A 498718-nucleotide genomic window follows, 5' to 3' on the forward strand; every position below is an offset into this window, starting at 1 on the left:
ACAGTAGGAAATATTTTAATATGATAAGCAAAGTTAAAGAAGATTTTAGAGTTCTGTGAGGACAAAAAACCAAGGGGAACAGAGTTTATCAGCAGGTCTCTGCGAAGGAAGTTTTCTTTTAGCAACTGACCTCTAAGTTCAGACCTGAAGGGTAAATTAAGAGTTACTTGGTCTGGGGGCGGTATAGGGGAGGGGAACAAGTCAGGCAGGAGAGAAAATGCACTTAATATGAGAAAGACTACATGATGGGCCACAAATGAGAGGCAGATAACATGCTAGAGGAGGTCCCAGAACAAGTTTCATTGTTACTAGGGGATTGAGGGAGGCTGCCAAAGGTAGAACATAGTAGAGGATGAGGACTCTAGGGTAGACTGTGAACAGCCTTGAATGCGAGGCTAAGGAGTTTGGACTTCCCCCTACTGTGGCAGAGTCACCGAAGGTTTTGGAATAGGAGAGTGATGTGATCATAAAATTTAGGTGAGAAGGGCTCCTTCCTACTGTATGTAATCCAAAAGGATCTCAGAGCTTCTGGCCTTCTGGAGCTCAGAGAAAGGTTTCAACGGTCAATTCTCCTCTGCCCACAAGAAGAAACCACGTCTACAAGACAGGCAGGGAATAAGGGACACAGGGTCCTGCAGCTGGCACTTACTTCTTTAGTGGCAAGAAAATGTGTGTATGAGCATTGCACCCAAAATGGCCCAGAGCAGAGAGCTGTGTGTGAAACAGGCTGATATGAGAAAGGACCTTGTATTAGTTTTAGGACCCTTTAAGGTGCAAGGGAAAGAATCCCAGCTCAGTCTAAAATAACTAAAGAGGATTAACTGAGCTATGAGACCGCATACTTACAGGCAATGACACTGTCTTCAGGAAGGCTGAATCCAGGGCTTAAACCAAGTCATCAGGATGCTCTTTCTTGCTCCATCTCTTGCATTTGCTTCCATTTATATTATTGGCCTTGTTATCTCCCATTACAGTTTGGCTTCCTTTAATGCAGGTGAAGAAAAGAACTCTTGAAAGTTCTAGCCTTACACTGCAGCACAAACAGGGAGTTTCTGGGAGTCAGTATATAAATTACAGGGAAGCACTCAGATTGGTCCTGATAAGTCACATGCCCATCTCTTGGACCAATCCCTGTTGCCAGAGGAAAGAGGTACTATGGTTGGTCAGGCCTGTCTGGAGACCGTCTGGCAGCCCCTGCCAAATCACACACAGTGAAGGAGAGCAGAGCCCCAGTGGAAGCAAAACTGAGTTGATAAAAATAACCCAGAGTCATTATGGTCTGTTTCTCTGGCTGTCCACTGTAAGGCAAGTGACCCATGGAAGAGTGTTTGTATTCATCCTAGGAAGCTGGGAGGCCAGGTCATTCAAGGAGAAAATAATTATAATAATTTTATTATATACATATTTTTAAATGAGTTTTTTAAAATATAGACATTACTCTTTCTTAACTTTCATTTATTTATTTAGTTTGGCTATCAGCACAATCTTCATTGCTGCATGCAGGCTCTCTCTAGTTGCCTCAAGTGGGGGCTACTCTCTAGTTGCAGTGCACAGGTTTCTCCTTGTGACTTCTCTTGTTGCAGAGCGTAGCCTCTACAGCACACACTTAGCAGTTGTGGGCCACAGGCTTAGGCATGTGGAATCTTCTCAGACCAGGGATCAAGCCCGCATACCCTACATTGGCAGGTGGATTCTTTACTACTGGACCACCAGAGTAAAGGTCTTTTTAAAATATTCTTTTCCATTATGGTTTATCATAGGATATTGAATATAATTCCCTGTGCGATACAGTAAGACCTTGCTTTTCATCCATCCTATATTAATAATTTACATCTGCTAATCCCACTCTCCCAGTCCTTCCCTCTCCCACTGTCCTCCCCTTTGGCAATCGCAAGTCTCTATGTCTATGAGTCTATTTCTGTTTTATAGATCTATGCCAAATTTGAGATTCCACATATAAGTGATATCATATGGTATTTGTCTTTCTCTTTCTGACTTACTTCACTTAGTATGACAATCTCTAGTTGCATCTATGTTGCTGCAGATGGCATTATTATGTTCTTTTTATGGCTAGGTAGTATTCCATTGTGTGTGTATATATATATATATATACAAACACACACACCAAAATCTTCTTTATCCATTCCTCTCTCGATGAACATTTAGGTTGTTCCCACATTTTGGCTATTAAATGAACTTTTGAAAAATAAATAAATGAACTTTGGAAGACAGGCATGGTAAATAATTTCCACATGACACGATTACTGAAAGCTGTGGAGTTCTGTTTTCAGTAGAGGTCCAGTTGCTCCTCCAAGAGATGGCTCTGTAATTTTGAGGGAAGAGCCTTGGTGGGAAGTCAGGTGATTGGTCTCTGGCTCTGAGCTTGCCCCCAGCTCACTCTGATCTTAGACAAGTCCTCTCTACAATAAGAGGGGTGATATCTGCTGGTAGACTCATGGACTATAGCCCCCTCCTGCAAGATCCACTCTCTCTGAGTTCAATCACATTGCAGGACACTCATTGTTCCCACAAGTACAAGACGCCGCACAGGGAGCATGTGAGGTCTGCTCCCACCAGCTTCTCTCTGAGGACTGAAGAGCGTGTGGCTTATGCTGGGGTTAAGAATGAACTAAAGTTCAGTATTCCTGAAATGCTTGGCTGTGGCTCCACTGACAGGGAGCTCCAAAGAGGGCTTTCACCAGCTGTGGTTTCTAAGAAGCCAATTCGCAGAGTCACAGAGACCGTGGGCTGGGAGATCTGAAAGGTCCCTGAGCCAAGACCTGGTCCTGTGCTGGAACTCCTCCCTGACAGCCAGGAGAGCGCTCCTCCAAGTCTCTGCGCACACTTCCGTGATGCGGGGCTCATGCTCCTCCTTGGACCCCTCAAGGGTCCAATTTGCCTGTGACACCTCCCTACAGGTGCCAGGGGTACAGAAGAGCCTCCTAGTCACCATATGGGGGAAGGAAAAGTCAGAATGGCTGGAGCCTTGAGCAAGTAGCAGAGGCAGGAGATGAGGGGCAAAGATGGCAGGATCTTAAAGTCTGAAAAGGAGTCTGAACTCTGCCTCGAGGACAAGGGGACGCCTCTGAAGGACATTGAGCAAGAGGGAAGGTTAGGCCTGGGGAAGGCCCCCGGGATGTAGTGTGGAGGACAGTGAGGCTCACCAGGAACCTGAACCCAAGGTGGGTGATGGATGTGGAGTTGATGGGGAGACAGGTGGGAAGACCGAAGGGCTGGCTGAGTGGCATCTGGTGACCCAGCAGATGTAGGATAGCACCCAACGGGAGGACAGCAGGTGCTGCTGGTGGGATGGGAACCCAGGGCCACAGCTTTGGACAAGGAGGTAAGTTCACCTGCAGATGTGGGGCATGTGAAATTCGTGGGGAGCCATTTGCAGACTTTGCGGATAGTAGTAGTGGAGGCAGGAGGTTCAGACAAACCCCCTGGTTCCCCCACCTCTTCCTCAGCAATGATTTACCTATCCTGGGCCACTGAGAGAACCAGTCTACTCCAACTGGAGTCGCAATTTCTGAACAGGCACTCTGTGTGGAGCAGGGATTTTAACTGTCCTTCCTCTGTGAGGTCTCTTGAGCTTGGGGTCCTGAGGGCTCCCGCACTCTCTGGGGACAGGGAGATGCCCCTGTATTTTCCATTTCTCATTGGCAGCTCCAGAAGGGTTCAGAAGGTAGGTGGAGGCTGGTGGAGGGGGCGGGGCAGGGGGCGGGAGGAGAAGGAGCCTGGAGCAGGTGCCCAGGTGAAGACAGGAGCGGAGGGCTTACAACAACAGGATGGATGAATGTGGGTTTCTGTTTTACTAAACATTCCAGGGGGAGCATTTCTCATGTAAAGTGAAAAGTATGAAACTGTTAATCACTCAGTCGTGTCCGACTCTTCTCAAGCCCACGGGCTGTAGCCTGCCAAGCTCCTCTGTCCACAGGATTATCCAGGCAAGAATACTGGAGCGAGTTGCCATTTCCTTCCCCAGGGAATCTTCCCAACCCAGGGATGGAACCCAGGTCACCTGCGTTGCAGGGGGATTCTTTACCGTCTGAGCCACCAGGGAAGCCCTCTCATGGGTGAGGAAGGAGCCAAAAGAGAGGAGCCTTAAAAATAGAGGCTAGCTCCTTGAGTTCAAATTTTAAAAGCATAGGAACTGCTGAGAGGGGAAAAGAATGGATCAGATGGCTATAAAAATGAGTTGAAATGAAAGGAAAGAAAAGACAAAATTATTATGCAAGCAATACACGTTTATATTTGTGAACTAGAAAGTGCAATGTGTGGTAAAGAAAAGGAGAGGGTGTCCCTCTAGGCCTCCCCCTTTCCTTTAGGTGGCGGGGTCACAAGGCCTGACTCGCCCAGCGCGGGTGGGGAGAGGTTGGGGGGCAGGCAGGGGCAGGAAGGCGGGACCCTCCGTGGGTGGCCGGAGCCCTGGATCCTGGGCCTGCTCAGTGCGGAACTCTGGCCTTGGCCGTTGCCTCTGGAAAATGGGGCGAGGCGCCTGCGGGGCGTCTGGCCCGAGGGCTGAGCTGCTGATGGGCACGAGGCAGGGGGACGGAAGGAGCCGGCTGGAAGCCGGTAATTAATAAATGAAATGCCCTGGGACTGCCGCGGAGCCGACTCAGATGACATATCTGTCGCGGGCTCGGCAAACCATTAAATGACCATTTTCTGACAGAACGACTTCCCCCGCTGCCGCCGCAGAGCTGCCTTGGCTTGCCTGGGACGCGCATCCTTCTCACCCACTTTTCTCTCGGCCCGCCCCTCCCCCACCAGCCCCTCCCCCACCCAGCCCCCCGCCCCTCCCCCACCCAGCCCCCCGCCCTCCCTGCGGTGCCGTCATCCTGGGTGTTATCTCCCTTCCTGTCTGTCCGTCCCTCCGCCTCTCTCTCTGTGCGTTCTCGGCGTGCCTGTTTCTGCCCTCTTGGTCTCTAGGCATCTCTGTCTCTCTCCTCCCCTCCCGCCCCGGCGTCTCTTCTCTTTGTGGCCACCTCTCCTTTTCTCGGCTCTCTCTGCGCTCTCTCTCCCAGCCCCTTGTCCTCTCTTCCTCCCTCTGCTTCTCCCCGTCTGTGTAAGGTTTAACTACACCCCCCCCCCCCGCAACCCCCGTGTCTGGCTCAGCCTCCCCCCTCCCCCGGTTGCCTGACGGCTCCAGTTCATTTCTGCCTGTTTAATTGGGCCCCGGATGAGTTTGGTCGACAGGGCCATTCATCATGTGGCCGCGGCTGGCGGCGGAGCCCGGGGGAGCGGCGCTGACAGCTCCGCCAGGCTGGGATGCGGCCTGCGTCGGGAAGTTCACATATTTGGGCATTAGTGCAGCTATTAGTTTAACAAGCTTCGTTTATCCTTGTCACTACCACTTCAGCTTCCCATGTAATCATTTGAAATGTAGATTACAGCCAGACAAATGGGACAGCGCAAGATGCACAGGCTGGAGGGATGACACGCCGCTGCTCGTTAGGGCCACCTTCCCAGCCCCAGCCCCTCCCAGGCCCGGGTTTGATTAGCTTAATATTCACATGATTTCGGTGGGAAGCGCCAGTCACCTGCGCTGAGCCCCTGGCCCTGGGCGGAGGTGCCCCAGGTGAGGGGCAGGGCAGGGCCCCTCTGATCTAAAGACCAGTCACCCCTAGGCAAGGATACGGGGAGGCCAGGGCCTCAGAGCCTGTCTCCCCAAACCCCCTCCTAGGGGGTCTTCTTCTGGGGATGAGGGGGTTTCCAGACTCAGCTTCTCTCTCCGGCTCTGATTTCTGCAGCCTGGACTCTGGGCGCTGTCTCCCTGCGTGACCCGAGTGAGGTCTGTCCTCTGGGCCTCGTGTCCCCATCTGGAAAGGAGGGTTTCAAATGAGATCATGTCGGCCTACTTTTCTTTCTTGGTTCCTCTGAGGGAGTCCCCCAGCTTCTAGTCACTTCTGTCTCTCCCCTGGGAGACGAAGGGTCCTTTTTAGAATGTGAACCTGGCTGTCTACACCCTGCCCCAGAGGCCCTGCTGTAGCCTCAGAGGGGCTTCGTTCTGCCCCTCACAGAACAGGGCAGAGCCTCTAGGTAGGGCTTGGGAAGGGGTGGCGGGGAGGGTGCGGGGTTCCACCGCTGCCCGCCCTCCAGCGCTACGTGCCTGCCTTCAATAGCGCTGGATACATGGGGTCAGTCTGTTTATTTCCATCCCCCTGGACTGTAAACGCCACGAGGGCAGGGCCTGCCTAGGACAGAAAGGACGCAGCCGGGCTTGTCGGAAGCGTCGTTGGAACACGAGCTCCATCTGCGGAGTCTGTCTCTGGTGTTCCTCACACAGCAGCTGTGTTGTGCCAGGGCTCCTTCTTCCGGGCGCCCCTCTTCCGCACTCTGCTGATGTGTTCTGGGAGGGTCAGAGTCTGATTCTCATCGCAAGGCTCCTCTGAATCCTTCAGCTCCCAGGAGAACATGGCCAGCCCACTTAGAGTCCCACCTGGAAGAGTTTAGTGACAAGACTCCATGCAGAGGTGTGACCGTCACCGAGGAGACTGATGTGGATGGCAGGCCTCAGTGGGGATCTCATAACCCTGGACTGAGGGAAGGTGGGCTGGGGAGGAGAGTGTCATTGCCAGAATCCAGAGAAAGAGCTGGAACCATGGAAGAGGGGCTGTAGGAGGATGTAACTCTAAAGGCAGCCATGCAGACCTAGGGTGAGGTGAGGAGGAGTGGGGGCTGAATTCTCCGATGAAGTCACGCTCCTCTCCCTCCAGGCCCTGGCTGGTGCCTCCCAGGGGCCAGGGTTCTGTGTGATGTGGGCCGCAGTGACCACCTCCTAGGATGCAGGGCAGAGTAGAAGAAAGAGATGAGCTGGTGGGTTAGGGGACAAACGAGGGTATGGAGAATCCCACGTGCGGCCCTCACACTCCCTCAGGCTGCCCCTCTGCATGGGGGCCAGGACACCCCGGAAGGGCCCCAGGAAGGCGCATCTCAGGACCAAGTGGGCTCCTCCAGAGGGCTTCACGGGACAGGGACACCATCAGCTGCTGCCTTTACCGCGTGTCTTCACGGGCACCTCTCTGCATCCAGCCCAGCTGGCCTTAAGCTTGGTGTCTCTTTCCACCTCTTTTCCCTGCCGAGGCACTTGTCTCCCTTTTCCTCCTGACACCTTCTGAGTAATGACACCAGACCTTGAAGCCAACGAATCGTGAATCAAAGTGGCTTCTCGATATCATAAAAGAGATGTTCTAAACCCCAAACATAAAGATCGTTTTATCTTTATTAATAGTTTAATGCATCTGAAAAAGCTATTTGACATTTTTTACACCTCCAACTCCTTCCTTCATGCATTGCTGGTCAGATTACACCAGGGTTCAGCCACTTAAATCCACTTAATAACTGACTAAATTCTACACTGAATTTACATTGAGCTACAAGCTGATTCTAGGATACAGATGAATTTTCTAACGGGAAAAAAAATATCCACACCAACACCCTGACTCCAAAATTGTAAATCTGCTTTAGTAATGAAAAAGGAATTAAACTATTGGGATTGCTGTCATGTCTAACAGCATTTCCTGATGAAGACTCTGCAGCACAAAGTGAAGAAATAGACCTTGATTAATAATCTGGAGTATTTTCTTCACCTGTTTAATTGAAGCACCACATTGGCAAACACACATGTGAAATTAATTGAAAAACGGGAATGTGGGCTCAGCGAACAATCCCTCTCTTCCGCTTCTGGCAGACTCAGTGCACATCAGTGTATGACACTGTTAGTAGAAATGTTTGGTCATTAATGACACTGACTTAGAATAACGTCTTGTCGGCTAATTGTTTACACTGTAGATACACACACCTACCATGACCACCACGATCTCAGAAACATATCCAAACACATATGACCACATTTAGCATATAAACTGGAGAAGGCAATGGCAACTCACTCCAGTGTTCTTGCCTGGAGAATCCCAGGGACGGGGGAGCCTGGTGGGCTGCCGTCTATGGGGTCTCACAGAGTCGGACACGACTGAAGTGACTTAGCAGCAGCAGCAGCATATAAACATACACACACACTGCAGCCTAGAACTCTACACACCCACACTTTGGGCACATACATGCAAATATTCTCTCAACAAGAGACATATATGCATGGGTCCATAAATGGTACACACATACTCCCAAGCCAGGATTAGCAGAGAAAGAGGGGAAAAACCTGCCCTCTGCCTCTCCTCAACTTCCCAGAAAGAAAAAAAAATGTCACTGTCAGAAATGTGATAGGACTGTCGAAGACAAGTAGGAAAAAACCTCAAACCAACCATGGAAGTTGTGAAACATAAATCCCAATTCTATTTGTTCTGCGACAGTGTACCCAACACACATTTTTCAAACCACACATTTTCAGATAGAAAATCAAAACCCTCACCAGGCTCGGAATGGCTGAGGAAGTTGGATGGAAATTCTAGTGTCCTGGCAGAAGGAGAACTGCTGGCTGGCTGGGACTGGAGGATGCTCCTGGACCACCATCAGCAGGCATTAAGTGGCCTCTCATCCTCTCTGTTTTAGAGTTGCTGTGACCGTGTCCACACACCCAGGGCTGTGATTGGACAAACATTCCATAGGTATGTGTGCGTGCGCGTGAAGTCACTTCAGTCATGTCCGACTCTTTGCAACCGTATGGACTGTAGCCCGCCAGGCTCCTCTGTCCATGGGATTCTCCAGGCAAGAATACTGGAGTAGGTTGCCGTGCTCTCCACCAGGGGATTTTCCTGACCTAGGGATGGAACCCATTTCTCTTACATCTCCTGCATTGTCAGGCAGCTTCTTTACCACTAGCACCACCTGGGAAACCCTCCATAGATATATTCTCCACTAAAAATTTCTTTCTTCTGGGGAGTCTCCAGTAGCTCTGATCACCAGGCAGCTTCTAGGGCTGTCTTCTACTCCCCTGAATTGATAGCCAGGTCTGTTTCTCCACTGAAGCTCACATGATTGATTTCAGACCTCCAAGTAGTCTGGGAGCTCTTCCAATGCTTAACTTCTTTCTCTCAAAGACCTCTTCCCAATAAGGATCAAATATTGACTAAAGCAGCTAACTCCCAGTCCCCAGAGAAGTAGATGATGTTACTATATATTATTCAGAGTAGTGTCTGTTTATGCCCACATCCGGTTTTTCTTTCCCCGAAGTTATTTTGTTAATCTTGAGGAAATGTCCCAAGACGTCTTGAAAAGCTTCATGTTTTTGGTGGATTTGCTGTGCAATGTCCCTAAAACCATTTGAAGACTGAAAAAAAAAAAAAAATGACATCCTTGGGTGAATTCTCACCCAAGCGGCATTCTTCCTCAGAAAGAAGTTTCTGGAACAGACAGTCAGGCTTCTCTTTGCCGAAGCCTCACTCTGCCCTCCCCAGTGTGTCCCTCATGGACCCTGAAGCCACCGTTTTTAATAGTTCCCGCAGGAAACCACCTGCTGACAGGCAGTCTGCTGCCATTGGCTGCCTGGCACTTCTTTGGCTTGGGGGTAATTTCCAATGACAGATGCCTCATTGTGGCCAGTTCTGCAATTTCATCCTCCACTTTCTTCCCAGCCGTGGGGAGGGCACTAGTGCTGACCGGGATCCAGCTGGTTGGCTAAGCAGGATCCAGTGAAAGTGTTAGTCGCTCAGTCGTGTCCAACTCTTTGTGACCCCGTGGACTATAGCCCACCAGGCTCCTCTGGACAGGATCCAGTGCCAAGGGGCTTTTGAGGGATGAAGATCATCACAGGGAAGGAGCCTTCCATATCTTTGATCTCTTATTGACTCTGAGTCCCTCTGGTCAGTGCTTGGTCGGTCTCTTGCCCTTGATTCATTGGGAACTGCAGACTCAGCGAGGTTTTTTAGAGGGAAGGCCTGGACAGCAGGTGGTTCAGCTATATGTCCCCTACCCCGTTGTGCAGTCGGAGACACTGAACCCCAGGTGAGGACCTTCTGACATGGGCTCATGTATGTACGTGTGTGCTAAGTCGCTTCAGTTGTGTCTGACTCTGCAGCTCTATGGACTGCAGGGGGGTCTTTACCACTAGTGCCATGCGGGAAGCCCTCTGACATGGAATTAGGCAGGGAGATGACAGTTCTCTCTTGGGAGGAGGGATCTTAGCTGATCCCTCCTGAGTTTCTGAAGTAGGTCTGGGTCCTCTGCCATCTGCACCTAAGTCCACCCTATCTTCCGTCTCCCAGCAATTCAGTTAAACAAACATTTATTCAACAACAATCGGCTAAATAAATAGTAAACGAATGAGTCTCTTCTTTGCACCAAACAGTGTGGGACGGGCAGTGGAGACATGGCGGTGTGGCAGGAACTGCTGCTCATGTTCCAACAATCACCCTCTCCTTTGCCCGTAGTAATAGACTTTGTACCTGGGCAGATAGGGCCGCTCAGATAGAGATCACCTTCTCCAGGCTCCTTTGCAGCTAGATATGGTCACGTGACTCAGTTCTGGCCAATGGGATGTAAGCAGAAGTGTCAGGTGCCTGCCTCCGAAGAGACAACTGGTTCTCACTTCTTGTCTCCTCTGTCCTGCTTCCTGGAATGCTGGTGCTGTCATCTTGGGCCTTGGGGCGAGGGACACAGCCCAGGGAGGGCCAACAATGTCTGAGTCTTGTCCTTGTGAGCCTGCTGCCACCAAGTTACCATACCTACCCTGTACCAACTTTCAGACTCCATATGTGAGACAGAAGAAATCTTATGTCTTGTGTAAGCTACTGTGCCTCTGGATTTTTCAGTCATTCATAGCTAGTCAATTATAGGCAGTAAAATAAGTACTTAACAAAGTTTGAAAAAAGATCATATTCTTTCTAGCTTTGCCAAGAAAACATTGGACTTTTTCAAGGGGAAATTTTATTTTTAAAAAAACTAGATCCTCCTGTTGAAAATATTTCAAATGAAGAGATATGTGTATGTACACATGTACAACTCACTTTCCTCCCGCCCCAAGCAAGCATGGATCAAAGAGCATTGATATTGGCTGAAGGGAGGAGAAAGCACTGGACATTTCACTTTAAAATGCAGATCCTGACAGCAGTTCCCAGTCACCCCAGCTGATTTATGCTTTTTCCTGGAATTTTAGTTTTTCTGGGATTTAACTTTTGGCTGCATCAAGGTGTGGTGAGTTGAGGCATGTAAACACAAGGGCAGATCAGCAGATCTGCTGGCTAAGAAGACACCCACACAGGAAGAGACATCCCAATCTCTCCTGGAAGAAACCTCCAAACTTCCAGGGGATGCTCTTAAAGCCATTTTCCCTCGACTTTGAAAAGAGGAAGCAGCAGCTCTGTCCGTAGGTCTCGTGAACTTGCATTTTCCCCACTCTCCCCACCACTTCCTCTCTGTTTTCTTGTAGTTGTGGTGGTGAATGGGGGGTGGGGGTTATTGAACAGTCAGGTCCGTTCTCTGAATTGTCACCTCTCAGCACTGCAGAAGCTGGCTGGACTCCACTCTTAGAAGCTCCATGAACTTTTAGTTTTGACTCCGGGCTTTGATTAGGTAATTTTTGGACAACAGGAAAAAGTCCACTAAGCATCAGTGCCTGGGAGACAGTTAGTGCTCAATAAATGCTAGTAGGTATGATGGTTCAGAGCTCAATCCAAAGGGTCGTGTATTTAGAAGCAGGGCAGAAGATCAGAGGGGACCAGAAGCACAGTTACTGATGAGAAGCTGTGGGACTCCTTCAGTCCTCGGGCAGGAAATATGCTTGTTCTTCAAGCCTGGTTGTCAGCTTGAGTTCAACTGAGGTTAGGGCAAAGCGTGGGAGCAGGGAGCCGGGTAGGACATACTCAGCCATCCTTTGGCTTCAGCCTCAGCCTCTTCATCCTTCACCTCTCTGGAGTTGGTAGAAAAGAATTGGGTGAGATTAAGATTCTCTGAAATTCTTGCGTTCTATAGATACAGCCTGGCTCTCTGCCTCCAGGCCCATTTCCTCTTCTTCAGCGCACAGCAAGACTGCATTTGTCAGCGTCCTTTGCAGCTGGGTGTGGCCACTGGGTTCTGAGAAATTGAAAGTGAATGGAAATGAAAACCTCCCAAGAGATAATCCTCCATGGTCCTTCCTCTGTGCAGGCTGGATGCAGATAAATGAGATAACCTTGGAAACCATATGTGGCAGAGCCAAAAGATAAAAGGAGGCTGGATCCCTGAGTCTCCTTGTAGAAGGCTGCCTGCTTATCAGGTACACCCAACCACTGTGTAAGTGAAAAACAGACTGCTGTGTTGTTAAAACATTGAAATTTATGGGGTGTTTGTTACATCAGCTGGTGTTGCCTCAACCAGTACAGGTTTATACAGTCATTGAGGAAATGAGTTTGCATCCCATTGTCCATGCTTTAACAACTTCTAGGAGTTTCAGAAGTTTATCTGCCATGCTCCATAAAGTATGCACAGTGTTTTAATTCCACTTCCCAGGAAGATTTTCTTTCCAAACCCTCTTCAGGGGCCTTCCCTATTAAAAAGACCCATTTATAGAAACTACTACTTAGCATTTTTGGAACTTGTTATCCTATTCAGCAGAGTCTAAGTCAGGAGGGTTTGAACTCAGACAATTACTGCTCTTGATTAACAACAAGAACTGATGAGTTGGCCTTTCCAGTGTGCTAAGCAAACTCAGCCAAGCAGAAAATATCACTGAAGGGGAAACAACGGGAAGTGATTTTCTTGGTTACATTACTAGCCGTCGCGATATTTACACATGTTTGTGGATAATGTGGGAACCTCTGTTGCCCATGCCCTTCCAGATGACACTGTTGGGTTTGAAACACCATGAATCCCACTTGACCTGGGCTTTAAATGTCAGGAAGTGGGAGTGGGCAGGCCCAAGCGCAAGACCACCACTATGCTCTTTAGAGTCCCTGCTCCTCTGGGTGTCCCCGGGGCCAGCACCCAGGCCTAGCCATCAACAGGCAGCTGTGGCCTGGTCCTGTTGGACAGCCCAGCGGCAGCCTGGAGGAATGTCCATTTCCTCACACCCTTGCCCAAATTGGGTGTTTAAAAAAGACCTTTGTGAAGTTGAACCATGTTTCTAATCTTGAATTGGACATTTACTAATATTTAGTATTTCTTCATTTATGAATGATCTCTGCATGTCCTTTTTGGCTCAGGCGGTAAAGCATTTGTCTATAATGCAGGAGACCTGGGTTCCATCCCTGGGTTGGGAAGATCCCCTGGAGAAGGAAATGGCAGCTCACTCCAGTACTCTTGCCTGGAAAATCCCATGGACAGAGGAGCGTGGTAGGCTACAGTCCATGGGGTCTCAAAGAGTTGGACACGACTGAGCAACTTCACTTTCACTTATGCTTTCATGCATGTCCTTTACCTATTTTTCTTTGAGATAGTAGTATTTTTCATGTGATTGCATACAGTATTTTCATATATTAAGGGCATTGCTCCTATTCACATTTTGTAGGTTTTTTCCCCCCAGGTTATTTGTCTTTCCTGTGGGAAAAAACTGTACATATAAAGGTAAAAAAAGAGAAACAGTCAAACGTTTTAGATTTATTAATTTTATTTTGGCTGCACTGGGTCTTCATTGCTTGGAGTGGACTTTCTCTCATTGCGGTGCTTGGGCTTCTCCCTGAAGTAGCTGCTCTTGTTGCGGAGCATGGGCTCTAGGGTGCTCAGGCTTCAGTAGTTAGGGCACTTGGGCTTCGTTGCTCTGCAGCATGTGGAGTCTTCCTGGAGCCGGGAGCAAATCTGTGTCCAGGCAGATTCTTTATCACTGGACCACCAGGGAAGTCTGAGAAGCAGTCAAATATTTCTATTTTTTCCTTTGAGACTTTTCTGTCTTTATAAACTTATAAAGTCACATTCCATATTCTTACCTCTGGAGCTTTGTTCACTGTTCCCACTGCCTGGGATGCCTTTCTTTCCTACCGTCTCTAAAATTTCTTATTGGGATCCTGCCTACCCATCACAGCTCAGCTCAAAAAATCATCTCTTCTAGGAAGCCTTTCCTGATCACTCTTCCCCCAAGTGAATGGAATCCCCCCTCTGAGCCTAAATAAATGTTCTGTCTGCCCCACCCATAGGTGACATTGGTTACGTTGCCTGGAATTAAAATGTGCACATCACCTGCCCCAGATGGCAGGCTCCTTGTTGATTCATTTTGGCACTTCACCCTTCTCTTGGGCTGTTTGGGCTATTGTAACAACAACAACAACAAAAAGCCACAGACCGGGTGGCTTAAATTACAAACATTTATTTCCCAGTTCTGGAGGTTGAGAAATTCAAAATCAAGGTCTTGGCAGATTCAGTGTTAAGTGAGTACCTATTTCCTATGCCCTCATATAGTAGAAGGGGGTCTCTTTTATTAGGGCACTAATCCCATTCATGAGAGCTCCACTCCCATGACCTAAGCACCTCCCAAAAGTCCTACCTCCATACACCATCATATAGGGGAGTAAGTTTCAATATATGAATTTGGGGGGCAGGGGGAACAAATATTCAGTCTGTTAGGGGAGTAAGTTTCAATATATGAATTTGGGGAGCAGTGGGAACAAATATTCAGTCTGCAGCAACCATCTTCCTGCATCTAATACTAAGCCTGGCTCAGAGAAACTTCTAGCTAGAGTTTGATCTTTGCATGGTAAAATTTTGATTTCTTTATGGCAGAGGCAGTATCTTGACAAAACTCACACCCATCATTCAGAAAAAAAAAAAATCTCACACAATGCATAACCTGTTCCTCATAACATCTTCCAAGTAAACATTATCATGTATAATACCCATTATACAGATGAAGAACTGTGGCTTCTAGAAGTTAAGAGACAGCTCACATCACCAAACTGACCCTTAAGAACTGCAGCTGAGACTCCAGCCTGGGCTCTTACGTCCCGTGATCCCTCTGTCTTTCTCATGGCTCTGGTGTAACTCTGTCCCTTGACGGATCACCTCTGTCCCCAGCATCCAGCACGGGGCTTGGCTCCAGTGGAAGTTTGAAGAACAACAAAAAAAAAGAACAAATGGGTATAAGGCTTGAGCCTCACATGGCAGGCCTCAGGCATCTGCTCCGCCCCTCTTTGTGATGGTTGCTGAGGGCAGAGGAACTGCTGGACCAGAACGTGCCTGAGTGTGTTCAGGGTGGCATTTCCACCCTCCTTACTCGAAGCTGGTAGGGCTTCCCTATAGCTCAGATGGTAAAGAGTCTGCATGCAACACAGGAGACCTGGGTTCAATCCCTGGATTGGGAAGATCCCCTGGAGAAGGAAATGGCTACCCACTCTAGTATTCTCACAGGGAGAATTCCATGGACAGAAGAGCCTGGCAGGCTACAGTCCATGGGATCACAAAAAGTTGGACACAACTGAGCGACTAACACTTTCACTTTCACTCTACAGGAGGTCTGGCCCAAGCCCACCATTCTGCATTGTATGGGGGCTCCACATGCCCTGGTTACTGCAGATAACCAGGTAACTGCCCCATGAGGAGGGCAGACATGAGGGCTCTGGCCCCAGAGAGCCGGGGACAAGGGCTGCAGCCTCAGGGACAGAAGCATGGCTCTACCTCACTGGTTCCCTTAGGTTTGGAACCCAACCTTCAGTTCCCAAATACTGCTGCTTTCCTTTGGAGTTTGTGCCCCTAAGTCCTGAGTGTTGGGGAGAAAGGAGCTGGGCCAGTTCTCCATGTAGCATCTCTCGCTCCCTCAGGAATCACCTTTGTCACCATCCATTGCCAAAATGAATGGAGGCCGCTCAGCCAGCTTTATTAAATATGAATGAGTCGCAGCCCACGGCCCCCACGCGGTCACTCGCCCACTCCATCTCTGGCAATTACCGTGTCGCACACACTGTGCCAAGGGGCGCAGCGGTCCCTGCCTGCCCTTGCAGACTGACACTGCCCAGCAGGGGCAGGGCGCGGGCTGCGGCTGCCTGCCCCCGATGGAAAGCCACCCCAGGCTCCCGTGCAGCCAGAGCACGCAACTCTGAAGGCCTAGAGACACACGGCACCTTCCCCACGGAAGGACTGCGGATTCTTAGGCCCTGAGCTCTGGCCAGATATGGCCTGTGGCTTTTGAGCCCAAAGACAAAGCCTCCTGGCAGGTGCGGCTTCTGAACTCTGCTGCACGTTAGAGGGGTGTGGGGTGTGCCCAGACTGCTTAGGTTCTAGACAACTTAAAAATCCAGCCTGGTTCAAGGTTAAGAGCACGTGTGCACGCATACACCATTACTGAGCATACATGCGCGTTCACTTTCACAAGAACCCCTAGATAATAAGCTTCACATTAGCAGGGTCCTTGTTTGCCAAGTCTGCCAGTGCTAGGGACAGAAGAGATGCTCAACCACTCCGCCGAATGAATGAATGAGGTGGGTGTTATGGGCCATTTTGGAGCTAAGGAAATTGAGGTTACAGAACTCAGCCAATGATCCCCATAACAAGTCAAATCCAGGGGTTTAACTCTCACTCCCCACTGGCCCAGGGGCTGGCAGTCTGCCTGGAACCTCTCAAGGGTGGGGACTCTGCCTCTCCCACCCCTGCCCAGGACCCAGTCCAAAGCGCCAGCACATCATTCAAGTTGCACAGATTTGTTTTGACCCCGATTTTATCAGGAGAGCCAATAAAACTCCCCACAACTCTGATGGGCTTTGTCAAAGCTATCAAAGACCATCTATGAAGTTGTAAAAATGAATGCAATCAAATGTTTTTTCTGAACTTAAAAAATTACTTTTATTTTAGGAACCAATAAAATTATGGCAAATATTTACAAATAATTATCTCACATAAAGGTTACATAAAATCAATTCTTCACTAGGAACAGTCACTCATGAAAAGACACACAGATATTGAAACTACGCCAATCTTATTGCAAGTTTGTCCAACTAATCTAAAATAAAGGTGTTGCGGTCAATCATTTAACTTAGAATAAAACCACAAATTCCAGGTTCAATGAGAAAAAAATTTTAAAAATGAAACCAAAATCCCACCCCTCTTTTTTCCCCAGTCCCACCCCAGCCCCTGCCCTCCTCCCAACAAAAGAAAAATATGTCTGACATCTTTGGCAAATTGGCACTGCTGTAATTACATTCAAATATTATTACACACAAAAGCAACACACATCACTAAGGAAAAAAAAAAAAACACCAATATTTCAAGTCAATTATTTTCTACTAGAAAAAAAGAATACAAAACATACACATTTTTAAGAAGCATTTTTTTTTCAATCTGTTGGAGACATCATCTCCCACTTTCAAAGGCAATTCAATTGTGGTATTTTTTGTTTGTTTTTTGTGGTTTTTTTGTTCTTTTTTTGTACTTTTTTTTTTTTTTTAACAAGTAAGCATCTATGCAGGCATCACAAACTTTGGCGGTAACAGTAGATATGTATTTTTTTTTGATGCTGGAAGGTCAGTCCCTAAGACAGTCAACTGTCTCAAAGAATGAAAAGCAAAAATCCATGTGTCTGCCTGGCAATGAGTTCCATTTGCAATGTAATCTGCATTTCTACAAATACTCAATGTCCAAGGCCACTAGAGACTGAAAAACCAGGGCAGCATCTTCCAGCAAGAGTCAGGGCAAAACCCGAGTCGGATTTCCACCCTCGGCCCAAACTTGGAGGCCCAAAGGCTGGGCGCGAGAAACGGCGTCTCACCGCCCCCACCCCACACTGTGCTGCAGCTCGGATCCGGGCACGGGCCTGCCCCTTCCTGAGCCCCAGGACAGGCTCCTGCCAGGTCTGCTCGCCTCCTCTGACCACAGGCAAGAAGAGCAGGCAAGAACTGGCACGAGAAGACTCAGTGCTCCCTCTGAGTTTCAAGTACGTCTGAGGTGTCGGGGTGCGAGTGTGTGTGCACACTCACATGGGCACGTATGAAGGCCAAGGCCAGACTTGGAGGCTCTGAGCTTTGCAGGGTGTTGAAAATAGACTCAGGACTTATTTATTTTCTTTTAGCTTTATAGCAATTAATTGGCTATTGATTGGTTGGAATGTTCAACTCTCCATTTCCTCAAATACAATAAAATAGTTTCATTAAAATGTATTCATGCTTGAAAATAAGGGAGCCATTAAATGGGTTTCCTTTCTGTTCCACTCCAAGGGAAATGCACTGTTTGTAAATCAACAATCCATCATCCAAAATCACTTGTTCTTTACGGTGCTTTTGGAGAAGATGGGGGATGTGGCCACGAGCGTGGTGACCGTGGGGATAAGAGCAGCGCTGGGGCTGCAGTGGGTGGGCCCAGGCTGGGACGAGTGAGGCTGTAGGCGGGCCTCCTCCAGCCAGTCCTCAGAGTCCAGGAGGGGGGCCCCCAACTCCCAAGTAGTCCCTCCCTGCCATGCTCAGCGTTGCCAAAGCTGAGGGGCAGAATTCCTGCCCTTTCCCTCTGGCCCAGAGGCCAAATATACCACCCGAGACCAACTCCCTTTTAGAATTCATCAAGATTCCCTCAATAAATGGATAAACAGCTGCATTTTCTCCTCGTGTGGCCCAGGAGTCTTAAGATGTGGGAAGAACAGACTTACTGAATGGTAGTTCTGTTTACCCTTGGAGGTGAGCTAACAGAACCCCTGGGAACATGTGGATTGAAACTCTAGAATGGTAGGGATGTCACCCCGAGGTCCCCTTTGATTGGGGGAGGGGGAGTCCAGGAACAGGACCCCGTGTTGAGAAATTACAGCGAATGAAAGATCAGCTGGTGCCTGCCTGCTCCCGGCAAGAAGCGCCCTGTCAGAGAGGCTGCAGCCCCCTCGTCAGGAGAGCGGGCTGGCAGGGGACTTGCTCCCGGTCGGCCCCCTGGGACCTGGCCGCCACTTTGGAGGCGCAGCCTTGCTGACAGTGGGGAAGGTGGATCAACACCGCAGCTCCACCATGAATATGCAAGAGGGAATCCTGAGTTTCGGGGACAACGAGGGACAAGGGGCCGAAGGGGCTGCCGGGAGGTGGGGCAGAATGCAGGCTAGGAGTCATGGCCTGACTGTCCAACTTTTCAGTAATGTATTTTGTTACCTTTTATGAAATGTGCTTGCCTTGGACCTCTCCGAGGCCCAAAGAACTAAAGGAATACATTCTCTAGCAGCACCAGTGTGCGTGCCTGGAAACCATCAGTGGTGGGCTCCTGGGTTGGTGAGGCCAAGGCCGCAGGGCCGCCTCTTAGCAGGAACGTCAGGGAGCTGGTCTCTCCTGCAGGGCTGTGGATCCACCCACGCTGGCCTGGCCCTGGCCAGTCCAGGGGCCTGGATTCTTCTTTACCCTTGTGGCAGCTGTGTCTCAGACCTAGCTCGTTTCCAAGTATTTGTCAGGAGTGCTTGGTTTGTTTTCAACGTTTGCTCTCCACGGCTTGGAGCAAAATTCTAACTGAAGTATCACCCAGAAGAGGGAGGCTGGAGCCAGAGGCTGCCACGGCAGGGCATCAGGGATGTGACTTCTTGTAAAGAGATTTCATCTTCAGCTCCCCTGTGGCCACATCTGGGGTGCTTCCCCGGACCTGTGAAAGACCCTGGCAGCACTGACCTCCCCTCAAAGCCAACAGTCCCCTATCCCGACCACATCCCGTGGTAGGAGGTGAAGAAGGGAGGCACTGATTAAAGACTGGGGGCGGGGGGGGGGGGGGTCCACAAGCTGGTGACCCATGGGTCAAACTTCACCCAGACTTTTTTTTTGGCTGACAGAGCATTTTAAAGTTCTCACACTTGAATGCCATTGGGTCGGGCAAGCACCCACCAGCTAGGATGCCTCTGCCCTGGAGAAGTGACATGGTCACCCCACCTGCCCGGCCCAGGAAGCAGCTGCTCCAGGGCTCTTGATATGGTGACAGTTGCTTCCCAAGGCTGCGGGCACCCCTGATGGTCCAAATCTGGGGACTACTGCATAATGTCACAGCCAGGTTTGGAGTCTGTTCCATAAGAAGAAGGACAAAGAAAAGAGGAATGTGGGAACATCTCTCCTGACACTGGCGCCCGGGGCCCTGAGAGTTAGAGCCGGGCCCACGTGCAGGCCCTGTCAGGCCTTGGGTGAGTTCCCATGCCTGCTGAGTCTCAGGCACAGCAGGGAAGGAATAGGGATGAAACCTCAGAAGTGTTGGTGTGGATCTGGCAAAGACCTTGCATTTTTTCAATGTTAATGGGAATCAAGTTGGACCAGCAAAGTCACCAGGCCCCTCCACCATGCCAGCTTCTGAGTCACTGTTTTTTCTTTCCTCACTGCAGGTCTTGGGGTTTCTAGGAGACTGAAGGGTGTTTCTAAGCCAAACATTCCCATGACAGGAGCATGAATCTGGAGAGAGAATGAAGCCGGGAAATCTGAGCATTCTCTTCACCTCTGTCTTGTCATGTAAGCCTCTCACTTTTCCCATCTATAAAATGGGCATTGTGATCTTTGCCCCAAGGGATGGTCAAGGATTGCAAAGCACCATACAAACATCAGATATGAAAGGGCGAACCCTAACTAAGGCGCCTTGGGAAAGGGATGTGGATTTGATATGTCATCAGATTTTTCTAGGTTGCAGATAGAGTGATGATATGAAAATTTTTTGTAAAATCTACAATGTCCTTTTCAAAAAGGGCTGGAACACGGGGCTGAAGGCGCATGGAGCAACGCCCCCGGCCTCCTGCCCCGATGCTGGTGAAAGCCCTGGCCTCGTGTTTTCCATTCAGAATTCTCGGCTTGTGTCCTTTGGAAGCTTCCACTCCAAGCTCCTAGGCAGCTCTGCAGGCAGTGTGGGAACTCAGTGGTGAGATCAGGTCCGTGGTGGGAACATACATGTGCTTGTGTGTACGCCTATGCTTCTGCCTGGCAGCCCAGGAACCAAGTGCTTGTCTAATCAATACAAATGCAATCTGAGGACTCCAGAGGAGAGAGGAAAGGCATGGAGGGAGCTCATCACAGGTCAGGAGGAGGAGCAGGATGGGGAGAGGGGTACACTTGGGGCCAGGTGGGCTTTGGTGAGAAAGGATAGTGTGCACTTAGGTAGCCAGTTCAGGGAAACGTGACCTCCTCCCAACAGCCTGAGACCACAGGAGCGTCAGGATACAAGGGTGTGGGTGCCGGAGGCCAAGAGGCCTGTGCTACAGACCCCAGACTCCACCACTTTCTCTGGAAGGGAGGGAAGGTGGGAGGGTCCCGGTGACATACCTGCTCCTATCCTGCCTGGCAGATGGAGGTGCGAGCCGGTTCATCTGGGCTCCTGGAGGTGGGCGCTGGCCCAAGCTGCCTCCTTTCTTTGCACAGCAGGTTTCAGGATGGGGGGTGTGCCCGCGGTGAGCCCACTGGGGCCACCTCTGCCCTGGGGACTGGGCTTCCTTGGCGGTTCTAACAGCCCCAGGATACATGGTCTGAGGAGGTGGCCCAGAACCGTCTCCTGCGCCCTCACCATCAACTTCCCACCCCAGGGAAGGAGGATCACTACAAGCCAAGAGTCAGGGGGCTGAGCCCAAGCCTCATCTTCACCAGTTGCTGCCTGGGGACTCCACCTTGCCGAGCCTCGGTTTCCCCTTCTTATAGGGGTATTGTGATGGCGGGGGGACATGTGGTGGTGGTCAGAGAAGGTCTGCTCTGTCTCCCTGCCTGGTCCTAGGTCTCCCCGAGCGAGGCCTCAGTTTCCCCTGAGGGGAGCTGACTTATGCCTTCCTCCAAGCTGATTTCCACCCCTCTAGGTGTTCTTTTTTTAAAAACTTGGTCCAAATATTAGCAGGACTCAGGTGCCCCAGTCTTCTTGCTCAGAAGTGGAGGGCCTGCCCCAGATGCCCCTGTCATAGCCCCAGCAAACGGGCAGAGGAAGTAAGGGAGGGAGAGAGAGCTGACGGGTCGTCCTGCAGGGGAACCCTGCTGGACCAAGGCAGCCGAGGCTCAGAGAGGTGGAAGGTCTTGCCTGAGGACCCACAGCAAGGCAGGCAAAGGTACAGCCAGGACAAGACCTCTTGGGCCTGATGACGTCAAGCATGGGCTCTCTCCACCCCAGCTCCTTGCCAGCCTGGTGACATGCAGACATCGGGCACATTGTCACAGGAGACGGCCAGGTCCGCTGTCACGGCCATCATTCAGTCCAGATTTGGATGACGCCTCTACCTGGCTGTTCTGAGTGGGCAAGAGATAGTATGCAAGGAATAGAGGCCCAAGGCAAAGAGATGGTGGCCCCTGGTACCTCCATTTCAAAACCACTCCCAGTTCACACAATAGTTCCTCACTGCCTGTCCCGTTCTAGGAAGCTTTCCTCTGCTCCCCAGATCCTCCCAGGTCGCTTTTTCTGACCACTCCAGCCCACAATGAGTTCTCCCAACTCCCACTCCAGGCTCCCAAGGCCCTTGGCCATGGCCTGACCATCACAGCCCCTTGTATCAGCAGGCAGGTACCCACAATGCAAAGCAGGCATCCGCCCCTACCCGAGCACCTTGGTTCCCAGCTGCATAGTAGGCTCAATGAGATGGAGAGGGGCTGCTCAGGAAGTTCTGGCTGACTGCTGAAGGTGTTTGTGGTCCTTGGTCCAGACAAAGTCCTTTCTGTTAATCACTGTCTACGTGGCAGGGACAGGCTTGCCCTGAATCCACTCTCTGGCGTCTTGGAAGGTGGGAGAAGTGTCCGTGGTGGGTGTCCAATGTGATTTGAGCCTGGCACACCTTAGTAAACACATCCCAGTTCAGTTCAGTGGTCCAAGGGCAGGGGGTCTGGAGAGCCTCATGCTCCACCTTGGACCATCATCTTCTGGGTCTCATCCCGCCCTAACGTTCCAAGTCCACAATGCAATTGGTATCTTGGATGCCATCTCACTTTAGAACAGTAGCTGAGGAATCTCCTAGACAGTTCTCTTGTGAGTCCTTTGATACAGAAAAGAGCTGCTTGCACTGCATTGGGCCCAGGGAAATGGGGGCAGGAAGCCAGGAAGGGGTCTTGGGGGAGGGGGGTACTTAGAGCAAAACCAACCCAATGAGACTCTTAGTCCAGATATTAAAGAAGTAGCATAAGTGGAGACTGGGGTCGGGAGGTGGGCATCCTTAGTCTCAAGGGCACCTCCAAACCCACCTTCGGGGGTACCCAGGGCAAATCAGTGGCTCTGTGCACAGGTCCAAGTCCTCCTGTGACACTTCCGGAATGCTGGATGCAAAATGGGTGGGCAGTCTGCTCAGCTGGACCCTCAGGCCCCACAAAAAAAGCAAGAAGGTATTTACACGGGTGCTGTTGAAGCAACGAAAGCAAACTTCCCCTTCCGGGCCTGGGGCAGGAAGAAGGGTGGACGGTCAGACAGCTCGGGGTGTGGGGGTGGGGTGGGGGTGCTGGCAGGCTATGCTGGGGCTGTGGTTGTCTGCAGAACACTCTGTCGGTTTGCAGTCACCACCGGGAGAAGCTCATGGGTTGACCTTAGAAATGGACAGGTGTCTAGAAGTCCAATAGCTCTATCATAGACCCTGGAGTCCCTGGCAGGAAATGCGGGAGGGAGTTTCTGGCGAGTGGGGGGTTGCTGGGGGGGATGGTCTCATTGGGCCCCTCTGGCTGTGTTTGGAGGGGGCTGGGAGGCTATGGCCTTCAGTGATATGTGTCAGAAATGCTTGGCGCCTGCCTGGCTCTGGGGGTCAGTGGCGGTCGTAGGCAGTGGCAGCTGTGGGCGGGGCGGCTCCTCTGGCAGCAGCAGCGCTGTAATAGTACGGGGAGCCTGAAAGAGACAGGAGAGGCCACAGAGTTGGAGGGAGACTTCGTACCCCGAGCTCTGTACCCGGGGTCCCTCTCCACCAGCGTCCGCAACCTCTTTCCCTTCCTCTCGCTCTCCCAGTCCAGACCACTGTCCTCTCTCACCAATGTCTTGGTCCCTCCTCAGGCCACTGCCTGCTTATAGGTTTCAGGGCCTCCTCGCCAGCTAGAGCTGGGGTGGGCAGCCTGGGGTGATCGCCCACCCCCGATTCGGTAATTCATGCTTTACTGGGACCCGGCCTTGGCCTGCTGTTTCTGAGTTGTCTGTGGTGCTCTCAGGCTGCTGCCGCGGAGCTGAGTGTTGCAACAGAGCCCACACGGCCTGCGAAGCCTGACATATTCACTAGTAGGTCCTTTACAGGGAAAGTGTGCCTTACAGGAAAAGATTTCTGACCAGGAACATGAAAAGTCATCGCTTCGTAGTTTGGCCCGTGGAAGCTTGGTGACCTAGCCCTGCCAACCTCTGAACTTCCCTCCACACCACCACCCTCCTGCTCACACTCAGGCACTCCGCCCTGCAGAATCCAATTCCACAACCTTCTCAAACACACCAGAGTGCCGGTGGCCGCTACCGCGGGGGGAGCACTTGCATCCCACCCTGCCACGTCCTTTACACATGTTGTCTCATTTAAACCCACGGGGGCAGGTAGCGCTAGCCCATTTTATCATACTCCCATGCCTCTGCGCCTTTGCCATGCTCTGCCTGCTGCCTGGAACATCTTGGCTGCACCTCACACCCGCTTCCCTGTCTGCTGCATAGCGCTGCCTCCTTCAAGTCCCCGAGTCCCTGTCTCCTCCTCTGGGACACCCCCTTTCCTGAGCCTACGCCCTGCTGCAGGCTGCACCACATCCTCTGATCACTTCCTTCTCTCCGTCTCCCCACTCCCCTGGATGGAGAGTCCCACAAAGGGGCTGGGTTCTGCTGTGCTCCGTGTTCACTCTCAGCCCCCAGCCTGGAGCCCAGCACGTGCTGTGTGCTCATCTGGGTTGGCTGAGAAAATGAGCAATAGCGCTGAGTGAACCAGCAATAGTAAAGACCCTGCCCATTCATTTGTTTATTTTTCCGACCCCATTGGCTGCAGTGCTGGGCAATAATGAACAAACGCAGGCCAATGCTCAGAATCAAGAGGGGATCAGAGCTCTGAGAACAGAGCTCTGGGAATGCAAGATTATCCTGGCAGAGTCAGGCTTTTCCTAGAGGAAGCAGGTTGGGTTGAGCTTAGGGGATGTGAAGGTTTGGGTATGTGAATACATGGGAGGAGGGAAGGGTGTGGCCCTGCTTCCTGTGACCTCCGGACACAGCCAGCGTGGGGCCTCCTGTTTCAATGCTGGGCTCTTCCCACTGTCTCTGGGCTGCTATCTTTGATGACATGCTTTGGATGAGACCTCCAGGAGCCCTGCTCCGTGCTCAGACTTCTCCCCAGGGATGAAAGAGTCTGAGGATTCTCAGGGGGACAAGCAGATTCTCAGAGCCATGGGAGTTAGAGACACTGGGCCATCCCCTCCTTTTATGGGTGAGGGTGGGGGGGATGTGGAACTGAGGCTCAACCAACCAAAGTCATGTGCCCAAAGCCACAGAGCCTGGCCTGGAATTCTGGATGTCAGTCCTGGACCAGGACTCCGTGGGCCATGATGCAGTTCACCGCCTATACAGTCATGTTGGAGAGCCGTGTTTATCCAAGTGGCTAGCAGCTGGGGTCCTGCCAGCCACTGCAGACCATGTGTCTGCTGGGGTAGGAACAGTAAGCTTCTTAATTCCCCAGGGGAGGTGGCTCATTCTGAAATCTCACCCAAATCTAAACCAGTCCTGGCAATTCTCCCAGGTTCCATGACTGGGCAGCAAGGCCTGGAGATTGCCATTCAGGCTCTATCACGCCTGGCTAAGTGACCCTGGACAAGTGGCTTCACTCCTTGAGCCTCAGTTTTCTCCTTTGTAAAAGGAGGTCACAGGGGGTGCTGTATGAGGGCACCCACGAGGCAAAGATGTGAAGGTGCTTTGGAAATTGGCACTTTTCTAAGCCCTGTATATCCTTTAACTCTTTTAATCTCCACAACAGTTCTATCAGGTAGGCACTAGTATTGCCCCCATTTAGCAGATAAGGAAACTGAGGCACAGAGAGAATAAGGAGTTTGCCCATGGTCACCCTGCTAGTATGGAATCAAGAGGACAGGATTGACCTGTGCTACCAGCCCTCCAAACCCAGCCCTAATTGGTGGACATAATTCTCCCTCCTGGCCCCCAGGAGGGCAGCAGTGACAGTGGGTGGAAGGCACGGGCACCAGCGCCAGGCGGGAATATTCCCAGAGATGGGTTTTTCTGCTGCCTCCTGCCACCGCCCTGGTTGGACTCTTGCCTCAGGTGTCTGTCGGCCTTCTCTCCTCTCCCTTCTGTGCGATGGGGCCAGCCACCCCCGGAGCATCTGCAATGCCAGCCTTGCACCCTCCCTTCAGGGCCCAGGTGAGAGGGGTGTGTGTATGTGTGCGCGTATGTGTGTGAGGTAAGGGCCAGCCCCACAAGCCCAGGCCTGGCACAGAATCAGGAAAGTCACAGGGGCTGCCCACACAAATGAGGGACAGGCCATCCTGGCTCGGCCCTCCGAGTTTCCCTGGAGGAGCTCTCACCCTGGGCTCTGACTCTCTCCCCTCTCAGAGGCTAATCTCTTGGCCAGGCCGTCCAGCGGCCCCAGTGTGAGGGCCCCATGGCAAAATCAAAGAACGCCTACATTTACCGTGAGAAATGAAAACATCACCTCACAAAGCGCTCTGTCTTCCTGGTGCCCATTAGACCTCCGTCTAGAATAAACTTGTCCTTTCTTCTGTCATTTTTCGTCTCTAATTCACATTATCATCAATTTACTTCTTGACACAGTCATTCCGGGCTCCTACGCGCTCTCTAATCCCCTTACAGCGGCCACAGGCGCTCCGGTTCTAATCCTAATTGACCGCAGCGGCCTTTCTTCCTGCCGCTAGCCCGCCACCCCGCCTGCCTGGGGCCCCAACGGGATGCCGGATCCTGGCCTTCCTGGCTGGGCCTGGCGTGGGTAGCCCGCGGGCAGCTCCCAGGAAGGAGCAAGAAGACAGCCTCAATAGGTGGCATCACTTGTCCTCACTTTGGCGGTGTGTCCCTGAACGAGGCTCCCTTCCGCCAGACAGGCTGAGGTGTGGGCAGGGTGTGTGTGAGTCCTTCCTGTTTCCACAGCTCCCCCTGTGGCGCAGAAAAGCCTCAGAGCAGATTCCCCCTGACACCCTCCCTAAGCAGCAGAAACGGTAGGTCTACTTCTCTAGCCCAGTGGGTTTCCTCCAGCTGAAGCCCTGAAGACCCTGGGGGAAGGGCAGGCTGGTGGAGGGGAACAAGCCTGGAACTTACCACTTAGGGCAGAGCAACATATGGCAGGGTTTCCCAGGTGGCACTAGTGGGAAAGAAGCTACCAGCCAATGCAGGAGCTGTCAGGGGCACGGGTTTGACCCCTGGGTCGGGAAGATCCCCCAGAGGAGGACATGGCAACCCACTCCAGTATTCTTGCCGGGAGCACCCCATGGACAAAAGAGCCTGGCGGGCTATAGTCCATGGGGCTGCAAAGAGTCGGATAGCATGCATGCATGGCAGAACAAACTTGGCGTCTCCCTCATCTTCAGGAAAGTGAGATCACTGCATTTGGGGCCTCGGGAGAGCATCATGACCAGCTCACGCTTGAATGATGCTGCTGGTGGCCATTATCTTCCTTTTACACCTGAGGCAACTGAGGCCCCCCTTGGTTGATGACCTAAGACTCCCCCGGCTGCAGATTTGGGCAGTACAGGGGCCATTTCTCATGTTGGTAACAGCCCAGTATTGTTTACACGTTTCTTGTGTTTCCAGAATTTTCTGGTGTGAGCCCCTGCTGGGAGTGGGTGCAGAGGCACCCCGCTCTGGGTGGTGACAGGACAAAGCTCCCAAACACCCTGGCTGAAGCAGCAACACAAAGCAGGCTGCCCGTCGGCACCAACAGCAGGGTGTTTATGCTGGAGCAGCCCGAGCACGTTCCCGGCTGGAGTCCCATACCTATCTCTCTGATCCTCCTAGAGATTCGGGGAGACCCCACTATTCCATAATAAATTCACTTTCTGCTTAAACTAGTGAGGGTGGAGTCTGTTGTTTGCAACTAAAAGCCTGACAGATAAAGTAACCCGGCTTTCAAAAACAGACCAGCACTGTCCTCCTGGCGTACAAGGACTGAGTTATCTGGGACTCTTGGGCTTGCTCCTATGGAGAGATAAGTCTCTTTTTCTGGTTGTAGTTCTGTTCAGACTGAATTGGTCAGGAAGAGTCAAAGTACCACCTCACACACTGATTATTAATACAGGCTCTAGAATCAGGGTGACCCGAGTTTGAGTCCTCATTCTGCTACCTGCATGCTGTGTGACCTCAAGTAAGTTAATTAACCTTTCTGAGCCTCACTCTCTTCATTGGTAAAGATAATCCTATGTGCTGTCTAGGGGATAGGATATTTGATAGGATAAAATGAGGGTAGGATAAAAACCCACATGAAGGGTTTTGCCCAGTACCTGAACAATTAGCAAGTGCTCATTTGGATGAACAGAGTTTTGCTTCTTTTTCTGTTCCCCACGCTGGTTCTGGCACCCCTCAAGGCCCTGAGCACATCCTAAGACAGGCTTTCTCATCACAGCACACCTGCCTAAGGCTCTCTCCCCCCGAGGCTGTGAGCTCTTTAGGGCAGAGTCCACAACATTTCCATACCAGACACACGGCCCACATGTAGAATTGTGCATGTCAACTGGATTTCACTCTATCTTGGGCAGCAAAGGCCTTGGATGCGGTCTAGCCCCACCCCGCCTTTGACATCCCCTTGGGCTCCTAGCTGCCCACACAATCAGGTGCAGACATCTCACTCTGGCATTCAAGGTCCCCCACCTCCTACTCTATGCCATGGCTACGCTTGCCCGAGCAGCTCCTTTCTCACTTCTCTCATTCTGGAACTTGCAGGCAAATGAGCCTATTGGACACCTCAAAAAATTAGAAAAAGGCAGCCATACCCCTGTGCCGGGGCTCAGGGCTCTGTGCCGCGCATGGGCTTGCTTTCAGCCCCCACTTGTCCCCTGGGCAGTGCACGGCCATATGTGGAGACCCTAGGTTAACATGGCCTCACTGGTGTCACGTCCCCATCACAAGGAATTCCTCCTACGGTCTGACCCAGGCCTCCTTTGTGCCACGTCCCCTGTGGGTCTCTCAGGAGCGCTGGGACCAGAGCCCTGTACAAGGTCGATTTGCAGGGAACAGCTCCCTAGCTCAGGCTCCAGACCCACCCCCCGACCCTATCCCTGCTGAAAGACTGGTTCAGGGTCAGCATTTGCCTCCTGAGACTAACTGGGCCAACTCAGAACCCAGACCTCTCAGGAGGGCTTGTTTAAGGAAAAGCATAAGGTAAGCAGACACCTGGTTCAATACTTAGAAGTAATTTTTACCAAAGCCAAAAAATAAGTCTGAGCCATCAGTCCACAGATTCAGCCCCTGTAGGAAGTCACAGAAGGTAAGAGCCCAGTCTTCTATATAATGAAATCTGCAGGCACAGGTCTGGAGCACTAGCTGGCATTGTTCCTTATTTCACCTGAAGTTTTGCATGATACACTTTCAAAATGCTTTGGGCAGTCCAAGGTTCAAATGCATGGAACAACGGCAGCCAGGAAGGGACAGCGTCTGCGTCATTGTCTGTCCTAGTCACCAAAGCACGTTGGGGAAGGGGCCAAGGCTGTGACTTCATGGCCTCCTTTGCAGACCCATGCCTGGCAACTTGAGTTCAAAGACATTAGGTTCTTGCCTTTTTGACAAAGTCTATGGTTCTCAGTGCTTAAATAATTCAGAGGATCCAGGGAATTAACAGGTTCTTACTTAAGTAAGCCTTTCTAAGCTGTGCAGACAAACCTGGATGGTCTCAGAGGCCCTTCCACATCTGACCTTAGTGGAAATTACTCAGCTGATTGCTGGGAAGGAATCATGTTGCTGCCTGGAGGCTGATGGGCTAGCTCCACCCCCAGGGTGATTGACATCTGTGAGGGGGACCCTTGCCTCATGCTCCAAAACCTTCAGCTCCAGCTTGGGCTCACCAGCTGGTGTCATGTAAGTTCACTGCAACAAAATAACGGGCTCCCCTTGGCCTTCTAAGACAGCCCTGTGGGGTGGCTCAAATATCTTTGGTGATGTACACAGATCATGCTGGCCCCAGCCATGGACCATCTGCAGTCTAAGGCCTGGGCAGAGGCTGGGCACCGTCTGAGCTTGGCCTGGCACAACTTGGCAGACCTTCAGCCACAGGGCAACCAGTTTCCTGTGGTATCCACAGCAGACATCACTAATCAACATCGGAGCCTCAGAGTCCTTATCAAGACAGACAGCCACTCCCAATCAACCCAAATCGGCCCCTGGCTGCCCTTACTTAGAGATTTATCACCAACCTGGGCAATGATCCTTAGGAAATCTGTTACTCTTAGGCAGGCACTTTTCCTGCTTTTCTCCTCCTCTCTCAATGGCCTTTTTAAATCTGTTCCCCTTCTGTGCCATCTCCCGTCGCCCACCAAGACGCCTGGGGGCGTGCTGACGGCACAAGCAAGCCTGCGGTGGTATTTGCTGTCCTGGAGTTCCAGCACACACTCCCACGTTGGCAGTGTCTGGGAGCTACCCGCCCCCTCAGTGACCAGGCCTGATGATGTAGAGGGACCCCGGTCCAGTGAGGCCCCGATGGGCGGCCGATGGCCCAGGGGCCCCGCGGGGCCTCTGCCAGTACTCACCGAGCAGCCCCGGGTTGGGGAACCTCCAGGAGTCGTTGTACGAGGGGTACTGAGCGTGGCTGTAGGGGCTCCCGGAAAACTCACTCCCTGCATGCGGTGGGCGGGAGAGAAACAGGAACCGAGCGTCAGGTCAGGTTCGGAAAAGGCCACTGGCACCGTGTCCCTCACAAACCGTGGGTACTTGGTGTAACTAATAAAGGCAAGTCCGGTCCGCCCCCTTGTCAAGAGGACAGCTGTCACTGGCATTGTCTGTATTGCCCCTTAGAACTTTACTCATCGGCGTGAATGCCAGGTGACGCTAGTGGTAAAGAATCCGCCTCCCAATGCAGGAGAGGCAAGAGCCACAGGTTCCATCCCTGGGTCAGGAAGATCCTCTGGAGGAGGGCATGGCAGCCCACTCCAGTATTCTTGCCTGGAGAACCCCATGAACAGAGGAGCCTGGCGGGCTATAGTCTGTGGGTCGCAAAGAGTCAGACACGACTGAAGCGGATTAGCACCCATGCACATATTTCCCCTGAGAACCTTTTCTTACTCTGGGAGTGAATACCAGTCTCTCACACATGTACCACTGAATTACCACATGCCAGGTATTCCCTAGGGTAGTTGGCCCATTTTGCACATGAGAAAACTGACGCCCAGGGTCTCTCACAATACAGCCTGGAATCACCCAACCCAAGCCCAGAGGCCCAGACCGTTTGCTTCTCAGACCTCAGCCCTGACTGAGGTCACTCCAGGACCACAGCGTGGGTGCAGTGCCACCTCCCATGTGTTTCCTGGGTGGCTCTGGACTGGAAGGCCAAAGATGACCCCAACTCTGGTCTACCCCTCCGGGCTGTGAATCCGGAGGTGGCTGCTCCCCAGGCCTCTCTCCAACGGGGAAGATGAGACATAAACTCAGACCCTCTGCCAGGAGGAGGCGGAGGGCACTTTGCTGACATGGAGGGACTAGCCAAAGGGCTGGGGGAGCACAGAAGAGCGCGGGGTTGGGGCCTCTGGGCCTGGGGGGAGGAGCAGGAGCTGCAGGCCGCGCCGGGTGGGACAGCACTGGGCCTGGGGGCCAGAGTGGAGCCTGAGGACCGTGCACTCCCGCCCAGCGGCTCGCGGAGCCATGACGCTTGCCTTTGGCACTTGCCTCCCTTCCAGCCGCAGGAGGGCCTCTAGACCGCTGGGCAGTCACAGGAGAGGAGCCCAGAATCCCCGTGGCTCTGTAACAGGACAGGCTCCGCCTGTCGGCTCCCTTTGGCTGGGCTTCTGCGGGCACAGGGGCCCCCGTGCCTGTTAGCCGGTTGTATGGGCAGCTGGCTATTGAGCGGCTTTTTAGGCCGCTGGTTACAGAGCATGTGGGCCCCTCCCTGGCAGTGGTGACAGGAGTCTCCCAGCCCCATGAGACCACACTCGGCACCATCCACGCTCCCATGGACTCTTTTAGGTGCCAAAGGGCCGAAAGGCAGGAGCCTCTAGAAGGGCCACCAGCCCCAAGTCAGGACTTGGAGCACCGCTCTTCCCTGGGAGGCCTCAGCTGACATCTTAGGGCCCCTGGGGCTCCACCAGGTACAGTGGGAACGAAACAGCAGGGCTGAGAGCCAGCCGCTCCCAGCCCGCAGGCCCAGCTGGCCTCCTCCCCACTTCCACCAGCAACCGCAGGCAGAATGTGTGCGTGTGCGCGCGCACACACACACATGCACACGTGTGCTCCTCCTTGGGGCTCTCTGGGGGCCACTCCCAGCCTGACAGGCTGAGCCTTCCAATTCTCTGTTTTTTATGCCTCAGTGGTCAGGGTGTCAGGTTCCGGCGAACGAAGGAGAGCGTGGTGACAGTGCGGGGCCGCGGCAGCTCAGCCCCCGGCATATCCATCAGCGCCATGGCACCTCCTCCTCCTCCTGGGGGGTCCGGTGGGGGAGCAGAGAGACCGAGCTGCCTGGAGAAGGGGGACAGCCGCACTTCCCCCGGGGCTCTGGGCACCCTCAGAGCTGCCCCATCAGAGGCGCTTCCTGACAGCACTGCGCCTGGCCCCGGGGCATGGGGCTATACCGGCTAAGGCTGTCTCAGCATCTCCATCGAGCAGCACCAGGCCCATCTGCCAGGCCCAGCTCCAAGGCCACCTCTTCCAGGAAGCCTCCTTGATCTCCAGCCCCTCAAAGTACAAGCCTTGGGCCTACCGAGCTGGAGCTACTTAGTTAACTGTCCTGTTTTCCATCCTGCACCCTCCCCCTCAACTTTGTCCCCAAATTGGCAACAGGCCATAAACAGTTCCGACTCCTCTAGAGGATGTGCCTAAGTCAGTGTTGCTCACCGTCCTCGACCACGTCCCCACCTGCCTGACCTTCTAGAATCTCACTCCGATATCTCTTCCTCTGGGAAGCCCCCCTCGATCCCCTCTGAGGGTGCACTCCATCTCCCGCTGAGCCCAACACCAGGTTTGCCCTGCGACATGGGAGTGTCTGTCTTCAGGTCAGTGTGACTCCGCTCAGCACCCACACACCACCCACCCCCCGTGTGACAGCCCGTCCACAGCAGTCAGCGCCCCAGGAACCATCCGTAGCTCCCCACCTCCGCCGGGACACTGCGGTCTCGTCTACACTGCTCTCTCCCTCACCTCCTTCCAGGCTCTGCTCCAAAGTCACTTCTAAACCATTGCATTTCCCATGGAAACACCTTCCACTTTCCCTGCTGAACTTTTCTCCATGGAACTGATCACAAGCTAACATATCTTACTAACTGTGCTCATCTTTCTTGTTAATCCTATGTCCTCCACGAGGAGATAAGCTCCCCGGGGCCAGGAAGTGTATGCTTGCATCTCCATGTCTAGCAGGCCCTGAAAACCATTCATTGAATGAGTGAAGGAGTGGGAACTCCTCCATCTACCAGAGACGACTCTCAAGGCTTCCCTTATTAACACCACTGGCCAGGGGTTTATTGAGCACCTGCTATGTGCCAAGATTCAAACCAGTTTACGTGATCCATTGCCCAGGTTCCATCTACCATGCTGTCCTGCTCCCTGGTGGGAGGGATGAACCTCCAGGGACCCACCCCGCCTGGTGTGTTTGGAGCAGTGGCGTGGTGGCACCCTCAGTGGGCTGCCGTCCTGTGAGATGCCCCCTGAGAGTGCGCCCTCTGGGTGAAGGGAGCTCGACCATCTCCAGGGCAAGAGGTCGACCTCAGGGCTGGTCCAGCCACATGCTGGGGCCTCTGGATGAAGAGCCACACAGGCAGCTGGCAGGGCGTGGGCGGTCCTCACCCACGAGACGTGGGGGTGGGTGGGGGGCGGGGCAGGTCCTCAGTTGCCGAGGAAGATGCCTGTCTGTAGACCTGGCCTAGTCAGCCATAAGGATGGCTGGGGAGCAGCAGACCCCCCAGACTCGAGCCCACATGATGCCACTGAACCCAGTGGTCCTCAGTCAGTTTGGCACAGAAGCTGAGAGCAAGGGTTCTGGAGCCAGACTGTTGCTGCTGCTGCTAAGTCGCTTCAGTCGTGTCTGACTCTGTGTGACCCCATAGACGGCAGCCCACCAGGCTCCCCCGTCCCTGGGATTCTCCAGGCAAGAACACTGGAGTGGGTTGCCATGTCCTCCAATGCATGAAAGTGAAAAGTGAAAGTGAAGTCGCTCAGTCATGTCCGATTCTTAGCGACCCCAAGGGCTGCAGCCTATCAGGCTCCTCCGTCCATGGGATTTTCCAGGCAAGAGTACTGGAGTGGGGTGCCATTGCCTTCTCCGGGTGGAGCCAGACAGCTGGAGCCCAAATCCTGCATCTGCCTATTCCTAGCTCAACAGGTTGACCATCATCAGGATGCTCAACCCCTCTGGGCCTGTTTTCTCCTCAGTAGTCGGGACAATGAACAGATCCCACTGCCCATGGTCACTGCAGAGACTGGATGAATGATACACAGTGTCTGGCATGCAGTGATTGCTCATCAAATGTCAGCCACAAGGACCACGAGCTGACATCAGTTACCAAGGCTTCCTCCGCATCTAGAATCTCATTTAACTTTCCTGACAGTCCTGTGAAGTTCCCAAGACGGGTGCATCTATCTGCATTTTATATGAGCAAATGGAGGCTCAGGAAGGTGGGGGGACTTGTCTAGGGTGGGGGGCAACTCCAAGTCCAGCCTCCTGTCTCCCAGCCCAGGACCCTCTGCCCACGCGGCACCATGACACCGCCTTCCCACCCCAGGGCCTCTGTCTTCCATTTGCACAAGGGCAGGTGAGACCCAGTGATGTCCAAAGACCCTTCCTGTCTTCTGAGCCTGAATTTCACTTCTCAGGTGCCATGCTGCTCCCAGCAGGGAGGGAGGCTCTGTGGGCTCCACCAGATGACGACTTCCTTTGGGACTAGAGGTTTCAATCTCCTGCTGACTCTCCCTTGCTTAAATTCACCACCATCACAGCACCCAAGGAGCATTCACCTTCTTTCCTTTAACTCTTCGGACTGCAGCTTAGAAAAGTGAGTCTGGTCCAGCCAAGAGAATTTCCAGGAAAGCACTAGGAATGCTTTCTGCGGTGAGAGGAGCATATGAGCAGGAGAGGTAGGGGTTTGATGTGCAGACGGAGACAGGGCATTCCGGGCACAAGCTGAGGTCTGGAGTTGGGGGGTCAGAGTGTGCCCCCTGCCCAGCCAGGTCTTCACAAGGCCCTGGAAGAGGCAGCCCACGGAGCAGAGTGGGGTGGGGCAGAAACATCATGCTTTTCTCCCTTTAGGGCTGGGACTGGAGAAGCCTTCAGACTTGGCAGTACCTGGACCTGGAGAACAGGCTGGAGGAGGTGAGCCCACGGTCAAGGAGAAGCTGTGGCTGCAACCCACGCGATGGGGAATGGGAGATGGGGAACGTCCACAGGCACAGACGACGCTCCTCAAGGGCAGGAGTGAGACTGGGAAGGCAGGATGTGAAAGTCCACTTCTGGCTCATGGTTGGGGTCCCGGAGGAGCGGCCAGATGGCCCAAGATAGACAGAGCTCTCACCATGACACTTCTCTCATGACCAAGGATACCATGGGGCTCTCACCTCTTCTGCTCACTGATCCGTGCTTTGGGCATCTCTCAAAAATACCAGCCCATTTAAACTGGGCAACCTGTTCTTGATGCATTAACAGAAAAGCTCCTGTGACGCCCAGCGGGGGTGCCAGCCCCCACCCAGCAGCTGTCACGCAGCAGGCAGCAAGACCTCCATCTGAGGAATCACAGCACACAGGGCCTCCTCGGAGATGGCTTCTGGGCCGTCTGCTGGTGCACCCCCAGAAACCCCCAAGAACTCTCAACAACGAAACATGCGTCATCATCTCCTCCATCTCCAGCACCCCCAGGAGCGAGCAGTCCTGGGGAGAAAGCAGGACTGGACCTTCTGAGACAAGGCCTGGGATTGGCCCTGGGAGCTGGACCCCCACACTGGGGCCCACACAAGGCCAGCGCAAAGTGGGCAGGGGCCGGGGAGGGGGCTGCCCGTGGGGTGGGTGTGGGCGTCGTGTGGCAGGGCTCAGGGGGAGCTTGCCCCACGCTCTGCAGCGGCCTTAGGGAAGTAACGGAACCTCTTTGGGCAGAGTCTTCTCATCGTAAATATGGGCCTAATAGGAACCTACGTCATAGGACTGGGGAGAGGTAAACGAGATAATATTGTTGGATGCAGAGAATTACCTTTTCCCATGCCAAGGAGACTGGGGAAGCTGGGAAGAGAGGGGAGAGGAAAAGGCCTCCTCTAAAGACTGAATCAGACCCTAAAAGGAATTTTATAGCTTTATTTATTTTTATTGCTGAGTTCTTGGATGTGCAAAAGGAGGCCCAGAGCGGGGTTCAGGAGTGAGGATGGAGAGGGGTCAAGGTTGGTGTGAGAGGAAGGCGGGACCTGAACTGGGGGAGGTTCTGTTATCAAGAGGGAGCAGGCAGACAAAAGGAGACGCCATGGGGGTGGAGAACATTCGAGAAGTGAGCGTCTAGGGGACTTCCCTGGTGGTCCACTGGCTGACTCTGCACTCCAGTGAGGGGGCCTGGGTTTGATCCCTGGGCAGGGAACTAGATCCCACATACTGCAACTAAGGTTTCACAGCCGTAACTAAAGCGGTCATGCTGCAAGGAGGACGGAAGACTTCGAGTGCCACAACTAAGGCCCAGCACAGTCAAATAAATAAATAAAATATTGAAAAAAAGAAGTGGACGTCTAACTCCCATTTTAAGCCATCCACATTGGGACATAAAGCCTGCCACATGCTCAAATGCCTATATGACTGGGCTGGTGTTTTCTCCCCACGTGGAAATTGAAGGAAGCAGCTGAGTGCCACATTTGGGCAGCGGGTGGCATTGAGGTGAAAGACGGTGGTCCAAGAACAGTATGGATCACAGAGCCCAAGAATTCTGCGACATCAGGAAGCCGGAGCCACAGGTGGGCACGTCTGGCTGAAGTTAGGAAGCGTCCAGAGGGCGTGGCACTCCATCCGAGGATAACCCACCCAAGATGCTAGAGCAGAGAATGCTGGGGTTCAGGCTGAGGGACTCGGCCTCTCACTGGGCATCCGAGGGGCTGGCGATCACTCCCCTTGCTCTCACCCACCCCCAGCAACCCACTCCTTCCCGGAACTAACGCAAGGTAAACCTGGCCATTACCCGCTCTCTACACCACAAATTTATCTTACATTAAACCTGGCCAACCTCTGCTGGGACTCATCATCCCAGATCTCATGGACTAGACGAACTTGAAAGATAATTTCCTTCAGCCTCCCCTTCCCCAGGGCCACATGACCAGGCAGGGCCACAGTAGGATCAGGACACTTGCCTATCCCTAGGTCCTCGGGCTTCCACCATCTCAGGGAGAGCTTCACTGGGCCAGCCGGCCCTCTCCTCCCCATTCCCCACCTCTGGTATGTCTGAGAATTTTCAAATACAGAGCAAAGTTGAAAGAGTTTTACAGTGAACACTGTGTACCCACTACCTAATTCCATCATCAATATTTTCTTACACTTGCTTTATCAACTGTCTCCCTCCAGCCTTTCATTCATCTTATCTTTTGTGTATTTCAAAGTAAATTGGAAACATCAATATACTTTCCCCTAAGTAATTCAGCATGCATATCATTAACTGAAATTCATTATTTGTTTAGAAGTTTTTTCTTTTGCTATAAAGTGTACACATAATGAAATGCACAAATCTTAAATATACTATCACTGTGTTTTGACAAATACATACACCTGTGTCATTCAAACCTCTATCAAGATACAGAACCTTAAACTTCACCCCAGAGAAGGAAAGTTCTCTTCTGCCAGAGAAGGGGGTCTTTTGACCCACTGAGAACCCAGTTACTTGGTGATCTGACTGAGTCATTCCCCCATGAATACGGAGCTCTACGATTAGCATTGACAATCCAAACCCTGATGGCTAAAAGGCACCTGACCTGCAAATCAAAAGCCCTTGCAAAGCTATTGTATTAAACAGAATCAAGCTGAGGAATGGATGGTCTCCCTTCAAAGACCCAGAAAGAAAGCAGAGGTTTAAGAAATTTAGGATAAATGGTGGATTTTCCCAAAACAGTACTGTCTTCCAAACATAGAAGAGTTTACTGTAAAAAAAAAAAAAGAAAAGAAAAGAAAATGAAGTAACTAGAAAGGATTGATTGAAATAAAAGTTTACAGGAGGCCACAAGAAAAGGCACGGAATGCAGCTGCCCTGAAGATGCCAGGGCCAGGAAAACCATCAGAATCAGAAATGTTTTCAGTTTACCCTTCGTTAAAAGCTCAGAGATGGCAAGAAAGTTGAAGTTTCCTAAAATTCTCCGAAGTGACAGGTAAACGGGCTCAGTGTAGCTCTTAATTAACCCAAAACGACACCTGCCAGATGATGGGGATTTGCAGAGCGCGCCGGGGGCCGACCCCATCTGCAGATGGTGGGCTCCCACCTCCGCTCCAGACCTTGGCTGACTGTAATTAACATACGGAAAGTCTTTCAAAGTGACTTCACTGCCAAGTTCTATTTCTGAAGGATTCGGACTGGGCTTTGAAAGGAAATCTTTGCACAGGAAGAGGAAGGAAGGATTTGAAAAGGGCCTGTGAGATTTCTCCAGTCACTCTCTACGGTTTTGTAGAACTGCGTGGTACACCATGGCTCAGGGGTCAGTGGGTAGCTGGGCAGATACAACCCTGTCTGTGGCCAGAGTGATCCTGACCATAGCACCCAACACAGGCATTGTCAGCCTTGCAAATATATTACATATTGTTTATATAATCACATTATATAATATACCACATATTATTATAACATACACACACATATATTTTATCACACATACATGCAAGTGTACACACAATATGTATAATACACACATGTCCACATATACCCGTATGCCCACACACACACGAGATTCTGGGGCTCTGTGAGTGATCTTGACCAAGTTTTTCTTTTCACCCAGACTCAGTTTTCTCATCTGTATAGGTGGCGTGTACGGGAGAGATTTAAATAGCTGACCTCAAAGGGCTTTCATCACTCAGATCCTCCTCTTTCCCACTTTCATTACACCCATTCCTACCCGAGTCTCCGTGAAGGCCAAGGTTTCTCAACCATCCTCTCTGCAGAGCCAGACCTCCCTGGGCTTCCAACAGAGAAAGGAAAACCCAAGCAAGCTTGGTAAAGGTCAGCCCTGTCAACCCAGACAGCCCAGAACACAGAGCATCGATCCGTCCCTGGAAAAAACCTCTTCTCCCACCAGCAAGGCCAGCCACGAAGGCCTTCAGAAAAGCCAAGAGAGGAGAAAAACCAAGGGAGAGGGCGAGAGTGAGGGGGAGAAGGTAGAATGTCTCCTCTCTGCTTCTCTAGGGAGCCATGGACTTCACAGCCGGACAGCGGTGCTGGCCAGGGCAGAGGCAGGGTGCTGCCCCTGGCCTTGGTCTCCTGCACGAGGAGGCTGTGTGCCTTCAGCCCGCTTCCTGTTACCTACAACCACAGACCCTGAATACTGGAAGCCTTCAGGGAACTTAGGGGAAACGACGCAACAGTCACATTTCAGTGCCTCCAACAGGGACCACAGGGCCTGCACAGACCCCACCAGCTGGCTGCCCATCAGAGGCGAGAAGTGGGCTTCCGGAGCCACGCGGGGCCAGCAGAAACAGCCGCTGGTCCGACCAGCGCTGCTTGGTTTTCACTTGTTTGTTTATTTTCCACACTGTGTTATTTCTTCCCTGGCGGCCCAGTGTTTTGAAGGGGCGAGTGTGTCATCAGCTACAGAACAAGCGATTTACAACTGTCTTGTTCCCAAGGCTGATTTCCTCTCTTTCTGCGATGTGCCCGGCCCCTGTAGGTATTTCCACGTGTGACCCGTGGCTATGCTATGACTCATATTGAGTAATTCTGATTCCGTTTTAATCTGATCTCTTGCTGGGGTATTATTCCAAAATTCTGTCGCAATGTTCTCATTTAAGCAAACAATGCACATGACAACAGTGTTTCACTGGGGCGTAAGACCACCCCTCATTTGTGAGTGTGTGTAAAGAACAGTGGAGTCCTTAGTTTCCAGTCTGCCCTTACCTGGGAGTACCCACAGGCAGCACATGTGTGAGGACCAAGCTGCAAGGTAATGCCCAGGATTCTCAGAGTGAGCCTGCAGGGTCTGTCCCAGAGAATTTCCCAACCATATCTCCCACTGCCCCACCGCTCTTCATCTGAAACGCCACCTTCCTCCTGCTCCTCATGTCCAGCCCCCCACCTTATCAAAAGATGGCTCAAATACCACCTCCTCCAGGTAGCCTTTCTGGATTGATCATCCCCACTTTCCCCTAAGCCTCCAACCCTGGCTCTGGCTGGGAGCACTTCCTGTCCAGACTCAGGATGGTTGTCCAGACTCTGGCTTCTGCCGTTGATAAGTTTGTGGCTCCTCCTTGTGCCTGACAGATAGCAGCAGCCCCCGCTGTCCTCCCCTGCTATGGACGGCCCCACCCACAGTGCTAACACTCGCTGGATGAGCACACGCATGCCCTACAACTGTGCCTTGAGCCAGGTGCTTCCAGTGTCAACAGAAACGGGTCATGAAACACTGTGGTCTTTGGTCTTGGATAGAAGCCTGATGCATGAAGCAGAGACAGAGAAAGACAGCAAAACACACAGGAAAAAGCTGTGGGCTATGTCTGCTGCAGCGGCCTGGCTGCAGGCCCCACAGGTGGAAAGGAACACTGGATGGGTGCCCTCCTGACGGGCTAGGACCCCCACCAGGCCTCTCTGGGCCTCTGTGTCACATAATGATAGCAACAAGGTTGGATCACTCCCAAAGAGCAAAGAAAAATCTTTTTAAAAGGAAGAAGTCAAACCCACTGATGGTTACAGTTCAGAAACCAGGACCAGACGGCATTCCAAGCACAGCAGGGCTGGAAAACGGAGAAGGTTCCTTTCCCTTAGTACTCATTTGGCCATCAGAAGATGCTGGGTCTAGAGTCTACCTGGAAACTTTCTTTGAGTGACCAGGATGTGACTCAAAGCCCCCATCCCAAGCCTAACCTGCCAGACTGCAGGTTCTACAGAATTCAGCTGGAGTGGTATTGAACTGTATTCCCGAGAAAACCCAGCTCACATGCCTGTGACGGCTGTCTGATAAATTCACGGGAGTCCTGCATGTCCACTCCATTCAGCATTCAAACTGCCCCTGCTCCACACAGAGCTCTGTGCTGGACCGCCTCCGCACGCGCAGTGGATGGAGCCCAGGCCCCAGTCCTCAGGGCACTCCCAGCATCTAAGAGGCTTCCTTAGACCAGAACTGGACACGCAGGCATCCGTTACCAGCGTGGAGGACTTAGGAGCAGAGCAGAAGTTATCGTTTATCCTGGCTGGGGCGTCCAGGAAAGCTGCCTGTAAGAAGTGGCCGTGATCTAGGCTTTGAAGGACATGGAAGCTGCTTCATTTAACGGGTAACCGAAATCTGCTCCACCAGCCCTGGCTGCATTCTGAACAGACACAGTGTACGGCCCCTGTCCCCATGGAAGGGACCCTGGGGGGCGAGGCAGTCTCCAACTCCTCTCAGATAGAAGGGGGTTCTATAGGACACAATGCATCCTGGTGCAGAATGGGCCACAGAGACCCAGCTCTTATCTGTTTCAGCTCCCCGTCAAGGCAACTGCCAAAGAGGACCACTGACCGATAAACCCCGAAACCCCTGAACAACCCCAAACCACACCACCGCTTTGGTAAATAGGCAGGCACTCATAATCTGCACAGGTAGTTAGATCAGCCTTGGCTGCCATTCTGGTTGATAACTGAGGCGATGGGGAAGACCTCAGGCTAGGAGCTGGTCAGTCCTTGTCAAAGCCCCTCAACTACTTAGGTGAGTGGCCTTGGAGAAGTCACTTTACATCTCTGAACCTGAGTTCCTTATTTGCAATGTGGCATTACAACATCACACAGGACTCGATAACAATATCAACGCATTTCAAAGTCTTCTGTGAACCAAAAAGTGTTCTACAGACACGAGGGTCTGTTATTGGATGTTTAACTCAGGTCTTGGCACATAACACATGCTTGGTGTGACAGATGGAAAAAACGGATGCACCGGGACTTGTTTTGAATGAAAATTATATTTCCAGATGATTTTCTCATATTTCAACAAGTGCCCCAAATTTTGATTGTAGGGAAAGCCTTCAACTAGGAGTCAGGGCCTCAATCTCATTCTGTCCCTACCACTGTGTGACCTTGGACCTGTCCCTTTCAAATTCACTTAGCCTCGGTTTCCCCAAATGAACCAATGTGGGTGGGAGGTAGACTAGATTGGTTTCCATTCTCTCTGCACTAGGGAGCATTTTCTCTCCCCTGACTCCCTCTCAGGTGTCCATCTGCTTGCTTAAACTATGGGTCCAACCCCATGCCCTTTGAGAGTGTTCTGTGAGGTCTTTTTTTCCGGGAAAATAGACAATTTCCACCAGGCTGCCTACAAAGCTGAAACAAGCCTCCAGCCTCAATCACCAGCTCCCAGACTCAGAAACCAGCCGCAGCCCCTGGCAGCTCAGAGGCCCTCTCACCTCCCCACGCATTCCCAGAGCCTCCTGGGATGCCTTCTCTCAGCCCACGTCAGCCCAAAGCTCTGAGTTACTTTCCTGTGGCCGAGACCTTGGCCTGTCCCTCAGAGCAGCCAGGGGTCGTCCTTGGAAGAACCGCCTGCCCCCAGCTGGGCCCGGCTCAGCGCGGAGGCCCGAGCTTCCTGCCGCTGACTAATGAGAGGAGGTGATGGTGTCACACCTTGCCGGGAAGTCACAGGGCTGGTGCCGACCCACGCTGCCTGCCATCAAATTTTAATGCTGCTGCTGACATATTTATGGAATGCCTCACCAAGTGTTTGCGAGGAGACCAGACAAGATTTACCTCCACAATTACTACCACGATGCGCCGGCTCTGCTGTGCCCTGGGAACTTGCAGCACAGGCGGCCGGAGCCCTGGTGCGCCCCGAGGAGGATCGCACTCAATTCCACACACCTTTCCCGCCCCCAGAGCGCAAGACCTGGGGCTGGAGCGCAGATGAATCACACACGGTCCCTGCCAACTGAGAGCTCGCAGTCCACGGGAAGGGGCGACACACACATCGATCACTCGATTCCTGCGTGGCCGGGGACCATTGCACAGATCCAGGGAGACAGGCAGGCTGGGCTAAAGAGCGGAAAGGTATTTTCTCTATCAGAGTCAGGGTCAAGAGCAAAGCCAAAAGCGGGGCTCCACGGGGCCACTCAGCTGCTTCAGCCCTCTTAGTCATTCCTCTGCCTGGAAGGGCCCCGTGGTCTCCATCTCTCCCCACTGCTGGGCTCAGCGCCTCTCCTTTCATAGCTGCGCCCCCATTCAATCCTCGGGGTGCCCTCTCCAAAGGCCTATGGAGTGGATGTAGCCTCCGGGTTCCTCTCCCTTCCCCACCGTGTCAACAAGTCCCTTCCTCTTCACGCCATAGGGCTCTCTCTGAGCGGAGAGGTGCCAGAGGGCAGAAGGAATGTACATGATCCGGGTCCGTGTTCTCAAACCTTGCCGCCTCCTTAGAGTCCTCTAGGGAGCTTTAGGAAAGCCACACAACCAAGACACCCCCAAAGTAGTTCAATCAGAGTCTCTGGGGTGGGACCAGGTACCAGGATTGGTCCAAACTCCTGCGGTGATTCCTCGTACAGTGAGTGAGAAGCAGGGGACAGGCCCTAGCTACTCAGCGTGCAGTAGCATCAGTGGATTTTGTTAGAAACGTGGGGTCCCAGGCCCCAGTCTAGTGTTCCTGAACCAAACCTGCTCTGGAAGATGATGCCCACATGGTCTGTCTGCAGTAAAGTTTGAGAAGCACTCACTCACATTAAGGAGTTTCCCAGGGTCCTTGGAGGCGCACTGTGTCTAGTCCCCAGGCCTCCTGAAACCGGGCCCCTAAGAAAGCCGGCCTCTAAGAAGGCTAACCGCCAACAGCTGACCGCTAAGGGGCCGGCTGGCGTGGGGGCACTGCCGGCAGTGGTTGGGCAGCTGCCACCAGTAAGCAAGCTTGCTGAAGCACTTGCCCTGTGGAGGGAGCTGAATCAGGACAGCCCTCAGGCCGATTCTCACAACTGTCAACTGGACCAGAGGCAGGAGTCCTAGGGAAGTCCCACCTCTACCACAAACTTAGTCTTCCCCAGTCCAGGCCTCGTTTCCTCACGGGTGAGATGGTCAGCCCTGCAGCTGGCTGCGCTAGTGGAGACCTATTCTTTCCTAAATCTGCCTGACACTTTCATCCGTGTCCTCTGTGACCAGCCCACAGACCTAGCTGAGAGGCAGCTTAGTGGGGAGGGACCTAGGAGGGGGAAGGAAGATGTCTTTGGGGGCCCGGGAAGGAAGAGTGAAGAAGCTTCCTAAGGGTACAAATGCAGGGTGAGCTGCAGGGCGGGGACCCCCAGGGGTCCCGGGGAGACCCAGGGTGCATCTACGTTGGCGCTGGGCACACAGCAGACAATGTTTCATCGGCCTACTCGTTCAGCAGGTGTTAGCTGAGTGCTTGCTAAATACCAGGCACTGCTCTGGACACTGAGGATACAGCCACGAACAAAACAAACACTCCTGCTCTCAGGGCACTTATATTCTAGTGACACAAACAGACAATAAATAGGGAAAAAAAATAAAGTATACATTATGCGTTAAGAAGAAAACATAAGGAGATGATATAGGGGCTGGGGATGGCTTCACCAAGAAGGTGACTTTCGAATAAAGAGGTGAAGGAAGTGACAGTCAGACCCGTGAATATCTATGGGAAGGGCAGTCTGTGCAGAGGGAACGGCAAGTGCAAAGGTCCTGAGGCTGGAGTGCGGGTGGAATGTTGGAGAAGCAGAGAGGAGGTCTGTGAGGCTGGAGAGGAAAAGCGAGGGAGGGGCAGGTAGAGATGAGTTCAAGGAGGGAAGCAGGAAGGGGAAGATCTTGTGAGAACGTCAGCCTCTACCCTGAGACAGCAAAAGAGGGACAGGACCAGACTCAGACTGTAACAGGCTCACCCTGGCTGCTCTGGTGAAAATGGACTCAAGGGGGTAAGGCTGGCACTGGGGAGACCAGAAAAGAGGATACCACAAACATCTGCTGAAAGACAGACCCACCCACAGAGTGGGCACCTCTGGCCACGTGGATCTTCAAGCTACGAGGCTGGAAGGGCCAGGCATTGTTTGGCCATGAAAGCAGACGGTCAGCTGGCTGAGGCCAAGGACATTCATAGGGTGAGGCCTGATATGGACTGCCTGGATTCTAGTCTTGACTCCGCATGGCCCTGGGCCAGCCCATTCCTCTCACCGAGCCTAAAACAAAAGTAATCATCAGGAGCGCACCCACAGGGCTGTGGTGAGAATTCAGTGAGTGTGTGGATGTACCAACTGCAGGTAAACGGACGGTCCTGTCCCATCCTGCCCACACCAGCAACGCCACACACGGGAGGGCGATGTGTCCCAATTCTCCACTAGGGGGAGCCTGGGCAATTCTTCCTCCAGCAGAAATGAAGTTTGCAAGCATCCACCCTGGCTCATTCAGGTGCAGAAGTGCCCAGCATGGCCCTCTGGGGTGGGAATGAAAGCATGCCTGAGCTGTCCTTCTAGCCTGGGATTCTGTGGTTGTGGGTGGGGGGAGCTAGTCTCTTCTCCAAGGCATGTTCCGAGTGGCCCAACAGTAGCTACTGAGAGGTCACTACCTGGAGACCTAAAGCTCCCTCAGGCTCACAACATTGCCCCCAAACAACAAAGCAAAGAGTAGGTGGAAAGGAAAAGCCACCCGTGACCGAAGGGATTTGAGCAGGATGGATGGCTTTCAGTTCAGCCCTGCACATGTCTGTGTGTTCACGTCCTCTATTGGTCCACGCATTATTCAGGGTGGCTTCTCAAACCTTCACTGAGCACCTGCCCTGGGGCAGGCTCTGTGCTGGGTGGTGCTGTGATGCCACAGACACCCAGGCTCACGAGCCGCCTTTGGCTGGCTCAGACAGCCAGCTGGGGTTTCGAATTTCTCAAGGTCTCTCTCATCTCTTCGTTTATCTGAAGTCTATAAAGAGTTCCACTAAGATTCCCTTAAAATAGACAAAGGGGCCAGGGCAGCCACGTAGGGATGAGTAGGTTGTTCACTGCACAAGAAAAGCCGGCTGACTGGGCATGTGGGGCCCCTGAGGTTCAGCCTGCTCTCCACTTGCCAAACCCTGGACCGTGGCGTGGGGCTGCATCCACTCACGGGGAGGAAGGAGCAAGGTCCTGAGACACGACCTGGGGGGAAACCTCACGATCAGCTCCGTGGCGTCCCCTCTCGCTCCAGCTGTTGCTTCTTCACTCTGCCCTCACAGGTCAGGAGAGGAACATAAGGATGGATATAGCAAATCCCAAACGACTGCCAAACCTGGGCTGCTGGGGTTCTCTCCTTTCAGCCCACATTTATCTAGTATTGAGGATGTGCCATGCACCATAAGAGGCACAGATTGCCTACAAGGGTATCATTACACCTTTCACCATTGAGACAGAAGTATGGTCTGGCTCTCAGGGTCCTGCTTTTTCTCTTGCTAAGAGGATCTGAGCAGTCAAGACTGGACTCCATTCTGGCCCTGACACTTGGGCAAGTTACTCTGTGTAAGCTGAGGTCTCAGCGTCCTCCTCTAGGAAATGGGGTACCATCAACAAACCAACCTGAAGGGGCTGCTGTGAAGGGCCAGTAGGCTGGGAAATGACCTGCTCATAGACATTCTCACTAGATGCTAGCTACTTCTGGAAAGCGGGGCCTTCTCTTCTCATCCTCACCACAGGCCCTGGAGGAAGACTATAAAAGATGCAAAGGGGGCAAGGTGACTGGAGGCAGGACTGAGGCCAGGGCATCCGGCCTACCCCCCACACCTTCTCAGCCTCCCCCAGGTCTCCCTTGCAGCTGGAAGGATTGCACGCTCAGATGTGGATAGAGGTATTCCAGGTACAGGGGAAGCTGAGAGGGATGTTAAGTTAGGCCTGGAGACAAAGAAGGGAGGGCGAGGCGGGATGTGACTTGCTCCAGTGGGTGCGCGGTAGAGAAAGTGCCCCAGGGCTCCCATGGGGCCCGCTCTCAGAAACCACCCGCTGTGAGGGTCCCTGGGCCCCAACCTGCTCCGCTCAGGGGGCCCCACTCCACCCTCACGCTGCCCCATCCAGCCAAGGCTGGTGGACCTGAGCCCCGACCAGCCTCCCCCAGCAGCCCTCCCACCCGCTCCCTGGCTTCCTCCGGCTGGCCGGCGTGGTGGCAGCCCTGCCTGCTCCCCGGGGAGCCCGCCGCCAGGCCTGATGGCGCTGATGGAGGGAGGGAGGCCGCCAAGCTGTCAGTCTGGAGGTGCCCCTCGGAGCCCCTCCTGGCTGGAGCGAGGAGGGTGGGCCGGCGCCGGAGCCGGGCTGTCAGGGCCTTCACAGAGACGAGGCCGGAGAGGGGCTGCCTGACAGCTCGCCCACCGAATTAGGACCATTTGCATGCTAATTTCCAGAGCTCTAACGGGCTGGCAGGCTGGCTGGGGGGTGGAGAGTGTGCAGAGAGAGGCGCCGCGGCCTCCCTGCCCGCCTGGAACAATGCTTGACTGATCTAGCTGCGTTAACGAGCAAATTATGGTAATTTTGTTATTACAAATGCATAGAAATTTCCAAAGCGGGCAGCCATTCAGGGCAGCTCCCTGCTCCTCCCCACTCCTAAATACCGAACCCCTGTTTGTACACACGGGCCTGGCACCCGCTTCAGGGACGGAGGTTCTGGGGGACCAGGCTTCCCTCGCAGCCTCTCGGGGAAGGCCCAGAGCGAGCTGGTCTTGGGCCAGGGATCCCTTCCCGTCTCTGGTCCAGCCCAGCAGCCCCCAGACCTCACCCTCCTGTCCCCTGGGGGTCCCTGGGCCTGGCAGTCCCACGAACCCACCACATTCGAGCTGGTTTCTTTCCATCCTGAGCAGGTAATATGGGTGATTCTCCTTGTGGGTGCTCCGAGGTTTTGAGAAATTCAATGATTTCTCTGTTCACTCCGTGAAGTGGGCTCAGCTCCCAGGAGGAGATCAGGAGATCAGACTGTCCGATGAATGAATGAGTGAAGGAAGGAGGAAGGCAGGAAGGAAAGAGAGGAGAGAACAAGGGAAGACTGGTTAGGGAGGAAGGGAGGGAGGGAGAGAGGGAGGAACGGAGGAAGACCAGAACTGATTCCAGAAATGAGGACAGTTAAGAAAGACCCCACCGGGTCAGCTCACTGGTGGTATAATTAACCCAAGACCTCACCAAGAGTTTATTTGCCAACTGGCAACCCCTCCCGGCATTTACAACTATCCCCTGCTAGAATCACAATTTGTCCCAGTTTTTCTGGTGATCTTCTTTTTCATTAAAAGTACGTTTTTGGAAGCATGCTCCGGAATGCATCCAGACAGAAGCCTTTTCCAAGAAAGTGAGCTCCCCACTGCCAGCAGTGCAGCATGGTAGCTCCAGCCGCGGGGCAGGCGGGCACGAAGCTGGACGGTGAGACCCCGTAAAAACCAGTCCACTCGTGGGAGGGGCCAGCTGGTCCCCTCCTGGGCCTCTGCCTGCGACCCACTGGCAGTCCTCGAATTTTACGACAGGGATTTCAGGTTCGGGCTGATGTTACTGAAAGATGAAGAAGCTGCCTCAAGTCCATTTTGGAAGTCAGTGAGGAATAAACTGTCAATTACAGAGGAGAGCGGCACAGAGTCTGCCCCAGGTGGCCAAGGAAGCCTGGGCGGCCGGGCTCTCCGAGCGGGTGCTTGGGAGGCAGAGACTTAAATGTGAGCCGAGACTTTATAAACTCAGCTAGGGTCGTGGCCAGATTTTGCTATTTGTCTGATTTTCTAATTGGGTCACAAGTTCCAGAGGGCAGCCGAATGCAGGGAAAAAAAAAAAAAAAACACAGTCCTTTCTTTTTGTCCAGCCGCCTGACTCGGGGAAAATCTAAGGGCCGGGGGGGTGAGGCCTCACCAAGGTCCTGGGCTGACGCTCTGACCAACCCGGGGACAGCTCGGCCTCATCCCAGGAGATGCTCCTCTAGCTGACCGGATAAGGTCTGGGGAAGATCCATGCTCAGGAGGGACATGTCAAGGCAGGGGTGGGTGGATGGGTGGGGGAGTTGTGCTTCGAGTTGTTCTAGAAGCCAGGTCACCCAGAGACCACCCCAGGAAGGCCGGGCCTGCATGAAGTCAGGACAAAATGCTTCCTTTTTTGTCGCTTTGGTGAAGAAGTAGAGGATGTGAGGATGTGGTGGGTTATGTCCCACTAGCCCACTGGGAACAAAAAGACAGGCTGTGGCCACAGGAAAAAAAAAAAAAGGCCTCCGGCTGGCTGTGTGACCTTGAGCAACTCCTTTCTTTGACCTCATCCGCATACTCCTGGGCTGGTTCCTAAGGTCAGCCTGGCCAGTCCATCCCTGGCGAAGGGAGAGTGTACCGGGCCACCCCAGCCCTCTGCAAGGCACGTGTTAGAGGAGGCCTCCTCACATCACACAGACACGTCCCACCCCAGAGCCCTGCTAGCCGCCTGCAGTGCTGCCCGTGCCGGCGGGCCCTCAGCTGGGGCTTCTGCGGAACCAGCACCTCGGTTGCTGCCCCCAGGCACCTGCTCTGGATGCCCCCCAAGAGTCCAGGGTGGTGGGTGGTGGGACACGGCTGCTCTCCAGATTCCAATCCCCCTGCAGCCACTTCTGCAAGTGACTCTGGCTCCTTTCTGGGGAGTTTTCTTTCCAGGAATGCCCCCTCCTCCCTCTCCGAAAAGTACTCAGAAAATTTGCAGAGTCACAAAGTTCTGGGGCCAGGGGGCTTTCCTTCAATCCAAGACTCCTCAGTGCAGACCAGGGACCTCCCCTTATCTCAGAGTGGCCCCCTTTCTCTTGGGTCCCGCAGAGGGAGCGCTGTGCTTCTAACAGTCAAACTCCAAACTGGCAAAGCCCTTCCCTTGTCATCCGGACCCGACCACTGGCTAGCTGTGTGACCTTGGGCGAATCGCCAATCCTCAGCCTCAGTTTTCATCTCTGTGAAATGGGGCTAAAAATCATGCCCTCCTGATGCTATGGTGGGGAGCTGCTGAGACCACACACAAGAACTGTACTTTGTAACCATCTGTCCAGATGGTGGTTCATATTCTTCGCATTGTTGTGAACAAGACCTCGAAATGGTCACAACTGTCACGCATCCTGCTTTGGCAGGACAATGCCCAAGGCACGCATGACCTGGGACTGCGCTTCAGACAAAAGGACGTGATAACACAGTCGTCATCCGAATGTTCCCTTTCCCTCCTCCTTATGTCCCTCGCTCCCTTCCACTCCTTCTCTCTCTCTCTCTCTCTCAGCTCTGGATCTAAGTCTTCCTGACTCAGATCCTTTATTTGTGCCGGTGCGCATAGACTCCTTATAAAGAAAATTCATTTGTTCAGGGTCACCGCGTGGTTTTTCATTAAAAACAAATTACCCGCATTCAGGGAGGACATCTGGGCTTCTCAGGTCCCATTAATGACTATATTTCCAGCCTTCCCAGCCCGCTTGGGCTCCCCTTGCCTGTCACCCTGCGTTCCCGGCCCCAGGAGGACAATGAGAATGACAGTCAAGTGAAAGGGAAAACATGAGGGATGAGGGCGAGAGGCGAGTCCCCCGAGAGGGGAAGGAGGGAAAAGTGAAAAAAATAAATAACTCAAACAGAGGGTAACAAGGGCCATTGTCTCAGCGTCTTCCAGCGAGGAGCCAGAGCAAATATTGGAAGAGCAAGCTGGGGCGTGTAAGTTGAGCCGAAGCTCTGTTTAATTACACAGTCGGGCCCCAAGCCCCCGACTCCGGGCCGGACAAGATCGGGAGGGGCATGCGCCTGATTCAAACAAATTCTCCACCCCCTCATATCCGTGGGGCACCTACTGTGTGCAGGGACTGGATGGCTGGAGGATTCCAGCGGAGCATCCAGGAGCTGGGCAAGGCAGACCCTGGGCAGTGCTCGGGGGAGAGGTGTGCTCCCGGAGCATGGGCGGCACGTGGACAGGTGAAGATGGGGAGAAGAAGGGAATGTACCCGAGTCTGAAGTGTGGTTGCCTGGTGTCCCGGCTCGGGAAAGCCTTCTTCAGGCCCGTAAAAGACCTCTGGGTCAGGAAGGCCATCCACACCCCTAAGGAAGTGCCAAGGAGACCAAAGCCTTGCCCCTGGGCCCACTTTCCATGGGCACCAGGGGCTGGGAGAGGCCGGGACCAGAATCCAGGCGTCGGGCCCCACCGCTCCCCCTGACTGGCTGTGCACCCTGGCTGGCCGCGGCATCGCCCCGAACTCAGCTCGCTTACCTCTGAAATAGGGATAAACATGCCAACCTCAGAGGTGCCTCCAAATTGCCACTGGGGGTGACAGGTGCGGCTGTCTTATAGGCTGTAAAGCACCACGTGGCTGGGGGCGAGGCTTGTTGCTGGAATTAACTTAGGGGCAGAGGCAGTTTGGCTTCACTCAAAAGCATTTTCCTTTGAGAGGGCAGAGCCCCATTGCTCTCCCTGCCCCTCCAAGAGCTCTGGGCGTTGCCAAAAGTTCTCTGGAGAGAACAGTCCCGGATGGAATGACCCACAGGCTTAGCGGTGGCGGCCCGTCCAGCTGAGGGCCAACAGCTGATGAAGTTTTAGAGACAGGGGCTATAGATGCCAGTGGATCCAAGGAGGAAATGAAGACGGCCCTGGTCGACTCAGTCTGGATTTCGGAAGGACTCTGGTATGCACACAAGTAAAGCGTGTCTTTACTTTATATTTATCTTTACATTTACCTTTATATTCGCCCTCCCTGCCCCCAGCGGAGCACGCACTCCAGGTGTGGAGCCCCTGAAGGCCGCCGTCACCTGTGACGGCAGGGTTAGAGGACACAGGGACAGCCGCATGGGATGAGCACGGCCCGGGGCTCCCTCCTCCTTCAGCTCCACCCCCCGGAAGTGATTTACCCGCTTACACATGAAGGTCTGAGGCCATTGCCTTCGCATGTCCCAGCCCCAGACCTGAAGGGAAACTGCCGCCCTCGTGGAACAGTGGTGGTGGACCGGGGGTCCTCCAGTTCAGCAGAGGGGTGATAGCAGATTTAGAAGCCCTTGTGTGGCAGGACCAGAAAGCCCCCTATGGAGCATCTAATTCAATCTCCTCGCCCCCTACCTCCTGCTTTGAGAGAGTAGGAAGTCCTGAGACCACATTCCAAGGTCACGCTGTGAGGCTGTGGCAGCTAAACTCAAAACCCAGGCCTCCTGGACTCCAGTCAGACCTTCGGGCCCCAGCAGGCTTTCCATCTCTGAGCCTTTGCTTCTGCAAATGTGGCTTCTGCAAATGTTCTTCCCCAGCGTGGCAAAGCCTCATAAAACCCACGTGGAGTTTCTCCCCAGTCCCAGCGTCACTTCTACGCAAGGTTCACATGGGACTTTAGTCACAGGCACTGCTCAGATCAGGCCACTCCAGACCCCTCATTCTCCATGCCTTGAAGGCACAGAAGCCTCCCCTGCAACTCACATTCAGATCTGCCTGGGACAAGGCTGCCATCTGTCAAGGCTGCTGCTTGCAGCACTTCATGTCCCAGAGATTTCTAGGGATTGAGGCTCGGGGTCTTCTTACACATAGGCCCTCACCCAGAAATGCCCCTCCGACTTCTCAGACTGGCAAACTACCCTTCAAGGTGAAGCTCGGATCACCTTCTCCAGGAAGTCTGCCCTGATTTCTCCCCAGTGCCCCCAGCAGACCTAGCAGCCTCTCTCCTGCATTTCTCCAGCACATTCCTAGATTTTAGCTCTAAATATAGCTTGTGAGAATGATATTTAGTATCAGTGAGCCTGTTGGGCTGCAGCCCATGGGGTTGCAAACAGCTAGACACAACTTAGCAACTAAATAGCAACAACATCTCACAACCTCATCAAGCTGCCAGAAGTAAAGTCGCTCCTTACATTTTGCTTCCCTGGCAGTTCAGTGGTAAAGAATCGCCTGCCAATGCAGGAAAAGCAGGTTCAATCCCTGGGTCAGGAGATCCCCTGGAGAAGGAAATGGTAACCCACTCCAGTATTCTTGCCTGGGAAATCCCATGGACAGAGAAGCCTGGTGGGCTACAGTCCATGGGGTTACAAAAGAGCTGGACGCAACTTAGCGACTGAACAACAACTCACCAACTAGACTGTGAGCTCCCTGAGGGCAGGGGTTGTGTCTGTAACATCACACCTAGCCCAGAGCCAGCACCCGGTGTTTCTCAGGAAATATCTGAGAATGAATGAAAGGATAAATGAATGGCTACTTGCCATTTCATCCTGGCTCTGTCCGCTGTTCCCCAGGGTCTATGTTCCTGGTGTGGAGTGACTGGGGGCCACTAGAGGGCAGCAAAGAGTCAGCAACAAGCAACAGGTGTGCGTGGCGTTCCAGGGCTGCCTTGGAACGGTAAGGAGGGAGCTTAGAAAGCGCCCAGGCCACAGGACCCACAGGCGCTCTGGTGAGGAGGTCATAAGAACAAAGGCTATTCATTCCCTAAGCAAACATGCTGGTGCTTGGGCCAGGGAAGCGCTTGAGAAGGGAGCACTGATCCAATCTCACAAGATGTTCTAGCCTCTCCACTACGTCCTCCCTGGCTTCTGCCGGCCCCTCCCAAGCCTGGCCATTCTCACGCTTTCAGTTCTGGTTTTGGGGAAGGGTCTCTACACAAGGCCGACAACGGTGTCCCTCTGACTCCCATCCACGGGTCTTGGCCGTGCCTATGGAGCTGTGCAGAGTTCCAAAAGCTGACAAGTTCAAATCCTAACCTTGCTGGCCACTGGCCTCGTCCTTAACCAGCTTCTCTTCCTGTCAACCCCACTTACCCAGCTGGGCTGGCTGGGCCATGCTCCCCCCACATGAACCCACTCCAGTCGCTGAGCTCTGCCCCCCTCCTCTTCAGACAACCAAGGATACTCTGCTTACAGCCCAGCTTCTGGCCTTCTTTACCAGGACATCTTTCTCATTTGGACCATCCCCAGGTGTCTCTTCATTTTCTCCAGGCATTCAGAGTCTACCCTGCTCCTGCTTGGCAGCACTTTTGCTTGTGACTGGATTCTTTTCTGACTTGGATTTCCCACAGATCCATGGGCTCCAAGGGACGTGGGCTCTGCCGGAGAGCTCTTGACTTGATACCAGCTGGGCAAGGCCAGCTCTAGGCATGCCTGCTGGGCTTCTCTCTACCACACCCAGCTCAGACCCCGGTATAAGCATCAGCAATTGTAAATAAGAATAATACTAAATAACACTTACATTGCACTTCATATGTGCCAGGCAAAATTCTAAGAGTTTTTACATATATGACAGTCATCCCTAGGTATCTGCCAGGGTTAGGGACCAGGACCCCCAAGGATATCACAATCCACCGATGCTCAAGTTCCTTATATAATATGATGTAATATTTGCATACAACCTACATGACCCTCCTGTATACGTTAAATCATCTCTTGATAAATTGCAATACCTAATCCAAAGTGAGTGCTATGTAAACAGTTGCTAACACTCAAGTTTTGCTTTTTGGAATTTTCTGGAATTTTTTTCTGACTATTTTCTATCCATGGTTGGTTGAATCCATGGATGCTGAACCCATAGATCCAGAGGGCCAACTGTACATCATTTAATCCTCATTCTTATTATCATCACCCCCATTTTATAGATGAGGCGGAAACAAGGATCCAGAGAAGTTACATAACTTGCCCCAAGTCACACAGCTGGTGAGAAGCAGGAGGGTGATGCACAAGCAGGCAGCCTGGCTCCAGGTCCCGGCTCTCAACCACCAGCCTCCCTGCTTCACCATGCGGCTGCCACCGCGGGCCCTCGGGGCGGCTCAGCCTCCGTGGCTGCACTGTCGGAGTACTTAGCCAAGCTGTCCCAGGCAGCCCAGCCCCAGCCTCCCCCACCCCCCACCCCCACCCCCTTCTGAGTGGCATCTACTATTGCCTGGCCACTATGGGCCAGGCACTCTGCCAGGAACCAGGGACACAGAGGTGAACAAGATAGACCGAACCTCATGTGCCGTATAACCCTCAAGTACTGTACAGACCTGGGGGGAACTGCACAAGGAAGGAATAAACGAATTAAATTAAATTCCTCCCATGGTGCTTAAATAATGAATGAAAAGAACAGAATGCCTTGAGAAGGGTGTGATGGGGGTCTTGGTTTAGATGGTGTGGTGGGCAGAATAACATTTCCACCCCGCAAAGATATCTGCACCCTAATCCCTGGAACTCATGACCAGGTTGTATGGCAAAGGGGAATTAAGGTTGCTAATTAGCTGACCTGAAGATAAGGAGATTATCCTGGATTAAGCAGGTGAGTCCATTAAAACCACAAGGGTCTTTCTAAGAGGAAGAGGGAGCAGGAGAGGGCAAACCTGGAAGATGGCGGCATGATAAAGACTCAGGCCAGGGATGCGGAGCATTTACAAGCTGAGGAAGGCAGGAAAGGATTCTCCCTGGGTGACCCCCAGAAGGCACACGGCCCTGCTGACACCTGGACTTCAGCCCAGGGAGACCCAGTTTGGATTCCCAACCTCCAGAACCATAAAACGAGAAATGACTGTTGTTTTAAGACAGTCACTAACTTGCAGTGACTCGTCATAGCAGCAAGAGGAAGCTAACACATATTTGGTGAAGCGTTAGGTGAAAACGTGGGAGTGAGAGGGAGCCAGGCAGTCTGGACCAGTGAAAGTGGGAGTAATAGAGCGGGCTGAGTGCACCAAGCCGAGGAATCGCCCCTGTTGGGGGGAGTATGTGTCTCCATCCCTCCCACTGGAGTCCAGGACCCAGTGCCTGCTCACACCACCTCATTGGCCTCAGGGGTCCACTCCAACCTCGCCATCACCTCCCACTTCTTCAAGAAAGCCATCAGGTTGAGCGATTTCAAGAATGGCATCTAGAGGTGATGCACACCCATCCACAGTGAGCAGCTTCCGGGACAGAGAGCCCATCAGGCTCCTTCTAGGGCCCTCGTCAAACAGCTGCGTGTCTGCTGCAGCCCAGGGGAGGTAAACACGACATGGGCAGGATTTCCTGGCACTCTGGCCGGAAGCCCCCAAAGAGGAGTCCAGTAAGGGGTATGGGGCGAGGCGAGTTCATCTCAAAGACAGTCGGTTACCTTGCTTCTTAGACTCACTGAAGCCAAAGGGCAGTGAATGCCTCCATCTTTCCCCCAGCCTAGAATTTTTAAGAGTTTCAAATGCCATGTCAATATCCGTTAGGTTGTGCAAATACCTTCAGGCGGGAATCAACTAGTTACCCTGGTCAAGACACTATGGAATCTTTGGTGCAAAACTTTTGGCATTTGCTGGAACTTGAGGAAAATAAAATCTGAAAACTGTCTCCATGCCGAGCTGATGTGGTGTGCCGTGTTGGCTTTGTTCAACGTAACTAATTAGCCGAGGGCTGTGCAGGGCTGGCAGAGCCACAGGAACTGAATCCACAAACGCTCGAGCAGACCAAGTAGCCTTGATCTGCATATGTGAACACATCCTGAAATCAGAGAGGGTGGACAACCCCGACAGCAGAACCAAATTCGAAATAAACAGGAGTCTAACTCACCAAGACTGTGGTTTGTATGGAAAAACATACTATTTTTCCAGGCCCCAAAATTCAACTACCCAAGTGGACCCCAGACATAATCCCTTTTCAAGTGTATTCTAAAAGAAAACCTCATCTATGGAAGTCTCTCCTATAATGGAAGAGGTAGCAGCCAAATGTTTCCCAGAACCTATGCTGGGTTGTGCTAAGTCGCTTAGTTGTGTCTGACTCTTTGCGACCCCATGGACTGTAGCCCGCCAGGCTCCTCTGTCCATGGGGATTCTCCAGGCAAGAACACTGGAGTGGGTTGCCGTGCCCGCCTCTAGGAGATCTTCTCGACCCAGGGATCGAGCCCAGGTCTCCCACATTACAGGTGGATTCTTTACTATTTGAGCCACCAGGGAAGCCCCTCCCAGAACCTAGGGTAGGAAAAATAGCTCCGAAGATTTCGGTTTCCCTTGGGATTCACTTCCAGGCTGGGAGGGAGGGCTGTTTCATATAGTGATACTGACTTCAGCCTTCTGGGCTCCAGGACTGTGAGAGAAATTTTCCCACTGTCTTAAGTCACCAAGTTTGTGCTAACTTGTTATAGCAGCCACAAGAAATTCATACGCAGGTCAATATTAATTTTCCCTCCCTCCTGCCTTTAGCCAGACACTCACATAAAAGGACCTATTCTGTGTTATGGGCTATGAGGGGTGTGGAAGACGAGGAAGGCAGAGGACCCACTGTGCTGAAAGGTGGTCTAGATCTGGGCCGTTCCAGCAAAGACCACGAGTGTGGGCCAGCGCTGCCCCCATGAAGCCATCCAAGAATGTGTCTGGAAATCCTGTTGCAGACAGACTCCCAGAGATGTGACGCTGCTGTGGACAGGGGGAACAGGAGCTAAGGGCCTGCTTGCTAAGCGTGGAGTTGCGGCCCCGACACCAGGTCTGGTGCTGAGTGAGCGCTGGGGCTGCGTGAGAAGAGGATGTGGGCAGAGAAGGAAAACAGAAGGGAGGAGGGAGGGAGGGTGCCGAGAGAGACATGGGGCCTCCCTGCCAGAACACCTGTCTCCCTTCCTCCTCTCCACGCATCCTCCCTCTCTGCAGAGCCCCAGGGGGCCACCCCACCCGGCGGGCTCCGTGGCCGCCCGGCCAGTGGCTGCTGGTAGGACCCGTGAGGCTTTGCTCTTGTGCGGGTCTGTGGTTCCTGCTGCCACCATTAATGCTACCTGCTGTGGGCTCTGCCGGAACCCCCGGAACACCCAGCCATTTGTATTCCGAGCCTGGTAATTAGGATTGCAGGAATCCCAAGGGCTGGAGGGCACCTCTGTCTGGATAAACTTGGGCAAGTTCAGCTGCTGCTCTGAACTCGGCCTTTTTGGAGTTGGCAGCAGGGCCCGGCAGGGCCAGCCGAGTGGCCCCGCTTCGCCGCCCACATGCCCTCAGGGCTGGACCTGGGGCTGCCACCTCCCCCTCTGCCATCACTGCGAAGCAAGCATTGACAAACGGAGGGTGCACAGGGGGGCAGAAGCCAGGAGTACTGCACTGCAGGGCAGAAGACCTGGATTCAAGACCGCCCACCTCCACGCTCTGCAGCTGTGGGCAGCTCCCTAACTCTTCTGAGTCTCACTAGCCTCCTTCTGACCCTGGGGACCCTGCCCACCTCACAGGCTGTAACACCGCAGGGCTCCTGGGCAAGCACTTTGCACTTGACAGAGTGATCCACAGCCACGAAGTTCCTGGGCAGTCCCAACTTGCTGAGGGCTGGCAGACAGTGAGGGTGGAGGCAGGCAGGAGGGTGTGTGCCCCGCCGCCTCCCGCTCTTGCCCTGAGCACAGTGGCTCTGCCGTGACCCCTCCTGGAGGCAGAAAAGGCGAAGCCTTTGCAGGCATGGATCTGGCAGGCCTCCCCGGCGTTGGCAAGGCCCAGGGCAAGAGTACACACAGAGGCCATTTCCCATATGTCTCATATTTAAAAGTCATAAATCAAGCTAACAAACCGTTAAATGAAATATGCTCTGTCTTCCTACCTTGTTAAATAATCTCCGTAATAACCTGGAAGGCCAGGAGAGAATTTAGAATTCTGGGTCTCCTCAGAGCCTGTGCCCGGCCTTGGCTGGATGGGAAAGGCCCACCTGAGCCCTGATCCGCCCGGCTTCCTTCCCCACGCCCAGCCTGCTCGTCTTCACCGGCCTCGAACGCGGGTGTGGACACCCAGGCTTCACGTCCACACTTTGTCCACACTGCCCACTGAGAGTCAACCTGGGCCCCAGGGTGTGCATGTCGGTGATGTGGGCTGGCGAGAAGCCGGAAGGGGCTTAGGGCTGTTTGGGCAGGCTCCCGGGTGGGCTGGAAGGAGGGGTGCGGGCCCCAGGTGGGCACAGCCCCTTGGCCCGCAGACGCCTCAGTCCACAGGCACAGGGGCACTTCTGTGCCAGGAGGGGGTGACTCCAGAGCAGGGGCCCTCCTGCGAGGCCTCAGGGTGGCTCATGCTGGGTCAGGGCTTCTACTGTGGCTCCGCCTCCTACTTGCCGGGCAGCTTGGGACGCCCCAGCTCCTCTCGCATGGCAGCCCACTCCAGTATTCCTGCCCAGAGAATGCCATGGACAGAGGAGCACGGCGGGCTACCATCCAGACAGTCGTGAAGAGTCCGACATGACTGAAGCGACTCAGCGCGCACACAGCCCCTCTCTGACCTTCAGCCAGGTCCCGCGCCCCTCAGCATTCAGGGTCCCTGTGTGGCCAGCGAGGGTGTCTGAGGGACAGTCAAGGACGCCCCTGTCTCTGATACCCTCCCAGGTGCTGCCGCTGGTCGACAAAGAGGCCAAGAAGGCAGAGCTCAGCCTGATTTTTTCAGGTTCACTCCTCCCAAGCAGGGAGGTCACTGGGACCGTGTGGGGAGGAATGCCCCCCAGGAACCCCAAATGCCTCCTGCTGCAGAGACGCAGACAGCGCAGACTCACCAGGCACCATCCCCGTCAGCGTCGGCGCCGAGTAGCTGCCCTGTCCAGCGGGGGGCACGTGTGGAGGGTACCCAGGGAGGGTCGTGCTCGCCAAGTCACGGCCTGAGGAGTCAAAGCAACAAATCACAGGGTGAGCATCCCCACGGCCAGCTGCTCCATCCGCGGCTCCCCCGACATCTGCACGTTTGGCATGTCTGGATGCTTGACGCCAGTGTGCACGCACACACACACACACACGTACTCATCCACCCCTCCAGCCGGGCTCCACCAGCAGGAAGCAAGGATGGCTCGGTTGGATCCCTGGGAAACCAGAGCTCCGACCACACCCCTTGCTCTCTGCTCCCCAAGTAGGGCTTGGACTTCTCCGTCAACACACCGTGGCTTCTGCTGGGCCTTCTGCACATGGCCCAGCGTCACCATCTTCCAAGAGCAGCTCAGCCATCTCCCAGCCACCCACAGTGGGCAGGGCTCTGCCTGCCTCAGACCCAAATCTGGTCCTTACTGACTTCTTCCTCTTTGGACCAGAGCCTGTCACTCATTCAGTGATGGTGCAGGAAGCACCTCCTGACACCAGACACTGTTCTGGGACGTGGAGGTTAAGGCCTCCGCCGTTGGGGGCAGACGTCCACTGGGCATGTGTCCCCGTCATCGCAGGCTGCCAGCTCCCGAGGGCAGGGGTGACACCTCACTCAACACCCAGAAAACCCACCTCCACCTCAGGGCTCGGTACCTAGGGGGTCTCCGTGAATAAACGCGTGAGTGAACGGTCCGGGTTCCAGGCCAAGTGGAACAAAACCCCAAAGCAGTAGAACTCTGAAAGGGCCCTGAGGTTCGGCGCTCAGGGAAGGAGCGGACCTATAGCTCTCCAAACACTGATGATCACACGTATGTACTAAGGTGCTCGTGCCTAAGAGCAACAACCCAGACCCCGGAAGACGGGACTGTTCGGTGGTTGCCTGTTGAGCCCTGAGGACGAGACCCCACCCTGCGGGGAGGAATTGGCAGTTGCCCCTGAAAGAAAGGGATGCCCCTGCTGTCAGACTATGAGATGGGCAGAGACAGCCCAGGCTGGGGCTGTTCTAACGGGTCGGCTTCCCTACCGGAAGGTGCTCTGGGTAGAGCACCCACCCGGCCCTGGGCCCAGGCTCACACCCTTGGCGACAACAAACCACAAAGGCTTATGTAGAAACTGTAAACACCAGGCTCTGTTTTCAGTCTTTCAAATCACTAACCCTCAACAACGCTTCATGAGGTAAGGTACTGATACTTTCCCCAGTTTATAAGATAATGAGACAGAAAGGTCAAGTAATTTGTCCGAGGTTGCACAGTAAGGATTTGAAGCCAAGCAATCCAGCGGCAAAGACCATGGGTTTAGGCATTCTATTCTACTGCCTTGCACACGTGCCTGGCTGGGCTTCTGTCCCCCGTTCTCAGCTGGGACCGTAGGCTGAGCCCTGCCTTTAGGCCACACTGTCACCAGCTCACTCCATTGTGCAGAAAGAGATCCAGCTACACAGCTTTTGTAATATATGTGTTGGAATGAAAGCAAGGACCACAGTGGAGGAGGGAGGCCAGATCTGCCTCCTGGAAGATGGAGGCGTTACCCTGCTAGGACGCTGCCTGCTGGGCCAAGCCCCAGGAGGTCCATACCCCACCCGTCTGCCTGAGATGGATAAGAGGGTCCTGAGAAGGGAAGGGATTTGCCCACGACACTCTCCTCATTTCAGGCAAGGCTGGGACTGGAATCCAGCTCTCCTGTTTCCTGGGGCTTTGGTTCTTTCTTCAACAGGGGTTGTCCTTTCGGTCACATCTGAACCTCAACAGTTTCTGCCGCTGTTACATACACTTTAAACCCTGATCCTCAAAGCGGAAATGCAGTGCCTCGCCAAGGCACTCAACCCAAGAAGCTAGATAAAAAAGCAATAAAATGAACCTAGGGAAAGGAGGAGGAAGGAATCGATAAAGAAAAGCAGAAAATAATGAATTAGGAACCAGAAAAGCAGACACAATCATAAAAACACACAATAATAAATAATAAATACAACCAAGAGTTGTTACTTGAAAAGACCAATGAGATAGACAAACCAAGGACAAGACTCAAAAAAAGAAGGCACAAATATCAAGATAAGGAATGAGAAGATACAGCCAGAGATATGGGAAAGATGACATTTAAAAAACATAGAAACATGCAGGGATGCTCTATGCTACCAAATGTGGAAATCTCGTCAAAAGGCACAATTTTCTAGGAAAACATGAATCACCAAAATTAACTCAAGAAGAGGTAGAAAATATTAAAAAGCCCAATCATATCAGAAAAGGTTGTTTCAAGTTATTTTTAAAAATAAAGTTGCCTTGTCCATGTAGTTTTTGGGGCATTTGTTTTTGTCTTTTGTCTTCTTTTAAAACTTCAAGGCCAACTAATAAAAATAAATGGAAAAAAAAAAAAAACCTTCAAGGAACACACACTTCTATTATTAAGCTGATCCAGGATACATAAAGCTAAGAAAATGTTCATTTTGCCAATGTGGCAAAATCCTGATATAAAAATTTAACAAAGTCACTCAAAAATGAAAATTAATGGCTGGTCTCACAATTTATTAATATGCAGGCAAAAAAAATCTACTATCTCATTGATGAAGCAATATAGAGATAGAATAGTACACCAAGACCAAGTAAGCTTTATTATAGGTACGCAAGGTTGCTTCAATATTAAAACATTGCTTGGGAATTCACATTAATATGTCAAAAATTCACATTAATATATTCAAATTAATATATTTGATATGATTATATCAAAAGCTGTGGAAAAGGCATTGGCTAAAATTAAAGAACACTTATGGCTCGATAATAAAAAGACAAACAGCCCAGTGTAAAAATGGGCAAAGGACTTGAAAACACATTTGTCTAAAAAAGATATACAAAAATGGCCAATTCCCTATCAGGGAAATGCAAATCAAAACCACAATGAAATACCACGTCACACCCACTAGGATGTCTATAATAAAAAAGATGGGTTATGACAGTGTTAGAAAAGATGTGGAAAGTTGGAACCCTTATACACTGTTGGTGGGAACATAAAATGGTGCAACCACTTTAGGAAAGTCTAAAAGTTCCTCAAAAAGTTAAGCATAGCATTACAGTGTCTCCCAAGAGAAATGAAAACATGTGTCCACTCAAAATTTGTACATGTATGCTTCAAGCAACATTATTCATAATAGCTAAAAGAATATAAACAATTCAAATATCCATCAACTGATGAATGGATACCGAAAACGGTGTATATTCATACAACATAATCCTTAGCAATAAAAAGGAATGAAGTACTGATACACACTACAACATGGATGAACTTGAAAGAAGCCCATCATAAAAGACTACACACTGTATGATTCTATTAATATAAAATGTACAGAATGGGTAAATCTGTAAAGAGAAAAAGTAGATTAGTGGTTGCCTCAGGCTGGGAGTGGGAAATAGGGGGAAAGAGAGTAACTGCTAATGGATATGAGGTCTTTCTGGGGGGATGATGCAATGTTCTAAAATTGGTCATGGTGATGGTTACATGACTTTGTGAGTGTCCTAAAAACCACTGAATTGTATACTTTACATGGGTGAATTTTATGGTATGTGAATTATATCTCAATAGTACTGTTATGTTTTATTATTGCCATCTATCATCACCATCATCATCATCTTGAAAAAGAAAAAGTCATTTGACACCAAAAATGTAGGAAGGACCTAACATTAAACTGTTTATTAAACCAAATAAATTTGTCTTTATGGAAAAAATACACAGCAAAAGAAAAGATTAATAAATTGAATCACTTAATAAAATAGACCAAAAACCTACTGCCTGGTAAAAAACAATATGTGTGTGCCAAGTTGCTTCAGTCATGTCCAGCTCTTTGCGACCCAATGGGCGTGGCCCACCAGGCTCCGATGTCCATGGGATTTCCCAGGCAAGAATACTGGAGTGGGTTGCCATGCCCTCCTCCAGGGGATCTTCCCAACCCAGGGAGTGAACCCAGGTCTCTCGCAGCTACCTGCATTGCAGGCAGAACCTTTACCACTGAGCCACCAGGGAAGCCCAGAAAACAATATAAGCAAAGTCAAGTGATAAATGGTGGACTGGAGGAAATTATTTGCAGCATAAACCATAGATAAATGGCTACTATCCCTATATATCAAAAACTCATAAGAATCCAAGGGAAGAGACCAAAAATCTCATAGAAAAATGGGCAAAACTCAGGAACAGAAAACTGTTATTTGTTGGGTGACTGGTCAACCAACAGAACAACAGCTTCCTTCCAGGTTCCTATGAGCCAGGCTCTGGGCCGGTATTTCACAGGGCTTATCTCAGTCAACAACCCCAGAAGGTAGGTGCTATTATCATCCCCATTCTACAGATGAAGAGATGAAGGCTGTTATCATCCCCATTCTACAGATGAAGAGATGAAGGCTGTTATCATCCCCATTCTACAGATGAAGAGATGAAGGCTCCAAGCAGCTGAGGTATGCGCCCAAGGTCATACAGCTGATGATCATGATCGCTAACATTTCTGCCGCACTTACTGTATTTTAGGCCCTGTTCTAACACTAGGCAGGGTTCTGAACACTGTTCACTGTGTTTTACAGCTACTAACTCATTTAATCCTCAAACACTCTATAGGTCAAATAATATTATCCCCATTTTACAGATGTGGAACTAAAACACAAGAGGTTAGGCACCTGCCCGGGGTCTCCCAGTTCGTGAGAGAGGCCTGGGGTCTCACAGCTCATGACAGAGGCATGGCCAAACCCAAGCATTCTGGCACCAGATCCCTCACACTCCCCCAGTACACGGGGCACTTGCTCTTTCCCCGTCCCTAAACTGGGGGTCCCTAGATTGCAAGAGCTGCTCCCACCCTCCCTCCCCTGCTCTGGCAGGGCACATAGCAGGTGCTTAGAAAATACCCACCAAGGTGAAAATTAATCAAAAGACATTGGTTCTACCATCTGAAAGGAACTTTGGTTCCCATCTCACCAACGTCTCAGAAAGCCCTTCACCATGGAAAGCCACAAGAAAACCAGGCCTCATTTATCTGTTTTTTGCTTGGATGCAACTTCTTCTTTTTCATATACAGCCCATTTCTACGTAGGCTCTCTCTACGTACACTAATGGGGGGAGATGTGAATCCAATTAACTTCAAATTTAGCTCATAATGAACTTATCTCATTTTGCTACCAGCCCCATTCTCATCGTGTGGCAGTAATTAACCACTGGGGGTTGTCACTCCCAGACACATGACGTGGAGATCCTCCCAGCCCCTCACTTCAAACCCTTACAGAACTCATTACCCTGACAGTACACAAACTCTTCACTTTGAACACCACAGGGCACCAGCCAAACGCCCCCTCTATCTGCCCGGATGTGAGTGTGAGCAAGAGAAAGAAGAGAGCGGGCCACTGAAAAGCCATGAGTTACTGTGAATGAAATGGGAGCGAGAGGCTGGTGATGGCTCCACGGCCAGAGAAGGCCTGGCTGCCTAGACAGCCCTGCGTGGGAGGTTCTCCCCAGAGGCGGGGAGTCTCCACCACAAAGCCCAAGCTCTAAGGAACATGGCAGAGCTGGCCAGGGAACGCTAAGTCCTTTGCAAACTGGCGATCATATCCACCGGGGACTGTTAATGCTCAGAAAGTCTGAACACCCCAGGCAGAGGCAATGGTGACTTGCCGTGTGACCTTAGGTAAGTTCAGCCACCTCTCTGGGCCATCGTTTTCCTACCAGAACACTTAAGCCGTGGGAACAGATAGCCTCTGGGGTTTTTTTTCTGTTTTAACATTCTACAGCTCAGAGGCCTCATTTTAGCCCTGTGTTGATGGAAGCTGAGGCTGGCGCCAGCTGCTAGAGAGATGCCCACCTCGCCTCAGCGCTCCTGCCCGCAGTATCAAGCACCCTGGAGCCCCTGGATTAAATCCTAGTGAAACGAAGGTAAGCACCAGTCTGGTTTTCCTGTCTTCAGGAAAGGAACTTATGGCAGGAGATGAGGGCTGTCAACCTGCACGTTGTCGCCAAGGCCCCCTCATCCAATGTTCCCACCGGCGACCTGGCGTCTGGCTTGGAGAAGAGCTTCCACTCAGTGGTGGCTAGTTTTCAGAAGTTGGAACTCTGGATTCCTCCTCATTTGGGAACCTCCTGTCTATGTGAATGTTGACTCAACTCCAGTTTGTAAAATATACACTGAGGGCCAAAGAAAATGTTATCCGAAAACCACGTTTAGCCCGCATGGCCAATTTTCAACCTTCCTCGTTCTCGAAGCTCTCGAGTCCTATCTGAACCATCCCATACCACCTCTCCACCAGTTTCATCACCTGCCAGGCCTTTTAAGGACCAGAGCCCAGCCTGGGTGTCCAGGTAGCTACCAGAGAGGTAGCCCCCGGGCAGGGCAGAACGGGCCAGGGGATGGAGGGAAACCCTGCAGGAGGTGACTCCTGAGACCTGCGGCATGACCACATCAGCTCCCTAAGGCCATCTGAACCTCCTGCCAGCCTCCCAGCCACGCTGGCTTCCCAGACACCCCTCCTCCCTTGAGCCCAGTCAGTCCCCGAGCCTCTCCCGACTCCATTGCCTGCGGACCTCTCCTCCCTGGCCCGACCTGCCCCAGGTCAGACTGTTCTTCCCTTCGCTCTGTTTTCTAGCGACCTCATCTGTCCCCTGCCCTGATCCTGCCACACCCTCTGTGGCCGTTTCTTCCAGAGCCCTGGCATCCAGCCCCCGATCCCTTCGGCTCACACTGAAGGACATCCCGGAGTCAGACAGAAACTCAGTGAGGGCCGAACCCAGGGAGGGCTCTGAAGCTAACACTTCCGACTCTGTCTTGGTTCAATAATTTAACCAGAACTGCAGACACTTCCACTTCTATGACATTTTCTCAGAAAGCTCTTCCTCAGAGTCACAGAACCATGAGAAACCCTTTTGCATGTTAAGAAACATTATTAAAACTTTAAAAGAAAAGGTCATAAAGGTGGGAATCATAGCCTTTTCACATCATGGGGCACTGTTAACTGTCATACCCAGGGATCATACCTCTAAGAAAATGTACCTGTGTTTGATGAGTCTTTACTACTTGATTAGAGCCCAGAAATGGGGATGTTACACGTGAATGTGTAGATTTCTCTCAAGTAGAAAAGACAACTCCAAAGGTCTGGGTTTATTGCCCCATAGGACATTAACCGATTCTGTATCTAATCTAGCAATTTTACTCCAACGTTTTTAAAAAATGCCTTTCTACATGGACGATATAAACCCTGTTCCTCAAATGTTCTTGGAACCACTTTTATCTTTTTATAGGTTCACTCATTAATTTACGAGTTGAATAAAATCTTCACATGTGCTCATTCTATATTTGTACATGAGTTATGTTCTTAATTCTTTAAAAATTTACACTTTCTCGCTCGTTACGGGAAAAAGCCAACCAACCCTGAGTGAGACGAATTGAAGGTTTTCAACCGACACCAAAGTAGGTGAGAGGAAACAATTGCTACCTTCGGGGAGGGAGAGAGGAGCACGGCAACAGCCGGGACCCAGGAAGGGGATGAGCCCTGCTGCACAATCCCTGGTGTGTGCCCATAGGTGTGCACACAGCCCGGGCACCGTCCTTCCAGCTGGGGTTTGAAACGAGTGGCAGTCTGAATGGGGGTTGCTCCCTGCTCCGGAGTCTCCCTTTGTTCGGACCTGCCGCAGGCAAAGGACGTGTGAGCCGGCAGTGCAGACAGGGAACATTTAACCTAGAGGGGGAGATCTGCCAGGAGGCAGCACACAGCATGTGTCCGCAGAGTGGACAGGCTAATTGCAGATGGGCCCATCCGGTCATTAAGGCGGACCTGGCCATCTCCTAACGACAGGTTTATTAGCCATTCGTTTAGGTGGAGCTATTTACTGAGAAATAATAACCCTCAATTTCTTTTCCCCAAATTACTGAATCCCCACTTTCAACGATTTCTGACTGACCCTCCTCTCATTGCTGGTGCTAAAGATCTAATCTGGATTTGTGGGCAGGAAGACAACTCTGAGAATTCATTCATCACGGCTCTGTTTACTTCACAGCTTCAACCCTCCCCTCTTCTTTCATTCCAACAGGCTCTGTCTACTGCCCTGGAATCACTGGGAACTTCCGGACTCCAAGGACTGCGTTTTAATTGCAAGGGAATGTTTGAATTTCATCTGCCTGGCATTTTTAGAGCAGACACTGGGGCCCAGTCAATATTTCCATGTACATTTATGACATGATCTTCCTCCACTAGCAACTGTTGATCCAGTGTAATAAACTTAGAAAGGCAAGGTTCTAATGAGCAAGGCTGCAGAGCGGCTCTGCCATGCTCATGGCTCTGGGCATCCCTGCCAGGACAGGCGCTGCTCCAGGGACAGATGGAAACCATTATTTACAACAGGAGCATGGCCAGGGCCACTGTGGGCAAGCTCAGGCCTTCACTCACTCATCTGCTCACTCATTCATTCACATATTATCTGATCCCTACTGAGTTCTACCACCAGAGGACCCGGGGATGACAATAATGACACTAATACCCACAACAGTAACAGTGACTGCTTATTCAGCTCTTACTAAGTGCCAGGCACCATTCAGAGTGTTTGTATGCATTATCTCATTTAAGTGTCACAGCCACTCGGGGAGATACAAACCTTGATAACCCCCAGTTTGCACATAAGATGGTGGTGTTCGGAGGCAAACCGAGGCCGTGTAATGCCAGTCTATGCCTTTACCACCCCTGTCCCTGCACTGTTCTGCTTCAGTAGATGAATTGCAAAATATAAAACACACCTCCTTTTTGACCTGCAATTCTACTTCTAGGACTTTACCTATGGAAATACACAGAAAAGTACACCAAGATTCACATTTAATGGAAGGGAGGGACGGAGACAAACCAAGGGCTCCCCTTGCAGCTCAGTCGGTAAAGAATCTGCCTGCAGTGCGGGAGACCCGGGTTTGATCCCTGGGTTGGGAAGATCCCCTGGAGAAGGAAATGGCAACCCACTCCAGTATCCTTGCCTGGACAATCTCATGGACAGAGGAGCCTGGTGGGCTGCAGTCCATGGGGTCACAAAGAGTTGGGCACAACTGAGCGACTAACACTTACTTACGCTTAGTAAAAAATAGATAAATCTGTCTGCTGACAGACACATAAAAATGTTACCGAAAGTATACACAAGACATGTTTAACTTTGGGGTGAGGATTCTGGATGGGAGGGCTGAGGTTGGGGAAAGGAGAACCATTTTTCATTTTATATTTTTCTGTATGGTTTGAATATTTAACCACATGCATGTATTACTTTTTGTTCAAAATTAACTTTTTGATTTAAAATTAACGTTTTCTTAAGAACCAGACACTGTCTGTGCCCCAAGGGGCCCGCTGACAGCCTTGAAGGGGAGGTAATAATGAATCTAAGATGCACGAAATGCATAACTACCCACCCCACCCCTGCTCCCACCTCAGCAGCTCCTGGGCCAGAGCTGTCACGGTGGGCACTCCCTGCTTTCAAAGACAGCATCATGATGCCAGGAGCACCTTGGCCAAGTCACACGTCCACAGCTTATGATCACACCAGCCCTGCCCCAAGCCAGCACTCAGCCTTGCGCAGAAAGGAAATGCAGTGATGTCCCGCCCACCCAAAACCTGCCATCAGGCACCCTCAGCCCTGACAATCTGGCTGTCAGTTGCCAAAAGGTGGGCCCAAAGCCTGTCCCTAGAGCCCCTGGGCACCAGCTCTGGCAGGCCAGGTCCTCACTGGCACACAGTTCCAATGAGCTCAGTGGTTTGGCTTCCCAGCCGCCAGCAGATTGAAAACAGCAAAAAAAGAAGGGGGAGAGAGACTTCCGGAGCCAGGCAAACTGATGTTAGGAGAAGTGACAGGTGACAGGTGAGCAGCAACGATGGAGACAGGAAAACAATATAATCTGACATAAGAAGCCCAGACTTCAACAGTCTGGGGTGCCTGGTGGAGGGCAAGCCGCCTGCTTACAGACCTCCAGAGGCTTTGCCGCTGCAGCCAGAGAGGTTCAGCGATGCAGGTTCAGAGACAAATCTGGGTGCTGTCGCTGAAGGAAGGTGAACTTCCGTCTCTCCAGCATGATTATCTGCATCTCTTATCTGAGAAGCCCATATGACAAACCAGTGCTTTGAAAGTCGGTTTGGGACCTATATAATCATAGGTAGCAGATGGAGAAAAGCCCAGTTGTCCATCTCAATCCAGGATGGGTCCTTGGAGAACACTGGTCTGGTGCATGGCAATGGAGAAGACCTCCAGGACACTGGATTGCTGACGGAAACCCGCCATACTTCCACTCCTGGCTATGGTACACACCCACCCAAGCTGGCTGGAGAAGACTGAAAATGTAATCTTGCCTCCCAGTGTGCCAGAACCATGGGGTCCCATGGCTGGACTGAAACTTGGAAGTTTCCCGGTCTCGCCCCAGCTCAAGGCTGACAGTATTCTCATCACGTTTGACAGTATTCTCATCATCTCCCTACCTCCAGGCTGCTAAGGCAGAAGATCCTTCCCCAATATAATGGTTGGGAATGTCTTCCTTCTCAAGAATTGGTTTACACATCAACTATATGATTCCTAAATAGAAAGTGGAATGGGTTAAGGAACACAGAAAGCATAGAGTTCCCTTGAGGTGACCTTGCAGACCAGGGGACATTACATCTTTGTGAAAGGGCGCAGTGTGGCGTGGTAGTTATGGACAACACTGGGTGTACTCCCCAAGTGGGTAAAGTCACGTACGAAGGCTGGAGCTCTGTTGAGCTCTATTTGCCAGGCGCTCTTCCACGTGTTTTATGCCTTGTCTCATTTAATCGTCAAAATAGTCCTACATTGTAGAAATTATTATTATTGCTGCTGCTGACAGTGAGCGGATGAAGCTAGAGGTTAAGCGCACGGGCTCTGGGAGCAGACTACTGGATTCGAATCCCAGCTCTGCTCCTTACTAGCTCTTCTGTAACCTTGGGCAAGAGTCCACGTGAGTTTGCTCATCTGTAAAACGGGGCTAATGGTAACACCACCTTCTAAGCCTGTTTAAAAGAACTAAAGAGTTAGTGTCTGTGAGGCCCTTAGAAAGTGCCCAGCCCACACATGTGTTCCCAGCTATGACTGCTATTCCCGCCAGTATTTAGAGGAGGCCCCTGAAGCTGAGAGAGGTTAAGGATCTGGCCCGAGGTTGCACAGGCAGAAAATGGTCCAGGAAGAGGCTGTGGGAGCAGGATGAGAAACCAGGCAACCTGTGCTCTTAACCACCAAGTACCAAATCTAGGATGGGTTTGAAATATAGTCAAGGATGGCAGGAGGCACCTACTGGACCTCTCCAGCTAAAGGGTGAGGTCAGGGCTAGAGGACAGAGCAGGAGGGCCCTGGACTGGATGTCAGAATGCCCTTCCACTTCCTTACAGGGACTTCAGGCAAGTCCTCCCCTGTCTAGACAGTCTCATCTGTGAGCCCAGAGTTTCCCTCCCAGGTCACCCACCTGGAGGAGCTTAGACAATGGTAGAGAAGTGAGGAAGATGTATTACCGGGTTCTCGGGCTCCTTCCACGTCTGGCTGACAGCCCATTTATTTTAAGAAATAGTCAATAGGTGTGTGTTACAGCCAGAAAAGCCTCCAATAGCTTCTGATCTACTGTGAAGGGATCGAGGCCAGTCACAAACCCTAAACCAGTGCCTCGGTCCATCCCCTTCTGGTCTGGAAGGTAACAGCCTAGAGGATGTCATGAGATCCGGGACCAGAAGCAACAGAGCCCAACCAGATGATGCCCCCTCCCTCCAACTGTTTCCTCCAAAACACACAGCGAGGCTGAGATTAGAAATCGCCGCGGAGGAGGCCCACACGAGGAGGCTGAGCAGGTGCGCTGCTTGCCGAGGAAAACCAAGCCCACCCCACAGAGGCACCTCCCAGGGTGCAAGGCAAATTAATGTGCTGCAGAGAACATGCATTAAATCGCGCTGCTGGGGCTGCGGGCTGCTGACATGCCAGCCCACCCCTCCCTGGCCCTCCCCTCCCAGAGAAAGGCCGAGTCAGGTGCCAGGGCCTCTGAGAAGCACAACGTAGCTCTGACTCTTATTTGTAAGCCTCTGCCAGTTCTGGTATCACCCATGCCCTGCTCCTCTCCTGGGCCATCAGGATCACAGAAGGGAGACTGCCATTCAGGAGGGGCCCTACAGAGCAGGAGCATCACGAGGGGACAAATGCCAAGAGCCAGCAGAGCCTGGGTTCAGTTTGACAGTCATTCACCATCTCAGTGCCCACAGCTGGGCAAACAGGTTCAGAGTCCTGCCCAAGGCCCCACAGGTAGCAAACAGCAGACCCAAGATTCAGTTCCTGCAGTTGCAGTGGAGGCTTCCTGCAGGCAGCAGCAGTGGAACTGAGCCTCAGTGGGTAGGCTTCCTCCAGGGACACCGGGAGCAGGGCTCAGGCTGAGCCAGGGTCGGGTGGGCAGGACCAGTGGGTCCCATCACCAAGAATGAGCCTCGAGGGGCAGCGTGCTTGAGAGTGGCATGAGTTTCCTCAGGACCTGGCAGAAGTTGGGGTAAGGTGGGTGGGCAGCTGAGGTGTGAAGAGCGAGAGCCAGGGTCCCAGAGGTGGGATTAAGAGCCAGGCTGAGGAGAGAACACACGAGTTTCGTGAGTAGCCTTCACACAGTCTCAAAGGCCACTTTGGAACTTTGGGGAGCATCAGCATTGGGGAGCATCTGCATCCAAAGGACACGAAAGGTTGACCAGGTCGGGGTCCTGGCCACGTTCCCTGGGGCTCCCTGGGGCACTGGGGGCCCCCTCAACCACTGAACCTCGACTCTGACTATTTACATAAACGCTTCCCAGGAAGATCTCATCTGAGCAAAAATTCTCTTGACACAAACTAAAACTTAACAATTGTTGGAAAATCACTAATGGCAGGTAAATGAAAAAGTCCTTTTGAGAGTGAGGCCCAGAGTTCCATGCACAGTCAGGCCTGGGCCCTATAACCCCTCAGCTCCGTGATCCAAACAGGGGTGGGCACTGGTAAACAAGTCCATCTGGATCTAAACTTGCCATGCAAGCGTGCACGTGCGTGTGTGTGTGTGTGTGTGTGTGTGTGTGTGTGTGATTTTTGTCACATCTTTGTATTTATTGAGCCTGCCAGACAGAACCAGGTAGGGGAACACACGTAAGAATCAGACTTCCCAGAATTTGCCACTAGCTTCTCTCTGCACTACCAACAAATGATTGCACCTCCGTGAGCCTCACTTTCCAAATCAGCAGAATGGGGATGTTACCCTTTGCCCTGTCTGCCAGGATTCCCAGGCTTTGAGAATGGAGGAAGGAGGGATGGAGGAAATGAGAATGAGAAGGAGGAAAAGTCTAGCTTTCTGGTGAAAAAATGGAAACATTCAAACATGCAACCCAACGTGGCACCCACTTGAGTTTTAAAGCCCCGTGGGTCGGTGCACACCACCCCTGCCAACCCAGCACTCTTCATGTCGTCTCAGCAGGTTCCCTAATTTCCACCACTCAGGTTCCTTGTCTACAAAACGGATATAACACCCATTTCACAGAGCTGTTTGAGGTCTCAACCAGGTCACTGGGGAGCCTGGACTCAGGACCAGCACGTGGTCAAAGGCCTCCTCCCTCCCTCCTGCCCCAGCCCCAGGTCCCCAGGCTCCCCCTCCCATCAGAAGCTCCTTCTGCTCCAGCCATCCCCACCAAAATGAACCTCACTGGGCAAGAGGACTCAGAGAATTAAAACACGCAATCAAACAGCTTCTTGATGGGAAATGCTTTAGAAATTTTCGGCTCCATTTACTCCTCAATCTAATTTTGTCCTCGGATGCACATTATGCGCAAGATGGGATCTCATGTGGTTTGCCTGTGCTCCGCACACCAGCAGGAGGCAGCCCACGTCTCAGCGGCTGCACACGTCTTTCCACCGTCGTGAGTGGCATAATGAGGGCACCCCTGGGCAGGAAGGCCCGTCCTGGGCATCCTGGCACCCACAGCCCGCCCTCTCCCACCAGTGCCCCTGCGTGGGCATTGGGGGAGACATCACCAAGTCACAGCCCCTCCACGTCCACAGCCAGCTCAGGCCCCAGTATGGACTCCAGTCACCACCCACCCCTCAACTGCCTCCCTGCCTGGCTCCACCTCCTCCAGCATCCCAGCCCCTCTGCCGACAGACCCTGGACCCCTCATTCCCACCACCTCGGGATCAAGTCCAGACTCCTCGCTGCCCTCCATTCCTGCTAAATAGTGGCACCCCCAGCCCCCACTCCAACTCCAGCCCCAAATAGCTTGCTTCCCCCCACCGTGCCTCCAAACCTCAGCACATGTCGCTGCTCTGCCTTGGCAGCTCTGGGCAAACTCCACCAACGTCACCTCCTGTGGAAAACCTCCTCAGATCCTTGCCCTGCCCACCCGTTAGTCCTCGCAGAACCCCTGTGCCTGCTCCACGTTATAGCGCTTGTCAGGCTGCCCAGGATGGCTGTCTGCAGAAGACACAGACTGAACCCTTCCAGGGCAGGAACACTGTCCCATTCATTCACGTCTTTCTACAAAGGGGGCACAGTGCTTAGTGGGGGCCGAAGAAAAGCTCACTGGTCCATTCATTCATTCATTTATCCAGAAAGCCTCTCTGGGGAATTCCCCGGTAGCACAGTGGATAAGAATTCACCTGCTACTGGAGAGGATATGGGTTTGATCCCTGGTCCCGGAAGAAACCACATGCTACAGAGCAATGAAGCCCGAGCGCCTTGAGCCTGTACTCTGCAACAAGACGTGCCGCCGCGCAGAGCAATGAAGGCTCAAGGCAGCCAAAAATAAATAAATAATAAAACATTTTTTAAAAGAACACCTTTCCAAGCCTTTCTTCTAGGCCCAGCCCTGTGGGTCAGGTTCTGGGGATTTTGTGCCCTTAAGAAAAGGAGGCTTTGAGACTGATGGGTGATAATTTTCCATCATCCTCACTGGAGAAAAGCCACCAGCAAAGCTCAGAGTTACCCAAGTTCTACCCACGTGCCTCCTGCCACCTCCCGGGACTCCTCAGGGCTGGGACCGGACCTCTGGGTCCTCACTTCTTCCCTCCCCGCTACTCTCCAGTCCAGTTACTCAGCAAAGGTCGTCACATCCTAAAGAGAGCCCAACCCCACGCCCAGGCTCCAGGTCCCACTGCTGCCTCGCACTAGGGCCTTTCTGGACTCCATAGAGCCATTTCCCCCTCTCTTCAGGGGGTTTCTGGCCTAGGTGCAGACATCCCTGGGTCTGAATTTAATGATGCCTCAAATCCTATGGAAGGGGCTGATTGCAGTCAATAAATGACCCAGAGAACAAGACCCTCCTAACTCCAAAGCCAGGGTCCTTTCAGTCCTGCTAGCTTGGATCTCTTCTCTCCCTCCCTAATTCTTCAAACATCTTTCTCCACCTGACACCATGAACACCCTTCTATTGTTTTGACAGTTTTCCACCTTAAGGGTTTAGCGTCCTCATGGCCGAAGTTAGAAGCTTGATCTCCCAGCCTCCCTCGCAGCTCAAGTGCAGATGCCATCTTGGCTCCATCAAGCAGACACGCATGTGAGTCGTTAATTCAGAGGCAAGTGACACAAAGAAATAGGTGCCTGTGGAGATTAAGGTCCTGTGGTGATGTCTGGTGTCCAGGGACAGCAGCATGAGCTGAGGGTTTTGTGTCCACAGGCCAGGAAGTGGCATTTCCACAGAACCAGTTACGTGGTATTTCAAGTGTGGTTCAGATGCTCAGGTGTGGTTCCGATGTGATTCCCGGCTCTGAAGCCTCCAAGCCTGGTCCCGTGGGCCTCCTGAGAATCCTAATGTCTTTTCTACTTAGGCAGCCGGAGAGAATCCTGCTGTTCCCGCCTCAGAGCCTTGGTTGTTCCAGGTCCCACGATGGAGAGCATTCGTGGTCTGCTTTGTCCTCCACCAACCACCTTTTCCGAGACTTCTCCATGACTTCTCCCCAGCCATCCTTGTTCTCCAGTTCCTTCCTGGAGCTCTGCTGCTCTCAAGACTTTGTGTCTATGCATCTTCATCAGGTGGATCCATCTCCACCGTGCCCATGACTTCCCAAGTGGTATTCCCAGCCCTGATGCCTCCTCCATCACCTTCTGGATGTTCCCACTTGAGCATTCCTGGGGGACCACAAGATAGCTAAACCAGCTCTTCTTCCTGTCGTTTCCCTCTGACTCCATCGCCCCAAATTCCTAACGGTGAGGCCCAGCTCCTTCATCCGGGGAGTTGCCCTCTGCATCTGCCTGGTGTGCACAACCTTGGCCAGCTTGCTCCACCTTGCTGAGCCTCAGTTTCCTCTTCCGAAAAACAGGGTTCAAGTCTGTCACAACCCCACCCCCAAAGGATGGAAGGAAGACTGGAAAATAACAGCTGCAAAATCAGTCAGTGAATTGTAAAATGTGGTCCATAAGCAAAAAGATATTAGCATACTGTTAGGATTTGGTTTCACTGAACAATTTCTTGCTCACCTTAGAGTGATGCTGCCATTTCCCCTTCCTTTAGAGTGGGGAGGCCTCCCACTCTCTTCCCTGGACCAGATTACCCTTGGGATTTTTAAACTCACCATCCAGCTGTTCCCATCCCCCCACCCTCAAAACACAATTGTGACAGTCACGCAAAGAAAGGCGAGAGGGGGAAAAAAATCCATAAAGGCTCGGCCAAGCGGCAGCCAGTGGAATTCTCCAGCTCCTGACCACCAGTTAGTGACGTCAGGATTTATAACTGTATTAAATGGTGTGACAGGGAGCCTTGATATATCAGTTCCCCCTTCTTCCCAAATCACAGACAATAAAAGCTTTGGCAGTGAAAGTCATTCATCATCATAAAGACCTGAGACATCCCAGTCATCAATTTCACTCACATCCTTAATACACTGGAGGGAACGCAGGAGTCGAGCACCTCCAAAAGGGGGAGGAAAAAACACGAAGGAAGATTGAACAGGAATAATTACAAAGGTCAAAGAAGGGATTCCTCTGGGGGCGGGGGGCATGGGCAGGGCTGGGCCCTGCTGGAGGTGTGCTCAGCCTACAGAGGAGATGGGCAGCTGCTGGGCGAGCTCCAGGCAGCCCAGAGGCCCAGCCCTTAGACCAGACCCTGGGATCCTGCAGTGAGAGACAGCTGACTCAGGCTGCAGGACCAGAGGAGGAAGGACAAGGAGCCCGAGTTTGGGCTCCGCAGCTCCAGGCTGAGATCTATGGGAGTGTTTGACTCCATCACCCTCATTACACAAGCGAGGTTTAGAGATAATAAAACCACAGTTATCTCTTGTAATCTACACCCATATGGGCACAGATGGCTATTCATGGTAGTTGGGGTCTTGTTTTGGGCAACACCTTTGGAATAACTATCCAGGGCTGACACTACTGGTTGTGAAAGATACTGTAATACTTGTGGGCCAGGCGGGAAAGAGATACTGCTCAGAGGCCCTCAGAGCACCCTCTGCCACCCTGCCCCTCCCCTGGACCCTCCAAACACCTCAAATCCAGCCTAAGTTTCTGAAGAAGAAGGACTGATAATACCTGCTGCTGTCTGCCCATCCATTCAACAGCCCTTCCCTGAGCACCTACTATGTGCTGAGGCTGCTGAGGTCTGTCTGGGTGCCAGTTGTTGGAGGTGAGTCAGCCCAATGCCTTCATCCAGACAGCATCCAGGATGGAGACCAGCCATGTCAGTCACAGCCCCAGGGCTTGGCCCTGATCGATGCATCAGCCTTGCGGCCTGTTTCCTAAAGTGGGGCCCGAATTGGACCTCCTTTGGCCAGATGGCCGGCCTGCCCCGGACACAGCAGCTTGGTAAAGAGCAGTGTGGCACAGTGGTCAGGTGTGTGACCTCTGGAATCTGACAGTTTGTGTTTGAAATCTGGCTCCACTACTTGGGAGAGATGTGACCTTGAGTAAACTCCTGGGCTTTTCTAGGGCTCAGTTTTTGCATCAGTAAAATAGGGATAATAAAACTTTCTCATGGAGTTGTTTTACAGACAAGACAAGTTGAGGTATGTGAAGTGCTTATAATAATGCCCATTGCCTAGTGAGTGGGAAGCACGTACTAGTGGTCATTCCTGCTAGTGACTCTTGACTCAGTGGATCTCATCCAGGATTGAGATTAGCTCTGGGGAAGGAGCTCTTACCTTAGCCTGCACTCCAGATGCCAACCGTTCAAACAGGGCTACAAACCACCCTATCCTTGAGGTGGGCACATGACAGAAGGAGCCAATGGGTCTGGAAAGGCAAACGCTTCTCTGGATGGGCAAGTTCAGATGGGCAGCAGGTGCCCCTAAGGATTTGTGCCAAAACCAGCCTTACCAAACATTTACAGAAGATGTAAGGGTAGGAGTAGAAGTTCCATAACCTCTCAGGTAATGAAAATAAAAGCTAATAGAGAGAAATTAGAGAGATAATTTTTCTGGCAGATTAAAAAGGGCTGCAAACCAGCTGAAGTTAATGCGTTTGGAAGGAAATAATAATTGTAATAATATCTTGCATTCAAATGCCCCTTTTGCTCCTCAAAGATGTGTATATGTGTGAATTATGCCAATAACCTTGATAGTAATATAGATGGATAGGGTTTGGGGTGATCATGGGAGAGCTCAGTTGCTCAGTCCTGTCCGACTCTTTGCAACCCCACAGTGTAACACACCAGGCTCCTCTGTCCATGGGATTTTCCCGGTAAGAATACTGGAGTGGGCTGCCATGCCTTCCTTCAGGGTATCTTCCGAACCCAGAGTTCGAACCAGAGTCTCCTGCATCTCCTGCATTGCAGGCAGATTCTCTACCGCTGAGCCATCGGGGAAGCCCTTGGGGTGATTAGTAACAACTAATCATATTAGACAGCTCATTTGTTCATCCATCTGTCTATCCATCCATCCACTCATTCATTCAATAAACACTTCCTGAGTACCTATATTGTTCCATACTCCATGCTAGACAGAAGATAATCCAGACCCTCACAGTGTAAGGATAAAGTTAGGCTGGATACAAAGAATCATAAGTCAAAGCACAATGGGATAACAGGTGTAATGATCCAGGGCCCACAGAGGGGATTATCACTCTGCCTGTGGGGCAATTGGGGAGGGCTTTCTGAAGGAGGTGGTGCTTGAGGATGGCTCCTTGGAGACATTCCCTGGAGTCACATAGACAGAGATTGGTAGGCCTGCTGGTTCCTCAGTCCCTCAACCGGCATCATGAGAGCTACGCATCAGCAAAGCTCTGCACCAGCTCACATTCACCCCCCTGCTGGGACGCAGCGGGGCCTGAGCACCCAGCACAGTCAGGTTAAAAGAAGAGGTATAGCTCCTTACAGCTCACATGTGCTTCACTGAAGTCCTGCAAGGAGAGGAGAAGCCAGGACGATAATTCCCATTGGGCAGATGTGAAAACTGAGGCTCAGAGAGAGAAAGCGTGTCCCAAAGTCCCCAAGGAGTTATTTATGGAAGAGCTAGTATGAAGATTTGTGATCCTGATCCAAGGCAGCCCATTGTTCTTCCTTTCACAGCAGACTACTGCCACCTCTGGGCAAATGACAGAAGCATCCTAAGCAGAGGAACCAGCAGAAGCAAAGGCTTAGAGTCAGGACTGGGAAATTGAGGAGGAAAGTGATAAAAAAAAGAAAGGTCTGGATGAAGGGTTCCATCAGGCATGGATGAGGCAGATAGATGGCAGAGGACCAGTCAGATAGATAAATGAGGATAGGAGAGGTGATACATTCTGTTCTGGAAGGCCGAGTCTGGAACAAAGGGAGGAGCCAAGGGATGTGGGTTCTGGAAATGTCTCATGTGGGGAGAACATGAGTCCTCCGTGTCTCCATCTTCTCCATGAGGGAGTTGTGCTAATGATCTCTAAGGACTTACCAGCATCAATATTGCAGTCTCTTGACCCTAGGGCCCTGGGGAGGGCATGATTGTCACAATACTGGGGCAGATGGAGGAGATACAGTGAGGACTAGCCAGTGCTCACAGAGGTGGTGAGGAGAGGTCAGGCAGAAACATCAAAAGAGGGGCTGATCCCCCTCCCAGGTGATGGTTCTCCCAGGATTCAAGGGGGTGTGGGGTCCTCAAGGAGACCTTGATAGTGGGCGCTGGGGCGCTGGGGCAGACAGAATCATGGCCCCCCAATGCCTGTGCTGTCACCTTACAGAGAAAATGGGGCTTTGCAGGTGTGTACTTAAATCAAGGGTTTTGAGATGTGGAGATGATCCTGGATTATTCAAATGCGCCTCAATATAATCACCAAGTCCCCATACAGGAAGGCAGGGTGGTCAGAGTCACAGAGAGATGTGACAACAGAAACAGAGGTAAAGAAGACAAGATGATACTGTGCTTGCTTTGAAGACAGAGGAATGGGCCATGAGCCAGACAACATGGGTGGCCTGGAGAAGCTGGAAAAGACAGGGAAATGGATTCTCCCCCAGAGCCTCCAGAGGGAATGGAGCCCTGCTGACACCTTGATTTTAAGACTTCTGACCCCTAGAGTGTTAAGGTAATAAATTCATGTTGTTTTAAGCTATGATGTTCGTGGTAATTTGTTACAGGAGCATTTGGAAGCTAATACAGGAGGTCAGTGGAACATCAGTAGAGGCAGCCATCAGGGCTGCTCCATGCTGGACACATCCCACCTCTGGCGAGCTCCTTATCTCCTGGCTGTGGAGGACCCCTAAACCAAGCTCTCTGAACTGAGCTGCTTTCATGACCTCCAGGTGTTTGAAAAACAACACTTATTTAGTAGTTATGTTCCGGGCAGAGTTTTAAGTGCTTCTGAAATATTGACTCATTTAATTCATGTAACAAGTTCCTATTCCCATTTTATAGGTGAGCAAACTGAGGCATGCTCAGTTGCAACTGAGGTCACCAACTCCTAAGTGGGAGAAGAGCTGACATCTGAAGATAGGTAGTCTAGCTCCAGAGTCTGTACAAGAGATTCTGAGTTTGATCAGCTTCCACAGACCCCCAGGGCCGCCAGTCTAACTGTGCCATGCGGGAATGTGAGAGAGCTCTGGTTGGATATCTCTGATGACAAGGAGCTTATTACCAAACAGAGGCAGTACAGTACAGGGGTTAGAGAAAGCCGGCTCTGCTACTTACTGCAGTGTGAACCCAGGCAATTTCTTTTAACTGTTAGCAGGGACAAAAATAGTACCTAGTTTCATCAATGAAATGAACCAAAGCACATAACAAATGCTCAATAAACATTAGCTATCACTGCGATTATCTCTGGAGGGAGCCTATTCCAGTTTCAGAAAGCTTTGTTAAAAAATTCTTCTTTGCACTCAAGTAAAGCTTGCCTCCCCATGGCTTCCCCTGATGAGCTTCGAGCAGCCGCACCTCCTCCCCACACAGCCCTGGGCACGTGGGAGGCAGCACCAGGCCCCCAGGCTACTGTCTTTTTAAGCTGATAGCCCTGGGCCATCCGTGGATACCTAGGTTCCCCGCCCGCTTCCCCTCCTGTAACCCATCTTTCTCTGTCTGCAGCCCAGGTATCAAATACTGAGAGGGATCCAGTCCTGAGCCCTGAGCGAGGAATTCTCCAGCCCAGTCTGCTAAAGACAGTTCATGATGGTCCATGTAGAACATGAGAAAGGATGGAAATTCTGGACCTACTGAACATGTTAGGTGTCCATAAAACAGGAAATTAAAATTTTTTAAAACTGACCAACAGTATGAAAAGTAAAAACCCATTTGGAGGAAATGATCTATATCTGTATAACCCGATACAGTTTTTTATGCAAAGAAAAAGTTCTGGAAGGACATCTACCAAACCATCAACTCTGCTGACAGCAAAACAATCTAAGAACTCGGTGAACTGGTACAGTAACATGTTGCTACATACATTTATTTATTTCACAGTGAGCAAGTACTCCTTCCTGTTTTAAAAGGGATTCGGAAAACTGAGGGTGTTGCAAGAGATTAGACCAAGCTTCAGAGCAAAGAAACCAAGAGTTCGTGGTTCCTCCAAAGCAGCTTCTACATGGACTCCTCCACAAAATATTCCCAAATTCCACAGTCAAAGGAAGCAATAGTTCCCTCCTCCACACCTTCAGACGTGCTGGTTCCTCCCTGGTATTTCTCTTTCCTGTTTGTTTTGCTCTGTTTTGCCTTGTACATGTATCCACAGTTACCCCCCTCATCAGATTATGAGTAGGCTGAGAGCAGAGACACTGCAGCCGGAAGACCAAACCTTGCTAAGGAGCCTGGAGGAGCTGGGGTTTGACGGAGAGGTGAGTGAGGGGATGAGAGAATGAATGAATGATGAGTGGTAACCGCTCTGCTAATTGCCAGGAGTTACAGTTTGGTGTTTTCTCCTGCAGATAATGGTCTGGCAGTGGAGATCTCTGACCAGGAGGAGAAGCTAATGAAATCGCTATTTTAAGAAGATGGATCACAGCAGGGTCGGCTGAAAGGCTGGAGGCCCAGAGACTTTCTTGAAGGCTATTTGGAAAGGTCGGCTTCCAAGCTCCCTGCAAGTGCAAAAATCTATGAGTGTATTACCAGGAAGGCCATCCAGCTTTGTTTATTTTTATCCTACAAAATGCAAGGTCAGAAATAACTGGAGTACTTTACACTGAAATTATTTTTTTAATTGACACTGCTCTTTACACAAATATTAATTCATTTATTCAACAAATAGTTCTTGGGAACACTGTGCTAACCTGAAAGCAAATCATATTTTCCTTTGATGTGCATTTTAATTACAGAGATGCTTGAATTTCATTTGGACTTTATTAATAAAATGATCAGACCTTTCTGGCTTCTCTGAACCTCTGACTAGCCTTCCAAACACTGAGATTCCAAAATTCTAGGTTTCTCTAGAATCTGTAACAGTGAGTCTATTTAATAAACACTGTAACCTCCATCTTCAATCTTTCTGGAGTGTAAATAGCCTTGTTTTTCTGGGGAAGTCCCACTTTGGGTGCTGAGTTTTCTCTCTGGATTGTCATTCCCTGAAGCAGGTTCACAACATTTAGTTTGGACAGAGTGTGACATCGCTGCGCTGGGCTGAAATGCTGAGCCGTCGCACATTCTGGAGAACCTTTCCCCCATTAATGGATGGCTTATGCGCTGAGCTGTTATCTGGGGAAAGCCATTTCAGGCAGGCGGAATAGCATGAGCAAAGGCCTGGAGTTAGCAACAGGCAAGGCCAGCTGGACAGCCTGTAGTCAGCCCTTTCTGGCCTCACAAAGGGGTTTTCTGCTGAGCAGGAATAGGTGTCAGAGGAGACAGGAAAGAGGGTCTGGGGTAGGTCTAAAACTCACTGGAGCCAGCAGGCAAGGAGAGCGAGCGAAGTTGACCAGACAGAGACTGGGACGAACAGGGAAGCGTGGTTCAGGTAGGGGAAAGCCCCTTCTAAACTCTGCCCACCTGTGGCCATGTGGGACTGTGGACTCTGGTGGACAGGCTTCCAGTTTTTCAAAAGAAAAAGGAAGTTAGACATTTTAGCCTTTATGCTAAATATCCTAGTTTAAAGGCACTTTTAAATTTAATTTTTTGATAAAGATAAATTAATATATGTGTGCTAAGTCACTTCAGTCATGTCCGACTCTTCATGACACTATGGACTGTAGCCTGCCAGGCTCCTCTATCCAGGGTTCAAAAAATTAAAAACGTAGATGATATTCAGCAAAAGGTCCACTTCCTACACCCACTTCACAGACAAGACCCAAACAGGGTTATTGAGTATCCTTCCAGAATTTCTGTATGCTGTGTACACACATACAAATATGGATTCCCACGGCCCCTCCCTTCTTTACACAAAAGGCAACATTCCGCATGCGCCATTCATGCTTTGTTCATAATGTATCTCCAAGGCCTCTCAATCGGGACATAAAGGGCTTCCTCCTTCCCTGCCGCCGCACAGGACTCCGTCCCCATGAGCTCTTCTTTACTGAACAAGTCCCCTACTCGTGGACACTGGGGCTGTTCTCCTCTGATTTCTAAAATGTGAGCTCTGATTTTTTTTTTTTTAAGTTTAAAAAACACTATTTGGGCTGGACCATGAGAACATAGAATGCCGGTGTCTGAGTCTGAGTTCACAGAACAAACACCAGCCTGTACTTTGCCAGCCCCTTGGCTGTGGTTTGCCAATGGGGAAGGAAATGACTTCAATGGAGAACAGCCTCAGAGAAGTCCTGTTGAAGATTCTTTGCCTTTGAGGTAGTGAAATCCCTGTCACTAGAGGTGACAAAGTACTGATACAGAATTGATCCCAGGGCTGGGTGATGGGTCAGGGTACCCAACCTCAAAGTTTCCAGCCTTCCTGAGGCCTGACTATGAGTTGGGCCCAGCTGGCAGCTGAGTTCTTTCTCAAGAACTGAGATATGGCCCCACCCTCCCAGCACCTAATTCACTCAGTCATTTATTAAAAGGCATTTCCCAGGGCTGTATCTTCTATCTAGATGACTTTCCCACAAATCTTCTCAAGGCTTCTCCTGGCTGGGGTCTCAGATCAAATGCCACCTTTTTAGAGGCTCGAGTTCATCTCCCGCCCCTCTTGTCTCTGCCCCCAACCCCAGTTTCCCTCTCCTCCTGTGTTATTTCTCCCTGTGCTATGAACTCAGACCCAGACACCAGCACCTCTTTCACTGCCAGTATGAAATTACCTTGTAAACCCTTTCTCCATGTTTGCTGTGAACTGTCTGGCTCTCACCAGCAGGTAAGCTCAGCGAGAGGAGGGACTGTCCACCCAGGCCTCGATGGTACCACCAGCCAAGCCCCGAGGGATAGCCCGATATACAGTAAGTATCAATATTATGCTGCCCTTCCGAGGCAGACAAGCTAGAGAAAAGCTTAATGGCTGAACACCTGGTTACGGAGTATCATGCTGTATTATAGCTTTTATTGTCACTTTTCCAACACCTTTTGACAGCCTGGATACATGAGGTATTCTTTCTACTTTCGCTTTTATTTTTTATTATGATTTCACTTTGAGTGAAGAAATATTTAGTTGGGTCTGACTGAACCACATAAAGGCCCGTAAAACACAGGTCAAAGGAGGCGCTCCCCACAGAGAGGTCATTCAGAGCGATGTGGCACCTCGCCAGACTTTTTGGTACAAGAGCCCAGGAACATACTAATAGCTGCCACTCATTAAGTGCTTACTTAGCCAAGCATCGGGCTAAGACTGCATGGACCATGCTCACGGGCTTCCTGCAGGGAGTACTATCTGGGCCCCATTTTACAGACAGGGACCTTGAACGTGGAGGCTAGTAACATGCCCCAGGTCACAGAGCTAGACTACAATGAAGCTGGACTTCAAGAGCAGGCAGTCTGGCTTTGCTGCTGACATTCCCAATTACATGCTAAAAGATATGCCTTCTGGAAATTTAAACTGGGATTTTTTTTTGTTTTAGTCCATCGAACCACATATTGACAGCAGGCTGTGGAAGCCATGGCCTTGGATGAACCCCAGTTCCAGCTCTCACTCACTGGATGTGGCCTTGAGCAGGTCACCTCTGCCCTCTGGACCTGGGTCTCTCCAGCCGTGAAGTGAGCATTTGCCCCGCAGGGCCCTCCCACCTGCACACGTGCGGTCAGGATGTTTGCTCTGAAGGAGACTAGAAAAAGCCAACTGGGTCGCAGACCCGCCAGATCCCCTGTCCTGCCCACACACACTCGGATGGCCCCTGAGTGGCTCGCAAATCTTTTCCATTCACTCTCCTTATATCCTCACAATGGCCTTTGAGGCAGGTGGGCCAGGAATTGTCATTCCTGTTTCATAGATAGGAAAACTGAGGCTCAAAGAGGACAATCTGTTTGTTGAAGGATAGGACAGTTAGGTTTGATCCCTGGGTGGCGAAGACCCCTGGAGGAGGAAGTGATAACCACTCCGGTATTCTTGCCTGGGAAATCCCATGGACAGAGGAGCCTGGTGGGCTACAGTCCATGGAATTGCAAAAGAATCAGAGACAATTCAGTGACTAAACAACAACAGCAGAGTCAGGTAATAAAACCCAGGCTTAAACCCAGGCTGACTCCTGGGTCTAAGCGCTCTTTCCTTCAGCCCCCAGGTTCTGTTTACACGAGAAAGGCAAAAGGTGGACTTACAATCCTTGCTTTCAAGTATCAAGTTGGGGATACTGGGGGTCAAAACACTGAGCCTGAGAGATACCAGCAAACCAGAGCTGGTGGTTTGGGGACCTGGAGCATCTGTCTGTCTTTGTGGGTGCTCATCCACTGGCCCCTGGATGGTCTCTGCTACTTAGAGGATGCACCACAGGGAGCCCCAGACCCTAGGACCTGGGTCACTCACTGGGCAGGTGTTTCTCAAAGTTGTTTAACCAGAAGACACATCTCTCAGTCTCCTCCTGTCATTCCAACTGCAGATGCAAAAAGAGGGTCCTCAGGGGAAGGCGCCAGCAAGGACATAGGCTGGCAAAGTGTCAGGCGGGCACTGTGAGGAAAGACTGCTGGGTCCTTTGCTGGCATCCACCTGCTATCCTCCCGTGCAGGTAGGGACAGAGGCTGTTCCGTCATCAAGCCTGTGACCCAAGGACACATCTGTAGGTAACTAGCCCCAATCAGGACCCAAGCTGTTGGGCAGGTCATATCACTGCTTTGCAAACGGTGGGCCATTTCTGAACGGTGGCCCCGGCTGGTGGAGCAGGAGTTTAACTTAATATTTTATATGGCATATAAATGATGGAGAGACATGGACTCCTTCTCTAACGAGATCGTCCCTGGGTGGCCTGGAGTGTGAGGACTTGGGTGGAGGAGAACAGAGTCCACCCACCTCCTAGATCCCAGACTGGCCGTCTACCTGAGCACCCACCGCACTGGGCCTGGTGAGGAAGGGAGAAGGGGAGGGTGAGGCTGGGAGACTCAGCTCTTCTCCAAGGAGCTCAGAACTGTCAACACATCCACGAGGACAGGTGGAATTAAATTAACAGCGCATGTGACATGGAGACCCACCCTAACAGCTTTCAGGGGCATTCCTTCCCGGTGTTCCAACAGCTCTCAGTGGGGTCGGCAACTTCCCCCAGAGGATGTTTTGGAAATTTGTGGGGGTTTTCATATGCTTGACAGGCATTATTGGTTTGGTGTGGAACAGTCCCACACAATGAAGAATCTGCCTTTCATCCTGCACTATCGTCCTGTCCTGCCCAACATACATCGAGGTGAGAAATCTGCTTATAATTATTTAAATCTAGAATGGAACTTCATTTACATATAAATGTGAACTTGCAGTTTCCATGGTCTTAATGTACACTGAATTTTCTAGGAATGCAACTACCGTGTAAATCGAGTAAAGCACGTACTTTGTTTTACTTGGAACTTTGCCAAGCGTTCCTCACCTATTCGTAAATTCCTGCTCACAGTATGTCAGACACAGCAAGTCTGTGTTCAGGTTTGTTGCTGAGTTCACGCTGATTCCGTGCACCGGGCAAGCCCTGAGCTACTCCTTTATGTCTTGCAGTTTAGACATGCAAGAGTATTTACTTATCAAAGTACATAGCAATTAATTAAAAGCAATTTCAGTTGTTTCTCCTTTATCTAATTAGTTCAGTTCAGTCACTCAGTTGTGTCCAACTCTTTTCAACCCCATGGACTGCAGCATGCCAGGCTTCCCTGTCCATCATCAACTGCTGGAGCTTGCTCAAACTCATGTCCATTAAGTTGGTGATGCCATCCAATCCTGTCATCCTCTATTGTCCCCTCCTCCTCCTGCCTTCAATCTTTCCCAGCATCAGGGTCTTTTCCAGTGAGTCAGCTCTTTGCATCCAGTGGCCAAAGTATTGGAACTTCACCTTCAGCATCTGTCCTTCCAATGAACACCCAGGACCAATCTCCTTTAGGATGGACTGGTTTGATCTCTTTGCAGTCCAAGGGACTCTCAAGAGTCTTCTCCAACACCACAGTTCAAAAGCATCAATTCTTCGGTGCTCAGACTTCTTATGGTCCAACTCTCACATCCTTTATCTAATAGTTGAGCATTATTTTTATTTTATTTGAAATTACTTGTGAAGATAGGCTATATTTGTTATGAACTGAATTTCAGGAGAGTTAAAGGGGCACTTTGAATATTCGCTGTCCTCAGGGGACACCGGATGGGGCTGAGCAGAGAACCCCTGTTTCAGTGCAGCACTCCAGTGCCCCATGAAGCAGGGGGAGGGGCCAAGCAGCATCTCCTCCCATCATCACACACATGCATCTGATCTGCATGCGTGTGTCCATGCCTCTGTGTGTGTCCTTTATATTTTTTCACTAATGGGATCATACTAAATACATTATTCTGCAAAAAATATTTATTTAAACAATTAATGTGTTATATCTTGAACAATTAGTGTGTTATATCTTGAACACATTCATGTCAGCACAGATAGCTCTACTTAGCTCTTTTTAATGGTTGCAGAGTAGTTTATTGTGTGAAGGAACCATAATTTATTAAACCACCTCCTAGTGATAAACATTAGTTTTTTCCATTTGCTTTTCATGATAAATAGCTCTGTCATTATTATATAGATTTAGGTATCACTGTGCATCTGTGTGAATATATCTGTGAAATAAAGTTCTTAAAGTGAATATAAAAGTTCTGGGTTAGATGGTAGGTACGTCCATTTAAAATTTTGAAAGTTATTGACAAATTTCTTTCCAAAAAACACTGCACTGATTTATATGCATATAACAGTGTAAGAAAATATCTGTTTCAGAAACCTCTCCAGTTGGGCCTCAAGAAACATTCCAGTCTTTGATAAGCTGATAGGTTTTATTAGAGTCTCGTGTTTATTTTAATTTGTAGCTTTAGAATTATGAATACAGTGCATATCTTCTTATATGCCATGGGACATCTGCATTTTTCCTGTTCATTTGCTTTACCCATTTTTTTCTATTGATTTCTTTCTTTTATTTCTAAAAACTTCTTTATATATTAAGGAAATTAGCTTTTTGTCACCTGTGTTCCACTTAGAAATTTTTTATTCTTTGTCTTTTGAGTGTTTTTACATACAAATGAAACATTTATATTTTAAGCAGTAATTTCTCTCATTTTTCTTTGTCTTTTGTATTTGGAACAAATTTTATTTATTTTATTTTATTTTTTTAATTTTTTATTAGTTGGAGGCTAATTACTTCACAACATTTCAGTGGGTTTTGTCATACATTGATATGAATCAGCCATAGAGTTACACGTATTCTCCATCCTGATCCCCCCTCCCACCTCCCTCTCCACCCGATTCCTCTGGGTCTTCCCAGTGCACCAGGCCCTTGTGCACTTGTCTCATGCATCCCACCTGGGCTGGTGATCTGTTTCACCATAGATAATATACATGCTGTTGGCACAAATTTTAAAAGGCCGTTCCCACTCTAAGGTTATTAAAATATTTCCCTTGTGCTTTTTTTTTCTAGCTTTATTATGGCCTCATTCTTTCAATTTAAAGTTTTGATCAACTTAAAATTTATTTTGATATAAAGAGTGAGGTATGGATCCAATAGGTCAATTGTCCCAACACCATTAACTGAATGATTTATATTTCCTCTACTGATTTGAAATGCTGTATTTATAAACACCCAAAGAGTTAGACATGGCTGAGCATATGGTGCAATGACAAATGATCTGAACTCTGTATGCTGTTCCATTTATCTATTTGCTTCATTTTCAGTTAGTAGTTTTAATTGTTGTAACGCTATCATAAAATTTTAAAATATGCTGTTTTATTCACTTTTTTATTTCAGAATTTTTCTAGCTACCCTTGAGTATTTATTTGTCTAGTAATCAGTGTCATTTTGGCAAGTCTTAAGTTCTGTTGGCATTTTGATTGAAAACGCTTTGAATTAATAGACTACTTTAGGGGAACTGACATCTTCATGGTGTTGAGTCTTCCTATCTAAGAACAAGCTGTAGCTCTCCATTTTTTTTTTTTTTTAATATTTATTTATTTAGGCTGCACCAGGTCTTAGTTGCAGCATGCAGGACCTTCTACCTTTGTGGTGGCAAGTGGAATCTAGTTCCCTGACCAGGGATTGAACCCAAGTTCCCTGTATTGGGAGCAAAGAGTCTTAGCCACCGGGCCACCAGGGAAATACCTCCATTTACTCTTTTATACCCTTTAGTGGAGTTTTAATGTTAAGTTTATTTCTCAGCACTCTCTTTTTTTCTTTTTTTTCTTTTGGTGCTGTTGCTACTGTTTTCCCCTATTTTATTTTTCTAGCTAGCTATTGTTCACTTACAAGAAAACTAATGGTTATATTTGTAATATTATACTATTGTGTATGTGTTATATATTTATAATTAGAATAATTTTAATAGTTCAATATTAGGTGTAATTCTGACTTAGGTATGAGATATTTATATTTGTATTCATTTTCTGCTCTATGATATGACTTTAAAATAGACAGATCAAAATACAAACAAATCTTTGGTCAAGAGTTTAACCTAAAGACTCAGCTCACATCCAGATTGGCCTTCTGCAGACCCTGAATGGCTAAAGCACCCAGCTAGCTTTTAGCACTGACTTTCTGCATCAAGGGTTTTCAACTCAAATTCCTTTCCAGATTAGGCTTGTAAAATAATGAGAAAGCAGGTGGGTGGAGGCCCTGTCTTGAGGGGCTCCTGCCACTCATCCTCCACTTTCTACAACCATGTAAGAATACCACCCAGTGTGGCCAGATCTTCTGATTTTTCAAGAGAGCCAGAGATGCAGATTAAAAAATTTTTAATGTTGACTCAAATTTATAAGAAGTCCTACATGGGCCCAAAACTAACCATATCTGTTTTTAGATATGGTTCTAATCTGTGGGTTAGGTTAGCCCTTTGGGCAACTGACCACCAGTATGCCACATCAATAGATAAGAATCTCAGAAATACAACCACAGTCTCAACGTTTACTGGATTCCTTTCCATCTAAATAGGCTTGGGCAGCTGGTAGACTATGTCTTCCTGTGATCTGCCTAAACCCATGAACCCCAAACCCAATAACAAACCCTCCATCTGCAGGGCAGGCCCCTCAGGGGTCTCACGTGATCCTCACAAGGGCCCTGAGAGACCAGGACCAAAGTCTCAGCAAGGAAGTGAGGGCGCCAGGATTAGCCCCAGGCTATCTGTGCGGTAGAGTGGCCGACTGTACCCGCCGGGTCTTCAGTTTTACCTCTGCTGCTCACTGGCTGTGATTTCTGGCAAGCTACTTAATTGCCCCAGGCCTTTTAAGAAATAGATCTGATATAATAGTACCCACCTCCCAGGGCTCCTCCAAGGGTACAACGAGTTCATCTTGCAGAGTGTCTGGAACTCCATAACTACTAGATAAAGTGACTTACTATTATTACTAACTAATCCAGGCTTCCCTCTACTTTACCACCCCTACCTATCCAATTATTTGTACTTCTTTGAAAAGAATAAGGACCCAGGAGACTGTGCAGGCCGGCTCTACCTCTCTGCCTTCCCCTGTATACTTCCTCTCCCTGAGACTTGGTTTCTGTATCTGTAAAATGGGGATGCTGTCAGAGATCTTGTCACAGACCCTCATGACCCCAAGGAGGAGGATTCATGGGACACCTGCGATGTTTAGTAAAAGAATGAACCTCAGTTCATTCTGATTGAGGTTCTCCATAGATCCTTGCTCCGTTACTGACACCCCTATCCCTTGCAGGCTCAACTGCCCTCCAGCCTCTGGCCCCATTTCAGGCAGACAGGGGACCAAGTCACTCTTGCCTCTGAACTGATCACCACGTGGTACCTGGATCTGCAAAAAGGGCCCTGGCTACTCTCACCTGAGCCCCACGAGCTCCAGTCTCAGAGCTGGGCCTGCTCTGCCTAGGAGCCTCCGTGAGGCTGGGAGAGAGCCTGCCTCATCCAGCTCTTTCCCTAAAGTTCTAACCCAGATCCAGCCCTGATGCAAGCACAGCCCACTCACATTTCTAAGAACCCCTTGTCTCTGACTGCTTCCTGGGTCTCGTGTATCAGCCTACGGGGACATCCCACTACCTTAGGCTCTCGTCCAAGTGCCCCCAGCCCCCTACCGTCTGTTCATTACCCAAGACTGCCTCTTGCCCGTTCAGTCAGACATCTTCCCAGAGTTGGTGGCTGAGTCTGTCCATCCGTATTAGCCCAGTGCTCCTGGAGGAGGGCGCAGTGTCTGCCTGTCCCACCCTTGTGGTCCAGCCCCTTTCACAGCGGCGAGCCTGACGTGACCAGCCACCTCACAGGGAGTAATAATCACGCCATATTGGGTGCTCGTGTGCGCTAGACCAGAGTCTAAGCAGCTCATGTGTCTGCAGCATTTAATTCTCACAGCAACACCGTGAGGTGGGTGCTAGCACCATTTTACAGATGAAAAGACCATCTGTAAGGCCAGAATTTTTATTTAACTTCCTCAAGACTATGCAGCTACCACAAGTTCAAATCCAGCAACATGCCTCCAGGGCCCACATGCTTCATTTTCACACTGACAGCTCAAGCGACTGGTCTTTGAGAAAGGTAGTCTAAACCTCCTGTCCTTCTTGACTCCACCTGGAAATCTGAAACTCCTGGCAGCGATCTGGCAGGAATCCCACTCACCCTACGGGCTGAGGCCCACCAGGACTGCCTTTCTCCCAGACAGCTAAATCCCAGCCATCTGAACACTTCACCCCAGTCCCAGGGGCCCTGAAATCACCTAGCCCCTTGATGTGAGGCTTCCCTGCTCCATCCACGCCCAGCCCACTGCCCATTTGCTACCTGCTCTCCTCTGGCTCTATCAGAGCATCTACAGCCAAGTCTTAGTCCCCCAAGCTGTTCCAGGACCTCTTAACCTCATTAAAAGAAAGACGGCCCCTGTCAAGCCCCAAAGCACCAAGAAGCCATTTTCATCATCACACACGTTCTCTCCCTCCCCGCCACTCACCCCTTGCCCCACCACACCCCAGGTGCCCTCACCTGTCACAATGGGGTAAGACTGCGGCCCAGGCACACTGCTCCCGATGTCAGCGGGGGTGGGACTGGTCAAGTTGGCCTTCATGTCATCCAGCCCTCCTGCCAGCGAGGCCATGGTGGAATAATCGGCGGTCTGAAAGAGGAAACAAGACAGATGTCTCAGCATGGAGGTTCCAAAGCACTCCAGCCACATACCACTGCCATGTTTTGGGCTCAGCCAGCTAGCCCGTACCAGCACCAAGGCTCCTGGGGGGCTCATAATCCCTGGCATTGAGAGGACACATTCAGCTCGACAGAACAAGACAGGTGTCCAGAATCAGGACATCTCCCCAAGTGAGGAAGTGGACAAGATTCAGTGCAGCGTCACGAGAATTCAAACCTTGCTTCTTTATGGCCTGCAGGTTCCCCTCCCTCAGCCCCAGCCAGCCAGGGACAAGCAACCTCCTCTATGCAAGGAGGGAGGCATCTATAACCAAAGCAAGGCAGAAACATGAATCTTGTAGCCAAGAGGATGAAAAGGAAAGTTTCTCATTTCTGTGCTCTTAAAAGGCAAGTGTAGAATCACAAAAACGAGGGTTAAAGGGAATTTGGGTCATCACCTTGTTGAAACTCTCAGTTCACAGAGGAGGAACCTGAGAGCCAGGGGGAGGAGGGCTGTGCCCAGGGTCAACAGGGCATGGTTCACCATAAACTCTCACCCCAAAACCATCATATCAAAGCAAATGTTCCTAAATTCTGGAAGCGTGTAAACACCAGTCTGCTGAAAACCGATTTACCAAATCCACACCAACCATGTACACTTGGCCCATGAGTCATGCTCTGTTCTTTAAGCCAGTGCATGAAACCAGAGCTTGGGACGTGTCATTTCCTTGGCACCACTGTCAGAATGGTCTCCGGAAAGGTTGTGAGGCTGCCAACATGGGTCTTCCCACTCCAGGAAAAACCACAGTATAAGCAAGAGTGACAGGTCTCTTCTTCCCATTCCCCACTTGAATCCCAGGCCTATCTTCAGGTAAAGAAATTATTCGCAGATACCCAAGCCAAAGAGTTTGGCTGTGCCAAGCTCTGGTGCAGGGAGTCTCCTCCATCACCCTGGCACTGCCAAAGGATGATGCCTTTCTGTCTGTCCAGGGTTATGTCCTTAGCAGACAAGGACAAGGAAACAAGCAGTCTTCTGAAAGGAGTTTGCAGGCTTCCTGGGCAGGATGATGAGGGCTGAGTCACTGGGAGGGAAACCAGAGCAGTCACTGGGCAAGTGGCGGGCAGAGGGGACAAAGACTCAGGCACATCCCTGGAGCTTTTCTCTGCAAATGAATTAGAACGTAGTTCCAGGGCAGCTCGAATGCTGAGCATGGTGGGCGGCGGCCGTGCGTCCAGGAGGTACGGCAGGCCCAGGCACCCTGAGGTGGGTTCCTGTCCAGAGTTCCCGGGACTTTGCACCTGTCTCTAGCAGAGGCCGATTCTGCAACGTGCAGAGAAGAGCAAAGGCCTACAGTCAGCCCAGGGGCTTCTACAGGAGAAGGACAAGATGGTGACAGGCCTCCCCGACATCAGGAATCACTATAAAGCTGCAGTAATTAAGACAGTATGAGACAGGCACAGGCATGGATAAATTGACCAGTGAAACAGAATCGAGTTCAGAAACTGATCTGTGCATGTATGGAACCTTGATATATGAGAGAGGGGATGTACAAATCAGCAGGGAAGGATGAGACTCTAATAAACAGTGCAGGGGAACCAGTTATCCATTCAGAAACAAGGAGGGAAAAAAGAAATTGGATCTTTACTTTACACCAGACACAAAAATCAATTCTGGGTGGATTAGAGACCTAAATGTGAAAGGCAAAGGCATCTAACACGGTCCAGACTTGGGAACAAGTCTGCCCTTCATAGAAAAGAAAATGTGTGTCCCTGGAATGCTCACAGAGTTCCTGGTCACTATGAGGAGAGTAGTGATTCCTGGCCAACCTGCTGCCTTGCTTCAATGCCTCTTCCTCCAGGAAGTCCTGACTACCACTCCCCAGGAAGCAGGAGTTCAGAGTGGCACCAGGACAACATGAATCGTAATATTCACAACTACGTCAAAGCTCACACTTGTCAATCACCGACTCTATGCCAGGAGCTTTTATCTGTGTTATCCCATTTAACCTGCACACTTACCCCCATGTAGTAGGGCCTACATTATTCCTATTGTACAGATGAGGAACTGAGACTTCTAACGAAGGAGGAACGTGTTTGCCTAAAGAGTCGGACACGACTGAGCGACTGAACTGAACTGAACTGAACTGAATGTCACACAGCTTCTGGGTGCCAGAGCCAGGATGCAAACCTGGGTCCATCCGACTCCAAAATCTTGACAATCACCCTAATGATTTTCATACTGTGTCCTAACCCTTCAACAGGTAGGAAATCACTGCGCTAGTACTAACCTTTAAAATGGAAAACAGAGTCAACTAGAACAGAAGAGTCTCTCACATAGAAAAAGTAAATCCTGTTTCATCATTCTTTGTTTCAATGTAAGTGGATATGTGTGTGCTAGGTAGAGATGACAATATATTTCTTGCTGTAGATCTCACCCAGTAGTCTTCATTCCAGGCAGCAGAAAGCTATTGAGAAAAGGTCACTGTCTAGTCTTTATCCAGCACAGAATGGGACTTGTTCGTGCATTCAACTCCTCATTTGCTTAAAAAATTAGGATGTAAGGCTCATCGGAGGCCCTCCTTCAAAGCATTGCCACGTGCAAAACCAGGAGGTCAAAGTGTCTCTGTGAGGATCTCTGGGGTTTCTGAGACCCTGGGACCGGGACAGGGCCTATCATCTCCCTAGGTTCCTGTGTAGAGGTCTGAGCAGAGTGCATGCTTAGTGCTTACTGGGCTTTTTTTGTGTGCAAGATGGCATGTGAGGCCCAAACATGCTCCCTGACCTTCATCCACACATCTCAAGGGAAAAGACACGTGGTCCTGAAGCTCCATCCAACAGGGATAAGGGCACAGAGCCATTCGTTGACACGGCGCAGGAAGTGGTAAGGAAATGTTTCTTGGGCAAGCTGTTATTTATCCTGGACCTGAGCAATCCCTGACCCTGATCTCTGCTGAGCAGAGCTCAAAGAAACTCAGAAGTGATATGGGAGTGATCCAAATACAAGGTACATGTCAATAGTTGCATGCGGAAGAGGTTCAGATGAAAAAGTAGACAAGCTGGGATTCGACTCTGAAGAGCCTGCACAGTGAACATTTGGATGAACAAATGAATGAGTGACCCTTATCCTCAGGAGAGCCAGGCAGTACCTTGGCTAAGAGTAGCACCCCTGCGCCCTCCCCACCCCACTACCACGTCTGTCCCCTTCCTAGACTCCGGGCTGGGCAGCTGCGTCCACAAGGGAAAGTCTCTATTTCCCAAGGAGCATAGCCAACCCGAGTTTAAGAAAATGATCAGAGGATGGCCAACCCTGCCTCTTAACATATTTAATATCCAGATGGAAGAGGCTTTTTTGTTATTTGATTCTGTTTTAGTCAGTAAATTCAGTATCAAAGTTTGCTCAGTCACTTCAGCAACGGGGTTTGAATCATCTCTTCCAGACACAAAATCTGGAACTTGTGTAAGACATGCAGTGGGAGATCCAAAAATCCAGTTGCTCAACCACCAGTGGTTGCCAGAAGCTGCGATGAACTTCCCTAAAGAGCTGGGGCTGAGAAGACAACCGGATTCCTAAACCAGCTGCCACTGCCCTTTGCCACATGGGCCTCCCACCACCTCCCGCTCACAGGGCTGAGACCCATCCTCTCCTTTGGTGGGATTCTATAGCTCCTGCTCTGCTCCTGCATGAGCCAGGGGATGCTGTCATTTCATTCGCTTTGTAATTATCCCCAGTTTCTCACCATTCTCTGTCCCACTCAGCCGCCTGTGATTTTTTGCGGCAACTGCCTTCTCCTCCATCTCCTGGGGTCCCTGGACCTCGTTCCACTGGCCACTCCTCAGTCACTCCAGGAGCTGTCCCACCTCTGCCTGGAAGGTGCACCTCACTCAGCCACTTAAACTCACAAGACCCAGTTCAAATGTCATCTCCTCGGTGCAGCAGTTCCCGGACCCCACATTCCTACACAGAAATCATGAGTCCCTTGTCTATGTGTCCGTAACTGGTGTCATTTTGCACAGACCTCTATCATCATGCTTGCCACCACGTACAATGGCTCTTTGTCTATCTCCCTCCAGTTGCCTTGAGAGCACAGAGCAGGAAATAGCCTGAGAGCCCTCTAAGTGTTTGCTGAATGAATGAATGCATGATCCAGGAGCATGATATTCACCACAAAATCCAAAAAATAACTGGGGAGGGTTTGAACAAGAGCTCGAAATAATATGCTAACCTCCCACCTCTACCCCTCATCAAGTCAGGTGACCAGAAAACAATGTCCTTGTCTACCATGAGGCGTAATCCACGAGGAAGTGACTTCATTGTTCTGGGACAGAATATCAGGCATTCAACACTGATGAGAGGCAATAAAAGAAAACAGCCATACAAAGAACTTAATAAAAACAAAACAAAAATCCTCTAGAGACACTCCCATTAGAACATTCAAATTCCATGTCAATGTCTTCTACAATTCATTACCCACCCCAAAAAAAATTACTACAGGGACATTGGAAACCCTACATATCCTTCTTTGCCTTGGTTGCCAGGAAGCTTAGTCAAATTCAGAGCTCAGTCACCACAAGTGTATCATTGCTGGCACCTTGTAGAATGATCTTAGTCTTTCCTCTGCATAATTTCTGAACTTTTTCAGCCTTAGCTACTGTAGATATAGGTCATTGTTTATTTTGCAGGATACTTCAAGTCCTTTTTGAAAGTGGAGGCTGGGAGAGGTAGAAAGAAGGACAGGAAAAGAAAGACGGGGGGGGGGGGGGGGACGATCAGGAGAGAGAGACAAGAAAAGCGGGAACCGGTGATTGGTGTCCCTTTTCCTGGTGACAATGGCGTCTGTTTCCATATCTCGTAGTTCTTTGGAAAGCCAAGGACTGAACAGTGGGGCTGTGTTGGTGCACCTGGGCCCTTGGGAACACAGCCCCACGCACCCTCCCTCCACTGCCCCCCACTCTCCCTCCACTGGCCCCCACCCTCCCTCCACTGGCTGCCAAGCCACCAACATCTGCAGGCAACAGTTGTGCTCCACATTCCTACTTTTACAAGTTTTTGGAGTTCTTTTTGTGGATTTTGTGCTTCCTTGGTGCTGTTCTTGACTATGACCCAGGAAAGAAACTAAACTGAGGTCAGCAAGTCACAGGTCCATATAGTCAAAGTTATGGTTTTTCCAATAGTCATGTATAGATGTGAGAGTTGGACCATAAAGAAAGCTGAGTGCCAAAGAATTGATACTTTTGAACTGTGGTGCCAGGAGACTCTTGAGAGTCCCTTGGACTGCAAGGAAATCAAACCTGTCAATCCTAAAAGAAATCAGCCCTGAACATTCATTGGAAGGACTGATGCTGACGCGCCAATATTTTGGCCACCTCATGTGAAGAGCTGACTCACTGGAAAAGATCCTGATGCTGGGAAAGATTGAGGGCAGGAGGAGAAGGGAGCAACAGAGGATGGGATGGTTGGATGGCATCACCGACTCCATGGACGTGAGTTTGAGCAAACTGTAGGAGGTGGTGAAGGACAGGGAAGCCTGGCATATTAAAGTCCACGGGGTTGCAAAGAGTCAGACATGACTTAACAGACTGAATAACAACATCATCAAGTCACAGAGGGTCCACTCCAATGGAACCAGTTGGGGGAGAAACTTCTTTGCCTACTTACACGAAAAGATGTTCAATGTCACTCATGAATAGAGAAGTGCAAATCAAAACTACAATCAGACATCACCTCACACCAGTTAGAATGGCCATCATCAAAAAATCTACAAACAATAAATGCTGGAGAAGGTATAAAGAGAAGGGGAACCTCCTACACTGTTGGTGGGAATGTAAACTGGTATGGCCACTAGGAAGAACAGTATGGAGGTTCCTTAAAAAACTAAAAATAGAGTTACCATGTGACCCAGCAATCTCCCTGCTGGGCATGTATCTGGAGAAAACAGCTTGAAAGGGTACATGCCTCCTAGTGTTCATTGCACCACTGTTTACAACAGCCAAGACATAGACGCAATCTAAATGTCTATCGACAACCAAATGAATAAAGAGGATGTGGTGCATACATACAAGGGAATATTATTCAGCCATTAAAAAGAACAAAATAATGCCATTTTCAGCAATATGCGTGGACCTAGAAATTTTCATACTGAATGTAGTAAGTCAGACAGAGAAAGACAAATACCGTATGTCACTTTTGTGCGGAATCTAAAAACCTTATACAAATGTATTTATTCACAAAACAGAAACAGACTCACAGGTTTAGAGAACTAATCGTTACCAAAGGGGGAAGGGTGGGGTGGAAGGATAGATCGGGAGTTCGAGATTGACATGTACACATTGCTATATTTAAAATGAATAACCAACAAGGACCTACCCTATCCTTGAGCACAGGGAATTCTGCTTAATATAATGTAACATCCTAAATGGGAAAATAACTTGAAAAAGAATAGATACATATATATGCATGACTGAATCACTCTGCCGTACACCTGAAACTAACACAATATATTTTTTTTGAGAAAAGTCTCTCCTCGTGTGACTTCATTTATTTTTTTAAACCTTTTGTTTTGACGGACAGGGAAGCCTGGCATGCTGCAGTCCATGGGATTGCAAAGAGTCGGACAGGACGGAGCGACTGAACTGAACTAAACTGATTTTGCGTTGGAATATAGTCAATAACACAACATTGTTAATCAACTATCAGTTCAGTTCAGTCGCTCCGTCGTGTCCGACTCTTTGTGATACACTAATATAGAAAAAAAGTTAAAAAAGGATAGGCAATCATTTGTCAAGCATGGTTTAGATGAGTGGGCTCCACATTTTTAGTATTTGCATCTTGATTGATAAAATATCTATTCGAAAAAAAAAATTCTCCACCTACTGCCACAGACCCCTAGGAGGCCTCAAGTTCAAGTCCTACCAGGTATGCACCTCCTCTCAGATATCATGCTCCAAATGACAGTCTTGCACTCGCAAATGTCTGAGCCAGAAGGATGTTCAGGGCTATCTTTTCTAACCTGGAAAACCTGATTGAGGGAGGGGAATGGACTTCCTTAGCTCATTTTTATCTGCATAAAGTAAAGCTGTTGATCCCGTAGTAGAAAGAACGGTGAACTAAGAGGAATAACACGGGGTTCCTGCCGCAGTCCTGCCTCCGTCTCACCTGTGTGACCGCAGGCAAGCCGGGCCAGTTCTCTGAGCCTTATTTTCCTCACTAATAAAATGAGATTTAAGCCTAACCCTCCGCCGCCTGCCGGCCGGGGCAACCATAAAGATCCGAAGCGTAGGGAGAGGGAGCGCACTTCGGAAACCGCACTTGGGCGGCAGGAGAGGCGTGGACTCCTAGCGGGGACTCGAGGCGGCACGCGTCCCGGGGAGGTGTGTGCTCGGCGTCGTTCGGGTCCCTAGGAAATTACCTGGAAAAGGGCGGCCTGGGGCTGCACCAAGTACTGTCTCATCAGCGCGGGGCACCGCTGCCACAGCATGGGGGAGAGAAGAAACAGACACGTGAGAAGGAGGGCAGCGCGGGCCGGCCGGGCGGGACGGGCTGCGGGGCTGCTGCCCCGGCCGCGCCTGGGGCCGCCACAAGGCCTCCCCATCGCCTGCGGGTCCTCCGGGGTCACCCGGGGCCGAGGCGGCCCTGGGGAGGTGGGCCAGAGCCAGGCCGACCACCCGCTCCTGCCCAAGGCGCACCTACCCAGAGGAGGACAGAAGCTGGAGTCGGGGAGCCGGGTCCCCAGGGCCTGGCCTGATGACAGGCAGGAGCGTGGCTGGGGAAGCCCGCCAGGAGGACAGGGCTCAAGTCTGCCACAGGCAAGGTCCCTGCAGTGCGGAGCCAGGCCAGGCACCTCCCGTTCTCGGCTCCTTTTCTCATCCTCAACGTGGGGACCCATGACCTACCGCACAGGGTCATGACCAGGCATACAGGAAGTGATGAGAATGTCAACTCCTGAGGCAGGCCTTTTTGTTCTCGTGTTTTTTCGTCTCCATGGCCAGGATCCCAGTGAGTTTATCAACACTGATATCCCAGTGTGATTTTACCAGATGTTATCATTGGAGGAAACTGGGTCAGGGTATATGGGATCCCTCCACATTATTTCTTAGCACTGCACATAAATCTACCATTATTTCAAAATAAAAAGTTTAATTTTAAAAAAGAAAAAAAGCAACACGAAAAACCATAAACTTTCAGCATTCCATCTCCACTAAACCAAACAGAAGATGAATCAAACTTGAAAAAGAAATGTTTGCTAAAAGGAGGGATAATGAAAGATGCCTGCAAAAATACTCCATAATCTACAAAGTGCTTCTGCCAGAATTGTCAGAGGGAAAGAACTGCCAAGAATTCTGAATGGCCTCACTCTTCCAGGAAGCCCTCCTGGATTTCCCCTCCTGTGTTCCTATAACCCCAAAGTGCACACACATCCCTACAGCTGCACTTAACACTCTGTGTTGTATACTTCATTATTTAAGGGCCCTCATTCCCCAACCACAGTGTGAATTTCATGAGGATAGGGCTGTGTCTCCCTCATCTTTGTGACAGCAGCTCCTGGCCCAGTGCCCAGCTCTGAACAGATGTTACATAAATGCCTGTGGAACCAAATGAACTGGGACAGGTACCATGGCCTGGCTCTGCCAACAGCATCCGAGGGGCTTCCCAGGGTCACTGAGACAGTAAGTGACAGAAAAGTGCTTTGATTCATCAGAAAGTACCCTAAGCATGAATGAGACTTGCTCATTATTCATGTGGTTCTCCAGAATTGTGTCCATGACTTGGTCAACATGGTCTGCAGTGGAATCAAGGGGCTTCCAAGAAGAGATTTGCAAGGTTTAACTGACTCATCTCTTCCTATTCCATTTACAATGTGCCAGGCGTCCCTCCAGCCCATCCCCAGACATGCAGGTGGTGGGGACAGAAGGGAAAGCCCAGGGAGGAGAATGAAATCAGATATTGTGGCTTCTGTCCCAGAGAAACTGTTCTAGCACTGACTCATCTGGAGGCCCTCTTCTCCCACCACGGCCACTTGGAGAAACGTGTGTGTGTGTGTGTGTGTGTGTGTGCGCGCCCAGTTGCTCAGTCACGTCCAGCTCTTTGTGATCCTGTGGACTGGAGCACACTAGGCTCCTCTGTCCATGGGACTTTTCAGGCAAGAATACTGGAGTGGGCTGCCATTTCCTCCGGCCCAGGGATAGAATCCGCGGCTCCTCCATCTTTGGCATTGTAGGAGGATTCCTTACCTGCTGGGCCATCAGAGAAGCCCTAGAGAATCTTAGTGACCAAATCTCAGGACCCAAGGGAGCTCGGGGGTCATGGAGGTTGACCTTCAGCTAATGCTGAAAACTCACCGGGGATGGGAACTCTCTACTTCCCGAGGCAGCCGCTCGGTGGTCACAAAGCTCTGGCTACCACGAAGTGCTAAGGCCTCCCCACGTCGGTCCTGAGTGTGCTCTCTGGGGCCCCAGTTCCAGCGAGTGTCCTCTCAGCATAAGCAGCTTGCTTCACCTCATCGCCTGGTTAACTCAGGCTGTTCTCACAGTCAATGCAGAACTCACCACAAGCTCATGTGAAATGGAGAGTGATTTTGTACCTGATTGTTTGGAAGTATTCATTTCCTCCCACCCCTAACCAGGATGCTATTTGTAAGGGAATGCTCTGTGTTTGTAAACCCTCCCTGGTTCCTCACTGCCTCTGGGTAATGTTGACCCAAACCATACAGACCCCAAACCAAATCCCAACCTGCCTTTCCAATTTCAACTCAGATCTACCTACTTTCAAAACCCTACCCACGACTCCAGCCACACCACACTCGCACTAATTCCTGAGCACCCCAGTCACTCCACTGACTGCCTCTGTCCACTGTTTTCCATCCTCAACCCAGTCCAAATCATTGTTCTCTAAGGCCCAGTTCCAATGCCATCTCCTCCATAAGTCTTTTTGGTTGAAATAAATCATTTTCCTCTCTGAATTCCCCCAGGATTTTCACCACCCTGTGTTTGGGATATTTATCACCTCTTGATGAAAGTGAAAGAAGAGAGGGAAAAAGCTGGCTTAAAACTCAACATTGGCATCCGGTCCCATCAATTCATGGCAAATAGAAGGGGAAACAATGGAGACAGTGACACACTTTATTTTCTTGGGCTCCAAAATCACTGCAGATGGTGATTGCAGCCATGAAATTAAAAAACATCTATTTCTGCTTTATTGACTATGCCAAAGCCTTTGACTATGTGGATCACAATAAACTACAGAAAATTCTTCAAGAGATGGGACTACCAGACCACCTGACCTGCCTCTTGAGAAACCTGTGTGCAGGCCAGGAAGCAACAGTTAGAACTGGACATGGAACAACAGACTGGTTCCAAATAGGAAAAGGAGTACGTCAAGGCTGTATATTGTCACCCTGCTTATTTAACTTATATGCAGACTACATCATGAGAAACACTGGGCTGGAGGAAGCACAGCTGGAATCAAGATTGCTGGGAGAAATATCAATAACTTCAGATATGCAGATGACACCACCCTTATGGCAGACAGTGAAGAACTAAAGACCCTCTTGATGAAAGTGAAAGAGGAGAGTGAAAAAGTTGGCTTAAAACTCAACATTCAGAAAACTAAGATTATGGCATCTGGTCCCATCACTTCATGGCAAATAGATGGGGAAACAGTGGAAACAATGGCTGACTTTATTTTTTGGGGCTCCAAAAAATCACTGCAGATGGTGACTGCAGCCATGAAATTAAAAGAGGCTTACTTCTTGGAAGGAAAGTTATGACCAACCTAGACAGCATATTAAAAAGCAGAGACATTACTTTGCCAACAAAGGCCCGTCTAGTCAAGGCTATGGTTTTTCCAGTACTCATGTATGGATGTGAGAGTTGGACTATAAAGAAAGCTGATAGCCAAAGAACTGATGCTTTTAACTGTAGTGTCAGAGAAGATTCTTGAAAGTCTCTTGGACAGGAAGGAGATCCAACCAGTCCATCCTAAAGGAAATCAGTCCTGAATATTCACTGGAAGGACTGATGCTGCAACTGAAGCTGCAATACTTTGGCCACTTGATGCAAAGAACTGACTCATTGGAAAAAACGCTGATGCTGGGAAAGATTGAAGGCAGAAGGAGAAGGGGATGACAGAGGATGATTGGATGGCATCGCCAACTCAATGGACATGAGTTTAAGCAAGCTCCTGGAGTTGGTGATGGACAGGGAAGCCTGACGTGCTGCAGTCCACAGCGTTGCAAAGAGTTGGACACAACTGAGCGACTGAACTGAACTGAGCTTGATCCCAGTCATTTGACATTGTATCTGCTCTCCCTCTGAGATGAGGAGGCATGTCCGTGAAGTCCGCTTTGGGCCAGTAGGCTGGGTGGGACATATCCTAAATGAAGCTGAGCAAGGGAGAGAGGGAAGGAACAAAAGATTCTGGGGTCCACCCTGAACCTCAAGAAATTTGTAAGCTGAGCAGGGAGAGAAGGCCCTGGGCTTGCAACATTCTGGCTCTTGTCCTCCCAAACGCAATAGAAGAAATGGCAAGGCTTGGAGAACAGAGCCCCACTTCTGAGCACAAGAGCCAGGACCCAGCAGCCAGGCTTCCTGGATGATAAGACACAGTGGGAGGGAGCTGTGTGGAGGAGGGAGAGGAGGACTCCCTCCTTGGGAATTGCCAGGGTCTGCTCAGACTCTGCCATCCAGATCCTGAGGTAGCAAAGAGGAGGGAGATTTCCAAAAACAAAGCTCTATCTCAGAGCAGCCAAATTCCATCGACTTCTTCCAGGCAGTTCACGGTGGGGCCTGGCTGTCCCATCCTGCTACAGGGAAGGGAGGAGTGCAGGGAGGCTCACTACCACCAAAGGAAGGCCTCTTGGCTACCAAGGGGCCTGGAAGGGGCACACAAAGGGATGTCCTCCATCCTTAAGTGCCTGGTACGGGAGTGGGGGACATCCCGGGATGCTCAGAGGTCACTTTCTTTTGGATTTATTTCCCAACTGCAGGAAGACAGAAAGGCTATCCCTGCGGCTGTAAAGAAACAAAAGACTTCCCTCTGTAGTGCAAGATTAATAGGGTGCAGGCCGGGAGGGGAGCTTGGATGCCCTTCCCCAACACCACTGCCCTGCCACTGCTGAGCGGTGACATGTGTGTGTGCACACACACAGGCACACCCAAATACACACTCCTCAGGTCAAAGGTCACCTCTCTGCCTCTTCTGTTCCCCATCAGGAAGAACCTTCTATCAGGCAACACTCTGAAAAGGCAAACAAGCAGTCTCGGGAGGGCATTCCCTCTGTCACCAAGGTCTGCTAGAGCCAAACTGACACCGCCAAGAGAAATGCCAGAAAAAGAAGGCTGAGAGAACCAGGCCTCTCACAGCTAATTCAGACTCTGACTCAGAGGATTCTAGCATCTCTGACCTAAACCCGCAGACACAGGCTAAGTCAGGAGTACTTATATTTGTTGAATGCTTACTACACACCAGCTACTGTTCTAGGTGTTACCGTGTGTAAGCGTGCATGCGTGCTCAGTTGTGTCTGCCTCTTTGTGACCCCATGGACTGTAGCCCGCCAGGCTCCTCTGTCCACGAGACTCTCCAGGCAACAATACTGAAGTGGGTTGCCATGTCCTTGTCCAGGGAACCTTCCCAATCCAGGGATCGAACCTGGGTCTCCTGCATTGCAAGAGAATTCTTTACCGCTGAGCCACTGGGATACCCTCTAGGTGTTAAAGCCCATTAATTTATTTAACCCTTACAATGACCCTCTGGGTAAGTATTATCACTCCCAGTTTATAGAGGATGAAAATGAGGCAGAAGGGACCAAACCAATGTGCCTGAATCACCCGCATCAGTGCAACCCCAGACTGAGATCCTGAACTCCACTAGACAGCACCTTCATCAACCCAATCCTGGTCTGGCTGGGAAAGCTGGGACCAGAGAGTGGAGGGAGCTGAACACAGGGTTAGACTCCGGTCCCGTCAGATCCCCCACGACACCACAGGGCCCAGGACAGGGAGACCGACTGCCGGTCCAGAAGCATCTTCACAGGCTTCATGATCCTCCACCTGCGACAAGCCCATTCCTCCTCCCCGTGCACCCTTTTCCTTTCCTCTCCTCCAATCTTGTCTCTGCACCCCTTCTCATCCGAGCTCAAGAATGACCTCCAGTATGACATGTTTCTAGGTGGGTTCAGCCAGCGACAGTAGGAATTTCATCCTTTGCCCTCCCCACTTCATCTCAGAGGGCAACCTAAATGGTAAACACTCAGAGGACAGTCATGCTCAGACTGATGTTGGCGTTAGAGAATAATCTTCATAAGAGTGGGAAATAACAGAAAGAAACAAAAACGTAACATTGCACTATTAAGAGAAAAATCAGGCATCAGACTGCTTGGTTCAAGTGCTGTGCTCTTTACTGAAGGATACATTCTGGTTTTAGAAAAATGAGAAACGAAAGGAAGGAGACACTAGGCTTAGGCTGAAGCTTTTCTGTGTAAGTTAATACTATTATGTAAATAATAGAGACAAAACTAGCACAATAACAATGGCCTTTCTGTTTATTCGCCTCTTCACGAAGATTAACTTAAGAGCCTTTGTTTTTAATTATTAGAAATATGTTTGCATTTTGCAGTCATGTGTTAATTTCATGAATCTTGCATTTCATACCTGGAAAGAAAGCATAATAACCATTCTTTGTGCTAATACCTACAATTTATTTAAGCAAGCAAGCCATTGGCCTTGAGACTGGACATGTAAACAAACATACTTCTGAAGGCTTGGTTTGAGCTTGGTTTTTAACAATCCCTTTCTCTCTCAGATACACACACACACACACACACACACACACACACACACATATACATACATACGTTAAATTTAGCCTCCTGGTTTTATTTCCTTCACCTCTCAACCACAAATCAAGCTTCAAATAATATAAAATTGCTGGCTAGAAAGAGGCTTCCCACAAATAAACAAAAGCTTTGAAGCCAAAGGCAGAGATGTTCCCATCTCCCCATCCAACCCTCTCCACCTCCTCCGCCTGCTCCAACAGAACACCCTCTCTCTGCCCAACTGCCCAGGAAAACCCTGAAATCTCTCATTTTCATTTCCAGGAGAGGAAGAGGTTTGATCCCCCCACATAAAAAGAAAAGTTCAGTAATAACAGGAAGCTGGGAAAACCCAGGCAGACTCTTCCCTGCCATCCATGTCAAGCTCACAAAGAGAAAAAAAAAAATCATACCATCCGACATGGTTGGAAGAGTTTAATCCAAAGCACTGCTAATTAATATCCCCAGCTTTCCAGAAGCCAGTGCCACATACAGCTGCGAGGGCAACAAGGCTGTTCTCCCTTCAATTTTATGGGAAGAACATTTTCATTACAAAGCCTCCTCCCAGGCCCTCCTCTCTCGCCAGACTAGCTGAGAAGGAAGTGGATGATCCATATATCAGAACTCCTTCTCTCTCCATTAATTTTATTATTTATATCGCATTTTTAAAGTTTATTGGTGCAACCCTCTGTGCACCTGGCCAGAGCCCTCTGACAAACAGTGGTATCCTCCTGCATCTTTTACTCAGGGGACTTTATGAACTGGTCACCAGAAGATGCCAACTTTTTGAAATCTGCCTCCGAGAGGGAGCGGACTCCAGGGGCATCTCCTGCCTACTCCCCCAACCCCCCTCCAACACACGCTCACCATTTTTAAAAACAAATGCTGAAGGTTCTAAACCCACTCATTTGTGAAATGTATGAGTACTTGATGGCTTAGCATGAGCTCTGGGTGCTCCCCAGGGGACTCCCTAAAACCCTGGGGGAGGGGTGTCCCACGTGCCCCCACCCAAGTCAAGCGTCCCCAGATGAGCCAGCAGACTTGAGCTGTTTTTTAACCCAACCTGCCAGATCACGGACAGGCCTGGAGAGGCCCTGTGTCTTACCATTTTATTCTGAAGCCCCACGTGCTCAAAGCTGTCTCTTTCCAAGCCTCCTAAAGGGACCCCAAATCCAATCTAAATGTCTCGAATCTACCTGTTTGTCTTTTATACATATAAATAGCTGCATTTCCATTCTCTCTTTGCTTCTCATTTTCATTTGGTTCTAATATCTGCATGTAAATGTCGGAAAATAGCATCTGTAATTGGAGATTATGAAGTATGGCCAGCTCCTGACAGGCTGCTAAGGAAGATGGATTATCCTCATTTTTCTGTAAATTTTGTCAATTTTGGAATTCATAAGCTATCAACACTGATCAAAATGGGACTTCACAGCTGTGTCAAAAAAAAAAAAGAGAGAGAGAGAGAAAGAGCAAGAGAGAGAGAACGCGCGCGCACTCTAGAAGGCAGGCGGTTATGCGCAGGGGCCCGGCAGCAGGCAGCGAGAGGCTGGCCCAGCAGCCTGAATGCCCCGTCATGGGGCGATCACCCTCCACGCTGGCAGCTCCCTGCTCACAGGCTTCCCTGGAATTCGGGGTGGGGCTGCCTAGCCCCCTGGCTAAATCAAATAGCTAAATCACGCTACTGGAAGGCCACAAATCCTTCAGGGCACCCACTCAAACCCGAGGCTTAATTTATTGCCGGGCACAGCCTTCCTTATTTATCCAAGGAGTCTGCGGGCTCCCTCAGCGCAGACCTGCGAGATGTTCTACTCCTTCCAGGCCATCACGGCCCACTTGAGGCAATTGTACTGGTCTCTCTCTCTCAATTTTCCCATTACTGGAAGTAAGTACTGTTGGGACTCTGTAATAGCCCGACTGCAGCCCATATCAATAACAGATGAGGTTTAATCGTCCAACACAAAAATTATTTAGGCACCGTAAGGACATTCAATGTCATTTGCATAATGGCATTTCTATCGCATGCACCTAACCCGTCTTGCATAAACAAGGCCTTGGGACCATAAATAATAATAAATCATGACGTCTGCACGCCTCTTGCAGTAATAGGAGCCACTCTTTGTGGAAATTATTTCAGCAGGAAATGGGCACTGTAATTTTAAAGATATGTGGTGCAGGGAGGTGCGGTAAATCACGCCTGCGCACGATCTCCGGGAGCAGCCGGGGGCCTGCCCGGAGCCCGCAGTGACATCCCAGGGTGACAGGAGGCGGGGACACAGGACGCACCACTGTCCCAGTAAACTGTAAGAGGGTGGGATGCACAGAGCCCAGTGTGGGGAGAGTCGGCTTTGGACCTGGAGAAGCACCCAGGCCTCAAGTCAGAAACTGTCTTTGTTCTAGCAGAATGGAAGCTCCATGAGGGCAGTGATTGTCAATTTTTTCCTGAGCAGGTGCTCAGGAAATACCCAAAAGACATGCAGTGAGAGGAGACAATCCTGGGCTCAGGTAGGGAGTGGATGAGAAGAGCCCTGAAAATAGGCTAAGGTGAGATAAATGGAGACACAGACCCAGGGGAATTAAGGAAAGATGGGGCATAGAAGCATAGGTACCGCTGATCTGTGAGTGACAGAGTGAAAATGTCCAATAAACTCTAAGCTGTATGGCAAGGCAGCTGTGGGCTACTAGAAAGGCACAGATGAGGGATGGTGAATGGAGCAGAGTGTGAGCCTGCAGGTTCTGGAGGCAGACACAACTGGATGAGAATCCCAGCTCCATGCATTTCAGACTGGCTGCCTCTCCCCTCCAAGCCCCAGCCTCCTCACCTGTCTAGACAGCATAATACCTGTACAAGCAGCCCTCCTTATCTGTGAGTCCTGCATCCACGGATACAGAGGAACAACTGCAAGGGACTTGAGCGTCATCCACGGATACAGAGGAACAACTGCAAGGGACTTGAGCGTCCCTGGATCTTGGTATCTGGAGGCAACCTGGATCCAATGTCCTGGGGATAGGATACCAAGGGATGACTGTACTCAGCTCACAGTGTTCTGAGGGTTAAATGAGATAATGTGAGCAAAGTAACCAGTGCTCGATGAAGCTTTGCCATTGTTATTATTGGTACAACAACTATTATTCTTCAAGAAACAACAGGAGAGAATTCAGGTACAGCTCTGCCTCTTTCCGGCTGTGGGCCTCAGCCACCTCTGATCTGCCCAAGAAGAGCATGATAAAATGACCCCTACCTACCTCCCAGAGCTGCTAGGACACTGAAAAAGGCAGCACTGTGAAGCTCCTTGTTAGTGTAACATGCTGTCTGCACAAGAAGGATGCATATTAACATTCCTCACAAGTCCAAGCAAAGAACTTGGGGGGGAGGTCCCTACACCTGCCCCTGTCATCTCCAGCCATCCCTGGCAGCACCCTCAAAAGTTTATGCTTTCCAGAAAAGTCCTGACAGGATATACCCTAAGGCAACCACAGTGTTGCCTCTGGGAGGGAGAAGAAGGGACTGAGATTGGAGCTGTTATTAACAGTTTAAGTCTTATCTGTAATGTGTTAATTTTACTGGAAGAGAAGTACTACTTGTGTCATTGGGATTTTTCAAGCTGATGGAGTTCCATGCCTCTAATGGCCTGGCTCACCCTATTCCCTCCACTGGAATACATGAGGATGGAACAGCAGCAAGGGGCCAACCAAGTGATTTAACAACAACCACACCCCTCACCCAAAGGAACTGAGAGAAACAACATGATGTAATTTCTCCGTCCAGTCTGCCTTGCCAGACTTGGAGGCCTGGGCTGTGTGCTGTGCTATATGGGGAAAGATGTAAATTTCAGGCCCCAACAGTCTCTTGGGGGGTAGGTGGCTCTGGCACCTAAAATGCCACCTTCAGCTTACACACTGACCTCACCCTTGCCAAAATAAGAAAACCACTCAGAGCCAAATAAAGTCTGGAGTTTAGTTATTAGTCTTGTACCAATGTAAGTTTCTTAGTTTTGACAAGTGGATCGTGGCTACATGACGTTAACAATAGGGGAAACTGGGTGAGAAGTACGTGGGAACTTTCTATATTATCTTCTTTCTATATTATTTTCTGTAAATTTAAAATTGCTCCAAAAAAAGATATATGTAAAAAAAAAAAGGAGAAGCAGCCAAACTTCACTCATAATAAGAGAAGAGCCCATTGAAACCACAATGTACCCCTTTTCATCTATCAGATTAGCAATGATTCAAGGGGTTGATCCTCCACTGGGAGGGGGCTGTTGGGGAAAACAGGTCTTCTCATTTCAGGGAGAAATGTCTTTGGAGAGCAAGGTCTCTATCTTTCAAAATTCACAATGTACACACACTGATCCAGCCATTCCACTTCTGGGAGTTTATCCTACGGGTATAGTCCCATATGGACAAGGATGCTCACTGCAACCTCTTAAAATTTTTTTTAATTTTTATTCATTTATTTTGACCACACCCTGAGGCTTGCCAGATCTTAGTTCCCTAACTAGGCATGACCAGGGATCAAACCCATGTCCCCTGCAGTGGAAACATGAAGTCCTAACCACTGGACCTCCAGGGAATTCCCACTGCAGACATTTTTTGAAAAATAAAAAGGTTGCAAGTCACCAACAGAAGCCTTGTTAAATAACACATGATACCCCATATAATGGAATACTACGTAGCTGCTAAAAAGAATGAAGCAGCAGTCTATCCATACAGAACAATCATCAATAAATATTTGTTAATGGAAAAGAACAAAAATGGAACAATGAGAGGGAGGATTTTATATATATATATATATATATACACACACATCTACATAAATACACACATATATCTTACCCTCATCAAAGTATTGTATGTAAATCTCTAAAGAACAGAGAAGAAACTGCTAACAGTGGCTGCCTCCCAAGAGGGTAACTAGACGCAGGGAGAAAAAGAGCCAGGAGGAGACTTCACTGTATCCATATACATTTGGTATTGTCTGAAATTTTTACCATTTGCATGTACTACCTATAAACTTTTTTTCGAATAAAATAAAAAGTGTTGGTCAGGTAAGTGGCAATGAGCACGTGATGCCTCAGGCCTCTGCCCGTGGGCCCCTCAGGCCCCCACCTGTCTTAAAGGGTGCCCTGCATACTTCTGCATCACCCAGCCTGCCTGGCATGAGTCTCTGGGCAAAAAACTCAGCAACTGGCGGCAGGATGCATGAACTCCTGGGACTCCTGTGTCCGCCTGTGTGTCTCAAGCCTTAGCTCCACTCCTCAGCTCAGGGAAGGACTGAGGCCCTCCCGCATCAGACCTGCAGCTGCAGACAGCATCTGAGCTAGAAGGGATGTGGGGCATCCTCTTTCATCAGTTTTCAGTGGGAAGTTGAGGCTGGATGTGGGAAGAAACTTGCTCAAGGAGACACTGCAGGGAGGTAGGCTGGCCCAAATCAGAGCTCAGGTTTCAGGAAAAGCAGCACTTGCAGTTCGAGCAGGAAAGAAACAAGTTCCGTTTTCTTGTCTCACTGGCAAGATGGGAATAAGACTGTCTGTCTGCCCTGCGTATTCCCAAAGTGTGAAGAGGAATCAAACAAGGTCACAGGTAGGAGAAGCAGTCAAGAAACTTCTCGGCACCTTCCACGGACAGAAACCTCCGCTGATGTGCTGGGTGGGCCTTAAAGAAGAGCCGGCATGGGTGCATTTATACACCCCTGCCAGGTTGCCAGGGTTGTGCTTAGATGCTGAGGCAGCTTTGATGTTGCACTTTGCTCCAACTCAGTCAGAGAGGTACGGTCATGTTTTACTCTTCCTTTGTGCAGATGCAGAAATTAAGGCACAAGGAGATGAAGTGAATTTCCCATGAGCAGACAATTAATAGACCTGTAACCTAGATCATGCAGCTACAAATACTAATGTTGGAGGCAGAACTCTTAGCCGAGATGCTGCTAAATGGAAGCTGGTTTTTTCCCCAAAGTGCCGTGGGGGCACAGGAGTGCCAGTTGCCATGAAAGGCCATGGCCAACAGGCAGGTCAGCTACCTTCAGCACAGACGATTCTACCCCAGGAAGGATGCAAAGACTCGGTCCCAGCCACTCAACAAAGAGATCCTTCTCTCCCAGCAGCCGCCTGTGTACCCAGCCCTCGGTTCCCCCATCCAGAACCTCTTCTGTCCTTGGACTTACTCTCCTCTAGCGCTCACCCCAACTCAGCCAGACCCACATATTCTTCTTCAGCGCAGTTGCACCACCCCCACCTCAACTGCTTCACACCCTTGTTTTCCCATCCCCTGTGACATGAACGGGATCACCTTGTCTGGTGGCTCTCTGGTCTGTCTGCAGGATGACTGAATGAATATACCTGTCCAGTGACAATGCCTGAGGTTCCAGGGGGGAGCGCTGGCAGAGAAGCAGGGGTGTCTCAGGTGCCCAGATCCTCCCCAATGTCTGCTGGCTGGCTCCTAGCATCCCACAGGCGTTAGTTCCAATCCATTTCCCAACCTTTCCTATCCTTCATTTTAAATGTCTAAGCTCAGCCTCCAGAACATGAGCCTGGAGTTTTACCACCCAACATTTCTTTTGAAATTCAGAACTTCTTGGTAAGATAAAGCCGATCTTAACTCGCTTACTTCAACTCTACTGAAGACAATGCTGAGGATTTATGGATTAGTTTGACATTCACACATATACACAAAAGCCACATCTTTGCAAGCTATGTAATACCCAAAAAGAAGGCCTAGGGATCTCTGTATAAGGATGTAAAGTAAAATAATACTGCAGGAGAATATTCATAATAAAATCAGAAAAGATACATGGAAGACTTTGAGAAGAATAAACGAGTGTTCAAACAAGTGTGCCTATTAGCAATTATTGTATTAACTTTATTCATTCACTTGTTCTTTCATACCTCATCACTTTTCAGAAAAGGTTTAAGGCAGCTCACAATGGGGAAAAAAAAAAAAAAAAGAATACAAGGAGGCGGGGAAAGGCAGAAAGGAAAGCAAGAGGCAAGTATAGAATGGAACCAATGATAGTCAACTGGAGCCACCAGAGACCACCTAAGACCTGTTTGAGTGGGCCCTGCACTGCACAGGGAGCCGTGTGGAAACCTCACATATCCTAGAAAGCAAGTACTCATCATCCCCATTTTGTAGATGAAAAAACTGAGGTTTAGCAAGGCCAAGGAACCTGCCCAAGGCCATGCAGCTGGTAGATGACAGAGCTGGGACTCAACCCAGGCAGTTTGGTTCCAGAGCCCACGTTCTCAAATACAACGCAATCCACATCATCAAAGCCAAGACTGGGGCTAGAGGCTTAGGAACTTGCTAGAGAAGGGACCACATCTGGCCCTCCCCTAAATACTTTTCCCTCTGAGCCGAGTAACAGTGGGAAGCTTTTTGGTTCTAACAAGTGGCAGGAGGGAAGCTCCTCTATGCCTGCAGTTCAGTAGAGCCCCACTTGGGAGTTGACATCCTCTTGTGAAAACTGAGGGGCCTGGTAGGAACCTGGGGCTGAAGTTTCAGAGATCGGCAGAAGAGCTGCCTGCCACAAGGACAGGAACTTCCTTAGAAAATTGCTTCAGGTCCAGTTCAACACAGCGACACAGAGATGATGGAGACCCCAGAGCTCTCCTCCGTTCAGCACTGTTACAAGGGTAATGGCCCAGGAGGGGTTGGGGACAGATATAGCCCCTCCCATCTCTGTAATTAAAAGACAAAAGAAACAAAACTCCCTTTGGACAACTAGCTTTGATCATTGCCACTTCTAATGCCTTCTGGGATGAAATCTGTTTCAAGAAAACCAAAGCAAGTAGCTTGTGAAAAGGGATTGCTATTTACAAATCTGCTCGTATATGGGAAACAGGTCCTAAAAACAGTAACTTTTATTTTAGAATAATTGGCCCACAGCCTTTCTTACTGAAAATTTTAGATCAGCTGGTCCAGCTGTTTAGGTCACTCTTGAGTGAGACAGAAGAGCCTCAGGTAATCCCAGGACCACCACGGGCTGCGAGGCCTTGGGAAACTTACTGAGTCATTTTCTTCCTCAGTTTCCTCGTCTATAAAATTACAAGAACAGGGACTTCTCTGGCAATCCAGTGGTTAAGACTTTGCCTTCCAATCCACAGGATGCAGGCTTGATTCCTGGTTGGGGAACTAAGATCCCACATGCCTCACGGCCAAAAGACCAAAACATTAAAAAAAGAAGAAGCAATATTGTAATAAATTCAATAAACACTTGAAAAATGGTCCACATAAAAAAATTTTTTAATTAAGATAATAAAAGTCCCCACTTCACAGGCCTGCTAAAGGAATAAAATGAGTCAACTGGATGACAGAAGGGAAAAACAAGTTATTGGTGACATAGGGCACAGGCTCACCAGGCTCTTTGGGGTTAAAGTCCATTTTATTAGGAAGTCACATGAGCTGTGAGATTTCCCCAGGAGACACTTGAGAATCTAGTTATCAATAAGCAAGTCCCCAGAGAATCTGAAAGCCCCACAGCCTACTTTCTGCATGTCAGTTCCTAACCTCCCAAACCACAAAGAATAAATGATGTCAGCTATGCTGAGAGCCAAAACAGGAGGGAAATGGTTACCTAACTATCCCTTCCAAAGAGGATCAGAAGCCCAGAAAAAGATTAGTAGCCAGAGGATCTACAGGGCTGTCCCCAGGGCACAGAGGGCACAGGCTTTCTCCAGATTTACTCCATAGGCTGTAATTTAACACCCAGGTGCTGTTCATAAGGGGATGAGTTGAAAACAATCTGTAAAAATTAATACAGCATCTCCTAAAGGGCTATCCCACAGGGGAGCAATGCTCCCTTCCCCATAGCTCCAGGCGCAGCCCTGCCACCAGTCCTCATCCCCAACACCCAGAAGTGTGAAGTGCTGAAGTTGAAAAGATGTAAAAAAATCTCACTGTAACCAAACCCCTGCACGTGTCTTCCCAGGCACATGGAATGTAAACACTTTAAGCCTTGTTGTATATCAAGGAGCATCCCTTCAGTTTCCTCATCTTTTAAATGAGGAAAATCAATACCAAGCTGGAAGGGTTTGTTATGAGAATTAAATGAGATAATACAAAGTATTGAACCACACGCACTGTCCAGATATTCTATTATTATTATACGTGTGTCTGCTCAGTTGTTCAGTCATGTCCAGCTTTTTGCAACCCCATGGACTGTAGCCCGCCAGGCTCCTCTGACCATGGGTGTTCTCCAGGTAAGAATACTGGAGTGGGTTGCCATTTCCTCCTCTAGGAGAGCTTCCTGACCCAGGGATGGAACTTGCGTCTCTTGCATTGGCAGGTGGATTCTTTACCACTGGGACACCTGGAAGCTATATTATATTACATTTGATTATATTGCAGTGTGTGTGTATGTGTTTTAAGATGGGCTTTTCAGAATCATCAAATGCAGCCTCATGTTCTGGCCAACTGAAACTCCTCCCCCTTCCCCAGACTATACATGCACAAGGCTCTTCCTCTTCTCCCAGCACCGTCTTACTCATCTTCCTCCCCACCTGCTTCCCGTGCAGCCCCCATGAGCCTTGCCTGCATCATTCAGGCATTCTCTGAGGACGTCAATAATAAGGATAAATACATCTATTGAGGGTTCCCATGTGCCAAGAACTGTCCAAGACCTTACACACACGAGCCTCCTGTTCTGTGCTCACACTAACGCTGCTTGAGGCACACGCATCCCCATCTTCCTCTTGCGGATGGGAAAACTGGGGCTCAGTGAGGGTGGGCAACTGGCTCAGGGTCACACACCCAGCTGGTCCAGGCGCCAGGTTCCAGGGCCGGGAGACCCGCAGAGCCCTGACTGAAGCCCTTGCCTGTGGCCGGCACGGGGACCGGTGCGGCCCCCCAAGCCTCCAGACAGCTGCGAGCAGCGGGCTGTGGCAGGCGTCCCCAGGGGCGCGGTCACAGGCACCCGCTGTCCCAGTCCTCCCGTCAGGAGGGACACTCACAAGCTCCGAAGTATCCCAGTCTGGGTTGGAATATCCCGTTCACCCTTCAGATCTGATCTAGGATTCTGGAGAATTCCTGTCCTCTGTGGTACCAAAAGGGAAATAGGAATTTGCTTGTTTGTAAGGGAAGGTTCTTCCAACACAACCCTGGAATTATTAATTTATTACGGAGATTTCTTAGCTCCTCGGGCAGAAGTTCTAAAAGTGATACAAATTGTTATTTTGATTACGTTAATAGGATTTTCCCCTCAAAGCCTAAGCTCATTTGCCTGTGTAATCTGTAGCTGGGCCAACAGTGAAAGCAGGAAACGCCTGGGGAGGAGAAAGTTCCCCGCAGCTCCTAAGCACCGGGTCTGGTCTATCACCCCTCCCACCCGACACTCCCCGCACTGTGCCTCCTCACAGCCCCCTCCTGTCTATCCAGCCTGGCTTCTTTCCCACCACGACCCTGACTCTCTGCTCTGTGGAATCTCAGTGCCGACGAATGCCCCTTGATAATAATAACAACAACAATCCTAGAAGTAGCATTAATCTAGTGTCTCTTATGAGCCGGATGCTCTGCTGAGCCCTTTTCTATGTTCATCTTATTTAATCTGTACAGCCCAAATGACATAAGAACTATTATTATTCCATGATATGAGAAAACCGAGGTTAAAGCAGTGGTAAAATTAAGTGAGTTTAGACAGTAACTTTGCACACAAAGAAGAAAAGCTCATGTCCGTCTAAGTGAAAGCGCCCAGCAAGCTCAGGTCCAGGAATAAAGAAAGAATCACACAGGTCCTGGAGGTAAGCCTGCCATCACACATGACCCCATCTCCCCAGGCTCAAAAGTAACCTAACGGGTTGTGAAGTCCCAAGCAGCTGCTTTGGAAGCCTGTGCTCTTAATCCCACCTGCAGAGATGGGTCCCTGACTTCTTTCCCAGTGGAAAGTGGGCCTCTCCACTTGCCCCGGGAATTTCTGGGCAAGGTAGAGGAGTCTGCACACTCACTGCGCCCCAGCACCAATCCCAGGGCTCTGCTCCCCAACAGCATCCTGTCACACCATCTCCTCCTGCTGCTGATGCTGCTAAGTCGCTTCAGTCCTGTCCAACTCTCTGTGACCCCATAGACGGCAGCCCACCAGGCTCCCCCGTCCCTGGGATTCTCCAGGGAAGAACACTGGAGTGGGTTGCCATTTCGTTCTCCAATGCATGAAAGTGAGAAGTTAAAGTGAAGTCACTCAATCGTGTCCGACTCTTAGCGACCCCATGGACTGCAGCCCACCAGGCTCCTCTGTCCATTTTCCAGGCAAAAGCACTGGGGTGGGGTGCCACTGCCTTCTCTGCTCTCCTCATGAGAACCCCACAAGTCAGCCCAGGCCGGTCCCCCCATACTGTTAGTGAATTGCTTGCACCCCTCCTGACAGGTGCCTCCTTCTTGGGGCCCTCCCACTGTCATCTTCACCTGCTCTTGACCTCATTGAGCATCCTCTCTGACTCTATTGGTCTTGCTCTCCATCCCCCTGCCCAGCCCCATGGATGGCCACAGGAAGGACCTTATCCTGTCATTTAGAACCAGTCTGCCTCCAAGACCTCACCCCCTCAGCTCCTGCTGAGTTCAGCCTCTCATCATCTTCCTTTCACATCCTCATGCTGATGAGCCAGCTCTTGTCAGAAATCTGTAGAAATTACAACAGGTGGATAAAGTTATCTGCCCTTTTGGTGGCCAAAAACAATTATCCCATCACCAATTCCCTTACCCCAACCCTGGAATTGTCCATGCGTGCTAAGTCGCTTCAGTCATGTCCAACTCTCTGTGACCCTATGAACCATAGCCCGCCAGGCTCCTCTGTCCATGGGATTCTCCAGGCAAGAATACCAGAGTGGGTTGCCATGACCTCCTCCAGGGCAGTTTCCTGACCCACGGATCGAACCTGCATCTCATGCGTCTCCTACATCGGCAGGCAGCCTCTTTATCACTAGTGCCCCTGGGACATGAAAGTGTTAGTTGCTCAGTCATGTCCAACTCTTTGCGGCCCAGTGGACTGTATCCTCTGTCCATGGGATTTCCCAAGCATGAATACTGGAGTGGGTTGCCATGCCCTTCTACAGGGGATCTTGCCAACCCAGAGATCGAACCTGGGGCCTTCTGCATTGCAGGCAGATTCTTTACTGTCTGAGTCAACAGGGAAGCCCTAGGAATCGTCCATATCCTTCTAAAAGCAATGACACTGAGTTGGTCTATGTGATAGTCTTCAATAAATTCATTGTTTTGTTTCACAGCCAAGACATCAGGAAAGGACCAACAAATCCATCTTTTTTTTTTCGCAAAGAGAAGAGAGAAAAGATAACCCCATCTGTCACAGGGTGCCAAAGCTCGGAACTGGCAGAGACCCTAGTGGTCATTTCTTTCAAACCCCTCTCCTCGAAAGCTTGAAGACTTCCCTTGGCCTTCTTCCCAAGAGGCCACACTGCCCAGGCCAGACACTCCCAGTGACAGGAAACCCACAGCCAATCCACACGTGTGCAGTTCTGCCTGTTTGGAAAGTTTCTTCTGACTGAGTTGAAAGCTGCCTCTCTCTAATTCCCACTAGGTCCTAGGCCTGCCGGCTGGAGCCACAGATGAGTCTGCTCCTTCTCCATGGGCGCTGCTCTGAGATCTGATTCTACTCTTGTGTATCCAGTGCATGCACAATCACTTCAGTCGTGTCCAACTCTCTGCGACCCCATGGACCATGGCCTGCCAGGCTTCCGGTCCATGGGATTCTCCAGGCAAGAGTACTGGAGTGGGTTGCCATTTCCTTCTCCAGTGATAAAGTATGAAGTGAGTGAAGTGAGTGAAGTGAGTGAAGTGAAGTCGCTCAGTCGTGTCCGACTCTTTGCGACCCCATGGACTGCAGCCCATCAGGCTCCCGGTCCATGGGATTTTCCAGGCAAGAGTATTGGAGTGGGTTGCCATTGCCTTCTCCAGTGTATCCAGTGAGTTTTCCCTTTTCCAGCCAAGTTCCACTCCTTCCACAAGTGCTTCACAAGACAGGTTTAGTGGTGGTGTAAGCTGGATAAAAGGTGGTTCGAGGCACAGGCCCTGAACTCTGATTGCCTGGCTTCAAGATCTGGCTCCAAATGTTTCTACTTATGGATCTTCGGACAAGTTGTCCTCTCTCCACTCAGTTTCCTCATCTGTAAAATGGGAATAATTTCACACCACTTACTCCATAGAGCATCAAGTAAAGAGCTTCATCAAGAGTTCGGCACAGATTCCTGGCACACACAGAGTGCTCAGTAAGTGTGAGAGGTGTAATCCCTTCCCCAAGCTGTTCACCTCCTCTGGTCATCTTCCAGTTAGTCAACATCCTTCTTAAGGGGAAGCACTCACCTGGAATCCCACGTTACAGGCGTGGCCTGACCAACACAGGATAGTTTACATTCACTGGCAGCCACATGACCAAGTTCACAGACAACTAAAACCCCTAGATCTTTCTCACCAGTGCTTTGTTAATCTTCATGACCCCTTGCTTGGTCTTCTGAAATCTTACTTTTATGACTATGAAGTTATTACTTAAGAAACCACTGAGCCATCACTACACAGAGATATGCCCACTCCTGCTATCGCTATAACTGTTACACCCATACACACAAGCCTAGAAACTCTTCTTTCATTAGTTAACTGAGACTATTCGGCACTCTGAGACATATTCGGCAACAAATTGGAAGAGGGTCTTTCATTTCTGTTTAGCATGATTCTGTGTTGCTTGAATCTTTTTGCAACATACATGTGTTACTTCTGTTTTACCAAATTGGAATCTACTCTGTGGCACTTTTTCTAACTTCTTGAGTTGAATGCTTACGTTTAACCCATTACTCTTTTACCGTCTGTATTAAATTAATGCACTTAAAGCTATGCATTTCCCTCTAAGTACCCCTTCAGCTTTATTGTGCAAGTTCTTATATGCAGTGCTGGGTCTTTGTTTTTGGTTTTCAGTTCTAATATTTTGTAATTTCCATTAGGATTTCTTTTCTGACCCAGAGTTTTTTTTTTTTTTTTCCAGAAAATTGCTTTTGATTTTTACCTTTCAAACTACAGAAGACTGGGAACCATAATTTACTTTGGACTATTAAGTTGTAATTTCAGTGCACTGCAATCAAAGCACATGGTCTGTGGTGTGGATTTGGGGTATTGCTGACATTCGTTTTCACAAGCAGCACACAGTCCATTTCTGTGTGTTCTTTGTGGGTGTTTGAAAAGCACGTATACTCTCAAATTGTTGGTTTTCACTCATCTATTTGATCTAACTTGTTAATTATGTTGTGCAAAACTTATGAATGTCTCTGCTAATTTTTTGTCCATTTGATCTATCCATTAATAAGAGGGGTATGGTAAAGTCTCCAGAAAATAATATGGGATTTTTCCCTTTGTTCATTGATAATTTTTGCTTTATATGTTTTGAGATTCCGTTGCTTAGAATATACAGGTTCAGGATTGTTATATTTTCCTGTGAATTTTCTTATCATTGAGTAATGGTCCTCTTTGTCTATAAGGATACATTGGGCTTTAATTTCATCTGAGAGGGATAGTACTCTGGCATATTTTATTTAGTTTTCCTATCTCCTTACTTGCAGCCTTCCAGTACCATTTTGTTTTAGGTTATTCCTATAAGCAGCATATTTCTGAGTTTTAGCTATTTTTCATATCCTCTGTATTATCTAGCAAATTCAATCTATTTTTATTTATTGGGACTGCTCAAACATTTTTATTTATTTCTACCATCTACTATCTAATTTTGTATTTTTATTTTTTTATTTATTTATTTTTTTTATTAGTTGGAGGTCAATCACTTCACAACATTTCAGTGGGTTTTGTCATACATTGATATGAATCAGCCATGGATTTACACGTATTCCCCATCCCAATCCCCGCTCCCACCTCCCTCTCCACCCGATTCCTCTGGGTCTTCCCAGTGCACCAGGCCCGAGCACTTGTCTCATGCATCTCACCTGGGCTGGTGATCTGTTTCACCATAGATAGTATACATGCTGTTCTTTTGAAATATCCCACCCTCACATTCTCCCACAGAGTTCAAAAGTCTTCTGTACTTCTGTGTCTCTTTTTCTGTTTTGCATATAGGGTTATCGTTACCATCTTTCTAAATTCCATATATATGTGTTAGTATGCTGTAATGTTCTTTATCTTTCTGGCTTACTTCACTCTGTATAAGGGGCTCCAGCTTCATCCATCTCATTAGGACTGGTTCAAATGAATTCTTTTTAATGGCTGAGTAATATTCCATGGTGTATATGTACCACAGCTTCCTTATCCATTCATCTGCTGATGGGCATCTAGGTTGCTTCCATGTCCTGGCTATTATAAACAGTGCTGCGATGAACATTGGGGTGCACGTGTCTCTTTCAGATCTGGTTTCCTCAGTGTGTATGCCCAGAAGTGGGATTGCTGGGTCATATGGCAGTTCTATTTCCAGTTTTTTAAGAAATCTCCACACTGTTTTCCATAGCCGCTGTACTAGTTTGCATTCCCACCAACAGTGTAAGAGGGTTCCCTTTTCTCCACACCCTCTCCAGCATTTATTGCTTGTAGACTTTTGGACAGCAGCCATCCTGACTGGCGTGTAATGGTACCTCATTGTGGTTTTGATTTGCATTTCTCTGATAATGAGTGATGTTGAGCATCTTTTCATGTGTTTGTTAGCCATCTGTACGTCTTCTTTGGAGAAATGTCTGTTTAGATCTTTGGCCCATTTTTTGATTGGGTCATTTATTTTTCTGGAATTGAGCTGCAGGAGTTGCTTGTATATTTTTGAGATTAATCCTTTGTCTGTTTCTTCATTTGCTATTATTTTCTCCCAATCGGAGGGCTGTCTTTTCACCTTACTTATAGTTTCCTTTGTAGTGCAAAAGCTTTTAAGTTTCATTAGGTCCCATTTGTTTAGTTTTGCTTTTATTTCCAATATTCTGGGAGGTGGGTCATAGAGGATCTTGCTGTGATTTATGTCGGAGAGTGTTTTGCCTATGTTCTCCTCTAGGAGTTTTATAGTTTCTGTTCTTACATTTAGATCTTTAATCCATTTTGAGTTTATTTTTGTGTATGGCGTTAGAAAGTGTTCTAGTTTCATTCTTTTACAAGTGGTTGACCAGTTTTCCCAGCACCACTTGTTAAAGAGGTTGTCTTTTTTCCATTGTATATCCTTGCCTCCTTTGTCAAAGATAAGGTGTACATAGGTTCGTGGATTTATCTCTGGGCTTTCTATTCTGTTCCATTGATCTATATTTCTGTCTTTGTGCCAGTACCATACTGTCTTGATGACTGTGGCTTTGTAGTAGAGTCTGAAGTCAGGCAGGTTGATTCCTCCAGTTCCATTCTTCTTTCTCAAGATTACTTTGGCTATTCGAGGTTTTTTGTATTTCCATACAAATTGTGAAATTCTTTGGTCTAGTTCTGTGAAAAATACCGTTGGTAGCTTGATAGGGATTGCATTGAATCTATAGACTGCTTTGGGTAGTATAGCCATTTTGACAATATTGATTCTTCCAATCCATGAACACGGTATGTTTCTCCATCTGTTTGTGTCCTCTTTGATTTCTTTCATCAGTGTTTTATAGTTTTCTATGTATAGGTCTTTTGTTTCTTTAGGTAGATATACTCCTAAGTATTTTATTCTTTTTGTTGCAATGGTGAATGGTATTGTTTCCTTAATTTCTCTTTCTGTTTTTTCATTGTTAGTATATAGGAATGCAAGGGATTTCTGTGTGTTAATTTTATATCCTGCAACTTTACTATATGGTCTAAGCTGCTTCTTTGCTTTTTCCTTCCTCTCCCCTGTTTTCTCTTGGACTCACTGACACTTTATATATCTCCTTGCCTCCTCTGGTTTGGAAGTTATACATTCCATTGTTATGCCTTTAATGATGACCTTTAATTTGCTTACCTGCATCCCTGACATAATCAGATTCACAGTTTATCAATATATTTGTCCTCCAGCTGAGTAATACAAGGGTCTTAGAATTTTCAACTCAGAGCAGCCAACTCCCAGCCTTATATATTATTATTTTCTTTTTTCACTTTGTTTTTAAATCCCCCAAACCAGGCATTATGTTTATTGTTGTTTAGTCACTAAGCTGTGACCGACTCTTTTGCAACCCCAAGGACCATAGCCTACCAGGCTCTTCTGTCCATGGGATTTTGCAGGTAAGAATACTGGAGTGGGTAGCCATTTCCTTCTCCAGGGGGTCTTCCCAACCCAGGGATTGAACCCGTGTTCTCTGCATCGGCAGGCATTTTCTTTACCACTGAGCCACCAGGGAAGCTGACGCTTACAGTCAATAGTTATTTAAATAATCCTTTGTATATCAATTATTTGATTATCATTGCTTCTCAATTGGGACTTAAATCTTATTCCTTCTTTCTGTATTTCATATCCTTCTCATAGGCAATATATATTAATAGTTGGGTCTTATGAGCTTTTTTTAATGCACTCTGACAGATCCTTTCTTTTAATGGGTATTCTTAGACCATTAATATCGAAAGCAATTATTGATATAATTGGATCAATATCTACCATGTTTTTAATTGTTTTCTATTTATTGAACTTGCTTTTTATTTCTTTTTTCCCTGCTTTTCTTCTTCCTTTTCTGGGTTTAATTAAATATGTCATATGAGTCCATTTTATCTGCTTAGCACTACTGAACTATATACTTAAATATGGTTAAGAGGGTAATTTTTGTATTATGTGTTTTTATCACAATTTAAAAAATATTTTTAAGTCAAAAAGATAGTTTTGGTCATTGCCCTAGAATTTTCAATATATATTTACAACTAATCTAAATTAACCTTCAAATAACATTGTACTTCTTAAATTGTAGTACAAGTCCCTCCTAAGAGTATTCCCAATTCCCCTCTTTACCCCTTGTGACCTGTCATTCATTTCACTCATCTGTATGTTACCATCATGTGGATACATTGTTACATTTTTGCTTTAAACAATTTCCTTTTAGATCAATTAAAACTAAGGAAAATCAAAGAATTTTTATCTTCATTTATTCCTTCTCTGACACCCCTCTTTTTTTTTTTTTTTTTTTGCAGATTTCAGTTTCTGACCTATATTATTTTCTTTCTCTCTAAAGAATTAATTTTTTAACATTTCTTGCAAGACAGGTCTGCTGGTCATGAATCCACTCCATTTTTGTTTGACAGAAAATCTTCATTTTTCCTTCATTTTGGGGGGACAATTTCCCAAGGTACAGAGTTCTAGGTTGGTAGGTTTTTCGTTTCAGTGCTTAAAATATTTCACTCCACTCTCTTCCTGTTTGCATGGTTTCTGACATGAAATCCACTGTGATTCTTTTCCTTGTTCCTCTTTAAGTAAGGTGGTTTCTGTCCCTCTGGCTTGTTTCAAGGATTTTCTTCATCTTATGTTTTCTGATGTCTGAATACGATATGTGCAGGTTTAGACATTGTGGTATTTTCATCTACTGATTGACATTTTCTGAATTTCCCAGATCTGTGATTTGATTATCTGACATTAATTTTGGAAAATTCTTGGCCATTACTACTTCTCCTCATTTTTCCTTCATTTGGGGGGTACAGTTCTAGGTTGGTGAGTTCAGATGGTAAAGAATTCACCTGCAGTGCAGGAGACCCAGGTTCAACCCTCAGTTGGGAAGATCCCCTGGAGAAGGGAATGGCTACCCACTCCAGTATTCTTGCCTGGAGAATCCCATGGGCAGAGGAGCCTGGCAGGTTACAGTCCAGGGGTTGCAAAGAGTCAGACATGGCTAAGCAACAAACACTTCAAATGCTTCTTCATTCTCTCTTCTCCCTCTGGTATTCCAATTATGCATACGTTATTCCTCTCAAAAATTGTCCCAAAATTCTTGGATCATGTTCTAGTTTTTGGTTTGTGCCTTTGCTCTTCCATTCTTTTACTTTTACATTTCAGTTTGAGAAGTTTCTATTGACACATCTCCAAGTTTTCTGACGCCTTTACTTCACTATGTCTGATCTATGGATGCACCCATCAAAGGTCTTCTTTATTTTTGTCACTGTATTTTAAAAAATTTTTCTAGCATTTCTTTTCAATTGTTTCTTAGAGTTTCCACCTCTCTGTCTACATTGCCAACATATTCTTTCATGCTGAATCCTTTTTCCAGTAAATTCCTTAACATATCAATCATAGTTATTTTAAATTCCCTTTCTAGGGACTTTTCTGGTGGCTCAGGGGTTAAGAATCTGCCTTGCAATGCAGGGTATGTGGGTTTAGCCCCTGGTTGGGGAACTAAGATCCCACATGCCACAAAACAATTAAGCCCACTCACCACAACTACTGAGCCCGCATGCCTCAACAAAAGATCCTGCGTGATGCGATTAAGACCTGACGCAACCAAATAAATACTTTTTTTTTTATCCCTATCTAATGATTCTAAAACCTGTGTCATCTGTCAAATTCTAAACTCTAATGGCTGAGTCTGCTTCTGATGCTTACTTTATCTCTTCAGTCCATGTTTTTTTTTTTCTTGCCTAACTTTTTGTTGAAAGCTGGACACGATAGTATTGAGTACAGAAACTGAGGTGAACAGGCCTTTAGCGTGAGGTTTTCTGTTAATCTGGTAGATCTCAGCTGTAACTCTCTGTATTGTCTTTCCAAATTTTGCAGTAGCTGCTTGCCCTGCAACCTTAATGCTCTGATGGGTCAAGAATAGTCATTGCCATTCAGTTTGCTCAGCTTTATTTCTTGATGCAAATATGGGAGTGGTGACCCCCAGGCTCTTCATATATCAGAGCCCAAACCAGAAGTCTCTCATATCCTTGTTACTAAAGTACATTGTTTAGCCATTCACCAAGAGTGTATTAGTGGTAAACTCTCTTTTTGTCTAAAATGTTTTCCTTCACTATTAAATGATCATTTATCTGAAGATAGGTCAATTGTTATTATCTCTTAACATTTGAAGATATTTTCTATTGCCATCTGACTTCTGCTGATGCTTTACAAAGCGTCATCACTCCCATATTTGCAACAATAAATAAAGCTAAGCAACCTGAATGACAACTATTCTCAACCCATCAGAGAATGAAGGTTGCATCTACTGCTGTTACCCTATGCCACACAGCATGGTCAATGTCACTAACATGGCACATCTGTAAAAATTTCTTGGATGAATGAATGAATAAATGAATGAAAGAACAACCCTGCAAGGCACAGGCAGCTCTTTGACAATTCACTTGTAATCTTTAAACCCCACATACACAGATTTGCCTGTCATCTAAAAGAGCGGAACAGACAGGAAGAAAAAACTGTAAACAAGTCAAAATAAAAATAAGAGATGAATTCCCAATTTGTTTTATCTCTCACAGAATGTTAGAGCTAGAATGGATCTCAAGGATGACCCAGTCTAATCTCCCACCCCAAAGGCAGAAATCATGACCCAGAGAGACGTGACTGATCTAAGAGCAGGCCACCATGAAAGCCCAAAGTCTTCCCAGCCTCAGACCTTTGTGCTGGCTGTTCCCTCTGCCTGAGACACTGTTCCCACCACCCTTCCCCACCTTGAGCTCAAAGGTGCCATTCTCAGATAGACATTCCTGACCTCCCATCTCAATGAGGTCCCACTCCTTCCTCTCAGCACACCCTGATCTGTCTGTTCTCCATGCTCATCACACTCTGTAATTATTGGTAATGGTACACTGTTTTTGCTGGCATAATTATTTTGTTAAAATCTGTTTCTCCGTTGCTATTGGTAACTTCTGGGGACCACATCTGTCTTTGTGCTGCTGTGTCCCCAGCACTTAGCACAGTCCTTGGCACAGAGCAAGTACTCCATAAATATTTGCTGAATGAAATCAACGGAGCATTCAGGAGATGTCTACACTTGCAGAGGTCAGGGGGCTGACTCCAGAAGACAGTCTACACCCACAAAAAGCAGAGACTGGAGAATGTGGCCTCTTACCAGCTACATCATTTGGGGCATGTTACTTAATTGTTCATCTGCCAAATGAAGACTATACTGCATATACTGTCTCATAGTTGACGTGAGCAAGAGAGCTGTGGGAGAGGTTGTTGGGATTTTTTAGTGAGCAATTCCTTCATCTTCAATTGTGCCTCACACTCTGTCAGACCCGCTGCAGGTGGTGGCTCCTGTGGGCAGGACACAGGTCTGTTTAATCCTTCTCTCCACTGCCTGCCTCCTCGGGGTCTGGCCCTGAACCTCTGGACAGAGGATGCCGGGCACTGTGCGTGGGCGGTGAGGACAGCGGCAGCCCCTGGTGTCTAGACTCCCGGAACCCCAGCCCTGTTCTACGCACTGGAAGAGCTGGGCTCCTCGCTGGCCTCCCAAGACCTCTTGCAGCCTCAGTCCTTTGTGGCTCTGAGTCATAGCCCCTGTGACTCAGGCCTCTCTGCCTGCCCGAGTGAGGACCCTGAGGGTCCTCAGTGTCCCTGCCATGCTGCAACATCAAAGGTCTCCTTCTGCTGCCTCTCCTGTCCCTTCCCCTCTGTCCCTTCCATCAGATTGTCTCACTCTTCTTACACTAGAATCATTCTTTCAAGTTGGAAGGACCCTGACTTTTAACTGATCAAGTCCTCAGTGGATTCTTAAACTTCTGATACAGCATATATGATTCTCCTTATATGCCTCCAGTGATGGGACACTCACTACTTCACAAGGAGGCCCACTCCACTATGAGGAAGCTTGGGCTATTAGAAAGTTCCCATAGCCTGTCTCCGTCCCTGCTCACACCCCTAAGTCTTCCCTTCTTCAGACCAAACAGTCCCAATTTCTCCAGTCATCCCTTTGAGGAAAGGCTTTCTCTTTTAAAGATCAATTCATTTATTTTAATTGGAGGTCAATTACTTTACAATATTGTGGTGGTTTTTGCCATACACTGACATGAATCAGGACATGTGTCCCCCATCCCGAACCCCCCTCCCACCGCCCTCCCCATCCCATCCCTCTGGGTTGTCCTAGAGGGACACCAGCTTTGAGTGCCCTGTTTCATGCATCGAACTTGGATTGGTGATCTATTTCACATATGGTAATACACATGTTTCAGTGCTATTCTCTCAAATCATCGCACCCTTGCCTTCTCCCACAGAGTCCAAAAGTCTGTTCATCTGTGTCTCTTGCTGTCTTGCATATAGGGTTGTCATTACCATCTTTCTAAATTCCATATATATGCATTAATATACTGTATTGATGTTTCTCTTTCTGACTTACTTCACTCTGTATAACAGGCTCCAGTTTCATCCACCTCATTAGAACTGACTCAAATGCGTTTTTTTTTACAGCTGGGTAATATTCCATTGTGTATATATACCACAGCTTCCTCATCCATTCATCTGCTGATGGACATCTAGGTCGCTTCCATGTCCTAGCTATTGTACACAGTGCTTCAGTGAACACTGGGGTACACGTGTCTCTTTCAATTCTGGTTCGAGGAAAGACTTTCAGCCTCCTCTTCTGAATAAACTCTATTCTGTCTGCAGAGGAGGAGCCTGGCCCTGAGCACAGCTAGCTCAGAGCAGAGGGTACAGTCGCTGCCCCGACTTCGGCTCAGACCTCCAGAGACCATGCTGGTCGCCGGCAGCCCCAGCACTTCATGATTCCTGCAAAGCTCCCAGGGTGAGTAGACTGGACCCCCAGGCTGTGTCTCGAGGACACTGCCTGCCTGCAAGAGTCCATGGTCAGCCTGATTGTGTTTAACTGTGGGGAGTCCAGTGGCTACCAGTGTGAGCTCTGGACCTGGCTTCCAACTTGGCTCCACACTTACTGAGTCCCTGTGGCTAAGTCACTGAACTGATCTCACCAAGCCTCAGCCATCCTGTCTGCACAATGGGGATAACAGGAGTTTTGTGACTTTGTAAAGAGATGGGGCTGGGAGAGTTCTTCTCAGAATAGAGCCAGGTCCCTGGTAAGCAATGAACACAACAATTATTAACAGTAATGACTAGAACCCGGTGCATTCATGAGCTCAAACAAGAGGCAAGACAGCCTGGACTAAGTGGGTCAGTGAAGGGCTCCCAGGGCAGGCAGGACTCCTGGTGGGCCTGGACAGCATAGGTTTAGAAACAGACTGAAAGAATGTTCCATCCAGGGAAACTGTGAGCAGGAGTTTGGAGAATAACAGCATCAAGAAAGAACAATAACTGCAGTCCCTGCCTCACTCCAAGCTCAGAGCCGGGGTTCCCATGCTTGGGCACGCTCACACACACACACACACACACACACACACACACCCCAGCCATCGTCCATGGCCCACTTGCATAGGAGGAGCCCAACCCATGTGGAGCATGAGGGGTCAGGCCCGGCTCCAGCAGAGCATCATGTAGGGAAGCAGAGGGCCACGGGGATGGTGAAGGGCCGGGATGAAGACAGAAAGCTGGGATTTAGATTTTGAGCAGTGGGAAACCACAAGGGCCACCACGTGAGGACGCGCTTCGGGAAGAGAAAGCCCGCGGGGCAGCAGGAACCGCGCAGGAGGCAGGAGCCCCACGGACGCTTGCTTCCAGGAGCGCCGACCAGCCCAGGCCTCAGACTCCGGGCTCCTTGGGACGCACTGCCTCCAGGGCAAAGCCAGCCCTTCGGGGTTCAGGGCCGCCCGCTGCTGCAGCCCTGTTGTCTCCGACTTTCTTTGGCTCAGCCCATATCCCAACCACTTAGCCTGGCCCGCAGGTCCCTGCCGTACCTCCACCCTCCATGCCTTCATCCGTGCAGCTCCCGCCTAGAACGCCCTCTGCAGCCAACTCTACCTTCTCCACAGAGCTACGTTCCGCCCACCCCTCAGGGCACCGCATGAAGGACACCTCCTCCAGGAAGCCTTTCCCCGTGCTTAGCCTGGCACACCTGTCTCCGCTCCCCACTTCTCTCCCTACCCGCTCTCCTCCCGGAATTCCCTGAAGAACGAAAACATGTGTGCCACCTCATCATTTCCTCACAGTCCCCAGCTCTCTACCTGACTTAGCAAGAGTTCAAACCCTCTCTGATGACCCAGCTCAATCGTGCTCAGAAACATAAAACCAACGCCTTCCCAGGAAGAGGATGCCCACAGAAGCAGGCAGCACTCAGCCCCAGGCCCACCAGCCTGGAGAAAGGCCGCTGAGCAGGGGCAAAGCAGCTGATGGGGGCAGGAGGCATTCCTGGCGGCTTCTCTGTTAGCAAGGGACAGGACGTCTCCCGGTTTAACCCCCTGTGACCTTTGAACTTTCCGGGAGGTCAGCAGCATGTCCCCCTTCCCCAGCTGTCTTCCTGTCTCTGGCCCGATGGGAGGGAGGGCCCTGGGCCCGTTCCATTTTGCGCCCGTATTGATCTGTTGGCAGCAATGGGCTGGATAATTAGCCAGGAATTAGGGTTTCTATTACAGCCAGGAGGCTGCTCCAGCTGATTTATCACCTGAATAATTTACTGTGATTGAAAGGAAATTAAAATGAACTCCATTTGACAACTGTGAGCTTTTATGGGCTTTAGTGAAGGCTCAAAAGCCAGATTAATAGCCTAGTGTTGGTTAATAGTCTGCCGAGAGTAAATACGGCAGGCTGTGCTCTGGGGTGGCCTTCCTGCCGTGGCTGGAGGAGGGACCAGCTCCCGCCAGCCAGCAGCGTGGCACCCATGACAGCGTCAACGTGAGTTTTACTGAAACACATTCCACTGTTCGAAACACACACACACACATACCACTCGCCCGCGTTTCTTTTTTTTTTCTCTTCTCCTCCAAGGTGATTTTTACTCGCTCCACATGGAGGAAAAACAGAATTGCTTTTTCAATAACCATTTTGAAAAGGAAGTGTTTCATTGTCCTAGGAGTGTGTATACATTAACCCATTCTACCCAGGACAAGGTTTTACTAAGTTCCTGTTTAAAAGGAAGAAGCATGGCTGCTTCCACCCGGGACAGATCTTGGCAGGAAGAGCAGCCAGGTGAGGGTGGGCTCTGAGCTTGTGGAAGTGACAGGCAGGACCCCAGCCTGGCCCTGAGGAAGTATGCTCTTCCTATGGCAGTTGGAGGCAGGGAGATTAAGGAGGATTTGACCACCCAAGCCTCTGGCAAGACTCTGAGGGTTCTAAGAATGACCAGCAGACTCTGGCTGCAAAAGGCCAGTTCTGAAAACCAGTCAATCAGAAAACTGGCTCCTAGAACTGTTTGGGGACACGGAGGCCCATATATCTGTCTTGTCCAAGGTAGACAAAAGATCTTGAGGTCAGAGTCCAGGTCTGCAGCCTCGACAAATCCCAGAAGCCTGAAAACAGGGTGAACGGTCTGAAAAAAAATGTTCCAGTCTGTTAAATGGGCTCACAAATCTTGCCTGGCCTGTGTAGCGGGCATTTGCATGGAGAGTCTGATGCGAGGATGGATGTGAAAGATCTTTGGAAACTGCATAGACAGGGAAGATCACTGCCGCTACTACTGGGCTGTGCTGGGCTGATGTCAAAACCACACTCCCTACTGTCCCAGAAACAGAAACTGAAGTCTGGAGTAAAAGTGACTTGCCCAGCTGGACAGAGGCTGGACTCAAGTCAGACACTCCCAAGTCTAAGGCCAGTAAATCTTCATCCTCCCCCGCGAGCTGCCACTAGACCCAGGAGACCAGATCAGCTCACACTTGGAAGAGGGGCCGGCCCTGATGGCCAGAGCTCTGGGCCCCTTCCTGACCCACTGGGGCTCACGAGGCCAGGCTGCCAGCAGGTGTGAGAAACCTGTACCCTTGACGCGCGTCCCTTCCTAGCCTGTGGCCCCTTGCTCGGCCAACATTTATCCCAAGTGACTGGGAGTGTGGAGCGAGGGTGCGTCATTCATAGTCCAGTGCCTGTGTGTGTACCCGCAGCCCCGTGGTCTCACCTACTATCTCTCCTCATTACGGCCCATTACGGGAAGGTGAACCAGAAAGCACTGAGTCAGTCATTACCCCGCAGGCGGGCCCTGCCTCGGAGCCCACACAATCAGAGTCAGGCCCGCAGAGTGTCAGTGCTGTTCTGAAGGACACTGCAAGGCCAGACTGCTAGGAACAGGGCTCCTCCTCCAAGGCCCATCTCTACACAGGCCTACTGACCTGTCCCCCAACGTCACTTCCTCCATAACATCCTTCCTCCCCGTGCTCCCTGTGGAGGCACCGTCTCTGTTCATCAGGGTACACAGAACTTTCTCCCTTGCCTTACAGGTTCTGAATCCACATCACATTGCCCCTGTGAGGCTGGGGGCTGAGCTGAGGCCTGATTCATCCCGCCCTCCTGCCTCTGGGGGCCCAGCACTGTGCCACGGTCACAGTTACCATGTGAGATACATGCGGGATAAATGAGCAAATGAGCATCTGAGCAAGTGAGTGCATGGATATGTGGGTGGACTCCTCCAAAGCATGAAGCCCTATAGTCTGCCTGGGCTTCTGGGCATTCCAAGCTGAATGAACTAGGATTAGATTCTGTGTTTGCATGAGAATCACATGAAACACAGAGGGAAACATGATCCCTGACACCTAAAGTCTGAATTAAGTAAATAAGAGCTTAGTAGAAATGCCAGAGGTTTTGTGCAGAGGTCAGACAAACCCTATCCTTTCTGTGGGCCTGTAAGAAATGAGGAGATTGATAGCTTCTTTTTAGAGCCCTACTGGCTCTAAAATTATGTAATATTGTGAAAGGTTACAAGATAACTTTTCTCCCAGATTCTGGAGGGAAAGGTAGGCTCATCCAAGGAAGGTTCCAAGTTGAGTCCCTCTGCTCTCTCCTTAGGGGGTCAGATGGAATGTGGCTTCGGGCATCTCTCTGAAGGGCTCCGAGCAGTGGGACAGGCTGCCTGTGATGGAAACAGACACTTCTCCCCAGAGCCCAGGACCTACAGTGTGTGAGACTAGCTCTGACCTGCACCCATGACTGTGTGATTCCTGGAGGAGGGGTCATTCCACTGCAGGAGAAAGACGGAAACGCTGAGCACCGTCTATGAGACCAGACCCGGCTACCCGGCATCTCCTCCTCCCCTCCCCCAGTCCCTTCCCTGAAGCCCAGCCACACTTCCCTTCCTTCCTCACTCCTGCCACACTCCCTCTGGCCTCAGGGTCTTTGTACTCTTCCCTCTGCCGGTCTGTTCTCCCGACCACGTCCCTTCGGGGCTCAGCGGAAGCCACTGTGGCCTCCAGGCTGGCTCAGCACCTGCTTTATGCCTCTAGAGAACCTCAGACGTCTCCTCCTCAGTGCCTAGCACATCTGTCATCCAAGACCCTTTGAGTAATCCTTCTTTGTTGTGATTCTTCCACACATCAGTAGTCACCCTGAGGGCAGGTCTAAGCCTGTCTTGTTCACTCATGTACCGAGTGACTGGCTCAGTGCCTTGCACATAATAAACACTCATCAGTGTTTGTTAAGTGAATACATAACTTGTTGGGTGAGTGAGTCAGTGAATGAAAGTCACTCAGTCATGTTTGACTCTTTGCAACCCCATGGTCAGGCTCCTCTGTCCACAGAATTCTCCTGGCAAGAATAATGGAGTGGGTATTCATTCTTTTCTCCAGGGAAACTTCTCCACCCTGGGATTGAACTCAGGTCTCCTGCACTTGCAGGCAGATTCTTTACCATCTGAACCACCAAGGATGCCCAGACTTGTTGGGTGACCTTAGGCCAAGCCTCTTTGCCTCACTAGGCCCCAGCTTCCCCATCTGAAAACAAAGCAGCTAGATGGTCTGTGAGTGTCCTCCTGGCAACCACACAAAGGCAGCCAGACTGTCACAGGGTGGTGGTCCCTGGGGCCTTGCTCACTCCTCCCTGTCCAAGGTCCCCTCCGGCACCTCCTCTCTCCACGGCAGCCTGTCCTGCAGCCTACACTGTTTCGGGTGACTCTTTGGGAAAACTGCAGAAGCCATCCTCTCATTAGTCTGCTGAGGCAGCTCAGCAGGTTAGTCTTCACCACCAGGACCAGCCAGCAAGTGCTGGGGAAGTCATCGCTCTAGGCCCCTGCATCTCACCCAGCGGATGGGAGCTCTCAGGACGCAGGAATCAAGTCCGAGCCTCCTGTGCCTGTGAGGTCTCCAGCCCAGGGCTTGTCACATGCGGGGCACCAGGAACCAGTCTCCTGAATCAAATCTGGTACTTAGGGGGAAACTCATCGAGGTCCTGAGAGCCCCTCCCTGGGCAGAGCCTTTCTGGTCCCTCCCTTCTCTGAGGCAGGGACTGCTTCTCAGCCCAGGTTAGAGCAGAAGGCTGCTAGCAAGGATCATCTTGCTTTCTTCCCTCTCTTGCAAATGACCCAGCTGTGAGTCTGTCCAGTGAGACACTTCTTCATCTCCAGACCCTTGGATTCAATTCTAAAAGCATGACAGGGCAACATGACGAGGGGGCTGACAGTGGGGGACACGCCAGGGCCATCATCACCTGGTTTATGGCCATACGGTGCTCACATATCTCCACCTGCATCCTGACAGACAGGATAATGACCCAAGACCACCTCAAGTGGCTCAGGACATCATTACACCAGCCTGTGCGCAGAGCCCCGGGTAAGCACAGCCCACTCAGCAATGGCAGAGCAGCCAGACATGGAACGCCCCCCCGCCGGGCCCGAGAGACCAGCCACCAGGGCCAGCAATCGCGAGAGCCCCAGATGCGTCCTCTAGACCTCGGAGGCCGCCACTGGCCAGGTGTGGCTCTGAGTAACACCCGGCACTCTCACGCACACCCTGCCGAACGCCTTCGGGTACGTCACCCAGGCCTGCCTGCGGGTGGCGGGTGGCGGGTGGCGGAGGCAGCGAGTCGGGGTCATACCTGCTCAGGCTTGATGGGCTCCGCGGTGGTGAAGATGTCCGGGTAGTGCTGCCTCTCAAACACGCGGTCCAGCACCTCCAGCTGCTGTTGCGTGAACAGGTCTCCCCGCATCTGCTTCCGGAGGAAATCTCGGCCTGGCAGTGAGTGGCCGTTCGGCACGGGAGACTCCTGAATACCTTTGATGAGCACGAGAGAGGAGGGGTGAGTGCGGGTGCCGCAAGCCGCTGGGCAAGACAGGCCAGACCCTGGATTGGGAAGCGGGTCTGGGAGACACCAAGCCCACCTCCTTCCCTGATGAGAGAGGACACAGGAGCGCAGGTGGGGAGGGGTTCTTTGCCGAGGTCACCCGGCTGGTTAGGCCAGAGCCAGCTTCCCACAGCCACACGCCAGGCCCTGCGTGAAGCACGTTTCATTGCAGTTAATCCCCACAACGAAACCAATGCAGATGGTATTATTTCCCCCATTTTGCAGAGGAGAAAATTGAGACCTAGAAAAGTACACTGGTTTGCCTGAGGATTGGAACGCAGGTTGACTCAGAGGCTTAACCACCAAGCACCACCGCCTCTCCTGCAATGAAGGTCCCCTTGGATCAGTTTTGTCCCAGAGCTGAGGCCCTTACCTGGGACGTTTGCCATCATATCATGTGACCAGCCAATAAAACACAAGTGTTAGGAAGGCTGTAGGGAAACACATGCTCTCATACAGGTCTGACGGGAGTCTACTCGTCACACACCCCTGGTGGACAATTTGATAAAATCTATCAAGATCACATGGGGCTCTCGTGACAGGAATACTGGAGTGCTCTGCCATCCCCTCCTCCAGTGGTCCATTTTGTCAGAACACTCCACTATGACCCATCCTGAGCCTAGCACGGCATGGCTCATAGCTTCACGGAGTTACACAAGCCCCTTCACCACAAGGCTGTGAGACGGTTAGACAGCATCACCAACTCAACGGACAGCAATTTGAGCAAACTCCAGGAAATGGTGAAGGACAGGGAAGCCTGGCACGCTGCAGTCCATCGGGTCGCAAAGAGTCAGACACAACCCAGTGACTAAACAACAAAGTCAGGATCACAAATGCAAGTTCTCTTTGATAGAGCAATTGCACCTCTGGGAATTTATTTTACAGTTAAACTTACACCTATAGGAAGTGATACATGTACAAAGTACTAGTAGCAAAAGACAGGAAACAACCCAAAGTTTGTTTTAGGAACTGGTTAAATAAGTTACGGTCTGCTCACACAGTAGAACTCCGCGCAGCAGCAAAAAGGAAAGAGGACTTCCTCTGCGAAGTGATCCAGAAAGATGTTCAAGACACATCGTGAAATGAAAAATAAATAAGATTCAGCACAGCACACAATCTTTCGTGTAAAAAAGGAAGAAAATAAGACTTTACATGCATTGTGTGTGTATGTGTGTGTGTGTGTGTGTGTGTGTATTTATTTATATATTTAACTTTAACTTATATGCAGAATACATCATGCGAAATGCCGAGCTGCATGAAGTGCAGACTAGAATCAAGATTGCCGAGAGAAATATCAATAACCTCAGATACACAGATGTCACCACCCTTATGGTAGAAAGTGAAGAACTAAAGAGCCTCTTGAGGAAAATGAAAGAGGAGAGTGAAAAAGCTGGCTTAAAACCCAAAATTCAGAAAACTAAGATCATGGCATCTGGTTCCATCACTTCAAGGCAAATAGATGGAGAAACAATGGAAACAGTGACAGACTTTATTTTCTTGGGCTCCAAAATCACTGCAGATGGTGACCGCAGCCATGAAATTAAAAGATGCTTGTTCCTTGGAAGAAAAGTTATGACCAACCTAGACAGCATATTTAAAAGCAGAGACATTACTTTGCCAACAAAGGTCTGTCTAGTCAAAGCTATGGTTTTTCCAGTAGTCACATGTGGATGTGAGAGCTGGACTATAAAGAAAGCTGAGCGCTGAAGAATTTATGCTTTTGAACTGTGGTGTTGGAGAAGACTCTTGAGAGTCCCCTGGACTGCAAGGAGATCAAACCAGTCCGTCCTAAAGGAAATCAGTCCTGAATACTCATCGGAAGGACTGATGCTAAAGCTGAAACTCCAATACTTTGGCCACCTAATGTGAAGAACTGGCTCATTGGAAAAGACGCTGATGCTGGGAAAGATTGAAGACAGGAGAAGAAGGGGACAACAGAGGATGAGATGGTTGGATGGCATCACTGACTCGATGGACATGAGTTTGAGCAAGCTTTGAGAGTTGGTGATGGACAGGTGATGGACAGGGGAGCCTAACGTGCTGCAGTCGATGGGGTCACAAAGAGTAGGACACAGCTGAGTGACTGGACTGAACTGAACTGATAAATATATATATGTGTGGGTGTGTGTTTCTCGTGGTGCCTTCCAGAGCCATACGGAGGCAACATGAGAAATATTTAGAGTGGTACCCATTTAGGGAGGTAGAAACTAAATGGATGGAGGCAAAAGAGAAGGAGACTTTTCATAGCATGACTGTTCTGTTTGCTTTGTTACAGAACTTTAAATGTATTGCCTATTCAGAAATGTAAATTACAAAGAAAGTACAGCATTAAATTCTCTATGGGTTCTGTATTGTTAGCTCTTCACACTATCACAGTCCCTGGTGGTGATGCCTACATTTCAAAGAAAATATTACAAACTATCAATTGAAAATTAAAATGGTTGAAATATATATTGTGAGCTTTGGGTCTGAACCATCCAAAACAAGAGAAATGGTGGGTGAAAGATTCCAGTGAGGAATGGCCTCCAGGGCCATCATTCCCCAAGGCCCTCTGGAACCAAGTTGCTCATTCAGGGCCACCCAGAAACACTGCTGGTAGACAGGCCCAGAGGAGAGGCCTCTGCTTTTGCCATTGGGAAGCCCTAGAGGGAACCAGCGTGTGTCACATCTCTCCCTGGCAGGTGCCCTTACAGAAGGCCATCGCCAGTCCCCCTTCCACCCCTGCCCCACCAGCCCGCTGCTGCCCCAAACTTCATTCATCAGGTCAAAGCCCCACCCATGTAAGAAGGAATCCACACCAAGGAGCTTGAAGCAGTGGGATGCTGTGTCCTTGAGATAATGCCCAAAGCTGGTGTTTCCCCAGATGTCTTACTGGGGGCAACTACAATACAGGCTCTGACATTTGAACAAAGACACCAGCTTTGGGTGTTGAAAGGAGTGCTGGCCTTTCAGAGTCCCCTGTGTAGGCAGAGAGCTCAGAGTGCCCCAGCAACCTCTACTGGAAAGGTCTTCAGAGGTGGCTCAGGACACCCCTGAGAAAATGGATCCCAGGTCAGTTCTGGCCCAAGAGGATACCTAAGCTGGGCTATAGACTGAACGACCGACAGCCCAACATGAGGGCTCCTTAGCGGGATCTCTGATCATGTCTTCCAGTCTGGAGCCTGAGGCCCTCCTCTAGAAGCCTGTGACACTGGCCTTCCTGCCCGTGGGACATCATCCTCAGAGCCCCCTCTTCCATCATGGCCTACCCCGTGGGATTATCCCACAAGGGCACCAAGACAAGCGGTATGTGGGAGCTCAGGGCTCAGACGCGGTCTGCCCAGCAGTGTTTTCCACTGGCTGGCATTCACCAAGGGGCCCTTGTGTACACAAGTGTACACGCACACACACACATGGGGGAAGAAGGCTCAGCTGGCCTCTCCTCAGCTACTGCTCTGGCGAGTCATCCTGACCCCTGGCACTCTCGCCAAAGCATGACCTTGGCCTGAGTTCCCCAGTGCTCCCACTGAAGTGTCTCTTCCCATCAGAGTAACTGCATCCACCTCTAGGAGACTTCTCCCTGCCCACCAACTCCACATAAACTCACTAGCCCCTGTCCTCCCTGCCAGGCTCTGAACTCCTAATAAGGGCTCCTTCCTGTCTGCAGGCTCCTGGCCACTCCTGCCAAGGCCCCACCCTGCTGAGCCCCACTGGACGGTGTCCACCTCTTCCCTCCCCATCGGGCTGCCCCACCAGACGTGCCCCCACCTCTGCCTCTGGAGGAGGTCAGTCCCTGGCAGCCAGGCTGTCCTCCTGTCCTCTCGCACGGGCTTCACAGGCTGGGCTCTGCGCACAGCTCGGAGCTCCAGAAAGCCAGAGCTTTGCCTCCACTGAGGAAGTTCAGAGAGGCTGGCTCAGTGGAGGGCTCCAGTGGGCAAGGTCACTGTGTGGTCACCAAGCAGGGCCTGGCACAGAGTTACGGCTCAGGACGCATGCCAAACCAAGCGCACACACTCAGGGTCCTTGGAAGCCCAGGGCCCAGGACACCGCCAATTCTGCAGCACAGGCAGCCTCACCAAGTCTTCCAGAAAGAAGGCCCACCACGTTCTGCTCTGACCTTCTGAAAGTCAGCCACAGCGCCATGGGCTGAGCCTGGGAGAGTGCGCAGGCTCTCCTGGTGACCCACACATAGAGTTGAGGACTGTGAGCTGGGAAGAGCCACCCTCAGTCACTCACCCCAGCACGGCCTCTGCTTTCTCTCTCCTGGCCACTCCTGCCATGAGCTGGGCATGTCAGGCGGGAGGGAGGTGAAGTCTACCTGCCACTTGGCACAGATGCCAAAAGTCTATTATTTCCTGAAGAAGGCCTGGGGCCCTCCTAAACAACCAATCATTTATTCATTCATTTAACAGATACCGATACAGAGTTTAATCTGCACCAGGTGATAGCCTCCCAAAGGGAGTCATGCTTGAAGTGGAAGCAGAGGACAAAAGGTCAGCAAGAGCTAAGGGGCAGGGGAGGGTGTAACAGGCAGGGGAGGAGATGACGGGGACAGAGGGAGCTGGGGTGAGGAGATCCCAGGAGACTCTGGACAGGCAGGCAGGGGTTGGGTCACAGAGGCCACAGAAGCCACAGAGGTAATCAGAGCCTCAGCAGAGGAGCAGCGGGGTGGGGAGCCACGGAAAGGAGCTGGGGAAACAATCGCCCTTCACATGTCTCACTCCCAGAGCCTGAATTGCTAGTTCCTTTAGTGCAGGCTGTGCTTTCTAACCCCTGCTCCCAAAGTTTGGAAAGACTCAGTTCAGTTCAGGTTCTCAGTTGTGTCCAACTCTTTGTGACCTCATGGACTGCAGCACGCCAGGCTTCCCTGTCCATCACCAACTTCAGGAACTTGTTTAAACTCATGTCCATCGAGTCAGTGATGCCACCCAACAGTCTTATCCTCTGTCGATCCCTTCTCCTCCTGCCTTCAATGTTTCTCAGCATCAAGGTCTTTTCCACTCAGAACTGAATGAGTCATTCTTCAAATCAGGTGGCCAAAGTATTGGAGCTTCAGCTTCAGCATCAGTCCTTTCAATGAATATTCAGGACTGATTTCCTTTAGGACGGACTGGTTTGATCTCCTTGCAGTCCAAGGGACTCTCAAGAGTCTTCTCCAACACCACAGTTCAAAAGTATCAATTCCCTACAGACACCTTATCTTCGACAAAGAAGGCAAGAATATACAATGGAAAAAAGACAACCTCTTTAACAAGTGGTGCTGGGAAAACTGGTCAACCACTTGTAAAAGAACGAAACTAGAACACTTTCTAACACCATACACAAAAATAAACTCAAAATGGATTAAAGATCTAAATGTAAGACCAGAAACTATAAAACTCCTAGAGGAGAACATAGGCAAAACACTCTCCGACATAAATCACAGCAAGATCCTCTATGACCCACCTCCCAGAATATTGGAAATAAAAGCAAAACTAAACAAATGGGACCTAATGAAACTTAAAAGCTTTTGCACTACAAAGGAAACTATAAGCAAGGTGAAAAGACAGCCCTCAGATTGGGAGAAAATGATAGCAAATGAAGAAACAGACAAAGGATTAATCTCAAAAATATACAAGCAACTCCTGCAGCTCAATTCCAGAAAAATAAATGACCCAATCAAAAAATGGGCCAAAGATCTAAACAGACATTCCTCCAAAGAAGGCATACAGATGGCTAACAAACACATGAAAAGATGCTCAACATTACTCATTATCAGAGAAATGCAAATCAAAACCTCAATGAGGTACCATTACACGCCAGCCGGAATGGCTGCTATCCAAAAGTCTACAAGCAATAAATGCTGGAGAGGGTGTGGAGAAAAGGGAACCCTCTTACACTGTTGGTGGGAATGCAAACTAGTACAGCCACTATGGAGAACAGTGTGGAGATTTCTTAAAAAACTGGAAATAGAACTGCCGTATGACCCAGCAATCCCACTCCTGGGCATACACACCAAGGAAACCAGATCTGAAAGAGACACCAATGTTCATCGCAGCACTGTTTATAATAGCCAGGACATGGAAGCAACCTAGATGCCCATCAGCAGATGAATGGATAAGGAAGCAGTGGTACATATACACCATGGAATATTACTCAGCCATTAAAAAGAATTCATTTGAATCAGTTCTAATGAGATGGATGAAACTGGAGCCCATTATACAGAGTGAAATAAGCCAGAAAGATAAAGACCAATACAGTATACTAACGCATATATATGGAATTTAAAAAGATGGTAACGATAACCCTATATGCAAAACAGAAAAAGAGACATGGATGTACAGAACAGACTTTTAGACTCTGTGGGAGAAGGCGAGGGTGGGATGTTCTGAGAGAATAGCATTGAAACAAGTATACTATCAAGGGTGAAACAGATCACCAGCCCAAGCTGGATGCATTAGACAAGTGCTCAGGGCTGGTGCACTGGGAAGACCCAGAGGGATGGGATGGAGAGGGAGGCGGGAGTGGGGATCGGGATGGGGAACACATGTAAATCCATGGCTGATTCATGTCAATGTATGACAAACACCACTACAATATTGTAAAGTAATTGGCCTCCAACTAATAAAAATAAATGGGGGAAAAAATTTAAAAAATAAAAAATAAATTGCAAAAAATAAGATTAAAAAAAAAAAAAGCATCAATTCTTCAGCACTCAGCTTTCTTTATAGTCCAACTCTCACATCCATACATGACTACTGGAAAAACCATAGCTTTGACTAGATGGACCTTTGTCAGCAAAGTAATGTCTCTGCTTTTTAACACACTAAGTTGGTCATAACTTTTCTTCCAAGGAGCAAGCGTCTTTTAATTTCATGGCTGCAATCACCATCTGTGGTGATTTTGGAGCCCAAGAAAATAAAATCTGTCACTGTTTCCACTGTTTCTCCATCTATTTTCCATGAAGTGATGGGACCAGATGCCACAATCTTTGTTTTCTGAATGTTGAGCTTTAAGCCAACTTCTTCACTCTCCTCTTTCACTTTCATCAAGAGGCTCTTTAGTTCTTCTTCACTTTCTGCCATAAGGGTGGTGTCATCTGCATATCTGAGGTTATTGATATTTCTCCCGGCAATCTTGATTCCAGCTTATGCTTCATCCAGCCCAGCATTTCTCATGATGTACTCTGCATATAAGTTAAATAAGCAGGGTGACAACATACAGCCTTGATGTACTCCTTTCCCAATTGGAACCAGTCTGTTGTTCCATGTCCTGTTCTCACTGTTGCTTTTTGACCTGCATATAGATTTCTCAGGAGGCAGGTCAGATGGTGTTCTCATCTCTTGAAGAATATTCCACAGTCTGTGGTGATCCACAGAGTCAAAGGCTTTGGCATAATCAATAAAGCAGAAGTAGGTGCTTTTCTGGAACTCTCTTGCTTTTTTGATGATCCAACGGATGTTGGCAATTTGATCTCTGGTTCCTCTGCCTTTTCTAAATCCAGCTTGAACATCTGGAAGTTTACGGTTGACATACTGTTGAAGCCCGGCTTGGAGAATTTTGAGCATTACTTTGCTGGCGTGTGAAATGAGTTCAAGCGTGTGGTAGTTTTAACACTCTTTAGCATTGCCTTTCTTTGTGATTGGAATGAAAACTGACCTTTTCCAGTCCTGTGGCCACTGCTGAGTTTCCCAGATTGCTGGCATACTGAGTGCAGCACTTTCACAGCATCATCTTTAGGATTTAAAATAATTCAACTGGAATTCCATCACCTCCACTAGCTTTGTTTGTAGTGATGCTTCCTAAAGTCCACTTGACTTCACATTCCAGGATGTCTGGCTCTAGGTGAGTGATCACACCATCGTGGTTATCTAGGTCATGAAGATCTTTTTTGTATAGTTCTTCTGTGTATTCTTGCCACCTCTTCTTAATATCTCCTGCTTCTGTTAGGTCCTTTATTATGTTAGGTCCATTTCTGTCCTTTATTGAGCCCATCTTTGCACAAAACGTTCCCTTGGTATCTCTAATTTTCTTGAAGAGATGTCTATAGATTTTCCCATTCTATTGTTTTCCTCTATTTCTTTGCACTGACCACTGAGGAAGGCCTCCTTGTCTCTCCTTGCAATTCTTTGGATTAGAATCATCTGCATCCAAATGAGTATATCTCTCCTTTTCTCCTTTGCCTTTAGCTTCTCCTCTTTTCTCAGCTATTTGTAAGGCCTCTTCAGACAACCATTTTACCTTTTTGCATTTCTTTGTCTTGGGGATGGTCTTGATCACTGTCTCCTATACAATGTCACGAAACGCCATCCGTCCTCCTTGACTAGGAGCTGGTAAGATGAAGTTTGCACTTGTACTCATTTGGAGGTGATACGTGGAGTCAGCCTGTCAGCCACAGGTGATTCACTGAGCCCACACTGAAGGTAAGTCACTCCTCATGGCATGTGCCCCGTTGCCAGGATAAACACTAACCATGTGCCCCCATGCCACCTCCTCCAGCATGTCTTCCTTCATTCCTGAGTCACTTCTCCATCTCACCACTTTCTCCCTTATCTTAGAAGTCAGGCCCCCTAGGCTCTTCACTCTGACATAGCACTATTAGCTACCTTGGGGAGAAGCACCACAATTAATTTATCTCTGTCTTCTCCAAAGAGAACATTTGTAGAATAAATGAACAAATTAGTAATACTACCTCCACTCCACAGATCTGGCCTGCAAATGTCACATTCCATCTGACCTCATTCATTCATTCATTTGTTCATTCTTGCCTCAATCAACCTAAGGGAGCAGGCGCTGGGCTAATGCAGGGCAAACAGTGATGAGCAAAAGCTGGTCCTGCCCTGTCCTTGTGGAGTTATGCCCAGGGGAAGAGGCAAACGTTAACTGAAAAATAATCAGACCAGTGAAGGTGAAAGTGTCAACCATGACAAATACTCTGACAAAGAGACTCGTGGTTCTCAGGGGCCAGGGACATGGCGGACTCATCTCTGGGTACCACAGACAGAGGGTGAGCACGAACCAAACAGACGACATGCACAGAGACAGCTACAAAAGTGAACGCCAGAAAAACCACCCCCTACACAAGGACTGGTCTGAATCTCCAGGCCTCCAGTGGACACTTCCATAGCATTTCCCATCCACAAAGATGCTGTCTGACTTCACTGGAGAATGTGGTCTTGGAGACAGGCTCCAGAAGCACTTAGACCCATTTTATTCCAGGGAGGAAAAGCTGAATTTGCAATGTGAATGGTATGCTTAAATATATGGATAGACATGGGCAAAAGTACAAAGGTATACAGGGGGCATGGTATCTTTAAATCTTTTTTTCTACTCCAAATCAAATAATATGTAATAGACCCAGTGCTGGGCTTAGTCAACCATGGCTCGTCGAATTAACATTCTGGAAGCTAGCTTCAGGGGAGCAAGGGGCAGGAAGCTGTGTCTCGGGGAGCAAAGAAATGCTGGCTTTAAATTTCAGGTTAAACCAATGTTATTCACAACCCGGCTTTGAAGCTAAAAGCTTTACACAATTGGGTCTGGTCACGCAAAGAGGGAGGAAGCAAAAGAGCCTCAGATTCCCATCTGTCAAGAGAAAGCTGTCTCTTGTGTGTCTTAAAAGATCATAAACCCATTGCGTTTTCTTGAGAGCACAGCAGATTCAGGGGTTTTGCATTTTTTCTTGGAGGGTCCTGGTTTGTTTCTTTAAAAATCATCTTGTACTTTATATCTACAGATGCTCCCTGGGAGAAAAGAAATAAAATAAAAAACAAACAGGAATCTCCCTAATTCCTCTGGCATCATGGTCATCACCAGCCGGAAGCCCGGGAGCCCAGGAAAGGAGGCTGGAGCTACTGAGTCAGTCGCTGGCCATTCTCTGAGCCCCATTTCCCTGCAGGGCCCAGCCCAAGTCAGAGCTCCGACACAGCCTCCTTTATCCTCAGCATGGCAGGGCAGTGGAAGGGCACAGTGGGAGAAGGGCTGGGAGCCAACACACGTGGGTTCTAGCCCTGACTCTGCCCTTACTTGCTGGGTGGGCCCAGACAAGTTCCTCTCCCTCTCTGGGCCTTAGGTCCCCTACCAATAACCTAAGGAGGCTGTTATTCATTTCTAACCGCTTTCTTTTTTTTTTTTTTTAACCACTTTCTTCTTTAAAATCCATGTAGATTTTGTCTGCTAAATAGTATTAAATGAGCATTCATCTATCTTTACATTTTGGTTGTGTTTTCCATTTTGGTTGTTTGTGAAGTCTTTGTAAGGGAGTAATCTACAACCCAATATTCATTCAACCTCTAAATGATGGCCAAATGTACGCAAGAGATTTTCTCTTTGCTAATATTTGGTTTAGGGATGGACATGTGGGTGGGGGAGGGCTTCTAGGAGGAAGTCAGAGACAGGAGAAATCTTTGTTTTCCCACTGAGCTACATTTTTTTGAAATTGTGAAAATAACTCTCAGATCCCACCGTTAACGCGTCTCGCACTACAACGGGCCCTTCCCTTAGCAGGCTCTTAGGTCCTCTCCCAGTCTGGCTGGCAGTGCTCCGAGGAGGCTGACGTCTAGCCAGCCTGCTGCTTCCGGACTCCGGCATCCACCACGCTCACAGCCCCGCCTCCCTCAGGGAAGATGGAGACACAGCCAGGTCTGTGTGTGTGTCCTGTGCCACAGGAGTCTGGAGCCAGCGCGGGGGGCAACACCGAACTGGTATGGCCTGGGGCATTTCCAGCTTGAGTCAAGTGAGTCCAGGGAGTTTGGGGTGGTTTTCATCAGATGCAGAGATAGCAATCATAGCTGTCATAGCTAATTGTTAATTCTTTTTTTTTTTTTTTGACCACACCACGTGGCTTGCAGGATCCTAACTCCCCGACCAGCGATCAAACCCAGGCCCCAGCAGTGAAAGCACTGAGTCCTAATCACTGCACCGACAGGGAATTCTCTGTTGTAGCTAATTCTAAAAGCAACCCATAAAGCAGAAACCAACCAAATTCAGACCAGGCTAATCTGCAGCTTTAAGAAATTGTCTCAGATGCAAGAGAAGCTTGCTGAGGGTAGTAGTGGCTCCAGAATTTATCCTCAGGAGGTGCTAGGCAAGACCATGGGTTACAAAGGGGAGGTGAGGGTGGATAGCATATTTGTTCTGGGGCTACATCAGCAAAAGACCCTGCATACACTGAGAGAGCACTATGTATCCCTAGCAAAGATAAAGGGACGAGAAGACGTCTAAAGACAGAGGTGATGGGGGCATAGGCTCTTTAATCCCTGGTCTCATACTGGATGGAACACTGCTCCATGCCAGCCTCCCAGGCAAGTTATCTTCACATCTTTAAACTTCACTGACCCTCAGAGCATCTGGGTGGATGGGGGGGGCTGCATAATCTTACCCCATTTTACAGGTGAGAAAACTGAGGCTCAGAGAGGTTGAGTAGCTGAGGTCACTCAGCTGGGATTTGTACTTCAGTCTCTTGCCTGCAGATCCAGTGCTCTCTTCACCTCCCCCCCTGGGTCAACTGCTAAGACTAAAATCCTCTGTTTCTTCATCTGCAAACCAGTAAGCAGGACATGTAAACAGAACAGTGGTAAGCAGGACCATCTCTGGGGCTTTATAAGGAATAAATGAAATAATCTCAGTGACACACTGACATGAAGTTAGTGTCCAAACAACATTAGCTGCTGTCTGCATCATTTTCACCAGGAAAACCTTTCCAAGACTGCCACAGGACGAAGCCCAGCCCTCCCAGGCCTCCATGATCTGCCCCTCCAGTCAGGATCTTCCCCAACACCATCCAGGCAGGCTACTCCTCATTCCCCAAGAGTCCATGCTCCCCCTCTTCACTGTTCCTTCCGCCGACTCACCCTTCACCCCAGCCCACCAAAGGCTTGTCTAAAAGCCACCTCCTCTCGGAAGCACAAAATCCAAACTAATCGCACCATCTTCTAACTCTCCTCAGCAAGTTGCACGGGCTACCACTGTTATCCTGGATTTCACCCCTTCACAATCCACTCTGTGAGATCCATCCTCTTGGAATCTCCATTTGATTGCTGAGGAAACTGGCAGAGATAACAAGTAACTTGCACAAGGTCACAACAAGGTCACATGGCAGAGCACTTGCATACCTTTTAAAAGGTCCTACAGAGAAGCCAGCCACTGTGAGGGATGTGGTGGAGCCCATTGGCTAGGTTCAAATCCTCACTCCATCTCTTAGAAGCCTACGATACTTGAGAAACTTCAATCTCTAATCCCCAATTTTCTCATCCATAAAATGGGATAATACATAATGGTACATGGAATTGATGAAATTGAATAAGGATATATGTAAAATGCTTAGCATAGCTCCTGGCACAGAATAAGTGCTCAATAAACACAAGCAATGTCTAGGATTACTCCAGCAACCCTTGTTTTCTTCAGCATTGCTTTATTGTGCTTTGCAGATAATTGCCTTTTTTTTTTTTTTTTAACAAATTGAAGGTTTGTGGCAACCCTGCAGCAAACGAGTCTATCAGAGCCGTCTTTTCCAACAGCATTTGCTCACTTCATGTCACATTTTTGGTAATTCTCACAATAGTTCAAACCCTCTACCAGCAAAAAGATTATGAGGCACTGAAGACTTAGATGGTAGTTAGCATTTTTAGCAATAAAGTAGTTTTTAATTAAGGTGTGTACATCTGTTTTTAGACACAGTGCTACTGCAGACTTAATAGACCACAGTATAGGATAAACATAACTTTATATGCACAGGAAAACCAAAAAAGTGTGTTGACTCCATTTATTTCAAGTTGATTGACTGCGGCGGTATGGAACCAAACCTGAAATGTCTCCAAGGTATGCCTGTATTTCTTTCCTTCCCTGCTCAGAGTATAAGCTCTCTGAAGACTGAGCCTACGTCTGACTCACCACAAGCAAGGGAGATGCTGATTAATGTTTATTGACTGAATGAGTGACCTGGGAAGACTTGAAGGGTTGAAGGCCGAATGGTTCAGGAGAACTCAGTAGTCAGATAGTCTCTAGCATCATTGGAGAACTAGGGAGAAAACCTCTGTGAGTGACCTCCATTATATCAGTGATCCCCAAGGAGGAAAGCGTGAACCACCTAAGAGTTTATGTTCTACGTTCTAAGAAAGCGTGAACCACCTAAGAGTTTATGTTCTACGTTCTAAGAAAGAGCCAAGGCAGTTCACAAAATTTTAAACAAGAGGATGATAAAGTACCAAAACTCAGTTGAGCACTAAGCTTCCTGGCAACACACACCAAAAGGGAAACACAGCGAGTCGTAAAGTGTGTGTGCTCACAGCAACAACAAAACGCCATTGATTCTTCCGCTCAAAATAACTCATAGCGCTTCTATTCTCTGCATGGTGTTTTGAATGCTTAGGGTGACTCTAAGATGACTAATAACCCAGATGTGGGTCCTAGAAGAGGGATTATCAGAGCCAGATCTCAATTAAGGGGAGGGAGCAAGGTGCTGGGATAAGGGGATAGGACTCCAGCCCCAGACAACTAGCATCAGTCAGCAATATCTTGAGAGCATCTACACTACGAGCCAGGCCCTGAGCTGGGAATCAGGGCGGCAGGACCGGAAAGGTCTCCTGGCAGCCCAGAACCAACATCGATGTTCCGGGTGATTTTATAAATGCCATCCTAAACCAGGGCCACACGCTGAGAAAAAATCAGAGCGGCATGGAGGAAAATTCCATTGGAAAGACCATTATTCAGCCATTAGTTTCACTCAATCTTTCTTCTCGGAGAAGGAATACGCGAAGTTGTAAAATTGCTAAATACGTTCAGGTTCGACCAGAGTGAATCTGATTGTGCTGTGTGTTAACCAGCGAGTCACAGGCTGTCAGGGAGGGAAAGACCCCAAAGGGCCAACGATTCCACACTCGGTTTGGGGCCAGAAGGCAGGTCTAAGGGGAGCTGAGCCTAGGAAGACATGAGGCCCCTGACTCCTGTTCCAAGCCTCACGATCCATTCATTCCTAAGCCACCTGCACCAAATTCCCATTGAGTGTCTGGTCTTGCACTTGGCACCTGAGCTAGAGAGGGACGTTTTAACCCTTGCCTTCAAGTGGGGGACACAGACAAGTGAAAGATTCCAATGTACTAAGCTAAGTCCAGAGCCCTGAAGGAGCCAAAGGCAGAGGTAAGCCTGAGAAGCAGAGGCAGCCCTGGGAGCTAGACAGAAGCAGTCAATCCTCATACAGAGCTTATTCTGTGCCAGGAACTATTCTAAACACCTTATCCATTTAATCCACACAACAACCCAGTGATGTCAAGTTTGTTACTGCCTCCTCCCACTTTACAGATGAGGAAACTGAGGCACAGGGAGGTTAATCACCTTGCCCAAGGTCACACAGCTAGAAGATGGAGGAGATGGGATCGAAACCCAAGCAGTCTGGCTCCAGAGTCTGCACCTAACTCTACGCTAAACTGCTCCACTTCATCCAGACTGGGAGCAGGGGTGATCCAGAAAGCTCCCCTGGCAAAGATGAAGCCTGAGTCAGGGGTAAGTGGGAAGGAGCTGGCCAAAGAAACGGGCAGGGAAGAAGTACATTCCAACCAGAAGGCACAGCACATGCAAAGGCCCAGAGGCACAAAAAAGCCTGGTGCCTGGGAATGGCTATAATTCAGTAGGTTTAGTGGGCAGAAAGAGGGCAGGGGGGGCGGTGCTGAAAGCGGAGGGAGCAAAGTGGGCAAGGCTCTTTTCTCCCTGTTTAGCCACTTCGTACTGTTATCCAGAGCCTAATAAATACTCCGAGGTACAAACAGTACAAATACATTATTGAAGCTCTCCTGGCATTGGTATGAAGCAATGGATTTCTTTGTGCTTAAATGAATCAAGATGACCTCAAAGCACAGACAAGAAGGAAGTAATACCTTGTGCATTGCCCCAGGACAAGTCTGTTCTCTCTAATCCGTACTGTCCAAGTCCATTACCTCGTATAGTAGTACCTAATTACTCCACCTTACAGAGAGATAGGCACACTAATTAGGAACGATGTTAACCACCATAGTGAAACTATTCCAAAGCAGAGGAAATATTACTAGGAGCAAAAGGGTGATTTGTTTCTGTGAATTGTGCTTTCAAATGAGATCAAAGAATGCTAAAGGCTTCGTTTTAATTATACCTGGAAGGACTTCTCATGTATGCATACCTTTTTCAGCTTTCATGAACACAGCAGTCTGTTCCCCACACCCCACTGTGCAGAAATAAATAAATAAAAGGGTTTAAAAATCATATTTACTCTGATATCTTTGCATTACCCCCATTTGAGTTTTTAAATTACTGTCTTTATTTTTTTCCAAGGACAATATAACTAAAAAGAAGGTTCATATTGTGGAGTGTATCTATCTGATCATTGCACAAATGTTTTCAGGAGAAATCACTATATTTCTCCAAGATGGGTATGGGTTTTGTCATAGATCAAAGTGATAGGGAGGAAAAAAAGATAAATCATCAGAGATCCAAAAATACTTTTCATTTGGAGAAGATATCAGGCCATTTCGATGGGGCTGATGGAGTCCCTGTTCTGTCTCCATTACCTGAGGCAGGCAGCCCCAGCCAGGAGCCAACTACTGAGATTATATTCCCTATAAGATGGTCCCCAATATATATATATATATATGATCTTCAACCTCTATTGATTGACCAATTTCACAAGCAAAGACTGGTGAAATGAAGCTGAAATGAACATCATGCTTTAACTCATTGAACCTATCAGGCCTGAGTTAATCTCACTGTCCACTGTCTCTGATAGAATTCAATTGATCAATCATGTTTCGGTGATAGTACCATTTCACTGGCTTATTGCTTCTTCATTTCAGAGCTTGACCTGTTAGATATACTCGGACTGGCTCGACTACTCTTGGATACACAGAGATCAGCCTCTGTCTGCCAACGTGTGTCATCTCCTGTCCCAGCTGAAAAGAACTCGAGAGGCTTTTGTGTAAATCTGTGGTATGTTTTTCCACCAGAAATACACACATCAGGGGTGGATATATGATGGTGTGAAACTGCACAAATTTTAAGAGGGGCTCTTCATTCTGCACGGAAACACCATCATTGCCTTTTACATGGCTAAACTGACGTGCTCAGGCTCTGTACTCACTGGAGGCATGCTCTTGTATTATGTTGGCAAGTGTGTGCGTCCAGAGTAAGGCACATGTGGAAATGGTAACAACAATTATAATAATAATAACAATCGCCACTCCTCAAGTACACATTCATGCTGACCTTTCACATCCATCCATCAGCTTCTCTGATTCTCACCATAGCCTCAGGAGGTGAGCAAGAGATGATCATTCTCATTCACAGACAAGAAAATGGGTTCATAGAGGGGACATGGCTTGCTCAAAGTCACAGAGCAGAGTTATCGGGCCAGTTGAGCCTGCGAGCCCTGATGTCTCAGCACCTGAGGGCCTCTTACCCCACTGAGTCTAACTTCCAGGGAATTTCAGAACTGCTGAGTCATTTGGGGTACACCGCTCTGTCCCTGGCTACCTGGATGAAGGAAACATCCTCAAAATTAGGCTCAGAGCATTTCAGAGCTGAGGATGGAGTCTAAGATCAGTTGCAGAATTTTCTTGGCTTAGAAACTGAGACCAAGAGAGCAATAAACTGTTTTCCAAAGTCAACAAGACACTCAGCAGCCCAATCAGGACTCAAACCTGGATCCTGAGCCCTGAACTCTTCATGCTTTCTCTCAACACTTCCCCGGATCCATGCCAAGCCAATGAGCTCCTGTCAACAGAGAGAATTTCACTCTCCACTGTCAACATAGCCCAATGCTCTGCTTTGGTTCCTCTGTGGCATTTGATTTAATTTTCCCAAATGCAAACCATGATGTTGTGCTTTGGGAAAGAGGGGGCAGGGGCTCCACCCAGCTGTCTGCCTGGGGGAGGTGGCTCTTGAAGCCACAAGGCTGAACCCAGCGTGCGGGTCTCTGGAGGAGGCCAGGGCCATGACAGTTTGCAAATAAGCCTTGCATCTGCTTAGAGCCGGCAGTCTGCAAACACTCTAATGGACTTGCCTCTGCCCACAGGGAGCTCTGGAGAAGCAATAAATAAAGTAGGCGCCTCTGGGGGGAGCCACTGCTGAGGCCAGAACTGGCACTGAGATGAGGGGCTTGCTGAGGGTCGGGGGAGGGCTTCTGGGCCTCCCCTGCAGCACGCTGCACGCCCTCCTCCCCGCAGTGCACCTTCCAGTAACCCCAATCCCTCAGTCTGTGTTCCAAGTAGGCCCTTGTCTAATCACATCAGTACCCTTACAATTCACTCCAGACATACAACCCTTGCAGGGTGGAGGGGCTCACGTGGTCTGATGTGGCCAGAGTAGAGACCTCTTTGGAGCGGATGAGGAGAGGCCCAGAGGCCAGACGGAGGCCCTCGCCCAGGAGAGAGCCCATGGCGGAAACGGCAGGAATGGCCACACAGGTTCCAGAGCAGGTTCAGGAGACAATGAAAAGGGGAAGTGGACCGGAATCAGGGACTCACTGGTGGTGGAGGACACAACACACCTCTACACTGCCCTGTGAGACGCTCTGGACTGCCCTCCAGCTCTGTCCCATCTCACTGGAGTCAAGTCCACAACTTACAAGGCCCCAGTGCATCGGGACCCCCTGCCCTGCCGCCCTGCCGTCCTGGCGTCCCCTCTTTCCACTCTGCTCCCACCGGCCTCCTTGCTGTCCCTCAATCTCCAAGCTCACTCCTGCCTCACTCAGACTTGGCATGTGCTGTTTTCTCTCCCTGGAACATTCCTCTCCCAATATCTGTTTGGCTCCCTTCTCCTGCCTCTAGAGTCTCGGCTCAAATGACATCTCATCATTATGACCACCCTCCACAAACCAGCATGTACCCTACCCAGCCCTGCTTCATTCTCTATTTCCTTACCCAGCTTTGTGGTCCTCCAGAGCACTTAACAACATGCTGTTTATTTTTGGTTTTTTTGGCCACATCAACAGGCTTGCGTGATCTTAGTTCCCTGACCAGGGACTGAACCTGTGCCCTCAGCAGTGAAAATGCATAGTCCTAACCACTGGACCTCCAGGGAATTCCTTGTTTTCCTTATTTCTTTACTCTTTCCTCCCTCATCAGAATGTCACTCATGAGGGCAGAGGTTTTTGTCTATTCCATTCATTGCTGTGTCCTCAACACCCAGACTAATATCTAGCACGTGAGGGCACACAATAAACACTTGGGGAGTGAATAGATACAAGTGGACATTTCATTGAAAGTGAAAAAAGAAAACACAGGTGCAAAAGAGACAGCTACTCCGTGGTCACCTCCTGTTAGGAAGGAGTACTCACCCCTCCCTGTGGGCATCTGACGATGCCCCTTTCCCTGCCCATCTGGGGCTTGGGAGATGGAACTCCCTCAGGGAGAACAAAGGGGGCCAGCAGGCCTTGCCCATCACTGAGGCCACGGTGCCCGGCTCTGAGTCAGGAGCCAAAAGATGGATGAACGACTCCCCAAGGGGGAGGCCCAGGCTTGAAAGAGTTTAAATGACAAAGATGGCGGTATACTGAGGGCCAGCTCTGGCTCTGCCACTTGCCAGCTATATGTGCAATGACAGTCAGTAAATTTTGCCAAGTCTGCAGCGCTAGGTCAGAGAAAGCAAGCTGGGGGGCCCCCAAATGAGACAGTGTCATCTGCATAGCAAGCACCCCCTGTCAGGCAATGAGGACAGGGAGTGAGGATAGGAAAAAAGAAGCCATTTGCCTAATTAAAAAGGACAAGGTGTGTACAGAGAGGAGCACCGGGCTAAGCTGCATCCCTTGGTTCAAGCATTCCTTCCTCTTTTGCTGGTGCTTCGATACCAAGCATAGCCCTGTAAGGGGGGCCCATTCCCTGGCAGGGGGAGGACGCCTAGAGAGGGGGAATTATGATTCAAGCAGGGGAAAGTACACTACAGGAGCCCCGAAGAGCAGGTAGCAGGGCCCAGAGACGAGAATCTCTCTGGTGTTGCTCAGTCGCGTCCGACTCTTTGTGACCCCATGGGCTATACAGTCCATGGAATTCTCCAGGCCAGAACACTGGAGTGGGTAGCCTATCCCTTCTCCAGGGTTATCTTCCCAACCCAGGAATCGAACCTGGGTCTCCTGCATTGCAGGCGGATTCTTTACCAGCTGAGCTACCAGGGAAGCCCTCTTGGAGGAAACAGTTGGCATCTGAGCCAGGATTTGGACTTGGGGGCAGGAGAGAGGAGGCAGAGGGTATCCCAGACAGTGATAAGCGGTGGGTGGGGCTCTCACCAACTGGGAGCTTGGCAGCCATGAAGGAGCCCCAGAAACACAGCAGGCCACGCTTTCTGACCCCCTCCCCCAGCACAAGGCCTTGTACACAAAATGCAGGATATATGCAGATTCTGCTTTTTCAAGTAGTCACAAAACTTCCCAAAGGAAGAGATCCCAGAAAAGAACTCATTTGTTGCGGTGGATCTCAACAGGGGTGATCAAACCAGAGGAGATTCTGAAAATTGGTGAGTTACTGTTACAGGGGGAGGCATTCAGGCATTCAGTGAGTGGAGCCTGGGAGCTCCCTAACCCAGCCCAGCGCAGTGAGGGACTGCCCTGCATCCCACACACCTTTGGAGTAATACAGATAGGTTGGTGAGAACTCTCTTTATAAATACTTGAGCCATGAACCTAGCTTTATTTTACTTATATATACGCAAACTTGGTGTTTTAATTCACACTGAATTTTCCAGAAATACAACCATCACATAAATCGAGCGAAGATTATGCTTTGGTTTGGTTGGAATTTTATCAAGACGTTCACAATGTCAGAAAATCAGTTTACTGATGGCAACACCACCAGAGGCATTTGTATTGCCAGAAAACACAGCTGTCCACATTTGTAGCTGCCATATTCATGGTGATTCTACGCATAAGTGCAAGCAACTGACTATTATGTCTTCTGAGCATTTACATAATGAAATACATCATTTTACTCTGATTTTATTTTTCTTTCCCCTTTTTGTTACAATTGGAGCATTGTATTGATTTTTAAATTATGTGTCTAGGCAGGTTATATTTTCTCTAAATGTCATCTTAGGATAGCAAAGGAAGCGCTACAAAATATTTGTTTAGAGAGGCGAGATTGAATTGACAGGATTCAAACTCACGGTACACGATTTCCAAGGCCCCTTCATTTCTGGCCACTAGGACTATCTCAAGACTATCACCCTGTCTTTCTGAAAAGGGAGAGTTATAGGGAGAGAACGAGCTCTCCAGACCCTTTCTCAGGAACAGGAAGACAGATGCCAAAACTGCCTATAAATAAAGGTACTTTAGGCGTGAATAATAAAGAGTTTATTCCTAAAAGACATTACTGGATTCCCCCTCTCCTTTTTAAAAACTGAATTCCAGATAGAATAACCCAGCTAGGGCAGAGTCAAGACGGGACCCAGGTTCCACAGCAGCTTCTCTCTCCTCCCGGGTCTCCTCTCAGCCATCCGCATCCAGGCAAAGAGCAGAAAGCCAAGGGAGAAAAGACACCCTGACAAATCAGTGCTCCTGCTGCCCTGCAAACGTGCAGAACGAGCTCTGGAGCTCGGGGAACAGGAGGCAGAACCGAGTAAGGAGTGAGAGCAGGGGAGGAGTTGCCGGGGCCTGGGGTTATATGCTACCTCTGCCACTAACAGAGTGGATAAATGCACAGGCCCTAAAATTAGACTGCTTGGGTTTGAACCCCAGCCCTGCAACTTACTAGCTGCATGACCCTAGACTGATTATTTCACCTCTCATCTTTTCCATCTACCAAAGGGAAACAGTAATAGTACCTACACTTTCTTAAAGCTGGTGTTACTCACGGTGTCTGTCACACAGTGAGTGCTTCGGTCTCAATGTCAACGGCACCAATTACACTGCAAGAGGGGGCCGGGAGCAGAGACCTGGGTCCTGGCTCCATCTCCCCTGTGGACCACTCACACTCAACTGGTCCTCAGAGGCCATCAATTCCAACTCCCCCATTTCACAGAGGAGGACACTGAGGCCCAGAGAGGGGAAGAAATGGACAGAGTTCACACAGCAGACTAGTGTTAGATTTCCAATCTAGACTCCTTCTGCAACATTGTGCTGCTTCTTCAACATGCTAAGCATCAGTCTATACGTTGTGGATGAGGTTGGTCGTCACAGGGAGGCACCAGGGGTCACTATAGGCAACGACCGAGGGGGAAGTCCTCAGCAAGCCTTATGAAGCCTGTGCCACCTCAAGGGATTCAGGCCACTACTCAGCACACATGTTTATCATGTACACTGCACTCTTTTCTCACTGCCAAGTAAATTCCCTGAGGTCAAGGGCGTTTCATGTCAGAGTATCCTACACGTGGCAGGTTCTCAGTAAATACTTGTTGAGTAAACGAATGAATGATAGATAGTGTGTCTGAAAAGAGAACTGTGCAGGGTGGGGGGCGGTCAGGAGGAAGGAGGTAAAGGAACCCTTTGGTTCTCTAACTAGAGGGAAAGCAAGAGATGGAAGAGAAAAAAGAAATACCTCCCCATATCCACTCCTTCACATCTGTGCTCTGCCAGTCCCCAAGCTGGGCACTGAGAGAGCCACTGGAATGAACTGGAAGTGGCCCTGTCCATGGAACTCAGCAACCCATGGAGGAGGCAGGAGAAAGCTGTCCCGGCTCAGAGGCAGCCATGTGCCTGGCATCCTTCTTTGTGGGGGTAGGAGGGCTTCCTGCGGGAGGTGCCATGGCACAAAGAATGGGGACGCAGGCAGAAGAGAGATGGCATGAAGGCACTCTCTCCAGAGCAGGGGGCACAGAGACAGCAGCACCGCATGTGGTGTGCTGAAATGCAGCCCTGAATTTGTCAAGCCATGCCCCCTAGAAGCAGCGACGTCTTCGTGTCTTTTTCCACTTTTCCAATGGAGCGAAAGACAAAAATTGATGTCAGGTTATCACTCGCCAAGATCAGAAGTCCCCTCACACCCAGAGGCAGGGGGAAGAAGAGACCACCGGGACACCAGGAGGACAGGCCAGTCCAACGAGAGAGGAAGGGATTTATGAACCCCCAGCCCAGCCCAAATCTGCATTGTGGTCCAAGGCGACAGCGGTGGGCATCGGTCCCAGGCGCCCCGGCAGCCCGGTCTCTCCGCCGCCGGCTCGGGGTGCACAGCGTCCCTGGGCTCCTGGCGCCCGGCGGGCCGGTCCCCCGCCGCCGGTGTCCCTTGCCTCCGCGCGCATCCTCTGCTCCGCTGCCCCGCTCCCGGCTGCCTTCGCGCCCGCGCTCCCCGGGGCCCGAAAAGCTGGCATCCGTTGTTACCATAACAAACTCAATTGTTCTCAGCAGGGCCCCGACAAATAAAGTCATTCATTACGGGCCTCTCCCGGCCGCCGTGGGCTGCGCGGCAATCAGCGGGCCGCCCGCCGCCCCCTCGCGGGCCGAGACACGCGCCAGCGCCGGTACCTGCCGGGGCCCGGCCCGCGGCGCCGCGGCCACCACGCTGTGCCCGCGGCCCCGCCGAGGCCGCGCCGGCTGGGGGAGCGCCGGCCGCCTATTAGTTTTATCTCCGCACGTCAATTGACTTATACTGATTGGCTTCCTGCCGCCAAACGTCAATTAAATTGCAAATGCTCGGCGGAGGCCGGGCGGGCCTCCTGGCCGAGGGCGCCGCGCGCTCCCTTCTTTTTTGCTCGGAGTTCTGACCGCGGCTGCGTTTCTTTCTCCGGCCGCCCGGCGCAGGCAGACACCATCCCCTCCAGCAAGGAGTCCTCCCTCCGTTCTGGGCCGACCGGGCGCCCCGAGACCCGGCGGAGGAGGAGCGTCTGGCCTCTCTCCTTCTCCCCCAGGCCCTCGGCCTCTTGTAGGGGATTGATTTCCCGCAGTGGCACGGAATATTCACCAGAGATCCTGGCACATGACTCCTGGTGCGACCTTGAGCAGATCCCGTCCGCTCCGCTCGGGCCTGGCTTTCTTCGCCAGCCAAGGGGGCCTGAAGGAGAAGGCGGCCGGGGTCCCTGAGTCCGGGTGTGCGGAGGTCCGCAGAATAACGAGCATTCACTCGCGCTGACTCTGGGCTGAGCCAGGCACGGGCACAGGGCGATCTCAACAGCCCTCTTAAGTAGGTATAATTATCCCTCTTTTACAGGCAAGACGATTGAGGCTTAGGGAAGAGGTTACAGGTTAGGGAAGAGGCCGACTGGGTTTCAGAATGGGCAGCCAGACTTCAGAAGCTTGTGGCTTCGTTATTGTGCTTTGTCTTCACGGGGAAGGTACCGTGAAGAAATAAGAAAGGCAAAGAGACAGGGCGCTCGCCTAGACCTGGGCACCCGCCACTGCCAAGAACAATTCTTCTTGCCAATTGTTGTACATCCATATTAAATTCTTACAATAATTGTATGACCTAAGGTTTAGAGTCCCCATTTTACAGATGGATAAACTGACCCTTGGAGAAATTAAGGAATTTGTACAAGGTCACTTGGGATGAACGACAAGTGCATAACAACTACACTCATACCTACATGGAGCTTGACGGTTTAAAAGCACCTTCTCACACGACACTCCTCCTGAGTTGACACAAGACTTTGAGGAAGGAATTCTGCTCTCTCTTTGCCGAGAAGATAGGCAAGGCGTGCTCAGGGTCACCAACACTCAAAGCCAAGGCCTTACAATTCCCAATCCTGTGCTCCCAGCCCTTCCTCCAGGAGACCTGGAGCAGAAGCAACTCAGGCACAGGCCTGGCTCCTCCCCCCTCCCCACTCTGTGGAAGCTAGAGAGGGGTACACAGGTCATAACTGGAGTCAGGCTGGAAAATGCTCAGGCTTGTGGGAAGAGCCGGAAAGGGGGGCTCCCAGGAAAAATGGCACTTTCCGGAAGGACCAAATGTTAGGCCCTCAGAGAGATTTGGCGGGTTTTCCTCCACTGTCTCCCATGACCCCGCTCCCCACCTTCCTCCTTGGCTGTTTCTGTCTGCCTCCTACAAGCTCTGCCTTGGGAGCGAGTATGCAGGTTCTTAACTGATAAAATGTGCCAGCGTTTAAAAGATACAAACCTGACCAATCGTTCTTTTCAGAAAAGAGATGTTAGCGGAACAAAAGTACCATTCAAAAGTGCCGGATGGCATTTGTGTCTCAGACAGAAAGGAAACGAAGAGAGAGAAGATGGAGGAGGAGGGAGGGGGAGCAGCAGGCAGGAGGGAGGAGGCACGTTCTGGAGATGGAAGGGTCAGCCGGCTCTTCGCATCCAAGCGGAAGATCAAGAGGGCAGGGATCTGACTGGGATCACATAGCAAGATAGTGGCGAACTGCAGCCAGGAACCCAGGCCTCTCCACCCTGTAACCTGTTCATCCTGCCCCTGCAAGCTGTCCTCAGCCACAACTCAGATTGTTCACTTCAGAGACAAAGCAGAGATAAAATTCTGCCAATGTAAATTCTGGTGCATGTGTCTTTTTCTTCTGATCCTGGCCTGAATAATCCTGTCATTAGACTTAGCAATATAAATGAAATAATTATTTGAAAAAGAGAGAAAGATGGGAATTCCCTGGCAGTCCAGTGGTTAGGACTCAGGGCTTTCACTGCGGTGGCCTGGGTTCCATTCCTGCTTGGGGAACTAAGATCCCACAAGCTGCAAGGTGTGGCAAAAAAAAAAAAAAAGAGAGAGAGAGAGAGAGATTGAGAGAAAAACAAAGGAGCTAGGAATTTAGAAAGTTCTCAACACGGTCTTTTTTGAGGAATCTGGATTCAGGGTTAAAACTCTTCTCTGATGATAAAAATAATGGGAACTGCTACTGTTAAAATTTGCCATGTGCCGGAGCTGATCAAAATATCATAGGTAACATTTTTTTGTTACCAGGAAATGCAGGAATTATTATCCCCTCTTAACAGATGAGGAAACTGAAGCTCATAGACATCCAGGCCCTCATCAAAGCCTGCAGGCCACTGAGCGGCAGGGCTGGGCCCGAGCTCCGGTCCACCCACGGTCCTACTCTGCTGCGGCGTCAGGGCCACATGTGGTCAGCCAGCGGCGCTGGAAGCTGACCAGCTTGAAGATGTCACAAGAACTGTGCACAGCAGTGTCAGGAGAAGCGTGAGGAAAGACTGAGCCTCTGAGTGAGGAAGCAGGCTCTGTGCAGAGGCCCCCCCGAGCTCAGCCTGGTAGGGCGAAACCAAAGGTGGGCTCGAGTTCCCCTGCTGGAGAGAGCTAAGGACATTCCCCCTGAGGCCATCCTGAGTGACACTCTGGGAGAGGCAGAGTGGGGTGGCAGGTCAGGCTACTCTGGAGCCAGCTACCCAGGGGCCAGTCCCAGTAATGCCTCTGGGGAGCTGTGTGACCTTGGGCAATTTCCTGCATCTCTCTGAAGCTCTATAAAACGGGGGTGATAAAAGTTTCACCTGGCACAGGGGCAGTGAGTATCAAGCGCATTAACAGTTTAAAATACAAATGGCAGGGACTTCCCTGGTGTTCTAGTGGTTAAGACTCTGTGCTTCCAATGCAGGGGGCGGAGGTTCAATTCCTGGTGGGGGAACTAAGATCCCACATGCCATGTGGCCAAATAAATAAATAAAAGGAATATATATGGCAAACCCTCAATAAGAACTAGCCATTAGAGTCACAGTTTCCATTTGAGGCTGTGATCTATGTATACCTGGGGCATATGCTCAGGTAAGGCAGGCAGAACAAGGGCCTTAGACACCACCATGCAGAGCTGTGCCTATTTATGTGTATGCACACGCATGCATGTGTGTTTAAATCACGGGAGAGCTCCCTCCCCATTCTGAATGGTTGTCATGAAGTCCTTTGTATGGAACCAGGCAGCAGCACTGGAGGATCGAGGCCTTGGAGTCAGGCAGGGGTAAAAGGAAGAAGTCGGATGTGCAGGGCTCTGGGTTCTCCCCAGCAGCCTGCAACCCCTGACCAGATGGGCTCCAGGCTTCTGTGAGACGCAGAGGCCCTATTCAGTACGTATTTGTTACCAAGAACCAGTCCTGTGCTGGGCACCAGGGCCATAACGGTGACCGCTACACTGTTCCCATCCCCACAGGGCTCACAGTCTCACAGGGAAGACAGATGAGTGACAAATGTGATCTTTTTGTCAACAGGCAGGTTCTGTGTGCTGCAGATGGGGCCAGGGGAGCTGACAGTTAGAAGTAAGCCCTGGGGAAGCCTTCACTTTTAGGAAGTGACATGAGCTGGATCCTGAAGTTGTGGGTCCTCAGCTGGGTAAATGGTGGGGTGGGGGAGGGGGCAGTTTCCAGGTGGTGGGAACAGCATTACCACAAAAGGTGTCCTTTACGGAGCACACATCATGCATCCGGGTCCTCCCAGGCACCTGGCGTGCATTACCTCATCCAGTCCACATAACCACCCGATCATGGGCACAGTGGGTGCCCTTGCTTTTCAAAGAGGGAAACTGAAGTTCAAGAAGCTGCCCAAAGTCACACGAGTAGAAACTGGTGGAGTCAGCACCAGGACCCTGGTTGCCTGGCTCTACCACCCACGCATGTGACCCTTAGGCTGCAAGCAGGAAAGAAGAAGTGGTATTCAAGGGATGGAAAGAGGTGTGGTACGACTGGGGTGAGCATGAAAAAAGGAGGGTGGAGAGGGACAGGGCTCATGAGATGGGCATGGATCTGACCACAGAAGGTCTAGCAGCCTTGTTACGAAGTTTGGATGATTTCTGAGAACAGTGGGCAGATTTGAAGAGTGAAAACTCTTTAGGCGAGTCACTGATCACAACTGTATTTCGGAAGTGCCCCTGGGGCTGCTATTCAGGAGGTGGGCTGTTTGAAGAAGTCAGTGATATTGGAGGTGGGGACCCGCTAGGAGGCTACAGCAATAATCCAAAGGAAAGGAGACGGTGCTTTGACCAAGGCAATGGCAGTGAGAACTGAGAGAAATCAGCAGTTTCATGAGACAGTTAGGCCAGAGATGCAGTGACATTGAAAAACACCTACCGTTAAGGATTGGTTTGTGGTCACAGGCAGAGGTGCAAACTTTCTGAGTAGTGAAGATGGTAGAAGGCCTGCTTCTGGCTAGCTTAAGTTGCCAGGAAAAATAATAAATAGCACCCCTCCCTCTCCTACAGCACCAAAAAAATGTCAAAGTGTTTTCCAATTGGCTATTTTATCTAACAGCTGTGAGGGAAATATTACTATTATCCCCACAGACAGGAGGTGAGCTTCCCAAGATCACACAGCCAATGGAGAACTATCCTGAATCCAAGTCCAGCTCTGATGCTTTCTCTGGCACACCACCAAATGTCAGAGCCCCAAAGATCCCTCGGCTCATCTGTCCAAATCTCATTTTAACACAAGGAAAGCAAGACTAGAGAGAAGTGACTTGCCCAAGGTCACACAGCCAGCAAGTAAAGGCTTAGAACTGAGGACTGGGTTCCCAAAAAAGGTTTGCATCAAGACATCTCCACCATGGAAGTGAGGAAGGACAAGACTGACCCCCAACAGCAATGTCCCAGCCTCCCCCTTCCCTGAGTAAATGCTGGCAGATAAGTGAAACTCAGACAAGTGGTCCATCTGCCTAGGCACTGCTGCCCTCCACCGAATTACAAGCATGCCAAGCTCACAGATGGTCAGCACACACTGCCCTGGCAACCCCTCTTGTCCCTAAGCCTAGACAGCAACTAAGCTGTCTTGGGTCGATGGTGCCACCTGCTGGCTGGCACTGGGAAGTGTCCGACCCCCTTGCTTTTCATCTTGCTCTTTTCTAGTCTCCTCTCATAGGAAACATCTCACTACAAGCATATCTCTTCTGGCATTTTTCAATTCTTCCTAAGTGACTTCGGGAAATTTTTTTTTTTCCCTCACCTGCATTTTAGTCCATTAGCCCAAGGAAGGAGTAATGAAAATGATAAACTCGTGCCAATGAAAACTGGAAATTTCAAAGTGAAATCACACACACACACCACTGACATTCTGCAGAAACTCAGAAGCCCCAGTGGAATGAAAAAAGTCTCCCTTTTTTTCAATTGTCTTTCATACCTGCTTTTCCTCAAAGGCTAGGAGGCAAGATAAATACCAGGCCTGAATGGAGGACAGAGCTCAGATGGGATGGGGAGATGCGGCTAGATCCCCAAACATCCAGGAAGCCTGCTGGGCAGAGATCAGACCTCAAACCCTACAGATAATCTGCTGGAAGTGAAAGCCTCCGCAGCTGTGCCTTTCTGTGGAAGTTCAAGGTTGGGACAGGACCCAGATGCCCTGCACACCCCCATCTGCTAGAGGACAATTTCCAAAGCCCAGCAAGTCTCATCACTCCATCCCCCAGCTCAGAGGCCTGCCACCACTGTTCCCACTGCATTCAGGAAAAAAGAACAGGGGAAACTGACGGCAGCTTTCTTTTAATAAAAACCACTTAACTGTCCTCCCTCTCTGTACAGATGATAAATAAACTCAGAGTCTGCAGCAGCCTGAAGCAGAGATTCTCAAAGTCTAGGCCAGGACCCCTTCAGTGATCCCCAAGACCCTTTCAAAGGGTTTGTGAGTTCAAAGCTATTTCCATAAAAATACAAAGTTGTTATCAACCTTCTTCACTCTGATGCTTTTACAGAGGCTCTAGGATGTGTGATACCACAAAAGATTGGATACAGAAGCAGCTATGAGAATCCAGCTGTCTTCTATTAAGCCATATACTAAAGAGATTTGCAAAATCATAAAGCAGTGTCGTTTTAAATGTTTGTTTTGGGAAATATAGTTCTTTCTTATTTCAGACAACATGGTTTTATGTTACTTGTTTATTACTGTCATTTTTAATGAATTAATAAATATTTTCAAACTTTGTCCATTTTAACCCACATAAATTCGAAAGCTCTTTGGGGTCCTTGAACGTCTTTAAGAGTTGAAAAAGGATCCAAGACTGAAAGTTTGGGAACCACTTGTCTGAAATAAGGCCAAGAAGACTCGAGATGGGACCAGAAGCTCAGAATATTGGTACCAAAGAGAACCTTGATCCCATGTTTTAGATGAGGAAACTGAGACGCAAAGAGAGACGGGGATTTCCCCAAAGTCACCAGCAAGTTGGCCACAGAATGAGGACAGGAACGCAGAGCCCCAGGCTCCCTCCTCCAGGGTCCCTCCCCGTCTCATGAGCCTCTGGTGGCTGGAGCACTTTGAAGTCCCGAACTGCAGATCCTGCAGTTTGCAAGGATTAACCATATCCCAAAGGCAGAGAGCAGCCTCGTAGGGGACCAGGGCAGGCGGGGTGGGGAAGAAAGCCAAGTTCACACCACCCTGGACTCCAGACGGCCCCAGCAGGGAGCCTGCCCGCCGTGAATGAGACCATCTCCTCTACTGTCCCCGCACCTGCCGACCCACACTTCTGCTTCTGGGTGACCCCAGGGCTGACTCACACGCTGCCCCCCTGCCCTTCGCGGCCCCCAGGGCTCCCTGGGCCACCAGCGTGCAGCCCCGTGGGAAGCGCTGGCGGGGGAGGGGGAGGGGAGCTTGGGTGAAGCAGGTGTGCAAACAACAGGGTTTGGGGGAGGGTGTTCAGTGGTGTCGGCTCTCACGAGGGCTCGCACTCACTGAATCAAAGTGAAACTCGGGGACCCAGGGGCCGGGAGGAACTGAAACCGACCCCGCACCCAAGGGACGACCCCGGGCACCAGGGAAAGGCCCACGGAGCCCCTCTAACTGACCACCTGGCCTCAAGCCCCCTGCTTCACCAAGGAGGCCTCAGGCCCTCGTCCGCCGGGGGCTCAGCTGAGGTGCCAACGACGGCAAGGCCGGAGGACAGGAAAGTGGCCAGCCAGGCTGGGAGATGGGTCCTTAGCATCACTGCCCCCAAGCGCCTCCCCGGGCCTGGCCTCCCCTGTCTGGCCGCTGTGGACGGAATGACCCCAGTCTCACTGTTGCTCTGAGCTGCCGAGGGGGTGGAACTTCTTGGCCCTGCCCTCCTGCCTCTCCCACCTCACCCACCTCTGGCCAGTCTCCTGACCACATGCGCACGCGCACATACACACACATGCACACACGCACATACACACACATGCACACACGTGCACATACACACATGCACATGCACACGCACGCACATGTGCATACACATGCACACGCACACATACACACATGCACACGCACGTACACACACATGCACAGCCCCACCCCGCGTGGCCAGTGCCCTGCCTCCCACAGCCTTCAGCTGCCACAGGCTGGACTTGAGCTGCAGACTTTTTCCGCAGAATCGAAAACAGGACTCCAGAAGCTCAAAGGCAATCAGGTAGGGAAAAACCGAGCACAAATATTGTGAGCAAGGTGAGTAGGGAGCAGTCTGAGGACCCCAGGCCCAGGAGCCCCCGACCATTGCTGCCGTGTAGAAAAGCCTGCCCAGTGTTGCCAGACCTGCTTTTTTTTTCTTTCCCAAGAAAAGCCAAACACCCTATGGGAAATATCCTTGTTTTTAAATGTCAGTAACTCACTCAAAATCATTTTAAATACAGGACAAGCCAAGTAAAGCATGACCAGCAGGCTGGCAGTTGTGTTCAAAGTGATGCTCTCTGAGCAAACATGTTGGTCCAGGCCCCTGGCCAGACAAAAAGAGCACTCAGGGAGGGCCCCCTGCATGGACAGCGTGAGGGCACATGAAGGGGATACCTTGTGGAGGGCAAGGAGGGGACCTGCCCCGCTGAAGCCCCAGAGAGACCAAGACAGAGTGGTGGCCATTTCCTTCTCTCCCTGCAGAGTCTGTCTGGTCTCCAAAGTGGCATGCTGGTCTGGATGAATCCAAGGGCCTCAGCCAGTGGTGAGGCACCAATGACCCACTGAAAAATCCCCCAGGGACCAGACTGACTCTGGAAACCAGGCCAGTCAACAGGCCAGCCTTGAGGACACCATACTAGGCGGAGGGCCTTGCCTGGACAATGGCCCAGAGACAGAAGGGCTCAGAGAAGGTGCGGGACAGCAGCACCAAAGGGATGGGGAGGAGGAACAGGAGGCTAGGGAGGGAAGGTCAGGGCTCGTTGTCAAGAGCTGAGGCCCAGGAGTGATGGGCTAATGGGGTCAGGTCAGGGCTGCGGATGGCTTTCAATGGTGGGGGCAACTAATGGGCTGAGCAGAATGGAGGAAAGAAGAGGAGATGAGAAACTAAGATTTGGCCCATCAAATGGCAATAGGGCACCAAGGATGTTCTGAGGAGTCCATTCTGTCCCTCTAGGTTTTCTGAGTTTTCACTGTGTGACCTGGTCAGACCCCTTCTCTTCTTCAAGCCTGTCTTTCCATCTGAATGACGACTAGAGTGACATGTCCCAGGGCCTTCCAGCTCTGATAAGGGCTGGTGAAAACCAAGCTGGTGACCCCAAGCCCGTGGAAGCCCAGCCATCCCAGGCCCAGGTGTTCTGTCTTCTGCCCTCCATCCTGGAGGTCTCCATGTCTTATGTATCCAAGGCCTCACTTCATGCAAGACTGAGGCTTAACCCTTTCAGTCTTCCATCAAGGGGGCTAAAGGTCCGGAAGGAAAAGGAAGCAAAGGAAAATGAGTGGCCCTTTCCTTTGCAGCTGACACCTGGGGGCGCTGTTGTTTAGTTTTGGCACCCAGGGGGAAAGACAGTTACAAACAGGAAGTCGGTGGGGGCAGGTCAGCCAGTTTCAGCTGCCAAATAGAACTGCGGATGGAACCTGCTTGCCCTCAGCTTGTGACCGGCCTCACACGCCCTCAAAGCCCCAGTCTTGCTCAGTGGCCATTTATTAAATTCTTAACTTCCACCAGACCCTGGAGCTATAAACCCTTTGCTGGAATGATTTCATTTTATCCTCACAATAACGCACAAAACGTGGGCCCCCTCTACTTTCCAGGTAACAAAATGCAGGCTCAGAGAAGTAAGTAACTTGCCAAAGATTTCACCGCATGGAGTCCTCACACCAGCTGGTCCCTGGCCGTGAGCCTGGGGCCTGGCCTTAACACCTCGTCTTTTTTATCGGGGCGGGGGCGGGCGGCTACAGAGATCACCAGTCTCTGGAATGGTGATGCCACAAGGGTGCCTACCACTCAGGAATCCCGAGGTTTTCCACACATCTCATTCCCTGCTGGGAATCTGAGCAGAGTCTCTGCACCTTCAACTCCAGCCGTCTGCCTTCGGACCCAAGCCCAGGAGCAACAGACAGTGTCTGAGCGTCAGTAAAGGAGAGGAAGGCGGGGGCCTGCCCTGAAGTCAGAGGGTCCCTGGGGCCCTTCGTGGTCTGTGAACTTCTGAAACCCCTTCCCTCCCCAGTATGGCTCCCACGGAGGTCTGAGCTGAGGCTGTTGGCCCTGGAGAAGGAGAGAGAAGAGCTGGTGAGAGAGAGAGAGAGAGCTCATACAAGAAAAGAGGGTGAGTGAGTGTGAGGGTGAAAGAGAGAAGAGAGTGAATATGAGAAAAAGAGTGAGAGCTGAAACGAGACAGAAGGGGACACAGAGGAAGTCCCTTAAACAGGACATAAACAGAGGCGGTGAGGCCCAAACAAAAGACACAGGTGGAGGCCCCAAGGCAGAGATGAGTCACCCCCAGAAAGAGGGGTGGACGCAGTCATGACAGGAGCCCCTGCTCCCTGCTACATGCCCCCAAACCTCCCCGCGAGGGTCCTGCTAGACTTGGCATCTTCTCAAAAGGACAGGCCTCTTCCTGTGCCCTCTGTCCCCAGAAGGCAGCCCAGGGCCCAGAAACTCCACCTGCAGTGTACCCCCTACTGCCCCCAAAGAAGCTTCCAGCCCCCACAGTCCACACCAGCGCTGGATTGGCCAGCTTCCTGAGCTAGTGAAAGGGATTCGCACTCCGCTGACCTCGGTGTGTGCGGGGCCTTTCAAACCAGGGGGGATGAGGGGAGGGGGAGGTCGAGGGGACCTGAATGGGGGCCCTGGAGACAGCGGAAGGAGGCCCCACCAGAGATCAAAGGCCCAGGAAGGAACAGAGGGTCTGGGGCTGCCCTTTCACCCATGGCCGCTATTCACAGCTCTGCCCGCTCTGCCAAGTCCAGCCCCACCACCACCTCCTCGGGGCCTTCCGGGAAGGGAGGCACTGCCCCGGGCTCTGTCCCCCTCGCCCAGCGGGATTCCTCAGGTCCAGGCCACAGCTTTCCCCACAGACGCCCTCAGGACAGCCCGACCCAGAGATGGAGCTGCCCCTCCGTCTGGGCAGCACCCCAGCCTGACTCTCAGCCATTCACAAGCCTCCTGAGCCCCCGTGAGGGGCCCTGTGCCAGGAGGCCAGGCTGGGGCCAGAAACAGGTGATGCGGCTCCACCCAGCCAAGCCCACATGAGGGCCTACGCAGAGCCAGACAGCGGGAGGGAAAACAAGGAGGCAGAACCAATCTGGAATGCCAGGCAGTCACAGAAGCACTTGCCACCCAGATTGTAACAGGCCTCAAAAGTCACGGAGTCCCAACCAGAATGCTTTCTTTGGCTCTTCTGCCCCCAACCCTGTTCATGCCTCCAATGATGGGGAGCTCGCTACCTTTCCAAGCTGAGGCTTCTGACCTTGGTCCAGCCTGGCTCTTGTCTGAAAGCCGTTCCTTGCCCCGAGCCATGATCTGCCTGCCTGTAGCTTCCTTTAGCCAACCCCAGCTCTGCCCTCAGAGGCCCTATGGACCTCTGCTGCCTCAGCCGCAGAACCGTTCATCTGAGATTTGGACACAGTGGCCACGTCCTCAAGGCTGGTCTTGGAGGCAAATGCCCCAGGAAGAGTCCTAGAATTTCTAGGCTAAAAGGGCCCTTGGCAATCCCCTGGTCTAATAGTATTCTAACTTCTTTGTTCTTGCTAAAGAATGTTTTGCTCAAATTGAGCTTTCCATGGAAGACAAAAATAACCAACAGAAACATTCCTGGTTGAGGAGACTAGAGACTCCCCTCCTCCTCCACCACCACCATCCTCACTAATTGTGAATCCTCTACAGGCACGTGACCAATCCATTCCACCAAGGACTGTTTACTGAGCACCTACTACGTGCCAAGCAGGGTGTCCCTGGTGGCTCGGTGGTACAGAATCCACCTGACAATGCAGGAGACGTGGGTTCAGTCCCTGGGTCGGGAAGATCCCCTGGAGAAGGAAATGGCAACCCACTCCAGTATTCTTGCCTGGGAAATCCCATGGACAGAGGAGCCTGGCGGGCCACAGTCCGAGGGATCGCAGAGTTGGACATGACTTTGTTGCAACTAAACAACAATGCGCCAAGCACTTGTATTCAAGCCACGTCATTCAGTACAGAAGCCACTGAAATGTGGCTAAGTGCAACTGAGGAAATACATTTTCATTTTATTTGATTTTAATTCATTTAAGTTTGAAAACAGCCATGCAAAACATTTTTCCCTTCATAAAGTGCCACTTCCTACGAGAACCCTTCCCAGACCCTCTGGGTCGATGTCAGCCCTTCCCTGCTCTGCCCTTCTGCTCTGGGGGCATCCTCCCATCACAGCGTCCCCCCACACACTGCCTGTCACAGGGACTTTAGGTTGCCACTATTGCCCACCAGCCTGCCAGGTCTAGAGGCCAGGTCCTCTGTAATGGAACTCTCCCATCACCCACCCCCGCCTTGAACCCTGGGCAGGAGCGCGGAGCCAGGAAATGCCCACAGGGTAAAATCCAAGTCCAATGGGAGGAGACTGAACCAGAGTTGAGCAAGCCACTCCGCTGTGTACAGCCTCAGTCACCCATCTGAAAAACGGGATGAGGACCCTCAGCTGTCTTTCTTTTGGCCCTTTATTGCCTCTCTTGCCCCATGGCCCTTCACTCAGTCCGCTGAGAGCTCCTGAGGAAAATGGTGTGATGGCCCGCAGCCTCAATGCGCCAGAACCCAGTTCACCAGCATTTCCCCAGTGACTGATTTCTTACTTTCTCACCACACTCTTGGCAGCATCCAACCTGCTGACCATGCCCTTTTGCTTGAAACCCTCCTCACACCATCCCCAGGCTTGGTCCAGCCCAGGGAGCTGGGGAGCTGAAGCCTCAGGGGCTCTCTCCACTCCTCAGCCCACCCAACCCCCTGGCCACACCAACTCTGTGGCTTTGCCAACATCATGGAACTCCATGGGGCCTTGGTTTCGTCCCCTGTGAAAAAGGGTGGCAATCTCCACCTCTTCAATTCCTTCTAAATCCAATGCAAGGATTCAGAGAGCTATAGGGGGAGGATGGAAAGGACAGTGGGGAGCTCCTCACTATACTCCTCCCAGGCAGTTTGCTGCTATGAGCAAGGGCGCTTCCAGCCACCTCTCTGCCCAACCACAACCACCCTCAGTGATGCAGGGCAGGGAGTGGGTGGGGGCTCTGCTTGTGGCTTGGTCTCCCAATCTTTCCAATCCTGTAAGCTTTCAGGGCCATCAACTCATTCTCCCTTAGCCCCAGACCACAGACGGGGTCACCTCCCAAGTTTTTCTGGGGATCGGGGCTCAATCATAAATTCCCAAACTGAGGATCTGAAAGATCATCAAACCCTGCATCTGATTCTTGATACTCTTACACAGCAGCCCAGCAAAAGGCCACCGAGGCTCTGCTAACACACCTCTGGTGATGGGCACTCACCACTTCCTGAGGCAGCCCCTTTTTGCCCTAGACCACTCCCATATTTGTAGACTTGTACTCTGAGCTGAAATCTCTTCTGCATCTGTCTCACACTGGCATTTGAGGCTAAGCAGCAGAGTCTCATTCCTTTTGCCTTCCATGTCAGCCCTCCAAATATTTGAAAGCAACAATCCAGCCCTGCTCATTCTCCTCCTCTTGGTACCAAAACATCCTTAGAGCCCTAACGTGTTCCTCCAAATACCTCTTCATCAGGTTATCCCCATCTGGACATATCCCAACGTGTCACTGTCCCTCTTCAAGGTCAATGCTTTGGGTCACAGCCTTCAGGAAGGATCTGCCCAGCACAGAGCAGTGTAGACGAACAACACCCACATCTTGACCACTCTACACCTTCTCAAGCAGCTTGGGAGGCTCGAGTGACCACTCACCAGACACCGAAAGCCATTAGCGCGCTCAACAAACACAGTGACACAATCTCCCCAATTCAGGACCTGTGTGTTTGATGGTACACATCAAACTCAATTTTTCTTTTTTTCTCTTCGAAACTCTGCCTCTATTCCTCAGCCTCTGAGGGAGCCTCAAATACCCGCCCCTCCACATGATCAAACACAGCAGGCCCCAGCTTGGGCACAACTGCAGTGAGTCCAGGTGACAATGAAGAGATGACACCACCAAGCCCATAAACCAACAGAGACGGTAGGCCCGCTGCCTCCTCCAGGAGCACGGCCCAGCAAGCCGCCAAGGAAAAGACTGCTGACATCTGCTGACATCAGGAGCAGGGGGAGAGGTGAGGCAGGTTCCAAGGGCCGTGGACCATCTCCCATAGCTCGACGCAGAAGCCGTGGGCCCAGCTCCTGCATGGCCTGGAACACACGGACCACAGGCCGATCCACCGCTGGGCCGACTCAGCTTTCTAGTTACCGATCGCAAGTACTTAGGCACGTGCGCATACAGAACATACATCCCTTACAGGGAGTTGAGAAGGGGAGCTGTGCCAAAGAACTGAATAATTGAATCAAGATTTCTGTCACGCTGCTCTCAGGCCCTAGACCCTGGCCTTTTTTTTTTTTTTTCCCTTTCCTGACGAAGGTTTTGCAGACTCCCAGGGGGGTCATTTCTCCTCTCAGACCCAGGAATGTCAGCCCAAGCTGGCAGCCCATCCAGGGAAAGATCAGGGTTAAGGTGGGCCAGTGTCCGGGACAGAGGCAGCCAGTTCTGGAGGCTGGGGCAGCATACGGAGGGTTGAGAAAAACCAACAGGGAAGACTGACATCTATTTAACCCCTGGGAGGCCCCTGCACTCCTTCCTTCCAGGCCCTAAGGGCAGAGATGGGATTACTCACTTCCTCAACCACCCCCTCCCAGCACTAGCTGAAGGCCTGGGAGGGACCCCAGCCGCTAAGCCTACTACAGGAGGGGTGCCCATCTCTCTGTGCCCAGACCCTTCCTCTCCCCAGGGGTCCCCCCAAAAGGGGCCATTGCTGCAGTGCTCACACCCCCACACCCTGCCTTTGGGCATCACATCTGCCCAGGCACCGGCTTCTTAGAGGCGGCAAAGCACAGGCCAGGGAGTTCTGCCAGGCCCGCCTTTCCCTCCAAAGGGTGAAGATGGGAGGAGGCCAGGAGAAGTCCAGTCCCAGCCGGGCCCCTCGTCCTCTCCCAGTAGGCTTAGCCCCTTCCCTCTCCCAGGAGGCTTAGCCCCTTCCTCGAGGGTCAGGTGGGGCTGGGCCCGGCGCCTCCAGAGCTCTGCAGATAAGGGGAGCGCAGAGCGGTCGTCTGTGCTCCCGCCCCTGACCCAGGGCCTAGAAACAGATCCCTCAGAGCCGGTGGGCCCAGCCCCGACGGCGCGCGGCGGCGGCGGCGTCTCTTACCTTCGTCTCTCTTGCGCTTGTTGGTGTCGGCGCTGGGGGATGTGATGCCCAGGATGCCGCTGATGGAGTAGGAGGAGCCCGCCGAGTCCGTGCTCACCGAGGACACCTGCGTCACGGAGCCCGTGGACACTGCGCGGAGGGAGAGGGCGGTCAGGGCCCGGCAGGGGGCTGGGGGGCGGCTCCGCGGAGGAAGGCTGGGCCCCAGCCATCGGGCCAAAACCAAGGCGCTCCCCCAACGCCGGCTCGGTGGGCCGCGCGGAGAGGGCGGGGGCGTGCTAAGGATGCCTCCCCGAGAACGGCAGCCACACCTGAAAGGTAAGAGCGCCCCCCTCCCAAGAGAACTGACAGCCGTGAAAGGAGCTCAAACCCAGCCTATCCAAGGATGCAGGAAGCAGGGGGATGGAGCAGAGAGACTGGGAAGCTGGAACCCACAGCCAGCCAGGGATGAAAGCAACCTACCATTTAGGCAGGCTCACTGCCTATTTACACATCCATCCATCCACGCAGACATAAGTATCTGCACACTCACACACAGAGCTAGCAAAGCACCGCATGAAGACTGTGTCTTTTTTTAATAGCTCCTCACTGTCTTTTCTCCTTCTAGTTTACCTGGATTTTAATATTAAAAGTGAAAGTGAAATTGCTCGGTCGTGTCCAAATCTTTGCTACCCCATGGACTGTAGCCTACCAAAATCCTCCGTCCATGGGGTTTTCCAGGCAAGTCTACTGGAGTGGGTTGCCATTTCCTTCTCCAGGGGATCTTCCCGACCCAGGGTTCAAATCTGGGTCTCCCGCGTTGTAGGCAGACACTTTATTGTCTGGGCCACCAGGGAAGTCTTATATATATATATTATATGTATATAATATATATATATATGAATATACTCTATGTTATATACAATGATATATAATAATGTTAATCTTTTCTGAGAACTTACTCTGTGCCAGGCATTCTTGCATTATCATATTTAATTCCGAGAACAAACTTATAAGTTAGGTCACTGGAAAAGTATGGGAACCAAGGCTCAGAGAAGGTAAGTGACTTGCCCAAGGTCACACAGCTAATGAGACAGTGCAGTAACTGGAACCCAAGAACTAAAGTCTTAAGCCCTGTAGTAATCTGCTCCTCACTAATGAATCATGAAAAAACAATAATATGCTTCACATGAATAATGTACTTTTCGTTTGATGCTTGCAATAACTGAATGCTATTATTCATTCTCATTTATCAAGTGAGGAACCCGAGCCTCCATACGGCAGAATGACTGGCTCAAAGTCATCTCACGGATAAGCAGTAGCACCAGGGCTCAGCCTTGGGTCGTCTGGCTTAAAGTCTAGATTTCTTCTGCCCCAAAACGTGGGTTGATGACTTACTGTGACTGAGGTATTAATATCTAAGTTCCTAAGACTAAGAATGGGGGAGGGGAGGTTTCAGCAAGTTTCACATTAACTCCTGGCCCCAGAATCTAAGAGGGAGACCCTTCGGTCATCAGGGTCCTCTTAAGCCGTACAGCTGAATTTCCATTTCTGGGCTGTGGGAATTCTTTCTCGGTTCATTAAAACCTGTAGACCAATCTCAGGCACATTTCCTTTGGCTATAACTAGCTGGAGGCAGGTGGAGCTGCTTTTGACTCTAAAGCGTAAGAAAGTATTGGAGATGGTGGTGATCCGTTGAGAAGCTGTTTGTTGCTTTCCTTGGAGCACATCCAGCTTTTGCCCCTCCAGACCTAAGGGGAACAGAGCTTTCTTCTCATAGTTGAGTTTGATTTTAGATCTTCCTTAGGAGACACAGAAGTAGAAATCGTTAACTTCTCTTTTCCTTCACCAGAAGAAGTGCCTCAAAATAGATTTATGCAAATCTCACAACCTTTTTTGTGTTAAGGTGCAAAGAACAGAGGAAGAAAGAAGATCACAAGTCATTTGATACTTTAAACAACAACAACCACATGTAACCAAGGTTCACCATGCTGCTGACAGAGCTGACATTTGTTCCAATATTTTGTGATCACGCTTAGCTCAAAAGACCCAGGTTCCAATTCTGGCTCCTCCACTGACTGGCCATGTGACCGAGGGCTAGTTATTTCATCTCTCTAAAGCTTCCATTTCTTCACTCTTCGATAAGTTTATAAACTATTAGGGGCGGCCCACACAGAAGATATGGTTTTTATACAAATTTCTGAGATAAGGCATTCTGCTGTCCAGTGGAATTATTCCTCTAACCCAATTGAAAGAATATTATCAGTTACCCTTAGTAGTCATTCCTATAGGACCTGAAATACTTAAAGCTGCAAATGAAACCCCAGACACAGCTATCTCCCCAGAAACTTTCCTCACTCCTCTTCACTCCAGCTTAGCACGGCTGGTCCGTCCCTCTCTTCTGTTCCCGGCACCCTGTGCTTTCTTCTGGAGCCTGATCTCAGCGTTTGTAAACTTCTCTTTGTAATTGTCGTTGTTCTTGTTTTTCAATCGCTAAGTCATGTCTAACCCTTTCTGATCCCATGGACTGTAGCCCATCAGGCTCCTGTATCCATGGGATCTCCCAGGCAAGAATACTGGAGCGTCGCCTTTTCCTTCTCCGGGGGTCTTCTCAACCCAGGGATCAAACCCGCATCTCCTGCATTGGCAGGCGGATTCTACCACGGAGCCACCAGGCAAGCCTGAAAACATCTGTGGAAACCTGGGCTCTTTGTGATAGTCCCCATTAGACCAAGAAGCCCTTGAGAAGGGGGATTTTGTCCCATTCCCTTAATGATGCTAGTCTCCACAACAGGTTGCATAGCAGGGGCTTAGCCAGTGCTTTTTGGAGGGATTACTAAATGAAGAATGATTTTATGTAAAGGAGGAATTCTGTCTTACTTTGATGCAAAGAGGCAACCATAAACAGAGATCCTCACGCTTTCTCCCAGCTAACCAGAGGCGTTTCCCTTATCCCAGGGGGAGAAATAATACACCTTGAGTAGAAACACGTCATTTCATCTCAGGATCTTTGCAGGGAAGGGAAGGCAAGGGAAACTTCTGAATTCCTGAGTAGTAGGAAATATAACTCCCCTCCTTGGTCATGGTCAGACTTTACCCATGAGTGTCAGAAACCCCGGTGGCAGCCCTTGATAGTTCACAGAGCAACGAGATCGAAGCAAGAGAGAGAGAAAGAAAGTTTAGGAAGTTTTGCCACATCTTCACTCAAGACTGCAAGTGCACAAAGAATTGTAGAAGGGCTGGTTGGTAGAAGAAAAAAACACATTCAAAACTACTTACTGACTAATGATGCAGAAAATGTTATGAATAAGTATCCCTTTCTTGATTTATTACTTTAATTATCTGACATTCTATAGACCCCCATTAGTGGATTTTTTTTTTTTTTTGGCTTAGATTTCAATTTTCTGTCTCATGGTGAAAGCTATTTATCATAATAATCAGTAAAATTCAAAACCTTTTAGCAGTATTTATAAAATTCATTTACCAGGTTCAGCCCTTGGAGAATGACAAAGAAGGCGCATTAGTACGTGTGCCGAAGTGTTTTATGCAGAATTATCTGTCCATAAGAATGATTAAAAGTTCTTTTGAGTACTTGGAGCCCATTAGATTTTTAAATTTTTTTTTAAAAGTTCTTACCTATGCTGTGACTGGACGCTGGGACCGGCTGGTTGGGTGGCTGTTGTACCTTTGTCCGGATGATCCTGTGAAAAATTGAGAAAAAAAAATTGCTATTTTTACCGTCACAGAGGAGAAGAGATCTCAAGTGGCAATGCCAGAAACCCATATCAAGTTGGGTCGTGGACGTGGGAACAGATTATAAATCCAGGTCTGGAACTGGGGGTTTGGAAAATTATAGATTAGTTCTAGCTCAGCCCCTACCTCCCTGGGTGTCTTTGTGTAACTGGCACCCCTCTTGGGGCCTCAACTGCCTCTTCTGTAGGAAGAGATTGATGTGTTAATATCACAAATAGTCATCCTATTCTTGGAGCAGCTTCAGCTCCATCAGGAACTCACTGAGCAAGTTAGGAAGTTACTTCCCTTCCCTGGACCTCAACCTCCCATCTGGGGAATAAAGCCACTGAACTCGGTGACCCCCCTGTCCCCTGGCAGCCCTCACACTCTGGTTTCTCTGCCTTAGAAAGCCACAGGAAGAACAACATCCCTGCCAGGTGGCACAGGGGTTAAGGATCTGTCTGCTGATGCAGGAGACACAGGAGACGCAGGTTCGATCCCTGGGTTGGGAAGATACTCTAGAGGAGGAAATGGCAACCTGCTCCACTATTCTTGCCTAGAAAATTCCATGGACAGAGGAAGCTGGCAGGCTACAGTCCAGGGGGTCACAGAAGAGTCAGATATGACTGAGCTACTGAGCACACATGCCCACCATCATAAATTATCAAGGGGGAGAGGGGAGCAGTGTGAATGTTGCTACAAAACTGGAAAGGGTCAAAGTGCTGCCACTTTAACTCTGGCCTGGCTTGGCTAAGAGGAAGCCTGGATTACACAGAACAGCGGAAAGGCTCTACAGAGCTGGAGCCAGGGCTGTCCTGCATGGCCTTCCCGGAGATCTTGCTCTAGTTCTAAGGTGAACTTGACTGCGACCCTGGGTAAGTCCACTCCACTGTGGGGGCCTCAATACAATGAGGGAATTGGAACAGACCACTCTTGGCTTACTTTAATCCATCCTTTTTAGATAAAAAAAAAAAATCTTATCATAAAGCCCAGTGTATAAAATGGTCAATAGCAGCGGCACCTTCCCTTCGCTACCTGGCAGCTCTGATGCCCTTCAGCAGAACCTCGGGCTCTTAGTAAATTTCCAGCTGGGACAACACGTGAGGCCTTCATGAGACCCCTGAGCCCAATGCATTGTCGAGCAGCTGAACAAAGTGAAGTGAAAGTGAGTTAGTCACGCAGTCATGTCTGACCCTTGACAATCCCACAGGCTGTAGCCCACCAGGCTCCTCTGTTCAATGCAGGAGACACGGGAGAAGCAGGTTCGATCCCTGAGTTGGAAAGATACCCTGGAGGAGGAAATGGCAACCCGCTCCACTATTCTTGCCTGGAAAATTGCATGGACAGAGGAAGCTGGCAGGCCACAGTCCATGGGGTTGCAAAGGAGTCAGGGATTGACGTGCCTGGGATTCTCCAGATAAGAATACTAGAGTGGGTTCTCCAGGGGATCTTCCTGACCCAGGGATCAAACCCCCGTCTCCTGCATTGTAGGCAGATTCTTTACCAACTGAGCCACAAGGGAGTGGTTGACCAGGGCCAGGCCAAAAGTCACCTGGGGTCTGGAAGAAGATTCCTTCCTTGGCACTTAGGAGAAGGGTGGATGGTAATAAAATGTGCAGCTTCTTTGCAAAAGTTATATCCCTTTTAAAGAACATTTATTAGAGTGCTTCCTAATTATAAAAGTCCTTTGTGTTCATGGTAGACTATTTGGACAAGTATAAGGAAGACATCTAAAACCACATTTTGATGTATTTCCTTTATGCTCACATTCCTATGTGCATTTGGAAATATCCATTTTTTTTCTTAATAAAATCAGGATTAAACCACGTGTACAATTCTATGTCCTGCTCTGTTCACTCAGCTGTATATAAGAAACTTTCTCACATTCCAGAACATTCTTTCTGGAAGTTCGTTTCAGGCTGCACTGGTCTCTAGCTTGTGTACCAGGACAGGGAGAAGAGGAATGGCAGATGCCTCCTCCAGAATTCATCAGGCCTTGGGCCCTGCTCTCTGTGATCTCACAGCTCAACGCTGGGCATGGAGGGCACTCCGCATCCCCAGCTGACAGCCTGGAATGGACGTTTCTGTTCACAGCACAGCCCGGCCACGGGCTCTCTGAAGCCCAGGCCACCCGGGCTCTGCAGAGGGCCTTTTGCTGTTTTCTGTTGAGTCAGCAATGTTTTGCCTCAAATATCCTCACAGTGTTCGCTTATTTGTTTTCTCCAATATTCAAACCACTTATTTTGACTAAGCAAACAGGGAATGTGTTAACAAAGGCCCAGGAGTGAGCCAGTTTTTCAGACTACAGGAATTAAGCTAGCATCTGACCTAATCTGGGCATGTCTGTGTATGTCACCTTCTCTGTGTATACACGTGTGTGTCTACATATATATCGCTAGATGTGTGAACATATATGGAGATGCAAGATTTAACTATATTTATCTATATTTTGATTTATACACATATAAACATATGGTAAAATATATTGTAACTATTTCCCATTGAAGTCCAGCATAAAGTCCTAATTTTCAAAGCATTGTCTTCCATTAAATTCTTACATAGGCAAAGAAAATTATATTTTCCTTATTTTTAAAAATATTTATAAATTGTCGGCAAAACATAATCCATTGTTATAAATCATTGAGCGGCAGCTGCAGTGGGGTAAGCAGGCCCCAGAACCAGACTTTTAGAGTTTGAACACCAGTTTTACAATCTGCCAGCTGCATGACCTTGGGCAAGTTACTTAACCTCTCTACCTCAATTTTTCCATCTGCAAAATGAGACTAAGAATCATTCTCGCCTCATAGGGCTATTATGAGCATTAGTTAAGTACTTAGACCAGTGGTTGCTGCATAGTAAATTCTCGATAAACGTTAGCTGTTGTTATTTTCATTGGTATCTTCATAAAGAATAATGAATAGCTTCAACCTTAAAAGGTTCATATTTTCCACAAATGCCTTAAAAACACATGGGATCCTCTTGGGAGCTGGGGAGGGGAGGTAGTCAAACCCACACCCTATTTTAAGGCTGTGGCAGGGCTGTCCTTTACGGGGGGACCTGAACTGTAGGGAACCCTTCAAAGGTATCTCCAGAGACAGAGATTCTGCCCATCTGCCTGCAGCAGCTGCCAGGAAGAGAACAAAGAGCATCATCTTCCACAGAGAAGAAATGGGAGTTGGAAAACAAGACTGTAATTGAATTAGAGTGATTCTTAAAAAACAAAAAATTAACATCAGGACTCATCACCATAAGAGTCACGCTCTGGACTTTTCTAAACCAGAGACAATTGAGGCTAATTGACAGTCAGCACTAAGAAGTACAGCCCTTTACTTTACTTTGCCTGACCTTGAATGCCATAGGATCATTCTAGATGGTCCAATGGGGGAGGAAGCTCAACAATCAACGAATTCCTACAAATAAGAAAACTAAAGCCCAGAGTGCTCAAATGACCTGTCCAAGGTCACGTAGCAAGTCAGCTCCCATGCCTGGGCACTTTTCTTTGAACCACATTCAAAGGAGGTGGGACATTAGCAGAGGCACTAAATACTTCCTATGTAACACATAAAGCCTTTCTGGATTCAAAATCCATCTAGAATCCAAAGATTCCAAGTCTGAGCAACTTTAGATATTATAGACATTGGCAAGGGTCCCATTTCAACATCACCCTCACTGCTTGGAAAGGCTAAGTCTTCTCACTATCACCCCCAGCCACCACCCCGCCCCCCACCACCACATACAAAATTCCGTTGAAAGAAACTCGGATGGCCTTAAAATAAGAAATGAGGTTATAGGGCTGAAGAAATACCCATGTTTACTGCACTGATCAAACTGCCATTGGTTCCATAGGTGCAGAGAGAATCTTGGGCCGTCAACTGTACTAAGAATGCAAAAACTAAGGGTCCAAGCTGCAAGACACCCAAGCTGCAGAGAACTCACAGGTGACAGGCAGGTCGGCAACTGACATGGAAAAGAAAGAGGAAAGGGATGAAGGATCCCTGAAGGCTTGCTGCCCAAGTGAGGCTGAAGAACAGAGTTCATAAAGGGTCATCCCCAGGTCACACCCATCGCTGGACCAGGCGCATGTGGCCTGCAGAGTACATTTATTTTCATTTGAATCAGTTGTCAATATTGGTAAGTTGGGAGCTTTACATGAATACATGAATTTCTAGCTTCTCCTGAAAAATCAGAACACCCAGAATACTGGCCCCACATTCTCACAGGACAACCACGGCTGGCGCTAAATAGGGCTGCCCCTCTAAGCTGGGAGTGCCACTCGGTTTAGGGCCATGGGAGAACAAACACAGAAGGAAGACCCCATCCGTCCCCTCACCCCCGGCATTGGGCTCAGCTCCAGGAGAGTCACCTCCAACTGTCTCAGGTTGGAGTCCAAGCATCCTTTCTGCAGGTTGTGAGCATCCCAGCATGTATTTGTCCTTAAAAAGTCACGTAAACATGATGGATTGTGTCCCAGGAAATCTCCCACAACCCCAGCAGAACTGGTTCAGTGTTGCTTCACCCAGTCAGTCATAGCTTCCCAGGCAGGATCCCCAGAAGGCAGCAGGAATTCACACACTTCTGGTGGGGCGGGGGGTGGGGGGGAGGTGCTGTGGCCACCAGAATAGCCACCCATCCGGCCACCCCTCCCTCCCCAGCTGTTTGAAGGAGTGGAGCAGTGAGACATCGCCTCCCAGGGAAGCAGGGGCTGGGAGAGGGAGCTACGGACCTCTTACACAACATTTGCAAGACAGTTACTTGGAAGCGGCATCTGTTAGAATGCAGTGGGATCTTTATGTGGAAAATAAAACTGTGTACTGGGACGGCTCAGGCTTTGTGGGGGTGTGGGCAGGGGGAAGCAGTCACACAGACACAGGACTGCCACCCCCCACCTGCCACCCGTAGTTTATTTGCATTGCACGGTCTGTTGCTAAAGACACCAAAGAGCTCTCATTGAAGAATGTGGTGAGGAGCCAGAGAGTGCTCCCAGGAGGAGCCCCAGAAAGAAGCGCAGGAAAAGGCTATAGATCACAGAGGAAGCCTACAGACAGGCAGCAAAGCATCCAGGCTGCGAGGCTGGGGAAGGGAGTGGGCAGGCAGCGGGGATGACTGCTTCTCCTTGCCGCTCTCCTCACAGTTCTCGGTTCTGTGCTGGCAGAGTCCTACCCGGGAGTGGAGGAAAGAAACAGCCCTCCTCGTCCCATCAGGGGACCTGGGCTGCACGCCCACGTCGAGCTCAGAGTCACAGTTCCTGTGCACTCCCGTGCACTGTATATAGATATCGGGCCTTAGTTTCTATACCTGTCACAAGAGAGTTAAGCCTTGAGGCTGTTGGAGATCACAGATGTGGACGCCCCTTAGAGGCACAGCCAGTGAGGACACTGGGTCACCATGTGGGCTGGGACACCACAGAGAGCCCTGCGGCTAGCCACCGCCCCGCAACTAGCAGCCTGACCCCCCACACAGCACCACTCGGGACACAGCGCACCAGCTGAGCTGTGATTTCCCTGGACACGCCTTCAAGTACCCCCCTTCACAACCTTCACCACATCTGTAATCACTGTGCTCGGGCAGCTTCATATGCTTCTTTCAAATAACGTACTTTTTAATTTAAATAAACCTATTTTATAAGGGAATATTAGTTCTTTACCATAATCGGGGAGAGGTAGTTTGTAAAGTTCACTATCGCTGGTTTGATGTGCTAGTTTTATTTTTCTAAAGGACATTCAAAAAACAGTTTTCCTCCTTGTAGGACAGAAGATAGAAGCTAGAGGCCAGCAAATGATTTGTGCTTGTCCCACAAAGGCATTTTCTCATTGACATTAGTTGCCACTGTTTAAAGGTATAGAGATTTCATATATACCAACACGCACATACATACGCAAACAAGTGCTAGTCTGGATTCTCTATAAAAACGGAAAAAATCGGGCTACCACTGGGCCCACATGCCCAGCAGCTTTCAGTTGGAGCCGAGCGACAACTGCCCCTTCAATGCAGCTTGGGTTCCTAGTTTGCACAGACCCAACCTTCCCTGGCTGCCTTATGCCTGAGCCACTTCCCCCGGGCACCACCTGCCTGGTTCCACGTCAGCACTGGCGTTTATGACCTCCACGGGCCACCTGAGTTATCTTTGAAACCACCTGTGTAACCTAGATTGAAAAGTCTCTGGATCCCCAGAGCCTGACCACCAGGTTTATGGAAACTGCTCTGCTCCTTCACCGCTCTGAGCAGCTCACACCTCACTCCACGTTAAGGTTTTTGGAGACACAGGTAAGGGGGAAAAGTCACATTGCCTGATGTCATGGAAAACTTCCAAAGAGCTGGAAGTAGGGGACTCCAAAAGCATACAGACCCCCTCATAATCCAGAAAGAACTGGAGCTATTCCGCTACAAGCCCCCTAAAAACCTACTCCAGTATCCTTGTCTGGAGAATCCCAAGGACAGAGGATCCTGGCGGGCCACAGTCCATCCATAGCATCCCAAAAAGCCGGACAATGACTGAAGCGACTCAGCACCGTATGGCACTGCAAACCCAACACAATAATTGCTACCTCTCCAGCGATTCTGTGCCTATTGTCAGGCTGTCCAGACCCCTCAGTGAAAGCTAAAACCCCTCCCTGGACAAGGAGCCCCTCTAGAACAGAAACCAAGAGACAGATCGTACGTCTGATTCCCCTGGTTCTTCATAGCACCTTGTGGGATGCCAGAGCCAGCGTAAAGGTTTGCTGAGAGAAAAAAATCAGGCTAACGGTTTATGAGACAGCAGGACTCTAACTACCAACATGGACACTCACACAGCGATTCTGTGCGTTTGAATCATCATGGAAGCAACAACTGTCAGGACCAAAGGGGATCTTAGAAACAGTCTGGTTTGACCACCTCGTTTTGCTGCAGGGGTCCCCTGTGCCCAGGCAGGCTCTGCACAAGAGCAGGGCGTGACCTTGGAGGAATGGGAACTGCTCAGGTTTTCAGTCTGCTGGCTTCACTTTTCTTTGTGGGGTTCAGAGAACCATCATTTCTGTCATCTCACAACTACATCCTTGACTCTACAGGTTTCAATGGAGCTGAGACCACACCCCCTACAACAGAAAACGTTCTTTCAGGGATTCAGTTCTGAAAGCTCTGTTGGATGTATTCTGGACCAGACTGGATAAAAGAAAGCCCTCCCAAGAAGATCCTCTGCCTGGTACTTAAGGTGTCTCTCTGATTCTTTCTGTCCAAAGGTGAGATTCAGGGCAACTGAGGAGAAGGCAACCCCCTAACTGCACAGTGTCTTAGCATCCTGGATGTCACTCTAGGAAAACACAGACCTGTATCAGTACCACCAGATCCTGGGCTCTCAGAGACAGGAAAAGCCTTGTCAAGGTCACACTCTGAGGTTGTGGCAGGCCTGGCAAATCTGAAAGGAGCTGAAATCTCCCAACTGCAAGTTCAGGCTCTGTTCCCCACATTCAGTGCCTCAACCTCTGCCCAAACTGGAGGCAAAGATTTTCCTCCTGGGAAGCTCTGAGGTGGGCCAGTGCTAACCTTGGGGACTGGCGTGCAAGGTAAGCGACGTTTGTGAAGACCTAACAGGACAATTCATTGTTGAGTGCTCCACACGCAGAGGCAGGTAGTGGAGGGAGTAACGGAAATGACTCGGGAGTCAGAAAAATTTGCAGCAGCTGGGTGCTGGCATAGCCTCCTCTCCCTGGGCTTAGGACTTCTGCCTACTTTGGCGAGAAGAGTGATAGAGAGACCCATCCAGCCCTGTGCTCATCCCTCCTGACTGATAATCCCTATGGGGTCTTGGTGAAAGGAGAGACCAGATCTCCAGGAAAGGCACGTGCATAGCCACCAGCAGTCCCACCCGACCCAGACCCTCAGCTTCCCAAAGGCACCAGCCACTCACCTGTTGATGGAACTGACGCTGGGCACCGTGTCGTTGTCACACACCCGTTCCGCCAGCAGCCGGTCCCTGATCTCCCAGGCAAACATGGTGGGATTTTGGCGTTTATACTCAGCGATTTTTTCTACCACTTTGGGTGTGGCGACCTTTGGTTTGGATCCTCCAATTACCCCAGGCTTGATGCTCCCTGTCTCATAATACCTACGACCCAAGGAGAAAGGAGCTTAGCCGTGAGAAACCAGAAAAATGGACATTGGTAACAAAATAATGGACTACTCTGTCCAGGAAATACCCAGATCTGTGCTGTCTGGTATGTAGCCACTAGCCATGTATGTGGCTTTTGAACGTTTGGAAGGTGATCTGTTTGAATTGACATGTGCTCTAAGCATCAAATACATATCAGGTTTTCAAAAATTAGTATAAACTCAAAATCTCAGTAATGCGTTTTCCTTTGGTTATATGTCGAAATGATCATCTTTTTAATATATTGGATTAAATAAAGTATACAATTAAAAGTAATTGTATCTGTTCGTTTTTCCTTTTCTAATGTACTACTAGAAAATTTTAAACCTCCTACATGGCTTACATTACATTTCCATTGGATAGCGCTAGTCAGAATGCTCAGCCTAAATTAATTAATTGTCACATTTATCTACCATTTGATAGTTCACAGAAAGCGTTCCAGTTGGTTTTCCCATTTGATCCCCACAACACTTCTAAAACACATAATTTTGAATTTCTAGAGTACAACATTCAGTTTTGAATGACTGAATGCGTGAATGATTACACAAACAGGTCTCCATCTACAGATGTAAAACAGACCCACAGAGGTTACACGGCTTGCCCAGGGTCACTCAAGACCCAGGGCCAAGCCAGGACTGTGGCCCAGCCCTCTGAGCTAAAATCTCCCCAGAAAGTTGCCTGTGCCTTTCATTCGTCAGCTCTCCCATCCCCTAGCAGACTCACCTGCTTTCTGTGACACTGTCCCCTAAAATGCAACTTCTTTTTCCATAAGAGAAAAACAATAACCCTAGCATAAAATTTTAAAAAATGTCGGATTCCAGAATTAACTGGCAATATGAGTTACACATAAGTCAAAACACAAGCAATCAAAAAACAAAAAAAAAAAAAAACCCAACCAACCACAAGTCACTGCAGCTCTTCCAGGGACCTCCTTTGAGGTAAATCGATGTTTCTAAGGACATTTCCATGCTATCAGCTCTTCCTCGTTAACGCAAATAGGATGTCAGGGTTTTACAGTAAAACCGAAACCAGGGAGAAGAGTGCCATGAAAGATCATTTCAGGGGAAAAAAATTACTTGGTTCCTTTTCTGAATCTGAGCCTTCACTGGATGTCTCTCTCAACATTTACAGAGGAATTTTTGACTTCCACTTGAAAAGGAGATTATCTTGTAGTTGGGGAAAAAAAATTTTAATAAAAAAGACATTTTAGAAATGACTGGAAAAATTTAAACCTAACAAGAGTTTACAATAGGTAAGCAAAGGTGGGTCTATGATGGGTAGGAAAGATAACTTAGGACAATGACTGGTTACATTGAAAGAGATGCTGAAATTCTCAGCTTGGGTAAGTCTGGTTAGGGCCAAGGTAGTGAATATTCTAGAAATAGAAGAAACAATTTGGGAACAGTGATATGGATGCACAAATTCTATTTTTCATTGAGAAGACTGTCATGTACAAATTTGTGGACCATAAAGCAAAACTCAATCTATGCTCCCTCTTTCTATAATTGCTAAAAGTCTGCTATTAATCACAAACAGGTTTTTAGAACTATCCAAGAAAATACTTTTTTTGCCAGAAGTCTAAAAAGTATCTAAATCAAAGCACACAGCAATCTTGGCAGATTCGGCAGATCCTTTTGATTTTACAACAGAAAATTATCTGTTACTACAATACAGCATCTCATTATTTAGGCGCAGTGCCTTGAAGTTTACAGAGTCTTCCTCGAATTATCTTGATTCTCACATGAGTCCTGAGAGGCCAGCAAGATTTTACGTAATCAAAGGGAAAACTGATGATCAGAAGATTAAATCCTTGCCCAACCCCCTTTTGGAACTTAGAAACAGTCCCAGGCTTTCAAACCTGACTCTGAATCCAGTGGTCTTCCCACTAGAACAAGCTGCTGCTTTAGTTATAAAAATTAAAATGACACTAGTACTAATAATAGAGATCCCCTGAAATTACAGACAGCTCTACTGTTCACCAGGCATTTTCATGTGCATTTTGTCACTTATTCATTCAATCAATAGTCACAGAGGGTCTGTTAGGACAGGCACTGTCTTGGGATGGGGGTTCGGGCACACAGAACACCCTCTGCTCAAAATATGTTAGCCCAATGGGACTGCAATATTCATGCAGAAACTCTGAGAGGGTGGCAGGATGAAGCCCTCACCACCCCCAATACTTGCCCCGCTTGCATGGCTGGGGGTAGCAGTGCCAAGGACTCTATCCATCCCATCTGAGCACTGCCAACCGTACAAGTCTATGGTCCCAACACAGGAGATCTCTGTCTTCCTTTTGTCTGACACATAGTCCAGGCACTTAGAAGACAGCCCTGACACTCCAGAAAACCCCAACTGGCAACTGTGTCAAGTGAGGATTCTGACTACCCTTTCATCTCAATAACCACCCTTTCATCTCAGCAAAACAGCCATGCAGCCCTTACACAGGCCAAGAGGAACGACAGCCACTAACCCACAGTGCGGTTTGGTGCAAGGAGCATTAGTTTGAGAGTAAAGAGGTGTAGATGCCAGTCAGGGGCTCTGACACTAATTCACTGTGTGACCCCGATCAACTCACTCAGCCTCTCTGGGCCCCAGTTATCCCATTTGTATAATAAGGGGAGGATGTTTGCCTGGCCTGCCTTGCAGTGCTGTCATGAAGACAGAAATGCAGAGTGGTTAAGAAAAAGCTTTGCAAAACAGAAAGAGCACGTGTTGTGGATTAAAATCCTCTTGAGTGTTTATTACTATGTAACACACCACCCAATTCCAAATGGCATGAACCTCCCAGCCAGGCTTCAGTGAAAGAAGACAACAGCCCAGCTTTCTGGATGGATTTAAATGGGTCTCACATGCCACTGGGCTCTGCCTCTCCAGCCCCTCCAGAGCCTTGAGCTCTGTGGACTGAATGCCACACTCCTGGCAGACCGCCACCTTCCTGAGATGACTCTGACTGCCCCAGGGACCCTGCCTGCCTCGCCACGCAGCCTCTGAAAACCACGGCCACCACACACCACACGCTCTCCACAATCTGTCACCCCATGTGTGCCCATCAAATTCTTCAGTGACCAAAGGAAAAAAAAAAAAAATCAGTGGATAGAACAAGCCCAGTTCAGAAATTCCCAGTCACACTGTTTTAGGGCTGAACTTGTTTCTTAAAAGGCAGTTCTAATTAGAGTGACATTTTGTCCACTGTGGTTCTTAGTTATGAAAATAATGAGCTATGAAATTCCAATTTATTGTTGACAACTTAAACGGCCAGGCACCGGAGCGGCGCGTAACTTCCGAGTGCCACTCTACCTAGTGACAAATCTATTCCAGGGCGCGGGAGGCTGCCGGCTGGGCCTGGGAGGGTCCCTGTGTCCTTCAGCCCCCAAGGAAGATGTGGAGGGCTCCTTGGTGCCAGAACACGAGGACCCGGCATCTGGATGTCCCCTCTGAGAAGGGCTCAGCATCTTGCTCTGAGAAGATTCCAAATAGCAAGCAAAATGTCGGCTCAGCAAAGACATCTCAGCAAAAACAAAGGAAGGGCCTCCTTTCTCTCTCTCTCCACCTCTGTACAATGAGAAGGCTTCCCAGGAAGACATCTAAGATCCCTCGGCCCCCCAAGTCTGAGGCTGAAATGATCTGAGATATTGTTCTCCTTTCTCTTTCTATCTTGTCTTTATTCCTCTTTCTCTCTCTTTTTTAATCAATCCATTTCTTTTCTGTTTCTTTTCTTTTTCTTTTTTCTATCTCCCTCTCCTCTAGTTTTTTTCTTTTTTCTTTCAATTTTCATTCTCACCCTGTTACCTAAAATCACTGTCTAACAAGAATACCATGCTGATGTCCTCCCACCTCCTTGAACTCAGGCTGAAGCTTGTTTGCCGCTGAGGGCTAAAGAAAAGAGAAGCGCACAGCCTCCATGGCTGGGATGAACCAGTATGGGTGGGAGCGTGAGGAGTAAACGGGGGGATATGGTCTCTAAAGGTGCTGCCAGACCCCTGGCCCTGAAACTTCTCTTGGCCTCCAGCAAGTCTTCGCAAGTTTAAAAACTATTATTTCCGCCATCTGAGAGAATGTCTTAAATTCTAGCAGGTGGGAAAGAGTAAGCAGAAAGTCACAATGGCACTGACATACTTCAAAATATTTATTTTCCACTCAGCAGATGGTTCTCAGACCATAACACAAGCTACAGGCCAAAGGCTGTTTTCTGACCTGCAAGAGAAATCCTGAGAGAGTACTGACAGCTAAACCCAAGAATGTTCCAGGCTGCCAGCACAGACCTATAACAACTTCACTTGCCTGGAAACATACTTGCGGCTTTGGTTTTGGGGTGCAGCGAGGTGCAGACGGTCTCAGAGTTCTTAAGGCCTCTTCCCAGCCTGAGTGCTGATTGGCTGGAAGCATCTGAGTCACTCATTTTGCCCTCTACATTTGTCTCCTCATCTCAAAACAAGCTTTCTTGGACCATCTCACCCAAGAAAATAAACATGCGCATTAAGAGGCTACAGAGCCCTTTGGGAGAATTGGCATTGTTGGTATTTTTCTTGCAGCAAATTGCAGGGTCAAGTGGCAACTTTCAACTGTCTAATTTGAGAGTTGGTGTTTGTTTGTTTGTTTCCTCTCCAATTTCATATATATTTAGGATGCCTGTCACTATGAAGGAAACAAAACATATAGAAGGAAAACACTGCCGCCCAAAATAATAAGCTAGATGATAACCCAGAACTGAAAATGACAGCTGACTTTTAAAAATGGAATGCGCTTTTTGAAAACATTAAAATGAAACATTGAAGTCTGGTTATGTGATTTTATAACTTGTGGATTTCCCACCCAGCACTGCTCAGGCACCAAATATAGAAGGGGACTTCCCAAGAACCTCTTATTCCTGGGTTCTTAGGAATAATTCACCAGGCTTTCAGAAAACATGCTACCCCTTCGAACTGAGACATCCCATTCTGCAACAAGGGTTTCCTGGGGTTACTTCGAGTTGAATGGCCTCAAAAAGGCTTTGCAAAGTCCAAAGTACTACACATGTGGAAGTGTCACCATGATCCTCGCTAAGACACTACCACATGGACAGCTGCTGGGTCACGTTTTAGGTTATTATTTGAAAAATCAAGGGAAGCCTGAAGCTCCTGCCTTTACCTGCCAAGAATTTTGCTGACACAACCATGGCTGACTCGAAGCTGCCTGGAGATGTCGCAGGGCCTGACGCCTTGATGAGCAAGTTCCACTATCCTTTGGCGGACTACATCCGGGAGTGGCCGTCCATTCACAAAAACCCCCCCAAGCTGATTCACTCCTCCATGTCCTGAAACAGATCAGAAATAAAAGGCAAGGGAAAGGGTGGTTAGAACCATTCACGCAGGAGAAGAAGTGCCGCTTTGAGGACCCACAGTCCCTCTGATCAGAAATGGCAGCGGGCTGGCTATCTTGAGCCTGGGGTCTGATCACACAGGCGACATGAACACCTCAGATTGCTTTTTGAAATTCACCTTAGCCTTTGTCCTTCTTCAGCCAGTGATTTGGGCTATTGATGGTAAGCATCTTCATGATATGTTTCAGTTAGTTGCTAGCATTTTCTTTGTAATTTTTTTTAAACAATGGAATATATGAAGACCTCAATCTGTACTTGGGACAGAACTTATTATATACATGATGCTGAGGTCTAAGATAGATCCTAGGGAGAAAATACATTTAAAAATACATAAAATGTAAAGAGATTTTTAAAAATGAAACTCTTTCCCTTTTAACAGACATCTATAAAAGTGAAAAGGATTACTTTAATAAACCTAGATCTTGGGGACAGGGGAATGTTTTTTAAATCAGCAATCTGATTCAAGAGCTAAGGATTAAAAAAAAAATTTTTTTTAATAGTGTCTGCAGATTGCCGAGACAAAACCAAACCACTGCCTTGATAAAAATCCTTTCTTTAAGAAGGTGAGGCTCATACCTCAATGAAGATGGCAAAAAAACAAAAAAAGTGAGGCTGACATGCAGACTTGACCACTGTACCCTCTCAGAGCACACAAAAGAAATAGGTCAAAGGATCACATTTCACTCTACTGTATCAGAATTTGTTACAAAGGAGTTTCCCTGGAATTTTTGGAGTGTTTTACAATTGACAAGCAGCTTTATGTTGGTTCAGTGAAAATAAAGAAGCCAGAGGAGGCTTCTGAGTCCCAGGTTGTACAAGGGTTCTGGAATGGACTTTAAGTAAAAGGAGTTTGGGAAAGTATCTCCTCCATCCAATAAGCTCCATTCTCGTAAAAACATCAAGGTCCATCTAGATGGAAACAGAGATCCAAGTAAATGAAGAGCCAAACCAGTAAACACAGAGTGATCCAGCGTAGCAACATCATCGACCTTGTAGCTGTTAATCAGACACTGACTGACATCATTGAGGACTGTCAAAAGCCAGAAGCCAAGTCCAAGAATTTCCAATGCTGCTGACAGCTCAGAGACCAAGGAAGAGGAAATCGTCTCCTAACCTGGGACTTTGCAGGGACTGGGCTGTACCAGGGAAGCCAGGGCATCTCAGAGGTCACACACACACACACACACACACACAAATATACTCCAGCTCGAAAACATAAAATAGCCACCTCATCTCAGCTATTCCCCAGCACTGAACTACTATTCAGGTTTATGAACAATATCTGAAATAGAGGAGAAAACTACCCATAACATAACCTATTTCTTAAAAACTGCCAAAGCTATTCACTGAATTTTCCCATGAGAGCCCAAATTGAATATTTCCCCAAATTTTCAAACTCAGACTGATTTCATTGGAGGAAAATTTTTTTTTTATAGATAACAACAGTACTCAATTCGAGTTCTAAGCTGAATTTCTCTCTGATTTTCAAAATGAGTTTTAATCATTTAGATTGTTCTAAAACACTCCAGACATAAGAAAAAGGAAAACCACCCTGAACAGAATTTTACAGTTAGGAACACAACTGCATAGTTCACCTAAAACAGAAAGACTACAGCCACCCTTGGTCAAAGGTCTTAAGAAAGCTTTGTTCTGGGGTTGGGAGCACCTAATAAAAAAGGGTTGTATGGATCTTTCAATAACAGGCTGGATTTAAGAAGCAAGTAAATTAAAAACTGAGAGGACAAAAAGAATGCTAAAGGCACCTAGCACACTTCTGAGACAATCTATTAGTCCAGGCACTGGGGCCATCTGCAATGGCTTGTTCCTTATACTACTGGCGATTTAAATTTTCTGCTCAAAACACGGTAGCAATCTTTGGAGGATTTAAATTCCAAAAAGAGTCCTGCAGGACACTTGTGATCTTTGGAGACCATTTGTATTATGGGGGAAAACCCAAGGGTGAGGCACTCGAGGTGACAGCAAGTCCCCACACCCTCTAGTCTTGACCACAAAGGCCAGGCTACCAATGCTCTTCAGAGTCTGATCCTCATATCCACAGCTGACACCAGACCCAGGATGACCTGGGGACCCCTTACATCCCTCAACTTCCTGGAAAGGCTCCCAAAAACTCTTGGCCTTCTCTGCCTCTGAGAGAATATGTCAAGGGGGGTGGGTTGGTAAATTAAAAGTGTCATCTGAGAAGGCAATGTCTCTCACTTACCCCAAGATTGTAAGAAGCAAAACCAGAAACCCGAGAGAAGGGAGGCAAGAGGATGGAGAAAGAAGCCAGAAAAAGTGGTGTGAGGGCAAGTGTACAAAGAGCAGAGACTCAATGAGAAGAGACAGCAAGAAGAGTATGTAGAAGGGAAGCTCAGGTTAGAAATGAGGAGAGGGAGAAAAAGGGGTGGATTGACCAGAATGGGGCAAAGAGAGGCAGGGGAAAAGGTGAATGTAGTGTATACAGTGGGAGGCAAGATGAGAGAAGAGAAAAACAGAGGAAGCCCAACAAGGGGGTATTTGGAAGAAAAAGGGACATCTGCGGAGGGGGGAACCTTTGTTTTCTTGGACCCCAGCTCCCGCCCTGCACTTCCTCAGAGAAGCCAAGTCCCAGCCTCTACTTCCGACAGACAGTGAGGGTTCACCACGTGGGAGGTGCTGGGGGGAGACTCGGACTCAGCTACACTTTTCAGGACCAGGTCGAATTTTCAGAGAGACACCAACTGACACAGAGACAGATGCAATAAATCAAGGTAGAGACCAGGAAACCGACAAGCAGATACAAGAGAAACACAGCCCCGCCCCCACAGGGCTCTCAGAGCCGCGTTTGGAGGCGGGGAGGGCAGGGGGGAAGGGATGAATACCGATGCCCCTGGGACTTCTGTGGCTCTGGTCTGGAAGGGGCTGGCCTCCATAGAAGCTCCTCAGGCCCTGATAAGAACATATTACCCACCAGGGTCGCCCCTGTCCACACCCCCAGTGACCAGGTCTGGGCAGAGGGTCTTGGGGAAAGGGTCTGTGCTGACTCAATGGTAGATTGAACTCCAGGATCCACAGGGTCATTGAAATTCCTCCTATTAATATCAGAGAGGATAATTAAGGCGACACACAAACATGCAAACAAAAACACAGGAAAGGGCAGGAATGAAGCCTTACTGGACTCTCGAACCGATAGGCGCTGGCACACAGGGACAGTAGGGCCAGGGATACAGATGTAGTTAAATTAGACAGACAGTGCCTTGCACTTCTGTGTAGCCATCCAGGTGGCCGCTGCCTACTCTCTGGAATCTGAGTCCCTCTCTCTCCCCTTTCGAGAATCTCAAAAGACTGCCTCCAGCACTGTCCCTGGGAATTTCCTGTCAGTCCTTTTGTCTCTCTGACCTCAGTACCATTCTCTGTAAAATGGATGTAGCTGAAAGTTTAGAAGACAGTTGGTTAGGAGACTGGCTATAAAAGTGCTTTGTAACTGGTAACCATAGCTGGGGGTGGGGACAAGAAGACTCAGAAGCCCACACCCTGGCAGTGTCTGCCCCTCCCCCATACCAGCTAGCCCCGGCAGCCACCCAGCTTCAGTGGGGGAGAGGGGAAAGGAGTTGGGGTGGTAAGAAACTGGTCAGGGCCAGGAAGAACGATAAGAAGGTGGGACTCGGTCTGAGCCCCTACTTACCAGGCAACCTCTCAGGATCTACTACGCACCCCGCCACTCAAGCTAAAAAAACTGGGGCTCCAAAGTGGAGCCTATATTACGGAAACAAATAGCTTTGGATATCAAGAGCAAGGGCACTTCCAGAGAAGACAGCTCTGGAAGCTAGGCAGGCTGGGGCCCAACCCCCACCGTGCTGCAGGGAAAATTGAAAATGGGAGGAGGGAGCACTTCCAAAGGATGGGGCAGATGAGAGGCCAGAGGAGGAGGGATAGAGAGGGGCATTAGCAGTTGGCTAACCCACACCTGGAAGAAGCTACCTTCTTCACCCTCATGCGCGGCCTTGAGACCACCAGGTCTTGATGCTATCTGCCTGAGCGCCTGGGCACAACCTCTGGGCAGCCAGGCTCTGTGCCGAAGGGGAGAGTGGATTCCCACAGGCAAGGATAGAAGCGCAAGAGCAGCCCTCCCCATTTTGTCCTCAAATCGCTCCTTGACCGAGCTAAGGGCTTGGTCACCTCTCAGAGTATTGACAGAAACTCCTTTGCTTTTCTGGCTTAGTCTGCGAGATCAGAGCTTCCCCGGAGCCCGGCTAAGTCTGTACAGGAGACGGCTGCTGGGGGCGCTGGGGTCACCACGGACTGGAAACCGTTTTGGCATAGGCCCCAAACGGTGAGGAGTCATTTAGGCTAGGATCCCAGCTAGCGGCTTCTCTTCGAAAATCTCCCCACGGCTTTGGTGGATGACCTCGGACTCGGGAAATTGGACACAAAGAGAAACTGACTTGCCCGCAGCCAGTCCCCACAGCCTAGATCAGCATTTCCCTGCCTACCAGGCCATTCGGCCTCCAGGGCAGGAACGGACATCTTCATCCCGGAAGGCTCCCCTTCTCTCCAGCCGGGTCTCGGCTGCCTTTGTTAAATAGGGGACCTAAGGCTAGGTAAGCAGAATCCTGCGCTTTCTGAAGGCTGCCGGCGCGGAAGCAACTCCCTAACCTGCGGCCCGTGGGGGCCGGAGCTGGGCACCCGGCTGGATGCTGCCGAAGCCTGGCGCCTTGCTCCCAGCTCCGCAGCAGCTCTGAAGGAAAATACGATTCGTTCCACTTGGAGTTTCCTCGAAATCTCCGAATCTAATCCGGCGTTAACTCACCCGTGAGAGGAGCGCTCATCTCACAGGAGGCTGTGCTAATGGGTGAACTGCTGATCCCGACGGGTCAGGCAGCCGGCTGGCCTCGCCTGCGCCCAAAATGACCCTTCCCCGTCTCCTACACACGCGGTGTCTTTCAGAAGACGAGGGCGCCTGAATGGTGACTAATTGGCTTTTTTGTTGTTGTTGTTTTGTTTTGTTTTGTTTTTTGTTTTTAAGGGGAGAAGCCATCATAAGGCAAGCGTCCTGCACAGAAGGACTTGATAGTGTCTTTAAGGGTCTCTGTATGAACTGGAGGCTTCTAAGCAGAAGCTCAGCTCAGGGTCAGTTACTTCGTTGATTTTTCAAATCCCACTCCTCAACTCCAGAATGCCTTTGGAGCTCTGGACCTGGTGTTCTCACTTAGCTCGCAACCTCTTCCTCCAGACATTCAAGCCCAGACGCACTGCTGGGGCCCCACTTTCCCTCCAAGCCCCAGTCTTGATCAGCCCTATGGGTTACAAAGGCGCCATCGGGTTTAGGGTGCGGGGCGCTGAGACTCGGACTGACCTCTCCCTACAACTTCACGCCCTCCAACTGGCCCGGCCCAAAGCTCTCTCCAGGTCCGAGTCCCGATTCTCCCGGCACACTGCGATGTTGCTGCCAGAGCCCCGGAAAAGATGCAACTGGCTGCGTACACTACCGGTTGCTGGAGGCGGGATTCCCGGTGCCAGGTGCGCCTGGCCGGGTCGACCAGGCGCTTTGCTCCACATCCCCTGCCTGGGAGCCCTGCACTTCGCAAACTTGACAGCACGGTCACGGAAGTCCTGGGTCCTCCCATCCTTAGTACCTGCCCCGCGGTCTGGAACCACCAACCCCATCCCGGCGGGAGAGTGAGAGAAGCGAGCTCGCCGCCTACTTACTATGCATGGATGCAAACGGGTCGTGCTTACAGTGTATTTCCATCGGGGCGCTCCAGACTGCAGGCCGGCCCACGCTGCCGCCTCCCGGCGCCAAGGGGCTGCCCAGCGAGGCTACGGAGCCGCGCCGCCAGGCCGGGAACTGTGCGAGCTGGGTTCAGAAAACACCGCTGGAGCTTCGGGGCCTCTCTCAGAGCCGCTCTGCCGGGGATCGCCGAGAGCTGCGCCTAGAGGCGGGAAACGGCGCTAGTGCAGTCCGGCCGGGAGCTGTGCGCCCAACTCCCGGTGGCTTCCCTCCGGGGCTGGCTCAGGCGGCGGCTCCGCACCCGGCCCGGGGTAGCTGCGGCCAAGGCACCCGCAGCTTCGGGGGCATAGTTCAGGGGCCCGCCTCCGGGACCGCCTGGAGCCCCCCCCGCCCGGCCGCCGGTAGGAGCGGCTCTAAGGAGGCCTGTGGGACACACAGCCCTTGACTTCACTCGGGGGGCAGCGAGGCCCGCGGGCGGCCAGGCTGGTTCCGCGGCCTCGCTGCCTCTGGAGTCTCTCCTCGATCCCTCTGTGTCCACCGGATCCTTTCTCTCTCTGCTGCTTTGAGTCTCTGGGCTCGGACGTGCCCCTTCAGCTTCTCTCCTCTCGGCTCGCCGACGTCTCGGACGAAGTTGCAAAGAACTTCCTCTCTGGCGGCGCTGGAGTCCGGGCGGGTTCTGAGACGCTTACGCCACTGACGTTGGGGCCAAGACTCCGGAGTCCCCGGGAGCCTGCAGCCCTCACACCCTGGGACCCAACGCTTTCAAAGTTCCCGCGGGGCCCGCTGCTCCCTCATCGCCGGGACCACGAATGGGGACGACGGCGACAGTCTCCTCCTCGTCGGAGTATTCGTCTCGCACCCACCAACTCTTCGAGCTTCCGCCGCTTTCTCTCGGGGGTGGGGGTGGGGGTGGTCTGGTTGGAAGGTCTTTCAGTTGCCTCTTCCGGGACGGCCGCCGCGCCTACCCCAGGCGTAGAGCGAGGGACAGAGAAGAGACCGAAAGGTCCCCTAGACCAAAGCCGCCGGGACTGCCGGTGCTGAGACGCAGCTTCTGTCGGCTTTGACTGCCAGCGCCGCTGCCACCACCGCAGCCTTCGGCGCTAGCCCTCCGCCTGCTCGGCGCGCACAGTGCGCCACCGCGCCGCCCCGGAGCCGCTTTCAGGACCCGCTGCGTGTGGACAGCGCCGCCCGGGGCTCAGCCTCCCTCCGGGCGGGGGCGGGGCGGGGGCTAATCTGCCAATCACGCTTCATCAAACCAATCAGAGCAGTGGCAGCCGGCTCTGACCCGAGACACCACCCCATTGGCTGAGCAACCGGCGGGCTCCGCCTGATTAGCCGATACCTGGGCAATGGGAGAGAATGGAGGGCGGGGCCCAGGCGGCGGCGCCACGTTCATTGACAAACGCGCGGGGCGAAGGCCTAGAGGAGTGCAAATTGGGGGAAGGGGACGGGGATCCACACAGTGCTAGGAGAGTCCCGCTGCAAAACCGGCGGGAGCCTGACCTCCCAGCCGCAGCATTGGGACCCTAAAATGTCCTGAGGAATTGAGGGCAGCCTAGGCGAGGATGGCGGGTGGGGAGTGTGGATGGGGAAACAGTATCCAGAAAACACGCTCGTGTGCACACACACACACACACACAACGGATCTTGGAGGAAAACAAGGAGCTCAGTAGAAATCCAACTTTCAATCTAAGCACCATCAGACTTGCAATGGAAACGTAGCGTGTGCACATCTGCTCCGTTCTGACCTCAGTTTCGTTGTCTGTAAAATAGGAGAGTTGGCCTACCTAGTTTTTAATGAAGGCTCTCCTTCCAGTGGAAATATTTCAAAATTTTATCAAGCGCCAACTAAGCTGACGCTGCTGCCTCTTCATCCACCCTCCTCTCCTGCTCTAACGGAAACACTCTCAATTCTGAGCTAACCATAGACAGAGACATGGGGTTAGGGGAACATCTCACAATCCTTTAAAGTTAGTAACCAGGATGCCCCTTTGCGGGGGGTGGGGGGTGTCCATCTGAGGCTTTGGACAAGGTTGTCCAAGCACTGAGCCCCGAGTACCCATTTCCAGCCTCAGACAGGAGTTTCCAGATGCTCTGAGGGCTAATGATGCGCCCAGCTGAAGACTTCTGTCTGCACCGGCAAGTCTGCCTCCGCAGCAAGACCTGAATAAACCCTGTCCCATCCAGTGCTCATGAGAGTCTCTGAAGCGGGTGGGTGGGCGAATAGGTGTATTCAGTCTGTAAGGGCCTGCAGAGTCGCGCTAAGCAGTGTTATTACGCTGTAGCTTTCAGTTGTTGAGAAAACCCGACTTTTCCTCTCCTGGGGAAGTTCTTGTCGCTTTTAAGACAAAAATGGGTGGATTTCTAGCAGACCTTTTTTGGTCCAGAAAGGCAAGGTTTTTGGCCAGCAAGAATCAGTTTCTCAGGAGTGTGAGGCCCTGGGACCACAGGCAAAGGAACTGCACTTTGAAATGGAAGCATGTGATAGCCATTCTACACTCAAGAGGCAACAGTTCTGTGAGTGCCTACGTTTGCTGGCGCCCAGGACAGGAAGAGTAATTGAAGACTCCCCTTGCCCAACAGCTCGTGGGAGTTGATCCAAGACCCACTATTTCAAATTCACAAGCGATGATCTTCTAATATTAAACATAAATCCACTTAAACAAGGGCTCTGAGATGTCTGCTCTGGACCTGGACTTGTAAGGAAGACAGAGCACCAGCTGACCCTGGGAGGACTCCCAGGACATTCTTTACTTCAGTTACCCTTCTCTCTACCTCTGTCCAATTTCTCACACTCAGAACCAGATCAGACCTCGGAACCACCTTCTGTTCCTGTCCTAGATCCAGCTGCTCCTGAAAGGTAGATAAGTTTCCAGCAGTGACACCGTCTCCAACCCCTCCAGGGCACAGCTGCAGAAAACAGACCCAGGAAATCCTCTGGGGGCCCAGGAGGCTGCTATAGGCCCTGGGGTGGGGCGGCATTATCTCTTCTTTGTCTGGAACCCTGCCTGTCCTGATCTTCAACCACACCCTCCTCGCCTAGGAGCTGGAAGATCCAAACTACATCGAGGAACCAGGATTGTGTTAGGGTTCCCGCATTCACTCCACCCAATGGTGCTTGATGGATCAAAAGTGGACTAAGAATTCACACAGCAGTTCTGCTCTCCCACCGGAGAGGCGGGAGTATGGGAACGCCCTGAGGGAAGCAGTCAGGGACACCTCCACCCCTGCTCTAGTTCAGGCCTGGAAACTTAGATTCTAAAGTCATCACTAAAAGGGTCGTGAGGCTATGTCTTCCCCATTTTATAGATATGAAACCTGAGGCCAAGACAAGAGGCTACTTGTCCAAGGTCACATAGCATGTCCGGGATAGAGGAAAGGCTATGAACCAGAAACCTCTTTCTCAGAAGGGTTTCTCCAGAGCCACTCTTGGCTTGTGGAGAGTTGTTTTTTTTTTTGGGGGGGGGGGGGGCAGGGGATGGAGGAGGAGGGAACCCAGATAGGATATGTCAATACAATCCGGTTTTCCTTCTGATACCAGTGCGGCTTGGACCGAATCTTCCCCCAAAGCACTGCCAGGGTTGAATAGAATCGCACATTAAAATATTACTCAAACAGGAATGGGTCAGATTTCCATTTCGCACAGAAGGCTTTTGGGCTTCTGGACGGTGTTGGGCAACCTAACCTGGGCTACGACAGCAGCCCCCTTTCCACCTTGTGGTGCACAGTGGGGAGGGTGTGTCCCTGCAGATAGGAGATTATTCACAGCCGCCTGAGTGGGCCGGCCTCCCCGAACTTCTAACATCAAGAGGCACCATCAGATATCCTGGCCACCTAATTCAGCCGGAACGGTGGCCCAGAAAAGTTACTTGACTATCCTGGGATAACACAGCAATTCCTTGACCAGACCAGCACCACTCCTTAGTCCTGCCTCCAAAAGCTTTCCCAGCTCACAAGTCTGGGTCTATGAGAGACAAGTTATCAGGGAGCTGGTCTCCAAGCTGCTGTGCTGAATGCGGTAGGGCGTTGCTGTATGCAACAGCCTTGTGGTTTCATTCCCCAGGCATGACTTAGGGCCTATACTAAGTGAAGGAGGCAGGAGATGGGGAAAGGAAAACTTCCAGAAAGAAATTTAATTTGTGTAAATCGAATTGCCTTTGAAAGTTTTGCTATTGAAAGAAAGCCCAGTCAGAAAAATGTTTGAGAAGCCGCCTTCAGAGGAACAGCCACCTCAGGCTCCATACACAAACTTGACTGTACCCAGAACACTCTCCCTCCCCGCCTCTCTTCTGCTTTCGCCTGGGCCTGCCCCTCCCGCACCCCACGGTGCCTGCGGGTTGGGGCTGCTAGAGCACTCACTGGGCCTAAGATTGACTCCTGCGGCCCAAGTCCAGCCCATCTCCCTGTTCCTGCTTTGGGTAAAGCGAGGCCTACAGGGCTCAGATTGGTTGCTCAATTCCGGAAAGCCAGAGATGCCTGAGCAATGCTATCCTAACTTGGTGGGTCCCTTCTAATCCTCATTTTAAAAGCATCAAAGAGAGAAAGCAACTGACCCTAAATTACACAGCAAGTCGGGTCAGAGCCATTCCCTGCTTGATTCCTTTCTCCTGGATCAGAAGTCTACTCTGCCTGGCCCAAGTCTGTTGGTAAGAATGGTTGAAGTGGGAGGAAAAGGGGAGAATTTAATCATATTTTTCAAAAACTGTGTAAAGTGCCTTTGTCAGGTTTTTTTTTATCATTACCACCACACCTCAAAGGCCAAGAACTCTGGGACTACCTTTATTTATCCCAAAGGTGCTTCCTGCTTTTCCTAGGGTTCAGCTTCCTTGTGTGTCTGAAAAGAATCCCTGAGATGAGACTTTTCAAGGTTCTGAAAGATGAAGATCCATGGGTAGAGGGTATTATTCCACCAGGCTCATTCCAGAGCTAGGGGAATTGGTGCCAAAGTCCACAAATGCAGTGTTCAGCCTACCCTGCTCTCCCTGGCCTTGGGACTCCTTAACCCCAACCTCAGCTAACTTGCCTGATTGTCATGTTTCTCCAAGGGGGGGTGGGGGGCACGTGGGGCTCTATTGCCTTTTCAAGCAAGAATAAGAGGTTTAAGGGCAGAAGAATTACCTTCCAGTCCTACTCATTCCACACTTCCTTCTGTGTGATCTCAAATAAGTCCCTGCCCCTCTCTGGACCTCAGTTTTCCCTTTTTTTTTTTGGTACCACAAGGAAGAGGCTAGACAAGAATATGCCTACGTGGCTCCTTGTTCAGGTAGGATCTCACCCAATCTTGGACTTAAGCTAGAAGACCAGATATGCCTTCCCCATCGTTCAGATGGGGAAAGTGAGGTTGAGTGAAGGCATGGAATATAGTTCTGAAGGACGTAAAGGGCCATCAAGCGACCCATAAAAAGCCTTGAAGTTGGGAGGGGGAGACACCCAAGCAAAAATCCCAAACTAGACCTGGACGCCCCCAACCTGGGCAGTTTCTCAGCTCTCTTTTATTCCCCAGCCGTGCTGCGGGCTGGAGCAGCCAGGCGCAAGTGTAGTGTTACCTGAGATATCATCCTTTCCCAGGCAGGGCCCTCATCCAACTGAAAGGTGAAGAGGGGCGTGGCTCTCCAGATTTTTAAACTGGCCAGGCCAGAGGGCCCCAGCCCCACCCAGGCCTGTCTTGAAGAGGAAGGAAATGCTTTATCGATTAAACGATTATTCAGGCGATTGAACTAATCAAGGAGCCCATCGACCGCCATGAATTACAGTCTTTGTAGACAGCTTGTCTAGAGAGGCAGCCGGGCCAGCCACGCAGACCCTCTCGAGCACCCTCTCAGGCTTCTGACCCGCTCCCAACACAGGCACCAGTGCAGTGCCCAGTGCAGTGCACCAGTGCAGTGCCCCAGTCGCCAGTGCAGATGCTTCTGGAGTCTCACCTACTGGGAGTAGTGGGGAGAGTGGGTGGAGCAAAGGGGGTTTCCAGGTTCCCTTTCCTGCGCTGCCACCCTGGGGGACCTTCTTCATTTCCCTGCCGCTTAGGTTTCTGCCCTCACTTCTCTTCAGTCCTGATTTTGGAAACACATACAAGCCTAGGGAATTGTCCTGGGTTTTGAGATACAAGTTCACCCCCCACCTCTCTCCTTTTTGACCCCTACTTCGGGAAGGTGGAGGTAGGGACTCGCAGAACCACAGGGATATGGGGAATGGAGTTCTGTCAGAGCCAGAAGTGTATTTGGATGGGAGTTTAGCACTTCTGGCCTAATGAGTGAAAGAGGCAACCATACCTGGCTTTTACCTCAGGGCAGACAGAAGCTTCCTGCAGCCTGCCACCTCCTCTCCGACATAAACACCCACTGCTACCCACTGCCTGGAACTGTGGGAGGCACATCCGGCTCTGTGCCAGAAAGGCCTGCCTGTGCATATACCGGTTTAGAGGTGTATAACTGCCCCAGTTAGACACACGGGTCCACCTACTTTTACTCTCTTCCTACCCACAAGATAAAACTTGGGCATGTGCCTGCGTGCACACACACACACACACACACACACACACACACACACTCCAGTGTCAGAGGCTTATCTAGATAAGAGTTAAGGCAGGCTGGGGATCCCTAGGAAAGTCACAACTAGCTTATAATTAGGTAGGCTGCCTCCTCTCACCTGCCAGGGTTGTGCCTGCAACAGAAGACCCTTTTGTATAAATGGTAGGGTCAATAGTACCTACAGAGTGAAGCAGTGTACACCACAGTGACCACCACAGGTTCCGTTCTCTCAACAGAACGGAACCTGAGCCCGACTGACGGCAGGCTTAGTACAACAGACCCCCACAGGTCCCAGACCTATCTTTGTGTCTAGAGGCAGGCACTTTTGTATACACTGGTATATGCCCAGTGAAAAGTGGCTGACATCCAAAAATGGAGGGGTCAGTGTAACCATCTTATTCTCACTTTCAGAATCACTTGAATTGTGATAGGCGAACACAGACCCTTAAAGGAGTAGATGTACAGACAGACACTCATCAAAATTTTACACATATATAGCCACACATAGACATACATTTTGGATACTCAAAAGAATAGAACCCAGGAACAGCAACTCATAAACAAATATTAACAGATTTATGAATATAAATACACACACACATGCACATAGAATCTTCAACACACACACTTCCTCTACATACATACATATGAACATATACATATATATGTACATATACATAAATATATAAAGGGACACACCAATTGTCATGGTCACTCATGCACACTCTGAGCCCCTATGTAAACACACAGACCCAAACTTTCAGACCTCCACATAAACATCCGCATGAAAATTCAGAAACAGAGAAAAACACACGCAAACTCACAAACACTTGAACTGAGGCAGAAGTGTGTGAACAGATCGTTGAAGAGAAACGTGCCGCAGACAGACGTGCAGTCAAAATCCTTGCGAAAATGAGGCGCACCCCCTCCCCCAGGGCCGAAGTGTCTGAGGACCAGCGCCCCGCTGGGTCTCTTGAGTTAGCAAGCCTAGAGCGCGTATCGCGGTCCTACCTGTCCTGCCGGTCCGAGGAGTCGGGTAATTTTTCTCTAAATCCATTTTGATTTTTCAGAACTTGATGTAATGGACAGGGAAAAAAAGTTTCCACTTTTTTGTGCTTTTTTTTTTTTTTTTTTTGGTGTCAGGGGCCGCTCACAGGTCGGAATAATTCAAGCCTTCCGCTCCCCCGCCGAGCTGGGGTAGCTGATCACTGAGCTGAAACTAAACGTTTTAGGTGGAAAAAAAGCGTCCGAAGGCACCGTGAAATGATTAAGGAACTAAAGAGCTTCTCGCCATGTGAGATCATGTCCTGTTCTCGCCAACATCACAAGATGTCCCCAGACACGCCGCGCCCCCAGCGTGCCGCCCCGCACTGCAGGCCCCGAACTGGGAAAGGGTGTCCGCGCTCCGCGGCCCTGCCTGCTCAGCGGGCCAGACGGGGCGGGCCGGGCCGGGCCGGAGCAGTGCCGGAGGCCGGGAGAACCGCAGTACCGCCGCCGCGCCGCCCTGGACTTTTATAGGGGGCTGGTGGGGGAGGGAAATAAGGCTTCAACTGAGCCGGGCGCTAGCCTACACTCTACCGGCAAGGGGCCGACCGTAGGCGAGCCGGGAGCCCTGGCCTCGCGGCCGCAACTTCTACAAATCTCTGAGTCTGGGTGTCGTGGCCCTCTGTTCGGTGTGCGAGGCCGGTGACCCCTGTAGGTGCAAACCCCTCCACGTAAGAGGGTCAGGCCACGTTTTTGTTTTTTTAAGAAACTAGCCACTCTCCCAAGCAGGTGCAATTTGGAAGGGCTTTAGAGGCAAGCAGTGTTGCCAGGCATAGAGAGGCGTTCCAGTTTCCTCAGAGTCACCCCTAGGGCGGCGCCCGCCCCCCGGAGTCCTCAGCCACTCCACCCCCACCCGATCTGCAGCTGTAATACTGCTGCTGAGTCTAGGGCAGAGCCAGAACCCCCCCCCCCCCCCAAACACCCCAGTACACACCCTGTCCCATCCTGGACGGGAGCACAGACGGTAAGCTGTGAACTGTTGGAGATAAAATCCGGGCCTCCTCTTGGGAGAACCGGCGCTGAGCAGAACCTACTCAGGAGATCCCGAGGGTTGTCGGGAGTTCCGGACACCTTACCCCGGCCCATAAGTGGAATCCCCTTGCCCGCCGGCCCCGAGCCGTCGCGGTGTCCGGGAGCCCCAAGACTTGATTTCAGACGGGACATCAGCCCGAGAGAGGCCGGGCAAAGGTTTGGCATGTTCAGCCCGCTCTCTTCGGCCCGGGCTCAACACTTCCCTCCCCTTTCTAGTCCCAAGTCCCGAGTCCAGCTGCTTGGCTTGGCCACTGGAAGCCCGTGGGGCCCCGCTGCAGGGTGGTCGCAGGGGCAAGGTTCTCTGCGGGCGGGGGAGAGATCCGCAGGAGGACTCTCGGCCCGCCGGACAATGCAGTTTCCAAAAGTGAGTCGTCCTCAGAGAGAGTGTTGTTTGTTTTTTGGAGGGGGTGGTCACGAGGATGGGCCGCAACCTAGGGGGAAGAGCCCAGAGCTCAAGAAAAAGGGGGCGGGGGGCGCGGGAACCGGACATCACTTATCCACTGAGCCGATTTCGCCACAATCGGAAACGTGGCTGTGGATTCCCCGGCGGCCCCCTCCCCCACCCCATCCCCCCAAGTAGTCTGCGCAGTCCCCCTGCGCCGCCTCTTCCTGCAGCCTACGGGTCCGGGTCCCTGCCCCGGAGACTAGATTTTTGGGCACCTCCGAGCGCTGGACTCTCCCTCGGCAACCGGGCCCAGCCCCTGCTTCCCGCCCTCCCGCCTAGCCGGCGCGGGGAGGCTGAGCCGGGGAGGAGCGGCCTTCAGCGCCTAAACCCCTCCCGGAATTGACATTTCACCCTGGGCTGGGCACGGGAGTTGTTTGGGTTGTTGTTGGGTTTTTTTTCTATTTATAAGGTTTGTTTTGGTTTTGTTTGTTTTCTTTTCATTATCTGAGAGTCTTTTGTTGCTGGTGTTTTGCGTGTTGGTTTTTCGTGGATTTCATTTTAGCGGGTTTTGCTCTGTGAATCTTGGTCTTTGGGGTGGATTTTGTTTTCTGTCTTGTGTTTTGATTTCCGTGTGCGTATTGTATTTTGTCCTTGTAGACTGTCGTTTTGTGAGTCGTTTGAAAGGCTGTTCGTTCTGCGCGGTGTTTTGATTTTTTTTTTTTTTATTTTGTACTAGTGGGTGTCGTTTGTGTGTTGTGGTTAGGTGAATTTCGTGTTTGTATGTGTTTCGTTTTCTTCGATTTTGATTTTGTTTTTATGTGCAGTGCGTTTAATGAAGGTTTTGGCTTATGTTTTCGTGTGTTGGCTTCAGTTTTTGTGTTTGTGGGATGCTTTGGTGAGTGTTGCGTGTGTGTTTAGCTTTGTGTGGGGGGGGTGTGATTAGGGAGGGGACACTGGTCACTACTTCATTCCTGTCCTCAGCCAGGAAGGGCAGAGGATTAGGCCAAGCACCAAGAGCCTTGGATTCGTGGTGCTCGGAAATACCTGACCCCGGCATCGCCGCGTTGTACTCTGAGCGCTCCAGACCAACGCGAAACAAACGTGCGTTCCCGAGGGGGCGCCCGCCCTCACTCGTAACCCCGCCGGTCGTGTGGCACCAGTGCCCAGAATAATTCACAGCTCCCCCCTCACTTGGGGTACCCAGGCCCAATCGCCATCTCTTTGCCCACCCTATCCGTTGTGGATCGACCTCCCCTTGTGCCTGGCCAGCCTGCTTCGGACCTCCCGGACTCTCGCGGCGTTGGACCGAAGGACGCTCCCTGCCGCGGAGAAGGTGGCGAATCTCTTCGGGGGACCCGGAATTAACGCTGCGGCCCTAGAGATACTGGACAAGGGGCTACGGACGCTCAGAGTCTAGGCGCACATCGGCATCTGGGCCCCGGAAAAATCCCCGATCTCACTTGTCCGTAGCCCTAGAATCCTAGAAACGCAACTCCGCTCAGCTTTCGGTTTGGAGAGCTTGCCCCAGTTCACCATCGACACACAAATCCACACTCAAACACACGCATACTCAGCTAGAAAGCGAGCGAGCCCGCGCCTCGGTAGCAGCGGCCTGCGTGGCTGAATCAGCGCTGGGACCATCTCAAGGGGAAGCCAAACTGTAGTGACCGGAAATGTCCCAAGGACACAATAAGGGTTTTTTTTTTTTTTTTTTTTTGGTTTGTTTGTTTGTTTGTTTCCATGTCGCCGGAACTTCTTCAACCTCGAAACACCTGGATTTGTTTAATGCTACACCGGGGAGAAAAGGAGAGGCAAATTTAGAGAGGCAGAGCGATCTACCTACTTGCTAAACCGGCGAGGAAGTGCGGGGAGAATCTCTAGAGAAAGAAATCTGGAGAGGGAGAGACAAGACTGTGCGGAAAGGTAGATTGGAGACCCAGGAAATGGGTTGGTGCGGAGAGTCCTCCAAGGCCCCCCGCGCGCGCTGGCATTCTGAGAGAGGGAGAAAGCAGAAACCGAGAACAGAGTGACAGCAAGAGTCGCAGAAGAGGTTGGCCTAGGCACACAGCGAGCTTCCCTCCAGCTAAGACGCTGCATCCCGGGGACTGGGAGGCCGGCGTCGGAGGCGAGGAGTCTAGGCTCTGCTCTGCGGCCAGAAAACACCCGAAGACTCCAGGGTTTGTGGAGCCAAGACTGAGGCTCGATTTCGGCCCAGCGCCACCCCGAGACCCGCGGCCCGGAACCCAGGAAAGGTTGGCCCACCGCGGTCCGCCGATGGGCCTCTCTCCGCGTGAGCCCTGGGAGCAGCCGCGGGGAAAGACTCCGGCCCTGTGGCTCTGGGCTGGAGCCTACCCTGAGGGCGGGTGGGAATCGACAACCAGCCCAGTAGCTAGGAAGAGGCCCCGCCCTAAAGCTGGGGGCCCAGTTCTGGGAGCGGCTGAGGCCACCGCGGAACTCGCGGGATTCGGGGTCGGTGCAGCGCGCACGTGGCACCGCACCTTCCGCAGGAGGCGCCGCCGATGCCCAGCCCCGCCCCGCTGCGTTTGCTGGGTCTGGATGGTGTCAGTCTTGAGAGTGGACGCTGAGTCCCGACGAGTAGGTTCCGTACGGCCTAAGCTTGGGGCTTCCCTAGGGGCGGCGCCCGGGTGAATGGGGCGCCTCTTCACAGGCAACTAAGTCCCCGGCCGCAGAGCGCAAAAAACGCGCAGCGCAGGCCAGCCGCCGACGCCGGTTTTCCAGCGGTGCCCGCGGTGCAAAAGGGCTGAAGAATAGTTTGGGTTGAAGCACCCATTACTACTGGCATTGGGGTACTCTGCACAAAAAGGGCTTCGAACTCTGGCTGCTGGCTCGAACTCTGGTTCGCTGGGACACCGTGTGCTAGCGGCTCTTCACCCAGAGACACAGGCGTAGTGCTAGAAAACCCGATTGGGGCTGTCTTTAGGGATCTGAGGCTCATGGTGGGTTATTGCTATTCTTGCTTCACTTCACTGTCTTTCTTTCTTTAATTAGAAGTGTTATTGAGAGAAGCCTCAAACAGCGCAGACTCGGGTCATTTGAATGGGTTCATTTCAACTGAGATCGACTCAGTTCAGTTTCATGACTGGTTTCCAACGTACAGGTACACACGGCAGACGTCAAGTGAATGCTGTTTACAGGGACGCGATTTGAGGGCAACTCTTGGAGAATTCTGAGATAAAATTCACTATCCTGTGATTACATTCACAATTATATGAATATGGGAAACAGGGAGTCAGTTGCATTTAAATTTTGCCAACACGTCCCAGCAACCCACCAGTATTACCTAAGAACCCAAAACGGGGCACTGAAAAGATTTACTGGCACTCTGATTATTTAAGACTGAAAGCAGTGTAAATCAGTTTATTTCTTCCTATATATCCTTTTAAATTTAACAATACCATGATTTGTAAGTAATAAAATCATATTTTGCCAAAGAAAATTTATATGCAGGATGTTTTACTTCTACCAATATTTATATGATGAACTGTTAGCTTTCCCCACCCCCTTTTTCTTCTGCTATTTCTCCGTGTAATGTAATGTGAGCTTTAAATATTCATGTGCCAACCCGGACTTGCATTTATTTAATATATTTTAAACTAATAACATTTTAATGTGATATAATTTGATTCCATGAAGTACAGGAACATAAAGGAGCCTACTTCACAAGCGATTTTGAGTGCGTGCACGGGTTAAATGATTCTTACAGTTTTTGGACACAGATCAGAATGTTAAATGGAGGTGAAGAGCCCCTGTAAGTAGGCCCTTTAATGTTCTCACTTGCTTCATTCTCCATTTTTCTGTAATAACTTCAGAGCTGTGACAGAGGATCACAGCAAGAGTGGGGTGTTTTCCCTGGAGCCTGTAGGGTGACCTTGAAAATTGCCAAGTGAGTACTTCAGTCTTGTGGCAGGTTTTGGACTGATTTTTATTATTTCTTTTGAGGGGATGTTGTATGGAGAGGAAAGCGGACGGCAGGATAAAAAGTCTGGATTTGAGAGCATGCCTGAAATAAAACTGTGTGCTCTAGAATTCTTCCAGATTTGCTGCTGATTACCTGTTTTTAACAAATTGACCAGTTTTTTTGCTGGCAGCTTCCTCCACGACTCAGCCCAGAATAAGATGGGGGAAAGGAGCTAGGCTTAGGTCCAAAGGGCCTTTGAAGTGAGCAGGATAGCCATTCCAGTGTCTAGCAACCTCCAGAGACACTTTCCAAAAGTGCTTCTATTCTCTTTTACTTTGTATTTGAGGTGGGAGCCAAACCTTCAAACGCTGAATGCCAGTTGACTAAAAAATTGTCAGCAGTAAGAATAATTAAAGATGTCCCCTAATTTATTTTCAGGCAGATGAAAGTCATTTGGCATATCAAGTTGATATGAGGAGCTTATGAACATAGAATAGAATGAGAAAGTTGTTTTCCCCCTTAATCATGAAAATATTTCTAATGGGAAATCATGATGCTGTATTCTTCTGTATTGACAGAAGTGTCTACACATAACACAAGAAAGTTAACAATCCACTATTAGTAGTGAAGAATCCAAAGTGGAGCATTGAAAAGATTGGAGGTCTAGGTCAAACTTCATATGAAAAGAATCATACTAAATTATTCATACTAAAGTGCTGCTAAAATTTCAATGAAAGCAATTTTTAGGACAAGTGTTGGTAATTTTCTGGCAACATCTGTATAAATTCTCCCAGAAAAAAATTAAGGAATATATATCCAGATTTTGTATTAACATCATATGTTTATATATATTATAGTTATAATGTATATAATATATGGGGGGCTTCTTTTGTGCATAGGCAAACAGAGAGCTCAAAGATGGGCTTCTTGTTAGGTACAAATTCTGAAAACTAAGGTATGAGATAGAAGCAGCTTGGTGAACTGAAAGGGGGGCACTTTTTTCCCTAGTTTGGTATTGCAGTTGGTGTCTCATGTCTCATGCAATTTGCACGTAGACTCCTGTACCCCATGAAGTGACAAAAGAGAATTAGGCAGGGATGGAAACCTGCCGGTGTGGGCAGGCGGTGCCTCAAAGCACTCCTTTGGACACACGTTCCTGGTGGTGGGGAGTTTGCGGCCTCTAAACCAAGCCTGACCTTTTGTCTTTTGACCTCTGATGCATGAAATTAGGTGGCAAAAGAAAAGGATACAAAAACATGGAAAAACAGCCCTCTTGGACAATAGTCATTGTATTAGATCATAGAGGAGCTGCCCTGCTCAGCCCGAAGTGCTTGTTTGTAAGGCTTCGGGTCTTCCTGGCCACTGGTGTTCCTGTTCTCCTTTGTGGGAGATCTGCATTTGTTGGGGGAGGGATTAAGCACTCTTTTTAATTAAGCTTGGAGCTGGGTTTTGTCCCAGGTCCAAAGCCCGGCTAGCAAGCGCTTGGCTCCTCCATTTCCCCTGAGGCCCTCAGTGCAGGCCCAGTGCCCAGGCTGTGCCAGCCAGGACAGCTTTTGGAGACCCAGGGGAAAGCTCTGTCCCTCAGCCCTTTTGGCCACCCGGGAGGGAGCTGTTTCCAGCCAGCACAGTGGTTGCAGGGGGTGGGGGGGGCGGGTAACAGCATGCTTCCAGGTCCAGAAGGGCCACACACTCCAAGTGGATAGCCCTCCACTCTCTCTTCTAATGCATTTGGGGGAATTTGATGCCTAAGGTCCTGGGGTGCCCTGTCTCCTCAATCTTAGGGGCCAATACTGTGCCCTCTACTGTCAGAAGTGCCAGAAGGGAGGGTTAGAACGCGTACAGAGGTGCCCTCAGGGAGTCTCAAGGCAGTGACCCCAGGAAGCAGTGCCCAACCGGTGCCAAGAGCCCCAGCATGATGCCACTTGAGCCCCAGATCCTGTCCAGAGAGGAGACAGACCTCTACTTAGACCGTAAGAGTGTGTGGATGGATGTCACCAAAGGGGACTGTGGGAAAACCCAGCAGGGTGGTCAAGCCAGACTCTGGAAAGGGGGAGGCCAGAGGAGACCCTGCTGGGGGCATGACCTCAATGAGTGTTGAAGGGTGAGTAGGACTTTGCTAGATACATATATTAAGTCCCCTGAATACAGACAGACCTTCAAGTTGCACGAATGAGCCCAGCTGTGCTACTCTACTGCTATACTTTTCAAGGTACTGTACTGTGAGATTTAAAATGCTTTCTTTATTGTTTGTTTGTTTACGATGCATTGTTTGTGTGAAAAGTATTACCAACCTGTTACAGTACAGTCCTTCATAACGGACTGTATAGCTGATAGTTGGGGACTTAGGCTAACTTTGTTGGCCTTACAAACAAACTGGACTTACGAAAGTGCTCTCAGAAATGGAACTCATTCACATGTAGGAGACATACTCTAATGACACAGGGAGCATAATTAATGTCCCCATTTTGCAGGAGAGACTGCTGGAGAGCAACATATTGTGCTGGCCAGTAAGTTGGTTTGGGTTTTTCCAAACTCTGTAACAGAAAAACCTGAATGAACTTTTTTGCCAACCCAATATATGTCAAATACTATGAGAAGAGCTGGTTTTCCTGGTGGTTCAGTGGTAAAGAATCCACCTGCCAATTCAGGAAATCTGGGTTCAATTTGGAAAACGAAATGACAACCCACTCCAGTATTCTTGCCTGGAAATCTAATGGATAGAGGAGCCTGGCGGGCTATAGTCCACAGGGCCGCAAAGAGTCGGGCACGACTTAGCGACGAAACAACGATGGATGCAACATGAGAAGAGCTGACTGAGGGCTCAGGGGTGACAGGAATGGTAAGTGATTCTGAGGGGAGGGGTTCACGGTGAAGTTTGGGGAGTGGGGCAAAGAGGCTGAGTAAAGTGGGCAAGCCTCTGCCACACCTCCTTTGAGACTGTCAGATTCTCTCCTTCCCATATGGAGTGGACCTATCAAAGGAAGAGATAGGAGAAAGGCTCTAGGACCAAGAAGAAAAACACAGGAAAGCCTAATTTCTATCAGTTTTCCATGTTTTGCCCTGGGGAAATCTACAGCATTCATTAAAAAACAAAAAACAGCCTGGAAAAAGAAAATGAAAAACAAACAAACAAAATCCCACCTCAGCCTGGCATGTTCCTCACGCACCTTAGGAAGTGAAGCTCCAGCTGGCTGTTAGCACTCACCGCCCAGGCCACACAGCGCGGATCTCTGTCCTGTCTGTGGCCCTGTGTGTCTGAGACGGGATGCTCTGTCCCGTTCTCACCGTCAGGGCTCTCCCTCTGGGACCCCAGCTCTTCTGGCAATCAGTCACTCAGTTCCCTGATGACAGTAGCTTCTAAACTTCAGTGCGAAAGGAGTCATGTGCAGATCTTTGGGCCCCAACTCCAGAGAGCCTGATTTAGTGGTATGGGACTGAGCTTCAGACTGACTCAGGAAACAGAGTCCCCAAGGAGAGCAATCTTAAGATTTGCAGGTGGCACCCATGGGAACATCTGAATTTCCTTCTGATCTCTGCAAGACTCTCGTGCTGAGCCCTTCTGGTTAAGCACAGGTCACTGCTGCCTGCTCCTGTGGGCTTCTGTATCTGCGTTATGCGCTCCATGAGTGAACATCTCAAGCTCTCAATGGCTCCCACACTACTGCTTTTGTCACTATTGTAGCAGTTTGCCCTTTTGCTTTCTGTCATAACAGGAACAGTGTCAAATGCTCATTTGTGAGTCGGAGGAATGAATAAATGTGGCGAAGGGGAAATCCTCTGTGGACTGGGCCTCTGTGTTCCATGAGTCTCGTCCTGCTATGCCATATCCTAGCAGTGTGGCTTTACCTCCGTGCCCCTCAGTTTGTTACCCTGTATAATGGGGAGATTAACTGCCATTCACTCAGCCTACTCCTCAGGGCTGTTGTGAGGAAGCTGGGCACTTGCTTCATGAAGTATTGTTCAAATGGGTGTAGATTCCCCAAGGCTGTTCAAAGAAAATGTTTTTTGGTTGGCTAAATATATTTCTCCTTTGGTAGAGGAGTGGATGGCCCAGCATTTGACAGGAGTGATGAGTGAAGGTTTGTATAGGAAGAAGCCGACAGTACTCATGTGTTGAAAAATTGTGCGGTTCTTTTCGAAGTATCCTTTACTGACACTTCAAAAGGAAAAGCAAAGAACAAAAAATTCAACTCAAGCACATCTGAGAGCCATAGGTTAACAGCTGTCATGAAATTGCTGCTAAATTTCTGAAAAGATGGTGTTGGATCTAGAATTTCTGGGGGGATAAAAAACACAGCTGGGTGGAGCTGAAAAGGGAAGAAAACCTTAGATTCTAGATGGAAAATGAAAAGACATAATCCAGTCAATAATACATTAGTGAGATGAACTCTACTGTACACTCACTCACACACACACACACACACATCTTATGCTTTATAGAAAAATTTTGTTCTGTGGGAAAGAAAACTCAGAAAAGATGAGTCATAAGTCATGCATTCTATCTGATTCTCCACTAACCCCTAACCCCAGGAGTGCTCCAGTGGGCATTCTTTTCATAGAGAGGCCAAAAAAGGCCAGAACCTATAAGATGGTACAACTAGGAGTTTATCAATTAATATATTGCTAATTAAGTAATAAATTAGTAAATAATTCACTAGCAGCACAGGGAATTGGGGTAGTGAGATTCATTACATTGTGTGAGTTGTACCTAGTCTGGCCTCTCTATAGCATCCCAGTAAATAATCATTGAGCCTGAGCTTGAATGGCTCCAGGGACAGTGAGATTACCATCCCCTTTTGAAATTGGTATTAATGGAATGGCTGCCAGGAAGTCCTTTCCTTCATTGGACATGCACTGGCCTCCATGTAGCATCTGTCCACTGTTTCTAGTTCTGCCCTTTTGTCCTCTGGTCCTAGTCAAGGCCCTCAGGGAAGAACAAGCAAGGCGGTATAAACTTTTCTTGGAAAATATCTACTTAGACAGTGCAGGGGGTTGGGGAGAGGGCTTCAGTGTCTCTTCTATGTGACTGGACAAGTAATCCCAGCTAGAAGTGGTGGTCTTGGGATGTCATCTGGGGTAAGTATATTCAGGAGTTAAGCAAGAGAGGGATTATGGACCTGAGAGTCTAATATGCAGAACATTCTGGAATCCCATTCCCATAGCTGTGTCCCCATTGGCTACAGATTCCACCCAAGTCTGTCTTTAAAAGGACAGTGTTACAACCACCACTATGAACGCACTGTCCCTGCAATAGCCCTGGAAGACCGTTGGATCCAGCACCTTGCCCCTGTTTGACGGGTGGAGGCATTAAGGCCCAAAGAAAACAGAACTGCCAAAGGTGCCACACCGCGTTAGAGGGAGAGGCAGGACTAATAAAGCATGACTGATGTTTCTTTAGTGCTCACTGTTTACAGGCCACCGTGTTTCACATACATTGTCACCATGAGCTGGGTCTAGTCTGAACTCCGAGGCTCAGAGACACAGAAACTGCCCAGGATCACAGAGTTAGGAGATGGCAGAGCTGGAATTTGAAAGCCAGTTCTGAATTCACAGCCAAATTTCTTTCCTTTTAATTTTAATGAATGAATTAATTTTTTGTTGCTGGGCCTTCGTTGCTGATGCAAGCTTTCTCTAGTTGCGGTGCTTGGTCTTCTTGTAGTGACTTCTCTTCCTGTGGAGCACAGGTTTTCGACGCCCAGGCTTCAGTAGTTCCTGCTCGAGGGCTCTAGAGCATGGACTGAGTTGCTCCACAGCATGTGGAATCTTCCTGCACCAGGGATGGAACCTGTGTCCCCTGCATTGGCAAGTGCATTCTTACCCACTGTACCACCAGGGAAGTTTCCAAAGCCAAATTTCTTAACTGCTAACACTATACTGCTTCCCTAGAACCCCGTCCTCCTCCCTCCCCCACTCACCCTCACCCAGATTCTACCCCTCTGCCATACTGACTCCTAAAAAAAAGATGCACCTGGACACAGTTTTGGAGGGTTTGTAAAGTACTTTGGTGACTTCCTAATGCTTTATCTCAGGGGATCCTAACAACTCACCTGGGGGACAGCCTGGGTAGAAATTTACACTATCATTTCACAAGGCAGGATTAGTTGGGGTCCATTTGATCTGACTGGACCTTCTCCACCACTCTCTATCCATCTGAGTGGAAGCCTGGCAGGTTGAGAAATATTTAATGTAAGAATGGGGAACCCAGGCCCTGTTGACAAGACATAGAGGAACAGACATCTGAAACTGGCTGGGGAAACTTTTAATCCAAAAGAAAAAAAGAGTTCATTTTCTTTCTCTATATGTTTTAAGTAGAATAATGAGATAATCTTGGATTAAAGAAAATCAACCCTACTGTTTATATTTTAATTTATTCTTAGAAGGGTAGGAAGGAAATGCAACATGTGGGTCTTATTTTATAACTTGTGATGGTAAGCCACATTTAATTCCTTTTTTCAGTGAAAGGATTTATGAAAAATACAACAAAATGTAACTATCTGTTGCTTTCATTGTATTTTTTCAAGATTTTTATTTAGTTCAGAATGTTACTACAATAAAGGAAATTAAAAGGAGAGAAAATTATCCATAATCCTACCATCCTAACGAATGAACTGCTCAGTGCTTCTCTTCTGTCCTGACTTACATGCTAGTTAAATTTACATAGGTAATTTATTAGTGTGGTTACCGCTTTGTATTCAGGTTTCTCACTTAACAGTTTATCATTATAATTCCACATTGTCTTCATAATTATCATTTAAAATAGCATTTTAATAATATTTCATAAAATAATTATTTTAATGGCTGCTTAATACTCTTTAAATGGATATGTCACTCCTTAGTATTGTGTATTTAGGAAGACTCAAATTTTCACTATCACAGAAAATCCCAAAGTGCATGCCTTCATACCTCTCACTTTCTCCTTTTTTTTTTTTTAGTCTCCTAAAATCCCCAGATCTAGATCAGAATGGGGAAAACCCCAAATCCTAGGTCAGAGGGCCTTTGTATGGTTATCTACGAGAAAATCACTTTGCAAAAGGCTTTTATAAATTTATTTTGCCTCCAATAATGGATGAGTGCTATAATTTCATGCCATTCCCTTGCCTCAACTAAAGGAAATCTACTGACAAATGAAAGATAACGTGATAAGGAGCAATTTGACCCCTTAAATAAATGGTTTGACAAACCTGCCATCAGTTCTCTACTCTCTTATCTGTGTTGCTGTCATAAATTAAACGCCTTTTCCAAGGATGTGAGGAAAGCAGCAGAGCAATTGCTATACCCACTTTATAGCTGAGGAAAGTGAGTCTCAATTCTGGGTTTTGCCCACGGATGCCCAATGAGCCCTAGAAAATAAAGGATGCTCTTTATTTTCTTGGGCTCCAAAATCACTGCGGGTGGTGACTGCAGCCATGAAATTAAAAGATGCTTGCTCCTTGGAAGAAAAACTATGACCAACCTACACAGCATATTAAAAAGCAGAGACATTACTTTACCAACAAAGGTCCATCTAGTCAAAGCTATGGTTTTTCCAGTAGTCATGTATGGATGTGAGAGTTGGACTATAAAGAAGCTGAGCTCTGAACAATTGATGCTTTTGAACTGTGGTGTTGGAGAAGGCTCTTGAGAGTTCCTTGGACTGCAAGGAGAACAAACCAGTCAATCTTAAAGGAAATCACCTCTGAATATTCATTGGAAGGACTGGTACTGAAGCTGAAGCTCCAATACTTTGGCCACCTGATGTGAAGAACTGACTCATTGGAAAAGACCCTGATACTGGGAAAGATTGAGGGCAGGAGGAGAACGGGCAACAGAGGATGAGACAGTTGGATGGCATCACCAACTCAATGGACATGAGTTTGAGTAAGCTCCGGGAATTGGTGATGGACATGGAGGCCTGGTGTGCTGTGGTCCATGGGGTCGCAAAGAGTTGGACACAACTGAGTGACTGAACTGAACCGCCCAGTGAGTTAGTGGAGGTGCCGAGATTTTTGTGATATCATTATTTGTAGTGAACCAAAGTTTTGTGATTGGTTTCTTATAACCTCGTGGCATATCCTCGGGTGTTTATTACTCCCTTGGGTTTTTGGAGAAGCTGGGAAAATATATCCACATCAAGTAAATTTGCAACTTTTTTTTTTCTCCTTTGGCTGTTTTGTGTGGCTTTCAGGAATCTTAGTAATAGGAACCTCAGCTTCTGGACCAGACTGAGTCTTAACCACTGCACTTCCAGGGAAATCCCGTATTTGTCATTTCTTTTTAAGCAAGCATCATAGACCTTCTTGCTTCCAACTGCTACTCAAAGCATGGGCTCACTTTGGGGGAGATCTTTGATATATTCTTGCCAGAGAATCTCTGAACTTCAGAGCTTGAAGGAACATCAGAGATAATCTCATCCATTTGGCTATTTTAGAGATGACAAAGCTGAGTCCTTGAGAGGAGAAAGGACTTGCTCAGGTTTATTCAGAGTTGGCAGCAGAGTTAGTATCCACCTCATTTTCTACCTACTGGTTTGAAATGTTGCCTCAGCACATTAGTGGGTCTGTTGTGTTTTCTGAGCTACTAACACTGTGACTATTTCAGGGTCAAAACTATTTGGGAAACACTGGATACCTTATGTTTCTTTTGAAGCTCCATGGTGAAATAAGTCTGGTAATAATGAGTTAAAAAACAAGTTTATTGATTAAAAGTCTTTAGTACTCCAACTGACATTTGCTTTTATTTATTTATTTTGGTGGGATTTTTTTGGTGGTTTTTGAGCAAATAATTTTTTTTACTAGATTTTATGTATAAATTTAATATGTGTTATATATTTTTCAACTCAGTAGTACATACACATGGCTCAAATTTCAAAGGCACAAAAAGAATCTAAGGAAGAGCCTCTTCTTATCTGTTCCCTCAACCACTCAGGTCCCATGCCAATCTGGCAACTAGTGTTCCTAGAATACTTGCAGAGGTAGTTCATCGGTGTACACTTAAAAATATAGCTTGGTGTCACATGCTGGTACATAAAGAAATTTCTCATTGTTTGTTTCTGTAGCATGGTGTTCTGATCAATATTTGATCTCCAACTGGAATATAGTCTTCACCCTCAAGGGCACACAGATTCCTAGAAAAAATGAGGTATCTTCATTACGATCCCTAAAAGAGGTAGGAATTGCTCATGAGAAGCATACAAAGTGTGGTGGGCATGTGGAAGAAAGAAAAGATCCCTCTCAGGTAGGTGTGGTTTGGGGTAGGAGCTGGAACCTGGGAAGGTAACTGAGGCAGGAAAGTCTCAGCTGAGGGATAGTGCCAAGCTGTTACTCATCTCCCTGACCTTTGTTTTAAAGCAAAGAAGCCCTGGATATCTGTTTCTGGCCAATATCAACATTTAGATGCTAGGCACAAAAGCTTCATTTTTATTAGCTATATTGGTTACCCATATATCAGAACCAGTCTTAAAGTGGAATCAGACATGTATATCAGATATCATTTGGAGTAATGAGTATATTTTCCTAATCTTTCCAATACCAACCTTACAACTCATCTCCAATAGCATGCATACTAATTAATTTGTTTTCCATATAGTAATAAGATTAACAACCTCGCATTTACACGGGGTACTGAGTCATGTTCAAATGAAACAAGTTCTAATGAGAAAAATTGGATGCAGCAGCAAATCATGTCCCACTTGGCATCCAGGTTTATGTGTGTTTGTCTGTCTTTGTTACTTTGTCTGTATTTGTGTCAGGATCTCACTGTAAACAAGATGATTTCTTTCATGTTGGGTTAGTCTGGGTAAATTTGTTTAATGAACAACAAAGTCATTGTAAACACTGCACAAATCTGAGTGCCTTGCAGCGTGGCTAGGAATCTTTTAAGCTGCTGCAAAAAATAAAAGGTGTCAACCAGGAAAACAATAGTGGGGGGAAAATGCTATTAATATACACACTCTTATGCAGCCTGGACCAGCTACCTCTGGATAGTTGAAGAGTTCATGGTGAAATGGGATGTGACCTTGGACAGTCACTCTGTCTCCCTTAATCTGAGCCTCAGTTTCTCCCTCTTCGATTGAACAGAGTGTTCTAGGCATGTGAATGTCCCATCAGAATCAACTAGGGGGTCTTTAAAAGAGTACAGGTGGCCAAGCTGTTTCACTAAATCCCAGTCCTTTAAAACTCCAGTTTCTAAGGGTCACTGTCCCGGAATCTGTGTTTTAAAAAATAAGTTCCTCAGGGACTTCCCTGGTGGTCCAGTGGTTAAGACTTTGCTTTTCAGTACAGGGGACACAGGTTCTCTTCCTGGTCAGGGAGCTAAGATTCCCGCATACTTTATGGTTAAAAAACCCAAAACATTAAACAGAAGAAATATTATAACAAATTTAATAAAGACTTAAAAAAATAAGTTCCTTGGGTGATTTGATGACTAGTGGTTTGATCCTCACTGGACTAGACAGATTACCAAGGTCTTTTCCAGGTCTTAGGTTGTTTCTTCCTGATTTCATGGCCATAAAACCCCATGATTCTAAAAACCCATCTTGGAAAATACTGTTGCTTTCATCTGAGCTGAGAAAAAGAACCATTTATTGTGCCAGGAACCTGGCTTCTAGTTCTTTGACAGATGAAGGACCAAACATCACTATACTCTAAATCTGTCTCTTCATTCACAAAACAAGGGCTCTGAACCAGGCAATGTCAGAAGGTCTTCCTCTCTGGCATCTCAGAGCCCAATTTCTGACCCCATTGGGAATCTCCATCTGCGTATAAACTGCCATCTAGTTCACTTTCAAAGACAGAGATTGGCATGGAGGCTGGTTGCGGTCATCTGCAGTAACCTACTCATTCTTTCTGAGGCCAAAGAGTACCTCTTCTGGCCCCTCCCTCATGGTAGGTTCTGCTCTATCTGGCCCTTTCCTGAATAAGAGCCAGGAGGGTGTGCCCTGGCTGACAGCCTGGAACTTCCAAGACCCTCATTGTTTTCCGCCATTTGAGACTCAGTTCATTCCAGGCAAGAATACTAGAGTGGGTTGCCATTCCCTTCTCCAGGAGATCTTGCCAACCCAGGGACTGAACCCGGGTCTCCCATATTGTGGGCAGATTCTTCCACCAGGGAAGCACATTTTTCAGTATCTGTCACAATGGAAGAAGGAAAACTGAGGGAGTCCAACACGGTTACTGTTCAATTTTGTCCTCAAGAGACAATCTAGAATGTCTTAGAAAAAGACTCTGCTGGGGCTTCCCTGGTGGTCCAGTGGTTAAGACTTCACCTTCCAATGCAGGGGTTCGGGTTCCATCCCTGGTTAAAGACCCCATATGCCTTGTGGCCAAAAAACCAAAACATAAAACATAAGCAATATTGTAACAAATTCAGTAAAGACTTTTTTTTAAAAAAAGAAAAAGACTCCCTTCCTCTTAGGGAAAAGTGACTTGGGAATCTTTTACAAAGTATAAAGATCCTTGGGGAAGTGTTTCCACTTGGGGACATAACCTCAGAGCTCCCCAATTACCTTCCCTTCTTTTTTTTCACTACTTGGTGAGCATTCACTCTGCAAACAGCAGCACTGCCCTCCCTTCCTGCCTCAGACATCAGCCCTTGTGCCTTCACCAGCAAGTCCAGTAGCTTGTCTGAGTCCTGGTTTCTTCACATGAAAAATGATGGCGTTGCCTGCAGCTGGTGGCGGCAGGGTGAGGTGGGCGCACACAGATGTGGTTTCAAGACCCAATCTGCCATACCTATGATCAGGTCTGAATCCATACATGTGGCAAAGTAACAGTGTGGAAAATGGGGGCTACAGGCTTTGTGTTGATAAACCTGAGAAAGAGTGGAGAAATCACTTTCCATTAAGAGCCCCAGTTCAGTAACACTTCAGTATTACCTGCCTGGGCGGCCTTGTGCATTGCTCTGTGGGGAGGCCGGGTTTAATGAAGTAGGATAAACCACACAGGCACATTACTTAGCCTCAGCACAGGCAGGATTAACTTTACACTCCATTTGCAAGAGCAAATCTCCTCTCCTAGAGTTTGTTATAAAGGGATTTAGAATCACAGAATGATGGAGCTGGAAGAGAGCTCCTAAGACATCATCATAATCCTCCCCCGTCATTTTACAGAGGGTCAAAAACTGAAGTCCAGAGAGTGGAAGGGACGTGCCCAAGGTCACCTACTGAATCAGCGGCGGAGCTCAGGTTGGAACCTGGGTCTCCTGATCCCCAGGACTGTGTCCTCAACATTTTCCGATGAATTATTACCCGGTTGTCTTGAAACAAGAGAGGGTAATGCAGTTTTCTTGATGGCTTTACTCCATACCCCTTCCTGGGTGTGTGAACAAGCCAGGTGATGCTGAGGAGGAAGAATCTGTTGCACCGGTTGCATTAGGAACATTCTGAGATCTTAGGTTATTCTAGGAACTGTACCCTAGGGGCTAAATGCAGATAGCCCTCATAATTCCAGCAGCAGCAGCAGCAGCAGCTAACACAATATTTAACACTCACCATGTACTGCCAGGCTCTGTTCTATTTCTGTATAGTGTTAGTGTTAGATGCTCAGTCGTGTCCAACTCTTTTGAGATCCCACGGAGTATAGCCCGCCAGCCTCCTCTGTCCATGGAATTCTCCAGGCAAGAATACTGGAGTGGGTTGCTATTCCCTTCTCCAGAGGATCTTTCTGACCCAGGGTTTGAACCTGCATTTCCTGTGTCTCCTGAATCGCAGGCAGATTCTTTACTGGTGCGTATTCTATATAAGTGCTTCCTATATTTTCATTCATTCAGTCTTCACAACAATCCTGCAAGGCATTTATTATCACGTACATACTAGCATCATCCTCATTTTACAGAGGAAGAAACTGAAGCAGAGAGGTTAAGCAACATGCTCAGGGTCACAGATTGCAAATTGCTGAGCTGGGATTTGATTTGAAGCAAGGAGTCCAGCTCCAGGGTCTGGGCTCTCCTAGTCTAGCCCCATCTACCTTTGTGCCTATCCCACCTTCCTTCTGGACGCCACCCTCCAGTAAACACACACTCCTCCTCTCTCCCGTGTATTGTCCTCCTCTCTGGCCATGCTATGCTGAGAGCTTCTGGTTCCTGAGCTTCTGCTTCCTTTTCCTGGAGGACCCTTTTCTTATCTGCACCTGCCAAAGATCTTCTGCACCAGTTCAAATGCTCTAGATAGAACTTCATATCTAGAATCTCTCTCTTTTCTATATTTGTGATTCTTACCCTTTTTCAGAGGGTGCTGCATGTTTTCAAGAGAGATAGATGTTCTTCCAGACCCACTGTCTAACCTCCCCTCTGCTGGGTGCCCTTACAGGCCAACCTCTGTAGGTGCCATCAACCAGACCTTCTTGTCCTTGTACTTTTTTTTTTTTTTTTTGGTTCAGCCAATGAGAGACATCAGATAGAACACAGAGGACAGGAGAAGACAGAAGTGAGAATGTTTATTCCTTTGATGCTCTGAAAAGGATATAGCTGGGGATGTGGGCTTAAAATGAAGAAAAGTAAGATGCTGTTTAAGACTTTTCTATGCTTCTCTGGTTCATCAGAGTAATCCTTAGCATGACACTAACGGCCCTTTGTGGCCTGGTCCCTGCTCAGCTGGCAGTTTCATCTCTCCCCAGGGACCTCTCTGTGATATATCATAACAGAGGGGTCTAAGGTCCTGCCAGGACGAAGGTGAGGGGAACACAAAGGCTGCCTTCAGAGTCATCAAATGCCCCTTTGACAGGGAGGGTCAGGAGACCTTCTGACCAGTTCCTGGAGTCAGAATCTTCTGCCAACTGCACATCTCAGAGAAAAGCAGCAAGGATGAGTCAGCAGCAGGTCTGAAGAATGACTATGAGAGCAGTGGGAGTCAGGAGAGACATCAGATAGTGGGAAGGAAGAGGGATCTGGGGTGGGGGAAAATGGGGTGGCTTGGATCCATGCTGGAGGTCAGAAGAGCTGCATAGATGGGAAGGAGCCAAGAATATTGGACTCCCCAGAACTGAGAACCAGGCTGATGATGGGGGAGGCTATGGAGAAGTAGATTTGAGCTTCCTCAAGGGAATATTTTTCTACCAACTAAGTCTGTCACTGTTAGGTTTACTTGGTGGCTGTGAGCCCCAAATCAAGGAAAACAAGGGACAGAAGCCCAAATCAAGGAAACCTGAGGGAAAAAAAGAGACTATTTGAGTTCATGTAAATGGGTCGTTCAGGGTGGAGTGTGAGGGTGGCGTTGGATGCCTCACCACTGGTTCTTGCTTTGTACTAGCTTAGTTCTCTCACTGTGCAGCTGGGCATTGCAGACATAGCTTCAATTCCCACTCTGCCCAATCTCAGCGAACCTCATTGAAAAGCATGTATATAGCCTCAGAGAAGGACTTTGACAGGTCCATGCCCAGAACCAAGCCAACCACTTGGCTGGAAATAGGAGCTGGTTGTCAGGCCTGGTCACATGTAAACCATATCAGATAGTATCCAATTAGGAAACAGAAAGTATTCTGAACAGAGGGAATTCATTGGTTATACACAACGGATGGAAAGGCTTCGGGAGCCTTCATGAGAATAGTGAAGCAACCCAGATACTAGCAGGCTATTGCTAATCCTAAACTGAAGGGATGAGGGGGGTGATGGTGCTGGAGGGGTCACCCAGGACAAGGTCGACCTCGGCGGGTCTGTGCAGTGGGAGTTGGATCTAAGCCATGGAAGAAATGCAGCCACAGTACAGGACTCTGAATCCATCTCTCCGTTTACAGAAGGGGACACAGATGCCTGGTCGTCTCCCTTTCTTCCCCCTCCAGTCTCCTGCCAATGCCTCCCATTGATCAGACCCACCAAAACCCAGCTGACATGGGAGTCTGGGACTGAGGACCTCTGGGGTTAGTTCCCCCCCACCTCTGCCATACAAAGAAGGGCAGAGGAAAGGCTGGGAGGGATGTGAGGGCAAACAGACCAGGGAGCAGCATACCACCCGTGTCCTGTTAGAACCACTTGGCATAAAGAAGTAACTATTCCCCCAAGCAAGCTGCTGCTGTTATCAGAAGGGGAAAAGAATGCTAGACAGCATTTACCAGCTGTCCAAGTATGCAGCAGGTTGCTTTCTGAGGTAGTGAGATGTCCATCACTGAAGGTGTTAACAGAGACTGGATGCCTGTAGCCAGGAATCTGAAGGGGCATTACTGAGTATAATGGAAGATGATCAGGACTGTCCCTAAATCCCTTCCATTCCTGTTTTTAGACATGCTGTTTCTTCCATAAGCCTAGGTCATTCATTCCCATGATTAAAAGACTAACAAACTTGTAAACTGCAAGCAGATTTGATTTGTCACACACTGAGGAATCAAGAGGGGCACTGACTGGAAATATTTCCCGCTTGCGTCTGGTTTTTCCTGCTACATCTTTGCTAGCGTGTCAGCAGTATTGTTGCCAAAAATGAGACCTAAAAGTTTACTTTTACCTTTTTGGCAGAATCAATAAGCTGGATTATTAAAGTTTTGTCTTCCCTCTTTGAAACCCCCAGAAGAAAAGAAATCACAAGAACAGATCTTGGCATAGAAAGAAAATGAGACAAAGAATGTAATCATAATACTAGTGAATGGTTTTCAGACTGACATCTGTACATTAAGAATATGTAAAAATACCAATTTCATGCTCTGACAACTTATTCTGCATCAGGGGTGGGGTAATGCCTTGGGAATGCCACATGTCAAAGCATTACATAATGTCAGCTATTCATGTGCTCCTTTGATGAGATATCACTGGGAATGGGAATTCCTTAAGGGAGAGATGTCTTAAGAAGAGGGAGGGAGAGGGGAAGCAAAAGGAAAGGAACGAAAAGGAAGGAAAGAAGAGACAAAGGAAGAAAGCTTTCAAGTCAGAATAAAAGAATGACTGTACAAAGAAAAGTTAATATATACATATATATTTAAACATATATACAAACCCAGTCAAAGCAACCATGTGGAGGAGTTACTCATCTATTTTTTATTTTCTACAGTTAGAATATCCATGTTGGATTTCTTTCATATGTAAAAGTTATTTTTCACCTGAATTTTTATAACATCAACAAATACCTTGCCCAATGCATAATTTCATACAATGGCTATCATATAAGTAAAAATTCACGTTTTCTAAGATTTTTATCATAAGAATTTCCCCATATTATCATATAGGCTTCACAAAGACTGATTAAATTACTTAAGGATATTCCAAAGTATACTTGTGCTAAAATTTACTTATCTATTCTTGTGTCATTGGACTTTTAGGGTTCCTCCTCATTTTCTCATTATTACAGATAACAGCAGATGCACATCTTCATACCGTCAATGCTTTCAACAAACTTTTCTATGACAGGTACTGTGTTAGGCAATAGGGATTATCTGGAAGGATTCCATTTCTGGGTCAGGAGGGAAATACAAATGAATGCGCAATTACAATTCAGAACTCTAACCGTCTGCCACCTGATGTGTGGTTCACAGACCAGCAGCATCAGCTTCACCGGGGATCTTGTTAGAAATGGAAAATCTTAGGCCCCACCCCAGACCTACTGAATCAGAATCTGAATTTTAACAAGACCCCCAAGTGATTTGTGTGCACATTACAAGTTTGAGAAACTGCGAATCCCAGTCCTCTCCTGTCTGCCTTGGTAGGTCACTGGATTGATCATTCTCAAGTCTTCCCTGCCTTTCCAATTTCTTGTCTATTTTTCCACAGCCACAAACATGCTCAGGTCTCTCTTAAAAACACACTAAAACCCCTCAAACCTTAATGTTACTTTCTTTCTGCTAAGACCCTCAAAAGACTCACCATGTGTTCTCCATGACAGAACTCTCACCAGGGATTGAACCCGTGCCCCCTGCAGTAGGGGCTCAGAGTCTTAACCACTGGACCACCAGGGAAGTCCCTGACCTCATATTATTGATGACATGCTTTGAGATTTCTTTTATGGAATCTGATGATTCTTAAATAGATTAGGATCTCAAAAGTCTTGCTAGTCAATGTTCATTATACAGTCACTTAGATCTAAGCCTTGAGGCACAAATCCAACAAGAAATAATAATGAATAAGAGTAGATCCTTGAAATACTAGCTCCCAATCCCTAGGATATTAACATAGTGAGACTATCATCACTTATATAGTTTGATTTATGGTATATATTTTTAAAATTTCATGATTTCATAAGGAAAAGCAGTCTCCAGGAAAAATTAAAAGCCAAGGATATGAATGTCTAAATTTTCAAGAATGATTTCATAGCCTGGGTGAAAATTGTGTGCTCTCTCCGTCACCTTGCAATTTGAAGAACTGGAAAACCATGAATAATAAAAAAGGATGTTAAACTTTTCAACAAATCCAGATGGGTACCAATGTCATTGAGAATTCCTGAGAATCACCTTGATTGCTGCTTCAGACTAGGAGCCTGAATTAATATCGCTTCCCATTTGGGCTTTAAGTGACACAGTTTCTATAATTACATTTTAAAACTGTATTGATGTTGTCTATTATTTTTGGCAAATGAAAAACATCCAAACTTTAAAGGGTAACATTCAGTCATTTCACTCGCCAGTCTCTATTTCTGCTTTAACCTTTCAGAATTGGGTGCAGCTGAAAGAATGACGCACTGTGAACTGGAAGCCAGCGCTAACATTTTCACTGGGTACTTGCAAACTCTGTCTTCATTTTGGGTCCTAGATTTCCCTTCTGTAAAATGATGGAGCTGTTCTCCTAAATGTCCCTTTCAGCCACTGTTCTAGAGTTTCTTATTCTGTAGTCACTGGATGAAGAGAAATTGTCAATGAAATGACAGGGGAGCCATAAGAACTCAAGTTTCTTTTTTCAGGGCTTGAAGAAGGCTTTTTTTTAAAGCACTTTTTTTTTTTTTTAATGTGGACCATTTTTAAAGTCTTTGTATAATTTGTTACAATATTGCTTCTGTTTTATGTTTTGGTTTTTTTGGCTGAGAGGCATGCGGGATCTTAGCTCCCTGACCAGGGATCAAACCTGCATCCCCTGCATTGGAAGTCTTAACCACTGGACCACCAGGGAAGTCCCCCATAAAGAAGGCTTAATCTGCTTTTCTAATATTAGGGAGCAGGGAACTGGGTCCATTTGGGGATCATGTTGCTCATCATTCCTACTTTCCCTCATCTCCTAATCTCCCCATGTCATGCCACGTTCTGGACAGTGGGAGTCACTGATTGTTTCTCAGTGTGAGTCACACTTACCAGTTTTCTTTGCTTATCTTATTCCTTTGCCAGAAGATCCCCCTGCCTTCTCTATCTGGTACTCTTTTTCTTTTCAGTTTTACTTTTACTTTTATATTTTGACATAATTTTAGACTTAAATATAAATTGCACAATGAATACAAAGAATTCTCAAATAACTTTTACCCAGAATCCCCAAACGTTAACTTTTTATCACCCTTGTGTTATTACTCTCCTGTCTCTCTACCTTCCCTTTGACTCCAACACAATTTTTTTCTGAACCGCTTGAGAGTCAGTTTCAGACATGATGTCCTTTTACTGCAAGTACTTCAGATTATACAGTCTAAAAAGACAAGGACATTCTCTTACACAGGGATTGCCAGATGGCTCACTGGTAAAGAAGCTGCCTACCAATGCAGGAAACATAAGAGATGAGCGTTTGATCCCTGGGTCAGGAAGATCTCCCAGAGGAGGAAATGGCAACCCACACCAGGATTCTTGCCAGGATTATCCCACAGACAGAGGAGCCTGGTGGGCTATCGTCCATGCGGTCACAACGAATCGGATGTGACTGAGCACACTCATTCTCTTACATAACTATAATACAAATATAAAGGACTGTGGGCTGTGGGGGCCAAATCCAGGAAGGGGAAAAAAAAATCAGGAGAAGAAACAGCTACACAGCAGTGTCATCAAATCTAGCTTTATTTGGATTTTGCCAATTGTCCCAATTATATCCTTTATGGCACAAGACAGTCCCAGATCACATATTGAATTTATTGTGTATCATGTCTCTTTTATTCTCCTTTAGTGCAGGATAGTTCTCTGTCATTGTTTTTATGACACTGACATTTTTGAAATGTCTGAAGGGTCAAGTATTTTGTAGAATGTCTCTCCATTTGTTTTTGTCTCACAGTTTCCTCATGATTATATTCAGCTTATGTGCTTTGGTAGGAGTACCACAGAAGTGATGTGTTCTTCCCAGTGAATTACATCTCTCTCTCTCTCTCTTTAAGTGAAAGCCCCTCTTTCTTCCCTTCCACTCCCTTCTTCAGAAGTCAGTAATCACTCTTATAGATTGGCATCCATCCAGTATTTTCTCTAGGCATTTATATAAAGACACATCTATATATAGCCATACATAGATTCTTCATAAACTATAACAAAAATGAGTTCATAATATACCTACTGTTCTGCAATTTGTTTATTTCGCTTAACTGTATGTCTTGGAGATCTTTCTATGTAAGTACATTGAGATTTATCACGTTCTTTTAAAAGCAGCATAATGTTAAAAAAAAAAAAATAGTATAGCTATATCCTTGATTATTTCATCCTGCAATGCAACAGACCCAGGTTCAATTCCTAGGTTGGGAAGATACCCTGGAGAAGGAAAAGGCAAATCACTCCAGTATTCTTGCCTTGGAGAATCCCATGGACAGAGGAGCCTGTAGACCATGGGGTCACAAGAGTTGGACACGACTGAGCAACTAAACCTATTGATGAATATTTATGTTGTTTTCCTTTCTTTCTATTACAATCTTTCTACATATGTTTAATAACATAGTTCACAATTTTGATAGATCCTGTCAACTAGCTCCTTTAAAAGGCTTTTCCAATTGGTATTTCTATCCACAGTGTATGAGGTCATTTGCATTTTTCTGATTAGTAGTGATGCTGAACACCTCTGATTATAGTCCACAGCCTTTTGGATTTCTTCTGTGAATGGCTTGTTGGTGTTCTTTGCAGTTAGAATGCTGGACTGTTGTTGTTTTACTAACCACTTACCTGGCCTCCTCCTCTGCAGAAGGAGGCTTCTTTACTTCCCCTAGGCAGCCAGCTGCTCCCTCCTTTGCTGTTTCATAACACTGTTCAAACTGCACCCAGGTCTTTATTTGGCAAACATTCCACACTGAATCCACTCACTCCACAAGCGATCTCTGGGAACTTGCTATCTCTGGGTACTTTGCCTTGGGTTAAGTGCTGGGGAGACAGGAGCAGTTCATCACAATCTTCACCCTTTGAGGAGTTTAGTTTTGAATGGCAGCGGACTCATTTGAAAAGACCCTGATGCTGGGAAAGATTGAGGGCAGGAGGAGAAGGGGACGACAGACGATGAGTTGGTTGGATGGCATCACCGACTCGATGGACATGGGTTTGGGTGGACTCCAGGAGTTGGTGATGGACAGGGAGGCCTGGTGTGCTGCGGTTCATGGGGTCGCAAAGAACCGGACACGACTGAGCGACTGAACTGAACTTTGGGTATAGAAAGGAGCATAGGTTTTGGATTGACACAAGACTTGAGTTTGAATCCCAGCTGTGCAGTTTAGAGGAAATCACATGACCTCACCAACTCACAATTTTCACACTAATGAAATGGGCTAACACTCCCTTACAATATATCTGAGAAACAATACACCTAAGTGGCTCACAAGGGCCTGTTACACGGTAGACTTTCCGCGAATGGATAGCAATGGAAAGGCAACTGGTAGAAGGTCAAAATGACTAGTGAGTTGTCAGAGGTTCTAGGTGCTAGAAGAAAATAAAGGAGGTAGTGCCTCTGTCTGCAATGGAAGGGTAAGGACAAGTCACTCACCCAGCTCCTGTCCCCTATATCCCCAACCTTGCCTGCCCTCTGCAGCAGCTTTCTGCCATGTCCTGGTTACCCCGGTTTAGCTGCTCGCTGGTGATGGAATACTGCCACTGCCCTGGGGAAAGCAGGTGCTTCCTTCCTCAAATAAATGGCTTCTTTAGAACATTCTCTGTAAGAGAGACTCCAGGATATTCATGCATGCTGCTACCTGTGATCTCAAGAGGTGTGGACCAGAGACGGTGTGAGGTGGAAAGAGAAATACTACGTGTGGGGAGAGCCTCAGAGACCCGGATGACACACACAGCTCTGCCTCTGCCAGGTGACTCTCGGCAGGTCTCTTCCCTTGTTGGTTTCAGCTCCCCCATCACAATAGGAAACTAATTCTCAGGATTTCTAAGAGCCGTCTAAATGAGATCTCACCATGTAAAGGCAGGCTGTGTGTATCTATGCACTACTCTCCTTGGTTAGAAATCCCCACATCCCTGGGCCCCTGCAGCTCTTTATACCAGCTGACTATCATGGGGCACGACACTGCATTCCAGTTATTTGGAGTCATGGCACGGTTTCCCGCTGAACCGACAGCTGGGTCCATATCCATATTCCTTTAACACCATTACTGAGTGTTGTCTGTCAAGCACTATGTTAGCTGGTGAAGATACAAAGACAGAACATCTATTTCTGTTTTCTGGGAGCCCATCCTCCAGTTAGGAGACAATTTTAAGAGAAACACAACTGCCTCGATGGAGGTTTCTCCAAAGTGTAGGGAAGCCCAGGGAAGGCATGTTTGTTCTCTCTGTCTGAGCTGGAAGGTTTCCCTGAAGACCCAGTGTTCAGCAGAGTAGGGTGAAGGACAGGGAGGACTTTATAGGCTGTAGGGGTGCTCTCTGTAAAGGCAAAGGTAGGATAGAACATAGTGTTGCAGCAACTGCCCAATCTTCAGCTTGGCAGTGAAGAAGTAGGCAGATGTCAGCTCATGAAGTGTTCTTCATGCTATCCAAAGAAGCCCAGGTTTTATGACATAACCTGTCAGGAGTGATTAAAGCATTTTTAAGCGTATGAACATACCAAATCTTTGTTGAGTGCAGGAGTAATAGTGGGAGGACTGGACACAGGAAATAGGAACATTTCTTAACTTTGTGGCCTTGGGCAAGTTACTTAGCCTCTGAATCTGTTTCCTTTTTTAAAACTCTCAATCTCAAATAGTTGTTAAAATTTAAAAGTTTATATGTAGTAAATTTATAGACATAAGACTGACACTTGATAAAAGCTCAGTATATTGGTTTTTAAAAGAGAACATTTTTTTTCCTACACAAATATACATTACCTAACAATCTAGTAATTTCTGTGACCCATTTCTTGGCCTGTTTCCTCCTCTACAAAATCTGTGTGTGTGTGTGCGTGTGTGTGTGCACGCGTGCTCAGGGGAGTCCAACTCTTTGCAATCCCATGGACTGTAGCCAGCCAGGTCACTCTGTCCATGGCATTTTCCAGGCAAGAATACTGGAGGAGGGTGCCAATTCCTATTCCAGGGGATCTTCCCCACCCAGGGACTGAACACCTGTCTCCTGCATCTCCTGCACTGTCAGGTGGATTCTTTACCACTGCACCACCTGGGCTTCCTGCAAAATGGGTGGGTCCTCCAATTTTATCTTTTCATTGTATCCTGTCTTCCTTTCTAGCACTTACCATAATGTTAACTAACATTTCTAATTATTTTCCAGATCAAACTGTGACTATAATTAACTATTTGTGTTCTGCTCCTCTGGTAGACTCTAGCTCTATGAGACCAGAGACTTTTAAAAATTTTACTATTATATCTGCAATTGCTAACACTGTCTGGCTCTTAACATGTGTTCAAATCAGTTCAGTTCAGTCCCCCAGTCATGTCCGACTCTTTGCAACCCCATGGATTGCAGCACACCAGGCTTCCCTGTCCATCACCAATTCCCGGAGCTTACTCAAACTCATGTCCATTGAGTTGGTGATGCCATCCAACCATCTCATCCTCTGTCATCCCCTTCTTCTCCCGCCCTCAATCTTTCCCAGCATCAGGGTCTTTTCAAATGAGTCAGTTCTTCGCATCAGGTGGCCAAAGTAATGGAGTTTCATCAGCTTCAGCATCAGTCCTTCCAATGAATATTCAGGACTGATTTCCTTTAGGACTGATTCCTTTATATGTTTAAATAAATGTTGGCAAAACTAATCAATGTTAAGATTATCTTTCAAGCCTGTTGTCAAGGGCCAACGAATTGATAAAGATGGACAGCGAGTTTATAATTAAAATACGTTGCGAGAAGAGGAACCCGAAGTCAGGGACGCCCAGCACAATCTGTAGCTCCTGAGGCTTCCAAAGGACCAGTACTGGCTTCAGCCTTTAGTAAGTGTGCATTTCTTAAAGGTTCACATATTAAATCTGTTGTCTTATATTATAGTATAAAAAAGAGCCGAAAGCGCCCCAGTGTAAACTAAGTTCAACTTCAACTTAGACATGGAAGGGGCTTGCCTAAGATCACTTAGCTCAAGAGAGAAGGATCTAGGAGCCAGGCGCTCTCAAAGAGGCTTTTCCCTCGCTGGGGTTCCCCGGATCCATCAGTCAAGCCTCCCGCTGTACCAGCCCTCGTCCAGTACCTGGCTCTCGGCTCCGCTCCCGCGCCACGTGGCACAAGGAGGGTGTCCCCCGAGATCTGGGAGAAGGCGGAGCCTGGTCTAAACCTCGCCCTGGAGCATCATGGGAGATGTAGTGTTTATCTCCAGCACGGAACGTGCTAACTCTCCTCGGTTTGGCTCGGTAAGTAGCATATCACCTGTGCAGGTCATTCAAACAAGCTATTCCTTAACACAGATTCAGCCTAGATACTTGTGAAAGAAGCCGTGGAGAAGGAGAAGCAGAGCAAGAAAGGCAAACAAATAAAAGACTCTATGCGGGGAAGGCAAAGGGTTAATAGTTGTTACGCACGTCTACTGGAGGAGAGGAGTGGGCGGGGACAGAAGACGACTTCCAGGAGCTGTTTTCACCGGAAGTGCCTTCCGTCCTCGTGGGTCCGCGCGGACGCCGTTTCCTTACCTCATTTGTCTTCGCCCCTCCCCGTCCCTCTACGCGTTTTGGTTCCTGGTTGGTGCTTCCTGGTCGCAGCCGCGGCAGTGAGTATGTGTGACGGACCCCAAGGTGTCCGTGGCCGGGGTGCCCCCTGCCCGCCCTCCGCCTCCCCGCTAGGCTGTGGAACTAGCGCGTGTCTCTTCGCCGGCCTCCGTGTCCCCGTTTTCCCCTCACTCGTAGCGGGGCTCGTCTCGTGGCCTCTCAGTCGAGCTCTGCCCCACGCGACTCCGCGGACCCGCTGTGGTGTCTGCTTCTCTCTGCCGCTCCGAGGCCTGAGGCCGTGGTTCAGAAATGGCTGAGCGCCCATGGCCTTGGTGGGGAGTGGCGTTTCTGCCTACTTTACCTCCACAGCCCCCAGAGATGCCTCTTTTAGGAAAGCCGGTCTGTCAGTTAAACGCGAAGAGAGGTCGGCTTTTGAGGACTGAACAGTCTTGGACCAGGTCCAACCTCAGCTGTCAGAAGCAGCAGCTGCAGCTGTTGGGACAGAAAAATTTCAAGGATTGGGCCCCTTCCCGCATGTGAAACGAGGAGACCTGCGCTGTGTTCACTGATGCCTTCCTTTTATCTTTCACATCCTGGGAGCCGACAGTTAAACTTTAGGAGCTGCAGGTGTTGTGGGAAAACTGGCCGAGTGAGAGGCAGTAGGCCTGAGTTCCAGGGGCGGCTCCACCACCAACTCGGCGCTGGTGACTCTAAAAATCTTAGAAATCTTTTCTAGCGTGTATTTACCGTTATTTCCGATTACAGGATTGAATTAGGAGATCTATTAGGCTCAGTGAATATATAAGCTTCTCAGAGCCTGTTTCTCTATGTATAAAATGAGAGCGTTCAATTTAATGACTTTCAGGTCTCTTCTAAAACTCTTTGTGTTTTAAGTATTTAGACTGTGTATATTTCAGACAGTATTGTGCTTTAAGGACAGTTCACTATGGCTGCTTTCAAGAGAATCTGAGAGTGGGGAATTAACCAAGGAAGACATGGAAGTGAGGGTTGTAAAATAGCTTCAAAGATTAAGATGCTGTGTAGCAAAAGAAAAAAGACTGAGGGTGAAGGAAGTGTTGTGATAAAATTAGTTATCCTGTAAAGACTTTATGTCAGGAACAGCTGGACTTGTCTGAATAAATTAAGCATTATTTTCTCCTACCAACATCTTGTATTCTGATTTTTTTGTGACCATTGTTTCCCACATTTGGATTCTTTATCCCAGTTTGATTTACTTCCTAATGAAAGTCTTTTTTGAAGAGTGGAAAGAAATTTTAACACAAAAGTCAGTAGTGTTTCACATCTGTCAGAATAGCTCACCAAGAGTAAGTCAGAAATTTTAAGTTGAAATTAAACTATTAATCATGTTCTAATGAAAGCTAGGCTTAAAATCAAGATGTGAATTTCATTTAAATTTCCTTGAGATGGATAACTGTCTCATCAAAAAGAAACATAGGCTAAAAGTTCTTTGAAAAGAAATAACACAGACTGAAGTGACCAGTTAGTAGACTGTAAAAGTAGAAATGTTGGTTTTAAAGATTGTATAGTAAAATCTGGAAGCTTAAATAAGCTTTAAGTTGTCTAGTTTAAAAAATTTCAGTGAATGAATACTGCTCCTACTTTTGAATGGTAAGAGGCTTTGCAGTTATTCTCTTATGTAAGAGCCATCTTTTTTGGTTGTGGCATTGCTATTTATTGTCTTTGAATACCAACTTGGGATGTTCTTGGATAGTAAACTGACAATGTATGCTTTTCTTTCCAGTTAAAATGCCTCTTTCATAGTTTTTAAACTCTACTGGGAAATAAAGTGGATATTTGTGAGATAAATGTAGGTGTTAAAACCAATGCATATATAGCTTTGAAGGAATTTTTTTTAAATCTTTATTTGAAGTTGTTAATTTTTTAATGTTAGTGAACATTTGGTTGAGAATCAGGGAAATGTGTTTCTTAACCAGGTAAATAACTTTGGATAGGCCTCTTTATTTCTTTGGACCTAAGTTTCCTTATATATAAATTGAGAAGATTGTATGAGACACTCTGAAAGGTCTCTTCCAGATTTAAAATTTTGTGACTCTCATGGGGACTTTGTTACCTAGTTAAGTGTGCTTGAGAATTGTGTACAATAATCAAAAAGCCGAGAAGTCCTTCTAAATTAAAACAGAGACATGTATATTTTTTCATATTTGTCCTCTGAGTATACATAAAAAAAGAAAATTAATGCATTTGAGTGTAATTAAGGTAGTAACGTAAACCAACACAGCCTCAGGCAAATCTTTTCTCTGGCAAATATAAGCTACGCAAACAGGAGAGCAGGTTATGCTGAGCACAGTTTTCAGTACAGAAGGTACAAAATCCTCTTAAAGGCCAGAGGGGCTAAATTGTTCAATTCATTTTTCTACATTTCAGGGAAAGAGATAAACCCTTAGACCCAAGGAAGTCTGTTTTTATTTTATTTCTGTAGTTTATTTTTGGCATACATTCACAGGTGTGCCTATGGCTCTATTCTTAATCCCTTTCCTCTGGGATGGCTCCAGAGTAGTACAAGTTTGTAACTCTGTAATTTAGCTCTTTAATTTTTTCGGTGCTGCCCTGGAATTATGTTTTATCTTAAGTCCACACTGGATCCTCAGGATGGATCCAGTGAGGATTTTGAAGGAAGCATAATTCCTTTGACTTCTTTTAGAATTAATTTACCTATTAAATAAAAAGGAAAGGATTCATCTTTTATTTGAATTCCTCTGAGGCTAACATTTCAATATAAACTGATAAATGCTATGAGCATTATCATTCAGACAGCCACATTCAACTTGTATGACAACAGCATAGCAACCTGAAGGACAGTGCAAGAAGGGAACAGTTATATTGTACCTTTTAGAAGGAAAAAAAAAAGACGTAAAGAGTTGGGTTCCCCCCAACTTTACAGAGATAAATTGACAAATAACATCGTGTATGTTTAAAGTGTACAACATAGTGATTTGATGTATGTATATATTGTGAAATGATTACTGCATTAAGGTTAGTTAACAAACACATCCATCACCTAACATATTTGCCTTTTTTGTGTGTGATTAGAATGTGTAAGATTTACACTCTGATGAGACTTCAGATATGCTGTATAGTATTGTTGACTCAGATCTTTTGATCACCCCCCCCACCCCCCAGCTTTACTGAGATATAATTGATACACAGCATGGTAAAGGTTTAAGGTATACAGCAAAAGTTTGTTTCTGTAAAACAAGAGACTCCAGCATGGGTGTAGTACATTTTTGCCTCTTGTTCATTTGACTCCTGGAATCAGCAGGTTGTATCACCAAAAGTACCCTGACATTTTGGGCAGAGAGCTAAGAAAACAACTAGTCTTTCTAAATACTTTGTAGCTAAAAGCAGAGTAGAAAGAATAAATTATCATTGTTAATTGTTCTCTAGACTGTCCATGATTTTGTAACAAAAAGGGTTTTTTTCCAGCACTTTCATTTTGATCAGTGTTCCATTAGTACCTAATCGAAACATCTGTGTAGATTTTTGGTTGATAATATGAGAATCTTTGGAATAGTTGGAAACAACTACAAAATTCATCTCACCATAATGTTCATACTTTAGACACATATTAAGGGCTTCCCAGGTGACTCAGTGGTAAACAATCTGCCTGCCAGTGCAGGAGACACAGGTTTGATCCCTGGGTTGGGAAGGTCCCCTGCAGGAGGGCATGGCAACCCACTCCAGTATACGTGCCTGGAAAATCCTGTGGACAGGAGCCTGGCGGGCTACAGTCCATGGGGCTGCGGAGAGTCAGACTTGCCTGAGTGAGTGAGCACCAGCACCAGGCACATGCTGGATTTATTAGAGCTTTAAGACAGATTCCTGATGATAGTATTTATGCATTCATTCACTCGTCAACAGCCCTTGATAGAAACCTTGATAAATGCCAGTTATCCTGTGTGGCTTTGGGGGTCCGTTATTTAATAAAGTGCATATAGTTCCTGCCTTCCTGGGGGGTGTGCTCTGTGCTCGTGGGAAATTTACCTTGTATTAGTAATTAGAAACAGAGAAGGCAATGGCACCCCACTCCAGTACTCTTGCTTGGAAAATCCCATGGACGGAGGAGCCTGGTAGGCTGCAGTCCATGGGGTCGCAAAGAGTCAGACATGACTGAGCGACTTCACTTTCTCTTTTCACTTTCATGCATTGGAGAAGGAGATGGCAACCCACTCCAGTGTTCTTGCCTGGAGAATCCCAGGGATGGGGTCGCACAGAGTCGGACACGACTGAAGTGACTTAGCAGTAGCAGTAATTAGAAATGTGAATGTTTTGAAATGATGTGGAAACCTTTAAAACCTTTAAAGGCGAGGCAATTTAGCCTGGTGGGTCAAGGAAAGCTTCTCTGAGGAAGTATTAATAATATTTAAACTGAATTGAGAGATGAGGGGGATTTAACATACTTAAAGCTGAGTTTTACCTCAATTTTAGGTCTTTGGTTAGTTTGTATTTCATGCATATCTTTATAGGTAGCACAGAGACAAACTAGGTTTATCATATTTTTAAAATTTTTATTTTTAGCTGCACCGTGTGGCTTGTAGGGGGTCTTAGTTCCCCCACCAGGGATTGAACCTGAGCCTACAGTAGTGAAAGAGCTAAATTCTAACCACTGGATTGCCAGGGAACTCCCTATTAGATATTTTTATGTATTCTTTTGGTCAAAGATCAGGAAGTCATAGGATTAATTTTTTAATTGAGAATAAAAATATATACCAAGGCAGTAAATAAAATAATTATGTCCTTTGTAGATTTCAGTTATAATTGAAGTAATATTCCTGTGTGAGAATGTATACCTGAAAAGATGGATACAGAACCAGGGAAAAGATGATGAATGGATGGAATAGTAGTGAGAATGACCTAAAATATTTTTGTGATGTTTGGCATTTTGGAAGAAAAAAAATGATGGGTGTCTGAAACAGTGGATCTCAGCCTGTTTTTTCTTTCTAACAATACTTGTGAAATACAACATTTCCATTAATATTATGTAATTTAACTCAGTTGTTAGTAGTAATTTTCATTTGGGAGGGATGGGCATTATTAGAGTGGGTCATAACAGAATTTAGAAAGCTTTGAAAAATGGTACTACCCTAAGAGAAAAATCTTTTTAAATATGTCATTGAGAAAACTGATGACCTTCACAAAAGTTAGGTAAGAGGTGTATCGTTATGCACTAAACAGGCATGATCTGATCTGTTAAAATATATTCTTTGTGTGACTTTCTTTTTTACAGCATCAAGGTTTACTGACTTTCCATGATGTTTGGTGGTTATGAGACCATAGAAGCGTATGAAGATGAGCTTTATCGTGAAGAGTCATCTAGTGAACTGAGTGTTGATAGTGAGGTGGAATTTCAGCTCTACAGCCAAGTTCATTATGCCCAAGATCTTGATAATGTCATCAGGGAGGAAGAACATGAAGAGAGGAACTCTGGAAATTCTGAATCATTCAGTAGTAAACCAAATCAAAAGAATTTAATTGTCCTTTCAGATAGTGAGGTCATCCAACTGTCAGATGGGTCAGAGGTCATCACACTCTCTGATGAAGATAGTATTTATAGATGTGAAAGAAAGAATTTTAGAGTCCATGCAAAAGAAAAGACCCAAGGTTCTCCTGCTTCTGTTCATTCTAATGATTTAGCAGATAAGAAGTGCAAGAGGGATATTGAGAAGTCTAAACCTGGAGAGAGATCAGGTACAATCCAGGAGGTCATGATTATAGAAGTCAGTTCAAGTGAAGAGGAAGAGAGCACCATTTCAGAAAGTGATAATGTGGAAAGCTGGATGCTGCTGGGATGTGAAGTTGATGATAAAGATGACGATATCCTTCTCAATCTTGTGGGATGTGAAAAGTCTGTTAATGAAGGTTAGTATCATATTGGCCATTTGAAAAGTAGTATCATCTTTAATAAGGAAGACTGCTTTTCCTAGACAAAAGACCATTAGGGTCTGTTCCATTTAATTCTGCACCTTTTTGTCTTGTTTTTGGCTTGTTTCTCATGAGACTTTCTTACCAATGGCTACTTTAATGGTGGTCTGTCTGAACATCAGAAAAGAGTATGTCAGGATATCAAAGACACTCTGCTTCTGCTGTAAGCAAATTCATAACTGTTTCTTCCTGTTTGGCTAGAGCCAGTTCTGGACGTGCAATCTTAGTTCCTCTCTCTCTCTGCTTGGTACCACAGGTGAGTACTCCATCCACCTCTGACATTGGCCCTATGCCCTCATTGGCCAACCCTGTTGGTTCTGCCTTTTCCTAAATGATTTGCTTTCTCAGGAGATAGGCATATAGCAAGCATGTGGAATGCTTGGTACATAGAAGACACGGAATTAGTATTAAGATTTTTAGGAACTCTACAATCAGTAATGTAGGAAACTATGAAGAGCTGTAAGTCTACAGTAGACTGTGGAAGAGAATGTAGATTCTGAGAGCCACATCATGGAGAATTGAAGTTTTTGGTGTTAGTTTTGTTTCCTCTGTCACATGTAGTAAGCTAGTAGTGATGCTTATCCTGTGAAAAAGTCCCTTTCATTTTTCTCCCTTTATGTGTAATGCGTAGTCTCTTGCACTGTTTTCTTAAATGATATTTTACATCCTCTCGGGACACTGTTAAATCGGTAGTCTTCAAATGCCCTTTGCTCAGTATTAAAGTACTAAGTGTATTGCTGCTCCAAAACCTTTAATAGCACGCACTCGTTCTCAGAGGAAGATGATGGTATTGAATATAACTGATGCTTTGAAGCCCCAGAGATTAACAAACTTTTTTTTTTTTCCCCCAAAGAGCCAGATGGGAAATATTTTAGGTTTCCAATCCATAGGAAACCTACTTCCTAACTACTTAACTTTGCCCTTGTTTAAGAGAGCAGCCATGACACCTGAAGAAATGAGATGGCTGTTTCAACAGAATCTTACAAAACAGGTGTCAAGCTCAGGCTTTAGGAGGCCGACTTTGAGAATTTGATAGCAAAAGGAAGAAGAGATAGACTAGTAGGTAGAATATAGAGCAGAATCAGGTAAAGTTTTATCAGAAAGAGAGGTTTGGTAATGTTTTTAGGTAGAAGGGGAAATCTCTTGAAGAAGGAGAGATTAAACCTATTTGGTGGATTGGAATAGGGAGGCAAGTCAGAGAAGGGATCAGGTATATATGTCTGAATTAGTCTTGGAAAGCTATTTAATTATGAAATTATCAAATGTTCATAGAAGTGGAGAAGAAAGAATAAATTCAGATGGATTGAGATAAATGAGTACGTAAGGCCCGTTTCCCACATATATGGCCTTATATAATGCATGCTTCTGGCTACCTGTTGTGATAACTAATTCTACAGCTCCCCGGGAGTCTAAAGCCCATAGGTTGGAAGTCACTGCACTAACAATTCAACAGTAAGAGAATAAAAGCATTGCTTAGAAGTAGTATTCAATCAAAATTAAAACAATATGAGCTTGTAATGAACTCATTTTGAAGGATTTCATAACTTTTCCCAGTAATATCTAGGAAATGATCCAGGGTTAGGCAAAACTTTGCAGAACATCAGAACAAGCATTTATTTAGCCTATCCTTTCTCTAAAATGCTTTCCCCTAAGGTGACAGCTAGTTTCATCAAATACTAATGTGTTCATGATGATCTGCCACTTTTCTTGAATTCAAGTTCTCTGTGTCCACCACGCTGAATATTTCCATTTCGGTATCTTATTGTTATGTCACTTTCACATACTGAAAAGTTTGAAAAATTGGAAAGGGAGTTGGTCTTTCCACGGAAGGAGGAGCAGGGTAACTGGGTGGTGTTTCGTGCTGGGACTAGAATTTCTCAGGGCAGAATGATGGGGATTGATATGAGTGGTGGGGACGGGGTTAAGAGCAGTTGAACCACAGGGAGATGAGGATTCTAGAGGAAAGGGAACAATGGATTTGTCAGGTTTGGCTTTTAGGAAAGAAGTTGGTAATTAGATATGTAGAGACATCTCTGGAAAACAATTTTAGTATTTTTTGTTATAAGTAGACAATAAGAAGCATGTCTGTCTTTAACTGTATTTTGGAGAGGGGCTATTTGTATTGCATTTGTTTATTTTTATTGAGGTGAAATTAGCATAAGATTAACCATTTTAAAGGTTCAATTTGGAGGCATTTAGTACATTCACAGTGTTGTAGAACCATTACCTCTATCTAGTTCCAAAACATTTTTACCACATCCAAGGGAAACCCACAAATGTTGTCACCACATCCAAAGGAAACCCAGCACCCCTTGAACAGTCACACCCTATAGCCTCCTGCCTCAGACCCTGATAAGCACAAACCTGCTTTCTGTCTCTGTGGGTTTACCTGTTCTGGATATTTCGTGTAAATAGAATCATCCAGTATGTGACCTTTTGTATCCAGTATTTGACCTTCTGGCATCTTTCACTTAGCATAGTGTTTTGGAGGCTTATGCATATTGTAGTATGTGTCAATACTTCATTCCTCTTTTAAGGCCAAATAATATTCCATTGTATGTATATACCTACATTTCGTTTATCCATTTATCTGTTGATGGACGTTTGTGTTTCTCCCTGTTGGCTGTAGTGGGTAGTGCCACTGTGAACATTCATGTACAAGTATTTACTTGAATACTTCTTTTGGGTATTCTTTTGGGTGTAAACTAGGAATAGAATTACTGATGTTTCTGTGTTTCAGTTTTTGAGGAACCGCTAAACTTTTCCGCAGTGGCTGCACCATTGTATGTTCTCACCAGTAATATATGAGGGTTCCAATTAACTGCAGTGGTTTTTACAATGACTTGTCATGTTGCACATTTCTGTTTGATTTACTGACAGACTCTTTATTATTTCTTAGCTTTTTTTCCCCCTAGTCTTAGTTTTTTATAGTTATTGCTTACATTGGCTTATGATTTTCTAGAATGGTTTTTTTCAAATAAGATTTTCCTTATGTTTTCATCCATTTACAGTTTTTAAAGAAATTGATTCATCTTAGAGGTATCCATTCTTAATGTATGTGTAGTATATAAATTTATGTCACTTTTTTTTGCAACTTTGGTAAAAATATTTGATTGAAGACCTAAGTAATTCCAAGTAATTCTTGATTCCAGACATTCAGTCTGTGTTCCTACCATCCATATTGAAATTTACCCCTACCCTTTGTTCCTGGGATTTGTTTTTTTTTTGTTCTAATCAAATGGAAACAAATTTTGCAAGTCTATAAATTAATTTGTTTCACTCTTATATAGATTCTTAATAAAATATTTATATGTCCCCTGTTTTATTTCCTTGATCTACAAATGCTATAATCCAGTTTTTCCAGTTAATAGGCAATGTATTCAGTACTGATGCCTTTTTGAATGTGCTTTCCTTTCTGATCGTTATTGGCCCATTCAAAAAGAGAGAAAATATTTTTTTATATTGTTGAAAGTTTTTGGAAATTCTGGCATGCTTTTGAAATGATGATGATCGTTAAACAACAAGAGTAATGTTGTGTACTATTCCCCGTCTTCCCCAAACTCCCCAAACTGGCATATTTGAAGTATCAATATGCTAGAAGAGATTAACAACTCCTTGAGGATAAGTCTTTGCTTCAGAAGCCTTCTTGTAATATTTAGAATAATTTTTTGCCATATATATTACTTTGTTTTCCATTAATTGTTCAAATATTGATTGAGTGGTGTTTCAATGAAGAAACAAAATATAATAAGCTTAAGTTATTCACAGAAGTCTCTTCTTAAGCATAGGAGTTAAGTCTTTCCAAATCCTGGGGCTAGATATGGTTGAAAACTTGAAAAACTTTTTAAAAAGTAAGATTGGTGAATTTGAGGTAGTACATGAAGGTCTGATAATCCATATTTTTTGTTAACTATTGCTAAATTTATAGTAACCAGTGCAGCACTGCTCTTGCTCTGTGGAAACCTGAGGCTCTTTCCCATTACTTCAGTTTCATTGAGGTGTGTAAATGTTTGTTTTGCTTTAAGACACAATTAGAATACATAATAAGGCAAGTAATATACAACCAGGAGACATTTGCTTCCCTTTTTATTCCTCCTCTAAATGTTTAATACTTTTCTGATTTAAAGTTGTTGATTAGCTTCCTTGGGTTCCGGGAGCCCCTGAGGGTGTAGCACTTAGGTCGTGTGCTCAGGCTGGCCTTCCTCTGAATGTGCAGCTTGATGATGGGCTCTGCTTATAATAAACCCATGCCCAAACGTAGGCCTTCAGTACGTGTTCCACATGGCTGTCAGCTGTTTCTACTGAGGGATATAGGAGTTTATTTCTAAGGTCTAGAAGTAAACTTCACTTCCTTTCCTTTCTTTACTCTTTCCTGGGTTTTCTTTATGTAAACGATACCTGCTCTGTCATTTGTCTTCCTTTTAAAATTCTCACCCTTTACTTTCGTTTATTATTCCCAATGGGATTAGCCTATGATTTATGCCTTTACTAGAAAGACAGGTTTCTTGGTTTAAGAAAAGATGCACCAAAGGAAATAAGCATGTTTTTTAATTTGTGAGGGGAATCTCTATTTTGGGAAGCATTATTGTATAAGACAGCTGAATGATGGTAATAAGTGCTATAGGAGTTATACATGAATAGTCACCAACTTATTTTCGTTCATAGGAAAGGGACTTTATTAGCTCTAGGAGTGGTTGTTAAATTATTTTTTTTTTTAACTATAGAAATTTTAAGGTATACAGAAATAGAATGTTGTAATAGCTTCAGTTTTCCATAAACCAGCTTCAACAGTTATCAACTTATGACCACTTTTTTTCATATATATTTCCATGTCCCTATATTACTTTGAAGCAAATCACAGTCATTATACCATATCATTCATTTATGTGCATACCCATCCATACATATATTTTAATTTGTATTTCTGAAAGAAAATTACTCTTTTTAAGAAACAATCATTATTATCAGACATAAAAAAATTACCAATAATTCTTTATCATTAAATAACCATTCAGCCTTCAGATTTCCCTGATGGACTCTTAATTTTTTTCCCTGTGGTTTATTTGAATCAGATCTATTTATTATAATTGGGTGATAACTTGTGTCCTTTAATCTATAGGTTCATCCTTTGTCTCTTTCTTCTATGTGTTTTTTTCCCTTCCTTATAACTTAGTTGTTGTACTGACTGGGTGGTTTATCTCCTAGAATTTCCTGAGTCTGAATTCTGTGACAGTGTCTAACCTGCTCCACTGTCCCCTGATTTCCTGTGAATTAGTAGTTATCTACAAGTTTAAATTCAGGTGTCTCCCTGTGACTGTGCCAGCAGCTCGACAGATAGATAGGTTCGTTTGTTTCATTTTGCTTTTCATACGTTATTCTTCAGTATTACCTTTTAAAAATTCAATTTGTTGGATAATTATGTACAATAATATAAGGTTCTAAATTCAAATCGACAAGACTAGGTAAAAAATATTCAGAGAAGTCTGCTTTCTGTCCATTCTTCATCCTGTTCCCACTCTTCCTTTTAGGGGTAATTGTTAAGAGGAAATTGATGATTTGTCTTTACATTAAAAAAAATATAAGCAAATATTCAAATATCTTCATATCCTCCCTACCCCTTATATAAATAAGCGGTAGCATGTGATCCACACTTTGATCTACCTTGCTTTTATTCTCTTAACAGTACATTCTGACGATCAGTCCATAATAGTATCTAAAGATAGTTTTCATTTCTAGGCTAGGACTGTGTGCTATTTTTGTATCTTCTACACTGATCTGAGCTGGACATGTAGGCATATAATGAATACTTTTTGGAAGTGAATGAGTAGTAACTTTAAATAATTGGTGAATAATACATACTTGTTACAGTTTTTAAATGTATTTTAAATGTATGATAGTCTAAGTCCACTTTCAGAATCATGCTTTACATGTTTACTGTTTCTTTCTCATTTAATAATTTTGAAAAATTTAGTGAAAATTTTAAATAGGTTCAGATTTTAAAAAGAAGGTATCTTTTAAAGAATGAAGAGTATAGCGTTTTTAAAAGTTGAATAAGCCTATTTAGTTCCTAGTGTATGTGATTGTTATGGTATAGAATTTTATATTGAGGTAGAGCTTCAGTATGTATAGTTTGGCACCTCACTCTAGTTCATCAGCATTTGGCACGTCGTGTATATGTGGCACACCGTGGGTGAATTTAGTTACATAGAGTAGTGTATACACAGTGTTCCTTACATAGTACTACATGAGGTTGAAGTGAAATTACGACTTTAGTAAAAAGTCATGACTTTGAAATTGAAGTAAAATTATGGCTTTTAATGACTTAGTGCAGCAAGTCTTTTAATTTTGTGTGTTAAGTTCCTTTTACCCTTAAAAAATACACATATAAAAGTTGTGGATATAATTTCAGAAGTTGAAGAACTTATCTAGAGGCAATTGCTGGCATTTATTAGGCACTCAACTAAGACTTGATAAGTAATTAAAATATGAGTCTAGGGGTTTACCTACTTGAATTTCAGTTTTTCAAATATGTCACATTTTATTTGATCTGGGTCTTTATATATGCCTGGATCAGTTTCTATCTTGCCTGGTTGATACCTATTCATCCCTCAAGTCTTAGTTTAAGGTTTACTTCTGAAATGAGGTAATGGACATAGGCTCTCAGTTGGTGAAGGTTACTAGGTCTGTTACAGCTCCACAGTTGACTAACTGACTTTGGGTAATGGAATTCCTTCATTGGTAAAATAATAAATTTTATTTCATTAAGGATGTAAGCTAAAATGCAACAATGGATAGACTAACCATGTAGTAGGAAAATATTTTGATAAAACTCATGTAACAACAAGATAAGTTCACTATTACCATAGCAAGCATGGGCATTTAGCTTCCACTTGGTTTTTTTAAATTAAAAGTTCTCAGATTTTTTTGTGAACCCAAATTGCTTTTGAACAACATGTCTCTAGTATAGCACTTTATTTTAATAAATTTTTTTAATTTGGTGACATTTTATTTATTAGTTAAAACCTAAATCTGAAGTTTTAAAATGAATCCAGTTATTACTTATTGAATGTTTACAGTGTACAGGCACTATACTGTTAAGTTCTTGGAATTCAAGAATTGCTGTGTAGTCCCTGCCTTTAGAAACCTTAAACCGCATGACAATATGGGAAGTTCACTGTATTTCCAAAGTTAAATACGTTTCTGCGATGCAAGAGATGCCCCAATACACAACCATTTCCAGATGAATGTTGGAGACTTTTTAAAAAAGATAGGCTAAGTACAAGACTGAATTGAAAAGTAACCCTTTGAACTCAGTCTTGAAGAATGGATAGGATTTAATGTTCAGGTGAAATGCAAGGAGGAAGAACAAAGCTGAGAGCCCTAAAACTGTATTGATGCCATCTATGTTTAATGAATGGTTTACCATGTGGCCGAGTATGATTAAGTATTTTAATAACATACCCTTTTAGAGGCTGCTTCAATTCTGTGTGTGCTGTTGGAAGATTTCTTGGTTATTATTTTGTTCCAGTATTTTTTTGTTTCTTGCTTGTGTGTCTTTTTCTTTTCCTTTTAAAAATTGGGTATTTTATGCAATTTAATGGCAGATAGAAAAATTTTCTCAGATGGACCAGATGCTGTAGGTTAGTCAAAGGACATGACCAGCTGCTTAAAGTGTATGTTTCGTGCAGGGCTGTTGAAAGTGGAGCACGTGTTGAAATATAACTTCGGCGCCTCATAGCTTGTGTTCTTCTTTACCATCTTTTAACATGGAAAAGGAACACATTCAGTTAGTTTGGAAATGAAAATAAATTAAACTTTCCTTTCAGTACTCCTCAATTTTTTAAGCTGGTATTTCTCCCCTTTCTGTGTTCATCAGCTAACCAGTCAGTCATAGTTTCTAGAGAGAGCATAGTTTCTAGGCTTAATAGTTCATAAGAGTGTGTTGCTATTTGACGTACTTTTTATTGATGTATAGTTTAATTTCTGCCTTATAATTGAAAAATGGCCACATGTTAGAGTTCTGGTGACTGAGAGCGCCAAAGAACTCCCTCCCTGATGTTTTCAGCTTTTGTAAGCCTGCACTACACAATTCCTAAAGCTGCTGTTGAACTGTGTATCTAGTTGTAGCATGTCACCTTACACTTAACTTTTGTGAGGGCATCTTTTTATTTAATTTCTAATTAGCATAATGACTTAAACTGTGTTATTCACTGTTCCATGGTGAAGTTGTCCTAAGGAGAGATGAAATAAAAATGTTCAATTTCAACTTTACTTGTGAATGGAGTGAAGTTTGAAAGCCTTTTATGGCCATTGTTCAGCAGACTGAAAATCTCATTTGAAATCCCAGAAATGTTAAGGCAGCTTTAGGTTGGATTTTAGTAACATTTTGGAATGTTTGTGGCTAATTTCTGTGATTTCATTGTTGATCAGCAACTTAGGTATGCATTCTTCCAAAGTCAGCCTATGACTTTTAGTCTAAATTCACTTCCAGTAGCTTTTCAACAGTGATAAGTACCTAGGGAGATAATGAAATTTTACTTTTTTTTTTTTTACATTTATGATAGAAACTGATTTGATTTTAATGTAAGACATACTGAATTTGTTGAGAATTACTTAAAAAAAATAGCATGTTTACTTGCCATAAAATATTAATCATTTAAAGGTCTGTGTGTTTTTTTTGTTTGTTTGTTTATTTTGGAATGCAGAAGCATAAAATTAGATGGCAAGATTTTCATTCTTAACTAATTGTCATATGAAGTTGAATCCTGATGTCTGGATAAAGAGTGCTTAAGTGTAAAATTCTTACAGCTGTTTGCTCTAAAACTAACCTATTGCTTATAGAGATCACTTATCTACGAAGATAAGTTTAGTTTATAGATAGTATGGTCAGAAGGTAAAATTTGATATGAACCACATATGATTACTCTCAAACATTTTTCAAAAGAAGTACAGAAATGGAGAATGTTTACTTTTTTTCCTCCTCGTAAGAGTGAAGGCTACTCAGATAATTCATATCTCTTAAGTAGATCTTGTTTATAAGACTTTACTAAATTTGTATTTAGTTTCAGGTTAATTTACTAATCTCTTGTTAACTTCCTCTTGGTTATTAACACTTAATGAAGTAAAAATGTTGACTTTTTGGAAGCTTTTTAACCAAAAGTTTTAAAACCTTTTAGTCATTGTTTGTTATAAATTAAAGGTATTTTCATGGTTAAGTTTTTAGCATTTTGAGTTACTTGCCAGATTGTTGTTGATTCTGCTGATAAAAAGGAATATTTTAATTGAGCATCAAGCATGTGCAAGGTCACATTTTCTTTTTAAATTATATAGATGTGTTGTGTGCTTAAAATATACAAGAATAGATTTGACTTGTTTTGTAGTTTTTCAGTCTTGATCTAATATCAGTAGATCTGGATAGAGATATAAACTCTGCGGGTAAAATTATTTTTGTGATTAATGTTTGGATTCAGATATAAGGGCAGTCTAATAATGGATTATTTAAAATTGAATCTTGTCTGGTAAATGTGTGTACTTTTTATTTCCATGGCAGTTTTACCTTAGAATTTCAACTTTTGTTGTACTTTTGAAAATTAGTACACAGTGGACTTGAGACCATCTGCTCTTATCCCCATCTCCTGCACATACATTTTAAGTGAAGATAGTATAACTCTATAATGAGAAAATAATTTGTGCTCTTTCCTTCTGCTTTTGCCTAAATATATGTCAATTTATAATTATCTCAGATGAAAGAATAGCTGTTTAGAGCTGCTGATTGAGAAAAAATGTTTTATTGGCAATACCTTGAAGTGCGTAGGTCACTTTTGATTTTGCTTTGCAACTAGCACCTGAATTACCTACTGTAGGGAAAGAAAGCCCTAATTTCTAGAAAGCTTTTCAATACTCTTTCTGTATTTTTAGTTAATGAGAAACTCTAAGGATGTAGGAAACAGGCTGGTTATGATTGATCCATAAGGTTTATAAAGTAATTAAAAAATTAAGCTTTGAAAAAAGTCAGGTGAGAGGAATTCCAGATATAAATTCACAAATTTAACTGAAGAAAGGTTTTATATAAAGAAAAGGTGTGCAACCATGTTAATCTTGAAACTCCTTATATTGTACTAACCATTTTTTATTGTTAGTCTGATATTTTAAAAAAATGAACTTTATCTGTGGCTTTATTTAGAAATAGCATTACTTTCCACTTTTAAGGAGGATTTTAATCTTCAATAAAATTTCACTTTTGAAAAATCACCTCACTCCCATATAATTAGTATTTTGTTCTACATTCAGTACCCTGTATCTACTCTACCTTTTGGTTGACTTTAAAAATTACATAAATTTGTGGGAGAATAAATATAACTTAAGTATTTCTATAAGTGTATTCTTATTTGAATCTAGTGTGACTGGCTTTTATGTGTAGGAAATACTTCCCCTAAAAACATTCATAATATTGAACCTAAATGTTCTAGATAGGTGAGTTACTGGTTAAAAAAAAAAAAAAAATCCATCAGTTCTTAAGTTGTGGAATATTTGTATTGGTTCTTAATACCGTGACTGCTTTGGTTGTTGTAAGTTGCTTTATTCTTCTGTTTGAAATGCTCTAGTTTGGGAAATTTCCTTTATTACCCGATTTAGCAGATGCAATGTGATGATTGTACCACAGATCATCTTAGTTTTCAAGTTTTTGTTAATTAAACTATCTTTGGTGTATAATTCTTTATGGGTAGTCCAAGAGGAGTTGTGTTCATCTATGATTGTGCCACCACTTAAGTTAACATCAGCAGCGAAGGGTCTCCTCTCTGACTTTTCTTCCCTTCATTAGATTTTTAAACTGCTTTAACATAATTTAAGTATAGAAGGAGATAGAGTTGTAAAACAAATTTCTGATTTGCTGATTCTCAATATTAAGCAGTGGGGATCCTTTTTCTTCCTTTAGCTATATCCCATACATATGTATATTTTGATTTAAGGGGAAAAACTTAATTTTCTTTATGTATAGTGTAGATATGGTTATTTATTATTTTTTTAAATTAATAAAACTAATAAAGTTTGTTTGGAAACCTCAAAAGCTGTTTAGTAGTATACCTGCAACCTCAGCAGTCACTTTTTATTTATACAGATTTCCCTGCCTATTGTGGCCGTTTGCTCTAATTTAAATTTCCCATGGCTTTGGGTTGCAGACTTGGTTTTCTGCAAGAGTGCCCATGCTTACATGGTCATATATTCTCGGTGACTTTTCCACTTTTTCTTTTTTGTTGTTTTGTTGATTGCTAAAGGAAAAGAGGATTTTTTTTTTTTAAACTTGTTTCTTTGTTTTGATCTTTCTTCCTTAGCCCATCTATTTGTGCGTTGTTTTGTTGTGTTTTGGAGATTGGGAAGAATTATTGTGTGGACTTAGATCCATGGGGACTAGAAGTGAAAAACTAATTCTGTTCTTGGTTTTGTTTTCTTAATGGCAGTAGCAATTTAATTTTTGCTCAAAAAGATTGAGAAGCTCAAAAGATACGTTAGCTCTGTGCATGAAATTGATAGAAAATTATTAATCCTGAAATTTTCTTTTCATAGTCACCCTATTATTAGAATAAAAATGTTATGTTATAGTTGAACTAAGTAAATCCTAGAAATACTAATTAGCAGTGTACAGTATTGTTATAAATTCTTAATTTAAATATTATTGTGTATTCAGAAGTTATTCACAGGGAATCAGTTGTAATCTGATACGCATTTTTTTTTTTTTTAGCATTTGTTGTCCATGGTGTGGATATATTCAGATAGACATATGAATATACATTTGACTGGGGACTTACATTTTTAACTTGACCACATTTAACCAGATATAAAAGTTTGCTTATTCTTGCAAAACATGCTTATTTTTCAAATATGAAGAATTTTGTTTTATGAAACAACTTTATGCTGCTGAAATTTAAATCCTTGGAGAAGTGCTGTGGCAATTTAAATATTGGATAGTTCATTACTATTGTAAGGGAAAAGTAGAGCCCTCTAGCCCTAAGATCTCCCCTAAATACTTTTTCATTAAAATCTGAAGACTTTAAAATCAAATTAATGTGATCAAAGCTACTTCTATTTTACATTTGTTTTGTGAGGTGCCATCACACAGCATTATTTAACTGGATTTTGTATTTATTATGTTAATATACAATAATAAAAAGATCCTTTTAGCATTTAAAATTGTAATAATTTCCTAATATGCCATAAAATATTATGATGTACAATTAACTAATAGGCTAAGAAAACTTTCTAATGTTGATAAAAAGGATTAATTTTGATATGCATAATTTTAGGTGTGTTTGTTTAATTGATTATATACCATGACAGTGAAGTATCTGAAATTCTCTTTCTTGCTCTCTGTTAAGTACTTTGGGAATTGGGGTAAGGGCATGTTTTCTTTGTGTCTGATAATTGTAGTTTTTTGTGAATTTTAGAGCTCCTAGAGTATGAGACTGATTTACGGAATTTACTATTACCAGGAAAAATGAGCATTATTGAAATTTTATTTTCTTTATTATTTTCTAGTTACTGTATCTTGCATTTTGATTTCTACCAAATGATTGCTCAAGAGGCAATTTCTTTTAAAGTACAGTGAGTTTCAAACTAAGAAGAAAATGTTTACTGATAGTCTAATTAGTCTTTACTTGACGTACATATGTATCTACTGAGAAACACAAATCACCTCTAAAATGTATTTGTTTCTAGCATTTTCATCAAATCAGGGTATAATCTGTGAGATGAAAAGTGATCCAGTTGTGAAAGTATGCAGTTTTTAAAATAACACAAAATTCTTCTGTTAGCACATTTTACTAGCAAATGTTTATTAGTTCTTAAAGCTCATGCATAGATTTATTGTGTGTGGCTTTCATAGGAGAGCACTATAAAGCCGAACTTGAAATTTATTAAGGAAAGAACAAACTGGTGAAGTGCTTTCATGCTATTAAAAAACTTCACAGACAATCGTCAGACGACTTTTTTTTTTTTTAAAGGTCATGATTGCCTGGTGCCTTTTCCAGTCTTTATTTGAAACTCTCATTTTGTAGGATTTCTTTTTTGTTCTCCCTCTTTCTTTTTTCTTTTGGCAGTGGGTGGAAGATTCTTTTAAAACTGAATGGCTGAACATGTATAGTAACTACTAAAGTATAATGGAAATACTTTTATTCTTGATATTTTTTTTTAGGCCAGAAAATGCTGAGAAGGTAAGCCAATGAGGGTAAAATTACGTTGTGCAGTGTGGAAACTGTTCAGTTTTCTGTTTAGACAAGTGGATTCTGACTTAGGGCTTTAAATAAAGGCGGTCTGTGAAATATTTTGCAGTTCTCTTATAGCTTGGTGAGTTTGAGGTTTTAATGTTTTAGTGTTCTAGTTGATACTTGGTGTTTCCGGAAAAGTAATATTCTATATATGGGAGAAGATAGGGAGTGAGACCAGAACAAGAACTGGGTGGGGGGAAGAAAACCTCCTTCCCAAAATATTGCCTCCTGACAGGTAGAGATTTATATGCCATTATAGATTTTCAAAACAGTGCTTAAACTCTCTTTTTCTAATAGTTCACTTAACTTTGACATATTTCACAAAGTTTGATTGTGATAAGTATTAACAGTTTTCACTCTGGTCTTTATCCTAAATTGATTTAAGGCTTACAGGATTAATAAAAAATGCCTTAACGTTCAGTTAAATTATTGTGTTCAATTAAGTAACAGTTCTTTGACTATAGTATTTTATTTTATTAATGTGATAAGCTAAGATTATAAAAGGTCTTTAATAAAAGTCCAGAAGCTGAATTAATGAAATTAACCTTTATATTTTGCCATAGAGACAAAATACATCTTGGTGTGTAATAATTTTTTTCTTAGTACTATATGGACATCTATTGGTTTTCAGCATATAGAAATCCTTATAATACTAAGAAAAAAATTATTACACACCAAGACATATTTTGTTTTAATTTTAAATATTGACAGAATCATACTTTTTTAAATTGCAAAAACTTGAGGCAAATGTGTAAAATATGCTAGTGGTTGGTTTGTTTAGATTTCAAGTGATTAGACATCATGAAATAGGTATAAAGCCTGGGATCTTATTTCATCTAAGAAAATTAATTTAGCACTAGATAAATCTTTTCAAATATGGTAAATCCATATACATAATTATTTTTAATCCCTAACTAGAGATGCTGATATCTTTTTTGGAAGTCATAAACTATTTTGAAAAGTGTGAAAGGGGAAGAGTAAATTTCTTTTAGGCAGATTTGTATCATTTTAACACTGGATGTTATTTGTGAATTCATGTCACAAAAATGTACAAAACAGGTATATTTTAATTCAGTAGGCTGCTGAAGACTGTTGTGATAAAGTTAGAAAATTTATAAATTATTTTTTTCTTTTTTGAAATTTAGTGGTTCATCTTGGTACTTTGTCTCAATTTCAGTCTGCTTAATTTAGACATACTGTGATTATTTGTTTAAAAAATTTATTTCCCGTTAAGTGTTATTGCTTGGATACATTTCACTGTTTCTATTAAATTTTATCCATCTAGGACACTATTAGCCAACTGTTACTATTTCAGTGTTCTTTTTCTGGTGGAGTTGTAAGGTACAGACTTCAGATCTGAGTAAGAGCTCGTGTATATTACAGTGTATATGACCATTTCTAATTTGACCTGTTACTGTAAAGAAGGCTAACAAGTGTGTATGACTGGCCCACCCCTTTTGGAGCAGTTGAAAACAGGCCTCAGAAGACTCAAAGGAATTCTTTTAACTCCTAGCAGGGCCACGGGGTCAATGTCAGATTTAGTCATGCTGTTATTTTAGCCCAGTGGTCCAGAGAGATGGCTGAAAAGTGAGTCTTTGATTTCTTTTTCTGTGTGGTTATTAACAGGATTAAATGTAAGCCATTGTGTACTTAGCACCAATTAGTTTCTCATCTGAGAGGTTCATTATGATTTTTTGTCAGCCTTCGTCTTGTAATATTTGTTTCATTGTTTGACTAGTTAAGGGGCTGAATGGACTAAAGAAAAGTTTTATAGTAGTGCTTTTAAATTCATTGAGAATTTTAATAGGTAGTCAACTTTTCAGATATGTAGACCTTGATTAAAAAATGGACCACTTTGAAAATTGACATGGAAGATGGTGAAGTTAAATAACTTGTTAAAAAATTTTTCTTTTCCTGTTGTACTTTAATTTTAAAATGAGGTTCTCTTTATTATATCAAATAATACTTTCGTATTTTTAGAAATTTGCTTTGGTTCTTACACATATGTCTAAAAATAGGTTCAGTTTGCTGTGAATATGTAATTATTGTTTGGGAGGCACACACACTCAAAAAAAAGAAAAACATACCTTCAAAATTAAAAAACCCTTAAAATTTCTAAATGGGAAACATAAACTGACCCATTAAAAACAGAACATAAGAATTCTGAACATAATAGATAATTGTCAGATGTAAACAAGCCTTGATTTTAAAGGAAGCAGCCTGGAAATTGATTCTTTGTGCTGTTATAAATAAGTAAAAATGCAAAGTTGTAAGAGTTCAGAAAAGAGGAGCATACTTAACTTTTTAAATTGCTTATCAATTGTTGGTTTTTTAAAAATCCTTGACTTTAAAAATTCTATTAAGATAAATTTTTCATTGAATAACATCCCTCATTTAAAATATAATATTTCAGTAAAATTTTGGACGAAAATTGTTCTTATAAGTTTGATTGGAGATGCAGATTTCAATTAGAAGCAAGGAATATAACCCAGAATTAACACAGAAGCGTTGTTTTGATCGTAGGTAATTACCTGGGACAGTAGATTTTGTACCCCATTGTTTAAGTGTGTAACACACTTTTTCACATGAATTCATCTTTGAATGGAAATGCTTGGAGTCTGGTTCAGGTTTGACATTGAGTTCGTTTTTCACACGTTAAAAATGATCAATATTTAAACAAGAGCAATTACTATTTTAACTTACTCTTTATAGATGAGTTGCTTGATTTTTCTCACATTGTTTGATATACTGTATTTAGATATTATACCCTTGTACTGACTTCTTTGCTTATTGCCAGAGTTTTTTGGTACCTAAATTACTTTATTATGACTTTGGTTATTTAAGATTTGATGATCCAGATCATTATGAAGCATATGCATCCTGACATTCAGGGTTTTTCCTCAACACGATTTTGGGCATATAGTGGATTCACAGCCCTTGCTTTTTAGTGCTTGTGTGTCTGGTTTTCTTAGATACAGGCACATTTCTGTTACGTCTGTATATGGAGGTTATTTTTCTTTTCTCTTTAGTCGTAATTTGGGAAGGATTTAGATTCTACCAATGAAAAACCTTACTTCTGACCATATGACTATATGCCTCTATTACCAAATTACACCTGTTTTATCATTGTGTAGTAGTCTCTCTTAATTCTCCCTACCCTATTTTTAAAACTAAAAATGATAACTGTATTAAGTTGCCAGAGATTTTTAATTAACAGGAAGTAAATCAGTAGTAACTTCCTCTGGTGATTTGTTGTTCATTAGGAAAGTAGTTTCTTTTGAGAGGGAAATGCAATTTGAGAGGGAAAACAAATGCAAAGAAAAATAATGCGTTCTTGCTATTCAACATTCCCACAAGATATTTGGAAAATAAGAGAGAAATCTTTAGTGTAATGGGCTTGTAATATGAAAAGGGCAGATTTTAGAATAAAAGTTAATTTCTTCTTTTTATTACTTTGTATTTGACTTCAGAGGAGGCTAATAAGTTGAAAATCTGACTCAGTAGCATGTGCTCTAGTAGTCATAAAATTTAGATAATTTTAAATTAGTGAAAACCTTTACTGATTGACCTAGTATTTGAAAAACATAGCTAATAACATCAACTAACTTAACGACTCTCTTGGTATCATATACCTAAGGTTAGTTGAACTAACCTTAGATATATGATAGAGTAGGTCCAGAAATTAGCGTTCAGATAACTGTAGACAATACAAGGTAGACAGTCTGTCTTAAAGATGATTTGTTAAGACTTCTATTTCTTTTAGCATCTTTAGTAAATCCACTACAGAATATTATTTTGTTATTAAAAAATGTTTTAGAGATAACAGACTTTGTAATATAATTGAAAAATGTTGTGTCCCATGAAAACTACTTTTAATCATACTTTGTATTTCTAACTAGAGGAAGCCTAGCAAGTATTGAAAACAAAACGAAAAACTTTTTTGACAGTCTAGTGTTGCATAATGTAGAGATTAGTTGTGTGGTCTTATTTATTCCATGAAATTAAAATGCAAAGTTAGAAGGAATAAAAATACAACCTTCCAAGTGTCTAAATCCCAAGATCATAAATGGAAGTTGAGTAGTGAAGAGAATAGAGATCTAATTTTTAAGTCTGCTAGCTAAATTTTATATACAAAGCATTAATCTTTCAGGCTGTTAAATTTTCTACAATGCAAATGACCTTTTTTTTTTTTTTTTCTGTAAAAGGCATGACAATCATGATAGAATTAAAAGTAATAGCTTATGCAATGCTTTTTATCAGCAATCAAGGAACCATCCATATTTGACTATTTTGTAACTTAGAATTACTTTTCACTGGATTTTGAATGTAAAAGAAACATTTGTGACTTGAAAGAAAAAAGAGGCATTGTTTTAACTTCTTGTATCTGATGAGTTTTATTTCATTTTGCACAAAGGGTACTATAGATCCTTATCCACAAAAGTAGTCATGTATATAGTGTTATTATTGGTTCAGCCAGGCTCATTGACCACTTAAAAACATTTAGGTTTTAAAATTACTACTATTTGTCACCTAATTTTTGACACATTTTAGCTTATGAGAGTTTGATTATAAAGGGATTTCATAAAGGTGCTCTATGAGAACATTGATGGTAATGATAGTTGTATCTGTATCTTTTACTGACTTTTACCTGGTATTGTAAACTATCAGGAATTGTTTCTTCATATGGGCTTACCTGGTGGCTCAGATGATAAAAAATCTGCCTGCAATGCAGGAGGCCTGGGTTTGATCCCTGGGTCAAGAACATCCCCTGGAGAAGGGAATGGCTACCCACTCAAATATTCTTGCCTGGAGAATCCCATGAACAGAGGAGTCTGGAGGGCTACAGTCCATGGAGTTGCAAAGAGTCAGACACGACTGAGCGACTAATGCTTGATCACTTGATTGAGGAAACAAGGCTGCACTTGCATCTGTTGTGACTTGTTTTTTTAATCTTATGAGTATGTTGTAGGAGTTGAAAGTCTGTAAACTTTTGGTTATCTCTGATACTTATTGGTAATAGAGACGTAAGTAATCTGAGATAGCAGATAATAGCCAAAGAAATAGATTTTACATCCGTTCATTCAGCCAACAAATAGTCAGGGCGTTTGTGAGTGACTGTGTAAGGTGTGCTGATCCATACAGAGATGAATCAGGCACAGACCCTGACCTCAGAGATCCTACAGTTTAAGAGAAGAAACTAAGAGATGAGTTGTTTAAGAGCAGTTGGGTTGCAGAAGACGAAAGATATTGCTTTGGTGAGGTGGAGGTATGTGTGGGGAGACAGAATTATGTCATGATTAGGTGGGCAGCAGATTCTTATTTCTGTTTTGAATAGGGCTGTTTCTCAGAATGGGTTCCTTCTACTCCTAGAGTTCATTTTGAGGGAATGGATTTTGATCTCTTTTAAGAATTGTTGAGATTTGTATTTTTATTTTGATGCTTAAGAAAAGAATTATACAAGTCATAAAGATAACCCTTTTTACTGATAATTCATGATTGAAAGACTTTTTTTGTAGAATCAGACTTGAGTCTCTTGAATGAGTGTTTCTCAATTTGGAATTTGTGGGCCAATTTGATGTTCAAGAGAACCTTTCTTTTTTAAAGGAGTTTGTATTTCTTAAGTTTGAAAAACAAAGGCTTAGGCTATTATTTTGTACTCTCTGGTCCACATTCAAATTGATAGCAGGAAGTGGCTGGCTTAATGTGAGTAGCCAGGGGAGCCATTTTGGGGTTAATTTTTTTTTTTCTTTTTCTGGAGACAAGGCAATTCAGAAAGGTACCTGAGAGTTCACTAGAAGTCCCCAAATTCTCTTGAGTTTTTCTGAGTCATCCCCATTTAGGATTTGAATTGAATTCATCGGCGCACAGCTTGTGTGATTTCAAACAGTAATGAACTATAAATTTATTAAACAGAGGGTAAAATATTCTGAACATAAACTAGTCCTGTTAAAATGGTGTCTCTTGTAAGGCTTTTACTCTAATTCTAAATAGCATCCTATACAGTAAAGTTTTTGTGTAATTGATTACATTTGGAGTCAAATTTTACTTTCTGCTTATAATTTTATAATAAATTAGCAGTTTAATTTCATTAAAGTGAGTTAAACCTAGATTATTTGGTAGAGTATGGTATATGATTTTGTTTCATAAATTGGGGTGAGCTCATAAGAAATAAACAAGTACTATATAATTTTTTGCCACTAGATATATTTGGGTTTCAAATTGGACAAATAGAACATAGTAAGTTTAAGAGCATCTGTACCAGATATTTCTAACATTATAGAATTTGGGGGGAAAACACTAAAGAAATTCTTTCCTATTTTACTCCTTCTTCCCTTCTTAAATATTTTAGGGGCTAAAAACTACTTCCCCTTTCCACAACAAATAAGCAAAACTGATCAGAGCAAGAATTTTAGATGATAGCTTTCATTCCCTACTTTTTTCTGAAATCAGTCTAGGCTTTTATAATAGGATGGGGATTTTCCTAGGAACTACTGCTTTTACCTGGGAAAAAGACTATTTTAATAAGGGAGAGGAAGCTAGGGTGACATTATTTGTTCACATTATTCATGGAATAATTTTGGTTCATCTGTAGCTTATTATTTTCCTATAGTGTTTTGCATGTAATATATGCTACTTTGAGGGTATTTTATTACTGTTGGAGGTTCTTAATAGTTCATGTGTCAGCTTGCCTTTGTGTGAAAGTATATTTAAATTGCTTTGACAGATATTTTAAATAGCAAATGGGAAACACATAAATTCAGCATTGCCATGTTCTCTTTTGTTTTGCCGTTCTTATTTTTTTTTTAATTCTCAAGCATTTATAAGCATTTCTCATAATTTCCTGTGCATAGAAATTCTCCGAAACATTAAGAAGCTGCTAAAAGACTCAAGCTCTGAAAGTCCCAAAGATACATCACTGCTTGACTGCAAACATTTTTAAGAAGTCACTGATTATAATGAACACAGCCTTTAATGGCAGTTTTTCCTCTCCTTTTCATGAGAATGTGACAGAGTGTCATTAAGGTTTTAGAAATGAATGCTCGTGAGGAAAGGAGGATCACTAGGACTACAATGATGCCCAGTAGGTGGCCGTGGGATTCTCAGTTGGGCTCTTTTTAGGTTTTTAATCAGGTTGGAGAAGGGGGATGGAGAGGAAGAGAATGGGAATAGACAGGAGCTTGGGGACACCTGTACACCCGAGCCTTTTACTTTCTCATTGATCCCTGTAAATGTTGAATTTGTAGAGTCTAATGTGGAAAGGTAAGCCAAATTCTAAATGTTTTGATGGCTGATAAACAAAATCAGCCCTGTTACAGTTTGAAGCAGATAATTCTTTTTTTGCATGTAACTTAAACTCTTTGGATATATTAAATCTGAAATTCCATTTAAATTGTAATTCCACTTCTGCTCTGAGGATATTGTTTTAACCCATTGTTCTTTTGTATGGTGACAGTAATTGCCCTGGATGTATTCTGCAGGGCAGTCAGGTTGTATCATGGAAGAGGGCAAATAATAAATGTGTGCATGGAACAGCTATGTCTCAGGACTGAAGTAGAAAGGCCTATTTTTACATCAGACATCGGCATGACATCCAGAAGGCATCACGTCATATATGTGTACAGAGCTTTTAGTGGAGTTTAGGGTGGAAAGAGAAGTTATTTTTAAGTATACAACCATAATTTCGCCCTTTGTGTTTCTTAACACTTGAAACCTTCTATTTAATGCATCCTAACATTTAACATCTGTGAATTTGTGTGATGGTTCTTTAACATTACAGTGTGTGTCCTGGGCTTGAGAAGTTATTTTTCTGTTCAGTAAGTCTTAACATAGTGTTTCAAACAGCTTTTTTTCCTTTCTTGTGAATCAGTGTAGCATTGGAATTTATAAAGATCTGATTATTTATCTATTTCTTTTCAGCTGGAATCAGAAAGAAATTTCTAGAATACTGCAAGTCTATTTTTCAGTGAGAATAAGTCTTTTTTTTTTTTTAGCTAAAATGATCCTTCTGTACTTCATTTTACTTGGGATTTTTTGACATTAAAGCTGACATTGGGAAGGTAGCTTTCCTTTTCCTTTTTTACATAGGCACTTATGTTTTATGAAAAATTATAAAAGAACCTTCATCTGTTAAAGCTTTAAAAAAATTCCTTTTCCTTTGACTCTAGGGTAACGTTGGGGCTTTTTTGAGCTCTGAATATAAATTTAGCTACTGTGGGTTGTGTCTTGATAGGTTTTCTGGTAGCTCGTTGCCACATCAGCAGTTCTTTATTTTGACAGTGTATAGCCCCAAATAAAATACAAACCCTCATGAACTCCCTCATCCCCCTTTTTAAGTGAAGAATAGAGACCAGCAGTTCTAATCTCTCCTTGGAAACCTAGATTTAAATCAGAGTAAACAAACGGTGGTGGTAGCACACCTTGGGGAAGGTTTGAAAATTTCCTTCCCTTGAGTCTTAAAGATTTCCAGTTACCTACAGAAGGTTTAAGAGCCTTCATTATTTAATTATGTAGAAAATACATAGGAAAAGAGAGAGACCTGAACTTCCCCCTTTCTCTCTTTTTTGTCCTGTTTGCCTTTACTTAAATAAACTTTTGATTTTAGAATGGTTTTAGGTTTATGGAAAAATTCCAAAGATAGTGCAGAAACTTGTCATGTGTTCTACACCCAGTCTCTCTTATCAGTAACTCCTTACACTAGTGTGATACATTTGCCAAAATTGATGGACAAATATTGGTATCTTGTTATTAACAAAAGTCTGTACTTTATTCTAATTTCTTTAGCGTTTGCCTGATTTTTTGTTGTTCTGTGATTCTGTTTAGAATACCATGTTACATTTAGTTATCACGTCTCCTGGGCTCCTCTCTCCTGTGACAGTTTCTCACATTTCTGTTTGATGACCTTGTCAACTTGAAGAAATACTCGTTGGGTATTTCGTAGACTGTCCCCAAATGGGGATTTGTCTGGTATTTTTCTTACAGTTAGCCTAGGTTGATGGGTTTTTTGGAGAAAGCTCACAAAGGTGAAGCACTGTTCTCATCACTTCAAGTGTAAATACTGTCCACATGACTTACGATGATGTGAGCCTTGGTTACCTGGCGAGGGTCGTGTTTATCTCATTTCTCCACTGTAAAGTTACTCCTCCTCCCTCCCTTTTTTCATACTTGACTTTTTGGGAGGGAGTCACTATGCACGGCTCATACTTAAGGAGTAGTGAGTTAATGCTCTACCTCCTTGAGGGTGGAGTACGTACATAAACTCTTGGAAATTCTTCCCTCTGGGATATTTGTCTGTTCTTCCTCATTCATTCATTCATTCGTACATATCAGTATGGACTCAGATATTTATTTTGTACTTTGATCCAGTATTGTTTTGTTGTTTAAATTATTCCAGCTTTGGCCTTTGGGAGCTCTCTCAGAAGTTGGCTCCTGTGTCCCTTTGACGTCATCTTATCATCATTATTAGTATTTGTTAAGTGCTTTCTTACTTTCCAGCACTTTAAGATGCTACAGGCTCATCTTACATATTTCTTTCGCTAGACCTAGAATCAGCTACTTCTCAAAGAAGTGCTTGTTCCTTTTATTAGAGAATGTATTAGGAATCAGGATTTGAGTACTCAAGTGTTTGTCTTTACATTTAACACAGTTTTAACATAATGGATTGACTGAAATCAGACATATTTGAATATCTGATCCTTGATGATAATACATAAAATTCAGTAACTGATTCAGACTGTAGCCGTGTCCCCAGTGGTTTGTAAGACAGACTGGGTTTACTTGGAGGTTGATCTAGATATTTATATCACCCGTTTAAGACTTTGTTTATTTTGTCTTTGTTTATATTGTCTTGTCTTGGTTCTTCTTAAAAGTCTTTCAAACTTTTTACATTTGCTTCTAAGGATACATTGTCTAAGTTTATTAAAAAGTCTTTTGTATCTTCATTTTAAAGTTACCACTTCTCCGAACTTGAGATGTATGTTTTTCCCTCTTTGAGAATGTTTGGACTCAGAGTGGTTTTTAATTGGGCAAGTTACCCAAACCTCTGGTATAGTTCCTCCCTTGAGTATGGCAAGGTTTTTAAGCATAGTTTAGGCTATATGCATTGCATGCTAAGATTATATGCAGCATATTAACGGATTTTATTTAAGTTAGCTTTTTAGAGAAACTGCCATAAAAAGGAAAGTTACTAGTTAAACCCTTTTAGGGTATGGTGATGATTTGTCATAAGAGTCTTTGGAGATCTTGATAACTCTTGAGAGTGGTAGGAGCAGAATTGGGAGCAACCTTCTTTCCTTTAATACTAGTCTCAGTTTTTCCCTTTCCTCTCAGGATTTTTTTTTTACTATTTTATGACTAAATAGAATTTCTCTTTCTCTTCCCTTCCCCAGCCAATCACAGTGGCAGAGCAGTTTGGTAGGCAGTGAATGGGTAGGTGATTAAGAGCATAAGCTTTGAAATTGAGACCTAGGTTTGATTTTTGCCACTTCCTATCTATCTCATTTTGAGCAAATTCCTTAAATTTTCAAGTCTCCTTTTTCCTCGTCTGTAGTGAAGATAATGGTGTCTACCTTTGGGGTTTCTTGTGAAGATTAAATGCAATAATGCATTTATTATTATTCCACATAAATGTGGAACACTTAACCACAGTCCTTCGAACATTGTAAGAGCTAAATAATCTTAATAACTATAGTGACTAGCTCTAATCCACTTTTAGAGATGAACTGTTTGAAATGTTGGGGTGTTATCATAGGCAAGAATATAGTATAAATAAAAAATTGTTTAGAATTGTATATCTTTAATTGCATGGTATGTAACAGTTAACTAGAGATTATTAATCCTAGTTTGATGTTTTTAAAAAGTTAAAATGGATGATTATAGCATTTTGTATAATAATCTTAGTAAGTTTTGCATTTTATTTATTCAGATTTATTAAAGTATAGAGAATTTATAATCTAAAAGTTAGTATAGTATATTATTTGACTTTTGGGAAAAAATGGAATTTATTTAATTTTAAGATGTAATCAGAGGGTATTTAATATTCTATGGATGCACATTTGTGAGCATTCTAACTACACCGAGTATTGGAAGATTATAAAAGATGGCTGTTAAGGTGACATTTATATAGTTCACTTATCAGTAACTAAGTCAACATATTAATTTTATTAGTATATAATAGCAATGCTTTTATAGTTTTATTGGCTTTAGTAGTCATGATTTATTATTAAATGTATTCTAGTAAATTCTCCCTTTAAAATATTTTGTGTGTGAATACTATTATGAACTAAGTTCAGTGATTGAATATCTCATGCTTTCAGTTAAGAGCATTCAGTTCTTTGAATGCTCTTTGGTATGCTAAGAAGTTGGATATTAAAGAGTGCCTTAATTTTTTAAAGTCCTCATTCTCAGAGAGCAGCTCAATAAATTTAACCAGATTTCAGATTCCTATCTATTGATACTTACCTACTTAAAATATACTGTCTTTGTTCTCTTAAGTTCTTCCAAATATCTTATCAACTGGTAATGGTTAAGGATGTGAGTACAAAGAATATTTCGTTTTGGGACTGCCTATCATGCAGTGTAGATACCCCATCAGTTCACAGATATTTATTAATTGCTTTCTTTGTTAAGCACTAGAGGTACCTATAAGGTTGGGTAAGACTAGAGTTCTTGATCTGTCAAAAATATCACCATTTGGTCTACCATCCATCTAGAGTGACCCCAACTTTGCTATAAAGACTCTGTTGGCAGTTTGAACATGTCAGTTCATGGTATTAACTGTTTTGTTTTTGTTTTAATTTGATCGGAGATGTGTTAAAATTCTTATGTAGCTAAACGTTGGAATCAGATAGTCTTCATCCTCTTGTCTCTTGATGGATTTTTTTGCTTTAAGCTATATGATTTGCTTTTCTTGTTTCTTTTCCAGTTCCATTCTTCCCTCCTTAGTAAAGCTGATTTTTTTCTGAATATTTACTTGAATTAAATTTTCTTTTGATTTAAGCCATCTTTCATGAATTTCCTCCAGATACATTAATATTAGATATCTAATTTCTTTTTTTTAAGTGGCCATTGTGGTTCAGTATATTTTGGCTATAAAAAGGCTATTTTAGCTTTTCTTGAACTTCTCTCCTAACCTATGTATTGGTTCCAAAGGGAGAGATCACATTTTATCCCTTCCTACATACCCTAGAGCATACAACAGAGTACCTTGTATTTGTCAGATCTTTAGTAAATGTTGAATAGATTCTCTGGAGTAAAATTGTTTTGAAATTCTTTTTTTATGGAATGAACAATCCAAATGACCATAAACAGGTTAAAAATACCTTGCATAAATATTTTTTGACTTTTGCTTAAGCTATTAAATTCCTTATAAAGTGGGTGGGTCATTGTTAAAAAGATGGCTCTAGTTAGGCTATAAGCTGAGCTGTTACTCTGGTAACTGAAAGTTTATGAGCTTTTTATAGTAAATCGATTTCCTGCCCTAAGGAGTTTTAATGGGAATGTTTAAATAGCTATGCTTTCATTGCCATTTTTTTCCCCTCTGCATTTGTTAAAATGGTAATACGGTCACTTTATTCAGCCTCCAAATTAGCTGGTATTTATTTACTTATGTTACCAATGTTCTTTCATTATTACATTTACTCCTCTCTCCCTCCCTTCCCTCCTCTTCCCCTCCTATTCTTTCCCCTCTTTCCTCTTTCCGTACACATCAACAGCCTTGTTGTGACAAAGGCATTGTGAAAGTTAATGAATTTCCTGGTCCAGGGAGTTTGTAACCTAGCACAGTGTTTCTCAAAATGTGGACTGTTGGACCCTTGTGGTTCTTGCAAGATTAAAACTATTATTTCTGTCATAATAAGATACTATTTTCCTTTTTCATTGTGTTGATGACTTGCTCTGATAGTACAGAAGCGACTGGGTAGGACTGCTGTTGCCTCAGTGCGAATCATGCTGTGGCACCAAACTATACTAGTAATTATATTCTTCACCACCACAAACTCAGTTAAAAAAAAAAACCAACAAAACAGGTTTTGCTCAATGTCCTCGATGAAGCACAAAAATTTGTTTTCTGACATTTCTACCCTTATTGCTTTCCTCCATTATTCTGTGTTATCAAATGAGTACTATATAGCCACTTGTGTTGTATCCTGAAGTGTGTTTATTGACTGAAGGAGGAGCATTTGTTCAGTTTTATGAGCTGAACTAGCCTCTCTTTGCATGAAACATTTTTACTTCAAGAACAACTGACAAGCTGCCACTATACAGAATTGGGTATTTTATAGATATTTTTTTGAAAATGAAACAAGTAAGCACACCACATCATGGAAAGTAAATGCCAACATTTGTTGCCAATGATAAAAATTTGAGCATTCAAGCAAAAATTAGGATTTTGGAAGATAACACTGTGAGTTGGACAAAACTTTCCCGTTTTTAAAGACTTCTGATGAGATCAGTTGTGATGTTAACAAATGTGATTTTTTTTTTATTATTATGTAATGAAATGTGTTAACATTTGGGAAATCTTCATAACTTAATGAAGCAATATATTTTCCACATGACCCATAGATGATGTTACAAAATTGTTGTGTGTGTTAAATGATCCTTTCAAGGTACAAGACAGATAGACTAAAACATTTTAATGTTAACAGAGTACATAAAAGTTCATTGATACAGTTTTATCTTCTACTGCAGCTAAGTTTTGTTACTATGTCAAAGAAGGATGGTCACAGTTATTTGAATAGGCTACCCCCTTTTCAACTACATATCTATCAGACTTGATTTTCTTTGTAATATTTCAGCCAGAGTAACAAACCACAACAGATTGAAGGCGGAGGCAACTATGAGAATCCAACTGCATTTTATTAGGCCAGTCATTAAAGAGTTTTTTACAACACAGCCACTCTTCCTGCTAAACTTCTTTTTGAAAATGAAGTTATTTTTTTACAATGATGTTATGTATATTAACATGATGAATTTATTATGTTAAATGAATTGATGCTTGTTTTCAAAGTTGCTCAGCTTTAGTTTCTAACATGGTAAATATTGATAAATGACCCATATTTAAAAAAGGCTTTTGTAGTGCTTAGTAATTTCTAAGAGTATGAAAGAGTCTTGAAACCAAAAAGTTTGAAATCCAGTCATCTAGTATAAGCATATAGGACAAATACTTAAAGGATGTTTGAATATAATGATAATTTGAATATGATAACTGAGAATGATATAAAATTCTTTGTGTTCAGGGAAGAGAGGGAATCTATCTCTTTCTGACAGGAAACCAAGAACACTTCATTAAGGAGCTAAGTATTAAACTATGTCTTGAAAGAGAATGTGTAGTTTTTTCTGGAGGTAGAGGAGGATGTAAAATGTAGGGAGAATCAAATGAATCCTGTTCTTTAAAAAAATTTAAATGTATCTATATAGATGACAGATACAGTATTACTTCTTCCTCATCGAGAATTGGTGACTTGATTTGTAGAGATTGACCGTTTCTAGAGAGTCAGCTTCTTTGTAATTATTTCTTCTTCATTGCCTGTCATTTCTCCATGCGAATCAGGCTTGGTAAACCTTTAACTAAATGCAGAGTTAATGTCTCTGTTACATCAAACATCTGTGATGGCAAATATATAATGTGAACAATTGTGTTCATTGGCTCCATCCTAAGGAATCTCACAAAGGAGTTTTGTTTTATGGAAATGCTTATATGTTTGTCTACTGTGTACATTTAAGTTCTTCTGTCTCCTTCCCCCCTACTTTTTCATTCTGGTTATATATTTCTTTCTAGTTCACTTTTAACATGGCTGACTTGAGCCTATAGTTGATTCTCTGATTCCCCCCACTTTTTCTCATTTTTCTTGTTTTCTGTTCTTTCATTATTGAACTGAATAGATCAGTATACTTACTCTTTATATAGTAACTGGGTTTTCTTTTCCTTTTTCTTGACATAAAAATCAGAGTAGTAATGTATTTTACATTTATATTCCCAGAAAAAAAAAATTCTCATCAACAGCAGACCTTGAAATGTATGTATGTGTGTGCATATATATATGCACACTTTTTTCTTTAGAACTAGAAGCTTGAGATTTTTCTCATAACCTACAGTGCTTTTTGAGGGAGTCCATTAAGGTTCCTTAATAATTATTTTTCGTATTAAGACCTCTTTTGAGGATTGAGGTACTGAAAATTAAATGTGATACTTGCATTTACTAAGAAAATATGGATACTTCTTTGTTGATTAGAGTAGAAAGCTCTTTGTCTAGTAGTATCAGAATCTGTAGTCATTTACCTGATGAAAATGAAGAATCATGAAAAATTGTACATATGAACATTATACATACTATTTAAACTTAAAACATGTTATACGTTAACGCTCATTTGCCTGTCTTTTGGTAGGTCAGAACCTTTTTTCCTGAGTATCACTGTCACTCTGCTAATTAAAGTTTTTCATCATATTTATCTCATAAACTAATGTTTTGGAACAGCATACATGCCCAATCCACCCCCTACCCCGTATTAGTCTTTTTTTGTTGGCTTGCCACCTCCTAGGTTGACATTAACTTTGAGCAACTCATTTAAACCACAACCTTTTCTTTTTAATCATTTCATTTGATTTACATAACACTTACCTACAATATATATCACAGGGAGAAGTGCAACTGGCAAAATTAGCTTTGGAATAAATAGAGAATATACTTCAAGTGGTTAAAGCAGAAGAGAGGAGTTGAAATTAAGAGTGAACTACTTACTCATGAGCTAGTATTCTATAGCATCAATATATTTTACAAAATAAATTGAGAGCATTTTAGTTATTGGGTAAAGATTTGTTGAGAGCATTTATTGTAATGTTTTGAGTCTAAGCATGTTCCTGGACAGAAACTAAATTAAAATGCTCCAAGGAGTTAAAAAAAAAATAATGTGTATTCTATTTCTCCCTTTCTATTTCCCAAATGTTTAGTTGTGCTAGATTCCCAAAGAAGTTGTTTGGTTTTAAGCACTTAGACTCACATCAAATAAGAATATGTAAGCAGGACAAATTTGATGAGTAATGCAAAAGGGAAGAAACAAATACCAAAAAAATTTTTTATTATGAGTGGTGGTGGTCAATGAGAAGAGGATGTAGAAATGTGAGTGTCTAGTGGGAATACAGAACAGAGTAAGTTTGTCTAACAGGTTTATATGTTTATATGACATTTTCCCCTTGAGACTTGGACATTTTATGATGAATTTTATAGTAATGGACATAATAAATGCATATATTTTTAGCTAACATGGAAACAAAGGTTTCTCTGGAGTGACGACTAATGTGCTGTTTATTACAAAGATAGTTAAATTATAAAACTACTCTGGTAGCTTTCTCATCTTATAATTCTTCTTAGGCTCTATCATTTGAAGAATGATTTTGTACAGAATGTGTAAAAGATCAAGGAATATCGAGCAGCTTACAGTTTTTTATAACTTGGTTTGCAAGTGGCAACAAAATATATTAGTTTGTCTGCTGAATAAAATTCAGCTTATTTTTCTTCCTGCAGCGTATTAATTGTATTATAGTATGCCTCGGCCACTTTGAATGCAATCCTCCTAGTCTTGGAACAGCAGCCAATTCCAGGAATTAAGAGAATTAGGTTACTTTGCCTAGTGGCACAAAACCTACCCGAGGTATTAAATCATTGGCTTGTCTGGGGCACAAACAGAAATAAAGTTTAGAGAAAAAAGTTGATTTGCATGCTGTCCACACTTACACAGCTTTAACAGGTATATTTTTCTGTTTCTGTCTGATTCATATAATCTTGTTTGAAACAGATTTTCCATTGTAGTTATGTCTAGAGGTGTAGAAATTTAATAAAATTTTAGGATAAATACTAAATTTAGAATTCACCTACAGTAACTTGATGCTGTTGTTGACTATGATAATAGTTTAGTCTACCTTTAGAATATTTAAGAAAATATTAAAATATGTGGTTACCTAATATGGCTGTTATTTAAAATTTTTGAATCACCTATTAACCTGTTATATCACTTAATGTAAGAAATCAGTTTGGTGAAAGGAGAAATGATAGCTTCATTTGAACTTCAGTCTTTCCAAAAAATGATGTTATTTTTGTACTGGAAGCAGTAGAATCAGGGATGAGGTGATAATATGAGAACCTTTTGATTTTGTTAATTTTGTTAGGGTAGAGTTTAGCCAACTTTTATAACTGGTATTGTATCTCTTTAATTTTATAAGATTTTGGGGGAAATTGTTTTTAACTTTTCACTCTTCAACTCTGAAGATCTTACAGAAATCTTTGCCTTTCTGTACCTGTAACTGTTGCTATTCCATCTTGAAGCTATAAGTATGTGGGTCAATGTCTTTTTGGTTCTCTGAATCAAATCTCTGATCTCCATTCTGCTCTAAAATATCTTGAGAATAAGAAAGAAAGAATTGCTTTGGAATAACTAATCAGTCCTTAGGGGTCTTTGGCAAGTCTGCAAAGGAGTAAAGATAATGCAGTGATTAATTAGAAATAGCCTATTTATAATGTGGATCAGGCTTGACACAGATCCTCAAAAAATTTAAACATTTCTTCCAAATCAGAATTTTGGGGAGTTCCCTTAAACATTAAACATGAAGGCCTTCTGTGTTCAGAGTGCCACTGTGACCCTTAGTGGCTGCCAGACCTCCACTCTTACGGCAGTGTTAGAAAATACTGCTTAAAGAATGTTGCAGCTGGAAGGACCTAAAAGGTAAGAATTTCCCAAATCCTGTTTTATGCCAGAATTTAAGAATATGTCCCCAGGTTCTACCCCAAACCTATTGAATTAGAAGCTATGTGGGTGAGACCCAGGATTCTGTATTTTAACAAGTCCCCCAGTGTTGGGCTGGCCGGATTGATTGGTAATCACTGCTTCAAGGCCAGTGCTCTCATTTTCTAGATGAAAAATCTCAGGCTCAGAGGAGATAAGTGACATGTCAATCTATATTCAGTTTGGTCCTGTTCTCTGCATCACAGCCGTAAAATACACAGTCATTTGAGGTCAAATCATGATAGCTACAGAAATCCTTTAGTTGGTAGACCATACTCAAATGCCTCTTAAGAGCTAGCACTTCTTCATGTGACGCTTCAAGATCCTGTCATGGCAGACAACATTTCTTTTGCTATGGAAAGTGGACATCAAATCTTTGGCAGGAGAATGATCCAAGTATCTCGTCCTTCATATTAGTATACTAGAATGAGCACAGTTAGATACTTCGGAAAGTTGTGGAGATGTTTCAAGAAAAAAAATCTCTTAATAAAAATCCACAAATGAAGTGTCCTTAAGATGACTTAGCAAAGCGATACTTTTGTTTAGAAGAAAACCAAAATTTTGTTAAGGTATGATTGACATACTTCAAACATTTAAAATACACAGTTTAATACATTTTGTTATACGTGTACGCACAAGAAGCCGACATCATTCAAAATAGCAAACATATCCAAAACTTTGAGAAGTTTCACCATGTTCCTTTGTAATTCCTTGTCTCTTGCCTCTCTATGCCTTTCTTCACCCCCAAGGAACTACTGCTTTCTGTAATGGTAGATCAGTTTTGTATTTTCTAAAATTTTATATATGTGGAATTATAGAGTAGGAACTCATTTTTTGGGAGTGAAAGGGTTGGCTTGTTTTGATCGGCATAATTATTTTGATATTCATCCATAATGTTGCAGGTCTTGATACTTATTTGTTATTGCTTTGTGTCTATTATATGGATATACCATAGTTTATCCATTCCTCTGTTGATGGACATTTGAATTGCTTCTAGACTTGCTTATTACCAAAAAAAAAAAAAACCTGCTAAGAACATTTGTGTGAAAACCTTTATATAGACATATGCTGTTATCTTGAGTAAATACCTGGAAGTGGAATGGTTGAATCATGTGGGTAGGTATGTTGATCTTGACTCATAACTTTACTAAAAACTACTTAATAGTTTGAGAAGTTCTGGGCTATTTTCTGTTTGATTTTCTATGTTGTTGAACATGTCGTCTGTGAATACAGTTAGACTTTTGTTTCCAGTTTGGATGACTTTTATTTTTCTTGCCTTATTGTCCTGAATTAGGATGTTTAGTACAATGCTGAGTAGAAGTGGTCAGAGTGAATATCATTGTCTTGTTCCTGATTTTGAGGAGAAGTTGTAGTCTTTAACCATTATGTATAATGTTAATTATAGGTTTTTTTGTAGATACCTTTTATTGATTTGAGGAAGCTTCCTTTTATAGTTTACTGAGCATTTCTATAAGGGATGGATATTGAATTTTATGAAATGCTCTTTATATGTTTTATTGAAATCATGTAATTTTTGTTAATATGAATTATATTAATTGATTATTTTTGAGTATTAAAGCATCCTGTATTCCTGGATTAAGCCATACTTAGTCATGATATATTAAATCAATCCGCTGATATTTAGAATTTTTGCATATATATTAATGAGGGATATTTGTAGTTTTCTTTGGTTTTGGTTTGAGAAATACTGACCTCATTGAATGAGCTAGGAAATATTCTGTTTTCTGAAAGAGTTTGTGTAGGATTGGTATAATTTCTTCCTTAAATATTTGGTGGAATTAACTAGTGAAACCATCCGGGTCTTGAGTTTTCTCTTTGGGAAGTTTTTTAAACTGCAAATTCTTTAGGAGACCTAGAGCTGCTTGTGCTTAGTCACTCCATCGTGTCTGACTCTTGTGACCCCATGACTGTAGCCCGCCAGGCTCCTCTGTCCATGGGATTCTCTAGGCAAGAGTACTGGAGTAGGTTGTCATGTCCTCCTCCAGGGGGTGTTCCCAACCCAGGGATCGAACCCAGCTCTCCCGCATTGCAGGCAGATTCTTTACTGCCTGAACCACCAGGGAAGAGCTACTTATACTTAAGTTATTTCTTCAGTAAGTTTTAGAGGTTCATGTTTTTCAAGGATTTAAAAAATTTCATCTGAGCTGTTGAATTTATTGGCCCTGTGTTGATCATAATATTTCCTGATTGTGATATGTTTAGAAGAATGATGCACTCTAGTGATATCACCTTTCTCTGTTGTTTTTTTCCCCTTGATTTGTCTAGATTGCGATTAGTCAATTTTGTTGATTTTCTCAAAGAAGTTACTTTTGATTTCTAGTTTTTTGCTTTTAACTTTGATTTTTTTTTCTTTACGGTGGATGTTATTTGCTTTTATTTTTGTAGTTTTTTAAGGTGTACACTAAGGTTATTGATGTGAGACCATTTCTTTCGTGCTATACATTTCCTCCTAAATACTATTTTAGCAGCATTCTACAAATTTTGATATGTTGTGTCTTCATTTTCTCTCTGTTCAAAATATGTTCTGATATCTTTTGTGATTTCTTCTTTGATCCACGGGACTTTTATTCCAAAATCTGTATTTAGTTTCCTTATATATTTTTGGATTCTTTGGAGAGTTGGTATTAATTTTTTATTTAGCTTGTATACTAAATAACAATATACATACTTTGTATGACTTAAATCCTTTTAAGTTTATAAAACTTATATTACAGCCTGGAATATGATCTCTCTTGGTAAATGATCTAAAAAAGAATGCCATTTAGGTCAAAATTGGGAAGATTTCAGCAATTAATCAGTGTTTTTTTCCTGTCTCCCCACTTTGGGTATTTCAGTTATATGTGTGTTAGCTTACTTGAAATTATCTCATAGCTCACTGCTGCTATTTTCATTATTTTTAAATCTTATTAATTATTTTTTTCTCTGTGTGTTTTATTTTAGATAGGTCTTACTGCTGTGTCTTAAGGTTCACTAATTTTTTTCTTCTGCAGTGCCTAATCTGCCAGTAATTCCACCCAATCTAGTATTTTTAATCTGAGACAGTATAGCTTTCATCTGTAGAAGTTTGATTTGTATCCTTTTAAAATATCATACATGTCTATGCTTAATTTTTGTACATGAGGGATGCAGTTATTACAAGTGTTTTAATGTTTTTGTCTCCTAATTTTAACATCTGGGTTAAACCTAGGTTGGTACATTGATTTTTCTCTTCACTGTGAATCATATTTTCCTGCTTTTTTGCATGCCTTCCAGTCTTTGATTAGATGCCAGACACTATTTGGTACTGATTACTTTTATATTTCTATAAATATTCTTGACCTTTCTTCTGAGATGCAATTAAATTACTTTGTAATTATTTGATCCTTTTGGGTCTTGCTCTTAAGACTATTAGGTGGGAACAGGACGGTATTTAGTCTCAGGCTAATTAATGCCCCACTACTGAGGCAAGACCCTTTTGGGTGCTCTACAGAGCATCCAGTGAACTATGGGATTTTGCAGCGTCACTGGTGAAAACAGGTACTATTTGCATCCCCCTGTGGGTGTGTGGGTCTGTCTGATCTTCTTATACGATTCTTTCCCTAGACGCAAATGGTTTTCATACACACGTGCTGAATACTCCACTAGATGGTCCCCCCTGTGGGGACCTGTGTGATTGTTTTGCTCCCCTTTATTGCTGTCTTTTGAACCTAACCTGCCTTGGTCTTCTAGGTTCTTGGCTTTTCTCTCAAACTCTTAGTATTTGTCAGGGTTTGCCTGGGTTCCCACTCCCTGTCGTGTGGCTTGGAAACTCTCAAGGCAATAAGCTACAGTAATGGTAGGGTTTACCTGCCCGTCTCTCAGGGGTTTTATTGTCCTTTATTGCCTGATATCCAGTGTCTTAACCTCATGTTTCATGTGTTTTGTCTCCTTTTAAAATTTGTTTTAGTGGCTTCAGGTGGGCTGGCAAATAGATCCTTACTACTTTGTCTTAGTTGGAGGCAAAGGTTTGGTGCTTACTCTTGATTTGATATAATTTCTTGAGGTTTGACTTTGTGCTATAGAGCATTTCATCTGTTTCCCTAATGGTTTATATATTTGGATGCCAGATCGCTTAGTTCTAAATCTGCTTATTGGGAGAAGGGCAGTTCACTTTACGTTTGATATCTCCTTGTATTTTTGGCATATTCTAGCATATTCATTATTCCTAATGCCTGGTAAAATGAATTACATAAAGTACTGAATATGGATTTATGGACTTAATCAATTAACTTTTAAAAGGCCAGGAGGACCCTTCCTGTATTCTGAGACGTCATTCTAATTCTGTGTAGTTTGTGTAGCAGTTCTTTGAACTGTTGGAAGATTTTCTAACAAGTTCCTGTTATTGTCGCTGTGTTAAGCAATAATTTTGGTCTTGATGGTCAGTGAACTGGAAAGTCTAACTGTAAGTTCCGCTCTTTATCAGGAAACAAAACACAAAGGTTATATAGTCAGGACCCTACCTATAGTAGACTTTAAAATATCGTGTTCTACTAGCATTATATCATCTTTCTTATCTTTTTTCTGTTTTTTTTTTTTTTTTTGAGATTTGGTATCAACTCAGGGGAACCATTCCATTGATGTCAGGAAGGCAGTTATTTGTTGACTAAAATTCTGTTACTCTGGGATAAGTTCTTTCTGAAAAGACACAAATATTTTGTTATGAGAATGGAGCCTATTATTTCACTAGAGACCTACCTGCTAGGGGTGAGTTGTCATCCTGAGAAATGCTTGGAAGACTTAAGAGACTCTTAACCTGATTTGCAAGCCACATGTCTGCCAGTTCCTCTGACCCTAGATTGAGCTCCAGTGGGAATTTCACTTATGGTTGCTTAATCTTGACTCTAATTTCCCTGGTAATCAGCATTGTTGGGTTTGTAATTAAAAGTCTTCAGAAATTCTTTAAGATATATTTGCTTTCTTAAAATCATTGAGTAATGTGGAGTTATTGTTTCCAAAGAATAAGTTTTTTATTGTATATATGTACTACCATTCCTTTAGATACAAAGTGGACTATAAAGAAAATTTCTAAATTCTGGATCTCATTTCTTATTAAATTATTGCTGTATTCTTTTTGAAAAAATTTTGAGGCAGTGGAGTATGGAGCAAAAGTCACTGGGGTTCTGATCCTGTCAGTTTGTCTTATTCTGCCTTCTTGGTGCTCTGTTAAGTTTATACCTTTCTTGCCAAGTTTAGTGAGCTTATTAATGGTAGCAGTTTCTCCTTTGGTGTTCCTGTGTCAGCCTAGTATGTAAATTTGTAACATTGAGCAGTTGGTAAATTAAGAAATTCAATGTGTCTACTAACCATATGAAAAAGACCATAAATTAAAAACTTTACTTCAACTTACATTAAATGTGCCAGTGTCTTTGCCAGTTCTGTTCAGTTAGGATTTCTTTTTGCCCAAAGTGAGAAGTTTAATCTGGCCAGTCACTTTTGCAAAGAGCCAGGCATGTGTTTCCCACCAGTTGTCTTATAAATGTGTCTTTGATAGAGGTGTTGCTGCTAAGCCTTTAAAAAAATTAACTAAAAAAAAATTAATGCTGAGGTACCTATCACATGTTTTTCTGAAGCAAAAATAACATATTTGAGAGGAAGAAGGGATACTTAATTCTAAAATTTAGGAATGTAAGTGTTATCCAGTGTGTCTTACAAGTTTGATTTTTTTTTTAATGGAGATGTTTATTAAAAATGAATTTTTGAAATTACAGAATCTCAAGGGTGAAAAAAATTTAGAAATTATCTAATTCTACTTAATGATATTAAAAGTAGATTTGATGTTACTGCTATGGTTATTTAGGAAGCAGTCCTTATTTTTAGTGTGCTTTTTTGATGGCTTAGCATTAAAGAATCTTCCTACAATGTAGAGACACAGGAGACGTGGGTTTGATCCCTGGGCTGGGAAGATCCCCTGGAGGAGGCAAATGGCAACCCACTCCAATATTCTTGCCTGAAAAATCCCATGGACAGAAGAGCCTAGCAGGCTACAGTCCTTGGGGTCACAGAAAGACACAGCTGAGCGACTAAGCACGTGTATGCTAAAATAGTCTGGAATGGAGTGGAGGTACATTTTTGGTACTGGTGAGAATTAGGTGGTAGAATGCCGACTCAGACATTTTATTGCTGCTGAACTGTTAGCATATTTGTAAGTACTGCATTTAAGTGTTGTAAATTTCTATAATAGACAAAATTAGTACAGGTTAATTAAAGTCTTTATTTGGCATCTTCTTGAGAGACCTCTTCTTTGGGGGCTCTCTTTTCCTGCTGATGTTGCCTCAACCAGAGGATCTTGAGTTCTACAGAACTAGTCACTAATAAGTCGTAAATGTATTAACTTATAATGGTTTAAGAGGTTACCTTTTTCAATGTAATTTATATTTGATACACAGCAATGAGTTTTTTCAGGTGGAAAAAATTATTTTTGGTTAGATATATTACTAGTACCTCTTAAAACATACTGATAAATTATCATTTACTCTGTGGATGATGCCAACCTGGTCGGTTACCAGCTTCATTAAATAAAAGGCATTTGAAAAAAAAAAAAAAGAAAAAAAAATGACATTTGTATATTCAGTTGTTTAATGATGTGTGATAGCTGTGTTTTGTAAGCCTCACGCCTTTTAAAGGTAAAACGTGCCTTTCTGTGTCTATCACGTTATCAGTTTGAGAACAAACTGAAGATTAGAGGCAATGTATGGGCTTCCCTGGTGACTCAGATGGTAAAGAATCTGCCTGCGATGCGGGAGACCCAGGTTCGATCCCTGGGCCAGGGGAGATCCCCTGGAGAAGGGAATGGCAACCCACTTCAATATTCTTGCCTGGAGAATTCCATAGACAGGAGGAGCCTGGTGGGCTACAGTCCATGGGGTTGCAAAGACTCAGACCTGACTGAGCAACTAACACTTTCCCTTTCACTTCATATAGTAAAGGAGATTGTGTACCTGTTACTTTTTACTCATTTGTTTTTTTCCTTCTTTTTAAAAAAATTTTTAATTGAAGGATAATTGCTTTGCAGAATTGTTTTTTTCCTTCTTATCCCCACTCTTTTAGGTATCATCTGCCAATGACTCCAAAGTCTGAGTTACAGTCATACCCTCCAATCATTCCTTTACGATCTCCGCATTTGAGTGTCTTAGAATTGTCACAAATTCAGCTTAACTCATCTCTATTTTTAAACTAATCTTATAGTGTCTTAAATGTGTCAGTGGTATCATCATTCCTTAGCCACCCAGGAGAACCATTAACTGTTGTAATACACATTCATGACAATGTTTTAATAGTAGTTGTTAATATTTATTAGTTCAGTAAACATTTTTTGAACTCCCACTTACATTCAAGGAACTGGAGCTACACAGATGAAGATTTCTTCTGTTCTCTCTAGGAATTTGTAGTCACATTGGGTAGAGACAAGTGATAAATTGTGCATCAGATTACTAAGCACTCTGGTTAGGCACAGCGTGCTTAGGATGCTGTGGGGACAAAGAGGGAGGCACCTTCCTAAGGATGCAGCTCAGGGAGGAAGGGAGGGGAGCTTGAGTGACGTTTTGGAAGCCCACATAACAGTAAAAGAATACATTTGGGAGAAATGTTGAAAGGCATGACTTTTTAGGAAATACTTTGGCATTATCTGAGGCTTTAAAGAGTGATTGATTCTTTTGATGCATCATCCTAAGGAAATTATCTGAAATAGAAAAAAATTCTTTATATATAAGTGATTTGATTTTGTAAATATTTTTATTTATGAATAATCAATGGGCAGGTAGCCGTTGTTTTGTAATCACTGTGAATGGAGCATGACTCTTGAAAGTTGTGAGTTGATATGTTGTACCACCTGTTGTACGTCAATTAAAAATAAAAAACACCTGATTCTGTGATTCACTGGATCTAGTTAGAATACCTTATGCAGTCTGTTTTTCTTGTCATCTCACCTTGAGAATACATGTTTCCTTACTCTTTACTGTAACTTATATGGTATACGTCAGCTGTACTTCAATTAAAAATAAAGAACACCAGATTCTGTGATTCACTGGATCTAGTTAGGATACCTTATCCAGTCTGTTTTTCTTGTCATCTCACCTTGAGAATATATGTTTCCTTACTCTTTAAAGTTCTTTTCTTTTCTCCTTAAGTATGTATGTGTGAACCTTGTGTAAACCTTATCTGACTTGCAGCTGCAACTCTGAACTCTAAGGACTCTGGTTCATTTGGCTTTCATTTCCTGTGATTCCAAACTTTGGCTCTGTCTCTGCTAGTTTGGTCTCACTCCTCAGAGTTCGTCTCTCCATTTTATAGCCTGTGTCTCCATCTCCCAGAAAACTGTTTTGTTCCTTTCATTATGAATAAACAGAACTGTCTGTCTTACAGACCATATGACCTGGCCAGCCTTTTCGCCAAGTGTTAATATTTAATATTAAATTAAGAAGTAATTTCTTAGTTCTGTTTAAATACTATTGTTGTAATCACTGTTTTTCTGTCTTCTATTGAAAATGTAAAGTATTAGGTTGAATTATGTGAAATTGATATAATGGCTGAATGTGGCAGTTTCACATTCTTCAGATGAACATTTTTTAGCCTTAAGGGTTAAATACACTTTTATTAAGTTAGCCTGAGAACTCTGTCACCCCATAGATTGTTGCTTCAGTACAAAAAACAGCATCAAATTTTAAATGATAGTCTATCACTGTGCGTTGGGAAACACAGGTTTTTATGCTGGTGGCTTAGTATATCCACCTTTTGTAGTCTTCACCTTGGAATATGCATCTTTCTCATCAACAGTGCTTCTCAGGTCAGTCACTGCCTTCTGCCTCTGACTGTTTAATCTATCACCATTTAAACATTACAATGTTCCTGAGTTGTAGAGGTCTTTCAAAGCCAAAGCTATTTACAGGAAGAACTGAAAAGACATAAGAAATGTAAACCTCAAACGGTGGTAGCATAACTGTGAATGCTGTGCTTGGGAAGACACATCAGTTTGGGCTGCCACAGTTTATGCAGAGCTGAGGCCTTGGACCAGTGGTTCTCCCTGCTGTTAGGATAATCTGGAGAGTTTAAGAAAAAAAACCTGCTGTTGCCCAGGAGTTCTGATTAACTAGGACCTGGGCAGCAGCATAGAAAAAGCTCCGATGTGTTTGAGTCTAATGGTTAGTTCAAATTGAGAACCTCTGCTTTTGACCAACTTTAAAATCAGAGTCAAGTAAGAAATATGTACAGACTTAAACAAATCACTATAGTGATTCAAAGACTAATCTTTGTGCAGTATGAGAAGCACTAAGTCTTAGTTGAGACACACAGATCTTCCATCTTTTGTTGTGGTGTGACAGGGTATGGACATATCAGTCCAAATCCATTACTCATAATGGAAAGATAAAACCAAAAGAAGGAAAGAGGGGAAAAAACAGAAAAGGAAGAAAGCAAATGATGGTGGCATGTGAGCCTCTAAACAGTCAGCTGTCCGATCCACTGTTGGTTGGATGTGTGGAAGCTGAATGCATGGATACAGAGGGCTGACTGTACTATGTTATTTTATATACGGGACTTGAGTATCCATGGATTTTGATGTCCTTCAAGGATCCTGGAACCAATCTCCTGTGGATAGGAGGGCCAGCTATATTTCAAAGGTTATGAGGATGAAACTAAATTATAAGTAAGGTGTAACTTGGTATGTGCTGTTGGAATAACTCACAGTAAATGTTACAAGTTCAGCTGTTGTAGCAACAGTATTTGAATTTACAAATATAAGCATAGACGTGAATTTTAGGTTTCAGTGGATAGAAACAACTGAGATAGACATTAGATTTTTTTTTTTTGGATGTTAGTATTTCAGTTGTATAGGGAACTACAACTGCCTAAACTGGACTGGAGGTGGATGAAATTGGAGCCTATTATACAGAGTGAAGTAAGCTAGAAAGAAAAACACCAGTACAGTATACTAACGCATATATATGGAATTTAGAAAGATGGTAACAATAACCCTATATGCGAGACAGCAAAAAGAGACACAGATGTATAGAACAGTCTTTTGGACTCTGTGGGAGAGGGCAAGGGTGGGATGATTTGGGAGAATGACATTGAAACATGTATATTATCATATGTGAAACAGATCGCCAGTCCAGGTTCGACGCATGAGACAGGGTGCTCGGGGCTGGTGCACTGGGATGACCCAGAGGGATGGGATGGGGAGGGAGGTGGGAGGGGGGATCAGGATGGGGGACACGTACACCCATGGCGGATTCATGTCGTTGTATGGCAAAACCACTACAATATTGTAAAGTAAGTAGCCTCCAATTAAAATAAATAAATTTATATTAAAAAAATAAACCAGACTGGGCTTAAGTAGGGTGAATTGACAGTATTTTAAAATGTGGTGTTTTTGTTGTATATGAATTTAATGATCTTTACTAAGTGATGTCATAGTCATTTTACAAAGCAATGTAATGTTGCTTGTTTTATATACTTCTTGATAAAGTGTTTTATTTCCCCTTCTTGTTTGACCACATAATATCAGGGGTATGCCTGTCATTGATTTTTGCCTTTTACTGTAATGTAATGTTTGATTTTTTTCCCTTAGCCTGGGATGTATCTTGATTTTCAAAATAACCAGCCATGCTATTTACATGAAACATATGCATACCCATGTAAATCTTCATTGATTTCCTGAGAGGAGCTGTGCTTTTTCCTTTTTCTTTTTAAAAACGTTTATTTATTTATTTTGTTGACAGCCTTAATAATGTTTTCATAAAATATGATGGATTTATAAGTCTGTTTAACATGCCTTTCCCTTTTTGTCTTAGCGCTTTGCTTCTAAGTTGCAGATGCAGTGGCTGAACAATACGCTGTGTGGTGTGACAGGTAAATTTCCCAATTTACCTGCCGTAATACTGTGCTGTGTAATGCCATTCAATCATCTCTGAATTTTACTTGCCTGATTAGTTGAGTGAAGCAGATTTTCAATTTAAATGTAACTTCATCTGCTTGATTAAAAATGTAACAGAACATTATCTGCTGCAAATAAATTTCAGTGGAAGAGATGATTTTCCCTGTTTAAAAATAACATCTGTTTATATTGGCTGGAAGCAGACGATTAATACTTCTCTAATTTCGAGGTTTACCAGTCCAGCTCACCTGTCTCTTTGCATGGATAGTTGAAATTGATGGCTGTCGAGTATAAACATTTACCTGTTGATGTTCAGTTGATGGATTTCTTTTTTAAGGATAATACAGAATCCCATCATTGGGCATTCATTTATTTGCTGCTCATCAAGATGATTGACAGTTTTGCCAACAACATGGCAAAAGGATCTTCCTTCATGATGCATACGAGAAAAATTTTACCCCTCAGTGATGAGTGCCCTACAGGAAACAGATTCTTGTGAATTCTTCTTCATAGTTAGTATTTATTTGAATTCTGAGTTCAGAGTCCCTGAGTATAATTTAAGTCAAGTGTGTAGTAAATGAGGGTGGGTAGTGCTCTCCTGCTGGCATCTTTCATCAAGTGATTATATGTGTAGGCCAGACAGACAAGGAGGGAGAAAGATAGGAAAAACCAGAATGGTTATTTTTTCTCAGTGCTTAGCATAACGTTAGGCATGTAATAGACCGCTCAGTAAATATCTTTTGGCTTCGAATTAAGTATTAGGCACATGGTATATTTGATATTCTACACATGAAACAAACTGGATCTGATTGGTTTAAATACGTAGTTAAAGTTACAGAAAAAGAAATTGTAGAATGCTAGTTTGTCTCTCGCTCATTTTTTAAATGAAACTTCCCCATGGGCGCTTATTAGAAGTAGATTTTCAAATGCACACTTCTATAAATATACTCTAAAATTTTACTAAGTAAAATTCATTAAAAAAATATTTATTTGGCTCTGTTGGGTCTTAATTTGGGCACATGGGGGTCTTAGTTCCCAGGCCAGGGATCAAACTCATATCCTCTGCATTGAAAGATGAACTCCTAACCACTGGATTACCAGGGAAGTCCCAAGTAAAATTCATTTTAAAAAATAGGTATATAAAAAAATTCTGATACCTAGTAAAACAGCAGTACAATTCAATGATTTTTAGTATATTTAGCATAGAGTAAAAACAGTATTTTTAAGAAACTGATATAGTTCCATAATCTCAAAAAAGATTTTTTTTTTAATGCTTTGAATTTATTTTGATAGAGTATTCTGAACCTGTCACTTATTTGTAGGGAACTAATTTTGTGTTGTTTTGATACCATTTTTGTTGTCTTTTGTCATAAAGCAAATAAAAATGTTATTGGCATAAAAGTTACTGAATTGATGTATTGGAAACTCTGGTTACAGTTGTAATATTAGGGGTTCTTGGCCACATTATGTATAATTTAAATAAACATCCTATAATTTATATTTTCAAGTAGAGATTTGAGATTAAATATCAAAATATTTTAAATCAGATAATCAAGACAGTTAATCAGTCTTTGCTTCCAAACAAATGGGGTAAATTTTAACCTTCAGTCAGTTTTTCGACATCTTAGATGATTTGGTTGTTTTATTTGCAAAAAGTAAATATCTGGAGGTTGAATCTTTTCAAATTCATCAGAATAATTCTGGATATTAGTAGAAGTTTTTGCTATAGTGCTTTAGGAGAACATCTCAAAGCATAAAAATGTAGATAGTTAAGAAGCATATATATTTGGTATATTCTTAAATTTGTAATTTTATCATTGTAACAAATTACTTTAATCTTACTTAAATATTTAAGTGAAATGTGAGACATGTAGGTTTCTTTACAAAAAAAGCTAGATAAAGTCAACATAAGAAACTTAGAATATTTTATGTTGTAGATTTCTTTGTGCTTCGTATCTATTTGCAAAAGGTAGATGAGGTTTTCTGTATTTCACTTGATTGGATGATATTTAATGAAAAAGAATAAACTCAGAAGAGCAGAGTGTATCTAAAGAAGAATATACTGTTACTTGAAGTTGTATCAAGGTCTTCAGAGTCTTCAAAGACTTGTGCTAGTACCTCTGTGATTTGTTTTTAACTTCAAAACTTTGTCATGCAGCTGTATCTTAAAATGGGGTGAAATAACAACATTCATAGCAGCTTTTTTTCATAATAACCAAAACATGGAAATAAAGCAAATGTCCATCAGTTGATAAATGGATAAATTGCAGTATATTCTTAGACTGGAATGTTATTCAGCCATAAAAAGGCATGAATTACTGAGGAATACTACAGCATGTATAAACCTCTAAAACATGCTGAGTACAAGAAACTAGATATAGAAGGCTATCTGTTCTATGATTTTATTTATGAGATGTCCAAAATAGGCAAATTAATAGAGATAGAAAGCAGGTTAATAGTTGCCAGGGGTTGGGAGGAGATGGGGGTGGGGAGTGACTTTAATGAATGTGATATTTATGGAAGATGTTCTGGAATTAAGTCAAGGTTGAACACCTTTGTGATTGTATTAAAACACAAAATTTTATACTCTGAAAGGGTGATTTTTACAGTGTGTGACTTACATCTCAAAAAAGGGGTATGGAAATATATAAATTTCTGGTGTATAGAGAAATTATTACCAGAAGAGTTTGTCATTATTCATTTTTCTTTCATAGGTAAGTTCTTAATCTGATGCTGAGAAGAATGAGAAGTAGAAGTTTGAGGCTGGCCTTTTTTTGAGATTTAAAAAATACTGTAAAATTATAATTATCAGTCTTTTATAAAACCTTAAGCATAATTTTAATTTCTATTAATCATGGAAGTATACTTTAACTATAAGCTGTACTTTATATTAGTATTATTTTTACTTATATGCTTTTACATATCATTTAAAGATCCATAGTTAGGTTATAGAAACTTAAAAGATGAACAAAGACAGGCATGTGGAAAACTGGCTATCTTGAAATTGTGCTATCATTTTTTGAGGTTTTAGTGTACTTGTTTCAATTTGAGAGATTGACAGCCTTTAAGGTACATTGTAGAAAGTATGTTAAATTGTAGAAACATCCTGTTGGAAATATTTAGGAAAATAAGAGCAACTTCATATTCAAATCGCTGTAGATATTTGTGAAATACAAATATATTTTCATAATACATTCGGTTGATTTAAAATGTTTCTTAGCAATTTTTGCATTAACAATCTTATAAACTAGCATTAGCTTTGTAAAATGTTCATGTTGCCAGAATTAGGGATTTTAAAAATTCATTAAATAATAGTACCACGTGTACCTTTGAAATTGTGAGAACATTCCTTTTGTGACTCAGAGGAGAGAAACTAGATACTCGAACATAAAATATTAGTTCAGTTTTCGAAATCAATCCACTGTGAAATATAGGTTGTCTTAGAGGTCAGTCATACAGAATTGTCTCCTTTATTATTTGAAACATGGTTTATTTTCAACATGCTACAGAAGTCCTTTACCCTCAGTTATATTTTGGAGCTGCTGAGTACATTGCTGGGTTGACTCTAGCTGTTAGCCCTTGGGTCCCATTGGCGTTCTTTCTTTTTAAACTGAAGTATAGTTGATTTATGATGATGTGCCAATCTCTGCTGTACTGCAGACTGACTCAGTTATATACATGTATACATTCCTTTAACATATTCTTTTCCGCTACGGTTTACCCCAGGAGATTGTATGTGGTTCCCTGTGCTTTACAGTCGGGCCTTGTCATTTATCCATTCTAATATAACAGCTTGCAATCCCAAATCCCAAATTCCCAGTCTGTCCCTCTCCCTGCCCCTGTCCCCTTGGTAGCCACAAGTCTCATCTCTGTGTCTGTGAATCTGTTTCTCTTTTTTGTCCACTGGCATTCTTAGCAACTTAATTTAGTAGCTCGCTCTTTTATATTCAGTTGAATCATTAAAAAATGGTATAAATTCAAAGTGTTTTGATCTACAAAAATAGCTTTATATGGTTCAACTCAGCATCTATTTTTGCTTCAGGTTACTAGGCAAGTATGAGTACAATTTCAGAATTAATAATAAATATTTATTGTACTTTTCTGAGCACTTTGTATGTATTCATTTCATCCTCACAACCCAGTGAGTTACTGCTTGTATCATTTCATTTATAGTTGAGGAAATAGGTATAAAGAGGTAAAGTGATGTCCCTAAGTAAGTGTGAGTCTCAGGATTTCAACCCAAGCAGTCTTGCTCCGAAGCCCACACACTTAACGACAGTGCTGTGTTCTACTCTTAACACTACCCCCACCCTCCTCTTCACCCTTTGGCAGTTTTGTAAACTCAAGCCTGGTTTGTTCTCTTGCCTCTCCTTTCCCTACCCAGTGTTAGTTAGATACTGGACTTTTATTATGTTATTCCAGATGTGTTTTATAACTGCGGGAATAGATATTCAATGGAGTCTTTTAGCAGAATTCATTATAACTATATTGTGCATGTTATTTTGTAAATTTCCGAAGACTTCTATCTTCATGTCAGTTCAGCTAACACTTGTTGAGTGCTTTTGTGTCAGATCTTATTATGTAGCAACTTAATGTGTAATAATGTTGTTAACTGAATTGATAAATCTAGGAATCAGTCTATGACATCTAAAGATTCAGACAGTGTTTTGGATCACTGTAAGTTGTTTCCTGTTTTATTCAGTCCTTAATGGTAGTTTTCCAGATTCCCATTGTTGACTTCCATCAATGGATCAAACGTTTAAAAAAAATATGCCAGAGCTGGGAGAGCAAGAAGTGTTCCATTTTTTACTGGTAGGGCTTGGCAGGATTTTGTTTCTGCTCTCCTGGTCACGTACTCATCCTGAATCCCCTGACACCACTTTCTGGAATTCTTTCCTTTTGTAGTTGGGATTAGAAGGGAAATAGTATCAATACTCTTACCAGGGCAGTTCAGTTCATTTCAGTCACTCAGTTGTGTCCGCCTCTTTGCGACCCCATGGACTGCAGCATGCCAGGCTTCTCTGTCCATCACCAGGTCCTGGAGCTTTCTCAAATTCATGTCCATCGAGTCAGTGATGCCATCCAACCATCTCATCTTCTGTCATCCCCTTCTCCTCCTGCCTTCAATCTTTCCCAGCATCAGGGTCTATTCCAGTGAGTCAGTTCTTTGCATCAGGTGGCCAAAATATTGGAGCTTCAGCCTCAGCATCAGTCCTTCCAATTCAGGACTGATTTCCTTTAGGATTGACTGGATTGATCTTGCAGTCCAAGGAACTCTCAAGAGTCTTCTTCAACACTGCAGTTCAAAAGCATCAGTTCTTCAGTGCTCAGCTTTTCTTATGGTCCAACTCTCACATCCATACAGGACTACTGGAAAACCCATCCTATATGGACTTCCGTTGGTAATGTCTCTGCCTTTTAATATGCTGTCTAGGTTTGTTACAGCTTTTCTTCCAAGGAGCAAGCGTCTTTTAATTTCATGGCTGCAGTTACCATCACCGGGGCAGTTAGATTTAACGTAATATTTAAATCAACATGATATATCCAGACTTATTTAAAATTCTGTAGTCCATTGCAGTGGTTTATGTATCTGATTTGCTAAAGGGGTAATTTTTAAATACTGCATTTACAAACATCTGATTCTTGGGCTGATAACTATCTAGGGTTGTTTTGTGGGTTTCTTAAATTAAATGGAATGACCTTGGACAGTAGACCTATTGGGCCTAGGGAAACTGAAAGTCTACCTTAACGAAATAAGCCTAAGGATTCATTTCAAAATAGGAAAAACTGGGGCCGAGTTGAGCAGGTTTTTATGAATGAAATTATTCTTTATTGAATTGCTATTAAAATGACTCATTTGCATGTAGAACTATCAGGTCCAGTGTTAGATTATCAGTAGTTACTAATATCATTACAGTAGTAGTAGATGGGGAGGGGAGTTCTCATGCTAATTTTGGTGTTCCAGAGCTTAAGGAAGCAGCCGTCTTATATTTAAGTTATTGCTGATTTTATCATTGTTTGCTGTTGCTGTGCGTGTGTGCTAAGTCACTTCAGTCGTGTCCAACTCTTTGCGACCACATGGAGCCTGTCGCGCCTCTGTCCATTGGATGTTAAATAAGTAAATCTTCGACTTAAAAATTGAAGCAGTGATTAATTATGAATAAATTTATTTAGGCAAAAATTTCCATCATGAGGGACTTAAGTAGTAGAAGGGGATAAACTTGGTGAAAATTGAGATAAAGTGATCTATACATCAGATGTCTTAAACTGGTTAGTTAAATTGGGTATGTTATTTAGGTTAGGCCTGGCAGCCCACTCCAGTACTGTTGCCTGTAATCCCATGGGCAGCGGAACCTGGTGGGATACAGTCCATAGGGTCACACAGATTGGACAAGACTGAAGCAACTTAGCAGACACACAGGCAATTTTTTATAAATACTTCTTTATAAAATTTAAAATAGTATAAAAGAGTATCAGTTTATGGTGGCAGTAATATTGTGTTCCCAGTAACTTCTACTTTGTCAGATCCTGTGGTCCATTCTCATTCCTGTTTTTGGATTAATCATCAGAGGTTGACATTTTTCCCTTGGCTTTAAGATTTCCTTCTGTCTTGGTTCCTCTACCCGCCCTGGCCAAACCAAGGATTCAATATTCGGTTTATCCTTTCTGCAGGACATGTAGTATGGGTAATGCTTAAGAGTACTGTGCTGTGCTTAGTCGCTCAGTTGAGTCCGACTCTGCGACCCCATGGACTGCAGCCCACCCGGCTCCTCTGTCCTTGGGGAATCTCCAGGCAAGAATACTGGAGTGGGTTGCCATGCCCTCCTCCAGGGGATCTTCCCAACCTAGGGATGGAATCCAGGTCTCCCACATTGCAGGCAGATTCTTTACTGACTGAGCCACCAGGGAAGCCCAATGCATAAGAGTAGCGGTATAAAATTAATTTGTCTTTATAAATCTTGGTTCTGCTGATTATGTAGGCCTTAGGCAAATCACCCCACCCTGTTGTGCTTCAGTTTCCTGACTTACACAGTGGAGGCTTGTTATGAGGATTAAATGACTTTATATATGTACTAAAGCTTTGAGAACAGTACTTGGTGCATAGTGTCATGTGTTAGCTAGTGTTACATGTTTCTGATCTTTAAACTTTGTTGGCCAGAGGGCTTGGCCTTCAGGCTTCTCTTCTGTAGTCATTTTCTACAAGATTTCATAAATTTCTGTGACTCTCCTGAGAACTTAGACTATTTGCTCTGGCTTCCCCATTCCACCCCATCTTTACTGAGATGTAATTGACAGTCTTCCATATTTAATAGACATCCTAAGAAATCAGATCTGAAGTCTGGATTTGGCTTCCCTAGTCTCTCCTCAGTCCCCGTACTTTTTCACCTCAGCAAATAGAAGCTCCATTTTTCCAGTTGCAAAAAACCACTAAAATAATCTCTGACTTCTTTCTCTCACACGCAGTGCATCAGTAAAAACAGTTAGCTTTGGGGTATATCTAGAATCTGATCTCTCATCATTTCTGTAACAGTCCTAGTTGAATATGATTTTTTGATGGATTATTGCATAGCCTTCCAACTGTTCTTTCCACTGATATTCTTGCCCTCTTAAATTCTACTCTCCATGAAGCATATTTTCAAATAAGGTCTCATACACAGGTAGTCAGTTAGGTTGCTCAGTCGTGTCCGACTCTTTGTGACCCATGGACTGCTGCATGCCAGGCCTCCCTGTCTATCAACAACTCCAGGAGTCTACTCAGACTCGTATCTGTTGAGTTGGTGATGCCATCCAACCATCTCATCCTCTCTCGTCCCCTGCTCCTCCCACCTTCAATCTTTCCAGGCATCAGGGTTTTTTCAAATGAGTCAGCTCTTCGCATCAGGTGGCCAAAAAGTATTGGAGTTTCAGCTTCAGCATCAGTCCTTATTCAGAATTGATTTCCTTTAAGATGGACTGGTTGGATCTCTTTGCAGTCCATGGGACTCTCGAGTCTTCTCCAACACCACAGTTCAAAAGCATCAATTTTTTGGCACTCAGATTTCTTTATAGTCCAACTCTCACATCCATACATGAAAAACCATAGCTTTGACTAGACGGACCTTTGTTGGCAAAGTAATGTCTCTGCTTTTTAATATGCTGTCTAGGTTGGTCATAATTTTTCTTCCAAGGAGCAAACATCTTTTAATTTCATGGCTGCAGTGACCATCTGCAGTGATTTTGGAGCCCCCCAAAATAAAGTCTGTCACTGTTTCCCCATCTATTTGTCATAAAGTGATGGGACCAGATGCCATGATCGTAGTTTTCTGAATGTTGAGCTTTAAGCCAACTTTTTTACTCTCCTCTTCACTTTCATCCAGAGGCTCTTTAATTCTTTGCTTTCTGCCATAAGTGTGGTGCCATCTGTATATCTGAGGTTATTGATATTTCTCCCTGCAGTCTTGATTCCAGCATGTGCTTCATCCAGCCCAGAGTTTCTCATGATGTACTCTGCATATAAGTTAAATAAGCAGGGTGACAATATACAGCCTTGATGTACTCCTTTTCCTATTTGGAACCAGTCTGTTGTTCCATGTCCAGTTCTAACTGTTGCTTCCTGACCTGCACACAGATTTCTCAGGAGGCAGGTTGGGTGATCTGGTATTCCCATCTCTTGAAGAATATTCCACAGTTTGTGGTGATCCACACAGTCAAAGGCTTTGGCGTAGTCAATAAAGCAGAAGTAGATGTTCTTCTGGAACTTTCTGGCTTTTTTGATGATCCAGTGGATGTTGGCAATTTGATCTCTGGTTCCTCTGCCTTTTCTAAATCCAGCTTTAACATCTGCAAGTTCATGGTTCACGTACTGTTGAAGCCTGGCTTGGAGAAATTTGGGTATGACTTTGCTAATGTGTGAGATGAGTACAATTGTGCGGTAGTTAGAGCATTCTTTCGCATTGCCTTTCTTTGGGATGAGAATGAAAACTGACCTTTTCCAGTCCTGTGGCCACTGCTGAGTTTTTTGCTGGTGTATTGAGTGCAACACTTTCACAGCATCATCTTTTAGGATTTGAAATAGCTCAACCGAAATTCCATAACCTCCACTAGTTTTGTTTGTAGTGATGCTTCCTAAGGCCCACTTGACTTTGCATTCCAGGATGTCTGGCTCTAAGTGAGTGATCACACTATTGTGGTTATGTGAGTCTTGAAGATCTTTTTTGTATAAAGTGTATTCTGCTTCCCTAGTGGCTCAGAGGGTAAAGCATCTGCCTGCAATGCGGGAGACTTGTGTTCGATCCCTGGGTCAGAAAGATCCTCTGGAGAAGGAAATGGTAACCCACTCCAGTATCCTTGCCCGGAAAAATCTCATGGACTGGCGAGCCCGGTAAGCTACAGTCTATGGGGTCGCAAAGAGTCAGACACGACTGAGCAACTTCACTTTCACTTTTCACTTTTCTGTGTATTCTTGCCACCTCTTCTAATATCTTCTGCTTCTGTTAAGTCCATACCATTTCTGTCCTTTATTGAGCCCATCTTTGCATGAAAGTTTCCTTGGTATCTCTGATTTTCTTGAAGAGATCTCTAGTCTTTCCTAGTCTATTGTTTTCCTCTATTTCTTTGCAGTGATTGCTGAGGGAGGCTTTCTTATCTCTCCTTGCTGTTCTTTGGAACTCTGCATTCAAATGGGTGTAGCTTTCCTTTTCTTCTTTGCCTTTGGCTTTTCTTCTTTGCACAGCTATTTGTAAGGCCTCCTCAGACAACCATTTTTCCTTTTTGCATTTCTTTTCCTTGGGGATGATCTTGATCCCTACCTCCTGTACAATGTCACGAATCTCCATCCATAGTTCTTCAGGCACTCTGTCTATCAGATCTAATCCCTTGAATCTATCTATCACTTCCACTGTATAATCATAAGGGATTTGATTTAGGTCTTACCTGAATGGCCTAGTGGTTTACAGACTTGGTTCAATTTAAGTCTGAGTTTGGCAATAAGGAGTTCATGACCTGAGCCACAGTCAGCTCCTGGTCTTGTTTTTGCTGACTGTATAGAGACCTTCTCCATCTTCGGCTGCAAAGAATATAATGAATCTGATTTTGGTATTGAACGTCTGGTGATGTCATGTGTAGAGTCTCCTCTTGTGTTGTTAGAACAGGGTGTTTGCTACGACCATTGCGATCTCTTGGCAAAACTCTGTTAGCCTTTGCCGTGGTTCGTTTTGTATTCCAAGGCCAAATTTACCTGTTACTCCAGGTATCTCTTGAGTTGCTACTTTTGCATTACAGTCCCCTATAATGAAAAGGACATCTTTTTTGGGTGTTAGTTCTAGAAAGTCTTGTAGGTCTTCATAGAACCATTCAGCTTCTTCAGCATTATTGGTCGGGGCGTAGACTTGGATTACTGTGTATTGAATGGAATTTGCCTTGGAAACAAAGATCATCCTGTCGTTTTTGAAATTGCATCCAAGTACTGCATTTCTGACTCTTTTATTGACTATGATGGCCAGTCCATTTCTTCTAAGGGATTCTTGCCCACAGTACCAGATATAATGGTCATCTGAGTTAAATTCACCCATTCCAGTCCATTTTAGTCACTGATTCCTAAAATGTTGATGTTCACTCTTGCCATCTCCTGTTTGAGCACTTCCAATTTGCCTTGATTCATGTACCTAACATTCCAGGTTCCTATGTAGTATTGCTCTTTACAGCACTGGACTTTACTTCCATCATCTGTCACAGGTACTGGGGGGTTAGAATTTGGACATATCTGTTTTGAGAGGAACACTATTCAATGTACTTCAGAGAATAGGAGTTTGTATTCCTTGTATTTAATTTTCAAAATTTCAATTTGCTTAACATCTTGTATTATGCAGTAAATCTGTTGCATGTTTATTTCTGACATTTGGGAGGTTGTATTATTTCTCATCCTTGTTGCTCAGAAAAATGAGCTCTTGCCCTTTTGTGGTGGAATTTTTGAGTGGGAAGGAATCTTTTTTGTTAACCTTTTACCTTTCACTTTTTTCACGGTATTAAAAATGTGTTGTAAACATACTGCAAATATATGTTTAGTTTAATATTTTTTATTTTTAGATATTTCTTTAATTTTATCTTTCTTTGCCACCTCTTATGGATAGCTCATAACTAAATCTTAAAATTTGGGGTAGGAGAATTGGGAGATGTTAATCCACTTCCAAGATTGACATCATTTTCAAAGTAACTGATTGCAGAGATAAGCAGAATATATTTTATTTAAAAGCTGTGAGAGATGGATTTTCATAAACTTTCATCCAAAGGAACTAGATTCGCACATTCAGTATGAAAGGGTGTCATGAAAATGTAAAGTTCATTAGTATGCAGTATATTTTTATCCCTTTGAATGTAATTTAGAGATTATATGCTATAATAGGATTTATGTATGACATTATACTGTTTAATCTTTAGGGTGTTACATCAAGGACAGTTGGCAGTAACTGAAGTTTGCCTGCATTTTAAGAATGTATTAGTGTTACGGAATATCATGAATTTTACTTAAAAGTAAACAAAATTCATACCCTTAGAATATTAACAAAGTCACTTTTTTCTGCAGGCCAAGAATAAAATCTTTAAGAACTAACAAGATGAATTAAAGATGAAATGATTTGTTTCTAAGATTAGGCTTTAATTAATTTATGGGGGATGATTTTGGCATTTCTTCAAAGTATTTGTTTTTGTGTATCTGAAATTGCACCTCATCAATAACCTAGCTGGAATTTATAAAATGGAATAGATAGTCTCTCCTCTCCAATTTGGAACTCAAAAGGAGCTTTGACTTCCAAAAGGTAAGCATATTTTTCTATCAGGAATAACTTGCCATTGTAAAATAAGACAAACAAAAATAATGGCCCCGGGAATCTTCTTCAGGTTTTTTGCTTTTATGAAATAAATACACTGTTATTTTACTGGCATAAAATGTGTATTTTGTTTGACCTCATTTTAAAGAATTTGTTTTAATCTCATTATATATACTTTCTTTTATGTTGGGTTTGAATAGTTTGTCAGCCCCTAAAAGGGCAAAGAAACTCTTTCAGCTTATGGTCTTGACAGTATAAGGCACAAATAGATACTTACAAGCTCTTTGATGTCATTGTTTCTACTTCGGGAGAGGAGAGGATCAATGAAAATGAGGAAAATGTGGAAAATGTGCAGTTAAAGATCTATGGAAATCAGATTTTTTTTACACAGTTGCTCTTCTTAAAAGATGCAAGCAGCAAAATAGCTGTCTTTTTGCCCTGTTTTGAGTTGAGGTTGTTTGATATAGTTTTTGTGTTCTGTTTGGCTTTCTGTTTTCTAAAATATTTTAAAGATCTTGAGGAGAATGACTATTACCATTTCCATTGCTCATCTCATTCCTAATGTTCCAGTTTTGTTCTGGTGTCCTATTGCTTCTCTCTGAAGAATTTTCCTTAGCAGTTCTTTCAGAGCAGATCTGTTGGTAATGAATTCTCTTAGTTTTCCTTCACCAGAGAACATCTTTTTTTCTCCTTCATTCCTGAAAGCATGTTTTCCCTGAATATAGAATTTTGGGTTTACAGTTCGTTTCTACCAGCACTTAAAAATGTCATTCCATTTCCTTCTGACCTCTGTAGTTTCTGATGAGAAATTCTCACAGTCATTCCAGTTTTATTCTTCTCTAAGTAATAAAAGTAAAGATGAAAATTTAAATTTTCAGCCATTATTGTTGTGGTGTCTCTAAGTTGTGTCCAACTCTTTTGTGTCCCTATGGACTATTGCCTGCCAGACTGCTCTGTCCATGGGATTTCCCAGGTAAGAATACTGGAGTGGGTTGCCATTTCCTTCCCTAGGGATCTTCCCGACCCAGGGATGAACTCATGCCTCCCATATTGCAGCAGATTCTTTACTACTGAGCCACCTGGGAAGCCCTTCTCAGGCATTATTTCCTCAAAATTTTAATTTCCGAATATAGATCTCTAGTTCATGCCACATAATTCGCTGAAGTTTTTGGCCTTCTAAAATTTTGTCTCCCTGTTCAGAATGGATATTCTCTGTTACTCTGTCTTCAGGGTCGCTAGCTATTTCCTCTGTCATATTTATTCAGCTGTTAAGCCTATCTGAAGGGATTTTCATATTTGTTATTGTATTTAGTTTTTAAGTTTTCCTTTTGTATCTTTGTATCTTTTATTTCGTTGAAAGAGATTTTCCATCTTCCCACTCATTTTAAGAGTGTTTGCTTGTATTTTCATAGTAACTTCTTTTTAAAGTTTTTATAAATTATAAAATTTTTAATAAATTTATAAATTCATTTATATCAGATAAATTTATCGTTTGTGTTATGTCATGTTGACATCTGTTAGTTATCTTTTCTCAAAATGAGATATTCTTGTCTCTTTATGTGTCATGTTATTTTGGATCATATCCTTGACAATTTAAGTATTACATTATGAGACTGTGGTACATTAAATGGGCAGATTTAGAAAAACATTTCAGACACTGGAATCCTTTGCAATTTTTGCTTTGCAGATAAGTATGATAACTAAATCTTTTCCTATGTAAAATAATACTACTTATTTTTATGTCTTTCTAATTTGTCATAAGTAGGAGTCCAGTTCAAACATGTAACATATTTTCCACAAGCTTCTTTTTTGTTTGTTGTACTTACTAGAAGTGCATTAACATAGGTGTGCTTCTATAGGAGTTTAAACTCTGGGAAAATGTCTGTGCCCACACAGCCGCGCGCCGCCCCCCCTCCGCTCCCCCCCCATGCTGTCTGCCTCTGCTCAGTCCTTGGCCAATTAGAATTCCAGAGGGCATTAATAACCATTTAAATTAATCGGATTATACCTGCAGTTGCCAAAGGTAAGGTTCAGACTGTTTAACCCCCTGTTGATGAACCCTAACACCAATCAAAACTGGATAGGAATTCAACATTTTATTTTCATTTCTGTCCTAAGGAAGAAAACCTGAAAATTCCATGACATAAAGCTTATACAGACTGTTCAACCTATCCACTTGCAGCAGTCTAGTAATGCAAGGAAGCCCTTCCATTAATTCAGCCTTCATTAGGAGACCAGAGCTAAATAGTTTGATCTTGTGAAAATACATTTGCATTGTTAGTGAAAGCCCTTTGGGGCAGAGCTGTGGAAAGCCACCTAATAGTAAATAATCCTTTAGTGTCATAAAGAGCTAAAAATTATCTTAGCAACTGATGTTGCAGCAGTAATTTGACAACAGAAATCTCCCAAGAGACGTTAAACAGGTGGAAAAGCAGCTATAATTTCACAGCTATGGATAAAAAGGAGTGGAAACTGAATGACCAATCTTAAGAGTCAGAAGAAACTCTACCATAAGAGAAGAAACTACAGGTTATCTAGTCTAAGCTCCCTCATATAGTTATTCTTTCTTCCTCCAGCATGGTGGACATGGCCACCTAGTCCTGTGCAAACATCTCAGTAGCAACAAATAATAAAATGGCAGCCCATCCCATTATCAGATGATTTGTCATTGTCAGAGAATCCTGGTCTGAAATTAATACCTGTTAATTCATAGAGCATTATTCAAATACAGCTGCATGTTGGACTATCTCCCCCACAGTCCATTCCCTGACTCCACCACTAGATCAGGTATATGTTTTTGATATTTAAAAATATATTGGAGAATAAAATGTTCAATAAGCATGACTGTAAGAGAGCACTCTTCATACATGGTTGAAGTTGAAAATTTTTAAACAAGAAAAGGAATCAGATGCAATGTGTGTCTCTTTCCATGTAACAGACTGTTTTCAAAGAATTATTCTTTTTACTGCTAATCTGTGTATCAACAATGGAAAAACCTTCATTCAGGAACTAAGTAAGAAAAATTAGTTGGTTTGAGAAAAAGACATCTACTGGAATCTGCACAAACCTACTTCAACAAAGATATCTGCTAGTCAATAGATGTCATCCCCTACACCTGTCTAAAATGACTCATTTCTTTTCCTGATTACCACTTATGGATTTTTCTCTTCTTCAAAAAACTTTACACAAAATGTAAACTTCATACATTGGGATTATTCTTTGGTCTGGATCTTTTCTTTGAATGAAATAAGCTTTGGGATGCTTATTTAGATGTTCAATGGAACAGTGTGGAGAACAGTAATTGTGTTTGGGCTAAAGAATTAATCCATTTAGTCATGGGAAGCATTAGCTTTTCCTTAGCAGCTGAATTGTGGTGAAACTTCGGGGCTGTTTTAGGATTTTAGCCTCAAATAGAAACTTAGAAATGAAAGTTTATTTGTATAGATGAACATATGCTTTTGAATAATGAGCTATTGAATTGATTTCAATGAAAGTGAAATTGTTTTTCAATTCTCAGTTCTTATTTTATCTTTGACCATGAACTGAAAGCTACATCTTTGTATTGCCCAAATTAAAAAAAATTTTTTTTAATTCAGAAAAATACATTCTAACAGAGAAAGTGGTTTGACAAGTAATAAGTTGGATGGCTTCAGAAAGCACTTGTAACTTCAAAATTTTCTGATGGTTACTATTACACTTTTGTACTGTGTTAATCACACATTGTAATAGAACTGCTTTTATGAACTAATTAGTCTCTTCAAATAGAAAAGTTTTCTGCATTTTGATACTTCACAGGCAAAAAAGAAAAAAAAAGAATATTGGGAAAGTCATATTTTCATCTCAGAAGGATAATTATCCCAAAGTGTTCAGATACTCAGTTGTGTCTGACTCTTTGCAACCTCATAGACTGTAGCTGGCCAGGCTCCTCTGTCCATTGGATTCTCCCAACAAGAATACTGGAGTGGGTTGCCATTTCCTCCTCCAGAGGATCTTCCACACTCAGGGATCAAACCTGAATCTCTTCCATCTTCTGCATGTCAGGTGAAGGTAAAGGTAAATTCTTTACCATTAGTGTCACCTGGAAAGCCCAGTTATTCCATATATTTGATGAAATTTTTTTTTTTTCTTTTTTTGAAAAAATTTTTTAATAGTAGTTTAAAGGATTCGGTGAGAAGGAACCTCCTGAATGATATAAGCTACCTGCATATAGACACCTCTACTATAGTCTGCTGAGAGATGTATGTTGAGGTTTTTTTTTTTTTTTTTTTAAAAACCTTTATGCTTTATTGTAGCCTCTCTATTCATGCTGTTGGGTTTTCCCCTTTGTTTCATATAACATTTTATATGTACTACCATTTATGGAGCATTCGCTATGGTAATGGTACAGAGTTGAACTGTACTGAGATGGATGGATAAATACTAAAAAAAAGAAACAAGTTCTGGTTTCAGTCCAGACTTTCAGAGCAGTTAGTTAAAGCTGTTTAGTTTACCTCCAAACCTCTTTATAAGCTTCCCTCAAAGAATTAGCCCTATGTGTGTGTATATGTATGTGTGGGGAATAGTCCTGTACATTTTTACTCTCTCAGTAGAGTTTTTTTAAATAACAGATTTACTGAGATATAATTCATCCACTTATAGTTTATAATTCAGTGGTTTTTAGCCTATTCACAGAATTGTGCAACATTCACCATAATTACTAAATAACAACATAACATAACAACATAATAACTAAGCAACAACAAGCCATCTTTGGGGTTTCTGTGGTGGCTCCAGTAAGGAATCCGCCTGCCAAGCAGGAGACAGAGGTTCAGTCCCTGGATCAGGAAGATCCCCTGGGGAAGGAAATGGCAGCACACTCCAGTATTCTTGCCTGAAACATCCCATGGACAGAGGAGCCTGGCAGGCTGTAGTCCATGGGGTCCATAAGGAATCAGACATGACTTAGCAACTAAACACCACCACACTGTAATTAATATGAAAACATTTTATCACTCCAAAAAGGAATCCCCACTGGCATCACTCCACCGGTATCCCCAAAACTCTCAGCTCAAGGCAACCACTAATGGACATTTCGTATAGATTTATTTGATAGGTGGTTCTTTGTGTCTGGCTTCTTTGACTTACCGTGTTTTCAAGGTTCATCCATGTTGCAGTAGCATATTTCAGAACTTAATGCCTTTTTATGACTGAATAATACTTTATTGTATGGGTGTACCACATTTTGTTTAACCATTCATCAGTTGATGGATATTTGGGTTTTTACTTTTTGGCTACTAGGAATAATCCTGCTTTGAGCATTTGTGTACAAGTTTTCCACTGACTTCTTAATTCTCTTGAGTATATACCTAGAAATGGAATTACTGGCTCCTACTCATTTTCTTTTTTTTTAGAAAGCATAATTTACTGTAAGTTTAGTATCTGTTTTTTCCTTCCAATCTCATTGTGTCTCTCCAAATAAGGCCCTGGTTAATTCTCTGACTCTCCCAGGTCTCTGCCTGAGGAAATTGTTTTTATCGTTCAAGGCATGGCTCAAATGTGTCTCCTTTATGAGATCATTTCCAGTCTTACCCACCAAATAATTATTTATTGTATTAATCTTTAGCACTTGATGAATATTGCTGTTGTATTAAAGTTTTATGATGGTTACATAATGTGGTTATATATATTAGTCTCACTAGACTTTGAATTCTTGAATATAGTGATTGCCATAAATCTTTGTTTCTTTGGTATATGTGTAACAGAATGCCTGGCACACAGCACTTAGTAAGGATTGTTGGGTTAACTTTTTAGTCTTCTGGTTCACTTTTTCCATGATATAAATCCGTCTCACACACTACTGATTTTCCTATTCCTTACACTTGGATTCAAGACTTATTGTTTCCACCTCATCAACCAGAGTACCCGTTTCCCCAGAATTTCTTGTTTTCCAGCTTCATCACTTCATCCTGCTTTCATCCCTGTGCAGAATTTTATTTTCTCTTCTGTCTCAACCTTTTAGTAGCCTGCTTACCTTTCAAGCCATTTGTCAGACATATTCCTAAATCACATTTAAGGATGTTCATCTATATTCCTAGGGTTAGCCTAAACTTTAGAATCTACATTATGCATTTATCTTGTTCTCTTAGGTACAGACCAAGGGACAGTATGTATATTTAGTCAGTCTCTAGTTTTCAAAACCTGTTTTACAAATAACTGGTACCAATAAAAGACCACCAACATCTTCTAGCCACCCAAAATAATTTTTCCTCTCCTTCCTACTGCCCACTTCTGATTTTCTTTCTTACTCTTGTTGTTAAGGTGCCCTTTTTTCCCTTGATAGGTATACTCACAGTTTTTATGATAAAGTAGAAGATAATTACATCATTTTTTGCCGAGAATGGACCTATGAATGAACGAGCTGTTTCATAAGACGGCACTCATCTGAGTAACTATGTTTGCCAGAGAGGTACCTAGGTAACTCAGTGCCTTAGGATGCCACCACATGTTTCCTATGAATGTTGTATTGGATTTCTCATTTTCTGGAGGGCGTTTATTTGTTTATGACAGTTTAAGGATACATTTTGAGGCTCCCAGGTGGCTCAGTAGTAAAGAATCTGCCTGTCAATACAGGAGATAAAAGTTCAATCCCTGGGTCAGGAAGATCCCCCGGACAAGGAAATGGTAACCCACTCTAGTATTCTTGCCAGGATAATCCCATGGATAGACAGGACGCTGGTGGGCTGTAATCTATGGGGTTGCAGACGGTTGTTCACGACAGAGCGGCTGAGCACAAGGGTACATTTTAGTTTGCATTGATAGAAGCAATATTAGCTAGGTAGTCTGATTCAGTAAATGGGTGACAGTGTGATAATAAAGCCAATCAAGATCAAAGAGATGCTGAAGAGTTGTCTTAAAAAAAGAGATGTAGAAATATACTCTGGCAGAAAGACTGTCGTAGGTAGATAGACTCTGGATTCAGATAGATTGATTAGAGGTTTTTCTTTCATTTTGGACACCGTTAGCCTCAGTTTCTCTCCTATATAAAGTGGAGATTATAGTACAAAGATTATTAATTAGGAGTGAATGAGAACCTGTGAAATGTACTTAGCACAGTACCTGCACATGGGTACTGCTACATATAGATATTAATTCTTTCTTCCCTAGAATGTTTATTAATTCAGACTGTTTCCATTGTTTTACTTTTCTCTGCTCTCAGGAATTTCCTTCTCCCCCTTCTTAGTCAGTCCAAATCTATCACCTTACCTGAAATCTCATATTCTCCACTGTAGCTTTTCCTGTGTGACCTTTGTGACCTTATTTTCCTCATCTTCAAATTGAAAGATTGAATTGAAGGCTTAGCTCTTTTCTGCTCTTCATTATGATTCTCAGAATCATACTTAGGCATTGATACTACTCTTTGAACTCCTCTGGCACTTTACTTGCCTATACCACACAATTAAGCTCTCTGATTGACCTTGTAGTTAGTGTTACATTTTCATATGAGTATGGGTATATTGAGAACATGCTATAAAAATTGGACCAGTGCTACTTTATCAGTATTTATCATTTGCACCATAGTGACATTTGAATATAGAGGAGAATACTGCTCTTGTTGGGTCATTATTTTTAATAGAAAATTGAATGATGGTTAGAACCCAGATTGAAATACTAGGTTCTGCCTTGATTGAGGAGACAGTACAGAGGTCGATGAGAGACATTAAGAGTCTGCTTAGTAAGACAGTAAGGTAGAGTAGAGTTAAACAGAAAGAACCTTGATAAGAAGCTTCACTCATACAGGTAGAGAAGCATGCAGGGTGAAAACTGGGGATTTGGTATAGAGAACTGAACTACTTGGAGTAATGGTATTCCAGAAACACATCTGAAAAAGTAATAGTGTGTGGGGTTAGATTAATACAGATTCTAGAGGATGGAGAGGATTGGGGTTTGCACAGAGGAACTTGGGTTTGCACAGACAATATGCTTAAAGTTTAAATGATATATTTATTATCTTCATGTATTCTTTTCAAAGGGAAGATTTATTTTGGATGTTGTCCTGGTTAACTTCAGGAAGGCTTCTATGTGAAATTATGCTGGAATTGGTTTTAAGAATGTAAATCCCATAAATCCACAGCTTCAGTAACGAATTGAATCTCTAAGAAATACAAAGAATTTAAGAGAAAAATCCCACTTAGAATACCTAATATTATATTACAAGCAGTTATTATATATATAGATTCTGTATCCAAAGGATATCTTCATATGTGATTGGATTTTTGTCCCTGCCTACTCTCACTTAGGTATTGCAGAACTAGATCTTGAATTTCTTGGATTCTGGCATATTTAATAAAGGCAAAGCCCTCTTAAAGCACACTGCATTACACCCCTAAGTGTCTGCAAGGCTTTGTTGAAAAATTCAGTGAACAAGTATCTATTATTTTATAAGCCACTATAGGCATTGCAGAAAAACATACAATATAGTTCTTTTGTTTAGTCTCTTCCCACCTTCAGTTCAGTTCAGTTCAGTTGCTCAGTCATGTCCGACTCTTGGCGACCCAATGAACCTCAGCACTCCAGGCCTCCCTGTCCATTACCAACTCCTGGAGTTTACCCAAACTCATGTCCATTGAGTCAGTGGTGCCATCCAACCATTTCATCCTCTGTCATCCCCTTCTCCTGCCCTCAATCTTTCACAGCATCAGGGTCTTTTCAAATGAGTCAGCTCTTTGTATCAGGTGGCCAAAGTATTGGAGTTTCAGCTTCAACATCAGTCCTTCCAATGAACACCCAAGACTGATCTCCTTTAGGATGGACTGGTTGGATGTCCTTGCAGTCCATGGGACTCTCAAGAGTTTTCTCCAACACCACAGTTAAAAAGCATCAATTCTTCAGCACTCAACTTTCTTTATAGTCCAACTCTCACATCCATACATGACTACTGGAAAAACCATAGCCTTGACTAGATGGACCTTTGTTGACAAAGTAATGTCTCTGCTTTTTAATATGCTGTCTAGGTTGGTCATAACTTTCTTTCCAAGGAGTAACCGTCTTTTAATTTCATGGCTGCAGTCACCATCTGCAGTGATTTTGGAGCCCCCCAAAATAAAGTCAGCCACTGTTTCCACTGTTTCCCCATCTATTTGTCATGAAGTACATGAAAAATACCACCAAGAATTAATATTTGTGATGTGATCTTGCAAACCAGTGTATTTTGTGCCTAATGTAATAGTTTGGCAAGTGGGAAGATGACTTTGTTATGGGGTAAATATGGAATTTGCATGGAGAAAGATACAGCTGAGTTGAATTCTGGAGAATCTGGTATAGAGAGGCTTTGACTTATGTGAAGGAAAAGGAATGGCATTTTAAATAAGGAGGAGTGGTGGTGATGTGTTTGTGAATTATATAGGAGAGATAACTACTTGCAAAAACATTAGTTCAGTCCTAAATGTGAGGGGAAACTTATACTAGGTTGGCGAAAGCAGTACTAAAAATAACAGATTGCCAAAATAGTTTTGAAATAAAAACCAACAGGGCTTGATGGCTTGACAGAAGGATTGATGAAGAGAGGACTGAAAGAGAATTTTGAGTTTGTAAGTCTAGGTGATTTTTTAAGATGATTCTACCACCAGTAGAAATAGAGAATTTGGGAGGAAGAGCCAGTTTAGACATAAGGTTGTGAGTTTAGTCTTAGATGTGTTGAATTTGAGTTACTGTTGATTTAAGTGAAGAAATTATCAAGGTACTTCATGAAATAGGACTAGAATGAGCCAGGCTTAGAGATGTAAGTATATGTAGACTTATGGAAGATATCTCAGAAATCTTGTAATCTACAATTTTACGATTTTGCTTCACTCAAACCTGCCTTTTGTATCCCTGGGTCATGCTGTCCACTATAAAATAGGTTTGTTGTGTATTTTGAATGAACAGTGAAAGAATAATTCTTTTTTACAAAGCTATTTATAAGAGTGGAGTTGTATCTACACATGCAGCCACTTTGCCAGATCTCTGCTAGAACTAACAGTAATATTGTCTATCTAACTTGAGAAATCCTTTGGCAAAGAATAGTCAAATTAACAAATGTAACTTATGATTCTGTAGCAGATAAGAGTATTTGATTGAAAGGGGAGTTAATTTTAAGAAATGGGTATATTTTTAGTGGTGCAATGATTTTGAGATTTATGAGAAGAGAACTCTTAGAAAATACGTTGTTTTACATTTCCTATTATGTTTTTGTTTGATGTCTAGCTCTGTTTCATTAAAACCAGCTTTAGCACTATAAAAGTTAAAATATGTTAATCAGTTTTAGTATGCTACTATTTAAAACTGAGTGTTTAAAATTAACTTTTTCCCCTAGTGTGTTCACTTAGGAGCACCTTATTTTATTAATATATAAATATTTGATTTATATGTATTTAGCTTCTGTGTAGTATAGTATTATGATTATTTTAGTGCCATTTAACTACATTAAAAATTGTCCCAAAATAATTTGGGATATTGTTAAATAGTTAAAATCTAAGCTTTTTGTCTTAAGTAGAAATTTAAACATTTGTAATATGCACTTTTTTTGAAGGAGTAAGCTCTGGTTAATGATGTTAGGTAATTGTTGGGTAATTATTAAAATGATTGGATAATTATTAAAATTCATCTTGTTAAATAGTGTAACATGTTAAGAAAATTTAAGTGCATGATGTACTTGTCAGTTGAGTATTTAATACTGTTATAAATTGCTTGTATTTTGTTAAGAAGTCACTTTGTTTTGTTTTGTTCTTATAAGGGAGGAGAACAGCAATTCAGACAAGGGTCAAAGCAAGGTAAAGCAAGTTGTTAAACACTTTAAGAATTACACTTTTTTTTTTTTTTTGGGGTCCCTTCTAGTGTGATACTCTGAAGGCAGCTGCTACAGATAAACTCTAGAGCCCCAGATGGTGGTTGCCTAATCCTCATGAGAATTCATGTCCTGAAAGCAGCTCTTATCGCTCCAGACCTGACATTGTCTGTGAGCTTTCGCTAAGGAGAGAATAATATAAACATACTATGCATGAGTTTCACTTCTTGAATATGTCAAAGACACAGGAAGTTATAGTAAAGTATAACAAGAACAGAGTTCACATTATTGAAAGTGTTATTTAAAGCACTTGATGCTAACTTGTGATGAGTGATGGAATATGGTTTGGGAAGAAAGATACAATGGATGTTTTCATGAAACAAAAACACTGTCTTCCCAGTGTCATGAATTCAGATGTATAACTGTCATTAAGTGTGCAGAACCCAAAAGAATACACTGTTATGTGACTTGCTGTAACAGTTTAAAACAATTCTTTGCATAAATGAATGGCTCTATTTCCCACCCAGTAGTCTTCTGTTTGGAAAGTCAGAGTAACAGTCCCACTATTCTGAATTTGCCGTTTTGTTCAAAAGATTTCCAGGAATCTTATCTGCATGATCTGGATTCTTCACAAATGGCACTGTTTTTCTCTTTGGCATAGTAGTGAAATCTTTGGAAGCAGGGTTGTATAGACTTCATCTACTCTAGGCAGTGTCTCATTGAATATGTGAACAGAAATAATTGTTGAATCACCCATCACTTGATTTTATGACTCTGTAGGCAATATGGGGGCTTTTTCTCCCTGAAAATTATAAAATGTGTAATCAAATAAGAAACTATAGTGTCCCTCATAATATAACTTTAGCCTCTCTTTCAAGTCTTTATATCTCTTTTCTATGAATACTCTGTTCTCTTGCCACTCTGGACTTCTCATTAGTCCCAGAATCTGTTATGCCTTTTTATGTTATCATACTGTGTCTCATTTAATTTCATCTTCCTGAAGAGCCTTTGCTTGAAGGAGCTTCTACTCATCCTATGAGACCCAGCTCAGATACCACTTATTCTGTGAGTCTTCCACAGATTGAATCATTTCCTTTTCTTTTCTCTGGTGGTGTTAGAGCAAGACTGGTCTATCTAAGGGCTTCCCTGGTGGCTCAGTGGTAAAGATTCTGCCCGCAGTGCGGGAGACACGGGAGACGCAGGTTTGATCTCTGGGTTGGGAAGATCGCCTGGAGGAGGGCTAGGTAACCCACTCCAGTATTCGTGCCTGGAGAACCCCATGGACAGAGGAGCCTGGCAGGCTGTGGCCCATGGGGTCGCAAAGAGTTGGGCATGACTGAAGCGACTGAGCATGGTCTTTCTAAGGGGCAGATTTGAATGTCTCAGAAAAGTTTTAAGTGTGATTGCTTTTTATATCAAACCCAGCAGTGTATCAGCCTGGTGGTTTCCGTCTTCATTTTCCTGCTCCACACCTCAGCTGGCCTCATCCTCTTGGCTAGTGCCCAGTCACAGAGTTAACTTGCTGTTACTTTTCCTCAGCCTAATTTATGTTCTTTTTTTTTTTTTTTTTTAACTTTTGCAGTAGTGTGCCTCCATATCTGTCCATTTTAGTCTTTCTCATCTTTTAAGGTCTTGCCCAGTATTGTCTTCTCCCTGAGGTCCCCACATTCCAAATTAGAAATCACAGCGTTATTGAACAGACATTATGGATAAGACATTGTGTTAGATTTGGTTGAGTACAAAAACTAGTCAGAAAAGAGAAATTCTCATCCTTAAAGAGTTTATAGTTTAAAAGGGATAGATGTTGTATAAGTTAGAGAGTGATAGGAGCCATGAGAGACAGCATTCAGTTGCAGAACAATTCCAGTCATCCTTTGGTATTGGCAGAGAACGGTTCCAGAACCCATCTCGAGCACCAAGATCTGTGGATGCTCAAGTTTCATCGTTGGCCCTCCCTGTCTGCAGATGCGGAACCCACAGATATGGGAGGCCAAGTGTACTTTCAATTGGGGTGCTCACAAGAGTCATATTTTAGTAATTCGTGTTTATCCGACTCCTCTGTTTAATTGGGAGCTCCCGATGCAGATCCATCTCAAACTTGACTATGTAATGTCTAACACAGTATCTCAGGGGGTAGGGAGAAAGAAAATAAATTTGAAAGGTAAGATAGAATTGAGTAAAACCCAAACATGGGTTATTAGATGGGACCAGGTGATTGGGTGAAGCAAAAGGCATCAGAGACCCATGATCAATGTATTTTTTTTTTTTTTAACATTGAATTAATTAATAACTTCCCTTTGGTGGGTTTGTTATGTTTTCCTTGCTTTAAGACTTTTTTTTTTTTTTTTTTTTGCCTATCATGTGCTTAGTCTGAAACTTCCTGCTTACCACCTGTATCCTAGAGCTGTCTGCGCACTGGGCTCATTTTCTGTTGCTTCCTGTTGCTGTCACGTTGGCCTCCCTCCCCTTCCCTCCCACATTCTTTCTGGGGGTCTGTTTCCTGCAGTACATTAAGAGGCCGATGAAAACATGCCCCAGATGGTGCTGTTCTTTATCATGATCTCTCGCCACTTTGTGTTCCTATTTAAAAGAACAAACAAAAAGCAAAACAAAAAGACCCATGCTGCTGGTTTGTAGCCCAGCTGGCTCTGATTTCTCCTGCTCTTGTTTGTGCTGTTGCCGCTCATTCCTGGTTTCTGCTCTTTTTCTGTCTCTTCCTTCGCTGTGCTCCCAGTTCTGCTCTCATGTTTGTGTGCCACCGTTGTAAAAATCCTTTATATTCTCTCACTGACTGGATTGTACGTTCTCTTATTCTTGCTTCCCGTTCTAAATTCTTTTCCTTTTTTTCTGTTCTGTTTTTTTAAATTCAGTTTCTATCATATTTTCTCTGTTTTCTTCTTCATTTTCGTTTGTCTTTATTATCCTCAACTCTCCTTTTTCCATTCTTCATTGTATATTGTTTTAAACAAGTAAAGCAAAAGAAACAACCCCCCAACCCCTCGCAAACAGGTAACTTCTCAGCTGTATCCAGGCCTCATTTTCTACTTCATTTCCATATTCCCTGTTGCTTTCGTAAGAGCTAACACCTTGCTTCTCCCTTCATTTATTACTTTTCATTCTTTTCCCCATATTCCTTCCCCATAATAAATCTTAAACAGTAATACTGGCTCTTCTCCATCATTTTAATTTACCATTCCATATGCTTCCTCTTTCCATCATTCTTCTGTCTGTGTGTGTGAAAGCCCTAAAATGCGGGCGGTTTTGCTAATGTGCAGCTGCAATGCTGAGTCCTGCAGTACTGGCTATTTCACCTCTTAGATGGATTAGTGGTGAAGATAGAAGCAGAAACCACGTCAAATGGAAGAACATTAAAAGATTAAAAATTGGAGAGTGTTTATACCTGCTTCTGTTAATTATGCTTTTTGGAAAATGGAAATGTAATCGAGGAACAACAGAGTAGCATAAGGAGACCAAAAGTGAACCATGGGGTCACTCTCTGTCCAAAGATACTTATTGCCCCCCATCCCCACCCTGACTGTACCATCCACTAGGTTCTGTTCATTAGAAATGGGTGTGGCTTAACTGATCTTTTAAAAAATGCAAGTGTCCTATAATACTAAGTCTCATTTAGACCTTGTGTGAGTTACTTTTAATCAGATTATGAATAAGAATTTTCATTTTATTTGAATATGTGGGAAGGCTGGTGGAGGGAAGGCAGGCTCTAATGGGTATAAAAAGGAGCTGTGGAGAACATGAGTATCGTTGCATTCTTCTGTAACTTTTGTTTTGAATTCATTGCATTTTTTTTAACTGAAGGAGGTATTAGTAATATTCTAACTTAATTTCTTTATTTCATAGGTAAAAATAAGAGAAGTTGACTTGTTTAGGTCTTCTAGCTTCTTAGTGATAGAAAAGGGACATTTCTACCCATTGTCCTCTTTACATCATCATGTTATTTTTATACTACAGTGGATCCCTAACCATTCTCTGACTTTAAATGAGGGGAACAGGATCAAAAGGGACAGAAGGTAATGTGTGTATGTGCCTTACCACCTCCTTTTTCCTCCTTCCCCCCTTAATCATTAGCATATTATAACATTCTGGATATCACTGACTGAGGATCTGTTGTATTACCTATTGAAGAAAATAAAAATGTTAGGTGTCTATTAAAGAGGAAAGCTAATAGATACATTTAAAAGTCTTTATCTGCTCTTTTACTTATATTCATCAAAAACACAACTTATGAGATATAAGATTGCTTTTTGTCTAGAAATTCTGAATGAGTGGGAAGGAAGCCAAAACTGACTAGAGAATCAAGTGGTCCAGCATTACTTGAAGAGTTGAATGTGTTTAAATCAGCAGGTCCCAATGACATGCATCGCAGGACACTTAAAGATTTGGCAGATATCATTGCAGAGGCGCTAGCAAATTACCATGCGCGGGATGGGAAAGGGGCAGAGTAGTGGTAGTGCTTCTAAGTCACCACTTTTGTTAGCCTAGTGCTCTTCACCGCCTCCCCCCAAAGCTATAGAAACAAAGAAGCTATACAAAACTCACATTGTTTGCATTGCATTGGCCCTTGAAAACACCATTTACTCAGCCATACCCCATTTTCATTTGTCATTTTCCCAACTTAAGCATTCTAAATTATAAATCCAGTATGGGCTTTAAGAACTTGTAATGTCTATGGAAAATAGAGGTTAAAAATAGCACTTCAGTTCATTAATTGTTTGTGGAATTCCAGTTTGCAGAGTACATTTAACAGACTGCTTCATTTTATCTGCCAACCAACTCAGAATGTTTTTGATAAAGATAAAAGATTTACACTCATTGGATTCAATTTGTATTATTAATCCAAATCTCCTTTACTTGTTTATTTATATCTTCTGCCTGCTCCCACGAAAAGATTTGAGATAGATTGAAATAGGATGCGCCTGCAATGGGACAATTAAATATAAAGTCATAGAATAAAAGATTAGATAAATTTCTTCTGAGAACCTGAGGTGAAGTTATTACTTAAGCTTTAACTTTAGCTCTCGCTTTGGGAGCCAAAGAAAAGGAACATATGAGGTGTGTGTGTATGTATGTATGTATATATTTGTTTGTTTAATTAAAGAGGAGCATAAAAAAAATAAAAGAGGAGCATATTAGTCTTTAGCTTATTTCATGGTTATTTATGCACAGTGTATTTATGTCTGTTAACTTGTTTAGAGTACCAACCACATGGATCAACGTTTCTAGTCGTGACAGTATTTATCATGAGTGATCAAGTGATTAAATATGCTTTCTTAAGAAACACTGAGTGATATAAGTTATAGACAACTATTTAAGCCAAGGTTTTATAAAGGCTGCAAAATAGTTCTTTATATAACCTTTGCTTTTATTGACACCCCTCCCCCTTCCAGAACACAGAGTATAACTAGGGAGGGCAGGTGGTATTTTGAACAAATCATCAATTTCAGAGTCAGATGAGCCCAGATCTAGTCCCAGATCTATGTATTATTTTGGACCCTTGGACAAGCTGTGTAACCTCACTGAGCTTTAGTTTCCTGATTTGTAAGATAGTGCTATTAATGTTGATACTTTTCTCAGAGGAGTTTTGGGGTGTCTAAATGAAGTAATCCAAGCAGTTACTCAACAGTTAGTTTCTTTTTAGGGAAAATAATAAATATCCTATACTGAGCATGGCTTTGTCAGCTGTATAGTTCTGTTTATTCCTTCCTTCTCATTAGTCCCTTATGCTGTAGTTGTCATATACAGTACATGTGTTTTCACTAAAAACCCACAACAAAACATTGTGATTTTTCTTTAACCATAGGTATTTTTTAAAACTTAGGAGGAGAAAATTACTTCACCTGTTTACTTGCAGTATCTAGTGTTCTTCATTGCTTCCTGAAAATCTGAAGTAATACCTACTTGGTATTATTTCCCTTCAGCCTAAAGAACTTCTTTTATCTTTCTTGAAGTGCAGATCTGCTGGTGATGAGTTCTCTTAGTTATCATTTATCTGAAAAGGTCTTTTTGGTTTGTTTTTAATTATTTTATTCATTTTAATTGGAGGATAATTACTTCACAGTGTTGTGATAGTTTTTGCCATACATCGACATTGAAAATGTCTTTATCCTGCCTTTTTATTTTCCCCTTTGGGTGTGTTTGTTGAAGTGCAGTTTAGATACTGTGGAATTCACTTTTTAAGTAAGCAGTTTGATAAGTTTTGACAAATGTATGTGGTTTTTATAGCCACCACTAGATTTAAGATGAAGAGAATTTAAAATACCCCAAAACTTGTCCTCATGCCCCTTATAGTCCGTCCCCTCCATACTCCTGTTTCCTGACAGCTGCTAATCTGATTTCTACCCTGATAGTTTTGCTTTTTGCAGAATCTCATGTAAAGAACTAGACAGTTTGTAGCCTTTGGTCTGACTTCACTTAACATAGTGCTTTTGAGATTCAGCCATGTTTCTGGATATTATTCTGGAGTATTCCATTGATTAGTTATACCATAGTTTATCTGCTTACCAGTTGATGGACATTTGAAGTTATTTACAATTCTTGGCTATTATGCATAAAGTTATTTTAAACATTTGTGTACAAGTCTTTAAGTGATAGACGTTTTCATATCTCTTGGGTTAATACACAGGACTGCTTTGCTTGCTCGTACTTTAAGTATACGTCTAACTATTGAAAATGGCAACACTGTTTTCCAAACTAGCTCTATCATTGTACATTTCCAGAGCAAGGTAATGAGGATTGCAGATGCTTCACAGCCTTGTCTGCGCTTGGTATCACCATGTTTTAAAATTTTAGCTGCAGTAGTGGTTTGTAGTGCTATCTCTTTGTGATTTCAGTTTGGAAATTGCCAGTGATTATTGATGTTGAACTTTTTATTAATGTGTGTGTTTGACATGTGTGTATTTTTGGTGAATTGTCTGTTCAGATCTTTTACCCATTTTTAAATTGGGCTGTCTGTCATCTTATTGAATAGTGAATATCCTTTACAGATCTGGATGAAACCACTCTATCAGATCGTTTGCAGCTCTTTTCTCCCAGTCTGTAGCTTGTCTTTTCCTTCTCTTGATTGTGTCTTTCTCAAGACAAAGGTTTTAGAGTTTGATAACTACTCAGTTTTTCCCTTTATGACATATCCTTTTTGTGCCCCATTTTAAAAAACAAAAAACCAAAAAACCTAACCTAAGATCATAAAGATTTTCTTCTAGAGGTTTTATAGCATTTGATTTTACATTTGGGTTTATAATTCATTTTGCACTAACTTTTGTATATACTGTAAAGACAGAGAAGTTGATTTATTTGCATATTTTTCTATTTGTCCTAGGACCATTTTTTGAAAAGAGAATCCATCCTCCTCTGAATTACCTTGGCACGTTTGTCAAAATCTGTTGACAGTATAAATTGGGCTCTCTTTCTATGTTTCTACTGTGTGAAATTGATCTGCATGTCTGTGCATAACACAGTTTCACATTGTCTTGATCATTATAACTATACTGAATCTTGCAATTGTGTAGAATAAATCTTCTAATTTTGTTCTTTTTATCCTGTTTTGATATGTCTTTGCATTTCTATTTTCAAATAATCTAGTTAATTTTTAAAAACTGCTGGGATTTTTATTTTTTGTCATATATCTGCATTTGGGGAGGAACTAACATCTTAATGGTGATCTCCTGACTAGTGCACATGCTACAGCTCTCCATTTAGTTGGATTTTTACTTTTTCTTAAATCATATTTTTTGAAGCTTTCAGTCTATCTTGAGCATTAAATGGTAAATTTATCTTTTAAGTATTTGTGTTTTGATTGTAAATGGTACTTTTTAATCCGGTTTACAATTTTTAGGTGATAGTATAGGCTTAAAATGGAATTTTGTTTGTCTTTTATCCTGCAGCTTTGCTGAACTCAGTTCGGTTATTTGCGTTTCTTTAAGATTTTCTACATAAATTACCATGTCTTATGTACATAAAGACAATTTTACTTTTTTTATTTTTTGCTTTATTGTACTGAATCAAGACCTCCCCAAAATATTGAACAGAAGTGGGAGAGCATGTATTCTTCTTTTCTTCCTTGTCTTGGAGTGAGGGGATTCTCTTTGACCAATACTTGTGGGCTTAGCTGTAGAGTTTTCTTAGATGCCCTTTATCAGGTTGAAGTGTAGTTCCTTTCTTTTCTTAGTTTGTTGAAGATTCTTATTAGCAATGGCCATTGGGTTTTTTTACATTCTTTTTTTGTGATCACATAGTGTTCTTTTTAAAGATTTTTGTAAACATCATTTGGTGGTGGTGGTTCAGTCGCTAAGTCATGTCCAACTCTTGTGACCCCATGGACTATAGCCTGCCAGGCTCCTCTGCCCATGGGATCCTCCAGGCAAGAATACTGGAGTGGGTTGCCAGTTCCTTCTCCCGGGGATCTTCTGGACCCAGGGATTGAACCCGGGTCTCCTACATTGCTGGCAGATTCTTTACCAACTGAGCTATGAGGGAAGACATCATTTAGGTCATGGTTAAAATGATGAAATACATTATTAAACCACTTGTGAATTTCTGTGAGCTAAAGTTTACTTGTTCATGATATACACTTTATATATTTCTGGAATCTATTAAATTTTAAAGAGTTTTTGCATTTGTGTTCATGAAGGATATTGGCTGTAACATTCTTTTCATCTAACATGTTTGTCTGGTTTGCATTAGGATAGTGCCGACCTGATAAAATGAGTTGGGAATGTTCCCGTCTCTTGAGTTTCCAGAAGCATTTTTGTAGAATTCTGTGTAATTCTTAAGTAATATGTGTAGAATTTTGTAGAATTCACAAGTGAAGTCATCTGAACCTGGAGTTTGCTTTGTAGGGAAGTTTTAAACCATGAATTCAATATCTTTAATAGATGTAGGGACAGTTGACTTAATCTCTGTTCTTGATTAAATTTTGGTTGGTTGTCTTTCAGCAACCCGTTTGGTTCTCAGGTTTTTTGGTCATAAATTTGTTTCTAGCATCCACTTAATGTTAAAATAGCTTTTAATGTATGTAAGGTCTATAGTGATGTCTCCTCTTTCATCACTAACAGTGGTAATTTGCATCTCAGTCTTTTCCAGTTCTTTTTAGCTACTTCTCATTTTATTGAACTTTCTCAGAGAGGCAGCTTTTGATTTAATTTGTCCTTTTCCTAAGACGAAAGTTCCTATCATGATCTGAGGCCTTTTTTTTCTTTCATTGTTAATATTTAATGCTTTAAATTTCCTTCTAAGAACTGTTTTAACTTCACCCTCTTAGTTTTCATAGGTTACCTTTTCATTTTTATTCAATTCAAAATAAATATATTCTAATTTTTCTTGTATTTTTTGTTTCTCTAGATAATGAGTTATATATTCTATATATTCTATATATATAGAATGAGTTAGATTTTCAGATATTTGGGGATTTACTTTTACTGTAGTAGAGACAACCTCTGTATGAGTTAAATTCTTTTCAAATGTATTGAGACTTGCTTTGGTCCAGAATAAAGGTCTGTCTTATGGGTTATCATGTCCTCCTCCAGGGGATGTTTCTGACCCAAGGATCAAACCCAAGTCTCCTCAGTCTCTTGCATTGCAGGCAGATTCTTTACCCACTGAGCCATCTAGGAAGCCCCTTGATGACCCATGCACATTCAAGTCCTTACTAAAGGATTCTGCTTTTGGTGAGCCTTTAGATTCATACAAGTTAATATATCTAAGTTGCGTGATAGTGTTCAAGTCTTCTGAATCTTTACTGATTTTTTTTAAGTTCACTTTTTTATTAGTTATTAAGAGAGGAGTATTGAAATTTTGCTTTAACTGTTGTTGATTTTTTGATTTTTTTCCCCCTTTCAGTCTTCTTAGTTTTCAATTTATGTTTTTAATCCCTGTTCTTAGGATTATTACATTTTAGTGAATTGACCCCTTTGTCATTATTAAAGGGAATCTGTCTATTCCTGGCAATGTTCTTTGTTCTGCAGTCTACTTTTTCTAATATTAATATAACCAGCCCCTCCAGCTTTCATTTGATTAATATTTAGATGCCATCTTGTTTACAGTCTTTATTTTTAGCCAGTATGTGTCTTATATTCAAAGGGTTTTTCTAAAAAATAATAATAATAAAGTATTTTTCTTGTGAATAATAGCACATAATTGGGTTTTTTCCCTGGCGTGGATAGTTTTCCCATATATAGTCAAATTAGTGTTTACCTAGAAACTTGATGAAGCCATTCTGCAGAGATGGGGAACTCTCTTTGGGGGTAGCCCCTTCCTCTCTGGTATTTTATTCTGGTTACTCTAGCCAGTTTGACTTGCTGAAACTCTGTGGTCTGTCTTTTCAACTCTGGTTCAGATAGGCTTTGGTTTAGCTACCCTCCCTAAATTTTGACCTAGGAACCCCCAGCACGGTAAGCCTCGCCTACTTTAAGATGTGCCTGGTTTGTTTTCCCTCCTCTAGGATCACTGTTCGGCTCTTCCTGTTATTCTGTGTCTGAATGTGTTTCATGTGTTGTGTGGGATGGTATATATACATAGTCCTTGTTACTCCATAATAGCTGGAAATACAAGATTGCTTTGATTCTTAAAAGATATATTTGGTGCATATAGTTTTCTCATTGAGCAGCTTTATTTTAGTGTTTTATTTCTACTGTGTTTTGTTCTTTTGATGGTAAGTCAGTGGTCATTTATATTGTTTTCTATATGTCGTGTTGCTTTCCTGTAGCTTCTTTCAAGATTTTCTCTTTATTTTTGTTTTCTAGGAGTTTGACTCTGTGATGTGCCTAGTTATGGTTTTCTTTGTACTTGTCCTGGTTCAGTTCAGCCAGGTCAGTCGCTCAGTCATGTCCGACTCTTTGCGACCCCATGAACCACACACAGCACACCAGGCCTCCCTGTCCATCACCAACTCCCAGAGTTTACTCAAACTCATGTCCATCGAGTTGGTTATGCCATCCAGCATCTCATCCTCTGTCGTCCCCTTCTCCTTCTGCCCTCAATCCCTCCCAGCATCAGGGTCTTTTCCAATCAGTCAACTCTTCGCATAAGGTGGCCAAAGTACTAGAGTTTCAGCTTCAGCATCAGTCCTCCCAGTGAACACCCGGGACTGATCTCCTTTAGGATGGACTGGTTGGATCTCCTTGCAGTCCAAGGGACTCTCAAGAGTCTTCTCCAACACCACAGTTCAAAAGCATCAATTCTTCAGCACTCAACTTTCTTCACGGTTCAACTCTGACATCCATACATGACCACTGGAAAAACCATAGCCTTGATCAGATGGACCTTTGTTGGCAAAGTAATGTCTCTGCTTTTTAATATGCTGTCTAGGTTGGTCATAACTTTCCTTCCAAGGAGTAAGCGTCTTTTAATTTCATGGCTGCAGTCACCATCTGCAGTGATTTTGGAGCCCAAAAAAATAAAGTCTGACACTATTCCCACTGTCTCCCCATCTATTTGCCATGAAGTGATGGGACCAGATGCCATGATCTTAGTCTTCTGAATGTTGAGCTTTAAGCCAACTTTTTCACTCTTCTTCTTTCACTTTCATCAAGAGGCTCTTTAGTTCTTCTTTACTTTCTGCCATAAGGGTGGTATCATTTGCATATCTGAAGTTATTGATATTTCTCCCGGCAATCTTGATTCCAGCTTGTGCTTCCTTCAGCCCAGCGTTTCTCATCATGTACTCTGCATATAAGTTAAATAAGCAGGGTGACAGTATACAGCCTTGACATACTCCTTTTCCTATGTGGAACCAGTCTGTTGTTCCATGTCCAGTTCTAACTGTTATCCTGGTTAGAGGTCACTGAAATTTATTAAATTTTGAAAGTTTTACTCATTATCCTTTTTTATGCTTTATTTTATGGCCTGTAGTTTCCAATTACATATATGTTAGACCTCTTGCTATGTTCCACAGGTTATGTTGCTCTGTTATCTTAAAATCTTTTTTCTTTTTGTCAGGTTGAATAATTTCTATTGATCTTTCTTCATGGCCACTGACTTTTTTTTCTCATTACCTCCAAATTGCTGTTAAGCCTTTTAGGTGATTTTGTTTAAAAAATCATGTATTGTGTCTTTCAGTTCTAAAGTTCCCCTTTTTTCTTTGTGATTTTTGTTTTTGTGCTGTGATTTCCTATTTAATTATTTCAAGTATTTAAAAAAGTAACAAGCTTTATTTTTTAAACAACTTCAGGTTCACAGTACGATTGAGTAGGAAATACCGAATTTATACTCCCCTTGCCCTCCCACCCCCTCCACATATTCATACTCATGACCTCCCATACTTTCAACATCTGATACATTTATCTGGTACATTTATTACCGTCAGTGAACTTACACTGATACACTGTTATCATCCACAGAAAACCCCGTAGTTTACATCAGGATTTACTCTTGGTATTACTCATTCTGTGTACAAATGTGTAATGATACATATCCACTATTGTGGTATCATACAGAATAGTTTCACTCCTCTACCAGATTGCTGTGCCGTCTTGCATTCCCACCAACAGTGAAGGAGAGTCCTGTTGCTCCGCGTTCTCGTCAGCGTCTGATGCTGCTAGTGTTCCGGACATTGGCTGTTTTAGGACGTGTGTGGTGGTATCTTGTTGTGATTTCAGATTTCCCTATGGATGTATGATGTTGAACATCTTTTTATGTGCTTATTTGCCACCTTTATATCTTCTTTGGTGGTATAGCTGTTAAGACCTTCTCATTTTAAAATTGGGTTATTTGTTTTCATATAGTTGAGTTTCAAGAGTTCTTTGCATATTTTGGATAATATCCTTTATCAGATGTGTCTTTTGTAAATGTTTTTTTCTAATCTGTGACTTGTCTTCTCATTCTTTTGACATTGTCTTTTATAGAGCAGGAATTTTTAATTTTAATGAAGTTCAGCTAGTCAGCTGTTTCTTTCATGGATTTTGCCGTTAGTGTTTTATCTAAAATTTCATTGCTATACCCAAGTTTATCTAGGTTTTTCCCCACGTTTTAGGAGTTTTATAGTTTTGCATTTTATATTTAGGTCTGTGATCCATTTTGAGTTACTTATTTTTGTGAAGGGTGTAAAAAAAAAAACCACTCAGTCTTGTCTTGATTCAATTTTAGCATGTAGATGTTCAGTATTTCCAGTTACCTTTTGTTGAAAAGACTCCCATTGTATTAACTTTGCCCCTTTGTCCCAGCATGTGTATTTTATACCTTTTGTAGTTGTTCCACAATTCTTGGATATTTTGTTCTGTTTGAGTTTTTTCCCCTCATTTTTATTTCTCTTAGCTTTTCAGTTTTGCAGGTTTATGCTGAGACCTCCTCAAGCTCAGAGGTTCTTTCTTTAGTGTGTCCAGTTTGTTAACAACTCCCATCAAAGGAATTCTTTGCTTCTTTTACCATATTTTTATTGTTAGCATTTCTTGTACTTCTTTCTTAGCATTGTCATCTCTCAGCTTATATTATTCATCTGTTTCTTGCCTGTTATCTAATTTTTCCATTAATGTCCCCTAGCATATTCATCATAGTTTAAAATTTTTTCTAGTCTGATCTGATATTTTCAACATTTGTGCCATGTCTGACTCTGTTTTTTGATGCTTATTCTGTCTGTTCAAACTGTGTTTTTTTCCTTTTAAAATGTATTGTTTTGAGGACCTCGTTGACAGTCCAGTGTTTCATACTTGACGCTTTTACTGCCAGGGCCTTGGTTTAATTCCTGGTCGGGGAATTAAGATCCCACGTGATATAGTAAAAAAAAAATTTTTTTTAATAAAATAAAATTTTAAAACGGTTCTCTCTTCACAGAGGTGATACACTGGATTAAAGGAACTGTGGTAAGTAGGCCTTTAGAAATGGTGAAACATTCTGTAGGCCTCTGGTTAAGTCTCAGTCTTTTGATGAGATTGTCTCCCTGGATTGTGAACTTCCCTAGTGCTGCTTTGGGTTTTTTTAATCCTCTTAGGTGGAACAGGATGACTAGAGGGGCTTGGAGTTGGCTATTTCTCTTCCCCCATGTGAAAGACTAGAAGAAGCTGAACTTGGTTATTTCCCTCCAGGTAAATTAGGCTAAGAAAACTCCAGTAGGTCAGGCTCTGGTAAAATAGTTTCTCCTGGGGGCAGGTCTTATTAAGAAGAACAGAATGCTCTGGCATATTCCAAAATGGTTCCATTCCATTCCCCATAACAGAAAGGTAAGGGACTTTTCTTCAATTTTCACTGTGAGGACCTGGTTTTACCTCCTGGAGGTAAAACTCACAAAGGCATGGGAATCTGCTTATGACTTGGTGCCCACATTTTTAACTCTCAAACTTGTTTAAACCTAGTCTCCAAGAATTTGTCAATTACAATATAGGTTTTTTTGCACTGTTACTGGCTCTCTAGAGGTTTCTGCACTGGTTACGTTTTGATGCTCCGTATCTGCCTAGCTCTCCAATTTCTGGGGCAGTGATTTGTTTTCTCTGATGGATCTAAGACGAGTTGTTGATTTATTTAGCTTTTTACCTGTTGTTAGGATAGAGTGATGACATTTAAGCTCCTTATATGCTCAACCAAAAACTGGAAGTCTGCAAGCATATTTTGGGTTACTTCAGTATAGTGATAACTACTTTAGGGTTAGGGTTGCTCTTTGGAGTATAGGTTACATTTTCTGTCTAGTAATTTGGGGATGTTTTGTTAGAGGTTGTGAATGATACATTGTAGAGACTTTGGATTCTGTTACCTTTCTCTGAAGATGGTTGTTTTCTCTCTCTTTAAATTTCTCAGAACTGACCAGCTACTTTGACAGTAGCTTCACGCTTGTTTTTCTTACAGTATCATTCCACCTTATCTGCTTTAGCTGGGCTGCTTGGAGTGTGTTCTGTGTGTGCGTAGTTCAGTAGTCAGTTATGTTTGGGCAGCATATTTATTTATTTATAGCATTTTGGGCTACCTCTCTCTGACTCTAGTGTCTAGATTTCCCTTCCCACTTTCTAGTTACTATAGTAGCCCCAGTCTCTGACCTCTGATTCTTTAACCAGTAAGACTGCAGCTTTCTATTAAAACTTCAATTATTCTCTTCTCCCATTCCCACTGCCAGAACTGTTGATTGAGGGTGGCTTCAGGTGAAGAGCTATAACAACCGTAAACTAACCCAGTGCTGCTCGTCTCTTTGAAGCATTAACTTAACCCCATTTCATGCATGTTTTTGATTGTTTTCTAGTGCCTGCATGTATAGTCAGTTTTTATTATTCGTGATTTTGTATTCGGGACTTCACCTCCTTGCTGCATTTTATTTGTAACCCCCCAAATCAATAGTCACTGTACTTTTGAGACTTGGGTGGGGCAGCAAAAAATTTGCCTGATGCACATGCTCCTCTCTGAGGTCAAACGGACAGTGGTCTGCTTTCTTGTTTCATCTTTCATACGTGCTGCTGAGAGGATGGATGTTGTAGGGGGCAGTGCAGTGTAGTGCAGGATCCTTCAGCTCTTAACCACCTGTGAACCTTATTTTCTCTTTTGGAAAATAAAGAAGAAAGGATGAGTTGTTTTTAGGGTATAAGATTATAATCTGTGAGGGGTGTGTGTGTGTGTACACGGTTGACTCCTGAACAACACAGGTTTGAATTGCTTGAGTCCGCTTATGTGCAGATTTTTTTTCAATAGGAAATAATACAGTTCAACACAATCTGCAGTTGGTTGAATCCACTGATGGAGAACTGTAGACAGAGAGGAACACATATATGGAGAGCAGACTATACATTATATGTGGATTTTCAACTGTGTGTACGGTCAGCAGCCCCACCTCCATGTTCAGAGTCAGTCATGTGTTTCCTCTAGGAGCAGCAGCTTAGTATTTGCTAATTCCATGTTCATGACAACTTTATAGTACATAACATGTGTGAATAATAACTCTCAAGAATAATTGTTTTTTGTATTGTGTACAGAATTTATAATTGTTTCTACGAGGTAAGTGGTCTGATATGAGCTTACTCCATCATTATCAAAAGCAGAACTCTACCTCTATTTCATTTGGTAATTGCAGAATGTTCTATAAATATTTTAAAAAGCACAGGAAGGAGAATTATGTATCACTGTTGTTGCCTCCACATGGAGATAACCATGGTTAACATTCTGATGTTAAGTAAGTTGTATTTAAGGTCTCAGTTTCTTGATCTGTAAAGTAGGGATCATAAAATTATATATCATAGGATTTGGGGGATTAAAGATTAGTATATGTGAGGCACTTAAAGCTGCATGGAACTTATTAAATGCGATAGAATTATTAGCAATTAGATACTTTTATAATTGATGTTATCCTGTAATTCTGCCATTTTAAATTGAGTATGCTGAGTGTAATTGTATCTGTTATTGAGAACTGAACATCAGTGTTATGAGTGAGACTCTCAGTTGTTACGTTTGAGGTGCAGACTTGAATTTTGAAATCTGTGTTTAATGTTCCTCAGGGAGGAGCTTTTCCTGATTTTTTTTTTTTTTTTTTTTGCTTCTTCTGTTTGAAGTTTTTTTGTTCCCCTTGATAACTAGTTTCCTTCTTTTTTAAAAAATATCTGTGTTATATTCTCCTATAAGTTTATTTGGTTTCCTTTCTTATTTACAGCTTCTAATTTGCTGTCTACTGAGAAACCCCATAATTAAATCTGTTGACGTAACATTTAAAATAACAATGTATGTTAAGTATGTGACTTTGTGAGTGCCAGTATCTGCCTTTGTTTTTATTGCTTTTTTGATGGATTTAGGAGCCAGAAATCTTAAAATTTATTTTTATCTTTTTATTTTTCTGGCCACACTGGGCATTATTTGGGTTCCTAGTTCCCTGGCCAGGGATTGAACCCATGCCTCCTGCACTTTAACCACTGGACTACTAGGGATGTTCCTAGAATTCATGTTTTTTAAAATTTTATTTTATTAGAAAAATATAGTATGGTAGTTCCTCCCGCCCGCCCCCACAAACTAAAGTAATTCATTGGAGTAGATTATGCCAGCAGAATGAAAAAAAATCTCCATGTTAGAATTTTCACTGAGTTGGATAATTTTTTTCCCTTAAAAGATATAAAGCTTAATGTTGTAAGGAATAGGTACTTCAAACAGAAGAAGCAAAAAAAAAAAAAAAATCAGGAAAAGCTCCTCCTTGAGGAACATTAAACGCAGATCTCAAAATAGGTACAGTTTGTTTCTAATAGAATATGAACAGCATATCTTGAATATAATTTTATTTTTAATCACATTTTCCTGCTTTTATTTGTCCCTCTTCCTGTTTCTTTGGTTGAAATTTAATGGACAGGTTTAAGTTTTGTGATTAAGCTCTGAGGCACTGGTATCCTGGCCTGCCTTTCTGTGTCAGTGGTGATCACATAATTTTTTTTCGTGGATGATTTGGTGTTCCTGCTTTTTCTGTTTCACATTCTTTTTCCACTTCTTAGTGTACTTTCTTTTTAAGTTTCTTAAACGTTGTTTATTAAATTCCTTCCCCAGCTCTTTCTCACTTCCAGCTTTAAGAGGCGTGTGTGCTCCCTGGGAGAGAAGAAGGGTGAAAGTAAGAACAGAGGTGTCAGTGTAGAATGAGACAGAGTGAAAACAGAAACAGGAGAGGGGGAGCGTGTGAATGTGCAGTCGGTCATACTGATGGATGAGGAAGGGTTGGAGTATCCTCCAAGGCTTGGGAGAAGTCATCCCGAGCTTCTCTTATATCCCACATCCACATCATTAGCAAATCTTGTCAGTTTCAGTCTGTGAAGTATACTTAAGAGTCAGAATCTGGTCACTTCTTACCCATCCACACCATTGCCACGTAGGTTTAAATCACAGTTAAAACCTGGACTGTTGTAGTAGTTTCAGAGGTGTTCTTTCTTCTCTGCCTTTTGGCACCCAGCAGTTAGTGTGGTCCTTTTAAACTTAAGTCAGATGGTCTCATTCCTTTTTAGAAACTCTTTGTTTCACTTAGAATAATACCCAGTGTCCAGTCCATGGTATGAAAGGCTGTAGATGATCTGGTTTTGTTACCTGTCTCATCTTCTCTCTTGTCTCTAACTGCTTCAGCCCCACACTGACCGCTGAGTCTTGAAAGTGCCAAGTTCATTCCTGCCTCAGGGCTTCCTGCTGCATATGCCCTCTCCTGGCCACGGTTTTTCCTCAGCAGTTGCTTGGCTGGCTCCCTCAGCTTCTTTCAGATCTCTGCTCAAGTGTCATCTTAATCTGAAGGATTTTCTCTGACTATCTTATTATGGGAAATGCATCTTCTTAATGCCATCATTCTTAACCCGCTTTTCCCTGTTGCATTTTTTTGGATAGATTGTATTGCCACTTTACATATTTTATAAGAATGTGTTTATGAATGTGTGTATTTATCTAATGGCTTTACCCTACCTGCTAAAGTAGATAACTTCTGGTTCATTGCAATATCCCCAGGACTTAGAATACTACCTGTCTAGACTCTTAATAAATACTTCTTTGAATGCAGGATAGAATAAATAGGAAAATATAGGCAAGAAACAGTTGTGTTTCTAAGGGAAACCAGTGGCATTTCGAACTGACTCTAGAGATGTGGAGAGTGGTTAAACAGGAATGTACTTAGTTAGTAGATAAGGGATTGGAATGGATATGCCAGTGCTGAGGAGTGTTTGGTGGGCTGATTAGTTGGGCAGATAGTAATATGTGAAATCAGAAGGCTTTTCTAACAAGGACAAGTTTTTTCTATTTGACCTCATACCGTCTGAGTAGCTCTTTTGTTTGTTGGTTGGTGTTGCCTTACAATATGAACAAGATTTGTTTCACCCTTTTTGGCTCTCTGGTTTCTTGTTGTGACCAGTTTCTAGTCCTTTCCTGCCAGCTTGATTGTCTTCTCTCTGGTGGCTGGCCCTCATCTCCCTGGCTTCTTTTTTGTCAGGGAGGGCGTTTTATATGTGCACTTTATCCCTGAATGCTGAGAGAATACTTGTCAAACTGACAGATGGGGTGACTACTGGTTGCCATTTGACATGGAGAACGACACCTAAAAGTCTGCCTTTGCAGCTGTGGGCCTTTGAGAGACTCAGTGTAAGACGGTGTGCTTTATCGAGTAGAAATAACCATGCTGATGAACATTTAGTGTTCATGATGTTAAAATGTATCCTTTCTGTAAACTTATACTTCTCCCTCATACTGAACATGTTAGTCTTATATCTTAGCTTTTTCATAGAACAAATAAGAGAATACTGAAAACACCAATTTTTAAAGACTATTGCCTAATAATGAACTAGGTATATTATTTCATTCATTTGCTCTGTATACCACATCATTTATCTCCCTCCTCTGTTTCGACACCTGCAATGGCTGACTTGTGTCCACTAAATAGAACTCTTGAAGCTAGCTTTAAGATTATGTTAGATTTGTAATACACTTCCCAGCCTACATTTTTATTTCTCAGCTCCCTCTCATGTCCCTATATTCTGGTCCACTAGTTTTCAGGGTTCTTCACAACTTCTCAGGGATTCTTTTGGAGAGAGGGGATTCAGGTTGGTAGAATTCTGTTTCTGTTCTTAGGGTTTCATTTCTTAAGATTTCTTAGGAAACTCTTCCTTAGGGTTTCATTTCTTTTGTACCTTTGACTTTCTTTAAAATAGGGTTCTGTAAGTAAAGGAATATTTGAAAGTGACTCGGTTTGTTTGATCGTGTGATTAGTCTGTGTCTGATAGTCGCTTTGTCTTTCACACACACACACACTCCCCTCACACTTCCTTGTGACTTTCCTGTGGTCCCCTCTTCCTGGAATGTTAATGTCTCTAATTAATCATTTATATAGTGAATTTTGTTGGTCACCTGTAACAGGATGATAGTTTTAAACATTTTAGTTCTAAAGAACTTTAAGGAAAAAAAAAAAAAAGAACTTTAAGGAAACTGAAAATTAACTACTTACATGATCAGAATCCTTAAGGTTTAATGTGTGTTTTGTTACCTTATGGCATTGTATGCATGCTGGACAAAGACAGACTCTTGAGTTTGGGCCACATATTTTTCCATGAATGTGTGCTTCTGAAATATTGATGGGGAGCTCCCTGGTGGCCTGGTGGTTAGGACTGCGTGCTCTCACTGCATGGCCAGGGTTCAGTCCCTGGCTGAGGAATTGAGGCCCTCCACGCCTTGAGGCACGGCCAAACATTAGATTAAGTTTAGTAGGAAGGTGTGATTTTTGGCATGTGTATTACCTGTAGCTTTTGTTGTCATTTTAATAATGTACCTTGTATATGAAGCCAAGACAAATTACGTTCTGACAGACATTTTTTTTCTGATATTTTTATTCAAAATTTTACAGAACGAGGTTTTGTTTTTTTGTTCCCACCCCCTCCTTCAAACACAATCCAAGTTTTTCTTCTTGATGAATTGGCAAGTTAAACTTTTGTTTTCTTAACTATTACTGAAAACTTCTGTACAGTTTACTATGAAAACATAGTACAGTTTTTTAAAGTACACAGTATTTTCCTTCCATCTGAGCCATAAAGTACTGATTTCTCTGAAGCTGCTTGATTCACACTAGTGGTACTTATTTTGCATTCACCTAGCAGATAAGAAGTATCTTTCATAATAAAACTTTTTTCATTTCTACATACTTGTAGAGCTGGAGTTTTTATCTCTTGACATTAATGAGGGGATGTTGTTTTATATTTAACATTTTCTCACTATACATGTTAGTATGTAATTGTTACCTAGCAGACTGTAAAGATAGTTGTTACTGGTGTAAAACATTAAAAACCATTTCTCTCAGAAAACCTGTAGGTAAAGCAGTGGTTCTCGACTTGGTGCTTCTGCCCCAAGGAGTATCAGGGTCTTACCTGGAGGCATTGTGATTGTCACAGCTGAGCGGAGATACTGCTAGCACCAGGCGTGGTGCTGAGCATTTCTAAGGACAGCATCCAACACGGAAGGATCTTCTAGCCCCAGATGTCAGAAGTACTGAGACTGAAAAACCCTAGTCTAAAAGATAACCAGAAAATGTCTATTTTACTTTTAAGAAAAATATTTTTATTTTTACCTTTCTGTGCATGTGTATAGATTTAGTCAGCTATTATCTTGATAATATTTTAAAAATGATTAGTACATCTTACTTTAGAAAAGATCAGAACTTTAAAAAAATAATTGTTTTTTCCTAAAAGGTATAATTGTGAAATAGCTGATTTTTGTTTCTTGCTCCCCGCCCCCGTTTGAATTGGATAATGGTTATCATTGGGATGAAATGAAAATTAGAGAATCTTAGTAAGTATTTCTGCCAGCAGTAGAACTCTTAAGACCATTCTGTTAGTTTAAGGCAGCTCAGCTTTCCTTTAGGGTCCCCATCGAAAACAGTGGATCAGTTCACTTTATTGGAAGAATTACTTTCCCCCGCAGATCAGTAAAGAAAAGATTAGTAATTTCTCCTCTCGCCTCAGCACCTTTCCCCTTAAACACACAGTGTTAGCAGTTTCTATACGTTCATGCTCACACTGTACCAGGCGTAACACATACCTTTCTCTGTGCTCATAGAAACGAAAGGTCAACACACAGCAGTAAGGGTCATTGTTTCTCTGAGACATACTTTCCCCCCGCTTTTACTATGTAATGTTCCTTGGTAATTAATAGCAAGCTGAACTTTTCTTCTTAATAGCTAGCCAGTTGATAGTCTATAGAACATATAGAATGAATATTTCAGAGTTTTATCAAACCCTTGGATATTTAGTAGTCTAGGTTTTTGTTTTACCACTTTAAGCAATAACCCAGGTACATACCTTCATGCTGAATTTTTTTCTAAATACAAATTGGTTTAGTAATGCTTAATGCAGAGAAGAGATAATGAGGATAAATCATAGATTGTTTGACTTTGAACTTTTCTTTTTGAAATTGTATTTGACAATATTTAGTTTCAGACTGTATGATGACTTTAATTAAACCACAAAAGATCCTCCCTCCACACCGTTTTGAAGCTGAATGTCATTATAGCTCAGCTTGACCTGATCTATGCCTTATCCTTGTGTAAGGGAGGTAAGCAACTCTTATTTAAAATAACAAAATACTACAGAAACCTGTAGGTCCAGGGGATATGGAAAGAAACGCTTAGAAGTTATCTGGGTAAATACATTATTTTAAGAAGAACTAGTTAAAAATTTCAGAAGCAGATTGTAGAGAAAAACTTCTTGATAATTGCTGTATTAATGAAAAGATCATAATGCTGTCTGGAAGCTTTTACAGGTGTCAAATTCAGAATGTGCTTTTTATTATTCAAAATATGTTTATTTGATGACTATACTTAACCTAGATACTGAATCAATATTTTAGATCATTGATCTGTCTGCAAGCAGAGTGGTATAGGAATAGGTTGGATGCATGGATTTTAGTCCCAGCTTTGCTGTTGTTGACCAGTTGTACAAATATGCCAAAGTTTTCATATCCTAGGAGCTTCCTTCCTTTCTTTTTTGGAAACTTAATTGTTTCTAAAGTTTTTCAGTTCTAGATGTCTGATTTATTATCTCGCATATTCTTTTAAAGAAATACATGAAAAAAAAAAAGAAATAAATGATCATCAGTTCAGTTCAGTTCAGTTGCTCAGTCGTGTCCGACTCTTTGCAACCCCGTGAACCGCAGCACGCCAGGCCTCCCTGTCCATCACCAAATCCCGGAGTCCACCCAAACCCGTGTCCATTGAGTTGGTGATGTCATCCAACTATCTCATCCTCTGTCGTCCCCTTCTCCTCCTGCGCTCAATCTTTCCTAGCATCAGGGTCTTTTCCAGTCAGTCAGCTCTTCGCATCAGGTGGCCAAAGTATTGGAATTTCGGCTTCAACATCAGTCCTTCCATTGAACACCCAGGACTGATGTCCTTTAGGATGGCCTAGTTGGATGTCCTTGCAGTCCAAGGGACTCTCAAGAGCCTTCTCCAATACCACAGTTCAAAATCATCAGTTCTTCTGTGCTCAGCTTTCTTTATAGACCAACTCTCACATCCATACGTGACCACTGGAAATACCATAGCCTTGACTAGACAGACCTTTGTTGGCAAAGTAATGTCTCTGCTTTTTAATATGCTGTCTAGGTTGGTCATAACTTTCCTTCCAAGGAGTAAGCGTCTTTTAATTTCATGGCTGCAGTCACCATCTGCAGTGATTTTGGAGCCCCCCAAAATAAAGTCTGACACTGTTCCCACTGTCTCCCCATCTATTTCCCACGAGGTGATGGGACCAGATGCCGTGATCTTAGTTTTCTGAATGTTAAGCTTTAAATCAACTTTTTCACTCTCCTCTTTCACTTTCATCTAGAGGCTCTTTAGGTCTTCTTCAGTTTCTGACGTAAGGGTGGTGTCATCTGCATATCTGAGGTTATTGATATTTCTCCCAGCAATCTTGATTCCAGTTTGTGCTTCATCCAGCCCAGCGTTTCTCATGATGTACTCTGCATATAAGTTAAATAAGCAGGGTGACAATATACAGCCTTGATGTACTCCTTTTCCTATTTGGAACCAGTCTGTTGTTCCATGTCCAGTTCTAACTGTTGCTTCCTGACCTGCATACAGATTTCTCAAGAGGGAGGTCAGGTGGTCTGGTATTCCCATCTCTTGAAGCCTTTTCCACAGTTTATTGTGATCCACACAGTCAAAGGCTTTGGCATAGTCAATAAAGCAGAAATAGATGCTTTTCTGGAACTCTCTTGCTTTTTCAATGATCCAGCGGATGTTGGCAATTTGATCTCTGGTTCCTCTGCCTTTTCTAAAACCAGCTTGAACATCTGGAAGTTCTCGGTTCACGTATTGCTGAAGCCTGACTTGGAGAATTTTAAGCATCACTTTACTAGTGTGTTAGATGAGTGCAGTTGTGCAATAGTTTGAGCATTCTTTGGCATTGCATTTCTTTCTTTGGGATTGGAATGAAAACTTACCTTTTCCAGTGTGGTCCACTGGAGAAGGGAATGGCAAACCACTTCAGTATTCTTGCCTTGAGGACCCCATGAACAGTATGAAGAGGCAAAAAGATAGGACACTGAAAGGTGAACTCCCCAGGTTGGTAGGTGCCCAATATGCTACTGGAGATCAGTGGAGAAATAACTCCAGAAAGAAGGAAGGGATGGAGCCAAAGCCAAAACAACACCCAGTTGTGGATGGGACTGGTGATGGAAGCAAGGTCCGATACATGATCATGCATTTATTCAATAACATTCTGTTTTCAGGCCAACATTTCTCTGACAGTGCAGAGTAAATTAGCAGCATTGAAAAGACAGGTGGGAATTGGAAATGATTAACACTTTTACATGATGCACATACTGCTGAAGTTTTTAGGTCCTTAACCAATATTTGGTATGTGATTTGTTCACTAGTATTTGTGTGTGTATATGTGTTAGAATTCGTCAACAAAGTAATTATATCATAGTTTGTAAAGAATCATTTTGCCCCTCCAAAAGACATTTGAAACCCTTATTTGCATATCTAAGTGGCAAAGCGCTAAACTTAAATTATCCAGTGGTTTAACAAAGAATCATACTGAAACAGGCATTAGCACATTTGAGTATACTGAGTTCAGAATATGAATTACCTGGTAGTGAGCAGTGCTGCATTCAGGTAATCTTTATGTTGTTGGATTGTTCTTGTGTTAAGAACACATTTTCAAACAAGATATTGTTTCCAGATATACAGAAAGGGAAACAGTGAATGGTTCATTATGTTGAATGAACTGAGCATTTTGAAACTGCTCTACACTTTTATGACCATGTAACCTGATTTCATTATGCTGTATGTTTCCTAAGTGTATTTGCAGTACTTTTAAGGTCTTCACTAAGAGCATATAATTTTTCAGCTATATTTCTAAATCTTGTGCTATTTCCCTAACCACTACTATATGAATTAGTTATTTGGCTACAGAGTGCCTCTGTGCCCCCTTACCACCCCAAGATTTTTATTTTATGACCTCTGCTGTTAGCTTATCAAGCCCACTTTTATTTTCATAATTATATCTGATAATTCTAAATAATGATTGCTGGAGGGATGTAGTTAGTGAAAACAAATTTAAGGTGGTGAAGATATTCTTCTCCAACGTTAGCAATAATGAAGTTGAATTTCATGTCATCCACTCTCTTGTACTTATTTAGAGGTTTGAATCATCAGTTTTTGTGGAGCTAATACTACAACCTAGGCAGTTGAAGAAAGTTTATTTCTGATGTAATTTCAGAAATTAGAGTTCAGGAAAATAAAAACTTTATTTTGTAGATTGACTCTCCCTATGTTATATTGAATTTTAATAACATTGGTATTCTGCTTGTTTTATGAAACCTTTTATTACAAACAGTTATGAATATGAACATCTCATTTGACTACTGATGAACAGAGGGAAAAATCTAAATTAAAACTTTAAATACCACTATTTAATTACCCAAATGGCTTTGACTGTGTTAAAGAGTGCCTGGGATTATTCTGTTTTTCAATTTGTTTTAATGCTTCCTTGGTAAAAGCTGATGGATTCCCAGGCCCATTGCTGTCACTGATGAACTATATAAAGATAAATGACATTATGGTAAATTCCACTTAATGACACATTTTTAATTTTCAGAACACAGACATTTTCAGGCTAGTGAATGAAGGCTAATTACCTCAAGATCAGAACAAAATAACTCCTCATTTCGAAAGATAATAGAAAAGAAATGTTGCAGATTAATGATGCTATTTATCTTTAAAGGAAAAAAATTTTATCTTTATCCAGATAGCATAGTTCCCTGAGGAGCATGGTTATAAAATGAATCTGAAGTCGCAACTTAATAGGTTATTAAAATTGTTTGAGTGCAGGCCCTCCTGCTTTAGTCTTTCCATAAATTTAAATTGAAGGTTTGCTGTATGCAAAAAGGAGCAGCTTGTTTATGAGGCCAGAGGGAGCGACAGACGTCACTAACAAAAGATGCGCTTAACCTCATTCTAGCACCTCGCTTTTGTATTTCTCTGAATGAGAGGCAGCTATTTGAGAAAGTATTTTGAAATTTACTACCATTCTTAATTGATCCTAAGTAGAAAGACCTACTTGGACTTGTTTAATTTAAGATTAAAATAGAAGTGGAAGCTGTAACTGTTGAAAGCCTTTACTGAATATATAAAAATCAGTTCCGTAATCTGATTTCATTGCATGTGTGTGTGTTTATATACACATATGTGTATTTTAAAACATTTCAGTTTTGTTATCTAAGTGAGAGGAAAGTATCTTAGCCTGTGAAGGTGTGGTTTGTGGTCACAGTTGGAATTTCTGTAGGAATTGTCCAATGAATCATTGTCACAGTTACAGGCTTAGCATCAATCCTTTTGCTACACTCCCACACACGTTACAAAGGAGTGACTCAGAGAACATTGCTTGATCATAAAGGCTTTAAACTCTTCCTGACATCATAAACTCTTTGACTCTAGGTGGTATAACTTTTTTTTTTTTTTTAAGCTAACTAGGCCATATAGCATTTTCTGTAATTTTCATTCTCCTCTCTTTGGTAATACGTGGTTTGTCTATATATTGATCATGTTTCTGAGCCATAGAAAAATGTTTGTGCTCATGAGAGGAAGTAAAGTGTTTCTGACACCTCAGAGAAATTTCAGTGTATTATTGTGAGATATTATTTTACCTCTCTCCAATTTTATTTGCTCTAGTTAAAAGCCATGTTTTATCTCAGAACTGCAACAGTGTACTGATTGTCCACAGCATCATTTTAACATGAAATTTTCTGTTAAGACATTTCTTACAAAAGTTAAGAAAGGAATTCTTTGTAATTATAATTTCAGTAGACATTTGATTTTATGTTAATTGTTATGAAAAATTTTATTTTTAAAATGTTCTTATTTAAGTAGTTTTGACTGTAGGTTAGGGGTAGTTTCTAACAAAATAAGTTAAAATTATTGAATGGGAAATCAATTAGTCATATTGACTAAAAACTGAGAGAAAGTACTAAAAAATACACTGAGTCAAGTACTCTATTTCACTCTCCCTAATATTAGTACTTTGTTATTACTATTTACTTTAAATTACCAACCACAGCCTTACCAGGCTTTCTTTATTATTTATAAACTATAGGTATATCCTTCATACATTGACTTAGGGAGAGAAACTGGTAAGACTGCTGAAAGTTATTTTTTATAGACAGGTAGTTCCTCTGTGTAAACAAAAATAAATGATACTTTTCTTAGTATCAAAATCATTTCCTTATATAATGATCTTAAAGAAGCAAGGATGTTTCTTGCATATGAGAGAAATTTTAGTTCATTTGTATTCTTCAAAACCATTATCAGTGTGCTAAGCAATGTGTGCAATAAGCCTATTCAGTCTTTAATTAAGCATATAACTTACAGTTATAATATGATGCATATAACTGTACATCACAGTAATATAAAGATAGGAACTACAGTATTTTGGCAGTTTAATTTTTTTTTTTTTTTTTTTTTACAAAATTTATTAAAATGGAAGTTCTTAGAGTGTTTGTAGTGCATGTTCTGTATGTGGTCCTTACCCTTAAATCAAAACATGATCTTGTAATTAGTCTTAATAATATTGAGTCCATGCCCTTATCTAATTTTTCTCAATTACTGTTATTTTAAAAAAGTTTCCACCGTTGTCTCCCACCTAACCTTCTTCAGTGAAGATGAATTCATTCTAAAGACATGGAACTTAGGCAAAGAAATGCAAGAAATTGTCAGGGTTGTATTTTAGAGTCAGCAGTAATCCTACTATGGATATGAAAATGTCATTTTTCTTAACATGCAGATTTTCACTTCCAATAATGACCTTGAATGGATGTTTTGTTTGGAAAATCCCTGCTTATGGACTATCTAGTTATTTCTTTGGTGCATACTTTGAAAATTTTGTTTTAAGGCAAAAACATTGATCCTTCAGACCTCTTCAGAGTTTTTTCTAACAGATTACGATATTACAGTTTAGCAGTGACCTGTAAAAATAATATGTGAAAGGGACAAATTTAGGGTCATTGAATTACTAATCATGGTTTTGTAGCAAGGTTTACAAGCTAGGTACTATCATACCACCTTCAAAATTCTTTGAAAATTGTTTGAATTTTTGTGTGATAACTTCTTGACAGGTTGAAAAAGAAATCAAGGTAGATTTTAACCTCAAATTGAATCAGAATAATATGGCCCTATCAGATGTCTGAAAGCTTTAACTTTAAAGTACATTAACTTCCCATTTTATTTCTGACTCCAAGTTAACTCTCATGTTTTAAAGGTTAGGTCATACCATCGAGAGTTAAGATCTAGATTTTAATTTTAGCACTCAGTTCAGGTCAGTCGCCCAGTCATGTCCGACTTTTTGCGACCCCGTGGACTGCAGCACGCCAGGCTTCCCTGTCCATCACCGACTCCTGGAGCTTGTTCAAACTCATGTCCATCAAGTCAGTGATGCCATCTAACCATCTCATCTACTGTTGTCCCCTTTTCCTCCTGCCTTCAGTCTTTCCCACCATCAGGGTCATTTCCAGTGAGTCATTTCTTGGCATCAGGTGGCCAAAATATTGGAATTTCAGCTTCAGCAGCATCAGTCCTTCCAGTGAATATTCAGAGTTTATTTAATTGACATCTGAATTTAGTTCTGTCATGTGGGACCCACATTACAAGTTCCATCTGGGTCCATTACGACTCTAACCAAAAAGAAAGAAAAAAGAAACTTACAAGAGTTTATTTAATTGATATCTGCCAGTGAATTTTCAGGACTGGTTTCTTTTAGGATTGACTGGTTTGACCTCACTCGCAGTCTGGAAGACTCACTCTCGAGTCTTCTCCAACACCACAGTGCAAAAGCATCAGTTCTTCGGGGCTCAGCTTTCTTTATGGTCCAACTCTCACATCCATACATGACTACTGGAAACACCATAGCTTTGACTAGACGGACCTTTGTTGGTAAAGTGCTTTTTACCAACTTTACTCTGCTTTTTAATATGCTGTCTAGGTTGATCATAACTTTTCTTCCAGGGAGCAAGCATCTTTTAATTTCATGGCTGCAGTCACCATCCTCAGTGATTTTGGAGCCCAAGAAAATAAAGTCTGTCACTGTTTCTGTTGTTTCCCCATCTAGGGAAATTTTAGCCACTAGCTCTGGTTTTTTTGTGATCATTCCTGCATAAATTACCCCCTCTGAGTCTGTATTCTTACAGGAGTATAGATGCGTAAATGAGGGATTTAAACACAGTCAGATGGTGCTGCGCAGCCCTTTAGAGGAGGGAATGGTGGGTCCTAGGAAAGGGAAGGTCTGGCCGGCGGCTCTGGATTCTGCGTGTCCCTCCCCCACTTCCGGCTCGCCAGACCAACTCTGTAGATTGAGGAGAAGTTACTTGTTAAAAAACAAACTGGAAAAAAAAAAAAACCAAACTGGAAAGAAAGTTTTCAAACCACTTCTAGAGTGGCTAGATCTAGAGTGGCTCACCATGGTCCATAGTCCAAATCTGGCTGAACACTTTTTTGTGTGAAAAAATGTTTTATTGAAACAAAGTCACATTGTTTGTTTATGTATTGTCTATGGCTGCTTTTGTGGCATAGTTGATTAGCTATAGACATTGTGATGTGTGGCACGCAAAGCTCAAAATGTCTGGCATTTTAGGAAAAAATGGACTTAGGTATTCATCAATCTTATATCTGTGAATTAGTTCCTAGACATGGCTTGACTTCTGCTGTATGCAGTTCTCTTTCCCAGACCACAGACTAATCCTTGACTAATTCCTCTTGTTTTAAAGCATTTTTAAGGACTAGTCTTTATGAAACTGTGTGTAACTATTTAACCTCTATTCTGTTGCATTCTTTAAGATCAGTTAGTTATTTTGTGCTTATTATTTGTCCTCAAGGATATAAAAGGAAATATTGTATGGGAAGCTGCTTCATAGCCCCCCAGGTAATGGGGCAGGCAATATTAATACATCTAAAATGATTGATTATAAGACATTTGAGACTTAATTTGGTAAAATTTCAAATTATACAAATCTCAAATTTGGTAGGAGTTTTGTAAAGGTCAACATGGCAAAAATAGTCTATTAAGATTTTTTATTTGTTTTGCCATATATATATATATATATATAGCAAAGAAATATTAAGAAATATCACTTGAAGTGGTCTCTGAAGGCTAGATAGAATGCAAATAGATACTAGGGAAGTCAAGGACATCCTTTGGTTGAGGAAGATATGAGAAGGTAATGAACCTATGGTGAAAGTCATTTGGCTCATTAGAGCAGTAGAAACGAGGCTCTGTTAATAAGGAAGGAAAGGATAAATTACTGCTTTACAGAGTTTGATGTGGTAGACACTTGCTACGGTCCTCGGTAAGTGAAGAAATCATATTCACGTAATCAGTGAGTAAGTAACCACTTAGGCAACTACTGATCAGTTATATGCTGAGTGCTCTAGAAGCTATGTAGGATTTACAATATGATCACATGTTTTCAAGGAGCTTGTATCCTGGATGGTGGTGGAGTTGCTCAGTCGTGTCTGACTCTTTGCGACCCCTTGGACTGTAGCCCACCAGGCTGCTCCGTCCGTGGAATTTTCCAGGCAAGAGTACTGGAGTGGGCTGCCATTTCCTTCTACAGGGGATCTTCCCAACCCAGGGATTGAACCCAGGTCTCCCGCATTGTAGACAGACGCTTTACCGTCTGAGCCACCAGAGAAGCCCATATGTCCTGGGTAGATTGTTTAAAAAGACAATCATTAAATGAAAGGGTATCACATGGTACTGTCCAGTGTGAGTTCTTGATCACCAGAATCAAATATGTGAATAAAGAATGGCTAAGGACAATCATTTTGGATTCTGCAAGAAGAGAAAATAGTAAAGATTATATACACAAAGGCAAAGATAAGGAGACAAAGTGTGGATCATTTTAAGGCAAGGGTAGTCAATATTGGATACTATAGAGAACGTGGAACCTAATTATGATGTAAGTCATTGGTTGGCAAGTGCACAGTTCCTGAAAGTATGAAATGAGGTTTCCAGGACTAGAGAACATGATATTGAATAATTAGATTCAGGTGAGTGATAGTTGAAGAAAGTAAACACAAGAAGTCAAAGAAAAAAATGATAGCATCTGTTAATTAATTGAATGTAGAGAATGAATGGGAGGAGAGTGAAACATGACTCCTAAAAGATGATCTTAGTGGGTTTTTTAAAAAATTTGGTTTATTAGGAACTAAATGTTTAGAAACTCAGATAATATGTAAGTATAAAATCAATAGTAAGTCATTCATTTATTGATTAAATGTGCTCTGGGTAAGGTATTGTAGAGAGTTCAGTGAAGGATTCAAAAATGAATTGATTGTGAACATCTCCCTTAAAAATGTTATCATCTTCAATAGCAAAGCAAATTAACAGAACCTCAGAATAAAGTTAACAGGAAACATACAGAGTCCATGAAGAATACTGTAAAAATTAACTGAGTTAATTGTCATTTGTGTGTGTGTGTGTGTGTGTGTGTGTATGTCTGTTCACGCTAGTTTCTAATGTTATTCAAGTCTTCTGTATCTTTGTTGATCTTGTGTCTAGTTATTCTGCCCATTATTAGAAGTGGAGTCAAGAAGCGTATCCATGGTTAACTGACGTACAGTTCACTACAGTCTTGTGTGGTTTCAGGTGTGCAGATTGGTATATGTATGTCTGTTCTTTTTCACATTATTTTCCCTGTGGGTTATTATAAAATACTAAGTAAAGGTCTCTGTGCTATACAGTAGGTCCTTGTTGCTTATCTATTTTCTCTAGAGTAGTGTGTTTATGTTAATGCCAAACTCCGAACCTATCCTTACCCCCACCTTCCCCTTTCACCTTCGGTAACCATAAGTTTTTCTATGTCTGTGGATCTGTTTCTGTTATGTATATAATTTCTTGTATCAATTTTTTAATATTCCACATATAAGTGATATCATATGATATTTGTCTGGCTTACTTATTATAATCTCTAGGTCCATCTATTTTGCTGCAAATGGCATTATTTCATTCTTTTTTATGACTGAGTAAAATTCTGCTGTATATATATGCCACATCTTCTTTATCCATTCCTCTGTCAGTGGAAATTAGGTTGTTCCCATGTCTTGGCTATTGTAAATAGTGTTACAATGATCATTGGAGTGCATGTATATTTGAATTACAGTTTTTGCTGGATATATGCCCAGGAGTGGGATTGTAGGATCAGTTATTATTACTAAGTAGTCTGGTTCTGCTTCTCTTAATTTCTTTATCCTGCATATAGATCTTATGTTCTTATTTCTTTGTATGCCTCATAATTTTTTATTAAAAGCTGGACATTTTGGATGTAATATTGTGGAAGTTCAAGAAATCTGATTCTTCTTCCTTTCTAGTGTTTATTGTTGCTGCTGCTTGTCATTTTTGTTGCTTATTTGTTTAGTGACTTTTCTGAACAAATTTTTTGAAGTCTTTATTCATTGTCATTTGTGGCTGCTAAAGTTTCTGTTCTCTTAATTATTAGTGATTTGATAGGTATCTCTTTGAACACGAGGAAACCTTCCCCTACCTCTGTTACCACCAAAACCCTCACTTTTCCCAGTCGTTGAAGATGTGTGCCAGAAATACCTTAATGTTGAACCAGGCAGTTTGTAGCTCTACTTTAGCCTTTACTTCCTGCTTGTGTGGAACTTGAACTTCAGCCAGAGGTGAGAATATAGGGCCTTCTCATATCTTTTGGGGCATGTGCTTGGTACTGGGCATGTGTGTTGTGTTCTAAATTCCCCGGAATATGCTGGAATTTTCAAAGCTCTTACTGCTCAAAGCATCTCCTTCTCTAGCCTTTCCTTACAGGCTTATTCGTTCCAACTGTTGACTCTTGCCCAACATGACAGCAGCTAATACATGTTCAGCAGATGCTGCTACCACCACCCCCATCTCCACCCCTCTGTACACACACCACCACTTCAGACATGAGAAAGTTCTTAGGTGATAGAAAAGTAAGCGACCAGACAAGTCAGCACAAAAAGCTACAGTTCTGGTACTTGTAACTTTATTATGTCAAGAGTGTACTGTCATCTTGCAGGGCTGTCACTGAGCTAGGGATTGGTATCTCTAAGTTAAAATGAAGCAAAGCTCTCTCATTAAGCATTCCCTTTGTCACTGTAAGCTTTTGATTTGATTCCATAATTTGAAATACTTGATTCTGACGGTTGCCTCAACTCCCTTGTTGCATTTGTGAAGTGATGGACTTCTGGAGTTTCTTCCTCCACCATTTGCTGACATCTTAGGAGAGAAATTTATAACATTATTGTATACTAATTTTAGAAAGAAAGATAACAAGTCAGTGATCTAATCTTCTACCTTAGAAAAGAAAAGAGAACAAGAGAAAGAAAAGTAAATTAAACCTTGAATAAATAACCTGAAAAAGGATATTTGCTATGACTGGTGCATTCTCTTGGCAGAATTCAGTTAACCTTTGCCCTGCTTCATTTTGTTCTTCAAGGCTAAACTTGGCCTATTACTCCAGGTATATCTTGAGTTCCTACTTTTGCATTCCGGTCCCGGTGATGAACAGAACATCTTTTTTAGGTTTTAGTTCTAGGAGGTCTTCTGGGTCTTCACAGAACTGATCGGCTTCTTTGGCTTTGGTGGTTGGGGGCGTAGACTTGGATCACTGTGATGTTGAATGGCTTGCCTTAAAAATGAGCCGAGACCATTCTGTCGTTTTTAGTGCTGTATCTCAGTACCCAAGTGCTGTAGTTCAGACTTTTGTTGGTTGTGAGGGCCACTCGGTTTTCTCTATGAGAGTTTTGCCTGCAGTAGTAGATACAGTGGTCATCTGAGTTAAGTTCACCCACTCCCCTCCATTTTAGTTAGCTGACTCCTAGGATGTTGATGTTTATTCTTACCATCTTCTGCTTGACCACATCAATTTTCCTTGATTCATGGACCTAACATTCCAGGTTCCTATACAATACTGTTCTTTGCAGTATCGGTTTTACTTTGATTACCAGACACATCCACAACTGAGTGTCGTATCTGCTTTGGCCCAGCTGCTTCATTCATTCTGGGCCCGTTGGTAATTCTCCTCTGCTCTTCCCCAGTAGCATATTGGACACCTTTCAGACCTGGAGAACTCATCTTTTGGTGTCATATCTCTTTGGCCTTTTATACAATTCATGAGGTTCTCATGGAAAGCAAAGAGGAACTAAAGAGCTTCTTGATGAGAGTGAAGAGCTAACTTAAGACTAAATATTAAAAAAACTAGGATCATGGCATCCGCCCCCGTTACTGCATGGAAAATAGAAGGGGAAAGGTCAAAGTAGTGACAGATTCCCTCTTCTTGGGCTTCAAAATTGCTGCAGACAGTGACTGCAGCCATGAAATCAGAAGATGATTGCTTCTTGGCAGGAAAGCAATGACAAACGTAGACAGTGTGTTGAAAAGCAGAGACATTACTCTGCCAGCAAAGGTTTGTACAGTCAAGACTATGATCTTCCCAGTGGTCACGTACGGTTGTGAGAACTGGACCGTAAAGAAGGCAGAACACCAAAGAATTGATACTTTCAAACTGTGGTGTTGGAGAAGACTCTTGAAAGTCCCTTGGACAGCAAGGAGATCAAACCAGTCCATCTTAAGGGAGATCAACCCTGAATATTCACTGGAAGGACTGATGACTGATGCTGAATCTGAAGCTCCAGTATTTTGGTTATCTTACGTGAACAGATGACTCATTGGAGAAGTCCCTGCTGCTGGGAAAGACTGAGGGTAGGAGCAGAAGAGGGCTCAGAGGATGAGATGGCTGGGCAGCACCACCGATGCAACGAGCATGAACTTGGGCACGCTCCGGGAGATGCTGAGGGACAGGGAGGCCTGGCATGCTGCAGTCCATGCGGTCACAGAGTTGGACATGACTGGGTGACTGAACAACAACAAATAACCTCAAGGAAATAAGAAAGATCAAAAGTTAATAAACTAGAAAACAGAAAAACCATAAGAAAATTAGTGAAATAAAAAACTAATCCTTTGCAAAAATGTTAATAAAACAGTCTAGATAGACTTACCAGGAAAAAAACAAGATAAGACATAAACTACCATTATTAGCAAAGTAACAAGGGATATCACACAGACACTATAGATACTGTACGTGCTGAGTCGCTTTAGTCGTGTCTGACTCTTTGTGATCCTATGAACTGTAGCCCACTAGGCTCCTCTGATCCATGAGATTCTCCAGGTAAGAATATTGGAGTGGGTTGCCATGCCCTCCTCTAAGGGATCTTCCCGACCCAGGAATCAAACCCGTGTCTCTTATGACTCCTAAATTGGCAGGCTGGTTCTTTATCACTAACACCACCAGGGGATATAATATCCTGTAGGTATTAAGGATAAGAGACATTATGGAGACTCTTAAATCAGTAAGTTTTAATCAATAAGTACAGTAAGTTCGATGAAAAAGACAAATTTCTTGAAAGACACAATGTTTAGTTAAGAAGAAATAGACCACATGGATAGCCCTGTTACAGAAGTTGAATTTTTAACTGTTAAAAACCTTCCCAGAAAAGCCTCCAGGTTCAGATGGCTGTCAGATGGTAAATTATACTGAAGTTTAAGGATGAGAAAATGTTAATTCTATACAAATTCTTTAAGAATATAGAAGATGAGGTAATGCTTTTCAACTTATAAGCCTTGTATTACCATGACACAGAAACTAGATAAGACAAATAAGTTCATCTTCATGAATATAAACACAAAATTTTTAACAGAAACATTAGGAAATGAATCCTGTATAACATAAAAACCTTAATACGTCATGACCAAGTGACTTATTCCAGGAGCTAAGATTGATTTAACATGTGAAAATTATTTAATGTTACTCAGTATGTTAACAGACTAACAGAGAAAACCCATATGATCATCTCAGTAAATGCAAATAAAGCATTTTACAAAATTTAACACCCATTCACTACAGATTAGAAAACAAAACTTGGTGAACTAGAAATGAAGGGGAGCTTTCTCAGCCCCATAGAAGGCCTCTTTAAAAACCTACAACTAAAGACTGAAAGCATTTATTCTACAATTGGGAGTAAGACAAGACAGCCCCCTCTCAGCAGTTCTCTCAGCATTATACTAGAAGTTGTGCCTTAAGGCAAGAAGACAAAGGCATACCAGATTGTAAAGAAAGATACAATTGTCTTTTATTGTAACTGATGTGAAAATTTCCTTGGAAAATTGTAAGAGATCTATAAAATAATTGCTGGAGCTAATAAGCTTAGCAAAGATGTAGGAAATAATTCTGTCTCTATATATTGCCAACAAACAAGTGGAACTTGAATATTGTAAAAATTCCATTGGAATAGTATTAAAAATGTGAAATACATAGTGATAATTTTAACAGAGTAAGACCTGTACACTGAAAACTAAGGCAATGTAGAGAATAATAAAGATTTAGATAAATGGAGAACTACGCTGTGTTCATGGGTCAGAACATTCGGTTTTTTTGTGTGTCAGTTCTTCCCAGATTTATTTGTAGATTCAGTGCAAAATCAGCCAGAATCCCAACAAGCTTTTTCTTTTAGGTGACAGTTTCTAAATTGATTATAAAGTGTATTTAGAAATGCAAAGAATCTAGAATCCAGTAATTAAAACACTGTGATATCTATCATTGTAAGGTAGGCATAGATATATAGGACAAAGGAAAAGAGAGTCTAGAGATAAACCCACGACAATGACAGACATTTCACTAGGAGACGTGGATAGGCATTTTAAAATATTGATGTTAGACCAGTTGGATTATCATATGCCCAAAATGAGGCATAATTCTTACATCACTTGACATATAACAGTTAACTTTCAAAATCAATAAACAAAGCTTTATTGAGACCAAAGCCTCATGGTAAATTTTTGTTGATGTGTCAAGAAGTAATTATTTAGAGACTTCTACTTCTTCATAGGTGTATTTTAAATCTTCTTTTCTAATGTAACTGCACTTTCTAGCAAACAAAAGAATGTAAACTTACAGATAAAGAGAAGTAAAAATCTGTGAACTTAATCACCTCTTATTTCAGATCATTTCTTCCTTTTCCATCTGTTCTTTTGATAAGAGTATAAGTGCATGTTTCTTTATTGCTTTAACTTTAGAGATTGGAGAGGTGAATTACTTGGTCAGATTCACTGATCACTTGTTACTAGTATGAGGTACTGCTGACATGTGGTTTGTGTTTTGTACTGACCAGTGTTAACTCACCTAAGACAGTATTCAACTTGATGATGTTGATTTAGGGATTTAAAGTACATCTCTGTTCCTCTTCCATTTCCAGATTAAATTTACTATAGATAAGCTATAGATAAATTCTCAAGAAAACACCTGTCTTCAAAGTAATGTCATCTCAGATAGTAGAGTACCTTTGTATGCAAACTATTTTAAAATTGAAGGGTATTTTTATATTTGTCATTTCGTGAAACATTATTCATGGTAGAAGAGTTTGAGGGAGGAACCTTATTCAAGGGAGAAGCCTTTTGTCTCCTGGCTTGCTATCTGACTATTTAGTGAGTTAAGCAATGAAGTTCTGTATTCACAGGATTTCTCCAGACATAGTGCAAGATATAAAACCAGCCCACAAAGGCTTCCACTTTTTGAGAGCCTTATGGTTTGTTTATGGTGCCATGTTGTCTATCCTGTAAGGTTCCCTTGAGTATATTTTATTTTGTTATTCTTGGTTATAAGATCTGGACAGACTTGGAGTGACCAGGAAGTATATCTTGATTCAGCCCAAATAGTCTTGAGAGATCACATTGACCTCTTAGTACTTGAGAAGGAATTGATTTAGGTGTCTAGGCAACTATATTGTTCAAAGTTTTATAATATTTTGTAGAAATGATAAATCACAATTGCAAGTATTCAGCATTTTTAATAGACAGCATATTAAAAAGCAGAGACATTACTTTGCCAACAAAGGTCCATCTAGTCAAGGCTATGGTTTTTCCAGTGGTCATGTATGGACATGAGAGTTGGACTATAAAGAAAGCTGAGCACTGAAGAATTGATGCTTTTGAACTGTGGTGTTGGAGAAAACTCTTGAGAGTCCCTTGGGCTGCAAGGAGATCCAACCAGTCCATCCTAAAGGAGATCAGTCCTGAGTGTTCATTGGAGGGACTGATGTTGAAGCTGAAACTCCAATACTTTGGCCACCTGATGCGAAGAGCTGATTTATTGGAAAAAACCCTGATGGTGGGAAAAATTGAGGGCAGGAGAAGGGGATGACAGAGGATGAAATGGTTGGATGGTATCACTGATTTGATGGACATGCGTTTGAGTAAACTCCAGGAGTTGGTGATGGACAGGGAGACCTGGCGTGCCGTGGTCCATGGGGTCGCAAAAAGTCAGACACAACTGAGTGACTGAACTGAACTGAATAGGGAGACAGAGACAAGGAGGCCAAGTGTTTTTTTCATCAGTTAAATGAAATCTATCTTTTAAAAATGTTTATTTTATTATGTTGTAAAATATGTAAAGGTACATCCTTTTGTCATTTGATCCTGATGTTTAGAATATGTATGTGTTTAGAATATCTGAGTTTATATAATTTTGGGGTATGTTTAGACTATTACATATTTGGAAAATTCTTTTTACTCAGAAAAAATTTTTTGCAGTCCTTTTATTTCATTTTGCTACTTTTGTCTTGTTCTGTTGTATAATAAAGTAAGAACAAGCCACTTGAGAGTAATGTGTTTACCCATTCAGGGTAAATATTTAGTTCTATGAAAGAATTCAGTCCAGGTTATTAAGTTTGATATTAGTCTATATTCAAATTTATGTTGTAGAAAAACAGTAAGATTTTAAAAGTATATCAAATTGATATTTTTATATTATATTATATAATTATATTAATATTTTATATTGAATTTTAAGTTAGATTACTTATTTGATCAAGTTTATTATCTTCTTTGACATATATAATTAATACATTCATATTTTTAGAAATAACATTTAAAGTGAGTATTTTTACTAAAAATGCTAATATATTCCTTATATTGTCAACTAAATTGCAAAAGAGCATATAAAAAATTATATCTTTACTATCACAAATATTCTAAGCAGTACTTAGAAGTGGCATTTTCTCACATTGGTAGTTTTTTTTTGTGTTTAACCATTACTGAGTATATAGTATTAATGGCATACAATACATACTTCCTTTTTATCTGAAAGCATATCAAATGTTCAAGCCACCAAGTTTTTTTTTGTTTTTTTTTTTTGATGTTTTGTTTTTAGATATTTTAAACGTGTAGAAATTTACAGGAATAACACAACGAGCCCCATTATACCTTTCACTTAGATGTTGAATACGTTAACATTTTTGCTATAATTGCTTTGTCACTTAACCTTCCTTCCCCTCCTCCTCTACACAGAGACACACACATTTTATTACTGGTTTTGTTTGTTTTTTTTATTAATTAGTTGAGAATAACTTGCAGACATCAGGCTCTTTTACCCCTAAATATTTCAGAATACATATCCTTTAAGTATCCTACACTATCTTACATAGCTACAATATAGTTAACAAACTCAAGAAACTTAACATTTATAAAATTCTTTTATCTAATGTAGTTTCTGTTTTTCAGTTGCTCAGTTGTGTCCGACCCCATGGACTGCAACATGCCAAGCTTTGCTGTCAATTCACCATCTCCCAGAGCTTGCTCAAAGTTGTCCATTGAGTCGGTGATGCCATCCAACAGTTTTATCTTCTGTCGTCCCCTTCTCCTCCTGCCTTTAGTCTTTCCCAGCATCAGGGTCTTTGCTAATGAGTCAGATCTTCACATCAGGTGGCCAGAGTATTGGAATTTCAGCTTCAGCATCAGTCCTTCCAATAAACATTTAGGATTGATTTCCTTTAGGAAATCAGACATTTAGGATTGATCTCATTGTAGTCTAAGGGACTCGCAAGAGTCTTCTCCAACACCACAATTCAAAAGCATCAATTCTTTGGCACTCAGCATTCTTTATGGTCCAACTCTTACATCCATACATGACTTCTGGAAAAACCATAGCTTTGACTAGATGCACCTCTATATTTATCTAATGTAGAGTCCAAATTAAAATTTTCCAATCATGTTCCAGTCCTTATGATCTAATCCAGGATCAAGTATGGCATTTAGTTGTCTTTTGAGTCTCCTCAATCTTGAGCAGTGTTTCAGTTTTTCTCTGTTTTTCATGTTATTGATGTTATTGACACTTTATCAGTGAGTTTTGTAGAATGTCCTATAATTTGGGCTTGGCATGATAAGATTCAGGTTATATATTTTTGGCAGAGGTACTAAGTGATAATATGTTTAATTTTGTTACATCAGGAGGTTCATTTTCAATTTGTCACTTTATTGGTATTAACTTCTATCATTTGATTAGGATGGTTTCACCATATTTCTCTTTGTAAGAATTTTTCCCTTTGTAAGCAGTCTGTGGGGAGATACTTTGAAATAGTGTGATAGCCAGTTTTCCAACTTATTCTAACCCTGTGTTTTTAATATCCATTGATGATTCTTACCTGAATCAGTTAAGCTTGTTGTGGTTTAATTCACCAAATTTTGCATGCACAGTTCTTAAGAACTGCTATTAAAAAATACTGTATGCATGTGTAAATGTAACATAATCAAATATTTTTAAAGTTAGAATATCTATAACATAGTTTTTGTAATTAGTTTGCCGGTAGCTGTTCTAAAAAAATGTTCACAAACTTGATTGCTTAAAAAAACAGAAATTTATTCTGTTATATAAAGTTCTGGGGGCCAGAAGTCCAAAATCAGTATCACTGGGCAAAAATCAAGGCTCCAGGAGGGCTCTTTATGGAGACTCTAAGGTAGAATCTCTCTCATGCGTCTCCCAGCTCTGTTGTCTGCCAGTGTTCCTTGGCTTGTGGCGGTATCACTTCAGTCTTCAAATGCAGTGTTGTCAGATCTCTTTTTGTTCCTTCTTACTGCCTGCTCTTCACTGTCTCAGACCTCCCTCTTGAAAGGATATTCTTGATTGCACTTACTTGTGTCATTTATTCCAGGGGGGGAATGCTGGATCCCCCTAAATGCAGCCCAGAAAGCTCTTTGTTTGTTTCTGTTTAGATTGTGTCATTTTTCTTTAACCTCTATGGATAGATATTAATGTAATTCTGAATGCTATCATTTTTCTCAGCAAATTTTAAGCAAATGGTCTGGGATGAGTGCAGACTCTGCCAGTACAGGTAGTCCTTTGTATCCACAGGTTCCTCATCCGCTGATTCAGCCAATCACTGATGGAAAGTACTTATGGGGAGAAAGTTCCCTCAAGTTCCAGAAGGCAGTATTTGAAATTGTTCATATGCAAACAGCTGTTTATATGGCATTTACATTGTGTTTACAGCTATTTACTTAGCATTTACATTGTATTAGATACTATAAATAATCTACAGATGATTTAAAATACAAAGGAAGATGTGCTTAGGTTATAGGCAAATACTATGCCACTTCACATAAGGGAGTTGAGCATTCTAGGTTTTAGTATCTGCAGGGCTTCTGAGACCAATCCCATCAGGATATTGAGAGATGACTATACTTTCTCTTTTTTAGCTTTTGGACTTCCTGTTGAATTTAATGGTATAATATGCTTATAAAGATTGCTTTTTATTAATTATGATTGGACTTCTTACTGAGAGACTTTCTAAATGTTGTTTTTCTTAATTGTAGACAAGTGTTAAGTGTGAAATAACAACTTTGAATTTTTAGAGATTATTGTTTCTTTAAGGACCGATTCTATAGTCTTTGTCCATAAATCCTGCAATACTTAACCTTGTTTAGTGGCTAGGTCAAGTAACAGTAGACAGAAGCATCCCCAGCTAAGTGTTCCATCCACCATCTTTTACTGTTGAAGTGGAGGCAGGGAATTACTTGGAGGAGCAGAGAGACACTGTATAAAGGAATGACAGGATCAAGAGTGGGTGGTAGAGGCTTTTAATAATCTGAGCTCTTAGTTGCAATAACTAAAATCCAACCCTGAGGAAACAGGGTGGGAGGGGAAGGATGGTGAATGGAAAGGAGGAAGAAAGGGAGCCAGGATCATAAACCTAGGTGTTTATCTGACCTCAGCATAGTTCAGTCATTCTAGGTCTATTCTAGAGATTCAGGAATTAACACTCTCTCCCCATTTCTCAATTGTACTTTCCTCAGTGCTGGCTTCATTCCTAGGCAGGCTATATAGTTGGAGGAAAATGACCTTAGGCAACTTAAGATTTACATGGTTTTTAATTGAGACAGTGCCTCTTTTCTAATAGTTCTTTAAAAGTTCAGTAGTGGGATCAGGGATTCACCCCTTATATGGGAGTGAGATGGGGAGGAGTGATTGTCACTCATCACTACCCAGACCATATGCTTAGAATGATTTTCCAATAAGAGAATGAAAGGAATGAACGCTAAAGAGGTAAAATAGTTACCAAAATCTAGCATCTGATTCAGGATCCCATATGTATTGTATGTGCAATAATTTTTAAAGTTAAATATGCTGAATTAGTCTTCTTAAAAACTTCAGAGTATTTTTCAGGGCTATTTGTCATTTGTCTAACGGTAACTAGATGGAAATGTTTCAGCCATTCTTTCAACAATTATTTATTGAATGTCTGCTACACTGTTTTACTGCAAGTATCATTTAATCTTTTCAAAAGTTATATATAATTTTAAGAATAACTTTTATGTATAGAACTAGATTTCAAGACAATTTTAAAGTGATTTTTCTTTCATATTTTATCACAGTATGTCAACTAACCAGGCTAAAGGATTTATGTAAGCCAAGGAACACCAAGTTATATTTTAAAACATATTTTAACCAAGGCTTACAGGCTATCTCTTTACCTTTTATTTATCTAAAGTGCTATGGGATTTTTAATGCCTACGCGAAGCATACAGTAAGCCTCTTCTGGAGGACCCATGCATAAGCACAGTGCAGCTACTCAATTTATCTAACTTGGAAGGATGAAAGGCTAAGTTGAAAAATCATTTATCAGTTCCACTTCAGTTGTTACATTTTTGCTTCAGAAACATCCTTCATCTCCTGAGTCTCATAATCTCTTGCCTTTGAGGTTGTTTCATAGACATGCTTTCACTCAAACGCCTTCAATTTGAACTTCTTCGAGAGGGGTGCCTATCTCCTAGAAGTTGCCTCCTGGGACTATTTTACTGCTGTTATTTCAGCTCCTCCCACCTAGCTTGTTGAAGAAAGTTCTCTCACCAAAGGCATCTCTAATCAGAAACCTGTGCTAGGCAGCAGTATAGCAGCTTTTTGGAAACTGAGCACCCAACCTGGAGTTCCTTAAAAAGAAGACATAACAAAACCTACTAAGAAGGCCCAAGATACCCTTTTGCCCTTCAGAATGAACTTAAGATACCCTTGCTTTTATGCTTTCAATGAATGTGTCCCGCTGGAACACGATTATACTTTCGGCTTTAAATGATAATAATTCTCTGAGAAATGTATGATAAAACCATACTTCTTTCAAATTCATAAGCCCTAATTGGAATTACTCCTTGTGCTGTTTTTCTAGCAAGACTTAATTTTCATGAATAGGTAGTGATTCTATCTACATGTTCAGGGTTCTGTTTTCTGTCTATATTCTTCCTTTCCCAAAACTGCCTTCCCTTTGACTGTATTACTTAAAAAGCTGTTGTTTAAAATTATTGTTGTATTGCTTCTTATTTAGATGTTCTATCCTTAAACATCCTGTACATTTCTCAGAGTACTCAGACACGAACTCTGTGTGTGTCCTGTATTTGTTTTATATGTTCATACAGAGGTCAAGTTAGTATTGTTTGGTAACATGGTACTTAGTATAACAACCCATAATTTTTTAGTGTCTAGGTATTCAATATCATGGCAGACACAAAGATTTTAAATAAGACATTGTTCCTGCTTTCAAGGAAATTTTAACCTTATAGATGCCATAAGGTATACATACAGGTTTAATATAGTAAGATCATTAAGGAGTGAGCAGTCAGTTTTTCCTTAGGAAATCAAGGGAGACTTCATGAAGGAGCTGGTATTTGAGTCAGCATTAGATTATTGGGATATTTTGATTGAATCTTTAATTTCCTGGATTACAACATTATATAGATGAGACATTTAAAGGGAAACAGGAGTGTCCCTCATGCATATAATTCTTGGTGGTTGTCAAAGCTTTTTTGTATTTATTTCTCATTTGTGCTTCCTAACCCTGTGAATCTACAGAGATTATATTTTTTACTGAAGTGTAAACACCTTACCTATTTAGCTTTCAGAGTTTACTTTGTTTTCTGATTGCCTTGATGATAAGAAAACAGAATTATTAATCTTGACTCTTTCTGCCATGGTCTTTTGTCCTTCAGATTAGGTAGGACTCTAGGAAAAAAAAGAGATTTCTTGTTCCTGGTTTCTTCCCTGAAAAGTCAATATTGATCCTATCCTGCTTGACCAGATTTGTCAGTGACCTCTTATAATGTAATACTATTCCAACATGACTTTTGGCTCAAAAATTTTAAAAAGGTGGCAGGGGATGGAGTAGGAACTTTTTTGCCAATGAATTTGAAGTATTCTTGAATTTTCTGTGTTCTCATTTCTGTTTATATGTCTCTGTGAGGTGTTTCTGGATAATGTACCAGCTCCAATAGTAGAAAATGTTAGGGTTGTGCTATATCTTGCTACATAATTTTTGTAGCAGAACTGCACTTTTTCTTTGTGTTTAAATACTCTTTGAGGAGAAGAGAAAATGGAAGAAACCTTAGCTTTAGTGTAGTAGTATTTTTGTGTGTTACTGGAAAACTGCTTAATAATAAAATTCTCCCTGTCTACTTGATATTCACCTTTTATAAAATGGCCTTTATTAAAGGAAAATTTGGTTTTGATTCTGCCAAAATAAAATTTCATTCCTTAAGCTATTATTCAGAAGCCTGTGTCTCACCTGATTGATCATTCCAACTATTTCTCTCTGTGCTTCAAATCATCAAAATCCCATTTGCCCCACTGCAGGGTTGGCATAAGAATGACTGTGATGGTAGCAATTAACATTATGATCGCAATGAAGACTTTAAAAGGAAATAGAAGCTTCATTAATATCTAGCAATTTTTTTTGCCCACAGCTATGTAATTAATAAGAAATGATAGTTGGGGAAACAAAAGCAGGGAAAGCTGCTTTTTGTAAATAGTTTTGAAAATATTTTCATCCTTCCCTCATAGGATTGAAAAGCAAATTCTATTGTTATTTTCTATGTTGATCGTTTCTACTATGTAGCTTATAGTTGTGGTTAATTTTGCTTTTAACCTTTAGAAACAACACATCAAATTGGAGAAGTTGGTGTTCTACATGGAGTAATAGAAATTCATTGTTAATTTTAAAAAGGCAAAGGACTTTTAGCATACCCTCTCTCACACGAAGATTTAGGCGTAATGTTTCCTTAGTTAATACAACATTGTGTAGTGCGTTCACTGCAGGACTTACTTCACTTGAATTTGCAAATAATTATTTAATGTCCTGGGTTGCAATTCTTACTTTAAAAGAACATGTAAGTACTTATATAAAGCAAAGCAGCCGTTCTTGGCAATCTCCAGTGTTTACTATTTTTCATAATTACGACTTTTATGTAGACTTTTCTTTTTGTTGTAATTAGATTCTTATTGTAATGCTTTTGCTCTTTGCCCTGTAATGTTGCTTTGTTGGTTTGTTCATCTACCTTGTAGACCTTGATGACCTTCATGTTCTAGTCCTTTGGCTTTTTACTAGGCTGAACCAAAAGAAAGCACTTGGTTGCTAGCAAAAGAGCTGAACAAAGGCAGAAAGGGAGGGTTTTAAGCCTGGGATACTGCCATAGAAAAAAGCAAATATATTTCAGCTCGGTCTATAAGAACCACATTCTGTAAGTCTAGGTACTGCTGTCATTTCATTTTTATTATTGATCATCCCTTAACCTCTGTACATTGTTAAACAGTTGTGTTTTATCACAGCAAGATTTGACAAAATTGCCCAATTTGAACCTTTTAAAGTTGAGGGAAGTTGGTTTTCTACATGATATAACTCTAATGGGGTGGGAAGGGGGGATGAAGCCTGCCTGGTGCTTTATCTGTACATTTAGCTCAGGGTGAGATTTATTTATAAATCTTTTAAACAGATTTTTAATTTTTACTGCCTTTTCTTTTAATATCAATATTGAAGGAAAATGTATGGGGACCATTAAGAGATAGTCAGTAGACATTAAAATAAAGAGGAAAGTGTTTGACAGTTTCCTTGGGTATCAAAGTAGAAAGAGGCATACATCATATTTAACTATGTTACCAGCACTACTGAATGACAATAGTGAATTTTCCAGTTCTAAGATGGCAGGAATAGCAGGTTTAAACTAACAACTGCTTAAAAATATAAGCTGTCCGGATACTGATAGAGTGAAATGATCACATTACAAGGCAATTATTAGAATAATGGTCAACATTAGCCCTTGGTTTTAATTTCCACATCATTTGAAGATAGCATTTGCTGGTGAGGTTTTGGGACCTAAAGATCATTAATGTCTTGTAGTATATATGTGAGTCTGTGAATGTTACTTGTATGTAAGTAACTCATTATGTGGAAAGAATATAGGAAAAACTTTAAAAGCTCATCTTACCTGCCTTTTCTTTGGTTGGGGTTTATTTTTTGAAGGCTAGTTTAGGTTCCATTTCCATAGTAATCAGTATATTTTTTGCTTTAGCTTGTTATAAATTTAATTCAGTTTCTAAGAATATTAAATTTATATTTATCAAGGCCTACGTGTCAGTTAAATATTGCTAGATAATTTGTTTTATACAGATTAAAGGTAGGCGAATTACCCAGAATCTAACTTTGTTAACCTGATTTTTATGTTAGTTGTGTTAGAAAGCAAATAAAATTTAATTATGGTGAAAGGCAAAATTCTTGTAAAGTATTATATAAAGGCCAGACAAAGTATTGATATTTTAAAAGTTTAAGAATAAGAAATCTTTTACTTTCATATCACTTAAGAATAAACCAAAAAATTAATTTTTTTACATTCAACAAATAAATTCATTGAAAACAGACCTCACATGGGGGGAAAAACACATTCATACTTTGTAACTCCTAAAATAAAGGAAAATAAACTGTAGGAATAGCCAAAGTAAGGATTAAAATAGGCTGACGACATAATTTCTTTCAAAATAGATGGAATTGAACAAAATTTGTTCCTCTTGTTAAAAAGCCATCATTTTTTGTTTATTATTTTTAAGAAGAAACAATCCAAGTAGGTTTAAACATATTTAATGTAAAATAAAATGTTGATGTAAAGAAAATAGCCAAGAGATATGTATTTGTCAACAATTTATATATATTTTCAGATTTTAATATTAATGCAGTTAATAGAAATAGAGTTATAAAGCATTGGATAAAGTTTACATTTTAAAAACCAATTCATTTAACAAGATAATTTCCAAAATTTATCAGTGCTTCTTAACACATTTGGACTTCTCATTCATTTTCTTAAAGAATGCACACACTTAATTCTTGTATATACATGACAGTAAGGTATCTGGATTAAAAATGCTTTTCTTGCTTTTTATATAAGTCTTATGTATTTAGGAATTTTGCTTCAAATATGCCAAACCGTAGCTATTTAGATAGGTCTCGATGATAGCTAAAAGTTTTGCTTTATAGATGGATGTTTGGCTTGGCTAATGAGTATTAACAAAATGCTGTAGATGGAAAGCTATTTCTGACTTAAACTCTTGATTCTTGTACATTAGTGCTAGTAAAATTGATGTATTCTTAGTTCCAAGTAGTGGTATTTTATAATGTCATAGCAAAAGCATGGTTGGAAATGAGAAGTGCTGTCTCTTAGAAGTTCTCTCATATTTCAGCTAAAACATACTCAGCAAAAAAGATATGTAAATTAAAAGAAAATCTCCAATTTCCTATTCTGAGTAAAGCTTTGATTTTTGCTGATTCAGGAAGTAAGGTTGACATTGGAGCTTCTCATTTCATCTGGAATAATCACTTTTGGCTTTTGAAAAGTCTTTCATTTTAGCAGCAATATCTTCTAAAACAGTCCATTTTGCATGGATGAACCTGTTTTTCTCTAGATAACACAGAAAATACAACTATCAAAAACGGTAACCTGCTTTCTATAGTATTCCTTTCCTGAGTGCCCAGTGAGATACTAAAGTGCCAGGCTGTTCATTCTGGAGATTTCACTGATTTTCTTAGCTGCTTTCCTACCCCACCCCCCAAGTAACAACCCCAAACAGAAAAATTTTATAACTTCCAAATTGACTACCGCATTAAAATGTTTAACACCAGGGTTAGATAACTAAGTTGCTGACTACCTAACGAAGGTGGTTAATATCAATAGAGCTTTCTCCTAAACCAGCTTAGGATCATTCAGAATATATAATTCCAGTTCTTGAAACATAGAACTCCTTTTTTTCTCTGTTAAAATAGGTGTTGGATTGTTATCTTACTAACTCTGATATTTTCTCAGAGTTTTCCATTAGTATTTTTTTCTTCCATATATCAAGATATACTTACCGTTTGAATAAATCATAGTGAACTTGCTTTTGTTATGGGGTCAATACATAGGGTATCCAACTGAATTCCAAATATTTGTCAAAATAAGGAAAGCATAAATTACTTATTTGTTTATTATTAACAAAATGATTAGCATTTTAAATACATTTTCTGGTGTAATCTATATACAGTCCCTTAAAATTTCCAAATAGAGGTCAAAATTCTGTATTGGTTGGATTTCTGCCAGATGATACTAAAATCAAATTTGAGTTTTTCTTTCGCCTCTGTGGTAAATGGAAATGTATATTCAGTGTTTTCTTTGCCTAGAGATTTATAAATGGACCCATTGTGTTTCAGGTATATAATTTCCTTGCTATATGTATGGAGGTACTTCCTTGCTTCCCACGGTACTTGACAGTGCTCTCAAAGGATGAAATGTGTGTGCACGCAGTCCTGGGCACACTATGTATTTCTCTTGCTGTGTGGATTGTTACTGCTCTGTGATAAACATACTTATATCAGGTTTTGTATTCTGTGTAGATGGTGCTTTTAAACTTCTTCCTGATAGCACATTCTGTTGTGTTAATGCAGTAAAGCCAAGATGACAGGATGACACAATGGAACTCTTATTAAAAACATGTTCTAATTGTTGCAGAGATATTAATGGAAATCTAGAGCTTGCTGCCTTGAGTTATTTTAAACTGTATATTTTATATTTACAGTTTACATTTGCATATTAATTTTATTAAGAATTGCTTTCAAATTAAAAGATTTACATATACTTAAACAAAAGCATGAAATTAGATTTTAACTCCAGAAACCAGTTCATTGTATCAGCACGCTAGGTGGCTTTGCATTAAGGAAAGCCAGATTCAGTGACAAGTTTGACCCTCACACTTGAAAACACCATGAAGGAAAAGCAATCATGGAAGTCATGTATATATATTTATTATGTAAAAGACATGTCTTTTATTTTAGATAATGAAAATGCTCAAATTATGATTAATGTTTAAACTTAAGCCTAGCCAAAACATAGGAAAGAATTATGGCAGGAAATTTAGAATTATTTCTGAGTGAAGTTTCTTACATAAAAATTATACAGCTTTTAAAGGAAGTGATGAATTGTCCAGCTGAAATCTGTATATGTTTGTTTTCATCTTGATGTCATAAAGTAGATATCTTTTAAAATTTAAGAATAGTATAAAAACAGATTTTAAGATTTTAATAAGACCTTCCTTGGAAAATTCTAAACCGGTATGTAAAATTGGCAGACCATCTGACCATTCTCACCGTATTGTGATTATTTCAGCACTATATTGCTGACTATAAGTACTTTGGAAACTCTTTAATCCAGCTGTTTTTCTTTAGCAAAATATTACTTGCTTTTTAAACCAGCTTATGTTGGAGGGGGCATCAACATTGCTTCCTCCTTTATTATTCAGTCTTTATAACCATTTGGAGTTATAAAATCATTTTGGAGTTCATTAGTAAATTTTAAGTATTGCCAAAAGCACTGTGCAGTGTTCAAGATTCATGATCTGGGATTAAAACTCAGTTCATATACACACGTACTACATACTTCTAAAGCCGTGGGACAGTTATTGAAACCGCACTGTGAGCTGTGCTAGAGGAGTTAGCCCGCTTTGTTTGTAGACATGGTTGATTGGAAAACAGCAACAACAGAAAAAAGGTCCAGATTGCCTACTGAAATGCTTTAAGTCTTTACTGTACAACTGTATCAGGAAAGCGTTGGTCAAAGTTCAGATGAAAACATTAACAAGTCTAGCTAGGCTTCCAGTGTTTTCATTAGTTAATGTTCACAAAGAGAATGGCACAATAGACTGGATTTTTGTAGTATGAACAGTTTGCATAAAATTGTGTGATACAAGGACATGAGGATAGAGTTTGTCTTCTGTGTCTCCAAACTTACTGTCTTGCACATCTTGATTCTCATTGTATTCATTTTAGAATCCGTTAACCAATAAGGATTTACCTTAAAACCCAGCATTTTTGGGTATGCTTATTGTCTGTCAGTTGTTCTTTGTAGTGCCATATGGTTGCTGCTCAGCTTGACTTACAGTCTTAGTCCTTTGGCTGCTTCTTCTCGCCATTTTGCAAAGATAGCCTGAGCTGCTTTGTGGTACAGGTCAAGTACTTGTGAAGTGAACTCTAAGGAAGTGAACTTCCATCGTGCTAGAGTATCTTCTTGAAAAAATAAAGGCTACCCTAAACCATAGTTTTTCAATACATAAATTTCCTATTTAGAGCAACCTGGATTTTCTACAGAATATACCATGATGTGAAAACAGTTATGTTTTATTTTAGGCAGAGTCTTAAAAAAAAAAAAAAAAAAGGGCTCAATTTATAAATGAGTATTTATTTATGAAATGCTTACTTTTATTTATTTTTTAAACTGGTTAAATCTTTTTTATAACTGCAGTATAATTGCTTTACAATGTTTTAATTTCTGAAAAAGGTTACTTTTAAAATAGCTTATTCATATAAGTTCTTTAGAAGACATTCTTAATGTATTTAAACATGATTTCATTTATAATAACTTTTTGAAAAGTGAGAGTGAATTTTAATCTTCATGTTTTAAGGGGCATGAATGATAGTCAATTATTTTTGCCAAGATTGTTTTCTATCCTAAAACCTAACTAGTCTTACAATTTGCACTTTTTCTTTTCTCTGATAAAAGGGATGGTGGATGTTTTACTCTGCTTGTTCGCTGTGGTGACTGTGCCATGATTGATCAGTGAGGACCACTTTTTTTTTTCATATATATTCACTGTGGAATAGAATCCAGGGTTGGATGTTTCTTTTTTTTCAGTGAGTAGTGAAGGAAGGGGATGGTGGTGGAGGGGGGAGCATTTGTTCCATTGAATAATTTATAATAGCTAATTTCTCTGTAAGAATTCACCAAAACATGATAGATATATCTCACTTAGGAAAAAAAAGTCTTCTGTAAGATGAATCGAATCCCATTTGATATATCAAATAGGTATATAAATTCTTGGCATATCAAACCATTTTTTCTCAATTATTTTATAGTATAAAATTAGAGATGAGTTACTCTAACAAACAAATTGATATTTTAGACCCCCCCAAAAAATCAAATTTAAGATGACTTTTTAGAAGAATCACTTTCAGACACACAATACTGAGTCAGATTATGAATGCCATATAGAGAAGTTTGTTTTATGTTTGGCATAGTGACTTAAATATAAATATAAGCAGCGCAATTAAATAAGCCAGTGGTTTTCAGATTTTCATCCTCGCCTTGAAATACTCTAATGGAATGCATAGCTCTTCTTCGTTCTTCAGTATTCTGCCTTCTAGTATTTTGGAGAAGTAGCTATTTCAATCACCTTCACAATTTATGCTCCAGCCACATCTAATTATACATAAAAATTTGAGCAAACTAGTAACAATTGGGCTATATACCCTCTCCACTCCATGCTCACATCCATTCAGCTTGTTTTTTATTTATCCTTCCGGTCTTGCTTTAGTTTTCCTCCAAGAAGTCTTATTTCATCCCCCAAAACTGAGTTGGGAATAACTGCTATGTGCCCCTGTGACATCCTATATTTACATCTATCCAGGCAGTTTTCTTTTTGTATTATTAGTACCCATTTGTGTGTTTCCCTCCCTGCCAGGTTCTGAAGTTAGCCACTTGAAGACAATAACCATGTCAGCCACACTGGTAGGTGCTCAATAATTTGTTGACTTTTGGTTCACCATTAGATGTCTTCCAAGGAATTATTTTCTTATTTAATAATTTACGACTGTATTTTAAATTACAGTTTCAACTGTTTAATGTCAAATCTTCTCGTTTTGTTTATTCCAACCTGCTAAGTGAAAGAGTGGGTTTTGACATGTAACTTATTAAATAAGTAAATAATTCCTTGGAAGACATCTAACAGTGAACCAGAACTCAGCAAATTATTATTGAGCACCTACCAGTGTAGCTTCAGAGCTTGGCAGGGAGTGAAACACATAAATGGGTACTCAGGATACAAAAAGATAAGTGCCTGGATAGGTGTAAATATAGGACGTCACGGGGGCACATAGTAGTAATTCCAAATTCAGTTTTCGGAAATGAAATAAGACTTCTTGAAAGAAAACTAGAAGGATAAATAAAAATAAGCTGAATGGATGTGAGCATGGAGTGGGGAGAGAAGGTTGCAAGTTCTGGGAGCAGCAAGTATGTAACCCAACTGCTGTTGGTTTGCTCAGAAATGTATGTATAACTAGATGTGACTGGAGAATACACGGTGAAGAAGATTGAAAATGAGAGATTAGTCTAGAGTGGTAAATTAGGATCAGAGTATGAAGAGCCTTATACATGTGCTCAGAAAATTTAAGGATTGCTAGAAGGGGTTTTGCTTGAAATAGTGAGTGACATGATCATTTTTGTAATTTAGGAAAGTCGGTCTGGCAAAAGACTGGAAAGTAACAGAGTTGGGCAGCAAGAGCAATGTTAGGTACAGAGAGTACTGGCTGCTTTTTAGAACAGGTCAGGGGTAGTGATTCCATTCTTCTAGGTAATGAATGCTAGAGGAGGGTCAGGTTTGAGAAAGGAAAGAATAAAAGTACTGTGGTAGAGGTTGTGCTTTCATGTAGAAGGAAAGTGAGTATGTGAAGTAGCTGAGTCGTCTCTGACTTTGCGACCCCATGGACTGTAGCCCACCAGGCTCCTCCTTCCATGGGATTCTCCAGGCAAGAATACTGGAGTGGGTTGCCATTTCCTTCTCCAGGGGGATCTTCCCAACCCAGGGATCGAACCCAGGTCTCCTGCATTACAGGCAGACGCTTTAACCTCTGAGCGTTAAATGTTACCTTGGCTCTGTCACTGATGAGGCCCATGATAACCTTAAACAAATCCTTTACTCCCCATTACCTTCTTCTTTGGCATCAATATATAGTAATGCTTTGATGTCCAGTTCTTGTGTTTCTGTGGGCATGCAGAAGACAGTTGTGAATATATTATGAAATATTTACTGTATGATAGCAAAATATAGGATATTATTTAGTGTAATGGAGAATATGTTTACTAATACATTGCCATGGTACCATAGAACTGGTGTAGTGAACGGTGGACCAGTGTCCACCATCATTTGGGGTAGGAAAATAATTTGTTATGGTGAACTTTTGGCTGTAATGGTTTGTTTTTTTTTTTAACTTAATTCCTTTGCTAGTGATTTAGTAAGGAAGGAAAGAGATCCACCTGTTCTGTGCTAGGCACTGTATTTTACATATATTTTGTGTATTTTAAAAGTACTTTGTTTATAATAATGTTCTTTAGATCATTTAATCCTTCACACCTCACTTCACAACCTTATGAATGTAGGTAGATATTATTATTGCTGTCTTCCAATTAAGAAAACAAGTGATATCAAGTAAGTTTCCCAGAGTCTCATTGCTCACTAGGAATGTTAAATTGCAGTGTTGAAAAGGGACCAAGGTAGATAGCGATGGGCAAAAAAAAGCAGTGAAGTATGGGTGACATTTCTTCATTTAAGTATACTTAGGAATTAAACATTTTTTTGTATTTATTCAATTGATCGGAATTTTGTACACCTGTTATGTGCCTGTCCCTGTTCTAGGTGCAGTAATATCTGTACCATTGTGTTGTTTGTTTCTGAAAATGGTTTCCAAGGTAGCAGTTAAGGACATTAAAACTTCAAATCCGTTGGCCCAATACTAATAAAAAATAAATTTCGGAACAAAAGATATTTTATATTTTCTTCATCATTTTGCTTGGCAATAAGTCATAAGCCTCTGAAGTATTGCAGAAAACAAAAGTTTTTTTCTCAACTTTTCTCTTGGTATGAATCTACTAAAAACCAGTTTTTAGTGTTATGTACATAGGCCAGCATAAATAGTAGTAGGATATGTCTGTGTAGTGCTTTAAGATTTAAGTGCTTTCACATATTTTCTCATATAATTCTCATGGGTCTCAGAGGAGGTAGTAAAAATCCAGTTACTAACCCAGCTTTGCATTTGAGGAAATAGGTTCTAAAAGGTGAAGTTTCGGATCTTCCTGTTATACCATACTGCCTCTAGATGTTTGGTCTATTTACAAATTTAAATAATTTAAATTTTAACTAATGTCATTGTGACTTTCTTATTTTCCTACCCAGAGTGTCTCAGTAGAGATTCCTGTATTGTTTGGGAAGTTAAACCAAATGTTCTTTTGTAGTCTTTCGGATTTTACAATGGCAGTTAATCCATATTTTTTAATAGCAGTGTTGAGGAGCCAGGGATCTTTGGTTCCTAGATCCCTTCTAAGTGCTTAGAAGCTGCTTGGAGAGAATACTCAGTGAAAGGAAGGAAACAGCCCTTTATTGAATACCTTTATTGGATAGCTAGATACTGGCAGGTACCTTTATCCGATTCCTCAAAGATAGTAATACCACAGTGGAATCAGCAAGCATATAATAATTCAAGTAAAAGCTTGCTACTACGAATGCTAGATTATAGCCACATACTGAATACTTTTCCAGTTTTACTGCTTTGGCTATTGTTCACTGTTCTCTACCTGGAATGCTTTGTCTCATCTCAGTCTGCCAGAATTCAATTCAACCAGTCTTCAGAACCAGTTCAGCTGATGCTTCCTTTGTAAAGCTTTCTCTACTTCAGCTAGTGATGATCCACATTTTTATAGCAAATGTCACATGTAACTATTATTTCAGTCATTTGTGTGTATCTCTTATCTTTTTTGTTTTCTTTATTATAGAACATTGTCTACCCTTATCCTTGAATATTATCCTTTCCCTTAGGTCTCTTTGTCAATTCCTTCCACCAAAGTCCCTGCCCTCAATCTATTATGCATCTGCTTTCTTCTCAGTTGGGGGGCAGGTTGGGGGTGGGGGCATGGCAGGGAGATTATTAAACCAACAAAATTTTTGGTTTTTTTAATAGTAGTTTTCCATGATACAACCTCTATTTTTTCTTTTTTTGTCCACCTTATTTTGGAATTTTGTTAAGGCTTTTACTATTTGAGTTTAAACAAACTATTTTCTGAACTTTGGATCACCTAGCTAATAAATAGTGGAGCCATTTTCCCTTCATTGTTTGCCTGGAGTAATTTTCTATGTGATGGTGGTTTAGTCGCTAAGTTGTGTCGGACTCTTGCGACCCCATGGACTGTAGCCCTCCAGGCTTCTCTGTCCATGGGATTCTCCAGGCAAGAATGCTGGAGTGGGTTGCCATTTCCTTGTCTGGGAATCTTCCTAACCCAGAAGTTGAACAGGGGTCTCCTGGATTGCAAGCAGGTTCTTTACTGACTGAACTACAAAGGGAAGTTGCCAATTTCGTATGTGTTTAGGACAGAATATAAAATCAGGTATTCAAAAAGAAATCAATACTAAAGATTTTTGAGAAATAAGTTTGTGAGAATATAGCCTGTTACCTATACTATGACTCTGTTTCTGTATTCATGATACCCAGCTTCATCTTTTAAAACATTGCCTGAAGAGATTTTCTTCTCCTTTAAAAAACCTTCATGGCTAACAGTTGCCTAAGAAGTAATCTTAGCTCTGTTTTGCTTAATCCCTCAGTAGTTCCTTGTACTCTAGTTGGACTGCTCACTAGTTTGCTTTCCACCAATCTAGATTGTTCTCCCATTCCTTCTGTGGTTACCTGAGTTCTGTTCTTTGCTCAAGTTCTATTGGACCCCCCTCTCCCTCCCCGATTTTTTCCATTCATTGAGGCTTGTGTAACTTTTAACATGTTATAGCATGTGCTTTTCTTTATTGTTTCTGATTTTTTAATGTTTCTGAAACCTACCATTCCCCCTGTAGTATAAAGCTTCAAAGAGAGTTGCATGGTTTCCAGGGACTATTACATGGCACATAGAAGGCATGTGTTCATTAATAACTAGTAGCAATAATGAGAAAGAGAATTGTTGATTGCTTTCTTTTGCTTATCCAAACACTTGTAATTTGACCCAGATATTATCTAAGTAGATTGGGTCACTTTTACTTGTTACCAGAAGACTCCCCTAACATATTTGATTGATAAGGTGGCCTCTTGGAGAGAAGAGTGACCTATAGACCTTCAGCCAAGTTGATACTAAGATCCCATTGATTGTAGTGACAGTGTGTTGAGTACCTTGGTAGTACGAACTATTGGAGACATTAAAGAACCTTAGAAAGGGAAAATCGTACGCTCCTTCCAGTTTTATGTCTGAATCCTTCTTTGGAGCACATTTCTAAAAAGTCTCTACCCCTGACCCTTCCCTCTGTACTACATACACAGTTTACCTTGTTCTCTTAGAAATCAGTTCCAAGCCTCAGTAAATCAGAAAGTCTAGCAATAAGAAATTGTTCCCAGCAGAGTAGAAATGTTTGTCTACAGTTTTTCCGAAATGTTCAGGTATCAACACAAGTGCCACAGTTTTAATTCATATGATTAATCAAACATTGCTTTGTTTTTCTGTAGCTCTCTTGGACTGCAGTACAGTAAGAGATGTGAAGAATTTGAGCCTCCTGAGTTTGACAAGTCCTGTGCTTTCTGAAGTAAAATGATAGCTGCATCCCCTGTCTCCCTTCTCCTTAACTCCTGAGGAAACTCCTTAGGAGATGGTGTGGGGGAATTATGGCTTTGGAGACAAGCAGACAGATTCAGATTTCTATTCTTCTAACAATGTAGCCTTGTTGAGATTGTTACTGTTCATTCACTAAGTTGTGTCTGACTCTCTGAGACCCCATAAACTGTAGCACACCAGGCTTCCCTGACCTTCTATATCTCTCTGAGTTTGCTCACACTCATGTCCATTTAATCAGTGATGCCATCCGACCATCTTATCCTCTGTCATTCTCTTCTCTTGCCCTCCATCTTCTACAGCATCAGTTTAGTTCAGTCGCTCAGTCATGTCAACTCTTTGCGACCCCATGCACTGCAGCACGCCAGGCCTCCTGTCCATCACCAACTCCTGGAGTTTACCAAGACTCCTCCTGTCCGTTGAGTCGGTGATGCCATCCAACCATCTCATCCTCTATCGTCCCCTTCTCCTCCTGCCTTCAATCTTTCCCAGCATCAGGGTCTTTTCAAATGACTCAGCTCTTCGTATCAGGTGGCCAAAGCATTGGGAGTTTCAGCTTCAGCGTCAGTCCTTCCAATGAATATTTAGAGTTGATTTCCTTTAGGATTGACTGGTTTGATCTCCTTGTAGTCCAAGGGACTCTCAAAAGTCTTCTCCAGCACCACTAGTTCGAAAGCATCAATTCTTCAGTGCTCAGCCTTCTTTATGGTCCAATTCTCATGTCTGTACATGACTACTGAAAAAACCATAACTTTGACTATACAGACCTTTGTCAGCAAAGTGATTAGTTATCTTCATAGTTAGCTAGACTTCTTCACTTAAATTCTTTCCTTACAGTTTTCTAATGACAGTTATGTTCTGTGAAAAGAATTGGGCACAGTGTTTATTACTGCATAATAGTTTCTCAGTACATGTGATGTCCTTCGCTAGGGTGACCAACTTGTCCTGGTTTGTCCAAGACTTTCCCAGTTTGAGCTCTGAGCCCCACATGCCCTGGAAACCTCTCCCCCACTCCTCCCTCCCTCCTTCTCTTTCTTTCTCCTACACCATTTGACTTTTCTGGGTGTGTTGACCATTCTTTGAATAAGTATGGTCAAGTTCTACTTTATAGGTTATACTTTTAGGTTGTATGTATGTATATGCATGTGTGTGTGTGTGTGTGTTTCAAGGCACGTATGAGGTTGCATTATTCAGTTAGTTTGTTAAATGCTTATTGGTTGGCCTGATTTGGAGTCTAGGAGGTTTGTGAGTTACTTGGTAAAGTGGTGATATAGTTAAAAGTGGTGACTTGGATCTTTTACCCTATTGGTGGGTACCGACTTCCTTAAGGAAATGTAGATCATATGCACAGGCTTCCATGAGCCTAGAAAGTTCTTTGTCTTAAAGTATCTCATCCTGTTAGACAGTTCTTTTAAATTGGAGTTCTCTTGGTCTAGATATGTTAGGTTACAGAATGTTTATTTGTAGAATGTTGCAATTTTCTGCCTTTATTTAAATATTTACTTAAATATTTGAATAACTAACGTGAATTCAATGCATTTAATGTTTTCTGAGACAGTAAATCGCAATTATGATTTTGCACTTTTTTTGCATTTTCTCTGTTTCTTATTTTGTCTTCCTCTTTCCTGTCTTCAACTCTAAGATTTATTTTTTAATTAAAAAAAATCAAATAGAAAACTTATCTGGTGTTTTTGTCAGTGTCATGGCCTTATGTCAAGATGGTGAAAGGTATCTCTCTAAATTATTCTGCTATAGTTATTTCTTTCAAAGAAGGCCTCTTGTATAGCTATTTGTTGAATTGTGTACTTACTGAATTAGTCAAAGCTCTAGCTAAAGCCATTTTTTTTCCTTTACCTCTCCCCTCCCCCCAAACTTGCTTTTGTTATGTATTGGCTTGCTAATCCTTGTGTTGAGCAGTATCAGACATCACCTTTCTTGGGGGCAGTTAGTCCACTCTTCCGCTTTCTTTGTCAAAGGGCTCCCTTAATAGGAGAAGTCAACAGGGAGGACAAAAAGGATTGAAAGTTGTATTTAATCAGGGTCAGAGAGGTGGTGTTCAGAGTGACGGGCCCACAGGCAGGCTGGCCTTTTATGCTTGCCGACGCAGATGGTCCCAGAGCATTCAGCTAAGTGAAGAGAAAGCTGCCCAGTGAAAGCTATTGTAGGGTAGCATCGTTACAGTTGAGAAAGGTTGCCAGGGGTAACTAGAGAGTATCACCAGTATCGTGTGATCACTAGTCTGTGCCATTGAAAATGTTAGACTGGGGATTGTATTGGGTCCCTTGGCATCTTGATGTTCATATGTACGCAGTATTAGCTTACATTAGTGTTTTTAATTTAATTTTTCTGTTTTCCTCCCTTGTTCTTGCCTTTTTTAATACATAAAGCATAGATTTATTTATATTTGTAATTAAAAAAAATCTGCTTCTACAAGCATGTAGTTTTTTGACAATATGTCTATTATAGTTTAGTATAGACTATACCAAATAGTTTAAATTTTTGCAAATACATTGGATATATGGAAATCTAATATTTCTCATTTGAAGAGCTTGTAGTTAATTTTCCATTCCTCTGAAAGTATCCCAGTATATCCATCATGGATAGGTTTTTTTTTCTCTTCATGATTTTAAGTAACTTATAAAAGAATTTGTTGAAATATTTATCTGAAAACAGTAGATATAACCTTGTGACGAAGAGCTTCCAAATGTGTATGAAATCTATCTTTAATTTTTTGCCAAAGGCAAAAATAAAAATATGCATCCCAAATGAGCCAGAACCAAGTAGCGTAACGATCATTGGTCTTAATTTAATATATACTCTGAATATGATTTTAATAGCCAATTTTGGATTTCTTTAATTTCAGCCTTTCTTGTCATCTGGATATTTTTAAAAATTGCTTATTGTCACATACAAAATGTAAACACAATAGTCTCCTGCACTCACTACAGGAAAATGCATAGAGATTTCTATTTAGGGTAAATGTGAAACCTGAACTGCAAGTAAAATTCAGTGTGAAATAATAATAGCCTTGCAAATAAATTTTTTAAACTGAGATTACTAGTCAACCCAATTTAAGTTAGCTTTATGCTAGCTAGAGCTGATTTTGGTGTAATACCTTTTGCCCACCTGTTGAGGTAAAATTGAGTGAAGACACATCTAAGACCATATAGTAATACACACTGATGTTTGAGAGCTAGATCATTTTTGTTTTAGCCAACTATGTTCCCTTCCATAAATAAAAGCATTTGTCACCAAAAACTGAGGGAATCTAGTGAAATTTACAACAAGCATGCTGTCTCATAGTTATAAGACACAGGAGAACTCCAGAAGGTCTACAGATAAGGTAACAAAGCACTTCACTGCAAAATTCAACTTTTATGTCATTAAAAGTTAACAGAGAATGTGATTTCTCCTTATTTTCCTAAAAAACAAAATGAAGAATAGTAACCAGATTGTGCTATCCTTTCAGTATCATAGTTCTTTTTTTTTTTTTTTTTGAAGAATCATAGTATGATTATTTATAAGTCCAGTGAAAAAATGTTAGAAGCTAACATTTATGGTAAAGTTTGGCTTTTAAGATTTATGAATAAAGATGTCCGTGTCCAAGTAAATTTTAATTATGTGCTTCTTTAATGAACCTTGATGGGTCAAAGATGTTAATGTTACTGCAATTTATAGCCCTTCATCATTTTTATTCTAGTGATCCAGTTTTTCTTCATCTCTGTACATAGTACAGGTTTGTCTGAACACATGGTAAACTGAAAGAACTTGAAGAATTTTTTGAAATGAATTTAAAATTTATGCTCCATGTATTTTCTTTCTTTTTTTATTTATTTATTTATTTATTAGTTGGAGGCCAATCACTTCACAACATTTCAGTGGGTTTTGTCATACATTGATATGAATCAGCCATGGATTTACACGTATTCCCCATCCCAATCCCCGCTCCCACCTCCCTCTCCACCCGATTCCTCTGAGTCTTCCCAGTGCACCAGGCCGGAGCACTTGTCTCATGCATCCCACCTGGGCTGGTGATCTGTTTCACCATAGATAGTATACATGCTGTTCTTTTGAAATATCCCACCCTCACATTCTCCCACAGAGTTCAAAAGTCTGTTCTGTATTTCTGTGTCTCTTTTTCTGTTTTGCATATAGGGTTATCGTTACCATCTTTCTAAATTCCATATATATGTGTTAGTATGCTGTAATGTTCTTTATCTTTCTGGCTTACTTCACTCTGTATAAGGGGCTCCAGCTTCATCCATCTCATTAGGACTGGTTCAAATGAATTCTTTTTAATGGCTGAGTAATATTCCATGGTGTATATGTACCACAGCTTCCTTATCCATTCATCTGCTGATGGGCATCTAGGTTGCTTCCATGTCCTGGCTATTATAAACAGTGCTGTGATGAACATTGGGGTGCACGTGTCTCTTTCAGATCTGGTTTCCTCAGTGTGTATGCCCAGAAGTGGGATTGCTGGGTCATATGGCAGTTCTATTTCCAGTTTTTTAAGAAATCTCCACACTGTTCTCCATAGTGGCTGTACTAGTTTGCATTCCCACCAACAGTGTAAGAGGGTTCCCTTTTCTCCACACCCTCTCCAGCATTTATTGCTTGTAGACTTTCGGATAGCAGCCATCCTGACTGGCGTGTAATGGTACCTCATTGTGGTTTTGATTTGCATTTCTCTGATAATGAGTGATGTTGAGCATCTTTTCATGTGTTTGTTAGCCATCTGTATGTCTTCTTTGGAGAAATGTCTGTTTAGTTCTTTGGCCCATTTTTTGATTGGGTCATTTATTTTTCTGGAATTGAGCTGCAGGAGTTGCTTGTATATTTTTGAGATTAATCCTTTGTCTGTTTCTTCATTTGCTATTATTTTCTCCCAATCTGAGGGCTGTCTTATCACCTTACTTATAGTTTCCTTTGTAGTGCAAAAGCTTTTAAGTTTCCTTAGGTCCCATTTGTTTAGTTTTGCTTTTATTTCCAATATTCTGGGAGGTGGGTCATAGAGGATCTTGCTGTGATTTATGTCGGAGAGTGTTTTGCCTATGTTCTCCTCTAGGAGTTTTATAGTTTCTGGTCTTACATTTAGATCTTTAATCCATTTTGAGTTTATTTTTGTGTATGGTGTTAGAAACTGTTCTAGTTTCATTCTTTTACAAGTGGTTGACCAGTTTTCCCAGCACCACTTGTTAAAGAGGTTGTCTTTTTTCCATTGTATATCCTTGCCTCCTTTGTCAAAGATAAGGTGTCCATAGGTTCGTGGATTTATCTCTGGGCTTTCTATTCTGTTCCACTGATCTATATTTCTGTCTTTGTGCCAGTACCATACTGTCTTGATGACTGTGGCTTTGTAGTAGAGTCTGAAGTCAGGCAGGTTGATTCCTCCAGTTCCATTCTTCTTTCTCAAGATTACTTTGGCTATTCGAGGTTTTTTGTATTTCCATACAAATTGTGAAATTCTTTGGTCTAGTTCTGTGAAAAATACCGTTGGTAGCTTGATAGGGATTGCATTGAATCTATAGACTGCTTTGAGTAGAATAGCCATTTTGACAATATTGATTCTTCCAATCCATGGACACGGTATGTTTCTCCATCTGTTTGTGTCCTCTTTGATTTCTTTCATCAGTGTTTTATAGTTTTCTATGTATAGGTCTTTTGTTTCTTTAGGTAGATATACTCCTAAGTATTTTATTCTTTTTGTTATAATGGTGAATGGTATTGTTTCCTTAATTTCTCTTTCTGTTTTTTCATTGTTAGTATATAGGAATGCAAGGGATTTCTGTGTGTTAATTTTATATCCTGCAACTTTACTATATTCATTGATTAGCTCTAGTAATTTTCTGGTAGAGTCTTTAGGGTTTTCTATGTAGAGGATCATGTCATCTGCAAACAGTGAGAGTTTCACTTCTTCTTTTCCTATCTGGATTCCTTTTACTTCTTTTTCTGCTCTGATTGCTGTGGCCAGAACTTCCAACACTATGTTGAATAGTAGTGGTGAGAGTGGGCACCCTTGTCTTGTTCCTGATTTCAGGGGAAATGCCTTCAATTTTTCACCATTGAGGGTGATGCTTGCTGTGGGTTTGTCATATATAGCTTTTATTATGTTGAGGTATGTTCCTTCTATTCCTGCTTTTTGGAGAGTTTTAATCATAAATGAGTGTTGAATTTTGTCAAAGGCTTTCTCTGCATCTATTGAGATAATCATATGGTTTTTATCTTTCAATTTGTTAATGTGGTGTATTACATTGATTGATTTGCGGATATTAAAGAATCCTTGCATTCCTGGGATAAAGCCCACTTGGTCATGGTGTATGATTTTTTTAATATGTTGTTGGATTCTGTTTGCTAGAATTTTGTTAAGGATTTTTGCATCTATGTTCATCAGTGATATTGGCCTGTAGTTTTCTTTTTTTGTGGCATCTTTGTCTGGTTTTGGAATTAGGGTGATGTTGGCCTCATAGAATGAGTTTGGAAGTTTACCTTCTTCTGCAATTTTCTGGAAGAGTTTGAGTAAGATAGGTGTTAGCTCTTCTCTAAATTTTTGGTAGAATTCAGCTGTGAAGCCATCTGGTCCTGGGCTTTTGTTTGCTGGAAGATTTTTGATTACAGTTTCGATTTCCTTGCTTGTGATGGCCCTGTTAAGATCTTCTATTTCTTCCTGGTTCAATTTTGGAAAGTTATACTTTTCTAAGAATTTGTCCATTTCATCCAAGTTGTCCATTTTATTGGCATAGAGCTGCTGGTAGTAGTCTCTTATGATCCTTTGTATTTCAGTGTTGTCTGTTGTGATCTCTCCATTTTCATTTCTAATTTTGTTAATTTGGTTCTTCTCTCTTTGTTTCTTAATGAGTCTTGCTAATGGTTTGTCAATTTTGTTTATTTTTTCAAAAAACCAGCTTTTAGCTTTGTTGATTTTTGCTATGGTCTCTTTAGTTTCTTTTGCATTTATTTCTGCCCTGATTTTTAAGATTTCTTTCCTTCTGCTAACCCTGGGGTTCTTCATTTCTTCCTTCTCTAATTGCTTTAGGTGTAGAGTTAGGTTATTTATTTGGTTTTTTTCTTGTTTCTTGATGTAAGCCTGTAATGCTATGAACCTTCCCCTTAGCACTGCTTTTACAGTGTCCCATAGGTTTTGGGTTGTTGTGTTTTCATTTTCATTCATTTCTATACATATTTTGATTTCTTTTTTGATTTCTTCTATGATTTGTTGGTTATTCAGAAGCGTGTTATTTAGCCTCCATATGGTTGAAGTTTTAACAATTTTTTTCCTGTAATTGAGATCTAATCTTACTGCACTGTGGTCAGAAAAGATGACTGGAATGATTTCAATTTTTTTGAATTTTCCAAGACCAGATTTATGGCCCAGGATGTGATCTATTCTGGAGAAGGTTCCGTGTGCACTTGAGAAAAAGGTGAAGTTGATTGTTTTGGGGTGAAATGTCCTATAGATATCAATTAGGTCTAGCTGGTCCATTGTGTCATTTAAGGTTTGTGTTTCCTTGTTAATTTTCTGTTTAGTTGATCTATCCATAGTTGTGAGTGGGGTATTAAAGTCTCCCACTATTATTGTGTTACTATTAATTTCCTCTTTCATACTCGTTAGTGTTTGCCGCACATATTGCGGTGCTCCTATGTTGGGTGCATATATATTTATAATTGTTATATCTTCTTCTTTGATTGATCCTTTGATCATTATGTAGTGTCCTTCTTTGTCTCTTTTCACATCCTTTATTTGAAAGTCTATTTTATCTGATATGAGTATTGCGACTCCTGCTTTCTTTTGGTCTCCGTTTGCATGAAATATTTTTTTCCAGCCCTTCACTTTTAGTCTGTATGTGTCTCTTGTTTTGAGGTGGGTCTCTTGTAGACAGCATATATAGGGGTCTTGTTTTTGTATCCATTCAGCCAATCTTTGTCTTTTGGTTGGGGCATTCAACCCATTTACATTTAGGGTAATTATTGATAGGTGTGGTCCCGTTGCCATTTACTTTGTTGTTTTGGGTTCAGGTTTATACAACCTTTCTGCATTTCCTGTCTAGAGAAGATCCTTTAGCATTTGTTGAAGAGCTGGTTTGGTGGTGCTGAATTCTCTCAGCTTTTGCTTATCTGTAAAGCTTTTGAATTCTCCTTCATATCTGAATGAGATCCTTGCTGGATACAGTAATCTAGGTTGTAGGTTATTCTCTTTCATTACTTTCAGTACGTCCTGCCATTCCCTTCTGGCCTGGAGGGTTTCTATTGATAGATCAGCTGTTATCCTTGTGGGAATCCCTTTGTGTGTTATTTGTTGTTTTTCCCTTGCTGCTTTTAATATTTGTTCTTTGTGTTTGATCTTTGTTAATTTGACTAATATGTGTCTTGGGGTGTTTCGCCTTGGGTTTATCCTGTTTGGGACTCTCTGGGTTTCTTGGACTTGGGTGGCTATTTCCTTCCCCATTTTAGGGAAGTTTTCAGCTATTATCTCCTCGAGTATTTTCTCATGGCCTTTCTTTTTGTCTTCTTCTTCTGGGACTCCTATGATTCGAATGTTGGGGCGTTTCACAGTGTCCCAGAGGTCCCTGAGGTTGTCCTCATTTCTTTTGATCCTTTTTTCTTTTTTCCTCTCTGCTTCATTTATTTCCACCATTTTATCTTCTACCTCACTTATCCTATCTTCTGCCTCCGTTATTCTACTCTTGGTTCCCTCCAAAGTGTTTTTGATCTCATTCATTGCATTATTCATTTTTAATTGACTCTTTTTTATTTCTTCTAGGTCTTTATTAAACATTTCTTGTATCTTTTCAATCTTTGTTTCCAGGCTATTTATCTGTAACTCCATTTTGTTTTCAAGATTTTGGATCATTTTTATTATCATTATTCTAAATTCTTTTTCAGGTAGATTCCCTATCTCCTCCTCTTTTGTTTGACTTGGTGGTCATTTTTCATGTTCCTTTACCTGTTGGGTATTTCTTTGCCTTTTCATCTTGTTTAGATTGCTGTATCTGGAGTGGGCTTTCTGTATTCTGGAGGTCTGTGGTTCCTTTTTATTGTGGAGGATTAACCCAGTGGGTGGGGTTAGACAATTGGCTTGTCAAGGTTTCCTGGTTAGGGAAGCTTGCGTCCGTGTTCTGGTGCGTGGAACTTGATTTCTTCTCTTTGGAGAGCAATGGAGTCCCCAGTAATGAGTTTTGAGATGGGTCTATGTGTTAGGTGTGACCTTGGGCAGCCTGTATGTTGATGTTCAGGGCTATGTTCCTGCATTGCTGGAGAATTTGCGTGGTATGTCTTGCTCTAAAACTTATTGGCTCTTGGGTGGTGGTTGGTTTCAGTGTAGGCATGAAGGCTTTTGGACAGTCACTTATTACTTAAAGTTCCATGTAGTCAGGAGTTTTCTGGTGTTCTCAGGTTTTGGGCTTAAGTCTCCTGCCTCTGGATTTCAGTTTTATTCTTCCTGTAGTCTCAGGACTTCTCCAACTATACAGCCCTGATAAGAAAACTTCTAGGTTAATGGCTAAAAGATTCTCCCCCGTTAGGGACACCCAGAGAGGTTCACAGAGTTACATGAAGAAGAGGAGAGGGAGGAGGGAGATAGAGATGAGCAGGAGGAGAAAAAGGGGGACTCAAGAGGAGAGAGACAGATCTACGCAGCTGTCTGTTCCCAGAGTGTTCTCCGTAGCCCAGTCACCTACAAAGATTCACAGAATTGGATTGGGAAGAGAAGGGGAAGGGAGGAAATAGAGGTGTTCTGAGGTAGAAAACAGAGAGTCAAGATTGGGAGAGAATAATCTTCGGTTTAAAAATAGGGCTTCTCTTCTTTTTTTTTTTTTGTAGGGTTATAGTGTATTGAAAATGAAAATTAAGGAGTAGTAGAGGAGTACTAGAGGACTTTAAAAGAAATAAGAGAAAAAGAAAAATAGAAAATAGAAGAGAAAAAGGAAAGAAAAAAAAAAAAGGAAAAAAAAATTTTTTCCCCCTAATTAAAAAAATCATAAAAATCTATGGAAATGAAAGTTAAGGAGTAATGGGGGAGTAATAGGGGATTTTAAAGGAAAATAAAAGAGAAAAAATAAAAAAAGAAAGGAAAAAAAAAAGAGAAAAAAGTAAAATTATATCTAGGAGTTTCTCTGGAGCTGTTGCGGTCAGTGTGGGTTCGGCTCAGTTTCAGATAGCTCCTCGTTCCAGCTTACGCTTCTCGATATCTACAGGCCCCTTCCGGTGTAGTCGGTGTTTTCTACAGGGATTTTAATCTGTTGCACCGGTCCCTTCTGAAGCGGTTCCCTTTGTTTATTTGGCTTCTGTTTGCCGGTCTTTTCAGAGCCTCATTTCCGCCCTGACACAGGCGGGCGGAGGTGGACTCTTATTCAGGTAGCTAGTTCTGTCGCTCCGCGGGGAGGGGCTGGCGCCGCGGGGAGAGGCTGGCGCTGTGGGGAGGGGCTTGCGCCGCGGGGACGGGCTGGCGCTGCCGGGAGGGGCTGACGCTGCTTTCTCCGTCTGCGCTGCTCAGGCTCCCGGCTGCTCCATATGGAGCGCGCCCCGTGCTGCGCGAGGTTCCAGCCCTCGGGTGTTCCACAAAAGCGCGGAACGAAAAGCTGCGCCTGCTCTCTGTGCCTTCCCGTCAGAGCGGTCCAGGCAGCCAGGGGCTCGGTGGGCGCACTCTCCCCAGGTGTGGCGCGCCCCCTCCCCTCCGCGGACCCAGTCTCAGTTTCCGCTGGCGCCAGTCGGGTGCGTGCGCCTTCTGCCCTCCGCGTCCCCAGCCCCAGTCCCCGCCCGCGCCGGTCGGGTGCCTGCGCCCTGTGTCTCGCCGCGACCTTCCCCTCCCCCCTGCCTCCTGCCTCCGGCGGGGCTGGGCCAGTCCGCAGCCTGCGAGCTCTTCTCTGGACTTTCTCGGTCCCTTTGTTCTGCGAACGGCCGGCAGTGTGTTCGGGCCGGTTAATTTACTCTCTCTCTTTTGGTCTCCCACAGTTCAAGTTGGCAACTCACAGAAGCTCCCTCCGATTGTCCTCAGGGCACTTAGGCCCAGACCCTACCCCAAGCAATGCCGCCTAAGACTTCCCGGGACGGATCTCCGTCCTTAGTTCTTTTGTCTCACTTTTTTTATCTTTTGTATTTTGTCCTACCTCCTTTCGAAGACAATGGGCTGCTTTTCTGGGCGCCTGATGACCTCAGCTAGCGATCAGAAGTTGTTTTGCGAAGTTTGCTCTGCGTTCAGTTATTCTTTTGATGAATCTGTAGGAGAGAAAGTGGTCTCCCCGTCCTCCTCCTCCGCCATCCTACTCCATGTATTTTCATTTAAATTGACCATGTGATGTGAGCATCTATATCGTGGGACCAGGGGAATTGACATCAATGATTTACATTAAACTCCAACAGGAATTTCTTATCACTTTGGGCTTTGAATCACTACAGGTGACATGAATATGAAAGGAAATATAGCTAGCTATTGGTAATCATCTCAACAAAGATTAAAAACAAAATTTCTTTTAAGATTAATAGATATAGGTATACATATCTTCCTTGATACAGCTTAAAGTAGACTTTTTAAAGGCAGACTGTGAAATTAAATACCTTGTCAGCATATGTTTTTAAAAAGGAACAATTGAGGTATTGAATGTTCACTTACATTTTTAGAGTGGATATCAGGAGCCAGAAAACTAATTTAGATTTTGCTCATTTTTTAAATTTTGCTTAAATGTTAATCACAGTCTCTCTTCTTTGATTCCTTTATTAGTAATAGTAATATGTGAGTATTATTGGAATGTTAATGTTTGGAACGTTTCAGTTCAGTTCAGTTGCTCAGTCCTGTCCAACTCTTTGCAACCCCATTGACTGCAGCAAGATAGGCTTCCCTGTCCATCATCAACTCCCAGAACTTGCTTAAACTCATGTCCATTGAGTTGGTGATGCGCTCCAACCATCTTGTCTTTTGTCGTCCCCTTCTCCTCCTGCCTTCAATCTTTCCAAGCATCAGGTTCCAGTGAGTCAGTTCTTGGCATCAGGTGGCCAAAGTATTGGAGTTTCAGCTTCAGCATCAGTCCTTTCAATGAATATTCAGAACTGATTTCTTTAGGATTGACTGATTTGATCTCCTTGCAGTCCGAGGGACTCTCAAGAGTCTTCTGCAACACAGTAGTTCAAAAGCATCAGTTCGTCAGCGCTCAATTTCTTTATGGTCCAACTCTCACATCCATATATGACTACTGGAAAAACCATAGCTTTGACTAGATGGACCTTTGTTGGCAAAGTAATGTCTCTGTTTTTTAATATGCTGTCTAGGTTGGTTGTACCTTTTCTTGCAAGGAGCAAGCATCTTTTAATTTCATGGCTCAGTCACCATATGCAGTGATCTTGGATCCCAAGAAAATAAAGTCTGTCACTGTTTCCACTGTTTTTCCCATCTATTTGTCATGAAGTGATGGGACTGGATGCCATGATCTTGTTTTTTGAATGTTGAGTTTTTTGGAATGTATAATAAAATTCATTAATACTGGTGGGTCAGTAGAAGGTCTGGCCGTGTATTTTAGATATATGGGAGTTATGAAGCCACGTAGAACCAGAAAAAGTCATGGCTAATTGCAGTGAATGCCATTGTTTCAAAAATTGGCACATTCTTCAGTTTGAAGAATATTCATACCAACTGTGTATAGTATGTACTCAAATCCTTGTTGAGTAAATACATTTAGTTTAAGACAGTAATTTTTAAAGTTTGCTGACAGTTAAGTAAAAGGGCTGTCTTTAATAGAAAATTATTGCTTTTGTTGTTAAGTTGCAAAGAATTGTGAAATTTTAGAATGCTATTAACCTTTTGTCTTTCATTTTAGTATTTTCTGGGAAGATTCAGAAGGTTCATTAAAAGTTTGAGGATCCCAGGTTCATTATTTTGAATATCATTTTTTTTTTCTTTTTTCAAAAAAAAGTGGAGAGGGAAAGGGGAACCGTCATGACCAGAGTTTCAAGTGATGGAGTCAAAGAAAGAGTCCAAAATGGAGTCAGAGAGTTAAGTCTACTAATAGGTGCTGCTGCTGCTGCTGCTGCTGCTAAGTCACTTCAGTCGTGTCTGACTCTCACTTATCCGTAAAAAGCTGGTAATAACCTCTACCTACTTCAGGAATTATTATGTACTTGAAATTAGATAAAGAAATTGCAAGTGCTTCTAAAACTGAAGAGTGGTATGCAAAGGAATGATGGTTCTGATAATCACCAGTACTACTCATTGCTTCTGCAGTTTTATAGTGTCAGATCAGCTTGCTGGTATGTTTATATTTTGATATTTGCCAACATTGGGCATTTGTATTCAGCTACTTCAGGAAAACAGCATTATAAATAATTGAATAGGTATTAATAGATGAGCAGCATGGCAATACTTTATTCTCTGGAATCCATATTGGTTTACATATTATGCAGATTTATTTGTCTTCATTCATTTCATCAAAATAGAACTAGATGACTCATGGTAGGTTCTGTAATGGAACCTGAATAAAGGAAGCGTGAATGAGTGTGCTTTTTTGCCTAGCCAAATACTGTTGATAGTGATAAGGGAAAGATCCTGAGATCTTTGTAAAATCTTAAATTAATAAACACCACTGTGACATATATTTTCTTATAAATGTTATTTCCTTATTTTCTTCCATGTAACACATAGTTCCTTTCAAAAAATATTTTTCATTGACCTGTTCAGATCAACTGTAGCCAGGTGGCTTTTAAATACAGGCTGATTTTCACAAATAGAACCACAGTGAGATGCCAGTACTGACTGTGTTTGTGGAACACGCTACTGAGATCTGTGAGTCAACAGCATTTCCACGTCATCATAGGTCGTAGATCTCTGCATTTCTTCCCAGAGTGCCAAAAGCACCACAGGCCTGTCAGCTTTATAGACTGTTTCTGCAGTGGTTCCCAAGGTGTGGTCTGTAGACCTCTGAGTCCCTGGGTGTGCTTCAGAGGCGCTTCAGGGTCAAATCTGTTTTCGTAATAATACTAAGAAGTCATTTGCCTTTTTGACTGTGTTGACATTGGCACTGATGGTGCAAGAGCAGTGATGAGTAAAACCACTTGGCCCCTTTGCACAAAACAAGGCGGTAGCACCAAATCATAATGTTATTATATACACTCTTCACTTCAATACACTGGCAATTAAAAATAAGAAGGTTAATTTTGCTTAAGAATTCTCTTGATGGATCAATAAAAAGAATTAATTTTATCAAATCTGAATGCGTCAGTTCATGTCTTTAAACATTCTGTATGATGAAATGGGAAGTCCACTCAAAGTGTAACTTGGTGAGCAAGTGTTTCCACGTGACTCATATCTGATGTTACAGAGTCAGCACAGATGAAAAATTTTTCAAAGCGCAGACAAGACCAGTGTTAGATTTTTACATAGTAACCAACCTTTGAGAAACTACCGCTTGTCGGTACAGAAACTGTACCGCTTGGTACAGTATTAAATAACAATATCCCCAGTTATCTTAAGAGACTGTTGAAATATAGTCTTTATTTCCCTTTTCAAATTGCATATCTGTATGATGCTAGATCATCTTAATTTACTTCAAACAAAACAACATATCACAACAGATTGGGTATTCAACTAGATATGAGAATCCAGCTATTTTCTATTAAGCCAGGCATTTAAAAGCATTTCCAATACAAAATAATTCCACTCTTATTTCTTTCTGCTTTGAAAAATACAGTTGTTTTCATAAGAGTGTTATTTATATTAACATGTGATGGGTTTACTTATTTTTAAATGAGCTGTAAACTAAATTTTTTTTGGTTTTAGCATATAATATAGTAGATATTTATAGATATAACCCACATAAACAAAAGCTCTTTAGGGGTTCTTCGCAATTTTATGAGTTTGTAGGGGTCCTGACACTAAAAAATTTGAGAACTGTGAATCTATAGTAATGTTGTTTAATCAACTACTCATAGCAAAATACAAATGAAAATCCTGAATACCTTTCTATTTCTTGCCAGTTAGCTAGAATCTGTAATTAGTGCTTACTGTTTGCAAATTTTAATATAGAGATTTTGAGATCAATGAAAATTATTTTAATATTTCAGAAATTGCATGAACTTTTTTTTTTAAAGAGAAATACCAAACTGAAATGACCGGAACATTGGCAAAGTGCAAGCAGTGGCAGGTAAAATGGTCTGGGCCCAAACCTGTCAGCAGAGCTGATGATACAGACCAGTTTTGTAGTTGTAAGCAATTGAAAACAATTCTGACTAATTTTAGCAGAAAGAGATATTGGATCACTCATAGAATTTCTGATAGGGTTGGATACACAAGCTTGAAGATTGTTTCTCCAGGAGTAATGCGTACCGCCCTGTAGAGCTGGTCCAGGGCAGGCGCTGCTGTGGCTTAGCCCATAGGAGTGACTGGCGCTGTTGACATGACCAGCATCTCTGAAGCTGGAGACCTGATGCTGCTGCGAGAACCTAAACGTGGGTGTAGCTCCCGGCCCCCACCACCGCGAGGGACCTCACATGGCCTGTGCTGTGTCTTCCTGCCAGATTCCAGTTCAGGAGTGTGGCTGCTATATCTTGATGGTGGAGGTGTGCAAGGGAAGAAGCAAATATCTGACTTTTTTACCTCCTCAAACAGGAAGCTAGCTATGCTACATAAGAGGAGGGCTTTCCCAAGCATAGAAGGGAGGTTCAATTTCTGGGCAGTTTAAACACAAACAAAAAGCTCCTCAAACTTAATTTTACTTATAAAGGAGAGGCCATCTCTGTATTGTTGATTTAAGGAATATTTATTAAATAACAACTGTGTATAAATTGCCAAGATCTGTCAAAGGTGAATGAGACAGGGTAAATGTCCCTATCATTTATTACTCAGCAGGGAAAATAATGATCTGTACATAGATGGTCAGAATACAAGGCAGACTGTAATAAGTACTACTATAGATACACAAATTACTGTCATAGCACTTAGCAATCTGTGTTACAATAATCAGTTTATACGTGTGTCTCTCCCAGTAGAGTGTAAGCCCTATATAGCTTAATTTTTAAGTTTTTTTATCAAGTTATATTGCACATAATTTTGAGAGTCAGTAGTTTCCAGTTTTGAAATGAAAAACAGCAGTCTGTCATTAGTCCCCACAACAACCACCACTATTTCACCCTTCCTCAAAATCAATATGATCAGTTATTTCAGCTGATTCTTTTCATGTTTAGCTCTGTTGCTCCTAAGAGCATTCTTGCACTGTTACCTCTTGATTTTTCAGTTTTAGAATTTTCAATACAGTTCTCATCACAGAAGAAAAGATTTATCTTTCTCTGCTTACCTCTGTTCTCAGTGCTCCACAGTCACTGTTACCGTCTTCTGTGTATAATTGTATTGTCCTTTTGGTTAGATCAAATGGTGGTTACATTATTATGATTATAAAAATGTTATTGAATAGCTAAATAATGAAGATAAGATCATGAATTTTCTTTCCTCTACTGTTCCTACCTTCCCACTACCCCACATCATTGTTTTAGGTTTTGTTGTTCTTGTTATTTACTTAGTTTTCCCAGTGCTTATCACTAAATCAACTTAGAATTCTTTTTAAAATATCTAAGTTTCCTCCCAGTGTGCTCACAGAGTTCGACACTTGCACTGGTTTTCGTGTTTGGAGAAATTCTGACTGCTCCATCCTGGTCTGTTCACTGACTGCTGCGCAGTGTCGCTCTGGGATTTCCTTTCACTCTCATCCTAGGAGTTCCTTTTGCTTTTCTCCTGTGGTGGAGTTTCTGTTTTTTTACATCCCATTTCATCATCTTCCTTGGTTTACTTACTCATTTTGAAGGAGTTCACCTCCAGTAATGTCCTGAGAAAGAATACAGAGGTAGAACTCTTTAAGTTGAAAATGCTTTTCCTTGTGAATTTTGATGGCATTGCTTCATTGCCTGCTAATTTCCAGCATTTTTGTTGAGATGTCTAAGGCTACTCTGTTTTCTGATCCTTTGAATGGTCTTTCTTAATCTCTGGAAATATGTAAGATTTTCTTTGTGCCTAGGCTTGAGATTTTTTTCATCTACTATATAGTGCTCAGTAGACTGTCTCAGTAGACACTCTAAGAAATTCATGTCCTTCCTCTGTTACAAATGGTGGTTTCTTTGATGATTTCTTAACCTCGTTTTTCTAGAACACCTATTTTTCGTATATCGGACCTTTGGAATTTGTGCTTTGATTTTCTTACCTTTTTTGAGGGGGTAGGGCATCTTATCCATCTCTTCATGTTCTACTTCGTTGGAGATTTCCTCAACTTTATTTTCCTATACCTCAACTGAATTTCTTATTTTTTTCTATTAAGAATTTTTTTTCTAAGAGTGAGTGGTTATGTTTGTCTCTCTGTTATCTGAATGTTCTTTAAAGTGTGTGTGTGTGGAAAATTTAGATAATGGAAACGATTTGGGTTTGATTTAGTGATAGGTATATAGGAAACTAAACCAAAAACAAAAACCAGTTTGGGGGACTTGTACCTTGTTGTGGATACAATATTTTATGTCTTAGAGAATATTCATGATAGTTTTAGTTTAATTTTTCTTATTTCTGAATAGTGTGTTTCCTCCAAGTTGCCTTTTCTGGTTTTTCTTTCTTTTGGTCTCTAGCTTTCATTCTGTGTATTCATCAGATACTTGATAATCCTTAGTTGTTTGGTCATGATAAAAAGTGTGATATTTAACAACTCGCTGCATACCGAGAGCTTGTCAACATAACTATCTAGGGAAATTTAGCTGAATTATTTTCCTGGGGATCTTTAGGACTTCCTTCTAGGCAGTTAGAGTTCTTGGAAGAGAAAAAAAGAGTATTTGGATCATCTGTCTGGAGAGCAAAGGACTGGTTGACAATGTTCTGGGAGGCAAGTGGGAGAAGAGGGCTGGAGATCTCAGAATCCATTATGTATATTTCCACTTAGTCTTTCAGTTTATACAGGTTCAGTGTATATACTTGTCCCCATCCTGGAGAACTTCCTTTTTACTTACTCTCTCCAAAAAATAAATTTCCCGTCATTTGCTGAAGTAGAGAAAAGATAGTCACCCAGTTGTATGTTTTGCGAAGAGTAATTGGGAGACTTCTGACTCTTTAAACTCCTTTATTGTTATTTTAGTAGGATATGAGGAAGGAGGGATGTATGCATATGTTAGTCCTACATCTTTATCTGAAGCATCTGGACTTTATATCTATGCCTCCACAGCACTTAGTATTATACACACACAGTTCAGTCACTTAGTCGTGTCTGACTCTTTGCAACCCCGTGGATTGCAGTATGCCAGCCTTCCCTGTCCATCACCAACTCCCAGAGCTTGCTCAAACTCATGTCCATTGAGTCAGTGATGCCATCCAACCATCTCATCCTCTGTCATCCTCTTCTCCTCTTTCCTTCAATCTTTCCCAACATCAGGCTCTTTTCCAATGAGTCAGTTCTTCACATTAGGTGGCCAAAGTATTGGAGTTTCAGCTTCAGCATCAGTCCTTCCAATGAATATTCAGGACTGATTTCCTTTAGGATTGACTGATTTGATCTCCTTGTAGTCCAAGGGACTCTCAAGGGTCTTCTTCAACACCGTAGTTCAAAAGCATCAATTCTTCGGTGCTCAGCTTTCTTTATAGTCCAACTCTCACATCCATACATGACTACTGGAAAAACCATAGCTATGACTAGACAGACCTTTGTCGGCAAAGTAAAAACACACGGTAGATAGTAAATTGAATGAATGAATGGGAAGACAGTGTCCTGAATGAGGACAGTGAGAGATCAATTCTTGCTAAGTTATAGGAATTCCTTGCTAAGTTATGATGTTATAGGAAAGGGTCTTTTTGGAGCCCGCCTTGAAGATAAGGATATGGCATATGCTATGGGATCATTCATATCAATCTGTAGAAATTCAGAGGAATGAAGGTCTGTTCCTTGATGGGAAAAGTCAAGGAAGGGATCCTGAAGGAGGAGGTATCATTTCAGCAGGTATCATTTGAGTTCTAGCAGTAGTTAGGTATATAAAAGGCCTCGGATGAGAAATTGATTTGACCAAAGTTATCTTGCAAATTGGAAGACTCGAGCCCCTGGTAACATGCCATAATGGAGGATTCTGATTAGACTCCCTCCATAGCTCTAAGCAGTCAGCTTTCATCATGACTTGGAGTAGAATGCTTTACTTCTCTGTTGCTCAACTTCAGTTTTAAAATGGGATGATTTTTACATCACAGTGTGTTTACCTGTCTTGCAGGGGTTTTAGGAGGATTAGATGAGATGATGTTAAAGGTATGTATAAGGAAGATCTCTCTTCCCAGTAGAGGGTTATGAGGACTTTGTCTAGGATAATCAGAATGAGCATGAGGTTAAGTCACAGATTCGAGAGGTGTATTGAAAGAGATCCAGTGAGATTTAATCATTGTTTGAGTTTAGGGAATAAAGTGAAATTAGTTCAAGGTTATTATGAAGGTAACAAATTGGAGAGTTTGCAGGGAGGAAGTATCACATGAGTGCTTAAAAATCTGGGCCTTTGAGGTCAGGCTCAGCAATCATAGCACAGAAGTTAGAATAGAGGAAGGTGGCCAGAGATACGTATAGTTAGGACAAAACAGGAAGAGAGAACATGAATCAGTGTTTAAGGTTGGCCCTTGAGAAGCAGAGGAGTTTGCAAGACAACAACCAAGGCTAGAGAAGACTTGGCTTATTATTGGATTAGCCTTCCAGGATAATACATAGTCTGTGGACTTAGTACAAAATTAAAATGAGAGACCCTTGTTCAAAAAAGCAGGAAAAAGTACAGGTACAGATACTAATATTTAACACTTTTTCCTTTAAACATATTAGAAGTAATAGCAATGCCTGAGTAACAATATAAAGTTACAAATTACAAAAAAAAATTAGGAGCTTATGATTTTAATACTATAATAATACTTTATCATTGTGATATCTTGATCAATCGTGTGATTTTTCTGCCTTTTTCGCAAATTCATTTTTCAGGTCATCAAAATTTATACTTTTAGTAACTTCATTTTTAATTGATATAATTGAAAGTGATGTCAGTCACTCAATTACAAATAGTTTTTGATAACTTTTAATTTTGAGAAGGATCTTTTTCTGATGTAATTATTACTGGAGCTAGTAAGAGCATTTTATAGGTTTTGACAATATTGGCATACATTTTTGATAATTATTTCAAGATATAAACTTTGAACATCTAGAGCTGATGATATTTACAGAGCAATTTTTCTTAAAACATCTAACTTTGTATAATCAACTTTTGTGAATTTGATTTTAAATGTAAATTTGTATATTGGCATTTAAATACTTTCTCTGCTATTTACTTTTTTAGCTCCTTATTTTATATTGAAATGTAGTTGATTAATGACATTGTGATAGTTTCAGGTGTACAACAATGTGGTTCAGTTACACAGAAACATATGTTCAGCCTCTGCCGTTTCCTATGATCTGCGGGGGCTGTCCAGGCAACCAAAAATGGTTTCACAAGTTGTATAGAATTCACCATGTCTGGTTATGTATTCTATCACTGTATCTTCAATAATAAGGAAAAATTAATTTTTAAGTTGTCTTCTGTGTTAATAATTGGTTCATCCAGAGCGTCATATGGAAATAATATTCTTTTCCATCAAATGCAACAATCTTTAATTTCTGTTTTTAAGCCTGTGTGTTGCAACGTTGCAACGGTTTTCCAAAACTAAATTCTTTGAAGTCTGATAACTCCCATACATGCTAATAACCATGTATTATGATTTTACTTTGCAGTAATTTACTGAAAAAGGTTTACTAATAAGCATTGGCACATCCTGTCCTGGGCAGTCACACTGAGAAGTTAATATTTGTGCATACACCACTGGGACAGGTCTCAAGGACAGATGGGTAAGCAGGCTTTCCGCTGCATAGGCTCGTGAAGAGCCCCTCCTCTTTCCTGGGGACACTTTCACTGTTGTTGCTGCCACTATGGGCTCGGTTGTGGCTGACCCAGAGTGCCTTGCGGTACCCACGACTGCCTCAGGCATGCACATTTGGGCTGGTAAGCCATGGCCAACTGCTCGGTGGATATGCTTACACTTCATATGTTTCCTCTTCTGGTGTTCCACTGTTCCATTGATCTTCAGTTATAAACCATAAGTTCGAAGATAAAATGAGTAAGAATTTCAGGATGGCAGCACAGAGCATCCAGCCAAGCCCAGGCTCCTCCTGAGAGCAGGCTCCTGTGCAGTGGTGAAGTCGCGCCCAGCACACTGTCCCTGTCCAGTTTACTAAAGAGTTTGCTGCCGAGCTGCCTTTAGACTGATTAGTCTATATGACTTTAATAGAGCCCCGACCCCATTAGGGGCCGAAACTGGGTTGTTTTCATGCAGGTGTTGGCTGAGTTTCCTTTAAAAACGTGTGTACTTAGTAAAGACTTGCTGCTCCCCTGGGGGCCTTTGGAAGCTGAACTCCCTAGCAGCCAGAACTGTAACAATTTAATCATTGGGGGTTCTCAGGGGCAGGTCTTTGCAGTGAAATTCAGATGAATTACTCTATTGATTTACTTTATTATTTATCTTTTAGTTACCATTTGAATTTAAAAATTTTGATCTCCTCTCTTTTTTGATTAAAGGGAGAGACTATGGATTATTATTTAGTTCTGACCCTGGTGACTTGATTAATTTATACATTTATACATCACCTATAGGTCCTCAATGCTAGAAACTAGAGGTTTGGCAGTTGCTGATACCATGGATTTCCTCTGTAAATCTTGTACCCACGTGAGAGATTTTTAAAAAAGACAATCAAGAAAAATATCTCTAATAACTTTATTATTTTCTTCTTTAAAACTACAGCAATATTTTTAGAGGAAATTTCTCTAACTAAATGCCTTTTGTCTTTGTTAAAATGAACAGGGCTTTTCAAAAAAGGTAGGAGAGACTTCCCTGGTGGTCCAATGGGTAAGACTTCACCTTCCAGTGTTGGGGGTGTGGATTCCATCCCTGGTCGGGGAGTTGGGATCCAACATGCCTCGTGGCCAAAAGACCAAAATATAAAACAGAAGCAATAATTGTAACAGATTTAATAAAGACCTTAAAAAAATGGTCCAAAAGAAAAATAGACCATACACACAGGCGTGGAAACTGTCAGTGTGTTTGAAAGGTGAAGAAGTCAAACCCACAGACCCCGTTTACACTCAGCTGCTGCTTCGCTTTCCCCAGCACTCGTTCTGTATCGTAAAACGATGTCTTCGGTGAGCTAGATCTGCAGCTACTCCTTTATTCTCTGCCTAGCTCCTTACATTTGGTCAAAGATACTTATATAAGAACTCCCTAACTAGCTGTGACTGAAGTAAGTTACAGGTGAGCAAGATACCAACTCTCTCTATCCCCAGAGTGGCCTGTTAGGACCTGGGGCATTTGGAGCTTCTGGGCCAGTGTTCTAACTGAAAATTCCCTTCTCCATTTAACCTAATGTGCTGTATAAACCTCATTTTCTTTGGACACTGTGACATAAAAAGGGCTTGGAAGTACTGCCTTTAAACTTCAAATCAAGAAATTCACCAAGGAAATGAAATTCCATGTTTAAATAGTTTTTAACCATTTATGTAATCAGTATTGCCTTTGTTCTTTTTCAGTATTTCTTCTCATTTCATCTAAACAACAGGTAATACACTGATGAAATAAATATTAAGAGACTTATAGTCTAATTACTTTTCTTCCAGTTATTGTGTTCATAGGAACCAGAATTTTTTAGTAAATGAAGGAATGTGACTCTTAAAAAATAAATTACTCATGATGCTCCCATACTCCTTGTTTTACTCCCATACTCCTTGAGTGGATTTCAGCCCCAAAAGAAGAAATTATGCCAGTCTATACAGTCTCCTAACAATTAGAAAAGTTTCAATCCTTTGTCATTCTTTTGATGAAAACCAGACAGGTCTATTTGATCACAGCAATCCATTTTCTTTCTTTTTTTTTGACAATACAAATCTTCAAATTTATGCTTGCAACACAGATTATAAACAGAACGTATTTCAAAGATATGTATAATTCAAGAGGAAGTACTGGGTTTTGTAATAGGTTAATGTAAGGTGGTGATTTTTTTTCCCCCAAATCCTTTGATGTATGAGAGAGTATATTTAATTGCATTCATTGTGTTTTTATGAATTTATTTTGGTAAAAAGTTTGGATACCTGAAAACTTAAATTAACTGTAAGAAAGTGGTTGTCTACAAAAAGTACATTGGATTATAAAAAGATAGTAAATCTACACTGTCATAATGAGTGTAATTGCCAGTGCTGTTTATTCTGTTTATCTGAGAGGCTCAGGAACTTTAGGTTCATCTTACTTTATTAGTTCCAGCTTGCTTATCAGAAATTTTTCTTAGTAGCTACTCATTGTAATGACTTGTGCTATTATATTTTATCTGTTTAGAGTTTTTAATAGCAGTATCTTTACTTCTTCATTATTTGTATATGGAAAGTGTAAGTAAGGTAGAGTATCCCCTTGATGCCAAATTCACATCTTTACTCACAGCTGCAGTGGTGAGCTGCCCTCTCCTGGTCATCTGTGCCATCTAGAACTCCCAGAGGGTCCTAGGAAAAGCATTTTTTTGCCAAATCAATATTTTAATTGTGTCTTTGATACTAACATTCTCTTGTTTTGTGACTGCAGCTTTGTAAAACTCTGCTGTAGTTTCTTTTCATCTCTTAGAAAAAAACATTATTGACAGAAAAGATGGGGCCATCTTCTCTCGTCCACATGTTCTTGTGGACTTTCTTCCTACCGTAGATTTTTGCCTGTTCAGTCTTAATGGACACACTCTATGCTGTTTGTTTCTTAACTAAATTCTTAAGATTTACCTTGAATATGTTCTTTAGTATGTTCATCCCTCCTTAGGGAAAAAGATTTTCAAAAGTACTTAAATACCTGGATTAACCAAGATGATCTTTTCATGGAATATATATTCTTAAAGATTGGCATCAAAATTTCCTTAATCCATATAATAATTTCATGTTGGAAATGATTTTACAAAAGATTCTTATTAAAACCAGTGCCTCTGTTCTTAATTTCTCATTCTAGATTTTTTTGTGACTTATTTCTTATAAGCCCATCCATAGTTATTTTACTCTCCAGGCTTGTAAATCTATGGGATTAGCATCAACTTTGGTGCTCATCTAACTATAATACCAGAATAGTGAACAGAACATATTTTAGCATTTCAGTCTCTTCTTGAAAAATAGCTGTTTATTCCTGCCTTAGTTTTTGATTTACCAGATCTTTCTATATACTCTTTTTATTTCATATTTTCAAAAGAAAAAGTGAAAAATGTTCTGGCTTTTATTATAGTTCTCAGTTAAATTTATAGCTTGTTACTAGTGAATATTTTTGTGTAAGACTTTTTATGACGTGTTATTTCTAAAATTCATATACACTTTAATAACTCAGTATATATTAATCTTTACTAAGGAAACATATATCCTTCTAAAAATTCTACAGTTAAGATCAAAAGATTAGAGATGAAAGTCTTCAAACCTTTTCATTTACTAATTACTTTATCTTTCAGATCATTTTATGTCATCTTTTTTGCCTGGCCAATTCCATTGTGTATTATAAATACGCATTTGGAGAAGACTATAGGTACAAAGATTAATTGGGATATTTGAAGATTCCTTCAGGAGTTAGCTAGAATGTATCTCCATTTTCAAGTAAGAACAAAAAAGCTTAGCCAGTTAGTTCAGATCTGAGAGATTTTAAGACCCTAATTCATACTTTAAAATAATTTTTAAAAGATTATCTGAAAGAGTAACATATATTTAGAAAATTTGAAAATCTAGTCAAAATTGTAGGAAGTAGTTATTCACAGTTAGGAACAGATCATATACCATCTCATCTCCCAACTAGTCTGTGTTGTCTTAGTAAAGATTTATACATAGTTAGGGCTTCCCTGGTGACTCAGATGATAAAGAATATGCCTGCAATGCGGGAGCCCTGGGTTCGATCCCTGGGTTGGGAAGATCCCCTGGAGAAGGAAAAGGCTACCCACTCCAGTACTCTGTCCTGGAGAATTCCATGGACTGTATTGGCCATGGAGTGGCAGAGTCAGACACAACTGAGTGACTTTCACTTTATACGTAGCTAAGACCTGACATGAGCTTGGTGACCATGGAGAAATGTGAGCCCAGGATTCTTTAGTTGATATAAAAAAATCTCAAACTTTATAAAATTTCTGTTTGTCTTCAATGGTGAAATCATTTAAATGTTCCAACACCTGATTTTGAGCCCCTGCTGTGTCACTTACTAGTTTTGTGACAAACTTGTTCAGTTTCTTCTGTAAAACAGGAAAAATAGGAAGTACTACTCTCCTTGATGGATGCTTGTGAAAGTTGGAGTATTATGGAAACGTTTTGTGAACGGTGCAAGACACACAAATGTAAAATGGTATTACTTGTGAAAATAAAAATGTACTTAAAATTTTTTTTTAATCTATGCTTGCTGATGCTTCGGATCCCTTAGGAAAACCTGCTGTTTTCTTTAGACCTCTCCATGATAGTTAGTCTTGAACTCTCATCAGAGAAGAAGAAATCGCTTGTGGAAAAGGGTGTTAGAAGACATGTTTGCGGTACAAAACCAGGCTCTTCTATTGTTTGTTGTAACAAAATAAGCTTTGATTTGTGTATTCCCACATTTGAGTTTGTGTTTCTGAATTGTGTATGGCAGTGTAGGGTATAGGAATAGGATAAATTCGGTAGCCTAGGAAACCTGTATCCCATCAGGAGAGAAAACAGATGTTCTTCCTCCTGGTAAAGAACTGCAGCTATCCATTTAGCAATTATGAATCTTTTCCCTAGGTGATACCCTTGAGAAAGGAGCCTTTCAGCAGACAGAATTAAGAAACGTATGACACTACCTTTTTTTTTTTTTTTAAACTGTATGAGACTGAATCTTCTTTTATTTGCCTTCTGCTTTTCATGCCCTCAGTTTTAAAAAGGTAGGTAAAGTGTTCAGTTTGAATCATGTGACTACTTTACGGGACTAAATTCTTTACTTCTTAAGATCAGAGTTGAAGACATTGCCAAAGATCCCGAAAGAATGTTCCCCATTCCCCTGACCCCCAATTCAATTCACCTTAGTTGTTTCTAGGTATGTTTTTACTTACCGTTTTCTACTTTTGAGTTATTTTTAATGAAATGGTATTATTCAAGTCTTGTATATGTTTCTCTGGAAAAGGCCAAATCCTACTGATTCTACTTAGATAATGCCCTGCATCTTCTACCTTCCCCATGCTACTGCTGTGGCAGACTATTACAGTGATAATCTGTCACTGTGCTACTTTTAAGTTCTTTCCACATTGCTATTGGACTGACCTTCCTATGGTAGAGATACCATCATGGCTTTTATGTTTCAAAGACTTTCAGTGGCTCCCCGTTGCCTAGAAATTAAATATAACCTGTTCAGCCTAGAATTTAAGCCTCTCAGTGATTTGGTTGTAGTCTGTTTTTCCAATCTGTATGCCAGAGCACTCTTCCATGAGCCGAACTGTTTCTTCCATGTTTCTCTACCTCTTTGCTTATCTTCAAGTCAGTCTCTCTTTCTGGGACGCCTGTCTTTCTGTCACTCCCTCCCAAATCTTGTGCCACTTTGATATCTTGAAAGTGAGACTTTAGAAGAGTAGGAACTGTTGCTTTCTACAGCAATATGATAAAAAAATAATACCTTAATTCCTTTTTTAAACTGAAAAGATTTAACCTATCTCATTTATATAGTTCATCCAAGAAAATAGGAATGATCTTCCCAAATGCTTAATATGTGAAGTTTCTTTATATTTAAGATTTTTTGAGGGGGCAGGAGTTACATGTCAGAATGTACCTTTATTATAATGAGGGGAAATCAGAGTGTTTTTGTAAGTTTAGTTATAGACTGATAGAAAAGATACAAAACCACAGATGAACAATTCTTAGGTATAGCATATATTAGAAACTATATTCCCCAAATTATGATTAACATTGAGCAACTTAAATTCACCATCTTAAAAAAGAATTTGTAGATTCCAAATAATAGAATTAGAAAACTTTGAGTATGATATGGGTAGATTATCTTTCCTATTACATGAAATGAAATAAAACTGCTAACCAATGTATGCATTTTCTAAAGGCAGATTTTGCCCTCTGTGCTGCTTAGGTATCACAATAGAAATGATTGGTGCCATTAGCTTGCATCCAAAGCAAAATTCATAGCCCACCAAGGCTCTAGGAGGTACCATTGCCTTGTAGTTTATATAAATGTTTGTAGAGCAGCATATACCTTGTTGAGACAGGAAGATCTTTCAGCTTAGATTGGGGTGTGTGAACTAGTAAAAATCTATGTATTCTTACATTTGGGAAACCTTTCTTTGGGAAGAAAGATAGTTCTAAACCTTAGCGCATCTACATACAACATTTTCAGTTGACACCATTAGCCAAAGGAACCATTGAATTTTCCGACATGGCCACCAAATCTCAAACTGGAATGAAAAAGAATAACTAGCCAAACACATATTCTGCAGATGTTTACAGGTCTCACTAAAGAGAGGAGAAAATCCTCTTTTGAAAACCTGAGAACAGTAATCTGGCATTGGGAAACTGGGAGTCCATGACCATCTTCTTTCTCTCATGTGCTTACATTCCATTTCTGAACATCCAGCCCAACACCTCACATTTTGGTGGGCTGCTGTGTGTATGTGTATTTTATATATATACAATGTAATTTTTAAACTTTTTGTTTTTTAATACATTGGACTTAAACCAAAAATTCCTATATACCTTTCACCCAGCTTCCCAATTTGCTGATGTCTTATTTACCTCCATTGTACTCAGTTACATAATCAGAAAATTAACAGTGATATTATACTGTATACTGAGATAATAATATCAGATTTTATTCAAATGTCATTAATTCTATAACTGCCATTCTTTTTCCAAGCCTGGATGAATCCAGAATCCAGGGTTATATTTAGTTATTGTAACTTCATGGTCTTCTTTAGTCTGGCACAGTTTTATTCATTGTTTAATAATATTGCCACTTTTAAGAGTACCAGCCAGTTATTTTGTAAAATGTCTTAGGTTTAGGTTCATCTTATGTTTCCTCATGTTGTAATTTCAGCTGTGGTTCTTTGGCAGGAATGCTCTGGGACACAGTAATGTCCTTCTTGAAAACATACAAGTAAGATATTTATACCCTTATTTCACACAAAAAAATTTTTACTATCAAGAAACTGAAATCTTAAAAATTAGTAAGTATTTTTAAAAGGTATCTTGAGAACTCTAGGAATATGTAATTGTGTTTCTGAAAAATCAAATTATGATACAGGAAGTGTATTTGATTTTACTGCTGTCTGATCATGAAAGAGTTATCTATCATTTTGTTTTCTATAATAAAGGTAGTGGAAATTTTCCCATTTGTTACTCAGAAGATATGATAGGAATATATTGGTAAATAACATTTGTAATTAATAAAAGGTAAGATCTTGGTTGGAGAGAGACATCATCTCATTTTTAAAAATGGTTTCATTGAATTTGTTCTTGAAGATTTCCTCTCTGATCACTATTAACCCATGTCTTTCCTTCTTTCAACCTTGTTCACCTTTCCTGTAGGGTAGTATCATTCATTTAGTTTTCTTCATGTATTCGTTTTGTCATTATCATTTCATGTGTTCTATTTGTGCCCCAACTTGATTGTAAGTTCCTCAGAGCAGAAACTGTGTTTTAGACTTTTTGTTCCCCACAGGGCTTAGCACAGCACACTCTTTGTGAATATTTTAAAAAAAACTCCTAGCATCTCTAAAGTGCTCTCAGAACTAACAGGCTACTACTACAAAATAATGAGAACTTACTGATAAACCGTATTTCTCTACATGGTCAATAATGTTAGGTATACATAGGTTCCAGATCTATCATGTTTTTGTTTGCAGAGAAACAGAAAGTAGTAAACTTCAAAAATCATAAATGTCCTCTTGAGCCCTGTCCTCCTCCCATTATAAAATAAGCAGGATTTCTGCTCCTTCAAAGGATTAATCCTGTTCTCATGAAACTCCACAGTTCTCAACTTTAGCATCACTGTCAGTACCCTATTTATTTGGTTTTTAAGCAAATGTGTTGTGTACTAACTATGTGCTAGATTGGGCATACAAAATGGCCAAACTGCTCTAGAAGAAAGAGAAAGCAGTGCTGAGAATGTGCAGTGAAGATCCTAACCAAGTGTGGGGTCCAAGGAACTGTTTCGTGGATTTTTAAGCTGAAATCCAAAAGATGAGTAACAATCAGTTATTTGAAATAGTATGAAAATTGTTTTGAGCGAAGGAAATAGCACGTGCAGAGGCCCTCTCATGAATGATGGTTTGTTTGCTGTCCTGAGGAAAGGCTCGTGTGGCTCGAGGACAAAGTGTGAGATGAGACTGGAAAAGTAAGATCAGAAATCGCAGACATTGTAGGCCATGTTAAGGTTCTTGGTCTTTATTTTTAAAGCATTTGGAAACTGTTGAAGTGTGTAAATCAGGGGTTACGGGATCAGATTTGCATTTTGAAAAGATCTCTAAGCTGCAGGATGGAAATTTGGTCAGAAGACCTTGAGTAGATACAGAAAGACCAATCAAGAAGCTATTACAGCATTCCAGGAATGAAATGTTGCTAACTTTGGTTAGTGAGGTGGCACTGGAGAGAAATAATTCAATTTGATACAGTTTTAGAAATGAAAATTATCAGAACTTGGCAGGAGGGGGGATCGGGATGGGGAACACATGTAAATCCATGGCTGATTCATGTCAATATATGGTAAAAACCACTACAATATTGTAAAGTAATTAGCCTCCAACTAATAAAAATAAATGGGGAAAAAAAAGAAAGAAGAAAAAAAAAAGAAAATTATCAGAACTTGGTGAAGAATTCTGTATGGAAGCTGAGGGAGAGGAAGACAAGGAAAACAACACCCGGGTTTCTGATTTGTACACTGCATTTATGGGCGCACCATGTACTAAGAAACCCTGAGAAGGAATGTTTTAGGAGGAAGAGTTTGGCTAGGAACCTGTTGAGTCTGAGGTACCTAGGCAGTTGGATTTACAGTAGTGGTCAGATGAAGAGAGGTTTATCTCTGAATCATAAGCATAGCTAGTTAGTCTCACTTAGACTTTCAGCTATTGAAAGAGAATATAGAGCAGTGTTATGTAATATGGTAGCCACTAGCTACATGTGGTCATTCTGAATCAAAATATGCTATAGTCTAAAGACAGCATGAGAAAAGATTGTGAAGTATGTCATTGGTAGTTTTTCTATATCGAGTACATGTTGAAATGATCTTTTAGATAATTAGGCTAAATAAATTATTAAAATTAAAGTGGATATGTATTACAGTTAGGTTTTAAAGGAACCTTATCTTTTAGAGATAGTATGCTGAAATTTTTACAGATGAAATGATATATCTGGGATTTGCTTAACAATAATTCATTAGGGAAGCAGGGGAACTGGTTAGGGTAATAGATAAAATAAGATTGGCCATGACTTAATAGATCATTGAAACCGCATCCATGGAGCTTCTTTATACTGTTTTCTCAACATTTGTATGCTGGAAAATGTCCAAAATAGTGAATGAGTAAGAAAGAGCACATACAAGCATAATACAGTAGGGGAAAAAAAAAAACTTTAATGAGGACTTTAATGTAACTCATGTGTCAGAAGTTCTAAGGGAGAAGCAGAAATTTAAAAGTTTGTTCCCATTATTTATCTTTTACTTTCTTAAGTTCCAGCTAGGTTTGGTGATTTGACCTAGTAAAGGATTTATATTTTCAGATAGCCAACAAGTTGACTTTTTAATCCTTTCTCAAATCATTTGCTCTTACTGTGCAAATTATGTTGAATTCAGTTTCAGCATTCCTGTTAGTTTGGACGTGGGGAAGAAAGCCTTTCTAAAAGTTATGAAGTACATACATAAAACATGAAAGGAAAAGTATGAAGTGAACATTTATGTAGCCATCACTCAGGTCAAGAAATAGGACTCTGACAGTACCTCTGAAGCAATTCCCTTCTGTATCATACCTTTATGTCTTCCCTCCCCCATACATATATTCATTTCTTTTATGTTTCTAGTAATCACCTCCTTGCTTTTTGTTTTTTAAACCTTTTTTAATGATATAGTTTATCTTTGCTCCTTGCATTCTTCATACTTTTACTATATATTTGTGTGTGTGTGTGTGTTAGTTGCTCAGTTGTATCCAACTCTTTGCAACCCCATAGACTGCAGCCCTCCAGGCTCCTTTGTCCATGGGATTCTCCAAGCAAGAATACTGGAGTGGGTTGCCATTTTCTTCTCCAGGGGATCTTCCTGACCCAGGGATCGAACCTGAGTCTCCTGCATTGCAGGCAGATTCTTTACCATCTGAGCAACCTGTAATTACTTTGCATGTTTTCTAACTTATTGGCACTGTCCTATAAGTATACTTCTGAACTACTCGTTAGTCAGCATTATAATCGTAAGATGCGTTCATGTTGATGTATGTGGCCCTAGTTCATTTTTAACTGCTGTGTAATATTCTGTTCTATGAGTGTGCCACTAACACATCCACTTTGTTATTGATGGACAGTTAGATTGTTGGATGTTTTTGCAGTTACCAGTAAAGCTGTTGTGGATATTCTTACACCTGTCTCTTGGTACACACACATGAGAGTTTCTCCCGGAATTCCTAAGGGTGTAGCTAGGAGTGGAATTACTGAGTCATGGGGTGCTCTTCAGCTTTACTCGATTTTGCAGAGAATCCCCACAGGCATGATTGTAGGCGTCCTTCTTCACCTCTGTCCTGCTCATATTCGGGATGTCAAAATTTTCTGTTTTGCGGTTGTATCTCATAGTTTAGATTGCTGATTCTCTGATTATTAGTGAGGCTGAGCATCGTTTCGTATGTTTATTGGATCTTGCATCGTTCTTCCATGTTTCTTCTGTTAATTGCCTGTTCCTATATTTTGCCAACTTTTTTCCTATGTGTTGTCTTTTTTTTCCCTTAGTGATTTATAGAAATTTTTATATTTTCTGGATATGAACCCTTTGTTAGCTATATGCATTACTAACACTTCCTCCCGGTCTATGGCCTCTTTCCATTTTTCTTAATGATGTCTTTAAAAAAAAAAAAAGCATCACTTTTTCTTTGGAAGTAATTTCTAATTTATAAAATGTTGCAAAAATAAAAATAGTATGATACAAAGAATACCTCTATACCCATTATCCAGATTCAATTATTTATGTTTTCCTCCAATTGTTTTATTAATCACACTGTCTTATATGTTTATGTATCTATATATCTGACTGTGTGTATATGTATATTCTGAGCCTTTCTTAAGTTAAATACATCATGTCTGTTCTTTTACCCCTGAATGCTTCAGTGTATATTTCCTAAGAATGGAGATCTTCTCTTATGTAACCATAGTGTAGCTGTCAACTTCATAAATTTGTATTGATACAATTTTATCTAAACTACCAACTATACATCATTTGTTAGTGATGTATGTCTTTTGGTATGTAAAAGTTTTAAATTTTAATGTAGTTATTTTATCTGTCTTTTCCTTAATAGTCTGTTCTTTAAAAATCCTTCCCATTTCTGAGGCTTTAAAATATATTTTTTATTCTTACACGATTAAAAAATTTTGCTTTCCATATTTGGGATTTTAATCCACTTGGAATTTTTTTTGAATATGCCAAGAGATGAATTTTGTATATGGTGAGAGATAAATTTCAATTTTCTTTTTTCCCATTATCTCAGCACCATTGATGGAATAACCTTGGTTCCCCATGCAGTGACACTAGTGTCATATATCAAGTTTACGAATGCATGTCTTTCCGTGAACTATCTATCCATTCATGTACCTGAAACCCACTGTCTTAAGTATTAGAAGGTTATACTAATAATAACTAGGGAAGCAGGTCTCTCTAGCATGTTCTTCTCAAATTTAACATCTACTTCGATGAATGGTTATACAGCAAACAACCCATGTCATCATGACTTCAACAAAATATAGGATATTACGAACACAGTGAAGCCCTTAGTATCCCCCTCCTTGATCATAACCTTTGCTTTCTTCCAAAAGATTGCCTGACTTTAGAGGTAATATTTTCCTTGATTTTCTTTACAGTTTTATCACTGCTGTAGTCCCTGGACTATTATCTGGATTTGCCTGTTTTGGAGGTTTGTGTCAAGGACTTGGAGGATGGGTATTTTGTACGTATCCGCCTTCCTTCATACAACATCATGTGGCTGTGGCTCTCTGTGCTGGCTGTCAGTTAATGCAAGACCCGTCATTTTATGACCGCACCAGGGCTTTATCCACCTGCTGTAAAGGGGCGTTTTGTCTGCTGCTAACAGTTCTGCCCCTAATGTGCGTGTCTTGCGTTTCTTTCAGGAATATACCTAGGACTAGAATTGTTTCATTCTATGGTATACATATCCTCCGCTTGAATAGATGACAGACATTTTTTCCAAAGTGGTTGTACCTGTTTACATTCTAACCAAGAGATTATGAGAGTTCCCATAGTCTGTATCCTTGCCAACACTAAAGATTGTTAGTCTTCTTAATTCTATTTTTGTAGGTGAATAGTATTTTATTGTGGCTTTAATATGTATTTACCTAACAGCAGAAAGAAGTCAAGTAACCTTCATGTTTGTTGGTATTTAGATACCCTCGTTTGTGGAAGGGCTTTTTTTTTTTTCTTTTTTAAGTCTTGCTCAGTTCAGTTCAGTTGCTCAGTTGTGTCCAACTTTTTGCGACCCCATGAACTGAAGCACACCAGGCCTCCCTATCTATTACCAACTCCCAGAGTTTACTCTAACTCGTGTCCATTGAGTTGGTGATGCAATCCAGCCATCTCATCCTATGTCATCCCCATCTCCTCCCGCCTTCAATCTTCCCTGGCATCAGGGTCTTTTCAAATGAGTCAGCTCTCCGCATCAGGTGGCCAGAGTATTGGAGTTTCAGCTTCAACATCAGTCCTTCCAACGAACACCCAGGACTGATCTCCGTTAGGATAGACTGGTTGGATCTCCTTGCAGTCCAGGGGACTCTCAAGAGTCTTCTCTAACACCACAGTTCAAAATCATCAGTTCTTTGGTGCTCAGCTTTCTTTATAGTCCAGCTCTCACAACCATACATGACCACTGGAAAAACCATAGCCTTGACTAGACGGACCTTTGTTGGCAAAGTAATGTCTGCTTTTTAATATGCTGTCTAGGTTGGTCATAGCTTTTCTTCGAAGGAGTAAGCGTCTTTTAATTTTATGGCTGCAGTCACCATCTGCAGTGGTTTTGGAGCCCAAAAAAGTAAACTCTGCCACTATTTCCACTATTTCCCTCTCTATCTGCCATGAAGTGATGGGACCAGATGCCATGATCTTAGTTTTCTGAATGTTGAGCTTAAAGCCAACTTTTTCACTCTCCTCTGTCACTTTCATTAAGTCTTTTGTTAGTTTTCCTATTTATTTGTCTGGACTTGTAGGGGTTTATTATATATTATGGATGTGAATTCTTTATATGTTGGACAGATATCTCCTCCCAGTCTGTGGCTTGCCTTTTTACTCTCTTAATAGAATGTTTTGTTTTTTGATGAACAGAAGTGCTTGATTTCAGTATAGTCAAAATTTATCAAATTTTAATTCATGCTCTATTCTGTACCTACTGTGTGACCTTGGCCAGCTTTGAGCTTTAGTTTACATATCTGTAAATAGTTGGTAATAATATCCATGTCATAGGGTAATTGAGAAGATTAAATGAGATAAAACACTTATTATAGAGCTTTTCACCTAGCAGTGCCTCAATAGATGGTAATTGCCTTCCCCATCATTTAGGGTGTTCATTTTCATACTGTCTTTTGGGAAATTGGGTAGTATTCATGAGCTATTTGCAAATGAATGTTTTGAAAATTAGAATCTCATATAATTATCCCAGGAATTTAGAAGGTGGCCTAAAAGAGTAAATCATAATTAATTTGCCCAGAGAACTAAAATGTAACATTTTCTCTGATGAAAAAGATTTATATTCAGTGTGGGACCCCTGAATAATAAAACTCGTGACTGGAGTTATCCAGAAAACAAGAAGCTATGGTTTAAAACAATCTAAATCCTATAAATAATGCATCATATTTGGAAGCTAGTGGTAGATTTCTTTGCCTCTAAGAAGAAAGCCAGGTCTCTTAAATGATGAGAAATTGCTCATCACACCAACCCAAAGTACCCTCCTCCTCCTTGGAATTTTCTGATGCTTACTGATAATTTTCACTTTGACCTATTTCCTCATCCATTCATTCAACAAATATTTACAGAACACCCCTTATTATGTGACAAGCCCTTTGCTAGGGGAAAGGGACAGAGCAGTAAAGAATATAAACTCAATCCTTACCTGAATAAAGCTAAGAAAAAAAGATTAAAAAGAATATTACAACACCATGCTAAAAAAGCAATCCCATTGTTCTGCTTCTAGTAATGGCAGAACTGTTCATGATGGGTGAACCTTCCCATGCATAATTATACTCTGGACAAAATACCATAATATAAATGTTTATATATATAATACAGTCTTTACACACATCCATCCCTTTTAAAGCATACCTTAATACTTAAAAACATAAAATATCTAAAGGTACTGGAGACCAACCAAAAGCAGGTAGAAACTGGCAGGGAGTCAACTTTTGGGGTAAAGGAACAGAATTGGGTGAGTTTCCTGTTTTTGTGGATTTTTGCCTGAGGACAGTCACTAATTGGTATAGCATGGGAGTGGCTAGAACTCTGAAAGAAATTCAGTCTTAGTGATGTTGGGAATCAGAAGAGAGAGGCTTCTAGAGCAGCTGGACCATGAAGGGGAATTCACAGAGGGGAAAGCCCAACCTATGCATATAAATATTTGCCAAATTTTTGATCCTTGAACAGACAACAGCTCTCTTCAAGGGAACCTAACAGAATCCATAGTCTACAAAGTGTCATTCACAAGGCTCAGGATACCATCCAAAATTACCAGACAAATGGAGAAACTGAAAAATTTCATGCATACTTCAGTTCAGTTCAGTCACTCAGTTGTGTCCGACTCTTTGCAACCCCATAGACCATAGCACACCAGGCCTCCCTGTCCATCACCAACTCCAGGAGTCCACCCAAACCCATGTCCATCGAGTCGGTGATGCCATCCAACCATCTCATCTTCTGTCGTCCCCTTCTCCTCCTGCCCTCAATCTTTCCCAGCATCAGGGTCTTTTTAGATGAGTCAGCTCTTCGCATCAGGTGGCCAAAGTATTGGAGTTTCAGCTTCAACATCAGTCCTTCCAATGAACACCCAGGACTGATCTCCTTTAGGATGGACTGGTTGGATGTCCTTACAGTCCAAGGGACTATCAAGAGTCTTCTCCAACACCACAGTTCAAAAGCATCAGTTCTTTGGTGCTCAGCTTTCTTTATAGTCCAACTCTCACATCCATACATGACTACTGGAAAAACCATAGCCTTGACTAGACCTTTGTTGGCAAAGTAATGTCTCTGCTTTTTAATATGCTGTCTAGGTTGGTCATAACTTTCCTTCTAAGGAGTAAGCGTCTTTTAATTTCATGGCTGCAGTCACCATCTGCAGTGAGCCCAGAAAAATAAAGTCAGCCACTGTTTCCCCACCCATTTGCCATGAAGTGACAGGACTGGATGCCATGATCTTAGTTTTCTGAATGTTGAGCTTTAAGCCAACTTTTTCACTCTCCTCTTTGACTTTCATCAAGAGGCTCTTTAGTTCTTCTTCACTTTCTGCCATAAGGGTGGTGTCATCTGCATATCTGAGGTTATTGATATTTCTCACAGCCATCTTGATTCCAGTTTGTGCTTCATCCAGCCCAGCGTTTCTCATGATGTACTCTGCATATAAGTTAAATAAGCAGGGTGACAATATACAGCCTTGACGTACTCCTTTTCCTTTTGGAACCAGTCTGTTGTTCCATGCATACTTAAGTAAAGGCAATTAATGAACGCTGACTCTGGGATGACCCAGGTGTTGAAATTAGCAGACAGGGATTTTAAAGAAGTCATATTGACTGTGTTCAAGGATGTAAGATACATTATCTGGCGTACAAAAGTCAACCGGATGAGCTTAACAACAGATTGAAAATGTCAGTGAACTTGAAGACCAAAATTATCCAGTCTGTAAAACAGAGAGAAAAAATATTATGAAAATAAATTTTAAAAAGTAGAACCTGAGGGAACTATGAAACAATAAAAGATTAGAAAACAATATAAAAGGTGTCATTGCTGTCTCAGAAGGAAAGAAGAATGAAAATGGGCAGAAAACATATATAATAGGAAAGAACTCCCTAAATTGGTGAAAAAATTGAATATGTTCAAGAGACTCAGCAAATTGTTAAAAACCAAACATGAGAAATTTTTATAAATACAGGGATGATAGATGCAACATGCTTTTAAAGTAAGCACATGAAAACTGTAGTGGTCATATTATCAGATAAGTAGACTTCTGAAACAAAGAGTAGTATTAGAGAAAAACAAAGACATTTCAGGAAAATTAAAGGATCAAGTCATCAGGAAAGGCACAAAAACAAATCTTCAAAATAGATAAAGCAAAATTTGACAGGATTAAAGGGAGTAAGAGAAGTCCACCATCATAATCAGATATATCAATACATATCCCATTTCTCAGTAATTGATCACAATGCTAGATTAAGGGTATAATGCATCATTGTAAATCAACTATACTCCAACAAAAAAGGATAAGGACCTAGTTCAGAATGATACCATCACCCACCTTGATCTAATGGACACATATCGACCACAAAACCCAGTAGCAGAATATGCATTCTTTCCCAGAGTTGATAGAATATTCTAAGAAGTTCTTTAAGTGCTTGCTTTTGCTGCTGTTATTTCTCTATGCCACCACTGCCAGAAGCTGCTTCCATCTCATCCACCTTTAATCCCATCCCACCCCTGGCTCGGAAATCTTACTTGAGTCTCTTGAATTTTTATCACCTGTTTGTTTGGACTTTATGACCCAGCCTGCCGAAGTATTGTTACTTTTATATCAGTCTGTTATTCATTCAGTCTAATGTATGGAATTTTGGAATCTTCTTTCCCATGCAGAGTTATCTCCCATGGATTCCTGCCATTTTAACATACTTTTTAACCTTGGTGTTTCTTAAAATAACTTTTATATTATTTTGTCTTTGTTCTTAGTGTTTCTGATGGGTTCATTTTGGAGCATTTACCATTAGAATGCTGTCGTGAAACCAAAGAACAGAGCAGACTTATATTTTTGTTTTTCTGTGTGTTAGTTGCTCAGTCATGTCTGACTCTTTGTGACCCCAATTGGCAAAATCCAAATAAATCTAGATTTGATGACACTGCTGTGTAACTGTTTTTCTCCTGATTTTTTATATTTGTATTAGAGTTATGTAAGAGAATGTGTATGCTCAGTCATGTCCGACTCTTTATGACACCATGGACTGTAGCCTGCGAGGCTCCTCTGTCCGTGGGGATTCTCCAGGCAAGAATACTGGAGTGGGTTGCCATTTCCTTCTCCAGGGGTCCTGACACAGGGATCAAATCTGGTCTCCTGCATTGCAGGCAGATTCTTTACCACTGAGCCACCAGGGTTCATTTCAGAGCATTGACCATAAGAAATGCTGTGAACACAAAGAACAGAGCAGACTTGTATTTCTGTTTCTGTAGAGAACAGTAACTACAGACTGCTACGTAGAGTACAGAGGAATTTATTTATATATGATGTCAAGCTGATAGGTAAAGAGTCTGCCTGCAGTACTAGAGACCTGGGTTCAATCCCTGGGTTGGGAAGTTCTCCTGGAGAAGAAAAGGCTACCAACTCCAGTATTCTGACACGGAGAATTCCATGGACTGTATAGTCCATGGGGTCGCAAAGAGTCAGACACGACTGAGCGACTTTCACTTGCACGTTTTCTGGTACAGAGAACAGATTTTCAGAAAAACCTGGTAAAATATCCTCTCGGTGTTTACTGACTTATTTATTCATTGATTCAGTCGCGCTGGGCTGGGTCTTTGCTGCAGCACATGGCCTTCTCTAGTTGCCCCACAGCATGTGACTTGGTAGTTGCCCAACCAGAGATTGAACCTGTGTCCCCTGCATTGGAGGGCAGATTCTTAACCTCTCGACCACCAGAGAAGTCGTCCTCTAGGCCTTTAAATATATCTTTTACCACATGTGATTGTACTTAATCTCACATAGACATTTAGTAATGATTTCCCCTCAGTTCCCAGTAACCGATCTTCTTATCTAGCTGGTTCTGTTTCCTAGGCTAAGAATGCTGAGAGAACTCTTTGACAAAAGAGATGAATTCTGACTTCTTTTATTATTAAAATATGCAAATATAAGTAAATGTTCTTTAATATTCTGTATTTAAAGTCTTGCTTTGTAATAAAGATGTCCACTTTGTCCTTGATCCGGTGTGTATTTCTTAAGGTCACAGGGTTCCACTTTCCTCCCACCTTTTAAATCTGTCTCTTCTGTCTTAACCCTTTTGAGCAAGATGTGCGATAATCGTCTTATTTCCAGTCTCTTCTGAATGAATTGTGATATTATGAGCATCAGCTGCACTTTCAGGAGCAGAGAACTTGTCAGTAGAACAAGAACATATTTTCCAATTTCTCCATCAAATATTGGTAAAATATTGTTTGATGGATATAGAGTTTCACTTTTGCAAGATTAAAAAAGTTCTGGAAATGGGTAGTGGTGGTGGTTGCACAGTAATATGTACTTAATGTCTACTGTACACTTAGAAATGGTTAAGATGGTAAATATTACATTGTGTGTATTTTATCACCCCCAAAATGTTTTCATAAAAAGATGGTAAGAAAATTTAAGCAAGAAGGCCTTGAGTCATGACGTTAGTCCAGAGGCAAAATGTATCCTGCTATTGTTTTTAAGAGCTGTGCTGTCTGTTTATAGTTAATGTATAGGAGTTATGTATGATAATATGTATAAAAAGTATTGATAGAACAATGCATTTTCTGTTCTTTGAGGTTCAGAAATCATTTGCAAGAAATAAAACCTAGGTAGCCAGTGTATATCCTCCCTATCCTAAAATTTATATTTTTAAAAAGTATCTTTATAATTTTATATATATCTTATTATCTTAATTTCAGGGGAAACAAATTTTATGTTGTTTTCTTTGTTTTTATTCCTCACCACAAGATTTCACATCTAAATCTTACTGTAGCTTTTCCAAAAACTCCCATTGTTTAAAAACAGAGAACTTTATAATGGAAAAATGGTCTCCTTTTTTTTGCCCTTACCCACTTTAATTTTTATTTTAAAACAAATAACAGAATTTAATAAGAAGCTGATTTATTCTATCCCTACTTTCCCCTTCTCCCCATTATACTACTTTATTCTTGAGTTACTTTTTGTTGTTTTAAGAAAATTGAAGATGCAGAATTTATTATAGGCACCTCAGTGAAATTGTAGGGTAATGGTGATATGAAAAAATAACTGATTCATAAAATTATGAGAAGGGGAATTTTTCAACTTTATTAAACAGAAAAAGGACAGTTGGTTTGGTTTAGTCATCAAAATAAATTGTGACCTACTGATCTCCAAGTCCTATATTGTGCTCAGATTTTCCATTGGGAATGAAGCATTCCGCTGTCCCTTTTTACTGTTTAACTTAAGCTGCAGTGAACACTAGGAGAATGGCCCTGTGGCTGAGCTGCTTATTTTTTTTTTTTAATCTATTCATTTTATACTTTCAGACAGATTTTTCCCTGGGGTGAAACAAAGGTTAACTGAAATTTCCTCTGTTGTGTACCTGAACGAATCAGCAGTTTAAGAAGGAAATCCCATTGATGGGCCAAGAGAGTGACAGGCTCTATTTAAAAAATTCCCCCGACTGTGTGGTAGACCAGCCATGCCATGAATTTAACTGTTCCTGTGGTCCCCATACTTGTACCCACCAAAAAAAAGAGAGAGAGAGAAAGCGACTTTGTTCTGCAAACGTAGCCCTAAGCTTTGAAAACCACGAGCCATTGAGTTTTGTGAATTCAAGTTAGAAAGCAACAGAGGCCAAGACTCTAGGGGAACAATATCTGAAAGGGAGTACACAAAAACAGGTAGAAACTGTTTAACTGTTTTCTCTGTGTATATACAGATTTATGTGTGTTTATCCACACACTCCAAAAAATCTATATCTTCTCATTTTATGTAGACAGTCCTAATTATATTTAAGCAATGATGTTTGTTAAGTTTTGAAATCTGCTAGGTTTCTTTTTTTTTTTTTTTTTAATATATATAGCTTTTTTACTTCATTAAAGTATTTTGGTTTTAACAGGACATATATGTTTTGGAAATGAAAGTAAACATAGTATATGTTCAAATGGTTTAAAAAAACTGGACCTTTACATTACCTCTGCAGGAGCTTTGCTGTCAGAGCCAGCTCATGTATTTTGTATTTTTCCTGTTTAAGGGAAGCTGCTTTAAATATGAAAAGATGGTATCTTTAGTTGGATTAAACATCCTTAATTCATGTGTATTTCACCTCAGGACTTGTGAGCCTTGTTGAAAATCCCACTTTAACCCTGCCTAGTAGGCCTCAATAGTGCATACTACAGAGAGATTATATATAAATAGTCATGGTCTTTCTGAGGTGGAGAGTAGTCTGTATTCCCAGGGGGCATGAACTGTGTACGTTTCTAACAAATATTTCACATATGTTGCTAATTCGTATTTCTATTTACACGTTTAGGATTTAGTTTTAAAGAAGATTTTATTATCAAAACTTTCTTAAGTATATCCATCTGTCTAGTGTGGATGGGAATTTATGGAGATTTTGTAAAACACTAGAATTCATAGAGAAAATAATCCAGAGGGATTGGTTTCTGACAAGGACTTTGAACAAGCAGGTACCATTTGAGTTGGTTCCTGAGAGGAAAAAGTAAGAATTTGTTTTAAAAGGTCATTCAGGGGCTAGGTTCATGCTCACGAATGAGAAAATGAAGTTGAGAATTAAAATGATTAATACAAAATTATTCAGTATGTTTTGGAAGAACCTAGATTTCAATTCATATCTGATGTTTACATGCACAATAAGCTGCTTCTCTTTTATTCTAAGATGGCTATTTTTAAAAGATCATTTCTTTCTTGTCAGTTATACCTCAGTAAATCTGGGAAAAGGATGATTTCTTTCCCTTTCTCTTTTGTTGTTTTCTAACTGTTTCTTCTCTCACTGTTTCCTATTCCGTGTCTTTTCTTCTTCCTCTCTTTATTTTTCAGTAATGATCCTACTGCAAGTAGATTGTGGCATTGTAAGTTTAGAGCAGATTCTGGGGGAGGATCTGTTCAGATATTCCATTTGGCCTATAAAAGGCAACATTGTTCTTTTTGGCTGTAATTTTTTAAAAATCAAAATCATTCATAGCTAGTTGAGCAAGCTGTGAATCAATCAGATGCTCATTAGTTGATGCTTACATGTGAGTAGAAGAGCTAACCAATGCCATGGATAGATCTCAGTTAATTTTTAAAGATCAATAAAACAGTTGACATCTTTTTTTAGGGATCACTTGGTCTTTCCAATTTTATTCATTAAAAAATATTTATTGACTTTCTACTGTGTGCCAGACACCATTAGGGCTATAGAGGTGCAAGTGGTACTGTGATTAGAGAATGGTTCCTGCCCCATTATAGACCACAACTGGAAAGTTGGGACATTATTTTTATCAAATTTCATAAAGAACCAGCATTGTTCTTCAGATAATAACATTATTCCTCTCAGAATACAGTCCTATGTTAAAAAGTGGAAGAGTGCAAGTTGTTTTCACATTGATTGCTATGTGCTACATAATAAAATGATAATATTGTGGGAATTTTGGTAACAATTTTATTACTAAATAAACCAGATACTCATCATAAAAATAATTTAGGGGATGATAAGAGCATGTTGGTTAAAAGTATGGTTTAGAAGTGAGCCTCTGGTCTGCCACTTACAAGTTTTGTGGCACTAGACAGCTTATTTAAAAACTCACATAAACCTCACCTTTTTTCATCTGTGTAGTGAAAATAATAATAGCTGCCTCTATAAGATTGTTGTGAGGGTTAAATTAGAAAAAAAAATGTGTAAAAATGCTTACTACAGTACCTAGCATAGACTAAGCTCTTTATGTATTAGCTGTTCTTGTGTTCTGTCTTTTTATTGGGATATAATTTCTCTACAGTGTTGTGTTGGTTTCTCCTATGCAGTGTCGTGAATCAGCTACATGTGTACTTATATTCCTCTCCCTCTTGAGTCTCCTTCCCACACCACTGTCCCACCCCTCCAGGTCATCACAGAACACTGAGCTTTTCTGTGTTTTTTAAAAAGGACCTGGATTTTCTTTCTCTGGAAGGGTCTGTTAGTGGGAATTTGGAAAGGAACATTATGTATTGTGCGTGTTTTCTTTGTTGGAGATAATGCACATTAGCATTTCCTCAAAACTCAAGATGAACATTTGTTTTTAAGTTTTATCTATCCTGAAAAAAATGGGGAATAAAAGCGTTAACAACTAAAATGGTTTTTTTTTATTTTATTTTCTTTTGAATTCAAAGTTTTTTGTAATAATATATACACAATAATATCTCCATAACTTCTTCCTGTTCTCCAGCCAGCTCTGTTTTGAGTAATAGTTATTGTAGGTCCATTGGTGAATACTTGTGTTTTGGATTTAAGGACAATTCTGTCAGTAATCTTTCTGAAGCTAAATCAAAACTTGGGTAGCTTATTGGGCTTGTCTTCCATGCAATACCCAAATTCTCCCCCACATCCTGAGTCACCTGGTGTCATTAGACGATAAAAGTTTTAAAGTAATAAGTTATCATGTTTTAGATGAGTATTTTATAGTCAGACTGCTCAAACAGTTGTTCCTGTTCACTGCCTCGAGTCCCTCTCCTCCACTTCTCTTCAGTTCAGTAGAGTTTTTGCCACAGTGCTTCATTCACACTTCTCTTATCAAGATGAACAGAAATTTGCTAACAATTACAAGAATCAGCTCTCAACCTTTATCTTACCCTGTTCTATCATGGCATTCCCCATAATTGACAGCACCTCTTCTCGGATACATTTTCTTTAGCTGGCTTACAGGGCATTTACCCTTCCTCCCAACAGGTTTCCTCCCACCTCCCTGATTACTGCGTCTGAATCCTTCCTCCTTTTTTCTTCTTTTCCTATACTCATTCCCTTGGTGCAGTCACCCAGTCCTGTCTTCATGCCACAATCAACAAGTTTTTATTTCCAGTTCAGGTCTATCTCTTAAACTTAAGACTGGTATATCCAGTAGCCTATTCAGTATTTTAATTTGGATGTTTAATCAGTATCACAAATCCAATCAGTTCAAAATGAAATTCATCTTTCCCCCTAAGCATCTTCATCTTTAGGTTTTAGTTGCATCAACTGTACCCTTTTAGTTGCTTGGAGTAGGAGTTGTCCTTGACTCTGGTCTTTTCTTACATTGGCATACAGTTCACTAGGAAATCTCATTGACTCTACCTTCAGAATATATTAAGAATTCCTTCACTTCTCAACACATCTTATGCTGCCGACCTGGTCAGAGGTATCATCATTAATTGACTAAATTATTGCAGTCGCCACCTAATTGGTCTCCCTACTTCTTTGCTTGCCTTCATTTTTTAATCTTAACAGAATGATTCTTTAAATTGTCAGTCAAATCATATCATTCCTCTGCTCAAAATCGTCCATTGACTTCCCATGTCACTTAGAATAAAAGCAAGTATCTTTATAAAGCCTGCAAGGCCCTTCATAAACTGGCAACCCTGTACTTTTCTGACCTCACCTCCCCCTCTAACTGGTCTAACCACACTGGCCCCCCTGCTGTTCATCAACCACAACCAAGAATATACTTGCTTGAAGGACTTCTTTGTCTGTTCCTACTGCCTGGGATATCCCAGAATTGCATGGCTAATTCCCTGGTCTCCTTTAAGTTTTTGCTTAAATATCAATCAGGTCTATTCTGTCCACCTTATGTAAAATTATAATTTGTATCCAATACTACCAATTCCCATTACCATGCTCTACTCTTTCTTTTTTCAAAAGTATTTATTACTAACATACATCATTTACTTATTTGTTATGTTTGTTGTTTATTGTCTCTCTACCCTAGAGAGACACTAGAGTTTACGTTTTATGGAGGCAGCAATCTCTATTTTGTTTATTTAGCTCAAGGACCAGAATGGTGCCTCAATATGGCAGTAATTCAGTATTTATTGAATGAATAATGTTTATTATTGTAAGAGTTGAGAATAATGTTTAGTTTAACCCTCAGTATACCATCAGATTCATTAGACCTGGTTTTAGTTTGTTTCTTTTGTGAGCATTTTTAACTGTTTCTAAGAATGTATATTTCATGACTTTTATTCTTTCTTAGAGACCTTCCAGAGAACAGAGAAAAAATTTATTTTTCTTAATAGACTAAAACTCATTCTATCTCAGAATTACTAAATGGGTCCATTGGTTCTTTTTGTAAATCTAAGATACATCATAGAATCCTAGTGATCTTATTTTTGCCATATCTTAAAGCATTTCACTATTTCATCATTCTAAGAATAATTTTATCATACTCATCAATTATGCCAACTATGCATTTAAGAAAAAAAGTTAAACTAATTGAAAACAGCGGAATGAGGGAATTGCCTAGAATGATTATGTAATAGTGAGGTAAATCTTCACTGTTTGATCATCCTTCAGTTTCCTTATTTTGAAGCCCAGAGTACTGCATTATCTTTCATGAATGTATAAAAGAAGTCTGAAGTCACCTTTTTTTTTTTTAAAGCTTTCATTGAACAAAGTTAAAAAATCCAGAATTTTACATTTTCTGCCCAAACTGGCAAATAAAAGAAAATTAACAGAGAAAGACATTTCACAGTTATTAGATGAATCAGAACATGAACGCAAAGAGACAAGTTGTAGTATCTGGACCTTAATGATGTGATGAACTTGACCTTTTAAGTACAGAAAGGAAATAGGGTATTCTCATCTAGTCATTCAAACAACAGGAAGTTCTTCGCTACACAGTATTTTATGACAAGAATCTGTACCATCCAGCTTTGATAAGGGGATGTGTGGCAATATTATTTCACATTTTATGATACTTGTGTACCAAAATTCACTTGATATGGTTTGTTTCAAATGGACAGATGCTGAAGGCATATGTGTATGCAGGGGTGATTGGAAGGAAATAGATTAATATGGAAGTGAAAAAAATTAACTGGATTGGTCATTCTAATTAATCAAAAAGTAAAAATATTTTGTAATTGTGGAGCAAAGAAGAGACATATTTGAAAGCTGGTGTTAATTATTTACAAAATGGTTGTGCTCCAAGTTCATATACGACAACTGACTAGCAGTTATATTCCAGGATGTTATACATTTCAGGTACATTTAACTTCAAAAATAGGAATATATAAAATAATAATTTGGATTTGCCATGTTTAAATTCTTCTTAAGATTTCTGATCATATTGTTTTTTCATTATCACTTTTTATTTGTGAAGTGACTTCAATTATTAAAGGGTCTGTTGGACCCAGATGGTTAATGTTAATGACTCTTTTTCTTGTGCATGCGTGCTAAGTTGCTTCAGTCATGTCTGACTCTTTGCAACCCTGTGGGCTGTAGCCTGCCAGGCTCCTCTGTCCATGGAATTCTCCAGGCAAGAATATTGGAGTGGGTTGCCATGCCCTCTTCCATGGAGTCTTCCCAACCCAGGGATCGAACCCGTGTCTCTTATGTCTCCTGTATTAGCAGACTGGCTTTTTTTTTTTTTTTACCACTAGTGACACTCTGAGCCACCAGGGAAAGCATAACCCTGGAGATATTGAAGATAATGAACTGCCCTAATACTGGAGATATGAAGATAGCTAAATATTAGCCTAATAGAGAGATGAGGTGCTAGTGGCTGGCATGGTAGTAAGGAGACTTTTCAGACTAGGTAAATGAAACAACTAGGCTAGTATTAAACAGGAAAATTAAATAAGAATTGTATAAGAGGAGAAACAGCGTTATCACTGGTGGTGGTGGTGGTGGTATTTAGTCACTGAGTCGTGTCCAACTCTTTTCTGACCCCGCGGACTGTGGCCCGCCAGGCTCCTCTGTCCGCGGGATTTCCCAAGCAAGAATACTGGAGTGGGTTGCCGTTCCTTCTCCACGGGACCTTCCCGACCCAGGGATCGAACCCACATCTCCTGCACTGGCAGGTGGATTCCTTACCACTGAGCCACCAGGGAAGCCCAGAGTACTACTATATAGCCATAAACTGAATATTGACCTGAGAGGGGAGATGGAGGAAAAAGAAATTCAGATAGATGGTTATTAGAAAGCTGAATACTCTTTTACTTTATTAGGAATTTAGATATTAATGCATGAAATAGATAAATCCATAAATATCAGGATGAACATTATTTAGAAGTATACAGGTAAATATCAAAAGAAATAGAACTGAATCTGCCTCTGAGGAGTGGGCTTAGCACAAGAATGGGCTCAACACTTTCCTCTCAGCACAGGAGAGAACTGCTGTTTTTTTTCTTTTACACTTCTTTAGTATTATTGGAGTTTTTAAAACCATGTGCATGTATTTCTTGATAAAACTTAGCAACAAAATGGGAAATTATGTATTTAAAGAGAAAACTTAGCTGGTATGTATCATCTGAAGTGGAAGGCACAGGGACAGTACAACAATCCTAGATCTGAGAGATGAACATATGGTGATAACTAGAAGGAAACTGGACTATTGGAAAGACATGGAAAAGGAATAATGCTGTAGAATTTAAGACCTGGCCTGATTGGATAACGGGATGAAACATTGGCTTAAGATGAAAATAAACGTACATTTTGAGTCATTAATAACAGCAGAGAGGCATTTTGAGCCAGTTTCAAGTGGGGTTGTAAAAATGAGTTTTGCTTTGGATATGTTTTATTTGCAATGACTGTAATATAAATGTGATATAGCCTATAAACAATTATAAATATAAGCCTGGACATATTTGATCTTAAGGTCTGGAGAGAGATTTGAAGAATATAACAGCCCCCAAAATAATAAAAATGAATTGTTCTGAAGTGACTTACTTCACCAAGGAGAAAGTGAAGAGAGAATCAGACATTGAAAACCATACATGTGCTCACATATAAAGTTAATGATAGGTAAAGAAAAAGGATTTGGGAGGTAGACAAAGAAGTGTTGAATAGAAGGATGGCTGAAAGAATATAGCTTCCAGATTGGTATTAAAATTTTACCAGCAGGTTGATACCAAATTTATATAGCCTTTAAATCTTCTCTAGAAACCTATAATATATTTTAAAAAGTAGCCTCTTCATTAAATTTGAATGTTGTATGCTTGTCATTTTATAAATGTTTCAAGTGTCCATATTGTATATTTTGCCTTTTGGACAGAAAAGGGTGAAAGTTAGGAATAGGCACCATAGTAGATACTATTAAAAGAACAACTTGCATACTCCGACTGTGTTTATTGTTTCTGTTGATAGTTTTTCCTTTTCTGTTCTTGTTAGTGTGATTTGAGGCATCTTTTATTTCTAAACAAATATTTCTTAAACAGGTGGTTTATTTTCTAAATCCTTGGGAGTAGCAAGAATGGGGGTGAGAGAGAACTCTGTGTGTGTGTGTGTCTGTCTGTCTGTCTGTATCTTTGGGGTTACGCAAAAGCCTTTATATGACTTTATATGACTGATATGCTTTGCAAGAGCTCTGTGCCCGTAAGCACCTGTATTTATTTCCTCTTTCTTCTTCCTCCTCTACCTCTAAAAAAAGAAAAGCTAAATCCCCATTTATCACTGACACACACTTAAAAATATAAAATTTCTGGTAAATTTAATTTGATTTAAAATAAGATGAACAATTTGATGCCTAACTTGCAAATTCTTCTACTAAAATTTGTTTTATTTAAATGATTGCCGGTTATACAATGTAAAAATTTAATGACGAAATGGTTTTGTGACCAGTGTTAAATGGAAAAGTATAAATAAGAGAAAACTAAGACAGAAATAAAGAGCAGTTTGAGAAGAATGCTTGTGAATAAGGTGGCTCAGCCCTCAGGGGATTTGCATGTGGCATTGTGTGTATTTCAAAAGTTTCCGTTGAAATAACAGATGCTACTGATGAAGTTGGGAATAGTAACTTCATTTGTGGCTGGTTCAGTTGCTTATTAAAAGTGAGAAGATCCCAGGGGGAAATCTGGCATTGTGAGGTTAGACTCAAGAAAGGATATAACATAAATATCTTGCAGCTTTATCTCTGTGATCTTTAATCCATGAATACTGGTTGGGTACAGGCAAGATTATCAATAAATGTCCGATTATCTTATATTACATGTGGATCCTGTGTTTGCCAAGTAATTTTGATAACAGTGATGTTTAAAATATCTTTTTTAGTTTCTAGAGTTGCTTGCTACAGAAATTCCAGGTTTTTTCCTTAGTCATTGATAATTTATCCTATTGAGCTTTTATATGTATAGAATGAGAATCTATGTAATTATCTATTGGCTTATGTACTCCAGAACAGTGTTTAGTGACATAAGTGTACATATGAATGTTTCCTTTTTCTTTTAAATTTTTTCCTAATGTAATTCAAAGTATGCAAGATGTTGTGCTGATAACTGGATAGATAAATACAATTTATGACTTTGTGAGGGAAATAAAATATTTTTTAATGCAAAATGTTCTCAGTAGCCTAAGAGATACAAATAACCTGCTTTAGACTATAAGAGAGAAAGAAAATAATTCTACAGAATGAATTCAAAAGAAGAAATATTAGTTAGGTAATTCATTCAGTAAACTTGAGTACCTATGATAAATACACAATCATGGTTTGATGTGTGGAAGATATAAAGGTAGAATGCTAAGGTTAAATCCAGGATGTTACAAATTTGAGAGTGATCATTTCTGCTTTTGAGGGGTTATCAGGGCAACATCAGTGGATGAGGTAACACGTGATTCAAGACTTGAAGACCAAGTCCCCCAGTTCAAGTGGTTGAGATTGGAGTTGGCTTGTGTTTCAAGGAATACATGCATAAGCAAAGTTGCAGAGGACACAAAGACACTTCAGGGAAATTACTAGGCATAGATGCACAGGAGTCGAGAAGGTGAAGCCGGAGAAATAGATGAGGACCAGATCTTAGCAGGCACTGTGGGGCACACAGAGGAGTTTTACATTGATTCTGCAAGCATTGAGGGATCATTCAGGGCATAATGTTTCACATTTATGGTTTAGAAACATTATTTCATTCACAGTATATACAGATAGCAAATTATTATATTCCTGAAACTAATGTAATTCAGTTATACCTGGGGTGGGGGTGGGGGGTACTCCCTAAAAAAAGAAACATTTTTCTGGTAAGAAGGGAAGGCAGAGTGGGTTGTGGTACTAGGGATAGAAATTCTAGGTGAGAAATTAGGTGTCTCTGGATCAGCCTAATGGCACTGAAGTTATTATGAATAGATTTGGTGAGCAACTATTTGAAAGGTGAGAGAGAAGAGCTGAGGTTTTGATTTGGAAAATAAACTAAGTTATTGAGAACTTACAAGGAGGAAAAGTAGGGTTATTTGTTTTTAACAGAGAAACTCAAGGAATGGGGAAAAGGTAGAGAATTTATTTTTAGTGATTATGATTTTGAGTTGCCTATAAGAGCTCTAATCCAAATATCCCATAGATCAGGAGCTCAAGAAAAGATTCGGTCTAGAAATACAAATTTGGTGGTTCTCTCAGTGGGCATGTGTGACATAACCTGGGACAAAGAATGTAATATACTAAGTGGCCAGTGAAGGAAGAAGCAGCTGTCAAGGGGAAGAAGAACTAGGAAAGTAGGTTGTGCTGTAAGCCAAAAAATTGTTAACTGCTCACGGAGGTCAAATGAGAAAAGTACTGAATAAAGAACTGAGCTGTCATATTCAGAAGTTATAATCACAGGAGTTCCCTAGCAATCCAGTGGTCAGGACTCAGCTCTTACTGCCAAGGGCCCAAGTTTGACCCTTGGCTGGGGAAATTAGATCTCACAAGAAGGTAAGAAAGAGAGAGAGAGAGAGTGTGCTGGCTTTGAAGTTGCAGGCAGCCCGTAGAAGCTGGTGAAGGCCAGGAAATGGATTTTCCCCAGCCTCTGGAAGGAAAGCCCTGCAGGAAAAAAGAATTTATAGTCATGGAAATTGGGCTGTGTTAGGTAGAAAACTGGGCAAAGAGCGAGATGGTGCTGAAGATCAAGGGAATAAAATGACCGAAAGTACAGAGAAGGGAAAGCACTGGGAGTGTTAAATTACAAAAAGTAAGACCTTTTAGTTTAAAATATTAGGTATGTAAAAAGGGAGTGTGGGCAATACATTAGAAATGTAATGTCGTTGATTTGTCTTTTGTGCTAGAACTACCAAATTACTTAACCTCAATTTTAGCTTCTTTATGTTTTGTGGTTTATTTGTTTGTTTTAAACATTTCAGTGTGTAAGATTTGTTAAAGTAGGAGTTAATATTCCAGAGATCACCAAATATTATAGAAGATTTCAGTTCAGCATATCCAGTTGAATAATACCATGTCATATGAGTCATAGTTTGGGCTGTGTACTTCAAGGGAGAAAAGGTGTTGAGAAGGCCCCAAATCTTAGTTCCTTAGGGATTGCAGATATAGCGCAACCGTTGTTTCTTTTTTCCCAACCCCCATCTGTGAGCCTGTCTGTAGACTCACAGATATTTGGAGAAAAAGCAGCTGCTAGAGACCTTAAATACTTAGTATTGTATGAAGACTATTTTGATGATGCAGTCATCATAAGGTAATTAATTGATAATTGGTGGAATTGAGTATTTCTTGTTAAATAACACATATTCCAAATATAGAGGACTTTCAGTCTATTTGGGGGCTTCCCTGGTGGTTCAAATGGTAGAGAATCTGCCGGCCAATGCAGGAGCCTCAGGTTCGATCCCTTGGTCAGAAAAATCCCCCAGAGAAGGGAATGGCAACCCACTCCAGCCTGAAGAATTCCATGGGCAGGGGAACCTGGGGTCAAAAAAGAGTCTGACACGACTGAGTGATTTCCACGTCAATCTTTTTAAAGACTTGATGTTAATTAAATCATCCTATATTTTAAAAAATGAGATGATTGTGATTATTTACTGAACACAGTAATGCTTTTTGGATTCTTTAGCCCAGAGATACATGATAAGTTCCTTGAAGGCAAGCACCATGTGTTAGTCATCTTCTGTCTCCTACATTGTCTTTTACATGAGGAATTTTCAGTGAATATCCATTCAGAATTAATTTGACACTACATTAAATGAAAACATTTTATAGTTTGAGGAAAGTTGCATTTTACATTCTTAAATAATTAGTACTGGCAGAATCAGTTTTTATATCTTCTTTGATGAATATTAAATTCAGGTCCACTGTTTGCAGAGAAAATCATAAACATATACCTCTTCACTGAAATGTAATGAGACTTAAAATTTTAGACGTTAGAAATTAGGATTTCTAGAACTTTTTATGTAAGGCATCTTGGGCTTCCATATAAGAAGGAACTATAGGGTATTAGACTCAAGGAGAGATTTTTCTTAGTGCCTGGCTCCTGCACTAAAATAACCAACTGGATATGCTGAACTGAAATCTTTAGTAATCTTTAGTGATCTTTGGAAAACCGTTTTACTAACTCCTACTTTAACAAATCTTAACTTTTGTAAAAAAAAAAAAAAAAAAAAAGAACCAGCTCTATAATTGTGGCTGCTTCCTCAGCACAGAAATGATCTTCACCTATTCCTGCCCTTCAGAATTTAGTCAGGCTAGGTATAGTTGAAGTGAAGCGTGAATTGGCTTTACTCCTCAGAAATTTAGCTCAAACTCTTCCCTAGATCTTTTGAAACCTTGAGTATAGTCTTATGGGTAAAAATAGCTGCATTAGCACTACTTATCACAAAAGCAGCAATTGCTGTTTTTTGTAGCAAGCACACATTTAAAAAGTGAATATTTATGTGACCATACTTACAGGATTGTTCTGAAGGTATAATATATATTTAAAGCAATTTACAGACAGTGAGTCACCATCCCCATATAAATAGGAAAGATGTTTATCTTTATGCATGAGAGAAAAAGAGAGAAGGAAGGAGAGAAAGGAGGGAGGGAAGAATAAAGATAGCAGAATAGTTCCAGAAATAGAAAGTGTGTAAAATGTGTAAGGTTATGGGTTCACTTTTCTTTGGGGTTTGCCTTTTTGTTTTGAAGGTTATTTCAGAAGACAGGAAATACAAAAGCACCCTGTGGTACTGTTGGACTATCTCTGCTTTCAAGAGCACTACTCTGGCAGAAAGAGACCTGTTGTACTGTTTCTTGGAGCGCTCCACACAGTAGGAAGTCAAGACTTTTAAAGTTAAACTAAAGAAGGAAGGACATAGGAAATTTCTTAGTTGGAAAAATAGATTTAACATTCATAAGTCCTCATATGTGTTAAAGGTGAAAATGAAAAGCTTACTGTAAGTAATAATATTTTAATGCTCAATATTTGTATGTATAAAAAGGTGAAAATTCTTAGTAAAGGAATTATCGCACCCTTTGTTCCAGGCTTCCCAGGTGACTCTGGAAAGTGGTAAAGTGTCTGCCTGCAATGCGGGAGACCTGGGTTCGATCCCTGGGTCAGGAAGATCCCCTGGAGAAGGAAATGGCAACCCACTCCAGTACTCTTGCCTGGAAAAGTCCAGGCCTGAGGAGCCTGGTGGGCTACAGTCCATGGGGTCGCAGAGCTGGACACGACTGAGCGACTTCACTGCCCTTTGCTCCGTCACACTGTATTGTTTGCTGTATCCGTTTACCTCTTTCATTATGTTGCTTGTGCCTTTCCTTTTTACTTGTGTCCTTCATCACCTGTTAAAATCCTACTTGAGATGTTTGCTTCCAGCCATATTTTGTTAACTTACACCAGACTTGCCCTCCTGACAAGAGATGATGAAATTAGCAGACAAGGACTTTAAAACAGACATTATAAATATGCAGAAGTTTAAAAGGAAAGAGGCATATAAGAGAAATGGAAGATATAAAAATGAAGCAAAGGAAAATTACAGAGCTGAAATATATAATAGTTTGAAACAAAAAAATGAAATATTTTAGTGGTTTGACTTAACTGCTGCTGCTAAGTCGCTTTAGTCGTGTCCGACTCTGTGCGACCCCTTAGACGGCAGCCCACCAGGCTCTGCCGTCCCTGGGATTCTCCAGACAAGAACACTGGAGTGGGCTGCCATTTCCTTCTCTAATGCATGAAAATGAAAAGTGAAAGTGAAGTCGCTCAGTCGTGTCCGACTCTTTGCAACCCCATGGACTGCAGCCCACCAGGCTCCTCTGCCCATGGGATTTTCCAGGCAAGAGTACTGGAGTGGGTTGCCATTACCTTCTTAATTAACACATTTTCAGACATTGAACAACAGGCAGTACAGGACCATGATTCTTGAGAATGTGGAAATGAGTGACATACGCCTTACAATCAACCTGCATTGTGATACTAAGAAAGGGAACCCAGGCATAGTGGCCATCTCATTAAGAGGAGAAGACAGAAATCAGAGTTCAGAGAGACTAAAGAAGCTGGAATTTGTGGAGCAGAGGACTGGAGACTGGAATTCCTAGAACTTACCAAACAATTCCCAGAGCTTACCTGAGTTCTTACTTGCCAGATTGGACAGTATTGAACACCCAAGACATTCAATAGAGACCCCAGAAGATATATCTTAGTAGTAGGGCTTCAGTTCAGTTCAGTTCAGTCGCTCAGTCATGTCTGACTCTGCGACTCCATGGACTTCAGCACGCCAGGCTTCCATGTCCATCACCAACTCCGTAGAGCTTACTCAAACTCTAACCCTAAGCCAAGGCTACTCTGGACCACCCTAGCAAAGCTTTAAAAGTCTCAAAAGGATCACCTGATCTGGAGGTTGCTTAACTGCTTGTCAGAACAGAGTCTCACACTGTTTAAAGTAAGAAAACAAAGACACTCAACAGTGTACCTTACTAGCACCCATGGGGGGGGGAGGGGGGAATTACCAGGCATTAAGAAAGCAGGAAAATGTCACTCATAACCAGGAGAAAAATCAGTCAAGTGATACAAACCTAGAAGTGACAGAGAATATGAAATGAGCAGCAGGGACTTTAAAACAGCTGTTAAAAGTGTACTCTGAAATTTAAAGGAAGAGAGAAATGTAATAAGAGAAATGAAAGGTATAAAAAAAAGAAATGGAACTTCTGGAACTGAAATATATATTTGAGATTAAAAAATTACTGGATGGGCATAAGTACAAATTAGATTATTCAAAGGAAAAGAGCAAGAGACTATTACCGACAACTTAAAGCCAGTAAGTTCAGCAATTTAGAAGTAACTGACAAATTTTTCAAAAGTCACAAATTATCAAAACTGGCCCAAGAAGAAACTGAAAATGTGAATGGCTCCATATCTACTAAAAAAAAAAAAAAAAAAAAGTAGAATTACTCTTTTAAAACCTTCTACAAGTAAAATTCTTGACTCACAAACAAGGGAAACTCCAACCTAGGTGACTTCAGTGGTGAATTCTATCAGATATTTAAGGAAAAAATAATACCAACTCTTCCCAACACTTCTGAACTCTTGTGAGGCTAGTTTTATACCAATGTCAAAACCAGACATTTTAAGAAAAGTATAAATCAATGTCCTTGACAAACACAGATGTAAAAATTCTTAATAAAATAATAGCAAGTTGAATTCTGCAATACATTTTAAAGAGTAAAATCATCCTAACCAAGTGGAGTTAATCCCAGAATACAAGATTGGTTTAATATTTGAAAATGAAATCAGTGTAATTTACCGTATTAAGAGAAAGAGAGGAAAAGCCGTGGGCTATCTCAGTTGATGCAGATAAGGTATTGATTTCAGCACACATTCATATTAAAAACCCGGGAAACTAGGAATAGAAAGGAATTTCCTAAACCTGTTATGAAAGATCTACAGCAAAACAGAATGCTTGATTATGAAAAAATATATATTTCCCTATAGTTGGGAACAAAGCAGAGATTATTTCCTATCACCACTGATATTGAGTATCATAATGGAGGTCCTGTATAATACAGTGAGGTAAAAAAAAAGAAAAGGGCGTGCAGGTCGGAAAAGAGGCAACAAAACTTTTTATTCACAGTATTCACCAGTGTAATGACCGTTAAAGTCATAATGAATACTGCTTCACACCCATTCTAAGGTTAAAATTTAAAAGACTGACAGTTTCAAAACTGGTACAACCACTATGGAGAACATGATGCAGATTCCTAATAGAAACTAAAAATAGAACTACCATATGATCCAGCAATCCTACTGCTGGGCATACATCCAGGAAAAGACAGTTTGAAAGGTTACCTGCACCTCAAATGTTCATTGGAACACTGTTCACATAGCCAAGACATGAAAGCAAGCAAAGCGTCCATCAACAGATGAATGGGTAAAGATGATACGGTACATACATACAATGGAATATTACTCAACCATAAAAATGAAGAAAACAATGCCATTTGCAGTGACATGGATGGACCTATAGATTATCATACTAAGTGAAGCAAGTCAGACAAAGACAAATAAATATCATAGGATATCACTTACTTGTGAAATCTTAAAACATGGTACAAATGAACTTATATACAAAAACAGGAGTCACAGCTGTAGAAAACAAATGTTGGCTACCAAGGGGACAGTAGAGGGAGGGATGATTTGGGAGATTGGTATTGAGATATACAGACACTATATAAAACAGATAACTAGTAAGGACTTACTGTATAGCACAGGGAACTCTACTCAGTACTCTGTGACCTATGTAGGAGAAGGATCTAAAAAGGAGAGGAGATATATACACACACATATAAGTGATTATTCACTTTACTGTGCAGCAGAAGTCAACACCGCATTGTACATCAGTTCAGTTCAGTTCAGTCGCTCAGTCGTGTCCAACTCTTTGCGACCCCATGGACTGCAGCATGCCAGGCTGTCCATCACCAACTCCCGGAGCTTGCTCAAACTCATGGCCATCGAGTTGGTAATGCCATCCAACCATCTCATTCTCTGTCGTCCCCTTCTCCTCCCGCCTTCAGTCTTTCCCATCATCAGGGTCTTTTCCAATGAGTCATTTCACATCAGGTGGCCAAAGTATTGGAGTTTCAGGTTCAGCATCCGTCCTTCCAACTAATATTCAGGACTGATCTCCTTTAGGATGGACTGGTTGGATCTCCTTGCAGTCCAAGGGACTCTCAAGAGTCTTCTCCAACACCACAGTTCAAAAATATCAATTCTTCAGCACTCAGCTTTTATCTAGGTTACAGGCTCTTACTCATTTTTGTTTACCCTATAGCACCTTCCCTGGTGGAAGGGCTTCCCTGGTGGCTCAGAGGTTAAAGCGTCTGCCTGCAGTGTTGGATACCCAGGTTCGATCCCTGGGTCGGGAAGATCCCCTGGAGAAGAAAATGGCAACCCACTCCAGTGTTCTTGCCTGGAGACCCCCATGGAGGGACGAGCCTGGGGGGCTGCCGTCCACGGGGTCGCAAAGAGGCGGACACGACTGAGCGACTTCACTTTCACCTTCACTTTCATAGCACCTTGCTTATTGTAACGTTTCAATACATGTTTGTTAAACTGAGCTAATTTAATGCAAAGACAGAGTTACCAGCTATTGCTTTGACTATAATTCTAAAATCTGAAAAGAATAATAGTCCTAGATTTTAGCAAGACAAGGCTAACAGGTAGGTAAGAGTCGAAATTAGGCATCTTTAGGACAGTCCTAATTTTACACTTGAGGGCAATCCCATTTTATATTCTGTGGTGGTGGCAGCACACACAGAGAAGATGGGTGCTCCTCGGCCCCGTGGGACATTGTCTTTAAGGCAAGACACTGAGTTGGTTGCGAAAGTCCAGAGGATTTAGGTTATGTAGGCTTAAGTAACAGTGTATTTGATTCCAGTAATGAGTGAAAAGTTGATAGAATCACAGAAACTCCGTGCTAGAAGGTACCATAGATACCACTTAATCCAGTTCATTATTAAACAGACCCAGAGAGGATAAATAACATGCCCTTTGGCACATAACAAATAAGAGATAGGGTTAAGACTGGAACCCAGGTTTCTGACAAAATCGGTACCAAAAATTTGATGAAGTGGAGAATGGCTGCCTATGGAAGTTCTAATGAGTTGCCCTTAGAAAAAGCTTCCATTAGGTTTGTATTTGAGGTTAAGAAGCAAACAGGATAGAAAAAAGAGTCAGCTGTCATTACCAAGATAGAATCAAAACTGAACCATGAGTAGGGCCACGAGTTGACTTGTATGTTCCTGGTGATGTCTTTGCTTCATTTACCACCAAGAGGTCTGATTTCATTTGTAACTTAAGCCTATTTTGTGTACTTGTTGGCAAATTTTCTATAGTAAGAATATTCTGTAGCTTGTTGAGGAGGAGTTAGTATATAACCTGGATATTGTTGAATTCCACAGGTATGTTAAAACAATCTAAGTGGAGCTGATCTCTCTCATAAACCTTCCCTTTTTTCAATATTCTCTCTTCATGTGTAAATTTATTGGGGTTTGGGGCTGCTGTTTTGCATTTCCTTGGTTTAGGAGTTCATTTTTTTAAGGACAGTATTAAATCAATTTTGTAATTAGTGATTTTTAATGATCATGTTGAGTTTTAATGATGAAGGATATTGAGGTACAAAGGGCAGCTTTGAAAGTTAGAGCATGCTCCTTAGATGAATCCTTTGAATGAAAGAATAACAGCATGGTTGTTGATGAAGGAATAGAAGCTGCGGCTATTTAATGTATTCTCCACTCTCAATATATGGATGCAGCCTCCAAATTTTATAAAGGAAATAATCATCAGCACAGCATCTCTGCTTTCCTATGGATTGGTCTTTTTGTAAAGCAACCTCTTGGTTTGCTTAGTAAAAGTATTTTATTTTAAAATATATCTCTAGACACTTACTCCTGTTTCAGTTCAGTTCAGCCACTCAGTCGTGTCCGATTCTCTGCGACCCCACGAACCGCAGCACCCCAGGCCTCCCTGTCCATCACCAACTCCCAGAGTCCACCCAAACCCACGTCCATTGAGTCAGTAATGCCTTCTAACCATCTCAGCCCCTGTCGTCCCCTTCTCCTTCCGCCCTCAATCTTTCCCAGTATCAGAGTCTTTTCAGGGTGGTTGGATCACCCTCCAGTCCAAGGGACTCTCAAGAGTCTTCTCCAACATCACAATTCAAAAGCATCAATTCTTTGGCACTCAGCTTTCTTTATAGTCCAACTCTCACATCCATACATGACTACTGGAAAAACCATAGCCTTGACTAGACAGACCTTTGTTGGCAAAGTAAAGTCTCTGCTTTTTAATATGCTGTCTAGGTCGGTTGTAACTTTCCTTCCAAGGAGCAAACATCTTTTAATTTCATGGCTGCAGTCACCATCTGCAGTGATTTTGGAGCCCAGAAAAATAAAATCAGCCACTGTTTCCACTGTTTCCCCATCTAATTATCATGAAGTGATGGGACTGGATGCCATGATCTTAGTTTTCTGAATGTTGAGCTTTAAGCCAACTTTTTCACTTGCCTCTTTCACTTTCATCAAGAGGCTCTTTAGTTCTTCTTCATTTTCTGCCATAAGGGTGGTCCTGGGGGAAAATATGGGCTTCCCTGGTGGCTCAGAGGGTAAAGTGTCTGCCTACAATGCGGGAGACCCAGGTTCGATCCTTGGATTGGGAAGATCCTTTGGAGAAGGAAATGGCAACCCACTCCAGTATTCTTGCCTGGAAAATCCCATGGACGGAGAAGCCTGGTAGACTACAGTTTCCATAGGGTCGCAAAGAGTCAGACATGATTGAGCGACTTCACTTTCTTTCTGGGAAAATGTAGATTACTTCATGTCTCTTCAGAATTCCTTTCAAAGAATAGTCAAGATCAATTTGTTTATTTGGTTTTTTTTTTTTCTATTATTATTATTTTTTTTTTTTATTAGTTGGAGGCTAATTACTTCACAACATTTCAGTGGGTTTTGTCATACATTGATATGAATCAGCCATGGATTGTTTTGAGATAAGAAGTGTAGATAGGAGAAAGGAGGCAATCTTAACTTTGCTTTAGGGGAAGAAAAAAAATCTTCCGTCCTTTGTTGACACCTTAGCTTCTGCATTAGTCGTATGCCCCTTCCTCCCTGGCCGTGGGTGGACCAAGGGAAAGCAGCCATTTGCAGGTTTGTGAAGGGGCGGTGCAAGAAGAAAGCAGCTGATAAAAGAAAAGGTAGCGCTCCCTGCCCCCTAGGTTTTTACAGTTGTATTTTTAAACCAATCACCGGCTGCTAGATATTTGACTTCTCTCATTTCACTATTTTTGATGTTGTAAAATACAGTGCTAAATTCCTAGCTCTAATCATGAGATAATATTCAGAGTCCAACTTTTTAAAATATTACAATGAAAGTCAACTACAGTGAGAAGGTGGTAGACACAGTTAATCCTGATATTGGAAGGAAAAACCTTTCTTTTGCCTACTTGAGTCTGAATGGTGGGGAGGCCTGCGAATGAACTGACAGTAGAGAGAGTAACAGGAGAAAAGACCAAAGGTGGGAGCACTCAGTATTGAGTAACTTGCTGAAGGGTAAAAGTTTGTATACCAGCTTAACTGAAGGGAGAGTTTAGAGCTTCCAAAGATAGAAGGTTGTGATGTGCTTCTTTACACAGTTTTGGAGGAATGTCCTGGTACCCATGGTCAGTGACTCCTGATTAGAGACCTCTGAGTTGGGGAAAGGGGCTGTGGCAGCTAGCTCATGAAACAGGCTTTAGTCAGATAAGGGAAGTTCAGATAAGATTTCTTTTTTGCACCTGCTGTTGGGTTTTTGGTCCCTTCAGAGATTTACAGTTTGATGATGTTCAAAGCATTTTCACATATCTCATCTGATTTGCACATCTCATCTGATTTTTTAGGTACACTTTACAGGGAAAATACCATTACTCCCATTTCACCGGTAAGGAGACTGAGATTAAGAGAGGTTAAGTATTTTCAGAGCCACAGAAGTAGTAACAGAGTCAAGATGTTAAGGGATTTACATTTCTCATTACACCTTTGTAGTTCAATATCAGTACTAACAAACTGAATAATTATTGTCAGTCAAGTGCTTTAAAGGTGTAAAGATTGAGTAACATATTTTATTTGTTTTGTAGGAGAAGATGATGTGAACTGGTTCATCAGTGACAAAGACATTGAGGTAAAATCAGAGTTGTGAATAATAGATTAATAATTTCCTTTGATTCGCAGTTTCCTTTCATTTCATTGTGATGACTTAATAAGCTTTTTAAATGTAGCAGCAGTCCAGGTATCTTGTAAGAAAAGGTTTAATTTTAGTTTATGGGTGGTTGAATTTTTCAGAAGCATGGTTAAGCCTTGATTTTCTCCAGTCAGTTAATTGCCATAATGATTTAGTCCCCTTTCCCTTTTGCTTCTTCTCTGCTATGATGAGTCCTCTCAGCCCATTTTGCCTGGTACCACTAAAGATCAACACCGGAAATAACTGCTTCTTCAGTGTAAGGAAATGGTTAGTCTATATTTAGGATGTGGCAGGTGTTTGTCTTTCTCAATTATTAGCCTTAATTGTGACAGATGGCTAGAAAAGAGAATAATTGGTATACAATTTGGTATAAGGAAAGTTTTAAGAGATAATTACATTGTGTCTCCTTTTGATACCTACTTGGCTAATTCAGTAGGATAATAAATGAAACATAAACTTTTTTTCAAAAATTAAACCAAACAAGATAAAAGCATGGTTGACATTTAGTTTTTCCTCTTTAGATAGTCCGTATGATATGTTTTGCTAATACTCTCTTGCATGATATTGGATTTTGGCTAGAATATGGGACATCTAGAATTGGATCAGTGTAGGAAGAATAGATCTTAAAAGGACTCTAGGGGGAGGACATTGTCTTTTTCTCTCTTAGAAGTTAAAATCCAGTTTGTAGGGATTAACCCTGGGCTGTTCAAAAGAAGGAATGTATTTGGTGACTCTGTGGTTTTATAACTTTGTAAAGGGCAAAATCATTAAAAACACCAACCCCTAACTAAAAATTTAGGCAAGCTTCTCATTCAGAAAAATGTGGTATACATTCAGATATATGTCAGCAGTATCTTTGACTCTGAATGCCACTGTAATGTCTAAATGATGCATCAGCGCCCTTACTAGACCTGAACTGTAAGCAGAGAAAGATAAAAAAGAAATGGAATCACATGGAGAAGTGTAAAAGAATACAAGAGATGGGCAAACACAAAGTAGAGTTGTCTTCATGGTACCCTTTTAAATTTTTCTAACTCCTTTAAGAACATAAAGCTCCCTGTTGCTAGCTTCTAAATTGAACAGATTATGATTGTTAATTCTGTTGAACAGAGTGAAATAATTTTAATCCTTGATCTTTTTTTCCTTTAGGCACAGATAGGTAATAGAAGATCATCTGGAAGATGGACCCATCGATACTATACAGCCAACAAAAATGTTACCTGTAGAAATTGTGACAAATGTGGCCATTTGTCAAAAAACTGCCCCCTCCCACAAGTATGTGAAATAAATGTTTCTTTCCATATTGTTAAAGTAGTAGAGTTGGAGCCCTTAATACCTTCGAATTCAAATGTTATGTAATATATGGGTTACATTTCATGTTAAATGTTCGTGTAGGTCACAGCCTCGAGTAGTAGTAAAGGATAATAAGTCTACAGCCAGAATCAATTTCAGTATCCCATTAGTAGTTGTACAACCTTAGGCAAATCATTTCACCTTTTGTGCTTCTCTTTTCTTTCCTATAAAATGAGGAGGTTGAATCAGATTGATTCTTGAGACTCATTTTTAGTTCTAAGTCTTCTACTTTATGACACAGCTTGTTTCATTGTGGGATAATTTTCATTGCTAGAAAATTATAATTTTAGGCATTTATAAATGTTTATCAATGTAAATTATGTTCAACAGATACATTAACCTTTGAAATAACACAGAACTTTTAGACATTTCTTGACTTAGTGAGCCCTTAACAAATATTTCATCCCTTACCTACTCCCTCTTCCAAATGATCATCTTTCAGGTATTTGAGGTGGCTCTCTTGTTTCCTCTTATATCTTTGTTTCTTCAGGCAAAGCAAGCTCTTTCTGTATCTTTCTCCTGTGACTTAGCTTCCAGATCTTCATCATGCTACTTTCTATCTTAGATACATTCGACTTTGTCAGTGTTCTACAAAACAAGCCATGAGAATAGATGCCAGCTAATAGTATACATGCAGACTAAGCCTTTGTGGCAACCACAGAATACAGGTGGCTTTTGTTAAGACCCTGACTTAAGATATTTTATTCGATTTTACAATTATGTTTGATTTGACCTTCATTGGGTTCCCAAATGAAAATAATTTTTTAAGCAGTTATACTGAAAAAGAAGTATTCTATCTGAGACTGAAGTATTTTGCTAAAGAGGTTTTTCTGTTTGTCTGCCACGTAGAAAGTCCGCCCCTGCTGCCTCTGTTCTGAGAGAGGGCACCTCCAGTATGCCTGTCCGGCCCGCTTCTGCTTAGGCTGTTCGTTGCCTATGTCTTCCACTCACAGATGTCTTGAAAGAGCTTCCTGGAGAAAACGCTGTGACCGATGTGATATGATAGGCCACTATGCTGATGTGAGTATCTAGCAAATGACTAATTTGTCAGGCTTTGGGGGCATCATGCCAATTTGTAACCATCTGCCAGCCTACTTAAAAGAATGTTTGCTCTGTGTATAATAATAGTCAATGTCCCTTTGGCCACAGATCATGTAAATCAGTACTATAATATCTCAGGATAGGGATCCTACTGAATGGTTCATCCGGAAATAGCATCAACAAAAACTGTAAACCTGTGCTAGCCTCTTTGGCATAATGTGTTTGCCAAAGTAAAGGTTCAAATTAAAGAGGTATGTAATAAAAAACACGTAAAATTGATGCACCTGTTCATAGTTAGATGAAATACATATATATAAATACTTAACAGTAGTATACAAAGGTCTGTGTGAAGCCTGCTTATTGATGGCTCTTGGTGGTACAATAGTCTAATGCAAGAAAGGCAAGCCACCAACACTTAAAATCTGCTTATCTTAGATCTTTCATTAGATTTAAAAAGTAACTTAGAAGATATTTCAATTACTTTAGCACATTGAATTTTAGCACATTGTTATTTTAGATGTCATTTTGTGTCATGGTATAAACGTCTGTGGGGTTTTAGTCACAATTTCAGCCAGAAGGGCTATAGAATTAAGTATGCCCTCAAAAAAAGTAGGAACCTTTTCCTTTAATTTGTTCTTCCCAAAGACATGATACAAAGCACGAATATTTTTAAAATTTTGCATATATTGAATTATGCTTAGAGCCTTTTGCTTAAGACATTAATATGTCTATTGGAATAAATGTTTGGTATATGTATTTCTTATGTAAATAATATAACAGTTATTGATTGTAGTTTCTAAAGGGCTTTATAGGGTCACTGTCTGGTAAGTTAATTTTTTTCCAGTTAGTTCTTTATGATTATGTCTCTGTATCAGTTCATAAAGGCTATCTTTCTCATGGGTAACCTTTATTCCGTTTTTACCAGTTACCCAGCTATTTCTCTACCAATACATTTAGATTGTTTTAAGCAACAGTGCTGCTGTAAACATCTTTTTATCATCTTTTTGTATCTCTTCATTCATGTAAGAGTATTTCAGTAAGTCATATTCTAAATGAAATTATATTATTAAAGGATATATACATTTGTTGTTGTTCAGTCACTAAGTCGTGTCCGACTCTTTGCGACCCCACGGACAGTAGCATGCTTATCTGTGCTCCCCTATCTCCCGGAGTTTGCTCAAATTCATGTCCATTGAGTTGGTGATGCTATCTCACCATCTCATCCTCTGTCAGCCACTTTTCCTCTTACCTTCAATCTTTCCCAGCATCAGGGTCTTTTCCAATAGATCAGCTCTTCACATCAGGTGACCGAAGTATTGGAGCTTTAGCAACAGTCCATCCAATGAATATTCAGGATTGATTTCCTTTAGGATTTACTGGTTTGATCTCCTTGCTGCCCAAGGGATCCTCAAGAGTCTTCTCTAGCACCACAATTTGAAAGGATCAGTTCTTCAGTGCTCAGCCTTCTTTATGGTCCGACTGTCACATCTGTACATGACTACTGGAAAAACCATAACTTTGACTATATGGGCCCCTGTCAGCAAAGTGATGTGTCTAATTTTTAATATGCTGTCTAGGTTTGTCATAATTTTCCTTCCAAGGAGCAAACAACTTATAATTTCATGGCTGCAGTCACTGTCTGCAGTGATTTTGGAACCCAAGAAAATAAAAGCTATCATTGCTTCCACATTTTCCGTTTCTATTTGCCACAAATTGATGGAACCAGATGCCATGATGTTTTTTTTCTTTTAAGTTTAAAGCCAGCCTTTCACTCTCCTGTTTCACCCTCATCAAGAGGCTCTTTAGTCCCTCTTCACTTTTGGTCGTCAGAGTATATCTGCATGCGTATTGCCAGATTGCCCTTCTAAACATTTGACCAGTGTCCATCTGCCACAGCGCCCAGAAGTGCTCTCAGCCCTAGTTGTAATCAGTCTTCAAATGTTTGGACATTCAGATAAGGAGAAAATGATATCTTACTGTTTAAATTTTTATTTCTTCGGCCCTAGTGAGGTTGAATATGAGTCTCAAGACAAAATATAGAGATGGATGTTGTCATTTCACTCCAGAGTAGTTTTAAACTTATTTTTCAATATTTACTAACTCTTAAAAATAGTCAATTTTAAGTTGTCTTAGATTTATTCTGTTGTTCTCTGCATTAAGTTGTCAATTATAATTTCTTAGCAAGATTTTCTAGTTTGGCAGTTAGGTTTAAAAGCATATTTTTTAACTTCTTTCTTCCAAAGAGCTCTTAGAAGCATGGTCTAATTTGTCTGTGATAACAGAAGAGGCTCAGACATTGTCATGAGCAGTTTTTTTTTAAATAGGAAAGCACAGTACAGAACAGTTAAGAATGGTTTGATAAAGGTTATGTAATTAGCTATGATTAAATCTGTAGCTCATTCTGCTTAACTTCTTAATTTTGGCCTCTAATGTATGTTAAACTCCTTATCTAAAATGGCCTTGAGGATTAATAACCCCAGTTGTTATACATTTTTAAGATAGGGTTAGACTGTGGCTGGCTTCAGAGAAGGCATCACCTTTTACCCTAAATCTGCAAAGATCTGCTGTTGCGTTTTGTTTTGTTTTTTAAATGACATGGTGAAAGTTCTGGACCTGAATTGGTCTCTTCTCAGCCTGCCCAGGAGCCCCATCAGACCTGAGCTTTACTGAGCTTTCGTTTTTGTCTGCACTAGGTCTTCGTTGCTGCAAGCAGGCTTTCTCTAGTTGTGAAGTGGGGGCAACTCTCTAGCTACAGCACTCGGGCTTCTCTTTGCAGTGTCTTCTCTTATTGTGGAACATAGGCTCTAGGCACACAAGCTTCAGTAGCTGCAGCAGCTTTGGTCAGCAGGTGTGACTCGTGGATTCTAGACTCAGGCCCCGTAGTTGTGGCTCGTGGGCTTAGTCGCTCTACGGCATGTGGTATCTTTCTGGACCAAGGAGTGAACCCATGTGCCCTACATTGGCAGGCCAGTTCCTATCCACATTACCACCAGGGAGGTCCTCCACTGACTTTTTTGAAGAAACTTAAAAGTCCTTCCACTCTCCCAGAAGGTCTTCATGAGGATTCACTTGTAAGCAGTTTCTTTCTGGCCCCAGATTGCTGGAACTACTCAGCTAATCCCACACTTGCTTTAAATCTGTCTTGAAACCTGGCCCTCCACAGAAAATATTGTTTCCCCTGCAGCCTTCTCAAATTCTTGCTGCTTATTCTTTCTTGACCCACATACCTCTGAATTAAGCTGATTAAGATCAAACTCTTTCTCACTGGCCGTTGTTGTTGTTTGGTCACTAAGTCATGTCCGACTCTTTGTGATCCATGAGCTGCAGCATGCTGGGCTTCCCTGTCCTTCACCATCTCCCGGAGTTTTCTCAAACTCACGTCCATTGAGTCAGTGATGTTATTGATCCATCTCATCCTCTGCCACCCCCTTCTCTTGCCCTCATTTCCAAGCTTCAAGGGCTTTTCCAATGAGTCACTGGCTGCTGCTATTTCTAAATCATTTCTCCTCCCTCTTTGTGTATATATCTTTGATTTATTTAAGGCCGAGACCCTCTGACCATGATGTTCTCCAGCCTTCTCTGTCATTTTCACCTTCCCACCTACTGGGATTTATGAAGCCCTGGGTAATTGTAGATGCCCTAACCTCTTATAAATTAAGGAGATCAAGAAACTTCCATCTTTACTTTTTACACCCCTGTTGCCATTCCAGGATCTGTGTAATACCAGAGTACCAGTTAAATGTATAAAGATAATTATTAATGAAAACTCATGAGTCATATTCATATTCTTGCTATAACTCCTGAATTCTGCTCGGAAAGCTCTTCAGTTCAGTTCAGTCGCCCAGTCGTATCTGACTCTTTGCGACCCCATGAACTGCAGCACCCCAGGCCTCACTGTCCATCATCAAATTCCGGGGTTTACTCAAACTCATGTCCATTGAGTCGGTGATGCCGTCCAACCATCTCATCCTCTATTTTTCCCTTCTCCTCCTGCCCTCAATCTTTCCCAGCATCAGGGTCTCTTCAAATGAGTCAGCTCTTCACATCAGGTGGCCAAAGTATTGGAGTTTCAACATCAGTCCTTCCAATGAACACTCAGGACTGATCTCCTTTAGGATGGACTGGTTGGACCTCATTGCAGTCCAAGAAACTCTCAAGAGTCTTCTCCAACACCACAGTTCAAAAGCATCAATTCTGGGCTCAGCTTTCTTTATAGTCCAACTCTCATATCCATACATGACTACTGGAAAAACCATAGCCTTGACTAGACAGACCTTTGTTGGCAAAGTAATGTCTCTGCTTTTTAATATGCTGTCTGAAAGTGAAAGTGAAGTCGCTCAGTCGTGTCTGACTCTTTGTGACCCCAGGGACCCACCAGGCTCCTCTGTCCATGGGATTCTTCTAGGTTGGTCATAACTTTCCTTCCAAAGAATAAACATCTTTAATTTCATGGCTGCAGTCACCATCTGCAGTGATTTTGGAAAAGCTCTTCACTTGTTAAATATTGTATAAAAGTATTGGTGTGAACTTCCAGAGTTTTACAATGTAAAGGGTAGAAAGATGGCTCAAGGCCTTCAGAAGTCAACGTACATTATTGGTACCTTCCAAAGGAAGAGAATCTGAAGTGTAGAAAGAATCTAAATTTTGAATCTACCAGATTCTCTCTTCTTGCTGATAGCTTGTACATAAAAAGAGAATTTAAAACTGTCTATATACATTGTAAAGTTAGGCTTTGCTGAAGGTCTGAAAATTAAAATGATGCTGTACTTCATGAAAGTACATGGAGAAGATTCACTTAATGACAGTCTACACGTTGTCAGTTTAACTCCTCCTCAGAAAATCCTCTCAAGTTTCTGTCTTAAAAGTGCAGATATTGTGGACATAATAAACACCTTTGATAATAAACTTATTTAAAATATCATTGACTCAGACAGTAAAGAATCTGCTGCTGTGTGGGAGATCCGGTTCAATCCCTGTTTTGGAAGATCCCCTGGAGAAGAGAATGGCTACCCACTCCAGTATTCTTACCTAGAGAATTCTATATATAGAGGAAACTGATGGGGCTGTATATACTCCATGGGGTTGCAAAGAGTCAGACATGACTAAGCAACTAACATTATAAAATAGATGAAAATATTATCCAAATAAGAATCAGTTCAGTTCAGTTGCTCAGTCGTGTCTGACTCTTTGCAACCCCATGGACTGCAGCATGCCAGGCTTCCCTGTCCATCACCAGCTTCCTGAGCTTACTCAAATTCAATGTCCATCGACTCAGTGATGCCATCCAACCATCTCATCCTCTGTCGTCCCCTTCTCTTCCCACCTTCAGTCTTTCCCAGCATCAGGGTCTTTTCAAATGAGCCAGTTCTTCGCATCAGGTGGCCAAAGTATTGGAGTTTCAGCTTCAGCATCCATCCTTCCAATGAATATTCAGGACTGATTTCCTTTTAATAGTTTGATATATGCATTCAGTTGAATATGTGGTTCTGCTGACACCTGACTGTTGAACTGACTTTATTGAGAATAAGGAAAATCAAGTTAGATATATTTGTTATTGTCACTTTTCACAGCATTTCAATATTTAAGCATAATGTTGAAGGAAGGAGTCATGGCTGGGATTGATTGTTTTACTTAATTTAAAAAAAAGGTTGAATAAGCTTATAAAATGCTTATTTACTTGGGAGACAACACTTTGCCTAGGAAGTTAAGTAGATTTCGGTGCTTAGAGGTCTCTTATTCTCTTGATGGGTGTTTGTAAAACTCATGATAATGTGAGTGAAAATTCATGTGTGTTCATTGTTCAAGGAGTAAATCCCAGAATTAGTCATTAATAATTCGTTGGAACTGTTCCCAAACCACCTAATAAATGAATATGTAAACATTTTGTGGTTAAAATTATGTTTAACCTTATGGAAATAACCTTAGCAGGGAAAAAGTTCCACATTTTTAACTGAAGGAGTGTAATTTAGCACAAAGTCTGAAGAAGAGACCAATCCTTATTTTGAATTTCAACTGAATGGTATCCTTTCTAGTCATATCTGACTAACCCGATGAATTCCCCCAGCCTCCCCAAGTCTTCCTATAGCGTATGCCTCATGGCTTAGTATTAGTCACTTACTAGTATTAGTCTTTTACAGTAGAACTAGCAGATTGAGAGCAGGTTTATGTATTTTTCAAGAAAGATTTAAGAATAAGTTTTAGAGGATAGAAATGGTTCCTTTTCCAGACATCCCCCTAGCTTCCACCAAAAGAAGAGAAAGATTATCCTTGTACAGTCTCTAAAGCAAACAGCTCTAAAAATGAAAAGATAAATAAACTTTAGTATTTTGTTGAGAATTTTGTGGGACTTAGGAATAAACTTAATCTTTAGTGCAGTCACATTGAAAAGACATGAGTCTTTGATAAATAGAGCCAGCAGGCCACTGGGAATTTTGTTAAATATCTAACTCATTCTAGTTCTCACTTTGCAGTTAAATTTAACTTTTAAATCCAATAATAAGGACAAGTTCTGGAGCTTAGTTATCTAAGCTATGAGTTTGGAAAATGAAATTAAGGAAGTCAGATCCTCATTAACACTTGGAAGCTAGAAGTTTTATTTATTAAGCATTACAGGCTAGGGTCAATTCCCCTGAACTTGATAAATCCCATACAACTTTTTGATTGGATTCTGGTCATCTCCCTTAAATAGTACACAGTGAAAGAAAATACAGCAACTGGAAAAGATTTTCAACCTCTGAAAGTATTCAAAGTGTTAATTATGGACATCATCTTTGTTAGTTTACTCATCTTTGAAGAAACCGCACTCTTCTGATCCATAAACATGGATGTCTTTCCATTTGTTTGGGTCCTCTTATATTTTTCAGAAAAATTCGTTTCCACTGTACAGATTTTTCACTTCCTTGGCCCAGTTTATTACTATTTTATTATTTTGGAAGCTGTTATGAATGGGATAGCTTTCTTCGCTTCTTTTTTTGATACTTCATTGTTAGTATGAAGGAATTCCAGTGATTTCCATAAGTTGACTTTGTAACCTGCCACTTGATTAGTTGCCACTAACCAACTAATCATTGATTAGTTCCAAGAATTTTTTACTAATTCTTTGAGATTTTCTTTATGTAAGATCATATTGTCAGCAAATAATGACAGTTTTACTCCTTTCTTTCCAATCTGAATGCCTGTTATTTCTTTGTCTTGCCTAATTGCTCTAGCTAGGACTTCCAGCACAGGCAGCTCTCCATACCCACGGGTTCACACCAGGGACACTAAGGGCCAGCTGCATTTATTGAGCTGTACCGTTTTGTGCAGGGACTTGAGCTCCCAAGGACTTTAGTACCCAGGAGCTCCTGGAGCCAGGCCCCTGCAGATGACTGACAGCCATCTGTGACAGCTGAATAGGGGTGGTGTGAGTGGGCAGCTTTGTCTGGTAGCTGATCTTAGAAGAAACCCTTTCAGCTTTTCTTCAACGATTATAATGTTAACAGTGGGTTTATCATATATGATCTTTATTTTGAGGTATGTAATGAATTATACTTACTGATTTGCATATGTTGAAACATTCTTGCATCCAGGTATATATATATTGCACTTGGCCATGATGTATAATCCTTTTAATGTGTTCTTGAATTTGGTTTGCTCATATTATATGATACACCTTATAACTGTTAGAATGGCCATCAAGAAGGCAAGTGCTTGGGAAGATGTGGTGAAAAGGCAGCCCCTTACCTACTGTTGGTGAGAATGTAAATTAGTTCAGCCTCTATGGAAAATAATACAGAAATTACTCAAAAAATTAAAAATAAAGCTACCATATGATCCAGCAGTTCCGCTTCTGAGTATATGCCCAAAAGAAATGGAACCAGGGTTTTGACAAGATAGCACGCCCATGTTTTCTGCAGAATCATTCACAATAGCCAGGGTATGGAAACAGCCCAAATGTTCATCAGTGGATGAGTAGATAAAAAAGATATAATACATATATGCAATGGATATTATTTAGCCCCATGAGAAAGAAAGCTATCTTGCCATTTGTGACAACATGAATATACCTTGAGCATTATGCTAAGCAAGATAAGTCAGACAAAAAAAAAGTATTACATGATATCACTTAAATGTGGAATCTGAAAAAAAAAAAAAAGTAAAACCTATAAAAAGAAAAAAGAACAGTAAAATGATATTTACCAGGGGATAAAGGTGGGGGTATAACATAGATGGTATTTAAGGGTAGAAACTTGAAACTAGCAGTAAATAAGCACAGTATAATAAGCACAGAATATAATCTATAATACTGTACAGTAATGATGTAGCATGATAAATATTACTTCCTTGACAGTCAGATTACAGTATATGAAAGTATCAAAGTAACACGGCCATGCACCTTAAATTTACAAATTGTAATGTGTCAGTTCAGTTCAGTTTGGCTCAGTTGCTCAGTTGCGTCTGACTCTTTGCGACCCCATGGACCATAGCACACCAGGCCTCCCTGTCCATCACCAGCTCCTGGAGTTTACCCAAATTCATGTCCATTGACTCGGTGATGCCATCCAACCATCTCATCCTCTGTTTTTCCCTTCTCCTCCCGCCCTCAATCTTTCCCAGCATCAGGGTCTCTTCAAATGAGTCAGTTCTTCGCATGAGGTGGCCAAAGTATTGGAGTTTCAGCTTCAACATCAGTCCTTCCAATGAACATGCAGGACTGATCTCCTTTAGGATGGACTGGTTGGATCTCTTTGCAGTCCAAGGGACTCTCAAGAGTCTTCTCCAACACCACAGTTTAAAGCATCGATTCTTCTGCACTCAGCTTCCTTTATAGTCCAACTCTCACATCCATACATGACTACTGGAAAAACCATAGCCTTGACTAGACAGACCTTTGTTGGCAAAGTAATGTCTCTGCTTTTCTCTGCTATTTAATATGCTGTCTAGGTTGGTCATAACTTTCTTTCCAAGGAATAAGTGTCTTTTAATTTCATGGCTGCAGTCACCATCTGCAGTGATTTTGGAGCACAAAAAAGTAAAGTCTGCCACTATTTCCACTATTTCCCTATCTATTTGCCATGAAGTGATGGGACCAGATGCCAGGATCTTAGTTTTCTGAATCTTTAGCTTTAAGACAACTTTTTCACTCTTCTCTTTCACTTTCATCCAGAGGCTCTTTAGTTCTTCACTTTCTGCCATAAGGGTGGTGTCATCTGCATATCTGAGGTTATTGATATTTCTCACAGCAATCTTGATTCCAGCTTGTGCTTCATCCAGCCCAGCGTTTCTCATGATGCACTCTGCATATAAGTTAAATAAGCAGGGTGACAATATACAGCCTTGACGTACTCCTTTCCCGATTTGGAACCACTCTGTTGTTCCATGTCCAGTTCTAACTATTGCTTCCTGACCTGCATACAGATGTCTCAAGAGGCAGGTCAGATGGTCTGGTATTCCCGTCTCTTTCAGAATATTCCACAGTTTATTGTGATCAACATAGTCAAAGGCTTTGGCATAGGCAATAAAGCAGAAATAGATGTTTTTCTGGAACTCTCTTGCTTTTTTGATGATCCAGCGGATGTTGGCAATTTGATCTCTGGTTCCTCTGCCTTTTCTAAAACCAGCTTGAACATCTGGAAGTTCACGGTTCATGTATTGCTGAAGCCTGGCTTGGAAAATTTTGAGCATTACTTTACTAGCATATGAGATGAGTGCAGCTGTGTGGTAGTTTGAGCATTCTTTGGCATTGCCTTTCTTTGGGATAAATTTAGAATGAAAATTGACCTTTTCCAGTCTTGTGGCCACTGCTGAGTTTTCAAATTTGCTGGCATATTGAGTGCAGCACTGTTTCACAGCATCATCTTTTTTTTTTTTTATCTTTTTTATACAAAAAATTTTTTCAACTCTTTGTGACCCCATAGACGGCAGCCTACCAGGCTCTCCCATCCCTGGGATTCTCCAGGCAAGAATACTGGGGTGGGTTGCCATTTCCTTCTCCAATGCATGAAAGTGAAAAGTGAAAGTGAAGTCGCTCAGTTGTGTCCGACTCTTAGCGACCCCATGGACTGCAGCCCATCAGGCTCCTCCATCCATGGGATTTTCCAGGCAAGAGTACTGGAGTGGGGTGCCATTGCCTTCTCCGAGCATCATCTTTTAGGATTTGAAATAGCTCAACCGAAATTCCATCACCTTCACTAGCTTTGTTCGTAGTGATGCTTCCTAAGGCCCACTTTACATTCCAGGATGTCTGGCTCTAGGTGAGTGATCACACCATCATGATTATCTGGGTTGTGAAGATCTTTTTTGTACAGTTCTTCTGTGTATTCTTGCCACCTGTTCTTAATATCTTCTGCTTCTGTTAGGTCCATACCATTTCTATCCTTTATTGAGCCCATCTTTGCATGAAATGTTCCCTTGGTATCTCTAATTTTCTTGAAGAGATCTCTAGTCTTTCCCATTCTGTTGTTTTCCTCTATTTCTTTGCACTGATTACTGAGGAAGGCTTTCTTATCTCTCCTGGCTATTCTTTGGAACTCTGCATTCAAATGGGAATATCTTTCCTTTTCTCCTTTGCTTTTCGCTTCTCTTCTTTTCACAGCTATTTGTAAGCCCTCCTCAGACAGCCATTTTGCTTTTTTGCATTTCTTTTTCTTGGGGAAGATCTTGATCCCTGTCTTCTGTACAGTGTCATGAACCTCCATCCATAGTTCATAGTCCCTTAAATCTATTTCTCACTTCCACTGTATAGTCATAAGGGATTTGATTTAGGTCATACCTGAATGGTCTAGTGGTTTTCTCCACTTTCTTCAATTTAAGTCTGAATTTGGCAATAAGGAGTTCATGATCTGAGCCACAGGCAGCTCCTGGTCTTGTTTTTGCTGACTGTGTAGAGCCTCTCCATCGTTGGCTGCAAAGAATATAATCAATCTGATTTTGATGTTAACCATCTGGTGATGTCCATGTGTAGAGTCTTCTCTTGTGTTGTTGGAAGAGGGTGTGTGCTATGACCAGTGAATTCTCTTGGCAGAACTCTATTAGCCTTTGCCCTGCTTCATTCCGTACTCCAAGACCAAATTTGCGTGTTACTCCAGGTGTTTCTTGACTTCCTGCTTTTGCATTCCAGTCCCCTATAATGAAAAGGACATCTTTTTGGGGTGTTAGTTCTAGAAGGTCTTGTAGGTCTTCATAGAACTATTCAACCTCAGCTTCTTTGGCGTTACTGTTTGGGCATAGACTTGAATTACCGTGATATTGAATGGTTTGCTTTGGAAACGAGCAGAGGTCATTTGTCGTTTTTGAGATTGCATCCGAGTCCTGCATTTTGGACTCTTTTGTTGACCATGATGGCTACTGAATTTCTTCTAAGGGATTCCTACCCACAGTAGTAGGTATAATGGTCATCTGAGTTAAATTCACCCATTCCAGGCCATTTTAGTTCACTGCTTCCTAGAATGTCGACGTTCACTCTTGCCATCTCCTGTTTGACCACTTCCAATTTGCCTTGATTCATGGGTCCTTGATTCATAGGAACGTTCCAGGTTCCTATGCACTATTGCTCTTTACAGCTTCGAACCTTGCTTCTATCACCAGTCCCATCCACAACTGGATGGTGTTTTTGCTTTGGCTCCATCCCTTCATTCTTTTTGGAGTTATTTCCCCACTGATCTCCAATAGCATATTGGGCACCTGCCGACCTGGGGAGTTCATCTTTCTTTCTTTTTTTTTTTTTTTAATGAGTTTATTTATTTGTGGTTGTGCAGGGTCTTCATGCTATGTGGGCTTTTCTCTAGCTGCGGCAAGCAGGGGCCGCTCTCCAGTTGGGGGGGCGTAGGCTTCTCACTGCGGTGGCTCCTCTTGTTGCAAAGCACGGGCTCTGGTGCCCACAGACCTCAGTACTGTGGCTCCCACGCTCCAGAGCACCGACCCAGAGGCTTTGATGCATGAACTCAGCTGGTCTGCCATCTGGGGTCTTCCCAGACCAGGGGTGGAACTTGCGTCCCCTGCTTTGGCAGGGGGGCGATTCTTTACCACTGAGCTGCCAGGAAAGCCCTCAGGCTATTTTAGATTCTAGTTTTCCACGCTCCTATCTGGTGAGAGAGGCCTGGTGAGAGAGACTGTCCTCAGCCACAGTCCTGGCTCTGCCATCAAAAGCGCCGGGGCCTCTGGCAAGCGCCTGCTCCTCCCTCAGTCGGTCTGACCCTTTGCAACCCCGCAGACCGTAGCCCACCAGGCTCCTGTCCGTGGGATTTCCCAGGCAAGACTACTGGAGTGGGGTGCCATTTCCTTCTCCGGGAGTTCATCTTTCAGTGTCATATCTTTCTGCCTTTTCATACTGTTCATGGGGTTCTCAAGGCAAGAATACTGAAGTGGTTTGCCATTCCCTTCTCCAGTGGACCACATTGTGTCAGACCTCTCCACCATGACCCATCCGTCTTGGGTGGCCCCACACGGCATGGCTTAGTTTCATTGAGTCAGTCAAGGCTATGGCCCCTGTGATCAGATTGGCCTGTTGCTGTGATTGTGATTTCAGTCTGTCTGCCCTCTGAGGCCCTCTCTCAGTGCCTACCGTCTTAGCGGGTTTTCTCTTACCTTGGACGTGGGGTATCTCTTCACGGCTGCTCCAGCAAAGCGCAGCCGCAGCTCCTCACCTTGAACGTGGGGTTGCTCCTCTCGGCCACCGCCACCCCCAGCCTCGGGCCTGGGGTAGTCAGCCAATCTAATGATCATTTCCTTGATGAAAAAATGATACAAACAGTAAGCTATTTAAGAAGTTCAAGAAATAAGTAAATTATATAATAAAATATGATGAGCTACTCATCAAGCTTTCAGTTATATAGTACAAAGTAATTCTGTCTGTAGTTTCAGATATTCAGGGAAAAGTCCATACTCTAAGAATACTAATCATTCTAGGGTGGCTGATACTAATCATAGTAGGGGAATTTCAAACATATAGGAAGATCTGACTCAATTTTCAAATAAATTATTGTCGTTGGATATTATTCTACACTTTTATTATTTTTCCCTTTAGCCAGTGATCTTTTAGGCAGGAATCAATAATGAAGTAAATGATAGTGTCTTAATATTAAATCTTTTTCTCTTACCCACCTCATCACCCCTTCTACCTCCATTGACTTATATGGTTTAGGGATGCTTATACAGAATGCTTAGTATAGTTATAAGAATCTAGGACAATAGGAATGGTCTTTTAATGGAGTAGATAAAGATTTTCAGTGTAATGAAACACCCCTACTTTGCAGATCCATGTAATTATAACTCCTTCCCTCTTCCTCACAAACTGAACATCTGATTGAGAAAACTAAAACTTGATCAGATCTAAACTTTTCCATAAATAAATTGATCAGAGACCTGTGCAGTACTTGGCAGATATCACCTCAGTCCCCACCATTGGCAAGATTCACATAAACCTCCTTTTTTTTTTTTTAAGATGAAGCAATAGAAAATAATTACAGGCATATATGAAGAATTGGTAAATTAAAAATGGAATCAGAAATAAACTCACTAAACAAAGTAGTAGGAAACTGAGAGAATCCTAACTCATTCTTTACAGTGTGGATACAGAAGACAGAGGAAAAGCATCCAAAGCAAAATGATCAAAGGACATTCTGATCAAAAGAGCACACATTCAATATGTGGGAGAAAAAAGACCCACATCTAGACGTATCCTAGTGAAATTTCTGAATATCAAACAAAAATCATGCAAACAAAAAAAACACATTACACAAACACACATACAGTCAAGTTTGCATCAGACCTCTCCCATGCAATACTAAACGCCAGGAAGCAGTAGAGAAATCTCTGGAGGCTAGAGCATTCCGAGAAAAATAGATGATACAGCCAAGCTGATGTGCATTTGTCAACTTATTGGGAAAGTCAGAGAATAAAATTAGCAGCAAAGAACAGTGAAATCAGGAAAGTATACAGTATATGTCTGAATACTTCCTCTTAATCTGCTTTTAAACTTAATACTAATTTTAGAAAAAAAAACTTAAAATTTAAAATCCATAATAATATGGATCATAGCAATTCCAATAAAATTAAAGTTTAGCTAAAAGAAGAAAAAATAGGCCATATAACTTTTAGATTACTAATTTTAAAATAAGGCAAAGGAAACTTAATATAACAAATGATAGGGGGAAATGGAAATGATAAGAATGTATAAAAAAGTTTGAGAATCAAAATAGGACCAAATATATCGATTATCACAATAAGTAAATGTGTTAAATGCTCTTACTAGAAACAAAGACACCAATATCAGAAGTCATGAATGAAATAAAGAATAGATTTAACTTTAAAAAAACACTTTATTCAAAGAGACCATTAATGAAGCTGAATAACAAACCATACCTGAAAAAGATTATTATAAAATATGTGATGGGATAATTACCTATAATATAAAAAACTCTTACAGATTAGTAGAAAAAAATGACTCAATAATGGTACAGTGTTAGGTTGTGCTAGAAAAGTACATTTACATAACTTTTTTGGAGTTAAGTGATAGATGTTTGCAAAGATATAGCTACAAGAATGTTCATCTCAGCATGCTAAGTTGCTTTAGTCATGTCTGACTCCGTGCAACCCTATGGACTGCAGACTGCCAGGCTCCTCTGTCCATGAGATTCTCCAGGCAAGAATACCAGAGTGGGTTGCCATGCCCTTCTCCAGGGGATCTTCCCGACCCAGGGATAGAACCCACATTTCTTCTGTCTACTTGCATTGGCAGGAGGGTTCTTTACCACTAGAGCCTGGGTTGTTTGTAATAATGAAAATTAGAAACAACTCAAATATTTAAGTTTGAATTGAAGTATTCCAAACTGCTTACTGTAGTTACATCAAGAATTATAGGTGAAGATTTTAAAAATTTCCTTTGATCTTTATTTTCTGTTTTTATAATGAGCATATATTCATTTTATAGTTTTCTTGTTAAGTCACTGAGGCATTCCCGACTCTTTGTGACCACATGGACTTCAGCACACCAGGCTTCCTTGTCCTTCACTATCTCCCAGAGTTTGCTCAAATTCATGTCCATTGAGTAGGTGATGCTATCTAACAATTCATCCTCTGATGCTCCCTTCTTGTTTGGCCTTCAGTCTTTCCCAGCATCAGGGTCTTTTCCAGTGAGTCAGCTCTTTCATATCAGGTGGCCAAAGTATTAGAGCTTCAGCATCAGTCCTTCCAATGAGTATTCAGGGTTGATTTCCTTTAGGATTGACTGATTTGATCGCCTTGCAGTCCAAGGGACTCTCAAAAGAGTCTTCTCCAACACCGTAGTTCAACAGCATTGATTCTTTGGCACTCAGCTTTCTTTATAGTCCAACTCTCATATCCATACATGACTACTGGAAAAACCATAGCTTTGACCAGACAGACCTTTGTTGGCAAAGTGATGTCTCTGCTTTTTAATAGGCTGTCTAGGTCTTCATAGCTTTCCTTCCAAGGAGAAAGCATCTTTTTTTTTTTTTTAAATTTCATGGCTGCAGTCACTTTCTGCAGTGATTTTGGAACCCAGGAAAATAAAATCCATCACTGCTGTCACTTTTCCCCCTTCCATTTGCCATGAAGTGATAGGATTGGATGCCATGAGCCTAGTTTTTTTAATGTTGTGTTTCAAGCCAGCTTTTTCACTCTCCTCTTTCACCCTTCTTAAGAGGGTCTTTAGTTCCTCTTCACTGTCTGTTATTAGAGTAGTATCTTCTACATAACTGAGGTTGTTTATATTTCTCCCAGCAATCTTGATTCCAGCTTTTGATTCATCCAGTCCAACATTTCACATCATGTACTCTACATATAACTTAAATAAGCAGGGTGACAATATACAGTCTTGTCATACTCCTTTCCCAATTTTGAACCAGTTGCTCCATGTCCATTTCTAACTGTTGCTTCTTGACCCACATACAGGTTTCTACCTTGAAATTTAGTGTGCACTATTCTGTTGCCTCTTATAAACATTTTAGGAATAGTATGGCAAGTAATCTTAAGTGCGGTAAGTAAGCCAAACTAGTCATCCTTTTTTTTTTCTTTACTAATAAATTGATTTTTCTTTTGATGTTCAGTTTATGAATATGTGTAGATTTATGTAAACACCACCACAACTAGGATACAAAACAGTTTTACCACCCTGTAAAACTTCCTCATACTTTACAGCCACACCTTCCCCTCATCCTTAAATTCTGGCAACCGTTAATCTGTTCTCTATTACTAGTTTTATGTTTTTGAGAATTTCATGTAAATGGAATTATACCATTGTAAACTTTGGAGACCAGCTTCTTTCACATAATATTTGAAGACTCATATGAGTTCTTACATGTATCAGTAGTTTGTTCCTCTGTAATGTTCCATTTTATGGATGTATTGTAGTTTGCTTATCCACTGAGGAACATTTGGATTATTTATAGCTATTGATTATCACATATAAAGCTGCAGGGAGCATTTGTGTACAGTCTTTGTGTGAACACGGTTTTCGGTTCTCTGGAGTTAATTTCCAGATGGAGATTGCAGATCATATGATAAGTGTGTACTTAACTTTATAATAAACAGCTGTATTGTTTTCCAGAGTGTCTGTACAATTTTGCATTCCCACCAGAAAAATGAGGCTCTCAGCAAAATGAGAGTTCTAATTGCTGTCTATCCTCACCAGCGTCTGTTATTGTTAGTATTTTTTATTTTGGCACTTTAATGGTCGGATAATATCTATCTCACTGTGGTTTTAGTTTGCATTTGCTTAATGGCTAACAGTATTGAATATCCTTTCATATGCTTGTTTGTCATCCTAATATCATCTTTGATGAAGTGTCCAGATCCTTTCTCGACTTTTAATTAGAATTTCGAGGTTTTTTCCCAATATTTAGCTGTGTCTTTTGCTGGAAATGTGACTTCTGTAAGGTTTCCCTCGTTTATGGCTTGTTTTTAATTCTCTTGACAGTTTTTTGGTTTTTTGCTTTTGTTTCTTTTTTTTGTTTGTTTGTTTTTGTTTTTGTTTCTTGTTGTTTTGGCAGAGAAGAAGTTTTTAAATCTGGTGAGATCCAATTTATAAGTCTTTTCTTTTATGGGTCAGGCTTTTGGCACCATTTTCAAGGACTTGTTACCCAACTGCAGTTAAAAAAGTGTTCTCTTGTGTATTCTTCCAGACATCTTGTAGTTTCATGTCCTATATTCCAATCTATGATGCATTTTGAGTTCATGTTTGCATAGTGTGAGGTTTAGATCAAGGTTAATGTTTTTACATATGGGTAACCACTTGTTCCCTATTTTTTGAGTAGACTATCTTTTCTTCATTGAATTACTGTTGTATCTTTTTCAAAGATTCAGTGATCACATTTGTGTGAATTGGTTTCTGTACTCTGAACTCTGTTGTGTTGCAGTTACTTAGATATCTGTCCCATCACCAATACCACACCGTCCTGATTTCTCTATCTTTATAGTAAGTGTTAACGTCACATAATTTGATTCTTTAAGCTTTGTTCTTTTATGAAGTTGCTGTAGCTATTCGAGTTCTTTTCCCCTTCCATTTAATTGTACAGTGAGTTGTCTATACTTACAAAAAAATCTTGATGGAACTTTGGTCGATATTGTGTTCAATCTGTAAATCATTGTGGGGAGAATTGTGTCCACTATTTTGAGTCTTTCAATCCATGAACATGGTATATATACCTCACCATTTATTTAGATCTTCTACAGTTTCTCTTGTCAGAGTTTTGTAGTTTTCCATATACACAAATCCCCTCATATTTAGGTTTACCCCTAAATATTTCATCTTCTTGTAAATGGCATTGTTTTTTTATTTTAGTTTTAATTGTTATTGCTTGTATATAGAAAAAAATTTGGAGTGAAATATTCTGAAATGTTTGTGGTTATCTCAGGTGGTAATATTATAGGTGGTTTTTATTTTTGTTGATCTGTATTTTCTATTCTTGTAGTGAATATGCATTACTTTTATAATGTTTAATATTCTTTTATTTTTAAAAAAAAATTTCTAAGACATAAAGCTTAGTAGAGCTTCAGAAAACACTTTTGAACCTAAAGGGGATTACATGTATACTTGACATGTCCTGGATGCTGTAAGATTCTTGGAAGAAGATGAAAACGAAATTTTCCTAGGAAATTTCTGTGAGAATCAGAGAACTAGAACTGAATGACAGGGCATAATTATAAATCAAAAGAGTATAATGTGGTTGACTAAAGGTGAATTAGGATTACTTCAGTAGTTTTAAACAATTAAACAGGTATTTCTTTGTAGCTGTTATCTGTGATAGACTTTGTGCAGTTGGTTTATAAGGAAAATTCTAAATTTTCATTGTAAAATCATTTTACCTTTAATTTATCTCTTATTAATCTATTTTAAAACTTTTGGTGTCTACTAGTGAGCTTAAGGAAACAGGGTGGAATAGCGCCTTTGAGAACTAGTTTACGGTTATTCAGAACACAAGCACCAATACCAAAGGGGTAAGGAAATCAGCTTCTAGCAGTTATAATTAAAGAATGTCATCAACATAGAGTTTTAATTGTTTTTCAGGGGATGTTGTGTTTATTTGCTTAAAAATGGAAGATCTGTTTGCCGAAAGTTACAGACAGAGTTAAGATGCTAGAGCGCAAGAAATAAAACTTCTGTCTTATCTTGTGTACGTGGATTATAGGCTGGACAGGTTACCAAAATAGTAAGGATCTAGCCCTCTAAAGTTTCTCCTTCCTGATACCCACTTTCCTAGCCTTCAGGTGATAGATCTCTGGTTACTATAAGAAAGAAAGGCAAGAGGGAAAGACTAGTGAGGAAGCTGGGATTGTTATTATTGTTTAAACATTGTTGAAGAAAGGAATCAAGCAAGCTTGAGTAACCTGAAGAAAGTATGTCAGCTTTGAGACTGGTGTAAAGGAGTACTTTTGTTTTATACACTGATCAAAATATTTTACGGTTTTTTAGTTCCATAGCTTAACTATAAAATACAAGATCAGCTTTATCTGATCAAATAGTCTTTTCTGTGTATTTTCAAACAACTAAAAAATTACTGAGGAGACCTCAGTTGACTATAAAAATAAGTACTTGCTCATAGTAAATGGTCACTGATGTTTCTGGATTATTTTTTTTTTCCTATAAAGGCTACAAGCAGCTAAATCCTAACAAAATATGCATTTTTTATTTGTCCTTTTGAAGTTTTTTTCTATCTTTATCAACAGCTCAGTTAAACTGAGTTTCTGCTTTCTCTCAGATCTAGTCACATCCAAGAGTTGACCATTAGGCAATAGATTTCACTTACTTCAGGTACCTGATTGATGCCCATTTCCTCATGATCCACTACTGCATCAACAGTATATGGAGAGTGCCAATGACGTCATTGTAGCAACAGTTAACACAGCAGAGTGCCTGCCCTGTGTCAGGCGTTGTCCCAAAGGCTTTATGCTTATTTTCTCTTTAACCGTTAGAGCAGCCCTCTGAAGAAGTACTGTCATCCCCATTTTGTCAATGAGAAGACTGAGATACAGAAATGTTGTAACTTGCCTGCAATAGTAAATAATAGAGCCAGGATTTGAATTCTGTTTGGCCATGGAGTCACTGATAACTAGCCACTACATCATCATGGTTCATTTTACTGGCTCTCATATTGTTTTCTTTTAGCTAAAACCTAGCAAGTATATATTATAAACATTATCAACTATTTGTAAAATTAAGTTATGTTAGTAGACTTAACATAACATTCTAGTAGACTAGAATCTAGTAGACTAGAATCATAATCAAGAAGTCTCCAGAAAGATTTGTGATTCTCTGAGGTGAATTTTTTTAATGAAAATATACTTGCTTAAGGTAACACAATGTAACACATGTATTATTTATTTTTTGGTTGATTATTTTGATGTAACTCTATAAAATATAAATGTTATAATTTAAAGCTGAAATGTAATCTACTACTGACAAACTTGATGCCCTCATAACTGCACTTAAGTTAGGAGGAAAACATGAAAGAGAAATGTCTTTGAGGAAAAACTTAAGCTTGTCAGTTTCCCTGATGACAAAGGACTAAGAGTATAGGGATTGATTAAAATTTGACCTTGTATGGGAAGATGATTTTATGAAGTCTGGTTCCTTTTGGAGGTCGCTTAGAGATAGAGACCAATGCATGGCTTTCCATATTGACTGGTAAATTAAAAAAAAAAATTGTATGGACTCTTTACACACTGCTGCATATATCTGTTGTATGGTTGTGACTCTTTATCATGAATGACAAATCTTTATATAATAATAATATAAAACTATTAAAATATATAAATATAAAGCTATTAAAATTTATCTTGAATTTTAATTGTATATTTCTATGATTTCAGACCTTGTAGCAATCTTTATGGAATTTTAATGACAGGCTAATGCCCAAGATATTCTTTTTAAAATATTCCACATAGAAAAAATTCTATTTCACATATATTCAGAGTATATATACAACAGGCTATATAAGTATTTTATGTTTCTGAGACATAGTGTATATACACAGTGACTACCAAAGTATGCAGACAATCAGATGACTTGATAGCTGTAATTATATGAAAAGCCTGCTGACAGAGCTCCAGAGTAGAAGGTTTTTTTTTTTTTTTTAAATGTAGGCACCTAAAATTACATTAATGTGCCTGTGGGAAAGTTAAGATAGTGGTTGAGTTCAGAGGTTGGCGTGCTTTTCTTCTCATATCTTCTCATTCAGCAAATGTTAAAACTAAATTATTCTCTTATGTTTATGTTATTTACCATCACTGAATATTGCTTGTTTGATTAAATCTTTTGTTTTGCTGCAGTGACTTGAGGGAGCCAGCCCCTAACAACAGAAGCTTTGACAAAGCACCAGAGGATTCTGTTAAAAAGTTGTGTTTCGTAATTGTAGTTGTCGTGTCAGAGCCTAACTGACTTGGAGCTGAAGGATTTTTGTGAGATGAGTGGCTGTGCCAGCAGGGACCCGAGTCTCCTGGGCTGGCCGCGCTCTCATTAAGATTTGCCGCTAGCGGTGGCGGTGTTCAGCATGTATGTGACGTGCATTCTGTTATTGTATGCTTGGCTTGTCAGCCTGCAGCTTTCTGACACTCACTTATGTCACTCTTTATTCAGAGAGGAAGAAGCTTTTGATAATTTGACAAGACAAGCTCTTAAACGATCTAGGTCATGGCCTTCACTGTCTGTGATTGTGAACATATTTCCTGAAAGCCCTGTCACTCATCACAGCTACATTTTCTCCCGGGGAGCCACAGGGCTGTCCTGGTCTCTTGTCAGCTCGCACATTTTGGTTATTCATATACCAAACACAGTACTGGGTTTTTCTCCCCTTTTGCAAATGCTGGCATGTTAGTAAGGCTCATCCTTTCTCCTGTGCCGTGTTCCCAGCAGGGCTGCGTCCAAGGGCCCTCTCTAGTACAAGGCAGACAACTGGCCGAGGGGAGCTGAGGAGGAGGAAAGGCCGCTTAGCGCTGTTTTTGTGTTTGTTCATTGTTGTGGAAATATGAGAACTGGTGGCAAGGGCCTTGTCTATTGAGCACTTGAGTCTTGGTCTGCTGTCAGGGGCTGTTTAAGATTGAGTGTTTTATTTTCTTTGATGTTCACATTTGAGAATAGGGAAGTGGGAATTAAACAACAGATGCACTAAGCCGTTGTTCTAGTAAAACAATAATTAGCACCTGATAAAATTCAGTATGGGTCGAAATGCACAATATAAACTCTCAATTCATCTGGTGTGGCAAACTGTGTTGATTCATCTTTGAATTTTATGAATAATAACACTCAGTTATTCATGTATGGTTTATTATACAAAATACAATAGAGGGGAAAACTAGTTGGGTAAAAGTTGGCAAACAGTGTAGCACGTTGCTAAAACAGATGTACAAGTGCACTGTGTGTTTTCAGTTGTGGGGCTTGCGGAGGCCCTTCGGGTTGCCATCCGCCTAAGTGCCAGTGAGGTGAGATCACCAGGACAACCAACAAATAAACTGTGCTTTAATAGTTTGTTACATTTTCATCTTAGGTAAGTTCCACAGCAGACCAGTCATTCATTTTCTTTATTTTTTCTGGACTTTCTAGTTCATTCCATTAGCCTTTATATCTCTATACTTCATTGTAAATATTTTTAAATAAACATCTTAAAATGCTCCAGTTGTAATAGTAATCCTCTTGCTATGGAATTTACTTCATTTTATCTTAAATTTTCCATGCAATATATTGGGTTGGCCAAAAAGTTCATTTGGCTTTTTCCATATGCTGTTTTATGTGTATGCAGTATATGAATATGCATACTATGGCATTATAAAAAGAAAAGAAAAATACATACAGTAGCTTAGGAATGGTAAAAGAAGTTGAAGCTACAGCAAACAAAAAACATTTACATTTTAAGAGTTCATTAATGAGACATAGTTAAATGTCATATATCTAGAATTAAAGGTACTTACTTTATAATGGCACCTGTTTTTAGGTAAAATATTTTTTACTTCTTTTACCCTTACCTGAAAATATATAGAAAATGTAAAATGGAACCATGTAAGGGAATGTTGAGTAAAAGTACTTGTGAGATAGTCAAGTAGGGTTTATAAAATTGTAACAGCATTGTCTAATGAAAGAAAAGAAGTTTCATGTCTCTTAGTACTAATTTTCTGTATTAGGCATCATCTTCATATACAGTGCAATCAGATGATTGTTCAAAAACTCAGTAATTCTTTTATTACCAAATCGCTGCAACACAAGAAAAGGTCACATGGTAGAGTGGCATTCTGCCAGAGTATGACAACTCAGTGATTGCGATTTTTCAACCGTATTATTCTGAGGACATTGTGGTAATCAAGAACTATCCATAACTAATGTATAAATAACTGCTTGCTTATCTCTACAGTAATCCAACTCAAATTATATATACATAGCAAAAAGCTTATGATAGAAGGTAGGATGAATATTTAAGGATATCTTTTACATTAGATCTTTGTGTGTAAATATGTTTATAAAAAATACGTGTGTACATATATACACACATCTGTAAGAACTTTTGTATCCTACAAGTTTGCATCTGTTGTTTGGTACCTAACAGAGAATCTTTGCCTTCTGAAGCTACTTTTTACTTTCTAATAATAGTTTCCTTTTGATCAGTGTTGTTCATCCAGAGATTACTGTATATAAGTGGCTTTTTTAGTCAGACACCTTAGTTTACATGAATATGACATTTAAATTGGAAAGCTGACCAGTAAGTAGTCTAATTTGCACACCTTTTTTTAGAAAATTCCATTGGATAGATAAGCTTAAGATAGATAATGGATAAAATTTTCAGCATGTTTGGAACATACCTACTTTTATCACTAATGGTATCATCAGTAGAGATTTTGCCATTCAAAAGTTATTTTCTGAATTATTGCCATGTCCATAATATTTTAGATTGTTTGAATCATCTTTGTTACTTTTATCACTACCCTGAAAAATAAAGAGGAATGACAAATAAAGAATTGTTTCAAAGATTATAAAGGTTTAAAAAAGATATAACTCACTCTTATTTTGATGTATGCATATGTGTGTGTATGTATATATGTTTGTGTATATATGCTTTTTTAAACAAAAGCTGTAAATTCACATCCACTTTAAGGATTGCCATTTACCTAGCTTGGTAGTTTAATTTGTTAAAATCATTGCTATATTATAGTTATTATTGAAAATATTTTTTGTCTTCAACAGTTCTTTTTCTGAGACAATAGTAAACTGATCAACTATTCCTGAAGAACTTGGAAGATGTGTCTCTTTCACAGAGCCGTAATTTAAGCATAAGGAAAGACTTAACATGTGTGTCCACAAGGAAGTGTCTCCTGACTGGTTTTTGTTGCTGTTGCTTTGTTTTGTTGTTACCTATTCTGGTTTCAGTAAATCACTCTTTTACAAAATTATTGTGGTTTTATTGGATTTTTTAAGTTCTGTCTCTATAAATGTAACAGTGGAGAAGACTTGACTTTTATGGGCAAAGGTATAGAGTGTAGATTCTTAAAGCTGTCTTTTGTTTTGCTTTTTTAGTTCTTTTTTATGTATTTCATAGAATGTAGCAAGTGATTAGGTAAAACATCAGAAATGTGTAACTACAGTGAAGTCTTCTTAAAAGTAGTTGTTATTAAATTGTTTTCTATCATACTACCAGAGTTCAAAATGTTCTTTTAAAAGGTGTACTTGGTGAGTCTTATTGATTTTGAACACTGCTGTTCATTTATCACTTTAACTGAGTTATGGCTCTTAATCACATCTTAGTGCCCAAAACTTCTAACCTAAAAAGAAAAAAAGAGAGAGAAAACTTTGTTACTGGCTTTCTGACAATGGCAGGGAGTGTGTTAAACCAGTGTAAAATTCAATTAAACTGTCTAGCCAGGTTTTTGAAGCTGAAATGCAGACCCTTTCTGTTAAGCTTCTTATTTTCCTGTGACCGACACCGGTGGATGCTGGGTTATGCCAAAACCAACAGGCTGTAAAGTACCTTGTTTCATGCTCGCAGCTGATCAATATTTTTATTTTCCAGGCTTGCCCAGAAATCTGGAGGCAGTATCACCTAACGGTGAGTAGAAACACCTTTTTTATTTTCCCCAAGACCTAGCCTATTTACCCTTCTCTGAACTGCTGACCATAAAATATAGACAAGCATCTTCTACTGGAAGATAATAAACATCTGAAGCATTTTTGCACTGAGAAAGCAATAATATACCTTTTTCTCTTCTCCCCTGCCCACTACTCTGTCCTTTATCTTCCAGTTCTTGAAAGATTTTGATTGTTTTTTATTACTCACATCATTTAATGATTACATCATGGTATTTCTCAGTTTTCCTAGATGACATTCATTAAAGGGGAAAAGTATGCTAGGAGCAAAAAAGAACAGTAGTAATCCAGCAATCCAGTGTCTTTAAAATGTTGTATTATCTACAGTCCACAAGCATACTATCCACACTATGTTCCATTATAATTTTTCTGGCTTTACTGAAAGCTTTACACGTATGTCTTAGTGCAGCTAGAAAAAACTTAGTGTATCTTTCACATAGAACAATTCAGCTGTCATATCCTTAAGCCCTTCTTGACTTATTCAAAATGTACAAATATCTTCTTCATATCATTCAAGTTATTTAATTCTTTCATTTCCTTTTACTATGATTTTAGGCAAGTAGAAGCAGAAAACAAATTCTGCTGTGGAATCAAATTGACTAAGGCTCAATATTATGAAGTCAGTTTATTTTTAATATTTAGCTTAAATAATTTCAGTAATTCACCATGAACCTGCTAGTCATTTCTTTTAATATATTAAATATGTTGTGCTGAGCAAGAGACAACAATAAAAATTACTCTTGTACTTATACAGTTGTGCAGTATATTTAAAAGCAGTTCTTTAAAGTTTAACTTACTAAGAAAAGTTTTTTGTTTGTTGGAGGACATAGTAAAATAGGAACGGCACAGTTTTTACAAAGCATGTCTTCTTTCTGCTCTCCTCTTAGGAAGTAAAAACAAACCAATGAGTCGACTAGACTCTCCATGTGCCTGTTACAGGCCCCAGAAGTCATCAGGTGGTTTGTGTTCACACTCCGTTATCACTGTTTACTTTGTTCAAAGGTTCTTGGTAGAAAGCTGTAATTCCTCTACTATCCTCATTCCCAAATTGGGTTTTGTTAAAATTCTTTAGTGTTATCCCCTACTCAAAAATAAATAAATACACACACATGTGAGTGAGCACGGGCACACACACATATACACACGTTACACATATATGTTACAGATATAATGCATATAAATACATTATGTTTGTGTATAGGTAGCAGTTTTTTTATCCTAACACATGGTGAAATTCTTAACCTAAACTTAATTGGAATCGAGTCATGTATTATACTTTTCACTCTTTGGAACTGTATAGCAAGTTTTTCATCAGCATTTTATTAAATAATAGCCGAATATATATGACATTGCATTAATTTTGTTTTCCTGTAAGTTAGAGAATTCCAGTCTTGAAAACTTGAAGTGTAGGAAATACTATTTTAAAATTATTCTTTTCATTATTTGCACCTGTATTTTTTTTAATATAACTATCATAGAAGGATAGAAAACAGTGTTTGGTATAACAGATATTTTAAGGTTTGTTTAACATTGTAGCTTTTGAGAAACATAAATTGTAAAAGGAATAGTTAAAAAAAAGTAAAAACAAAATGAATTTGCCTTTGGAAAAATCACAGTATATTCTATCCGTAGGTTTAACAAAATCATTTTGAAAACTTTGTCTTAAATCTGGAATTATGATTAATTTTTCAAAATAATATTGAAATAACTATCACAATTCTTAATTATCAAATTTCAATTAATAAGTAATTAAGTGTTAGTTTCCTGTGCAAGTATAAATGCAAAACAAGTATATTTATAATCATGTACATCAATCCAGCTAAAATAAAATAGCTAAAATAATTATGCATATAGGCAATATCCTAGTGTGTGCAATTAAGCAATATTTAATCTTGAATAAAAAGCAAGATGCATGATGAGTTTAGTCATCTTCAGCTCTTTTACTAGGCGATGGACTGCCATCTATTGACTCACAGTAGCCCTCACACATGAAGGTGGCATCAGTCAGGGCAGTGACCAACTAGTGAAGCCCAGGTTAGAACTGCTATTATATAGCCATTTAAGCTAATCTTCTTAAAATTGGATATTTCTACACGTAATCATTAACTAATTTCTTTTTCTAACCAAAACATGCCCATTTCTTATTCAGAATAAACGATGCTTTCTCTTTTGAAGGAAGAAGTGGATTTGTATATCTAGTTTAGAAATGTTTACGTTTGAGAAGTTTTTGATTGCATGTATCTGACTGCCAATCAGTGAGGACAGAAGGACATTTACAAACCTAAAGTTTAACTACTACAATTTAAGATCTATCCAGGAATCACTTTCTTTAAAAAATAAACAAAAAACTGTAGGTTAAACATAGTTTTATTTCTCAAACACCTAGGAAAGAGGGTAGAGTTGACTGGCTTGAGTAAGCCCGTGAGTCACATCAGAAATTCCTTAAAACACGTTGTGAAATAAGAAAGTTAAAGAAACATTCACTATTTTCAGTGATTTCATGAGAGGTCAAATAAAGTCTCCTTTACAACTTATGTCTGAATAGTAGCTTTTTAACCAGACTTGACTAGACTCACTGTATTAATAAAGAAAAAAGAAAAAGACCATCATCCTAAAGGATGCATCCTGATAAAACTCGGGCACTACATATATTTATGGATATGTATCCATATTATGACAAATATTGGCCATGTCATTTTTCTTTATATATTTATTTAGTGGCTATAAAATTATATCATAATTTAATGACTTTAGACTATCATTTGTAGATCTGCATGGGAAAAAGAAAACTATATTATTTTTATTTAGCAGTTAAATAATTTTTCTGAATAGTTTATGTATTTACCTCCTTCAAAAAATGTAAAGTTTTTTAAATCTTCAATAATATAGCACTGTTCTTGTGTTTTAATTTCTGTAATATTTTCAGATTTTGGTAAAGCCTAACTTTGAATATTCTTTTTCATCTTTCAGATAACTCAGTCTAGATTTTAAAAATTTCCCTCTTTAACTATTCAAGAAGGAAAGTCCCTTCCCCCATCCCCTGTCATTTCTAGTCTCATTTATATTAAAAATCCCAGGCCAAAATGGCCACCAACAGAGTTTTACAACCAACAGAATTTTTAACTAGTAGAGGCTACAGTTTGACATGTTTTGGACATTTTGTTAATCTTGTTTTTAATCTACTTACTTTAAAAAGTAACCAGGAGTTTGCTATTTGGGGGGCAGATGTATTAAGAACCAAAAAGGACAATACATCTTTTATGTTTAATTTTGTGCTTGGATTTCTTTGTGTGCATTGTTAAAATGTGTTACAACCTCTACTACCTTTTATTATAACTAAAAGTTTAAACAGGAAGCAAATGTGACCTTTTTGAAAGAATTAAGTTTTGAGTGTTTCTTTATATATAATGTTTGGAATACCTAGAATTCAAAAAGCAAAATACTTGCTCTCAGGGACATGAACAGAAAGGAATAGCTTCTCTGTCTTTCTTTCTAGTCTAGGAAAAGCTTGTGACCTGCATTTACTAGTAATTAATAGTAGTCTTACCTGAACTAATTAAATGCCAGAGTGTATCTTATGGACCATCACTAACAATATCATTTCATCTTGCCACTTAGTTTTCTCTCCTGACTTGAAAACATCAATTTAGAAATGCATTCTTTGGATTTTCACAATATGGAAATGGGGGTTTGAATGTTACTCTCTAAAACATTCTCTGCCATACATTGAATAGGCAACCCTAAATGCCAACAGATTTAAATTTAACTTTAGAACTTTGTTTTATAGTCCAGAAGGAAGGACCAAGAAAGTGGAATTTCATTATGAGGCAACAACTATACAAAGGCATTTATCCTGGAATTCTGATATCAGTTAGGGTGGGTGATGATTTTCTACCTGGCTAATATTAAAATGGAATATATTTTAATTAACTTAAAATGTGAAAAAATGAAGAGTTTTTTGAGTCAACCTCAAAAAAAAAAAAAAAAAAAAAGTCAACCTCAAGCCAAAACCTTTTCTTTTCATGGACGAAAATCTCTCTCCCTCTTTTTCTCTTTCTCTCTCTTCATTGACTATATATTGGGAATCCTAAATCTCCTAATGAGAGCTTCTTGGCTACATAAACAGAACTGTAAAACCCACAAGAACCCCATCCACACAGCGGATATCAAGTGCTAGGACTTTGATTTTTCTTCTGTGTGTGTCTAAGGAAATAGAACTGGTTACATACTGTATTTTAAAATGTCAGATACCTCCAAACAGAGTGAGAACTAAGCCTCACTCTATTTTAGAATTATTTAAGTCACCTTTTTCTTTATACTTTTTTTTGAAGCCTGGCATACAAATTATCACAAACTAAGACTTTATAAATTCATTTTGGAGGCCCTTATTTTGGTCTTTCAGTTCACTCTGCCAGCTTCCTCAAGAACTGGGAATACTCTTCTTTAAATTGTAGGGCTTTTTCCTCTATGTCTTGAATCACTATGGTTAAGTGTTGTTATTAAGATACTACATCTCTGTAAAATTTTTCGGAGTTTCCATTTTTATTAAAATGCCCTTAATACTAGAACACTACCATAAATGCTCTGAGGATTCAGATATACATGACTGTTTTGTAGTACCTCAGGGCCATCTTTCCTTTGTAGTACTAGAAAATAAATCATGCTGATTTCTGTTTCAGGTTACTTTGGTGTCTGAATTAAAAGAGTTTTCTGAATAAGCATTGATGACTTGTTCTCTAATATTCCATTTTGATAGCAGAGATAGAAAATACATTTGTACAGTGACCAAAATTTTTAAAGATTTTTTTCAAATGGAAAATTTATGTGAGTACTTTAATATATACTTAAACACTCACCTGTTCTTAAAGAATTTAGTGTCACCATTTTGCTAATAATTTTTTAGTTCAATCTAACCATGTTTTGAATTTAGTATAAAAGATAATTACTACATTTACAGAATAGGTCAACTGATTTTTTTCACTAGCATGTTGGACCACATTTGCTAGAACTTATCATTGGAAGCAATTGGAAAATGCAATTTCAAAGCAAATGAAACCTGGAATTATCAATCTCAATAAATGAGATTCATTTAAAAATAAATACAATTTGCCAAATCATCAAAAAGCAATTTTCGAAAGCTTCTGTAATAGGAAGGGGGGAAAAGGTGAGTGTTGTGAATTATAAATGCATATGTTATTTTTACTCTCACAGTGTTTCCTCAGACCTTTAGACATTGTAAATATACAAACTTATTTTTGAATTTGAGTAGAATAAATTATTTAGATTTGAATATAGTTTATTTCTATTTACTGAAGCACATGAGAGAGCCTTCATATTTTTATTTTGTCAAAGGAATATTGAGGTGTCATCTCCTTCAGTGAGAATGCCCAACTTACTTGATTTCCAGTATTTTAATACAAAAATTAGTTTGTTTTAAATGGGGACTCAATATGGCATATTTTGAGTAGTTTTAATATGTTTAAATAATATCAAGTGCTTTATGAAAATAATTCTAATGTAGATTTAAATGTTTCAGAAGAAATGAGAAGTATGCAGCATTCACACAATTTAGAAAAGATTCTTGATAAACATTTTGTCCAGGAAACAGCTGTGTTTTGGTCATTTTCTAAATATCTTTAATGTCCTAATAACCCATTATTGTGATTTCTGGTTTTTTTTAGGTAGTGCATGTTGCTAATAATAAGCTAATTGAATCTTAAGCTTTATTATAAACTTCCTGTCTTCAACTGACAAAAAAAATCCCTGTGCTGTTTGTATGCCCCTTAGTGGCTGGGAGCAAAGTCTATTACATTTAAGACATACATTTACTATATGGGCTTCAAGTTTTACTTCCATTTTAGAATTTTAAAGAAATACCTGTTGTGGTTTATATTTTCTTACCTGTTAATAAATGTTTCTCCTAAAGATGACAGAAACATGGAAAATTATATTTGGGCATTTTGTTACTCTTTTTTTCTTTTCCTTAGTGTGTTCACCTTTATACTTAGAAAGGAATTATAGTTAGTCGTTACAGGGGCAATTTCTTCTTGATACTTAAATTTTGTTGCAATTAAATCTCAATTTCTAAGTATTTATAATTTTAGCATGTATAACATTTTTAAAATATTTTCTTTCTTCTCCTTAAAAAACATACATCATTTGTATAATCCCAAATGTTTTCCTTTGAAGCTCTACACTTTGAAATACTGTTCCAAATATGATAAAAGTCAATGTAAGCTGAGATCCTGAGAATTTTAAGATTCATAAAGTTTACTACTGCACAATAATACCTAGCTGTATAATAAATTAGAATTAAAAAATCTGAAATGTTGAATGCCTATTCTTTGTCATGTTAAATACACATAAAGAGTATAGAATTATTAGGTAGGACAATTTTAGCATATTCGAGTGATTATTATTCATATGTGCTTTGAACGGGGTGGTTCATGCATTCCTTAAATATATTCCAGGTGATTGAGCTTATGGTGATCTCTGAACATTTCAATGCAAGAATAAAAGTATACTGGACCAGTTGATATTTGTAGTAGGCATTCCTTTTAGTAGTCATGCATGTGAATGACATGGTAGATTACAATAATTCCCAACAGGTCTTAAGTATTTAGGAATCGATTATTCACAATCATGATCAACTATAACCTTTAAATGTTTTGTTCAGTCATTTGACTAATCTTCAGGAGAAGGCTCCTGAAAGAACCCCTTGACTTATTGATATGAATAATCTCTCTCAATTAGTGTTATATTTTCTGTTATGATATAAAATACAGTTGTAAATTTAGGTTGAATTAAGTTTAAGATTCTAAAAGCAAAATCTCTTAAATTACTATAAGTTAATGGATTGTTGATAAACCTAGATTTTAGACTTTGAATTCATTTGCCATTTGATCCCCACATACCAGAAAGTCATGAGAGTTACATTTTTGTACATTTGCAGATATTTTCTTCTAGTTGTTTTGAGTTCAGCAGTGGTCCTCCAAGACCAACAACTCTGGTTTTTTAGAAATATCTAAACTATTACATGAAGAAAAATGCTACATGTTTATAGGACAGTTGAGCAAAAATATTTTTTTAATATCTTTGGAATTAAAATAGATCTCCCCCTTAATTATACCAATACACTGGTAGTAGATCCCATTTGAAAAACAAGAATTATTCACTAGGAATGTTCAGAAATCCATATTAGCTTGTAAAAAGGATTCAGTGTGTAAATCAATTGTTAATAAAGCTATCCCAGTATTTTAATTCCTCTTTTTGAAAATTCATACAGAATTAACTGTTAAATAGATTTTAAGGTCACCTTTATAATTTTGTAGTATATTGATGTCTATAAATACCAGTTTTACATAAGTATTGTTCCTTTACATGTATTTGTGGATTATCCCACATTTCTTTTCAGTTTAAGGGAACTAAATTTTGGATTGTTCCTTTACTGTGTTTATACAATAAAATCTTAATTCCCTCATTCTTAAATCACTCACATTTCATTTATTTGTTTTTATACCATATTCCTTCTCACATATTAAAGTCTTTAGGAAAATGTGCTGTAAAATTGGGTTGAAAGGGCAGGCTTATTTCTGAGGAAATTACTAGGAAATGTTTTAATTGTAGTATAGGGGAAAGAATGCCAGCTTTGGGATCAGACTTTGGTTTAAATTATGACTCTTTCATTTACTAGCTGTGCAAACCTAGTTAAAACATTTCCCTTTTGAGATCCTCAGTTTCTTCATCTGAAAAATGGGTATAAAGCCTTCTAGGGTTGTTATGAGTATGCTGTGAAATAATAAATGTAAAGTACTTAGCACAGTACCTAACACACAGCCTGTGTTCAGCCCTCTGTGAGCTCCAGTACAGCCATCCCACAGATGACTCACTCCTGTAGAGACAGAACACTCGACTAGTATCCCAAACTCAGGTTATGTATTTTAAAGTCTTTTATTTGCCTAAGATGAGATCCATAATGATGCTTTTCATGTCTGTCCCCTAAAAATGTTTCCTCCTTAGAGCTGTTGAAATGAAATCCCCATAAGCAGTTTCTTTTCTTAAAATTATTTACTCAGTTTTCATTTTCTAGTTATTTATGCTCATTTTCTTTCTAGAAATAAAGGTGAGTAACTTTTAATTAAATATAGCAAACAAATTATTTTCTTAATTTGACTTGCCTAAAAATCATTATAAAGACTTTTTAAGAGTAGATCACAAAAAAAAAAAGAGTAGATCACAAACATATTTACTCCCTCTCCTAGTGAAAATGATGATATAGAATGTGTACCATTATAAAGATAAAATGATATCATTTTGAAAAAAACACATTGTTAATAAATGTATAATTCTTAAGTGGTAACTTCATTGTCATCTGAATATAGTTATCTCTCATAAGCAATTATAATACTTTCTATCAAAGCTAGAGAGTTTATGTTAATCAGATAAAAAATGAAGCGAGATAGCATATCAGTTTTTTGCCCTTCAGGTAAAATTGCTTCCTGTGCCTTCATATGACTGATACCAGAAACCAGCCCGATTTCACAGCAAAATGTTGAGTTGTAAGAGCTTGGTCAGTTGTTTTGAAGACTCCCACCCATGTTCTCATATGGGTCCAGCAGAAAAGACAACAAAAAATTAAACACTTCTCAATGGATGTGATTGATAGTCTTTCAAAAAGCATTCCTATTCCATATTCTTTACTTTAGGAAAAGCAGGAGCTAAGATGGAGCATGTTGTAAAAGCATTACTTCCCCCCTTTAAGCAGGTACTTACTGCTGTGGAATTCTCTACGTTTGTGGCTGGTGGCTAAGAGTATTTCAGTAGGATAAGCATGGGTGGGCTATCAGCAGGGGGAGAAGTATGTGTTGTAAGTCATGTGAAGTTATGACAAAAATGAGAATCTCGGGGCTTATTTGGATCCCCTGTGTATTAGCTAATAAATATAATAAAGCTATGGTTCTGTTATTCTACAGTTTTTCAGTGGGATAGTTTATGTGCAATTATATGCAAAATATATAGGCAGATTTGAATATGTTAAGCACTGCATGTGGTTGGAAGATGTATATTAATGTGGTTTCTGTGTTTTATAGTCTACCCCAGTAAACATCCACATAAAATATCAATAGATTCACACATGTATGTGTTGTTCTCTTTCCCTTCCCCCCACATCCTGTCTCCACGCCCTCCTCATCCCTCCACCCTTCATCAAAGCTTGTGGTCCTTTTCCATCCGTGTACTAAAAGGTTCTTTGTAAACAGGCCATTTGTCCATCATTGTTTGGGGTCCAAACAGTGGTAAGATACCCTGTCACCGATCCCGCGTGCTATGAATGGCAGCTCCTCTCCGGACAATTGGCGGAGAGGCCGAGAAATATTCCTGAGAGGATTATTTAACCTTTCAATTTAGAGGGCACAAAGCCTAGCTGATTAATGAACTTTCTGATGGGCGCTGATAAGCGGATCTATTTCTTTATTTCCCCTAAAAGTGATTCCTTCTCCTGTCCATATTACTATAATCTTAAACATAAAATGTGGCAAATAGATTAAAAAACAGCACTAAAGAGTTTATCTGGCTGGCAAACTGAAGGAGCTAAATTAAAATTGGTAATGACTGCAGTGGCTGAGCCTCATATATGGTTTTTAAATGCACTGTGTATTTTGAAGAGACTTATTCTCCAGCACGACTGGTAATGACTGCTTTTGGTGCACAGTCTGGGGCTGGCTTCTGTTATCCCCACCCCCTCCCACCCCCCCCACCCCCCAAAAAAATGAGTTGTGTTATCTGGATGGCTGCAGACACATACGCATCCCCCTTTCTCACTGCATGGGCAGACAAGGTCGATAGCATTACAAGGTATTTGTGGCAGTGCTTGTTTCAGTTTTCAGAGCTGCCAGTTTCCAGGCGGATTTGAATTACAAAAGAAGAAGCTGGCATGAAAATTGAAAGGTTTTATCGGCTGGTCTGAAGCCTCATAGCACATTGCTTATTTATGCAGTCCATTTGCACCAGGAAATATAAAAAGGAAATACATTTTTAAAATAAGGCCATAAAGACCCAGATATGTTTAAGATGGCAAATAAAATATAGATACCTATAATATCTTTCCGGGAAACGATTTTCACTTAATGTTGCACATTACTTCAGAAGAGCATTTATGTTGCTGTCATAAATTTGTGCGTTTGTGTCACTATGTAGGTAGTCTCTGGGGATTAAGAAGGAAGCCTTTGCTAACTTACTTTAAAATTAAAATAGACGGAGGGATAGCTCTGCAGTTTGAGAGCTACATTGGAAATATTTAAATAGGGTGGTAAATTAAACTTAAACTAACATTTTTGCATTCCATGTAAAATTAGCTATGGCCCAGTGAATAAATGCCACTACCTTTGGAGAAAATTGGGATGCTTTTTAAGCCATGAAGATTTGGAGCATTCAGAGGGTAAATTACTGTGATCCTTACTGTCTTGCATATGTTCATTGTTCTCTGCTTACTGAGGTTTTCTTTTTTGTTGTTGGTTTTTTTGTGGGGAGGTCAAGTAGGGTAGAATGTCATTTACAAAAGGAAAAACCATAAATTAATGAATTTAATAGCTCCTTATAAAACTTAACGCTTCATTCATTTTAGTCTTCAAATATATTGTCTTAGATTTTGCCTAACATTGTGAATATATTGTCTGGTTGGGAGTTATACCAACTGTTTACCTCTATCCTTATTACTGTAGCGTAGTTTTGACTTGAAAAAGATACAGCCATGCAATCCCTTACACTGTAGGGTACATAAAATGAAGATATAAGTATACAAACATACAGTACTTCAAGGACTTGAATACTTAATGGTCTTGCCACACTGGTTATTTGCAGCCTTCAACCCATTGGCTTATAAAACTTAAGAGTATCCAAAAGAGGGGTAGGGAGGAAGTTATGTGTACATAGGAAATTTCAAATCAAATTTCAAATCAGAATAAAGCAACACACTTTATTTGCTGCAGTTCAAATGAACCCTGTTTTAGAATTCATCTTCCAATAAAGCAAATTGCTCTATTATTCTCCGCTTAACCATGAGAGATGCGATTTTTTTTTTTTTTTTTTTTTGCAATTTTCATTTTCACCAGTGTCTGGTACCTTTCTCATGTTTTCATGACCTGGACTAATTACTTCATGTAGTTTTTTTTTAACAGAGAAAATATCAAAAGCATACACGTCTGCTGCATGCTAATGATGTGCTGTACATTTTTTCATGAATTTTCATAAGGATTTTTTCTACGTAGCATGTGTGGCTTAATGATGTAATCACCCGATAGACTAGAAAATGCTCCAAAGGAGACGTTACGGTCTGTTGTGTACATAATACATGTTTCAAAAATCTGCCTAATTAAGGAATTACTCGATGGATTGGGAGTCTGTTGGGTACATGACATAGTTTTTTTAACACACAGAAAATACAGGTATGTCATTATATATGGTGCTTTTAATGGAATTTTTAGGATATAAGGGAAATTAATGGCAATGTCTGCTGGAATACAATTGAATTCTTTTTTTTCACTGAGGAAAAACAAAGCTTAAAAATCTTCATGAAGGAAGCTTTGTTTTAAAATAATTTCAAAGCCTTTAGCTTGAGAAGAGACTTTCTTCCCAAATCTCTCACAGGCAAGTAATACTATGAATATTTGTCAGAACAGCATGCAGATGGAAGGTTTGTTCAAACTGTGAGTGGAGGTTGCTAGGTGTGAGGGCCCACTTCAGAAAATCACTGAAAATGGAGAACAAGATACTAACCTTTATGGGATAAGCATTTTTGCCTTTTCACAGATTCAGCTTTGGTTCAGTTCACTGCAAAACTATTTGCCCAACTTTAAAGTTTCTTTTCTTTGATTGTTTTAGGCACCAGCTGTGATTTTCCCTGAATGTGTACCAGTTACTTTTCTGTTGGCATTTATTTTGTGAACAACACCAAAGGAAAGGGAAGGCATCCATTCTTTCCCTGACGACTTTTCATAAAACTAAATAAAATACTTAGAATACTATATCTGATTCTAGAGTTGGTAGTAAAAATAATGTCTTTAAATTGGGGGAGAAGTATGTTTTAAATTCAAAGTTTTGTTCTGTCCAAATGTGAAATTCATGCCATTAGGTCACTTCAACTGGTGGACTTTGACTATGTGGGCAAGCTTTTGGATTGTTGGAACATTTTCTTGACAAATCATATTTGATTACTTGGGTTGGATATTTTAAAATACATGAATATTGAAAGGAGGCCTGAGCTGTTAGTGAGTTTATTAAAAGAATAAATTAATTGGAAATATTTTTGAAAGAATAAGGTAGTTCTCAAGCATGAAAAGCATAATTGATTTGAGAGGTGTGTATACAGATGTTCAGGAGGACTGAAGCTAAGCTCAGCGCTTTACTTGGTGTTGCATTTGGTCATGAATACATTAACTTCAAGCACTTGATGTATTTGCTTTTTAATCTATATTCATATATAACAAATTAGATTAATAAAAAACATAGTCTAATCTTTAAGCATATGTATGATTATAAAAATAAGTCTATTTTGCATTCACAGGAGTAGAAAATTCCCTTTAATTAATGAAATTGATTGCAGATCCTATATAGTAATGAGCTTCAACTAGATACAAGCCCTCATTGGATCAAATTCAGTCTAGATAAGGGCAGCCCAAGGTCACAGAGGGAGATCCCCAGCAGGTTCATTTGCATAAAAAATTACCGTTAGAAATAGGACACTGAGGCAGCTCTGGCGTTTTGATCTCTTGGCCTTTGTCATGGAGATTCCTGGTAGTGAAGGGAGTAAGGCCAGTGTCCCAGATAATGATTAACTGTTTTAATGGCATTCATTCATTCATTCCGCACTAACTACTCATGCAGAAAAAAGGGTTATGTAAAATGACATTAGAAGAAAATCATTTGTAATCGTTGCATCGGGCTGCACTTTGAGGAGACATTAGGAGTAAATCCGTGGCGTGGTAGGCTTACGCTTTATCTTCTGATATTTACTGAGTTTACTGGTGCATGAAAAGCTTTTAGCAAGAATAGCAGATGGGATGGACCTTTCGTAGGTAATGCTATCTACCAGGTTATTACTTCTATATATTGATGGTAAAGTAATCTCCAAGATATCACCCTACAAATACAGATTATTTAAATATCTGTAACCAAAAGACAAACAAACAAACAAAACTGCTTTCATAAATAGTTCATTTGGTTACCCATTGGGTCAGTCTTTAGATAAATCTTTTAACTTTAAAAAAAGTTCTAAAAAACTACATTCATTCCCTTGCATTTAACTTTTTGTGTGCAGTACAGACATGTATGATAGAACTTTGAACTTAGAGCTAATCAGTTGACACATTCTGCTTTAAATTGGACCTTTACCATTAATTAAAAATAAAGACATGCTCCAAGGCAGAAGTATTGAGTCACAGATTTCTATTTCTAACACTTTAAAGAGCTGTAAGATTTTTGTTAGGTCATAGTATGAAAACTTGTCCACTGGAAATCATTATTGAGTTTTCAGTACTGTATTTTCTAATACAGAAATGTTCTCTAATTAGGTAAGATCTAGGCTGATTTCATTCCTATTAAGTCCTAGTACATGATAGCAGCAGATAGCATTTGTCATGTCATTTACTAATTAAATATTGCGAAAGTTTGAATTTCCATAGCACAATATAAATACTGTTGCTATTTTTATTATAATAATGGAAGCTTTTAACTAGTGGTATTATTCAGATGAATGAACATTCAGATGTTTGCACTTCATCCAGGGGCATAAATGAACAGTGGGACTAAATATGAAGCTTTTTGAATGAGATTTCTTTCAAAATAAAGTAAGTGTCAACATTAAACATGGTTTCAAAATCTTGATTAGAAGGATCTCTCTGTTCCTGGTACTATAAGACTGATTCCTATTCTCTTTGTATTACTAATTCCTTCCTGGTTCTGCCAGAGTACATCACTCACCCTCAAGGTGAAGTATGAGAGCTTACGAAGCTGTATTAATTTTTCAGCCTTTTTAATATATCAAAGCATAATTTTATGAGTTCTCCCTTAATGACACACAAAAAATTAATATTATTTCCCAAAGTATCAGACTGTTAAAAATAACTAAAATGTTTTGGATGCTTACATGGTCCTTGCACTTTATAGATGCATTATCTGATTATTAATTTATTAATATGTAACTGAACTCCTACTATACACCTAGGCCTGTTCCAGGAGCGAGGGTACAACGCTGAACAAAAAAACAGACAACATCCCTGCAAGTTAGGGGACAGGCAAACCAAATAAGTAAACAGTACAGGTGTCAGATGTAGTGAGTGCCTTGGAGTTTTTAAAAAAAAAAATGTAGTGAAACAGGATAGGGAACACCAGTTGGAGGGAGCTAGCAGTGTTAAATAGGGCGGTCAGGAGGGCCTTACTAAGAAAATGACATGTGAGCCAAGACTTGAAGGAGGCAAGGAGCTTAACCATGCTTGTCTGGGGGAAGAGCGCTGCAGACAGAGCAGCGTTGGTACTCTTTGCAGTTTCCTCAAACTTAAGCAATAAAGTAAACTCGGAGGAATTCCATTAAGCTTTTCTTGTGTATCAGTAGCTCAATCAGTAGCAGAGTTTCAGTATTCATGTCTACTTTAAATACTTTTATTGGCTGCATAATTCATTGTCACTTTCTAAAATTTTGGAGGCTGTAACATCAACTCATTCATCAGGTATTTATTGAGCATGTGCTGTGTTCTAGGTGAGATGTTGGGAGACTTTTTTTTTGTCAAGAGCCAGATAGTAAATATTTTAGCTTTGTAGGCCAGTCACAACAGGCAGTGGGCCGGATTTGGCCTGCCAGCCATGGTTTGCCAACACTTACTCTAGAATCTTGGCATAGGGATGCAGGGTGGACTAGATGAAGATCTCTGTCCTTAGCATCTCACATTCTAGGAATGGGGAGGCAGATAATAATGAATAACCAGTTTAGTATATTAAAGGGTGACATAGGAAAAGGGGATCCAGAGCACTGTGGCCTCTACTTTGAGGGAAAGTGACAGGAATGAACCACTGAAGAGTTGTGTTGTAGTGTGACTTTCTCTGTGTTCTGTACTCCCAGGGAGAAGCCAGAAGTATTGTACGGGGTATAGGTGCCCCTGCATATGAGGAAGTCCCTGCTTGTATCCATACCAATCAAGTCAAGTTCCAGTGTCTGGATATACTTGCTAATTTGGTTCTCATCAACTCCCCTCATAATTACTTCCTTATCCTTTTGCATAGGATATGAACCAATGGAACCTTTACTCAGTGAAATAAATATAAGTGAGAGTATTTTCCTTCTCATGAATGAATCTAGAAATCTTGGCTCAGAGATAAATTGTCATGTATCTACACAGACATAGAGAAACTTTTAAACATAGATAAGTTTTCCAGAGAACATTTATTATTTGGGGGATGGATTATACTATCATTGGTTGTAGTCTATGCTAACAGTCACCAGTTAGTTGATGAGTACCTACCATTAGCTTCACACTAGCTTCCTGTGCCACTTAAATCCAACGCTTTTTACCCTCAGTTATGATCTGGTCCCTTTTCACCTCTAGAACCTCCATTTCCCAATTTTCCTTCACCTACCACACTTCCAGGTTACAAGATGTTTTTCAGATACTCAAATATAGCAAGCTTATGCTCACCTCAGGACTTTGCACTACCTGTTCCCATGCCTTAAGCCTAAAATGCTATTTCCCCAGTCATCATATACTTGGTGGGGTTATTATGAGAAATGTCCTTTGCAGTGAGAGTTCCCCCATACTCAGTCTGAGTCACCATCAATGACCCATTTACATAACATTTTAATTGCCTGTATACCATTTATTACTGTCTGATACTGTCCGTGAATATGTATTCTTGGTTTTATCTGTCTTTCACCACTGGAGATGTGAGTAGCAATTTTTGTCTTACTGTTCCATTAGCTACTCTTTTTTAAAAAAATTTATTTCTTTATTTTAATTGGAGGCTAATTACTTTACAATATTGTGTTGGTTTTTGCCATACATTGACATGAGTCAGCCCGGGTGTACATGTGTACCCCATCCAGAATCCCCCTCCCACCTCCCTGCCCATCCCATCCCTCTGGGTTGTCCCAGTGCACCAGCTTTGAGTGCCCTGTTTCATGCATCAAGCTTGGACTGGTGATCTATTTCACATATGGTCATATATATGTTTCAAGTCTATTCTCTCAAATCATCCCACCCTCGCCTTCTCCCACAGAGTCCAAAAGTCTATTCTTTATATCTGTGTCTTTTTTGCTGTCTCGCACATAGGATTGTCATTACCATCTTTCTAAATTCCATATATATGCATTAATATACTGTATTGGTATTTTTCTTTCTGACTTACTTCACTCTGTATAATAGGCTCCAGTTTCATCCACCTCATTGGAACTGATTCAAATGTGTTCTTTTTAATAGCTGAGTAATATTCCTTTGTGTGTATGTACCACAACTTTCTTATCCATTCATCTGCCGAATGACATCTAGGTTGCTTCCATGGCCTAGCTTATGTGAACAGTGCTGCGATGAACATTGGGGCCCACATGTCTCTTTCAGTTCTGATTTCCTCGGTGTATATGCCCAACAGTGGGATTGCTGGGTCATATTGGCAGTTCTATTTCCAGTTTTTTAAGGAATCTCCACACTCTTCTCCATAGTGGCTGTACTAGTTTGGATTCCCACCAACAAGTGTAAGAGGGTTCCCTTTTCTCCACACCTTCTCCAGCATTTTTTTTGTAGACTTTCTGATAGCAGCCATTCTGACTGGCGTGAGATGGTACATCATTGTGCTTTGATTTGCATTTCTCTGATAACGAGTGATGTTGAGCACTTTTTCATGTGTTTGTTAGCCATCTGTATGTCTTCTTTGGAGAAATGTCTGTTTAGTTCTTTGACCCATTTTTTGATTGGGTCATTTATTTTTCTAGTATTGAGCTACATGAGCGGTTTTTATATTTTTGAGATTAATTCTTTGTCAGTTGCTTCATTTGCTGTTATTTTCTCCCACTCTAAAGGCTGTCTTTTCACCTTGCTTGTAGTTTCCTTCATTGTGCAAAAGTCTTTAAGTTTAATTAGGTCCCATTTGTTTATTTTTGTTTTTATTTCCATTATTCTGGGAGGTGGGTCATAAAGGATCTTGCTTGTGATTTATGTCAGAGAGTGTTTTGCCTACATTCTCCTCTAGGAGTTTTATAGTTTCTGGTCTTACATTTAGATCTTTAATAGATTTTGGGTTTATTTTTGTGTATGGTTTTAGAAGGTGTTCTAGTTTCATTCAGATTGTCTTTTTTCCGTTGTATATTTTTGCCTCCTTTGTCAAAGATAAGATGTCCATAGGTGTGTGGATTTATCTCTGGGCTTTCTATTTTGTTCCATTGATCTATATTTTTGTCTTTGTGCAAATACCATACTGTCTTGATGACTGTAGCTTTGTAGTAGAGTCTGAAGTCAGGCAGGTTGATTCCTCCAGTTCCATTCTTCTTTCTCAAGATTGCTTTGGCTATTTGAGGGTTTTTGTATTTCCATACAAATTGTGAAATCATTTGTTCTAGTTCTGTGAAAAATAGCATTGGTAACTTGATAGGGATTGCATTGAATCTATAGATTGCTTTGGGTGGTATACTTATTTTCACTATATTGATTCTTCCAATCCATGAACATGGTATATTTCTCCATCTGTTTGTGTCCTCTTTGATTTCTTTCATCAGTATTTTGTAGTTTTCTATATATAGGTCTTTTGTTTCTTTAGGTAGATTTATTCCTAAGTATTTTATTCTTTTCGTCACAATGGTGAATGGGATTGTTTCCTTAATTTCTCTTTCTGTTTTCTCATTGTTAGTGTATAGGAATGCAAGGGATTTCTGTGTATTAATTTTATATCCTGCAACTTTACTATATTCATTGATTAGCTCTAGTAATTTTCTGGTGCTGTCTTTAGGGTTTTCTATGTAGAGGATCTTGTCATCTACAAACAGAGTTTTACTTCTTTCCAATCTGGATTCCTTTTATTTCTTTTTCTTCTCTGATTGCTGTGGCTAAAACTTCCAAAGCTATGTTAAATAGTAGTAGTGAGAGTGAGCCCTCTTGTCTTGTTTCTGACTTTAGGGGAAATGCTTTCAATTTTTCACCATTGAGGATAATGTTTGCCATGGGTTTATCACTGATGGCTTTTATTATGTTATGTTCCTTCTATGCCTGCTTTCTGGAGATTTTTTATCATAAATAGGTGTTGAATTTTGTCAAAGGCTTTCTCTGCATCTATTGAGATAATCATGTGGTTTTTATCTTTCAATTTGTTAATGTGGTGTATCACATTGACTGATTTGCGAATATTGAAGAATCCTTGCATCCCTGGGATAAAGCCCACTTGGTCATAATGTATGATCTTTTTAATATGTTGTTGGATTCTGTTTGCTAGAATTTTCTTGAGGATTTTTGCATCTATGTTCACCAGTGATATTGGCATGTAGTTTTCTTTTTTTTTTGAGGCATCTTTGTCTGGTTTTGGTATCAGGGTGATGGTGGCCTCATAGAATGAGTTTGGGATTTTACCTTCCTCTGCAATTTTCTGGAAGAGTGAGTAGGATAGGTGTTAGCTCTTCTCTAAATTTTTGGTAGCATTCACCTGTGAAGCCATCTGGTCCTGGGCTTTTGTTTGTTGGAGCATTTTTTTATTACAGTTTTGATTTCCATGCTTGTGATGGGTCTGTTAAGATTTTCTGTTTCTTCCTGGTTCAGTTTTGGGAGGTTCTACTTTTCTAAGAATTCGTCCATTTCTTCCAAGTTGTCCGTTTTATTGTCATATAGTTGCTGATAGTAGTGTCTTATGATCCTTTATATTTCTGTGTTGTCTGTTGTGATTTCTCCACTTTCATTTCTAATTTTGTTGGTTTGATTCTTCTCCCTTTTTTTCTTCATGAGTCTGGTTAATGGTTTGTCTATTTTATTTATCTTCTCAAAGAACCGGTTTTTAGTTTTGTTCATTTTTGCTGTAGTCTCCTTTGTTTCTTTTTCATTTATTTCTGCCCTAATTTTTATGATTTCTTTCCTTCTACTATACTAACCCTGGGATTCTTCATTTCTTCTTTTTCTAGTTGCTTTAGGTGTAAAGTTAGGTTATTTATTTGAATTTTCTCTTGTCCATTAGCTAATCTTAGAGCAATATCTGGCATGTATTAGGAACTCAGTAATTGTCTTTTGGGTGGTTTAAGGAAAGTATATACAGATGCTCATGCCATGTGTCTCACACTCTGATAATTGTCACTGATGGAGGCATCCTTGGACTTAGATTTTGCTCTGCTTGTCCCCTTCTTTTCTCTCATACACAACGTGGTTTCTTGAAAACGTCATCTATATTCTGTTCTTCAGCATCTTCCTACTTGTAATAAACCCCTTACAGTCTGGCTGGTGCCTCTGCCTCTCAAATGAAACTGCTCACACCAGTTGCCAACAACTTCCTGGCTGCCAGGTCCAATGGATTTTGTAGTCTTTGTCGTATTTGATTCATCAGTAGCGTTTGACAGCTTCTCCATTCTGCCTTCACATCCATGGTGCCATCTCTTTGGGTTTTATTTCTTTCTCTTAAACCATCATGTGCTTATGGTTGCAAATTTTATGTCACATCAGATAATATCTTTTAGATGGAAAAATTATTTCTCCGTACTAACTTCATGTCTTCACAGCACTCTGCTACCTGAACAAAATGTACCACTGATCATGAGTGGTCTATGCTTCCATGCAGACCTGTTTAAATGGTATTTAATGGCTTTTTGCTAGTCTTAATTCATGACCCCCATTTTTATTGAAGGATGTATTTGTTGATTGTGTTTTTTATTATATCCCAGTTTATAATAGCTGGAGTTGTAAATTCCGTTTTGTATTTTCAATAGAAAGCATCTTTCAGGTTACTGTCATCCTCCAGTTTTTCATTTTAGGATACAGGAGCTCAAAGTAAAGTTGTTTGAAGGAGGTTACTTTTATAACCTATAGTTTGTTTTCATCTATTGAGAAAATAAAACATCCATAATCTACCTATTTGACACATTAAATAACAAAATTAGTTGGCAGGCCAATTAGTTGGCACTCTTACTGGCACCCAATAATGAATACAGGAAATAAACTTATTCAAATTTATTCTCTTCCATCCAATCTCCAAAATTATGGGGGAATTAGTTTTTTCTCCTATTTAAGGCCCCTGACTTTTCAGGAGTTTTGCTCTCTCCATCCATTCTCTGTGTCTTCAACTTCTCCATCTCTGCTAGATTTCTCACAAGTTCAGATCTCTTCCATTCTAGTAACAAACTCTGTCAAATCCTCTCCCTTGGTCCCGACTGATCTTATTTTGCCCCTTCTTATATATGCTTCTTAAAGCAATATACACCTACTCTCTGGGCTTCCCTTGTGGCTCAGCTGGTAAAGAATCCACCTCCAATGTGGGAGACCTGGGTTGGATCCCTGGGTTGGGAAGATCTCCTGGAGAAGGGAAGGGCTACCCACTTCAGTATTCTGGCCTGGAGAATTCCATGGAATCCATGGGGTCACAAAGAGAAGGACACGACTGAGTAACTTTCACTTTCACCTACTCTCCACTTTTCTTCAACTTCCATTCACTTTTTAGACTTTTTTTATTATGAAATGTAATATACGTCCTGAAAAGTGCATCAAACATATGTGTACAGTTTAATAAGTTAGTTATATAACTTCCATTCAAGTTATATGACACCAGTGTGTTCAAAAATAGAAAATTACCACTACCCTGAAACCCTCTGTGCTCTATTCTCTCCCCACAGGAAGTAATCACCGTCCTGGCTTTTGTGGGTTATCATTTCCTTGCTCTTCTTTGTAGTTCTACCACCTTTGAGTGCATCTTCTTCACTCTTCAACCCATTGCCTTCTATTCTCTCTACCGTCCCACAGATTCCAAAATTCTCACAATGAGGTTACCCATGAACAATGACACATCTCATGGGTGTCTCTCAGTTCTCATCTCACTAGGCCTTTCTGCTGTATTTGACATCACAGATCAGTTCCTCCGTCTTGGAGCTGCTGTAAGGTGTGTGACTGTACCCTCTGTGGCTCTGCGTCCTTTAAGCTCTCCTCCTCTGTCTCTTTCATGGGGTTTCCTCCTGCCCCTCTCGGGTGCTGTGCTCGGGGCTCCCATCTTTAGCTCACTGCTGTGCCCCTGGCTGTGGTGATTCTGAACACTCTGGTCATTTCAGCCTCAGCTGTGTGTAGCTTACTTTGAGATCTAATCTTCAGCTCAGACATGTTTCCTAAACCTTATCTTAAAACAGATAACTTCCTGGTGGACATCTGTCTCAACCTAGATGCTCAACATCCAAAACAGACTCCATCATCTTTCCCTCTAAATTGACTCTGCCCTCTTTTCCTCTCTTTTCCGAATCAGTTGTTGACACTAATACTCACTAGTTCCCCCAAGTTAGAAACCTGAAAAGTTAGAAACCTAATTTCTCTTACCCTCTACCTAAAATTTTCCATTTGATACATGCCTAATTCTTTAAGAGTAAATTTAAATTTTATATTTCAAGGGAAGCTTTACCTGAGTTCCTCATCCCATCCAATAATGGATCCCTTTTGTCAGTCCATTAATACTTTGTGTATGCTTCTATTACTGTGTTTACATTGTTTGCCATTCTCTATTTATATTCCTGGGTTGGGAAGATCCCCTGGAGAAGGAAATGCAACCCCCTCCAGTATTCTTGCCTGGAGAATCCCATGGACAGAGGTGCCTGGCAGACTGAAGTCCATGGGGTCACAAAGAGTCGGACATGACTTAGCGACTAAACCCATCTGTTTATATGTCTGTCACATAAAAAGCTTTTATCCTCCTTTATCTGAGATACCTAATACATAACACAGTCACAGTATTGGGCCCAGCACCGAATGGAATGAGGAGTGAGGAGGCTGAGGGAAGCACATGTTGATGTTAAGAGTAAAAGAATTGTTATCATGTTACACACTGTAATCACTCAGAACCGGTCTAAATATGGGTTCTCCACACGAAACCGTAGGAGGCAGTGTTTCTAAGGAATCTTTTATCTAAAAAAATTTCTTTTGGAAAGTATGAGGTTTTACTTTCCTCTGACATTCACTAAATCTTTACAAATATTCATTTTGCAGACCAAACCTGGACCACCCAAAAAGCCAAAGACCCCTTCTGGACAATCAACCTTAGTGTATTGCTACAACTGTGGGCAAGAAGGCCATTATGGACATGTAAGTTTAAGTGGTAATTTGGACATAAAGCATTCTGTTGCTCAGGAGTGGTTGCTTAAAGGTGAACTTGAATAATTCTAAACAGTTACTTTTTTTTTTTTTAATAATTTTATAAACTAATATCTTGAATATATTTTCAACTGATTTACTTCTTCCATCCCTACCAGAGTAATATATCTGACAGAGCACATTCCTGTATTTGTTTTAAATATACATGCAGGTTAGTCTAAAACAAATACAGCTCATAGAATTATTCAGACAAATCATAGTAGTTAATAGAATGGTTTACAATTCTCAGGAATTTCAAGGATTGATAATACTTTGACCCAGCCAAACTGTGATTTTAGATTTTCTACATAGTTCTCCAGTATCTCTGGTTTTCCCTGGTACTGTGTTCAGTTAAATCTTTACCACTCACATGCAAACCCCAACACGTGCTGGTGGAAGGACAGAGGGGTGCTGCCTTGTCGACCAGCCTGCCCACTCCACGCATGCCCAGATCCCTATCCACACCTGCATGTTTCCTAACCGAAAGGGTCAAACCTGTGTTCTAGGTGCTGAGGTGTCAAAGCAGAAGCTTGTTGCTGTGAGGTAGAAGTGAGACTCCTAGCCAGTTACTTCATTAAGTGTGAATGAGCAGCAGCTCATTGCAGAGATGGGATGTAGTAAGAATTGATTCACAGTCCATACATTCTGGGAATCTTGCAGAAGAGGAGGAAAGGCAGTGGCACAAGACATAGAAAATCTGTACAGAGAAGTACGCTCCCAGTCTCCAGATAGGCTTCTAACAGCCTCAGTTCAGTTCAGTCGCTCAGTCGTGTCCGACTCTTTGCGACCCCATGAATCGCAACACGCCAGGCCTCCCTGTCCATCACCAACTCCCAGAGTTTACTCAAACTCCTAGAAACCAAAATGAACTGATATCAAATCAGATCTGATGACAGGAAGTAGAAAGCATACAGAAGTAGGGAGTCCTCAAAATGGCTAGAGGTATGAGCAGTAGGATGGAGTGGTATTGCAGATCACATCTTGAGTTTTGACCATGGCACTTCACCAGTGCAGACCTTGGGGGTAGAGCTCTATGATATGGAGAGAGATTAAAAAGTCTGGAGAAGAAAAAGCGTGGGACAGAGTCCATCAACAGATGAAGTTTTCCTTCCTTATTGGGACAGTGGGGCTATGGGGTGAGGGACATAGAATATGAAAGCTAGGATGGAGTTCTGACACTTGGTTGTAATTTTTGCTGTACTGCTGACAACCATGTGACTTATATCGTAGGTGCTGGGGATGGGGGAGGGGGAATGAGGAGTTAGTGTTTAATGAGGACAGACTTTCAGTTTAGGAAGGTGAAAATTTCAGGAGGTGGATAATGATGAGAGTTGCACAACAATGTGAATGTACTTGTGTCACTGATATAACTTCACTTTTATAGAGCTCACACTGAAAACCTAGTTAGAGAATTTTCAGTTTTTTTGCAAAGTTATCATCTCCAGGTCTTTTTCTGCTCTGTGTTCCTTGTTGCCAAAACTCAGATGTTGCTAATACTGTTTAGTGAACATTTTCACATAAGCAATCCACTGCCACACAAATCACATAGATGTACCATTTATGCTTGCTTACCTCTTTAAAGCAGCAGGGTATAATTTTAGCATTTATATTTGTTCAATTAAGGAAAAACAATTATAGTTGAACACATACTGCTTACTAGTCACTCCTGTTAATGGAGATAGGAAATATATTAAAATCATTTGGAATTTATCCCTGAAATCTAGATTTAGATGATTTTTAATTTACAGTAAAGCAAATTTGGCAGCCTTATCACTGCCATAGATGAAGAATTCTAGATTATCCACACTAATGAAGAAGATCAGTGGTGTGGCTAATCCAGAATAGTAGATAAATTATATAGCCAACTATCATTGTCTGTGCTAATGGAGGGGACCAGCGATGTGGATAATCAAAATATAATTTACATGTAGCTTTGGAACATGTTGGTAGTACTGTATAGCTCTCTATAGCCACATCAGTCTAGACCGTACAGGATCCAAACAGGAGACTGTGTAGATAGGTAGCTAACAGATGTCTGAGGATGCCTCCCCTTCAGTTTCAGAAATTCAGCTGTACAGATGTTAATAAATAGCTTCTTCATGTGAAAGATGCTCTAAGGTAAATGTGACTGCTCCCTTCTTTAATTCCATGTGCTCTCTAATTGGGGAGGGAGGGATGATCATGAGCAGCTCGGTACGAGACAAACTGATAGGAAATGGTGGTCACTGTATAAGGAGACCACTCCAGGATCAGTGGGGTGCTGGGAGTAGAAGAGCACTAATACCTTTCTGTAATTCTGATTTGCTCTTAGGCTTCCAGGATGGGTTGTGGGTAAAGAATCCGCCAGCAGTATAGGAGACATTTGAGATGCAGTCTCAATCCCTGGGTTGAGAAGATCCCCTGGAGGAAGAAATGGCAACCCACTCCAGTATTCTTGCCTGGGAAATCCCATGGACAGAGGACTCTGGCAGGCTTCTCATTTGCTCTTTATATTTTAAAGTTAGAATCTGTCTTAGTCCATTCAGACTGCTATAAACAAGCTACCATAGACTGAGGAGGCTTATAAACCACCAGAATTTATTTTTTACCAAGATCATGGCGCAGAATCAGTGTCTGGTGAGGGCCGCTTCCTCACTTTCTTGCTGTGTCCTTACATGGTAGAAGAGGATAGAGAGCTCTGTGGAAATCTCTTTTATCAGAGTTCCACCCTCATGAGCTAATCACAGCCCCAAAGGGTGCACCTCCTAATGCCATTACCTTGGGGTTTAGATTTCAACACATGAATTCGGTTGAGGGGACACACAGATGTTCCAGCTATAGCAGAATCTTAGACCTAAATCTTTTATGGATATCCTTTATTCTGGAAACTTAGTGCCACCGTGGATAGAGATTTATAAAATTAATTCTTTATGTTACCATGTAGGTTTGCCTTATAACTTTCAATACCCAAAAACAGTCAGAAACTCAACAGCAGGTTAAATCTAAAGATAGTTGGAAGAAGGAAATTATAATGAACCAAATTACTGAAATAGAAAACAAGATTAAACAGCATCATCAAAACCAAACGCTGGTTCTTTGAAAATATTTTCTTTTCAAAAGAAAAGAGACAGACTTCTGGAAAAGCTTCTCAAAGAAAAGGAAAAGATACAAATAACATGAAATTCAGCATTAGGGACTTCCCTAGCCATCACATGGTTAAGACTCTGCTTCTACCGCAGGGAGCATAGGTTCAGTCCATAGTCAGGGAACTAAGATCCCACTTGCCACATGGCCAAAATAAAGTTCAATGTTAAATCTGAAAATACAAATAAATAACTCTATGGAAAAATATGAACTAATCAAAATGAAGAAGAACAAACCTACATGAACCAATACCACTAAAAAGATTGAATTAATAATCAAAATTCTCCCCACCAAAATATACCAGAACCAGGTAGGTTTGTAGTCAAGTTTTACCAAACATTTATTCAGATAGATAATCCAAAAGAACACTGCTCAACTTATTTTTTGAAGCTATTATAACCTAAAGCTACTTCAAAATGTTTACAGAATGTTACCATTTTTATGAAATCTGAACACTTCAAACTTATAATGTTGTTTATTGGCATATTATTAATAGTAAAAGTATTAAAGCATGAGAATGGCAGACACCAACTTTAAGACCATGGTGGCTTCTGGAAAGGGAAGATAAATGGGAAGATAATAATATAGATAATAATAAGATAAAAAATAAAGGTAGATAAATGGGAAGTGGGAAGGACAGTTACACAGAAGATCGCAATTCTATCATTAATGCCTAATGGGAAGAGAACTGAATTATCAGTAAATGTTGATTTGATAAAGCTACATGGTTAGGTATAGATTTCCATCACTTTATTTTCTGTACTTTAGTACGTATTTAGAATGATTCCTAGTTCTTTAAATTACAAATTATGTCTCTGTGTATGGCTGCCAGCTTGATCAAGTATCTTAGAATTACAACTTGAGTATATAATGACAGAGTTAGGATAAATCAGCTAAATTCTATGCAGGTAATTCACATATTTTCTTGCTAAGAGATACAGATGGCCTCCATTATCTTAAAGTAGAGTGTTCCTGTGAAACCTTACCTAAACCAAAGTAGCTATAAAGCAAAGAAGCAGTTACCTTATAACACATCTTTCCAATGAGTGCAAGAAATAAGTGGGGATAAAACACAGATGCTCACAGACACAGTTCAGAGCTATGGCAGCTTGACGCTGAGATGCTGAGTGTAGTTAGGGGGAGGAAGCTCGATGGCACCACTCTTGCTACTCCCAGTCAGTTCAGTTCAGTAGTCGTGTCCAACTCTTTGCAACCCCATGTCCATCACCAGCTCCCAGAGCTTGCTCAAACTCATGCCCATCGAGTTGGTGATGCCATCCAACCATCTCTTCCCTCTGTCGTCCCCTTCTCCTCCTGCCTTCAATCTTTCCCAGCATCAGGGTCTTTTCCAGTGAATCAGTTCTTCGCATCAGGTGGCCAAAGTATTGGAGTTTTAGCTTCAGCATCAGTCCTTCCAATGAATATTCAGGATTGATTTCCTTTAGGATTGACTGGCTTGATCCCCTTGCAGTATGAACAGTATGAAAAAGCTACTCCGGTTACTCACTGTATAATGGTTGCTGCAAAAGATGCTAACGGGTATTTTCACTTTTCACCTTTTCTTATAAAGGTGAAAATCGGCTTCATAGTTCTTTCTGTTAGTGTAAACAAGTCTTTCATAAAAGTGAAGCAGTGTAAAGCGAACTTTTAAAAAGCAGGGGCTACTTGTACTTTAACTTTTCTTTAGTACCTAGCTAAGAAGTACTGACAACCTAGACAGCATATTAAAAAGCAGAGACATTGCTTTGCCAACAAAGGTCCAGCTAGTCAAGGCTATGGTTTTTCCAGTAGTCATGTATGAATGTGAGAGTTGGACTATAAAGAAAGCTGAGCACCAAAGAACTGATGCTTTTGAACTGTGGTGTTGGAGAAGACTCTTGAGAGTCCCTTGGACTGCAGGGAGATCCAACCAGTCCATCCTAAAGGAGATGAGTCCTAAATATTCATTGGAAGGACTGATGTTGAAGCTGAAACTCCAATACTTTGGCCACCTGATGTGAAGAACTGACTCATTTGAAAAGACCCTGATGCTGGGAAAGATTGAAAGCGGAAAGAGAAGGGGACAACAGAGGATGAGATGGTTGGATGGCATCACTGACTGAATGGACATGAGTTTAAGTAAACTCCAGGAGTTGGTGATGGACAAGGAGGCCTGGCGTGCTGCAGTCTGTGGGGTCTGGAAGAGTCAGACACAACTAAGCACCTGAACTGAAGAAGTACTGAATGTTTATGGTAAATTTTAGGCAAGATCTCAGAAGACAGAAGTGAAAGGTTCCACAGAGCAGCCTTTTTCAAATGAAAGACATTTGGTTTGCAACAAGTTGAATATATCTTTGTCACAGATCAGGATAAACAAAGCCTACTAAATGGGACGTGGCTCAGGCCAAGGATGTGGATTTGGGAACTGGCAACCACCAGCAGACCAGAGTAAGGAGAATGGGGCAAGTGAGAGGAGTGATCTTTTCATGAGTAGGGGGAGCAAAGAAGAGATAGGTTTCCTTCAGAATCATGTAGGAGCACTTTCAAGCTTGGCAAACCCATCACCACCCTCAGTTCAGTTCAGTTAAGTCGCTCAGTCATGTCTGACTCTTTGCAGCACCCCAGGCCTCCCTGTCTATTGCCAGTTCCCAGAGTTTACTCAAACTTATGTCCATTGAGTTGGTGATGCCATCCAACCATCTCATCCTCTGTCATCCCCTTCTCCTGCCTTCAATCTTTCCCAGCATCAGGGTCTTTTCAAATGAGTCAGTTCTTCGCATCAGGTGGCCAAAGTATTGGAGTTTCAGCTTCAACATCAGTCCTTCCAATGGACTCCCAGGACTGATCTCCTTTAGGATGAACTGGTTGGATCTCCTTGCAGTCCAAGGGACTCTCAAGAGTCTTCTCCAACACCACAGTTCAAAAGCATCAGTTCTTCGGTGCTCAGCTTTCTTGATGGTCCAGCTCTCACATCTATACATAACTACTGGAAAAACCATAGCTCTGACTAGATAGACCTTTGCTGGCAAAATAATGTCTCTGCTTTTTAACATGCTGTCTAGGTTGGTCATAACTTTTTTCCAAGGAGCAAGCGTCTTTTAATTTCATGGCTGCAGTCACCATCTGCATGATTTTGGAGCCCAAGAAAATAAAGTTTGTCACTTTTTCCTCTGTTTCCCCATCTATTTGCCATGAAGTGATGGGACCAGATGCCATGATCTTAGTTTTCTGAATTTTGAGGTTTAACCAAACTTTTTCACTCTCCTCTTTCACTTTCATCAAGAGACTCTTTAGTTCTTCTTCGCTTTCTGCCATAAGGATCGTGTTATCTGCATATCTGAGGTTATAGATATTTCTCCCAGCAGTCTTGAATCCAGCTTGTGCTTCATCCAGCCCAGCGTTTCTCACCACCCTGCTCCCCACTATAAGAATCACTGCCCTTGTGAGCAGCGATGTTGACTTAAAATAAGCTTGCAAAAACCACTTGTGTGAAGGAAAAAGAACAAAAATCTAAGAATTTAGCCTCACATCAGAGTGTAAATGTGATGAGAAGAAGAAAAGGAGAAGCACTTGAAGGAAGGCTGTTGGAAGAGAGAGAGATGCAAAGGACTGATAAAACGTAATTTCAAATGAAACAAACCCTCTAACAGAGGAACAAGGCACTGCTGGGGGAGAATGCTGGCAGGAAAAACTTTAAAAAGATCAGAAGGGTTTCATAGGTAAAGAAGTAAAGGAAGAAAACCCAAGCCTGAAAGACTAGCAAGTAAGCACAGTTGAGTGTTTGATCCTCCCAGTGTCTCAGCAAACCACATCCTGCGACCATAGTGCATATGAGTGATGCATCAGTGGTCCATCATCTTACCAAAGGGTTATCTGAACGGTGTGACCTTATGTCATCATAATTTCAAATACAATTTGCAGGAATGTACAGAAAGACGAATGTTTAACCAGACCTTTCCAACATCTCCATTCATCTATTACTATGATGACAAATACGAAATCCGGGAGAGAGATCAGAGAATAAAACGAAAAGTGAAAGGTATGTTACTAGACTTTTTCCTAAATCGCCTTTGCAATAGTTCCTAAATTTCTTTCTTTTTTTTTTTTTGTGCTGTCTTTGCAGACTGCTTTGCGGGCCTTTGGTTAGCACAGAAAATGTTTTTAATAATTACTGTAGAAACTGCAACTTTCTTGATCTCCAGAAGTCAAGGACCCACTTCAAAAATCCTGCATTATAATCTGTTCACAATGAACATTTTTCTCACACTGTGATTATTTTAGAAAGTGTCCAGAAAAACACTTCTGTCCATTTATGCATGCAGAATTTTTAAAGGCTCCTTTGAGATTTTTCTTTTCAGCAAGTAATTATGTTTTCCCTCTAGTATTTTTCAAGCAAAGAAAAAGCTTTCTCTGCTTGGTGATTCCTGGAGCTTCCCCAAAGAAGTCATTTTTTATTGGCCACCATTATGAGCAGAGCTCCAGATCCACAGTCACCCTCCATAGGTTAGCCATAGCTAACATAATGCTCTTTCTCACCAAACTGTTTTATAATTTACATCTATTCTCTCTACCTCTCTTCTTTCTTGCTATATACTTGAAGATGATTTACAACGTTACTGTTTTTGCCTTCAGGACCAAATAGTTCTGTATTTTTCTCCTTTGCACATACATTGTTGACCCTTGACCTTTTCATTATTCTTTTCCTGACTGTCTCTGAGTTCAGGTCCTTTCAAAATGAAGACACTTAATTCTGGAGAAAAGTAGATGAATCACTTCAACTCCTGCATATTTTGCGTATTTTATTTTATATAAAGTTTATCTCAACCATATGTAGAGAAATTACAGTATTAGAAGATAATGATTAGCAGCTGAATTTTTAAAAGATTACAAAGAAATGCACCAAAATGCCACCTCTGGATTAAAGGGTTGTGTGTGCTTTCTCTCTTATTTTCTCTATACTTTTCTGTATTTCCCGTTTTTTAATTATTGACAACTCTGTGGTACAGATCCACTTTGAGGCTCGCTATTGTGGACTTTGTGTTTTATACTGAAGTCTATAAGTAATTACTTGTTTTTGCTTTGTATTCTAGAATTCATTTTTGTTCCCTAAATATACTACTTCCTACTCCACCTCATTTTTTTTATTGGTGATTTCTGTAATCTTTCAAGGTTGTGTTGATGTAACTTTTCATCCCTCACTGTACCCTCACCTCCCACTTACGCCTTCAGAATCACTGCATCAGATATTTGCAGGGAGAGTGCCACGCCCTGACAAAATACAACGTCAGATCTGACACTTAAACCTCTTGGATATACAAGTGCTTTCACATGTGCACACTCAGTTTCCAAGCTAGCGATCTTAACTCTGAGGAATAATCTGCTGTCCACTGTGGCATTCACCTATAAGTACTGTGGCCAGACTATCTTCAGAGGATAGTTGAAATGTCATATGAAATTGTCAGAAGACCATTTTCTACATCTTGCTTCATCTTATCATCACGGACTCTCTCTTTACCACTGCAGGAACTTGAGTTGGTCAAACATGACTTTTCTTCACAAAGCGAAAATGATTACTTCTCTCACTGATCTCTGTCTCCATTGTTTAACCTAGTTAAACTGTGTTGAGCAAAATAAATATCATTGGATATCTGGATGTTTTTCATATTTGTAAATATAGAACTACAACCACTGAGTTTTTAGTGAGTGATTTTAACCTTAGTAAGGGCTCTTTAGAATGTCATATCATTAATGCATTTAAGTATCTGGCTTTCCTCTCTGCTGAGTTATTTACAGACTAGTGAAAGCTCTGAATATGCTATGCCAGTCTAACTGCTGAATATGCAGAAATACTTTTATGTTTTCCAGAACTCCAGAAAAATGGGGACTTGCCAAGGAAGTTCAAGAAGCCTCATATGGAAGCAGCAGATAAGAGGCCCCGTGACATGAGAACAAGCCATGCCTCATGGAAAAGCAACAGGTGGCCTCAAGAAAAGAAAGAAGCCCAAAAAGAAACCGTGAGCAGGAACATGAGAGAGCGTGAGAAGCACAGAAAGGCTGCCAGGTGTCACGAAGACGATGAGGACTTCCCCAGGGGCCCGAAAGTCCACTGTGCTCCTGGCACTTCCAGAACCCAGAAGCCTCACAAGCCCTTTCACCACTCATCACATCACCTCAAGCCAAGAGAAGACAGGCTGCCCAAGGAGGGCAAGCGGGGCAAGCATAAGAAAAAGGAGAGCTGTTTGGAGGAGGATAGCAATGATAATTTGTTTCTCATTAAGCAGAGGAAAAAAAAATCTAAGCTATGAGTCAGCTTCTGATTGGGCTTCCCAGTGTTTGTCTGTTCTTCATGTCTACAGCATCCTGTCCGTATTTTTATTATCTGTGATTAAATAAAATGAGATTTTTGCTTTTGTTTCTGTAATCTCAGCCACATCTAGAGCTATTGAACAAAGTCCTTGAAGATCTCAATTCTCTATGTTCAACAGGTTCCTAGGTAAGAAAACAGATAAACTTCGACTTCCCCTGTTCCCAGATGTTATTTTTATTCACTCAGTATCCTCAGTTCAGTTCAGTCGCGCAGTCTTGTCCGACTCTTTGCGACCCCATGAATCGCAGCACGCCGGACCTCCCTGTCCATCACCAGCTCCCAGAGTCTACTCAAACCCATGTCCATCAAGTCGGTGATGCCATCCAACCATCTCATCCTCTGTCATCCCCTTCTCCTCCTGCCCCCAACCCCTCCCAGCATCAGAGTCTTTTCCAATGAGTCAGCTCTTCACATCAGGTGGCCAAAATACTGGAGTTTCAGCTTCAGCATCAGTCCTTCCAGTGAACTCCCAGGAATGATCTCCTTTAGGATGGACTGATTGGATCTCCTTGCAGTCCAACGGACTCTCAAGAGTCTTCTCCAACACCACAGTTCAAAAGCATCAGTTCTTCAATGCTCAGGTTTCTTCACAGTCCAACTCTCACATCCATACATGACCACTGGAAAAACCATAGCCTTGACCAGATGGACCTTTGTTGGCAAAGTAACGTCTCTGCCTTTCAACATGCTATCTAGGTTGGTCATAACTTTCCTCCCAAGGAGTAAGCGTCTTTTAATTTCATGGCTGCAATCACCCTCTGCAGTGATTTTGGAGCCCAAAAAAATAAAGTCAGCCACTGTTTCCACTCTTTCCCCATCTATTTCCCATGAGGTGATGGGACCAGATGCCATGATCTTAGTTTTCTGAATGTTAAGCTTTAAGCCAACTTTTTCACTCCTCGTTCACTTTCATCAAGAGGCTTTTTGGTTCATCTTCACTTTCTGCCATAAGGGTTAGTATCCTAGGGATAGGAAAACTTAATCTTTTTACAAAAAAGTTTTTGAAATATTTTGAAAAAATAAAAGCTCATTAAATATAATTCATCTGCAGTGTGAGTATGAAAATTAAGTCTTTATAAGGAGAAATCAGCACTAATATGGAAAATCCCTCCCTCTTTTTTAGGATTCCTTTTAATATTAGAAAGGATAATAACTATATATCTAAACCTGGCTTTTCTTGCTTCTGAAGCTGGCATCAGAATCTTACTTCGATCAGAGCATCACAGGCTGAAAATGAAGGTGTCCTCCTTGAACGCACTGAAGAGATGGGGAATTGGATTTTATAACAGAAGTAAGGAATCCATCCAGAGTAAATGTTAAGGGACAGATTTCCTGAACCAAGTGAAAAGAGTCATCAAAAATTTTGACCTAATTGCAGTGAAATCATTTTTTACTATTTTTGTAGCCATGCCTGAGGGATACTGTCCCTCAGATATTTAAGATGAATGCTACCCAACTTAAAAAGTTGTTTCCTTCTCCTTGGTTTTTTAACTACCACAGAGTTATACAGAAATTTTTGTATTTGTGACCTTTTGTACTTACCAGAGCCTAATGTTAGAAAAATAAAATGTCTGAAATGTACATTTGTCTACTATGTAAAAAGACAGAGTTTGAGTGACAAAGGGGATACTTGGGTTGGACAGGTGACTGAAGTTATAGAATCTCGATAAACTGGGGTCAAATGCCAAGCACTACGTCTATGCCAGAATAAAATGAAATGGAGAAACATGTTCCTCCATGGTCTCCAACAACTAGAGTCTTAAATTTGTGGTTCACTCTTGGGAACCATGTGTCTGGTAGCATCAGCTCTCTTTTGAGGGGAAGGAAGAGTCTCTGCTCTGGAATCAGACTTAAGTCTTTAGTCCATCACCTCCCCTGTGGTGCCCAGCTTTCAGCTAAGTGTCAGCATCCATTATGTGTTGGTGCTTGGCTTCCTAACATCTACTGGGATTGTTTTACTTGTTTTGACCCTAAGGTAAGTGGACAGAGTCTTTTTAATAACCCTGCTAAAAGTGGCAGCCATGAAAAATTACTTCATAGAATGCTGAGCCTTGAAATAATTGGCATTGTTTCTCAGTAGGACTTGGGGCAAGCGTGGCTTATTATTGACATGATGTGACTAGCATTCCTGTGTATCTGAGGACCTCTAATTTCAGGGAAGAAATGGGATTGCCTTTCATACTCAGAAAACTGGAGGCAGGAAGCACTTTTCTGTTTGTTTCTGAACATTATCTTATTTTTCCTCCGCAATTTTTTTTTTTTTTTAACATTTTGTTCAGGCATTTAATTTGCCCTTCAGGTTCATGTATTTAGATGAAGTTAGGAAACACAGCTGCATTTCTTCACTTTGGGGCAGTAGGGAATGGTAAGGAAAGAGCAGGAATGTAAAAAGAGCTTTTGCTTATTTCCTCTTTGTTACCCTTGGCACCTGACTCTTACACCAAGTGTTTGGTTCAAGTTAACACACTAACTTCCCATGCAAGAATAAAGAGTTTACCAGTCTGACAATGAAATAAGATTTTAAATGGATAAGTGTGATTAAGAGAAAAGCAGATGTCCCAAACAGTAAGGATCCACATAGTTGCTAAGATTGTGTGTGTGTGTGTGTGTGTGTGTGCGCGTGCGTGCATGCATGCACACGCATGCACGTACATGCAGTTCTCAGTCGTGTCCAACTCTTCACAGCCCCGTGGACTTTAACCTACCAGGTTTGTCTGTCCCTGAAAGTTTCCAGGCTAGAATACTGGAGCAGCTTGCCATTTCCTATTCCAGGGGATCTTCCTGACCCACGAGTTAAACCCTGGTCTCTTAAGTCTCCTGCACTGGCAAGCAGATTCTTTACTACTGCATCACCTGGACTTCCTAGCATATAGTTATACCATACTTTATTTGGTCATTCCTCTGTTGTTGAAGTTTTTGGTTGCTTCTGATTTTCATTAGTTTTTTAATTCCTCTATGCACATTGTATCTTCTCCAATTATTCCATATAAAACCAAATTTATGGGTCAAAAAACATGCATATATTTCATGCAGGTTTTAGTACATATTGGAAATTATATTCCTAGCAGTATATGAGAATGTTTATCTCCTCATTCCCACAATAACATGGAATATTTTCATTCCTTTTTCTCTTTGCCACTCTGATGGGCAAAGAAACATTATCTGTTAGTGCTGCGGTGAAAATATTGATGTGAGCTGTGTTTATGTAAGGAGAGACAGGGTTAACAGTGTATCAACAACCTGTTGATAGAAGATACAGAAGCAGCTCCTCATAGGAAACAACTGAAAATTCTTCTGACAGCAAAAGATTGCTTATGAGGTAATAGAACCGCTCATCCCTCCGTTGCTGTCTTGATCCCTGATCTTACTGTTTTTGGTTTTCACGGTTTAGAGGGTGCTGCTGGTGTCTAGTGAGCAGAGGCCAGGAATGTGGCTAAAGCGCTGCAGCGCGCAGGACAGTCTCCTGGAACAGAAAGTTGAGCAGCCCAAAACGTCCGCAGTGCTGAGGCTGAGAAACCCTCGCTAAAACCTCAGCCCGTCGCGCAAAAGGAATTCTCTCCAGGAGTCGGTGCAGGTTGCCTTCCACATCTTATAAAGCCTATATTAGTATTAGTACTTTCATCAGACTGGTGTCTGAGAGTCTGATGGGACATGTCCCACTCATCTGAAATAAGGGCCAACTAGTTTCATGGCATGAGTATCCATAGACCATGTGGACCCCTTTGTGGAAGGACAAGGCCACTGGCAACTCAGCCAGCTTAGGGGAATTACTACTATAACCAGAAAACATGGATACAAATTTTAGAGCACCAGGCTAGGGTGTTAGCTCTGTCAAGGGAATAGTGGTGTGAGAACAAAGGGAGTCAGCTGAGTCGGGGGGCAGTGCAGTGAGGAGGGTTGGAGACTATCTAGTGGGACGTTTGATTGGTTAAGAATGTCAGTAGGTTGTAGATGCCATCACCAGGACCCCAGTCCAGCACAGGCATTTACGGTTTGGGCTTATCAGCATGGCAAAGAAGTACCAACCATTGGAAGACATGCAGTGCATGCCATGCAAAGAATCACTTCACATGATGAAACCATTTCAGAGTTGCTCTATCCAGAGGAAAGTTTCTGGTGCATTTAATGTATATTTAACTTATATGATGGACATTCTACTACCATCCTAACAGTTGTGAAATCAGTTTTTCAAGTGATTTACTAGGAAGTATTTCCAATAAGACCCAGTGAGGGAGTGGGGAAGTGGGACAGAGAAGAGACTGTATCCAAACTGGGTGCCTTATCAAATCAGAGTCCCACAGAGGGCAGCTCACAGACTCCTAGAGGCACACTAGAGACAGCATGGGCCCCCTCAGAGGCTCCCTGATCAGGGCTAAAGGAGTTCCTGTATCATTTTTTGTTTTGTGTTAAGTAAATCAGTCATTGTTTAACAGCTGCTTCAGGAGCATTTTTCAGTCAACTCTGGCTTTATGTGCACCCAGGCAAAGTAGGTATGGGCAGTGAGAAGGCAGCCTCCTGCCAGTGATACGGGGATATGAATGGAACACGTCACCTGCTACAACCATAAACTCAGAAGTCCTTCCCACTAGGTACTTGGCAGTCATACACTAAAATGTGGGTTTGTGGGTTTTTTTAATGCAAAAAAAAAAAACCTTCGTTTTGACGAACTCTATGTAATCATTTTTTCAGACTTTTATCAGCTTATGGTATTTGTATATAACAGTGTAACATGAAAGAGTCCAAAATACCAAATTTATTGCAGCATATATCACCCATTATCAAAAATTTCAGGGAGTTCTACTTCCAACCAAGACTGGGGTAACAGGGACCGGATTTACCTGACACTAAAATATGTGAAGCAGTTTTCAAGACATTAAACATAGACAAAGAAGGACAGTGAACTTTTGAGAGATGACCCCTGACTGCCCCAGCAGACTGCTAAAAGGGTTTTCCAATTGTGGAGCAAGGAGGAGAACCTGGGAAGGGCCTCATTAGGGAAACAGAGCTGGGGTCCTAGGAAAGCCAAAGTGTCTGGTTTGCAGATTGGATTACCAGAAAGGAGAGAGCCGAAGAGAGAGCCCAGAGATCTCCCTGCAGAGGGTCCCCAACTAAGTACTGGTTGGTGCACTTGTGTGAGGAAGCCACCAGAAAGGATTAGAGAGAACTGTGGAGCTCACAGAGGGCCAAGAATAGTTTCTGTTCTCACCAAAGTGGGAAACTTCATAGTTCATGCAGCATTGACTACAATACTCAAGAGTTTTTGCCTTGGTAATTGGGGGGGGGGGGGGGGGGGGGAGGGGCGGAATTAGTCCTGGGCTAAACCTCTCTGGTTCTGCCCAACTAGCTTAAAACCAAGACATGAAAGAGCCAAAGTGTTTCCAAATAACCAGTTCCAAGAGCAAAGCTCAAGATCATTTATAGAAATACAAAAATATGCAGCACCCAATAAGGGCAAGTTGACAATGGAATACTACCAGAAATGCAAATTAATGTATGGTAGCAGAAGATGCATGGTTGCTTGCAGGTGGGGATGGTTGGGCAGGGTAGGACGATTAGGAAGGGGCAGGCACAAGGAGACCTGGGGATGGTGAATACCTTCATTATCTTGATTGTGGGGATGGTTTCACAGATTGTGTGTGTGTAAAAAGTCTTAATTTCATTCATAATTTACTGGAAACATTTTAATGTTTTTTTCACTGAGTTGGGAATATTCTGGAAAAAAGAGCAAGACCAAGAATCAGTAGTCCGCAGGCCATCCTCAATGTTTTTTTGTTTTTTAATTATTTATTTGGCTGTGCTGGGTCTTAGGTGCAGCACATAGGATCTTCACTGCTGCATGCAGGCTCTCTAGTTGTAGCATGCAGACTCATAGTTGTGGCATGTGGGATCTAGTTCCTTAACCAGGCATTGAACCCAGGCCACCTGCATTGGCAGTGCGGAGTCTTAGCCCCTGGGTCACCAGGGAAGACACCATCCTCAGTTTTGTTACCTGCTTTGCCCATGGCAGGCCAAGGAGGAGACTGATCATGAAACAAGTGTCTAACTTTTGGGGCCTGGGGTGGAGGGGGGCGCAGTAGCTGACCTCTCAGGCCCAAGTGGTAGGAAATGTGTCTAAGAGGCATGCTGGTGAAAATCTGCACCAGCATCGGGGGACCACGGCCCACAGGTTGGTGTTTGACTTTGTGGCCTAACATTCAAAGCTTTCCCAATTTGTCTTCTGCCTCCTTCACCCTTCCAAACCCACTGGATAAATGACTAGTCCCTGAACAAGTCATGCTTTACCTATGCTGTTGCCTCCTTCCAGAATATCCTGTTCCACTTTTATCAACACCCCAGACAACAGTAATCCTTCTCTGTGTGGTATTCCTGTTTGAGTTTAGTCAACAGATCTTTACCATGGATCCTTTTGTGCCAGGCAGTAGTATTGCTTAAGGTTGACTTTACTAAGAAATCTCAAGGCTCAAAGACTAACAAGCAATTAAAAAGCAAACACAGAAATGACTGTCATACATGTCAGGAGTGTAAGGACAGATATGGATCACTCTGTCAAAAATTGAGTGAAGGAGATGGCAGGACCTCTCTTGCCCAAGACTTCCACTGGGTCTTCATAACAGAATGTAAAATTTCCAGGATAACAATATGAAAGAGCCCTTCAGGAAAAAGGAATCTTGTCAGTAAAGGCATACAGATATGAAACAGCAAGGCTATTTGCCCATCCTCATTTCCTGGGGCCCAAACTGGATGACTTGAAGCTGTAGAATTTGTTCTTTCACAGTTCTGGAGGTCAGAAGTCCAACATCAAGATGTCAACATAATTTCCTTTTTAAATTTTTTGAAAATTGAAGCGTAATTGATTTACAATACTATATTAGTTTCTGGCATACAACATAGTGATTCAAAATTTTTATATATTGTACTCCATTTAAAGTTACAAAGGAAAGGGAAGATTATGTGCTCAGTCATGTCCAACTCTTTGCAGCCTTGTGATCTGTAGCCAACCAAGCTCCTCTGTGCATGAAATTTTCCAGTCAAGAATACTGGAGTGGGTTGCCATTTCCTACTCCAGGTGATCTTCCTGACCCAGGGATAGAACTCATGACTCTTGCATCTCCTGCATTGGCAGGCAGATTCTTTACCACTGGTGCTATACCTGGGAAGCCCACACAAATTTATTATAAAGCATTGGCTGCATTCCCTGTGCTGTACAATATATCCTTGTAACTTACTTATTTTATACATAATAGTTTATACCTCTTAAGTCCTCTACCTCTATCTTGCCCCTCCCTCTTCCCTCTCCCCACTGGCAGCCCTAGTTTGTTCTCTCTGTGAGTCTGCTGCTTTTTTGTTATATCCACTAGTTTGCTGTATTTTTTAGATTTCACATATAAGTGATAGCATTTGGTATTTGTCTCTCTCTGACTTATTTCACTTAGTGCACTCCAGATTCATCCTTGTTGCTGCAAATGGCAGAATTTCATTCTTTTTTAATGACTGAGTACTGTACCACATCTTTATCCATTCACCTGTTGATGGACACCTAGGTTACTTTCAAATCTTGGCTATTGTGAATAATGCTACTATGAACTTTGAAGTGCATGTATCTTTTTGAGTTAGCATTTTCATTTTCCTGGAATAGAATTGCTGGATCATGTGGTAATTCTTCTTTTTTTTTAGTAACTTCCATAGTGTTTTCCATCATGGCTGCCCAAATTTACATTCCCACCAATAGCATACAAAGGCTCCCTTTTCTCCGCATCCTTGCCAACATTTTTTATTTGTAATCTTTTTAATGATAGCCATTCTGACAGGTGTGAGGTGATATCTCATTGTGGTTTTTAAATTTATACTTCTCTGATGACCAATAATGTTGAGCATCTTTTACTGTGTGTGTTAACTATCTGTAGGTCTTCTTTGGAAAACTACCTATTGAGGTCTTCTGCCCATTTTTTAATTGGGTTGTTTTTTTTGGGGGGGGGGTGTTTTTTAATATTGGTTTGTATGAGCTGTTTATATTTTGGATATTAACCCCTTATTGGTCATGCCACTATGTAAGTGCCATGATAGTTGGTTAAATACCACACTCGTAGTTCTTTTTAGGAGAAGTTGGGTCTCAATCCCTTGATAATGAAGGTAAGCCCTGCAGTTTCAGCGTGGGTTGTGTTCCCTCACAGCACCTTTTTGAGTACACGGCTAGCATTAAGTGCTTATAACTGACTGTTCTACGGCAGTGTCATGGAGACAGGGCTGTATTTTTAGCTTCCACACAACAGTTCAATACCCAAATCCACATGTAAGGAGCAGAAGTCACAAAAGAAAGTAAGACCGCAGTTCCCATAGCAAGGCTGATGGGAACCCATGAAGAACCCAGAATTCACAGCCCAACCCATGCCCTGGCCAGGCGTGGCCCACACTGGGCCTCCACACTGGGTCACCCAGCCGACTCAGTAAACACGTCCTGAGTATCTCACCTGAGCCAGGTTCTGTGCTGACATCAAGGGCTCCCCTGCCCTTGAGCAGCTCTCATTTTCTCTAGTGGGTGAGACAGGTTCAAACTCCATTCAGGTATTGATAGAATACTTCCTCTGAAGTCATGGCACAGTGATGAGCCAGATAAATAAGATCCATGCCCTCACGGGGCTCAGAGCTCACAGGGAAGATAGACTCCGTACGAGTGAGTTGAGTGCTACAGAGTGTTCCTGGTGTAGAGTAGGGGCTCAAACATATGTTGATAGAATAAAGAGATAAGGACTGTGTCTTCTTTCTCCTCTCAGGGGGCCCTGAGAGAGGAGAATATAGGTTTCAGTAAATGAATGTACCTCTCTGCTCCCCAATCCCATCCTGTGCCTGAGAGTACCAGAACAGGGACAACTGAAACCTTAGTCCACTGGACTGGGGTGTTGACCTTGCAGATGGAAAGGTCCACAGTGGCTCCTTTGGGAAGGTGGCCCAAGGCTAGAGAGGGTGAATGTGGGGTTCCCACTGTAGGCTTTGGGGGTTACTGAGCTGGCTGGTATTGCTCTTCAAGCCTCAGGCAGACCAAACAGGACAAAGCCTTCTAAAACTATCAATGTGAGGCCTGTTGTTCAAATGGAAGAACAAAGAAAATTCAAGTCCTCTGACATGATGCTGGAGCAGAAATAGCCCTCCTCTTTCAGAAAACAACCACACAGACAGCTACTAAGAGAAGTATCTCAAAGTTCCCGGTTTCAGAAAGAAATCCCCTGGGTTTTAGGACTGTCCTCAGTTGTAATCCATCAGACTTGATTTCCTGCCTTCAGAGAGCTTTTGTTTTGATTGGAGGAGAGAGGAACCCTGAAGCAGACAGCAGTAACAGGTTGGAGAGAAGCCCAGAGGTGAGGCTGTGCAGGAAGGGGTCACTTCCAAGATCCGTGATGGTAGGGGCCCAGGAAGACTTCACAGAGGAAGTGACCTGACAACTGGCCCTTGGAGCAGAGAGAAGACTTTGGCATGTAGGATAAAATGAAATAACGTTTCAGAAGGATTCCGGGTATAGGCAATAGCTGGGGTGTAGGAAAATCCAGAGCACACTTCAGAGGGTCTCGTTCATTTGCCTTGACCATGGACGACATGAAAGGGAGTTGAGGGAGGAAATTGGATCAAGATCACTAAAGGCGCCACACGTGTGGTCCTCTGTGTTTCATGTTCCTCACCCATAAAAATGGAGAGAATACCCTTTCTGTTGTAAGAATTAAAGTATGTAATGGATGGCACCCTCAGACATGGATTTAGATTAACACAGCACCACACAAGTTAGCATTTTTATAATGTTAGTCCTTTCAGACATTGCTCTTCTATGGAATTAAGTATTCTTTATCTGCCTTTACACAAAAAGGTAGTGGGTGGGTGCATCAGTCAGGGTTCTCTGGAGAAATAAAACCGATTTTTTTTTGCGTAAGACTGCCCAGTTAGGACCAGCAAGTATAAAATCTGTAGGGCAGGCCAGCAGGCTGGAAACTCAGGCAGGATTTCTGTCTTAGAGTTTTGAAGCAGAATTCCTTCTTCAGGAAACCTCGATTTTTGCCCTTAAGATCTTCAGCTAATTAGATGAGTCCTTCCCACATTGTGGAGGGTAATCTCCTTTACTGAAAGTCCATGTGTTGTAGATGTTAATTACATCTATAGATCACCTTCCCAGCAACATGTAGACTGGTATTTGATCAAATAACTGGGTGCCCATCGCCTAGCTAAGTGGACATACAGAATTAACCAGCTCAGTGGTCTTGTAAGACCTTAGTCCCTAGAACATGGTACCAGACCTGCCAGATGACTTCTGTACCTTGGTAATAATTTTACATTATTTACTCCTGCTTCCTGCATAAAACTTTCCACATACCAGAACCAAGCTGCATGTCTATGGGATATATTGTGCCAAATGCTGATGCAGCCAGATATACAGACTTCGACTTGGTGCCAAGAAACCCTTCCTGTCTGGTTTCCAACAGTGAGACAGACCGCCTGGGATGAAGTGGGCTTGCGAGGTCAGCAACCAAAGGAGATTTAAGCATCTTCTGAGAGTGGGCCCGGGCGCTGGGAGAAAAGCCCCCGTGGAGGGTCAACAGATTCTGATAACTCTAGATTCTAAAAATGTTGTTCAGAAAAGTCCCTGCTTCTTCCTCCTCTCTATACCCCTCCCCTACCCCAAAGTGAGGCATCAGAGGCTGGGGCAGAACATGGAACCTCCCCTAAATGGAAACCATCTGCATGTCTTTCTCACCCTTCCTCCACCAGCCCCCTCTCCCCAGCCAGCTTCGCCTGGTTGATCTTTCTGGGAGGGGAGCTTGTCAGATTCGCCTCTGCCTCAGCCTCCTTTCACACCCCACCTTATACTCCACACCTATCCCCCATGGAGCCTGAGGGGGCCCAGGGGATCCACCTTCGTCCTGGACAAGTCATGGGTCACCAGCCACCTCTCTCCTGCGCCTACACCCAGTTCATCATCTCTTCCTGGTGATTTGCATGGCAACCCTCTGTGCTTAGCTGCTCAGGGGAGTTTTCTGGTTTCATTGCCTCAATTAGCACTGGCCTCCCAGGTCACTGTGGATTCCCCTGCCAACCCACCACAGACCTGGCCTCTGCAGCCTGCGTGTCTGTGCTCCAGAAGGTCCCTGTCTTCTCAGGAGGCTTTCCTTACCATCATCAAGCCAGGCTAAGTGTGCAGCACCATCTCGCAGGGATGGGGAGGTCTTGGACAGGGCTGGATTCTTGAAGTTCTGCTCAGAGCTTCAAAGGCCTAAAGATTGTCTAGTCCACCCTGGCCCACTCGATTTCACCCCCACTTTACAGATGGGGATTCCGAGACCAGACAGGGAAGAAGTTTGTCCGTGGTCATACCTCAAGTCAGAGGTGGAGCTGAGCCTAGGCTTGGGGGACCCTTTCCCTCAGCCCTCCCTGTCTTTCTGTGCCACACCTTGTCAACAGAAACCAGAAAGCATCTGAAAACATCAGCATATTAGGCGTGAGTGAAAAACATGTTCAGTGTTTAAATTTTGAGACTCAACAACCTCCGGGCATCCTCTGCTCAGACGGCAGCAGTTTGCAAGATGCTCTGGGAATGGCCATGGGCTAGGCTGCGGCATGGAGCCAGAGGGTGGGTGGGAGAAAAGACCTTCCTCCCAGGCAAGAACTCTTTCAGCACAGTAATCCAGGTATCTCCTGAGTAACCCCTCCCCGCAGAGTCATTATCACGAGCCATGAAACAAATGAACATGAGGATACAGGAACCAGACCAAAGGACAGGAAGAAAATTAGAAAGGAGGGGGAAATAGCAGCAGATCCAGGGAATACAAGGGAGACACCGGAAAGACCTCAAGTTCCCAGACCATCATGGGCCAGCAGAAGTCCAGACACTTGCTATAAAAGATCATCTCAGGGTTTCCATGACAAGAATACTGTCAAGATCAAAAAGTCACCATTCTACAAGTTGGATGACCTTCAGAAGTTATTAAATCTAGAACCCTCTGCAGTACATACGGGGAAGCCCATAGAGTGCTTCCTGTCCTGCACTGAGTTAGGAGCAGAGCCAGGACTGGAGTCCATTCCCTGCCTCCCCGTGTGGGACTGTCTCCATGAGCCAGGATGGGCCACAGGGCCGGGGTTTGGAGAAGGCTTAGAGCAGGGGACCTCAAAGACAATGTTGAGCTTTCTGGAGCCCTGGAGCCTGGTGAGGCAAAAACACCACACAGAAAAGCTGGGGTATCTCTGTGACAATAGACTCCTGAGGTGCTGAGGAGAAACCAGTGCGGTTGTCATGAGGAAAGAAGGGCTGTGAAAGTGAAATTTACAATTTGTGAGAGAGGGAAACTGCAAATGTGCTCTCTATCCCATGCAAATTGTCTGTGGCTTTTTGTCCCACACCTGCAGCAGCTCGTGGCACATGTAATAGCAGGATCCATGGGTTTGGTTCCCACGGTCCTGTTCCAGGACAGTGGGGGCAGAGATGGCCCCTGTCGTTCAGGGAGGGATGTGCTGGCGTGCCCGGGCTCCACGCGGTGCTGTCCGCGGGGCTGAGAGCCAGTCTCGTTTGTGCCTGACTGAGGCAAACCTGGCAGGGACTAGCTCCTGGGGCAGCATTCCCAGGCGTCCCTGCCTCGCCTGCCCTCAGCTCCGGCCTCCCCGCCCTGCTCACCTCCTGTCACTCCCCGGTATGTTCTGCCCCCAGATACCCCCACATTTTCATTCTTGTGAGAATTTGCTCATGCTCCATCTCCTGCTGGAAATGCCCTCCTTCCTTTCCTTCTCCAATCCTGTCAGCCCCGTCAGAAATTCCACGAGGAAACCTCCCATTTGGTTCGAGGCACTAGCAGTGTCTCTCCCAAGCGTGCCCCTCAGCCTCCTGTAGCCCGTATCTACGCTCAGTCGTCTACTTCTTTCAGGCTCCCTCAGAAGACTGGGAGCCTCATGAGGACAGTTACTGTGTCGGGTTCATCTTTGTGTTCCAAAGCCAAGCCCTTCGCTTGGCGCCATTGGAGGCCAGCGTACAGGCTGCCACCATCCCAGTCAGGGCCAGGGCTCATTGCCAACCAGTCAGGGTCACCTTCCCTTGGAGTCTCAAGAGGCTTCAGTCTTCCACATAGGGTTCCAAAACGTGGTCCACTCGAGAAGGGAATGCCAGACCGCTTCAGCATTCTTGCCTTGAGAACTCCATGACTAGTATGAAAATGGCACTGAAAGATGAACTCCCCAGGTTGGTAGGTGCCCAATATGCTACTGGAGAAGAGCAGAGAAATAGCTCCAGAAGGAATGAAGGGGCTGACCCAAAGTGGAAACAACCAGTTGTGGATGTGTCTGGAGGTGAAAGTATTGTCTGATGCTGTTAAGAACAATATTGTATAAAAACCTGGAATGTTAGGTCCATGAATCAAGGTAAATTGGAAGTGGTCAAACAGGAGATATCAAGAGTGAACATCGACATTTTAGGAATCAATTCAGTTCAGTCATTCAGTCGTAGCCAACTTTTTGTGGTCCCATGGACTACAGCACGCCAGGCCTCCCTGTCCATTACCAACTCCCAGAGTGTACTCAAACTCATGTCCATTGAGTTGATGACACTATCCAACCATCTCATCCTCTGTCGTCCCCTTCTCCTCCCGCCTTCAATCTTTCCCAGCATCAGGATCTTTTCCAGTGAGTCAGTTCTTCCCATCAACTGGCCGAAGTATTGCAGTTTCAGTTTCAACATCAGTCCTTCCAATGAATATTCAGGACTGATTTCCTTTCGGATGGACTGTTGGGATCTCTTTGCAATCCAAGGGACTATCAAGAGTCTTTTCCAACACCACAGTTCAAAAGCATCAATTCTTCGGTGCTCAGCCTTCTTTATAGTCGAACTCTCACATCCGTACATGATTACTGGAAAAACCATAGCTTTGACTAGACAGATGTTTGTTGGCAAAATAATGTATCTGCTTTTTAATATGCTGTCTAGGTTGGTCATAATTTTTCTTCCAAGGAGCAAGCGTCTTTTAATTTCATGGCTGCAGGCACCATCTGCAGTGATATTGGAGCCCAAGAAAATAAAGTCTGTCACTGTTTCCATTGTTTCCCCATCTATTTGCCATGAAGTGATGGGACCAGATGCCATGATCTTAGTTTTCTGGATCTTGAGTTTTAAGCCAATTTTTCACTCTCTTTCATTTTCATCAAGAGGTTCTTTAGTTCTTTGTTTTCTGCCATAAGGGTGGTGTCATCTGCATATCTGAGGTTATTGATATTTCTCCTGACAATCTTGATTCCAGCTTGTGCTTCTTCCAGCCCAGCATTTTTCTCATGATGTACTCTGCATATAGGTTAAATAAGCAGGGTGAAAATATACAGCCTTGATGTACTCCTTTCCCGATCTGGAACCAATCTGTTGTTCCATGTCCAGTTTTAACTGTTGCTTCTTGTCCTACACACAGATTTCTTAGGAGGCAGGTTAGGTGGGCTGGTAGCCCCATCTCTTGAAGAATTTTCTACAGTTTGTTGTGATCCACATAGTCAAAGGCTTTGGTGTAGTCAATAAGGCAGAAGTAGATGTTTTTCTGGAACTCTCTTGCTTTTTTGAAGATCCAGCAGATGTTGGCAATTTGATCTCTGGTTCCTCTGCCTTTTCTGAATACAGCTTGAACATCTGGAAGTTCACAATTCACATACTATTGAAGCCTGGCTTGGAGAATTTTGAGCACCACTTTGCTAACATGTGAGATAAGCGCAATTGTGTGGTAGTTTGAGCATTCTTTATCATTGCCTTTCTTTGGGATTGCAATGAAAACTGACCTTTTCCAGTCCTGTGGCCACTGCTGAGTTTTCCAAATTTGCTGGCATATGGAGTGCAGAACTTTCACAGCATCATTTTTTAGGATTTGAAATAGCTCAACTGGAATTCCATCATCTCCACTAGCTTTGTTTTGTAGTGATGCTTCCTAAGGCCCACTTGACTTCACATTCCAGGATGCCTGGCTTTAGGTGAATGATCACACCATCATGATTATTTGGGTCATTAAGATCTCTTTTGTATAGTTCTTCTGTGTATTCTTGCCACCCCTTTGAAATATCTTCTGCTTCTGTTAGGTCCATACAATTTCTGTCCTTTATTGAGCCCATCTTTGCATGAAATGTTCCCTTGGTAGCTCTAATTTTTTAAAAGAAATCTCTAGTCTTTCCCATTCTATTGTTTTCCTCTATTTCTTTGCATTGATCCCTGAGGAAGGCTTTCTTATCTCTCCTTGCTATTCTTTGGAACTCTGGATTCAAATGGATATATCTCTCCTTTTCTCCTTTGCCTTTTGCTTTTCTTCTTTTTCTCAGCTATTTGTAAGGCCTCCTCAGACAGCCATTTTGCCTTTGGCATTTCTTTTTCTTGGGGATGGTTTTCATCACTGCCTCTTGTACAATGTTATGAACCTCTGTCCATATTTCTTCAGGTACTCTATCAGATCTAATCCCTTGAATCTATTTGTCATTTCCACTGTATAATCATAAGAGATTTGATTTAGGTCATATCTGAATGGCCTACTGGTTTTCCCTACTTTCTTCAATTTAAGTCTGAATTTGGAAATAAGGAGTTCATGATCTGAGCCATAGTCAGCTCCCAGTCTTGATTTTGCTGACTGTATAGAGCTTCTCCATCTTTGGCTGCAAAGAATATAATCAATCTGATTTTGGTATTGACCATGTGGTGATGTTCATGTGTAGAGTCTTCTCTTGTGTTATTGGAAGAGGGTGTTTGCTCTGACCAATTCATTCTCTTGGCAAAACTCTATTAGCCTTTGCTCTGCTTCATTCTGTATTCCCTGGCCAAATTCGCCTGTTACTCCAGGTATCTCTTGACTTCCTACTTTTGCATTCTAGTCCACTATAATGCAAGGGACACCTTTTTTGGGTGTTAGTTCTAGAAAGTCTTGTAGGTCTTCATAGAACCGTTCAACTTCAGCTTCTTCGGCATTACTGGTCAGGGCATACACTTGGATTACCGTGATATTGAATGGTTTGCCTTGGAAATGAACAGAGGTCATTCTGTCATTTTTTAGATTGCACCCAAGTCCTGTATTTTAGACTCCTTTGTTGACTCTGATGGCTACTTCATTTCTTCTTAGGGAATCAGTGAACTAAAATGGACCAGAATGGGTGAATTTAATTCAGATGACCATTATATCTACTACTGTGGGCAAGAATCCCTTAGAAGAAATGGAGTAGCCCTCCTAGTCAGCTAAAGAGTCCATAATACTTGGGTGCAGTCTCAAAAATGACAGACTGATCTGTTTCTTTCCAAGGCAAGTCATTCAATATCACAGTAATCCAAGTCTATGCCCCAACCACTAATGCCAAAGAAGCTGAAGTTGAACAGTTCTATGAAGACCTACATGACGTTATAGAACTAACACCCCAAAAAAGATGTCCTTTTCATTACAGAGGACTGGAATGCAAAAGTAGGAAGTCAAGAGATACCTGGAGTAACAGGCAGATTTGGCCAGGGAGTACAGAATGAAGCAGGGCAAAGGCTAATAGAGTTTTGCCAAGAGAACACACTGGTCAGAGCAAACACCCTCTTCCAACAACATGAGAAGGCTCTACACATGAACATCACCAGATGGCCAAATCAAAATCAGATTGATTATATTCTTTGCAGCCGAAGATGCAGAAGCTCTATACAGTCAGCAAAAACAAGACCAGGAGCTGACTGTGGCTCAGATCATGAACTCCTTATTGCTAAATTCAGTTCAGTCATTCTGTCCATGTATGACTCTTTGCAACCCCATGGACTGCAGCATGCCAGGCCTCCCTGTCTATCATCAACTCCCAGAGTTTACTCAAACTCATGTCCATTGAGTCAGCAATGCCATCCAACCATCTCATCCTCTGTTGTCCCCTTCTCCTCCCGCCTTCAATCTTTCCCAGCATTGGGTCTTTTCAAATGAGTCAGTTCTTCACATCAGGTGGCCAAAGTATTGGAGCTTCAGCTTCAGCATCAGTCCTTCCAATGAATATTCAGGACTGATTTCCTTTAGGATGGGCTGTATGGATCTCCTTGCTGTTCAAGGGACTCTCAAGGGTCTTCTCCAACACCACAGTTCAAAAGCATCAATTCTTCGGTGCTCAGCTTTCTTTATAGTCAAACTCTCACATCCGTACATGATTACTGGAAAAACCATAGCCTTTACTAGATGCACCTTTGTTGGCAAAGTAATGTCTCTGCTTTTTAACATGCTGTCTAGGTTGGTTATAATTTTTTTTTCAAGGAGCAAGTGTCTTTTAATTTCATGGCTGCAGTCACCATCTGCAGTGGTTTTGGAGCCCAAGAAAATAAAATCTGTCACTGTTCCCATTGTTTCTCCTTCTGTTTGCCATGGAGTGATGGAACCAGATGTCATTGTCTTTGTTTTTTGAACGTCGAGTTTTAAACCAGCTTTTTCACTCTCCTTATTGCCAAATTCAGACTTAAATTGAAGAAAGTAGGGAAAACCACTAGGCCATTCAGATATGACCTAAATCAAATCCCTTATGATTATACAGTGGAAGTGACAAATAGATTCAAGGGATTAGATCTGATAGACAGAGTGCCTGAAAAACACAAGAATGGAGGTTCATAACATATTGTATAAGAGGCAGTGATGAAAACCATCCCCAAGAAAAAGAAATGCCAAAGGCAAAATGGCTGTCTGAGGAGGCCTTACAAATAGCTGAGAAAAAGAAGCAAAAGGCAAAGGAGAAAAGGAGAGATATATCCATTTGAATCCAGAGATCCAAAGAATAGCAAGGAGAGATAAGAAAGCCTTCCTCAGGGATCAATGCAAAGAAATAGAGGAAAACAATAGAATGAGAAAGACTAGAGATTTCTTTTAAAAAATTAGGGCTACCAAGGGAACATTTCATGCAAAGATGGGCTCAATAAAGGACAGAAATTGTATGGACCTAACAGAAGCAGAAGATATTTCAAAGGGGTGGCAAGAATACACAGAAGAACTACACAAAAGAGATTTTAATGACCCAGATAATCCCAATGATGTGATCACTCACCTAGAGCCAGGCATCCTAGAGTGTGAAGTCAAGTGGGCCTCAGGAAGCATCTCTATGAACAGAGCTCGTGGAGGTGATGGAATTCCAGATGAGCTATTTCAAATCCTGAAAGATGAAGCTGTTAAAGTTCTGTACTCAATAGGCCAGCAAATTTAGAAAACTCAGCACTGCCTACATGACTGGAATTGGTCAATTTTCATTCTAATACATAAGAAAAGCAATGCCAAAAATGTTCAAACTACCACACAATTGCCCTCCTCTCACATGCTAGCAAAGTAATGCTCAAAATTCTCCAAACTAGGCTTCAACAGCATGTGATCTGAGAACTTCCACATGTTCAAGCTGGATTTAGAAAAAGCAGAGGAACCAGAGATCAAATTGCCAACATCTGTTGGATCATAGTAAAAGCAAGAGAATTCCAGTAAAACATCTACTTCTGCTTCATTGACTATGCTAAATAAAGCCTTTGACTGTGTAGATCACAACAAACCGTGGAAAATTCTTCAAGAGATGGGAATACCAAACCACCTTACCTGCCTCCTAAGAAACCTGTATGCAGGTCAAGAAACAACAGTTAGAACCAGACATGGAACAATGGGCTCATTCCAAATTGGGAAAGGAGTACATCAAGGCTGCATATTGTCACCCTGATTATTTAGCTTATATGCAGAGTACATCATGAGAAATGCCAGGCTGGATGAAGCACAAGTTGGAATCAAGATTGCCGGGAGAAATATAAATAACTTCAGATATGCAGATGACACCACCCTTATGGCAGAAAGCAAAGAAAAACTAAAGAGCCTCTTGATGAAGATGAAAGAGGAGAGTGAAAAAGCTGGCGTAAGCTCAACGTTCTAAAACCTACGATGATGGCCTCTGGCCCCATCATTTCATGGCAAATAGTTGGGGAAACAATGCAAATGAAATTAAAAGACGCTCCTTAGAAGAAAAGCTATGACCAACCTAAACAGCATGTTAAAAAGCAGAGACATTATTTTGCAAACAAAGGTCTGTCTAGTCAAAGCTATGGCTTTTCCAGTAGTCACGTATGGATGTGAGAGTTGCACTATAAAGAAGGCTGAGTGCTGAAGAATTGATGCTTTTGAACTGTGGTGTTGGAGAAGACTCCTGAGAGTCCCTTGGACTGCAAGGAGATCCAACCAGTCAATCCAAAAGGAAATCAACCTTGAATATTCATTGAAAGGACTGATGCTGAAGCTCCAGTACTTTGGCCACCTGATGCAAAAAGCCGACTCATTAGAAAAGCCCCTCATACTGGGAAAGATGGAAGGTAGGAGGAGAAGGAGATGACAGAGGACGGGATGGTTGGATCGCATCACTGATTCAATGGACATGAGTTTGAGCAAGCTCCA

The 498718-nt window shown here is 42.6% G+C and overlaps 2 protein-coding genes across 10 annotated transcripts; one reads left to right on the forward strand and one right to left on the reverse strand.

The window, feature by feature from the left end:
- Positions 1 to 16612: 16612 nt before the first annotated feature.
- On the reverse strand, positions 16613 to 202806 carry PAX5 (paired box 5). Of its 8 annotated transcripts, XM_061132924.1 has the most exons (12): positions 202684 to 202776; positions 195124 to 195347; positions 189204 to 189369; positions 183837 to 184034; positions 175856 to 175920; positions 172244 to 172372; positions 134733 to 134908; positions 99668 to 99724; positions 92124 to 92253; positions 59248 to 59349; positions 30369 to 30455; positions 16613 to 23550 (listed from the first exon to the last, which is right to left on the reverse strand). In XM_061132924.1, the coding sequence occupies exons 2-12, from the start codon at positions 195164 to 195166 to the stop codon at positions 23471 to 23473; spliced, it is 1233 nt and encodes a 410-aa protein (XP_060988907.1). In that variant the 5' UTR covers positions 195167 to 195347; positions 202684 to 202776; the 3' UTR covers positions 16613 to 23470. The 8 variants fall into 8 exon arrangements, with proteins under 8 accessions (XP_060988907.1, XP_060988906.1, XP_060988913.1 ...); XM_061132923.1 differs by lacking the exon at positions 195124 to 195347 and having other exon boundaries at positions 202684 to 202806; XM_061132930.1 differs by lacking the exons at positions 195124 to 195347; positions 202684 to 202776 and adding an exon at positions 202497 to 202608.
- Positions 202807 to 231795: 28989 nt separating this feature from the next.
- ZCCHC7 (zinc finger CCHC-type containing 7) lies at positions 231796 to 480911 on the forward strand. Of its 2 annotated transcripts, none has more exons than XM_061132935.1 (9): positions 231796 to 231932; positions 237137 to 237768; positions 420477 to 420520; positions 421730 to 421855; positions 422783 to 422953; positions 447463 to 447498; positions 469718 to 469813; positions 476885 to 477002; positions 478829 to 480911. In XM_061132935.1, the coding sequence occupies exons 2-9, from the start codon at positions 237159 to 237161 to the stop codon at positions 479266 to 479268; spliced, it is 1641 nt and encodes a 546-aa protein (XP_060988918.1). In that variant the 5' UTR covers positions 231796 to 231932; positions 237137 to 237158; the 3' UTR covers positions 479269 to 480911. The 2 variants fall into 2 exon arrangements, with proteins under 2 accessions (XP_060988918.1, XP_060988917.1); XM_061132934.1 differs by having other exon boundaries at positions 231908 to 231936.
- Positions 480912 to 498718: the final 17807 nt, after the last annotated feature.

This window comes from Dama dama, chromosome 29 (genome assembly GCF_033118175.1).
Source record: "Dama dama isolate Ldn47 chromosome 29, ASM3311817v1, whole genome shotgun sequence".
Lineage (NCBI taxonomy): Eukaryota > Metazoa > Chordata > Mammalia > Artiodactyla > Cervidae > Dama > Dama dama.

Bases quoted from the DNA above. Each gene is read 5' to 3' on its own strand.
- ZCCHC7 (XM_061132935.1), top strand. From the start codon at position 237,159: ATGATGTTTGGTGGTTATGAGACCATAGAAGCGTATGAAGATGAGCTT. The intron at 237,769-420,476 runs GTTAGTATCATA...TTTGTTTTGTAG, and splicing joins TGAAAAGTCTGTTAATGAAG to GAGAAGATGATGTGAACTGG. The intron at 420,521-421,729 runs GTAAAATCAGAG...TTTTTCCTTTAG, and splicing joins TCAGTGACAAAGACATTGAG to GCACAGATAGGTAATAGAAG.
- PAX5 (XM_061132923.1), bottom strand. From the start codon at position 202,729: ATGGATTTAGAGAAAAATTACCCGACTCCTCGGACCGGCAGGACAG. The intron at 134,909-172,243 runs GTAAGAGACGCC...TGCTCATCAAAG, and splicing joins CAAGCGCAAGAGAGACGAAG to GTATTCAGGAGTCTCCCGTG. The intron at 92,254-99,667 runs GTAATTTCCTAG...TTCCTCTTTCAG, and splicing joins CCCAGGCCGCCCTTTTCCAG to ACCGCCGATTATTCCACCAT.